The sequence below is a fragment of the Salmo salar genome, chromosome ssa22, assembly GCF_905237065.1.
Source record: "Salmo salar chromosome ssa22, Ssal_v3.1, whole genome shotgun sequence".
In the NCBI taxonomy this organism is placed as follows: domain Eukaryota; kingdom Metazoa; phylum Chordata; class Actinopteri; order Salmoniformes; family Salmonidae; genus Salmo; species Salmo salar.
The window spans coordinates 10,349,987-10,926,702 of NC_059463.1; the positions used below are offsets into that span (position 1 = coordinate 10,349,987).

General features: G+C 42.4%; 6 protein-coding genes, 1 long non-coding RNA gene and 2 pseudogenes across 9 annotated transcripts; 7 read left to right on the plus strand and 2 right to left on the minus strand.

The window, feature by feature from the left end:
• Positions 1–666: 666 nt before the first annotated feature.
• Positions 667–46,151, minus strand: LOC106582749 (guanine nucleotide-binding protein G(s) subunit alpha-like; annotated as a pseudogene).
• Positions 46,152–50,256: 4,105 nt separating this feature from the next.
• On the plus strand, positions 50,257–51,856 carry LOC123729723 (glutathione peroxidase 1-like; annotated as a pseudogene).
• A 21,261-nt stretch (positions 51,857–73,117) lies between these two features.
• LOC106582750 (RNA-binding protein 5-like) lies at positions 73,118–85,093 on the plus strand. The gene is given in 26 exon segments (XM_045705807.1): positions 73,118–73,260; positions 73,482–73,515; positions 77,116–77,287; positions 77,406–77,561; positions 77,735–77,804; positions 78,233–78,306; positions 79,138–79,221; positions 79,540–79,600; positions 80,103–80,168; positions 80,280–80,341; positions 80,343–80,441; positions 80,659–80,756; positions 80,909–80,996; positions 81,091–81,162; positions 81,261–81,324; positions 81,425–81,507; positions 81,626–81,746; positions 81,906–81,997; positions 82,094–82,273; positions 82,460–82,600; positions 82,916–82,990; positions 83,113–83,307; positions 83,456–83,530; positions 83,648–83,748; positions 83,967–84,096; positions 84,471–85,093. Coding segments are annotated over 25 exon segments (2,502 nt in total). The 5' UTR covers positions 73,118–73,260; positions 73,482–73,498; the 3' UTR covers positions 84,597–85,093.
• A 47,295-nt stretch (positions 85,094–132,388) lies between these two features.
• Positions 132,389–195,634, plus strand: LOC106582752 (sodium-coupled neutral amino acid transporter 3). Of its 2 annotated transcripts, XM_014166140.2 has the most exons (17): positions 132,390–132,691; positions 165,368–165,579; positions 166,377–166,397; positions 166,618–166,699; positions 169,064–169,179; positions 176,237–176,310; positions 176,768–176,860; positions 178,288–178,369; positions 186,143–186,225; positions 188,290–188,348; positions 190,341–190,523; positions 190,816–190,895; positions 191,108–191,208; positions 191,884–192,008; positions 192,372–192,516; positions 192,603–192,706; positions 192,908–195,634. In XM_014166140.2, exons 2-17 carry the CDS (start codon positions 165,464–165,466, stop codon positions 193,010–193,012), a joined length of 1,569 nt encoding a protein of 522 aa, XP_014021615.1. In that variant the 5' UTR covers positions 132,390–132,691; positions 165,368–165,463; the 3' UTR covers positions 193,013–195,634. The 2 variants fall into 2 exon arrangements, with proteins under 2 accessions (XP_014021616.1, XP_014021615.1); XM_014166141.2 differs by lacking the exon at positions 166,377–166,397 and having other exon boundaries at positions 132,389–132,691.
• A 1,492-nt stretch (positions 195,635–197,126) lies between these two features.
• Positions 197,127–383,017, plus strand: LOC106582753 (guanine nucleotide-binding protein G(i) subunit alpha-2). The gene is made up of 9 exons (XM_014166144.2): positions 197,127–197,858; positions 319,396–319,438; positions 337,547–337,688; positions 347,257–347,417; positions 369,657–369,785; positions 376,268–376,397; positions 379,055–379,208; positions 379,653–379,882; positions 382,041–383,017. The coding sequence occupies exons 1-8, from the start codon at positions 197,741–197,743 to the stop codon at positions 379,841–379,843; spliced, it is 1,068 nt and encodes a 355-aa protein (XP_014021619.1). The 5' UTR covers positions 197,127–197,740; the 3' UTR covers positions 379,844–379,882; positions 382,041–383,017.
• LOC123729669 (piggyBac transposable element-derived protein 4-like) lies at positions 354,033–354,730 on the plus strand. The gene is made up of 2 exons (XM_045705446.1): positions 354,033–354,223; positions 354,372–354,730. The coding sequence occupies exons 1-2, from the start codon at positions 354,082–354,084 to the stop codon at positions 354,689–354,691; spliced, it is 462 nt and encodes a 153-aa protein (XP_045561402.1). The 5' UTR covers positions 354,033–354,081; the 3' UTR covers positions 354,692–354,730.
• Positions 354,817–356,441, minus strand: LOC106582754 (uncharacterized). 2 transcript variants are annotated; one of them, XR_001323381.2, is made up of 3 exons: positions 356,257–356,441; positions 355,907–355,987; positions 354,817–355,051 (listed from the first exon to the last, which is right to left on the minus strand). It is a non-coding gene; the product is annotated as an uncharacterized lncRNA (long non-coding RNA). The 2 variants fall into 2 exon arrangements; XR_006761335.1 differs by having other exon boundaries at positions 354,820–355,051; positions 355,907–356,011.
• A 1,029-nt stretch (positions 383,018–384,046) lies between the features above and the next one.
• LOC106582755 (PAK4-inhibitor inka2) lies at positions 384,047–390,540 on the plus strand. The gene is made up of 3 exons (XM_014166145.2): positions 384,047–384,290; positions 384,390–384,440; positions 389,471–390,540. The coding sequence occupies exons 1-3, from the start codon at positions 384,114–384,116 to the stop codon at positions 390,416–390,418; spliced, it is 1,176 nt and encodes a 391-aa protein (XP_014021620.2). The 5' UTR covers positions 384,047–384,113; the 3' UTR covers positions 390,419–390,540.
• A 137,828-nt stretch (positions 390,541–528,368) lies between these two features.
• On the plus strand, positions 528,369–548,469 carry LOC106582756 (macrophage-stimulating protein receptor). Its single transcript, XM_014166146.2, has 21 exons — positions 528,369–528,664; positions 532,532–533,847; positions 539,959–540,135; positions 540,465–540,587; positions 540,811–540,981; positions 541,184–541,347; positions 541,473–541,608; positions 541,700–541,836; positions 542,009–542,188; positions 542,615–542,711; positions 542,861–543,079; positions 543,417–543,563; positions 544,273–544,429; positions 544,673–544,762; positions 544,862–545,062; positions 545,325–545,411; positions 545,529–545,710; positions 545,837–545,946; positions 546,058–546,223; positions 546,423–546,559; positions 546,749–548,469. The coding sequence occupies exons 2-21, from the start codon at positions 532,636–532,638 to the stop codon at positions 546,978–546,980; spliced, it is 4,125 nt and encodes a 1,374-aa protein (XP_014021621.2). The 5' UTR covers positions 528,369–528,664; positions 532,532–532,635; the 3' UTR covers positions 546,981–548,469.
• Positions 548,470–576,716: the final 28,247 nt, after the last annotated feature.

Consider the following 576,716-nt stretch of genomic DNA (forward strand, 5'->3'; position numbering starts at 1 on the left):
GAGTTGGACCACAGAGTGAAGGAAAAGTAGCCAACAAGTGCTCAGCATATATGGGAACTCCTTCAAGACTGTTGGAAAAGCATTCCAGGTGAAGCTGGTTGAGAGAATGCTAAGAGTGTGCAAAGCTGTCATCAAGGCAAAGGGTGGTTACATTGAAGAATCTCAAATATAAAATATATTTGGATTTGTTTAACACTTTTTTGGTTACTACATGATTCCAGATGTGTTATTTCATAGTTTTGTTGTCTTCACTATTATTCTACCCTTATACCCTTGAATGAGTAGGTGTGTCCAAATTGTTTACTTGTACTGTACACACACATATACATATATACAGAAATATCTATATACACATATATATCTATACACACACACATATATATATATATATATATATATATACACACACATATATATATATATATATATATATATATATATATATATATATATATATATATCTATACACACATATATACATCTATATATATACACACATATATACATCTATATATATACACACATATATACATCTATATATATATATATATATATATATATACACATACATATATATATATCTATATACACATATATATATATATATATGAGAGAGAGAAATATATATATCTATATACACATATATATCTATCTCTATATATATATATATATATATATGAGAGAGAGAAATATATATATAAATATCTATAGCTTGGATTTTTTTGCACTGCATCAAGTTTACTGTTTGCATGAATTAATGCATTGTATGTTTTTGCCTTTCCTCCTCATTGATTCCAGAAGTAAAAGTCATGTGACAGTCTTGTGTCCGAGTCACACTCAATCCATCCCCAGGCATAGTATGCTCCCAACCCGCCTCTTTATTCGTTACTTTCCTCCATCCTTTCAATTTCTCCATCGTTTCCTTCCCTGGGTCCTGCTTCGGCACGTATGCATATACTGGATCTCTCGAGAACTGTGACGTCACCAGAGTAACTCAGGCACTGCACTTTAGCTTTTCAAGGCTGAAAACAGTGGGACAAGGTAAAAGCGTGTGTCTGTGTGTGTTCTTGTCTCAAGTGTGTGCAGGGGAATTTTTCCAAGTAGAAGAATGAATGGGAGAGACTGAAAATTAGAGAGGGTTTCCGCACGTGTGAGTGTGCGCGGACGTGGTGTGTATGTTTGAGAGAGATCGAGAACGAGCCATGGATTGCAGTCCTGAGCACAGGATCAAAGTGCAGTGAAGAGTTCCGCAGTTCTGGCTTGTTACTGGAACGGCACTGTGTTTATGAGTCTGCTGTCACTTTCTTTATTTGAAACACAGTGTCCCAAGGAGAAGGTGTTTGTTTGTCAGAATGGAAGGAGAGGGTTGGTTGAGTGACGAGGGGAATAACTGGACAAGGATAGGCAGAACACCGGCAGTACACCGGGAGTCTCTCCTCCCACTCCCATCACAAGAGCTCGTATTGTCGTAAGTGCATCCTCTGAATGATGTCTCGGCAGTCGTTGAAGACGCGCCGGATGTTTTCAGTGTCCACTGCGCAGGTGAAATGGGGATAACAATAGTGCCTTCCGTCTCCACTGGCTGTGCTGATCCTCTGAAAAGGCCACAAAGAAGAGAAGGGATTCATAACCACATAGGGCTGTGTGCATATTGGTACACACAGTCTCACACAAAAAGGTAAACAAAAAGGTGAACAGACATTAAAGGCATGTACCAGAAACTCATCACGTATGAAGTACTTTGCCCTTGTGACACGAGGATCCTCCCCTGGTTCTGGTGTTGCTGGTTGAGAAGGACAAATAAACCAAATCATTGATATAATCATCATGTCTGATCACTGTATACTAGACATTTTCATTTCCATCAGTAACATAATCCATGCCAACAAGATTCACTCTTCACCAGAGAAGTGTTGTGCCCGTCACTTCGCAAAAAGTTCCAAAGGGTTCTAAGTTATATTATTACAATTGTTACGTTTACAGATTAACAAAAACAACAAAAAACTTGATCTTGACAGCCTTGAATAGTTACAGTAGAGAGTTGATCAAGAGTATTACTGTATTTCCCTTACCATCATCTGGCGTAGTGTAGCGTGCAAACTCTGGGAAATACTCTTCAATTTTAGATTTCCCTGCCAACACCTTCTCTGCTAGCAGGTCCTGTTTGTTCAGGAAGAGGATGACAGAAATGGTCCGTAGCCACCTGAGGAGAGAAACAACAACAAAGTGAGTTCAGGTAGACGTATTCAAGTCAATGACTAATACATTTACACAGCACACCATGGTTCTACAAATCATAGACCAAGGCCAGAAAGCACATTTTATTGTGGCGCATTGCATTTTAAATGAGCACAAAAGGAAAAATGTCCATATCGGCAACTGCTGTGGCTGGGATTAACACAACAATACAGTGTGTCAAGGACAGGAATGGCTTTGTGAGGGCAAAGAGAGGGGGAGAGGCCTGAAAGGGGGAGAGAGCATTGAGAGGTCTTGCCTGTTGTTCCAGATGTTCTTGAAGAGGTTGAGGGCCTCCTGCAATCGGTTGGTCTGATTGTCTTCCCGGATCACCATGTTGTAGCTGCTGCTGGCCACCACGAATATAATGGCCGTCACATCTGGAGGGACAGACAAGGAGAGAGAATCACCACTGGGTTAGACATGATACAGGACATGTTCATGGATGTGAAGGTGGCTGCATCCCCATGCCATTTGCTATACACTTATTGGTGGGAAGAAATACAATGGTATTGGGTAGTACGGAGGCCTTACCATTAAAACACTGAATCCACTTTCGACGTTCGTCCCTCTGACCTCCAACATCAAACATACTGGGAGAGGAGAAAAGACAGAGTTACTTACAGCCCAGTAGATCAACTGATAACAAGTAACACAAAGGGAACAACAGTTTACTGACGTTAATCTTGCATTTAAAAGAAAAATGGCTGACACATCAAACTCACTGAAAATTGACTTTGTCCACTTGGAATCTTGTCTCGAAGATCCCTGAAGTCAGTACTCTGCATCTCAACAAGTCCTGATCAGTGGGCGTGTAGTCACTCTGCTTCACAATTTCAATCTTGTCTAAAAAGCTGTAAAAGGCGGAAGCAGAATAGATTACACACTTGACAGCTAAGGACACACAACAGGAAATATAGAGAGTATAATGTGCATAGAAAGTAGCAGAAATTACTAATTTGCACGACATAACAATATTCTTCTTTCCTGAGCTACAGATGACCAAACTCCACACAGTACCCCAAATGACCAAGCATCAGAAATGGTCAAACCAGAACTGTTGTATAATACCAAAACCTCAATGCGTGTTATGGCTGTATTTGAGCCATTACATTCCTGTTATCTGTCTGTGAACTCAGGGCTGAGTTCAGCCAGCTGCAGGGGAGACATGGAGGGGCAACCACGACCACACAATGTTTCACCATATATTTGATTTATTTATTTCACCTTTATTTAACCAGGTAGGCCAGTTGAGAACAAGTTCTCATTTACAACTGCGACCTGGCCAAGATAAAGCAAAGCAGTGCGACAAAAACAACAACACAGAGTTACACGTGGGATAAACAAACGTACAGTCAATAACACAATAGAAAAATCTATGTACAGTGTGTGCAAATGTAGAAGAGTAAGGAGGTAAGGCAATAAATAGGCCTGTCAAACTGACCAGACCATACACATTCTCAAGATGACATTGGTGGGCATTCCACCTCTGGTAAATTCCATACCAGACAGACTAAGACTAGGGGAGGGAGGTTGCAGTCCTCAACCAGTAAAGCAAAAAGATGGAGAACACTTCCACAAACGACCAGCAGAGGGAGTGTCTTTTTTTCCTCCACAGCAAGATCACAGAGGCTTGCAGTGTGAGTCACCAGCCGTTTGCTCTGTCAGACACTGTAGTCAATGGAGCTGCTGTAGTAGTAATAGTGAGGGGGAGGGGAAGACTTTAAATGTTAGATGCACACAGTTCAACCATGAAACATGTTTATGCTGAATTTAGAGAGCTAATGGTCTATAGACGACTGACTGATGTGACTTGTCGTCAGCCAGCAGAGGCCAATCGGATCCCCTCCTCCATCCTGAAAGGAAGAGGCCCACCCTTTTTTCTACATGTGGACCCTTGGTGTGGACTGTCGTCATTGGTCCAGTCAATTGGGCAGAGGGTCTCGCTAGAATGGTGTGACAAGCCTAACCTCGCACCATGGACATATGCTACACATCAGAGCGGGCTTGTGTGTTGTGTCGTCCAAATCAAACGCAATGATTGCAGTGTGAAATAAATGGAAAACAGCTCATTTCCACAGTGAAGTGCAGTGATTCAGGGCATTATTGACGATCTCCAGGGAGACTTGCTATTGGAATAGGGAGGCCTGGTAACCCGCCTCACGTCCAGTACCCCACCATGGAGAATCAGTGTGCTGCCTGTCCGGTACGTAACCCCCCCACCCTGAGATAACCAGGAATGTGACACACTAGGGTGAAATATGACAGGAGGGCTGCAGGTCACACACAGAGAGAGAGAGGAGGTTGTGCAGACAGACAGGCAGGCACACACACACACACACACGCTCACTCTCTCTCACACAGACACACACATCCTCACACGCATGCAGAACCAGCAAGCTACCACCTCCCTCTTGGGACTGAGTGGTGAGGCTGGTCTCATACCACAACTGCTCTGATGTGTCCACAGGTCCAGTCCAAATACACATGTCAATTTTAGAATTTCTCCCTATTAATAGAGCTAGTCCAATAATAACCCTCCCCAGTAGTCAGACTGAATAATAGTGTTGCCCCAGTAACAGTTCAGCCCACACTGCTACATGTAGATACACTAACCTGGTGTAGTTATATTGGTGGCAGATGGACATTTGTCCTGAATATATTATTTGTATTTGGTGATCTCAAAAGTATTTCAAGGATATCGTCTTTATACAGTGCATTCGGAAAGTATTCAGACCCCTTGACTTTTTCCACAGTTTGTTAGGTTACAGCCTTATTCTAAAAATGATGAAATAGTTATTGTTTCTCTTATCAATCTACACACCATACCCCATAATGACAAAGCAAAAACGTAATTTTTTTTTTTTTACAAATTGTATTTAAAAAACAAACTTATATCACATCTACATGAGTATTCAGACCCTTTACTCAGTACTTTGTTGAAGCACCTTTGGCAGCGATTACAGCCTCGAGTCTTGGGTATGACGCTACAATCTTGGCACCCCTGTATTTGGGGAGTTTCTCCCATACTTCTCTGCAGATCATCTCAAGCTCTGTCAGGTTGGATGGGGAGCGTCCCTGCACAGCTATTTTCAGGTCTCTCCAGAGAAGTTCGATCGGGTTCAAGTCCGGGCTCCGGCTGGGCCACTCAAGGACATTCAGAGACTTGTCCCAAAGCCACTCCTGCATTATCTTGGCTGTGTGCTTTGTTGTCCTGTTGGAAGGTGAACCTTCGCCCGAGTCTGAGGTCCTGAGTGCTCTGCAGCAGGTTTTCATTAAGGATCTCTCTGTACTTTGCTCCATTCATCTTTGTCGTCTCGATCCTGACTAGTCTCCCAGTCCCTGCCGCTGAAAAACATCCCCACAGCATGATGCTGCCACCACCATGCTTCACCGTAGGGATGGTGCCAGGTTTCCTCCAGACGTGACGCTTTGCATTCAGGCCAAAGAGTTCAATCATCAGACCAGAGAATCTTGTTTCTCATGGTCTGAGAGTTTTTAGGTGCCTTTTGGCAAACTCCAAGCGGGCTTTCATGTACATTTTACTGAGGAGTGGCTTCCTCCTGGCCACTCTACAATAAAGGCCTGATTGGTGGAGTACTGCAGAGATGGTTATCCTTCTGGATGGTTCTCCCATCTCCACAGAGGAAGTCTGGAGCTCTGTCAGAGTGACCATTGGGTTCTTGGTCACCTCCCTGACCAAGGCCCTTCTCCCCCGATTGCTCAGTTCCAGCCGGGCGGCCAGCTCTAGGAAGAGTCTTGGTGGTGCCAAACTTCTTCCATTTAAGAATGATGGAGGCCACTGTGTTCTTGGGGACCTTCAATGCTGCAGACATTTTCTGGTACCCTTCCCCAGATATGTGCCTTTGACACAATCCTGTCTCGGAGCTCTACGGGCAATTCCTTCGACCTCATGGCTTGTTTTTTTTTCTCTGACATGCACTGTCAACTGTGGGACCTTATATAGACAGGTGTGTGCCTTTCCAAATCATGCCCAATCAATTGAATTTACCACAGGTGGACTCCAAACAAGTTGTAGAAACATCTCAAGGATGATCAATGGAAACAGGATACACCTTAGTTAAATTTTGAGTCTCATAGCAAAGGGTCTGAAAATGTATTAAATAAATAAATAAATACAAACCTATTTACATAAACTAGCAAAAATGTCAACCTCTTTTTTCACTTAGTCATTATAGGGTATTGTGTGTAGATATTTAATCAATTTTAGAATAAGGCTGTAACCTAAGAACATTTGGGAAAAGTCAATGGGTCTGAAGGCACTGTACATACATATACATATATATATATACATACACACATTATACACACATACACATATATATACATACATACATACATACATACACACACACACACACACACATACATACACACATATATATATATATATATACACACACACACACACACAGTGGGGGAAAAAAGTATTTGATCCCCTGTTGATTTTGTACGTTTGCCCACTGATAAAGAAAGGATCAGTCTATAATTTTAATGGTAGGTTTATTTGAACAGTGAGAGACAGAATAATAACAAACATTTCGAGAAAAACACATGTCAAAAATGATTTGCATTTTAATGAGGGAAATAACTATTTGACCCCCTCTCAATCAGAAAGATTTCTGGCTCCCATGTGTCTTTTATACAGGTAACGAGCTGAGATTAGGAGCACACTCTTAAAGGGAGTGCTCCTAATCTCAGTTTGTTACCTGTAAAAAAGACACCTGTCCACAGACGCAATCAATCAGATTCCAAACTCTCCACCATGGCCAAGACCAAAGAGCTCTCCAAGGATGTCAGGGACAAGATTGTAGACCTACACAAGGCTGGAATGGGCTACAAGACCATCGCCAAGCAGCTTGGTGAGAAGGTAACAACATTTGGTGTGATTATTCGCAAATGGAAGAAACACAAAAGATCTGTCAATATCCTTGCTCTCAACTTGCCTACCTGGTTAAATAAAGGTGAAATAAATAAATAAATAAATAAAAATCCCTCGGCCTGGGGCTCCATGCAAGATCTCACCTTGTGGGGTTGCAATGATCATGAGAACGGTGAGGAATCAGCCCAGAATTACACGGGAGGATCTTGTCAATGATCTCAAGTCAGCTGGGACCATAGTCACCAAGAAAACAATTGGTAACACACTACGCCGTGAAGGACTGAAATCCTGCAGCGCCCGCAAGGTCCCCCTGCTCAAGAATACATATACATGCCCGTCTGAAGTTTGACAATGAACATCTGAATGATTCAGAGGACAACTGGTGAAAGTGTTGTGGTCAGATGAGACCAAAATGGAGCTCTTTGGCATCAACTCAACTCACCGTGTTTGGAGGAGGAGGAATGCTGCCTATGACCCCAAGAACACCATCTCCACCGTCAAACATGGAAATAGAAACATTATGCTTTGGGGATGTTTTTCTGCTAAGGGGACAGGACAACTTCACCGCATCATTTGACGGGGCCATGTACCGTCAAATCTTTGGTGAGAACCTCCTTCCCTCAGCCAGGGCATTGAAAATGGGTCGTGGATGGGTATTCCAGCATGACAATGACCCAAAACACACGGCCAAGGCAACAAAGGAGTGGCTCAAGGAGAAGCACATTAAGGTCCTGGAGTGGCCTAGACAGTCTCCAGACCTTAATCCCATACAAAATCTGTGGAGGGAGCTGAAGGTTTGAGTTGCCAAACGCCAGCCTCGAAACCTTAATGACTTGGAGAAGATCTGCAAATAGGAGTGGGACAAAATCCCTCCTGAGATGTGTGCAAACCTGGTGGCCAACTACAAGAAACGTCTGACCTCTCTGATTGCCAACAAGGGTTTTACCACCAAGTACTAAGTCATGTTTTGCAGAGGGGTCAAATACTTATTTCCCTCATTAAAATGCAAATCATTTTATAACATTTTTGACATGCGTTTTTCTGGATTTTTTTGTTGTTATTCTGTCTCTCACTGTTCAAATAAACCTACCATTAAAATTATAGACTGATCATTTCTTTGTAAGTGGGCAAACGTACAAAATCAGCAGGGGATCAAATACTTTTTTCCCCCACTGCATATATAGTACCAATCAAAAGTTTGGACACACCTACTCATTCAAAGGTTTTTCTTATAAAGGACAATATCCAAACGTAAAAGTTTATTATTAATATCATGAATTTGGTATCCTACTTATAGGGCTAATGGTAACTACTTCAAAACTTCAAAAGATCCAATCAACCATGGACGAATGATGGTATACCTAGCTTCACATTGAAATGATGGTGTCCTTTGGGGCAAATCAGATGTCAATGTTATTTAGGTAGTCTACGCAAATGATTATGGAAGCTGATCAATGTCTAAATGTATTGATATGATAGCCCAGCTGAATCGAACGCAGCTTGTTTCCAAAGCTAAGCAGGGTACATTAGCAACAGTCACAAAAATTGTTAAAAGCTTTTAAAAACAATTCTTATGAATGCAACAGTTGGACAATGGATGAAGATTCTCCAAACTTTTAGATTTGTTTTAATACAACAGATGTTGACCAAATTATAGCCCATAAAACAGTTTACTGGCACGGACAAAACATTTGGGGATTTTGGTGGGAATTCAGGTATTACATTTATTATAAAATTTCACTTTTTTACTTCTTAGAATGTACTCATAAATATATATTTTCTTACTGTATCAGGTATTCTTTTAAATAATTTGCATAAATACACTGGGTGTATTTGCATATGTTGCTTTCATTTCAATGCATCTCATTTGTAAACATTTCAACTGTATTAATTGATTACTTTTTCAATTCCCCCCTCCAACCAAAAAATATCAAAATAAAGTGATGTTTCTTCTCTTTTTTTTTGGGCGATTTAAAACCCAGACTAAGCTTTAGCGTTCTTATAGATTCAACAGAAAGCCAATGTCTCCCATTGAGCACATTTCAGCCCTTACCAGGGTGTGTTTGACAGGTCATTACAAAAATGTTTGCAGTCTTAACGCTAACGGTAAAAAAACAACAGGCACTAGCAAGAGTATGAAAGAGTCGCAGGAGTAAAAAGAAAGCAAATCAGTCCAGCGAGATTTAAGTGACAAGTGGATTTTGCAACCCCTCAAACGCAATGTAAGAAAAAGATGGATGAAAAAGACAGATCCTCAGGTGGGCGGGGCATGCGTATTGCTAGGGTACTTAGAGGTAGGCACCTAGATGGTAGACTTGTTCTCACTGAAGTGCATTACCCCTCATATACCAGTAGGAGTCACCGTTCAGGCAGGAATTGTTGGACTGCAGCTTCACATTTGATTTCAATATGCCTATCAAGATGGCATGATGTTGAAACAAAGACGTTGATTCAAAACAACCATTTTACCATCAACGCTGAAACAATGTCAAATCAAATATGTCTCATCAAATATGAAATTCAACTTAACTTCAGCCACACTATAGATGAATATAGGATGAAAACTATTTGTTAGGTTTCTACGTGGAGTTCCCAACGCAATTTCAACGTACACATTGTTCTGATGATTACGTTGAAATTATATTGATGTAACAACCTGTTAGTCAGGTTTAAGTTGAAGTTTTTCCCTACAGATGTTGGATCTTAACTACACCTAAACTATAGCCTACTGTAGCCTGGGACAAGGACATCCCTGCCGGCCAAACCCTCTCCTAACCCAGACGACGCTGGGACAATTGTGCTACGCCCCATGGGTCTCCCGGTCATGGCCGGCTGTGACAGGGACTCGAACCCAAAATCTCTAGTGGCACAGCGATGCTGTGTCTTAGACCACTGCGCCACCCGTGTGAATTCTTATGTGGATTATAATAAAGTGACACATCTGTAAGGGGTAGATATATTTATCAATTGTTTTATCATATGTTCAAATCAAGCAATAGGCGGAATACATTATTAGTGGTCTCAGTGCCTGTGCGGTTACAGTCGCTGACCCCGGCACAAATATGCCAGAGTCGCCATGGGATCAAACCCGGGCCACTGCCCTTTGACGCTCCCTCCCCCACTGTCCAATCTCTTCAATAAAAGCTCAACAATTGGGACTGCCTCACTCCTTAAAAAGTACCTTTAAGAAATAATAATTAGCTTGTATAATATAATGATAATACAGTATAATGAATCTAGGCCTAATAATATGCCATTTAGCAGTGGGAGGATTTTAACATTAACACATGGGTGCAGAAAAGTGCCCGATTCTTGAATGATAATGATCAAATCATTGTCGCATGATTAAAGAGACAGGGTTGGCGCAAATTGCAGGAGAGGGGATGGTGAAATCAGCTGTTCAATCAGCTGTCAATCAACTGATGGCCGAAATCAGCTCATCAACTCAGCCAGGGAAACACAAACAGTAGCCTATTGGAATTTAATGAAATAACAACGGGCCTCCATCGATGGCGCTCGACCATCACCAGCTGATGTCTCGTTAAACCATCAATACGCGCTAAATTCACCCGCACAGCTGATCTCAATTGCAGCCATTATTGGTCACCTCATTACCGCTCCCTAAAAGATGACGTCGGAGGTACCTTAGTCCTGCTTGCAACCAAAGTCTTTAATAAAGATATGTTTGCCCTCTTGTTGATATTATCATCGGAACAACTTAGTCCTTTTTTGAACAGACTAAGGTCGATTTAAAAAAAAAAAATCTATTTGACAAACATTCTGTACAATAAAGTATTTACTCTTTACGGGCTGCGGCGTTACGTTTTGCTCCAGGCTGGCTCAGATTTCCTACGACTTGGAAAAATGCACCGGAAGCCTGTAGATCGGGCTAAAAACACGTTGTGTTCATCAGGCTTAAAAGGTTGGCTGTGGTTGGTTACACTGCCTACTATGCCAATTTCTCCGTATATAATGGGTCTTAACTTTTAAACTAGCAGAGATCCCACTCTGGAACTTTGATATGCCCTCGGCTCATGACACATTTCAAACTGGCTCTTGTAATGATTTGGGTTGTCAATTCATTTTGGCCTGCATCCAAACCGCCCACGACTGCACTACAAGTCACAGCAAGCACTTCCAACATGTTGCATGCCACTAAACGCCGAATTCAACATGTTATCAAATACTTAAAAAATATGTTTTAGTTAGACCTACAGAAGTCCTAAAATTCTAAATCAAATAGCTAAAAAATCCATGACCATCTTAAAACATTTCCACATGTTAACTTACTAGATATCGCAAACCAAGAGCTTTAGAGACTTGGTTTATAGTTTAGACTAGGCTTATGATAGTCTGTTACAAAATCAGTCTGACAGTACTTCAATCTGAAGGAAGTATGGTTTGAAGTGACTGAAATGCATCAGAAAGGTCTAGAAGATCATCAGACAATGATTTTGGATGATCTTCTGTGCAGAAAAAAACAATCATCATTGATGGTGTTCTTTATCCCCCCAATTCTGATTTAGTACCTGGTCTGGTCCACTCTGTTCTAAAGAGGCTTGTGAACACTGTAGAAGGAAACAGAAGACACGTGTTCCTGAGAGTCTTTCAGTGATGGGGTCATAATGTTTTTTAGCTTAAACAGTTCAATTTGAAGGAATAAAACAAATACCGCTCTGTTTATTACAACCAGATCTAGCAGCAACCAAAGCAAAAACTAGTTTGGGAAACGCTGGCTTAGATTTACAGGGGTTTGAGGCTGGCAAAATTATTATTGTGATTTAATGCGTAGTTCATTGAGAATGTACCGCTAATCCCAAAAAATATGTATTTTCCACATCCAGAAAATACGCATTTTCAACGTCTGGAAAATATGTATTTTCGATGTCCGGAAAATACGTCTTTTCATCTTTCATTCAGCACCTAAAATGCACCTGACGTCAACGTCTGGAAAAGTCTTTTCAACATAATTTAGCTTACTGGGTACGCTACACTACACATCCAGAAGTCGCTCTGACACAGAATAGAGAGGGACAGAAGGAGAGGAAAGAGAGAGAAGGCTGTGTCTGACATTACAGAGCTGCTCCAAAAATAGCTCCCTGGCGCCCTGGCCTCCAGCTTGGTTGTCATGGTGACAGAACCACAGGCGCTATAAATAGACTATCAGCTCCAAATCTTCTGTGACTGGAGTGGGGCCAGAGAGAGGGAGAGACAGACATAGAAAGAAAAGAGGAGGAGAGAGAAAGAAATGCAGGGAGAGAAGAGGGGGGGAGGGAAAGGTGGAGAGAGGCCAGCAAAGGGAGGGGGGCGAGCCCTCCCCAAAAAGGGCTGTGAAGAACAGAATGCTGGAAGGAAAGGGGGCAACACAGGCTCTAAACAGGAGAGCATTCCAGAAATCACAACAACTTAGCTACGTACGCAGACTAGGAAAGTTGTGAGACGCACAACAGTGTTACAGCCATACAGCTGGAACCAACAACCGTTTACCTATTCTCACGCTGGAAATGCAGTCAGCTTGATCAATAACTTAAGGATGATTTGATATCTGCTTTGTGCAGTGTGTGCACCCACACGAACACACAAAATCAGGGCTTTCAGTTTGAAAAGCATTCCTACACTCTCCTCAAACCCTGTTTCCAGTGAAACCTTTGTCCCTTTCCCTCCCTCCCTCCCTCCCTCCCTCCCTCCCTCCCTCCCTCCCTCCCTCCCTCCCTCCCTCCCTCTCGCTCTCCCCCCCTCCCTCCCTCATGTGATGACTCAGTGACTCAGTCCCAGCCATTTTCTGTCCCTGCAAAGATACTACTACAAACTTGGAGACGGAGAGAATGGGAGAGAAAGAGTTTACCAAGAGAAGTGTTCAGAGGAGTAAAGATAGTGTGGGCTTTGAGGGAAACCTACGCCACATTATAGTAGCGTCAAAAGTGGAGAGCATTGACAGGCCAGACCGAATGGTCTATAGCTCAGCTGATACATAGGACAGCGGCTAGGCTGCTCCACACAGCTCCATTTCCTCAGCATTTCCACAGAAAGCTCTCCACAGCAGCCTGAGGGGAACAGCTCAACAACCTCTCTCTGCGGCATTGCAACTTCACTTCCCAGTCTTGTTTGCCCAATTATCTAGCGACTTTAGGTGCAAACCTTATCAGGAAAGCTGAGCTACAAATGCAAAAATGAGGCCTAGTTGATCAATTTGGGTATGGAATACAGAATTTATGCCAAAGCGAACAATTGAAAATGCATTTTGAGGGATTATCAAACAAGACTGCAAAACTCCTAATGGATAGAGCCATTTGTTTTATATTGAAATTTATTTCAAACACCCTTTTTTGTGACATTCATGTAGGTCTGAGATTTATGCAGGTTTACCATGCTCTCGGTAGGTCTAAACCACAGAACAAAATTGGCTGACATTTTACTTTGGGTCTCTGTTTTGGTTTCCTATCTGTACTACCGTATCGTCTTTATGTTCCTGTTGGAACTTTTCAAGGCACTCCCCAAATTGAATCCCAATTCATAACGGGATCCGGTAAAAGTTCTCTCTCAAGAATCTGCAACGTAGCATGTTGTATCACTATTGTTGAGGAATTAAAATGTGGTGCTCAGTTACAGAAATACATTATGACCCCATTTTGACTACACAAATAAGGAACACTTGTAACAACAGCCATTTCAATACTTCTAGTCATGTGACTGACATAAGAGGAGGGTGATCATATATGTGGTATAAAATGAAATGATGCAGATACATGTGCCACGCGATGCAATCCCATGGGTGTTGTGAAATAAATACAGAGTGGAGTATATTTCAGTGTTTTTGGACAATCAAAATGTTGCACTGTAAACTAAGAATAATTCACTCTCTGGTATTGCTAAAATGATTGCGATACAAAACATCCGGAATTAAAAACAACACAGACAACCACATATGTGACAGAAAGAGCCAAGAAGACATCAAAACCAAACAATCTGGCGATACCAGAAAAGAAGGTATTCCATGGGCCTGCCTCCATCTGACTGAGGCCGCATTGCCATTTCAACATCCTCAGCCGAGTTCTTATCACACACACAGAGAGCGGGGAACACTACAGAGGGAGGGCCTTGACATTCCCTCACCAACTCAGACAGAGATTTTCATTTCATGCCAACACCTTCATCAATGATGCTAAAGTTGTCTCTCTTTTCCCAACACACACACACACACACACACACACACACACACACACACACACACACACACACACACACACGCTCATTCTTTCTCCTTCTGCAGCTAGCTTGAGTTAAAAATAGCTCTCCCTCTCTCTTTCTCGGCTGCTCCGTTTACATAAGCATACAGCGGGGGGAGGGGAGCACTTCCGGTCTGGCCACCCAGCCCAGCCCAGCATCTGATCCACAACACAGGCTGGGCTGCTGAGCTTCTGGGTGTGGGAGACTGGAGGAGAGGGCTGACATACCTACCCCGCAATTCAGGAAAGACCTCTCTCTGTACGTCTCCATTTAGCCTGCACGAAACTGTCTGTCTGCCTGCCTGTGTTTGACGGTCCAGGAGCGGGTCCCATCCCGTTGCACAGAATAACAAACCAGAATTAGGGCTGGGCGATATGACCTAAAAATCATATCTCGATTTTTTTCAAACTTACGGGCGATTGACGATATACAGTGCCTTCGGAAAGTATTCAGACCCTTGACTTTTTCTACATTTTGTTACGTTACAGCCTTATTCTAAAATTGATTCAATAAAACAATTTCCTCATCAATCTACACACAATACCCCATAATGACAAAGCGAAAATAGGTTAAGAAAAATGTCTTAAATAAAAAACAGAAATACCTTATTTACATAAGTATTCAGACCCTTTGCTATGAGACTCGAAATTTAGCTCAGGCACACACCTGTCTATATAAGGTCCCACAGTTGACAATGTATGTCAGTGCAAAAACCAAGCCACAGGGTCAAAGGAATTGTCCGTAGAGCTCCGAGACAGGATTGTGTCGAGGCACAGATCTGGGGAATGGTACCAAAAATGTTCTGCAACACTGAAGGTCCCCAAGAACACAGTGGCCTCCATCATTCTTAAATGGAAGAAGTTTGGAACAACCAAGACTCTTCCTAGAGCTGGCCGCCCGGCCGAACTGAGCAATCGGGGGAGAAGGGCCTTGGTCAGGGAGGTGAAGAGCCTGATGGTCACACTGACAGAGCTCTAGAGTTCCTCTGTGGAGAAGGGAGAACCTACCAGAAGGACAACAAGCTCTGCAGCCCTCCACAATCAGGCCTTTATGGTAGAGTGGCCAGACGGAAGCCCTCCTCAGTAAAAGAAACATAACAGCCCGCTTGGAGTTTGCCAAAAGGCACCTAAAGACTCTCAGACCATGAGAAACAAGATTATGTGGTCTGATGAAACCAAGATTGAACTCTCTGGCCTGAATGCCAAGCGTCACGTCTGGAGGAAACCTGGCATCATCCATACGGTGAAGCATGGTGGTGGCAGCATCATGCTGTGGGGATGTTTTTCAGCGGCAGGGACTGGGAGACTAGTCAGGATCAAGGCAAAGATGAGCGGAGCAAAGTACAGATAGATCCTTTATGAAAACCTGCTCCAGAGTGCTTAGAACCTCAGACAGGGACGAAGGTTCACCTTCCAACAGGACAATGACCCTACGCACACAGCCAAGACAACACAACCATTTCTACAAACCAGTTTTTGCTTTGTCATTATGGGGTATTGTGTGTAGATTGATGATGAAAAAAACAAACAATTTAATAACATTTTAGAATAAGGCTGTAACCTAACAAAATGTAGAAAAAGTCAAGGGGTCTGAATACTTTCCGAAGGCACTGTACATCTCAATTTTGTTTTACGTTTCTCTAAATAAGCTTTGTTGAACAATTAAAAAGGTCAACAGACTGCATTTCAAACAGTCGGGAATAATCAAATGAATTCAGGGTTTGAAAAATTACACCTTGGCTAAATACAAGCCTTCGACCATAAGACCCTCTAATAACTACATTATTTTATAAAAAATAGTTTAACCTGCTATTTTGCAATAATCACTGATCTGGCTTTCAAGACTGTCTATGAAAATAAACAAATTGTGTTACAAATGTAACCAGAACCGTGCACAACGCACATCCACGAATAATGACTAACTTCTGGTAGCAGGCATTATAGAAAATTAATACAGGTCTCAAAAACAATCTCTCCAGCACAAGCCCAAGGCTAGCGTGTAGCCAGGCTAATCTTTTATATTTAAAGTCTAGCCAACTTGGAGCTATTTGCTGGTTGACAAGGTAGAACAGTTGAACTGTTAATTAAGAAACGCACCCTCTCGACTGTCTCCAACTGATGGAACAACCTAGCCTGTTCACTTTGTCTAGATGTTGAAATCAAGTGGCATACCTGGATAAGATGATGCTTATTTCTCAGAATGAGAACGAGTTGCCAACTCCTTATATAAATACCTATTTTTATGCTATCTGCACATTTATAAAAACACAGACTAGACAGCTAGCACGTAACAGTATGTGGCTAAAATGCTGCTAGCGGTACCTGGTACTGTAACGCTGCGTGCGGCAGAAACTGAGCATTCATTTTCCACAATAATGTTCATCGATACTCCCGTCTTACTAGGGTCTGCGCTGTTCTACATTTTGGGAGTTGAGACATAAAAAGGGTATCGTTACAAAGGTTAAGTCCTCCTCCATTAATGAAATAATGTCTCAATGTGTTTCGTGTCGACATGAACGATTTATGTTGGACCAAACCTCAAATGCAAATAGCGAGTTGAAACGGCTCGCTGTCAGAGAGGAAGAAGTGATATTTAGTCTCTTTGTTGTTGTGAGTGGCAGGGGGGAGGGGCTTGGTATCTGTGTGCGAGTGGGAAGTTGCACAAGTGCACATAGCACAGAAGAAGCGAAGGAGAAAAGACCAAAAAAGACAAACACTAATAAAAAAAAAAATGGGGGAAAAGTAAACCCTTGATTCTTGCGATACAAGCATTTGGAACATTGTGCTGAAACATACATTAGAAAAGACTCGAATCAATTCGATATATTACCCGGCCCTAACCAGAATCACATCTTGCTGCAACGCGCCAAGAGCATCTGCCTTCTAAGACCTCTGGGTTCATGTGACCAGTGCATGACTTACAACAGAGGCAGGCCTGACAGAGATCAAAGGACGGATAAGAAAGAATTCCAGAAATGACAAGCTAGGAGCCGAGGAGGAAGGAAAGGGGAAACTCTACTGTAAAAACCTCTCCCAACACAGCCACAATGAACCTGTACCGTAAGTGCACAAATCAACAGCTACACAAATAAATACCCACGCTACAGTAACACACAATCTCAACAACAGCCATACTGTGCATTGGGGTTGCCATTGTCAGCTGGACAAATACAACAAGTTTGCAAATGAAAAAAAAACGTGCATACTAAACCTGTACTCAAGTTCGAGTCTTGAATTGATGATATGAATTCCGAGTAAGTGTCAACGAATGTGTTACACAGCACGTTACGCAGAGGGACAACGACTGGGTACTTACTACTGTGCACAGTCGATCAGCTGGTACTCATTGGATCTCTCGAAGCAAGCCTTCACCCCCTCGTCTTGCCATAGGTTCTTTGCATGCTCATAGAACTCCTGCGGAACAACACAACACAGAGAACTGGATCAGGACAGTCCATGGCTAGTGAAGAGAACCGGTTGCTCAGATTAGAGAAGTCCTTTTTTAGCTTACATTTCAGGTATTCATTTCATTCAGGCAATAGCCAAAATGTAAGCCTAGGCCCTGCCCGCTAGGCACTCATCGAGATCTGAAATTGGATTTGTTGAGCAATACGGTGAACATTTCACCTAGCCTATCGGAAGAAAAGATTCATCAATGATTGCTTAAATCGAACCTATCCAGGCTTTTGCTCTAGTCCTATTATAGCACACCTCGCCAGCTAATCCTGAGGACGAGATCATTAGTATGAACATGTGTTTAAGTTAAACTGAAACAAAATCCTACAGGAGCTGCCCAGGAGGGTTAGCCATCCCTGGGCTAACATGGAGTCGATTTGGAATTCAACATTAATTCAACCAATCAGAACGCTTTTTTTTTGGTCTGTAAAATAACATATTTGGGGAGGGCATTGCATGTGTATTCCTTTTAGTGGTCTCATTGAACCTACAGCTGTACCCATCCCTTTGGGAAGATTCTGCCATGTTGACATTGGTGAGTGGAGGACAGAGTGGGCGCAGGACACGAGATACAGAGGGAACCAAACATTCTTCAAATCAAGGAGCCTACACAGGAACAATGAGGGACAGCAAACATAACTTTCCCTTCTCAACTGATAAGGATTCTCTAAGAATTCCCAACTAGGCTTCCTCATAAGGTTCTACAGCTGCACCATCAAGAGCATCCTGACATGGTGGCATCACTGCCTGGTATGGCAACTGCTCTGCCTCCGACCGCAAGGCACTACAGAGGGTAGTGCGAACGGCCCAGTACATCAATGGGGCCAAGCTTCCTGCCTTCCAGGACCTCTATACCAGGCGGTGTCAGAGGAAGGCCCTAAAAATTGTCAAGGACTCCAGCCACCCTAGTCATAGACTGTTCTCTCTGCTACCGCACGGCAAGCGGTACCGGAGCACCAAGTCTAGGTCCAAGATGCTTCTAAACAGCTTCTACCCCCAAGCCATAAGACTTCCTGAACACCTAATCAAATGGCTACCCACCCAGACTATTTGCATTGCTCCCCCTTTTACACCGCTGCTACTCTCTATTGTTATCATCTATGCATAGTCACTTTAATAACTCTACCTACATGTACATATTACCTCGACTAACCGGTGCCCAGCACATTGAGTCTTTACCGGTACCCCCCTGTATATAGTCTCGCTATTGTTATTTTACTGCTGCTCTTTAATAACTTTTATTTCTTATTCTTATCCGTATTTTTTTTTTAAACTGCATTGATGGTTAGGGGCTCGTAAGTAAGCATTTCACTGTAAGGTCTACACCTGTTGTATTCTGCGGATGTGACTAAAACAATTTGATTTGATTTGACAATCGTAAGACAAAGGCCTACATGGCAATTGATATAACTACCAACATGCAAACAAAACAGAAATGTAATTATCTGTCAGTCTCACTCTGAACACACTGCAATCCTGACATTCAGTTTTGTGGTAAATCAACACGCATTCGAATGCGAGTGATTCAGAAGCAGGGCCAGGTGTTTCACCTAACCACGTTGCCTAACCAGGTAGGCTAAAACTCCTGTCCCTATTCACAAGGTATCCCATCAGCTACATAGCCGAGGACAGACAGACAGCGAGGAGAGGAGATATATGAGGAAAATTAACATAGAGGTTCAGCAAGTTCACTGAGACACGGACAGAATTTTACTGAGACGCAAGGCAGTTGCATAGAATAAGCCAAACTCTAAGGGTTGGGGGCTGTACAATGGTAAGGAAAACACTTGGGATAAAGTATATCCAGGATATCAGCTAAGCTCAGCAGCCCTCTTCTTCTCTATAGTGTTTCCTCTCCCTCCCGTCAGTTTCCCTGTTCCCTGTCAGAAGCCCAAGCAGAGCGGAGCGGCAGGCAGAGTGAACCAGTCAGACTGGTTCCTGGTAGGCCCTAGCCTAGGGCCAGGAGATGGGAGGGAGAGGGAGGAGGCAGAGGCCTATCAGATAGTCTTCTCTGCCCAAAACACACACAAACCCACATTTAATGTAATGCATTAGATGCTTCAGAGAAGTAGTCAATAGCCACATACATTCCAATCCACCATATTGACATAGATTCCCTTGGCACAGCAACAGAGCATATAAAATATCTCCAAATCTATAGAAAGCATCAGGGCAAACTCTAACCTAATGTTGCAACTAGGGCTGTGAGGGTCATGGAATTTTGGATGACGGTAATTGGCCAACCGAATGACCGCGGTCTCTGTCATAACCCTTCTCCTTTCCTCCACTCCTGACTATGTGCTGCTATTGAAATCAATGATGGCATTCAAGTCAATGATGGCCTAATGGGTGGACTGGTGGCCATTGCAAATGTAGGCTACCCATAGGAGCAAAGCAGGAAGTAAAAGCAGGAAGTAAAAGCAGGAAGTAAAAGCAGGAAGTAAAAGCAGGAAGTAAAAGCAGGAATGGCACCCATGAATATGTGCTGTGATTTGTTGATTCAACTCAACTGACATTACAAAAACGACATTCCATTGCATAAGCCACATCAGTTAACGTCATTTGAATGAACATTCTATATTACCGTGGAAATGATTGCATCACAATACCAGGCAGCCATTGCGAGTGAACCCATAGATGCGTTAAAAGATTCAATGGAACGCAGACATCCCATTGACCAGAATGGCGCACATTCAGCAAATCTGGTCCAACAAAGTGGATATTTGTCAAATCTGTCAAGATTTTTCTATTGTAACAGGCCAACAATGTCCTTAAGTCTGATTTGGATATATTTGGCATGTGGTAGTCAGGTTCAGAAGAAGTGACTGCTAAACGCTAACTCTCGTTCGTATACGCCGGTTAGCATAGCTAGCGTACAGAAATTGGTGATGACAGCCAAAGTCGTTTTTTAAGACTGTAAAGCAGTTGATTGGTAACGATGACATGAACATCTGCTTGTGTTAGGGTTGACATCCATACAAGCATTATACACATATAAACAACAGCCTAAATGTAGACTTGTTTTTTCTGGGGGGCAATGATCTTTCCCCCACGGCCCTACCCCACGTGTTTCCATTGTAATTCCATTGTTTTGGTTGAGTTCGATTGACCTCTTTACCGCTTCTGAGTTTACCAATAAAAATAAAAGTTTACCATTCAAATTGCCAGCGTTAGATGTTCTAAGCCCATTTTATTCATTGTTTGCTATAACACCTTGCTTATTTCAGCAAGAGGCAACAATGTTTCATCATGTTGTTAAGAGTCCATGTTATCGCGGAAACGGACTCAACCGCATGAATGCCATGCCATGCCCAAATAATGTATATATCATCGGGGCATGGACTCTCCTGCGTTCCACAAGGATATATTCCCATACTTGTGTCAAGTTGGCTGGATGTCCTTTGGGTGGTGAACCATTCTTGATACACACAGGAAAAACTTGAGCGTTAAAAACCCAGCAGCGTTGCAGTTCTTGACACACTCAAACCAATGCGTCTGGCACCTATTAACATACCACATTCAAAGGCACTTAAATCTTCTATCTTGCCCATTCACCCTCTGAATAGCACACATACAAAATCCATGTCTCAATTGTCTCAAGGCTTAAAAATCCTTCTTTAACCTGTCTCCTCCCATTTAGCTACACTGATTGAAGTGGATTTATCAAGTGACATCCATAAGGAATCATAGCTTTCACTTGGTCAGTCTATGTCATGGAAAGAGCAGCTGTTCCTAATGTTTTGTACACTGAGTACATATGTTTTTTTAAACGGTTATGACAGTTATTTTACTTCATCCATAACCATCGGTTACACGGTTATACGGTAGTAGTGCCAGCCCTAGTTGTATCTTCTGATTCAGAATCAGAAAACGTTATTACATATTGGTCATACATCACTTTCGAAATTACATTTAATCTGGATTGGAATTTCTGGCTTACTTGCATTGAACATCTTTACATGCCTTGCTTGCCTGGCTGTCTGCCTGCCTGCCTGCCTGCCTGCTTACCCTGCCTGTCTGCCTGTCCACCCTGCCGTTCTGCACGCCTGTCTGCCCTGGGAACATACAGTTTGGAGGAAATCCCTGAGGGTCCTGGTGTTTCAGAGAGGAACTCCCATCAGACCCATTTAGTGTTATTAAACACAATCAGTGTTAACAGGCACAGGCCATGCATCTCTCAGGTGAGAGCCTCATTCAATTGTGAGCATCCCAAGGGGAGTACACCTGCTAATTACTTAACCACAAAACAGACAGACAGACAGACAGACAGACAGACAGACAGACAGACAGACAGACAGACAGACAGACAGACAGACAGACAGACAGACAGACAGACAGACAGACAGACAGACAGACAGACAGACAGACAGACAGACAGACAGACAGACACCATACTGTAGTAGCTACCATGACTGATGTGATGTTCCGCTAGGAAGTTATTGGCCCAAGTTTCAAGTTGTATTAATCGTATGTACGGAATACGCGTGGCATACATTGTCCAACGAAATGCTTACTTGCAGGTTCCTTCTCAACAATGCAACAACAATAAGAAATAACAAAATATAAGAATAGGAACATGAAGCAAATGGCTCAGTAGAATATAATAAACATTTTAGCATAAGTATAACACAGGAAGACACAATTTATAATCCAGTATTTTCACATATTTACCCATTCACTGACTGGACCTATTATATCCTGCCTCATCTTAGAGTTCTTCCTTTTGAAATTCAAAAACGTAGACCTATATCAAGTTAGCAGCCAGTTTGACTAATATTCATAGTTTCAACAGTTGAAAACTTTGAGATGGAGATTATCCTTTGGGACATGAACTCTGAATAAGACAACAGTATCCAATTAGTTCAAACCAGACTGTTTTAGCCCACTGAGCTAAAGACACGTATCTACAGGTTTCAGTCAAAGTTACTCATCAAGTGAGTGTGGTTCATTGGACCACCTCTTTTACTGCAGTCTCCAGAGGGTGGCTACCTGACGTCAGAGAAAAACCCTGAAACATGTCAACATAACAGGTATAGTGTGTGATCTTTTTTATTCGAAAAATACTTACCGATGTAAATTCAAAATCCTTCTGATTTACTAGGTTCAGGATGTATTCGATTCGGAACTGGTGTGCTGGGTTGGCTAACTGGACTGGGGGTGTGAGTGTATTCATGGCTGTCACTATAGTCTGAAATGAAGGAAAAATAGAAAGACAATGCTTTAAAAAAAAAAAAATTAAAAATACTGAGGAAAAACGTAAATATTCTTTTCAAAATCGATACATCAAAACATTTGAAGGATTTCCTCTATTGGGCTACTAGTACTGAAAACAGTACCAATTACTTACCTCAACAGCTTCCTTTATGTTATTTTTTATGTCTTGAATTTTCTTTTTTTTCTCCCTGAGAAGCATGAAAATTAGGAGGTTAGTCACCAAATACAATCAAAATCAACATAAAGGTGTAGTAACACAATGACAAGTCGAATGGGCAGATTGGCAATCTTTACTCATGGCTGAAGTCTGCAAACCCCCCAAAAATAAGGGCCCAACCACACAGATTTCATATCCATCAAAAATTGAGCAAAAGGTTTTGCTATGGGGCTCATGCGTTGATGGATGACGGAGAGACAACGTCATTTGGATAGATAGACAGATACATAGCGCATTCTTCATGCATTTCATCAGTCTCTGTGTAGCTGGGTTGTAAGAATTTAGGAGTTGCCGTGAGCAAGTAAGAGAGAGGAGAGGAGACTCCACCACATTCCTCACACGAAGACCCCGAAAACAACAGTAAAAAAAAGAACTGCCATACCAATCTCTTCTCACCTCTGCCATACCACTCTTCTCCTCCATCTGCTTCTCCATTCTTATCCCCTCTCCCTATTATTCTGTCCCTCCCCACCTCCATCTCCTTCTGTCCTCCTCATCCTGCTCTCCAGCACCTAGCACTGACTGGCACTGCCTGTCCCCCTTTCAGTAGGTAGGAACAACATTCTGGTCTGAAGGGCAAGCAGAGGCAACAACCCTGAACTGAAGCAAGTATTTATCAATAGGCTACACCGGGGTGCACGGCTGTGGAACACTAAACATCTGTCCTGAATTGACCATCAAGACATTCTGTATAAAAGGTCCCTGCTATGGACTGACTGACTGATCTGTGTGTGCACAAGTGTGTGTCTGCAAGTGTGTCGGTGTGTAATGTTTACCTACTACAGTATATGTTTTGAAATTGCGCTTTGTTTTAGGTGATCTGTATTATATGATATGCATTTAATGTGTGAGCAGTGGTGCGTGTATATACACGAGACAAATTTCTCCTTTGGACAATGAAGTTGATCTGATCTTATTTAGCCATATGTGGAAGCCAATAGGGCTGTGAATTCCCAGGGACCTCACGATACGATGTTATCACTATTCTTAGGTGCCGATACGACGTATCAGCGATTCTATATGTGTTGCGATTAGATACTGTGATTGTATTGCGATTCGATATTCCAAACATATTGCTCATCATACGCCTGCTGTAGAGGGACAAGAGAGAGCCATGAGAACATGTTTTGATCAGTCGTGGAAAGAAAAGTGCTGGGGAAAAAATGGCTACCTATTTAAAAAGAAGATGGAGAACAAGTTATGAAGGACAAATACTGGCGTTTTGGTGCAGGTAACTTGCAAAAATAATATTGCGATAGTCAAAACAATACGATACGACATAGTCAAAAATAATATAAATAATATAATTTTTTGCATCATCAGTAAGAGCCAAGGCCTTTTGACGTATATGTGTTTCCTCTGGAAAAAAATTGTAGCAGTAGAGGAAGAAATAGAAAATGTAGTAGAAAGGACTGAGAAACTCACTTCACTTGATTTTTTAAAAGGACATTCTACTCCACAATTAATTAAAATAAAATGATGCTGACACCATCTAAAATATAATTTCCACCTCCAGAAATGAGCCCAATAACATACTGGTAAAATGATTTGTTTAAATGATTCTAACATATTGGACCATGCATATAGACTATGCATGGTCCATACTTTCAGGTATGCTATTAGCAATAAGCATTATCAACTAGGGTTGGGCAATATTACGATAGTATTGGATATCGAAGACGATTGACAGCCATCGTCGATGGTGATGACATTGTGATGTGACAGACGATGTACAGCCTACAGTGCCTTCAGAAAGTATTCATATACCTTGACTTATTCCACATTTTGCTGTATTACAGCCTGAATTCAAAATTGATTAAATCAATACACCAATACCCCATAAGGACAAAGTGAAAACATGTTTTTAGAAAATGACATACAGAAATATTATTTACATAATTATTCACACCCCTGTGTCAATACATGTTAGAATCACCTTTGGAAGTGATTACTGCCCTGAGTCTTTCTGGGTAAGTCTCTAAGAGCTTTGTACACCTGGATTGAACAATATTTGCACATTATTATTTTTTTAATTCCTCAGGCTCTGTCAAGTTGGTTGCTGACCATTGCTACACAGCCATTTTCAAGTCTTGCCATAGATTTTCAAGCCGATTTAAGTCCAAATTGTAACTAGGCCACTTAGGAACATTCAATGTCATCTTGGTAAGCACATATTTAGTTATTTTCCTGCTGAAAGGTGAACTTATCTCCCAGTGTCTGTTGCACACTGCTTTTCCTCTAAGATTTTGCTTATGCTTAGCTCTATTCTGTTTCTTTTTATCAACAAATAAAATCCCTAGTCCTTGCCGATGACAAGCATACCCATAACATGATGCAGCCACCACCATGCTTGAAAATATGAAGACTGGTACTCAGTGATGTATTATGTTGGATTTTCCCCAAACATAAAGTTAATTTCTTTGCCATATTTTTTGCAGTATTACTTAAAGTGCCTTGTTGCAATAAGGATGCCTGATTTGGAATATTTGTATTCTGTACAGGCTTCCTTCTTTTCACTGTCATTTAGGTTATTATTGTGGAGTAATTACAATGTTGAGCCATCCTCAGTTCTCCTATCACTGCCATTAAACTCTGTAACTGTTTTAAAGTCACCATTGGCCTTATGTTGAAATCCCTGAGCGGTTTTCTTCCTCTCTGGCAACTGAGTTAGGAAGGCCCCCTGTATCTTTGTAGTGACTGGGTGTATTGATACACCATCCAAAGTGTAATTAATAACTTCGCCATGCTGAAAGGGATATTCAATGTCTGTTTTTTTTACTTTTCTTTTAACTTCCAATAGGTGCCCTTCTTTGCGTGGCATTAGAAAACCTCCCTGGTCTTTGTGGTTGAATCTGTTTGAAATTCACTGCTCGACTGAGGGACCTTACAGATACAGTAATTGTATGTGTGTTGTACAGAGATGAGGTAGTCATTCAAAAATCAAACCCTATTATTGCACACAGAGTGAGTCCATGCAACTTATTATGTGACTTGTTAATAAGTACATTTTTACTCCGGCACTTATTTAGGCTTGCCATAAAGGGGTTGAATAGTTATTAACTCAAGACATTTCAAGTTTACATTTTTTATGACATTTGCAAAAATTTCTAAAAACATAATTCCATTTTGACATTATGGGGTATTGTATGTAGGCCTGTGACATAACAATCACAATTTTCAATTCAGGGTGTAACACAACAAAATGTGGAAAAAGTAAAGAGGTGTTAATACTTTCTGAAGGTACTGTTTTTCAACTTGACTGGCACCCCGCATTAAAGCACTGACCAGGCAGCCCACAGCAGGGCCTATTCCTTTGCTATAGCCTGCATAACCTATTTCAATAAATATGTTATAAACAATAAACAGAATGCAAGAAAACAATGTAGACAGAGCTAAGATTTTCACCAAAGTGGCGCAAAATGTCCTGTCAGATAATATATTGGTCTTCCCTCTCTCTCAGTGCCGGATGATCGGGGTCATATGGCCGAAGCCTATTTCATTTTTTTTAGAGGACGCTCCGGTGTGTAATTATTTAAAAGACAAATGTATTTTCTCTCCATTTGATAAGAATATGACTTGAGTTTTTATACATGCTGGCTTTCTCCCGCCGCCTCTCGCAGTGCTACTTCATGATCAAAAAATTGATTCATCTAACGGAGTTCTCAGAAAGTTAAGTTGTTTTTGAATAACCTAAAAACATGATAGGCCTAAGGTAATAATGAGGGAAGTAGAACAAAGAATAGCAAGATAGAAAAATCGAACGAGTAGTTTGAACAAGACTTACAGTTGAGCAAAGCTTAGTCTATTATAAAAGGAATGATGCATGCGTCCCTCCTCCTTGCTGTTGAGAACCAAACGGACAAAAGCCAAATCCTACTCATTAAAATAGCCTATCAAAAGCATTAAGACAAGTTAAAGTTATGAATAGTATTTTCCAAATAGGCTATTCTAATAAAGTGTGTAATTGGAAGAATTTTGAAAGTCAGAGTCTATAGTCGAGTTTCTATCACAGCAAAGCTTATGAGAGAAAGATGTGTAGAGTAGGCCTATTTCCATAGCCTATTATTAGCAATGTATAGAAGCCTAGGCTTAATAAGAATCATTGAATAATTATCCAGTTCTGGGGACAGCAGAGTAGCCTGCTCTGCAGCCGGGTCCTGGATGATTTACAACCCATCACACGACGCACAGCCGACGAGGCTGTCTTGCGCGTAGGCACACACAGACATACATGTCTTTCGTGACACATCTCCAATAGGCTACTAAAAAAGGAAAGGGAAAGGGGGATACCTACTCAGTTGTACAACTGAATGCATTCAACTGAAATGTGTCTTTCGCATTTAACCCAACCCTTCTGAATCAGAGAAGTGCTGAGGGCTGCCTTAATCAACATCAGGAATAGGCTACTAAAAAAGATTTGGCTCCAAAATAGAATGATTCCTCTCGTCCTTCCCATAGCATGTGAGCTCATGCTAGTGGTTCTTTTTAGCTGTCTTTACTTTAATTTGATAATTTTTTTTTGGGGGGGGGGCAATAGGGTGCGATACCATTGTATATCACAATGTTTTATGGGTACTTAATCACGATAGGACAAAGGTTGACATCGCCCAACCCTAAGCCAAACTGATAGCAGTATAGTGGCTATAAATAAATAGGCTGGAACATTGGGCTGCTTATCTGCATTTACCTTATTGAGCTAATCATTAGCTAGATACCAAATGTGATCTTTTAACTAGTTAGCATTATATTGATGAATTTTATGTCCCCAAAAAACTTGCATTAACACAGTGAATATAATATTAGGGTAACTCGGGGAAAAACACCACCCAGGGTTACACTACACGTCCCCTGCCTGTATTTCTCACAGAAACCACCTCATGTCACCATTTTTTCCTTTTTTCATGTTCCGTATTTTTGGGAGTGGCGGCAAGGATTTTGCCGTGGCCCAGCGCCACAGATAAATGACTGCAGCGGAAACACTGTTGATTATTATAGTTCTGGAATGATCAGAATAATTTTGTACATGAGCAGTGAGAATCCACAGAAATGAAGCCTGCATGAACTCATATTGTTGGGGAAAACAAAAGCCTGAGGCAAATTACAGTTTTTCTTCGTTTTTCAGTGCCTAAAGTTACGTTTTTCTTAAGGTTCTACAGTATTGATGTTGGCGTACTACAGCACATGCTATAGCGACTATGAAAAGAAATTGGTGAAACCAAAAACTTCAGAATTTGCTATAAAAGACGCAATAGCACGAACGGAGTAGGAGTAAGCTATGCATGTGATTTCAAACTATTCAAAAACAACTTCAAGGACCTCTTGCATTTTTGGAGCTTACCAACCACTTGTTGTTTAAAAACGGTTTATAAAATAGGCAATTCTTAGAGCAATAAATGTTGTAAATATGATCAATTAACTCGAGCGGAGTTTCACCTATAGGCATAACTAACACCTAGTCTCACTGGCGACAAACATTCATATAGTTTCTGGGATGGGACGCAATTGTGGGTTTGGGTTATCTTTGTATGCATTTCTTTGATTGCTTTTGTACCTGTAAACCCGAAATTAAAAGTTAGTCACAAAACAAAATGCATTTGTAGCCCGGAGTGAATAATCAACCTGAAAATCCTAGGACATTGTTTACCAGTTTAGAGTTCAAATCTGTTTCATATAAAATGGAGTAAGACCCCTATGGCCTTCAAGTGGCGCCGACTAAATAATATGTGCTTGACACGGTCCTGCAAAGATTTATGAAATTGGGAAAAAAAACTATACTTACTCTGCATTGAAGCCATTCACATGCAATATTCGCATCTGTTTGACTATCGTGCTCTTCCCAGATTCACCAGCACCTGCAAACAGAGAAAAGAGGAAGATGTAGGTTTAAAAAAAAAAACACCTCACTTGACAGTGGTCTCTTAAGAGCAATATCAATTCTATTGAGGTAAATTCTAGGCATGTAAATCACACATCACTTCAGTCTCCAACCATGTTACAACCTACAACTAAGGGTTCAGAGTTGTTCCTGGCCAGACCACGTGGTCAGGAGAAACTCCTGGCCCTAGTGATGACTGTCCACTAACCACGGGGCATGGAATGCTGGGAATATTCTGGGAGATTCGGAACAGTCATTCGCCACCCATAATGGAGCAGAGAGAACAAACGCTGCTCCTTCGTGCTAACAACATGCTACTTGCTAAATGAAAGGAAAACAGACCACATTCTAACTTGGGCCTGAGCCCCTTTTTACAGATTTTTTTGGTCTTAAATACCTAGGTCCCTATTACTGTGCAGCAAAAAAAAAGTGTATTTGAATAAGTATGCAGCTTTGAAATTGCATTTTTGTTTCATACGGTGAACATTGTTTTGTTGAGTTCATGTATCCAAAAGTTAATTCTTGCGGTGCATGAATAATGTTGTTTTTGATGGGGTTTTTTAATGTTGTTCCTAGTCATTGTCACTTCAGACAGGAATCAATGTTTGGAGGAATCAAAGTTTGCATTGTTATTAGGCCTAATACTGTAAGGTCAACACGTAGAACATGATTCCATTTTTTCTATATGCCAATGATGATGAGGGACCTACCAAATCAACCCAATTAAAGAAAAACTGTTAAGTTTGGAGGTAATATTTTGGTATTACATGATTGATCAAGTTTTCAAGAGTTATAAGTCAAGAAAACACTAATCATCTGTCTATGTGAAAGAACATAGCATTGTAGCTGTCACTTCCAGACATTATAACCCACACAATACAGTTATACTGTACTTGTGTAATAGGAACAACTCCATTACTAGACAATTACTATGTACTGTAACATGATAATACAATGTGTTACTTGAGTAATTACAGTGTTTTTACATAGGTAGGAGCAACTTGATGCAATGCGTCACCCTAGGCCTTGTGTCAACTAATTCAGTACTGGTATTCGCAACAATTACGATTAAAAGCAATTCAAGGAGAACGGAGTGTGTGATGATGAAAACGGCACAATCCTGATGCCTATTATTTATAGGCTAATCTCTTCGGAAATCAGTCCTACAGACACGCATTGCTAGGCCTACACCACAAGCAATAATTCCCCTAGTCGGGTAGAATCGCATGCAACAATTTTTTGCTCTGGAAAAATAAACACTGTTGCAAATAGGGGTGCAATGGTGTTGTTGGCTTTTCGTGTCCAGCTGTGCAGAGTGCTTAAAATGACAGGACACAAGTGTTGACAGGGTAGAGGCCTGTTACAAGAACAGGAACTCCTATCGGAAATATCAGCACAACCAAAGGTAAAAACCCATTCCAATAAAACAAATGTAATGGTCTTTGTGCAATGGCCTACCTAGGAGGAACATAGGCCTACATAAAAAATACAAAAAAATTAAATGGTAATTTACAATGTCAGACGTTTGCCACCCTCAAATGGCACAATAACTAAGGCTGGAAACAATTTACCAATAACTTGAACATGTCAGAAACATACCTAATAGTAGGAGCCGGTGAGTTGCTCGGTATATCTGTTTGTCTTTTTGAAGCTGTTTCTCTATCTTTTTGTTTGCTTCCCTCTGTGCTTTCTCCTCATTATGTTGGTCTTCGGTCTTACTATTGCCCAGACAACCCATCTTCCCAAAAACCCAGTAAAAAGGTTCGGGGACGGGGGGATTAATATAATACAACAATTCTAGATTCCTAAATTGGCCCAGGAGAAAAGCACCTTGCTCAAAATGGGTGACATTTATATTGCCAGTTGCAGAATAAAACCACTGTAACCTGTAGATGATCAAGGCCTCCACAGACGCAGCCTATATCACATATTAATGTTAATTATCTATTGGCTACAATAGATCATTCAGGGAGAACGGAGTGGTGGTGCTAATGAAGATACCCAGACCGCCCTCTCAGACGGTTGATTCCTATAAGGTTTTCACTGTCAATCCACAATGAAGACATCAACATTAATTTCAATGTGAATATGATTCTTCAGCGCTACAATGTACATAAATGGTCTCTCGAGTCGGGATTCCCACGACGTCTTGCAGTGGAGCTGAAATCCACACTGAATTCTAGCAAATGTCTCCTCTTGAACCCATCATCGGTTTCACTGGTAGAATTCTGACTACTGACATTCAAAACATTTGCCGTTCCATCAAAGCGTATTTCCCTTTTTTATTTTGCAATCCGTCCTCAACCCCAGCGAGACGGGCCGAGCAGATAGGAGGATAAAAAAAAGAGTAAATGAATATTTCCACTAAAATGACGGTATGTGGATCATTACGCCAACCCTTCCTTCTTCATCCGAATGTATTTTAAATCCAGGACAAAACGTAACCGTGTCAACTATATCCTGTTTTAGTCAATGATATTCATTTATTTTCCCTCCTCGTCACAGATGTTGGTTGCTTTTGGGGTTTGTCCAGATCAAAAAGGCCTTTCTCTCGGTCTTTTTCGTTTGCCGCTGTAAATTGTGTTTCTCCTCACATCGGTAAGCTTTTCTGGGCAAACAAGGACTCCAATAGGGCTTCTTTTATGCAGTAAATACAATTTCCCCGATTCAGGTATATTTATGAAAATCCTCCGTTATGTTCCCGTTTCTCGCGGGTAGAGCATGCTGTCAGTCTAAGCTTTATATCCCTTTTGAATTCGTATGGTAGATGGGCTGGCTGGCCATATGTGTATAATATGAACATACTGCAATATATAGCCTAATCATTTATAGAACGATGACAGTTCTTTTTTTTAATGTAAAGGCCAGATCTGCTCTTGAATAAGTGTGAATCGATTCGTTTCTTTTAAGTATTTTGTAGTATTATTTTCATTTTCTCGGAGAATTTTACATTGAGATATATTGCGTTGAAGAGATGGGGTGGGGCAAACAGCTCTCACTGAACCCTGGGAACGAACCAGAGTGTAATCACATGATTGCCCAAAAAAACGTCATGAAGTTGCGATTCCCGAAGAGAAAAAGGCGCCCTCTGAAGAAATGATCATCCGTACCCTGGTTTTAATGTCTATGGACCATACGGAGCAAGTAGGCTACTGTAGCACAACAGATACATTGTAATCAGTAGAAAATTGATACAATGTATAAATACATGCTGGATCTTTCTATTCACTCTAGACTTATTTATTCCCTCTCTAAAAATCTGAATATTTTTGGTGGCTATTTTATTATGATAGACCTATCATAAAAAGAATTTGAAAATACAAAAGGATTTGTAAAGAGTTAGTTTAACTATTAACTTAAAGAGTGCATCTGTAATAAACAGTTATAAAACTGGTTGAAACTTCTCACTACTCTGCAAGCACCAAATACATGCACAATCTCAACCAGTGTTACAAATATTTATTCAATTATTATAAACCATCTTTAAATGAATAATAACCTACTTATAAACCCCTTTATAAATAATGTATGTATATCTTGATATAAATTAATTTATGGATTAATATGTAGATGAGTGATAAACAGAAATTAAACGCATTGCATTTCTAGCCAGATATAGGCTTACTAATTTATTGCTTCACTGGGTTTTGCAATTTTCCCAATATGTGAAATATTATCAGCCCGGCCCTCATACATACCAGTCTTCCTTAATGTGCTTGCAAAAATGTGGATTTCCTACTGCATTTAACAACAGGTGTATGTATCTACATTTGACTGTATGAGTATGCCTATGTGGTGTAAAGACGGGGTCTGTTTCTGAATCACAATATAAAGTCTATGCAAGTCCTCTAACATGAAGGCCTAACCTAACAATGACTTGGTCTTCGGTGAATTGATTTATGCCCAATTATCATTTGCGTAAACAATTGTCATGTGTGTTGTCAACAATGATGACAGACTAATATTAGAGCTCGATCCCGTAGAGGTTAGCCGTGTCATCATATAGACTGGTATATTTCCTTTAACCATCCCATCCTCATCTCTATTTCACAGGACTGGTCCTAGCTTTTTAGGGGCCCTAAGCAAGATTTGGTTTGCCCCCCCACCTCGCAGGTAAAACATTTTAGTGGTCCCTGTCTTGACGGTGAAAAAAAAAAAAAAAACTGTTTCAAAGTTAATTTACTGGAATTTGATGCATTAGAATTGTAGAAAATGTGCTTTAAAACCACAACATCTTCTCTTTTACCCATGGCAAATGGGGCAAAGAGAAGATGTTGTGGTTTTAAAGCACATTTTCTACAATTCTACACATTTTGCGGCCGGGGGCCCTAAGCGACTGCTTATGTCGCTTATGCCCTGCTATTTCACGAAGGTGAAATTTGGGAAATATTGTTACACAAGCTAGGTTTCCAACCAATTGGTGACAAATTTTCATGCAAATATTCTCAAATCCACATAAAGAAAATATGCAAATGAGTGCACCCAAAATGTACTTTTTTGCTTAAGTTTTCATCTACTGAATAAAAAATTGAGAGTTCAAACTGTTTCCATCACATTTTCAACTCTACCAATAGTTTTGTCACAAAAACTGTTTTGTTAAATAGCAAATGTGCTTACTCTGGTCTTGGCACATGCACTCTAGCCAACAGCTCACAGATACAGTGCAGGGAGGCTAGTCTACATGATGAGATTATTATAGATAGGAGCGAGAATATTGTATTTGTCAAACGGCAGTCAAGCATCGATCATCATGTCACCAGAATAAGACCCTTAATATTTATTGGAAAGGAGAATCAAGCTCATCACTGTGCACTTTCACCACCCTGTGAAGTTCATCATAACTTATTTCATCTTTACACTAACAAATTGCTGTAAATTCACAGCAATACTTTTACAGTAAACTACTGTAACGCTATATTACAATACAGTACTGTAAAGAGCAATGCATCATTGGGTCTCAATGACAAATTACAGCATTTTTACAGTAAAGTATTTTTTGCTGTATATTTACAGCAGCATACTGTGAATTATGGTGCATTGTGGGGAGATGTGGGCAGAAAAAGAATCTCTGGCTCATTAACATATTTAGAGGTGTGCCTTGAAGAGGCTATATTGTTGCACCCATCAGTGAGAATTCCCATGCTGTTTGGAATTCCTGTGTGCCTTCCTTGATACCCCTGTTCCTCTAATGGAATTTTCCCTTATAATAAGGGGCAATTTATGTATTGTGTACAAATTATTTGTGTTCATGGTGATAGTTTGGAGCCAGATACCTGCCAAAAGGTTGAACGTACAGTACCAGTCAAAAGTTGGGTTTTTCTTTATTTTTTACTATTTTCAACATTGCATAATAATAGTGAAGACATCAAAACAATGAAATAACACATATGGAATAATGTAGTGACCAAAAAAAAGTGTTAAACAAATCCAAATATATTTTAGATTTTAGATTCTTTAAAGTAGCCACCCTTTGCCTTGATGAGAGCTTTGCACACTCTTGGCATTCTCTCAACCAGCTTCACCTGGAATGTTTTTGCAACAGTCTTTAAATCAAATCAAATGTATTGGTCACGTACACATCTTTAGAGGATGTTATTGCCGGTATAGCGAAATGCACGTGTTCCAAGCTCCAACAGTGCAGTAGTATCTAACGATTCACAAAAATACACAAATCTAAAAGTAAAGAATGGAATTAAGAAATATATAAATATTAGGATGATCAATGTTCGAGTGGCATTGACTAAATACAGTAGAATTAAATACAGTATATACACACATGAGATCAGTAAAGCAGTATGGAAACATTATTAAAGTGACTAGTGTTCCATTATTAATGTTGCCAGTGATTCCACGTCTATGTATATAGAGCAGTAGCCTCTAAGGTGCAGGGTTGAGTAGCCGGATGGTAGCCGGCTAGTGATGGCTATTTAACAGTCTGATGGCCTTAAGATAGAAGCTGTTTTTCAGTCTCTCTGTCCCAGCTTTGATGCACCTGTACTGACCTTGCCTTCTGGATGATAGCGGGGTGAACAGGCCGTGGCTCGGGTGGTTGATGTCCTTGATGAACCGCCGGTTTCCCCTCTTTCCACTGGGATTCTCTGCCTCTACCCCTATTACAGGGGCTGAGTCACTGGCTTACTGGTGTTCTTCCATGCCGTCCCTGGGAGGGGTGCGTCACTTGAGTGGGTTGAGTCACTGACGTGGTCTTCCTGTCTGGGTTGGCGCCCCCCTTGGGTTGTGCCGTGGCGGAGATCTTTGTGGGCTATACTCGGCCTTGTCCCGGGATGGTATGTTGGTGGTTGGAGATATCCCTCCAGTGGTGTGGGGGCTGTGCTTTGGCAAAGTGGGTGGGGTTATATCCTACCTGTTTGGCCCTGTCCGGGGGTTTCATCGGATGGGGCCACAGTGTCTCCTGACCCCTCCTGTCTCAGCCTCCAGTATTTATGCTGCAGTAGTTTATGTGTCGGGGGGCTAGGGTCAGTCTGTCACATCTGGGGTATTTCTCTTGTCTTTTCCGGTGTCCTGTGTGAATTTAAATATGCTCTCTCTAATTCTCTCTTTCTCTCTTTCTTTCTCTCTCTCTCTCGGAGGACCTGAGCCCTAGGACCATGCCTCAGGACTACTTGGCTTGATGACTCCTTGCTGTCCCCAGTTCACCTGGCCGTGCTGCTGCTCCGGTTCCAACTCTTCTGCCTGCAGCTATGGAACCCTGACCTCTTCACCAGACGTGCTACCTGTCCCAGACCTGCTGTTTTCAACTCTCTAGAGACAGCAGGAGCGGTAGAGATACTCTCAAAGATCGGCTATGAAAAAGCCAACTGACACTTACTCTTGTGTTACTGACTTGTTGCACCCTCGACAACTACTATGATTATTATTATTTGACCATGCTGGTCATTTATGAACATTTGAACATCTTGGCCATGTGCTGTTATAATCTCCACCCGGCACAGCCAGAAGAGGACTGGCCACCCCTCATAGCCTGGTTCCTCTCTAGGTTTCTTCCTAGGTTTTGGCCTTTCTAGGGAGTTTTTCCTAGCCACCGTGCTTCTACACCTGCATTGCTTGCTGTTTGGGGTTTTAGGCTGGGTTTCTGTACAGCACTTTGAGATATCAGCTGATGTAAGAAGGGCTATATAAATACATTTGATTTGATGATCTTTTTGGCCGTCCTGTGACATCAGGTGCTGTAGGTGTCCTGGGGGGCAGGCAGCGTCCCTAATGATGATCTGGGGCAGGTGTCCAAGTGTTTAGTTCTCTTGGAATGGTTTTATGGGTTGCCCCCTGGTAATGCGTTGGGCAGACCTTACCACCCTCTGGAGAGCCCTGCAGTTGCGGGCGGTGCAGTTGCCGTACCGGGCGGTGATAACGCCCATTAGAATGCTCTCAATTGTGCATCTGTAAAAGTTTCTGAGGGTATTAGGGGCCAAGCCAGATTTCTTCAGCCTCCTGAGGTTGAAGAGGCGCTGTTGCGCCATCTTCACCACACTGTCTGTATAGGTGGACCAATTCAGATTGTCACTGATGTGTACGCCGAGGAACTTGAAGCTTTCCACCTCCTCCACTGTGGTCCTGTCAATGTGGATAGGGGCGTTCTCCCTCTGCTGTTTCCTGAAGTTCACGATCATCTCCTTCGTTTTGTTGACATTGAGGGAAAGGTTATTTTCCTGGCACTACTCCACCAGGGCCTCCTTCCTGTAGGCAGTCTCGTCATTGTTGGTAATCAGGCCTACTACTGTTGTGTCATCTGCAAACTTAATGATTGAGTTGGAGGAGGGCGTGGCCACGCAGTCATGGGTAAACAGTGAGTACAGGAGGGGGCTGAGCATGCACCCTTGTAGGTCCCCTGTGTTGAGGATCAGTGAAGTGGAGGGGTTGTTTCCTACCTTCACCACCTGGGGGCGGCCCGTCAGGAAGTCCAGGACCCAGTTGCATGGGCAGGGTTCAGACCCAGGGCCCCGAGCTTAATGATGAGCTTGGAGGCTACTATGGTGTTGAAGGCTGAGCTATAGTCAATGAACAGCAATCTGACGAAAGTATTCCTCAAGGTGATTTGATCCTTAACTAGCCTCAAAGCACTTCATGATGACAGAAGTGAGCGCTACGGGGCGATAGTCATTTAGTTCAGTTACCTTTGTTTCTTGGGTACAGGAACAATGGCGGACATCTTGAAGCAAGTGTGGACAGCGGAATGGGGTAGGGAGAGATGTAATATGTCCGTAAACACTCCAGCCAGCTGGTCTGTGCATGTTCGGAGGACGCGGCTATGGATGCCGTCTGGGCCGGCAGCCTTGCGTCGGCCACGGAAAATGAGAGCCCACAGTCCTTGAGAGTGGGCCACATTGGTGGCACTGTGTTATCCTCAAAGCGGGCGAGGAAGGTGTTTAGCTTGTCTGGGTGCAAGACGTCGGTGTCTGCGACGTAGCTGGTTTTTCCCTTTCCCTTTGTAATCTATGATTGTCTGTAGACCCTGCCACATACATCTCATGTCTGAGCTGTTGAATTGCGACTCCATTTTGTCTCTGTACTGATGTTTTGCCTGTTTGTATGGTTAAATACAGTGGTTCGCACTTTCAGTTTTACACAAATGCTGCCATCTATCCACGGTTTCTGTTTGGTTAGATTTTAAATGTCACCGTGGGAACATCATCCCCAAAACAGTTCCTGATGAACTCGGTCACTGTGTCTGTGTAAGCGTCAATGTTATACTCAGAGGCTACCCGGATCATATCCCAGTCCGCGTGATGAAAAACAATCTTCAAGCATGGATTCTGATTGGTCAGACCAACGTTGAATAGACCTTAGCACGGGTACCTCCTGTTGGAGTCTTCCGCCTATAGGAAGGGGGGAGCAAAATGGAGCCATGATCTGATTTCCCGAAGGGATGGCAGGGGAGGGCCTTTTAGGCATTTCAAAAAGGCGAAAAGCAATGATCTAGTGTTTTCCCTAAACTACAGTCAATGTGTTGATAGAACTTCGGTAGCGTTTTCCTAAAATTTGCTTTGTTAAAATCCCCAGCTACAATAAACGCAGCCTCAGGATGTGGTTTCCAGTTTGCATAAAGTCCAGTGTAGTTCCTTGAGGGCTGTCATGGTATCGGCTTGAGGGGGAATATACACAGCTGTGACTATGACTGAAGAGAATTCTCTTGGGAGGTAATATGGTCGGCATTTGATTGTGAGGTATTCTAGGTCGGATGAACAAAAGGGGTTGAGTTTCTGTATGTTATTACAATCACACCATGAGTAGTTAATCATGAAGCATCTTGAAAGAGTTCCCACATATGCTGAACACTTGTTAGCTGCTTTTCCATCACTCTGCGATCCAACTGATTCCAAACCATCTTAATTGGGTTGAGGTCGGGGACTTGTGGAGGCCATGTCATCTGATGCAGCACTCCATCACTCTCCTTCTTGGTATAGCCCTTACACACCCTTACACAGCCTGTCCTGTTGAAAAACAAATGATAGTCCCGCTAAACCCAAACCAGATGGGATGGAGTATCGCTGCAGAATGCTGTGGTAGCCATGCTGGTTAAGTGTGCCTTGAATTCGAAATAAATCACTGACAGTGTCACCAGCAAAGCACCCACACACCATCACACCTCCTCCATGCCTGACGGTGGGAACCACACATGCAGAGATCATTTGTTCACCTACTCTGCGTCTCACAAAGACACAGCGTTTGGAACCAAAAATCTCAAATTTGGACTCATCAGACCAAACGACAGTCTAATGTCCACTGCTTGTGTTTCTTGGCCCAAGCAAGTCTCTTCCTCTTATTGGTGTCCTTTAGTAGTGGTTTCTTTGCAGCAATTCAACCATGAAGGCCTGATTCACGCAGTCTCCTCTGAACAGTTGATGTTGATGTGTCTGTTACTTGAACTCTGTTAAGCATTTATTTGGGCTGCAATTATTCTAATGAACTTATCTTCTGCAGCAGAGGTAACTCTGGGTCTTCCTTTCCTGTGGCGGTCCTCATGAGAGCCAGTTTCATAATAGCGCTTGATGGTTTTTGCGACTGCACTTGAAGAAACATTCAAAGTTCTTAATATTTTCCAGATTGACTGACCTTCATATATTAAAGTAATGATGGACTGTCGTTTCTCTTTGCTTATTTGAGCTGTTCTTGCCATAATATGGACTTGGTCTTTCACCAAATAGGGCTATCTTCTGTATACCAACCCTACCTTGTCACAACACAACTGATTGGCTCAAACGCATTAAGGAAAGAAACTCCACAAATTAACAAGGCACACCTGTTAATTGAAATGCATTCCAGGTGACTACATCATGAAGCTGGTTGAGAGAATGCCAAGAGTGTGCAAAGCTGTCATCAATATTTGGATTTGTTTAACACTTTTTTGGTCACTAAATGATTCCATATGTGTTATTTCATAGTTTTGATGTCTTTACTATTAATCTACAATGTAGAAAATTGCAAAAAAGAATAAAAAACCTGGAATGAGTAGGTGTGTCCAAACTTTTGACTGGTACTGTACGTATCGTTAGGATCGTAAGAAAATCCATGTGTAAATTATTAGGATCGTAAGAAAAGCCATGAGTGAAACATGAAACGTAAACGTTAAATAGATCTGTAAACTATGTTATGACTATGAATTAACATTTACACGTTAAATTCTTACTTTACGTCTTCCTTTACTCAGTTACAGATCTTTTTTATGCATCCAAACTTTTGTCTGTAATGTGGCATCTGCAAGGGACATGAACTGAACTTAGCTAGTCGAAGTTAGCTAGTCAATCAAGCAACTCTAGCCCAGACATTAGAATTGCTTTGCAGCTTTTTGGTTTAATTTCCAAAGTAAAAGTCTAGAGCTTGTTTTAGAAGTGCATGCAATAATGACGTCATACCAGTAGATGACATAGTATAGGCTTGGGCCTTCAGCAAATGACGTGTGAGAATGATAAAGACACAGAAGAGCCTTGTCTAGAATAACCACCTGAGCTGCAAAATAGAAAGCAAATATGATTTACGCTAGGCCTATTCCACTATCTAAATATGCCATGCTGTTGTGTGTTATTTAATGGCCATATAATTGCAGAATTTATTTTATAGCTGCGTGGGGCTATTGTGGTGATCATGTAACCTAATGAATCACACCTTTTCCGGTATTTGGGAGCACAGACTGTAGGACTTATATTAGGCATTTTGACTGTTGTATTAGTGAATTCCACTCTGTACGTGGGCTTGTCTTTCCATTTGCATTGCATAACCCCATCACGCAGAAGCTACAGCCATATCAATAAATGAGACAAAACAAAATATTGATTAAATCTTGGCTATAACCTGTCCTGAGGGAAATAGACAAGGGGTCCCAAATACTCAAGACTATCTATAGTCTATTCTTATTGCCAGATCTGTTTTCCCTATCAGCCACTGCACATGCTTCAACTATTTTGTTTAAAATGTATTTAGAGGCCTGTGAGCTAGGGATTTCTTTTATGGGGAGCCCTATAATAAAAACAATTATAAAACACAAATAGAGTTCTAAAATTATTCCACAAGACACCAGTACCCAAAATGATAGCCTACAAGTTGAAGGCCTATTTTATATTTGGATAGGCCAAAATTAAAACATAGAATTATTAAAAGTGATAGTCCAAAGAACTTTGAAGAATTTACATAATTTTGAATACACACATGGATTTCAATGAACAAATGGATACGACTGTTCTATTCTCTTTGATTTAGTTCCTATTGCAACTCAGACAATGACTGAATGGATGACATACTAACTGACCGAACTGAATGAAGGATGAATTAAATGTTCAAATATTTACATTTACATTTTAGTCATTTAGCAGACGCTCTTATCCAGAGCGACTTACAGTAGTGAATGCATACATTTCATAAATGTTTTCCCCCCCGTACTGGTCCCCCGTGGGAATCGAACCTATAACCCTGGCATTGCAAACACCATGCTCTACCAACTGAGCCACACGGGACCACTTGGGATGCGTCCTAAAAAGTACAGAGATGTCATGGATGGCTAGTAATGATGTCAGTGGTTCCAAATATGTTGGAATGACGAGTCGCATGCATCATGCATGCTCTGCACTTTATTTGGCTGGTAGGCAAATAGTCCTACATTAGGGTATAATGACTTTATGACTACATGCCTCCAGAAGGACATCTTCTGAGGTTGAGGGTTGCTTTTCTGAAGGCGCATGGTGCTGTTGTGCTGCATGGAGATCACAAGCTCTCCAACTGGGCAGCAGTTGGGAGTAGCCTATACGGTGAATACCTAAAAACCACTGACACAGAGGTATTGTGAAGAGTAGGCATAATCTTATGCCAGACATAGCCTACGTTTAACCTCTCCCTAGTTGATTTCAGATTGAATGATGAAATAAATATCAAAATATTCTATAAAAAAAATATTCTCAGTGGTTATACATAATTCATAGATTCACCAAACATGATTCATTATTCCTGGTAGATACTACTGGTTATGATTCATTATTCCTGGTAGATACTACTGGTTATGATTGCAGACAGAGCTCAGAGAATGGGATGGTTCAATATTGAATTAGTCATATTTTGATAAGGTGCATGCATGGCGACGTCCACGTCACCCAGAGAAATGTCCATGCTGTAGAGATACACCTAGTGGACTGAAACGTCACTGTTGTAGGCATAATACAGCTAGTGCTATGTAGACTTGCTCTGGCAAACAGATCCATTACATCAGCTACCTAAATGTGAAGTAAACGCAACTGAGGAGTAATAGAGAATGGAGACTTTTAACTTGAAAACATGCAGGATACCTCTTTCCAGTTTCCCCGACTTGCGTTTTTATTTTATACTGTGTTATGCATGTTCGGGTAGCACTCCTCACAGGCCGTTTGGTGTACTTTTTTGTTTGTTGGTGAGATGAAACTGCCAAAACTCTGAAAGGAATTATTGTACGTCAGAATTGCAACCCAAGATTTGTTCGAGCCTTAAATGTTAGTCTGTAATCGTAACATGGTGTTTGTATATTCACAGACGGCATTTCACGTTTACGTTCATGTTTCACACATGGCTTTTCTTACGATCCTAACAATTACGTACGTTCAATCTTTTGGCAGGTATCTGGCTCCATATGATAGTCACAACAGTAAGAAAATTACTAAGCCCTTGAACATGTACACAATTATTTTGCGGCAGAACTTATAGAATAGTCAAATAGGATGAACTGAGTGTGAAAGTGATACAATAATATTTTTTAAATGGATGACATTTTTTTTCAGTAGCCTAGATTCAAATGCAATGCCCAACTCCTGCCAGTACAGGGCAGAATATAGCTACAATCACACTGGATTTTAGTCCCCCCCCCCCCCAAAAAAAACATCTAAAAATAAAGATGAAAATGTGGAACTGATAACATGAAAAGTGTTCTGTTACTAAATAGGTCACTGGACCTATAAAATAGACGATACTTATTATAGTACAGTGCCTTCAGAAAGTATTCACACCCCTTTACTTTTCACACATTTTGTTGTGTTACAGCCTGAATTTAAAATTGACACAATTTCGATTTTTTTGTCACTTATCTAAACACAATACCCCATAATGTCAAAGTGGAATTTTGTTTGTAATATAACATGAGTAAAAATGTGCTTAACAAATCGCATAATCAGTTGCATGGACTCATGTGTATAATATTCGTGGTTAACATGATTTTTCAATGACTACCTCATTTCTGTACCCCACACATACAATTACCTGTAAGGTCCCCTCAATCGAGTAGTGAATTTCAAACACAGATTCAACCACAAAGACCGGGGAGGTTTTCAAATGCCTCGCAAAGAAGGGCACCGATTGGTAGTTGTGTAAAAACAAAACAAGCAGACACTGGATAACCCTTTCAGCATGGTGAAGTTATTAATTACACATTGGATGGTGTATCATTGCACCAAGTCACTACAAAGATACAGGCATCCTTCCTAACTCAGTTGCTGGAGAGGAAGGAAAGTGTTCAGAAATTTGACCATGAGGCCAATAGTGATTTTAAAACAGTTACAGAGTTTAATGGTTGTAATATGAGAAAACTGAGGATGGATCAACAACATTGCTGTTACTTCACAATAATAACCTAAATTACAGACTGAAAAGAATGAAGCCTGTACAGAATCAAAATATTCCAAAACATGCATCCTGTTTGCAACAAGGCACTTAAGTTATACTGCAACAAAAAAAGGCAAAGAAATGAACTTTTTGTCCTGAATACAAAGCGTTATGTTTGGGGCAAATCCAACACAACACATCACTGAGGACCATTCTTCATATTTTCAAGCATGGTGGTGGCTGCATCATGTTATGGGTATGCTTGTCATCAGCAAGGACTAGAGAGCTCCTTAGGATAAAAATAAACAGAATACAGCTATAAGCACAGGCCTTAATCCTAGAGGAAAACCTGGTTCAGTCTGCTTTCCAACAGACACTGGGAGACAAATTCACCTTTCAGCAGAACAATAACCTAAAACACAAGGCCAAATCTACACTGAAGTTGCTTACCAAGACGACATTGAATGTTCCTGAGTGGCCTAGTTACAGTTTTGACTGAAAACGGCTTGAAATCTATGGCAAGACTTGGCTGTCAAGCAATGAGCAACAATCAACTTGACAGAGCTTTAAGAATTAAAAAATGTCTAAAATGGGCAAATATTGTACTATCCAGGTGTACAAAGCTTTTAGAAAGTTACCAAGAAAGACTCACGGCTGTAATACTCGCCAAAGGTGCTTCTACAAAGTATTGACTCAGGGGTGTGAATAGTTATGTAAATTAGTTATTTCTGTATTATATTTTTACATGTTTTCACTGTCATTATGGGGTATTATTGTGTGTAGATCTATTAATGTAAAAATCTATTAATCAATTTTGAAATCAGGCTGTAACGCAACAAAATGTGGAAGAAGTCAAGGGGTATGAATACTTTCTGAAGGCACTGTAATTATGATGTGTTACATGAGGACTGATTTAAATGTAACACAGAATTGTAATTTAGCTCTAACAATTCTTATACAAAGTGAAGGCTCCAGAACAGTCCTAATAATCATCATACTCCTATTTTGTTTTCTACAAATGAGCATTTTCCCACACAATCATACCTGTAAATGTTTGTTTTTTTAAAAACACATTTCAAACTCCAAAAAGAGGTCCCCTAAGGACACATAAAAGAGGCTTAGCTAACAGGATGGAGAATATCAGGAGTACAATGAAGAGAATGCAATGAATAACCTATAACTAACTCACACCTGGCTGGATTACTAGAGCATCGTTCACAAGCATACTTATCATCTCGTTCTGCTCGTGTCCAGTCTGTTTTTAAACCTACAGCCCGCATGACTAGTGTATTTTGGTCACAGAGCCCACACAGTTCTTCCATTTGTTTCTGCAAACTGCCCTCCTTTCCTTGTGTAACTTAGAAAAAAGGGGCAGCTTCTATAAAGGCAACAGAGCTAAGGACCTCCTTGTGATACAGTTTATAACTAGGCTATATCAAGGGCTTACTTTGCAAACACTCTTTCAATTTAAGGGTTTAAAATAAATTAAACCTGTTCTCCTTCACTTGATCAAAGCAAAATAACCCCTTCCACAGGAAAAAACTGAGGTGGAGATGAAAAAACGGGCTTCTCCTGGAGGGGAAAAACACAATACTTACATAAGCAGTTATAAGAAGCCATAAGCAGTGATTACTTGTTCTTATGGATTCTTATGGATATAGCCAAATACAGTGTGGAGGACTGCACAGTGAATTAGGTTAACTTACCCAATAGCAGAACCCTTGCCTCCATGTCATGGAAAATGTTTTGTTAGTTTGTGCGTGTGTTTGTGTTTGTGTGTGTGTGTGTGGGTCAAAATTGATGTGGTTTTGTTCTCGTTGCTGAAATAGCAAGCATTTGAGAATCAGCCTGTTCTCATTTACCCTCAAGGCAGCATGTCTTTTTTTTTTAATTCACCCACCAAATAAACTATAGGCTACAATATGTAATGTCTTTGTAATAACAAGTGATGAGAAGGGCTGTAGATGTCACTTTCTAATACACTGTCCCTCAAAATAATGTGTTGTTTGGACATCAATAACGTCACCCACAGTGGTGTGTAGAATAGGCAACTAGTTAAATAAAGGTTCAATAAAATATATCAATGTAGACAGTCAGTTTGATATCTAAGGGTATTAAAAAGTATTTGTCTTGATAAATAGGTAAAATAACATATAGGCTAGGCCTACCTTGATATTACATTACTTAGGACCCCCCCCTCCCTCCCCACTGAAACAGAACTAGCTTATGCAGTCATAGTTGATAGGTTACTTGTCCTGTTGGCAAATGATCACCAAGCTGAGACCCTTATGGATATATGGCCAAATATAGCCTACAGTGCAGAGGACAACGCTGTAAATTAGGTTAACTTACCCAATAGCAGAAGCCTATGGGTCTGCTTGTATTCTCTCTTCTCTGCTTTCAGGCTCTTATCTATGTTCCGACTTCTCTTTATCTCTGCTTTGATCCGTGCTTTATCCTCCACTCTGCGTTGATCCCGAAGCTCCAGGTCGGAACAATTGTCCTGCTGCCCAGGCTCGCCATCTAGCCCAGCATTAGCACCCGTTCGCCCGCTGTAGGTTATCGATGAGTGGGGTCCTATAATCCTAGATCTAAAACTATGACACATCCCCATAACGAGCTGCCACGTTTATAATTCAATTAGCTAACATTGATCGTGCGTGGAAACCCCATAATTATGATGACAGCCTCGCTGTTTATTGTCACATCCCGTTAGCGGACATGGGGTCCATGCAATGACCAAGGTGTCCACTTCTCGCACTTCAATGTTTTTTTTCTCCTGAAAACGTAAAAGCCACTCACAGTAGGCCTAGCTGACGAATATGAATCGGACCGGCACAAAGTTCCGGTGCTCTTATTGTGATGTACAGCTTATAGACGGCTTGTTGGTTTGCCCTATTTTCCTCTCGAAGTCCTTCCTCATCCTTCCTCTTTCCTGTTACAATTTGTAGGAGCAACAGGGGGGGGCAGAAGAAAAGCCACGCGTCTGAGTCATGTGATCTGCGTCATTCATAGCCCACCTCAGCACACCTGTTTCATTCTCAAATCAACCGCTCTCACAAGATAGATATTAGCCGAGTTGTCTTTTATCTTTTCAGTGGCAGACTACATGAAGCATCAAGATGAAGAATAGGCCTTTAGATAGCTAATTGTCTGCAATTCTGTGTCTATCTGAACATTTTAATATCTTACTCCGAGAAGGGGACAAACAGTGTCTCTCTCTCTGTCTATACGAAGATGGATTATATTAACACTAACGGTTAACCGTCTATGTTTGTATCGTGTGTGTATGTTATAGATTTTTACAGATTGGACCATAGAAATTTGATTAGGGTTCTTTGTGATTGGCTAGAATTCATCCAGCGCCAGGGGGCAAAGAAACCTCTCTGAGATTGCCACTAGATGACAGCAAATTCTAACTCATGTAGACTAGTTCGGTATGAGACACCTTCATAACATGCTGGCCACCGCCGGCGTTGCGCGCTCAAGCGTTGCAAAAATAAATCTACACAGTGTACTAGGGAGTAACTAGCCCCCTAAGAACAATGTCTAATTGCTGGCACAAAAAAAAATCAATGTTTGGAAAATAATTGGTGTGTGGATGAAGGACATGCTTAGGCTAATAAACTATGAATGGAAATAAATGGCTACAGTTGACACTTTTTTAGTTATTTTATGAAACGTTGTTTTTAGAAAAGGGGCGTTTTTCTAAAGTACCGGGGTAACTGGCCCTTGGGGTAACTGGTCCCCGGGGGTAGAAGATTATGGCATAGGTGTGTTAAAATCATTTAATCCGTTTTATTTAGAAAGTCTTTAGTAAATCATACTTAGCTTTTAAGTCTAGTTGTCTTATTTTAATTATTTAAATAAAACATGGGGGGAAAATGGTGTTACATATGTCACTATTAATATCTGCACTATGTGGAGATTTGATGTCCCTCTTTTAAACTCACCTGCACATACATTTTCTGTCATCTTTCTATGTTGTTCCTTTTCTTTACAATCCATTATGTACAATTGCACAAAATATTATTGGAATAATGCAAGAATTTAAATCTCTGCAGTCTTTAAAATGACATTCTGGGGCAAAAGGTTTTCAATAGTTGTTTTTAATTCATTCAAAAAATATATATTCATTGGAATATAATATTGGAATGGAATATCACTAATAACATTAAATAACACTGGAATATAACATTCAATTGGAGCACAACTCATGAGCCCACCTCCTGCACTGCTCACACCTAATCCAGTCCCACCTGTGGCTGAAGACAGCTCCTCACAGAACATACACTCTGCATCCCCTTTGGTGACTGATGTGGCTTGTTGTGTTGCAACAAGCTTCTTTGAGGCAACCTTTCTTTGAAGAACTTGATTCGTTTTCTTACTCTCTCTCTCTTTCTTTCTTCTTTTTGATGTTTCTGTCGAGCCTTTTCCTCCAGCAACCTTTTGTAAGGTGAGGCTATCAGCACAGCCCCAGACTCTGCCTTCCTCTTCCTCGGCCTCGCCTCCTGGAGCCTTGGCACAACTCCAATAGAACTGCTGCAGCTGTTGGTTGTTGGTTTAAGCAAAAACAAACAAACAAACAAACAAACAAAAACACATGAGTATTGGTACAATAAACACTTCTAATCACTATATGCAAATATATGTTCCCTAAAATGAGTGCTGATTATTTTATTACCAACATTTGGAGCAAGGGTAGGCTGCAGGGTGGAGGTTGTGGCGGCGGTAGATGTGGTGGAGGTAGAGGTTTTGGCGTTAGAGCTGGTGGCGGTGGAGGTAGAGCTAGAGATGGCGGCGGTAGAGCTGGTAGCCGCATCGGTAGAGGTGGCAGTAGAGCACTGTGGTTGAATGGATTCTTTGCATTGAAAATAAAACGACAAAAACAATGCATCGGTGTTAGTACAATTAGATTACTTTTTCTTCCCAGCATTGGGTTCAGGCTCCTATATAACCTCAGCGGCCACAAAGTCCGCCTCTGTGAAGATGTACTTCTCCAAAGGCCACAGCCCACTTGCCCGGAAGCCCTCCACTCCTCTCTCCACACTGGCCACCTTGTTATAGGCCTTTGTGATGAGGCCAGCCATTTGGTATATACCTATCCTTTTCCCAGGAAGCGTCATCATCCATTGATCTGCTGCCCTGTTGTAAAAGGCCTTCAGACCGTTGAAGACAGTACGGTCTAACAGCTGCATCTTGTGGCTGCAGTGGGGTGGCAGAGTGATGAGAATCACTCCTTGGCCTCTTGCTGTCAGAACAGCCTCCAGGGTCTTATGGGAGTGGTGCCCATCAATGATGAGGATATGGGGTTCCTCAGGGGTGCAACCAACACTGTGGGCGAAGTGGTGGAGCCAGTCGACAAAGATGGTACTGTCGACCCAGCCTGAGTCACTCCTTCCAAAGGACCCTGGAGGTGCTCCAACCAGCAGCTGTTCGTTCACCCTCTTCCGGGAGGAAGATGAAGATGGGCGGTACATATTGCCTCTCTGCACTGATAGCACAAATTACTGTGACTATGAAGCCCCTCTGCACTGTTCATCCATGCAACCTGTTTTGCTCCCTTGGTGGCCACCACAGGCAACGGTTTCTGGACGTTTTGTATTCCCATCTCATCCTTGTACCAAACCTTCGTTGGCCTGACGTTCCTGACGCTCTTTAAAACATCCTTGCAGGCCTTAAAAAAACTGGTCAACCTTAAGCTTATTAAAGCCCACGGCCCTCACAAGACTGGTTGCTTGCGATACTCTTACTGACAGTTGAGGGTTGTGCTTCATGAAGCCACCGAACCAATCCACCCCTGCATAACCCTTTCCTTTGTTAAGCCTGTGCTTAATTCCCATTCTCTCTGCCAGATCAAAGGCAAGTCTTCTCACGTCCCATGATGTTAGGCCAAATAGGTCTCTTTCCATTTGTTGAATGTGATTGACAAGGTCACTTTCAGATGTGGAAGAGAAGGCTGGCACCCCACCCATTTGGCTGAAGCCTGGGTTTTTCACCTCCTTTCCTCTGTGGTGCCGTAGGGTTCTTGGTGGAATGTTGAACACCCTGGCAGCCCCATTTAATGTCTGCCAATTTTCTATTGGCTTCAGGGCATGCTGTATCACCTCAGAGCCATAGCTTCCACGGTCTGTTTTCTTCGTATGCTCTCATCTGAAAATAAAAACATGAAATTATATTAGGAACAGATGGCCCCCTAACCCTTACCCAAAACCCTCCCTAACCCTAACCCCTAATCTAACAGATGACCCCTTACCCTAACTACCCAACACAGGACTGTGTTAAGACAAGCCAGTTTCTTTCAAACCGCCGGACTCAAAGTATTATTATTAACCTGCAGGGGGGAGAGGTGCCAATTTAAAAGCGCTCTCTTAAAAACGTATCTAGATACCCTACATGTTATTCAATCATTTCATCCAAACTGCTTGCACCCGTCAACAGGCTTCTGTGTAGCCAGGCGCTAAAATAGAACTTGGTTCTATTTTAGATACGTGATGCGCTGCAAGTCCCGCCTCTCCCATTTAATCATTGGTTTTTAGGAGTATATACCCACGTGGGTGATTGAAAGACGAATGAGGTCTACACTCCAGTCCAGTTGGCTACACTAATGCACATTAAAGTTGGTTGCCAAACGCCATAAAAATTCCACAGAAGAAGAATGAATGAGGAGGGATTAATCAAAGAAAATTAACAAAAAAACAAACTTGTTTTCCCTTTTTATCTGTGGATTAATTGTCATAGTAGAGAACACACGATTTTGTGTGACTCAAAATCAATGTAAATTCTACAAAGATCCAGCAAAAAAAAGGACCATATGCGTTTCAGGGAAGATAACCCAATGTTTCTCTCCCAGGACAAATTACCTAGCATAGCTAAATGTCCATATATGTTTAACGTGTTTCGACCTCTCCCCCAAATAAATATAGTTGGTCCACAGTTGGTTTTGGTATTTTAACCTATGTGTCATGAACGCATCTGGTGGTGATTGACAAAATCAACATGTGCATGAGGGCGCACACAAGGATCCCGTTTGGTCATCATGTAATGTAATGTATTCCATTCGCAGTATTCCAAACAGGGGCTCTTGTTTCTAGGGGTGCCCAGGAACCGGTTTGACCATCAGGTAGGCATTCACTTTATTTTTCTTTAAAAGGTCTTGAACAGTCAGTCATTCTAATTCCCATGTAAAATAGCCTTTTGAGTGACTGAAATATCGCACATAATATTTTTTGAGGATAGAAATCATTTTTCTGTCATGGCTAACTACCAGGAAGTTTGAAAACAAAGGCTGAGTGGGCAGGGAGCTTATATTCATAAACTCACCTTCTGACAGGTCTTCGAAACACTTATGTCAAGAAACTTAGATGAAGTGTTGCAGTAAAATCATCTCAAGCTAATTTGGTGATACAGAAAGCAACATTGAAATTGCATCAAATGATGTCAATCTTTTTAATACATCACCTGTTTGGCACATGCGGTTCACAGCAGCACTGACGGATGACAACCCGACAACTGCATCAGTTTTGAATGACCCCCCCCCCCGCCCCCCTTTTTGTTCCATGCTAGCTGAAGACGTAGCTAGCCAGTAACTAGCTAACACCAGACACAGATGAAAGGGGAAACATAAGTATCTTTGCCATAGATGAATAGTATAAACTTTTAATTATATTTGCTGACACCCTACAGTGACATTTTGGCACCATTAGAGTAGCTATTTCGTTATGTAAACCCCGCCCCTCCGCAAACACACCTTCTCCGTTGTTGGTTACAAGGCGATACTTATTTAAATAAGAGAATATCATGTTACCATTGGTGTATTAAAAAAGTGAGTTAGGGTAATGTCACCCTATCCCCTTAATAATCCTGCCTCGTCAATCCAAGGATATGGCAACCATTAACTTTATGATCAAACTTTATCAATGTAGAAGCAAAAGTAATTTTTCATACTTCGGTGATCATACTTTTATCTGGTTTCATACATATATCATTCAATTTCATGAAAAACATGATTTTGCCTGTTCGTGACCGTTAAGAAATTAGATTTAAACATTGCAGACCATGCTTTCTTTGCATATTTGAAATGTAGTGGTCAAGTCATGGTCAACTATCAGACAGAGTTCAAAGGTAGTTTGGCCAAGTTATTGCAACATTGTAGATTTGTTACACATTCCATGGTGATAAGCACCATTGTTAAACTCTGCCTGTGTGATAATTCTGGGACTCATTAAATACAAAATGTTGTTTTTCTGGTCTTGCTAACATTCTTCAATTAAGATAATTGCTTAAACTAATGGATTATTTCATGATTTTGATTCTTTCTAAACAGGAGAGTTGTAAGAACGATGAGATCCTCCGGTTCCTGAAGTATATAGGTCCAGGAAGTGGCTTTGAGCCAAAATTCTCACTGATGTGAATGGGGAGGATGCCCACCCCCTGTTTGTGTAGCTCGAGGAGAAGTTGCCATTCCCCAGCGATGACTCCATGGCATTCATGGGCGACCCAAAGTTCATCATGTGGAGCCCTGTCTGCAGGAATGACATCTCCTGGAACTTTGAGAAGTTCCTGGTCGGTCCTGATGGGGAACCTTACAAGTGATACAGCAGAAGGTTCCTGACCAGTGATATTGAGGATATATTAAGGAGCTCCTCAAGGTGAAATAAATTGTCCAGGCAGAGCTATTACAGTGTTGGTGTTGATAAGGATGGAGAGAGCCTGACCACAGGGATAACACACAGCGTCTTCACTCTCCAGTCACACATCTGCAGTCACACATTTGTTTCATATTTTATCACAATATCCCCTCTCCAGGACTAACTGCTTTTGCTATTAGCATCTGCCTCCTTAGGCATATGCCGGCTGCATTTGTTTGGCTTTGCTCTCCTTCACAGGATACTGCTGTTGTTTAGACTCTACTGAATGAAGACATTCCTTAAAGCCTTTTTTTGTAAAAGGTTTCTAATAAAGTTGTAAAGGCCTGAATCTAACAGGAGTATATTACTCATGTTTCGCAAAGACCACACTGTTAAAAATAATTCCTGTAATTCTTTACAGTAAATTCCTAGCAGCACAGTAGATTACTGTAAATTTAGAGTAAATTACTGGCAGCACAGAAGCTAGTAAATTACTGTAGATTTACAGAACCTTTACTGCAACACAAATGTACAGCTTATTACTGGAATACCTGACTACAGCAACATTCTGTATTTCCATCATGGTTGACAACTCCACGGTATGCCCCTCCTAGAATGTAAAGAACCTTGTTTTGACCCTTGACAACACGCTGTCATTCTCTGCATACATCAAAGCAGTGACTCCCTCCTGCAGGTTCATGCTCTACAACAGAGGTGTCAAACTCACTCCATAGAGGGCTGAGTGTCTGCTGGTTATAAGACCTAGACAACCAGGTGAGGGGAGTTCCTTACTAACTAGTGACCTTAATTCATCAAATCGAGTACAAGGAAGGAGAGAACATGCAGACACTCCACCCTCCATTGAATGAGTTTGACATGTGCTCTGTAACATCCGTAAAATATGACCCTACCTCACACAGGAAGCTGTGCAGGTCGTAATCCTGACGCTTGTCATCTCCCGTCTGGACTCTGGACTACTGCAACTCGCTTTTGGCTGGGCTCCCCAATTGTGCCATCAAACCCCTACAACTTATCCAGAACACTGCCGCCCGCCTGGTGTTCAGCCTTCCAAAGTTCTCCCATGTCACCATGCTCTTCTGCACACTCCACTGACTTCCAGTTGAAGCTCACATCCACTACAAGACCATGCTACTTGCCTAGGGAGCAGCAAGAGGAACTGCCACTCCCTACCTTCAGGATATGCTTAAACCCTACACCCAAAACCGAGCAATCCCTTCTGGTCTTTTGACTCTTCCACTCCTTCGGGAGGGCAGCTCCCGCTCAGCCCAGTCCAAGCTCTTCTCTGTCTTGGCACCCCAATGGTGTAACCAGCTTTCCCCTGAAGCTAGGATAGCAGAGTCCCTGCCCATCTTCCGATAGCATTTGAAACTCTACCTCTTCAATGAGAATCTTAAATACGCCACCCGTACCACATCTCCCCCCAAAATAAAAAGAAATAAAAAGATTATCGGATGGGGCCACAGTGTCTCCTGACCCCTCCTGTCTCAGCCTCCAGTATTTATGCTGCAGTAGTTTGTGTCGGGGGGCTAGGGTCAGTCTGTTATATCTGGAGTATTTATCCTGTCTTATCCGGTGTCCTGTGTGAATTTAAGTATGCTCTCTCTTTCTCTCTTTCTCTCTCTCGGAGGACCTGAGCCCTAGGACCATGCCTCAGGACTACCTGACATGATGACTCCTTGCTGTCCCCAGTCCACCTGGCCGTGCTGCTGCTCCAGTTTCAACTGTTCTGCATGCGGCTATGGAACCCTGACCTGTTCACCGGACGTGCTACCTGTCCCAGACCTGCTGTTTTCAACTCTCTAGAGACAGCAGGAGCGGTGGAGATACTCTCAATGATCGGCTATAAAAAGCCAACTGACATTTACTCTTGAGGTGCTGACTTGTTGCACTCTCGACAACTGTGATTATTATTATTTGACCATGCTGGTCATTTATGAACATTTGAACATCTTGGCCATGTTCTGTTATAATCTCCACCCGGCACAGCCAGAAGAGGACTGGCCACCCCTCATAGCCTGGTTCCTCTCTAGGTTTCTTCCTAGGTTTTGGCCTTTCTAGGGAGTTTTTCCTAGCCACCGTGCTTCTACACCTGCATTGCTTGCTGTTTGGAGTTTTAGGCTGGGTTTCTGTACAGCACTTTGGGATATCAGCTGATGTAAGAAGGGCTATATAAATACATTTTATTTGATTTGATGATTATGTGAACTAACACTGACACTTCCCCCCCTACTAGCTCTGACCTTGCTGATAGCTACTTATTGAGGAAAAATGAACTTACTATGACTGTGATATGTGGTTGTCCCAGCTAGCGGTCTTAAGATGAATTCACTAACTGTAAGTCACTCTGGATAAGAGCATCTGCTAAAGCAGGGGTTCCCAAACGTTTTCACTCGGGGCCCCCCTTCCAGCATTGGGGAACATCCCGTACCACCCCTGCAGGCGCGCACACGCACCATGTCTATTTCTATGGGCACAAGCACTGTTCATGACACAAACTGTTCACACCCCTTTTGTTGGTGGATAGAATTTTGCAGTTTTAAAGCTTATTTCCTGCAATTCTTCATACTTGTCATGGGGTGCAAACAACATTTTGCAGTTTTAAAGCACATTTTCTTGCAATTCTATATATTTTGCCATGTCTAATGTGTATTCATATGATATTTGAGTGACAAAAAAATGACAACTATCTATGGGCAAAAAAAAAGACCTAATAAAGATTAACTGACATGGGCTAAGTTGATCTGGACATTTCTGACAAGTAATAAATAGCTCTCTAAGTTAAGCAATAACTAACATGACAAGAGGAACTGATGATGCACTATCTAATTTCGAAATTGCATATTCACTGTGCCACTGTGCTAAATGACTAAAATGTAGAATTTATTGTGCATTATTGGAAGCACAGCGGTAAACTGTTGCAGATTTACAGTGCAGGTAGCTTGTGCCAATGGCAGGCAGTATTTCTGTTACATGTATTTGATATGTACTTCAATACATTCAATACCTATTTTGTCATTTGTATTTCACTGGCCTGAACTACAATTCACTTGGCCTATTTTGTAACAGAATTAGAATACATGTATTTTGTATTTTCTAATACAATTATATACTTAAGTAGCCCACTTAACTAAAACGTTCTCAGTAATGGTAACAATATTTTTACTTGCTATGACTGGTATTTTCTTGTTTACCTATGGATAAGAGTACCTACTAAATGACCATAATGTAAAAATGATTTCATGCAATGCATGCTCCTGGGTATTATTCTAAACAAGGCCAAATTTGATCAAAATTCAAATAGTTTGAGGGAATAATAGCCAGCAGTGTGCTATGCAAATATAATTTTTTTCATACTTACATTTTGGTCATTTAGCACAGAGGTTCCCAAACTTTTTTCACTCAGGCCCACCTTCCAGCATTGTGGAAATTCCAACGCTTATTTCCTGCAATGACATTTTGTCATAGGGTGCAGAGAACATTGTGCAGTTTTAAAGGTAATTTTATTGCAATTCTATACATTTTTGCCATGTCTAATATGTATTCATGTAATATTTCAGTGACTAAAACATTACAACAAATTCTATGGGCCAAAAAAACCTAGCCAAAAAAACATTAGCTGACATGGGTTAGTTGATCTGGACATTTCTGACAAGTTATACAGTGCATTCAGAAAGTATTCAGACCCCTTGACTTTTTCCACATTTTGTTACAGCCTTATTCAAAAATGGATTTAAAAAAATGTTCTACACACAATATGCCATAATGACTGAAATATCACATTTACATAAGTATTCAGACCCTTTACTCAGCACTTTGTTGAAGCACCTTTGGCAGCAATTACAGACTCGAGTCTTCTTGGGTATGACGCTACAAGCTTGGCACACCTGTATTTAGAGAGTTTCTCCCATTCTTCTCTGCCGATCCTCTCAAACTCTCAGGTTGGATGGGGAGTGTTGCTGCACAGCTATTTTCAGGTCTCTCCAGAGATGTTCGATCAGGTTCAAGTCTGGGCTCTGACTGTGCCACTGAAGGACATTCAGAGACTTGTCCCGAAGCCAGTCCTGCGTTGTCTTGGATGTGTACTTAGGATCTCTGTACTTTGCTCCGTTCATTTTTCCCTCAATCCTGACCAGTCTCCCAGGCCCTGCCGCAGAAAACATCCCCACAGCATGATGCTGCCACCACCATGCTTCACCGCATGGATGGTGTCAAGTTTCCTCCAGACATGACGCTTGGCATTCAGGCTAAATAGTTCAATCTTGGTTTCATCAGACCAGAGAATCTTGTTTCTCATGGTCAGAGTCCTTTAGGTGCCTTTTGGCAAACTCCAAGAGGGCTGTCATGTGCCTTTTACTGAGTATGTGCTTCTGTCTGGCCACTCTACCATAAAGGCCTGATTGGTGGAGAAGGATTACTTTATCCTATCCCAGGTATTCCTTAAAGAGGTGGGGTTTCAGGTGTCTCCGGAAGGTGGTGATTGACTCCGCTGTCCTGGCGTCGTGAGGGAGCTTGTTCCACCATTGGGGTGCCAGAGCAGCGAACAGTTTTGACTGGGCTGAGCGGGAACTGTGCTTCCGCAGAGGTAGGGAGGCGAGCAGGCCAGAGGTGGATGAACGCAGTGCCCTTCTTTGGGTGTAGGGACTGATCAGAGCCTGAAGGTACGGAGGTGCCGTTCCCCTCACAGCTCCGTAGGCAAGCACCATGGTCTTGTAGCAGATGCGAGCTTCAACTGGAAGCCAGTGGAGTGTGCGAAGGAGCGGGGTGACGTGAGAGAACTTGGGAAGGTTGAACACCAGATGGGCTGCAGCGTTCTGGATGAGTTGTAGGGGTTTAATGGCACAGGCAGGGAGCCCCGCCAACAGTGAGTTGCAGTAATCCAGACGGGAGATGACAAGTACCTGGATTAGGACCTGCGCCGCTTCCTGTGTAAGGCAGGGTCGTACTCTGCGAATGTTGTAGAGCATGAACCTACAAGATCGGGTCACCGCCTTGATGTTAGCGGAGAACGACAGGGTGTTGTCCAGGGTCACGCCAAGCCTCTTAGCACTCTGGGAGGAGGACACAATGGAGTTGTCAACCGTGATGGATAGATCATGGAACGGGCAGTCCTTCCCCGGGAGGAAGAGCAGCTCCGTCTTGCCGAGGTTCAGCTTGAGGTGGTGATCCGTCATCCACACTGATATGTCTGCCAGACATGCAGAGATGCGATTCGCCACCTGGTTATCAGAAGGGGGAAAGGAGAAGATTAATTGTGTGTCGTCTGCGTAGCAATGATAGGAGAGACCATGTGAGGATATGACAGAGCCAAGTGACTTGGTGTATAGCGAGAATAGGAGAGGCCTAGAACTGAGCCCTGGGGGACACCAGTGGTGAGAGCACGTGGTGCGGAGACGGATTCTCGCCACGCCACCTGGTAGGAGCGACCTGTCAGGTAGGACGCAATCCAAGAGTGAGCCGCGCCGGAGATGCCCAACTCGGAGAGGGTGGAGAGGAGGATCTGATGGTTCACAGTATCAAAGGCAGCAGATAGGTCTAGAAGGATGAGAGCAGAGGAGAGAGAGTTAGCTTTAGCAGTGCGGAGAGCCTCAGTGACACAGAGAAGAGCAGTCTCAGTTGAATGACCAGTCTTGAAATCTGACTGATTTGGATCAAGAAGGTCCTTCTGAGAGAGATAGCAAGAGAGTTGGCCAAGGACGGCACGCTCAAGAGTTTTGGAGAGAAAAGAAAGAAGGGATACTGGTCTGTAGTTGTTGACATTGGAGGGATCGAGTGTAGGTTTTTTGAGAAGGGGTGCAACTCTCGCTCTCTTGAAGACGGAAGGGACGTAGCCAGCGGTCAAGGATGAGTTGATGAGCGAGGTGAGGTAGGGGAGAAGGTCTCCGGAAATTGTCTGGAGAAGAGAGGAGGGGATAGGGTCAAGCGGGCAGGTTGTTGGGCGGCCGGCCGTCACAAGTCGCAAGATTTCATCTGGAGAGAGAGGGGAGAAAGAGGTCAAAGCATAGGGTAGGGCAATGTGAGCAGGACCAGCGGTGTCGTTTGACTTAACAAACGAGGATCGGATGTCGTCAACCTTCTTTTCAAAATGGTTGACGAAGTCATCCGCAGAGAGGGAGGGGGGGGAGGGGGAGGAGGATTCAGGAGGAAGAAAATGTAGAGAGGAGGAAGTGAAAAGATGCCAGGTCCGCAGGGAGGCTAGTTTTCCTCCATTTCTGCTCGGCTGCCCAGAGCCCTGTTCTGTGAGCTCGCAATGAGTCGTCAAGCCACGGAGCAGGAGGGGAGGACCGAGCTGGCCGGGAGGATAGGGGACATAGAGAGTCAAAGGATGCAGAAAGGGAGGAGAGGAGGGTTGAGGAAGCAGAATCAGGAGATTGGTTGGAGAAGGATTGAGCAGAGGGAAGAGATGATAGGATGGAAGAGGAGAGAGTAGGAGGAGAGAGAGAGCGAAGGTTGCGACGGCGCAATACCATCTGAGTAGGGGCAGAGTGAGTAGTGTTGGAGGAGAGCGAGAGGGAAAAGGACATAAGGTAGTGGTCGGAGACTTGGAGGGGAGTTTCAGTGAAATTAGTAGAAGAACAGCATCTAGTAAAGGTGAGGTCAAGCGTATTGCCTGTGAGTAGGGGGGGGACGGTGAGAGGGTGAGGTCAAAAGAGGAGAGGAGTGGAAAGAAGGAGGCAGAGAGAAATTAGTCAAAGGTAGACGTAGGGAGGTTAAAAACATCCAGAACTGTGAGGGGTGAGCCATCCTCAGGAAAGGAACTTATCAAGGCGTCAAACGTTTATTGTTTGAATAACCAATTCAAACAATAAATAATCAATCTGTCACGTCCTGACCATAGAAAGCTTTTATTTTCTATGGTAGAGTAGGTCAGAGTGTGACAGGGGGTTTTGTCTAATTTATTTATTTCTATGTTGGTTCTAGTTTCTATGTTGGAGGTTTTGTCTAATTTATGTATTTCTATGTGGGGTTCTAGTTTCTGTATTTCTATGTTTTTTTTGGGATGATCTCCAATTAGAGGCAGCTGGTCATCGTTGTCTCTAATTGGGGATCATATTTAAGTTGTTGTTTTTCCCAGTTGGTTTTGGTGGGAGATTATTTTGAGTAAGTGTATGTTGCACGTCTTCGTCACGGTTTGTTGTTTTGTTTATTTGTATGTATTGCATAGTTTCACAGTTATAACAAAATGTGAAACGATAGACACGCTGCGCCTTGGTCTCCTTCATCATACGACAAACGTGACACAATCCAACTTAACTTATTCAAATCAAAATCAACCCCCCCCCCCAAAAAATGCATTAAATCAAATAACATTTAACAATTATCCGTCTTTTAATTTATTAGTAGGTCAGTCATGGGTCTGATTGACAGTGTGTTAAAAGGTTTAAGACCCATTTACTGTCAAGGCTGTGGGTAACTGGTGAAAGGAGTCAGGCGCAGGAGAGCTGAGATGCGTGGACAAGGTATTTAATACAATATAACACCAGTATACACAAAATACTATGGTGCGGGAAAAATACCGGTACCACGAAAATAAACAGGCATAATCACAAAACCCGGCAGCAATATACCAGCCGTAGGATAGAGTCTTCACAATAAAACAAACACGCACACAAACATGGGGGAAACCAGAGGGTTAAAATATGTAATGAGGGAATTGAAACCAGGTGTGTAGAAAACAAAGACAAAACAAATGGAATATGAAAAGTAGATTGGTGATGGCTAGAAGGCCGGTGATGTCGACCGCCGAACGCCGCTCGAACAAGGACAGGGACCGGCTCCGGCGGAAGTCGTGAGAGTACCCCACCCCCCCTGAAGCGCAGCTCCAGCAGTGCGCCGACACCGGCCTCGGGGACGACCCGAAGGGTGAGGCGCAGGGCGATCCAGATGGAGACGGTGGAAATCAAGCAACATCGAAGGGTCCAATACGTCCTCCACCGGCACCCAGCTTCTCTCCTCCAGACCGTACCCCTCCCACTCCACGAGGTACTGAAGTCCCTTCGCCCGACGCCTCGAGTCCAGTATGGATCGGACTGCATGCACCGGGGCCCCCTTGATGTCCAGAGGGGGCGGAGGAATCTCCCGCACCTCAGACTCCTGGAGTGGATCAGCTACCACTGGCCTGAGGAGAGACACATGGAACGAGGAGTTAATACGGTAATCTGTGGGAAGATGTAAACTGTAACAAACCTCGTTCACTCTCCTCAGGACTTTGAACGGCCCCACAAACCGCGGACCCAGCTTCCGGCAGGGCAGGTGGAGGGGCAGGTTTTGGGTCGAGAGCCAGACCCGGTCCCCCGGTGCGAACACCATGGCCTCACTGCGGTGGTTCTCTGCGCTGGCGTTCTGACGCCTCATGGCCCGTTGAAGGTGCACATGAGCGGCGTCCCACGTCTCCTCCGAGCGCCTAAACCAGTCATCCACCGCAGGAGCCTCAATCTGGCTCTGATGCCACAGCGCCAGAACCGGCTGGTACCCCAGTGGGCACTGGAAAGGGGAGAAGGTTGGTAGAGGAGTGGTGGAACGAGTTCTTGGCCATCTCTGCCCAGGGTATGAACGCCACCCACTCCCCCGGCCGGTCCTGGCAAAAAGACCGCAGAAACCGACCCACATCCTGGTTTACTCTCTCCACCTGCCCGTTACTCTCGGGGTGAAAACCTGAGGTAAGGCTGACCGAGACCCCCAGACGTTCCATGAACACCCTCCAGACTCTTGACGTGAACTGGGGACCTCGATCAGTTACTATGTCCTCAGGCACCCCGTAGTGCCGGAAGACGTGTGTGATCAGGGCCTCCACAGTCTGTAGGGCCGTAGGGAGACTGGGAAAGGGAGGAGACGGCAGGACTTAGAAAACCGATCCACAATGACCAGGATCGTGATCTGACCCTGTGAGGGAGGCAGATCCGTCAGGAAGTCCACCGACAGGTGCGACCACGGCCGTTGTGGAACGGGTAAGGGTTGTAACTTCCCTCAGGGCAGGTGCCTAGGGGCCTTGCACTGGGCGCACACCGAGCAGGAGGAAACATAAACCCTCACGTTCTTAGCCAAGGTGGACCACCAGTACTTCCCACTAAGACAGCGCACTGTCCGACCGGTGCCCGGATGACCAGAGGAGGGTGACGTGTGGGCCCAATAGATCAAACGGTCGTGGACAGCAAAAGGGACATACAGACGCCCAGCTGGACACTGGGGGGTAGTGGGCTCTGTACGTAACGCCCGCTCGATGTCCACGTTCAGCTCCCACACTACAGGTGCCACCAGGCAAGAGGCCGAGAGTATGGGAGTAGGATCCATGGACTGCTCCTCTGTGTCAAACATCCGGGACAGTGCGTCTGCCTTCGCGTTCTGGGAACCTGGTCTGTAGGACAGGGTGAAAACAAAACGCGTTAAAAACATGGCCCACCTTGCCTGGCGAGGATTCAGTCTCCTCGCCGCCCGGATGTACTCCAGATTGCAGTGGTCAGTCCAGATGAGGAAAGGGTGTTTAGCCCCCTCAAGCCAATGTCTCCACGCCTTCAAAGCCTTGACAACAGCCAACAACTCCCGGTCCCCTCGTCATAGTTTCGCTCCGCCGGGCTGAGCTTCTTCGAAAAGAAGGCACATGGGCGGAGCTTTGATGGCGTACCCAAGCGCTGAGAGAGCACGGCTTCTATCCCAGCCTCAGACACGTCTATGAACGCCAAAGAGGGATCCGGATGAGCCAGCACGGGAGCCGAGGTAAACAGAGCCCTCAGCTGACCAAAAGCCCTGTCCGCCTCAGCTGACCACTGCAAACGCACCGGTCCCCCCTTCGGCAGTGAGGTAATGGGAGCCGCTATCTGACCAAAGCCCCGGATAAACCTCCGGTAGTAGTTGGCAAACCCTAGAAACCGCTGCACTTCCTTTACCGTGGTGGGAGTCGGTCATTTACGCACGGCTGTAATGTGGTCGCTCTCCATCTCCACCCCTGAAGTGGAAATGCGGTACCCTAGGAAGGAGACGGACTGTTGGAAAAACAGGCATTTCTCAGCCTTGACGTACAGGTCATGCTCCAACAGTCGACCAATCACCCTGCGCACCAGGGACACATGCTCGGCGCATGTAGCGGAGTATATCAGAATGTCGTCGATATACACCACTACACCCTGCCCGTGCAGGTCCCAGAAAATCTTGTCTACAAAGGCCTGGAAGACTGATGGAGCATTCATCAACCCGTACGGCATGACGAGGTACTCATAGTGCCCTGAGGTGGTACTAAATGCCGTCTTCCACTCGTCCCCCTCCCGGATACGCACCAGGTTGTAAGCACTCCTGAGATCCAATTTTGTGAAAGAGCGCTCCCCGTGCATTGACTCGATCCCACTGGCTATGAGAGGTAGCGGGTAACTGTACTTCACAGTGATTTGGTTGATGCCTCGATAGTCAATACACGGGCACAGACCTCCATCCTTCTTCTTCACAAAAAAGAAACTCGAGGAGGCAGGTAAAGTGGAGGGCCGAATGTACCCCTGCCCCAGAGATTCGGAGATATGTTTCCATATGTTTCCATTTCCGCCGTCTCCTCTTGCAACAGGGGATACACGTGACACCTGGGAAGTGCTGCGTCTACCAGGAGATTTATCGCATAATCCCCCCGTCAATGGGGTGGTAATTGAGTCGCCTTCTTTTTACAGAAGGCGAGAGCCAAATTGGCATATTCAGAGGGGATGTGCATGGTGGAGACCTGGTCTGGACTTTCCACCGTAGTAGCACCGACGGAAACCCCTAAACACCTCCTCGAGCACTTTCGTGACCACCCCATGAGAGCCCTCTGTTGCCACGAAATAGTGGGGTCATGACAGGCCAACCAGAGTAGGCCCAGCACCACGGGAAACGCAGGAGAATCAATAAGGAAGAGACTGATTCTCTCCTTGTGACCCTCCTGCGTAACCATGCCCAGTGGAGCGGTGGCCTCCCTAATTAGCCCTGACCCTAATGGTCGACTATCTAGGGCGTGCACAGGGAAAGGCATATCCACAGGAACAATGGGGATCCCTAAACTATGAGCAAATGATCTGTCAATAAAAGTCCCAGCTGCGCCTGAATCTACGAGTGCCTTATGCTGGAAATGCGGGGCCCACTCCAGGGCTTTCCCTGAGAGGCAGGAGACGAGGGCGGCCACGCTCTCTCGGCCAGAAGGAGCCGGGTGGACGGTTGCCAGGTAGAGCTCTAGCTGGAGCAAGAACCCCTGACAACCCGTCGCCGTTCCATCATACTCCCTCGGGAGGGCGAGCCGAATCCCACTGGGCCCGGGTGAAGGAGGGGTGAGTGATGGTGAGACTGGTGGTACTGGTGGAGATGCTGGAGGGACTCCTCTTCTCTCCCAGCACTCCATAGTTTGGAGAACGCGATCCATGGCGCTGCCGAGATGTTGTAGCATGGCAGCGTGCTGCTGAACTCGCTCCTTAACCCCTACAGCCAGGGCACCTGCTCCTGCTGACTCCATTCCCGAAGGGGTGCGTGTTTCTGTCAAGGCTGTGGGTAACTGGTGAAAGGAGTCAGGCGCAGGAGAGCTGAGATGCGTGGACAAGGTATTTAATACAAGATAACACCAGTATACACAAAATACTATGGTGCGGGAAAAATACCGGTACCACGAAAATAAACGGGCATAATCACAAAACCCGGCAACAATATACCAGCCGTCAGATACAGCCTTCACAATAAAACAAACACGCACACAAACATGGGGGAAACCAGAGGGTTAAAATAATGAACATGTAATGAGGGAATTGAAACCAGGTGTGTAGAAAACAAAGACAAAACAAATGGAAAATGGATCGGTGATGGCTAGAAGGCCGGTGACGTCGATCGCCGAACGCCGCTCGAACAAGGAGAGGGACCAACTCCGGCGGGAGTTGTGACACTTACACTCTGATCTGTCCCCTATATACATTAACTTGTTATGGCACAACTACCACATATCAGTTACATTGGTACAACATTCTCAGTAATGGGTGCAACAAGTATAGCCACTTACAAGGCACACATCGAAATATGTTAATGAGCCAGCGATTCTTTCCCCTCAAACTCAATTTTTCCACAATGCACCTGAATTTACAGAATGCCGATGTAAATAAACAGCAAAACAGTACTTTAACATTAAATTGTATTTTAATTTAAAAGAAAATTATAACAGTGAATACGTAACTATAATTTACAGCAAACCAATTAATATTTGCCATTTTATATCACTAGCACTTGTAGAGGCCTTAACAAAGTCTTCTAAACTGGCAGTGACTGCAGGGAGAAACAGATCAAAAGGACATTGCTAAACACTGAACCATTAAAGGTTTGAGACTTGCTGCCACTGATCTGTCCTCTGTATGCATTTAATTGTTAGGGAACTACTACCACATATCACTTAAATTGGTACAGCACTCTCACTAACGGGTGCAACAAGTATAGCCTCTTACAAGGTATTCCTCAATTTGTTAATAAGCCACAACAATACCATGCACCCAGAAAATATTTTTGGCGCTCCAGAATTACAGTATGGTACTGTATTCTGTGGGGTGGTATTGAATTACAGTAAATTACTGGCAGCATAAATCCTGTTGGGGCTAGGGGGCAGTATTTTCACGGCCGGATAAAAAACGTACCCGATTTAAAGTGGTTACTACTCTTGCCCAGAAACGAGAATATGCATATAATTAGTAGATTTGGATAGCAAACACTCTAAAGTTTCTAAAACTGGTTGCATGGTGTCTGTGAGTATAACAGAACTCATATGGCAGGCAAAAACCTGAGAAGATTCCATACAGGAAGTGCCCTGTCTGACAATTTGTTGTCCTTCTGTTGCATCTCTATCAAAAATACAGCATCTGAGCTGTAACGTGACACTTTCTAAGGCTTCCATTGGCTCTCTAAAGCCGCCAGAAAGTGGAATGGGGTGTCTGCTGTCTCTGGGCAAAGTACAGCAGCAGAGTTTGTAAGTGGTCAGCCTGGGGACAGTGAGACTGAGATGCGCGTTCACGAGACTTCTCCATTTCTTTCTTTCAGCCTTTGAATGAATACAACGTTGCCCGGTTGGAATATTATTGCTATTTTACGAGAAAAATAGCATAAAAATTGATTTTAAACAGCGTTTGACATGCTTCTAAGTACGGTAATGGAATATTTAGAAATGTTTTGTCACGAAATGTGCTCGCGCGTTACCCTTCGGCTAGTGACCTGAACGCACGAACAAAAACGGAGGTATTTGGACATAACTATGGATTATTTGGAACAAAAACAACATTTGTTGTTGAAGTAGAAGTCCTGGGAGTACATTCTGACGAAGAACAGCAAAGGTAATCCAATTTTTCTAATAGTAATTCTGAGTTTAGTGAGCCCCAAACTTGGTGGGTGTCAAATTAGCTAGCCTGTGATGGCCGAGCTATCTACTCAGAATATTGCAAAATGTGCTTTCACCGAAAAGCTATTTTAAAATCTGACATAGCGTTTGCATAAAGGAGTTCTGTATCTATAATTCTTAAAATAATTTATGTATTTTGTCAACGTTTATCATGAGTAATTTAGTAAAATCACTGGAAGTTTTCGGTGGGTATGCTAGTTCTGAACATCATATGCTAATGTAAAAAGCTGGTTTTTGATATAAATATGAACTTGATTGAACAAAACATGCATGTATTGTTTAACATAATGTCCTAGGAGTGTCATCTGATGAAGATCATCAAAGGTTAGTGCTGCATTTAGCTGTGGTATTGGCTTTTGTGACATATATGCTTGCTTTGAAAATGGCTGTGTGATTATTTTTGGCAGGGTACTCTCCTGACATAATCTAATGTTTTGCTTTCGCTGTAAAGCCTTTTTGAAATCAGACAATGTGGTTAGATTAACGAGAGTCTTATCTTTAAAATGGTGTAAAATAGTCATATGTTTGAGAAATTGAAGTTATAGCATTTTTGAGGTATTTGTATTTCGCGCCACGCGATTCCACTGGCTGTTGACTAGGGTAGCCCATAGAAGATAATAGACAGAAAATTACTGCAGATTTACAGGAAAAGGTTTTTAGATCCAAAAATATAGTATGGTGCTGTATTCTGGTACTGAATTACAGTAAATTACAGGCAGCACAATAGACAGTAAATGACTAGATTTACAGGACAAATATATAAAAAAAATACGGTATGGTACTCTATTATGTGGGGTACAGCATTCTCACTAATGGGCGCAACAAATAGAGCCTCTTACAAAGCACGCCTTGAAATATGCTAATGCTGTACTGTTTTTAGAGTTACAGTAGCTAACTAAAGGTTTTGCTGTAAGTGTACAGCAATGTGTTGCAGTGAGCAGAAAAATAAATATTATATTAAAGAATTGTTTATTGGTTTGCTTTTATTTTATTTTTTATGTAACTACAGTAATGAGGTCATTTAGGAGTAATTAAGCTTGCCAGTTGACAGGTTGAATATTAATATACAATCAATCAAAGATCTGTTTTTGCAACAGAGCAAAGTTTTATAGTACAATCAAAAGAGTTTTAATATTAGTTATAAATTATATGCAGGCCCACTGAATTTTTGGTGCATACATGTCCCTCGACAAAGAAATATGATATTTTTTATTGCCTTGTTCTCAGTCACCAAACAATTCACTACAAGTGGCTTGTTTTATGTTCTGAGTCCAGTTTGAGTCTTTCCTGAGGACTTATTCAGCTGTGACTGAATAAGGGACTTCTCATTGAAGAAAGAAGTCATTGAAATTAACAGAAAGATCATACTCCCGCTACATTTCTAACACAATCTCTAACATGCAGTTATCTCCTTATGAACTGGACTCAAATATTATAGGGGAATGTATTATAGGGGCATGCCGCCACCTACTGTATTGACTGTGTATCAGTCTAGTATTCTGTAGTATGAATTCATTACACTTTGTGAACAATTGTCTTACCAGCTAACACTGCACCCATTAAAACCTCACCACTATTCTGGCCCTATCTGATCCTACTCCAGGCCAGCAGCCTGGGAGGACAAGACACTATTGTTCAAAACATCTTGTAACTCTTCTGCAGTAAAATCTTGTACACCCAAGTACTTTCTTCGCAGCTGCCACCACATCTATCCTCTGTGATTTACGTTCCATTTCTGCAGTACAATTGACAACCAACGGCCATGACCGCCAAAAAAAAACAACCTTACTGAAGTTCATGTTATTCCTATCACTCTCGATTGGCCTCGGCCTACTCACAGGGATACTCTTAAAGAACCATCACCCTGGACCCATCTTCCTCTACTACTCTCTTCACTGCCTCAGCATACGACACCTTCTGCATAACTCTGATCCTGGCAAGCTGCATTTCTCTCACCGGAAACCAGCACCATGAGTACCCCTACAGTTTACAAAAACTACTTTTTCCACCGATACTACACATTCCTTTGTCTCATGTCCTCCTGCCCACTTCTCACATCTCGGAATCTCCCTCCTATACACTGCTGCCACATGACTATAAGCTTGACACCTAAAACCCCATAATGGATTCAGGACAAAAGCTATCACGGGATAACTGACACATCCTAAGTTGACTTTATCTGGTAAAGACTCTGCATCAAAACTCAGTAGTAGAGACAGTGCCTTCTCTGTTTCACCACGCTCTCCACCAGGTCTACGTCACAACAAACGGCGGCTGTCACAGACACCAGGAATCTTCAACTACAGTTGATCCTCCTCAACATCTAACACCACTCCAGTTCACTCCTTTCAACGACACCCTGCTCCGGAGAGGAAAGCAAGTCACAGTTCTTCTCCCCAGTCACATGGTGTGGAGCACACGCTCCCTATGGATGGCAGAAAAAAATAAAACGATGCGGTTTCACATCGAGTCACTTTCACTGACCCAACATTCCCCAACCTCTTCTCCACCCAACCTGACAGCCCATATGGATCTGCCAGAAGGCAAGGATCCATTCTCTCCAAAAATCCCACTCCAGAATCATATTTGTCATCATCAGGATGAGGCTCAAACTCGGTGGTCTGCACCGTACCTGCCACCACAGTAAATTCATCCTCACTCTCGTCACGCTCAGTTTCCTCTGCATTCATTCAAAACATGTTCCCCCTTTTTTTTTTCCTGTCTGCCATATTCTCCTTCATCAGATCTTCCAGAACGCTTGTGCATTCCCACATTCCATATTTACTTATAATATGTTCCACTTCTCTCCTTTTTTTTCTCTTTTCACAATCTTACCCACATCTCATGTTCAAACCGGCAGCCGTACTGTCTGTGGTGATAGAGGCTCCACTTCTATGTCCTGATCACCACACATGGTTCAGCTCATTCTCAAACTCCAGTTTAGCCACCAGATCCTCCAGAGGCTGGATATCTGAAGTCCCTTTTCAGGGGACACAATGCAAGCTTTGAGTGGATGACTGGTGTCCTTTATATGTAATAGCTTTGTGTCTCTAAACTAATACGAGTACTGACCTTAAACATACATTTGTTTAATGTGGCGAAATGAAAAATAACTACCAGTGTGATCATCACAAATGGTAATAATGTTTTAATACTAACCTAGAACTTCAAGTTGATCTTTAGGGAATGGAACTTTGAATTTGCTTGACAGTGCAAAGTCTTCCTTTTTATGCCTTTCTACTCCTCTTGCCTTTTGAATGACAACGTTTCAAATTAACTCAACATAACATTGTTATAGGCTAGTAATTAAGTTTCCTTAATCTCTATACCTGAAATATTGTTCCTCAACTTGGAGCTTTGTTTGTGGGTGACTGAGTGAATCCTTGCTGGACTGATCAAGAGAAGAGGGTGTATAAATAACTGCTGCTGTAATATCCTCCATTCACGGTTGCAAGGCTTCAGTTAGACCTTGTCTCCTACAAGCCTGAAACAGTGTAGACAAGAACATTGTGGGATTATTTAAAGATATACTCTTTGAAGAGGTAGGGTTCTTTTCGGAATATGCAGGGACTCTGCTGTCCTAGCTTCTGGGAGAATCTGGTTCCACCACTGGGGTGCCAGGACAGAAAAGAGCTTCGACTGGACTGAGCGGGTGCTGCCCTCCTATAGGGGTTGTAGGGCCAAGAGACCATAGGTGGCAGAACGGAGTACTCGGGTTGGGGTGTACAGTTTGAGTGTAGCCTGAAGGTAGGGAGGGGCCGTTCCTCTTGCTGCTCCGTAGCCAAGTAGCATGGTTGTGTAGTGGATGCAAACTTCAACTGGAAGTCAGTGGAGTGTGCGGAGGAGCATAGTGACATGGAAAAACTTTGGATTAGGACCGTGCGCCTCTTCCTGTGTGAGGTAGGGCCGTACTCTACAGATGTTGTAGAGCATGAACCTGCAGGAGCGAGTCACTGCTTTGATGTTTGCAGAGAACGACAGGGTGTTGTCCAGCATCCCGCCAAGGTTCTTTGCACTCAGGAAGGGGGACACCGTGGAGTTGTCAACCGTGATGGAGAGGTCTTGGAGCGGGCAGGCCTTCCCTGTGGGGATGAGCAGGGCCGTCTTCGAGGTTGAGCTTGAGGTGGTGGGCCGACAACCAAGCTGAGATATCTGCCAGGCACGCAGAGATGCAAGTCACCACCTGGGTGTCAGAAGAGGGGGAAGGAGAAAAGTAGTTGAGTGTCATCTGTATACAGTTGAAGTCAGAAGTTTACCTACACTTAGGTTGGAGTCATTAAAACTTGTTTTTCAACCACTCCACAAATTTCTTGTTAACAAACTATAGTTTTGGCAAGTCGATTAGGACATCTACTTTGTGCATGACACAAGTCATTTTTTCAACAATTGTTTACAGACAGATTATTTCACTGTATCACAATTCCAGTGGGTCAGAAGATTACATACACCAAGTTGTCTGTGCCTTTAAACAGCTTGGAAAATTCCAGAAAATTATGTAATGGCTTTAGAAGCTTCTGTTAGGCTAATTGACAGCATTTGAGTCAATTGGAGGTGTACCTGTGGATGTATTTCAAGGCTTACCTTCGAACTCAGTGTCTCTTTGCTTGACATCATGGGAAAATCTAAAGAAATCAGCCAAGACCTCAGAAAAAAAATGGTAGACTTCCACAAGTCTGGTTCATCCTTGGGAGCAATTTCCAAACGCCTGAAGGTAACACGTTCATCTGTACAAACAATAGTACGCAAGTATAAACACCATGGAACCACGCAGCAGTCATACCGCTCAGGAAGGAGACGTGTTCTGTCTCCTAGAGATGAACATACTTTGGTGCGAAAGTGCAAATCAATCCCAGAACAACAGCAAAGGACCTTGTGAAGATGCTGGAGGAAACAGGTACAAAAGTATCTATATGTATGTAAACATTATTAAAGTGACTAGTGTTCAAGGACTATGTACTATGTGGCAGAGACTCCAGACAAACATGGATTATGAAGCTCAAGCCAGCGACGTCGACTAGAGCTCAGCCTTCAACACCATAGAGCCCTATTGAATTGCGACTTCCCTGTAGTGTCATTTTTCCTCTTTGATTGCCTTATGAAGGTTGCAGTGGGTCTGTTTGTACATGTCCATGTTCCCAGTCACCTTGCCATGGTTAAAGGCGGTGGTTTGCACTTTCAGTTTTGCACAAATGCTGCCATCTATTCACATTTTTTTGTTTGGTTAAGTTCTAATCTTCAGTGGGAACAACATCCTCTATGCATTTCCTGATGAGCCCGTCACCGAGTCAGTGTATACATCAATACTATTCTCAGAGGCGGCCCAGAACATTTCCCAGTCTGTGTGATCAAAACAATCTTGTAGCATAGATTCTGATTGGTCAAACCAACACTGAACAGTACGCACCACGGGAGCTTCCTGTTTAAGTTTCTGTCTACAATCGGGTAGGAGCAGAATGGAGGCATGGTCTGATTTGCCGAAGGGAGGGCGCGGGAGTGCCTAGAAGGCCAGCACCCCGGAGTCACCTCTTCACTGTTGGCGTTGAGACTGGTGTTTTGCGGGTACTATTTAATGAAGCTGCCAGTTGAGGACTTGCGAGGCGTCTGTTTCTCAAACTAGACACTAATGTACTTGTCCTCTTGCTCAGTTGTGCACCAGGGCCTCCCACTAGTCTTTCTATTCTGGTTAGAGCCAGTTTGCGCTGTTCTGTGAAGGGAGTAGTACACCGCATTGTACGAGATCTTCAGTTTCTCGCATGGAATAGCCTTCATTTCTCAGAACAAGAATAGACTGACGAGTTTCAGAATATATTTTTTTTGTTTCTGCCCATTTTGAGCCTGTAATCGAACCCACAGAAACTCAACTAGTCTAAAGAAAGCCAATTTTATTGCTTCTTTAATCAGTACAGTCTTCTGCTGTTCTAACATAATTGCAAAAGGGTTTTCTAATGATCAATTAGCCTTTTAAAATGATCAACTTGGATTAGCTAACACAACGTGCCATTGGAACACAGGAGTGATGGTTGCTGATAATGGGCCTCATATAGCCTTCCCTGTAGCTCAGTTGGTAGAGCATGGTGTTTGCAACGCCAGGGTTGTGGGTTCGATTCCCACGGGGGGCCAGCAAAAAAAAATGTATGAAATTGTATGAAATGTATGCATTCACTACTGTAAGTCGCTCTGGATAAGAGCGTCTGCTAAAATGACTAAAATGTAAAAAAAAAAAAAAAATGTAAATATATATAAAATATATGACAAAACAGACATCACGACGAGACAACACTACATAAAGCGAGACCTAGGACAGCAAGGCAGCAACACATGACAACACAGCATGGTAGCAACATAACATGACAACAACATGGTAGCAACATACGGCAGCAGCACAACATGGTACAAACATTATTGGGCACAGGCAACAGCACAAAGGGCAAGAAGGTAGAGACAACAATCCATCACGCAAAGCAGCCACAACTATCAGTAAGAGTGTCCATGATTGAGTCTTTGAATGAAGAGATGGAGATAATTATATATTTTTTTTAACTGTCCAGTTTGAGTGTTTGTTGCAGCTCGTTCCAGTCGCTATCTGCAGCGAACTGAAAAGACGAGCGACCCAGGGATGTGTGTGCTTTAGGGACCTTTAACAGAATGTGACTGGCAGAACGGGTGTTGTATGTGGAGGATGAAGGCTGCAGTAGATATCTCAGATAGGGAGTGAGTCCTAAGGCCTAAGAGGGTTTTTATAAATAAGCATCAACCAGTGGGTCTTGCGATGGGTATACAGAGATGACCAGTTTACAGAGGAGTATAGAGTGCAGATATGTGTCCTATAAGGAGCATTGGTGGCAAATCTGATGGCCGAATGGTCAAAAACATCTAGCTGCTAGAGAGCACCCTTACGTGCCGATCTATATAGTATGTCTCCATAAACTAGCATGGGTAGGATGGTCATCTGAATCAGGGTTAGTTTGGCAGCTGGGGTGAAAGAGGAGCGATTACGATAGAGGAAACCAAGTCTAGATTTATGGATGACCTGCAGCCTGTTCAGAATGTCGCTCAACAGTTGAGGGATACTGATACATTGCTTGTAAATTACATGGATTTTGTGGCGTTTATTGCGCTGCCCAAACAAACAAGAAGTTGAAGAGGGGACATAATTGTAGGTGCGGCTGAAAGGTTTTTGGGTCTGCAGGAATCAACAGCCAAAGCATTGCCGGGAAAACTGAATGAAGATGTTTCTCCCACATAAAAAAACATCCCACTGTCAGTGTATCTTTTTATTTATTTGTTCAACTTTGTTTGATATCATTTACTACCCATACAGTAGGTGGCTTATTGCACATACAATGTGTGTGAACGCCATTAAACTATAGAAGAAGAGAACATTGTCAAAGTTTTTTATATTTTTTATAACCCAAGATAAACCACAACCTGTCATTTACAATGGGCGCAAATTAATCATACTGTACAAAACAATCAAGGAGGTGGGCAGAGCTAAGCAGAGCCATGCATCTTATTGGCGTGATCTATCATATATTTGCATATTACCATTAGGGAACGTCTATTTTGAAGTGCGCGTGTGTAATAACTCAACTTGCCCTTGCACTCCTAAACGACGCCATTTTTTTTTACAACTTCGACAAGGGGTAAATTCTACAAAACTTTGTCCACTGTTCATAACATATTTTAGTTTTGGGAAGAGAAAATCTACTGAGCTCAAATGTGTCATCGATGAGAAAATGTGCAGAATTTTGGCCAAAATCCATCTCGATCCATGTTCTCCCACTGGGCTTCCTCTCATCCCCATATGTGGTTGTGAGTGGAAACACCAACCGGATGCTTCAGATTTATACATCCGGTGAAACATCTGGCTCATTGTTTGGTGATTTTGTTTTCCACGTCCCCGCCGCAAAGCATCTTGGGAAGAAGAAGGTGCTGAAGACCAGTAACCATTTTTCCTGTGAAATGTGAAAGTACTTGAATTGTTTGCAAAACCTATTTAGCAAACAGATCATCATCGGGAATCTCTTACAGGTTTTTTAAAATTGTGAGTTAATATGCTTCTGTACAGTTGTTACGTTACTGTTTGTTCTTGAGCTAGCTGGTTCGTTTTAAAGCGTAACCTTAGGTCATTAGCTAGCTAGCTAACGTTAGCTATAACGTAACTTTAGCAATGATAGACTACTGTCTTATGAGTCACCATGTAGCTTCTGCTTCTAGTAGACAAGCCAATAAATGTTTTCTCTCTCCCCCCCCAATCTTTGATAGTCGTGACAACCATTGAAATGGGAGCTGATAAGCGGTGAGTAACAAATTAACATAACAATATAACGTTAGTGAACTGCACTGAGGTCGGAACACAATCGTTAGTTTAATGGAAAAATCCACTCATTCCTATTTAGTGTCACGAAACACTGCATTTTTTTGTTTAATGTTTCGTTTTGTCGTTTATAATAAGGTTGGTAACAACGTGGTTGAGAGCTTTGGGCCATTAATTTAAAGGTCGCTGGTTCGAATCCCTGGGCTAACTAGGTGAAAAGTCTGTAGTACCCTTGAGTAAGGCACTTAACTCTAATTACTCCTGTAAGTCACTCTTGATAAGAGCGTCTTCTAAATTACAAAAATGTAAATCTGTCAATGTTACAGCTCAAGTCAACTACAAAACCCGCAATGCTCTGTGGGCTGGTGAGGTAGCTATGCACAGTAGTACCAAAGTCAATATCAGCATTTGAAATAACTAAAATAGCCTAAACAAACGGCAACATCAATTTAGGAGTCTACAATCTCACCATGTTCAACCTGCAGATCGATGTGCCTCAGAGTGGAGTCTGACATCCGCAACGGCACCATGCAATGCACTGACGAGGCAGACAAATAAGAGAAATCTGTTAGACCCTCTTAAATTACAGCTTTCTGGAGGTAATATCGTAAGAATGGAATCCATGGTTTATTCGAGAGAAGACAATCTCCCGCGTTGACGTCAGCCAGCATTGAAACCTGCCATGTTTGATAATGTCCTCTAAAAGTCGTATTCATGTCCAGTGTCGTGAGAGCTGCTTTATCGGAATGCTACGTCATACCGACCAAATTTCTGCCTGCTTAAACGGCAATAACTCAGATGCCCAGGGAATCGCTAGAACATCGCTCAGCTGCACAAAAACAATAACATTCTAAACGGCTATGTCTTTAAGACGATGTGGAGCTGGCACGGGAGATGGGTCACAAAACCTACATCAATGGGATATGCCACTTTACTCAAAATTGTGCATTTATCCACACTGCGCAGCCGAGAAGATTGAAATACTGCATGTTTTCCCAGAAAACGGCCCTTTTTATTCTCATTCAACCTACCAATAGCCACTGCAGCCATTATGGAATGGCATGTCGCGTTGAACAGAGCTGATTGGCTGACACAGCCATTTCAAAATGGCTACAGTGGCTACTGCTAGTTAGCTTGGGGATGAAAATGGCAGTTTTCCAGGACAATTTGCAGTATTTAAATCTTCGATATATCAGTGGCATATCCCATCTGTGCATTGAGGTACATTTTCCCACCTATATCCAGCGCCGGCTTCACAGTGTCATATGGTAACCATGATTGCGTTCTGACGTCAGTGCAGATCAGTGTAAACTAACCTCTGCCGAGTCCCCAAGGAAAAATGGAAAGAGAGCCTGCGGGGCGACTTCAGCTTTTGGACCTTAACAAGGCGACACTCCATCTTAACCCCTCCTCCACATTTACTGGATTGGTTGAACAGTGCAGAGGAGAATCTACCCTGACAGACCAATATGTAGGGGGATCTAGGTTCAGGTTTTCCTTTGACACCTACTTTGTTTGGTTAGAGTAAACAAGCGTATTGGTAGGGTCTGTAAAGTTAGCTAGATATAACATAACACTATGTATTGCTTACATTACCATTCCACGGTTTACTAGCAGTACAGAGTAAACAACTCTCCCTCCTAAAAACGCAATGAAAGACATCTGGTAGGGATGTGCGTCTTTCCCTTTCAAGATGAATTGATACATAGCTACATGGGCTCCGATACGTGATATGATTTCGTTTAAAAGGATTCAGTGTGACTGTTTGATTGGAGGAATGAATCGATGCAATTTGGTGCGATATGATTCGGTGCCCCAACATTTGTTGCATAAACACATTCATTTCCCATTCTAAATTCAAATCTGTTGCTGGTGGAGCTCATGTGTTGGGCCTCTGAGCTGGATCTGTCTGAGCTGACTTCTGTGTGTGTAAATGATATGTCTATCAGTGGTGTAAAGTACTTCAGTAAAAATACTTTAAAGTACTACTTAAGCTGTTTTTTGGGGTATCTGTACTATACTATTTATATTTGACTACTTTTTCTTCACTACATTCCTAAAGAGAATAATTAACTTTTTACTCCATACATTTCCCTGACACCCAAAAGTACTTGTTACATTTTGAATGCTTAGCAGGAGAGGAAAATGGTCCTATTCATGCAGTTGTCAAGAGAACATCCTTGGTATCTCTAATGCCTTTAAACTGCTGGCTCACTAAACACACATGCTTCATTTGTAAATGATGTCGTGAGTGTTGGAGTGTGCCCCAGGCTATCCGTAAAAAAAAGAAAATGGTGGCATCTGGATTGCTTAATATAAGGAATTTTCAATTATTTATACATGTACTTTTGATACTTAAGTATCTTTAAAACCAAATACTTTTATACATACTAGTAGTATTTTACCCCCCCCCCCACACACACACTTTTGATCTGAAATCACCATCACCCACTAATACATTTTTCATTTTCTTCAGATTTAAAAGTGTTAGTAATGTATCAATATTTAGCTGTGACATAGCCAATGAATATGTAGCACAACTTTGGATATTACGCCACTCATCATTTAATTGTTTCCACCTATCTAAAAATGACCATATATACTGATTGTTTAAAGCAAAACTTAACAAAAGTATTGCTCATGGTGAACCTGAACAATCGGTAAAACACAATTTTCAACAGAGCATTTTGATAAAAAATAACCTAGCAAATTACATTGGTTGTCACTCCACTAATAAACCCTAACATTGTGCAAGCAGCCATTTGACAAACATTTGAATGCAAGAATAGGCCTACCTTTCTTTGGCTAGTGCGCACACGCACAGCGCCACGCACAGCGTGCAGTTAGACTAGGCTACTGCTATAGCCTGGGTTTGTTCGGCATTCAAAATGACTTGTAGATCAATGATTGTCAACATAATGACATGCTCAGTTCGACACTGAAGATGAGGTATTTTCGGAAGGTAGAAAGTCGTTTTTAGAGAAGAAAAAAATGCTGGTTAACTGGCGATTTGTAACATTTCAATCTTTTTCTGACCGATGCGTGCTACATTTGGATCTGTTTTGGGTCCCGCGGACTGATGCACTCATTTCTTAATCATTTGAACCGGGGACCGATGCGTATCGGTGACTCTTCACATCCCTAGCATCTGGCAGAAGTAAAATCATCCATAAACACAAATATCATTTTTTTTATATATCTTATGATCGGGTTTTCATTAATTTGATGTAATCTTCAAACCCATTCAAAACACCAGCGACATGAACACTGAAGTAGGAATGAGTCACTTGCACAGGATATAAACTGGTTAGGGCGTTAGGCAGAGTTTCAGTGGCATTCACAATATAAGGAAGCAGAGTGGTTTGCAAAATAACACTGACTAAATCCCACACAACAATGCAATAGTAGATTTGTTTCTGCTTGAAAAAACATAATTGTAAGGGTTATGTTGTTAAAATTGTAAATAATAGTACTTGGAGGTTATCTTGAGCCATATAATTACATTGGAACCCATTTCTTATTCCTTGAGTGTGTCAAAATTAGATCTGCGTTTTGACTATGTGCGTATGCCTGTGCGCACAGGGTGAGTCGCACAGAGCGTAGCGGCAGATACGGCGGCAACAATCAGGGCCGGGGTGAGAGGCGAGAGCGAGGAGACCAGGAACGAGAGCACGCCATGCGCCGCTGGGGTGAGGAGAGACGCATCGAACGCTACGATGGAGGGGAACACCGGGGGAACAGAGCCAGTCCAGAGGTATGCGTTCCGAGTCAGACGCCCAGTGACATGACTTGGCTAGGGAGTGCAGCCAAAACCAATCTTATTGACGACTAGGAGAATACACTGACCCGTGCTGTTTTATCCGCGCCAGCAGAGAGAACGGAAGCGACAGAACAGCGATAGATCTGAAGAAGGCTACCACTCTGATGGAGACTACCCGGAGCAGGACTACAGGGAGGAGCCAGGGGAGGAGAAGGAGAGTAAGACCATCATGCTCCGGGGCCTGTCTCTTCACGTCACAGAGGGAGACGTAAGTTCTTCTTTCTCTGCTTTAGACCCCACCCACCGGTCAATAATGTGGTTTGTGCAAAGAAGAGTAGACTATACAGTGAAACTAAAGGAGATGTTAGCAACTGTGTAATGTCAACTGAAACGTGTTGCAGAACTGAGGGCTACGGATTTAAATGTTCTTGTGCCTTCCAGATCCGAGCTGCCCTGGACCAGCTGGAGGGACCCCAGCCAATAGATGTCCGGCTGATGAAGAAGAGGACAGGTGAGACCCAGGCGTTCCATGGAGTCCCTCCTTTCCCCCCGCCATCTTTGACCACAGGGCCAATCTGCTTCAATTGGCTTCAGTTTTGCCATAGCAACATAAAAATCTGATGAAGTCGTTATGAATTAATGTCAAAAGCAAAGAAACAATATTTTACATTCTGTTAAGATGTGGAGCGAAAAGGTAAGTAAGAGCATCAGCCAGTCAAGCGCTGTTTTCAAATGAAATAATACATTAATGCATATAGGCACACTGAGGATGTATGGTCCAGTGTCACCCTGCAGGATTTCTTGCTATGGCAAAACCCAAAATTAAGGGCCCACTGTTTGCCATATTGGGTCCTGAAGCAGTTTGTGACAGAGTTTGAATGTTGTGCCCATGGACTCTGACTAACACTCCTCCCGTCTATATTTGAATGCTGTCTCTAGGTATAAGCAGAGGTTTCGCCTTCGTGGAGTTTTATCACTTGCAAGATGCTACCCGATGGATGGAGACCAATCAGGTTGCTTCACAATCGCCAAGTCTAGTTTTTACCTTGGAGATCTGGAAAAAAAAGAGAACCAAATGGCAACCAAAGTGAACTGAATAAGAACAAAAAATGATTTGATGGAAATGTGGATTTAAGTTGGAATTTAGTTGGAGAATACTATATTGGAATCTTAATATGGTATCCATAAAGACTGCATGGTTTTAGGGGTTAATTTAACTTTTCACTGATAATTCTTTAATCTCACTGCCCCCCATATTTTCAGGGTGTAAGACTAAGGTTTTAAGACGTTCGATGTCAGTAAAATTGAGCCATGTAGCCTAATTTAACGGAAACTTACCTTAAAACACTTTTGAGATTATAGTACCCTGCAATCTGACTGGTAAGATAACTCAGGAAGACATTTTTCTGAAAAAAGATAGTCAAAGGCCATCGGGGAAAATAAGGAATTCTGGCTCCTAGCCTAGTGTCCTCCAAATTTGAGCACTTACTTGTCAGTTGATGTTTTTTTTTCTTTTTAGTGATTGATTCATGCTGTACTTCTTAGCAAATTAATTTGTCTGTTGGAAGCATATCCCTGGTTCTAGGGAAGCCGATCAAAGTATCTCTATCATGATAACATACACACTGCTCCGGCTCAGTCTGGACACTCGGGTCCCAAACACCTTAAGAACCCTCTGTACACAAGCTCACATACACATCCTTCCGTCTGTCTTTGACACAAACGCCAACCGGGGTTCCCTTCCCTCCTTGCCAACACTGCTTGTATTTTGGGTGCAGCTAGAGTGAGACCTGCGCCAGCCAGGAAAGCTTGAAATGACCAACATTTTGTCCCCCCTCTTACAGAAACTCCTGGTCATCCAAGGCAAGAGTGTGGCCATGCACTACAGCAACCCCCGGCACAAGTTTGAAGACTGGCTCTGCAACACTGTAAGTTTCTGCTCTGGCTTGACTCCATATCCCACCCTGCCTACACTGTTTTCCCCTTCCACTCCTATCTGAAATGCTGTCGTGACAATGTTAGGCAATCAATTGTTACCTTATAGTCCAGAATGAGCTCCTGCCAAATGACTTTGAGCACATTGTTAGGTGTAGGAATGCCTGATTTTATTAGTTGCCAGTGTGAGCGTTTGGCTCAGGTAAGCACCCAATGCTGCACTGCTTTTAGTTTGCTATTCATCTGAGGCAGCGGTGTCCTGGACCTAAGTAGCTGTATTTTCAATAAAAAATGTGACCGGTTGCTTGCAGTGCGGCCTGTACAATTTCCGGAGGAGGCTGAAGTGCTTCAGGTGCGGAGCATCCAAAGCTGGTAAGTAGTTCCTGAATCAGGAAGCCACTGCTTGCACCCATCTGGATGGCCTGAGACAATGCCATGGGGCTACGCACAGGTGCAGGCGCAATAGAGAATACAGATACAGGGCTCTACAGTGCGACCATTCTACTCTCATATGTGTCTAAATATTTTCATGTGCGACCTGGAATTTAAAAAAATATATATATATTTGTCATTGTGCTACTAAATTTCTTTGTGTGCGCCTACATTTTTCAAGTTAGCGCACATGTGCTCCTTGTAATGAAAATACATTTAAAAAAAGGTCCGCGTAGAGCCCTGACTAATCACATTTCTTAGTATTGTGAACAAACCAGATTTAGCTGAAAACGTACTTGAGAATTGACAGGTGGAATAGCGAGGATGTCAAATCCCTGTGGAGCAGAAACATTTTCTAACTCATGTCCTGGGCTCTGTCATGGGTACTGAGGGCGAGGCGACGCTAATTCCCTGCTCTCATTCTTCCTGCTTTTCCCAACAGAGTGTGAAACCAGCAACGCCACTGGAGTCCGAGAGACCCAGCAGAGCGGAGACTACTACGGCGACAGTGAGTACCTCTCCGCCGTCATGAAACTAAGTCCTGTCAGATGACCGGGGGGGGGGGGTCTGAGAGCCAATGGGATCACTTATACTGAGTGTGTGTGTGTGTCCTCTCCAGCGATCATCCTTAGGAACATAGCCCCCCTTACCACTGTGGAGGCCATCATGACGGCCCTGGCCCCCGTACGCCAACCTGTCAACCAGCAACATCCGTCTCATCAAGGACAAACAGACGGGCCAGAACAGAGGCTTCACCTTCGTACAGCTTTCTTCCCCTCTGGTATGCCAGCCTTTCAGCAGAGCTCTCAACATTTTATTTGGTTTGAGTTTCTTTACAGAGCGACCTTTGTATCTTCAGCGATGTTTCCCTTTTTCGATTGTTAATGGTCAACTGGTGTTTCTCATCTTTGGCTTGGTTTAGTGGAGTCTGTATGAACTTTTCTCTAAGTGAAATGACTATATTTAGTCTTAAGTGCTTTGTTGTTTCTGCATCACAGGAGGCTTCTCAGCTCCTAACCATCTTACAAGGACTGCAGCCCCCTCTCAAGCTGGATGGGAAGACCATCGGTGTGGACTATGCCAAGAGTGCCAGGAAGTGAGTGTCCCGTCAGTGATGTCCTTGGTTAGGTTTAAGAGATCTCAATGGTTAGAGTTATAGTGTTCTCAGCATAATTCCAGTGGAGGATGTCCTCGAGGGCATAGAGATGGAGATGTCTCCCTCATCTCTACTCTTCTTGGTCTCTTCAGGGATCTCTTGCTCCCAGATTGTAACCGGATCAGTGCCTTCTCTGCGGCCAGCACAGCCATCGCTGCTGCCCAGTGGTCCTCCAGCCAGGTAAACGCGCACAAACCCACATCTCCTCACATACTAACCTGTGACGTTTTGTTTTCCCGATGCACATACTAACAGTCAGTGTGTTCCTTCCTAGCCACAGCAGGGTGCTGAAGGACAGCTGTCAGAGTACAGCTACCTAGAGGAGGGCTACGTTCCCTACACACAGGTACGGTGATGGTTACCCCAGTCTGTAAATACCTGGGATGCATTGCAGACACTGCTGCTTCAATGTGTGACTGAATGTGTGCCTTGCTGTGTCGATAGGACTACCAGGCCTACTACCAGCAGGCAGCAGGAGACCTCTCCCAGGGGAACGGAATACTGGGCGGTGAGAGGCAACATTTGCATTCAGTGTCCATGCCTTTTTTAATAACCTTCTAATTTGAGGAGAACGCGTGTAATAAAGCCTGGGTGTCTTTTATTCTCAGCGGCCCCAGCTGCTACAGGAGTGGTGATCTCACAGGTTGCACAGGTCTACCAACCCCGCCTCATCAGTCACACTGCCACACAGGTGAGTCTCTGTCTTTTAACCTTTGGGGCTGGTAATACACACACCGTCGCCTTTACTGCACCACAGGCAATATGCTTGCCGATAAAGATTCCCACAATGACCAATTGTGTGTCTGCAGGCACTGCAATTGGCCCAGCAACTGGAAGCAAAACAGACCGGCGTTCACTCGGCAGCTGCAACCATTACAGCGCCGGTTTCCACAGCAACAGCGACACTCTCTGGACTGGCCACAGACACTGGTAAGAGCCTCCCTCTCCTGTCTAACTGGCACTGCAAGTTCCAGTGCCGAATGAAGCATAAAAACTTGGTGGAATGCTTTCAGAATTAAAATGATCTACTCTACTCAAGCCAGGTTTTTGATTGTTTGTAATCTTCCATACTCTTGTCTTCATCCCCAGCTGTTCCCGACACCTCCACCTACCAGTATGACGAATCCTCGGGCTACTACTTCGACCCTGAAACTGGCCTCTACTACGACCCAAATACCCATGTAAGTACCCACACACCGGTCAATGTTTTCTGTTGCCATTTTCAAGGGTTCCACCATGCCTCATGAGTTGACTGACAGTTATCTTCTCTCCTCCAGTACTACTATAATTCCCAAACACAGCAGTACCTGTACTGGGACAGTGAGAAGCAGACGTACGTCCCTGCCTCAGCCGCCGACCAAACTGAGCAGACGGCAAACGCAGCAGCAGCTAGCAAAGAGGCTAAGGAATCCAAGGAGAAGAAACAAGAGAAGCCCAAGAGCAAAACGGCTCAGCAGGTACGCAGAGGAGACCGGGATCGCTTCAGATGTCAAGGCGGTACAGCTGTATATAAGAAAATGGAGGGGGCGTTGCCGTCTCTACATTCTGTTGGTATCAGGACAATGTCATGAAACCCTTGTTGCTGTCAAGGGGTGTTGTATTAAAGTGTGTGTAGTTTGACTGAGTTGTCATGCTCTTTCCAGATTGCTAAGGACATGGAGCGCTGGGCGAAGAGTCTGAACAAGCAGAAGGAGAACTTCAAGAGCAGCTTCCAGCCCGTCAGCCAGGAGGAGAGGAAAGAGGCCGCGGCCGCCGACGCAGGCTTCACACTCTTCGAGAAGAAGGTAGCCATTTTAGGTCTATCCATGACGATTAGAATCCTGTAGAGCAGGGTTTCCCAAACTCTGTCCTCGGGACCCCAAGGGGTGCACGTTTTTGTTTTTTGCCCTAGATCTACACAGCTGGTTCACATAATCAACTAATCATCAAGCCTAGTGATAGGGCAAAAATCAAAAACGTGCACCTCTCGGGGTCCCAAGGACCGAGTTCGGGGAAACGCTGCTTTAGAGGACTCATGCAGTGACACTTTTGACTTGATGGCATCAGATTGAAGAGGTGACTTGATGGCAGTGACTAGTGTTGTTGTGACTTTGCAGCAGGCTGGAAGCTTGGAAATGCTCATGTCAGAAGCAGTGCAGCGCCCAGAGGAGCAGGCCCCAACCAACTCAGCCAAGGTAAGATATTGATACTAGACTCAAATGTATGCTCAGAAATGACAGATCATACATTTTATCTTCCAGTCTTGTATGGTACCTACTTGGTTGTATGGTAACTATCTGGTCGTGTCTTTCCCCAGGTTGGTCTGGTGGCAGCCTACAGTGGGGACAGTGACCCAGAGGAGGGGGGTGCAACAGAGCCGGAGCGCGATGGTGGTGAGCAGGGCCAGGATCAGCTGACCGACTGGAAGAAGATGGCCTGCCTGCTGTGTAGGAGACAGTTCCCCAATAAGGATGGCCTGGTGCGCCACCAGCAGCTCTCTGACCTTCACAAGGTGCTGATCACTGACCCCCAGGAAGAACCCCACTTTAGTCTACTCACTAAACTGTTATGAAAATGAACATCTATTATGTGAAAGGAGCTTGTTTATGTATGAATTCAGTGTGAAGGGATCTTGATCTTTATTTGTCTTCAAATCCCAGCAAAACCTGGAGGTCCACCGCAGATCTAAGCTGAGTGAGGCTGAGCTGGAAGAGCTGGAGAGGAAAGAGACAGAGGTGAGCCTCAGACATGAAGACTGTTGGTTTAATGTTACTGGTTGACTTTTGGTTAATAGAAACCCTGTTGCCAGTTTTGTTTCTACATTCATTTTCTATTTCCCTCCCTGTGAACAGATGAAGTACAGAGACCGGGCTGCAGAGAGGAGAGAGAAATACGGCATCCCTGAACCCCCAGCACCCAAAAAGAAGAAATTCACAGCACAGCCAGCACTCGTGTAAGCTGCTATTGTGCTATAATCAGGCTTATTCTTATTATCATTGTTACCCAATCCTTTGTATATATTTTGTGTAAGAATTTTAAGATGGGCACGTTCTTTCCCCACCCCCCTTTTTGCTGTGGCAATAGTATTTTGTCGGCATGTTATAAATGTACACTGTGAAGTGAGATTGGGTAACAATGATTGTGTTGTCATTTCCCCCTTCTCCTCTGCAGTAACTATGAACAACCCACCAAAGACGGTCTGAACAGTGACAACATTGGGAACAAGATGCTGCAGGCCATGGGATGGCAGGAAGGCAGAGGTCTGGGCCGCAACCAGCAGGGCATCACTGCACCTATTGAGGTGAATCTCGTCCAGTTAAAACCAGTAATAGTGCTGCTTCAACCCAAAAGCAAAACCTGTGAAGATATCTTTCATATACAACAAAGTCTGTTAAATTTGCTCTTGTAAGTGCAGAACCGCGTTGTAGTGGTAACACTCCTTCACATATGCACCGGAGAACAGGGTTCAATTTTTGGGTACACTAACCACTTTCTCCCTCTTGCCTGTCTCCTCGCCTAATTAATTATTTATTTATTTATATATTTGATTTATTTATATTTATTTATAACATATATTTGATTTTATTTATATTTATTTATAATATATATATTTTTTTTTATACGCCAGTGTTGAACGGCTTTACTTATCTCCGACCCGCTATTATCTCCCTACAGGCCCAGCTGAGGGCGAAGGGAGCTGGTCTGGGAACCAAAGGCAGCAGCTACGGCCTGTCTGCCTCAGACACCTACAAAGACGCTGTCCGCAAAGCCATGTTTGCCCGCTTCACTGAAATGGAGTGATTTGCCAAATATACCTGCCTCCCAAGAACAGCCATATCCTACTGACCTGGTGCTATGTTCCCTGGGTTTCTGTGTGGGGCAATCCCCATCCCTGGGCATCTTAACATCTCTCCCTACATTCATCCATAAACAGACGCCTTGAGATAAAGGGATTGTAATGGCAGAGATTACATGCTTTATTAGGGGATTGGAGGGAGGGCCTTCCTTTGCATTTCTTTGGATGAATTTCTGAGTGCAGTCACATTGTGTCATCAGTCTGCTAGGGAATAGGAAAACGGAGAAAGGACTTGTCTATTGGAGAAATGTAAAACTATGAATTATGTAGTTTATGATTTGTATATATTTTATTGTGTAAGAATTTTAAGATGGGCATGTTCTTTCCCCACCCCCCTCTTTGCTGTGGCAATAGTATTTTATCGGCATGTTATAAATGTACAGTTTGTATGGTATGCGTTCTCATTTTGTACAGAAAATATTAAATGAGAGTGATCAACCAATTAATGTGGACTTCATTGTGGATGCTGAGCATAATTCTATGACTTTTGCAATCTCTAGGTAAACAAGCTGTTCAATTGCAGACTTTGCTTTAGCTTGCACTCAAATTACTACTTTTCACAAACTTGGTGAAAAATGAAATCTAGAAGCGCATTCCAAACTTGGGGGTCGGTCAGTAAAAAAAAAAAAAAAAAACATTGAGAAACTTGTATTTGTTTATAGTTTGTATGGGCTCTTCAGTCTACAACCATCTTGGGTCGAACTTCTGAAGTAGGGCCCCTTCATTTAATTTCAACCTAAAGTAAATGTTTTGCAGATGCAGTTGACCCCCCCCCCCCCGTTTCCTCCCACAGGCATGGCCATTCTACCAGAATTAAGATGTAGAGTACTGCAGACTACCGGCTACCCCTTTGCCATTAGGACCTCCCTGGTGTCTCACTGTACGAGGTAAGCAACCCGGTGGAGCTAATTTACTAGGTTTAGCATTGTTGAAAGGATGTGTTTTATTACAGCTCCCTTCTACTCTTCTGGATCTGACTAGATAGTTGTCTTTGCTTGATATCAATTGCTGTCCAATGGACTGGCTACTGTTGCGCTGTAGTTTGAGTCTGGTTCCAAAGACTCTATAGAGGTCCCATTCTTCACGCAGCTGGTACAAGAGCAGTGACAAGTGGTAATCGTTTCGACCGTAGGCAACATTGAATTAATTACGAACTGTGCTCTATTGTAATCCTTTTTCTGACCGTCGGTATCGCCTTCTAAATAAGAGAACCATGTCTCCTTGTATGCAAAATAGTATAACAGTTTTGGAAAAGTTGTCTTGACAACTGTCTGCAGTACTGATCTGTAGCGTTCTATAGCGGTCTCACGTTTACTAGTACAGTTTGTAGATTTGCTTAATGAAGTTGTCATTAGTTGAAGCACAAAGAACTGGTTCAGTTACTGATAAACTAAAGCCAAGTCACAAATGCACTATTAGAAACATGCAAGGAGCTGCTGAGGATACTATTTAATACTCAAATTATTTTATTTTTTGCAAGGAAACATCTTTTTTTGGGAGGGGGTATTTATTAAAAAAAGATCCCCCCCCCCTCCAACAAAAATGGTAGGCATGGAATACCATTGACAGCCGTTACAAATAATCATCCCACAATAAGGAAGTGGGAGCTGAAGGTTCAGGGTCCCCTAGACTATCTCTTCCTCTTCAGCCCACTACTTTGGTGTGCTGGACCCACAAAAGCAAACAAACCATAAATTGCCCTAAAAAGAACACAAAAAGACAAACAGGAATTACGTTAAAAAAAATATGCATACTAAAAACAACTAGATTTGTCATATGGCTGGTTATTAAGAGCACCTTTCCTTTGTATATGAAAATGTGGCCCATACCTCTTGACGAGTTATTTGGTCCCACTTATCAGTAAAATGTTGGCCTCTTACTTACTTTAGCAATCAATCCTTCTAGTGTATAATAGTGTTTGACAGTTATTTTTGAAAGAATTCAGTACTAACATATTTGTTTTCTGAGTTTAAAAAAATCTAACCTTCCCCAGCAGAATCAAGAGATTGTATATCGTGTTGCATCTGTCCCTTAAGTCACCCAATATAACTTTGTAGAGATAATAAAATGGTGTAAAACTGAGTAAACGCATACAATACCAGAAAATGTGTAACAAATCCTCCACTTCCACATGACAAAAATAGCACGAAGGGGATTCTTCGATAATCCATATTTGTAACGTCTTGTTAGTAGCCAGAAATGTGGACAATATCTTCGACTGAAACGTTCGGATAGTGAAGTCGTCTGTTTTATAAATCAAACCAAACTAAATCCCTTTGCAAGGGTTGGGAGTATCAAACTGCTCTGAGTGGAATTTGTTTGGGATGGCAGCCAATTTATTTTCCAAAAGAAAATTGTACATGTCTATTGATTTTTATCTCTAGTTAAGCATCTGAGATTTAATGAGGTCTAAAAAAAAAAAAGTTTATTTCCCATAACTTTTTCTTCCATTCTGTTAGAATTGCTGCAGTAACTGATTGTAATTATGATTTGTACATAGTGTACAAAACATTAGGAATACCTGCTCTTTCCACGAGACTAACCAGGTAAAAGCTATGATCCCTTATTGATGTCACTTTTAAAAACCTCTCAAATCAGTGTAGATGAAGGGGAAGAGACTGGTTAAAGAAGGATTTTTAATTGAGACATGGATTGTGTGTGCCATTCAGAGGGGGAATGGGCAAGACAAAAGATTGAAGTGCCTTTGAATGGTGTGTGGTAGTCAGTGCCAGGCGCACCGGTTTGAGTGTGTCAAACTGCAACGCTGCTGGGTTTTTCACGCTCAACAGTTTACTGTGTGTATCAAGAATGTCCATCACCCAAAGGACATCCAGCCAACTTGACACAACTGTAGGAAGCATTGGAGTTAAGATGTGCCAGGATCCCTGTGAAATGCTTTTGACGCCTTACAGAGTCCACGCCCTGACTAATTGAGTCTGTTCTGAGAGCAAAAGGGGTGCAACTCAATGTTAGGAAGGTGTTCCTAATTTTTTGTACACTGTAATATCCCCATACATTGTGCAGTGTTTTAAATCAAATACAATTACTCTCAATGATTTAAAAAAAAATACTTTTATCAGTACTTTTGAATTCAACAACATGATTAGGCTCTTAATTTCTGTAATTCTTTCTGGGGGATGGCTGTGGTTTTGGACAGCTCTTCCCAGGTGTGTTATTAGGGAGAGAGATGATGGGGGGGGAGCTAAACTCCATTATTTTCTCTTATATCAAAGTAACCCAGTAAATAATCTGATCTGTCTGAAATCATTGGCTCTCAATAATGTAGGTGGGATTTCAACTTTGTTGGAGCGCACAAATGCAATGGTTGGTGATTAATTTAAAGGACGAGACGACTTTTCTGGACCTTTCCTCTCGACAGCTTAAATGTCCCAAAGCTTCTGCGCATGTGTGGGATTCTCTACGTTACTCAGGCTCTGCTCTACTTGCAGAGAACCTCCCTTGTGCATTTCTTACTGTCAATTGTGAATGCTAATTTTTTTGTGAGTTTTACCAGTGAAATGCCCATCTGCATACCAATCATTTGATCTGTTTCATGGGGATATGATTTTAGATCTTGAGTTATAGGCTACAGAAATGTGACCATTTTGATCTCAATCATCCTAAAATCTCATAAGAAATTAGGGTGTGCTTTTTTGATGCTATTATATTTGGTTCTGTTATGTAGAATACTATCATTATCTGATCCTGCAGACATTGATGAAGCTTTGCTCTAACTTTATTGAAAGGCCACTGTATGCCAGTGTAGCCTGTTCTCAACAAGTAGAGCAGAGACTGCGTAAAGTGGAGAATCTCGCACATACATGTGCAGAAGCTTCGGGACTTTTAGCTGCAGCCTGGTCTCATAGACTAGACGTAACATAGTAAATGTAAATCCGAGACACTAAAATTAGTATGTTAATTAGGACAGGAGGGTGCTGAGGGCCAAGCTGGCAGCGGTTAGTGCTCTGTAGAGAGGTCTGGCGGTGGGGAGCAGCAGAGGGCAGGGTTGCATCTCAGACTGGATCATCCTGCTTGGATCCTGCCTCCTCAGTCTTTGGACCTGTCAGGGGTAAAACCAGAGGAGATTAAGAACCACAATCTCCTCTGGTCTTGACCACATGCAGGCTCACTGCCTGCGTAGTTCCAGAATCCTGGTGACTATGAAGTTAAGTTGCTGCACCTTGTCATTATCTCTTAACGTTTTCTGAAGTGTCTTAATATCTGGATGTCACATTAGTTATTTCATTTGCAACAGTTTTGCATGTATTCACAAGAAGCCATGGCTTACTCACTAATACAGTTATTAAATAATTGTAATAACAACCTGTCTATTGCATTATTCATTGTTGCTCACTAACTACCAATAGATGTTTCTTAGGGCATATGACTGCCATGACTCTTTTTGTGTGAAGATTACCCAATTTGTGCAACAGGGAAGCAATGGTATTCCTAAACACTTTTTCGGGATCGGTGTCCCATCCACGGGACAGTTGAGCTAATGTAGGCTAATGCGATTAGCATGAGGTTGTAAGTAACAAGAACATTTCCCAGGACATAGACATATCTGATATTGACAGAAAGCTTAAATTCTTGTTAATCTAACTGCACTGTCCAATTTACAGTAGCTATTACAGTGAACGAATACCATGCTATTGTTTGAGTGCACAGTTTAACATAAAGTTATTAATTAACAAATTTGGCATATTTGGGCAGTCTTGATACAAAATTTTGAACAGAAATGCAATGGGTCATTTGATCAGTCTAAAACTTTGCACGTACACTGCTGCCATCTAGTGGCCAAAATCTAATTGCACCTGGGCTGGAATAATACATTATGGCCTTTCTCTTGCATTTCAAAGATGATGGTACCAAAAAAATACAAACGTTTTTTCCTTCTTTGTATTATCTTTTACCAGATCTATTGTGTTCTCCTACATTCCTTTCACATTTCCACAAACCTCAGTGTTTCCTTTCAAATGGTACCAAGAATATGCATGTCCTTGCTTCAGGGCCTGAGTTACAGGCAGTTAGATTTGGGTATGTCATTTTAGATGAACATTTAAAAAAGGGGTGACTCCCACTCTCTAATTTGTATAGTAATTGCCCATTTCAAGGAAGAGTGCAGTGCCAGACAATCATTGATTTTGGTGTGTGTCATCGTTACAGACAGTCACGGTTTGTCTTTTCACAGGTCAGCCGGAGTGTGTGTGTCATGAAGACAAACAGTGAGAGAGAATTCAATAAGCTACTGAAGGTTCTCTATATCAGTCAATGATGGCGTAGAGAAAGACGCACAGACGAACACACAAGTAACTGCCTTTTTCTTTCTCTATAATACCTCAATTGTTTTCTTTCTCCATCCCTATTCTAATAGTTACATCAGCAGTTCAGTGAAGGAGATCAAGGCTGCTTGTTGGATCACACTGCTTGTTTGAGTCACTGTTGTTTTTGGCATCACTCTGTGAATTTGAGAGACCTTTCAGTTAATATGTGATAGGTGTCACGAGAATTTCTATCTCAATGTTCTAACAACTATTGTTTTCACTCCATCTGTATCCTAGAGGTTGTAAATCTCCAGTATTAAGAAACAGTCTCAGCATACAAATGATCAGTTCTTTATTCAGAGAGCTCTGCCCTCTCAAGTTCAGAGTCCATCTTTTATACACACATCAGTCGAACCCCACCCTGCTTTAGGAGGGTTGTATTGTTCCACTGTACACATGTTGCAGAATATGATAAACAATGTGTTATATTTTCTGCAAGCCTAACAGTTTCTCCACTCCACGGGTGGGGACAGAATGTCCTGTTATTGGTTGCACAAGTTGTCTGTCGATAGCTCCTCTTGTCATTTGTTTCACTGCTTACATAGCTAAAAAAGGAACACAATGTCCTAATTTTATCCTGCCTACGCTGCACACATTATCAACTTATAGTCTTGTGTCTAATGGATTTCACACACAGTGATACAGTTTCTGGGTGAAATATCTTAGTCATTACTTTAAACATATAAATTCTTCTATCAATAGGGCATTTACTGTTCATATAGGGCCCGATTCACACTTACGAAATGTACGCCTTTCCTACGCAGTAGTTGGTATTTCAGACTTAGCTTATCCAGGTGTGTAACATGCTTTGCAGGCGTGGTTCCCTTGTGTACTCTGAATATATTTTAATTAAACCGCTGAAAACCCTCCCACTTGCTGGCCAACTGATTTTATCAGACTCACTAGAATACATAGAGAGAACTGTTTCAGAATATAGATCGGGATCAATGAAAAGCCATATGCATATTGGTCTCTGTTTCAGCAGCAAAGTGGTAGATTTAAAAATAATTTATTATTATTTAGGCACATTTTGGGGATAGGAAATATGTTGGAATCATTATAAAAACAGGTTTGGCGAGCCTTAACGCACAAAATACACTACTCAAAAAAAATAAAGGGAACACTAAAATAACACATCCTAGATCTGAATGAATGAAATAATCTTATTAAATACTTTTATCTTTACATAGTTGAATGTGCTGACAACAAAATCACACAAAAATAATCAATGGAAATCCAATTTATCAACCCATGGAGGTCTGGAGTTGGAGTTACACTCAAAATTAAAGTGGAAAACCACACTACAGGCTGATCAAACTTTGATGTAATGTCCTTAAAACAAGTCAAAATGAGGCTCCGTAGTGTGTGTGTGGCCTCCACGTGCCTGTATGACCTCCCTCCAACGCCTGGGCATGCTCCTGATGAGGTGGCGGATGGTCTCCTGAGGGATCTCCTCCCAGACTTGGATTAAAGCATCTGCCAACTCCTGGACAGTCTGTGGTGCAACGTGGCGTTGGTGGATGGAGCGAGACATGATGTCCCAGATGTGCTCAATTGGATTCAGGTCTGGGGAATGGGCGGGCCAGTCCATAGCATCAATGCCTTCCTCTTGCAGGAACTGCTGACACACTCCAGCCACATGAGGTCTAGCATTGTCTTGCGTTAGGAGGAACCCAGGGCCAACCGCACCAGCATATGGTCTCACAAGGGGTCTGAGGATCTCATCTCGGTACCTAATGGCAGGCTACCTCTGGCGAGCACATGGAGGGCTGTGCGGCCCCCCAAAGAAATACCCACCACACCATGACTAACCCACCACCAAACCGGTCATGCTGGAGGATGTTGCAGGCAGCAGAACATTCTCCACGGCATCTCCAGACTGTCACGTCTGTCACATGTGCTCAGTGTGAACCTGCTTTCATCTGTGAAGAGCACAGGGCGCCAGTGGCGAATTTGCCAATCTTGGTGTTCCCTGGCAAATGCCAAACGTCCTGCACGGTGTTGGGCTGTAAGCACAACCCCCACCTGTGGACGTCGGGCCCTCATACCACCCTCATGGAGTCTGTTTCTGACCGTTTGAGCAGACATATGCACATTTGTGGCCTGCTGGAGGTCATTTTGCAGGGCTTTGGCAGTGCTCCTCCTTGCACAAAGGCGGAGGTAGCAGTCCTGCTGCTGGGTTGTTGCCCTCCTACGGCCTCCTCCACGTCTCCTGATGTACTGGCCTGTCTCCTTGTAGCGCCTCCATGCTCTGGACACTACGCTGACAGACACACCAAACCTTCTTGCCACAGCTCGCATTGATGTGCCATCCTGGATGAGCTGCACTTCCTGAGCCACTTGTGTGGGTTGTAGACTCCGTCTCATGCTACCACTAGAGTGAAAGCACCGCCAGCATTCAAAAGTGACCAAAACATCAGCCAGGAAGCATAGGAACTGAGAAGTGGTCTGTGGTCCCCACCTGCAGAACCACTCCTTTATTGGGGGTATCTTGCTAATTGCCTATAATTTCCACCTGTTGTCTATTCCATTTGCACAACAGCATGTGAAATGTATTGTCAGTGTTGCTTCCTAAGTGGACAGTTTGATTTCACATAAGTGTGATTGACTTGGAGTTACATTGGTGTTGTTTCAGTGTTCCCTTTATTTTTTTTGAGCTGTGGCAAGAAGGTTTGCTGTGTCTGTCAGCGTAGTGTCCAGAGCACGGAGGCGCTACCAGGAGACAGGCCAGTACATCAGGAGACGTGGAGGAGGCCGTAGGAGGGCAACAACCCAGCAGCAGGACTGCTACCTCCGCCTTTGTGCAAGGAGGAGCACTGCCAAAGCCCTGCAAAATGACCTCCAGCAGGCCACAAATGTGCATATGTCTGCTCAAACGGTCAGAAACAGACTCCATGAGGGTGGTATGAGGGCCCGACGTCCACAGGTGGGGGTTGTGCTTACAGCCCAACACCGTGCAGGACATTTGGCATTTGCCAGAGAACACCAAGATTGGCAAATTCGCCACTGGCGCCCTGTGCTCTTCACAGATGAAAGCAGGTTCACACTGAGCACGTGACAGAGTCTGGAGACGCCGTGGAGAACGTTCTGCTGCCTGCAACATCCTCCAGCATGACCGGTTTGGCGGTGGGTCAGTCATGGTGTGGGGTGGCATTTCTTTGGGGGGCCACACAGCCCTCCATGTGCTCGCCAGAGGTAGCCTGACTGCCATTAGGTACCGAGATGAGATCCTCAGACCCATTGTGAGACCTTATGCTGGAGCGGTTGGCCCTGGGTTCCTCCTAATGCAAGACAATGCTAGACCTCATGTGGCTGGAGTGTGTCAGCAGTTCCTGCAAGAGGAAGGCATTGATGCTATGGACTGGCCTGCCCGTTCCCCAGACCTGAATCCAATTGAGCACATTTGGGACATCATGTCTCGCTCCATCCACCAACGCCACGTTGCACCACAGACTGTCCAGGAGTTGGCGGATGCTTTAGTCCAGGTCTGGGAGGACATCCCTCAGGAGACCATCCGCCACCTCATCAGGAGCATGCCCAGGCGTTGTAGGGAGGTCATACAGGCACGTGGAGGCCACACACACTACGGGCCTCATTTTGACTTGTTTTAAGGACATTACATCAAAGTTGGATCAGCCTGTAGTGTGGTTTTCCACTTTAGTTTTGAGTGTGACTCCAAATCCAGACCTCCATGGGTTGATAAATTGGATTTCCATTGATTATTTTTGTGTGATTTTGTTGTCAGCACATTCAACTATGTAAAGAAAAAAGTATTTAATAAGATTATTTCTTTCATTCAGATCTAGGATGTGTTGTTTAAGTGTTCCCTTTATTTGAGCGATATATATATATATATATATATATATATATATATATATATAGCGTTCTGTTGGTGGCAAGAAATTTATATAATTTAAATTAAAAAGTGCTGAATCAAGTGTATTTTTTTTTTTTTTGTACCAGTTCATAAACCATGTGACATGGAATTGGTATATCAAATCTCTTCCCATTTTATTTTACAACCTGTATGGCACAACAGTCAACATTTTTGTCCTCAAACGAAGCTGGTATATTTTTCTATTTATGCCAGTTCCTTTCTGCCAATTTGTGTCTTTTAATATATGACAAGCAAACAAGTTCCCTACCTTTTCCACGTGCCTCCTCCTTTTTTTGTGCTAATGCTGCATTCAGTTGGTTGTAAATTTGGATTGAGCAGATATTCCCATATACTGTATTTTCGATAGCTGCATATGTGACAATTCCTCTGTTTCTCTTCATAATATCATTAATAAATACACATTTCTAACATTTTTTCCATGGATGTTTTTTTATTTTTATTAATCAGTATATTTGAGGTTAAACATAACATTTTTGTAATATTTCTTCTATCTTTTCTGGAGGATAAAACTGAAATTGTAACCAGCTTTGTATGGCTTGTTTAAGAATCGGCGATACTTTTAACAAAATTTCATTATCAATTAGTCGGAAATGAGAAGTTGTAATCTTTATAAAGGCAGTTTTTTAACAACGGATGAGCCTTTCTTAATAATCTACTGGCGAACCATTTTGGGTTTAAGTATGAGTGAAGCTTTTAGTGAGAGGTTTAAAGCTTTAATATTTAAGAATTTTAGCCCCCCATATTCACTATATAAATAGGCACGTTTAATTTTGTCTGGCTTAGCATTCCAAATGAAATGTTTTTCTCAAATGATTTAAAAAACGAGTCGTTTGGAGTAGGCAGCGCCATAAGTAAGCAAACTGTTATAGGACCAAAGAGTTAATCAATGTGATTTTTTTTCTCCAAAAATAGACCAGTATTTACCTCTCCATGGTTGCAGAATCTTATCTATTTTTGCAAACTTTCTATTGAAATTGATTGTGTTAAGTTAAGTTAATTTATATTTTTTGAGATGTGAATACCAAGTATGTCTACTTCACCATCCGCTCATTTTATTGGTAAACTACAAGCTAGTGTAAACCCTATCTTTTATATATTTTTTATTTTTACAATCCAATACCTAATATGGTACACTTGTCATAATGTAAATGTAAATAATTAGGTTTTAATCCAGAGGCTAGAAAAGTGATCAAGATCTCAATAAGACTGTAGGAATCCAGATTGCTGACGTAAGAAAAAACTAGAGTCGTAGGCGTATGTTGACACTTTTTATCCCCTGGATTTCTAACCCCTTGATGTTCTTGTTGGATCTCATTTTAAGAATCTATTCTTACTCTTAATAGTAAGTTGAGACCCCACTGAGTCTCCCCTCCCCCTCACTTATGCCTGGAACTGGCCCTGGTTATCAACATTAGTACCATCAGACAATAGCCACTTTAATATGTCACCCCCATTTCTCCTCATTTACACCTACCACCGACTCCAGGCTACAGCTATAAGTCTAGACACACAACCCCTGTTTACAAAGGGTCTAGAGACCCTTACAAATGTTGTCTAATAATATTTTACATGTGTTCATATGTGTAAGACCTCTTACATGGACTACATGTTGGTCTAATAATATTTTATGTTGCATTGTACTTGTAAGTACACAGTTGACATTGTGGTCATAACAAGTGATGGGGAAACAAAGCTTCCTGAAGCATTAAGGCTTTCTAGCCACACTAGTGGCACCTGCTGGTCAAAATAATGTAGAGCAGAGTAGCCTTTTTGTCTTCTACTGAAACCAATACCAATCAGGTGGTTGTTCTACAAAACAAATCCAAGGACGAGCGGATAAGAGGCAATCCGTAATTTCGATTAAGACATTAATGAGCGAGCTAGGACGGATGTAGTCATAACTTTGTTCAGCACTTTTGAAATGTACAGTGACAGAATTCAGAACATGGGTTGTTCTTACAGTATTCTCCCTTTACACCAAGTCAGAACCATAGGATAAATAAAGGGGGCATATAAGTAGACAATGAAAGCTCTTAAAATATTAAATGATTACATTTCTCTAAAATAGGCTACATGTGTACCACCAAATCAGAACAGTAGGCTAAGTTATGAGGGGGAAAAGCACCAAATTATTAGGGTGAGGCACATGGGCTACTAACAGCTTACTACACAACATACACTTAGCTTTACTTTCTTAGCTACAGTATACAAATCTCCCTGGCATATTACATCATTTATGCAGCAGCATACAAGACATTTCTGGACACCCCTTGTTGTGCTGTACTAACTTGGAGCTGCCTTACTCAAGAAAGAGTCCATGTTTGTATGCGGCTTTATTAACTCAATTATATATATTTTTTACATTGTTTGCAAACTGGTATGTGACCTGTATTAATGCCAAAATAATATGCAAAACAGACAACAAAATTATATAAATATACAGTATCAGTCAAACGTTTGGACACCTACTTATTCAAGGGTTTTTCTTATTTTTTTTTACTATTTTCAACATTGTAGAATAATAGTGAAGACATCAAAAAAAATATGAAATAACACATATGGAATCATGTAGTAACCAAAAAAATTGTTAAACAAATCAAAATATATTTGAGATTCTTCAAAGTAGCCACCCTTTGCCTTGATGACAGCTTTGCACAATCTTGGCATTCTCTCAACCATCCCTAAGACACTCGTATCACACCGTAGTGCCATCAGACTTCTGATACCAGTGCAGGATGAAAGGGAGCCACAAAATGTGAACCTCCTATAAAAACAATGGTATAGAAAAGTATTTTGTATTTTCAAAATACAAACTACAGCTCTTAAAAGTATCTTGTTACAAAATACATTTGAGTGTAGTTCAGCCCAGTGTAATATAAATTACAAAATAGTGAGAAGTCATTTAAATACATATTTCAAATACATGTAACAAAAATACTGCCCGTCTTTGGTTGCATTTTAATCGGGATTGGAATGATTTTAATATCCATTTTTTGTAGTCTACTTTTACATTTTTGGTCTTGAGCTAGGGTATGGCTACTGCAAGTGCTTAAATAAGTCACCCACCACCAACTACATTAAGTCACTGAACCAAGTCACACAGCAAATTCTCCAGTTTTAAATCAACACTGACAGTGTTAAATTTAACACTATGCAAGTGTCAAGACCAAAATACAGGTCCACACTTTTCAGTGTTAAATTTACACTGTGCTTAGTGCTGATGCTATTACACTTTGTCAGTGTTAGGGAATGAACACTTACTGTTATGCAATAACACTTGATATTATTCTTAACAATAGGAAGTGTATATAGTTTACACCAACGATGTTATGCAATAACCTTTTTTGTAACACGAGGAAGTTTTTGCACAACGCTATTGTTACAGAGGTCCATATCTCTTGACAAGGTGGCTTGTGTATATAGTTTGCACCAATGGTGTCATCAATAACACCTCATACAGTATTTGTAACCATTACACAAATACTTCTGTATCTCTTGATAAGGTCGCTTGTGTTGGATTAAGGACATTACAATAATATTTACGAGTATTTAATCCCACATGCTCTTATGTAAGCATTTACAAAAACTTCATGACTGGCAGTGGACATGTTCAAACTTTTATTAAAATAACCATACCCCAGTTAAACTGGTACAACACTTCCACTCATGGGTGGCCAAAAGGAACTAATTGAAAGCCACGCCTAAGCCACACCGCAAATATAATTTCCCAGTGTGCCTTTGAGTGAATTGTACTTACCACCCATTACTATTTGTTAGTGACAGACAGTTGCTGAATTCATTCATTTTCAATCATGTGGACTTCACCAAGTGAGCTCCTATTGGAGGCAAATATTATCATTAAAATGAACCTCTTTAGGACAATACATTAAATAGATCATAAGGCCTTACTTTGATGGCCAAGTTTTACCCTAACACAGTGTGGTTAGGTGCCTCTTGGTTTAAAGGCCACGTCAGGCCTGCAAGTCACATTATGCTGGATTGCAAAGTGATGCGTAATTCCTATTTGAATCCAGACAGAGTTAGGTCCTTCAACAGCTGGAATTTGTATTCACCCGCAACCTGCATTCAGAATAACTTGCATGTCCAGAAGTAAATAACTTTGAAAGTAAAACTAAGATTTATTCTGTAATCTGAGTTTAGATGTATCATTTAGCTCACTGACGTGAGTATCAACATGTCGTGTGTAAGAGAGCGTGAAGGCCATGACTTGAATTGTTACCGTCATGTGTGTTCCTGCATGTTAGTTCTTTCTGCATTGCATAGATCAGTGTTTCCCAAACTCGGTCCTGAGGACCCCAAAGAGTGCAGGTATTCAAATAACCAAATCTTAATGATGAGTTCATTATTTGAATCAGCTGTGTAGTGCTCGGGCAAAAAACAAAACTTGCACCCCTCGAGGTCCCCAGGACTGAATTTGGGAAACACTGCCATAGATACGTTGTCATATGTTAGATAACTCGGTCTGCAATGACCTGTTGTTACTACTACACTACACAGGGCAGTGAGATTAGAAATCTTGTTATTGAAATAAACAAGACAAGTGCTGTGGAAATGAAATAAGTTTGACTTTAACTGTACACAGTATCTAGACCCCTCAAACTCAACTCTGGACCTCAAAGCCAGTTCCTCTGCGTTTTTTCATTGTTCCTCTCTAATCAGGGACTGATTTAGACTTGGGACAACAGGTGGGTGCAAATAAGGATCAGGTAGAACAAAAAAACAGCAGGCTCCGGACCTCACAGGGTAAGAGTTGAATACCCTTGCTCTAGATGGAACACCTGCTTCTGATGATTCACATGGTATTAAAGGATGTTGTGTGAATCCAGATCATCTGGGATCCACAGAGACAACATTGTAGGCTTTGAGAAACAGTTATTAAATACATGACGGGTGGTCTGAGACAATACCTAATCTGTTGGCATTCTAATTCTCTTGACTTTCTTTTGTGAATGCAATTTTGAAATGGACAGTAAAGATAGTTGCCTTTTACACAAGTTGCAGAAGATGTTATGTACAGTACAATACAATTTTCCAGGAAGCAGGAGAGTGTGCTCTTATGAAGTTTGATGGGGATTCGTAAACTTTTTCATTTTTGAATTTCAATGCAACTTTTTTTTTAAACCCACTGAGCTGCGCATTCTTCCTATTGCATGACATGTAAACATTTTATGATTGCACATGCTTTATCTTTTAGTAATCTGATCATCTTGAGGCCTTTATTGTCTGAAGCCAACATTATTCTACAGTGCCATACGTGAATATGCTAATGCAGGGCTCTCCAACCCGGTTTCTGGAGAGCTACTGTCCTGTAGGTTTTTACTCCCACCCTAATCTAGAACACCTGATTCTAATAATTAGCCGGTTGCTTAGTGACAACTAGGGTTGGAGCGTAAACCTACACGAGGATAGCTCTCCAGGAACAGGGTGGGAGAGCCCTGGATTAAAGGAATTGACCAAGGGGATTTAGAGACTCCATAACGAAACTCCATAACGAGACATTATCGTATCTTCCTCTCTATTTACTCCAGTCCACATTCCCATTTTATATTGTAATAGGCTCTCCTGCGTGGCTTCATTCTTCCCAGAGGTCTTAGCGTGCTGTCACTGCTTTGGTACAAGCCGGTTTACTCTGAGGCCTGGATGTGGTGAAGCAAGGTCATGAGGGTTCTGTGAAAACGCTCGCTTATACTCAGTCTTGGGAAACATAATAAACACATTGACCATGGAATGCACCATCCTGGGTTTCATAAAAGGGTTCAGAGGTGTAGCACTTGAGTTTGATTGAGAGCATATTCACATTTATAGTGCTTTATATTGTACTAATCCACACAAATGAGCCACATTACAATTCCCACCAAGTGGGTTATCCCTATTGGCACGTTATCCTAGAGTGTTTGCCTTTCACGCCAATGACCAGAGTATGCATCCCTGTCTCACCCTTCACTGCATTCGTTTCAGAAGTGAGATGGCGGCAGTGAGGCGTTCGGAACGCACAGCCGGATATGTGAGCAGGCTGAAGTGGTCATAGCATGTGCCTTTCCGTTCGCAGGGGGCAGTGCAGCGATCCTCACTAATGAGCCATGTTACAATTCCCACCAAATGGGTTAACCCTATTTACACGATGCATAGAGCGTTTGCCTTTCACGCCAGCTACCTGGGTGCGCATCCCTAAGGCAATCTGCAGCATTTCCCAGAATTCAATACCCAGGCCTCAAAAATGCCTGATAAGAGCCATGAAGAAACCTATCCCGTTTCACTGGAAGAGGAATAACAGGGTTTAAATATTCTCCCAGTATGGTCTGCAATTGTTAACCAATCAATAATCCACCCCTTCAATAATGACATGAATAGAAAGAGTTAATATTAGCGGAGTACCAAACAATTTGTTTGCGCACTAACCAATTGAATTGATGTCATCCTACCAAACTCTAGACATAAGCAGCTCTGTGACACCACAGCTGCTTACTGAATGTGAATATATATATATATATATATATATATACAGTACCAGTCAGAAATGTGGACACACCTACTTATTCAAGTGGTTTTCTTTATTTTTACTATTTTCTACATGGGAGAATAACACACATGGAATCATGTAGTAATCAGGTATATTTTATATTTGAGATTCTTCGAAGTAGCCACCCTTTGCACACACTTGGCATTCTCTCAACCAGCTTCACCTAGAATGCTTTTCCAACAGTCTTGAAGGAGTTCTCACATATCCTGAGCACTGGTTGGCTGCTTTTCCTTCACTCTGTGGTCCAACTCATCCCAAACCATCTCAATTGGGTTGAGGTCAGGTGATTGTGGAGGCCAGGTCATCTGATGCAGCACTCCGTCACTCTACTTGGTCAAATATCCCTTACACACCCTGGAGGTGTGTTTTGGGTCATTGTCCTGTTGAAAACGCAGCAGGTAGCCTAGTTGCTAGATCGAATCCCTGAGCTGACAAGGTAAAAATCTGTCGTTCTGCCCCTGAACAAGGCAGTTAACCCACTGTTCCTAGGCTGTCATTGTAAATAAGAATTTGTTCTTAACTGACTTGCCTAGTTAAATAAAGGTTAAATAAAAAACAAAAAAACAAAAAACAAATGGTGTGTCATTGCAGAATGCTGTAGTAGCCATGCAGGTTAAGTGTGCCTTGAATTCTAAATAAATCACAGTGTCACCAGCAAAGCACCATCACACCTCTTCCTCCATGCTTCACGGTGGGAACCACACATGCGGAGATAATCTGTGTCTCACAAAGACACGGCGGTTGGAACCAAAAATGTCAAATTTGGACTCGTCAGACCAGATTTCCGCTGGTCTAATGTCCATTGCTTGCGTTTCTTGGCCCAAGAAAGTCTCTTCTTCTTATTGGTGTCCTTTGGTAGTGGTTTCTTTGCAGAAATTTGACCATGAAGGCCCGATTCACGCAGTCTCCTCTGAACAGTTGATGTTGATGTGTCTGTTACTTAAACTCTGTGAATGTATAACTCTGGGTCTTCCTTTCCTGTGGCGGTCCTCATGAGAGCCAGATTCATCATAGCGCTTGATGGTTTTTGCGACTGCACTTGAAGAAACGTTCAAAGTTCTTGACATTTTCGGGATTGCCTGACCATGTCTTAAAGTAATTATGGAATGTTGTTACTCTTTGCTTATTTGAGGTGTTCTTGTCATAATATGGGCTTGGTATTTTACCAAATAGGGCTATCTTCTGTATACCACCCCTACCTTGTCACAACACAATGGATTGGCTCAAATGCATTAAGAAGGAAAGAAATGCCACAAATGAACTTTTAACAAGGCACACCTGTTAATTGAAATGCATTCCAGGTGACTATCTCATGAAGCTGGTTGAGAGAATGCCAAGAGTGTGCAAAGCTGTCATCAAAGCAAAGGGTGGCTACTTAGAAGAATCTCAAATATAAACTATATTTTGATTTGTTTTACACTTTTGTGGTTACTCCATGATTCCGTATGTTATTTCATAGTTTTGATGTCTTCACTATTATTCTACAATGTAGAAAATAGTAAAAATAAAGAAAAACCCTTGAATGAGTAGGTGTGTCCAAACTTTTGACTGGTACTGTATGTGTGTGTGTGTGTGTGTGTGTGTGTGTGTGTGTGTGTGTGTGTGTGTGTGTGTTTTTTTTAACAGTTAACTTTTATTAAAGTTTTGTAATCACTTTTATTTGGTCAAACCCTGGAACACGTGACTCATGTGACAAGTCACGGTCCATGTTTGGGGAGCCCCTTGTTTGTAAGTTGAATTGGAAGTTGGGAGAGAACTACTGTTGACTTTACTCTTCTATCATTGCTCTCTGGGGTTCTGAGATCAAGGTCTGTGTTTGTGCGTCTGTTTGTGTGTTAGAGATGGGGAGAAAAAGGAAAAACGAACAGATGGACAGAAAAGGAGGTAGGGACAAGATTCGAAATGGGCTCTCGCAATTCTTGAGATTGCATTGACAAAATGTAACTCTTGGATGGTTATTTAAAAATATTTTAGTAGAATGACAGTTCACACGTGACATGTAGGTGGTCTTGGAAGTCCCGATGGGCTGCAGATATCCTTCTGATATTACTACTTCTCAGGCACAAATGTGCTGACTTGCTTCTCAGCCCACCCTGGGGTTTGCCATATCTCTTTATAATCAGTGGTCTGTTATTCTTTCTCCCTCCTTCTCTTCCTCCACATTCCCAATTCCAGGAAATATTACAAGAGGACGGTGAGCCATAGAACCTTTTCCCATCTGCCTATTAAAAATGTTTGAAGATACTCTACACTGCCTTATTTCTCCAAACAAACAGAGTGAGATTGAATGGCATGGACTCTGGTCCAACTCTGGTCTAGGTTTGAAGCAGCAGGATCTGGCCAGGGTGTGGGGGACACATGGCCCATGCGAGGAAGCAGCAGGTAAGCGCATCCCGGAGAGACCTGGACAAAGAGCCTCTCTGTTCACCATGTTGGTTTGCACAGGGGACGAGGAGCCACGTCGGGTAGGACGAGGGGTGTGTCTGTTTTCCTAAGGATCTAGATAGAAGAGTCGAGAATGGTTGAGTTCCTACGATGCATCTCCCATGGCTTTCAAAGTTCTCTCGTTTATTCTGTTTCTATATTGTTTCCTGTACTACTGTAGTATGACAGAGATGAACTCAAAGCCGTCAGTGAACTCAACACCACAGTGCATGGCCACATAATGATTAAGCAATAGGTTTTCCAATTTAGCAAATTTTCTATACAGTCCTCACCATACAGAATGTAAAAATGTTTCTACTTCATGTTCATCATCTCCAGCACCACCCTAACATCAACATATGTGTAAATGGTGCGTTTCTATGTTTTGTAGTAAAAAAAGATAGAGAATAAGTGTTTCCAATGACATCATCGGTCTGCAGCGTGTGATTTTGACCAATTGTCAGTAGGCATTGCCTACTAATTGTCTACTAATTGGTTGATGATGTCAGTGGAAAAGCTTATCTTTATCTTTTTTCCTACAAAACATAGAAACGCGGCATTTTCATATATGTTGATGTTGGGGTTGTGCTGGAGATGATGAATATGAAGTTGAAATATTTTGACATGTCCCTTCAAGCTAGGTGAGACAACATATCACAGTCAAATATACAGGATGCAAACATTCCATTGCACTAAACAATGGAGTATACCAAACTTTAGGAACACCTTAAAAATAGTAATATTTTACACACACATAAGCAATAATTTCTGATGAAAAAACACATGAAAATTGGTGTATATATAATTTTGGAAATCAACTCATCAAATACTAACCTTAAAGAGTGATTGCCGCTAAAAGGCAACTTCTTGTTTGAAAACAGCCTATGTGGCATTGATATGAGTCAGAAACATTTATTATTGTGTCATAAATTGACTATAAAGTATAAATAGGATATTTTTTATCATAAAGTCAGTCTGGTCCAAAACTGAGATTTGAGAGATGGTATGTCACAGAATGAAGGGTACTGTAACAGTTTTCCTTAGGTTGGGCTTGTTTCAATCCTGCCCACATGCCCACAGCTGGCAGGACCCAAGTAATCATCAATTCGGAGAGTGCAGCTGCTCCGAATATATCGAATGTCAAACCAAATTGACCATGAACATTTGATATTCTTATCCTTATCTACAATGTACATAGGACAGTATTTGAAATGGTCAATAGCTCCAAATTTCAATGACTTAAAAACCTCAAACCAATTATAAATTGTAGAAATTCATATACAAATATTGAAAAAAAAATTGTAAGACAAATAAAAGATGTGCAACATTAAAATATTGTTTCATTTACATTGTGTAATTTATTGACGATCCCTAATGAGCCTCAGAGATAGCCTATCCAAAGACAAACCAACTTTGCCATGATTCTACACCAGCCAGCTGAAGCTAATTGGCGAAAGAAGTTTGGCTCGTTTGAGTGGTAAGGCGAAAGCAACCAACTGTAGATGAAAGTCGAGGAGTAAAGTCGGGGGAGGTGCATCTGTGACAGCTGAAAGTCGGACATTGATGTGGTTTTTCAACCTCAAGGCGGTTTATAAAAGTAGTTCTTTATAATGCTGAAATAAACATGTCTCCAACCCCATATCACACACAAACTAAAAATATCTGTGTAAATTCAATTGGTGAGGTAGCCTAGTGGTTAGAGCGTTGGGCCACTAACCAAAATGTTGCTGGTTTGAATCCCCAAGCTGACTAGGTAAAAAAATCTACTGATGTGCACTTGAGCAAGGTACTTAACCCTAATTGCTCCTGTAAGTTGCTCTGGATAAGAGTTGCTGCTAAATTACTCAAATGTGAGAGAGAGTCTCACATACATTTGTACATATCCACTGTATACATGAATTGTGGCAAAGTTGTTTCAGTCGCATTTTCATTTGTGTGGGTCAAACAAAACACCCTAATGATTGGTTGACAATAGAGCCTCCCACAATGAAGGCGATGGATGCAGGATGAGATGTGGTCTAAGGCACTGCATCTCAGTGCGTCACTACAGACCCTGATTCGATTCCAGGTTGTATCACAACCGGCTATGATTGGGAGTCCCATAGGGCGGCCCAGCGTCGTCCGGATTTGGCCGGGGTAGGCCGTCATTATAAATAAGAATTTGTTCTTAACTGACTTGCCTAGTTAAATAAAGGTTAAATAAAATATACAAAAATAACAAATTCAGCACGATCACTCAGTGGGCACGTTTGAGTGGTAAGGCGAAAGTAGACTGTAGACTGTAGACGGAAGCCGAGGAGTAATGTTGGGAGAGGTACATATGAAGCGACAGCAAGTCTGACAACTTCTGCTGTTTCTAGAAAACGCGACAATGGCATTCACCTTTATTATTGCCGATGAAGTAGATGATATGGAAATTCCACTTCACCTACAATATATATTCCATTTTATTCACAATTAATAGAAAATCAAGCAATTGGAATTTGTTTGGTGAAAATATTACAGACAAGACAAATTGTAGGCTATAACAGACACAACGTTACAGTAACATCTAGATAAATACATTAGCTATATTATTCGCAAGTAGGATATTTCATTGATTTATGTTAGAAATGTGGATCACATGTAGCCTATGTAATTAGATTGGAAGGATGTAAGGATGAAGATGTATTCAAGCTCTAAATAGTCATCCCCCCAAAGAAAGTAAACATGCATTGATAACCAATGATAGGTGGCAACATCAATCACTTATGATCATGTAGTGCCCTTTGCTTCCCAAAGAAACAGAAGGTTGTCTCCCACAATGCTTATTACATTAGAAAAGACCGAGCAGCTGGGTCAACCCAGCATGAAAGTGAATAAAAACCCAACTGATGGTTAAATTAACCCATGTTTGGGTAATCCAAAGGTGTGGCCAATTGGGGCGTGGCTTTCATATAGCTCTTTTTGGCCACCCCATGAAAGTACATGTCATTACTGGTCATGTTAATGACATCAACAACCCGACCTGGTGCTTTTTTTTAAAGAAAACAACCCAACTAAGTGACCCAACAACTGGGTCAAAATAACAATGTGTATTCTGTCCAATGTTTACCCTAATTGGGTTGTTTTCAACTGATCATTTTTTAAAGTGCAGGCTTGGCTCCATCACTTAGACACAGAGGAAATCGTTTCTTTGTCTGGATAGACCAGAAAATGTGACACATCACTCCCTGACACTTCAAGTCAACTCCACTGACAAAGTGGCAGTTGAGAGCAGACAGATGGGGCTTTCTGGCGCTATAAGGCACTGGACCCTGCGACTTTCACAGAGCACTTTGTACACCAAAATGTCAGTCGGAACCGGTTCAGAAACGCTCAAAATCGTATGTTCTGGAGCTTTATAACCAGGCAAGTCATGCTTTTTCAAGGCTCCACTGATTGGCTCCATCCAGAGTGGCATGGCTGGTGCTTGGCATTCCATGGAAGATCATTCCCCTCTTTGTGTGATGGTTCCTTCCCCTGCTGGCACCACAAGGCTTTGTGTAAGCCCCTGTGAGATTGGTCCAACACAAGGACAGGGGGGAGATCAGGGAGGTCATCGGGTACACAGAGTGAGGATGTAATTAAGTCCCTTTGTACAATCATATTACTACAATTAAAGTTTCCATAATGATTTGTCAACTCTCAATTAAGACATCAGTATGGTGATGCCGCATGGTTACACATCTAAGACTTACGTTGGAGTCTGAGATTCATTCAATCTGGCAGCAGGTCAAGAAGTCAACTGTCAAATTCAATCAACACTTTACATCAAGGTTTATTTAAAAAGCATTCATAAAGGGGTTTATAAGTAGCTTATAAACTGTTAATTATTAGTTTATACATAGTTCATGAATATGCAATATACTGTTAAATACATTGACTGAAATTGTTACCTCAATCAGGCTATTTGCATTGCTGACAAACTAAAACATACAAAGATACAAAGTACAGTGAAATACTACAAGTCAATTACTGTACTTGATAGGGAGTTAATTACTGTCTTCACGATAGGGACGGACTGGCCATAGGGCAATTCTGGCAAATCCCAAATTGGCTGTTCCCTCTTTAGCCCGGGCCTGTCAATTGGGCGTTTTGCATAAAATTATCATTATTTGGCTAATTAGGGATTTGATAGGAAAAATGTGGCCAATTTGGTGCCTCACATCTCTGAGCCCTGCATTGTGTGCCATTGCGTACCATTATGAGACTAATTTTCCACATTCATTCAGCAGGCACTTTCAACACTTTCATCTTGTTTACAGTACTCAGGATTGGTCAAATCCTGGTGCCTAGCTGACCCAGTTAGTTAGTAATGCATGTATGTACGGTAGCCTTCAGTTCAGCTTTCCAGGTACAGAACAAACAAATAAAACCAGTCATTATGAGATAAAAGAACGATTTCACAATGTAGGGTGACGTAGGGAGAGGGACTTACGTTACAGCTTTACACTTAAAAATGCTGCAATTTGGGTTCTTTGGTAACCCAGCGCTGGGGACATATTGGACAGAACACGTGCTGGGTTATTTTGACCCAGCCAGTTGGGCTTTGTGAATAACCCAAAATGTTGGGTTGTTTGGATTACCCAAGCATATTAATTTAACCATCAGTTGGGTATTTTTTACTTTCATGCTGGGTTGGCCTAGCATCTGGGTCTTTTTGAACCTAATACTTAGCTTGTTTTCAGGCGATTTGGATTTTAGATAAATCTTAATGGCAACCCGTGAGAGTAAATGTAATTCCTGTTCCTCATTCTAAGTTTACATACGACAAACGTATGTATTCCTTCATTTGTTTAGCATTTTACACATTCTTCTAGAATGTTATGATTATTAATTATAAGGTTTATCACCATATTGCATCCCAACAATTGGCTTTACATAGGCTTTTAGGGAACTCACACAGTTCTCTAAGCCTTATTGAAGCTACAAAATTGTCAATGTTTGACCTTAACAGATGAACAGAAATGGTATTTGCTCTCACCGGTGGCTAAAAATAACTGTAACCCACGCCCCTTACTAAACTACACTTCCAGTCTTCTGATCTGACCCCATGAGTCATAGCTCAATAACCCAGCAACAATATCCCAGCATCAACAACCAAACATTGCTTTTGGAAAGAAAACAACCCAACTAAGTGCCCCAAAACCTGCAACCCAGCAGTTGGGTTAACCAAACAACCCAGCATTATTTCGAGTGTACACACATTGGCTGAAGAAACTGAACGACTCTTCACAATAACTAATTTGGGGGTTGAATAGATTTCATTAGGTCAACTCTGTGTAAGGTCCTATTATGGATTTATTTAATATGAAACAACACAGAAGTGAGATTTTCCTCACCAATAGTCAAATGAAAGTAAAATTAAACAAGAGTTTGTCGATTTCTGTATTCATTTAAAATCAAATGTTTTTTTATTGCTCTTGAATTAAATATTTTACTGTTTTTAATCTGCAATCACTGTTGAATCACTGTTTCAGACATTGACGTCCAGTCAGGATAGGCAGGGTAGGCAATGCCTGCCCTGTGACAATGTAATAAACAAAGCCAAATATGAAAAGCCCCCCCCCCCCAAAAGGGTAAAAGGTACACATTTCTTTGGTAAAAACAGTAGGATAAATACACATGTAGGTAGAGACATTCCATTCTAGTTCTTTTTTGTTATCTGTGTCACATTCAATGCCTTCAAACTCCTGATCATAAATAAACCAAGGCGCAGTGTGCATGGAATTCCACATCTTTTAATGAAGATGAAACTCACCAAACAACAAAACAGGAGAAAAACAAAATGTGGCATTCTGGGCTGCTCACAGGCAGCTACACAAAAACAAGATCCCACAGTCACAGGTGGGAAAAGGCTGCCTAAGTATGATTCCCAATCAGAGACAACGATAGACAGCTGCCTCTGATTAGGAACCATACTCGGCCAAAAACAAAGAAACAGACAACATAGAATGCCCACCCCACATCACACCCTGACCTAACCAAATAGAGAAATAAAACGGCTCTCTAAGGTCAGGGCGTGACAATCTGATGTTTTTTTCTCAATGATTCTTGTTTTTTATCCTCAATAATGTGCCGTTTTGGAGGGTTTGAAGACTGGAACGTCAACAATAATGAAAGTTAAGACCAGATAGAGGCAGCATAAAGGAGCAGCTCTACAAGACGTGACACAACAGGCAACCACATTTTCCCTCACTGCTAGCTGTTGGGCAGGCGAGCAGTGAGTACTGGACTGTCCACTTGTCTGAAATGTCATTACCAATTAATACTTTTACTTGTACTTTACTTGACTATTTATACTTTTAACAACTTTTACTTTTACACTACTACATTCCTTAAGAACATTTTTACTTTTTACTCCCATACATTTTCCCTGACACCCAAATCTACTTGTTACATTTAGAATGCTCAGGCAGGACAGCAATATGTTGCAATTCACACACCTGCCTCTGATCTGGCGGACTCACTAAACACAAATACTGTGTTTGTAAATGACATCTGAGTGTTGGAGTGCGCTCCTGTCTGTCCGTAAAATTTTTAATTAAATCATGCCGTCTGGTTTGCTTAATATAAGGAATTTACTGCGTAGAATTTACTTTTACTCAAGTATGACAATTGAGTACTATTTCCACCACAGTACTTAAGTACACCTAAAACCACATACTTTTAGACTTTTACTCAAGTAGTATTTTGCTGGTTGAATTTCACTTTTACTTAACTTATTTTCTATTACGGTATCTTTACTTTTTCTCAAGTATGACAATTGAGTACATTTTCACCACTGCCAATAGTATTTGCCTTCACTGTAAACTACAAGGCATTTTAAACTCAAACACTTCTAGTAAGTTGAACTCAAAGTCAATGAAGATGTCACATCAACTGAATTTTTAAAAGTTATGATAACAAATGACCGTTTTTCACAGCATGTCCTACTGCAGGTAGATTTTGGGGAATTATTTTTAATATCTGTATTTTCACATGTGCATTTAGTGATTGATTAATCTAATCTAATTAATCTAATGCAACACAAATATAAAAAACATATATTTTTCTAAACTAATCCAATCATTTAGTTAGATTCTTTGCACCCGTTACTGAAATGGTTGTTTGAGTTTAAATGGCTTAGGTAGTCTCCTCACACGATTCCTAACCCTGGCAGTCATTATGAACTCTGGATGGATTCCAATAGGAATTACAAATCACTTTGCAAGCCAGGAAAATGTGATTTGGTGGTTGGGTTGCAAAAATCTGGCAGGTTTTCCAGAAATCCCAGTTGAAATATTCCTGAAAATCTTTCAACCATTTTGGGAAAGTTACTGGAATTTTGCAACCCTATGTGCATGCCTGGTGTGGCCTGTAAACCATGAGTTTCAGACCACTGTGTTAGGGTAAAGCTAGGCCATAAAATAAGGCCTTATGAGATATGTAATAATGCATTGTCATAAAGAGTTTAATTATAATAATAACATTAACCTAGGACTTCACTTGGTGATGTCCACAGTAGTGGCAAAAGACCATGTTCATAATCATCATCGTTGCCACTGTCTAATAACGGATGTAAAAAAAGAACGATTGCAAAAATTTGTTATGTAAAAATTATTTCATACTCCACATTTAGGGGGCCACAAGGGGGTCCAAAATTGTTGTCACAGGGGCACTGGCCCTGTGTTCAAACCATTTTAGACATGGGCTGCATCTCCCTGTCTTTCCTGGTCTAAATGTTAATTTCTTTACCAATGCTTTTATGCACTCTGGTCGAAAGGGACGGTTCCGTCAGGCTGACATGCTCTCTGACCTCCCTCGGGGCGTGGCTACTTACTGTGCAAAGTTTATAGGAGACAGTTATCTCTTATGGCTCCTAAACACATTTCTATCTTAACAAAAATACTTTCATAATTGTTAATATTTCATGCACAACGTAAAGAATGGAGACTTCGTACATTTAGTGTATATACTTTCAAGTTATAGTATTTCCTTCATAACATTTTTAATGACATCACAAAATAACAACCCATATGACATTATTATTCTTTAGATCACCTCTGACCATTCCCCACATTCTTATGTTAGAAATAGTGTTCCAGTATTCGCTTTTGAACGTGGGAAAGTTTCTTGAGACATAGCACATTCCTTTGTGGATTTTGGAGCGGGAGACCCAAGATCTCCTCTCCTTTAATTTACGACAGGGTGTGAGCTGTCAACCCCCCACCAGCTCCCTCCTCCCCCCCTCTGTGGGTGAGAGAGGGTCTGGTTACTGTCAACCGTTGCCAAACTGATCTGACCCATTTGGATCCTCACAGGACTGTCAAGACACTGGTCAAAGACACTTAAATCTTTTGTCGTGCCCATTCACCAATCCATGTCTCAATTGTCTCAAGGCTTAAAAATCCTTCTTTAACCTGTCTCCTCCCCTTCATCTACACTAATTGAAGTGGATTTAACAGGTAACATCAATAAGGGATCAAAGCTTTCACCTGGATTCACCTGGTCAGTCTATGTCACATGAACTTGTACTTGATTGATGAATTAAGGTCACTAATTAGTAAGGAACCCCCCTCACCTGGTTTTCTAGGTCTTAATTGAAAGGAAAAAAACAAACACCTGCAGACGCTCAGCCCTCCATGGAATGAGTTTGACAACTCTGGGCTATGTCATGGAAAGAGCAGGTGTTCCTAACATCTTCATTCCCTGTTCTCATAGAATATAAATACATTTCTCTATTTGTGGCAACGGAAATTAACATCTGGATTTAAAAAAAATAATTGCTGACCGTATTGGTGGTGGTGGTGTATCCAGAAGAAGGGCCTCTCATGGGGCATACTAGGGTCTTGCTGTTCAGACATGTTGACTTTGGTGTGTTTCTGTGGTTTTTGGCGGGACAACCAGTCTCCCACAGAACAGGATGACGCACTACTCCTGTGCCAATGAACAAGATTCAAGTGGAAGTGGTTCATTTAGATGTTCAGGATCATTGACCTCCTCAGCTTCTTACCACACCTTCCCATTTTGATTTATATTTCAGTCAAGGGTTTGGGGTTTGTTAACCCATAACCTATAACAAATACCACAGACACTTCTTCCATTCCTATCATTGACACTTGTGTATCGTTTGATCTGTCTTTCAGATATGTCATTTAATATGTGTAAGACATCTTCCGTCTTACTGCTTGTCAATGTCCAAACCAGTTGCGCCACTGAAAAGTATCTGATTCAATGCATAGCTGTGGTTGATTTTGTCCTGTACAATCTCAATCCGTTACACTAGCACCAATGGCAATGATCGATAAACAGGGAATGGAAAACTGGATCCCACTGAAGGATTGAGACAGAGGCCAAACTCAGTGGGGAGGGAAGACAATGTTTTGGGAAAAACCCTGCAGTTTTTTATGTATCAAACGCTCATAATGGATGATTATTTACTCATTTCAAGCAGACAAAGTATCCATGGAATAAAGTGAAAATAATGTGACTGTTTTGCATTTCCTCATAATAGGAAGTGCTATCACATCAAGTATAATACTTTTCCCTCTGTAAAATAGAGCTCAACACGACAAACCATTCCAATCAAGACTTCTGAAACAAATACTCAGTGGTCATTATTTCATCTAATTAGAAAATCACACATTAAAACCACATCAACAGCACAGCAATGTCTAAGCTCTTGGCTCTGGGGTCTAAGTAGCCCCCCTACCAGACATTCTCAGCATGCACGCACGCACGCACACACACACACACACACACACACACACACACACACACACACACACACACACACACACACACACACGTGTGTTTTAGGGTTGTTTACCAAAATAACCTACAAGTGCAAGTGTGGCAGCATAATCCAACCAAGCCTGCTGCGGAACCAATCAGTTAAATCCAATTCATTAGTGAAGTGTCACACAGCCAGACTATTCATCTGTCAGCCCAAATGGTGACCTCTCCACCTCTGGCTCTCTAGCCTTATTGTTCTCTCTCATATCTCACCAGAGGCATCTGCTCCACTTCCCGTTCCATTAACACAGCATCCTCACATTAGAGACCTTGGTGTCAAATCTCTCTATGGTACTGTATGGTAACCAATTAGGCTTGCTGATGTGACTGGCAAATATGGGAGTAGTCGGCGTGCCTTCCAGGTCCAAGTCCAAGTGCCTTGCATGAAGAATAAGAATAAAGTTTTGAGTAGATATTGCTTTCCACCCTATGGAACCCTTTCTCGCCACCCCAACATTTTTCAAATGTTGATACTATCTCAAAATGTCTAGATACTATCTAAACATTTTGACATGCTAAGTCCCCAAAAAATTTGGGGGGGTATTTCGAGTTACTAACTCTACATTTTCAGATAGTAGACCATACTTATAAAATATGTTAATTCATTTTTTATCCCTTTTCGTGATATCCAATTGGTAGTGACAGTCTTGTCCCATCGCTGCAACTCCGTACGGACTCGGGAGAGGCAAAGGTCGAGAGCCATGCGTCCTCCAAAACACAACTCTGCCAAGCCGCAGTGCTCGCTTAACCTGGAAGCCAGCCACACCAAAATGTCAGAGGAAACACTGTACAACTGGCAACCAAAGTCAGTGTGCATGCGTCCGGCCCGCCATAAGGAGTCTTTATAGTGCGATGTGACAAGGACATCCTGGCCGGCCAAACCCTCCCCTAGCCCGGATGACGCTGGGCCAATTGTGTGCCGCCTCGTGGGTCTCCCAGTCGGCTGCAACACAGCTTTGGATCGAACCAGGGTCTATAGTGACTCCTCTAGCACTGCAATGCAGTGCCTTAGACTTCTGTGTCACTCGGAGGCCATGTTTATTCATTTGTAACGTTGTGTGATGATTCCAGAGGTGGCACCACAGGAGTGTTTTCTTGGGGCCCAGAGTTTTCCTGGCTAACCTAACCAGATCAAACTCCGGACCCTACACTCAAAGAAATGCTGGGTTTAAAACATCCCAATTTGGGTAAATACAGTAGTTGCTAGAACACATGTCAGAATATTTTGACCCAGCAGTTGGGTCACTTAGTTGGGTTATTGAGCTATGATCCACCGGGTCAAATCAAAAGACTGGAGGTGTGGATTAGAAGGAGTGTGGCTTTCAGATAATTATTTTTGTCATTCCAGTTCATGTTCTGTTGTATCTCCATCACATGTTAAGGTTGAGCACTGACATCTTTGTAGCTTTTGTGAGCCTTACCCAAGAGTATGAGTTCCTCAAGTGCCTATTTATATCCAAATGTTCGGATAGTTACCACTTTGTTCTAATATTTTAATAATGTTATTACAATATGTAATGTGCAACATTATTGAAGGACAATTTCAATTTGCAGTATACAAACTTTACACAAACAGTATACATTTACTCTCTCACATGTGACTGAAAAATAACTAATTAAAATAACCAGATTATCCAAACATGGCTTAATTTAACCATCATTTGGGGTTTTATTCACTTTCATGCTGGGTATTTTTTAATGAGGCGTTGGGGGCGTGGCTTTCAGATAGTTCTTTTTGGGCACCCATAAGAGCAAATGTCATTCCTGTTCAATATGTTAAGTTTCTACACTGCAAACTTCCCCTAAATAAATATTTTTGCACATTACATATTTTAATGTACATTTAAAACATTATTGTTTAAATATTGTAACAAAGTGGTAACTATTCCAACATTGGGCTATGCATAGGCTGTTGAGGAACTCATACACTTGTGTAAGCCTCTTTAAAGCTACTAAAGTGTCAGTGCTCAACCTTAACATGTGATGACTATACAACACGGGAACTGGTATGACATTCACTTTCTCGAGTGGCCAAAACAACCCAACTAATTTACCCAACTGGCTGGGTCAAAAATAACCCAACGTGTTTTCTGTCCAATATTTACCCATTGCTGGGTTGTTTGGACCATACAACACACTGCTGGTTCACTCATACTCCCTTCTATTCTCCTACTCTCTGCTCAATAAAATCACAGAAAATACTAATTTGAAAGGCAGAAATCATGGCTAAGATATCAGATATGTTAGTACTGGATATGTAAAATGATTAAGGGAATACCAGATACATAATATAAAATTTTCGGCGAAAATGACATACCCAAATCTAACTGCCTGTAGCTCTGGACCTGAAGCAAGGCTTTGCATATACTTGATACCATTTGAAAGGAAACACTTTGAAGTTTGTGGAAATGTGAAATTAATGTAGGAGAATATATCACATTGGATCTGGTAAAAAATAATACAAAGAAAAAAATATCATTTTTGTTGTTGTTTTATTGTTCCATCATCTTTGAAATGCAAGAGAAAAGCCATTATCTGACTTCGGACTCTAGGCGCTTTTAGATTTTGGCCACTAGATGGCAGCAGTGTATGTGCAAAGTTTTAGACTGATCCAATGAACCATTGCATTTCTGTTCAAAATGTTGTATCAAGTGTGCTCAAATGTGCCTGATTGGAAAATATATACATTTTCAAGTAAATAACTGCGCACTCTCCTCAAACAATAGCATGGTATGTTTTCACTGTAATAGCTACTGTAAATTGGACAGTGCAGTTAGATTAACAAGAATTTAAGCTTTCTGCCCATATAAGATACAGTTGAAGTCGGAAGTTTACATACACCTTAGCCAAATACATTTAAACTCAGTTTTTCACAATTCCTGACATTTAATCCTAGTAAATATTCCCTGTATTAAGTCAGTAAGGATCACCACTTTATTTTAAGAATATGAAATGTCAGAATAATAGTAGAGAGAATGATTTATTTCAGCTTTTATTTCTTTCATCACATTCCCAGTGGGTCAGAAATTTACATAAACTCAATTGGTATTTGGTAGCATTACCTTTAAATTGTTTAACATGGGTCAAATGTTTTGGGTAGCCTTTCACAAGCTTCCCACAATAAGTTGGGTGAATTTTGGCCCATTCCTCCTGACAGAGCTGGTGTAACTGAGTCAGGTTTGTAGGCCTCCTTGCTCGCACACACTTTTTCAGTTCTGCTCACAAATGTTCTATAGGATGGAGGTCAGGGCTTTGTGATGGCCACTCCAATACCTTGACTTTGTTGTCCTTAAGCCATTTTGCCACAACTTTGGAAGTATGCTTGGGGTCATTGTCCATTTGGAAGACCCATTTGCGACCAAGCTTTAACTTCCTGACTGATGTCCTGATATGTTGCTTCATTATATCTACAAGAATTTGCTTCCTCATGATGCCATCTATTTTGTGAAGTGCACCAGTCCATCCTGCAGCAAAGCACCCCCACAACATGATGCTGCCACCCCCGTGCTTCACGGTTGGGATGGTGTTCTTCGGCTTGCAAGCCTCCCCCTATTTCCTCTGAACATAACGATGATCATTATGGCCAAACAGTTCTATTTTTGTTTCATCAGATCAGAGGACATTTCTCCAAAAAGTACGATCTTTGATACTTTTTTAAAACCTTTTTGGATAGATGGAGATAAATCACCACATAACGCTACAAATTAAGAAACATCCTATATGCAGGGGTTAAAGCAAAAATATATCCCACGACTGAAACTTAAGTCGATCTCAGGTTGAATGTCTGGGGCCAAGTTAACCTCCCCTTTCATGTAAGAAAGTCATGACCATCATGCTTTTAGGGAAAGAGGATCATTTTGTACATGTATTAGTTTGACCAATTCCAGTCCTCTTGCTTAGGGGGTCTGGATCCTCCCCGTGATAAGTTTTATGTAGAAGGACTGAGAAGCTCAGTTCTGGTTACTTTATACTCCAAAATGAATGAAAATGAAATGATGCTGACACCATCTAAAATATTATTTCCACCTCCAGAAATTAATCCAATAACATACTGGTAAAAATGATGTTTTTAACATATTGGACCATGCTTATACCCGATGCATGGTCTATATAATCAGATGTTCTATTAGCAATAAGCATTATCCCCTGATGAACTGATGTAGCATAGTGGCTATAACATGTACATAGGCTATAGCATGGGGTTTGTCCATCTGCATTTACCCAATTGTCGTCACATTCTGCAATTGTTTTGCGAGGCTACGTCAGCCGATGTAGGCTACGTCAGCCGGTGGTCGTCTACGTCAATTGCAGCCGTGTATTTGATCTGTGCACGTGCCAGCACCAGCAGCGCAAGCCTCCCTTTACGCTTATGTTTGAGTAAAGTGAGTTTGGAAAAACTGAAAGTATGCATCTTAATAGTTTTCACATACAAACTTTACATGTCTGGACTCAGAATCAAAAAGGCTTCCTAAACACAACATGGCAGAATGTTGCCTGATTTCAAATGTGTCATGATTATTAGCTCTCTGCTGCACACATTTCATTTTTTCATAAAATAAATATTCCATCCTACATTTTGGAAGATTTAGGCTTTCTGATAATATATTGTTTTCCTTAACGCTGTCCCATAAGGGTACAAAACCCCCCAAGGAAAATCTGATCTTTTCAGACCATTTACTAAATGAATATCATAAAAATAAGCACTCTTTTCATAAGAAAATACAAGTTGGACATAAGCTAGTATTTCACTGCCTCTCAAAGCTGATTCTGGGGTCCATTCTTCCTTGCTGTCATTGTCCTAAAGCTCTGTCCTCTCTATCAAAGGGTAGGATCCTAACTGCTTGATTAGGCTCCTTTGACCTATAGAATGTCCCTGTGTCCATTGCCTGTGAATGTCAGTGGATATTTTGGTAAAAAAAATTGACCAAGGCCATCATTTTACATAATTGTACACGTCTTTCATTGAGCATGATCTTGCCCTGAAAAGTAGCCTAACTGCACAACGTTGCCCTGAGGCAACAAAAATGGGTATCCTAACTTCAGCTTGCCCTTGGTAGAACTCAGCTAGTGGAAGCAAACATCTGTGCCTGCATACTACCTTAAAAGACATTCGCTTGAAAAATAGCCAGTATACACTACCTCAAAATAGTCCGAATGAATCTACGTTTATGCTGAGGAGGTCATAGTCCTGCAATTTTAAGGCCTTCTCACACTTTACATTGGATTCAGTCTTCTACGATTATTATGTCACACCGTGCGATGTTGCCAAGTTAAAATGTTAGATGACAACTGAATAACTGAAAGTATGCATTTTAGTAATAGTTTTCACATAACAAAATGTATATGTCCGAACTCAGAATCAAGTAGACTTCCCAAAAAATGGTAGAATGTTTATTTTGAATGGCGATTTTGTGTGTTTATCAAAATCCCATCAGGTAGCCTGATTTCAGATGTTTCATGTACTGTAAATAAGATTATTGGGGAAATCGTTCTTCTTTCAAAGCATGTAAACGTTTAAATAAAATTATTATATTAATCTGACAATACACAATAATCTTGCCGGCTTGTAACACCAGCCACACTACATGATAAAGACTCAACTGAATCGGCAGACACAGACCCTGTCACGTTGAACTAGGCAAGACATCCGACAATTGTTTTACGACCTAAGAACTTGCACACGACATGTGACGTGAAAACTTTATCTGAGATGGCAAAATCGTGGCATAAGACTGTTAAAATCATACAGTCTGTGCTGGCCTTTAAAAGTTGGGTGCATTAAAACTTGCCGTCTCTCGTAGACAACAAATACTTAATTAAAGAATCCCGTCCATAGTTCCCACTCCTATAATTTTTTTTATTTAACTTTTATTTAACCTTTATTTAACTAGGCAAGTTAGTTAAGAACAAGTTCTTATTTACAATGATGGCCTACCAAAAGGCAAAAAGCCTCCTGCGGGGACGGGGGCTGGGATTAAAATGTAAAAATAAATCAAATATAAATATAGGACAAAACACACATCACGACAAGAGACAACACAACACTACATAAAGAGACACCTAAGACAACAACATAGCAAGGCAACAACACATGACAACACATAACGAACTTCGTCTTGCCACAAGAAAACATTTTGTGTGCGCGATCAGCGGGAAAAAAAACAGCCAAACACTAAAATGAAAACGTTAACGTTTTGTCATAATATACTGTATATAAAGAGTTTTGACTGGGAAGCATACCAGAGGTTTAAGAGCAGCCACACTAAATGATAAAGGCTTCACTGACAGAACTTTGTTGGGACCTATGACCGGAAAAAGTGGTACTTAATTGGCAGACCTAGACCTGTCATTCTGAATGAGCCAAGACATCTGCCAATTGTTTACGCCCCAAGAATTTGCCCACAACGTGAACATTTTGTCTGGGATGGCAAAATCCTGGCATAGAACGGCTAAAATCGCACAGTCTGTGCGGGCCTTCAAATTAAATTGAATAAAATCAAATTATGCGGGATGCAGAGTCTAAAAAATATAATAAAAATACAAATAGGGTAACACTTACCTTTAAGGGGTTCAAATTACAGTGTAATTACATGTGTAATTACACTAAATTACATGTGTAATTACACTGTAACACGTATTGTAGTTAACTGTAACAACTGATAGTTACAGTGTAATAATATGTAACTGGTAGTACTTGCGTCCTGTAATTACAGAAGTGTAACAATGAATGCTTGTTACCATGCTTGTTACAAATGGCTGAGTCACTGGCTTACTAGTGCTCTTCCATGCCGTCCCTAGGAGGGGTGCGTCAAGTCGTGCCAGGATTTGTTTGCATACTCGACTTGAGTGGGTTGAGTCACTGTGTCACGCCCTGACCTGAGAGAGCCGTTTTTCTCTGTTTGGTTAGGTCAGGGTGTGACATGGGGTGGGCATTCTATGTGTTGTATGTCTATGTTGTCTTTTTCTTTGATTGGCCGAGTATGGTTTCCAATCAGAGGCAGCTGTCATTCGTTGTCTCTGATTGGGAATCATACTTAGGCAGCCCTTTTTCCCACAGTCAGTTGTGGGATCTTGTCTTTGTGTTTGCACGCCTAGCTTTTCGTTCATTGTATTGTTTATTGTTTTTTCTGGTTCTCATTTATCAATAAATATGATGAACCCAACTCATGCTGCGCCTTGGTCTCCTCCTAACGACGAACGTCACACACTGACGTGATCTTCCTGTCTGGTTTTGTGCCCCCTCGGTGGTGGAGGAGATATTTTGTGGGCTGTACTGAGCCTTGTCCCAGGGTAGTAAGTTGATAGTCTGTTGATATCCCTCTAATGGGTTGGGGGCTATGCTTTGCCAAGTGGGTGGGGTTATATCCTGCCTGGTTGGCCCTATCCGAGGGTGTCATCGGACAGGGCCAGAGTGTCCCCTGACCCTCCCGTCTCAGCCTTCAGTATCTATGCTGCAATAGTCTAGGTGCCGGGGGTTAGGGTCAGTCTGTCCTATATGGTGAAATTCTCCTGTCTTATCTGGTGTCCTGTGTGAACTTAAGAATACTCCCTCTAATTATCTCATCTCTCTCGCTCTCCCCTCCTGGAAGTCCTGAGCCTCAGGACTACCTGGGTGATGACTTCTGGCTGTCCCTGTCCCAAGTCCACCTGGTTGTGCTGCTGCTTCAGTTTCAACTGTTCTGCCTGTGGCTATGGAACCCCGACATCCTACATTGTCCCAGACCTGCTGTTTTCGACCCTCCCTCTCCCCCCCCCCCCTCTCTCTCTCTCTCTCTCTCTCTCACTCTCTCTACCACACCCCCCGTCTTGACCTCTGAATGCTCGGCTTTGAAAAGCCAACTGACATTTACTTGTTAGGTGCTGACCTGTTGCACCCTCTACAACCACTGTGATTAATATTTGACCCTTCCGGTCATCTATGAACGTTTGAACATCTTGAAGAACGATCTGGCCATAATGGCCATGTACTCTTATAGTCTCCACCAGGCACAGTCAGAAGAGGACTGGCCACCCCTCAGAGCCTGGATCCTCTCTAGGGTTTTTCCTAGCCACCGTGCTTCTACATCTGCATTGCTTGCTGTTTGGGGTTTTAGGCTGGGTTTATGTATAAGCACTTTGTGACATCTGCTGATGTAAAAAGGGCTTTATAAATCAATTCAATTTGATTTGTCAGGTTTCCACTAAATTCACCAACTTATTGTTTCGCTTCTTCTCAGCTGCATCCGATTCATTAACAACTGTGACAAAGGTTGGGTTCCCTTGTGGATGCGTGTCTGAGAGATTAGAGCCAATGTTCAATGGGCTCCAATTACTTAACCATGAATGTGCACTGCTCAAAATATATCTCCAGTCAACGTTGTTGCTAGCACTTGCCCCCAAAATATAGCGTACCGTCTGGGTTAACTTGGTTGACTTTATGGAAACAAATTTAATACGAGTGTAGTCCCAAATGAGGAATAAGACACTATTTCAAAGCATAGTACATGTAATGTTTTGTTAAGTACAATGCAATTACTAGTTGTTACACAGGAGTTAGCTAGTTAAACTGGAGTGATTCTTGAGTGGTACTTGTAATGAATGTGTAATTTGTTCTTAACTGACTTACCTAGTTAAATAAAGATTATATAAAAAAATGTAAATGAATACTTATGCAGTACATTACCCATCCTGACAACCTGGCCCTCATTTTTTAAGTCTCTGGAAATGCCATCCAAGTGGGAGAATACACACACTAGTATTTGCACTAATATTTGTACAATATTAATACACTAATATTTGCATAAGTATAATGTAATTACTATGTGTTACACAGAATTTAGCTAGTTAAAATAAAGTATATCTTGAGGGGTACTTACTTGTAATTCTAGTGTACCTACAAAGTACGTCACCCCACCTGACAATCTAATCGTCAGCTTCTGAAAGCGAAATCCATGTGATAAATAAACACACTAGTACACCACAGAGTACATGCAATATCTGCATAAATAGAATGTAGTTACTAGGTGTTACAATTTGATTTATCAATTTCTATATAATTAGTTACTGTAGGCCTAGAACACATTACAAATTGAAAATGCCAACAAACAATAGATGAGCTTCTACTTTAGTCAACTTTATTGCAACATGTAAAAATACCTTACATTTCTTACAAAATATATTGTTAGATTAATAATGTGATTAATTAGATCAATAACACAAAAATAACTATTCTAGTGGTGACTCAAATCTGTCGCTTATAGAATGGTGAGTAGCCTAGATAGCTAGTTTAGAAAATAGGGATGGTCTTTTTCTCCCAAATTTTAACATTACAAGTAACAATGGAAATCAACAACTCTGTCTCTGTCTTTATATGTTTCTTTCTTGTAAGCAATTTCCCATCCTGGAGTCTGAGACCTGGTGTAAATCTGTGGTAAAGAAGAAGAATGTATGGCAATTTAGCATTAGACACTAAGTTACTCTATACTTGTTATCATCATCATGCTTTCTATAGTTTAGGCCTATAGCTAGCTCGGCCTAGCTAGTTACCTAACTAGTTCTTGTGTTATTCAGCTAGCTATAAAATTGCATGCTAACACCAAAGATTTTTATAACTAAGCCAAGGTAAACCACACCCTTTTGTTTCCAATGGGGAGCTAGTGAGTCAAATGGGCAGAACAATCAAGGAGGTGGTCAGAGCCAAGCATGAGCTAGCAAGATCCTATTGACACATTCTAGCATGTATTGCATATTTCCATTAGGGAATGCCTAGTCTGTGAAGTGCACGTGTGCAATAACTCAATTTGCCCTTGTACTCCTTCTAAACATCAGATTTTTTTTTAACTTTGGCAAAGGGAGTCCACTCTGTTCGTGAAATATTATCAGTTTGGGGACAGATAACTGTACTGAGATCAAATGTTTCATTGATGAGAAAATCCTCAGAATGTCAGCCCAGTTCCATTTTGCTCCATACTCTCCCTATGCTTCTGAGCTTCCTCTCCTCACCATATTTGGCGAGGAAAGGGAACTCCAACCTATTGCTTCACATTTATATTTCCAGTGAAACATCTGGGCCATTGTTCTATCTGTGCTAACACTAATAAATTAGCTAGTGTTTAGCTACATTGAATAGGAACACGTAGATCTAACGTTAACATACTAGGTGTGCTCCGTCTGAGTCACTTTCAATGGGGGACTTGGCTAGGTAGCTGGCAAATGCTAGCTAGATAGCTAACTTTCTATGCAAAATTGTCCAGCAGAATTCATGTTTCCCCCCAAAAAACTAAATAAATTGCATGGAAAATGTACTTTCTCTCTCCTGTCTTGACGTTTTTTTGGCTCGTCTATAACACTTTTTTCTTTTGCACCAATCTATTATGTCTGGATTTTACACAATGATTGTTTTTCTCGATCCCGTTCTTTTACAAGGGGCCACGTTTAAGGTAATTGTTCTTTTTGAGCATGTGCAGATGGGCAGACATTAAGCATGAATTCCTTGAAATGCCTTAATTCCTGGGATAAATAAATAATAGCACCAATGCATCACATCCAAAAGTAAGGATGCTCTTCGAGAGTTTGTTTTCTGACCATTTTAAGTGTATTTATAAACCATTATTTGAATTTCAAACAAAAGCTTGACCTGGGCCTGGAAATCAGACTCCAGAGCCCTTTATAAGCTTTAAGCAGTGACCACTATTTCTGGCGCAGCCAGAGGTCGGCACTCAGTGCTAGAAAATGGTTTTCTCTCAGTGCCTTCAGGAGTTGCCAATGTTGATCGTAAACGATGTCCACAGAATTGCTTGGGCCACTATATCAGTGCTGAAAACCAAATAGGAGGACTTTAAATTCTATGTGTCGTTTATTTAACCGATTACAAAGGTATGTATACTTAACATTATTAACCAACTAGCTAGCAAGCTAGGCCAGCTCAGTACTTGCTAGCAGCGACAGCATTGGCCAGCAAGTAAACAAAAGCCAGCTAGCTAAACTAGTAAACAAAACTACCAAAGTTAACTTACTACCTGGCGATCTAAGCAGAGGAGATCGGTTCTCAGTTGGCTAACACATATCACAGGGTTGTGTAGGCTGAAATATGGTGTGTTGGGATGCTATCGGCAGTGGTGTAAACAAAAGTACCTCAATTTAAAGATGCACTCCAGGAACTTAAGCACAACAAATTTGTGACATATAGAACGTATTGGACTCGTAACATATCTTACAAATTGCACACACATTTTGTTTTTGCAGGATGTAACATCATACAAAATGGATGACGTAGTACTCAACTTGACGACGTAGTAAACAAAAAATGGGGAACACTTTTGGCACACGAGCACCACTTCAAAACTACTGGCTGAAATACAATAACAAATTGAGAGTGCATCTTCAAGTAAATAAACTTAAGTTGTTTTTTTTGAGTATCTGTACTTTACTACTTTTACATTTCCTCCACTACAGGTCTAAAGAAAATAATTTACTTTTTACTCTGAATACATTTTCCCTGACACCCAAAAGTAGTCATTACATTTTGAATGCTTAGCAGGACAGAAAAATGGTCCAATTCACTCACTTATCAAGAGAACATCCCTAGTCATCCCTACTGCCTCTGACCTGGCGGACAGTATATATTATAGTAGTATATATATATTATATTTGTTTATTGTTCCGTCTGGTTTGCTTAATATAAGGAATGTGAAATCATTTATAGTTTTACTTTTGATATTTAAGTTTATTTCAAACAAAATACTTTTAGACTTTTACTCAGAGTTTTTTACTGGGTGACTTTCACTTTTACTTCAGGAATTTTCAATTAAGATATCTTTATTTTTACTCAAGTATGACAATTGGGTACTTTTTCCACTACTGGCTATCAGTACACTATAATTACAAGTAAGTACTCCTCAAGATAAACTTAATTTTAATTAGCTAAAACTTTTTTAACAACTAGTAATTACATTGTACTTATGCAAATATTACATGTAATCTATGGTGTACTAGTGTGCTCCCCCCCCCTGATCGTACTTCCAGAAGCTTTAAAATGAGGGCCAGGTTGTCAGGATGGGTAATGTACTGCATAAGTATTCATTCAATTTTTTTAATTTAACCTTTATTTTACTAGGTAAGTCAGTTAAGAACAAATTCTTATTTTACCTTTGATGGCCTACCCCGGCCAAACCCTGCCTTAACCCGGACGACACTGGGCCAATTGTGCGCCGCCGTATGGGACTCCCGATCATGGCCGGTTGTGATACAGCCCTGGATCAAACCAGGGTCTGCAGTGATGCCTCTAGCACTGAGATGCAGTGCCTTAGACTGCTGCTCCACTCAGGAGCCTGAGTGCACATTAGTTACAAGTAAGTACCCCTCAAGATACACGTCATTAACAAGCTAAATCCTGTGTAACAACTAGTAATTAGATTGTACTTAGGCAAACATTACATGTGCTTTGAAATTGTGTTTTATCCCTCATCTGGGATTACATTCAGTAATAAATCTGTTTTCGTAAACTCAACCAAATTAACCGAGATGGTACGCTTTACTTTGAGGGCAAGCGCTAGCAACAACAGTGACTGAATATATATTTTGAACAGTGCACATTCATGGTTAAGTAATTAGAGTTTGTTGATCATAGGCTATAATCTCTCAGACACCCAGCGCATGCACAAGGGATCCCAAACTTTGTCGCAGTTGTTAAAGAATCGGATGATGGTTGAGCAGACGCAAAACACTAAGTTGGTAAATTTAGTGGAAACCTGCCCATTTGTAAAAAATAAATGTTACACTTCTGTCATTACATACCGCAATACTACCAGCTACATGTTGTTATTACATTTTATACAATGGGTGGGTCTAACCCTGAACGCTGCTTGGTTAAAACCGCATTCCAGCCGGTGTCTATTCCACAAGTTTCCACCAGCTAAATCTATGATGTTAAAATGCCTATTTACTCTGTTCAATCTGACTGTGTCATATTCGTGTATGTAGGTGGCAGGGAAGTCAGACGCAGGAGAAACCAAATTGGTTAATCTGGAGTATTTAATGAAAACGCAAACTCCAAAACCAATGTACAAAATAACATGGGTAAAATATACCCGTCGCACACCGATACATAAACCCACGTAACATAACATAACAAACAATCACCGACAAGGACATGAGGGGAAACAGAGGGTTAAATACACAACGTGATTAATGGGATTGGAAACAGGTGTGTAGGAAGACAAGACAAAACCAATGGAAAATGAAAAACTGATCAATGATGGCTAGAAGACCGGTGACGTCGACCGCCGAGCACCACCCGAGCAAGGAGGGGCATCAACTTCGGCAGAAGTCGTGACAGTACCCCCCCCTGATGCGCGGTTCCAGCAGCGCGTCGACACCGGCCTCGGGGACGACCCGGAGGACGAGGTGCAGGGCGATCCGGATGGAGACGATGGAACTCTCGAAGCAGGGAAGGATCTAACACATCCTCCACCGGAACCCAGCATCTCTCCTCTGGACCGTACCCCTCCCAGAACACTCGTCCGACGTCTTGATTCCAGGATGGATCGAACGGAGTACGCCGGGGCCCCCTCAATGTCCAGAGGGGGCGGAGGAACCTCCCGCACCTCAGCCTCTTGGAGCGGGCCAGCCACCACCGGCCTGAGGAGAGACACATGGAACAAGGGGTTAATGCGGTAATAAGAAGGGAGCTTTAACCTATAACATACCTCGTTCTTTCTCCTCAGGACTTTAAACGGCCCCATAAACCGCGGACCCAGCTTCCGGCCGGGCAGGTGGAGGGGCAGGTCTGCGCCCACTTTCTGGTGCCGCACGGCGCACTGTAGGATGACATGAGCAGCGTCCCAGGTTTCCTCCGCGTGCCGGAACCAGTCGTCCACCGCAGGAGCCTCGGTCTGACTCTGATGCCAAGGAGCCAGAACCGGCTGATACCCCAACACACACTGCAAGGGAGAGAGGTTAGTGGAGGAGTGGCGGAGCGAGTTCTGAGCCATCTCTGCCCAGGGCACAAAATCCTAGCAATAGACCTCAGAAACCTACCCACATCCTGGTTAACTCTCTCCACCTGCCCGTTACTCTCAGGGTGAAAACCCGAGGTAAGGCTGACGGAGACCCCCAGACATTCCATGAACGCCCTCCAGACCCTAGAAGTGAACTGGGGACCCCGATAAGACACTATATCCTCAGGCACCCCGTAGTGCCGAAAGACGTGTGTAAACAGAGCCTCCGTCGTTTGTAGGGCCGTAGGGAGACCGGGCAAAGGGAGGAGACGACGATCCACAACAACCAGGATCGTGGTGTTACCTTGTGAAGGTGGAAGATCGGTTATAAAATCCACCGACAAGTGCGACCACGGCTGTTGTGGAACGGGTAAGGGTTGTAACTTACCCCTGGGTAGGTGTCTAGGAGCCTTGCACTGAGCGCACACTGAGCAGGAGGAAACATAAACCCTCACGTCTTTAGCTAAAGTGGGCCACCAGTACCTCCCACTAAGACAGCGCATCGTCCGATCAATCCCAGGATGACCAGAGGAGGGTGACGTGTGGGCCCAGTAGATCTATTGATCGCGGACAGCAGACGGAACGTACCGACACCCAGCTGGACACTCAGGGGGAACGGGCTCTGCACGTGACGCCCATTCAATGTCCGCGTCCAGCTCCCACACTACCGGCGCCACCAAGCAAGAAGCTGGAATTATGGGAGTGGGATCCATGGACCGCTCCTCTGTGTCATACAGCCGGGACAATGCGTCTGCCTTAACGTTCTGGGAACCTGGTCTGTAAGAGAGGGTAAACACAAAACGGGTGAAAAACATGGCCCACTTTGCCTGGCGAGGATTCAGTCTCCTCGCTTCCCGGATGTACTCCAGATTGCGGTGGTCAGTCCAGATGAGAAAAGGGTGTTTAGCCCCCTCAAGCCAATGTCTCCACACCTTCAAAGCCTTGACGACAGCCAACAGCTCCCGGTCCCCCACATCATAGTTTCGCGCCGCCGGGCTGAGCTTCTTAGAAAAGAATGTACAGGGGCGGAGCTTTGATGGCGTACCCGAGCGCTGAGAGAGCACAGCTCCTATCCCAGCCTCAGATGCGTCCACCTCCACTATGAATTGCAAAGACGGATCCGGATGAGCCAACACAGGAACCGAGGTAAACAGAGCCTTCAGTTTCCTAAAAGCCCTGTCCGCCCCAGCCGACCACTGCAAACGCACCGGACCCCCCTTCAATAGTGAGGTAATGGGAGCAGCTACCAGACCAAAACCCCGGATAAACCTCCGGTAGTAATTGGCAAACCCTAAATATCGCTGCACCTCCTTTACCGTGGTTGGAGTCGGCCAATTACACACGGCTGCAATCCGGTCACTCTCCATTTCCACTCCTGACGTAGATATGCGATACCCTAAGAAGGAGACGGACTGTTGAAAGAACAGGCATTTCTCAGCCTTGACATACAGGTCATACTCCAACAGGCGACCAAGTACTCTGCGCACCAGGGACACATGCTCAGCGCGTGTAGTGGAGTACATCAGAATGTCATCGATATACACCACTACACCCTGCCCGTGCAGGTCCCTGAAAATCTCGTCTACAAAAGATTGGAAGACTGATGGAGCATTCTTCAACCCGTACGGCATGACGAGGTACTCATAATGCCCTAAGGTGGTACTAAATGCTGTCTTCCACTCGTCCCCCTCTCGGATACGCACCAGATTGTACGCACTCCTGAGATCCAGTTTAGTGAAGAAGCGTACCCCGTGCATTAACTCAATCGCCGTGGCGATCAGAGGTAGTGGGTAACTGTATCCCACTGTGATTTTATTTAGACCTCGGTAATCAATGCATGGGCGCAGACCTCCATCCTTCTTCTTCACAAAAAAGAAACTCGAGGAGGCAGGTGAACTTCAGGACCTAATGTACCCCTGATGCAGGGATTCAGAGATATATGTCTCCATAGCCACCGTCTCCGCTTGTGACAGGGGATACACGTGACGCTTGGGAAGTGCAGCGTCTACCATGAGATTTATCGCACAATCCCCCTGTCGATGGGGTGGTAATTGAGTCGCCTGCCTTTTACAGAAGGCGAGAGCCAAATCGGCATATTCGGAGGGAATGCGCAGGGTGGAGACCTGGTCTGGACTTTCAACCGTAGTAACACCAACGGAAACCCCTACACGCCTACCTGAGCACTCTCGCGACCACCCCGTGAGAGCTCTCTGTGGCCAAGAAAAAGTTGGGTTATGACTAGTTAACCAAGGTAGACCCAGCACCACGGAATAGGCAGGAGTGTCAATAAGGAAAATACTAATTCTTTCCTTGTGACCCCCCTGCGTCACCATACTCAAAGGAGCTGTGGCCTCCTTGATCAACCCTGACCCTAATGGTCGGCTATCTAAGGTGTGAACGGGGAAAGGCACATCCACGGGTACAATGGGGATCCCTAAACTACGAGCAAGAGCTTGATCAATGAAATTCCCAGCAGCGCCTGAATCTACTAGCGCCTTATGCTGGGAATGCTGGGAAAAATCAGGAAAAGTAACAGACACAAATATATGTGCAACAGAGGGCTCTGGATGAGAATGGTGCCTACTCACCTGGGGTGGCGCCAGAGCACCCTGCCTGTTACCTCGATTCCCAGAGGAACCTACCCGGCACCGACCAGCAATGTGACCTCTGTGGCCACCCATGGTGCACGAGCGGGAACCCCCTCCAGTCTCCCTGTGCACCCTCCCTCCTAGTTCCATGGGAAGAGGAGAGGGAGTGCAGGAGGATGGAACCACCAGACCCCGATCTGGACGTCTGCGAGCAGCCAGCAGGTTGTCCACCAGTTGGTCGAAGATGAGGGTGGTGTCTCTGCAGGCCAGCTCCCGACGGACGTCCTCACGCAGACTGCAGCGGTAATGGTCGATCAGGGCCCTGTGATTCCATCTCGTACCGGCTGCCAGGGTCCTGGACTCCAGGGCGAAATCCTGGATGCTCCTCGTCTCCTGCCTCAGATGGTAGAAGCGCTCACCCACCGCTCTGCCCTCGGGTGGGTGGTTGAAAACTGCCCGAAAACGGCGGGTGAACTCCTCAAAATGGTCCAACGCCGCATCTCCTTCTCCACACACAGCGCTGGCCCATTCCAGGGCTCTCCCGGTAAGGCACGAGACGAGGGCGAAACTCTTCTCACGGTCAGTTGGAACTGGGTGGACTGTGGCCAGATAAAGTTCTAATTGGAGCAGGAAACCCCGGCAGTTGGCAGCACTCCCGTCGTAACCCTGAGGCAAGACTAGACTGATGACACCGGGTTCCGGTTGGCACGGGGCGCTTCAGATAGACCCCGGTTGGGCTGGTGGAGGCGCTGGATGAATTCCATGTCTCTCCCAGCGGTCCAGATTCTGGACAACGCGATCCGTAGCTTCTCCACATTCTCCTGGATGCGCTCCTCCACCTCTCCGTCTGGGGTATCTTCTCCTGCTGACTTCAAAATGCAGGTCGGTGATTCTGTCATATTCGTGTATGTAGGTGGCAGGGAAGTCAGGCGCAGGAGAAACCAGATTGGTTCATCTGGAGTATTTAATGAAAAAACAAACTCCAAAACCAAAGTACAAAATAACATGGGTAAAATATACCCGTCGCACACCAATACATAAACCCACGTAACATAACATAACAAACAATCACCAACAAGGACATGAGGGGAAACAGAGGGTTAAATACACAACATGATTAATGGGATTGGAAACAGGTGTGTAGGAAAACAAGACAAAACCAATGGAAAATGAAAAACTGATCAATGATGGCTAGAAGACCGGTGACGTCGACCGCCGAGCACCACCCGAGCAAGGAGGGGCATCGACTTCGGCAGAAGTCGTGACAGACTGCGCAATCCACTGTCTCAGTCCAGCCAGGCAATTTATAAACTTGAACTCCACTATAAAAAGTATCTAGACATTATCTCACATTTATTTTAAACTAACATTTCTGAGATTTGTATAAGCCTTGCTGTCTGTCTCTCTGACATTTGCAACATTGTTTCAATATTCAAATTCGATCTCCTGCTGTCCAAATAGTAATGAACGTGTCGGGAGTCGGGACGAGATCGATAGGCAGGCAGCATTGCTCAGCCAGTCGAAATCATGAATCAGCTGGAATAATTTTTATAGGTATATACAAATAAATGTCAATTGAAAATCAATCAAATGTATTTATAAAGCCCTTCTTACATCAGCTGATGTCACAAAGTGCTGTACAGAAACCCAGTCTAAAACCCCAAACAGCAAGCAATGCAGGTGTAGAAGCACGGTGGCTAGGAAAAACTCCCTAGAAAGGCCAGAACCTAGGAAGAAACCTAGAGAGGAACCAGGCTATGAGGGGTGGCCAGTCCTCTTCTGGCTGTGCCGGGTGGAGATTATAACAGAACATGGCCAAGATGTTCAAATGTTAATAGATGACCAGCAGGGTCAAATAATAATAATCATAGTGGTTGTCGAGGGTGCAACAGGTCAGCACCTCAGGAGTAAATGTCAGTTGGCTTTTCATAGCCGATCATTCAGAGTATCTCTACCGCTCCTGCTGTCTCTAGAGAGCTGAAAACAGCAGGTCTGGGACAGGGTAGCACATCCAGTGAACAGGTCAGGGTTCCATAGCCGCAGGAAGAACAGTTGAAACTGGAGCAGCAGCACGGCCAGGTGGACTGGGGACAGCAAGGAGTCATCAGGCCAGGTAGTCCTGAGGCATGGTCCTAGGGCTCTGGTCCTCCGAGAGAGAGAAAAAAAGAAAGAGAGAAAGAAAGAAAGAAAGAAAGAAAGAAAGAAAGAAAGAAAGAGAGAAAAAGAGAGAAAGAGAGAGAGAATTAGAGAGAGCATACTTAAATTCACACAGGACACCGGATAAGACAGGAGAAATACTCCAGATATAACAGACTGACCCTAGCCCCCCGACACATAAAGTACTGCAGCATAAATATTGGCGGCTGAGACAGGAGGGGTCGGAAGCAGCTTAAGGGGTCGAAAACAGCTTAAACAAATGCAAATCCAGCTACTCTGCTGTTATTTTGGCTTTTTGACGTGACTGTAAGTTAGCCGTTGGCTAGCTAGCAAGCAAGGGATAAGAACGTTGCCAGTCATAGATACATAACAAAAAGACTGAACGACTGGGTTGCGTCTCTAGCAACCCTAGATTTGTGTCGGGACTATATCTTGTGGAAGGATGAAATAGTATGAATAAATGAATCAAAATAACGTTTTTAATGAAAATATGTCAATCATTTGAATATGTTGGTAACCCGTTGTTGTTGTCTCAGGCTTACAACACCCGTGCCAATATATCCTCCAAACACCGGCTTCCCTGGCATTATCACTTAAGTATCTATGAGTGTTTACTGTTTACTACAATACTTGCTACCGTGTAATTACACATGTAATTACACTGTAATAAGGATCCCTTAAAAGGAAGTGTTACCAAAAATGGTAACACAAGAGGAATCAACTAAAATACACAAGTATGGAGCTAGCCTACAGGGTGTAACAGATCAATGTGCAGGGGTAAGAGGTAAAAGAGATATGTGGCCTACATGAAAGCAGGGTAAAGTGACTAGGCATGGGGATAGATAATAATAAGTGTACAGTAAAGAACAGAGTAGCAGAAGCATATGGTGAGTGTAAAATTGTGTGTATGTTTTGTGTGCACGTGTGTGTTTGTGCTACAGGCAATAAAAACTCAGAACATGAAAGTGAAGTGATGAGCGAAATGAGAGCCAATTTTCTGTAGTCCACCGTCCGTATCATTTTCTCACCGCGCGCAGAGAGTGGGAAGCATGAACGAACAGGATCTAGGGAAGGAGGCGGAACTTAAACGAGCTCAACAGCTCAGCTATACTTTAGACCATATACAAATGCCGTTAATATCTCAATCGACAATTTTCTGTTAGGCTACTACGAGAGATAATTGAGTGCGCGCGATTACGGTAGAGTTTATATAGAGAAGAGACCTAGGAGTCAAGAAACAGAAGAGGAAAGTATCGAGATAAAGTAGATGTATGTGTAAAATGTCTCATTAATCGCGGAATTCATTCGAAACAGCGTGGCACTCGACTCAACTGGTAAGATTTTAGCATATTCCAGTGTTTCATATTCCTGTGATTTGTGAAATGTTCGAACGTTTTGATCGATTGTTCCGCAATTTACTAGCCAACATAATTAATACAAACTTTTTTTTCTTCAAAACTATAGCTCGAGAATTGCATTTATGAAATAAACCCAATTGAGCGTAAACACATTGTTATAGACAATAAAAACTTCAAATAACCATTCCTTATTCACATGAATGAACAATGCCTTAATATCAAAAATACGATTTAATATGTCTATTTTTGTATTTATTTTGATCATCTTAATTTGCCTTGACGCGTAAATTTCACCACCATCTGCCTTCTTCGAAGGATTCAATTATAAATTAATTTCATTGTTTGTAATTTGAAGACTACGTAACACTCACATTTTAATTTGATATAGCCACCTTTCACAATATCTTTTGTGCACTCTATGTGTGATGACTCAAGTTTAATTGTCTGATAGCAAATGCTATGGTCCCTGATATTAACAAAATAATAGTACACTGTGAAAATAGAAAGACTCAAAACACCATGATTGTGTAATGAAACCATGATCAGTAGTGCACCTAACCTGATATTTTGTGTTTGGAGGGGTGTTTGAATCTAAACCCAATGCATGTGTTATGATACACAGAATAAAAAAATAAAAAAAACAGAATAGAAGTACTCTGAAACATCCAAAGTGGTTCTTCAATCTGAATATTGTTGTTTTTAAGTCTTGTGAAAGTGAGTGTAAAAGGCAGCATCAAAACACAATATATGTTTTAAAAAAATGTCAGACTGTGTCACTGCTACAATCAAATGATTAAGAAATGCAAAAAGTTTTTCGGCTAAATATTGATTGACCATATGGAGAATGGAGAATTCTCTATGAATTCTCTATTCTCTATGGAGAATATTTTGGGGTGGAATTCCACCTTTTTCTATGCTTTATAGATTACAGTGGTGTAAAGTACTTAAGTAAAAATACTTTCAAGTACTAATTAAGTGTTTTTTGGTATCTGTACTTTCCTTTACTATTTTTTATTTTTGACAACTTTTACTTTTACTTCACTACAGTCCTAAAGAAAATAATGTACTTTATACTCCATACATTTTCCCTGACACCTAAAAGTACTCGTTACATTTTGAATGCTTAGCAGGACAAGAAAATGGTCCAATTCATGCACTTATAAAGTCATCCCTACTGCCTCTGATCTGGCGGTCATCCCTACTGCCTCTGATCTGGAGGACTCACTAAACACAAATGCTTTGTTTGTAAATTATGTCTGAGTGTTGAAATGTGCCCCTGGCTATCCGTAAATAAAAAATAGATAATGGTGCAGTCTGGTTTGCTTAATATAAGGAATTTGAAATGATTTATACTTTTACTTTTGATACTTAAGTACATTTTAGCAATTACATTTACTTTTGAAACTTAAGTATATTTAAAACCAAATACTTTTAGACTTTTACTCAAGTAGTATTTTACTGGGTAACTTTCACTTTTACTTGAGTCATTATCTATTCATGTATCTTTACTTTTACTCAAGTATGACAATTTGGTACTTTTTCCACCACTGATAGATTAGGAACAGGAGGAGATTAAGAAGGAGCAGTGGCGTGTATTCATGGCTGCCAAAAACATATAAAATAATTTACAGTGCCTTCGGAAAGTATTCAGACCCCTTGACTTTTTCCACATGTTGTTATGTTACAACCTTATTCTAAAATCTATGATATTTTTTTCTCCTCATCGATCAAGAAATCTTTGCAAATTTAAATAAAAAATAAAAACCGGAAATATCACATTTACATAAGTATTCAGACCCTTTACTCAGTATTTTGTTGAAGTACCTTTGGCAGCGATTACAACCTTGAGTCTTCTTGGGTATGATGCTACAAGCTTGGCACACTTGTATTTGGGGAGGCTGGACCACTCAAGGACATTCAGAGACTTGTCCCGAAGCCACTCCTGTGTTGTCTTGGCTATATGCTTAGCACACGTTGTCCTGTTGGAAGGTGAACCTTCACCTGGGTCTGAGGTCTTGAGAGCGCTGGAGCAGATTTTCATCAAGGAGCTCTCTGTACTTTGCTCCGTTCATCTTTCCCTCGATCTTGACTAGTCTCCCAGTCCCTGCTTTTGAAAAACATGCTGCCACCACCATGCTTCACCGTAGGGATAGTGTCAGGTTTCCTCCTGACATGACGCTTGGCATTTAGGCCAAAGAGTTGAATCTTGGTCTCATCAGACCAGAGAATCTTGTTTCTCATGGTCTGAGAGACTTTAGGTGCCTTTTGGCAAACTCTGAATGTATCTCACTGGAGAATGCATCCGAGCCAGCGAAACAGCGCCCCTCTGTCTCTGTACGTGTAGCCCCCCCAACATTAATAGCCAATAAGCGTTGAGCTAAACTGAGTGTGCTAAACTGTAAATGGGCCTGGCGTACCAAAATAAAGTGTCAATGGAAGCAAGTTTGAATTTGGCATCAAACCAATCCCAGTACATCAAGCCAAACGTCATTGACAGAAGAAATGTTGAATTGTTGCATCTCGTTGTGTTGTTGTCCTCTGGTGGCTAGGTAGCTAAAATGGACCCTTTCCTAAATTAGCCATGGATGGAGATAGGGATTTGGACTTGTGGTTTTAATTAATTATCCGTACTGGCCAATAATTATAACAGCAATTGTCATCCAACCATAAATTCCTACATTGTGCCTCTGGTCTGAGAGGATGGAAGTAGCTAGATATAGACTAATGTCAACCAGCTGGCCAATTGTTGCACATGAAAGGAAGTTAGGGTAGCGAGCAAGCATTTTAGCCAGGTAGCCTAGGACAACAAAAACTAAAAGCGTGTACTGTATGACAATCATAGACTTTTTCGGCAACATGAAAGAGAGCAGAGGGCATTGGAGTTTCTCTACAAGTAGGGTGAGTCAACATGTTTTCTTCTTACACACACACACACACACACACACACACACACACACACACACACACACACACACACACACACACACACACACACACACACACACACACACACACACACACACACACACACACACACAGAAATCAGTACCATGGGAAGCCACATCATATTTACCTTAAAATTGATTGGACTAAATACTTTTTGGAATCTTTTAGTTGTCACTGTATTAGGCTAAGCATAGGTGATGTGATGATGTTGAATTTTTGAATTTGAAATGGTGCTAGTGGTGACAGCTCCTGATTTCTTTGCGAGTTGCGGTAATTCTCTGGTGTTCTAAATCAATAGTTGTTTAGTAGTCCGAATATGTCGGAAACAATAACTTGATTGACCATGCTGTAGGTCATGTAACTGTTTGTTAAATGCAATATGCTTTGTGGACTCTCCGGTTTTGTGATAAAACAAAAGGTGTGATTGAATTTATTCTGCCACTGCGACTTCTTATTGTCTCGGCCTAGGCCTGTATATCACGGTGGCAAGGCATATGAACTAACAGGTTATAGAGAAAACAACGAAATTATCACAACACGTAGATTTTAATATGGCTTTTTTCCCCTGGCTTGCCTTCCCCAGTGATTTTACCCACGCACCGCTACTGAGAAGTAGTCAAAATGGGACAGGCGGAAGCGGGAATTTAACCCCGATCGTAGGTTACATTTCAGGTTACATTTCATTGAACTTTCATTTGATTTTTACACACTCATCCACACAGCAAAAAAAAAAAAAATTCTGGGGTGAATTGAAATTGACAAAAAAACAAAAACACATACTGAATGCAAGTCATTTCAATGATTTGTTCATTTCATTTGACCCAAAAAAACATTTACAGTGAGGGAAAAAAGTATTTGATCCCCTGCTGATTTTGTACGTTTGCCCACTGATAAAGAAATGATCTGTCACGTCCTGACCAGTAAAAGGGGTTGTTTGTTATTATAGTTTGGTCAGGGGGTGTTTGTTTAGGGTGTTTTTTTTAGTGTATTTCTATATTTATTCTAGGTTTTCTATTTCTATGTCTAGTTTATTGGTTTGACCTTCAATTGGAGGCAGCTGTTTCTTGTTGCCTCTAATTCAAGGTCCTATGTAATAGGGGTGTTTTGTCCATGGGGTTTGTGGGTAGTTGTTTCTCTGTATAGACATTTTGTCCTTACAAGACTGTTTTTTCGTCGTTGTTTTGTTTCAGTGTTTTGTATCACGTTCTTTCTTTAAATAAAGAAGATGAGCATACACATTCCCGCTGCATTTTGGCCCACTCCTTACGACGAACGTGACATGATCAGTCTATCATTTTAAAGGTAGGTTTATTTGAACAGAATAACAACAACAAAAATCCAGAAAAACGCATGTCAAAAATGTTATAAATTGATTTGCATTTTAATGAGGGAAATAAGTATTTGAGCCCCTCTCAATCAGAAAGATTCCTGGCTCCCAGGTGTCTTTTATACAGGTAACGAGCTGAGATTAGGAGCACACTCTTAAAGGGAGTGCTCCTAATCTCAGCTTGTTACCTGTATAAAAGACACCTGTCCACAGAAGCAATCAATCAATCAAATTCCAAACTCTCCACCATGGCCAAGACCAAAGAGCTCTCCAAGGATGTCAGGGACAAGATTGTAGACCTACACAAGGCTGGAATGGGCTACAAGACCATCGCCAAGCAGCTTGGTGTGAAGGTGACAACATTTGGTGCGATTATTTGCAAATGGAAGAAACACAAAAGAACTGTCAATCTCCCTCGGCCTGGGGCTCCATGCAAGATCTCACCTCGTGGAGTTGCAATGATCATGAGAACGGTGAGGAATCAGCCCAGAACTACACGGGAGGATCTTGTCAATGATCTCAAGGCAGCTGGGACCATAGTCACCAAGAAAACAAGTGGTAACACACTACGCCATGAAGGACTGAAATCCTGCAGCCCGCAAGGTCCCCCTGCTCAAGAAAAGCACATATACATGCCCGTCTGAAGTTTGCCAATGAACATCTGAATGATTCAGAGGACAACTGGGTGAAAGTGTTGTGGTCAGATGAGACCAAAATGGAGCTCTTTGGCATCAACTCAACTCGCCGTGTTTGGAGGAGGAGGAATGACCCCAAGAACACCATCCCCACTGTCAAACATGGAGGTGGAAACATTATGCTTTGGGGGTGTTTTTCTGCTAAGGGGACAGGACAACTTCACCGCATCAAAGGGACGATGGACGGGGCCAAGTACCGTCAAATCTTGGGTGAGAACTTCCTTCCCTCAGCCAGGGCATTGAAAATGGGTCGTGGATGGGTATTCCAGCATGACAATGACCCAAAACACATGGCCAAGGCAACAAAGGAGTGGCTCAAGAAGAAGCACATTAAGGTCCTGGAGTGGCCTAGCCAGTCTCCAGACCTTAATCCCATAGAAAATCTGTGGAGGGAGCTGAAGGGTCGAGTTGCCAAACGTCAGCCTCAAAACCTTAATGACTTGGCGAAAATCTGCAAAGAGGAGGGGACAAAATCCCTCCTGAGATGTGTGCAAACCTGGTGGCTAACTACAAGAAACGTCTGACCTCTGTGATTGCCAACAAGGGTTTTGCCACCAAGTACTAAGTCATGTTTTGCAGAGGGGTCAAATACTTATTTCCCTCATTAAAATGCAAATCAATTTATAACATTTTTGACATGCGTTTTTCTGGATTTTTTTGTTGTTATTCTGCCTCTCACTGTTCAAATAAACCTACCATTAAAATTATAGACTGATCATTTCTTTGTAAGTGGGCAAACGTACAAAATCAGCAGGGGATCAAATACTTTTTTCCCTCACTGTAAGAATAAATCCAACTTAATATGTTGCTTGAAATGTAAGTATATTTTATGAGGATAACCAAAGGATATCAAAACAATGATGAGGTCGACCCATTCCCACTTTTCCAACTTTTAATGGTGTCAGCAAATACAATATCCTGCAAACCTCTAGTTACTGCTGGTGTATTGAGAACTTTGCACACCAATGCCTGCCAAAATGGGTTAAACTGGCAAATGATCAGATACATATATCAATGTTAAACATTAAAATACTCTAGAAGAAGTGAGTTCATTCTGCAGTAGACAGGATTTGAAACACCATTATAGTTTTTAGAAGCTATAGCGAGAGGAAACAACACCAAAAAATAAAGTATCTAATTCTGCTCTAAACAGAACTCGACACACCAAAATAGGGTTTTCAACCATAACCAGTGCTCCCAGTCCCTGGCAAGGTGTTGCACAACAGTTGATTAAGTGGTATTACAACACACCATGTAATGTTTCAAACTATCTCAGGATGATTTAAGGTTTTGTCTCCTTCACTTTGGTGGCAGCTCAGTTGCCATTAGTTTGGTGTTACAACGCAATTTTAACAGTGTATAACCCACCATAGCCTACTGAATATGTGAGTTTGGAAGTAAAATCCTTCACTGAATAAAACAAAAAAAGAGAAAAAAAAAACCGAGACGGGTTTGAGTGAGAGGTCTAATTGATCTTTCCAAGTTGCCACACAACGCTCCAAAGTTTGCATAGTTCCTAATTTCAATGTACTTTTATGACTCAGAGATGAGTCTTTAACTATAAGGTGCAATTTGAGCTCTCCTAGCTGTGCCGTTGAGGAACTAAAGCAAAGACACTTCTAGTTGTTTTCTTTAGAACACACCCCTGCATCCCTGCCTTTACACAGTTACTGCTGTTGTTTACGCAATCCAAAAACAGTCCATTTATAAATCTCAATCTGGGTCATGTGGTCATAATTTGAAAGCTTGTTCTGTTCAACATGGCTAGCTAAATTATAAAATAGGATTTTACGGTGTTAGGCTTTCACTAACACCGTAAGAGAAGATGATCGTAATTTTGGTGCGCATATGCAGTCATGAGTGCATTCAGATGCGTGGTCCGCAGCAAATGTTCTTCATAATACAACAAACATACCCTGGGTTGTTCTGAACAGAATGAGGCTATATCATCTTGTAACTTTACATCAAGTATAGTGATCATAAACGTTGTGAGATGGAACTCTGTTACATTCATTATTTGATTGGGAGAAAGCCATGAATAATACAATGAAGCGTAGCATTCCTTTTAATGTAGCCTATCGAATGAAGAGAGAAGGGAATATTGGCTTTTTTTTTTAAACAGCTAAACACAAGATAGTTAAGGAGAGTCCTTATATACACTGCTCAAAAAAATAAAGGGAACACTAAAATAACACATCCTAGATCTGAATGAATTAAATAATCTTATTAAATACTGTTTTTCTTTACATAGTTGAATGTGCTGACAACAAAATCACACAAAAATAATCAATGGAAATCCAATTTATCAACCCATGGAGGTATGGATTTGGAGTCACACTCAAAACTAAAGTGGAAAACCACACTACAGGCTGATCCAACTTTGATGTAATGTCCTTAAAACAAGTCAAAATGAGGCTCAGTAGTGTGTGTGGCCTCCACGTGCCTGTATGACCTCCCTTCAACGCCTGGGCATGCTCCTGATGAGGTGGCGGATGGTCTCCTGAGGGATCTCCTCCCAGACCTGGACTAAAGCATCCGCCAACTCCTGGACAGTCTGTGGTGCAACGTGGCGTTGGTGGATGGAGCGAGACATGATGTCCCAGATGTGCTCAATTGGATTCAGGTCTGGGGAACGGGCGGGCCAGTCCATAGCATCAATGCCTTCCTCTTGCAGGAACTGCTGACACACTCCAGCCACATGATGTCTAGCATTGTCTTGCATTAGGAGGAACCCAGGGCCAACCGCACCAGCATATAGTCTCACAAGGGGTCTGAGGATCTCATCTCGGTACCTAATGGCAGTCAGGCTACCTCTGGCGAGCACATGGAGGGCTGTGCGGCCCCCCAAAGAAATGCTACCCCACACCATGACTGACCCACCGCTAAACCGGTCATGCTGGAGGATGTTGCAGGCAGCAGAACGTTCTCCACGGCGTCTCCAGACTGTCACGTCTGTCACATGTGCTCAGTGTGAACCTGCTTTCATCTGTGAAGAGCACAGGGCGCCAGTGGCGAATTTGCCAATATTGGTGTTCTCTGGCAAATGCCAAACGTCCTGCACGGTGTTGGGCTGTAAGCACAACCCCCACCTGTGGACGTCGGGCCCTCATACCACCCTCATGGAGTCTGTTTCTGACCGTTTGAGCAGACACATGCACATTTGTGGCCTGCTGGAGGTCATTTTGCAGGGCTCTGGCAGTGCTTCTCCTGCTCCTCCTTGCACAAAGGCGGAGGTAGCGGTCCTGCTGCTGGGTTGTTGCCCTCCTACGGCCTCCTCCACGTCTCCTGATGTACTGGCCTGTCTCCTGGTAGCGCCTCCATGTTCTGGACACTATGCTGACAGACACAGCAAACCTTCTTGCCACAGCTCGCATTGATGTGCCATCCTGGATGACCTGCACTACCTGAGCCACTTGTGTGGGTTGTAGACTCCGTCTCATGCTACCACTAGAGTGAAAGCACCGCCAGCATTCAAAAGTGACCAAAACATCAGCCAGGAAGCATAGGAACTGAGAAGTGGTCTGTGGTTACCACCTGCAGAACCACTCTTTTATTGGGGGTGTCTTGCTAATTGCCTATAATTTCCACCTTTTCTCTATTCCATTTGCACAACAGCATGTGAGATGTATTGTCAATCAGTGTTGCTTCCTAAGTGGACAGTTTGATTTCACAGAAGTGTGATTGACTTGGAGTTACATTGTGTTGTTTCAGTGTTCACTTTATTTTTTTGAGCAGTATATATATATATATATATACAAATAAAATTGGTTATAGCTTAAAGGCTTCGGTTCGGCTGGCGTCTAGTGTCTAAAAATCTAGAAAATAGCAGCAATAGTACTCCTTGTCTATCTTGAAACGCATCAAAATAGTCTGAATTAATCTAAAGTGACCCATGAAATCTGTCATAAATGTGTACTTTTTGCCGAGGAGATCTTAGTCGCCCAACTTTACATCTACATCTAACTAAAATGTTTGGTGCAGTATTTCTCAAGTGAAAAAATGTGCATGAAAATGATTAGTCTCTCTTTGAATGACAACAAACTAAGGATTCTTCTTTGAAGAATCCCTACTGTTGACCAACACCGATGAAGTGGCGTAGACTTTGGCTACCGACTTCGGCTTGCCTCGAGAAAAAATGTGTGCACGAACAATTGAAAAAAAACCTTGCAGAAGACCAAACCTAACAAAAGCGTCACAAAATGTCATAGTATATGCACAAACTGCTCCGAACTGTTTCGGCTGAGAAGCATGTGGATGCCTTAAAGACCTGCATAGGACACAGAGAGAAAGAAACAATATTTAATGACTGGACATTTTGCCCTGCTTTGGTGGAATTCTCTCCTCTGTTGCCTACATTCCTCTCTTGCGTTCTGTTTCACATATTTATTAAAATGGGCTATAGTAAATAGGAATAGGCAAATTACTCTGAATGTCTTTTGTGTGCTGCCCTGCAGTGTGCTGCGATACTCTGTTCTTTACTGCGTAGCACCAGTCAATTTCAAATAGGCTAAACCATCGTCTGTCACATAACAATGTCGTTACCACGATCACTGTCAATCATCGTCGATAGACGATGCCATCATAATATTCCCCTACCCTAGCATCCCGTGGTATTGTCATGAAGAAGGCAACAAGTAACCTAGAGACCATAAAACAGTGCATGCTGGACATCAAGCACATATCCCGAAATTAATGTGGTAATTGACACTAATGTTTCACTAATGCTCGCTCCACTAAGGTTAGTTTGAGCACAGTCTGCCACAGTCTGCCATGTGTCAAGTCTTCCTATTTACTGCCCCTGAGATGACCATTGAAAGGTATTTTCTACATAATCTGTTGAAATGACATTTCAGTACATTTCAGTGTGGACCAGTTAATTTCAGTTGAAACTGACAAGTGTTTCTGGCCAGCTGGGGCACATATTTATTTTGGTGGAGTTTGACTCTAGACCTGCATGAGTGTCCATGATTTCCCGGGACAGGAGCTGGGGTGTGATGCTTTGGACTTTGGCCTTTATCTAAACACTACTAACCAACACGAGGGGCAGGGCCAGGGTTCATGAGGCTGGAGAACAGGGCAGATAAGCAGGACCACGGTCAATGATCCCCCAGCTAGGCCATGACGGATTGGATTAGATCAGTGGTCACCAACCTTTTCTGAGTCAAGATCACTTTCTGAGTCCATAAGCAGGCCTGAGATCTACCACTCAGATTACATTATTTTAACAGATTACATTTAAAGAACATAAGCCTATGCAACATTAACCTATTAAAAACAGTTCTGTAGCAATTAGGTTTGTGCAGTAGGCTCAGCCAGGTCACCCATTATACAAGTCAGTATTAGAAGTCCATCCAATTCTGAGGATATTGGGAAATGAGTTGGAAATTGGCCACTAGGGGCAACAGTGAGCGATGTTAACTTCAAGTATGTTCCGGTTTTGCTAGAGTGTTGTGGATGTCGATGGGTGTAAGCATCTACCTCTGGTGCAAAATGTTGCATGTGTTTGAATCCAGCAATAGAAAGTTGTTTTGAGATTTTTGTTTTAGCCTATCCCAAACCTTAACCCTTGCCTTAACCATTTAGAGTTCATGCCTAACCTTATGATTTCGGAGTTAATGCCTAAACTCACTTTAAACACTTCAAAATTTGACGTTTGGAACAACTTTCGAAAAGTGACGTTTAAGAAACATGGATGAACATCTAATTCTGACCTGAGACTGTGAGAGCTTGTTGGTAGTGTCACGATCACACTGTCCTCGAACTCCCTGTCATAAATAAGCCAAGGCGCAGCGTGCCGGTAATTCCACATCCTTTATTTAGAAGTGAAACCGAACAAAACAATAAAGAGGATAAACAGAAAGAAACGTGACGTTCTGGGGCTGCTCAAAGGCAGCTGCACAAAAACAAGATCCCACAACTCAAGGAGGGAAAAAGGGCTGCCTAAGTATGGTTCCCAATCAGAGACAACGATTGACAGCTGCCTCTGATTGGAAACCATACCTGGCCAAAACATAGAAATAAAATACATAGAATGCCCACACCATATCACACCCTGACCTAACTAAACAGAGAAAAATGGCTCTCTCAGGTCAGGGCGTGACAGGTAGGCTATAGGCCCAATTCATTATCACAGCATATTGGCTATGCTTGAATTGCCCTACTAATGTTGTTCTTCTCAGACAGTGTAGAAATGATTTCCAAATTGTAGGTATATGATCACACTGGTAATAGATTATTTGTTGTATTACTTGTGAGGCACAGCTGAGTGAGCGTAATAATTAGCTTTTATTTTATTTTACTGGACTGATGGCCTGCATCTGATGGTCAGTCTAAGGGGAGGGAGGAAGGGAGAGAGCAGCATTGAGTCTGCATCGTGAGGCTGTCTAACCGTCCCTCCGCTGTCCCTCCCTCCTCTGTGGAAAGGGGACACAAGTCTTCCAGCTGATGGCGAAACTCAAGTCGCATTGCATTATTTCTGCCTCATGCACCAAATCATGTTGTCATTCATATGGCCAGAGAAAGTGAAATATTCCTTGATATTAAAAAAGACACAAGCCGCTAATAATAACAACACTTTGCTGTACCCATTCAGTGCTGGTTGTAGCGTGAGTGGAAGCAGGGAGAACAAGCATTTTATGGCTTATAAAATTGTTGAACAAAGTGTTGACAGTGCTGAATAACAACTTAAGCATGACCTTACTTATAAAAACAGCAGCTCTTTGTTGTATTCATTGAGTCTCTGTCAAGTTAAGGTTTTAAACGTTTTGAAATCTCACAGTATCAATTTTGCTGTGCGCTCAAGGCTTCTTTTTACAGCCTATGGCTCGAGAAAACTGGGTGATCTGAGCTATCTGATTGGCCAGCGGTAGGCCTATAGGTGCACTTGATTTGCTCTCTGGGCCTGCCGGGTTTGCAGAGTTATACCTTCAGACACATGAAATGGTTCAAAATGGGAAAACTTTGCCATCCCGGTGCTAGGGTAGCTGAATCAAGTGCACCTACCACCAACAGCGCTAAAAGTAAAAAAGAATAATACAGAAATGTTTGATGATCGACTAGGAATGCCTCGCGATCGACTGGTGACCACTGGAGTAGATGATTGGTTGACCTGGCTCAGTATTCAAGATGTGATTGGTGGGTGGCTGGGGACCAGGCTGGATGGGAAAGGGGCCCAGCTGTACTCTCCTGTCTGTCTGAAGTGAAAAGCCCTGTGAATAGTTCTGTTTGAGCCAAGCATCCGGCTCTGTTAAAGTGGAGTTTATTCTTATCCCAGTCCTTTCTCTATCTGGGCCAGACAGGCCCCCTTCGGACCTGACCTTGTCACATTCTGTATTAATATACACTACCGTTCAAAATTTTGGGGTCACTTAGAAATGTCCTTGTTTTTTAAAGAAAAGCATATTTTTTGTCCATTAAAATAACATCAAATTGATCAGAAATACAGTGTAGACATTGTTAATGTTGTAAATGACTATTGTAGTTGGAAACGGCTGATTTTTAATGGAATATCTACATAGGCGTACAGAGGCCCATTATCAGCAACCATCACTCCTGTGTTCCAATGGCACGTTGTGTTAGCTAATCCAAGTTTATCATTTTAAAAGGCTAATTGACCATTAGAAAACCCTTTTGCAATTATGTTAGCACAGCTGAAAACTGTTGTTCTGGTTAAAGAAGCACTAAAACTGGCCTTCTTCAGACTAGTTGAGTATCTGGAGCATCAGCATCTGTGGGTTCGATTACAGGCTCAAAAGTGGGCAGAAACAAAGAACATTCTTCTGCAACTCGTCAGTCTATTCTTGTTCTGAGAAATGAAGGCTATTCCATGCGAGAAATTGCCAAGAAACTGAAGATCTTGTACAATGCTGTGTACTACTCCCTTCACAGAACAGCGCAAACTGGCTCTAACCAGAATAGAAAGAGGAGTGGGAGGCCCCGGTGCACAACTGAGCAAGAGGACAAGTACATTAGAGTGTCTAGTTTGAGAAACAGATGCCTCACAAGTCCTCAACTGGCAGCTTCATTAAATTGTACCCGCAAAACACTAGTCTCAACGTCAACAGTGAAGAGGCGACTCCGGGATGCTGGCCTTCTAGGCAAAGAAAAAGGCATATCTCAGACCGGCCAATAAAAAGAAAAGATTAAGATGGGCAAAAGAACACAGACACTGGACAGAGGAACATTGGAAAAAAGTGTTATGGACAGACGAATCTAAGTTTGAGGTGTTCTGATTACAAAGAAGAACATTCGTGAGACGCAGAAAAAATGTAAAGATGCTGGAGGAGTGCTTGACGCCATCTGTCAAGCATGGTGGAGGAAATGTGATGGTCTGGGGGTGCTTAGATGGCGGTAAAGTGGGAGATTTGTACAGGGTAAAAGGGATCTTGAAGAAGGAAGGCTATCACTCCATTTTGCAACGCCATGCCATACCCTGTGGACAGCGCTTAATTGGAGCCAATTTCCTCCTACAACAGGACAATGACCCAAAGCACAGCTCCAAACTATGCAATAACTATTTAGGGAAGAAGCAGTCAGCTGGTATTCTGTCTATAACGGAGTGGCCAGCACAGTCACCGGATCTCAACCCTATTGAGCTGTTGTGGGAGGAGCTTGACCATATGATACTTAAGAAGTGCCCATCAAGCCAATCCAACTTGTGGGAGGTGCTTCAAGAAGCATGGGGGAAATCTCTTCAGATTACCTTAACAAATTGACAACTAGAATGCCAAAGGCCTGCAAGGCTGTAATTGCTACAAATGGAGGATTCTTTGACGAAGCAAAGTTTGAAGGACTCAATTATTATTTCAATAGAAAAATCATTATTTATAACCTTATCAACTTCTTGACTATATTTCCTATTCATTTTGCAACTCATTTCATGTATGTTTTCTTGGAAAACAAGGACATTTCTCAGTGACCCCAAACTTTGAACGGTAGTGTAGTTCAACTCACAGGACAGTCTTTGTTGATGTTTTTGATGTATTGTTCCAGCCACCTATAGGGTCACTATACAGTATTTAAAACATTTTAATATTTCACCTTTATTTAACCAGGTAGGCTAGTTGAGAACAAGTTCTCATTTACAACTGCGACCTGGCCAAGATAAAGCAAAGCAGTGCAACACAGAGTTACACATGGAATAAACAAACATACAGTCAATAATAAAATAGAAAAAGTCTATATACAGTGTGTGCAAATGAGGTAGGATAAGGGAGGTAAGGCAATAAATAGGCCATAGTGGCGAAATAATTACAATATAGCAATATTGAAATGGCTGCTGGTGTGTAACTGGAGTTGTACTGTAATGACCTGTTGAGGTTTCCATCCCAGAATATCACAAACGATACCATGGAATGCCATAGCTTTCATGAAGGAAGAAATTGTCACGGCTGTCGAAGGAGCAGACCAAAGTGCAGCGTGGTTGTAGTTCCACATTTTCTTTAATCCGTGAAACGTTGCAATACATAAATAACTGAATAGACAAAACAACAAACCGTGACACAGAGTGAAACAAACACTAGTCAAAATATAATAACCCACAAACCCCAGGAAGAAAAACCCCTACTTAAATATGATCTCCAATCAGAGACAACGAGGACCAGCTGCCTCCAATTGGAGATCAACAAAAAACTCAACATAGAAATAGAAACCTAGAACATAAACATAGAAATACAAAACATAGAAAAACACAAAACACCCCCTGTCACGCCCTGACCTACTCTACCATAAAAAATAACCTCTTACTATGGTCAGGACGTGACAGAAATGCTAATAGTTATGACTGTATAATTCTCGTTACAGTACTGTAGTACTGATATTTTGATATTTTGATATTTTGATAAGTTCATCATGATCTTCCATGGTGAAAAACTAACAAGATAGCTGCTGATGTATAAAGCAGCTCTAAAGATCCTTATTGGAGACTCACCGAGACACTCACTTTCTTTTACTGGCTGCTGCTGTACAATACATTCTGATATACAGGTAACTGCCAGAATAATGAAAACACTTAAATAAATGAGGTATACAAAGTATATTGAAAGCAGGTGCGTCCATACAGGTGTGGTTCCTTAGTTAATTAAGCAATTTACACAGTGCCATGTATTCATTGATGCCAAGGGAAGCCAGGACTTCCCAAAATATTCCATCAATTCTCAAGTGGCTGAATCTGACCGGAGAAATCATCCAAGCGAGGGAAACAGCTCCCCTCTCTCTCAGTATGTGTAGCCCATGTATCGGATTCTGTCTGGACCAATAGATTATAACATGTTGCCGCCGTAGCATTTGATTGATTGATGCCAGCAAGCATTTGGCCTCCCTTGATAAAAAAAATTTATAAAGGAATTAGGCAACTGTGGGTGGCCCTGGTGTAGCAAAATGCCTCCATGGGAGGCCAGTTTGGATTTGGCTTCACACCAATCAAATAAATTCCTACGCAAAAAGTCATTTTCAGAAAAACGTGTCTGTTTCTGGTCTGCTTGTGTTGATGTCCTGCAGTAGCTAGCTTGCTAAATCTGCCCTTTCCTAAGCCATGGATGGAGATGGGGATTTGTACTTGTGGTTTTGACTTAATTCTCTTTACAGGCCAATGATTATGATGACGATTCAGATCTAACCATAAATTACTATATTGTGCCACTGGCCTGAGACGATTGAAGTTCAATATGTAGCCTAGATGTAGCCTAGTAGGCTCACGTTAACTAGCTAGCTAACTTAGCGGGTTCATTGTTAGCCATGCAAGGAAGTTAGGCTAGCAAGCATTTTAGCTAGGTAGCCTATAAAAATAAAAGTGTATGAGCCATAGACCGTTTTGCCAACATGAAAGAGAGGAGCATGGCATTTGCATTCAACTAGTCTACAAGTAGCGTGAGTTAAAAAAAAAATGTTTACTTGCGCATGCACACACATACACCTGTACAGACATAAATCCTTGCCATGGACAGACTCATAATATTTAGAACAATTGATTGGACAATTTTGTTTTCAATCTATTAAACAAAGCATATAGCCTTGTTTATTTGCTGTTTAAATGTTTAAGTTGAAATGGAATAGCGGAGGCAGTGCTCCTGTTGTCTTTGTGTTGACTTGAGGTAACTGTGGTTCTAAATCAGAGTTGTTTTTGTAAACTGTCATAAACATTAACTTGCTTGACCATGCTGCAGGTCATATACTGTAACTGTTTGTTATGTGCAATATTTGCTTTGTGAACTTCACCGGACAGATGTTGCTCTCCGGTTTTGTGATGAAACAAACGTATGTGTAGTTGAATTTTCCTCAAAACTGTGTGACTGTTGTCTTTTTGTTGTCACGGCTTTACTGTATGTCACGGTGGCGTATGAACGAATGGGTTATAGAGCAAACAAATATCACAACATACTGTAGGTTGTAATATGGCTTTTTTACTGGCTTGGCTTCCTCAGTGATTTTACCCAGGCACCGCTACTGAATTTACATCCCATTAACATGCTTCGGGTCATGTATAAAAATGCTGGCCAGGCCATTATTTTGTCTACCGTGCTGAAATCTAATGTTATTTGTCACATGCTTCATTATCAACAGATGTAGACTAACAGTGAAATGATTACTTACGGGTCCTTTTCCAACAATGCAGAGTAAAATAAAATATACGAAAATGCAAATAAAAAATAGAAATAGTGACACGAGGAATAAATAACAATAACAAATACAAATACCATGGCTATATACAGAGTTCCGGTACCGAGTAACAGCTTCTACCCCAGTACCGGGGTTAGAAGCTGTTCAGGGTCCTGTTGGTTCAAAGCTTGGCGCACTGGTACCGCTTGCTGTGCGATAGCAGAGAGAACAGTCTATGGCTTGGGTGGCTGGAGTCTGTCAATTTTTGGGATGACAATGCCCCGAGTGGTCACTGAATTGTTTGATGAGCATGAAAACGATGTAAAGCATCTGCCATGGCCGTCTCAGTCACCAGATCTTAACCCAAATGAACACTTATGGGAGATTCTGGAGCAGCTGCCTGAGACAGCGCTTTCCACCACCATCAACAAAACACAAAATTATGGAATTTCTGGTTGAAGAATGGTGTTGCATCCTTCCAATAGAGTTCCAAACACTTGTAGAATCTATGCCAAGGTGCATTGAAGCTGTTCTGGCCCGTGGTGTCCCGATGCCATATTAAGACACTTTATGTTGGTGTTTCCCTTATTTTGTCACTTCACTTTATGTTGGTGTTTCCCTTATTTTGTCAGTTACCTGTATCTGTCCATTGCTAGGCATACAAATACGATTATTTCTTAATACATTTGAATCTACAGACCCTGGTTTGATCCCGGGCTGTATTGCAGCCGGCTGTGATCAGTCCGTAGGGCGGTGTACTATTGGCCCAGCGTCGTCCTGGTTAGGGTTTGACTGGTGTAGGCCGTTATTGTAAATAAGAATTTGTTCTTAACTGACTTGTCTAGTTAAACAAAAGGTTAAATAAAGAATGACAAAATAAACAAGGTCTAGTTGTGGCCACAATTTAACTAAATTGTGAGCGACTGTTGACAGAATACATTGCTTGACTGCCGCGAGGCTGATAAGCAAAGTTGTTTGCGAACTACAGCCCCCAAAACGATTTTTTCTCAAGTTTGTTGAGCAGAGGCTGTGTATGTTTTGGTTCTACAAAGCTGTGTCCATCATAACATTCAATTGGCAATTCATTTAATTTATTCTTGCAACATGTGATCAGTTCTAAACATGTATTTTTCTTCTTTATGCTCATGATCTATTTCCCTGCACGCATATCACAGACAGTTGGCACTTGGTGGTTGGAGCATATCTCTGGAGCTGCTGAGCCTGGAGGAGCATGATTAATCCTGCTGTAGGACTCATTGCGGGCAGCACTAGCAGGTCAAATGAATGACTAAATTGAACGAGTCCGTCAGAAAAATAAATCATGCCTCTCCAGTCAGTAAAGAGTCTTTCATAAAGAATGAATCGTTCGCAAACTGCACATCACTAGTAGCTTGTGAAGTCACAAGTGTAAGCAGAGCCAATGGAGCCATCCTGACCTGGGCTCAGACCCAAAGTTGTGCCTCAACTGTCAGAAGAAGCGAAGTAGCGCCTGGAGCCTAATTGCAAAGTGGCTCTGTGGCTAACACTCTGTTACCAGGCTGTTACTTAGAGCAATGTTCCCTCTATGTAACCTCTATAATGAAGTCAGCTCGGGAGGTTCATTTCTTTCATAAGAATTCTCAGCTGGGTATGTGTTTAATTCAGTGCCACTGACATTTTATTTTGCATACCTGTCCTATCATGTAGGTTGATTACTCACTTTGCAGTAAGTTGACATTTCGCCCCTGTTGCTTCTAAGAACAATGCTTAAAACTCTTTTGGCATAGGGGGCAGCATTGGGAAGTTTGGATGAAAAGCGTGCCCAGAGTAAACTGCCTGTTACTCAGGTCCAGAAGCTAGAATATGCATATACTTAGTATATTTGGATAGAAAACACTCGAAAGTTTCCAAAACTGTTAAAATAATGTCTGTGAGAATAACAGAACTCATATGGCAAGCGAAAACCTTGCAGTTTTCAAGTGAATGCCTATCGAATATCCAGTGTCTGTGGGGTCAGATTGCACTTCCTAAGGCTTCCACTAGATGTCAACAGTCTTTAGAAGTTGTTTCAGGCTTCTATTGTGAAAGGGGAGGGAATAATTGCACTCTAAGCAGATGGCCCAGGTGAAAGCCTTTAGTTTAGTCACGTTTGTGGCCGTGAGCGCGAGCTCCGTACCCTTTCCTTTCTAATGAAAACAGTATTGTCCGGTTGAAACATTATTGAATATTTATGATAAAAACACCCTAAGGATTGATTAGAAACATCGTTTGACATGTTTCTATGAACTCAAATGGAACTTTTTCGACTTTTCGTCTAGACTTTGTGTCCGCGCTTTGTGCATTTGGATTACTGGACTAAACGCACAACAAAAAGGAGGAACAAAAAGGAGGTATTTGGACATAAAGATGAACTTTATTGAACAAAACAAACATTTATTGTCTAACATGGAGACCTGGGAGTGCCATCAGATGAAGATCATCAAAGGTAAGTGATTAATTTTAATGCTATTTCTGACTTTTGTGACACCTCTCCTTGGTTGGAAAATGGCTGTATGGTTTTTGTGGCTAGGCGCTGACCTAACATAATCGCATGGTGTGCTTTCGCCGTAAAGCCTTTTTGAAATCGGACACAGCGGCTGGATTAACAAGAAGTGTATCTTTAATCGTATGTATAACACTTGTATCTTATATCAATGTTTATGGTGAGTATTTCTGTAATTTGATGTGGCTCTCTCCATTTTCACCGGATGTTTGTTTGAGACAATGCATTTCTGAACATAACACGCCAATTTCAAATTAGGTTTTTTGACATAAGGATTAACTTTATCGAACAAAACAAACATTTATTGTCTAACATGGAGTCCTGGGAGTGCCACCAGATGAAGATCATCAAAGGTTAGTGATTCATTTTAACGCTTTCTTCTGACTTTTGTGACACCTCTCCTTCTTTGGAAAATGGCTGTATGGTTTTTTGTGGCTAGGCGCAGACCTAACATAATCGCATGGTGTGCTTTCACCGTAAAGCGGTGAAATCGGACACTGTGGTTGGATTAACGAGAAGTTTATCTTTAAAATGGCGTATAATACTTGTATGTTTGAGGAATTTTAATTATGACATTTCTGTTGTTTGAATTTGGCGCCCTGAAATTTCACTACCTGTAGGCCAGGTGTTTCGCTAGCGGAACCCCCTTCCCAGAAAGGTTAAATGTTTTCCTCACGACTCCCTCAGGCTGAGGGATTTTCTTGTGCCTGCAAAATTGGTTTTGGCTCTATGACCGAACCAGACCATTGAGGAGAGGGGGAGTTTGCATCACTAAATGGTTTGTGTTGGCTTTGCTTAAACAGGTTTGGAAAGGAAGGGGTTCATTTGCGTAAAACCATTTACACATGTTTTGTTTTTACCGTGTTTGAAAATGCTTTGGTTGCTCTGTGTTTGCTTGGTTTTTGAGGTTGAATACATTCAGTTGTGCAACTGACTAGACATCCCTATTCTAGGGCTATTCTTATGACGCTCAGCCTTTTTTAACCTACTGCATGTAGACTTCACGTTCTATACAGTGTGCTGTCACAGAGCTTTAGCCATTAGGGGGTGTGTTATTACACCATTCTAACTAATGGTCTATGGAAAATATCATGGTTTTCCATTACAGTGGGACCACTGAGTTACATATCAAATATCACCCCGGCTTCAGTACATTTCAATGGTTTCCAGCAAGCTATAACGATTGTCGCCTGACGTGGCTGAATTTGATGAGATGTGGTGTAACTGAGTGGAACAGCTGCACTTGAGATTATCAGCTCTATAGCTCAACGTGGACTGACTGCCCATGGCACAGAGGCACCCCATTCCCGTCGACTCTGTCGCTAGATTCAGTCCACTTTGCTCTCTGTGTATGTATCCCCATGCACACTTCTTTGGGTTCTCTCAGCCCTGGTACTGTGAGAACGGGATGGAGGATCAAAGATGAAATGGTGGTCAAAACGTCCACAGCACTTTTATTTTGTGGGAAAACATTTTTGTTCCAATCTTTCTTAATTACAAGGTAACAAATTAGTGAACAACTATGAACAACAAGATTATTTTGTGGCCAATAGAAATTAATGGTAACTAATGTATTGTCATTTTGGGGTCATTTTTCTTGTAAATAAGAATATAATATGTTTCTAAACACTTTTACAAACATATTCTATTCTTATTTACAAGAAAAATGATTGAACATGTATTTCAATATGATTGAAATAGGCTTATAGCCTACTGCCCTTAAACTCAACGCTGGACCTCGAAGCCAGTTCCACTGAATTGATTTAATTGTTCCCCTCTAATCAGAGACTGATTTAGACCTGTGACACCAGGTGTGCAATTAATTATCAGGTAGAACAGAAAACCAGCAGGCTCCGTACCTCATAGAGTAAGATTTGAGTACCCCTGGCCTACTGTTTATATTTTAATGCAGTCATCTCAGTTTTTATTTGAAGCATATTGTTATGTGTCACTTGTTTGTATCAATTGCAAAGACATTGGAAACGTATTTTGTACTGAAGTTATCGGCGGTCACAGAGAGATTCTATGTATAGCGGAGATCTTCTATTTTTGTTCAGTGTACATACAGTACCAGTTAAAAGTTTGGACACACCTACTCATTCAAGGGTTTTTCTTTATTTTTACTATTTTCTACATTGTAGAATAATAGTGAAGACATCAAAACTATGAAATAACACATATGGAATCATGTAGTAACCAAAGAAGTGTTAAACAAACAGATTCTTCAAAGTAGACCCCCTTTGCCTTGATGACAGCTTTGCACACTCTTGGCATTCTCTCAACCAGCTTTGTGAGGTAGTCGCCTGGAATGCATTTTCATTAACAGGTGTACCTTGTTAAAAGTTCATTTGTCTAATTTCTTTCCTTCTTAATGCATTTGAGCCAATCAGTTGTGTTGTGACAAGGTAGGGTTGGTATACAGAAGATAGCCCTATTTGGTAAAGACCAAGTCCATATTATGGCAAGAACAGCTCAAATAAGCAAAGACAAACAACAGCCCATCATTACTTTAAGACATGAAGGTCAGTCAATCAGGAACATTTCAAGAACTTTTAAAGTATCTTCAAGTGCAGTCGCAAAAAACATCAAGCACTATGATGAAACTGGCTCTCATGAGGACCGCCACAGGAAAGGCAGACCCAGAGTTACCTCTGCTGCAGAGGATAAGTTCATTTAAGTTAACTGCAGCTAAGAAATTGCAGCCCAAATAAATTCTTCACCTAGTTCAAGTAACAGACACATCTCAACACCAACTATTCAGAGGAGACTGCATGACTCAGGCCTTCATGGTTGAATTGCTGCAGAGAAACCACTGCTAAAGGACACCAATAAAAAGAAGAGACTTGTTTGGGCCAATAAACAAGAGCAATGGCGGAAATCTGTCCTTTGGTCTGATTAGTCCCAATATGAGAATTTTGCTTTGCCAATTGAGATGGTTTGGGATGAGTTGGACCGCAGAGTGAAGACAAAGAAGCCAACAAGTGCTCAGCATATGTGGGAACTCCTTCAAGGCTGTTGGAAAAGCATTTCAGGTGACTACCCCATGAAGCTGGTTGAGAAAATCCAAAGAGTGTGCAAAGCTGTCATCAAGGCAAAGGGTTTGCGACTTTGAAGAATCTAAAATCTAAAATATATTTGGATTTGTTTAACACTTTTTTGCTTGTTCCCATATATGCTGAGAACTTGTTGGCTGCTTTTCCTTAACTCTGCGGTCCAACTCATCCCATCTCAATTGGGTTGAGGTCAGATGAAAACACCTATGGGAGATTCTGGAGTGGCACCTGAGACAGCATTTTCCACCACCAACAAAACACCAAATTATGTAATTTCTTGTGGATGAATGGTGTCGTATCCCTCCAATAGAGTTCCAGACACTTGAAGAATCTATGCCAAGGTGCATTGATGCTTTTCTGGTGGCTCGTGGTGATCCAACACCCTATTAAGACACTTTATGTTGGTGTTTCCTTTATTTTTGCAGTTACTTGTATAGTAAGCATTATGTTCAAATCTTAATTAAATCGCAGTATCGAATCGCAATGCAAATAGAATCGGCACCAAAGTATTGTGGTAATATCGTATTGTGAGGTCCCTGGAAATTCCCAGTCCTAACACACACACACACCCACACACATTATTGTCATCTTTGCCAAGGTGGACTGGAGATGTTCCCTTTGTCTCTAAGAGCTTAATGGACGTTTGGCTTAGGATGGTGAGGAGCGAGCACTTCCAGGCTGTCTGTGCTGGTATCTTGTGGTGGCTGCTCCTGACGTACCGACACACGGACTGGGCAGTGGGCATCTCCTCATCCCTCCACATCTGCCCACTGCCTGCTCTGGCTCTGTGCCCGCCCTGTTTCCCCCCCTGGCCAACAGATGGAGACTCTGAGTCCAAGGAAATGGAACTAAATTGACAGCATGCTACACTGATGGCTTAAGATTAAGACATCAACCAAGTAATAGAATGAAGAATGGAAAAAGCTAACACGCTGAAGTGTTTTCCAGACAGATGTGGCTAGGGGACAAGGTGTTTATAGTAAGGTCAGTCACATTGAGGACGGCTATAGGATCCGCTGAACACTAATAGAGCTGACGGACAGTGAAAAATAGGTTGCCGAAAATGCTTCCTTCCACTCAGCCTGTTTTTACCCACCTTACACCTGGCAACACTTTTCAAGAGGGTTATTTTGAGTCAGATTGCGACGGCAACAAGGAGCTCTCAGGTGTTTGTGTGGCTAATGGGTTACATAACAGCACCATGGAACCGTAGGTTAAAGGATGACCCTGCTGTGTAGCATGGTGTGACAGGTGTGGTCATACCCTCTGTAGAAGGAGATACATACTGGGGTGAGGGCAGGGGTGTGTTATAGGAACCCCCCCAACCGGCCCCAACCACCCCCAACGGGCCCCTGCCTGTAGAAGTGGATGAGGAGCATGGTGTGGAATGCACACCCCTCCTGAAGCGGATGTGGTACATGGTATGGTATGTCAGAAGGTATTGCTGGCTATTTAAGACAGCTGGGACAGGAGCTTCAAAAACACATGCAGTAATGCAGAGACAGCAGTTGATGCCTGTATCAACATAGTTTGGGGATCCTGAGTGGCGCAGCGGTCTAAGTCACTGCATCACAGTGCTAGGGGTATCACTATAGACCCGGGTTCGATCCTGGGCTGTATCACAACCGGCCGTGATCGGGAGTGCCATAGGGCGGCGCACAATTGGCCCAGCGTCGCCCGGGTGAGGGGGTGTTTGGCTGGGGTAGGCCGTCATTGTAAATAAGAATTTGTTCTTAACTGACTTGACTTCCCCCGGGAAAGTCTTACATTAAAGTATAATTCTAAACCTGCCTCATATGAAGATTACAGGCTGTTGATGGTGTGTCTTTGCTGCTTGACAGGACGAAGTCACCTAAACTTGGGCTTTTTATGGTTGTAGGTCTCAGCGGCCTGGCCCTGTCTTACTTATATGGCCTCCTCCTCTCACTCTGTTCCTCTCCCAGGGTCAGCAGCAGCTGTATGGCAGGGTGCGTCTTTGCTGCTTGACAGCTGTATGGCAGGGTGCTGCTGACGTTTGTTTGTTATGCCATGTGGCTCTGTGTGTCACCAGAGCAGGTCAAAGTGTTTAACAAGTCGCCAGAGCAGGTCAATACTGGCTGATTAACTATGTTGACTTTGGTGTAAAACAGAAGCTACCCACGGCCACTAATGGTCCCCACTCACCTTCATTCCCCCCTGCTTAACAGGAGTAAAGTTAGGGATGCCATTGTAGAATACTAGTAAAACATCTTCCAACAGAAAACGTTTTGCAACTAAAACAAGCATGTCTGGGGCCTCCCGAGTAGTGCAGTGGTCTAAGGCACTGCTATGTAGTGCTAGAGGCATCACTACAGACCTGGGTTCGATCCCAGACTGTGTTGCAGCTGTCCGTGACTGGGAGACCCATAAGGCGGCGCACAATTGGCCCAGCGTCGTCCGGGTTAGGGGAGGGTTTGGCCGGCCGGGATGTCCTTGTCCCATCGTGCTTTAGCAACTCCTTGTGGCCGGCCGGGTGCATGCACGCTGACTCGTGTCGCCAGTTGTACGGTGTTTCCTCTGACACTTTGGTGCCGAGCAGTGTGTCAAGAAGCAGTGTGGCTTGGCAGGGTTGTGTTTCAGAGGACGCATGGCTCTCGACCTTCGCCTCTCCCGAGTCTGTATTGGAGTTGCAGCGATGGGACAAGACTGCAACTACCAATTGATATCACGAAATTGGGGAGAAAAAGGGGTAAAAAGTACAACAAAAAAATTACTTATTAGACAAGTTTAAGTTAGTCTCTTCACGTTTCATCTGTTTGCTTCAGTTTAGTTCCAAGGAAATACACTCCTGGTCTGTGTGTTGGATTGGGTTGGGTAGGGTGGGCACAGTGACACATACAGTACAGAGTAAATAAGGGGTTATAACAACCCAATATAAATATACGAACATTGAAAGATGTGTGTGTGTGTGTGTCTGACTGTGTAAAGATGGAAGTGGACTCTTCTAACAAGTGGATTCTGTGAGACGTCTTACTGTTGGACCCATCTCAGTAACAAGAGGACTACAAGTAAAGGACATAGACAGGTTGTACAGCCAGCTGCTCTATAAATACACACACACACACATAATGATTCCATGTGCGTTCATATTCTCCAGAGTGCAGAGCTTTCTGGGAACAATTCACCAAATCCAATGGGACAACATGATTGAAATTGATTCAGAGAAGCCTATGGCAAAGGCTTGTATGATTCAGAAAATCAATTACGATGTACTTACTAACAATGAGTCACAGAGAAAGGAACGTGTTGTTTTTATAAGCCATAGTCAATGATTACAGTTGTAAAGAGTGGACGCTACTCCATTAGTACAACGGTAATAAATGCATGTACTGGGATCTTCCTGACGTAACACCCCTATCCAATCATATCATTTTCATTTAATACAGTGTTTACGTTGGGAAATAAACTCCACACGTATTCAAATATTTACATTGGGCCTGACAATGAGAACCGCATCTGTAGCCAGAGAGCATTGAGGAAGTGAATGAGAAGAGAAAATTAGCCAAATAAAGTGTAGAGACAGGAAATGCACACAGTGGCCATACAGAGACTGGGGGCTAAAGGTGCAGAGCAAAAGAGACAGCAGTATGAGAGAGTCTATAGAGGCCTGAGATACAGTGAAACGTTCTGAAACAAATTCACACAGTGACAGGTCGGATAATAAACATTGCTTTAATATTCCCATGCTCAAAATGAAAGATGAGGATACTTTGGTAATTAGAGTGTATTTGATGTAGTGGGCTTATATATCTTGAACTTGAACTCAACTATAATGTTATTTCTGCCCCCAGGGACACTAAAGTGGCCTAGCAACTCAGCAGAAGCAATATGCTATTATTGAGGGAGATCTTAGCACTACACATTCCATAGATTATTTCTCACCCACAAGGGGATAGGCACAGTCCATGTGTATTTTCTGTGTGTCTCGCTCTTTGTCTGTGTTTATCTGTCTAGTGGAAATTGGGTGTCTTTTCTTTGACCCTGAACTGACCATCTCACGTCTTCCAAAAAGTGTGGTCTGCCAGTGTCCTAGATCATCAGCCAAGGCCATGGAGATAAAATGGGGCCTAAATAGACACATGTAAAACATATACAGCTGGCCTTCTGCTGACTCATCTGATCTTTAATAACCTTTGATAGAATAAATCCTTGATCTATCTCCTCACTGCTTGATCCAGCTCCTGCCAGGCAGCACTGCACCCCACCAAGACAGAGAGGAAAGATGAAAGATTGATCTTTTGCAACCTTTCAGAATTAACGAATGATGTTACATTTGAACCTTTACTCATATGTTCTTCATTTCGAAGCTGCTGAGAGATATTCAAGGTCTCCAATGAACCTCACGGTGGCTCAGTTTCCTTAAGTTAATCCTATATTGTGATGTTCACTTTTAAACTGGAGTGGTGGTGGGTGATCCATTACCAGCTGTGTGGAGAGCTGCGGCTAAAGATGCTCTGCCAGGCAGGGTGACACTTGTTGTGGTGACACAATGGGGCTGCTGTCTTCACCCAGGAAGCAGCTAGATAACAACAACAGCCCATTGTCTGTGGAACGGACTCTTCCGGGGCCTCTGATCTCACAGAGGAAATTGGAAATGGGGTAAATCGGTGTCACTGAGGTCATGCAACCCAGTGGGGAGTAACTACACCATCATCGTAGAAAAGATAACTCCCGAACATAATTAAATAATTGATATTGGTCACATGCCCTGAATACAACAGGTGTAGACTTTACCATGAAATGCTTACTTAAGAGCCCATTCCCAACAATGCAGAGTTAAGTAAGACAAATATTTGCTGAATAAAAAAGGAAATAGTAGCACAATAAAATAACAATAACAAGGCTATATACAAGGAGTACTAGTACCGAGTCAATGTGCAGAGGTACAAGGTAGTTGAGGTAATTACATGTAGGTAGGGGTAAAAGTGACTAAGCAATCAGGATATATACCACTGATCAAAAATATACACGAAACGTGCAACCATTTCAATGATTTTACTGAGTTACAGTTCATATTAGGAAATCAATCAATTGAAATAAATAAATTAAGCCCGAATCTATGGATTTCACATAACTGGGAATACAGATATGCATCTGTTGGTCACAGATACTTTAAAAAAAGGTAGGGGTGTGGATTAGAAAACAAGTCACTATCTGGTGTGATCACCATTTGGCTCATGGAGCACGACACATCTCCTTCGCATAGAGTTGATCAGGCTGTTGATTGTGGCCTTTGGAATGTTGTTCCACTCTTTTTCAATAGCTGTGCGAAGTTGCTGGATATTGGCGGGAACTGGTACACGCTGTTGTACACGTCGATCCAGAACATCCCAAACATGCTCAATGGGTGACATGTCTGGTGAGTGTGCAGGCCATAGAAAAACTGGGACATCTTCAGCTTCCAGGAATTGTCTACAGATCCTTGCAACATTGGGCCTGGCATTATCATGCTGAAACATGAGGTGATGGCGGCGGATGAATGGCACGACAATGGAATATCGTCACAGTATATCTGTGCATTCAAAATGCCATCGATAAAATTCAGTGGTGTTCGTTGTCCGTAGCTTATGCCTGCCCATACCATAACCCCACCGCCACCATGGGGCACTCTGTTCAGAACATTGATATCAGCAAACCGCTCACCCACATAACAGCATACTGTCATCTGCCTGGTACAGTTGAAACTGGGATTCATCTGTGAAGAGCACACTTCTCCAGCGTGCCAGTGGCCATCGAAGGGGAGCATTTGCCCAATGAAGTCGGTTACGACGCCGAACTGCAATCAGGTCAAGACCCTGGTGAGGACATCGAGATAAGCTTCCCTGAGATGTTTTTTTTTTGTGTGCAGAAATTCTTTCTTGTGCAAACCCACAATTACATCAGCTGTCTGGGTGGCTCATCTCAGACCATTGCACACTTGCTCAAAACCTGAGACATCTATGGCATTGTGTTATGTGACAAAACTGCACATTTTAGAGTGGCCTTTTATTGTCTCCAGTGCAACATGCACCTGTATAATGATCATGCTGTTTAATCAGCGTCTTGATATGCCACACCTGTCAGGTGGATGGATTATCTTGGCAAAGGAGAAACGCTCACTAACAGGGATGTAAACAAGTTTGTGCACAAAATGATTTGAGAGTAATAAGCTTTTTGTGCGTATGGAACATTTCTGGGGTCTTTTATTTCAGCTCATGAAACATGGGACCAACACTTTACATTAATATTTTGGTTCAGTATAATAAACATAGTAGCAGCAGCATATGTGAAGAGTGAAAGTGTTTATATGTTGTGTGTGTGTGTGTGTGTGTGTGTGTGTGTGTGTGTGTGTGTGTGTGTGTGTGTGTGTGTGTGTGTGTGTGTGTGTAGCATCAATACGCGTGTGTGTGTGTGTTTTGTGTGTGTGAGTGTATGTAGTATGTGTGTGTGTGTGTGTGTGTGTTGGAGTGTGCAAGACAGTCAAAAAATAAAGTAAAATAAATAAATAAGAAAGTGGGTCAATGTAAATAGCCTGGGTAGTCATTTGATTAACTGTTCAACAGAGGGTTTGGTTTGAACCTCGTGATCACCCTTACAAAATCGTACCATGATAGTACAATGAAAAAAATACAATGGTGCTATAATGTTTTTTTGGTCACTGCAGGGCAGGAAAATACCATGGTAATGTTGCAAATAGCAAGGTATTTTCTTGCCACATTAGTGACCAAAAAAACACAATAGTACCATGGTATTTTTTTCATTGTACTACCATGACAGGAAAATACCATGGTATTTGCAGCAATATTTTTGTATTTTCCTACCGTGGTAGTGACCAGAAAGACATAGGACCATTGTATTTTTCCCATTGTACTACAATGGTACAGAAATGTACCAGGGTGGTACAATGAAAAAATAGCATGGTTTTGTACTAGCAGCATGTATTGCAACATGAAAGCATGGTAGTTGTTTCCAATGTATTGTCATGATTGTCTGTGTCCCACTATTTTTCAGGTAAAGTGACCAAAAACATAGTATGGTACTCACATAATGCAACATTGACTTCTCGCTCTGCAATGGCAAAGCGTAGGCAGTGGTGGGAAAAGTACCCAATTGTCATACTTGGGTAAAAGAAAAGATACCTTAATAGAAAATGATTCAAGTAAAAGTGAAAGTCATCCAGTAAAATACTACTTGAGTAAAAATCTAAAAGTATTTGGGTTTAAATATACTCAATTATCAAAAGTAAAGAAATTGCTAAAATATACTTAAGTATCAAAAGTAAAAGTATAAACCATTTCAAAGTCCATCTTTTTTTAATATATTTTTTTCGGATAGCCAGGGGCATACTCCAACACTCATTTACAAACAAAGCATTTGTGTTTCGTGAGTCCGTCAGATCAGAGGCAGTAGAGATGCCAGGGATGTTCTCTTGATAAGTGTGTGAATTGGACCATCTTCCTGTCCTGCTAAGCATTCAAAATGTAACTAGTATTTTTGGGTGTCAGGGAAAATGTATGAAGTAAAACATACATTATTTTCTTTAGGAATGTAGTGAAGTAAAATAAAAAGTTGTGAAAAAAATAAATAGTACAGTAAAGTACAGATAACCAAAAAAACGACTTAAGTACTTTACACCACTGAGCGTAGGCCTAGTACCCTCTTAAACCCCTTTAGCTCATAGTGATAAACAAGAACGCACATGGTCTAGTAGTGTAGTGTACCCTCTTACACCTTGGGAACCGTATAGGGTATGGTGAGAATAATAAAAGGAGTCTGACACCTTGAAGATAAGGTTTAAAATAATGAGTTTATCTGGCGCTTCTCTCTTCAATACAGTTTTCAGTTGGCTCTCTCTCTCTTCAACGGACTAGGCTACTCGAATACAATTCTAAATAGCCAACATCCTAAAAACTATTTCTAAAAAGGTATCACCTTATATCATAAAGAGATGCTTTGATCTCAAGCCCTTTTTATGAACACATCTTTATTTTATGAACAAGTCTTATAAATTGATATGTTCTTGTTCCAGCTTATTAGCGTACACCTAATATGTTCTCCCTGTTGATGATGCTCATTATACATTAAGGTTGAACCAAAAGATTACATGTAACAAATACGAAAATAAATACGAAACAATTATGTGAAATTGCATTAAACAATAATGTATGCTGATGCTAATATGATGTACAATATTCAATTATGTTTCTATATGATAACAATAGAGTAATATATTTAATATGCCATAAACTATATATATATATTTTTTTTAACAGTTTCACTAATTCATTTTAATCAACCTAATAATTATGACACACCCCTCACTATTGTCATTGGTTTCACTAATTGCACTGTTTGTCTACATAACCTGGTTCAAGTATTCATGACATCACCCTGAGGAAGGCACAGTGATGCCGAAACGTTGGTAAATACCCATTAAATTGCTGGGAGTTTATATATGGAGTGTGCGACTTTCTTTATTTTGATAGTTTATAGTTTATTCGCCGTTAGTCAGCACCTCCACACAAACAAATGTTTCTGGGTGTGTGCCAGCTCATGTTTTTTAACATGTCATACCTAACAACAGCAAGTTACAATGTTTCCCTTTGTTTACACTCTCTGTGTGAACTTTTGTTGGAGTCCTCTGTCGCCATGACTATGAGAGGCTAGCTTGACTGGAGCTAACGTTAGCTGACGTTAGCTTCTATGCTAACGGACTCTTATAAATTAAACTATCAAAACATCATTAAAAAAATGACAATAATATATTATCACTCTGCTTAACTTGGTGTTTCATATCCTATGCTTTATAACTTGCTTACTGTGAAGATAAGGTTTTAAATAATAGTTTTATCTGGTGCTTCTCTCTTCAGTTTTCAGTTGTCTCTCTCATTCAAATGACTCCTTAGGCGTGTTCACACTCCACATTAGTCCAGGTCTAAGAGCCTCCTAAGCGAGTGTTCATACTTACACATTCTAAAGTAAGCTAGCACCATCCTTAGCCCAGGGCTAGCTGGCCCTGCTCCAGAGCACTGACTTTTCAGCATTAGTCCCATAAACACTGCCAAAATAGCCAGTGTGAAACGGGGCCAAGAACAACGCCTAGAATGCTCACTGTCCAATCATAAAAGCAGCCCTTTCCCTTAATTGACATATGCTCGCGGTGCCTGTAATGTGTTCTGCACATTATTTTGATGAGAAAACTCATGCTATTTATTCCTTCCGTCAGAGGACAAAAACCAAAATACTTAAATCTGTGGAAAAGCATAGGCTACCATACTGTTTATTTCACATTCTCACACATTTCTGGTTGGCAATACAGGGAACTTAAACATGAGCAAAAAACAATACTATTAATACAGTAAGTATTACCCCTTTTTGACAGCAACTATTTCCTTTTTCATTGATGTTACAGACAAACTAGTGGTAGGAAATGCCACTTATCAGAAACGTGCCTATACTGGTATATAAATGCATCAGTATAATACCAACTAACCTCTTTTGACCTTGGTGGGTTTATTTATTTAATGCATTATACTGCCATTGTACCATGGTAACCACAATTAATAAAGATGGTACCATATAATAATTTTTGGTACCATTTATCATAGCTGCGCGTTACCATGGGCTACCGAGTGGCCCAGCGGTCTAAGGCACTGCATCTCAGTGCTAGAGGTGTCACTACAGACCCTGGTTTGATTCCAGGCTGTATCACAACCGGCCGTGATTGGGAGTCCCATAGTGCGGTGCACAATTAGCCCATCGTCGTCCGGGTTAGGGTTTGGCTGGGGCAGGCCGTCATTGTAAATAATAATTTGTTCTTAACTGACTTGCCTAGTTAAATAAAGGTTAAATTAAAAATAGATTTAAAAATTATGTAGAATGCAGGTTAAAGCCATGGTATTTCCATGATCCACATCTATACCATGGTATAAATGATGCAATACCATGGTATTATATAGGTTCATGGAAGTAACATCATACTTTAAAGCTAAAAACATGGTACATTTCCATGATTCAGATTTTTGCATGGTATAAATGCAATGCCTTGGTAATATTTAGGTACAATGGCAGTACCATGGTAGTACCATCATACTTCAAGACTAAAACCATGGTACATGTCCATGATTCAGACTATACCATGGTATATGTGAAAGTACCATAATAGTACCATGGTATAAATAAAAGTACCATAGCAAATATTTGTAAGGGCAGCTGAGAAATGGGCTTCCTGTGTAAATACAGCCAATGTATGCAGGAAGTGTTTGAAACAGGTCATATCTTGGGTGTTGAAGTGAAAGGTTTACTGTGTAAATAAGAGTGGCCAGATAGTCATTAGCAGAGAGGGAGACTCGCTGTTCAGGTGTATTGCGGAAGTCAGTTGGATGTATTTACAGAAACGCAGTATTAACACACACAAGTGTCCCCAAATGGTTGTATCCAGAAGAAACACAAGAAGACAGACAGAAGAGTAGCTATGGGATCTGTGTCAATGAAATGCGTTCTGTCTCTCTCCTCTAGGTACAGTATCTGAGGGAGCAGACTGAGAGGACCACACCCAGTGTACACATACCACACGAGCCAAACAGACTTCTGGGATAACTGCTGCTTAGAGTTATGGAGCCGGCCCAATCAGAGATGAGCATCTTGGGATGCTCGCCCAATGGGAAAGGTCACAACCTAGGAGATGACAAGTATGTGCCTATGAAGACCATGCCAGAGGAATTAGACACGTGAGTTTCTTTTTGCTGTACTTCTACATTATTGTCACATAATTGTATTGTTCAACAACCACAACTAATCAGAATCAAGGCTTTGCATATCTGTCTGATAAGCATCTGAAAAGTTCTATACACTCACCTGATTGTCTTTGTGCCTCTATACCACAGAAACAATACAATACAATACAATGAATTTCATTCCAATTGTTTTTGAACTGATGCTTTGATATTATTATTGCATAAGGGCGGTGACATTTAGCCCGCTGTTGTGCCCAGCCCATAGACTGGAGAGAGTAATGGGTTTTGTGCTGTGTTGTGTTAAACTGTGAATGTGTCATGTGTTGTCATCATTTACCTACCAGTATGGAAACCAAAGCCCATTTAACAGTCTGTAAATGTCATCTGTGTTTTTCTAAAATACAGTAGCCTGTATTCATCAGGGTTGCTGTCAATTCCTTTTTCAATTCAATCAATTCTGGAAATAAACTGAAATTCTAATTTCAACCCTGATATTCATCCACATGATTCTATCCAAAAGTGGGTAACTTACCCTCTAATACAGACACCATTTGACAGACAGAACTCTTAAAACCCTGTATCTATTTCCACCATGCAAATTGTGTTTTGCTCGCCCAGTCCTCCTTGCTAAGTGTATGACATCAGCAATGAGTATGAAGTGTTTATACGCCGTGAATGACGTCTGAACAGACAATATAACTGATTTCCCGAGTGGTGTTTGTGTTCCTAAGTGCATGTTTGCCTTGTTTTTTGTCCCATCGCCTCCCTTGGATCCTTTGTTTGCCACACAGAAATGGTACTCAAAATGCCAGGTATGTTTATACTTCAGATATACAGTCACACGGACACAATCTCTATCTAGTAGGCTCACTGACTATGTAACATCATTACCACACAAACAATCCTTTAAGTGAAGCATGTTGTCACTGTTTTGACAAGAAACTCCCTTCTACCTGTGTAGCTTGAGTCCCTCATTTTAAGGTGCAGATTTTAGTGACTATCAATTGTAATGTCCTTTTCTGTTTCGTCCAGGTTTGATGATCCTGATGGCATCCTGGAGAGTGAGGAGTTTTTGCCCAACGGAGATGGGAAGAAGCCCATGCACTTCACAGATGTTAGTGTGACTGACTTTACTATCGCCACAACTGAAACATTACTCACTGGGCTGTTTCCCAAATGGCACCCTATTCCCTATGTCGAGCCCATATGACAAGTTGACATGGCCACAATTGTCATCTATTTCATGTTATGATGGATGTCGCTCATAGCCTACATGTATTTTTTTCTTTGTTAAAGCGCATAGATGTGCATGAAACTGTAAGCAAAAAACATATGCAGAAATGTGCCTTTCTGCTTTTTTAATTTTGTTTAACGTCAGTGGCCTAGTCAAGGAAGCATCATGTAGAATATATTGGCCACACTCCACTTACCAAGACCATTGCCAAATGAGGAGCACTGTCACCTGATTTTACAGTAAGCCCTGAGGTGGTGTAATGAGCCTACAATGGTACCGCCCAGCACATCTAGAAGGGAGTGTATTTCATACCGAATTCCTCACTTGGGATGACGTAGAGGCACCTTCTCAAGGTGATTTCAAGGGTAGAGTTGAACCGCTAGGGACCTCTAACTCAACTCAGGACCTCAAAGGCAGTTGCACTGCTTTTTTTTCATTGTTGCCCTCTAATCAGGGACTGATTTAGACCTGGGACTCCAGGTGGGAGCAATTCATTATCAGGTAGAACAGAAAACCAGCAGACTCCAGACCTCATGTGGCAAGAGTTGAATACCCCTGCGCTAGGGCCAAAAAATAGCTAGATTAACTACTAAAATATCAAAATATATCACTTTTGCAACAAACTGTCAGAATTAAGACAAGAATTTACATGTTTCACTAAAACTAAGCCTAAATCATCTGGTTTTCGATTATTATTATTTATTTTTTTTACATGAAAATTACTCTTTAAACGGTTATTCGTCTGTGCCCATAGGATAACCCTTGGAAGAACCCTTTTTGGTTCCATGTAGTACCCTTTCTACAGAGGGTTGTACATGGAAACCAAAAGGGTTCTACCTGAACCCAAAAGGGTTCTCCTATGGGGAAAGACGAAGAACCCTTTTGGAACCCTTTTTTCTAAGAGTGTACCCAGCTAGCACATTTGGTTCCTTGGAAGTTGTGGGAACGTAACTTTTTAGTTTCCCTTTGGTTCTGGGAATGAAGCAATACGTTTCCTGACCAGTAAAGCAGAAAATGATTTCAACATTCTTGAACTCCAAGCACAGATAGGACACATGGAAATTAATTTGCTTAGGCATTAGTCATGCAAACACATACATTTTTTCTTGTGGCACGGCATCAGTAAGATTCAAACCTATATTCTGTTGTCTATCCATGGAATTAGTCCACTGTACCACCAGGATGAAACTAGCATACCATGTTTTTTTTTACTTGTACAAAACTGTTCGTTTTAGTCTATTAAAACAGACCCCATTTCAAAGGAAACAAACATTCATTAACATTAGGTGTGGCCAATTAGTGGGCAAGACTAACATACCTGAACTCACTTAACAAGGTCGAGGATAGTTTTGTTGAAGCTGAGAACAGAATATATATTTTTTTCAATAACATTCTTTGCACATTACTAATGTTTTCTTGTGTTTTTATTTTACCTTTATTTAACTAGGCAAGTCAGTTAAGAACAATATTTTATTTTCAATGACGGCCTAGGAACAGTGGGTTAACTGCCTTGTTCAGGGGCAGAACGCCAGATTTTTACTTTGTCAGCTCGGGGATTCGATCTAGCAACCTTTACAGTTACTAGTCCAACACTCTAACCACTAGGCTACCTGCCACCCCACCCCATGGAAAGGGTTCTTAATGTCCTGAGAACATGACTTTAGATAGAGCCATGAGTAAACCTGCAGAAAATGTTATGCTGAAGTATTGAAATTCCCACAGGAGAACATTGTTTCTTAACGTTCTCTGAACTATTAGAGAATATTCCCAATGTCAAACCAGTTGGAGAATGTTCCTAGAACATTACCCAAATTTAATTAAATGTAACCATGTTTGAACGTTTAGTAATAGTTCTGATAAAGTAATGAAATACCAAGATCAATAACTTTATTTTTGTAAAGTTCCTTAAATGTGCTGAGAATGTTCCAAGGCCAAGCAACTATCCTACACCAATCCCAGAACGTTCTTGAAAGGTTGTATGTAAAACAACCATAGGACAACCACACTCACACCAAGCTCTAAGAAACATATGGTTATCAGAAAATGTTGTGCTAGCTGGGTAGAGAATAGGGTGTCAATGGGGTGCCATTTGGGAAGCTGACACTATGCTAATGACACATTCGGCTTGTCACATTGCACTTTACAAGAACATGAATTTTGAAATGTAAGAAAATCTGAACTTTTGAGCTATACATAATTATTGAATTAACTAAATCTGAGATTGTTGTATTTGTTTTTGATTAGTTTGAGGGAAAGACGTCTTTCGGCATGTCTGTGTTCAACCTGGGGAATGCTATCATGGGCAGTGGAATCCTGGGACTGGCCTATGCCATGGCCAACACTGGCATCCTCCTCTTCCTGTAAGTCAAACTGTTAGCTTTCTACACGTCTCTACATGTCTGTAATAATGACTGTAAGTCGCTCCGGATAAGAGCATCTGTTAAAGTACCAAAATGTAAAATCCTGCCCATGCTTCTTAACGGTCTCCTTGTCTCTCCGTTCCCCACTTGGCTTAGTGTTTATGTCCTTACTCTTCTCATAAAACCCGGGAAACTGCAAAACGACACACTGACTTTCAAATCACTGACACAATGAGCACAGACACAGTAGGAGTCACACATTAGCTATTGGTTGGTCTCTGTTGATAGTAGCACTGCCAGCTTGTTGTGATATGACATCCCTTTGCTTAACAAGAGAGCCTGTAGAGAACGTGCTCCCCAGTCCCAGTTATAGCCTTTAGGTTGCACATAGAGTCCACACTGTGGAAGGAGCCAGGGTGGGGGTTGAAAATAGCCACGACCTTCGCTTGTAGGAGAGAGCTGGGACAGCCAGGAATGCTATTTGCCCAGAGCCCCAGCTTGCCTGCCTCAAGAAGGGTGCTGTGCCTGGGAGGGGGGATAAGGGGCCAGGGTGGGGCAGGAGGCAGGGTAAGGGTCTGTGGTGACGTGACACTTCTCATGGCATGATCCACACTATCCCCTCCCTCCCATCCTCCAGTATTCTCCAACTCTTGTCCCCGCCCCTGTGGACACATACAGGCCCCAGAAAGGCCACAGCCCAGAATAGCCCCGCCTGCCAGTCCCCACGCCACTGGCCCCGTCTGTAGCGTTGGACATGTCCTCCCCTCTCCTTGCTCTGTCCCTCCTCCCTCTGCCCCCCCGTCCATCTCATGGAAACATACAGCTCCTGTTTATCGCTTTTGTGACTCCAGGTTATAGTACAGGAGAGCTTGGGTTCAAAAAGTTTAGACAGATATATTTGTTTGGACTTTGAGAAGCAGGAATCAATTCACATGGATTTGTTTTACTGTGTATTCTGCCCCATGGATGTTTCTTTCCATCCAAGTACAGTATTATCGACTTTGGACTCAAAGTATTGTCTTCTGGTAAAAGTAAGCTGATAAGTCTAGATTCCTGTAGCAAGCAAAATGTGATCAAATTTCCAAGACCTTGTTCCAAGTCCTATCTTTTCCCATGGAAAAACAGCCAATGTTATATTAGCAACTATATTGGATATTGGTTGCATTGTGGGTGTGACTGACACACAGCCTTCTTTGTCTCTCAAGGGTAACATACTGTAAAAAAAAACAGGGTTTCTCAAGGGAGACCTAAATAGATGTTCTCTGCCTCCCTCAGCATATTATCACACCCTAGCATTTCCAATGGGATGTGGGGAGAGCTCTGAAATGTCATTTAAACACGAGCCCTGAGAACTCAGATTCCACGCTCACAACGTGACATTTCCTGGACAATGAACCAAACCAACCATTAAGCAACTCATAATGGCTCTCATGACTCCTGCACTCTAAAAAAATGCTGGTTTAAAAAGCAACCCAGCACTGGGTAAATAGCGGGCAGAACACATGTCAGGTTATTTTTGACCCAGCACTTGGGTCACTTAGTTGGGTTATTGAGCTATGCTCAGATGGGCAGTATTTCTGTTACGTTTATTTAAAATTTGAATTTGAATTACGTCTGAGTGTTTTGTATTACACTGGGCTGAACTACACTCCAATGTATTTTGTGACAAGATACTTTTGAAAGCTGTAATTTGTATTTTCAAAATTATATACCATTTCTTTATAGTGGTTCACAATTTTGTGGCCCCCTTTCACCCTAAATTGGTATTAGAAGTCTGATCGGACTATGGTGTTGATAAGAGTGTCTGCTAAATGAACTAAATATAAATGCATATGTAAAAATAAACAATTGCAAAGGATGCCAATGTAAAATTTTGAGTTCCGCCCCGAAACAAGGCTAATGACAATACCCAGTGTGCTTTGCAGTCGCTCATTTTCACATATAAATTTTGGCCATTTAGCACAGGGTTTCCCAAACTCGGTCCTGAGGGCCCCCCCTGGGTGCACGTTTTTTTTGTCCTAGCCCTACACCGCTGATTTAAATAATCAAAGCTTGATGATGAGTTGGTTATTTGAATCAGCTGTGTAGTGCTAGGGCTGTGCTGTGTCCAGGGTTGTTGCTGGTGTTAGGGCTGTGACTGGGACCGGGAAAACCTGGGTTGGTGTTTGGGCTGGGTTGGGTATCAGGGGGTGGTGCTGGGACTGGGGAAAACAGGACCGGTAACCAGGAACTGGGGCTGGTGCTGGGTCAGGATCTGTAGAGGGGAAGAAGGAAAATCTGAGGAGCAAGTAGACACACAATGGAGCCTTAGACCTAGAGGTCAATGGTGGTACTTCCCTGTCGGCTGCTTTCCTGTGGGCTGCTCGGCTGAAGATATTTTGTCCCTCCTCCATGCCTCGTCTGGTGGTTTGGTGCAGGGGATGACACTGGAAGCTGGGAACTGGGTTGGTGCTGGGACTGGATCTGCAGAGGGGAGGAAGGACAACCTGGGGAGCAAGCAGACACCCAAGGGAGTCCTAGAATATTGTGGCACTCCCCTGTGGTCAGCTCGCTATGGGTGAAGGTCTGGTGTTTGGTCCCTCTTCCATGTCTCTGCTGGTGTCCTGTTGCTGGGTCTGGTGCTGGATCTGTAGAGGGGAGGAAGGACAACCTGAGTAGTGAGCAGACACAACTGGAAGTGATGGTACTCCCATGTGGCTTTCTCACGTAGGTCTAGATCTTTGGTCCTTCCTCTGATTTGGTGATGACTGGTTCCTGATTCTGGTGAGAGGGATAAGTGTAATGGGAGGAGGGGGAAATGGATGGAGAGGGATCAGAGGGTGGGAGTGATGGAGGGTATGTTCATCAGTCTGGGCTAGTGTTGGAGGAGGAGCGGTGCGGCGATAAGGCTGGATGCTGGAAGACAGAGGGAGCAAAAAGGGCCCACACCCACCTGTCCACGGGGCACTCCCAAACAGCTGGTGGGTGTCTTCAGTGCGAGCGCCAACGTGGGGGCAGTTCTCTGTACGTAGCTTGTGCTGTCTATAGATGGATTCCCTAGTGGGGAGGCAACCATGAACAGCCGTCTGAGGAAAGTTCTTCTGTTCGGAGTGTGTTGTGAGGGTTATGATGATGGGTTGTTGGGGGGGTCCAGGTCTGATCATTTAATTACAGATTAGGACGAGGGCTTCTAGTGGGTTGTTTGTGTTGTTGAGTAGGTTCTTGGTTGTTCACAGGTCTTGCCATGTCTCCCCACTGACTACCCGGTGGCCCTGGTGGTTCTTGGAGGGGTGAAGGCGGTTTGTAGGGTCCAGTTTGGAGGGTCCGTGGGGTCTGGACTGAGGCTGGCTGGCTTGCTGCTTTGTGAGATCAGGGGCGGGGAGGGCTAAGGGAGGTGGGTCTGGGTCACTAAGTAGTGGACGGAGCGTAGCCTCTGTTGTTTCCTAGCGTGATGGTACTGGGGAGGTTTTGGATTCCGCCCACTCCGGTTGGGTCCGGTCTTAACCGGACCAGCCATTTTCGTTCCCCAGTCCAGACATGGTCTTTGTCCAGGACCCTCCTAGCTACTAAATGGAGGGTGGCTAAGCTGCTTAACCAAACTTCTATGTTCTAGTTCTGTATGCATTCCTTGTTAAACTATACTGTAACTATCTTGGATTCTGTGGCAGAAAGGGGGTATGCTCAGATTGTAAGGTTCTGTATTTATTTTCTTAGTCAACCTTGTGTTCTGTTTCGAAGTGTTCTTGAACGTAGCCCTGTATCTTTGTGTTCTTGAACGTAGCCCTGTCTTTCATTTTTGTTCATTGATTTAACCTGTGTCAGTTAGTTCATCTGGTCTCTCAGCTCATTTCGTTCAGTTCATTCTGTTTGTGTCTTTGTGAGGTATTGTTCGTTTTGTCTCTACCAAGCCTTTTCCTAGCTCGTTTGTGAGAACCAGTTATAGCCTTCAGTTCTAGTTTTGATTCACCTGCCTGTTTGCCTACCTGTGTATAACCATTGCCTGCCTGTGATCACGATTCCTGCCTTCTGCGAAGGCGAAATAAACACCTGCCGCACTCTGTGCGTGAATCTACCACTTTTTCTCCCTGAGTAATCATGACACAGAGTTTGTTACACAGGGCTGAATCTTTGCACTTTCTGAAATATGACCCAAATTGGGGGCCTTGAAACTAACTTCAAATTATTCCCGTGGCCTTCACCAGGGAGTTCAGGTTAGACGGCACAACGCCCAAACGGCTCTGGATAACTGCCCTACTCTTGTGTAAGCCTTATTAAAGCTACAACAGTGTCAGTGCTTAACCTTAACATTGTTGACAATACAACAGAAAAGATTAACAGAAAATTACATTTACTCACGGGTGGCCAAAAATAACTACCTAAATGCCAGACCCCTACTAAGCCACGCCTCCAGTCTTCTGCTATGACCCAGTGGATCATAGCTCATTAACCCAGCATCAACAACCCAACTTAAAGAAAACAATGGGTTGTTTGTGACCCAACTGGCTGGGTCAAAATAACTCAATGTGTGTTTGGTCCAATATTTACCCAAATTGGGTTGTTTTCAACACAGCATTATTTAGAGTGCTAGAATGTCAGGGCTCAACCTATGTGCCCACACTGTGGCCAGATGCTAGGATCCTTACCTCTACTGTGGTCAGTAGTCTAGGGGCCTCCATCTGGCTGCAGGGGCCGGACTCTGAGGTCTGGGAAAGGTGACGGTACTGGGAGCGCCCTCTGACCATCTAGGAATGCTGACTGGGGAATGCTCAGCTCCCTTCCTCAGGGGTCAGTGCTTCTGTAGGCAGACTGTGGCTCCTCTCTGGTCTCCCTTTCGGGACACAGGGGTCTAAGAGGGAGATGGGTTGTGGGGAAACGCTCTTTCTCAGATTACACTGGGCCAGGATTGCTGGAAGGAGAGGTATGTCCTTTGTTATACCCCCCCCCCCCCCACACACACACACAACTCGCTATTGAATTCTTACCCCAACATGATCTTCTCAGACTGTTGGCAACATCATATATTATTAGCATTTTCATAACATTTAGAGTCTGCTGGGAAAGCACTTGCCTTTATTAACTCTCTGGGCTTGAGCCCTGAGATCACATGGCTACAGTTGGTAGTTAGCCAGCCAGTCGGCTTTGTTCTAGCTAGTGTACTTCACTTTCCCTTCATGATACAATTAATGCCTTTTCAGTGAAACCTTAACATGTTTCTTTTTGGAATTATACTGAGGCAGTAATCTCAAACTGTAATTTATTTTGGTTTTATTGGCTCAAAGTCAAGCCACTAAGTGCAAGGGCTTGTCATAGAAATGTGTGTGTGTGTGTGTGCTATTCTTACATATTGATAGAGACGAGCTGAGGAGTTCACTACTACAGTTAGTTCTGAGCTTGTTAGTTGTTATGCTCAACTAACCTCCTTTTATTGCACTGAAATGAGGCAATGACATCTCTTATCATGGACAGTTGAAGTTGAAAGTTGACATACACCTTAGCCAAATACATTTAACCTAGGTTCTTCACAATTCCTGACATTTAATCCTAGTAAAAATTCTCTGTTTTAGGTCAGTTAGGATTACCACTTTATTTTAAGAATGTGAAATGTCAGAATAATAGTAGAGGGTGATTTATTTCAGCTTTTATTTATTTCGTCACATTCCCAGTGGGTCAGAAGTTTACATACACTCAATTAGTATTTGGTAGCATTGTCTTTAAATTGTTTAACTTGTATCAAATGTTTCGGGTAGCCTTCCACAAGCTTCCCACAATAAGTTGGGTGAATTTTGGCCCATTCCTCCTGACAGAGCTGGTGTAACTGAGTTAGGTTTGTAGGCCTCCTTGCTCGCACACACTTGAGGTCCGGGCATTGTGATGGCCACTCTAATACCTTGACTTTGTTGTCCTTAAGCCATTTTGCCACAACTTTGGAAGTATGCTTTGGGTCATTGTCCATTTGGAAGACCCATTTGTGACCAAGCTTTAACTTCCTGACTGATGTCTTGAGATATTGCTTCAATATATCCACATAATTCTCCTCATGATGCTGTCTATTTTGTGAAGTGCACCAGTCCATCCTGCAGCAAAGCACCCCCACAACATGATGCTGCCACCCCTGTGCTTCACGGTTGGGATGCTGTTCTTCGGCTTGCAAGCCTCCCCCTTTTTCCTCCAAACATAACGATGGTCATTATGGCCAAACAGTTCTTTTTTTGTTTCATCAGACCAGAGGACATTTCTCCAAAAAGTACAATCTTTGTTCCCATGTGCAGTTGCAAACCGAAGTCTGGCTTTTTTTATGGCGGTTTTGGAGCAGTGGCTTGTTCCTTGCTGAGCGGCCTTTAAGATTATGTCGTTATAGGACTCGTTTTACTGTGGATATAGATACATTTGTATCCGTTTCCTCCAGCATCTTCAGAAGGTAGTTTGCTGTTGTTCTGGGATTGATTTGCACTTTTCGCACCAAAGCACGCTCATCTCTAGGAGACAGAACACATCTTCTTCCTGGGCGTATGACGGCTGCGTGGTCTCATGGTGTTTATACTTGCATACTATTGTATGTACAGATGAACGTGGTACCTTCAGGCGTTTGGAAATTGCTCCCAAGGATGAACCAGACTTGTGGAGGTCCACCATTTTTTTTCTGAGGTCTTCTGATTTCTTTAGATTTTCCGATGATTTCAAGCAGAGGCACTGCGTTTGAAGGTAGGCCTTGAAATACATCCACAGGTACACCTCCAATTGAATCAAATTATGTCAATTAGCTTATCAGAAGCTTCTAAAGCCATGACATACTTTTCTGGAATTTTCCAAGCTGTTTAAAGTTAACTTAGTGTATGTAAACTTCTGACCCACTGGAATTGTGATACAGTGAATTATAAGTGAAATAATCTGTCTGTAAACAATTGTTGGAAGAATTTCTTGTGTCATGCACAAAGTAGATGTCCTAACCGACTTGCCAAAACTATAGTTTGTTAACAAGAAATTTGTGGAGTCGTTGAAAAACAAGTTTTAATGACTCCAACCTAAGTGTATGTAAACTTCCGACTTCAACTGTACTTTCTTTCCCTCCTTCCTCCAGGTTTCTGCTGACTGTTGTGGCGGTCCTCTCCTGCTATTCCATTCACCTGCTGCTCAAATCCTCTGGCATTGTGGGTAAGCTGGCCCTCGTCTTCAATTGACCTCATGCTTCAATAGTGCGTGTGTAACAACACTGTAACCCGTAGGGATGGGTCACACTATTGCTGAACCATTGATAGGAGATGATGGTATTACATATTGAGGGATGCTGCAGTGTCAAGTCACAGGGATTGGGCCAGATGGAGCCAGATGCCGCACTAGCATGTCTTGATTAATTTGGTATTTCCCTGTAATTCTGTGAATAGTTCCCCAATGGCCCAGCATTAAGGATGTTTACAAAACCTTATATATTGTTCTTCATATTCAGCTATAGGGGCCTAGCATGGAAATAGAGGCCCGGCATGAAAAACCTGTAAATGAACCAGGGGATTCTACACTGACTATCTAACTAAGTGTTGTTTAACTTACTACCTGGGTGTCCCCCTGTAAAGCTGTGTAATGATGATGTTGCGCAACCCGCTTCCTCTCCCAGGAATCCGAGCCTATGAACAGCTTGGCTACAGGGCCTTTGGCACCCCAGGCAAGATGGCCGCCGGTATCGCCATCACACTGCAGAACATCGGAGGTGAGAAGTCACTGTGGTCACTGGTCTAGTGTCCCACAACACAAATCTCTGTGTGTTTGTACAGGCTATGGTGTTATTATAAATCACAAAGCTCAGCAGCAGACAGGCAGACTGTCTCGTCTTCCTGGCCGTTCGATTCACCTAAAACTGTTCACTTGGAGTGCAGCCCTTCACATTACCCACCTATACTTTAGTCCATATTTACATAGCGCTAATACAGCCCTAACTTAACCCTTATGGTTTCAATATGCTGGTCTGGGAAACATGACAGTAGACATTTGAGGAAAATATCTCTCTTTGTCTGTCTCCCTCTCTCTCCCCATCTCTAGTCTCTCTGTATGATATAGGGGAGTATTCGGATCTAAGGCCAGCCGTCCAGTATATATTATATATATTTTTTATTTAACTAGGCAAGTCAAACAGCTGCTGCCGTGGATGTGGTGGTGTGTTGGCAATGGTCAGACTTCCCTCTCACTGCTAACAACCACTGAACAGTGCAGTGGCTGCCTGCCTGGCTGGCTGCGTGTGTGTGTGCTTGGGCAAATCCCTAGCTGTGACAGACACAGTCAGCAGTAGTCAGAAGCCATGTTACCAATCTTTGATTTGTTTCGGGACCTGATAAATAGCTTTAAATTGTTCTAAATCTATTTACAACTAATGCCTTTTGAAACCCACTTTCCACACCGTACCGTATTTTTTTCTAGATATCTGTAAGTATTTCTTTCTCGCTCGCTAGATAAGGCGGGATATTTTTGTGTCTGTAAAATTAAGAATGCAAGAAATGGATATGGAAATGCCTTTATGTGCAAATATTGGTATAATAACCATCATATCATGAGATGACATGTCGTGTGGTCCTCCCACCACGACTCGGGAAAGCATACCGTTTATTAGGCTGAAATAGGTTATGATTAACTTTACAAGGTTGTGAAAGTGAACGCGGTGATTGATGCTCCTTTCCAATAAATGTTGAGGGTCTTACTCTGGAGACGATGATGATCGATGCTTTGCTGGTGTTTGACCAATAAAAATATTATTGCTTGTTTCTCCATAATAGTCCATAATAGTCTGTCCTACCCCCACTGTATCTGCCAGCTGTTGGGTAGAGCGCACGCGCCAAGACCAGAGTGGGCACATACGCAATGTAACGAAACCATTTTTTGGGACCAAACCATCAGTAGAGTTGGTTTGCAATGGAAACCCATTTCAACTGTATTATTTAAGTTATTTTATTGTGCAATATGTCACCATGCACAGCCTTTTATCCCCATCAAGTTAATTTGATGGAGAAAAAAAATTCAGGTGGGAAAATGTGCATATTTCATGCAGATTGTTGAATATTCGCATGAAAATCTGTTGCCAGTTGAATGGATACCAAGCTACTGACTGTGTCACTCATAGTTCGGTCTGTCTCTATTCCCTCACAGCCATGTCCAGCTACCTGTACATCGTCAAGTCTGAGTTCCCATTGGTCATCCAGGCCTTCAGTAGAGCGGACCCCAACGCTGAGTGAGTACTCATTGGTCTATCCACTAGATCTACCTGAACATTTCTCTACATTCCAGTGCCCCGTTTAGTAGACAAATGTTTGCACATAGAAAATGCATGAGTAGAGTCGATGTGATTCCTTCTTCTACATGTCAGAGGCATGTTTGTTCTATAAAGTATATTCATATCTGAATGTTCCGCACCGTTGTGCTCTGCTGAACGTTCAGATGTAGGCCACTGCCTAGAGACTTCCCTTTCTGCCTTGTGTAGCTTTAGCTGGTAGCTGAGCTTGTACCATTACCCAGGCTCACCTGGCATGGGCTGTGGGGTGGCGTCCTCAGAGGTTGGTGCAGTGTACAGTGGCCTGGTGGCCTTGGCCTAGTATTCCAGGGGAGGGGTGGGGCAGGGGCGTGAGTCTGCTATTGGCTAGACAGAACCAAGGGGATTGTCAGGCATGGCTAGCACACACCACTTCTGCCGGTCCAACCCCCAGGTTGAGGTGACAACTGCTCCAAACAGCAGTATTGTGGTGATGGGGGTGGTGTGTTGGGGCGCAACTGCAGTCCCTGGCAGTAAGAAGGGGATTCCTGCTCTGCTACTCCCCCTGGCCGGATCTAAAAACAAACTCTGGACTAGACCGGAGAGGACAGGGAGTGCTGAGAGCTGAGCCCTGTCCTGCTCTACCCAACCAGCCAGCCAGGCAGGCTGCTCTAGGAAGCGTCATTCCACAACTCCCTTCTCTTTTAGTCTGTCCAAAGGGCTCAGCCCTGCATCAAAGCACACTGGCTATAGTTGACAAGGGGGAGTTGAATACATGAAATAAATGTACAGCAGTGCAGCCAGAAGAGCAGTAAAATTATGTTAATGGTGTTGAGACGGCTTCACCATACGTTCTCTCTGCTCTAGGTTTGACCCCTGTTTGTTATCCGGCCTGATGTTCTGCCTCCTGTCTGTGTTTATTCGTGTCCTGTAGCTAAGTGTTTCAGTGTTGTAGTTATGCGTGTGTGTTTCATTTCTGGGAGAGGGCAGATATTTCTCCTTAGGGATTTTAGAGCTCTTTGAAGGCCTATCAGCACCCTTTGTTGTTGATGAGGAGGGGTGTGACAGATTCAAATTGTGACGTGGGGGTGTGTATGTTGGGGGTAGAACCAGTAGTATGTTGGTTCACGCACACACATGCTCATGTGACAGCTGACAAGTGGCCAACTTCAAGAGGCCACACTCAATGTATTGTCAGCCCAGGCCCAAACATGACATGAGTAAGCCTCTCGACGCCCAAACATCCACCCACTTACAGATGTTCTATAGACTCACTCTCTCTCTCTGTCCAATGGCCAGCAGCTAGTACTTTTGTAACATTCAGTTTTCTGGTTTCATTTATCAAAGGTGCGTGCGCACAGAAAAGACTAAACCTTGCACGTTTTTCCCCAGAGGTTGGTATTTAGACATTTTGAAATTGACGGGAAAGTGTGCGTATCAATATTTTGTTTATCAATACATGATAGAAACACAATCTCCTGCCTTGGTATAGGCTCTGAGATTAAACAGGCTATTATGTCGTGCTCCTATCGCACAGCAATACTGTAGCCTACCCATACTGTCATAGGCTACCGGTCTATTTACTGTCAGGCATTGTTGTCTATTCAATGAGCGATTGATAAATGGTAGCCTAATACTTGTCGGTGGCGGGAATAAACCAGTCATATCAGAAAATGAGAGACATGCCCTGCAATATGATTATGATTTAGGCCTATATAATAAAAGTTAAATGAATAGGAGACATGCTGCTATGCGATCTTCTTACCAATGGGAAATGCATTTGTTTTATGATTAGGCCTACGCTTTAATGTTTTTATTAGCGTACCATTATTATAATTCCTGTGCATCAAGCACCACCTCCGTTTCACCCAAAATAACAATATTTGCTTGCAATACAGTTGCTCAACCACTAGAAGTTATGCTTAAGCATGGTCTGAGATTTGCGTGGAGATACGCACACTTTATCGTCAATTTCTTTGCTGGAAAACTGATGCGTGCAAGGTTTAGTCTTTTCTGTGCGCATGCATCAGTTTTCCTGCAAAGGTTGGTAGGGGTTTGTTTACAGTGGGGGAAAAAAGTATTTGATCCCCTGCTGATTTTGTATGTTTGCCCACTGATAAAGAAAGGATCAGTCTATAACTTTAATGGTAGGTTTATTTGAACAGTGAGAGACAGAATAACAACAAAAATATCCAGAAAAACGCATGTCAAAAATTTTATAAATTGATTTGCATTTTAATGAGGGAAATAAGTATTTGACCCCCTCTCAATCAGAAAGATTTCTAGCTCCCAGGTGTCTTTTATAGAGGTAACGAGCTGAGATTAGGAGCACACTCTTAAAGGGAGTGCTCCTAACCGCAGCTTGTTATCTGTAAAAAAGACACCTGTCCACAGAAGCAATCAATCAATCAGATTCCAAACTCTCCACCATGGCCAAGACCAAAGAGCTCTCCAAGGATGTCAGGGACAAGATTGTAGACCTACACAAGGCTGGAATGGGCTACAAGACCATCGCCAAGCAGCTTGGTGAGAAGATGACAACATTTGGTGCGATTATTCGCAAATGGAAGAAACACAAAATAACTGTCAATATCCCTCGGCCTGGGGCTCCATGCAAGATTTCACCTCGTGGAGTTGCAATGATCATGAGAACGGTGAGGAATTAGCCCAGAACTACACGGGAGGATCTTGTCAATGATCTCAATGCAGCTGGGACCATAGTCACCAAGAAAACAATTGATAACACACTATGCCGTGAACGACTGAAATCATGCAGCGCCCGCAAGGTCCCCCTGCTCAAGAATACATATACATGCCCGTCTGAAGTTTGCCAATGAACATCTGAATGACTCAGAGGACAACTGGTGAAAGTGTTGTGGTCAGATGAGACCAAAATGGAGCTCTTTGACATCAACTCAACTCGCCGTGTTTGGAGGAGGAGGAATGCTGCCTATGACCCCAAGAACACCATCTCCATCGTCAAACATGGAGGTGGAAACATGCTTTGGGGGTGTTTTTCTGCTAAGGGGACAGGACAACTTCACCGCATCAAAAGGACGATGGACAGGGCCATGTACCTTCAAATCTTGGGTGAGAACCTCCTTCCCTCAGCCAGGGCACTGAAAATGGGTCGTGGATGGGTATTCCAGCATGACAATGACCCAAAACACACGGCCAAGGCAACAAATGAGTGGCTCAAGAAGAAGCACATTAAGGTCCTGGAGTGGCCTAGCCAGTCTCCAGACCTTAATCCCACAGAAAATCTGTGGAGGGAGCTGATGGTTCGAGTTGCCAAACATCAGCCTCGAAACCTTAATGACTTGGAGAAGATCTGCAAAGAGGAGTGGGACAAAATCCCTCCTGAGATGTGTGCAAACCTGGTGGCCAACTACAAGAAACGTCTGACCTCTGTGATTGCCAACAAGGGTTTTGCCACCAAGTACTAAGTCATGTTTTGCAGAGGGGTCAAATACTTATTTCCCTCATTAAAATGCAAATCATTTTATAAAATTTTTGACATGCGTTTTTCTGGATTTTTTTGTTGTTTTTCTGCCTCTCACTGTTCAAATAAACCTACCATTAAAATTATAGACTGATCATTTCTTTGTCAGTGGGCAAACGTACAAAATCAGCAGGGGATCAAATACTTTTTTCCCCCACTGTATGGCCTCGGGCTCTTTAAATAGAGTTGGGTTTACAGTGATTCATACAGTCTGACGGCTGGATTAGGGCCTGTCACGCATGCACGCGTGAGCACACACACACACACACACACACACACACACACACACACACACACACACACACACACACACACACATTTGTTTTACTATCCTTGTGTGGACCAAGCAATTGATTCCCATTCAAAATCCTATTTTCCCTAATCTTAACCTAAAAACTTTAAACCTAACCTTAATTCTAACCCTAATTGTAACCCTAACCCCTAAGCCTAAAATAACCTTTTTCCTTTTGGGTACCGGTGAAATGTTCCCACTTGTCCAAATTTTACTGTCCTTGTGAGGACCCCTCAGAGCCTGGTTCCTCTCTAGGTTTCTTCCTAGCCACTGTGCCACCTAGCCACTGTGCTTCTGCGTCTGCATTGCTTGCCCTTTGGTGTTCTAGACTGGGTATCTGTAAAACACTTAGTGACAACTGCCTGCTTTATAAAATACATTTGATTTGATTTAGAAGCATGCACAACACAGCTAATAGGAGTTTCAGGAGTTGAATGGGTAGAGGGCCACATATTCAGGAAGAGCAGTACAATAGGTAACAGGCAGCTGGATAGAACAGGAGAGGGTTTGAATACAGGGAATAGAATGCTGTATGTAGAAGATGAACGGTATTGGTGAAATGAGGTGTTGTGAATCTGAAACACTCCGAGTGAGACAGAGGGAGATGGACAGGTGGATCACACATGGGGCTGACATAGGGTCCAGGACCCCCTAGACCCTGATCTGTAATGAAATCATCTGGACTCACTCAGTCACGGTCTATGCTTCCTGTTTTCTAGGGACTCTCTAAAGTCCCCTCCAACCCTCCTCTCCACCCACGCACACACCAACACACAGACAAAGGACAGTGCGTTAGCCCACTGTGGGCCGTGGACCAGACAGCCCTGTCTGTTGTATGGTCTTGCTCGCAGAGAAGTTTAAGAATAACAGCCTTAGCATCTTAACCAGGAGCCTATATGTCTGAAAGAGCTTCTCATACCCAGGTTGTAGGATACAATGTGCTGTAACAAGGGCTCAAAGACCCTCTCGCTGAAAAGCGTGTCAGGCTGTGGTTGTATTTTGGTGTAGCATTTAGCCGTCCTGCTACTGATTTCACCTTGGTGTTAATGTAACTACAGTAGCTTGTTCACAGCAAAGTGGCAGCAGCAGGACATGGCCAATCAGGCCTGAGGTATTTCACATAGACACAGTAAAAGACAATTCGATTTCAGGAATCGTTCTCTCAGACTGAGCCCAGGGTATACAGTAAGTGGCACTCAACCTGTGCCAAGCCACCATGTGATCCGACCATGGGGTAAAACATGTATCCAACATTCTCAACACTGAGCATGCAACATGTAACACATCTCAGTGCCTGGTGACGTTCACAAATGCATGAAGTGCACATGTGAACACATGCAGACCGTTATAGGTACAGTATGTACTGTTTATGGCTATTTAGGACCCTCAAATCCAATTTTTTGGCAAATCACAGTTTTAATGGGAGGACGTGTGTTTCCCATATACTGTATAGGAGATGCATGTAGAGGGGCCTGGCCAGTGTTTGGCTGAAGGGAGGGAAAGGGATGGAGGGGGAGTCAGGCTAAGAATAGGATCTCCCAGCCCAGACCTGCTCCTCACACGTACTGGAGCACTGCTCAGGCCAAGGCCCTGTGGAAGGAAAGTATGTTTGGGTCAGGGGAGGGGGTGGGTGTGTGGGACTGGGGGGTTGAAGTGAAGTGTGTTTGGGTTGGAGGGGTAGTTAGTACTTGAGGGTATTTGGGTTGGGGAGGGGATAACTAGAGGGATATGAGGAGAGAGATAGCTGCCAAAAAGCAAGCGGGATAGCGTGGGAACAGGGTGATTCTCAATCATTGAGAAGTTCAACCTCAGTGTTGTTTAGGCCCCTATATGCCACCCTTATTGGAACCGTAAACTTCAACATAAATCAGTAGCCTTACATAAGAGAGTGGCTTAGACCCGCGTGTCAGATGAAAAGAGCAACGTCTCGCAGCGACAACGGTTAGAAATGGACATATTTCCCCAATAAGCGCTACAGGCGTTCCACTGTAAATCAAGGCTGTTTCTATGGCTCTCACAGAACAGACCAGAGCAGACTATTATTCAGACTGGCAGTGACTCAGACTGGCAGTGACTCAGTCGACCAGTCAGCACATGCCGTCATCAGATGAATGATAATGGAAAGTAAAGGAATCAACATTTTTAAAATGAATAGATTTGGTTTACAGTTTCATTATTTTGACCTCCCCACAGTCCATTGGAAAAGGAAGTGTAAACTCTAACATAGTCTATTTGCTAGAAAGGTATCTTGGCAGCATAGATAAAGTGTTTCAGTTTTGAAGCTCATTTCCAGCAATTCTACACAGTTTGGCATGGAGCTAAGAGCTAAGAGACAATATATTCTATACATATACTGTCCATACAATGCATTCAGAAAGTATTCAGACCCTTTGACTTTACAGCTTTACACACAATACTGCATAATGACAAAGCAAAAACAGGTTTTGGAATATTTTCCACAACAAAATGTACTATAAAACTGAAATATCACATTTACATAAGTATTCAGACCATTTTCTCAGTACTTTGTTGAAGCACTTTTGGCAGCGATTACAGCCTTGAGTCTTCTTGGCTATGACACTACAAGCTTGGCACACCTGTATTTGGGGAGATCAGGTCTCTCTCTGTTTTTTTTAATACATTAGCAAAAAATTCTAAACCTGTTTTCGCTTTGCCATTATGGGGTATTGTGTGTAGATTGAGGGAAAAAATAAATGTAATCAATTTTAGAATATGGCTGTAATGTAACAAAATGCAGATAAGTCAAGGGGTCTGAGTACTTTCCTTCTGTATATATACAATGCCTTCAGAAAGAATTCAGACCCCTTGACTTTTTCCACGTTTTGTTATGTTACAGTCTTATTCTAAAATTGATTGTCCCAGATGCGACGGCAATAGCGTCATCCGTGGATCTATTGGGGTGGTTTGCAAATTGCAGTGGGTCTAAGGGGTCGGGTAAGGTGGAGGTGATATGATCCTTAACGAGCCTCTCAAAGCATTTCATGATGGCAGAAGTGAGTGTTATGGGACGATAGTCATTTAGTACAGTTACCTTCGCTTTCTTGGGTACAGGAATAATGGTGGCAATCTTGAAGCAAGTTGGGACAACAGAATGGGATAGGGAGAGATTTGGCAGCATTGTGAGGGTTAACATGCTTAAATGTCTTACTCACGTCGGCCACGGAGAACAAGAGCTCACAGTCCACGGGAGCTGTGGTGGACCATGTCGGCGGCACTGTGTTTCCCTAGGAAGCAGGCGAAGAAGGTGTTTAGCTTGTCCGGGAGCAAGACGTCGGTGTCCGCGACATGGCTGGTTTTCACTTTATAATCCGTGATTGTCTGAAGTCGTGTCTGAGCCGTTGAATTGTGACTTCACTTTGTCTCTGTACTGACGTTTTGCGGTGGTATGTGGTGGTATGCACTTTCAGTTTTGTGCGAATGCTGCCATCTAACCATGTTTTTTTGGTTTGGATAGGTTGTAATGACTAAAACAGTAACTTCAAACCTTGCTTACATTTGTATATGATCACATATATCTCTCTATGCGTGGAAATACTTTGGAACAGATTTCCAAAATGAAAATCACTTGGAGCTGATTTGCTGGTGTTTTTAGTCTTATGTCCCACAACAACAAAATAAAAAGAGAACTGGGGTGCAAATAAAATCAACCGTGTGCCGCCAGTTGGGGAACCCTGCTGTAAACTGTCATTATGCTAACGCTAGCTATCATTGGCTCGTGAAACTACCGCTAACTTCCTTCATACTGGACCCGGAGACATAAAAACAGTATCCAGAGTGGTATTTTGTTGCAGCTAGCGATATTAATAAAAAAATATATATATATTCCTACCCCCCCTCAAAATAAATAAATAAAGTAATTTGTGGACCCCAGTTTGAAAACCCCTGCTGTAAGTAACCTCTCTCCTCTGTCTTATTTTCCCTCTCTCTGCTCTCTCACTAGTTTATGGTACTTGAATGGGAACTACTTGGTGGTCATGGTCTCTATTGGCATCATCTTACCATTGGCCCTGATGAAGCAGCTCGGTAAGTTGCACCTCTTCTCCCCTCCTCTAACCTCTTTGTTTTCCCTCAAAATAACATCAACCTTGTATGTGTCACCAACCAGGTAACAAACCAAACCTGTGTTTACACAACTCAATACTGTTTTACTTAACAGAGCTAAAGCCAAGCCGTTATGCTCTGGGAGATAAGGTGTTAAGGTCCCCGGCAAGGTTACTAATCAAGTTCGCTGTACCACCACTACAAAAGTACACACACGGCTGTCAAAAGGTTAATTAGAGTTACCAGCCTCAGAAATTGCAGCCCAAATAAATGCTTCACAGAGTTCAAGTAGCAGACACATCTCAACATCAACTGTTCAGAGGACACTGTGTGAATCAGGCCTTCATGGTCGAATTGCTGCAAAGAAACCACTACTAAAGGACACTAATAAGATGAAGAGACTTTGCTGTTGACATTGTCTGTGATTTATTCACAAATCAAGGCACACTTAACCAGCATGGCTACCACAGAATTCTGCAGCGATACGGCATCCCATCTGGTTTGCGCTTAGTGGGACTATCATTTGTTTTTCAACAGGACATTGACCCAACACAGCTCCAGTCTGTGTAAATGCTATTTGACCAAGAAGGAGAGTGATGGAGTGCTACATCAGATGACCTGGCCTCCACAATCACCCGACCTCAACCCAATTGAGATGGTTTGGGATGAGTTGGACCGCAGAGTAAAGGAAAAGCAGCCAACAAGTGCTCAGCATATGTGGGAACTCCTTCAAGACTGTTGAAAAAGCATTCCAGGTGAAGTCAGTTGAGAGAATGCCAAGAGTGTGCAAAGCTGTCATTAAGGCAAATGGTGGCTACTTTGAAGAATCTCAAATATAAAATATATTTTGATTTGTTGAACACTTTTTTTTGGTTACTACATGATTCCAGATGTGTCATTTCATAGTTTTTATGTCTTCACTATTATTCTACAATGTAGAACATATTCAAAATAAAGAAAAACCCTTGAATGAGAAGGTGTGTCCAAACTTTTGACTGGTACTGTATTTATGTACACTACCGTTCAAAAGTTAGGGGTCACTTAGAAATGTCCTTGTTTTTTAAAGAAAAGCAATTTCTTTTGTCCAAAATATCAAAATTGTTCAGAAATACAGTGTTGACATTGTTAATGTTGTAAATGACTATTTTACGCCTACACCTTCCAGCTACAGAGGCCCATTATCAGCAGCCATCACTCCTGTGTTCCAATGGCACGTTGTGTTGTGTTTATCATTTAATGATAAACTTGGATTAGCTAACACAACGTGCCATTGGAACACAGGAGTGATGGCTGCTGATAATGGGCCTCTGTACGCCTACGCCTTCCAGCTACAATAGTCATTTACAACATTAACAATGTCTACACTGTATTTCTGAACAATTTGATGTTATTTCAATGGACAAAAAATGTGCTTTTCTTTCAAAAACGAGGACATTTCTGAGTGAACCCAAACTTTTGAACAGTAGTGTGTGTGATTTAAATGATGAGGTGGAGGAATAGAGGGGTGTGATAAGGTTCCCATTGACATGTGGAGGTCCTGACATCATTGACAACACTCATGGGTCGTGTAACACAGCAGCCTATCAGACCCTCACAGCGCTCCCTCTCTCCTGTCCTGGTATTGGTGCTGCCGTGGAAATGTCAGAGGCCCAATTAGCTTCATGTCTCCACGGAGCTCAGAAACATGGAGTAGACAAGCAGAAGACAACACTAACACAGATAAGACCTTGCATCACACACACATTGCATCCACTGGGAATTATGGTGGCTCCATGCACCTGCAGCACACTGATTTCATTTCAAGAAATTAAGCGAATCAATCACCTCCTTTCACTCTACACTGGTATTCATGTCCATGTTAAAGACATGTAATCGGAGGTGGCCTTTCTCCAATTCTAGTGTAGTCACCCAACTCAATATAACACTGTAGAAAACCTCCCTGTAAATTACAACTCCAGGAGTCAGATGTGGGTTGAATGGCAATGAACTCACAATTCTATTCCATTGTTTCTAATATAACATTTGTCATTGTTTTGTGCTCTACAGGCTACCTGGGCTACACCAGTGGTTTCTCCCTTAGCTGCATGGTCTTCTTCCTCAGTGCGGTAGGTTTGCTTCTTCTCCATCGTCTCTCTCCATTCGTTAAGTTCATCTTATTAAGTGTCATTTTTTATGTCACGTGCACAAGTCCAGTGAAATGCCTTTCTTGCTAACTCAAAACCCAACAGTACAATAATCAACAACAATGTATTACTAGAAAAAAGCACACGAGAACTAAGAGCAATAAATATGAAATACACAAAGTATGCATACTAAACTCAGCAAAAAAAGAAACGTCCACTCAGTCAACTGCGTTTATTTTCAGAAAACTTAACATGTGTAAATATTTGTATGAACATAACAAGATTCAACAACTGAGATATAAACTGAACAAGTTCCACAGACATGTGACTAACAGAAATTGAATAATGTGTCCCTGAACAAAGGGGTGGTCAAAATCAAAAGTAACAGTCAGTATGTGGTGTGGCCACCAGCTGCATTAAGTACTGCAGTGCATCTCCTCCTCATCGACTGCACCAGATTTGCCAGTTCTTGCTGTGAGATGCTACGCCACTCTTCCACCAAGGCACCTGCAAGTTCCCGGACATTTATTGGGGGAATGGCCCTAGCATGCTGGAGGGTCATGTCAGGATGAGCCTGCAGGAAGGTTACCACATGAGGGAGGAGGATGTCTTCCCTGTAACACACAGCGTTGAGATTGCCTGCAATGACAACAAGCTCAGTCCGATGATGCTGTGACACACCGCCCCAGACCATGACCCTACACCTCCAAATCGATCCTGCTTCAGAGTACAGGCTTTGGTGTAACGCTCATTCCTTCAATAAACGTGAATCCGACCATCACCCCTCGTGAGACAAAACCGCAACTCGTCAGTGAAGAGCACTTTTTGCCAGTCCTGTCTGGTCCAGCGACGGTGGGTTTTTGCCCATAGGCGACATTGTTGCCGGTGATGTCTGGTGAGGATCTGCCTTACAACAGGCCTACAAGCCCTCAGTCCAGCCTCTCTCAGCCTATTGTGGACAGTCTGAGCACTGATGGAGGGATTGTGCGTTCCTGGTTTAACTCGGGCAGTTGTTGCCATCCTGTACCTGTCCCGCGGGTGTGATGTTCGGACTGATCCTGTGCAGGTGTTGTTACACATGGTCTGCCACTGCGAGGATGATCAACTGTCCGTCCTGTCTCCCTGTATAGCTGTCTTAGGCGTCTCACATTACAGACATTGCAATTTATTGCCCTGGACACATCTGCAGTCCTCATGCCTCCTTACAGCATGCCTAAGGCACGTTCACGCAGATGAGCAGGGACCCCAGGCATCTTTCTTTTGGTGTTTTTCAGAGTCAGTAGAAAGGCCTCTTTAATGTCTTAAGTTTTCATAACTGTGACCTTAATTGCCTACCGTCTGTAAGCTGTTAGTGTCTTAACGACTGTTCCACAGGTGCATGTTCATTAATTGTTTATGGTTCATTGAACAAGCATGGGAAACAGTGTTTAAAACCCTTTACAATGAAGATCTGTGAAGTTTTTTGGATTTTTATGAATTATCTTTGAAAGACAGGGTCCTGAAAAGGGGATGTTTCTTTTTTTGCTGAGTTTATATACAGGAATTATTTAAAAAGTCAGTTCACATCATCTGAGTGGATGAAGGTTTATGTGATTTGTCACTCATAACTTGGCAGATCTCCTTATTGGTTCCACTCTCTCCCTGTATCTATTTTCATAGGTATTTCATATATGGGAATGGTTTGTGTTGATGGCAGTAAACACATCAAAGGGAAAGAGCTCAACCAAAGTCCTTAGACTGACTCACTCTAATCTACTGTGAAATGGCTTTTCTGGGCTCTGTGATACTCCCTCTCCTTCCCTCCTTCTTTCCCCATCTTTCTCGTCCCAGTCCTCCTGTTTCTTCATATGACACTGACCTCTGAGACCTGTTGCTGCATTGCTTGACGTGTAACCCACCTCTCTCTCTCTCTCGTTCTCCCTCTCTCTCATTCATCCTCCTCTCTCTCCTTCCTCTTCCTCGCTCTCCCTGCAGGTGATCTACAAGAAGTTTCAGATCCCCTGTCCCTTCGAGGAGTTCTCGGCAGCCAATCACACAGTGTCTCACCTCGACATTCACCTAAACATCACTGACAACCATGCTACCCATGATAATGGTCTGGTACATGAGATGGATGACTCCCACTGCGGTGCCCGTATGTTCACCATGAACTCTCAGGTATAGCACACCAGACTCGAGGCCCAATGTTTCACCATTGCCCTCGTTCACATTGTCTGTGTCCCAAATGGCATCCCATTCCCTGTGTTGTAAAAGTACTTTTGACCATAGCTGGTCAAAAGTAGTGCACTACATAGGGAATAGGGCACTACTTGAAACGCGGCCTTTGCTCACCTATGTACTGCAAAGGTGCAGGCCATGTAAGTCTAGTAGATGAGTAAATGAGCGGTCCCTCTGAGGTAGTTCAGTGGTCTATGGTAACACTGGGCGTTTGTGTGTGTTTCCTTTACAGACAGCGTACACCATCCCCATCCTGGCCTTTGCCTTTGTGTGTCATCCTGAGGTTCTGCCTATCTACACTGAGCTCCGCAAGTGAGTATGCCTGCCCTTTCCTGCCCTGCTCCGTCTGTCTCCACACAGTGCCTCCCTAGTGTCAGCACGAAACCTGGCATGACACGTATATAGTATATGCAGCCCATGTGGGATTCAAACCCGCAAGACCTTGTTGCGAGCACCAACTGAGCCGTTGGATTGTCAATGCTGGCTGTGACGTTAACCAGTGTGTGTGTGTGTGTGTTATTCAGCCCTACTCAGAGGAGGATGCAGCACGTCTCCAACCTCTCGATCCTTGTGATGTACACCATGTACTTCCTGGCTGCTCTCTTCGGCTACCTGACCTTTTATGGTGAGCACTTTCACTTCACCACCCATGCCCTTTCCTCTGCCTGAAATATACTGTACTCATGACTATGTGTGCTATAGCCTCGAAGGCCCAGGCTTCTCACGTTACGTTCGAAAGCCCGGGGAGGTTCTCCTCAGAAGGTAGTCTAACGTGGGTTGAATATCTAGATGGAAACCTATCAAGTATTTTCCATGGGTGGAGTTCCAAAGAGACATTGTGTTTCGAAAATAAAATCTGACTTGCAACAAGCTAGCATGCATAAGATACAAAACAAATGCCACACTGTTGTGTGCAGTAACGTATAATTGAACAGAAACATTATGTCCTTTTGGGATAGTCCCCTGTGCCTTCATGAACATACTGAATGTTATTGAACAGTTGCAATGTCAGTTTTGTTGAATGGAAATTACAATAATAAATTATTATTACCCAAACACTTGTTTGCAGCGAGTTGCCTCAGTCTATTGGAAATAGGAGCATAACTCTCCCTTGTGGTCATTATGTAGTACTGCACACTACACTGTACTATTATGTTATACCTTGTGACACGTTGGATTATGTGTTTCAATGAGGAACAGCCGTCATCAATGTCTCAGTCAACACAAGTACGGCTTAGTTTGGGTTTTTTAGTGTATAATACTGTACCTCTTGATGTTCCCCCTGATGTTACCTTTACAGGTAAGACCGAGACAGAGCTGCTGCACACATACAGCAGGATCGACCCTTATGACACGCTGATCCTGTGCGTGCGATTGGCTGTCCTCACCGCTGTCACACTGACCGTCCCCATTGTGCTCTTCCCAGTAAGTTACACCCCCCTCCACTATACACTCTTCCCTCGTTTAAAAGACAGGGAACTGATATTGTATACTAGCTGTTGGGGTGGGATTGGTGTGGGGTCTGAGGGGGGTTACTAGGTGGCTTTTGACCAATCATTTGGATTCCTCATGTCTTAATCTGAAATGATGGGTGTCGTGGCTTGCTGAATTGAGATGCTCATTTGAAGTGGGATGACCCTGTTGTTTCTGAGAGTACCTCACGGATTCCTTTACTTTACTGCCTTTCCCCCTCCTTATCTCTCTCCCCCTCCCTCCTTATCTCTCTCCCCCTCCCTCCTTCTCTCTCTGCCCCTCTCCATCTCTCTCACGCTCTATCTATCCCCTCAGGTGCGGAGGGCTCTGAATCAGATGTTCTTCGCCAGTAAGTCGTTTAATTGGCTTCGTCACGTGGCCATCGCCGTCACCCTACTCTCCTTCATCAACATGTTGGTCATCTTCGCCCCCAACATCCTGGGAATCTTCGGCATTATCGGTTAGTTGCACAGATTAAACCTAGAAGTGTAAACTGTAGCCCTGCTCTCCATCCCACTCACTTCCTCCATCCTCTTCCTCCTCCAGGTGCCACATCTGCCCCCTGTCTGATCTTCATCTTCCCTGCTATCTTCTACATCCGCATTGTGCCTAAGGAGCAGGAACCCATGCACTCCATCCCCAAGATACTGGTGAGCACATATCTCATCCTCTCCCCTGTCTCACCCTAGCCATACGCTATATCACCATAGCGTGATGGCATCTTTCTAAGCCTCTCCACGATAATTGTAATATGATCTTTATGATTAGTATTGTGTCCTTATGGTTACTGTATGGTTATGGTTACCCCGTTAAAATACATTCTAATGATGGTGTTTCCTCTGTCCTCCCAGGCCGCATGTTTCGCTGGTCTGGGGGTCGCCTTCATGATCATGAGTTTGAGCTTCATCATCATTGATTGGACAACAGGGAGCAGCAACTCTGGCGGTGGCCACTAGAGGCCGCCCTCTGCACTGTGCAGGCCAGGGTCGGCAAGGGGCTGGCAGGGGCTTTGAAGGGAATCCTAGGAGTGTGTGTTTTAGAACTGTTTCATATAATTGATGCACTATCCCCTCTGTGGTAGAGCAAGGGTTAGAGGTTAAGGGACAAAGTAGTACAGACAAAACAGTCTGTACTACTGTAACGCAGTATGTAGCCCTGCACAGAGGAGTGCTTTATATGAATCATCAGCACTAGACATGGTATTTTTTAAATCATGATAATGTGTATTATTTATGAGTGGGATAGTGCATCCAAGTCAAAACATAATGGAAAATCCTGAAGAAACTCATGATGGCTTCCCTTCCCCCCTCCCTTCATCCATCCTCCCATCCTTATTTATCTCTTTTCCATCCGCCTGTTTCTTTCCCTCCGACGCCTTAATTCATGTCAACTGCAGCTAGTACTGTACAGAAGAAGCACAGATGGAGGTTTGGTTGAATCGCTATGTAAAGGAAGGAAAGGAAAGCACATGACTATACATTATATGTCATTTGGCATCTTTGTATGAGATAATCTGACATTTTGTCAATAGAAGAAATAGCTACATCTATAGATTAGGTGAGTGCTGTAAAAAAAAAAGTCTGCGGCTGTCTTGTATCCTGTCTATCACTTTGTGCCAGTAGCACTCAACTTAACCATCAAAGGGTAGTAGGCTTTTCCAAATATTCTATTGGCACTAGCACACAAAGATACCGTATATTTTCTCACAAGAGTGCATTTAGCCTGAGCTGTTTAATGTGCCAAAGCTAAGGCTGAACGTGGTTTGTGGTTGTCGGGCTTAGTGCAGGCTGATGTCCCATGATGCATTATGGTGTTCAACTCTTGCTGTATCCCTGGTACATACAGTACACTCAGATAATGTGGCGTTCAACCAACCACACACATAGCCTTTTCGTTGAATCAGTAATGTATATTTATTTAACTAGCTATATCCATGTTTTTTAATTTCACAAGTGAGCTAATAGACCTCAGAACAAAGTATTTAACTATATGATCAGGTATCTTGATAGACCTTATAGATGGTATGCGCAGTCTATAGTCGATGATTTTGCATATTGGAGGGTTTAGGTGACAGTCGAATGTGTAGGAGGTGAGCTATAGGGCACTGAGCTGATTAAGAAAAAAAACATATAGAGCCTTTTACATTCATGTTAGTTAGATGATCAACTGACATCCTAGATACAGAATTGACAGATTTTTATGATCAATTGTGTTTTAATTTAAGATCAACAACTTAAACTTGCCTTTTTAACACTAATAGCACATATTTCACTCGTACTTATATTTCTACAATTAATTTGTAACCCTCGTTTTAAATTCAGTACAGTTCAAGTGAACCCTTTCAGTTATTACGAATGGTTAAGCTTACTGTTTTTGGCATGACAAAATATGGAGGAAACGTGTTTTAGTTATGCGTTGGTTGTGACATACTGTCCGTCCATGTTGTTGAACTACTCTTTATTGTATTTTAATATCTCTTTTCCACTTGTTTTGTGATTGATCTTGTGGTTGAAGTTTTAGTGAAGGAAAGCTGATGTGTCACCTGTCCAGTCTGTCTGGTGATTGGCTGATTCATTCATGAATTTACCATAACTACTGTGATATTCAATCCATAATATGTTGATGTTTGGGCTCTATTTCCAAAAACGTATCTGGTCTCTAACAGTGAGGTCTTGTGATCGAGTACAGTTTGACAATTAAGTGAATTGTGATTGTTAGATTTTGTCTGATTCGACAGCCCAATGCCCCTTCTTAATGCTTCTCAATTGTGTAGTGGAACATTAAACACTGTGACATCATATCTCTCAAAAAACCTAAATAGCATTGTTACATTGTTACTAATATATTTTGGCAAGTAACATTGTTACTAATATATTTTGTCAAGTCCTACGTATGTATGTAAGACAATTGTACCTTTTTATTTTTATTTTATTCTAAAACACTGCAGCCGGTGTTGCTTTCTCTTTTGTACATGAATTGATTTGAATTTATAATCAAGAGAATGTTGAGCTGTTTCTTTTACTCATCAACAGCTAAAAGGTTATTGCATGTATCTGACTCAACCCTATATTTCTCCTGGTCTTGCTGAGGCAGTGGTTGTGGTAAAAAGGAATGCCTGGTTAAGACCAGTCAAGGAGGCAACAGTTTGCCATAGACTGGGATTAGGCCTCTTCTGTCTGGGATTGTGTCTACATATCTAGCTACTACCTAACTGTTTCTCTCTGAGAGGCCTTGCTCTTCAATATTCGAGCTTTGCTACCACTATTATAATGTCAGAGGCAACATTCTCAACATTTTGCCTCTTTCTCTTGTACCCAAACCAAACTATGCCAGCTGGTTAACCTGTTGTTATAGCTCTTGTTTTACCTTTGCAATTTATTTCTAAGGAAATTAAAGGACTATGAGTGAATAACAAGTTACATATGAATTTTGGGCTTATAAAGTGGCTTATATAAATAATGTATATAAATGTAAACCCTTTATATTCTTGATGCATATCTAGCTTGTATAGTGTAAATAGCTGGGACAGTTTTAGTCTGACAATTAAAAAACAAATATAGAAGTTTTTACACCTGTGTCACTTATGTCCTTCGTTTGTCTACTATAGCTAATCTAAGTGTTCCTGCTCCATGATCCATGGACCTGTACAGGTTAGGCAAGGACAGGGGCATAATAATCTAGTGGAAGTTCAGCATTGCCTTGACCAGCATGGCAGACCAGAGGAACATGCACTACTGCACAGCTGAACTTGGCCTAGATCATGACTGATGATCCTTGCTTAACCTGTACAGGTAACATCAACTCAAATGTTTATGGGACAACAAGGGGACATTTTCTGGGCAGCTTCCAGCTAGGTCAGATTTTCCCTTCACGTCAAGAGAATTATTACTAATTTCCACCACTTGAGGGCACTACAAACCACTCCATAATGTAGTTTTGTGCACTGTGTTATGAGAATGTGTCTTCTCCGATGCTTCAGTCGACCAAGTACAGAAAATAACATGGTCCTTTTTCATGTTCCAATGTATGTTCAGTGTAAATCTAATACATGTTCAACTCCTGCTACTATTCTCAGATGAATGGGCAATTGAAGGTCATAAGCTGTATTCAGCTCAAGTAAAAACCCCTCACACCATCCAAACATTTCAGACACTGTAGTCATTCATATGAAACATAAATCTTCTTTAATCACTATTAAAAATAACAGCATTTTGGAGAGGACTAACTGTTCCCAGTAGGCCCACATGAAACAGACTAAAGATCAGCTTGAGGGTCCCTTCAACAGAGCATTTCATAGTTGATGGCAGTATGAAAGGGTGTTTTCTTGTTAAGTAGTTAGTGATGGTATAAAATGTGTGTTCATGAATAGGCTTTTGAATATGAAATCATATGTGAATAGTTTGGATACCAAAGAAACCAAGAAGAATGCATCCATCGGTTTAATATGTTTGTGTTATTACACTTGTGTCAAAATCCATCAATGTATCCATTAGCCTATATATTAGCCTGCACTGTATTACACTCTATAACGCCTATGTAACTAGCCTATAATATAATTGTAGGCCACTTAATGTAAAGTGAGATAGATCCATGTCTATTTTTAGTGCAGTCTATAGCTAGTGCACATGTTTTATTGTCATCACATCCCATGTTCATTTACATGTATGCACACATTTCTTAGTTATCTGGAGAGAGAAAAACATGGATCCCTAGATAATCAGACCTATTAAACAGTCATTTAGTTAATAAATTAGTTAATAGACCAAAAATAACGTGTTCTAAACCTCTCCGCCAATAACAGCTATTTTTCAGTTCTCCCTTCCCCACTCAGACCACACCCAGACAGTCCTTGCTAAATTCTTGCTTGATAAATTGCCCTTCTAAGAAGCTATTTTGGTTTATTTTTGACAAGTCATTGAAAACAACCCAGAAATGATTTGATATTGAGATAAAAACGGATGCGTTGGACATTTAAATACAGTAGGCCTATTGCATTTCTGCAGAAAACTTCACAACGGGTGGTTAGACAATAAGAATTGTGAAAGATCTATGACGTCACATATCAACTGGGAGCAGAAAGGGTGCCAACAAATCCCCTTAGAAAGCAGGCGGCAGGTTGGCAGCTGAAGTGCACCAGCAGTTTCTCCAGATTTCCACTGGATAACTATGTTTACTTGACTGCGCGTTTGAGTCTGGGAGCGCAGTCGCTCGTCCATGTGATTGGATTCCACCTTACCTTCACTTGGTCGGAAGAAACGTAGGAACGAGGAATAAGATTGATTGTATCGGCGCGGCTGTCAGAATTGATCATATTGATAATAAACGGTCAACACTACATAACCAATTCGCGTAGCCACTCGAGATTTGACTGCAACTTTCTGCGGCATTCTTTGACCTCCAAGAAGATTGCTCTGCGACCGACAGGATATATTGATGGAACGTTAGTTTACATCACTCAGAATAACGCAGCCGAGGACCGACTTTTTTTCTGGACATTTTATGCGTGCCATAAAACTAGACATCCTCTATTTAGTATAGCAAATTCGCACAATCACGTCTCTTGAACGGGTCGGGAAGTATTTTGGAGAACCGTTTCTCTTGTGTAGGCATATCAAACAGAAGTCAAGACGAAATCGTTCAAGAATCCTTGCGCCGGCCGTCAGTGCGCGCGTGCTTTTGGAAACATGGGTTGTACATTAAGTGCAGAAGATAAAGCTGCTGTGGAGAGATCAAAGATGATTGATAAAAATCTCCGCGAGGATGGAGAGAAGGCAGCAAGGGAGGTAAAACTGCTCTTACTAGGTAAGGGTTGCCGTTTATTCTTAATCCTTTGTTTGTCCGGATGGACGGATAGCCAATGTACGTTCCTTGTTGAGCTCTGTTTCTGGGCTGAGTGCTTCAAACTCTTTTTATTAGAATTTCCCGCAGGTTTGATGTGGTAGCGTAATGGGTTGAATTGTCATACACCAAACAAGCATCGCACATCCATCACCACCTGGTCTCTTGCCACGGGTAGGGGGTTAATCAGCAGCGCGCACATTTTTATTTATTTACGTAAACTGCTGTGTGGTCGACTGTGTGCTGATGCTGAGCTTTCTCTGCCAACGCCGCAGAAATAACATAATTCGTGTACCAGGGAACCAAAAGCAATTATCCTAGTGCAACAGAGCTTTCGATCAAGCCGATATTTCAATGAAGTCCATTCGTTCATCAATGTGGTTCCGAATTCTACCATGCATCTGCTTAGGTAAAAATGAACATGGATGAGTCATCAAGTCAGTCAACATTTTGTTCAGAACAGGTAGCGACATTCCTATTATTACACAGCTTTATTACACAACCCGTATTGAACAGGCATGCTAATGTGTGCTGGAGAGTGATTTTGACAGGGATTTGTCAGGAATTTTACAGATTGACAGCAGGGTAGTTGCTAGGATTTTAAGACCTTGAGGGCTTAACCCAAAACCAGTAGGGGGCTCCGGGGGCATCCTCCCCTGGCAAAAAAGGGAATTTCAATAGCTAAATGCATGAATTTGGTGCACTTTGTGAGTAACATTGAGAGATTAAAACATTGAGAGATTAGATATTTTTCAGGTAACTTGCAAACATGCACCTTCTCACCTACCACAGCATACGCTGCCACTAATAAATTACAGTAGTTATTGTGGGTCTCTATACTCTGGAACACTCTCTACTCTGGAACACATTCAGTGCATCTAAAATGTATTGCCAAAAACCTTCATACCACTCAACAGCTTAAAACAGACTCTGACCTGTCTAATGAGCCAAACTGATTAAACAATCCCACAGAATGTCCTCACCCTCTCTCTCACACACAAACACAAAAATGCAGTAATTAGAATCCATAGAGCAGCGTTAAGTGATACAGTCTACTCTGTGCTCACCCATCCTCTGTCTCTCTCCATCGCTTTCTCTGTGTCATCTGTTGCTGTTCTTGTCTGCCCTCTTCTGTTGCTGTCTCTTAGTCTTCTATGTTGCTGTCTCATTTGTCTAACCTCCTCTCTCATCATGTCCTGGTTGTAAAAAAATGTAAATGTATAAAAGAAAATTGATAGTAATTTCAGTCTTTTTCACCTCACTTGCAAATTTGTTGTTAACCTAAAAATGCAGTGACTGCCATTAACTTCTTTGGGCTCAACTCCCGTTAACGGGATCGATTTGACAACATCTGGTGAAATGGCAGAGCGCCAAATTCAATTTTTTATTATTTTTATTTTACTTTCATACATTCACAAGTGCAACACACCAAATTAAAGCTTAACTTCTCGTTAATCTAGCCACTGTGTCAGATTTCAAAAAGGCTTTATGGCAAAAGCAAACCATGTGATTATCTTAGGACAGCGCCCAGCATACCAACACATGAAAATCAGATTTTAACCCGCCAGGCGCAACACAAAAGTCAGAACTTTAATTCATGCCTTACCTTTGAAGAACTTCTTCTGTTGGCACTGCAATATGTCCCATAAACATCACAAATGGTCCTTTTGTTCGATTAATTCCGTCGTTATATCTCCAAAATGTCCATTTATTTGGCGTGTTTGATTCAGAAAAACACTGGTTCCAACTCGCCCAGCATGACTACAAAATATCTAATAAGTTACCTGTAAACGCTGTCCAAACATTTGAAACAACTTTCCTAATACAACTTTAGGTCTTTTTTTACGTAAATAATCAATAAAATTTAAGACGGGATAAACGGTGTTCAATACCGGATAAAAACAATGTGAAGTGTGTGACCTGGAGCGCGCATCAAAACATTAGAGTGCACTAGGCTGGACCCTCGTTCTAAACTGCCGTACTTCTTCATTTCTCTAAAGAAAAACATCAACCACTTTCTAAAGACTGTTGACATCCAGTGGAAGCGATAGGAACTGCAAGCAAGTGCCTTATAAATCTAGATACACATAGAAACCCATTGAAAACACTGTCACCTCAACAACAACAAAAATCCTGGATGGTTTGTCCTCGGGGTTTCACCTGCCAAATAAGTTATGTTATACTCACAGACATACTTTTAACCGTTTTAGAAGCTTTAGAGTGTTCTCTATCCAAATATACCAATTATATGCATATCCTAGCTTCTAATCCTGAGGTGCAGGCAGTTTACTTTGGGCGCGTTTTTCATCCGGACGTCAAAATACTGCCCCCTAGCCCAAAGAAGTTGAGAAATCAAGGTACTCCCACCTCTCCTGAATCTCAGTTTGCAGTTGCTCTTCAATGTCTCCAAGGCCCTACACTACTGCTAAAACTCTTCCAAGACACCCTAGTAGCTTAGTGCATAGCGTTTTTCTCATGGTCACGCAATGAGTTCAGAGCTCTCTTCTAATTTGTGTACCCGGTGCTGATAAAATGTATCCTTACTGTTTCTTCTGTGTTGTCTTCCATACAGTCTACAGGACAAGCAGAAGGCTGCATTTCTAACTAATCAAGTATTCTAACCAATCAAAGGTTTCAAAACATTTGTGTTGAAAGGCCCTCTTTTTCAAAGCAAAGGGGTTAAGGGGATACTGGGGTAGCTTAATGGAAAATGTTTCTTTTTTACAGCCAAATCTCTATTTTTGATGTGAATGGGCATGAAACTTATCCCAAACGAAATAGTTTCCCCCCCTCATCAATCTACACATAATACCCCACTATGACAAAGCGAAAACATGTTTTTAGGAAGTTTAGCAAATGTATTCAAAATATAAACAGAAATAGCTTATTTACATAAGTATTCATACCCTTTGCCATGAGACTGGAAATTGAGCTCAGGTGCATCCTGTTTCCATTTATAATCCTTGAGATACTTCTAGAACTTGATTGGAGTCCACCTGTGGTACATTCAATTGATTGGACATGATTTGGAAAGGCACACACCTGTCTATATAAGGTCTCACACTTGACAGTGTATGTCAGAGAAAAAACCAAGCCATGAGGTCGAAGGAATTGTCTATAGAACTCCGAGACAGGATTGTGTCAATGCACAAATCTGGGGAAGGGTACCAAAACATTTATGCAGCATTGAAGGTCCCCAAGAACACAGTGGCATCCATCATTCTTAAATGGAAGAAGTTTGGAACCACCAAGACTCTTCCTAGAGCTGGCCGCCCAGCCAAACTAAGCAATCGGGGGAAAATGGCATTGGTCAGGTGACCAACAACCCGATGGTCACTCTGACAGAGCTCTAGAGTTCCTCTGTGGAGATAGGAGAACCTTCCAGAAGTTCAACCATCTCTGCAGCACTCCACCAATCAGGCTTTTATCGTAGAGTGGCCAGATGGAAGAAACTCCTCAGTAAAAGGCACATGACAGCCCACTTGGAGTTTGCCAAAAGGCACCAAAAGACTCTCAGACCTCTCAGAAACAAGATTCTCTGGTCTGATGAATCCAAGATTGAACTCTTTTGCCTGAATGCCAAGCGTCACGTCTGGAGGAATCCTGGCACCATCCCTACGGTGAAGCAAGGGGTGGTAGCAGTATCATGCTGTGGGGATGTTTTTCAGCAACAGGGACTGGGAGACTAGTCAGGACCGAGGCAAAGATGAATGGAGCAAAGTACAGAGAGATCCTTGATGAAAACCAGCTCCAGAGCGATCAGGACCTCAGACTGGGGTGAACTTTCACCTTCCAACAGGACAACGACCCTAAGCACACAGCCAAGACAACACAGGAGTGGCTTCGGGACAAGTCTCTGAATGTCCTTGACTGGCCCAGCCAGAGCACGGACTTGAAACCAATCTAACATCTCTGGAGAGACCTGAAAATAGCTGTGCAGCAACGCTCCTTGTCCAACCTGACAGAGCTTTAGAGGATCTGCAGAGAAAAATGGGAGAAACTCCCCAAATACAGGTGTGCCAAGCTTGTAGCATCATATCCAAGAAGAGTAAAAGGTCTGAATACTAATGTAAATGTATTTCATTTTTTTTTTTAAATATAAATTAGCAAAAATGTATAAAAACCTGTTTTTGCTTTGTCATTATGGGGTATTGCGAGTAGATTGATGAGTAAAAAAATCTATTTAATACATTTTAGAATAAGGCTGTAACGTAACAAAATGTGGAAAAAGTCAAGGGGTCTGAATACTTTCCATAGGTACTGTATATATTGTATATGTAAAGAATATCAAGAACAATCTAATGGGTGACAATATTAGCCTATCACTTGTGAATGATGCCCAGCATGTGTGCAGTAAGGCAAGAAACTGTGCATCCCTTTTTTTGCGACCTTTTTCAAATCATAGTCGCACACCTCATGTACAGTTGAAGTCGAAGGTTTACATACACCTTAGCCAAATACATTTGTAGCCTAGCCCACAGGCCTATATGTTTTGATAAGGTTTGTATCACAACTAAAGTGGCCAAATAACTTCTTATAATTATGCACATTAATACGCTTTACAATGGGTGTCGAGCGTGACTGTCATACATATGCAGGGCATGAGTATCAAGTTTGGGGAAGATCATTCTCAGCATAAAAATGCAAATTTATAATTAAGGCATTACATGCATAATCACATTTGCGGTCACTTTTTCCCGCTATTTGATTGCATTTTGGAACATTCGCGCTTGTAGCCTACTGCCGTGTGCGCATTGCTGTGATTATGTGAAGAAATAGCCTAATAGTTTATCAAGATTTTTAGCTAAACGTTCTGATCTGTGGCGTCAGCCTCATTGCATAAAAACATTTTTTTTTATGATAGTTTGTGTTAATTTGGAATTTATCACATCCCACAACTGTCTCAGACTTTGTTTGGAATATTTATTTCTCGCACAGAATAGAATAGGTCAACTTTTGTGCTATGGGGGATAGTAGATTGACATAGGCAGTTTATGTCAATCTACTATCCCCCATAGTACAAAAGTTGATAGGCTAGTGCTTTTGCTGTTCGTTAGGCCTACTCAACTTGTTGGCTGACGAAAAGCAGATGTGGACAGTTCTTCCAATGTCTTCAATATGCGCCTCAGAATTGGATAAGGACGTGTGCTGTTGTGTCCCCGATGTGTGTGTTTTCACTTGTAGCCTGTGAGAAGGACCCGATCGTGTGACGGGCATTGGCTAGTAAGAATTGAGCTATCTGAGAGAGCCATATGTGTGAGAGGTGGTTCAGAGCACGCAGAAGGGAGCAGGGAATTATAACTATTATATTCAGGCCAAGGGCACAACAGCCACTGGCCGCAAGAGGCATGAATATTTTTAGGGGACTTTGCGGACACACAACGGGATGCCGCCGGGAAATTTGAAGCATTATCAAGTGCCTGTCAAATTGTGAATGAGAGACTGATGAACTGGGTACAGCCTGCGCAAGAAACAAAGCAGAGCTCATGCCTTTTATGCAACTTTTTTTCAAATCATCATTAGAGTCGCATCATGCAGCCTTAGAATGTACACTGCTCAAAAAAATAAAGAGAACACTTAAACAACACAATGTAACTCCAAGTCAATCACACTTCTGTGAAATCAAACTGTCCACTTAGGAAGCAACACTGATTGACAATAAATTTCACATGCTGTTGTGCAAATGGAATAGACAACAGGTGGAAATTATAGGCAATTAGCAAGACACCCCCAATAAAGGAGTGGTTCGGCAGGTGGTGACCACAGACCACTTCTCAGTTCCTATGCTTCCTGGCTGATGTTTTGGTCACTTTTGAATGCTGGCGGTGCTTTCACTCTAGTGGTAGCATGAGACAAAGTCTACAACCCACGCAAGTGGCTCAGGTAGTGCAGCTCATCCAGGATGGCACATCAATGCGAGCTGTGGCAAGAAGGTTTGCTGTGTCTGTCAGCGTAGTGTCCAGAGCATGGAGGCGCTACCAGGAGACAGGCCAGTACATCAGGAGACGTGGAGGAGGCCGTAGGAGGACAACAACCCAGCAGCAGGGCCGCTACCTCCGCCTTTGTGCAAGGAGGAGCAGGAGAAGCACTGCCAGAGCCCTGCAAAATGACCTCCAGCAGGCCACAAATGTGCATGTGTCTGCTCAAATGGTCAGAAACAGACTCCATGAGGGTGGTATGAGGGCCCGACGTCCACAGGTGGAGGTTGTGCTTACAGCCCAACACCGTGCAGGACGTTTGGCATTTGCCAGAGAACACCAAGATTGGCAAATTCGCCACTGGCGCCCTGTGCTCTTCACAGATGAAAGCAGGTTCACACTGAGCACGTGACAGACGTGACAGAGTCTGGAGATGCCATGGAGAACGTTCTGCTGCCTGCAACATCCTCCAGCATGACCGGTTTGGCGGTGGGTCAGTCATGGTGTGGGGTGGCATTTCTTTGGGGGGCCGCACAGCCCTCCATGTGCTCACCAGAGGTAGCCTGACTGCCATTAGGTACCGAGATGAGATCCTCAGACCCCTTGTGAGACCATATGCTGGTGCGGTTGGACCTGGGTTCCTCCTAACGCAAGACAATGCTAGACCTCATGTGGCTGGAGTGTGTCAGCAGTTCCTGCAAGAGGAAGGCATTGATGCTATGGACTGGCCCGCCCATTCCCCAGACCTGAATCCAATTGAGCACATCTGGGACATCATGTTTCGCTCCATCCACCAATGCCACGTTGCACCACAGACTGTCCAGGAGTTGGCGGATGCTTTAGTCCAGGTCTGGGAGGAGATCCCTCAGGAGACCATCCGCCACCTCATCAGGAGCATGCCCAGGCGTTGTAGGGAGGTCATACAGGCACGTGGAGGCCACACACACTACTGAGCCTCATTTTGACTTGTTTTAAGGACATTACATCAAAGTTGGATCAGCCTGTAGTGTGGTTTTCCGCTTTAATTTTGAGTGTGACTCCAAATCCAGACCTCCATGGGTTGATAAATTGGATTTCCATTGATTATTTTTGCGTGATTTTGTTGTCAGCACATTCAACTATGTAAAGAAAAAAGTATTTAATAAGATTATTTCTTTCATTCAGATCTAGGATGTGTTATTTAAGTGTTCCCTTTATTTTTTTGAGCAGTATATTAAAAATACAAACGTTGGGCAATATGTTTTTATCACAACTAAAGTTGCATAATAACTTTCTTTGTTAACCGCTCAACACAATAGAAGTATGTGCACACTCCCTCAAATCTTTTGGAGAAAATATCCTTTCTATTTTATTCAGCTTTGTTCAATTGTATTCTTCATACTATAAAATAATATAAAATAATGCCACGGAATTCTAAGCAAATCTTGTCTGCTAAATTAACTAGTGTAGCCCTCAGCCATATGGCATAGCCAGATCAGGGTCTAACATAAGGACAAGGAGTATGCTTGGAGTATGCTTAGGAGTCTTCTTCTGAAATAGACTACATTTTCTTCATATCATGTTTCTTAAGACTTGTCTAAATTTCATAATGGATTTATTTTGATGGTGTAGGCTATGGATTTATTAGAGTTTTTAAAATGTAGCTGTTCCAAAGGTCTGCATCAGTGGCTTGAAGTCTGTGCATGGATGCCAGAAGATGCTAAATGTGTTTATGTTAATTAACGGTCAATTACCATGAGACGGGGCAGTTGTTTGCTTGACAATCACCGTCTGACAAAATGTCATGACCGCCACAGCCCTAGCCTGGACCATGAAAAACATCCCCAGACCATTATTCCTCCTCCACCAAACCTTACATTTGGCACTATGCATTGGGGCAGGTAGCGTTCTCCTGGCATCCGCCAAACCTAGATTCGTCCGTCTGACTGCCAGATGGTGAAGCGTGATGCATCACTCCAGAAAACGCGTTTCCACTGCTCCAGCGTCAAATGGCGGCGAGCTTTACACCACTCCAGCCGACGCTTGGCATTGTGCATGGTGATCTTAGGCTTGTGTGCAGCTGTTTGGCCTTGGAAACCCATTTCATGAAGCTCCCTACGAACAGATCTTAGAGAGTTATGGAGATTGCATGGCTGTGTGCTCGCTTGTATACACCTGTCAGCAATGGGTGTGGCTGAAATAGCCGAATCCAGTAATTTGAAGGGGAGTCCACATACGTTTGTATATATAGTGTGTTTGGCTTCATTGTCTTAGTAGTGCCATTAAATTGTTATCCAGTAGGCTATTCCAACATGCACAGTGTGGCCACTTACTCTCTGAATCCCATGTTATCTGTGTCATATCACAATTAGCTTGTACTTTTCTCACGTCTGATTTCAATACCACCCTCCTGTTAGCACTCAAACCCCCAAATTGAACCATCAGTAAAGTATTCTGGTCCCAGGGAAGATGACTTCATGGCCGAATAATAGAATCAATGCATTGAAGAGTATGTTGTGAACAATAACAGTAGCCTGGGTAACCTTCGTGTTATTGCTGATTCTTTAATAAAAAAAAGAACGTTTTTACCCCCAATTTCATGGTATACAATTGGTAGTTACAGTCTTGTCACATCGCTGCAACTCCCGTACGGCCTCAGGAGAGGCGAAGGTTGAGAGCTGTGCGTCCTCCGAAACACAACCCGCACTACTTCTTGACACAACGGCCGCTTAACCCAGAAGCCAACCGCACCCATGTGTCAGAGGAATCGCCGTATATTGGGCGATCGTGTCAGCATGCATTGCACCCAGCCCGCCACAGTAGTCGCTAGAGTGAAATGGGACAAGAACATCCCTGCCGGCCAAACCCTCCCGTAACCTGGACGGCACTGGGCCAATTGTGCGCCGCCTCATGCGGTTCCCGGTCGCAGCCGGCAGCGACAAAACCTGGACTCGAACCAGGATCTCTTGTGGCACAGCTAGCACTGCAATGCAGTGCCTTAGACCACTGCACCACTCAGGAGGCCCGTTATTGCTGATTCTTATCCCAACCTCAAATTTGTTGGTACACTACAATATTAATCACTCCTTTCAACTGCAGTGCTGGAAAAATAACAGCACGCTAACTTGTAGAGATTCTGAGTATTTTGCAGGAGCCTCAACAAAACAAAGTACTGTATCTACGATACCACACATTCCTACCAATCACAGTTCTGTAAACAAAAACACCCAATGTTTTCACTTCTGCTGAACATGCCTATTTGCATGATGATCTACATTGGAACCCTTCAAGGTGCTCAAAGCAAAGCCAAAGAAAATATGGAAATATGGAGTAAATTATTGCCCAGGGTCCTGAGTTGCATAGGTTCCCGGTTTGCAGAGGGAACCACAATGGAGTCGTATGTCCTGTGATGTCCCACACTGAAGTCTTATGTCCTGTGATATCCCACAGCGGAGTCTTAAGTCCTGTGGTGTCCCACACTGGAGTCTTATGTCATGTGATATCCCACAGCGGAGTCGTATGTCCTGTAATGTCCCACACTGGAGTTGTATGTCCTGTGATATCCCACAGCGGAGTCTTACGTCCTGTGGTGTCCCACACTGGAGTCTTATGTCATGTGATATCCCACAGCAGAGTCGTATGTCCTGTAATGTCCCACACTGGAGCTGTATGTCCTGTGATATCCCACAGCGGAGTCTTACGTCCTGTGGTGTCCCACACTGGAGTCTTATGTCATGTGATATCCCACAGCAGAGTCGTATGTCCTGTAATGTCCCACACTGGAGTCTTATGTCCTGTGATATCCCACAGCGGAGTCTTATGTCCTGTGATGGGTGTAAAGATGTTACTGTAGCATCTGCTGACAAAGCTTGGCTGTACAGTACCTCTTTCATCATCTTGGCCAATGTTCTGGAAGAAACACTCTGTGCCTGAATACAGAAATCCTCAATTTGCACACCGTCTCGCTCCCTGAAAAAGGGCCAAAGTTGAAAGAACTACATTTTGGGGAGCTGCCGGGAAACTAAAACTCTCAACCAACTATATTAAAAGCAGTAGAATAATCTCCCCATTTGAATGTCACCATCGCTGTTTTTATCAGTGACCAAAAACCATGTTCCATTTTTAATGGAAAGATTTGTATGGAAAGCCAAGTTGAAGCCAACATTAGATGTTGTCGTCATAATAAGCACACTTGGTTTTACCTCAACATCCTTCAATTGTAGTGGCGGAAACAAATGATTGGCCATGGATAATTATAAGGGAGCAGGCAAACTGATAAATTGGCTACAATAATTACAAGGACATTTCACGCACCAAATTGTGAACATTTTGATTTTCCAGTACTTGAATTTCTGAGCTCAAAATTGAAGTTCAAGTAAGCTACTTCAAGCCTCTTGTATTGTTTAAAAATGTATTTATCATGTTATTTCATTACCAGATCATATTGTGAATAAGCCCACTAGGCTGTCATTTTCTGTCATTATATCCAGAATAATTAATAGGAATAGAGTTTTTCCCAGCACTTGGGCAGTTCACAACAGCTGTTCGTCACTTGACTGTCAATCGGAAAATTCTTTCCTGGATCAGATGATGATGTGTGAAAATATCACGGTGTAATTAATCAGCTCGACACCAAATGCGCAACCAGTATTATGCATAATTATTGAAGAACCAAGTTATTGAAAGTATCGATTTAGGTTTTAAGTACCAGGTAAGGTGACTCTTTCTGTTAGAAGCATTTGAATTTGCTATCGCATTTATTCTTTTGAATTTGTGTGCCCATGAAAACTGTTTTCACCATGTAACATAAGGAGAAACTAAATGTTACGCAGAAAAAAAAACTGACCGACAGCTAGAGCAAGGATTCTTACAGGGTAAAGATTTGATTCAAATCAAGAAGCCAAACATGATAAAGGATTAAACATACTGTAGGTTTTTAGAAGTCGTGAAATTGATTGAATATAGCTATGATTCCGACCTAATATCTTAATGTAATGACATGATAAAAATTGGCAGATTATTATCAATGACTTATCAACAGATGTAACAAGTTGTCCAGTGTAGGAAACACTGACTGGTACTATAGTTTATAGAAAGACCCATAACCAATGCTTTATTAAAATATCATGACTAGCCAAACAGTCAGACATTTCCGTTTTTTCTCTCGGTCTTTCAACTTTGGCCCATTTTCAGTGAGCGAGATGGTGTGCAAATGGAGGGTTTCTGTATTCAGGCACACAGTATTTCTGTCAGAACGTAGGCTATAGCATTATATCTTGGCCAATGTTTAACAATGTATTTCAATATGGACGCAATGCAATTAGATCAATGTGTACTGCAAATCTGTTCAACATATTTAGCAAATATGGGGCAGGCTATTTAATGAACTAGGCTATAATGGACTAACATTGGAATTGGAGTTGATGGCAAAGCAATACATAAAATACAGTAAATACTCAACTTGAAGCAGCTACATATTTAGCCATGAAGCACGTTCTGATTGGCCAGTGAGGGGGCCAAGCTTCGACACACCCACAACTTGTTTAATTCATCAAAACCCAGCCCTTTCGAGTCATGGCCAGCTACTGCACCCATAATTTTAGTTTTTTATAAATTACCTGGTTCATCAAAATCCCCCCCCAACCTATAACGCTACTGCCAGCGCTAAGATTTACCATTCCGTTGTTTGTTAAAATAGAGCCTAGAGAGAGAGACAAGTCATATGTCAGCACCAGGCTGAACACCTTCAGATTACAGAGGGACATGATAGGAAACGAAGATAGCTAGTGTGGATAAGAACTGAATAAGCTCTCTGCAGATGGAATTCTGCCCATTGTGTCTTGTGCAGCAGTAATTGCCTGTGCTACAGGGACACAGTCAGATAAGAGGCAAAAAATAGATTACCCAGACAAACAACCCACTCTCAGCGCAGGACAAGGAGTACATGGAATCTGAACAGCTTGACATTGGTCTAATCAAAGTCAACAGGCAAGGCTATGTGTAATTTAAATCCTCAGTGGAAGTCAAATAGCTTCTGCTAGGGTGTCCAATCAAAAACACATATTGTAGATCATTCTCTAAGAAAACTAATGGTCCAAACCTCATGTCTCATGTTTAAGTTTTTTCCCTAGTTTTTATCCCTTCAAAAATCAGGAAAATTGCATTTGCATCACCTTAGCTGGATTCTGTGAAAGAATGAAGGCTACTGGCTACCTGACAGGCTCACTTTCCCATTGAACTAGTCATCTTTATTCTTGACCAGCTTGATGATCACATTGCATTGCACATGGTGGTCTTGGGCTTGTGAGTGGCTGCTCGGCCATGGAAATCCATTTCATTAAGCTTCTGACAAACAGTTATTGTGCTGACGTTGCTTCCAGAGGCTGTTTGGAACTCGGTAGTCAGGACAGGCGATTTTTACACGCTACACACTTCAGCACTCGGCATACTCGTTATGTGAGCTTGTGTGGCCTACCACTTCGCGGCCGAGCCGTTGTTGCTCCTAGACGTTTCCACTTCACAGTAACAGCACTTACAGTTGACCGGGGCAGCTCTAGCAGGGCAGACATTTTACCAACTGACTTGTTGGAAAGGTGGCATCCTATGACGGTACCACGTTGAAAGTCACTGAGCTTCTCAGTAAAGCCATTCTACTGCCAATATTTGTATATGGAGATTGCATGGCTGTGTGTATGATTTTATACACCTGCCAGTAACGGGTGTGGCAGAACCAGCCGAATCCACCAATTTGAAGGGGTGTCCACATACTTTTGTAAATATAGTGTATCAGAATACCTCTCTGTGGTTAGTAACACATTGTGGCTATGTAATATTTGGGCAGTAAGCACATTTATTTTGGTTTCCTGGTGTTGGCAGCTGTGACAAACACTAACCAGATATGTTGCACCTAATGGCAAAGAAAGGTGACGTATGACAGGTTTTTAAAACGCTGTGCCTGCTCAGGTATCTGGAGGTAGGGAAAGGTGTTTTGGGAGATGAAATATAATACTTTGACCAAGTGTCAATGTAACTCTTCTTTTGTCCTCACTGCCAAGCTCCAAGAAAGGATGTGAGTAAGGTGAATTGCCCTGTGTAAGTGTTGCCTAGTCTAGTGTAAAAGGATTTTCCGATTACAGAGCAATGTAGAGGCATGCTTCTTCTCTTGGACACTGTAGACCAGGGTACCGCAATTATATTGAGCCGTGGGCCGATTTTTCCTTGAGCGGATGGTCGGGGGGCTTATAAATATATAAGTAATTATAAATTATAAATAATTACTACACTGCAAATTGACAGCAAGAATCCCAAACAGATATAGTATTTGAGAAAAACAGAACCATTTCAAATCTTGATTACATAGGGATGCAATCACATATGCTTCTTTTCTGTGCGTGGGAATACTTGGGAACAGATTTCCTGAAGTAAAATCACGTTGAGCTCATTTCCTGGTGATTTTACTTCCAAAAAAACTTGGAGAACCGTGCTGTAGACATATAAGGGAATCTCTGCGTAGGCTATACTGTATGTACAGTGCATTCGGAAACTATTCAGACCCCTTGATTTTTTTTCCACATGTTACGTTACAGCCTTCTAAAATTGATTAAGTTATTTTTTTCCCCTGATCAATCTACACACAACACCCCATAATGACAAACAGCTTTTTAGAAAGTTTTGCACATTTATCAAACATAAAAAACAGAAATACCTTATTTACATAACACCGGTCTCCCGCATGACCTGCATTCTGTAGTACAGACATGACCTGCTCTCCCTTATGTAAGGAATTAGGCACTTTCCCATGTTTAATACAGTATGTATTGTAGACTGCACAGTAGCCTAATAAACAAATAAACACATTTCGTTAATAAAATAGTGATAAAAAATACTCTTTCAAAATACAAATGTTGATTTATTTATGGATCCATAATGAATTATTATGGGGAAAAATATCACTGATTTTCAGAAGTATTGTAACAAAGTTGTCTAATGATGAAGGCAAACAATTTAGAATCCTCCGCTCCTGTAGCCGACTCCCGACATCACGTACAGCGTCATAGAAACCCTGAGGCTTTCGTTTTTCTCTGAATAGAAACACCATAATATTAATCAAATTAATTAAGCCAAATTTCTTAAAATCAATCCCATATACTATGTTATTACAAAAAAGGTTTTAAATTCTCTGGTAATGCCAATACGGAATAATATCAAATACTTCTCAAAGATACCCTCTGGTGGTCAAACTAGCAATATCTTGCAGTAACAGAAAAAATGCCTGAGAATTAAATGACGTGCTACGGCAGCACGCAAGGTGTGCCGCAGTATGACGCAACTTTTAAAGGAGGTACCACTGTATTCACACCCTTTGCTATGAGACTCAAAATTGAGCTCACATGCATCCTGTTTCCTTTGATTATCCTTGAGATGTTTCTACAACTTGATTGGAGTCCACCTGTGGTGAATTCAATTGATTGGACATGATTTGGAAAAGCACACACCTGTCTATATAACTTACCCACAGTTGACAGTGCATGTTAGAGCAAAAACCAAGCCATGAGGTCGAAGGAATTGTCCATAGAGCTCCGAGAGAGGATTATGTTGAGGCATAGATCTGGGAAAGGGTACCAAAAAATGTCTGCAGTATTGAAGGTCACAAGAACACAGTGGCCTCCATCATTCTTAACTGGAAGAAGTTTGGAACCACCAAGGCTCTTCCTAGAGCTGGCTGCCCGGCCAAACTGAGCAATCGGGGGAGAAGTGCCTTGCTCAGGGAGGTGACCAAGAACCCGATGGTCACTCTGACAGAGCTCTAGAGTTTCTCTGTGGAAATGGGCAGTCCACCAATCAGGCCTTTATGGTAGAGTGGCCAGACGGAAGCCATTCCTCAATAAAAGACACATGACAGCCCGCTTGGAGTTTGCCAAAAGGCACCTAAAGGACTCTCAGACCATGAGAAACAAGATTCTCTGGTCTGATGAAACCTAGATTGAAATCTTTGGCCTGAATGCCAAGCGTCACGTCTGGAGGAAACCTGGCACCATCCCTACGGTGAAGCATGGTAGTGGCAGCGTCATGCTGCTGGGATGTTTTTCAGTGGCTGGGACTGGGAGACCAGTCAGGATCGAAGGAAAGATGAACGGAGCAAAGTACCAAGAGATCCTTGATGAAAACCTGCTCCAGAGGGCTCATGACCTCAGACTGGGGGCAAAGATTCACCTTCCAATAGGACAATGACCCTGAGCACACAGCCAAGACAATGCAGGAGTGGCTTCGGGACAAGTCTCTGAATGTCCTTGGGTGGCCCAGCCAGAGGCCGGACTTGAACCCGATCAAACATCTCTGGAGAGACCTGAAAATAGTTGTGCGGCGACGCTCCCCATTCAACCTGACAGAGCTTGAGAAGATCTGCAGATAAGAATGGGAGAAACTCCCCAAATACAGGTGTGCCATGCTTGTAGCGTCATACCCAAGAATACTTGAGGCTGTGATCACTGCCAAAGGTGCTTCAACAAAATACTGAGTAAAGGGTCTGAATACTTATGTAACTGGGATATTTCAGTATAAATATTTTTTTAATCAAACATTTCTGAAAACCTGTTTTTGCTTTGTAATTATGGGGTATTATGTGTAGATTGAGGGAAAAAAGGATTTAATTCTGGAATAAGGCTGTAACGTAGCAAAATGTGGTCTGAATACTTTTCGAATGCATTGTATGATGGATAGGTCTGCCGATTTGATAGATGACTGCTTATACATTGCGTGTTAGTACACACTGTAGATAGCATGTAAAATATCCCCTCCATCTATGGCACTTCACAATCATTCAGTAAATATGCGTTTCATGGCCATTATAGAGCTTTAAAAGGAGAGATGGGATCGATCACGTGCACATCAATCCATCAGTTAAATAACAAAACAGTGTAACCTGTCCCCATACATGCTTTCTTTGTCATACCAAACTGTTGGGAGGATGGAAAGTATTGCTCTGTTGGTGAAATTGGTAATCTCTCGGTCCTGGCCTTTTGTTTAACAACATGTTTTTCTATTTCAGACCTTGACCTATAGGTAATCCTTTCATAAATCGTTTTCACAGCAAGTTTTCTCCAGCTGTTCTTACCTATTCGATTCTACTTTTCCACAATTTCTGTAAAGCCTCACACACATTATTTGTGTGTGTGTGTGTGTGTGTGTGTGTGTGTGTGTGTGTGTGTGTGTGTGTGTGTGTGTGTGTGTGTGTGTGTGTGTGTGTGTGTGTGTGTGTGTGTGTGTGTGTGAGAGAGAGAGAGAGAGGAGGTACCGTATGTAAGCGAGAGAGAGAGATCGAAAGAGAAGAAACATGAGAAATCTCTAGTGCTGAGCGATTACCCGAAATGTCGTTTTTTTTCCTCCCGGTTATTAAACAACTAATTGACCTATGTTGGTTCAATTACTTGAATTCCATTATGTATTTATTTTTGTGAGCCCAACATGCCGTTTTTCTAGAGAGAAATCAAATAATTCACAAGAAATCAAGTCAAGAACAATGTGGGATGCTGTGCTGAAGGGAGTAGTTTTCATTAAGCAAATATTCAACGTAGTTCAGCGCAGAAACGTGGTAATTAACTATAATGACCATAATCTAGGAGAGTACAAGATAGTATGGGGAGTGCATATATCACTTTGGCTGGCTGCTACTGTCTGAGCAGAGATGAGGTGATGACTTTAAGGAATGGAAAAATAATAATAAAAGTCCTCAAATAAAAACTTTGAAGTAATAAACTATTTCAGTTGTATATATTACTTAGTCATTTCTTATTTTTCTATTGATGTCTACCCAATGTGGACCTGACCGAGACAATGGAATATTTTCTATGTTTTAGCAACTTAATGTTCACTCTTTTGGGGTTTGGAATTTCCATTCTAAAGCTCTAAAATAATTTTCTCATCATTATTTCATAATGCATTTAATGTATTTATTATGGATCCCCATTACTCTTCCTGGGTTCCAGCAAAATTAAGGCAGTTACACAATTTTAAAAACATTCCAACACATTCACAACACACTGTGTGCCCTTAGGCCCCTACTCCACCACTTCCACATATCTTCAATACAAAATCCATGTTTACTTGTGTGTATACCCTATGACAATCAATGTACCCTTTAATCATTTATCATTGGAAAGCCTAGTTTCACAGCTATCCATAAGGCACATTTTCAGAAGGTTCAGGTCAACAGGACTTTGACATCTATGGTACATATCAGAATTACCTGTACAAATTGCTTTTAAGAGGAAACCCTGATACATTTTCAACTTTGTTTGACAAGTGGTTCTGAAATGTCACCTTTCAAATTATATATAATATAATTCACTTTGAAAGCAACACATACAACTTTTGTAAAAAAAAAAAAAATGTAGCCCATATTGTGCCTTTGACATTAGAGTGTTGGAAGCCATATTATTCCATGTAGTGGGTCTTTACTTTGGTGATAGAAGCACCAAATTGCACACACACAGCTAGAACAGGGCTTAAAAAAAGATTTCTAGATACGAGGCCATCACAGGATTCATGCATTCATCCCACCAGAAGCCTGTTTCCAATATGGCCGCCAAACAACTCAATGGGGTCTTATTGGATCAATTTTGCATGACCATACCTGTATGAAATATAATTGTAGTATGCACAATAATATCTTAAAATGTACATAGTGATTTCGAATACACAAGCAAATGAGCCAGGTGTGCCAGATATTTAAAAATCTCACATGTTATTCTATTAACTGTTTTCATAAAACAGAGGACTAAAATGTAGGCAGCTGACAGATACCATAATATGAATTACCTAATAGCAATTACTATTTACAATTTAGCACATCACGGGTGATCTCACCAGTGATTTAAATAATTGAGCAAAACACATAAAAAAAATCTGACGATGGGTAGTTTGTGTGCTTAGAAGGCCAGCACCCCGGAGTCGCCTCTTCACTGTTGACGTTGAGACTGGTGTTTTGCGGGTACTATTTAATGAAGTTGTCAGTTGAGGACTTGAGGAATCTGTTTCTCAAACTAGACACTCCAATGTACTTGTCCTCTTGCTCAGTTGTGCACCAGGGCCACCCACTCCTCTTTCTCTTCTGGTTAGGGCCAGTTTGCACTGTTCTGTGAAGGGAGTAGTACACAGCGTTGTACGAGATCTTCAGTATCTTAGCAATTTCTCGCATGGAATAGCCTTCATTTCTCAGAACAAGAATAGACTGATGGGTTTCAGAAGAAAGTTCTTTGTTTCTGGCCATTTTGAGCCTGTAATCGAACCCACAAATGCTGATGCTCCAGATACTCACTAGTCTATAAAAGGCCAGTTTTATTGCTCCTTTAATCAGTACAACAGTTTTCAGCTGTGCTAACCTTCACCGTGGCTTCCCTGTGGCTCAGTTGGTAGAGCATGGTGTTTGCAATGCCAGGGTTGTGGGTTCGATTCCCATGGGGGGGTCAGTACAAAACAAAATGCATGAAATGGAATGTATGCATTCACTACTGTAAGTCGCTCTGGATAAGAGCGTCTGCTAAATGACTAAAATGTAAATATCCAACATAATTGCAAAATGGTTTTCTGATGATCAATTAGCCTTTTAAAATGATAAACTTGGATTAGGTAATAACATGCCATTGGAACACAGAAGTGACGGTTGCCGATGATGGGCCTCTGTACGCCTATGTAGATATTCCATTAAAAATCTGCCGTTTCCAGCTACAATAGTCATTTACAACATTAATCTCTACACTGTATTTCTGATCAATTTGATGTTATTTTAATGGACAAAAAATTCGCTTTTCTTTGAAAAACAAGGATATTTCTAAGTAAACCCAAACTTTTGAACGGTAGCGTATATATTTTTTTTATTGAATATTTAAAACATACAATATACTTGAGGTGAAGCCGCTCAACAACTACATCACATTAGTCATCTAACAGACTCACATCCAAAGCGACACACAGAAGCAACCAGGGTCAACGCCCTGCTCAAGGGCACGTCGACAGATCTCCCACAAGGTCAAAAACGAGGACCCAAACCAGCGATCCATCAGCCACCAGCCCAAGCTCCCAACCGCCAGGCCACCAGCCCTCCAAGATTCCACCCCACAGTTTCCCAAGAGCTACCCCTCAACCATCCAAGACCCCCCATGCACCAACAACCAACTAAATGAGCAAAAGAGAAAGACAAAGGAAAACAGAAAACAATGCAAAAAAACAAAAGACATCCAAGTACTACAAAAATCATAATAGCAAGGTCAACTGCATATAAATACTTTCGCTAAGAATATTCGTATATTAGTAATTGACCCGGTCTATCCAGATCTCCCAACAGTACTATTTCTAGGGTCAATTTTAGATCAATGTTATGCATTTTCAGCCATTCCTGAACCTTAGACCAGAAACGGGCTACCTGAGGGCAATACAAAAATAAATGAATGGTCTATTGATTCTGTATCCTCTCAACAAAATCTGCAGGGCTTTGATGATTTTATGCCCCACATATTCAACATTTTGTTGGTGGAAAGAATTCTATATAATAGTTTTAGCTGAAAAGCATGAAGTCTTGAATCTTGCGTCATTTTATATATCAACTCATGGAATCGGTACATCAAATCTCTTCCCAACTGTTTTGCATGGCACAGCTGTCAACATCCTGGTCCTCAAATTAAACTGGTAAACTTTCCTATTTATGCTATTTTTATTCTTCCACCAGTTTTGATCCTGTATATTGGGCAGACAGACCAGTTCCCTACCTCCTCCCTTTGCCACCTGTCTCCTCCATTTTTGGGGTAATGCTGTAATCAATTGGTTGTAATCTTGGATTGAGCAGACCTTCCCATACAATTCTGGTAACTCCATGAAAGACATAACTCTACCATTCCAGTTTACAATAGAATTTAATACAACATACAATCATGTACCTATAACTAACAGTACAAAGGAGGACCATACAGGGTACCACCACAGTGACAAGCGGTTGGTACCCCTTTAGGAAAAATCTAAACCTCTATTTCTGAGAGTGTACTGTAAAATCCCTATGGGAAAAAAGTATGGAATGCAGGGATGAAAGAAAGAGTGATAAAAGAGCTGCCATTGCTGCACTGCTATCACACATTTTCCACCTCTAGGGACACACAGTGCCTTCAGAAAGTATTGACTTTTTCCACATTTTGTTGTGATATAGCCTTTGGGGCAGCAGGTAGCCTAGTGGTTAGAGCGTTGGGCCTGTAACCGAAAGGTTGCTGGATTGAATCCCCGAGCTGACAAGGTAAAAATCTGTCGTTCTGCCCATGAACAACGCAGTTAACCCACTGTTGCCCGGTAGGCTGTCATTGTAAATAAGAGTTTGTTCTTAACTGACTTGCCTAGTTAAGGTCACATTTTTATAAAATAATAACTCAAAATTGATTAAATGTACCGCATAATGACAAAGTGAAAACGTAAAAGAAAAAATCGAATCCATGGAACATTTAAAGAAAATAAAGACAGAAATCTACTTTACATAAGTATTCACACCCCTAACTCAATACTTTGTAGAAGCACCTTTGGCAGCAATTACAGCTGAGTCTTTCTAGGTAGGTCTCTAAGAGCTTTCCACACCTGGATTGTGCAACATTTGCCCATTATTCTTTTCAAAATTCTTCATGCTCTGTCAAATTGGTTGTTGATCAATGCTAGACAACCATTTTCAGGTCTTTCCATAGATTTTCAAGTAGATTTAAGTCAAATTCACTATCTTCTTGGTAAGCAGCACTAATGTAGATTTGGCCTTGTGTTTCAGGTTATTGTCCTGCTGAAAGGTGTATTCATCTCCGTGTCTGGTGTAAAGCAGATGGAATTGTATTTTTATTTTAACTTTATTTAACTAGGCAAGTCAGTTAAGAACAAATTCTTATTTACAATGATGGCCTACCAAAAGGCAAAATGCCTGCTGCGGGGATGGGGGCTGGGATAAAAAAAATAATTTAAAGGACAAAACACACATCATGACAAGAGAGACACCACAACACTACATAAAGAGAGACCTAAGACAACATAGCATGGCAGCAACACAACATGACAAATATATGGTAGCAACACATGGCAGCAGCACAAAACATGATACAAACATTATTGGGCACAGACAACAGCACAAAGGGCAAGAAGGTAGAGACAACATTACATCACGCAAAGCAGCCACAACTGTCAGTAAGAGTGTCCATGACTTGGCATCTTTGGGGACCCCCATGGGGACATAGTGTAGTTATGATGGCCAGGCTATTTAGATAGCTAGGTAGGTTAGTTACGCTAACCAGCTAACATGGGCTAGTTCAGGGCTGTCAAACTAATTTTCCCCGCAGGTTGCATCTGGCCTATACTGTACTATCTTGTATTCCACCAGCTGTTTTCTGAAGTGCCTGCTGTGTAAAATGTTCTTGTGTCACGACCATACGTGGTGGCAATACATCAAGCTCAGTGACAGCAGCTGGAGTCCTGGCTGTCAAAGCTGCTTTTTGTGACAGTACAGTCATGCTCGGAGAGCCCCTGTGAGGGGACAGGTGTTACAGCCACACACTGAATCAGCAGAGCCAAAGACAGAGACTTAATTCATCAAAATATAACTTCCTTTGTTTGACACCTTCAGGAAATTACAGAAAAAGACAGTGTGGGAAGGAAACTAGTGTGTGGAGCGTGGGAGTTAGGAAACAGTAATAGAGAGATTATAGAAATCAGGCTTTGTAATGTTTCCTTGGCTTGAGGTTCTTATGACTAAACAGGACCAGTGGGAAATACCAGAGCAGGGTTTTTCCAAGCCTCAAATTAAGACAAGCCTATTCTACTCTGTTCTGATCCTGGCTACAAAAACTCCACCAATTATTTTTGGGGAGAATCGGTACAGTTCTCATTATAAAGATCCCTTGCCCCTATTCGGGTACCTCTTGGGATGCAGGAGGATAAACTTTATTATAGCCTGAGAGAACCTAGACCTTTGAATGAGTTTCAAGTAAATGTTTCAACTGTACCATTACCACATGCTCTTAAAGAAAGGTTGTCATAACATGGAAGTCAAGGTTGTCCCATTCTCTGTGAACAAAGGTAGAGAAAGGTAAAGCCATCAGAGTGGATTAAAAAAACAATTCACTCTCAGCCCTGACGGTCCCTCCAGGTTAATGGCGCAAGATTAATTGAATGTGACTAATCTATTCTTTGACGTCAACAAATGCTCTACTCTCTTTCATAGACACACACCAAAGGGCATTTATCTAGCTCTCCCCTAAAGTGTTTTCAGGTAAACCATTTATTTTGGGACTTGGTGACAGGTTAGCCCCTAGCAAGGTCTCTGTGACTGTAAAACGTGGGCCTTTTGTCAGGAATCCCGCTTCCTGAGTCTGTTTTCTGCCTGAGCTGACTGTTTTTTGTTTTGGAGTCTGTTTCCTGAGGTTCCTGAATGCACCCTGTCTGGTTGCCAGGTGACGAAGCTAGGCGGGAGAACTCTTGATTACCCGCACCTGCATCTCATCAGCCATCTGCACACCTGGTCCTGATCATCACCTCTTCTCTTCATAAGCCCTGACCTGACATCCATTCCCTGCCGGATCATTGGCAATGAACAGTATGTTGTGTCAGCGTATCAGCCTCAAGTTTACTAGAGTTAGTTTTGTTGTTCTGTATTTTTTGCTTGCCGTGTACTCACCTCCGTTTACTGTCTACAGTCATTCTCCCGGAACATTCACCCCACTCCTGCCTGGTCGTCGGCGGTTTGTGTGCCATCGTTGGATCTGCCTATTCACTCTCACCAACTTGCCTCCGCTGCCCGCTCCATCTCCTAGATTATTCTGCTTTCACATTGGAGTCTGTAAATAAATACTCACCTTCGTTCTACTCACCTTGTCCTGGTCTGCTTCTGGGTTCTGCTTTAGAGAATCGTGACTGAACGATCCGGCCAAGAATGAACCCAGCGGACCTGGACTCCGTTCGCCATGCCATTACCCATCAGGAGAAGATGTTGGGACAACACAGCACGGCGCTACAGAAGATAGCGTTTTCGGTTCGGAACTTTTCTGCTAGTCTGACGAGTATCCAGGCTCAGCTCAGTTTGCTGGCGGATCATCCACCACCTGCTTCACCCCTCTCACCTGTCGCTTCTGGAGCTGTTCCCTTCTGTGAGCCCAAGGTCCCGACGCCTGATAAGTACGAAGGGGATTTGGGAAGATACCGTTAGTTTCTTGTGCAGTGTGGATTAGTGTTTGATCTGCAGCCCCACTCTTACGCCACAGACAAGGCTAGGATAGCTTTTGTCATTGAACTGCTGCGTGGGAGAGCTCTGGAGTGGGCTTCAGCCGTATGGGAACGAAAGGACACCTGCATGGCGTCGTACGAGGAATTCACGGCAGAGATGAGGAAGCTTTTTGAACATCCTGTCCGAGGTAAGGACGCAGCTAAGCATTTGTTCTCTCTTCGCCAAGGAGCTCGCAGTGTGGCAGACTTTGTTATCGAATTCAGGACATTGGCTGTGGAGAGTGGATGGAATGAGGTGTCACTACAAGCGGGTTTTTATCAGAGGTTGTCGGAGCCTAGTGATCTGGACAGTCTGGTAGCATTATCTATTCGGGTGGATAACAGAGTCCGAGAGACGGAGGAGTGTGGGGCCAAGACTGAGATGATTCTTCCCCAGAACTTTGTCGTGGGAGCAGTCACATGGAGGATTGAGAAGGTTCTGGCGGCCCTTCGGACGCTGCCCGGTCCCGGTAACGGTCCACTCGGTCGGTTGTTTGTGCCTGAGTCTGTCCCTACTGCCGTCCTCCAATGGTCCCACGCCAGCAAGATGGCTTGTCACCCGGGGGTGGCTCGGACGATGGCGTTACTACGCAGACGATTTTGGTGGCCTGCCATGGGAGAAGATACCCGGAGGTTTGTTGCTGCATGCCCAGTATGTGCACAGAATAAAAGTGCCAATCGGGCCAGCTCTGGACTTCTTCACCCCCTACCTATTCCCCGGCGACCATGGTCGCATCTGGCCCTGGACTTTGTCACTGGATTGCCCTTGTCTGATGAACACGGTCATTCTGACTATTGTGGACAGATTCAGCAAGTTCGCCCACTTTGTACCGTTCTCCAAGCTTCCCTCTACCTCTGAGACGTCTGAGATCCTGGTTAGGGAGGTTTTCAAGGTCCACGGGTTGCCCTGTGACATAGTTTCTGACCGTGGTCCTCAGTTTACCTCTGCTGTCTGGAAATCCTTCTGTTTGGCCATTGGAGCTACTGTCAGTCTCACATCTGGATTTCACCCCCAATCTAATGGTCAGGCGGCGAGAGCCAACCAGAAGATGGAATCCACGCTGCGCTGCCTTGTCTCCTCCAACCCCGCCTCTTGGGCCTCTCAGTTGCCATGGGTCGAGTATGCCCACAATACTCTCCCTACATCTGCTACTGGGCTGTCTCCCTTCCAGTGCCTGTACGGTTACCAACCTCCCTTGTTTCCTTCTCAGGAGAAGGATCTCTCGGTACGCTCGGTCCAGGCCCACATTCGTCGTTGCCACCAGACCTGGCATCGGGCCAGAAAGGCTCTCCTTAGAGTTTCTGACCGTTATCAGCTCCAGGCGAATCGTCGCCAGATTCCAGTCCCCGCTTATGCCATCGGAGATAAGGTATGGTTGGCTACACGGGATCTTCCTCTGCGGACTGAGTCGCAGAAACTGTCACCGAAGTTCATTGGTCCGTTTGTGGTGGAGAGAGTGATCAATCCTGTTGTGGTTCGACTCAAGTTGCCTAGAACTCTCAGAGTCCACCCCACCTTTCATGTCTCCTGCCTCAAGCCTGTGCACCTCAGTCCTCTGCTACCCCCTCCACCTCCTCCTTGGATGATCGGAGGTGGTCCAGTCTACACGGTGCGCCGCATCATGGATTACAGACATCGGGGTTTCCAGTATCTCGTAGACTGGGAGGGGTATGGTCCTGAGGAGTTGGATTCCTCGGCGTCAGATCCTTGATGATGCCCTCCTTCGTGACTTCTACCGCCTCCATCCTGGCGCTCCGGGTTGTCCGCCCGGTGGCGTTCGTCGGAGGGGGGGTACTGTCAGGAATCCCGCTTCCTGAGTCTGTTTTCTGCCTGAGCTGACTGTTTTTTGTTTTGGAGTCTGTTTCCTGAGGTTCCTGAATGCACCCTGTCTGGTTGCCAGGCGACGAAGCTAGGCGGGAGAACTCTTGATTACCCGCATCTCATCAGCCATCTGCACACCTGGTCCTGATCATCACCTTTTCTCTTCATAAGCCCTGACCTGACATCCATTCCCTGCCGTATCGTTAGCAATGAACAGTATGTTGTATCAGCCTCAAGTTTACTAGAGTTAGTTTTGTTGTTCTGTATTTTTTGCTTGCCGTGTACTCACCTCCGTTTACTGTCTACAGTCATTCTCCTGGAACATTCACCCCACTCCTGCCTGGTTGTCGGTGGTTTGTGTGCCATCATTGGATCTGCTTATTCACTCTCACCAACTCACCTCCGCTGCCTGCTCTGTCTCCTGGATTATTCTGCTTTCACATTGGAGTCTGTAAATAAATACTCACCTTCGTTCTACTCACCTTGTCCTGGTCTGCTTCTGGGTTCTGCTTTAGAGAATCGTGACACCTTTGGACCTGGGCTCAGATACTATTTAGGGTATTACAATTACTTTCAATGACATTTGGAATGAAGTATTTAGATGTATTCCTTGAATTAGATTTTTATTTGAGAAGACAAGTAGTTGAATATTGGAATGTGTTGACTACAGTGACTCAAAAACCCATGCATTCGAAATTAGTATTTGAAATGAGTATTTCAAAAGGCTTTCAAATATTAGGCTATTTATAGGAAATTATTTGAAAATATTTTCAAATACTTCCAATATAAGTAGTTGATTTGCCCACATCATTTGAAAATACTCAAGTACACAGAAAATACATATTTAAGTAAATAATCCAATACACTTGTATTTGAACCGAGGTCTAGTTCCATCCCATGCCAGTGACAGAGATACTAATGCAGCTATGACAGTGTCATTTCATATGTTTCATTGGCTAGGGTTTTTCAGTGAAATCCAGCATGCAATCCTGGTGAGAGGGATGATGAATAGACTAGTGTTAAATCAATGAGACGTCTAACCCATATCATGCACATTCATCTGTTTCATATTAATTGAAACACTAATCTAATGGTCCCAGTGCAAATACAAACAATGTTATTTACCCAGAGGGATTTGGGTGTATGTGAATAACACCCTCTGAAGTCAGTAGGCTCTCAAACACAACATTAAAGAGCTAGAATACAGGCCTGTAATCCAGAAATCATGTTATAATCTTGTGATTACACCCTGAGCTCAACTTCACACCACATTATTTTCCTGCCCTAACTCCACCTCAATGTCTACTCCACTGCCATAAAAACATTTAATGAATCAATATATAAAAATCGAGGCAAACAGACGCAATACGATTTCTGGTTCACTCAACTTTGCGGCAGAAATGTTCTGCTAACATACATTATTGAGTTGTCTCTACACATTTGCCAAAGTTTAGTAAACTAGAAATAGTATTGCAGCTGGTTGCTTAGATTTTTTTGAAATTGACAACTCTCTACTTAACGATGTAAGGATATCATCTGAACTATTTAAAAGAACAACTGAAGGCAATATACAAATTGTCTGGTTTGAAACGACATGTGGCATCGATATTTGTCAGAAATGTTTATTCTAGTGTCAAAATTGACTAGAAAGTATAAAGAGGATCATTTGTGTCATAAAGTCAGTCTCATCCAGTCTCGTCCATTACGCAGCGCCTCTGACTTGTTTACATAAGACAACACGTCACCAATGTTATGTTGAAAGAACACTTGGCGCTAAGCCCTTTATGGAGTGATCACTTGTGTTTCATAGTGATCACTCGAGTACGACACTGTTTTGGGCAAAAGGAGAATTGAGATGATCGGAGTGCACTTGAATCCCAACAGGCCACTTGTCAATATTCAAAAATTCAAAACCCGTTCGCGAGCATGTTGTGTCCTCCCGTGACCTGTTTAGTAACATGATTCACTGTGAAATACTGTCATGCAGATGCACACTCGTAATAGATAGTGAGAAAGTTGAAAAATAAATAAACAGCATCAAAGCACACGTTGCCACTCACCAGATAAGGTGATTGTGGCCTGGCTTCTCAATGTGCCTGCTTTCTACTACTTGCTAGTTTCATTGACAATCACAGAGTTGGAACTTAGCTAAGTTCCAACTCTGTGATTGTCAATGAAACTAGCAAGTAGTAGATAGCAGGCACATTTTGGGCACTGTGTTTTTTATTTACGATAACTTGACAGATTAAGTTAATACATTATTGTTCTCAGAAATCAGTCCTGAGCGCATAGCCGGACTTTCCCGACTAGATACAGTGTATTATTTGTATTTGTTATGGATCTCCATTGCTGCTGCCAAGGCAGAAGCTACTCTTCCCAGGGTCCAGCAAAATGAAGGCTGATATACAATTTTATAAAATTACAATACATTTCACAACACTTAAGTGTGTGCCCTCAGGCCACTACTCTTCTACCACATATCTACAACACAAAATGAATGTGTACGTTTGTATAGTGTGTATGCATGTGTTTATGCCTGTGTGTGTGTGTGTGTGTGTGTCTCTTCACAGTCCCCGCTGTTTCATAAGGTGTATTTTTCTGTTTTTCTTTCATCAGATTTTACTGCTTGAATGAGTTACTTGATGTGGAATAGAGTTCTCTGTATGCAGTGCACTGACTAGTTTTTCATGAAGGAAGGGGTACAATACGACCGAGCAAGGAGAACAAAATGCCCGCTCCTTTTTCTTAGTATCAGTAAATTGAGTCATGACGGCTGCCAACCACATAGTCAGAATTACACCCAAAGGTATTGATCGGAGCCCTAAGCCCTCTCTGTGTCTAGGCTGGCTGAAGCGGTGATGTATCGACTGACCAGAGACTAAGTACCCACAGTGACTAAGAACTGACTGGTTGGACAGCTGCTAAAAAACAACAAGTTCAGAGAAGCGGAGGAGGAAGGTGCCATCTTGTTTAAGAACATTCTGCAACTAATTTCAGCACAGTACCAATTTAAACTGATTGATTTGTTGCATTCTCAAGAATTATTATTGACATCAGTTTCTGACTAGAACTAGTCTGTGTTACCAAACAGAAAAAACATAGTCTGGAAACATTGCTTGATCGTGCCACACACCAGAGCTGCGGCTTAGAAATTGGAGCCAGCTAGATTATTAAATTAGCTTTAAAAATGTCAAATTCTCTCAGCTTCTTTGCAAAATGTGTAGATTATCATGAGATTAGCTATTAAACTGCACATTTTTCTCTCTTCCCCATGGAAATATGTGTAGAATTGTAGGAAGTTAGCTGTCCCCCCCCAAAAATAAATCATCAGGCTTGCTCAGACCTGGCTGTACACCACTGTTTAGGATTGTGGTGTGCCATTTTTATTTTGTGTCAGTAATCAGTCTGGCCCAATTCTGTTGACATGAAAGGACAAGTCTTAGACTTAAATAGTTGTGTTGATTTTCGCACCCACCCACGCGCGAGTGCAAACGCGCGCACACACACAATTACCTCTGGAGTAAAGCGTTGTGTGGTGGCACATCACTGTAAACCCCAAGCTTGTCACACAGCCACCGCAAAGACAGAACAGTAAATGGCACATGCTGAAATCAAATCTCACGACACAACTTCCTCTAACTCCATTGATCCCTCAACCAACCACTAGTTTGGTTGCTGACTAGGAAATATTTAGTGTCTGTGTGAGACCTTGAGACCTGGCTGCCACAAGCACTAACCTGACATGTCACTGACAGTTGAGAGACAGATGTCTGGGTGCTTGATGACACGACGAGGACATGTCATTTCCTCTGAGAGAAGACCTCACACTCACAGATACTTCAACAAGAACACAAACATGCACTCACATTCAAAACTGTAGAAAATAGGCTCAAAGGCATACACTTTAATCAAGAATTACCCTTTGTTGACCACATACAGTATAGAGTACGTACTGTACACTCAGATAGAAGGATAACAAAAGTGGTATAAGTTACTCAGGGGAATGTGACTGAGCCTGTGGTGAGCCAGCCATGTCAAGTCTGCACTGAAAATTGGCCGGTGTAAAATAACCCAGTGTTCGTGCTACTAACCAGAGTTGAGTGGGATTGTGCCAGTTTTACTCAGTGGAGAGTAAAACATTACCATCAAAACCACACTCATCAGGATCATATTTCCCAGCATGCTCTACTGCAGGTAGAGGTTTTTGGGTTTGTTTTTAACCCTTTGATGTGTACGATCACATATTTGTAATCATTGTTGAGTGGTCCCTGTACTGTACTGTTACAAATATGTGATTGGAACAGTAGCAACAGAACGTATGATGCAACAAATGCGTATATACAGCATTGTTGCCTGAAAAGCATCTCAACAATGTATTGTATTGATGGGAAATAAAAGGTCTTCACAACTTTATTTCTCAATTTCACCTTTTATTGTAAAAGATAAATGTATACTTCATCATCCAAGCATCACAGCCACACTCAATCCATACACCAGTCTAAATAACAGGTTGCACTGACAAAAAAGCAGTTAGCGACTTGTTTACAATATACCACATCTCTGGTGAGCACAAGGGAGAAATGTAATATTGTTTAGAAAAGAGATGCGGTATATTGTAAACAAGTCACTAACTGTTTTTTTATTTTACCTTTATTTAACTAGGCAAGTCAGATAAGAACACATTCTTATTTTCAATAATGGCCTAGGAACAGTGGGTTGTTCATGGGCAGAATGACAGATTTGTACATTGTCAGCTTGGGTATTTGATCTAGCAACTTTTTGGTTACTAGTCCAACACTCAAACCACTAGGCTACGCTGCCGCCCCAAGCTAACTGCAGTTCAATTCTTTATGATGGCAGCCATGTTTGTTTATGTTTGACTCCCTAACTCCCTATTCCCAGAATGCCATTCACTATAAAATGCAAATAAACAAAGATGGCTGTGCCCTTTGCCCGAACAATATTAACTTAGTTTGGCCACTTTTCAGCATTTTACAAATCTTCGATGTACTTTTACTGTGTATAAAAGAATCGGAGCACATGACTTGACAAATGTTTTACAGTTTTACAGTTGATAAATCACAAATCAAATCAAATTCTCTCACAGATCATCGCCCCAAACACAAGCACACTGCTTAGCCTAACCGTAGCACAAAAGCTACACAGGTTTGCCAGATTTGGATGAAGGGGGGGGTTCATTTTCCCATCTGGAGGCCCAATAACATTTAGGGTATCTCAATTACTTTCAAAGACACTTGTAATTAAGTATTTAGATGTATTCTTTGAATTAGATTTTTATTTGAAAAGACAAGTAGTTGAATATTGGAATGTTTGAAACTACACTTGGAAACTATTTGAAAATACTCAAACACACTGACTCAAAGTACTACAGGGAGACAAGACGGACAGCTGATCGTCCTCACAGTGGCAGACCACGTGTAACAACACCTGCACAGGATTGGTACATCCGAACATCGGCAGGTCCTAACCAGACATCACCGGCAACAAAGGTCGCTGGACCAGACATGACTGGCAAAAAGTGCTTTTCACTGATGAGTTGCGGTTTTGTCTCACCAGGGGTGATGGTCAGATTCGCGTTTATCATTGAAGGAATGAGCGTTACACCGAGGCCTGTACTCTGGAGAGGGATCGATTTGGAGGTGGAGGGTCCATCATGGTCTGGGCCGGTGTGTCACAGCATCATCGGACTGAGCTTGTCATTACAGGCAATCTCAATGCTGTGCATTACAGGGAAGACATCCTCCTCCCTCATGCGGTACCCTTCCTGCAGGCTCATCCTTACATGACCCTCCAGAATGACAATGACACCAGCCGTAATGCTCGTTCTGTGCATGATTTCCTGCAAGACAGGAATATCAGTGTTCTGCCATGGTCAGCGAAGAGCCCGGATCTCAATCCCATTGAGCACGCCTGGGACCTGTTGGATCGGAGGGTGAGGGCTAGGGCCATTCCCCCCAGAAATGTCCAGGAACTTGCAGGTGCCTTTGTGGAAGAGTGGGGTAACATCTCACAGCAAGAACTGGCAAATCTGGTGCAGTCCATGAGGAGATGCACTGCAGTACTTAATGCAGCTGGTGGCCACACCAGATACTGTTACTTTTGACCACCCCTTTGTTCAGGGACACATTATTCAATTTCTGTTAGTCACATGTCTGTGGAACATGTTCAGTTTATGTCTCAGTTGTTGAATCTTATGTTCATACAAATATTTACACTTTAAATTTGCTGAAAATAAATGCAGTTGACAGTGAGAGGATGTTTCTTTTTTGCTGAGTTTAGTATTTGAAATAAGTATTTAAAAATACTTTCAAAAAGTAGGCTATTTATAGAAAATGATTTGGGGGGGGGGGGGTAGAAATGGGGGAAGGTATCATGGGGGCATATGACGCAGGAGATATTACTATGATGGGGGATTTATCAATAAATGGGATAAAAACACAGGAGTTTATAAGCTAAATAAAAATAAAGAGCTGGCAACCCTGAGTAATGATAGTTACAATCTAAGTCAGTCGAGTGAACCATCCCTTCACCTCGTTTTGTTATAACATCTTTGGTCTGACAGGCGTTTATGTGACAACCAGAATGCATTGTATGTCGTCAACAAACATGGTGCCACACATAGCTGGCATTTATCTTAGCATTAGCTCATCATAATTAGTAAAACCTTCCAAAAACTATTTTACACACATCATATGTGTCCATTACAGTCTATTGAAGAATCGGAATGCATGATTTGTCCCCAGTACTTGAACATTTTAATAAAACAGTAAATACATTATGCTCGATACATACATACGGTGTGCTACTGTAGAAACAACATGACATACAGAAACTATAATGATGATGTAATAAGACACTTACTTTGATAGGAACAAACACATGTTCAAAGTTATTATTAGTAAGGAAAACAGCAATGAAGCCAATGCGGGTGCCAGCCGGAAAATGTGCCAGGGGGAAACATTTTGTGCAAGTTATTTTCTGACTGGAGATGCTTAAATGTCTGCATACTTAATCTGGGTAAACACTGGGTAAGTGCTTGGTCTTTCGTCGAAGAGAGAAGTTTGTCCGGCTCAGTAAAGCCTCAAACATAAATTGCCTACAACAGTGAAATGGACTCCTTCTATGCGAATTAATGAAGAGGCTGAGCACACCTCAATTCAAACTGTTGTTAGAAAATTATTATTTGAAATTGACAACTTGCAATATAGCCTATACATGCAATGCATTCGGAAAGTATTCAGACCCCTTGACTTTTTCCACATTTTGTTACGTTACAGCCTTATTCTAAAATGGATTAAATAAATCAGAAATCCTCATCTATCCATAATGATGAAGTGAAAACAGGTTATTTTATTTATTATCCCTTTTTTCTCCCTAATTTCATGACATCTAAATTGGTAGTTACAGGACTCTGGAGAGGCGAAGATCGAGAGCTGTGCGTCCTCAGAAACTCGACCCCACCAAGCCGCACTGCTTCCTGACACAATGCTCGTTTAACCCGGAAGCCAGCCGCACCAATGTTCGGAAGAAACAGTATACACCTGGGGAAAAGGAGATACCTAGTCAGTTGTACAACTGAATGCATTCCTCTGAATCAGAGAGGTACGGGGGGCTGCCATGATCGACATCCACGTCTTCAGCGCCCGGGGAACAGTGGGTTAACTGCCTTGCTCAGGGGCAGAACGACATAGTTTTACCTTGTCAGCTCGGGGATTCGATCCAGCAACCTTTCGGTTACTGACCCAACACTAACCACTAGGCTACCTGCCCCCCTGGTGACCGTGTCAGCGTGCATTGCACCCGACCCACCACAGGAGTCGCTAGAGTGTGATGGATCAAGGACATTTTTAGTAATGTATTAATAGAAAAACAGAAATCCCGTATTTACATAAGTATTCCGACCATCTGCTATGAGACTCCAAATTGAGCTCAGGTGCATCCTGTTTCCTCTGATCATCTTTGAGATGTTTCTACAACTTGATTGGAGTCCACCTGTGGTAAATTCAATTGATTGGACATGATTTGGAAAGGCACACAGCTGTCTATATAAAGGCCCCACAGTTGACAGTGCATGTCAAAGCGAAAATCCAATCGCTGCCAAAGGTGCTTCAACTTAGTACTGAGTAAAGGGTCTGAATACTTATATAAATGTGATATTTCAGTTTTTTTTATTTGAATACATTTGCAAACATTTCTAAAAACCTGGTTTTGCTTTGTCATTATGGGGTATTTTGTGTAGATTGATGAGGAAAAAAATACTATTTAATACATTTTAGAATAAGGCTGTAACGTAAAAACAAAAAATTGGAAAACGTCAAGGGCTCTGAAAACTTTCCGAATGCACCGTAATTAACAGGCAGCATGTTTTGGTTTGAGGGCAGCGTGGGTTAACGGTCCTGTTGTGTAACAAATCACATTTTGGAACAGTGAGTACATTCTGACATCACACACACACACAAAAAAACTCACGCTGTGGCGACCTTTAAAGATATTTGGAACTAACGCATCAAAAAGGTTTTTAATCTGTGTTTTTGCATGTATTAATTTATTGATTTATTCAGATCCCCATTAGCTTTTGCCGAAGTGGCACCTATTCTTCCTGGGGTCCACAAAAAACACAAAACATGACAAGTAACAAAACACAGAGACAAGGACAGTCACACAAATAAAAAATACAATGATATACAAACAATAAAAATAAAATAAAAATAATACTAAACAATAGAATTAAAAACATTGTGTGTGTTAGAGTGTGTTTGGGTGTGTGTCCCCTCACAGTCTTTGCCGTTCCATGAAATGTTCTTTAATCTTAAGGTAATTTTGAGTTCCAATGCGATCATGGCTCTGTATAATACTGTGCGTTGATGTGAATTAGTTTTGGACTTGGAGACTGTGAAGGGACCCCTGGTGGCATGTCTTGTGGTGGCATGTCAGCTATGGGTGTTTGAGCTGAATGTTATTTGATTATGCAGACAATCTGGAATTTTCATTACAATAATACTAGAAGATAAGCAGTTAATCTCTCGTCAACCCTCAACCAGGAAAGACTGCCATGCATGTTGTTGTTAATTCTGTAGGTGGAGTTAAGGGCAAGGCGTGCTGCTCTGTTTTGAGCCAGCTACAGGTTCTCTAGGTCATTCTTTGCTGCCCTTGACCATATTACTGGACAGTAATCAAGATGGGACAAGACCAGAGCCTGAATAACTACAGTAGTACAGTTGATTTGTGTCAAAAATGCAGAACATATTTTTATAACAGACAGACCCCTCCCCATCTTCACAACAACTTTGTCAATATGACTTGACCATGATAATTAACCATCCACTGTTATACCTAGGAGTTTAGTTTCCTCAACTTTCTCAATGGTCACACCCTTTAAGTATAACTCCAGCTAAGGTTTAGGTCTTAAATAATGTTTTAAACCAAATACAATGCTTTTAGTTTTAGATGTATTTAATACCAGTTTATTATGAGTCATTCATTCTGATACTAATTAACTCCTTATTTAGAATTTGGGTGCTGATAGAGTGTGGAATCATCTGAATACATAGTCATTCTAGCTTTGTGTAAGACCAGTGGCGAATCATTTGTAAAAATGGAAAGAGTAACAGCCCAAGGTAACTGCCCTGAGGGACAACGCACTGTACATATGAGGTTAGAGAAGCTTCCATTGAAGAACACTCTCTGGGTTCTATTGGATGATTAAAAAAAACTCTCCAACCATGTGATGGCAGGTGATGTAAAGTCATAGCAAGTGAGTTTCTTCAAAAACTATTTAGGATGAATAACATCAAAGGCTGCACTGAAATCTAACAATACTGCTCCAACTATCATCTTATTATCCATTTGTACATTCATTGATTAATTAATATTTTGCTACACAATCACAAATAACATTTTTCTAAACAAATCAGTTAGATATATTGCTCCCGGTATTGAAATGGTTGTTCCAGTTTAAATGGTTTAGATAGAGTTAGGAATATTGAGAAAGGAGACTGTCATTCTGCATGCAGGTGAATGAACATTCCAACTGTCGGATATCCTAATTACATCACTTTACAAACAGCATAATGTGACTTGCAGGCCAGATGCAGCCTGTAAACCAGTAGTTTCAGTACACAGTATTAGGATAAAACGAAGCATAATGAGAGTTGCCTGTCAAACAGTTTAATAATAATAATATTTACCTTGAAACTCACTAGGTGAAGGCTACAGGATTGAAACTGAACATATTCAACCACCATGTCTGTCACTAGCAAATACAGTCATGGGTGGCAATTCTGCAATTCACTTGAAAAGGAAAGGAACACTGGGAAATTATAATCGAGGCATGGCTTAGTGGGGGCGTTGTTTTCAGTTATTTATTTTTGGCCAACCGTGAGTGGAAGTGTTTTACCAGTTTAAGTGGTCTATGGTCATGTAAATTACATTTTAGCATGACTGCGGTCAGTTCTGAAGTCTGTAAATGCTTACATAAGAGCACGTGACAAAGTTCAAAATAATATTATAATCTCACAATGCTGAGTGATCTTGTCAAGAGATACAGACCTGTTGGCCAGGGTTCTCTCAAATCAAATGTTATTGGTCACATACACATGATTAGCAGATGTTATTGCGGGTGTATTGAAATGCCCGTTTTGGTTTTTGCCCAAGCACTAAATACCATGTGAGGTGTTATTGCATGTAACCTATATACACGTCCTATTGTTAAAAATTACATGAGGTGTTATTGCTTAACACTAAAAGTGTTAATTCCCTAACATTGAGACAGCGTCAGCACTAAGCAAAGTGATAATTTAACACTAAAAAGTGTGGACCTGTATAGACACTGGACCAGTGTTAAAATGTATCACTGTCAGTGTTGATTCAACACTGGAGGATTTGCTGTGTGTCTGTCGATTTGAGACAGACGTGACTCAGGTCCTGTGGCTCGATGGCTGGGTGGCTTCCAAGGAGAGCATGCCAGTCTGTCCACCGTGAACAGGTCACTGCACAGTTTATCTTCCTAGTTTTAATGTAACTGCATTTACCTAATTGCTTTTATGAACTTGAACCTAATTGCTTTTATGAACTTGCCTCCCAGATATGGATCTGACTAACATTACACAGACTGCTATTCCATACTCATACAAATGTTGTGAAGTGTACTATTCCATACTAAAATGTGTACAGAGCACATTAAGAGGCATACAGATTGGTTTATTAATGTCAAGATATATTCAGCTGTGGAATGTATGTGGTTGTGCTGTGGAGCTGGGAACTCCCCAGTGCTACAAGCCATTTATTAACATCTAATGCTTTTGGCCTGGAGGTAAGAGGCCAGGCCTAGCCACCCAGTGTGTGTGTGGAGGCAACTCAGAGGAAGAAGGGGGAGGACCATCCTCCTCAGTAAAAAATGAAATAAATAAGCGAAACCAAAAAAAGCTATCAGTTTTTGGCAAAACTATACTAAATCTATTCATGTCACTAAATAATTGATTAAAACATTGTTTTGCAATGAAGGTCTACAGTAGCCTCAACATCACTCTATAGGTTAGCACAATGGTCAATCAAATTTAAATCAAATGTATTTATAAAGCCCTTTTTACATCAGCTGATGTCACAAAGTGCTGTACAGAAACCAAGCCTATAACCCCAAACAGCAAGCAATGCAGGTGTAGAAGCACATGGTGTAGCCGGAGGACAGTTTGTTTCCGTCCTCCTCTGGGTACATTGACTTCAATACAAAACCTAGGAGTCTCATGGTGTTCACCCTCTTCCATAGACTCATACAGTAATTATGACAACTTCCGTACGACATCCTCCAACCTATCAGAGCTCTTGCAGCATGAATTGACATTTTGTCCACCCAATCAAAGGATCAGAGAATGAATCTAGTACTGAAAGGATAAGCTACAGCTAGCTAGCACTGGAGTGCATAACATGTGGTGAGTAGTTGACTCAAAGAGAGAGAAAGACAATAGTTGAACAGTTTTCCACAAATAAATGTATTCAAAAATGAAGGATGCAAGAAAGAGGGAGAGAGAGACCTGGCTATATTTCATAGTATTTTTTTACTTTCACTTGCTTAGCTGGTTTAGCCTACACAAAACACCTAGCTCAATCCAAGAGGGATGCTTTGTTAGCTAGCTGGCAATGGCTATCCAATGCTGGAACTCTTCCAAGTCAAGGTAAGCTTTTGGTTTTATTAATTAATTGCCACCGGGGACTGCTGGTGTAACCGCTAAAGTGCTTGCTGACTGTACACTGTGCTGCCTGATTGTAGCGGGTTTACTAATGCATTAGTTCTATTAGCTATATTGACTATGACGTTAGATGATATGGTGACAACGATGTAGGCTGTGTGTAGAGGTTAGAGGTTGTGATATGAAGGTTTGACTTGGAAAGGTTTTTTCTCCTGGTCACAGACAGCTGATGTGTTGTGTGCAGTCCACAAGCGAAGGGAAAAGGTAAGAGGAAGAGAGCGCGTAGATGCGAGAAGGAATTACAACGAGCAAAGTGATCATGCGGTTTGTATGTGGCTGCTATTATACTGAACTGTGTTTGCGTGTGATCAAGGGTGTATTCATTCCGCCAACTCGGTTTAAATACATTTCTTAAAATGGAAGCATATGTAACGAAACGGGGATAAACATGCCTGAATTTGTCCAATAGAAACTCTTGTTTGCAACTGTTGGACTAACAGTTAGATGCAGGCAAGAGTGTGCAAGGCGGTATTGAATGTGTCCCTGTCAGTCACCTTGATTACAAAGCATTCGACCTGTGTACCTACATTGTTAACTTCAATTAATAGACTAGTTTGTTGCAACCTCATGATGGGTATAGGTACATTTGAATATCATGAAGTAGCCTAAATCTATAAATGTTACATTGAGCTGGGTAAATGGAATATGAATGACAGTGATCCAATATGCTGTAATAGAAATAAAGCCATGCTCATAATTTTTTTAAAATGTTTTTTTAATTTAATTTTGTCCTCCCTCATCTTAAAAGGCACCGACCGCCACTGTGTGCGGTTGAACTGAAGGGTCACGTGGTGTCTGAACACTGCATGACATTGCCTTTCTGTGGGTGTGAAGTTAGGGTAACGGTGGGGAAGAGAGTGGCAGTAAACATCAGGAGTAAGTGTTAATTATTGTTTTAGTACCAGCCATTGCGCAGATAACTAGTTGGAGAATGACTGCTGATCCAAAGTCCTGTGCAGTAACAGACTATTTGACCAGTAATGATATGGGTGGCCACACCAGTTATCATTGTGTTTCTGTGGCATTAAAATGCTTAGCTAGTTCCTGTTCATTGGCTTGTAGCCTAGACAGCAAATTGGCCAGTGTTGATTTCAGTGTAACATTTCTAGTGTTGATTCAGGAGTTAAATTCACTCTGTTAGAGTGAAATTAACACTCAGGGGTGTAAAATAATTCCAGTATTGGTGTTAATAATCAGAGTTATTGTTTTAAACAGTGGAGAGTTAAAAAGTCCCATCAAACCCACACCCATCATTATCATATTTCCCAGCATGCTATGCAGGTAGATTTTTGTTAGGATTGTTTTGTGTTTTTGCATGTACATTGTTTGATTGATTAATCTTCAACTACACAAAGATAAATAGCATACATTTTTATGAACTAATCCAATCATATTTTTTGCACCTGTACCTGTCACTGAAATGGTAGGTAGTCCCCTCACAATGTTCCCAACCGTCATTATGAATGCAGTTTGCGGCTGAAGAAGTATCTAACTCTTGGCTATTTTTCTAAACGAATCCAATCAGGTAAATTCAATTTATTGCCCCCGTTACGGAATGGTTTTTCCAGTTTAAATGGTTTAGGTAGTCTCCTTTACCAGAGTTCCTAACCCTGGTAGTCATTCTGAATGCAGGATAGATATCTTAACTCTGGCTGGATTCCAAAAGGAATTACACATCACTTTGTCTGCCAGCAAAATGTGACTTGCAGGCCTGATGTGGCCTGTAGTTTGTAAACCAGGATTTTCATAACACCACTGTGTTAGAGTAAAACTAGGCCATCAAGTAAGGCCTCATGATATATGTAACATAGTAGTCTCATGAACTTACATTTTTTTATGATAACATTCACCATGGTACTCATTTGGTGAAAGCCAGAGGCCTTTAAAAGGAAAGCATTCAACAACCATGTCGCTGTCATTAAATACATTCATGGGTCGTAACTCTACAATTCACTCGAAAAGGCAAATTAGGCTTTACGCCATAGTGTTAAAACACCCCAAATCACTTATAGTAACATTGTTTTTGCATAACACTAAAGGAGTTAACTCTAGATTAACACTAATGTTGAATAGAAATAACACTGGGAGTGTTAATTGCCCTATAGTGTTACATTTGAGTAAAACTTGCAATGTGTTAGTTTACCATTTCGAAGTGTTACATTAACACTCAAAATGTAACACTATATTCAGAGTACTTTTTACACTCTGTAGAGTGGGACCATATGTTATCTTAGCTAGTGTTAAAATAAACTCTAAGTGTTGATTTAATATTGGAAAATGTACTGTGTACCTTGCCTCTCATTTAGGGCTGTGTGTATGTGGCACACATGATAACACACGTACAACTACACAAGTTGTCTGATTCTCCCAGAATTAGATATTTTCCATGTGGACTATCAGACTGCTGAACACTTGATCTGGACTGACCACTGGCTCTGATTCTCCGCACACACTCCCAGACTACGACCACTATTATTATTGCTAGATACCGCACATTTTAAACACTTTCCCCTTCAATCTCTCTTCCTCAAAACGTGTAAATATTGGACTATAAATTCTGCCTTCCTGTATTATGCTTATGTTCAAATGTTTATTCTATTCTACTGAGCCATTTACTTTATGTTCTTATCTTTTATTATTTCTTATTGTCGTTGCATTGCCAAGAAGGAACCTGCAAGTAAGCATTTTTTGGGACGGTGTATTCGATGTGTATCCCTTACATACGACTAATAAAAACGTGAAACTTGAAATGTGAATGTATCAATGTGCATGAGCAGTGCTGTGTATGTATCCAGTCCCCAGGGGGAAGAAGATGGATCGCACTATTTGCATGCATTTGCAGAGCTTGATGTAGTGATATTCACTGAGACGACCAATCCATTTTAGCCCCAATCAGACATTTCTGCTGAGTGGACCCTAGCCTTTGCTTGACCCCTGTTTGTCTTGTAGTTGTAAAAGGCATTTGTCATTGTTTGTTTCAATTTCATAGTCGGGTCTTTTATTGAAAATTCACTCTGATTACAGTCTATATCAATCAACCAATCCATCAAATCAAATTACATTTGTCACATGTTTCGTTAACAGGTGTGGACTAACAGTGAAATGCTTGCTTACGGACCCTTCCCAACAATGGAGAGAGAAAGAAAAGGGAGAAATAATAGAAAAGTTAAACACACAATAGTCGATGTGCAGGGGTATTACGTAATTGAGGTAGATACAGTGTATGTGCAGTACCAGTCAAAAGTTGACAAAGCTACTCATTCAAGGGTTTCTTTATTTTTACTATTTTCTACATTGTAGAATAATAGTGAAGCCATCAAAACTATGAAATAACACATGGAATCATGTAGTAACCAAAGAAAGTGTTAAAATATATATTTTAGATTCTTCAAAGTAGCCACCCTTTGCATTGATGACAGCTTTGCACACTCTTGGCATTCTCTCAACTAGCTTCACCTGGAATGCTTTTCCAACAGTCTTGAAGGAGTTCTCACATATGCTGAGCACTTGTTGGCTGCTTTTCCTTCACTCTGTGGTCCAACTCATCCCAAACCATCTCAACTGGGCACTCCATCGCTTTCCTTGGTCAAATAGTCCTTACACAGCCTGGAGGTGTGTTGGGTCATTGTCCTGTTGAAAAACAAATGATAGTGGGACTATGCGCAAACCAGATGGGATGGCGTATTGCTGCAGAATGCTGGTTAAGTGTGCCTTGAATTCTAAATATATCACTGACCGTGTCACCAGCAAAGCAGCCCCACACCATCTCCTCCATGCTTCACGGTGGGAACTACACATGCAGAGATCATCTGTTCACTTACTCTGCATCTCACAAAGACATGGCGGTTGTCACAAAGACATGGCGCTTCTCACAAAGACATGGCGGAGTCCAAATATCAAATTTGGACTCATCAGACCAAAGGACAGATTTCCACCGGTCTAATGTCCATTGCTCGTGTGTCTTGGCCCAAGCAAGTCTCTTCTTATTATTGGTGTCCTTTAGTAATTGTTTCGTTGCAGCAATTCGACCACGAAGGCCTGACTCACAAAGGCCTGACTCGCAGTCTCCTATGAACAGTTGATGTTTCTGTTACTTGAACTCTGCGAAGCATTTATTTGGGCTGCAATTTCTGAGGAAGGTAAATTTAATGAACTTATCCTCTGGAGCAGAGGTAACTCTGGGTCTTCCTTTCCTGTGGCGGTCCTCATGAGGGCCAGTTTCATAATAGCGCTTGATCGTTTTTGCGACTGCACTTGAAGAAACTTTCAAAGTTCTTGAAATGTTCCGGATTGACTGACCTTCATGTCTTAAAGTAATAATGAACTCTAATTTTTCTCTGCTTATTTGAGCTGTTCTTAACAAGTAACACCTGTTATTTGAAATGCATTCCAGGTGACTACCTCATGAAGCTGGTTGAGAGAATGCTTAGAGTGTGCAAAGCTCTCATCAAGGCAAAGGGTGGCTACTTTGAAGAATCTCAAATATATTTTGATTTGTTTAACACTTTTTGCTTACTAAATGGTTCCATATGTGTTATTTCATAGTTTTGAGGTCTTCACTATTATTCTACAATGTAGAAAGTAGTAAAAATAAAACCCTGGAATGAGTATGTGTGTCAACTTTTGACTGGTACTGTACATATTTCAAATATTTTGAACAGAAACACTGCCCATCTCTGTCTGGGATGATGGTGTTTATGTGAGCCATGACCAGCCTTTCAATGCTTTTCATGGCTACAGGTATGAGTGCTATGGGGTGATAGCCATTTAGACAGGTTACCTTGGCATTCTTGGGCAAAGGGACTATGGTGGTCTGCTTGAAACATGTAGGTATTACAGACTGGGTCAGGGAGAAAATGTTAGTGAAGACAATTGCCAGCTCATGCTCCGAGTACACACCCTGGTAGTCTGTGCCCAGCGGCCTTGTGAATGTTAACCTGTTTAAAAGGTCTTACTCACATAGGCTATGGAGAGCATAATCACACAGTCGTCCGGAACAGCTGATGCTCTCACGCATGGTTCAGTGTTGCTTGCCTCGAAGCGAGCATAGAAGGCATTTAGCTTGTCTGGTAGGCTTATGTCACTGTCCAGCTCGCGGATGCGTTCCCCTTTGTAATCCGTGATAGTTTGCAAGCCTTGCCATATCCGAAGAGCGTCAGACTATGTAATCTTAATCCTGTATTGATGCTTTGCCTGTTTGATGGTTTGTCACAGAGCGTAGCAAGATCTCTTACAAGTGTCCGGGTTAGTGTCCCGCTCCTTGAAAGTGGCAGCTGTACCCTTTAGCTCAGTGTGGATGTTGCCTGTAATCCACGGCATCTAGTTGGGATATGAACGTACAGTCACTGTGGGGACAATGTCGTTGATGCACTTATTAATGAAGCCAGTGACTGATGTGGTAAACTCATCAATGCCATCGATCCCGGAACATATTCCAGTCTGTGCTAGCGAAACAGTCCTGTAGCTTAGCATCCGCTTCATTGGACCACTTCCGTATTCAGAGCATCACTGGTACCGCCTTGGCACTGTACTCGTGCATGCAGGCTCGCACGCACACTGTAAAAAAACTTAACCAATCAGCATTATTCTGTGAGTTGAGTGGACTTCAAAAGAACAATCATTTTAGCTAATGTGTTAAAGTTTGTTTACTCAAATGTTCGAAGTGAGCTGAATTTGAACAAGCTTATTGAGTAAAATTACAAATTCATGTTTACTCAAAAACACACCCATGATTATCATATTTCCCAGCATGCTGTATTACAGGTTGACTTTCAGAATTGTTTGTGTCAATACATTCGTTTTTGCAAGTACATTGATTGGTTGATTATTCTTATGCTACACAAACGCATACATTTTTCTAAACTAATCCCACACGCACAATGCTTCAGGAAGATTTTATCCCCATCTCTTGGAATTACATGTGGTGATGGGGAAATTAAGCTTCCTGAAGCGTTGAGGTTTTCCAGTCAATGTATTGAAAATACACTACATGACCAAAACTATTGACACCTGCTCGTCGAACATCTCATTCAAAAATCATGGGCATTAATATGGAGTTGGTCCCCCCTTTGCTGCTATAACAGCCTCCACTCTTCTGGGAAAGCTTTCCACTAGATTTTGGAACATGGCTGCGGGGACTTGCTTCCATTCAGCCACAAGAGCATTAGTGAGGTCAGGCGATTAGGCCGGGCTCGCAGTCGGCGTCCAAATTACATTTGCAAAAGGTCGGAAACTTTCCGGTAAATTTTCGCAATTCTAGGTCTTGTGGCATATTTTGGTTAAACTATCCCCAGTTCAAAGGAATTGCAACCCTCTGCATGCACAGTGCACTCTTCCATCACATGTATAGTTGATTCTCATGATCTTGCACACTAATGAGATGCTATGGAGCCCACACTACGACACTGAGCCAAGGACTACATGCTTTCTGGTAAGTTTTGATTACAATACTGGGTGGGGTGAATGTATTTGATATGACATACACAATTTTTTGTTAACTAGTAAATAGCAGCCTAGAGCAAAGTGTGTTTAAATCAATTCTAACTTGTTAACAATTTCTGCTAGTTAGTTTTTGATACCATGTGTGTTTAAGCTTGCTTGAGCCTGCTAACTGAGTAGTATTAATTCACCTGTTTCCATACACATTTCATTTTAAAACATTTATCTTACAAAGAAGTTGTTTAATCTAACTGCTTAACTATTTATCTGTACAGCAACACCACTGTCTCTCCATCTCAGCCAGGCAGTCGCATTGTGCTCTGGTTGCAGTATCATCTCTTGCCCATATGTGAAATCAAGAAAGATGCAGAATCATCTGGCCAAGTGCATCAAGTTCCCTCAGCACTCACAACAAGCAACCTCTGACAAAACTCTCTACTTCTATTTGAGGTGAAAATGATGAATCAGACACCGTATCGATAGCAACAGCTCATGGTCCTCATGTAATCAGAAGTTTTTTTTGACTCAATGGAGGAACGTAGTCAGAGAAATGTCTTGCTCGAGCTGTGTATGCAACTGGTTCACCTCTGATGCTCACAGGCAGTGTGTATTGCAAGAGATTTCTGAATTTTCTTCGCCCAGCATACACCCCTCCAACCAGACATGCTTTATCTATTAATTTGCTGAATGCAGAGTTCAGAGTTCAAGTGATGGTCAAGCAAATCATAGAGAAAGCAGACTATTGCAATCATCTCTGATGGGTGGTCGAATGTTCGTGGGCAAGGAATAATTAACTATATAATCTCCACCCCTCAACCAGTATTCTACAAGAGCACAGACAAGGGACAGACACACCGGTCTCTACATTGCAGATGAGCTGAAGGCAATCATCAATGACCCTGGACCACAGAAGGTATTTGCACTGGTGACAGACAATGCTGCGAACATGAAGGCTGCTTGGTCTAAAGTGGAGGAGTCCTACCCTCACATCACACCCATTGGCTGTGCTGCTCATGCATTGAATCTGCTCCTCAAGGACATCATAGCACTGAAAAACAATGGATACACTCTACAAGAGAGCCAAGGAAATGGTTAGGTATGTGAAGGGTCAAGTTATAGCAGCAAAGTGAGAAGAATAAGAGCACCACATTGAAGCCGCGCAGCAACACCCATTGGGGTGGTGTTGTCATCCTGTTTGACAGTCTACTGGAGGGGAATTAGTCTCTCCAAGAAATGGCCATATCACAGTCTGCCGATATGGACAGCCCCAACAAGAGTATCCTCCTGGATGATGTATTTTGGGAGAAAGTGGTAAGCAGCCAGAAACCTATACCAGTAGCCATTGCGTGGATTGAAGGAGACACTGCCATCCTGTCTGATGTTCAGACTCTGCTTGCAGATGTAAGAGAAGAAATCCATACTGCCCTGCCCACTTCACGGTTGCTCCAAGCAGAGGAAACTGCAGTTCTGAAATACATCAAAAACGTGAAGACTTCTGCCTGAAGCCCATACACGCCACAGAATACATGTTGGACCCCAAGTATGCTGGCAAGAGTGTCTGTCTGGTGCAGAGATCAACAAGGCCTATGGTGTCATCACTACCGTGTCTCACCACCTTGGCCTGGATGAGGGCAAGGTTCTTGGCAGTCTGGCGAAGTCTACTTCTAAGCAAGGGCTTTGGGATGGAGATGCAATATGGCAGTCGTGCCAACATATCTCATCAGTCTCCTGGTGGAAGGGACTTTGTGGATCTGAGGCCCTTTCCCCTGTTGCCTCCACCATCCTCCAAATCCCACCAACATCAGCCGCCTTAGACTGGTCCTTGTTTGGGAACACACACACCAAAGCACGCAACAGGCTGACCAATACAAGGGTTGAAAACCACAACCCATTTTCAGTGCCCTGGCTGAGGGAAGGAGGTTCTCACCCAAGATTTGACGGTACATGGCCCCGTCCATCGTCCCTTTGATGCGGTGAAGTTGTCCTGTCCCCTTAGCAGAAAAACACCCCCAAAGCATAATGTTTCCACCTCCATGTTTGACGGTGGAGATGGTGTTCTTGGGGTCATAGGCAGCATTCCTCCTCCTCCAAACACGGCCAGTTGAGTTGATGCCAAAGAGCTCCATTTTGGTCTCATCTGACCACAACACTTTCATCCAGTTGTCCTCTGAATCATTCAGATGTTCATTGGCAAACTTCAGACAGGTATGTATATGTGCTTTCTTGAGCAGGGGGACATTACGGGTGCTGCATGATTTCAGTCCTTCATGGCGTAGTGTGTTACCAATTGTTTTCTTGGTGACTATGGTCCCAGCTGCCTTGAGATCATTGACAAGATCCTCCCGTGTAGTTCTAGGCTGATTCCTCACCGTTCTCATGATAATTGCAACTCATGATCATTGCAAAATCTTGCATGGAGCCCCAGGCCGAGGGAGATTGACAGTTCTTTAGTGTTTCTTCCATTTGCGAATAATCGCACCAACTGTTGTCACCTTCTCACCAAGCTGCTTGGCGATGGTCTTGTAGCCCATTCCAGCCTTGTGTAGGTCTACAGTCTTGTCCCTGACATCCTTGGAGAGCTCTTTGTTCTTGGCCATGGTGGAGAGTTTGGAATCTGATTGATTGATTGCTTCTGTGGACAGGTGTCTTTTATACAGGTAACAAACTGAGATTAGGAGCACTCCCTTTAAGAGTGTGTTCCTAATCTCAGCTCGTTACCTGTATAAAAGACACCTGGGAGCCAGAAATCATTCTGATTGAGTGGGGGTCAAATACTTATTTCCCTCATTTAAATGCAAACCAATTTAATAACATTTTAGACATGTGTTTTTCTGGATTTTTTTGTTGTTATTCTGTCTCTCACTGTTCAAATAAATCTACCATTAAAATTATAGACTGATCATTTCTTTGTCAGTGGGCAAACGTACAAAATCAGCAGGGGGATCAAGTACTTTTTCCCCCTCACTGTATGTCGTGAGTGTTGCAACCTTGGACTGATGATTTTTTACATGCTACCCGCTTCAACACTCGGCGGGCCCGTTCTGTGAGCTTGTGTGGCCTACCACTTTGCAGGTGACCCATTGTTGCTCCTAGACGTTGCCATTTCACAATAACAGCACTTACAGTTGACCGGGGCAGCTCTAGCTGGGCAGAAATTTGAATAACTGACTTGTTGGAAACGTGGCATCCTATGACGGTGCCACATTGAAAGTCACATTGGCCATTCTACTGCCAATGTTGTTTATGGAGATTCCATGGCTGTGTGCTCGATTTTATACACCTGTCAGCAATTGGTGTGGCAGTCTGATTATTGTACTTGACGGGTGGCCGATGTTCATAGGGATGTTGGAGTGGGCCTCAGGTCAACTATTTCTGTGTTATCATTTTAGGCACTTTACCAACCCACTCATGACTGCTGTAACAGTGAATCCCGATTGAGTCATAGAAAGTTTGGATGAAACTTCTAAACATAATTTTGCTACCTCTCAGCATTTTGTCCTGTCATTCTATTGAGTGACATGCTAAGCTTGGTGTAAAATTGTGTTGGTCAATATTGACCTGAAGGCACTAACATGACTGTCATGGAATCGTTTAATGCCGTCTAAGAAAACCATATGTTATGCTACTGATTTTTGCTTGTAACAGCAATGACCAAATTGTTTGTGTGGCCATACATTGACCCAATGCAGATTTGATGAAAGATTTGACAAAGTTTCTCTGTATGACTAATGTGTGTTCTGCTATCCTCTGTGGTGTCATCGCAAGTCGGTGGTTAATTCCACTCATCCTTGCAAAATACCACTCAGTGGTTTCAACTATGTTTGTCATTTCTTGTCCCCATCTTTTCTTGCATGTACAGTGCCTTCAGAAAGTATTCATACCCCTTGACTTACGCCACATTTTCTTGTTACAGCCCAAATTCAAATTTGATTAAATATATTTTATTTCTCACCCATCTACACAAAATACCTCATAATAAAGTTAAAAAAAAATTGTAGAAATTTTAGCACATTTTTTTTAAATGAAATCTCATTTACAGAAATATTCACACCATATTCACAAGTCAATATCCTTTAGAAATCACCTTTAGCAGCAATTAAAGCTGGGTAAGTCTAAGAGTGCTGCACACCTGCATTGTACAATATTTGCACATTTTACTTTTACATTTTTTTCAAGCTCTGTCATGTTGATTGTTGATCATTGTAGACAGCCATTTTCCAGGTCTTGCCATAGATCTTTAAACTGATTTATGTCAAAACTGTAACTAGGCCACTCACGAACATTCAATGTTGTCTTGGTAAGCAACTCCAGTGTATGATTGGCCCTGTGTTTTAGGTTATTGTCCTGCTGAAAGGTGAATGTGTCTCCCAGTGTCTGTTGGAATGCAGACTGAACCAGGTTTCCTCTAGGATTTATTTGGATCCTAAAAAAGAAAAGAAAAGAAAAACTCCTTTGCCAGTGACAAGCATACCCATAACTATGCAGCCACCGCCATTCTTGAAAATATGAAGAGTGGCACTGTTATGTTGAATTTGCCCCAAACAATGCTCTGTTCAGGACAAAGTAAAAAATAAAAATAAATCAGTTGCCACATTTTTTGCCGTTTTACTTTAGTGCCTTATTGCAAACAGGATGGATGTTTTGAAATATTTGTATTCTGTACAGTCTTGGCGAAAAGTTTTGAGAATGACACAAATATTGATTTTCACAAACTCTGCTGCCTCAGTTTGTATGATGGCAATTTGCATATACTCCAGAATGTTATGAAGAGTGAGCAGATGAATTGCAATTTATTGCAAAGTCCCTCTTTGCCATGCAAATGAACTGAATCCCCCCCCCAAAAAAATCCACTGCCACAAAAGGACCAGCTGACATCATGTCAGTGATTCTCTTGTTAGCACAGGTGTGAGTGTTGATGAGGACAAGGCTGGAGATCACTCTGTCATGCTGATTGAGTTCGAATAACAGACTGGAAGCTTCAAAAAGAGGGTGGTGCTTGGAATCATTGTTCTTCCTCTGTCGACAATGGTTACCTGCAAGGAAACACGTGCCGTCATCATTGCTTTGCACAAAAAGGCTTCACAGGCAAGGATATTGCTGCCAGTAAGATTGCACCTAAATCAACCATTTATCAGATCATCAAGAACTTCAAGGAGAGCGGTTCAATTGTTGTGAAGAAGGCTTCAGTGCGCCCAAGAAAGTCCAGCAAGCGCCAGGACCGTCTCCTAAAGTTGATTCAGCTGCGGGATCGGGGCACCACCAGTACAGAGCTTTCTCAGGAATGGCAGCAGGCAGGTGTGAGTGTATCTGCACACACAGTGAGGCGAAGACTTTGAGGATGGCCTGGTGTCAAGAATGGCAGCATAGAAGCCACTTCTCTCCAGGAAAAACATCAGGGACAGATATTCTGATATTCTGTAAAAGGTACAGGGATTGGACTGCTGAGGACTGGGGTAAAGTCATTTTCGCTGATGAATCCCCTTTTCGATTGTTTGGGGCATCCGGAAAAAAGCTTGTCTGGAGAAGACAAGGTGAGCGCTACCATCAGTCCTGTGTCATGCCAACAGTAAAGCATCCTGAGACCATTCATGTGTTGGGTTGCTTCTCAGCCAAGGGAGTGGGCTCACTCACAATTTTGCCTAAGAACACAGCCATGAATAAAGAATGGTACCAACACATCCTCAGAGAGCAACTTCTCCCAACTATCCAGGAACAGTTTGGTGACGAACAATGCCTTTTCCAGCATGATGGAGCACCTTGCCATAAGGAAAAATGATAACTAAGTGGCTCGGGGAACAAAACATTGATATTTTGGGTCCATGGCCAGGAAACTCCCCAGGCCTTAATTAATCCCATTGAGTACTTGTGGTCAATCCTCAAGAGGCGGGTGGACAAACAAAACCCCACAAATTCTGACAAACTCCAAGCATTGATTATGCAAGAATGGGCTGCTATCAGTCAGGATGTGGCCCAGAAGTAAAATTGACAGCATGCCAGGGCGGATTGCAGATGTCTTGAAAAAGAAGGGTCAACACTGCAAATATTGACTCTTTGCATCAACTTCATGTAATTGTCAATAAAAGCCTTTGACACTTATAAAATGCTTGTAATTATACTTCAGTATTCCATAACATCTGACAAAAATATCTAAAGATACTGAAGCAGCAAACCTTGTGGAAATTAATATTTGTGTCATTCTTAAAACTTTTGGCCACGGCTATTCAGCCTTCTTTTCACTCTGTCATTTAGGTTACTATTGTGGAGTAACTACATTGCTGATCCATCCTCAGTTTGAGTTCTGTAATTGTTTGTCACCATTGGCCTCATGATGAAATTCCTAAACGGTTTCCTTCCACTCCGGCAACTGAGTTAGGAAGGACGCCTGTATCTTTGTAGTGACTGGGTGTATTGATACACCATCCAAAGTGTAATGAATAACTTTACTATGCTCAAAGGAACATTCAATGTCTGCTTTTTAGTTTTTACCCGTCTACCAATAGGTGCCCTTCTTTGCAAGGCATTGGGAAAACTCCCTGGTCTTTGTGGTTAAGTCCGTGTTTGAAATTCTCTGCTCAACTGAGGGACCTTACAGATAATTGTATGTGTGGGGTACAGAGATGAGGTATTAGTTCAAAAAGCATGTTAAACTCTATTATTGAAACTTAATGTGACTTGTTAAAACCTCTTGGGGCTAGGTGGGACGCTAGCGTGCCACCCGTGGTGCACTCCATCAACAGCAGGTGCATTTCAAGAGCGGCAAATTTGAATCCAAATAAATGTCAAAATTCAAATTTTTCAAAAATACAACTATGTTACACCATTTGAAAGATAAACATCTCCTTAATCTAACCACGTTTTACGATTTCAAAAAGGTTTTACGGCGAAAGCATAAATTTAGAGTATGTTAGGACAGTACATTTACAAGAGTTGTGTGTAATGTTTTGTCAAGTCAAAGACAGGGTCACCAAAACCATAAAACCAGCTAAAATGATGCACTAACCTTTTACAATCTCCATCAGATGACACTCCTAGGACATTATGTTAGACAATGCATGCATTTTTAGTTCTATCAAGTTGATATTTATATACAAAAACAGCGTTTTACTATGGCATTGATGTTGAGGAAATCGTTTCCCTCCAATAACCGGCAGTCAAGTCAGCGTCACAAATTAAATAATTAAAATTAGAAAACATTGGTAAAATATTATATTGTCATTTAAAGAATTATAGATTTACATCTTTTGAACGCAATCAACTTGCCAGATTTAAAAATAACCTTACTGGGAAATCACACTTTGCAATAATCTGAGCACTGTGCCCAGAAAAATACGCGTTGCGATACAGACTAGACGTCATGTTGGGGAGATCTAAAATCGAAAATACTATGTAAATAATCCATTACCTTTGATTCTCTTCATCAGATGTCACTTCCAGGTATCACAGGTCCATAACGAATGTAGTTTTGTTCAAAAAAGTTCATCATTTATGTCCAAAAATCTCCGTCTCGTTAGCACATGATGTAAGCCAGCCGGACTTCTGTCATGAACGAGGGGAAAAAATATATTTCCGTTCGTTCAAACATGTCAAACGTTGTATAGCATAAATCATTAGGGCCTTTTTTAACCAGAACATGAATAATATTCAAGGTGGACGAATGCATAGTCTTTTATAACGTATTGGAACGAGGGTACCCAACATGAAGTAGCGCGCCAGGTGTCTAATGGGACATCACCGTTCCATGGCTCTTGTTCGGTCAGATCTCCCTCCAGAAGACTCAAAACACTTTGTAAAGGCTGGTGACATCTAGTGGAAGCAATAGGAAGTGCCAAAATATTCCTAAACCCCTGTGTTTTTCAATGGGATAGGTTTAAAGTCAATACAACACATCAGGTATCCACTTCCTGTCAGAAAATGTCTCAGGGTTTTGCCTGCCAAATGAGTTCTGTTATACTCACAGACACCATTCAAACAGTTTTGGAAACTTTAGAGTGTTTTCTATCCATATATAATAAGTATATGCATATTCTAGTTACTGGGTAGGATTAGTAACCAGATTAAATCGGGTACATTTTTTTTATCCAGACGTGCAAATGCTGCCCCCTAGACCCAACAGGTAAACAAATCTTTACTCCTGAATTTATTTAGGCTTGCCATAACAAAGGGGTTGAATACTTACTCAAAACATGTCTTTAAATGTTTTATTCATTTGTAAAGATTTCTATAAACACAATTCCACTTTCACATTATGAGGTATTGTGACACAAAATCTCAGTTTAAACCATTTTAAATTCAGGCAGTAACACAAAATCAGGAAAAAAGACACGGGATGTGAATACTTTCTGAAGGCATTGTATATGGTATATACAGTATATCAAATATTATTCAGTACACTTTGAACACCCCCCACCCTACCCCTTTTAACCATTTGATTACATCAGAATGATAATGACGTTTAATTCTTTTCACTCCACATTTGTCTCTGCCTTAAAACTGGAAAGTACCGGTTCAGAGAGAGTGATTACCATCATCAGCCAGTGTTTGACGTCAGTAGTCAGTCAGTCCCTGTCATTATGCTCTCATCATAACCTCTGAAGCTTACTGTCAGGCTTAGGCCACTCTGGTATTGTTCAGTGTCTTTGACCTGAGGTGACACAGAGGAACACACAAACTCCACTGTGAAGTAATTATGTGGCTGAGCGGAATCTGAAATAATATTGAATTAAATCTGATGATAGCCCAGCCATCAGTGCGTCTCACTGTCGGAGCCAGCCTATCTGTATATGATACCATTAACTAGGCTTTACTTCCACATAATTGACTTAAAGGAGCCGCTTGATTGAAATATTAAATCACTACTGTAATTATGAAACAGAAGATTTGTTGGAAGCACAAGCATAGGTTTCTTATCAGACGTGTTTAATGCGCGTTATAGTGAGTTGAATCACAGCCCTGTGTAACGATCGTCGAAAGGAGTAGACCAAGGTGCAGCATGGTATGTGTTCATTTAATTTGTCACATGTGCCGAATGGAACAGGCGTAGACCTTACCGTGAAATGCTTATAATTACAAGCCCTTAAATCAACAATGCAGTTAAGATTTACTAAAACTAAAGTAAAAAAAGAAAGCAACAATAACGAGGCTATATACAGGGGGTACCGGTACCGAGTCAATGTGCGTGGGTACAGGTTAGTCGAGGTAATATGTAAATGTGAATAGTCACTTTACCCTTATGCATGAATAATAAACAGCAAGTAGCAGTGTAAAAATGCAAATAGTCCGGGTAACCATTTGATTAACTGTTCAGCAGTCTTATGGCTTGGGGATAGAAACTGTTCAGGAGCCTTTTAGACCTATACTTGGCACTCCGGTACCGCTTGCTGTGCGGTAGCAGAGAGTTATGACTAGGGTGGCTGGTGTCTGACAATTTTTAGGGCCTTCCTCGGACACCGCCTGGTGTAGATGTCCTGGATTGCAGGAAGCTTGGCCCCAGTGATATTACCCACTCGCCATCAGATCCTTACAAGGCACCCCGACCTACGTCCCAGATATCTCCGTCTCTTTCTCATGCGAATGACGGGGATTTGGGCCTTGTCAGGTATCTGAAGTAAATCCTTTGCGTCCGAATCGTTAAAGAAAATAAATCTTTGTCCAGTACGAGGTGAGTAATCTCTGTCCTGATATCCAGAAGCTCTTTTCGGTCATAAGAGACAGTGACAGAAACATTATGACATTATGTACAAAAAAACCCCACAATAGCACAAGTTAAATAAAGGTTAAATATATATATTTTTTTAAATGTTAGCTGCCGTTTTACGGGCTCCTATCTCCTCCGGCGCCATTGTGTGTACATTGATGAGGGGGAAAAAACAATTTAATCCATTTTAAGGCTGTGATGAATAAGGCTGTGATGTGACAAAATGTGGAAAAAGTCAAGGGGTCTGAATACACACACACATGCGCGTGTAAATCAGGGATCATCAACTAGATTCAGCCGCGGGACAGTTTTCTTGAGCGGATGGTCAGGGGGCCGAAACATAATTACAAATCATTTGTAATTTGGGGTGGCAGGTAGGCTAGTGGTTAGAGCTTTGTAACCGAAAAGATCGAATCCCTGAGCCGACAAGGTAAAAATCTGTCGTTCTGCCCCTGAACAAGGCAGTTAACCCACGGTTCCTAGGCTGTCATTGTAAATAACAATTTGTTCTTAACTGACTTGCCTAGTTAAAAAAATGGTTTTATTATTAAAGACTGCAAATTGACCGTAACATAATAATTTGACTAAAACAATCATTTCAAACCTTGTTTACATTTGTATACGATCACATATCTCTATTATGAGGGGGAATACTTTGGAACAGATTTCCCAAATTAAAAATCACTTGGAGCTGATTTCCTGTTTTTTTTTCCAGTGTTATGTCCACAACTTTAAAATAAATACATTCTCAGAAAAATTGGGGGACGGGCAAAACAAAATGAATCACCTAGTTGGGAACCCTACTGTAAATGAAGGGAAAACAGAGACAGAACGACAACATGTGTGGCTCAGCTTCAGTTCAGCCCCTCAAGCCAATACCTAAACCAGTCTATCGATTGTACTCATGTACCTCAGACTCGATGAAGTGGACCTCTTATTTAGTTTAATAATAAGATCAATTGGCTGGTGTTTTCTGGACGTTATCAATACAATACTGTCAGCACACACAGTACTATGGTTCAGGAGAGATGGTTATAGCGGAGTACCGGAGGCAGGGATAGGGAGAGGATATATCCGGCCTGGTGAGGTCTGATCTGCTTTTCCTTTCATCTCTGTAGCCCTGCCCTTTCTAACAAGCTCCTGATGAGTGAGGAATCCTGGGTAATTGTCACTGATGGCCCCAGTCTATGGTTCTTGTCAGTTTTCACTTTAGATTATTTGCAGAGGCTTGATTCAGAGGCGTGGTGCTGAATACAGGCAAACAAAGCTGACAGACACGGTGGCCAGAGAACTATGCCTAAGAAATGTGGAGAGCACTGAGACCAGGAGGGACAAGCTGACTGTTTGAAAGGATTTACTCTGATGGTCCTAGACAGTGTCCAAGTATTGCTCCTCACACCACTTCACACCCCCTGCAGGGAACAGAATGGCCTTCCTACAAGATAGTATGTAAGCATTTATGGTCAGTGTGTGTTTGTTTGTCATGTAGGCATTCTTATTCATTTGGTCTTCACGTAGTAGTAGCAGCGCCCTATCAGATGTTATTCCACACCATCAAAAAGAGCAAACCACTGGGGCAGAGAGACAGAAAGGAGAAAACTCTCAATTGAGTCAATACTTTTGCTTTCAGGTAATGTCTAGGCAAATAGGGAGGGAGTCTGAAGCACAGGGTTTGTTGTGGAGCTGAAATTGATTGGCGAAACACTTGAGCTGTTAGCATAGAGCCATATCATTTCTCCCCGCCAGCGTGGGTGTTTGCATGTTTGTATATGAGTGTGTGTCCCAAAGTGTGCTTGAGTGGAAAGTAGAACAGTAATCATCATTATGTGCATTTGTGTTTTGAGTGATTAGAGCGATTAGTGTGAGACAGTGGTGAACTGTGGCTATTGGACCTAGGCCTTCAGTGGGGGGAAAGTGTCTTCCAATATGTTTTACCAAATAAATTACAGAAACATTGCTTAATGCACCAACTAAATGAAAACAGGGCTGAGGCTGAGCCACACTTCGGGCTGCCACACACAGAGACAGCATCTGCACAGATAATACTACCAGCAACAACAACCACAGTGCTTACACAACCCATGGTAGCCGTACGCCATCACTATCACACTTTTACCAAAAGCGACAACAGTGACAAAGGATGTAAGTCTGACAGGCTCGTGATGTGACAGCAACCGTAATACCAGCACACTCGATGTAGGAAAAGCGCATTTTGTAAAACAAATAGGGCCAATAAAAAATGAAATCACTTCCCATTACCAAAAACTTTCATTCAGCACACAGTTTAAATGTTTCACCAATATACTTTTTTTTCAAAGAGATAGCTAACATCAAGAGAGCTGCAATAATAATAATAATTAAAAAAAAGTTCCACTCATTAGATGCTGATCATTTGAAACTGAACTTCTTGTTGAAAGTTCATCTTGAAAAGGGTGAAGCTAACAAATGAACATCCTCTTCGATAACACACATTGCAGCCGCTATACACTTAACTAGCCAACAAACTCTAGCTAATTAGACCATGGGAAAATAGACCGCTACAAAAAATACACTACTGCTTGCTATTGCGACCTGTCGGCCTTCCATACGTTTTTGTAAAAATGGTCCCACCAATCACATTGCACGTCAAAATGTGATTTGTTGATTCCACTGTCACTCCAAAAATTATGCCCTAATGCAGTTGAATGGTAGATGCCTTCTATCTAGCTTCTGAGTTCCTAGCCAATGGCTGATTTAGCTAGCTTGATTTATCTCCCCAGAGACCGCCAAAGAAAATCCTCCTTTGGATATTTCTCTTTAGTGTTAACCCTTTCCTTTCCAACACAAATTGAAGAGATTAAATCAGAATACCATTGAAAATATAATTTGAATACTATTTACAATGCCTTCAGAAAGTATTCCTACACCCTTTGAATTATTCCACATGTTGTGTTATAGCCAGAATTCAAAGGGATTAAATTGTTTTTCTTAATTAACTCATCAATACCCCATAATGACAAAGTGAAAACATTTTTACACATTTATTGTAAATTAAAAAAAAAAGTATTCACACCCCTGAGTCAATGCATGTTAGAATCACCTTTGGCAATGATTACACCTAGATTGTACAATATTTTTTTAATTCTTCAAGCTCTGTCAAGTTGGTGTTGATCATTGGTAGATGGCAACACTTGAAAATGGCTATAGATTTAAGGTGATTTAAATAAAAACTGTAACTAGGACACTCAGGAACATTCAATGTAATCTTGGTAAGCAACTCCAGTTTATATTTGGCCTGTTTTAGGTTATTTTCCTGCTGAAAAGTGAATGTCTCCCAGTGTCTGTTGGAAAGCAGACTGGACCAGGTGTTCCTCTTGGATTTTGCCTGTGCTTAGCTCTATTCCATTTCTTTTTATCCAACAAAACTCGAGTCCTTGCAGATGACAAGCATACTAATAACATGATGCAGCCACCACCATGCTTGAAAATATGAAGAGTGGTACTCCCTAATATGTTGTGTTGGATTTGCCCCAAACATAACGCTTTGTATTCAGGACATAAGGTTCATTTCTTTCGAACATTTTGCTGTTTTACTTTAGTGCCTTATTTAATGTTTTGGAATATTTATATTCTGTAAAGGCTTTTCACTGTCATTTAGGCATTGTGGAGTAACTAATGTTGTTTATACACTAGTTTTTTCCCATTAAACTCTAACCATTGGCCTCATGGTGAAATCCTTGAGCGGTTTCCTTCCTCTCCGGCAACTGAGTTAGGAAGGACGCCTGTGTCTTTGTAGTGACTGGGTGTATTTATACACCATCCAAAGCCTCGTTACTAACTTCACCTTCCTCCAAGTGATATTCAATGTCTGCTTTTTTTTATATACCCATCTACCAAGCCATTCTTTGCGAGGCATTGGAAAACCTCCATGGTTTTTGTGGTTGAATCGGTGTTTAAAAATTCACTGCTCAACTGAGGGACTTTACGGATAATTGTACAGTATGCGTGGGTTACAGGGATGAGGTATCCATTCAAAAATCATGTCAAATACCATTGCACACAGAATGAGTCTATGCAACTTATGTGACTTGCTAAGCAAATCTTTACTCCTGAACTTATTTAGGCTTGCCATAACAAAGGGGTTGAATATGTATTGACTCAAGACATTTCAGCATCTAATTTTTATTTTATTTTTTTATTTCACCTTTATTTAACCAGGTAGGCTAGTTGAGAACAAGTTCTCATTTGCAACTGCGACCTGGCCAAGATAAAGCTTAGCAATTTGACACATACAACAACAGAGTTACACATGGAATTAACAAAACATACAGTCAATAATGCAGTACAAAAAAAGAAAACAAAAAGTCTATATACAGTGAGGGCAAATGAGGTAAGATAAGGGAGTTAAGGCAATAAATAGGCCATGGTGGTGAAGTAATTACAATATAGCAATTAAACACTGGAATGGTAGATGTGCAGGAGATGAATGTGCATACTGGGGTGCAAAGGAGCAAGATAAATAAATAAATACAGTTCTTGAATGAGGTATTTATGAGATAGATGGCCTGTTTACAGATGGGCTATGTACAGGTGCAGTGATCTGTGAGCTGCTCTGACAGCTGGTGCTTAAAGCTAGTGAGGGAGATATGAGTCTCCAGCTTCAGTGATTTTTGCAGTTCGTTCCAGTCATTGGCAGCAGTGAACTGGAAGAAAAGGCGACCAAATAAGGAATTGGCTTTGGGGGTGACCAGTGAGATATACCTGCTGCAGCGCATGCTACGAGTGGGTGCTGCTATGGTGACCAGTGAGCTGAGATAAGGTGGGGCTTTACCTAGCAGAGACTTGTAGATAGCCTGTAGCCAGTGGGTTTGGCGACGAGTATGAGAGTGTACAGTACACTCTCAACTAATGAGAGTGTACAGGTCGCAGTGGTGGGTAGTGTATGGGGCTTTGGTGACAAAACGGACAATATATTTGAAAACATAATTCTACTTTGACATTATGGGGTATTGTGTGTAGTCCAGTGTGACAAAATCTCAATTTAAATCAATTTTAAATTCAGCCTGTAACACAACAAAATGTAGAAAAAGGTCAAGTGGTATTAAGTTTCAATATTTACAATGCCTTCAGAAAGTACATTTATATACTGCTCAAAAAATAAAGGGAACACTTAAACAACACATCCTAGATCTGAATGAAATAAATAATCTTATTAAATACTTTTTTCTTTACATAGTTGAATGTGCTGACAACAAAATCACACAAAAATAATAAATGGAAATCCATTTTATCAACCCATGGAGGTCTGGATTTGGAGTCACACACAAAATTAAAGTGGAAAACCACACTACAGGCTAATCCAACTTTGATGTAATGTCCTTAAAACAAGTCAAAATGAGGCTCAGTAGTGTGTGTGGCCTCCACGTGCCTGTATGACCTCTCTACAATGCCTGGGCATGCTCCTGATGAGGTGGCGGATGGTCTCCTGAGGGATCTCCTCCCAGACCTGGACTAAAGCATCCGCCAACTCCTGGACAGTCTGTGGTGCAACGTGGCGTTGGTGGATGGAGCGAGACATGATGTCCCAGATGTGCTCAATTGGATTCAGGTCTGGGGAACGGGCGGGCCAGTCCATAGCATCAATGCCTTCCTCTTGCAGGAACTGCTGACACACTCCAGCCACATGAGGTCTAGCATTGTCTTGCATTAGGAGGAACCCAGGGCCAACCGCACCAGCATATGGTCTCACAAGGGGTCTGAGGATCTCATCTCGGTACCTAATGGCAGTCAGGCTACCTCTGGCAAGCACATGGAGGGCTGTGCGGCCCCCCAAATAAATGCAACCCCACACCATGACTGACCCACCGCCAAACCGGTCATGCTGGAGGATGTTGCAGGCAGCAGAACGTTCTCCACGGCGTCTCCAGACTCTGTCACGTCTGTCACGTGCTCAGTGTGAACCTGCTTTCATCTGTGAAGAGCACAGGGCGCCAGTGGCGAATTTGCCAATCTTGGTGTTCTCTGGCAAATGCCAAACGTCCTGCACGGTGTTGGGCTGTAAGCACAACCCCCACCTGTGGACGTCGGGCCCTCATACCACCCTCATGGAGTCTGTTTCTGACCGTTTGAGCAGACACATGCACATTTGTGGCCTGCTGGAGGGCATTTTGCAGGGCTCTGGCAGTGCTTCTCCTGCTCCTCCTTGCACAAAGGCAGAGGTAGCGGTCCTGCTGCTGGGTTGTTGCCCTCCTACGGCCTCCTCCACGTCTCCTGATGTACTGGCCTGTCTCCTGGTAGCGCCTCCATGCTCTGGACACTACGCTGACAGACACAGCAAACCTTCTTGCCACAGCTCGCATTGATGTGCCATCCTGGATGAGCTGCACTACCTGAGCCACTTGTGTGGGTTGTAGACTCCGTCTCATGCTACCACTAGAGTGAAAGCACCGCCAGCATTCAAAAGTGACCAAAACATCAGCCAGGAAGCATAGGAACTGAGAAGTGGTCTGTGGTCCCCACCTGCAGAACCACTCCTTTATTGGGGGTGTCTTGTTAATTGCCTATAATTTCCACCTGTTGTTTATTCCATTTGCACAACAGCATGTGAAATTTATTGTCAATCAGTGTTGCTTCCTAAGTGGACAGTTTGATTTCACAGAAGTGTGATTGACTTGGAGTTACATTGTGTTGTTTAAGTGTTCCCTTTATTTTTTTGAGCAGTGTACTTTAAAAACTGCAACAATTGTTTAATAAATCCTTACTCTGAAGGTGTAGAAAGCCCCCATGGTAGAGGGCTGCATTCCCGCGGGATGCCTTCCGAACTTGCTGGCCCTGACAGAGATCATTGCAGTGCGGTCTGCATTTTTCATGCTGTGGGTGGGAGCCGGCAGCCAGAAAGACGACTTTGGACTGAAAATATTTTTTGGATCCCGCAGAATATTTGGAAAATGGTCATCTTTCTGCTTTTTATGCGTTAGCTTACCTATTGTATTGTTGAGGACAAACTTGTTCCAAGGATCAGGCAGAGCTCATTTTCCAGTTTATAAGAGTTTATTCAAGCAATTGCAAGGAAGTTCCCCCTCAGGATAAAGCCAGAGAGAAACTTGATTATTTACAAGTCACAGTCTTTATACACTTAATCTACACAGAGCTGTTTAGACTTCCTAGGGAGGTAAGCTTACAAAAGAGATAAGGTGTAATTAGCTATACTCCCTTAAAGCATTAAAACAAATAAAAGCAGGTTTTAACCAGTTCTCACAGCCCATGTGTCTAAGATACGGCCCAGTACATCACTGGGGCCAAGCTTCCTGCCATCCAGGTCCTCTATACTAGGTGGTGTCAGAGGAAGGCCCCCCAAAAATTGTCAAAGACTCTGGTCACCAAAGTCTTAGACTGCTCTCTGCTACTGCACGGAAAGCGGTACCAGAGCTTCAAGTCTAGGTCCAAAAGGCTCTTTAACAGCTTCTACCCCCAAGCCATAAGACTGCTGAACAATTATTCAAATGGACAAAAGGCACAGCACACCAACATTAAAACCTCATCACAACTGTAAAGTATGGTTGAGGGAGCATCACGGTTTGGGGCTGCTTTGCTGCCTCAGGGCCTGGACAGCTTGCTATCAGACGGAAAAATGAATTTCCAAGTTTATCAAGACATTCTGCAGGATAAAGTAAGGCTATCTGTCCGCCAATTGAAGCTCAAGATAAGTTGGGTGACTCAACAGGACAACGACCCAAAACGCAGAAGTAAATCAACAACAGAATGGTTTAAACAGAAGAAAATCCGCCTTCTGGAGTGGCCAAATCAGAGTCCTGACCTCAACCCAATTGAGATGCTGTGGCATGACCTCAAGAGACCAGAAATCCAGAATATTGCTGAACTGAAACAGTTTGTAAAGGGGAATGGACCAAAATTTTGACCGTTGTGCAGGTCTGATCCGCAACTACAGAAAAAGTGTGGTTGAGGTTATTGCTGCCAGAGGGTCAACCAGTTATTAAATCCAAGGGTTCACATACTTTTCCCACCCTGCACTGTGAATGTTTACACGGTGTGTTCAATAAAGACATGGAAACGTATAATTGTGTGTGTTTGCAGAAATCCAGGTATTTCCAAAGGGTTCACATACTTTTTCTTGCCACTGTATTCGGTCTCATTGAAATCGAGTAGGCTGCCTATGCGTGGGCGGATAATCACGTGGCAGTTATCTTTCCAAGGAAATTAACTTAAAAGTGATTAGACTATAGTGGAGGGAGCGCAACAAAACATGAGTCAAGGCGCATAAAAAAACCTGATAATCATTGAAAAGGGAAAGACACAACGTGTGCTGCACAGGCTACCATGGTGAGTGAGCGTTGCACCCTCGCAGTTTCTCTTGAGCTACGTATTGAAAAATGAAAGTCTTTCCCCCAACTCTGCTCTCTTCAAACTACGCCTAGCATATTGGCTGATATAATGGCCACTTCTGAATCTCTGGTAATTTAACCTATTTCTTAGGATGAATCAGTCCTGAACAGATCTCTACCTCATGGTTCCTCACTGGTGTGAGATTAGTTTCAATGATAGGTGTTTGTTAATATCCCCTCCTGCTTGGCATGAGTTGAAAGGATAGAGAGGTGTGGCGGTAGCCAGGGCTACCTGCTGATGCATGCTGCTGTGTATCTGGGCTGGTGGTGCTGTTGTGAGCAGCAGGGCCAGCTGATGGGAAACGCAGGCCCCAACCCGGGCCCCATACATCCCTGGCCTTCCCTTCCTGGCCTGAGCAATACTAGTTCTTATGTGTGGGTTAGCAGCGGACAGCACAGGTGGGTAGCAGCAGGTAGGATTCGAAATTAGAAAATTAGCCTTCGCTCATTTCTTTTGCTGAATACAGCACCAGGTGTAAACTGAGGGAGGTGGGTGACATGCTGCGTTAGAGAGATGATACTTTGTTGCTCCTTGCTGAAACAAGTAAGGTGTTGTAGCAAACAAGGCAACACCCTCCTTCCTGCAGCAGCAGCACATGCTGTCAAGAGCGGAGGAAAAGAGAAAATGCGTCTTAAAAACACACTTCATTTTCCTATTCAAAAATCGGTGACCGTGGTCATTTGGCTGACCAATAACAGTCATCCACGCATCTCCGTGGACTGAAGTAATTGCCTTTTAGATGCTCATCTTTCCCCTGCATCTGTAAATGTCACTTTGAAATGGCTTCTTGGTTGTGACCTTTAAATTGAACAAAAGCTTCCACAGAGATCTGAGGTCATCTATATTCCCTTTTATCAGCCTGGTTGTACACAGACAGACACCACACAATATTCACTAGTGGCTAATGAGAGTCGCACTCACTCCCGCCATCTCCATCACCCTGTGTCAGTTTCCATTGAGGCTAAAGCAGACGAAAAAGAGAAAGAGAGCGAGCGAGAGAGCGCGAGAGCGAGCGAGTGCGATCACGCTGCTAGGTCTGTCCCCTGTTAGTCTACTTTAGCAGGGCTTCATAAAACAGAGCCTGCCTTTGAGTGGAAGGCACTTAACAAGCAACCAGTCCCACCACCATGCATTTACAATAATAATCCACTATTAAGGGTCGTTGTATTCCTGTTCAGTCTTTGTCTGCCGTTTCATGTCTTTCCTAATTGTCTGGGTTCAGCTTGGCAGAGTAGTGTAATTAGAGCGCCATACAACAACTGGCCATCCCACTGCCAATGACTGACTACTACCGCTTCCTCAGTCTCACAACCAACTTCCAAAATAACATCATTCATATGGCCTCTCTTTATAGGAACCATTCAACGTTCTACTGCAGCTCTCATGCGGTATCAAACATTTGGCTGACATATCTGGGGTGTGAAACTGTATGTACTTTGTGATGTTCTCAAGGCAACACACAGAGACAGAGAAAGACAGGACCTGTCTGTCACCTAGGGTAAGGACAGAGGACCACTGGGAGAGGGACTCGGTGTAACAGGCTGCAGGGACAGGAAGTATCAAGTCTCACATAGCCATACCTCCAAATCACTTTGTTGGAAAATGTTGTATTAGCTGAAACGGCTAGAATGGTCTGCTGGATTCCAGCAGCTACATTTTGATTGGATGTTACATTTCAAGAACCCTCCCCCATATGCCTGTAGAAGGGGTGCTGCGAGTTGTGTTTGCCACCGTTTTCTGAGTTGAAGACATTACAACTCCTCTGCTTGAAAACTAAAAAAAAAATGCCATGTCTACCTACAGGCTATATTAACATTAGTGTATCAAGTGTGGCCGACAGTCTGCTATTTATTCAATTGAAAGTCACCACAAACACGGCATAATTACCGTATTTTGATGGGGTTTTAATCTGCGATTTCCCGGCCATCCTCACACGCTGTTGCTCTTACGGCACTAGTGGCCACCTTTTGAGCTCCGCCCAAGCAATGCATTTGATTGGTTGGATGTGTTGTGAGGCGTCAATGGTTTCCACCCTTTTGTAGCTACTTTCTGCAATGCACTTTACCAGGCTTTCCAATTCGGGAAGCCTGGTTCTCAACAAGGCTAGGAAGTATCCATTCAAACAAGTTCACACTAGGCTGCACGCTGGTGCAAGTTTGTTCAGCTGATTGAGCATGGTTTGCGTAGTAGCCACTATCCATGTCAGCGATGGAGAGCGGAGTGGTTTTCAGAATAACGAACTAGTGTTAGATGGGTGAGCAAAATCTAGATGTTTTCATTTTTTTTAGACGAGTTCCACGTCCTACAAGACAGATCGGTTGAAGGACGGACGTGGGGTAGGAGTGACGCCATCTAAAGTAAGACAATGGCTACGATCGACATCTCTGAATTATGCAGATCTGAAGTCAGTGGCTGTAATGATGTTCAGAACACTTGGGCCTGAGGTTTTGGAGAATCATTGGAGGTGTAAATTGTTTCACCAGCTCAATGTCTACTTAACTTAAAAGAGACGAAAGAGAAACAATAAGTAGACCTAAAGCTGAACTTGCACTAGTCCTCCGGTTTGTATCATACATTTCTCAGTTCGCTGTACTACCCACTGCAGGCAACTAGAGCAGAGATGAGAATCAGGTTAGAGACAGATAGTCCACACAGAGAATGAAAAAGATGTAATCCTCTTTCACCATCATAGAATCGCCCAATAGTTGTGTCCAAGAGCCTAGCTCTTGGACACAAGGGATTGTTATCTTTCCTTCCAACTCATGTCTGGAGTTAGGAATCTCATCACATACCAACATGACCCACATCTACAGCCATTGAGATCCATCAGGTATTACAGCAGGGATGGGCAACTGAAGGCCCGTGGGCCACCCCTTTTGATGGCCCTCCGAACAATTTCCCCAAAAGTCACTCAAGCGAGTTAGAATACACAAGGTGTGATTTCGAGCTGTGGTTGTGCATCAGCAGTTTCTCTTATGTAAATCACTGATAGCTGACATGGGCATATTGACTTACAAAAATGTGATAGTTGGCCATAAAACTAATTTAGCAATCTAAACTTACCTGCCCCCATTGATTTTGTTAGTCAGTCTCACTCAAATATAATATTAGAAGTTGCAAACATTTTTCTCCACCCTATGGCAAAATGCGTACAATTGCAGGAAATTAGCTCTAAAACAGCAAATTTTCCTTTCCGCCCCATGGCAAAATGAGTAGAAAGAATTGCAAAATTAGATGTGGGTATGCAGACCAGCAAGCAACCGTGGCCCTTCATGATGAGTTCAGATTTTTTTGTGGCTCCCACCGCCTTCAAAGTTTCTCATCTCTTTATTACATCTATCAAGACTACCATCGCTGCTGTGTATCTGGACACAGCAGTAGGATTTTGCATTGTCAGTAGGCAGTGACATCACAGTGATGCTGTGGGTTACACAGAGAACATTTCTGACTGTTTACCCTTGATATCAAAGTTTGTCCTGCCCCCTCAAAACAAAGCTATTTCCACCACTGCTGCTACAGCCAAGCCCAGATAAAGTTACTTCCTCCCACTCACCCAGCGTTGTCCTTGCTTGGTGTAGCTTCGCTAAACAATCCACTTTGTTTCAGTTCCACAGTGCATGGACACATAAAACACAGTTTACTGAACATACACATTCTTACGAGACGGACACACAATATGTAAGTGGTCATCAGTTAATTTGCACTTCACTTTTAGTTAAATGTTAAAGGGTCACGAGACGTTTGCAATTAATGGGTTGTACAAAAAAACCTACAAAAAACCATACAATTGGAACATGTTGCTCCAGAACCACTGCAGAACTTGATATGGGGTTGCTATTCATTGTCGTGCTCATAACAGTAGAACATAAAATACTGTATCAAAAAAGCTACAGATACGACCTGCCGATAGTGTGGAAAGAGCGGCTCGCTCTGCCTACTGTCTCCCTCTCTGAAATGTCACTACCCTGCCAAGCTAAACCCAGCAATTTGGAAGGAAAGACACGAATTGGCTCTGCGATGCCAAATGGCAGATAAAGACTGAACAGGAATACAACGATCCTTCATTAAGAGCGATGGGCCAGTAACAAAACGGTAGAATCCCCATCTGACTAGGTTAAAAATCTGTCGATCTGCCCTTGAGCGAGACACTTACCCCTAATTGCTCTTGTAGGTCGATCTGGATAAGAGCATCTGCTAAATGACTCAAAATGTAAGGTCAGCTTCATGATTACAGTGAGAGCCATTCAAAGAGAATTTGAAATAAAAACAGAAGATCAAGGTGTACTGTAAGTTTGACACCATCAGGCTTCACTCTCCACATATACAGGGGCTCTCTTTCTGTGGTAACATCTGCAACATCCTCTGTGTCAGTTGGCTGTAAAAAAGGTGGAATCTTCTTTATATCATTGTCGCCATAGTAACAAAGATCTGTGGTTAGCACAAGGCTGTTAGCCATGCATAAGTCCTTCTGCTGCTATTTCCAAAATACAAATCTCACACTCCGCGTCCTACATATTAAGTTTATTTCCAAAACGCTATATCCACAAATGTTTCATATTTGGTGTTCACCATGGTGTTTTTCCACCAGAAGTGATTGCTTATGGGTACCTTCATGTATGTAAAATATTACGTTCTGATTTTATTACATGTTAGGTGTGTATTAAAGTGTACAACACTTTTGTTTAGCCTTAATGGAATGTTTGTATACTGTATATTTGACTGTGATAGGTGATTGTCTCACCTAGCCATCTTAAAATGAATGCACTTACTGTAAGTCGCTCTGGATAACAGCATCTGCTAAATTACTAAAATGTCAAATATAAATATTTTATCAGATCTCATATTACTGTATTGATTAATTTAATATATGTCACAAATGTAGGAATGTGTACAGTTCTTTAAAAATGAAGTTCTTTTACATTTGACTGTAAAAGCTAGCACTGCTACTTATTTCTCTGAGGCGGAAATGTAGCGTTTGGCAAAAAAAATAAAAAATGATTTGTCTCTGAAATGAACCATCAAATGATAGATTTCAAACAAGTACATGTCTGTCATTGAACAACCCCATGCAATGGTTAGAGAGCTTTTTCACTATCTTTTTCTTAAATTCTTTAAAAACAAAAGCTAATTTGCCAACATTTCTGAAAATGGATATAATGTGTTTTGGAAAGAAACTCTTCGTATGTGTGACGCTGCACTGGAGTATGACATGAGGACAGAGAATGTGTCCTAAATCACACCCTATTCCATATATAGTGCACTACTTTTTACCAGGGACCATAGAGCTCTGGTCCAAAGTAGTGCACTATAAAAGAGAATATGTTGCTATTTGGGATGATGACAGAGTGTTTGTTTCTCTGAGTGAGGATGCTAATGTCCCTCTAACATCAGAGCAGCCGCTACTCTACTTTACACACTGATTGCAGCTGAATCCTGTGGATAATTTATGATTACCAGGGGAGCTGTAGGGAGAGATGAAGATGTATTGTTGCTGATAGTGTGTGTGTGTGTGTGTGTGTGTGTGTGTGTGTGTGTGTGTGTGTGTGTGTGTGTGTGTGTGTGTGTGTGTGTGTGTGTGTGTGTGTGTGTGTGTGTGTGTGTGTGTGTGTGTGTGTGTGTGTGTGTGTGTGTGGTGGTAGAGCACATGAGGGTTAGTCTACAATGTGCTTGCTCTTACATGTTCAATGTGAATGGTACAGACCATACATGTTTAGGAAAGAGAATGGTTTCATAAGCTACCCTGGGGTGGCAGGGTAGCCTAGTGGTGAGAGTGTGGGTCTATTAACTGAAAGGTTGTAAGTTCAAATCCCCAAGTTGACAAAGTACAAATCTGTTGTTCTGCTCCTGAACAAGGCAGTTAACCCACTGTTCCTAGGCTGTCATTGAAAATAAGAATTTGTTCTTAACTGACTTGCCTAGTTAAATATGTTTTTTTTTATCTGGAACCTGGCATGGTACATCAGCTAAACTGCTGCATCCCTGGCACGGGCCATGTGGAGCAAACAGACGGTATGAGTACTGCAGCTAATCTAATGAAATGTGTGTCCAGATCTTTTATTTCCAAGACCTTTAAGGGTAATTATTGAACAGATGGCTTTCCCTGGGGCTACACACAACTTGCTGACATAAGTACATACAAATGGCACATTTGGGGCAGTGATAGTCCATTATGAATAGCTGCGTAGTAAAACAAGTCTGGATACGTTGAAGATATAAAAACCCAGGTCTGCTTTGGAAAAGCCTTTCTTGTATTACAAAACCCATGAGTTGCATCTGACTATCTTGTTGAGGTCTTTTAGGCTGCTACAGTATATCACGGCCCTGAAAGCAATACTTGATGCAGAACACCGTAGGAATAGACCTGGTCTTCCTTGTTTCTTCTAGTGCAATTGGTTCTCTGAATCAGTTCAAGACCTCATTCACTCGGGCCTCCTACGTTATATTCGCTCAGTGTTTAGAGCAGATTGTGAGTGGTTTAACGTGGCAATAGAAGGAGAAATAAACAGTTCTCATTTACTCTCCCTCCCCCTCACCATCTGACACTGGAGGTCATCTTATGCCTCCTACTACAGTCTTTGGTGCTTTGTACACCTGTGGTGCATTTATTACACACTGCTCCCTCCATCTCCTTTCCCCGATTTCTACCGCAGGCTCTGGACATTTACACCTGGATCTTGCAGCTAACTAGCTGCTACCTGAGTGACTATTGGCAACGTCGGTCACGGAATTAACACACATTATTACGGAGCTAGCCAGCTATCCAGCTGAAGAGTTCCGTCAGCCACTCCTGGGCTATTCCTGAGCTAGCCAGCTGAAGTGTCTCCTGGGCTACAACTCACCTATCCTGACCCGTTTTACTGCCGATGCAGAGCCCCATCGGGTCTTCACGACTGGACCACCGACGTTATCTGCCCGAGGGAGTTATCCAACTGGCACCTCCGTCGCGACGTAACCTGATCTCCCATCTGCGGCCCGCTAATCGTTAGCTGTCTTTTCGGCTGCGATCTGAATAGGTCTATCGGACACTTTTCTTGGGCCACTATAACTAACTATTTTGCCAACTTGGACTGGTCCCCCCTTCCACACGGAACCCCACTAACCCACAGACGGAAACGCACGAGGTGGCTAAAAACAGACCTCCCTCCCATCTTCCACCAGCTTGCTACCTATGGCCCGGCTAGCTGTCTGAATCTCACTGGACCCTTTGATCACTCGGCTAAGCATGCCTCTCCTTAATGTCAATATGCCTTCTCCATTGCTGTTCTGGTTAGTGTTTATTGGCTTATTTCACTGTAGAGCCTCTAGCCCTGCTCATTATACCTTATCCAACCTCTCAGTTCCTCCACCCACACATGCTATGACATCTTCTGGTTTCAATGATGTTTCTAGAGACAATATCTCTCTCATAATCACTAAATGCCTAGGTTTACCTCCTCTGTACTCACATCCCACCATACCTTTGTCTGTACATTATACCTTGAAGCTATTTTATCGCCCCCAGAAACCTGCTCCTTTTTCTCTCTATTCTGGACGTCACAGACGACCAATTCTTATAGCTTTTAGCCGTACCCTCATACTTATTCTTCTCTGCTCCTCTGGGGATGTAGAGTTGAATCCAGGCCCTGCAGTGCCTGACTCCACTCCTACTCCCCAGGCGCTCTCTTTTGATGACTTCTGTAACCGTAATAACCTTGGTTTCATGCATGTTAACATTAGAAGCCTCCTCCCTAAGTTTGTTTTATTCACTGCTTTAGCACACTCTGCCAACTCGGATGTCCTAGCTGTGTCTGAATCTTGGCTTAGGAAGTCCACCAAAAACTCTGAAATCTTCATCCCTAACTACAATGTTTTCAGACAAGATAGAACGACCAAGGGGGGCGGTGTTGCAATCTACTGCAGAGATAGCCTGCAGAGTTCTGTCCTGCTATCCAGGTCTGTACCCAAGCAGTTTGAACTTCTACTTTTAAAAATCCACCTCTCCAAAAACAAGTCTCTCACCGTTGCCGCCTGCTATAGACCCCCCTCGGCCCCTAGTTGTGCTCTGGACACCATATGTGAACTGATTGCCCCCCATCTATCTTCAGAGCTCGTGCTACTAGGTGACCTAAACTGGGACATGCTTAACACCCCAGCCATCCTACAGTCCAAGCTTGATGCCCTCAATCTCACACAAATTATTAATGAACCCACCAGGTACAACCCCAAAGCCGCAAACACTGGCACCCTCATAGATATCATCCTGACCAACGTGCCCTCTAAATACACCTCTGCTGTTTTCAACCAAGATCTCAGCGATCACTGCCTCATTGCCTGCACCCGTAATGGGTCAGCGGTCAAACGACCTCCACTCATCACTGTCAAACGCTCCCTGAAACATTTCAACGAGCAAGCCTTTCTAATCGACCTGGCCCTGGTATCCTGGAAGGATATTGACCTCATCCCGTCAGTAGAGGATGCCTGGTTATTTTTTTAAATGCCTTCCTCTCCATCTTAAATAAGCATGCCCCTTTCAAGAAATTTAGAACCAGGAACAGATATAGCCCTTGGTTCTCCCCAGACCTGACTGCCCTTAACCAACACAAAAATATCCTGTGGCGTTCTGCATTAGCATCGAACTGCCCCCGCGATATGCAACTTTTTAGGGAAGTTAGAAACCAATACACACAGGCAGTTAGAAACGCCAAGGCTAGCTTTTTCAAACAGAAATTCGCTCGTGCAACTCCAACTCTAAAAAGTTCTGGGACATTGTAAAGTCCATGGAGAATAAGAACACCTCCTCCCAACTGCCCACTGCACTGAGGATAGGAAACTCTGTCACCACCGATAAGCCCACTATAATTGAGAATTTCAACAAGCATTTTTCTACGGCTGGCCATGCTTTCCACCTAACTACCCCTACTGCATTCAACAGCACTGCACCCCCCACAGCTACTCGCCCAAGCCTCCCCCATTTCTCCTTCTCCCAAATCCATTCAGCTGATGTTCTGAAAGAGCTGCAAAATCTGGACCCCTACAAATCAGCTGGGCTTGACAATCTGGACCCTTTCTTTCTAAAATTATCTGCCGAAATTATTGCAACCCCTATTACTAGCCTGTTCAACCTCTCTTTCGTGTCGTCTGAGATTCCCATAGATTGGAAAGCAGCTGCTGTCATCCCCCCTCTTCAAAGGAGGTGACACTCTTGACCCAAATTGCTACAGACCTATATCCATCCTACCCTGCCTTTCTAAGGTCTTCGAAAGCCAAGTTAACAAACAGATTACCGACCATTTCGAATCCCACCGCACCCTCTCCGCTATACAATCTGGTTTCAGAGCTGGTCATGGGTGCACCTCAGCCACGCTCAAGGTCCTAAACGACATCGTAACCGCCATCGATAAGAAACAATACTGTGCTGCCGTATTCATTGACCTGGCCAAAGCTTTTGACTCTGTTAATCACCACATCCTCATCGGCAGACTCAGTAGCCTTGGTTTCTCAAACGATCGCGTCGCCTGGTTCACCAACTACTTCTCTGACAGAGTTCAGTGTGTCAAATCGGAGGGCCTACTGTCTGGACCTCTGGCAGTCTCTATGGGGGTACCACAGGGTTCAATTCTTGGGCCAACTCTTTTCTCTGTATACATAAATGATGTCGCTCTTGCTGCTGGTGAATCTCTGATCCACCTCTACGCAGACGACACCATTCTGTACACTTCTGGCCCTTCTTTGGACACTGTGTTAACAACCCTCCAGACGAGCTTCAATGCCATTCAACTCTCCTTCCGTGGTCTCCAACTGCTCCTAAACACAAGTAAAACTAAATGCATGCTCTTCAACCGATCGCTGCCTGCACCTGCCCGCCTGTCCAGCATCACTTCTCTGGACGGTTCTAACTTAGAATTTGTGGACAACTACAAATACCTAGGTGTCTGGTTAGACTGTAAACTCTCCTTCCAGACTCACATCAATCATCTCCAATCCAAAGTGAAATCTCGAATTGGCTTCCTATTTCGCAACAAAGCATCCTTCACTCATGCTGCCAAACATACCCTCGTAAAACTGACCATCCTACCAATCCTCGACTTCGGCGATGTCATTTACAAAATAGCCTCCAATACCCTACTCAGCAAACTGGATGCAGTCTATCACAGTGCCATCCGTTTTGTCACCAAAGCCCCATATACTACCCACCACTGCGACCTGTACGCTCTCGTTGGCTGGCCTTCGCTTCATAATCGTCGCCAAACACATTGGCTCCAGGTCATCTACAAGACCCTGCTAGGTAAAGTCCCCCCTTATCTCCGCTCACTGGTCACCATAGCAGCACCCACCTGTAGCACGCGCTCCAGCAGGTATATCTCTCTGGTCACCCCTAAAGCCAACTCCTCCTTTGGTCGTCTCTCCTTCCAGTTCTCTGCTGCCAATGACTGGAACGAACTACAAAAATCTCTGAAACTGGAAACACTTATCTCCCTCACTAGCTTTAAGCACCAGCTGTCAGAGCAGCTCACAGATCACTGCACCTGTACATAGCCCATCTATAATTTAGCCCAAACTACTACCTCTTCCCCTACTGTATTTATTTATTTTTTGCTCCTTTGCACCATATTATTTATATTTTATCTCTGAACTTTCTTCAAACTACAAATCTACCATTCCAGTGTTTTTCTTGCTATACTTTATTTACTTTGCCACCATGGCATTTTTTTGCCTTTACCTCCCTTATCTCACATCATTTGCTCACATTGTATATAATCTTATTTTTTTTAATATTTAAAAAAAAATTCTACTGCATCATTGATTGTATGTTGTTTTACTCCATGTGTAACTCTGTGTTTTTGTATGTTGTCGAACTGCTTTGCTTTATCTTGGCCAGGTCGCAATTGTAAATGAGAACTTGTTCTCAACTTGCCTACCTGGTTAAATAAAGGTGAAATAAAAATAAAAAAATAAAAAATGTAGTGTCCTAACCAGACGTTCAATTGGCAATTCAGAGGTGGGGGAGAACTGTTTGGAGGGGTTAGGGTAAGTGGGGAGCTGGGATTGAACATAAGGCGAGGGTTAGAGTTATCAAATGTTATTTGTCACATACACATGTTTAGCAGATGTTAATGCGGGTGTAGTGAAATGCTTGTGTTTCAAGCGCCAACAGTGCAGTAATATCTGACAACGTCAAGATTAGGATTATGGCTAGGGTTGAACATGAAGCTAGGGTTAGGAATCGATGTACTGTTTTAGGCAATGTATTACCATTTTAGGGTTAGTACTTTTATCCTGGAGCTCGGCTCAACTTAACCACTAGTCCTAACGCTGTTTAAGCCCCCTGTTAAATGGATCATATAAATATTCCAGAGAGAAATATGTATGGTTGAGAGAGACCTGCTCATGTGTCTGGCAAGCCATCGACTTACTGTACTTCCTTATCCTCACTGGATGCTAATATTGTACGTGTACACTACCCCCTTAAGCACAGAGCTGGCCCCGTCATGCACAGACCCAAGTACCGCGTTATCGTCTGTGTGCATCTACTGTATGAAAGAGTATTAGCCACACTTTACCTAGACGACAAGCCTGCCTCTGAGTTGTCAGATATATTTATTACAGAAATCTGAGTGATGTTTGGATAGAGGATTCAGAGTGAACGGTCCCTTCACATCATATTGCCTAGCCATACCACTGTGTAGTGCAGAGCAGTGGAATCGGCTACTGCACTATCAGGCCCTGGGAGGCTGTTGACCTACACTGTAAAGGGTTACCGAACATTTGACAGTTGCTTACAGGCAGCTCGTGGCAAGTGAAATTCTGTATTTCATATTACAATACACCTACTGTAATATACTGTATCAAAGCAAGTACTGTGTACACAGTACAATACAATAACATTTACTGTAAGATTTTTCGAAAAAGCTACCATAATCGGAATCAATAAATGGATGAATTAATGACACAAATTGAGGGACGGGGTTTGTATTTCACAGTATTTTACTGTAATTACAAGGTGGGGATTGGTGAAAGCTGTTTGGCTGCTAGGTAAAGTGTTCACAAACATTACAGCATGTTAATTTGGATTTTGTGTTTAATAAAACAGGCTTCCAAACTGGCAGCAACTACAGGGCAAAACAGAGCAAAAGGACATGGCAAAGTGCTCAATCATTTAAGGTTTAAAAGGTCCCGAATAGTCATTCTGATGTAAAATAGGCTCTTTTTTTATACATCTCCTATTTGGCATGTCTTTTGTAATGCGGTTCACAGCAGTACTGATGGATGTGTTGACATGACAACTGTGTCAGAGTTTTGAATGTCCCTTCCCCCCTTTTGTTCCATGCTGGCTGAAGCCCTAGCTAGCCAGCACCTAGGTAACACCAGACACCGATGAAAGGGGAGACATAAGTATCTTTGCCAAAGACTAAGTGTAAACTTTATTATATTATCTGACAACCTACAGTCAAATTATGGCACTAATAGAGTAGCTATCTAGTATATAAACAACGCCCCTCCGCAAACACCTTCTCCGATGTTGGTAACGAGGCGATACTTATTCAAATTTGGTAAGAATAGATCAAGTTTCCATTAGTGAATTAAAATGAGAGTTAGGGTGATGTCACCCTATCCCGGGGTGAGGGCTGTTTTCTAGGACGTCTTGGGTGGTGCGTTGGGCAGTGCCTGTGGAAAGGTCCGGGTCTTCGTTATTGTCTGGTGGAGGGGGTAGGTGGGTTTACAGATCTTGCAGATGGCTGTGCAGGCTACGGCCAGATGGCCCAGTTGGTCGCAGTTCCTGCCTGCCATAGTAGTGGACGGAGCCTCTGTTTCCTAACGTGAGGGTGTTGGACTCCGCCCACTCCGGTTGGGTCCAGTCTTATCAGGATCAGCCATTTTAGTGCCCCAGTCCAGACGTTGTCTTCTTCCAGGACTTGGGCTGTGGCGGTCACTACATTTTGTCAGCTGGTCAACGGTAATTTGGTCAACGGACTGCTGGTCTAACGGTAATTTACCATTAGTTAACATAAACACGTTTAGCATCTCCAGGCCTCCACACATACAAGTAAAAATGATATCGTTTTCAATTTGGCAGCCATTGCGCATATGAAGGGGCTATGTTGAGCATAAAAGACAATTTGAAACAGGTCCTATATGCTAGATTTAGAGTTATTTGGCAACTTTAGTTGTGAATGATACAAACCTTAGAATGTTTTAGGAATCAAAACATATGGGCTGCATGGTGCAGCTATAGGCTATTGATTTGAAAAAGTTGCAAAAAAAGCTTGCGTTCTGTTCCTTGCCTCAGGCTGCACAGCTGTTCTCTCATCAAGTGATCATATTTTCATCCATTAGACTACTCTCAATTGAATCTCGTATTTATTAATATGTCAAATTAGTATCAAATTTAGAATGATGCATTATCAAATGGGCAGAAACAGGGGGGGAAAAAAACATGGTATCTGTATGCACGAATAGTGAACGGGGGCCGCAAGCTTTCCCACCGGTCCGTTTTGTAGGCTACTTCGGTTTTATAGCTGAGCATGTGCTTAAGATGAGTAGCTGATAAGACTTATTTCACTCCACACATCCACCACTGTTTTAGGAGCATGGTCTCGCTGCCCCAACAGATGATATTCTGCGAAACTCTGTATGCCATGGGCTCTCCAACCTTGTTCCTGCACCTACCCAGTGCTTCATTTGGGAACCAAGTAAAATCTGTTCGGTAACGTCGATAGTAACATGTTTTCTCAACTAAACATATTTATAAACTGTTGACAGCCCGTCTGCGCACTCGGGAATGGATTAAAGGAGAGAGGATATGGAAACGCATGGTGATGAGATTCTGTATAGCTGTCACCCAATTATGAAAATATAAATATGCCCTATTACTAGGGTATTCAAAATCAAATTGTACGCTAACTGTAAGCTGCGCTGCACAATCAATGAACCAACAGCGTCGCCTAGGGCATGCTATATGTTCTCTCCCATCCAGTATGCATAATACAGTCCACACTCAAAGGTGATTACCCAAATGTATTTAATTTGAGTATAGGCTAGACCAATTATGTACCAAAGACATCTTAAATCAGTTTTGTTTTATCTTTTTCTGACATGCATAATATGCAATGGGCTATGTATTGTATAATAGCACAATCATAACCTTAAGAGCTGTCCATTTTGTTCTGTTAGGCTTTGAAACATCCACAACCACCATGTTTTACACACAGAATTTCAAAAGCAGGTTGAAACTTTCTTCAAATTGATCATCACAGTGAGGTGAGTTTTAAAAGTACTATAGGCCTTCTGTTTTGATGATCAGTGTTTGATGTGATTTCCTTTTGCATTTGCATTGATGTTAGAGTGGTTAGAGGGACAATAGAGCCCTGAGTACCAGGCCATTAGGACCTGCTGGTCATTAGCAAGTTGTGTACCAACAAAGTATGTCCAGAGTGCATAAAAGGAGCTTACCATGGCTCACGTGGAATTTTACTGCGGTCATGACTGCCGGTGTGACCGTAATACGGTCACCACAACAGCCCTATCCAGGACCCTCCTAGCTCCTGACTTGACAGTGGCGAACCTGCATAACTAAACGTATATGTCGTAGTCCTGGATGCATTCATTGTGAAGCTGTACTGTAACTTCCTTCTATTCTGTGTCGGAAAGGGGATATGCGCAGAGTTTTTTAAATGGGGCTGAATCTTTGCACTTTCTGAATTTTGACCAGAACTGTTATAGTAACTGGGGTGGGGGGGGGGGGGGCTGTGGCACTGGGAGTTTCAACAGGCAGTTCAGGTCAGATGGCAAAAAGCCCATACCTCTGGAAAACTGCCCTGCTGAATTCCAGGCGGGCCATGGTTTCTGGTCTGGCAGTTGTTTCTGCTGCTGCTGATCCCTGGCGATTGGCTGCTCCATCTTCGGCAGCCTCCTCATTGGGGATCAGCGTCAGTCTCACTGCACAACTGAACAATATGGCTGGTGGCATTGTCATGCTGGAGGGTCATGTCAGGATGAGCCTGCAGGAAGGGTACCACATGAGGGAGGAGGATGTCTTCCCTGTAACGCACAGCACTGAGATTGCCTGCAATAACAAGCTCAGTCCGATGATGCTGTGACACACCGCCCCAGACCATGACGGACCCTCCACCTCCAAATTGACCCTGCTCCAGAGTACAGGCCTCGGGGTAACGCTCATTCCTTCGACGATAAACACGAATCCGACCATCACCCCTGGTGAGACAAAACCGCGACTCATCAGTGAAGAGCACTTTTTGCCAGTCCTGTCTGGTCCAGCGAAGGTGAGTTTGTGCCCATAGGCGACGTTGTTGCCGGTGATGTCTGGTGAGGTCTGTGGAACTTGTTCACTTTATGTCTCAGTTGTTGAGTCTGGTTATGTTCATACAAATATTTACACATCGCTGAGTTCATGTTCATGAACTGTTTATCAATGATAAAACATTATGCATTGTTTAAAGTACTTTAGGTAAGAAAATTGGCTTGTCCCAGTAGTGGTGTAGAGTTGTAGTGACATATTTTGGAATTTAGAGATATCTATTATTTTGAATGCTAGAAAGTTAACAAAAGTATGATAAAATATACACAAAGTATGTGTACACCCCTTCAAATTAGTGGATTATTTTTCAGCCACACCTGTTGCTGACAGGTGTATTAAAAACATTTTTTTTAATAAACGAGCACACAGCCATGGAATCTCCATAGACAAACATTGGCAGTAAAATGGCCTTACTGAAGGGCTCAGTGACTTTCAACGTGGCACCATCATAGGATGCCACCTTTCCAACAAGTCAGTTCATCAAATTTCTGCCCTGCTAAAGCTTCCCCGGTCAACTGTAAGTGCTGTTATTGTGAAGTGGAAATGTCCAGGAACAACAACAACGGCTCAGACGCGAAGTGGCTGGAGTGGTGTAAAGCTCACCGCCATTGGACTCTGGAGCAGTGGAAACATGTTCTCCTGAGTGATGAATCACGCTTCACTATCTGACAGTCCGACAAACTAATCTGGGTTTGGCGGATGCCAGGAGAACACTACCTGCCCGAATGCATAGTGCCAACTGTACATTTTGGTGGAAGAGGAATAATGGTCTGGGGCTGTTTATCATGGTTCGGGCTAGGCCCCTTAGTTCCAGTGAAGCAAAATCTTATCGCTACAGCATACAATAACATTCTAGACCAGGCCTGGGAAATTATTTTCCATGGAGGGCCACATTAAAATATATTTTTGCCATCGCGGGCCAGAATCATATTACAGGATTATACATCATGTGCATGACTGTGTTGACAGACATATCTACTGTAAATGACGTCCAGATATGCTACTTATTTTACTTTTTTAACATTCACAGAAATTAGCCACATCCATGTTCTCCTTTTGGTAGGCATTTTCATTATTAAAACATGCAAAGAAGTACACAGAGGGAAAAGTACACTGTGCATTCAGCACCACGGACAGAACTCTTGTTAACAGGTATGCACAAAAACACAAGAAAGCGAGAGCTCAACATTACATTTAAACTACTAACTGTGAGGAGTGAAGTCTCTGATTGGCATTGACTAGAGCAGTGAACTTAGGTATAGTTTCTCGCTATGCGCAGGATTGCTAAGAGGTGAGTCAGTAAGAGATGATCTGTGCCTTGACCTGTTATATTTAAGCACTGAAAATGTCTGTTCACATACGTAGGTTGACCCAAACAGTACAAACATCTTCTGAGAATCAATCCTAATCTTTGGAAAGTTGTTCATCAAGAGAGGCATAGAACCTTGTCAGTGACATTGGAGAACTATTCAAAACAATCACTGCATCAGACTGAAGATCGATGAGTTCAAGTTGCTGGTCAGTGGGAGCGTTATCCACATTGAAGGTGAAAGGAGACGAAACCAGCAGCATGTCATTTTCAAACACTTTGAAATCCTAAAAACGATAAGAAAACTCACCGTTCAAAGCACGCAGCAGCGATGTATACTTCTCCTGCTGGTCATCTGATAGGGAACAGACTAGTAGTGTCGGAAGGTGAGTGATATTGTTGGCTTCTACTTGGCGGGTCAGGAGGAGTAATTTTCCCTTGAAGGCTTTGACAAGGCTGTACATCTGATGTGCAAAAAGGCCCTTCCCTTGTAGTTAGGAATTCAGTTAATTCATGAGTGCCATGATGTCCACTGTGAAGGCAAAAAAATCAGCCAACCATTATAAATCTCGCAGTTGAAACAGGAAAGGGCCTTCCCCAAACTGTTGCCACAAAGTTGGAAGCACGGAAAAGTCTAGAAATCCACATATTTTCCTTTCATTTGCAAAAACTCTGCAATCTCCGACTTCTGGTCCCACAGCCTTTTAAGCATCTTCCCCAAACTCAGCCATCTCACGTTTGTGTGGTAGGGGAGATCTGCATCACCCGACTCTGTCTCTTCCAACAGTGAGACAAACTGCCTGTGGTTTAAAGATTTTTCTCTTATGAAGTTTACCATTTTGTCACATCTTCTCCTGCTCCTCCGGTGTAAGACGTCGCTGGAATACTAACCACCGGTCCTGGGATTCATCATTACGCACACCTGGCACTCAACATTACGCGCGCCTGTCAACCATTATGATTTGCACCTGGACTTCATTACCTTCATCATTTCCTCTTCTTTATATGTCACTCTCTTATGTTCACTCACCAGTTGGTATTATTCTTGTGTACTGGCGTGTAGCCACATGGAATTGTCTCGTTCATGTTTTTGTTGTTTTATTGAACGTTTCACCTGCTTCCCGACTCACAGCTCCATTATTACACACTTTTGTGACTGCATTACACAGCATGGCTCATTTTCAGAACACATTTACAGAGCACCTCCTGATGAATAATGCAATGCAGGAAAATTATTTTCTGATCTGGGTCCAGCTCAGCTACTTGATCTTGTATCCTTTTCAAAAGGCCAATGTTTTTTCCTGTGAAGTTTGGTCACACTGGATATCTTTTCAAAACTTAGTCCCAGCTTTGCCACACACTTATTAACCTCCTCCAATAAATCTTTCCCTGTGGTTGTGCTCTTCATTGACTGCACTGAAGCAAGCTCCTCTGTAATTTAAAGGTCTGGGGTTATGCCTCGTAAGAATATCAACAACTGCGCTGTGTCACGAACATCACTGCTCTCATACCTTGTCTTTCAACTGTTGTTCCATTTTCTCTGCAATGTCCTCAACATGCCATGTCACTGTTCGTCTTGACAGGGAAACATTTTCAAACAGCTCTTTCTTGTTGGGGCAAAGTATTGCTTCAGAGTCAATTAAACATTCTTTAATGAATTCGCCCTCTGTGAATGGCTTGCTATGTTTAGCAATTTTGTGGGACAGTACTTGGCAGTACTTGGCTAGCTCTCGCAGTTCCGTTGTTTACTGGATGCAGTTTTGTGAAAAGTTCTTGCTGCTTTTGCAACTGAGAAAGCAATGCTTTTGATGCAATTTTTTGGGGGGGCTGCCTCTTTACCTCCTGAATAAGAGGATACAACGCCTCGTAATTCCGTCGTTCCCTCTTCGCTTCCTCCAGCTCCTCCTTCGGGCGCTGGTACTCCCCAGCCTGGCTCCATGGACCCTTTCCATCAAGGATCTCCTCCCACGTCCACGACTCGAGATACCTCCTCTCCTGCTCCTTACCCTGCTGCTTGGTCTTCTTTTGGTGGGAGGTTCTGTCATAGGCGTCGATGAAAGGGGACCAAAGCGCAGCTGGTATAGTGCTCATCTTCTTATATTATCGTAATAAAGTGAACACTTAAACAAAAATAACAAACCGACAACAGTTCCGTGAGGTTCTCAGACTATACAGGAAACAACCAAACCCCAAAGCACACAAAAACAACACCCCCTGCCACGCCCTGACCATACTACAATGTCCAATGCCCCCTTTACTGGTCAGGACGTGACAGGGAGTGTTGGGACCAGTTGTAGTCTTTCAACACAGCGGCGCTCTCTTTGCACACTAAGTGCACAGCTTTCCCTGATGCCTCAATAAAAAAATATTTCTATGTCCACTCTAGCTGGAACACCCTACATTCCTTGTCTACTTTCCTTTTCTTTGAAATCTTGGGAAAAAAAATTATTGCTCAATTTCTAGCTAGCTACTATTTGTAACTGTGACGTGTGTGTCAGCCTGTCAGTTACTGTCTGTCCTCGTGCAGTTATTTATACGTGCCTTCAAAATAAATGACCCACAAGCTGTGGGAGTTAAATCGTTACACAAAGCCGAGTATTCTTTGGGGTTTTCATTTGAATAACAAATACGTTTTTCAAAACTTTGTGATCTGAGCATGATTCCGCGGGCCGTATTCAACCTGTCATTAAATGTTTTCCACACACATAGCTATGTGTAGCCTATTTAGACACCAGGTCCCCACAATTTCCCAATATTCGTCTTCCACACCAAATAGCCTGAAGCCACAGGGTTCTTCTCACAGGCTCTATTTCTCTACGTGGGAGCATTGCGAACATAAGGTCAAGATTTTTTTACCTAGTTACAATAACACAGCAGCTTTTCGGCATTTGTCATTTCTGTATAACAAAAAAAATCAACTATGAAGTTAGCTTTTTTACAATGGGGGTCAATGGGCGTGGTCGAGGGGAATTCCTTCTTATGACATGAACACAGACTCAGAGTATCAACTCCTAGCTGAACTCTACGTCACTGCTACTGACAAATCACATGCCATCAATCATCTCAAAGTAATCTAAAATAATTAATTACAGTTTTGTACAATCGCTAGGACCCATTTCTCAATACTTGGGTCACTTTTTCAAAACTTTTCACACAGTTCTCTTAACCAACTTTCAGCTTGGCACAGCAGTTCATTTCACATCCAAAATGCACTAAAACTACCAAAACACTTCATACATGTCTCAAATCAACTAATTCTTCCATAACACTAGTAAAGGTTGTCACCCAACAAGCACACTTTGTCACTCATAAAACAATGACCTAAAAAACACTAACAACAGGTAGCATTACACAATGTTTTATTTTGTCAAATTTCTTTGCAAAACAAGAATGACACCTCTCTGTTGTTTAGAATTCACTGCAGTATATGTTACAGGAATGAATCAGACATGATGCAATATGCTTGTAACGGTCGTCGTATGGAGTAGACCAAGGCGCAGCAGGTTGAGTGCTCATATTTACTTTTATTGAGACACTTAAAACATTTTTTTTTTTTAAACGAACGAACGACAAACAGTCTTGCAGGCTACACACAGCAATGCAAAAACAACTTCCCACAAAAGACAGGTGAAAAAAGGGCTAATAACCCCTTTACTGGTCAGGATGTGACAATGCTTCAATATGCTTTATGTCATTTTTTGGCATTGAGTGATTCCAAAAATACAAGAATTTGTATATACACCATCTACTGATACAGATACAGTAGCAATTCTAGTCAACCCTGTCTTCTGCATTTGGCCACAGGTACTCATCCACATCACATCTTATGTCATCTTGGGCAATACACATTTGATCATGTGGATGGTGGTCATAATAAGCCTTCCACCTCCATGTGGAAAACAATTCCTCTATGGGGTTGATGAATGGAGAGTAAGGTGGGAGGAAAAGCGACACCATCCTGGGGTGGGCTGCAAACCCTTCTGTGGCTGCACGGGAGTGATGAAATGCCACATTGTCCCATACAATTACAAACGTTGGCCAATTTCGTCTCACTTCAACCCTTTCCTCACCTGGCACAATCCTTCCATAGAGGTCATCCAGGAATGAAATGAGGCCCAATTATCGGTTTGTGTAACAGCAATCCATCAGAGGATATTTCTGCACACATTGTGATGTTGGCACCCCTCTGGCCCGGGACATCAACTGTGGCTCTTTTCCCAATCACATTTCTTCCTCGCCGCAAAGATGAATATGTGGGGTGTTTGCCTGGCTTCAATCTCCATGACTCTCTAAAATAAATCCACAAGGCAACATAAGAGTTAGGCTATTACGGTAGTTTACATTATACCTAAAAACATGCCATTGTGTGTGCCTCTTCTCGGTTTGGTTTTGTTCAAAACCAGTTGTGTATTTTATAGTCATCTTACCTGGACTTATTGGTTCCTGAGTTGCTTGACTCATTCAGAGTTCCTCTCAAAGGGGACAGTGTACAACTGCTTCAGCCTGACTTGATGTTGTTTCAGGACTCTAGAAATAGTTGTCATGCTTACATTGTGAAAATTTCCAAATGTAATGTTGTCTGCTAACACTCTGTCCCGAATCTCTGAGTTTTATGCCATTGTTTCTGATGACCATATCAAAGTTGCAGTTTCCTGCACAGCAGTGAGAATCCTACCTCTCCCGCCTGTGGGAGGTAACTGTTTGGTCCTATGCAGAAATACAAAAACAATTACACACAAATGGGTTTGGAGGCTTTGCTCAATTTACTTCTGTAATGTGCAGTTCTGTCAGATGCCCTTGCAAAATGCACATCTTACTGTTGTTTTGCCGGACATTTCTCATGATAGATGCCACTGTTGACCGTTGCAGATTTGGCTGCACTCTCAGGCCAGCCTCTGTCACGTCCTGACCAGTATAGGGGTTATTTGTATTGTAGTTTGGTCAGGACGTGGCAGAAGGTATTTGTTTTATGTGGTTCGGGGTGGTGGTTTGCTTAGAAGGGTGTTTGATTTATTATTTCCGGGTTTTGGGTTATGTTCTATGTTTTTTGTATTTCTATGTTCTCTCTATTTTAGTATTTCTATGTTAGGTAATTGGGTGTTGGACTCTCAATTGGAGGCAGGTGTTTGTAGTTGCCTTTGATTGAGAGTCCTATATATAGGTATGTGTTTTGTGGAAGATTGTTCTGTGTATAGCCTTGTGCCTTACCAGACTGTTATTCGTCGTTGTGTCTTTTGTGTACGTGTTTATTTTGGTTTCCCTTCCCTTCTGTTCTTTAATAAAGAAGATGAGTGCACATTTCCCTGCTGCGTCTTGGTCCGCTTTATCCGACGACAACCGTTACAGCCTCTCATTGATAGACCATGATTTATTACATGATCAATTATAGTAGCCCTAATCTCATCTGAGACTACAGCTCTTGATCTTCCTCTCAGTCTTCTTATACCACGCGTACGTACTCCTCTCCCTCTCCCAGCCACTCTTCTTTCTCTATCAGCCACTTCTCTATATCTGGCTGGGTCCATGTTTACATTATAGTACAGCATTATTCCTAAGATGTCCCCTTTTGTATAGATGGTAATGTAATTGAAAGACTAACACCTGGGTAGGTGTTCAGCTACAATGGGAATCAGCTGTGGTTGGTCTAATTGTTTTCATAGTATTTAATCGTTTAGATTTGGAATATATTTCAATACAGTATTACTGTCTTATTTAATTTTGTGTTATGTTAGGTTTTGAACTTAAGTTTAACAGTTTTGAAAAGAGTATGTAAACATGTGCAAATTGGCCTGTAGGTACATAGAGTTTTGGTGGTGGTTGTGTCTGAGTGAGAAAAGAATTCATGAAATTTGAAACATGTAGTCATTGAATGCATTTTGTGCCAAAGCAATGAAAAATGATCCACAGTTTAGCCCACATAGACTGCTGTTGTAGTCACTGTGTGAAGAGTTTTGAAAAAGTGACCTAAGTATTGAGAAATGGGTCCTAGCGATTGTAAAAAACTGTAAAAAGGTCTGTTTGCCATAGATGGCCAAGATGAATATGAGATGAAAGGAGAGTTCCTACCATGTTCAGGTAGCCAAGCTAGAGCTCTGTGTGACGTTTTGATCAAGAGAGACCTTTATAAAATATGCACATAAAAATATGTATTATACAGTTATAAGGAAGGTGAAATCTAATAGTTATTTTTTAGTTTCATTATACTATATTTGGAAAGAATATAAGTCATTTCAAGCCTTATTCAAACAGTTTTGTTGAATAGGAAGAAATACATAAAATATTTAATATTTTTTATATTGTTATCATATTTGTACTGTGTACTTGAGCTTGTGTCCTCAAAAGTGACTACACCTGAGCAGTTTATAACACTTTTTTACCAGAAAGGTGAGATTTGAACCTTTCTTGGAGTATACAGCATTACTAGTTATTGTTTATGGCCCTCTCATGAATAATAAATAATCACTTTTGGGGATTACGTAGATTACATTCCCCGCTGTTACAAAGGCATAGGTGTGCCTTTGTCAGACGATTGCTAGGAGTGGTGGTAGGAGTCAGGCGCAGAGAGCAGAGGTACGGAACTGTGTGTTTATTTTAATCAAAAACACAACACGAACAACGCCAACACAAACGGCGTGGAAAAAATGCCAAGTGCCCAAAACAGGTGCACAGCCAGCCTACAATATCACAGTCGTAAATCGCCAGCACATCCAATGAAAAAAACACAACCTGACGCTAAGATAATCCCGCACAACACTGGGCGGGCTAACCAGGCTTAAATAACCAAAATCAAAAGACAAATGAGGAACAGGTGCAAACAATAAGACAAACCAAACGAAAAGGAAAAAAGGATCAGCGGCGGCTAGTAGGTCGGTGACGACGACCGCCGAGCGCCGCCCGAGCAGGCAGGGGAGCCACCTTCGGTGGGATTCGTGACAGTACCCCCCTCCTGACGCGCGGCTCCCGCAGCGCGCCGCCACCGACCTCGAGGGCGACCCGGAGGACGAGGCGCAGGGCGATCCCCATGAAGGCGGTGGAACTCCCTCAGTAGTGGGGGGTCCAAAATGTCCCTCCTGGGTACCCAGCACCTCTCCTCCGCGCCGTACCCCTCCCAGTCGACGAGGTACTGTAGGCCCCCCCCCCCCCGAAGTCTGGAGTCCAGAATGGCGCGTATTTTATACGCCGGGGACCCCCCAATGTCCAGCGGGGGGGAGGAACCTCCGGCACCTCACCTTCCTGCATGGGACCAGCCACCACCGGCCTGAGGAGAGACACATGAAACGAGGGGTTAATACGGTAGTAAGATGGAAGTTGTAACCGGTAACACACCTCGTTTATCCTCCTCAGGACTTTAAATGGCCCTACACACTGCGGGCCCAGCTTCCGGCAGGGCAAGCGGAGGGGCAGGTTTCTAGCCGAGAGCCAGACTCGATCCCCTGGTGCAAACACAGGGGTCTCACTGCGGTGCTGGTCAGCGCTCTTCTTCTGCCGTCCACTCGCCTTTGTAAGTGCGTCTTGGACGGCTCTCCAGGTGTCCTTCGAGCGCTGCACCCAATCCTCCACCGCAGGAGCCTCGGTCTGGCTCTGGTGCCATGGAGCCAGGACCGGCTGGTATCCCAACACGCACTGGAACGGTGACATGTTGGTTGATGAGTGCCGTAGAGAATTTTGGGCTATTTCTGCCCATGGCACGTATCTCGCCCATTCTCTGGGCCGGTCCTGGCAATACGTCCTTAGAAACCTACCCACCTCTTGGTTCACCCTCTCCACCTGCCCATTACTCTCGGGGTGGAAACCCGAGGTCAGGCTGACCGAGACCCCCAAACGTTCCATGAACGCCCTCCAAACTCTGGACGTGAACTGGGGACCCGATCAGAAACGATGTCCTCGGGCACCCCATAGTGCCGGAAGACATGAGTAAACAGGGCCTCCGCAGTCTGCAGAGCCGTAGAGAGACCGGGCAACGGGATGAGACGACAGGACTTCGAGAACCGATCCACAACGACCAGGATAGTGGTGTTCCCCTGCGATACGGGAAGGTCAGTGAGGAAGTCCACTGACAAGTGTGACCACGGCCGCTGTGGAACGGGAAGGGGGTGTAATTTCCCTCTAGGCAGGTGTCGAGGAGCCTTGCTCTGAGCGCACACCAAGCAGGAGGAAACATAAAACCGCACGTCCTTACCCAAGGTGGGCCACCAGTACTTCGCCCTCAGGTTCCGCACTGTCCTCTCGATCCCAGGGTGACCCGAAGAGGGGAGATTATGGGCCCATCGAATCAATCGATCACGGAGACCAAGCGGTACGTACTGAACACCTGCCGGACACTGCGATGGTGCAGGTTCCGACCGTAACGCCCGCTCGATCTCCGCGTCCAACTCCCATACCACCGGAGCTACCAAACACGACGCCGGAAGAATGGGAGCCGGATCGATGGCCCTCTCCTCGGTGTCATATAGGCGGGACAGTGCGTCGGCCTTCGTGTTCAGTGAACCTGGCCGATAAGAGATTGTGAACCGGAAACGGGTAAAGAACATGGCCCACCTGGCCTGACGCGGATTCAGTCTCCTAGCTGCCCGGATGTACTCGAGATTACGGTGGTCAGTCCAGATGAGGAAAGGGTGCTTTGCCCCCTCAAGCCAATGTCTCCACACCTTCAGAGCCTTGACCACAGCTAACAACTCCCTGTCCCCCACATCATAGTTCTGCTCTGCCGGCCTTAGCTTCCTAGAGAAGAAAGCGCATGGGCGGAGTTTGGGTGGCGTGCCCGAGCGCTGTGATAGCACGGCCCCCACCCCAGTCTCGGACGCGTCCACCTCCACTATGAATGCCAAAGAGGGATCCGGATGAGCCAGCACTGGAGCGACGGTAAACAGCTCCTTCAGGCAACTGAACGCTCTGTTCGCCTCTGCTGACCAGCGCAAGCGCGCCGGACCCCCCTTCAGCAGTGAGGTAATGAGGGCAGCAACTTGACCAAAGCCCCGGATAAACCTCCGGTAGTAATTGGCAAACCCTAAAAACCGCTGCACCTCCTTTACCGTGGTCGGAGTCGGCCAATTACGCACGGCTTTAACGCGGTCATCCTCCATCACCACCCCCGAGGTGGAAATGCGATACCCCAGGAAGGAAACGGCTCGTTTGAAAAACTCACATTTCTCAGCCTTGACGTACAGGTCATTCTCCAGCAGTCGCCCAAGCACCTTGCGCACCAGGGAGACATGCGCGGCGCGGGTGGCGGAATAAATCAGGATGTCGTCAATATACACCACCACCCCCTGTCCGTGCAGGTCCCTGAGAATCTCGTCAACAAAGGATTGAAGGACGGCTGGAGCATTCTTTAACCCGTACGGCATGACGAGGTACTCATAGTGGCCCGATGTGGTACTGAATGCGGTTTTCCACTCGTCTCCTCCCCGGATACGCACCAGATTGTACGCGCTCCTGAGGTCCAGTTTCGTGAAAAAACGCGCGCCGTGAAATGATTCCACCGCCGTAGCGATGAGAGGTAGTGGGTAACTGAACCCTACTGTGATGGAATTTAGACCTCGATAATCAATGCACAGACGCAACCCTCCATCCTTTTTCTTCACGAAAAATAAACTCGAGGAGACGGGTGACATGGAGGGCCGAATATACCCCTGTCTCAGAGATTCCGTGACATATGTCTCCATAGCCAACGTCTCCTCCTGTGACAATGGGTACACGTGACTCCTGGGAAGTGCAGTGTTTACCTGGAGATTTATCACGCAATCCCCTCGTCGATGAGGTGGTAATCGGGTTGCCCTCTTTTTACAGAAGGCGATAGCCAAATCGGCATATTCTGAGGGAATGCGCACAGTGGAAACCTGGTCTGGACTCTCCACCGTCGTCGCACCGATGGAAACTCCCTTACACCTGCCTGAGCACTCCTCTGACCACCCTCTGAGAGCCCCCTGTCTCCACGAAATATTGGGATTGTGATTGGCCAGCCAGGGAATCCCCAGCACCACCGGAAACGCAGGAGAATCAATGAGGAAGAGACTAATCCGTTCCCAATGATCCCCCTGCGTTACCATGTCCAGTGGCACCGTGGCCTCCCTGACCAGTCCTGACCCTAATGGTCTGCTATCTAAGGAGTGCACGGGGAAAGGTTGGTCCAACGACACCAGGGGAATCCCTAGCCTTAATGCGAGCCCACGATCCATAAAGTTTCCAGCTGCGCCTGAATCGACTAGCGCCTTATGCTGGAAAGAGGGAGAAAACAAGGGGAAAGTTACTAAAACGAACATGTGACCAACAGGGAGCTCTGGGTGAGGTTGGTGCTTACTCACCTGAGATGGACGAGGAGTGCTCCGCCTGCCATCCCGATTCCCAGAGGAGCTCCCCCAGCACCGGTCGGTAGTGTGTCCTCTCCGACCACACTGGATACAAGGGGAGCCTCCTCCTCCGGTTCCCCTGGACGCGGCCCCCCCTAGCTCCATAGGTATGGGAGCTGGAGGACCTGGAGGTGGAACCAACAGGGCCCCGTCTGGACGCCCGCGCGCAGCCAGCAGATTGTCAAGACGAATGGACATGTCGATTAGTTCGTCTAGTGACAGGGTAGTGTCCCGACAGGCTAGCTCACGGCGGACGTCCTCCCGGAGGCTACACCGATAGTGGTCCATCAGGGCCCTGTCGTTCCACCCTGCTCCAGTAGCCAAGGTCCGAAACTCCAGAGCAAAGTCCTGTGCGCTCCTCGTCTCCTGACGCAGGTGGAACAGCCGTTCACCCGCCGCCCGGCCTTCTGCTGGGTGGTCGAACACGGCCCGGAACCGGCGGGTGAACTCAGGGTAGTGATCCCTTGCCGAGTCTGGGCCGTACCACACTGCGTTGGCCCACTCCAGGGCACGTCCCGTTAAGCAGGAGACGAGGACGCTTACGCTCTCCTCTCCCGAGGGAGCTGGATGAACGGTAGCCAGGTACAAATCCAACTGTAGCAGGAACCCCTGGCACCCAGCCGCCGCTCCATCGTACTCCCTGGGGAGAGCCAGGCGTAGGGCTCCGGGTCCGGACGTCGGTGGAGGGGTAGATGGTGGAGGGGGAGTTGGTGCTGGGGATGCGGTAGGGAGGCCACTCCTCTCCCATCGGTCCATCCTCTCCATCATCTGCTCCATCGCTGAGCCGATTCGGTGGAGGATGGTGGTATGGTGAAGGACCCGTTCCTCCATCGATGGGAGAGGAGGGGAGGCTGCTCCTGCTGACTCCATAGCTGGTGCGGGATTCTGTCAGACGATTGCTAGGAGTGGTGGTAGGAGTCAGGCGCAGAGAGCAGAGGTACGGAACTGTGTGTTTATTTTAATCAAAAACACAACACGAACAACGCCAACACAAACGGCGTGGAAAAAATGCCAAGTGCCCAAAACAGGTGCACAGCCAGCCTACAATATCACAGTCGTAAATCGCCAGCACATCCAATGAAAAAAACACAACCTGACGCTAAGATAATCCCGCACAACACTGGGCGGGCTAACCAGGCTTAAATAACCAAAATCAAAAGACAAATGAGGAACAGGTGCAAACAATAAGACAAACCAAACGAAAAGGAAAAAAGGATCAGCGGCGGCTAGTAGGTCGGTGACGACGACCGCCGAGCGCCGCCCGAGCAGGCAGGGGAGCCACCTTCGGTGGGATTCGTGACAGCCTTTGTCAGTTAATGCAGCATGGCATGGAATGCTGCTCATCCAATCAGCATCCAGGATCCAAACAACCTGTTTTATAATAAAGACAATTATTGGCTAATCACACCTGTTTAGTATGTCATACATTTTTGGATTCCATTGATAATTCAGTGTCTAAATCCAAAGTGTCACTTTGTGTTATTCAATTTAATTTGCACATTGTGAGCAAAATTATGAATCAATACACAGTAAATAATTGTTAAGGGGTTTAATGACCTTAGATTTGAGGATCTGTGGCCTCCGTTCAAGAAAATTCGCAATAACCTAAAATACAATATCTCATTGGTGTTACTACTGCTACTGGTGACACAATGCTATCCTAATAGTAAAAAAAGTAAGTTATTAAGCTGCCATATTAGTTGATATAGAATGGGAAGATATACCCAAATACATACTAGAAAAAAATGCCCAAATGCCACCGAAATTCAAGAACGACCCTTATGTTAGCTAGTGTGGTTATGAATCTGTTGCGGCTGAAAGGGAGTTGGAAATTCGAGGTTTTGTGTGTGTGTGTGTGTGTGTGTGTGTGTGTGTGTGTGTGTTTTCTGTGTGTGTTTGACAGATGGATACAGAGGAATTTTCCTCATGTTTAGTCTGTGCCAAAGCGAGGTCCTGTGAAAAAGTGGAGGAATGTCAGACATAGAATTGAACAATTCTCAGATTTATTAGAGGCCAAATTATTCATCTGGAGAGCTGAGTATACAGTATTTTCTCTTACTTCATCTGAGCACAACCATCAGGCACATTTTATTTCAGCAGTAGTAGGCAATTTGGATTATTATCTATGAGCATCAATAAGTATTGCATCATGTTGCTATGTAAAAACAAAGTGTGAAGTAGTCAATAATATATATTTCTCCACCTCACTAAAAACTCTTTCTATTCGTCAGGGATACTCAGCGCAATACAGGGGAAAACAACTATGCTTACAACTCTAACTGCTGTAAATAATTTCACGACTACTTGTGTTAGTCTCTCCTCTGTGCAGTGAGCACAGAGCCTGGAGCAGCAAATAGCCATGGCGTCATTGTTGTTGTGTGTCTTGTTCAATGTCACAAACCCCTGGAGGTGCTTAACCTTTAATGGCAATAACAGCCAGGCTGGATGTGAGCAGTCGTGAAACACTGCACTGCTGGGAGTGGTGCTGGATGGGTAGGGAGGGATGGGATGGGACTGGGGGACTAGGAAGACAGCAGACTATGATAGGCTATGAATCACAGGAGGTTGGTGGCACCTTAATTGGGGAGGACGGGCTGGGGTTAATGGCTGGAGTGGAATGGTATCAACTACATCAAACACATGGTTTCCATGTGTTCAATGCCATTTCATTCGCTTCGTTCCAGCAATTATTATGAGCTGTCCTATGGCTGTGGCGATCATGAAATTCTGTCAGCCGGTGATTGTCAAGCAAATAACTGCCGGTGTCACGGTAATTTCTCCCTAATTAACATAAACACATTGAGCATGTCTAATAAATCCATTTAAATAGCCTACACCGTCATAATAAATCCATGATTTATGTTAGACAGGACTAAAGAAACACTATCTTACTCGTATACATAATAGATGGACACGTCTCCTGTCGGATGCCATGGTTTCCCTTAGTTTGAAGATGTAATCCAGAGACAAGTGTTTTCTCCATCTCCTTAGCTATCACACTCGAATTCCACTGATTTCAAAACTTGGTCCCCTAGAAAGTGGAGAGCAACACTTATGCAGTTTTACTACATGATACATTTAAAAAAAGCTTTATATAGACATACTAACCAGCTTAAATAGACAGAAGCATGCTATATGGCAGACCAATCCAAACTCATCTCTCGGCATGTCAAGTCCACTCATTATCTCAGCCAATCATGGCTAGGGGAAGGTTGATGGCTTTTTCTGTGGCTAAACCAACTCGGCTCATAATTTAACACTTTTATTCATATTTACATATGGCATACACGTCTGTTATTAAGGCACATGAAAGTTCACATGTTCGAGAAGGCATTTCAGCCCAAAAAACACATTTTGATTTAAAAAAAAGTTCTCGTTCAAAACGGCTCTCCTGTGAAGTAGTGACCCACGACATACGTCTAGTTTCCTGAAACGTGTCACATATGCTGGGATGTGTGACTGTGGAATGAGGCCACAGCTGAGAGGGTAAGGGGAGGAACAGAGTGGTTGTGACTAGGGCTGTCCCCGACAAAATTTGGTCGACCGAGAGTCGTCTGTTCTTTCGACCAATCGATTGGTCTAAATATTCTTACGTGTTTTTTTCCATATACAGACACACCCTATGTTTTAATAAAATCAACATATATGTAGGCTACTGAGTTTGCCAGATCCTTCCCTCTCCTCCTCCCGCTGCTGCCAAACTTCCGTTTTTCTCCTGAAGTTGCTGGTAATGGGCTACACCAGCGGTCAGCAACCTTTTCCATTTGGAGTGCCAATTTATCGTACCATTTCTACTGCGTGCCAGTTATGATTTTCGTAATCACATTTTCGCGGGACAGTTTGAATTAATTTATAATAAAGTCTTCATATCTCAAAATCAATGTCATGTGGTTCTTCAAACTTTCGAAATGAAAATAATACAAATCCAAAAGTAACTTGCTTTTCCATTGCCAATATGTAAAATGTGCCTACATAAAGCCAACAAATAAAAACATTGCACCCTGCAGGTAGACAATATCCTGATAAAAATAAATAATCTATAAATCATATTGGCTGTGCATGGCCTGTCTGCAAGGAACTTGAAACATTGTATCAGCTATCAACTTGGTCCAGCTCGAAGATGGTGCTAGCAAACTTACAACATTATATAAAATATATTGAGCCCTCAGTTTCCCGCGCCAGTAAGCTCCTGACAGACACAGCTGTAGGCTATTTGCGCAAGGGATAAGAAGTAATTAGGGAGGCCTATATTATGACGTTTACACGGGATCAGAACATGACATTTTTTCCCCCCTTTAATGCTGAGTGGTTATCGAAAGGGAGAGAGCTGGAAATCATTTTTAAATAGGCTACATTGAGGAACTATTGTCATTCTCAATGGATATAAAAACAAGACTTTGCTTACTTGATGTTTGAGGTGAAGAAAAAATTACTTTGAGAAGCTCCACGGTGGTGGGCGCATTCATAGGCCTACATTTGCTCGCAGGCCAGGTAGCCTAGGCCTACTTCTATACGTAATCAGGTGCGTTTCCTTTCTGAAGAATGACAGGAGAGCTCCAAACCAAAGACAATGAATAAATTGACAACTCGTAAATGGAATGAAATAAATCAAAACCTGTTTCTCACAAGTGTAGCCTAGGCTGTGTGCTCTGCATACAACGTGTCCATTCCAACAATGAGAATGTTAAGACTGTCATAATAATATATTGAATGCATTAATAGAAATTACTGTCACTAAACAAACATTGTAGATGAGAAATTATGGGAATGAACTGGCCTACTACTGGTGTGCCATCTCCGCAGCCTCTGCAATGGATTAGTCCACTCAGACAGGCATGAATCAGATAGGTGTCTCGTGTGCCATAAAAAAGTATATATATTTGTGACTGCTCGACTAACAGCCTATCGACCAAACAAATGACCAGTCGACTAAATGGGGTCAGCCCTAGTTGTGACGCTCCGATTGCTTTTAACCAGAGGATAGACAGGGCTCCTCCAATGAGAGAACAGTTAAAGTGTTCTGGGACACAGACGTTGTACTACAAGTCCCTTTTTGAAGATGAGGGGAGAGGTGGGTGAAGGTGCCAAGAGTGATGTGATTGTCCTGTCTGCTCACCTGTCCTGCCTGTCTGCTCACCTGTCAGAAAATGTGAAATTCAGAGCAGGAGTGAAGTAAACTGTGTTAAGGAGATACATTCAACAGTAGGAAACTGTTAATGTATATGAGAGAGCCCATACGGAAAAAGTAACATTTAAAATATGTTTTTAGATACAAAATGTAGGATATACAGTATGTGACATTTTTTTAATTGCTAAAATAATTGTATTTCCAACATATATTAAGGAATGTATTTCAAATGTATATCACATTATAAGTTAAATGCATCGGAAAATGTATTTAATGTATTTCAAAATTAATTCTGAAATACATTAAAGAATGTATTTAAGAATATATTTTCACGTGTAGTAAAAAGAGCCAAACTTCCTGGCCCTATCATTTAAAAGTATTTTGTAAGAAATATATATTTTTGTTAAAATATATGGCAAATATAAAACATTTGCCAAATCATATTGTAACAGTTAAACTTTAGTAGGCTCTTTGGTATCACATGCATGTATCATGCTCATTAAGACTGCAGAACTGGCAGTGTACAAGCGTAACCTTTAATCTTCTTCTTCTGTTTTGGTATCATGGCGTTCACACATTTATTTGTGCATCACGCTACCTACTATGTGTGTAGTCGATCATGGTACATTTTGTGATACAAAAATAAAAAGGGGGAAAGGAAGAAATTGCACCACCGACTAACCCTACACCTAGTATATAACACTACTAATATATAGATATACACACATGCACACACTACCAGTCAAAAGTCTTAGAATACCTACTCAGTCAAGGGTTTTTCTTTATTTTTATTATTTTCTACATTGCAGAATACTAGTGAAGACATCAAAACTATGAAATAACACATATGGAATCATGTAGTAACCAACAAAGTGTAAAACAAATCAAAATATGTTTTATATTTGAAATTCTTCAAATAGCCACCCTTTGCCTTAATGACAGCTTTGCACACTCTTATCATTATATCAACCAGCTTCACCCGGAATGCTTTTCCAACAGCCTTGAAGGAGTTCCCACATATGCTGATTACTTGTTGGCTGCTTCTCCTTCACTTTGCGGTCCTCATGAGAGCCAGTTTCATCATAGCACTTGATAGTTTTTGAAACTGCACTTGAAGAAACTTTCAAAGTTCTTGAAATTTTCCATGTTGACTGACCTTCATGTCTTAAAGTAATGATGGACTGTCGTTTCTCTTTGCTTATTTGAGCTATTCTTGCCATAATATGGACTTGGTCTTTTACCAAACAGGGCTATCTTCTGTATACCCCCTACCTTGTCACAATACAACTGATTGTCTCAAATGCATTACAAAGGAAAGAAATTCCACAAATTAACTTTTAAGAAGGCACAGCTGTTAATTGAAATGCATTCCAGGTGACTACCCCATGAAGCTGGTTGAGAGAATGCCAAGAGTGTGCAACGCTGTCATCAAGGCAAAGGGTGGTTACATTGAATAATGTCAAATATAAAATACATTTTGATTTATTTAACCTCTTGACGGTCGCCTAGGATAGGGGGCGCTACAGCGATTTTTGAAACAAATTAGTGCCCATTTTAAACGGCCTCCTACTCAAACTCAGAAGCTAGGATATGCATATAATTAATACTTGTGGATAGAAAACACCCTAAAGTTTCTAAAACTGTTTGAATGGTGTCTGTGAGTATAACAGAACTCATATGGCAGTCAAAACCCCGAGACCGATCGTAACAGGATGTGGAATTCTGAATTGCGGACTCAACTTCACCACTTTGCCTGTAATTCACACAGTGAGCAATGGTTCATTGAGCACTTCCTATTGCTTCCACTAGATGTCCCCAGTCTTTACAAAGTGATTTGAGCCTTCTACTGTGAAAACTGAATGAATGAGACGCTGTGGAATGTGGTCACATGAGAAGGGCCATCACCATTATGACGCCGGCGCCCCTGGCTACCCTCCCCTTTCGAAACATTTTGAAAGACAATGCAATCATCCCCCTTGAATCTTATTGGAGCTCTGGTTGAAAAAGGCCCTAAAGATTTATGTTATACAACGTTTGACATGTTTGAACGAACCTAAATTAAAAAGAAAATGCATTTTATTGAAAGAGTAGTCCCGCAGCCGACGGAAGTTTTGGAGCAGCGTTCAGAATGCGCTAACAAGAACAAGCTATTGGGATGTAAAGGATTAACTTTTTTGAATGAAAATACATTTGTTGTGGACCTGGGATTTCTGGAAGTGCTTTCTGAGGAAGACAATCAAAGGTAAGGGATTATTGACAATAGTATACAAGAGTAGATTTGATATGCGATTGTTCCAAGATGACGCTGACCTGTAACGGTAGCCTATTTTTCTGAGTATCGCATCCCCTTTTATCGCAAAGTGTGATTACCCAGTAAAGTTATTTTTAAATCTGGCATTACAGGTGCTTTCAAGAGATATTCATCTATAAATCTTAGAATGACAATATTACATTTTTAAAATGTTTTCGAATAGTAATTTAGTAAATTGTAGCGCTGTTTCACCGGATGCATTTGAGGGAAAATAGTTAGTCAACGTCACGCGCCGATGTAAAATGCTGTTTTTATATATAAATATGAACTTTATCGAACAAAAGAATGCATGTATTGTGTAACATGATGTCCTAGAAGTGTCATCTGCTGAAGATTGTCAAAGGTTAGTGCTGCATTTAGCTGTTTTTTGGTTATTTGTGATGCATGTGGTTGGTCGGAAAATGGCTATGTGGCTACTTTTACGATATACTCCTCTAACATAATCTAATGTTTTGCTTTTGCTGTAAAGCCTTTTTGAAATCGGACAACGTGGTTCGATTCAAGAGAGGTGTATCTATAAAACAATATAACATAGTCCTATATTTGAAAACCTTTTTTTTAAAAATTTTGTTATGCTAATGGCGATAGGATTTTTCGCTGGATGTCCGTCCCGAGCCCGACCAGGGGTTAACACTTTTTTTGGTTACTACATGATTCCATATGTGTTATTTCATAGATCTGATGTCTTCACTATTATTCTACAATGTAGAAAATAGTAAAAATAAAGAAAAACCCTTGAATGAGTAGGGGTTCTAAAACTTTTGACCGGTAGAGTATGCGTACAGGACCAGTGTTTAAATCAATAAAAAAAATCGAAATAAAAACATTATAAAAGGTACTGTCATTATTTTTGTCATTATTTAAGTAAGCTCAAGAGAGGCTTTTACTATTGTAAATGTTTTAACCTCTAGAGTAGGAAAACATGTTTTTTACAAAGTTGAACATGTGCTAATTATGACAGAATGTTCCATTTCTTTTTAATTCACCATGTTTAGGCTTGTTGGGCCCAAACATGATCTCTATTGATCAATACGTAAAGAGCAATTTAAGAAGCCGAATTAGGAACCCCCTTTGGCCAACTTGTAGAGTAGATGTCATAGCCATGCATTTCTGGAATATTGTCAGGCGTTACATGCATTTGAGAGAAGATGCAAAATGTATCTAGATGTATTTGAAATACATTTTACAGTGGAGAATATCATAAAATGGAGAGAGTAAGGAAAAATGGTGCTTGGGGGGGAAAAGCCTCAATGGTCTTGCCAAACACCCGCTTGTAACGATATAGAACTTGGTCCCAGCTCTGTGACTCCGTCCAAGCAGAGATAAGTCAGTTCAGTAGTAATAGTAGTTTGACCACACACCAGTCCCTTTTCTGGCCTGGCCAGAATGCAGCAGCCACTAATGAGATTTCAGACTCACAAATTATGTTGTGCCTACAGCCGGTCCAGGCCCTCACTAAGTCATCCAATATGTCCAATCTTCTGGGACGCACTTTTTGAGGCTGTGAGGCAACTGCTTTAAAAGAGCGAACTGCGTCATCTTAGTTTTTGCAGGCCTTTGATGAAGTTGGATGTGGAGCTTTTTCTTTGCAGACTGCACAGTGCAAGCTGTCTCTTTGCTTCAACCCAGGGGCCCTGGAGGGCCAGCATCTCTCGCTCTCTCTCTCTCTCTCTGAGCCAGCTCCTGAAACACAACCCAAACCAAGACACACTGCTGACTCTGACCTGAATGTATCAACCCCCGCCCCTCTACTATCTACACAGGAGCAGCTGCATTTGTGTTGGACAGCAGTCAGCAGGGAAACACAGTCTTCATAACATCTTTGAAATTGATACTGTGTGTTGGAAAAAGTCAGGTTGTATCCATTGTTTAGGTTTTAGGGAGTCATTGCTCTGCAGTAATAAAAAACATTTGGATGACCTGAAGTAGCACTTTTGGTTTTCATGTCTATATTTATTGCTCTCTGCCTTGATAAGAGAAGTTGTTTTTGTTTCCGTCAAGTTCCATTACTGGTGTGCAGAACGAGCAGAATCGTTAAAAAGGGCTGCAGTGCACGCATTGCTCTCATTCGAAAAAAAAGGATAAATGTAGCCCGGTGAAAGTAAACCCAGCACAGGACACAACTAATTTGAGGTTGTTTATTCGGTCAAAGCTTTAAAGTAAAAATAATAAGATAAAATGAATCGCAGAAATCTGAAACCCACTAAGGTAAATGACAATGGTGAAGTAAGGTCTGCGTGAAATGAATAACTAATCACAATACACTTAGTAAATGTCAGAGTAAAGTACATAAAAAACTATGGTCAAGTACAGTATGTACAAAGTGAATTGCATAAACGGCAGTGGCTCTGCTTTCTATGGAAAAACAAGAAAACATAAAACCACAGTTCACAGTTAGAAATATTAATCTAACATTTCCAATGTCTAAGTACAAAATGTACAAATGACAATAAACCAAATTAAAATACATGTATTTTGTATATTAAAATACAAAAATACATTTGCAAGTAGCCGGCCAAACAGCAACAACATTCTCAGTAACAGTTACAAAAAGGTTTTACCTGCAATGACTATGATATGTTGTTGTTTATGTACCTTAGTTGAGCAAGTCACTCTGGAGAAGAGTGTCTGCTAAATTACCAAAAAGTACATGTATATGTGAAGATGAACATACCAAAATGAACTGCAAAGCACACTGGGTATTATTATGGGCCTTGTTTCGGGGCGGAACTCATTAAAATAGTACTCAGCGTGCTTTGCAATTGTTAATTTTGACATATACAGTACATTTATATTTAGTTCCTTTAGCAGACGCTCTTATCACACCATAGTGCTATCAGACTTAGGATACCAATGCAAGGTGAAAGGGAGGAAATGTAAACCTCTATAAAAAAAAAATTATAAATTATTTTGTACTTTGAAAATACAAATTACAGTATTTTGAAAATACATTGGAGTGTAGTTCAGCCCGGTGTAATTCATTATGTCAAAATACTCAGAAGTAATTAAAATACATATTTCAAATAAATGTAATAGAAATACTGACTATCTCTGGTCCACTTGATACCCTAACACCACATTGAACAGCAGTTCGACCATAGATAATGATAGAGAACTCGAGTGACCAAAAGCTACTTTTAGCATGGGCAGCATCATTAAGGACTTTCACCATTTTGAAGAAGTCAACTGGGTGGGACATCCTATGGGTTAAATGGATCCGCCATTTCCTGGATGCTGGAATTCTAATAGTTCGCCTAATTTCAGTTTATGTGACAAAACAAGAAAGTATAGTGTAGAGAATCATTGTACAATCTAAACCGCTGTGAAATATATTTTCCATAACCAAAAATATTGTATTTTCAGCTATTTGAAGCTGGTGTACAAAACTGAAAGTAAAAGATGCAAAGACAAAACCTATGAACGGGAAGCATAGAAATAATGCACATATAACAGATCTACCACTTCTTACACTTGCTTTTATTGACAATGACAGATCTATAACTCACATTTATATGTGAATTTGGTCGGGCCATCCAAAAAGTTACCAATTCCAGCTTTAAAGAAGGATCACATAATTCCATGAAGGTCATCAGGAGGGATCAGCCAATGAATTATACTCGTGAGCAAACATTCCATAACTGCAGGTGGCAGTAAATCGCCAACCTTGGCTTTTTACCTGTTCACTCAACAAACTCCATTTGGCAGAATGCACCCTTTTAGTTTTTTTTACCAACTCATATAAGTAGTAGAAAAAGAAAATGGACAACTTCAAAGTGGAGATGGCCTCAATGTAGCCCAATACTAGACCTCTGATTAATTATTTAATTCATTAATAAGACGAGGTTTAAGGGCATTTCATAGCGACAGCGTTGGAGATGACTCATGGTCCAATGACTGTACCTGCTTGCAGCATGTGTCCTGCGTCCGAAGCTATATCCATAATTGGTAGACGGTTCTGATTAGAGAATTTAGTAGGTCAATGAGTCCAGCTTTCTTGTTCTTTTTTAATTCCGTTTTGATTTGTTAAAAAATGATGTTCAATGGGACAAAAAGTTGTTTTATAGTCATCATACATCTTGTCTTCAAAATCTTATTGTTCACATTGCATATTATTGTCCAGCATAGATTTTTAGTATTGTCATCCATGTGAGTATCAAAAACACTGTGAAAGACTGTCTTGGGATTTATACATACCTCGAAATCAATACTTATTTGGCATAGGACAAAATGTTCTTTTAACAAAACAGCTCCACTTTACTACAGCACGCACTGGTAAACGTCTTACAGAAAACAACCATGCAGTATCTCTGGCATTTTCTGAGTAATTTTTTTTGTACATTCTTTAATTTCTGCTTTAACCACTTGGTTACATAAAATATGCAGCTTTTTCAAGAGTTGACCATGAAATGAAGAGTTTATTTCCAAAATGCTATATCTACCACTTTCCACATTTGTGTTTTTTCATCAGAAATTATTGCTTGTGTGTGTAAAATATTACTATTCTCAGATATTTCTTATTCATCAATTTTAGATGTGTATGAAAATGTGTTTTTCTGCAAAACGCTATATATCCATTGTTTAGCTGGAATGGAATATCATATCCTGTATATTTGACAGTGATACGTGGTTCTCACCTAGCTATTTTAAGATGAATGCACTCATGGGGTCTGTCTGTCACCATGCCATGACGATATAGTGAAAAACACACCAATCTCTAATAATTTCTTTAAAACAATAAAAGCTAATGTACAAACATTTTGGAAAAAGGATATATAATGTTTTGGAATGAATCTCTTCAAATATCCATCATTTGAGTTTATTTTTTTTACTGTCCTCTCCCTTTACTTTCCTCATTTATGCTTTATACCTCTGTATGGCTTAGCCTAGTAGTCTCTACCCGACAGACCTGTTAAAGAGTTCTTTAACTGACAAGAGAGTTGATAGATTGAGCATAAACCAGCCACTGCCCATTAGCTATTGAGTGGACAGGAGCGGGATTGGCCCTGCAATAGTCTGGCTTTTACACAACTATTGATACCCTAACAGCCTTCATTTGCTCGTGTGACTGTGCAGTGCTTTCCAATAACACTTGCAAATAGGGATTTGGATTTCAATCTATGTATGGGTAGCTCAGTATTTATTGATAACGGGTCATCAAACATGTCTCATGGTGCATCCAGAGGAGGAGACAAACACCAGCTTCTCCTTAACAAAGGCTCTCCCTTCAGTATCTAAATTGGGTGGCTCATATTGGTATGGAAAGCTAGCTTCACAGATCCCGGCTGTCTAGAAGAAATCTCCCTCCATTGTTTGATTGTATTCTCTCTCTCTCGCCCTTTTTCTCTCTCACTCTCTGTTTTCATCTGATAAGACATACACTTCCCGTTCAAAAGTTTGGGGTCATGTACCTGTTTTTGAAAGAAAAGCAATTTTTTTTGTCCATTTAAAATATAATCAAATTGATTAGAAATACAGTGTGGACATTGTTAATATTGTAAATGACAATTGTAGCTGGAAACTGCAGATTTTTTTTATGGATTATCTACATAGGCATACAGAGACCCATTATCAGCAACCATCACTCCTGTGTTCCAATGGATTGTTGTGTTAGCTAATCCAAGTTTATAATTTTAAAAGGCTAATTGATAATTAGAAAACCCTTTTGCAATTATGTTGGCACAGCTGAAAACTGTTGTTCTGATTAAAGAAGCAATAAAACTGTCCTTCTTTAGACTAGTTGAGTATCTGGAGCATCAGCATTTGTGGGTTTGATTACAGGCTCAGAGTTCCTCTGTCCAGTGTCTGTGTTCTTTTGCCCATCTTAATCTTTTCTTTTTATTTGCCAGTCTGAGATATGCCTTTTCTTTGCAACTCTGCCTAGAAGGCCAGCATCCCCGAGTCACCTCTTCACTGTTGACGTTGAGACTGGTATTTTGCGGGTATTATTTAATGAAATTGCCCGTTGAGGACTTGTGAGGCGTCTGTTTCTCAAACTAGACACTCTGATGTACTTGTCCTCTTGCTCAGTTGTGCACCGGGCCTCCCACTCTTTCTATTCTGGTTAGAGCCAGTTTGCGCTGTTCTGTGAAGGGAGTAGTACACAGCGTTGTACAAGATCTTCAGTATCTTGGCAATTTCTCACATGGTATAACCTTCATTTCTCAGAACAAGAATAGACTGACGAGTTTCAGAAGAAAGGTATTTGTTTCTGGACATTTTGAGCCTGTAATTGAACACACAAATGCTGATGCTCCAGATACTCAACTAGTCTAAAGAAGGCCAGTTTTATTGCTTCTTTAATCAGAACAACAGTTTTCAGCTGTGCTAACATAATTGCAAAAGGGTTTTGTTACGCTCGTTGTTGGAAGGATCGGACGAAGGTGCAGCGTGGTAGGCAAAAATGTTACTTTATTTTTAAATGAACACGTCAAAACAACAAAATACAAAAATGAACGTAAAGTTCTGCAGGCTACACAGCAGCAATACAAAATCAAGATCCCACAAACAAAGGTGGGAAAAAAGGCTGCCTAAGTATGATCCCCAATCAGAGACAACGATAGACAGCTGCCTCTGATTGAGAACCATACCCGGCCAACAAAGAAATAGAAAACATAGATTTCCCACCCTAGTCACACCCTGACCTAACCATGTAGAGAATAAAAGGGATCTCTAAGGTCAGGGCGTGACAGGTTTTCTAATGATCAATTAGCCTTTTAAAATTATAAACTTGGATTAGCTAACACAACATGCCATTGTAACACAGGAGTGATGGTTGCTGATAATGGGCCTCTGTACGCCTACAGTATGTAGATATTCCATGAAAAAAAATCTGCAAGTTCCAGCTACAATAGTCATTTACAACATTAACAATGTCTACACTGTATTTCTGATCAATTTGATGTTATTTTAATGGACAAAAAAGCAAGGACATTTCTAAGTGACCCCAAATTTTGAACGGTAGTGTACATGTTTGATATGGTGCCTCTGGGGCCAGCACTGGGGATTTAAAGAGGAGAAATAAACCCAGGTTGTCATCATTGTATTGTTGCAGTTTTTTTACATCTACAGTATGACTGATGTCATAGGGCCAGACTCACTGGCATAGCACACACCCCACAGCTCCCTAAAGGCGTAAAGCAACTGAGTCATGAAGCAACTGAGGGAAAACTAAATTGCTAATGTGTTTACCACTCAATTGCATTTTTGTCAACTCTGTAAAACATCAACTCCATCAGATTTTTGTCTTACGTCAAGTCCATCAGAGTGCTGAAAGATCTGATACAATGGTTGTTTTTATTGGAGATTTTTTAAATGAATTATTTTCCATAGTTTACCATTTTTTTTTAAAATGGGGGGGGGGATATGTCTGTTTTGAGTGTCTGTTGTCAACTCCGTCAGTGGCTTGTCAACTCTGTCACTGATAGCTTAAATTGTAATCACTGTTCTGCAAGAAATGCTTAAACAATTGAAGTATTTGCTATGCTAGACCTAAGGCATGATGTTTGCTTTATAAATGTTTTTTTTAATGTTTTGATGCGAAACTGTGCTGCACCACTGGGCAGACTCATTTAACCTGGGTAGCTAGGCTTTGAGTCTGACTATAAACTTACTTGGTCCCTAACTGATTCTTAAGTAAGACGTTTGTTATACTTGTTCTAAATCAAAGACATGTTATGAACTTCCCTTCAATGCCAGACATTCCAATCCCTAAGCCTTGGCTTGGTGATGACACACACAGATTGGTGATAGGAATTAGAGATCCGTTTGGGGACCACGAGAAAGCAGCTTGTGGGTCGGATTTGATACCCGGGCCAGGAGGTTGAGACCCCTGAGCTAGTCTCGACAATTCCAAACACCCCATCTTAAAGCTGCAATACTGTATGTAACTTTTTTGGGCAACCCGATCAAATTCACATACTGTAGATATGTAAGTTATAGGTCTGTCATTCTCAAAGAAAGCAAGTCTAAGAAGCAGTAGATCTGTTCCTGGTGCGCTATTTCTGTGCTTCCCATTCTAAAGTTTTGTTTTTGCGTCTTTTATTTTCGGTTTTGTACACAAGCTTCAAACAGCTGAAAATACACTATTTTTGGTTATGGAAAGCATATTTCACAGAAATGTAGATGGTACAATGATTCTCTACACAATGACTGCTTGTTTTGTCACATAAACTGAAACTAGGCAAACTATTAGAATTTTAGCAACAGGGAAATGGCATAGAGATTTCTGCATATTGCTATTTAAGGGGTCACCCAATGTGCTGTTGATACTAAATAATTATTTGCCTTCCTCCATTATAAGGTTTTCAGCTTCCAGAAATGGTGTACAGATGCTTTGTCATGCTGAAACATGAGGTGATGGCGTCGGACGAATGGCACGACAACGGGGCTCAGGATCTCGTCACGGTATCTCTGCGCATTCAAATTGCCATCGATAAAATGTAATTATGTTCATTGTCCGTAGCTTACGCCTGCCCATACCATAGCCCCACCGCCACCATGGGGCACTCTGTTCACAACGTTGACATCAGCAAACCGCTCACCCACACGACGCCATAAACGCTGTCTGCCATCTGCATGGTACAGTTAAAACCAGGATTCATCTGTAAAGTGCACACTTCTCCAGCATGCCAATGGCCATCGAAGGTGAGCATTTGACCACATAAGTCAGTTACAACGCTCAACTGCAGTCCAGTCAAGACCCTGGTGAGGACGACGAGCGCGCAGTTGAGCTTCACTGAGACGGTTTCTGACAGTTTGTGCAGAAATTCCATCGGTTGTGCAAACCCACAGTTTCTGGTATCAGATGGCTGGTCTCAGACAATCCTGCAGGTGAAGAAGCCAGATGTGGAGGTCCAGGGCCATCCTGGATACAGGTTGTCTGCAGTTGTGAGGCTGGTTGAACGTACTGCCAAATTCTCTAAAACTATGTTGGAGGCAGCTTATGATAGAGAAATTAACATTACATTCTCTGGCAACAGCTCTGGTGGACATTCCTGCAGTTAGCATGCCAATTGCACACTCTCTCAAAATTTGAGACATCTGTGGCATTATGTTGTGTGACAAAACGGCACATTTTAGAGTGACCTTTTATTGTCCCCAGCACAAGGTGCAACTGATCATGCTTTTTTTTAAATCAGCTTCTTTATATGCCACAACTGACAGGTGGATGGATTATCTTGTCTAAGGAGACATTTTTGCACAACATTTGAGATAAATAAGATTTATGTGCATATACTGTAGAACATTTCTGGGATCTTTTGCTTCAGCTCATTAAACATGAGACCAACAGTTCAGTTTAGGTTAATACTACAGTATTTCATGTATTTCTCTTGTTGGCCTGTTCCCGCACTCTCTCTCATGGGTTGGTGTCTGTCTCGTGTTATGTGTCCTCCTCTGCTCAAATCCATAACGGGTGTGAGTCATCTGACCATAAGTGTATTTGGGCATCAAACACTCAAGGAGACAAGAGTTGAGTTATATCATAATGAATTCAACAGCTCCTTGGTGGACAGTGGACACGCTTATGCTGATCCCGAGGCCTCTTTCTAATAGCCCATTTTAAGTGTCTCACACAAACCATCTCTTGTCTTTCTGCCTCTCCATCTTTCTCTCACAAATCTCTCTCCTTCTTTTTAATTTTCCTTCTCTCTCTCCCTACACCCCCTCCCCCTTTCCAGACACACACACACACACACACACACACACACACACACACACACACACACACACACACACACACACACACACACACACACACACACACACACACACACATACACACACACACACTTCTCCTCATCCTCCTTCAACCCCTGCTGTTTCCAGTGTTGTAAGTAGAAGAGTACTTGTGAGGTAATTGCATTAAGTTAACTGGTTAATTTAGCGGTGCATCAGGTGAGAGAGAGAGGTCCTCTGGAGGCTGGAACCAGTGTTTGGGAAGTTACTTTGTAATCATAGTTTACCAAATTACCAATTACTTCGCACTTAAAGAAAAAAAGTAAAGCACAGATTATTAATTAAATTGACCAGATACTCTAGTGGCTGCTCTAACAATGGAAATACATGTAGGGAGGAGGAAAGATCAGGTGGGACCATTCTAGCCAATGAGAGGGCAGATATACGCGTGAACAACAGGCACAACGGTTTCCACTAGTTACAGTACCACAGCCACATAGTAAAAATGGGCTTCATTTAAGGTTAGGGTTAAGCATAAAGTTAGCAATGTGATTAGGGTTAGGTTAAAGATCACATTGAGGAAAGACGTTCCGCTAGCGGAACCCCTCGCCAACAGCCAATGAAATAGCAGGGCGCCAAATTCAAAACAACAAAAATCTCATAATTCAAATTTCTCAAACATACAAGTATTATACACCATTTTAAAGATAAACTTCTCGTTAATCCAACCACAGTGTCCGATTTCAAAAAGGCTTTACGGCGAAAGCCTACCATTAGATTATGTTAGGACAGCACCTAGACAAGAAAAACCACACAGCCATTTTCCAAGCAAGGAGAGGCGTCACAAAAACCAGAAATACAGCTAAAATGAATCACTAACCTTTGACGATCTTCTTCGGATGACACTCCCAGGACTCAATGTTACACAATACATGTATGTTTTGCTCGATAACGTTCATATTTATATCCAAAAACCCCATTTTACATTGGCGTGTAATGTTCAGAAATGTTTTGCCTCCAAAACTGCCGGTGAATGAGCACATCAATTTACAGAAATACTCATCATAAACGTTGATAGAAGATGCAAGTGTTATGCATAGGATTATAGATACACTTCTCCTTAATGCAACCTCTGTGTCAGATTTAAAAAAAGCTTTACGGAAAAAGCACACCATGCAATAATCTGAGTACAGCGCTCAGACACCAAAACAAGCCATACAGATACCCGCCATGTTGTGGAGTCAACAAAAGTCAGAAATAGCATTATAAATATTCACTTAACTCTGATGATCTTCATCGGAATGCACTCCCAGGAATCCCAGTTCCACAATAAATGTTCGTTTTGTTTCGATAAGGTCCATATTTATTTACATTTTATGAATGCATACATTTCATACATTTTTTTTTTTTTTTGAACTGGCCCCCCGTGGGAATTGAACCCACAACCCTGGCGTTGCACACACCATGCTCTACCAACTGAGCCAACTGTCCAAATACCTCCTTTTTGTTCGCGCGTTCAGTTCACTATTCCAAATGCACTGCGTGAGCAGACGAAAAGTAAAAAAAGTTATATTATAGATCGTAGAAACATGTCAAACGATGTATAGAATCAATCTTTAGGATGTTTTTATCATAAATCTTCAATAATATTCCAACCGGACAATTCCTTTGTCTTTAGAAATGAAAAGGAACTCAGATCACTCTCACGGCCGCGCATGACTGAGCTCATTGCATTTTTCCAGACACCTGGTTCAAATAGCTCTTATTCTCTCCCCATTCACAGTAGAAGCCTGAAACAATGTTCTAAAGACTGTTGACATCTAGTGGAAGCCTTAGAAAGTGCAATATGACCCCACAGACACTGTATATTGGATAGGCAATCACTTGAAAAACTACAAACCTCAGATTTCCCACTTCATGGTTGTTTTTTTTCTCAAGTTTTTGCCTGCCATATGAGTTCTGTTATACTCACAGACATCATTCAAACAGTTTTAGAAACTTCAGAGTGTTTTCTATCTAAATCACTAATAATATGCATATCTTAGCTTCTGGGCCTGAGTAGCAGGCAGTTTACTCTGGGCACGCTTTTCATCCGAATGTGAAAATACTACCCCCTGTCCCAAACAGGTTAGAAGAGAAATTGTAGAAATAGGCGGGGTTAATGACTTTGTGGCTGTGGTAACTAGGGAAGACAGACAACTGATATAGTGTACTACATTTCATGGTTTCACTACACAATCATGGTGTTTTGAGTATTTCCATTTTTACAGTATGGGTCCCTAAATGGGGGACCATTTGGGGGGTGTCCCCAAAATGCAGACCATTATCTAAGAGCGTCTCTCTCCCCCGCAGTGTGTGCTAACAGGCTTTGTCCTGAGTGTGTTAGGGTTGTCCAGACACATTGTTGTGCTGTGAGATGCTCATGTCTGCCTTCACAGGCAATGAAGCTGGCAGAAGAGTGAAGTGGCAGGCTTCCCCTCTTATTCCTCTCATCTTTCTTTTCCACTTCTTCTTTTTCAACCTTATTCCCCTTAACCCTCCCTTTTCTCTTATCTAATCACACACACTACCTTAGCACGCAACCTCCATCCCACCATTCCCATATTTATCTCATGGACTGGTTGTCCCCAAGGTGAGTAGAGGTGGTGTTAGGTAGAGGCAATTCTGAGCTCATCTACAGAGGGTGTGCTCTCTGTTCTGTCTTGGTGTAGTAGCCTTTTAAAGCTGACCAGAAATTTCTTCAAAGGGAATCTGCCTTGTCTGAATTAGACCAGTGCTCTCATGTTCTAACACACAGAGTCTTCCAGTGTGACTGGTACTGACACGGCGGTGTTACTGCAATTAAAGTTAAATTAAACGGGGGGGGGGTCGTGAATAACAGTGAAACTACTCTATCCATCATCATTATGACCACACGAGTCTCTCTTTCATGGCACGCCCCCACCGACAGCCACAAGATGTATCACCACCATTTGGCTGACTGTCCCCTTTACTGGTGCAAGAAACAGTGGGGTCTTTGTGAAATACACTGGAAGAAAATGGTTCCTTGGAGAACTCGCCCGATAAAGAACCAGTGGGATTCTTGACGTGGCATCTACGGTTCTTCAGAAGGCTAAAAGGTTCTTAAAATGTATGGAAGCCTGCAGATGTGTCCCTTTCATAGCACACAGCAAATTGGCCAGTGTTAGTTTGTGGGGATTCTTTCAGTGTAAAATGTTTATGGTTCATTCAAAAGTTAAATGAACACTGTAAATAGTTATATTAACACTCAGTGGTGTAAAATATTGTGTTCTTTTCATATTAAAATATGTAATGTGCAAAAACAGTGAAAGAAAACAGACATTTGCACTGTCCAAACTTAACAGGAATGACATTTACTCTCACGGGTGGCCCAAAATGTTATATCTGAAAGCCTCTGCTCCAATAGGCAACACCTTTGGATTACCCAAACCATCTGGGTTTTTTTTCACTTTCATGCTGGGTTGACTCAGCAGCTGGAGCTTTTATGATGTAAACTGTATGTTATTTTCAAGAAGCGTGGCCTATTGTAGGTGTGTCTTTTTCACCTTCTGTAAATGTAATTCCTGTTCATTATGTTAAGTTTGTACACAGCATATTTTTAACCCATTACATATTTAAATACAAAACAACATATATTTTTTTAAGTATTTTAACAAAGTGGTAACTATCCCAACATTAGGATATGTATAGACACTTGAGCCATGCCCCTACTAAGCCACACCTCCAGTCTTCTTATCTGATCTGGTGGGGTCAACAACCCAACTAAATGCCCCAACAGGCTGGGTCAAGACATTTATGCCGCGTTCAGTAAACTTAGTTAACTTCTGGAAAAAATAGTGTTTTACCAGATACAATGCTACTGTATTTCACAGTAACAAAATTGACAACAGACTTTCAGCACGCTTATAGGGAAGGACACTTAAACAAGCACTTACACAAATAAATGACTGATGATTGGCTGAGAGAAATTGATGATCAAATTATTGTGGGGGCTGTCTTGTTAGATTTCAGTGCAGCTTTAGACATTATCAATCATAGTCTGCTGCTGGAAAAACGTAAATGTGTTATGGCTTGACACCCCCTGCTATAATGTGGATAAAGAGTTACTCGTCTAACAGAACACAGAGTGTGTTCTTCAATGGAAGCATCTCAAACATAATCCAGGTAGAATCAGGAATTCCCCAGGGTAGCTGTTTAGGCCCCTTGCTTTTTTCAAATTGTACTAATGACATGCCACTGGCTTTGAGTGAAGCCAGAGTGTCTATGTATGCGGATGACTCAACACTATACACGTCAGCTACTACAGCGACTGAAATGACTGCAACACTTAACAAAGAGTTGCAGTTAGTTTCAGAGTGGGTGGCAAGGAATAAGTTAGCCCTAAATATTTCTGTAACTAAAAGCATTTCATCTGATACAAAACATTCACTAAACCCTAAACCTCAACTAAATCTTGTAATAAATAATGTGGAAATTGAGCAAGTTGAGATAACTAAACTGCTTGGAGTAACCCTAGATTGTAAACTGTCATGGTCAAAACCTAGTGATACAATAGTAGATAAGATGGGGAGAAGCATGTCCATAATAAAGTGCTGCTCTGCCTTCTTAACAACTCTTATCAACAAGGAAGGTCCTACAGACCCTAGTTTTGTCGCACCTTGACTACTGTTTAGTCGTGTGGTCAGGTGCCACAAAAAAGGACTTAGGAAAATTACAATTGGCTCAGAAGAGGGCAGCACAGCTGGCCCTTGGATGTACACAGAGAGCTAATATTAGTAATATGCATGTCAATCTCTCCTGGGTCAAAGTGAAGGAGAGATTGACTTCATCACTACTTGTATTTATGTTGAATGCACCAAGCTGTCTGTCTAAACTACTGGCACACAGCTCGGACACCCATGCATACCCTGCAGGCATGCCGCAAGAGGTCTCTTCAACAGTCCCTAAATCAAGAACAGACTATGGGAGACGCACAGTACTATATAGAGCCATGACTACATGGAACTCTATTCCACATCAAGTAACTGATGAAAGTAGTAGAATTAGATTTAAAAAACAGATTAAAAACACCTTTGGAACAGTGGGGACTGTTAAGCAACACAAACATTGGCACAGACATATGTGTATACACACACACACGCACACACACAGACACACACACACACACACACACACACACACACACACACACACACACACGATAAAATATGCACTATACACACACATACACATGGAATTAGTACTGTAGATATTTTGTAGTGGTGGAGTAGGGGCCTGAGGGCACACAGTGTGTTGTGAAATCTGTGAATGTATTGTAAAGTTTTTAAAATTGTATAAAATGCCTTAATTTTGCTGGACCCCAGGAAGAGTAGCTGCTGCCTTGGCAAATACAAATACAAAACAACTGGGAACTCAAACAAATCGCACGCACACACTCTGAAAAATTGAGCACACACACACACACACACAATCACATACACACCCTCATGCCCCTGTGCAACTGGCTAATAAAGGATGAAGTAACCTCAGCCAGAGGGACATATTGAATTAGCATCCTTCCTCTCCCTTTAGTGATGATACACTGAACGGTTGTAATAGCCTATAAATTACATTTCAATCAGCAGTTGCTTTTTTTCTCCTGGGAATAGCCACTCAACTCTTCAATCCTAATTGGATATAGAACTTTTTGTACAGATGTCTTGTCTATGCTAATACATTTTGTTTCCTTCATTTGGTTTGGCTCATGGCTGACAGAGACTGCTCCAGATACACTCGTTTTTGGGTTTGGACTTACTTGTTTAATTGTCTAGAACTTGGGAACACTTTTGTGAATGAAGACAGAACACAACAAAGTAAACTTAGTAAACCATGTAATTGTTTACACTTGTGTACGGTTAATAATAATTCTTACTTTGTTACAATGGATTTTTCTGCTCTCAGTTACTGCATGTGATTCCCTTAATGATCTGAATGGCAGCCGGTAGTGTGTTTAATATGACACAGCCTTCAATACACTTCTTCTCTCACCTGTGTTCAATTTAAGCACCCTGTTATGGGCTCATACATCTTTGATGATAACCTACTAAGCTTTAATTGATTTATCTTGTGTGCACCATAACAAGGACAACCTCTTGTCCTCTTGGTGATTGAGCTTTGTTTCTGAGCTAAGGTGAACTGCACACCTGAATAAATAACTGGATTGTTATTCTGTGGTGACCCTCAGGGATCAATTACGGGACCGCTATGGTATGCCATTAGGACGTATTATGAGAGTAAACCTGGCCATCAGAGAGGAACTGTTACTCTCATGCTGGTGTTAGTTATCCACCCTGCAACTGTGCACACTTGCTGGTAAATATTTTGTCTTGAGTGGCCCAAAGTCAATACTTGTTTACCATGGGCCAGGTATTCCTCTTTGTGTCATGTTGTGTTTCTCTTCATGCTATCCATACAGTCCAAATGCATTGATCTGTTCTATAGTCTTATCAATAGCATGATTTTGTGTATCTATTTTTGCTGGCTCATCTCATTTATGTTGGTAGCGTTTTAGAGCAATCATGAGGCTGAGCAAATGGAATCTGGCTTGCTGGTCACAGAGAGATAAGCAGAACCTAATATAATCATCCCTGTTTCACGTAGGGAGTTTACTGTATACTGTCACGTAGCGCAAGGCCAATCACCAATATCTCCCCCACATCTGCTCTGCGCTCCAGTAACACAGCTCACTTACCCAAGCCAATTCATGATCAGAGAAAGAGTAACTTGTTCATATTGTTTACACTTTGTGTTCAGCCAGTTCTCCCCTTGGCCTTGAAATATTATCTTGAATTCTAGGCAGGAAGGTGACCTCTGTGGAATGTGGACAAAGATTCTCGTCTCAGATGTCGCCCCCTCATTTTTCCTATCAAATTATATTTTGTACTCAGGTCACCTCTAGTGCTGTACCTTATTCATCGTTCCACTTTGCATTTCTCACAGAGAAGCCAACCAAAAGCAATGGGGTGAGGGTTGACAGACTACTCAGACTCCACAGTGGACTTTATTCTTGCAAAGGTAGAGAGAGGAAGGAGAGATGAGAACAGTCTAACGTTGATAAGCTGATAAAGCTCTGTGGATGAGAATGTTGTGGATATCATCACCAATCAGTTGTGTTGTGACAAGGTAGGGGTTGGTATACAGAAGATAATCCTATTTGGTAAAAGACCAAGTCCATATTATGGCAAGAACAGCTCAAATAAGCAAAGAGAAACGACAGTCCATCCTTACTTTAAGACATGAAGGTAAGTCAATGTGGAACATTTACAAGATCTTTGAAAGTTTATTCAAGTGCAGTCGCAAAAACCGTCAAGCGCTATGAAGAAATTGGCTCTCATGAGGACCGCCACAGGCAAGGAAGACCCAGAGTTACCTTTGCTGCATAAGTTCATTAGAGTTACCAGCCTCAGATTGCAGCCCAAATAAATGCTTCACAGAGTTCAAGTAATAGACACATCTCAACATCAACTGTTCAGAGGCGACTACGTGAATCAGGCCTTCATGGTCAAATTGCTGCAAAGAAACCACTACTAAAGTACACCAATAAGAACAAGAGACTTGCTTGAGCCAATAAACACGAGTAATGGGCATTAGACCGGTCGAAATCTGCCCTTTGATGAGTCCAAATTTGACATTTTTGGTTCCAACCGACTTGTCTTTGTGAGACGCAGAGTAGGTGAACTGATGATCTCTGCATGTGTGGTTCCCACTGTGAATCATGGAGGAGGAGGTGTGATGGTGTGGGGGTGCTTTGCTGGTGACACTGTCTGTGATGGCCTCCACAATCACCTGACCTAAAACCAGTTGGACTGCAGAGTGAAGGAAAAGCAGCCAACAAGTGCTCAGCATATGTGGGAACTCCTTCAAGACTGTTGGAAAAGCATTACTCATGAAGCTGGTTGAGAGAATGCCAAGAGTGTGCAAAGCTGTCATCAAGGCAAAGGGTGGCTACTTTGAAGAATCTCAAATCTAAAATAGATTTTGAATTGTTTAACACTTTTTTGGTTACTACATGATTCCATATGTGTTATTTCATAGTACTGATGTCTTCACTATTATTCTACAATGTAGAAAATAGTAAAAATAAAGAAAAACCTTTGAATGAGTAGGTATGTCCAAACTTTTGACTGGTACAGTATATCAATTTTCTGTCAGCTGATAAGTTTTGACACATAATTCATTTTGCACTAAATATGGACCCAATTCAGTAAAACTTTTAAGTTTACCACATTTAGGTCATGGAAACAACATGCCTTATAATTTATAAAGGGAAAGGAACTAGTAAATTATTCACCAGATCGTTCTATTGTTTTTGCTCAATGGAGAATAAAACTCAAAAACCCAGCTAGACTTCCACTATGAAGCCAGAGATTTTGCCCTGTGGTTCACTAGAAATTCCTGTCATGAAGTAGAAAATCCATCATTGTTTGTTTTTTTGTTTTTATCTCTTTCAAAACAGACTCCAAGAGTTGTCATTTTATCGCTGCTCTCTGTGTGTTTTTATCTGAGAAGGGTAGAATTTTCTAGCTTCACCGCGACGTCCTCATGTTTGACCTACTGTACTCTGTCAGCAGATGGTCTGTCCCTTCAGATAAATAAACCATTCTCCATGTCAATCCCTCCACCCCCTGCCCAAATACCCATACAGACTCAGAGTATGCTACGTTAACACCAACCCACTCAGCAGGATTAGGGCCAAGACTCTCCAGTCTGAGAGAACCCTTGGCAGTGAGAGTCAAGAGATATGAGTGCATCTTTAGGGTTGAGAGCTTATTCAAATGAAAGATGAACAGTAGGCAATCTGGCTTTGTTATTGTTTTCTGTCTCTTGCTACTCGGTATTCTAATTTTGAGGACTGGCCACGTTTATCAAATGATCAAATCATCAGATCTGCTGTACAAGAGCAGGGAGATCGTTCAAGATTGACTTCCTGAGGAAGTCGGGAAATACCTTCAAAAGGGGCAACAGTGAGCGCTATTACCATCAAGTAGACTTGGGTTTTCCTCTGGCATTGTGGATGGGTGTAATCCCATGATTACACCCAATCCCATGGATCAGAAAATTGTGTGTTCAATCCCATTCGTCGACACTGTTTTTAGTCTATCCTTAAACCTTACATTAACCACTTGAAATGAGTGCCTAAATGGAATGTTTTAAACCTATCCCAAACCTTAATCCTTACTTTAACCATTCGGAATGCAGGCCTAAACTTAACCCTCAAAAAGGGGGATGGCGTTAGACACCAATGCATTCCTGAATGGACTAGGCCTCAGGGATGGGAAAGAGGTCATCCACATGGATGGATGAGCAGAACGTCTCTGTGCTGAGCTCGCCTTTAAAGCCACAACGCCCTACCAACTGAGCTCTACCCACATTTCAGCTTGCATTAGATGCTGCCCTCCCTCTGTGTCTGTCAGCAAACGCACACAAACAGAACGGACTGATGGAGGAGGAATTAGCTTTTCATAAGTGGTTGAGGACATGCACTCTCTTACTCTCCCCTTATCCCCCCCCCTCTCTCTCTGTCACTACCACCTTCTCTGGAAGGTATGTGTGTGTGTGTGTTTGTGTGCGCGAGTGCAGTGTGAGTGCCCGCGTGATGAGGTGTGAGTGGTGGTGACAGGCAAGGCCATGGCTGGAATAGTGCTGCTGGCCCCTCTGGGCTGTCATGGCAAGCTTGATGCACCATGACAGGGCCAGGCCAGGTGGAGCACAGGGACACAACACAGTGGCATAGCGAGCGCTTGCAGCACAGGGGCTGGGAAAAGAGCCCGGGCCTGGGACCTGCACTCAAAACAGGAGCACACCAGTGAGAATAGGCTGAATCACTACAGCACTAACAGTTCATATAGCTTAATATAATACAACTTATGTCAGAGTAAATAAAAACCATAGCAGTCAGATTTATGAGGTTTGAGGCCTCAAGGACATTGTCTTGCCTTGTCACAAAAGCTCTGACAGTGCCTTCAGAAAGTATTCACACCCCTTGACTTTTTCCACATTATGTTGTACTACAGAGATTTCCTGTCACTGGCCTTATTATTTTAAAATGAAAACCTGAAATGTCTTGAGTCAATAAGTATTCAACCCCTTTGTTATGGAAAGCTTAAATAAGTTCATGGACTCACTTTGAGTGCAATAATAGTGTACCCCACACATACACGGTTAGTAAAAAGGTGCTAAGTAAACCATACAATGTTCTTTGGTTTGTTCCCCTAGGGGAACCCTTTACAGAGGGTTCTATCTAGAACTCTTTGTAGGGTTCTTCAAACCTAGTTCTTCTACCTAGAACCCTCTATGAAGGGTTATACCAATAACCTTTTTATAATTTAAAGGTTCTTCCTAGAACCATCTATGAACCATCTGAAAACCCTTTTAACTTTGGAGGGTTCTTCCTGGAATTTTTATTCAACCACAACCCACATTCAGAATGACTTCCACAGTTATTAAAATGTATAAGAAGACTAACACAACCTTTTAAACTGGAACAACCATTTCTGTAACGGGTGCAATAAATCTGATCGGATTAATTTAGAAAAATTATATTCATCTTTGTGTAGCACAAGTTTAACCAATGTACATGCAAAAACACCTATATTTAAAAACAATCCTACAAAATCTAGTTGCCAGTAGAGAATGCTGGGAAATATAATAGTGATGGGGGTGGTTTTGATGGGACTGTTTTACTCTCCAAAGTGTAAAACAATAACTCTGGTTATTAACACCAACACTGGGGTTTATTATGCCATTCTGCCCCTGTGCAAGGCAGTCATCCCACTGTTCCCCGGGCGCCGATGACGTGGATGTCGATTGAGGCAGCCCCCGCACCTCTCTGATTCAGAGGGGTTGGATTAAATGCGGAAGACACATTTCAGTTGAATGTATTCAGTTGTACAACTGACTAGGTATCCCCCTTTCCCTTTATTTTACACTACTGAGTGTTGATTTCACTCTTACAGAGTGAGTTTAACTCCTGAATCAACACTAGAAATGTTACACACAGAAATCGAAACTGGCCAATTTGCTGTGCAGGAATCACTTCGGGGTTTAATTATTATCTCCTCTCCTGGGCTTTAGCAGAGTCTTTACAATACTTCCTACAGAGAAACAATGACTAATGATCTGTTGCTATCCAATGTGTTAACTGGTCATGAAATGGAATGCACTCCACAATTTTTTATTTAACCTTTATTTACGCAGGAAGTCATGCTGAGACCACGGTCTATGCCGCAGATCAGCCCTGCATGAACACATCAATAAAATAACAATTCACTATACATATCTATACACATCAATTACACAATACATGAAAAGAAAACACAAAACACGAAAAGTGAAACACAGTCATATGAAACAAACACATTCTTCAGTAAAAAGGCTCTCTGACATCTGCCTTAATTGTCATAGAGGCACCAACGCCACCAACGCCACCAACACCAAGTAAGGACTAGCCACAGACGGATCCATTATTAAAGTGAAAATAAACCTCTGAGTGAATATGAACTCAGCAAAAAAAGAAACGTCCTCTCACTGTCAACTGCATTTATTTTCAGCAAACTTAACATGTGTAAATATTTGTATGAACATAACAAGATTCAACAACTGTGACATAAACTGAACAAGTTCCACAGACATGTGACTAACAGAAATTGAATAATGTGTCCCTGAATAAAGGGGGGGGGGGTGTCAAAATCAAAAGTAACAGTCAGTATCTGGTGTGGCCACCAGCTGCATTAAGTACTGCAGTGCATCTCCTCATGGACTGCACCAGATTTGCCAGTTCTTGCTGTGAGATGTTACCCCACTCTTCCACCAAGGCACCTGCAAGTTCCTGGACATTTCTAGGGAGAACGGCCCTCACCCTCCAATCCAACAGATCCCAGACGTGCTCAATGGGATTGAGATCCGGGCTCTTCGCTGGCCATGGTAGAACACTGACATTCCTGTCTTGCACGGAATCACGCACAGAACGAACAATATGGCTGGTGGCATTGTCATGCTGGAGGGTCATGTCAGGATGAGCCTGCAGGAAGGGTACCACATGAGGGAGGAGGATGTCTTACCTGTAACGCACAATGTTGAGATTGCCTGCAATGACAACAAGCTCAGTCCAATGATACTGTGACACACCGCCCCAGACCATGGCGGACCTTTCACCTTCAAATCGATCCTACTCCAGAGTACAGGCCTCGGTGTAACGTTCATTCCTTCGACCATGAACATGAATCCGACCATCACCGCTGGCGAGACAAAACCAGAACCGAGCACTTTTTGCCAGTCCTGTCTGGTCCAACGACGGTGGGTTTGTGCCCATAGGCAACGTTGTTGCCGGTGATGTCTGGTGAGGACCTGCCTTACAACAGGCCTACAAGCCCTCGGTCCAGCCTCTCTCAGCCTATTGCGGACAGTCTGAGCACTGATGGAGGGATTGTGCGTTCCTGGTGTAACTCAGGCAGTTGTTGTTGCCATCCTGTACCTGTCCCACAGGTGTGATGTTCGGATGTACCGATCCTGTGCAGGTGTTGATTCACGTGGTCTGCCACTGCGAGGACGATCAGCTGTCCGTCCTGTCTCCCTGTAGTGCGTCTCACAGTACGGACATTGCAATTTATTGCTCTGGCCACATCTGCAGTCCTCATGCCTCCTTGCAGCATGCCTAAGGCACGTTCACGCAGATGAGCAGGGACCCTGGGCGTCTTTCTTTTGGTGTTTTTCAGTCAGTAGAAAGGTCTCTCTAGTGTCCTAAGTTTTCAAACTGTGTCCTTAATTGCCTACCGTCTGTAAGCTGTTAGTTTAACGACCGTTCCACAGGTACATGTTCATGAATTGATTATGGTTCAATGAACAAGCATGGGAAACAGTGTTTAAACCCTTTACAATGAATGTCTGTGAAGTTATTTGGATTTTTACAAAAAAGATTTCTTTTTTTGCAGATTTTAGAACGCAATATCTCCATAACTCTATATATCATGTCCTTTTGCTACACCCGCAATAACATCTGCTAAATATGTGTATGTGACCAATAAATTGAGATTTGATTTAATAAACAACCCTGTGTACAGTGTAGCGAGAGAAAGGTGAGGTAGCCTGTCTGAGGTTGTCAGAGGGTCACAATAGCTTTTGCTAGAGGAATGGTCATGGCTAGAGTTCAGTTATGATTCAGCAGATGCACGCAAGCCAAGGGCTGTTGCGGTGAACGTATAACCGCCACACCGGCGATCACGGGTCATGAAGGCAGTCAAATTCCACGTGACCACTTAGTCACGGTAATTAGGTTTCTCCCAACTCTGATGCTGATGGTCATTAGTAGCCTACCAAACTTGCTAACTGTCTGGTACTCTGCACTCTATTGTCCATCTAATCACTCTGACATTAATGTAATCGAAAATCTAATGAAACCCTTCGTGAGAGCCCATGAGCTCATGTTGCACAACATTTCTATAGGCTATGCAATTGGGCAAGAAAACAGAGTGATGACCTTTATTAAAAAGAGGGGAATCCCATCTGCCTACTATATTCATTTCTCAACTTTCCTAATATTAAGCAAATTGCTTATCTTTACAACAGGAGTATAGCCTACCTGGCTGGCATGAAAATGATCTACAGGAAAATCTTCCTCCATTTACTATTTAGGTGCATAGAGGACATGTTAGAGGACAGGGGTGGCAGGGTAGCCTAGTGGTTAGCGCGTTGGGCTAGTAACCGAAAGGTTGCAAGTTTGAATCCCTGAGCTGACAAAGTACAACTCTGTCGTTCTGCCCCTGAACAAGGCAGTTAACCCACTGTTCCTAGGCTGTCATTGTAAATAAGAATTTGTTCTTAACTGACTTGCCTTGTTAAATAAAGGTAAAAAAAAAACATGTATTTTTTCCCGCTGCCCCTGTTTCGAGACAGGTGCATTATAATGATCCATTCTAAATCCAAACAAATATTATTTAGTTTATGCAAAGACAAGATCACTTGTGAATTATACATTATCACTTGTGAACGATGCACAGCATATGGCAAGAAACAAAGCCTTTTTTTGTGACTTCTTTTAATCATAGCCGCACACCTCATGTTGCCTTGCCCATAGGCCTATAACTTTTGATAAGGTTTCTATCACAACTAAAGTGGCCAAATAACTTCTTAAAATGTAGCACATTAATCCGCTTTACAAGGGGTGTAGAGCCTAACTGGCATATATAAGCAGTGCATGAGTTTCACGTTTGGGGAAGATAATTCTAACCATAAAAATGCACCTTTATAATAAAAGCATTACATGCATAATCACATTTGCGGTCACTTTTGATAATGGTGTTTTCCCCCTAATGGAACATTCATGGATATAGCCTAGTGCCATGTGTGTATTGCTGCGCTTATAATGTGAAGAAATAGCCTAATAGTTTATCAACATTTAAAGCTAAACGTTCTGATCTGTTGCGTCAGCCACATTGCGTACCATTTTTTTGGTTTATGTGTTACTTTGGGATCTATCGCGTCCCACAACTGTCCCAGACTATGTTTGGAATATTTATTCCTCACACAGAACAGAATAGGTCAACTTTTGTACTATGGGTAATGGTAGATTGACATAGGGTTTTGTTGTTCGTTAGGCCTACTCATCTTGTTGGCTGACGAAAAGTAAATGTGGACAGTTCTTCCAATATCTTCAATATGCACCTCGGAATTGGATAAGGAAGCTCGCAGTTGTGTCCCCGATGTGTCTGTCTTCACTTGTAGCCTGTGAAAAAGACCCAATCACTCATGTGATGGAGAGCCATGTAAGTGAGAGGTGCTTCAGAGAGTGGAGCACTCAGGGAGAAGAGCACAACTCAGCACTCTGGGCCAAGGGTACAATGGCCACCGGCTGCAAAAGGCATGGATTTTTTTAGTGTGCATTACGGCCACACAAAGGGGATGCTGCCGTGAAATTTGAGGCATTATCAAGTGCTTGTCAAATTGTGAGTGAGAGACTGATAAAGTGTGAACAGCCTGCGCAAAAAAACCAAAGCAGAGCTCATGCCTTTCAAGCGACTTTTTTCAAATCATCATTAGAGTCGCATCATGCTGTCTTAGAGTGTATTAAAATTCTAAGCAAATAGCCCAACATTTGTAGAACAACTTACATTACCTCAATAACTCTAAATTAAGCATATAGGAGTACCTATTTCTTTTTTAACCGCTCAACACAGAATAGTCGCATGTGCACACTCCCTCAAATCGTTTGGAGAAGATATAATTTCTATTTTATTCAGCTTTGTTCAATTATATTCTTCATACTAGAAAATAATGCCATGGAATTCTAAGCAAATCTTGTCTACTAAATGAGCTAGTGTAGCCCACAGCCATTTGGCATAGCCAGATCAAGACCTAACGTAAGGAGGAATGCTAAAATGTGTTTGTTAATTAAAGGTCAATTCCCATGAGACTGACAGTTATTTGCTTGACAATCACCGGCTGACGAACTTTTGTGACCGCCACGGCCCTATGCAAGACCACACACACAAACAAACACACACACACACACACACACACACACACACACACACACACACAACACAGTCTGCATAGAGATAATAGTCCGATGCAGATTCAACTCTAACCTGTGTGTTTGGTGTTCCTCCTACAGGTGCAGGGGAGTCGGGGAAGAGCACCATTGTCAAGCAGATGAAGTGAGTTACAGACATCTTTAATCAACAGTTTCTCTAACTGATAAGGACACATCATGACCTCCTTAATGTTAATAGATTATGCACTCTATCCTCCTTTGGTTTCATCGGTCATAGTCAGCCAGTCTTCCTCACTCCTTGTGGGATTGATCTACAGTACTACTGATACATTGTTGATTCAGTCCTGGCAGACAACCAGGCATGTTGAACATAGGCATATTAATTCGTTTTTAATGTAGATACAGTGCCTTGCGAAAGTATTCGGCCCCCTTAAACTTTTTTGACCTTTTGCCACATTTCAGGCTTCAAACATAAAGATATAAAACTGTAATTTTTTGTGAAGAATCAACAACAAGTGGGACACAATTATGAAGTGGAACGAAATTTATTGGATATTTCAAACTTTTTTAACAAATAAAAAACTGAAAAATTGGCCGTGCAAAATTATTCAGCCCCCTTAAGTTAATACTTTGTAGCGCCACCTTTTGCTGTGATTACAGCTGTAAGTCGCTTGGGGTATGTCTCTATCAGTTTTGCACATCGAGAGACTGACATTTTTGCCCATTCCTCCTTGCAAAACAGCTCGAGCTCAGTGAGGTTGGATGGAGAGCGTTTGTGAACAGCAGTTTTCAGTTCTTTCCACAGATTCTCGATTGGATTCAGGTCTGGACTTTGACTTGGCCATTCTAACACCTGGATATGTTTATTTGTGAACCATTCCATTGTAGATTTTGCTTTATGTTTTGGATCATTGTCTTTTGCAGACTCCATCAGGTTTTCTTCCAGAATGGTCCTGTATTTGGCTCCATCCATCTTCCCATCAATTTTAACCATCTTCCCTGCCCCTGCTGAAGAAAAGCAGGCCCAAACCATGATGCTGCCACCACCATGTTTGACAGTGGGGATGGTGTGTTCAGGGTGATGAGCTGTGTTGCTTTTACGCCAAACATAACGTTTTGCATTGTTGCCAAAAGGTTCGATATTGGTTTCATCTGACCAGAGCACCTTCTTCCACATGTTTGGTGTGTCTCCCAGGTGGCTAGTGGCAAACTTTAAACTACACTTTTTATGGATATCTTTAAGAAATGGCTTTCTTCTTGCCACTCTTCCATAAAGGCCAGATTTGTGCAGTATACGACTGATTGTTATCCTATGGACAGAGTCTCCCACCTCAGCTGTAGATCTCTGCAGTTCATCCAGAGTGATCACGGGCCTCTTGGCTGCATCTCTGATCAGTCTTCTCCTTGTATGAGCTGAAAGTTTAGAGGGATGGCCGGGTCTTCATAGATTTGCAGTGGTCTGATACTCCTTCCATTTCAATATTTTCGCTTGCACAGTGCTCCTTGGGATGTTTAAAGCTTGGGAAATCTTTTTGTATCCAAATCCGGCTTTAAACTTCTCCACAACAGTATCTCGGACCTGCCTGGTGTGTTCCTTGTTCTTCATGATGCTCTCTGCGCTTTAAACGGACCTCTGAGACTATCACAGAGCAGGTGCATTTATACGGAGACTTGATTACACACAGGTGGATTCTATTTATCATCATTAGTCATTTAGGTCAACATTGGATCATTCAGAGATCCTCACTGAACTTTTGGAGAGAGTTTGCTGCACTGAAAGTAAAGGGGCTGAATAATTTTGCACGCCCAATTTTTCAATTTTTTATTTGTTAAAAAAGTTTGAAATATCCAATAAATTTCGTTCCACTTCATGATTGTGTCCCACTTGTTGTTGATTCTTCACAAAAAATTACAGTTTTATATCTTTATGTTTGAAGCCTGAAATGTGGCAAAAGGTCGAAAAGTTCAAGGGGGCCGAATACTTTCGCAAGGCACTGTACATGGAAGATACATTGTCTTCCTGGCTGTGGTTGTTGGGCTGGCTTCCTCGCATCTTCCTGCCCATAATTGTCTTCGCTACTGAAAGCATGAGTCTCAGTGCACCGAATGTTCTAGCTAGAGGTCGACCGATTATGATTTTTCAACGCCGATACCGATTATTGGAGGACCAAAAAAAGCCGATACAGATTAAATCAGCCGATTTTTATATATACATATTTGACAATATAATGACAGTTACAACAATACTGAATGAACAATGAACACTTATTTTAACTTAATATAATACATAAATAAAATCTATTTAGTCTCAAATAAATAATGAAACATGTTCAAATTGTTTTAAATAATGCAAAAACAGTGTTGACGAAGAAAGTAAAAGTGCAATATGTGTCATGTAAAAAAGCTAACGTTTAAGTTCCTTGATCAGAACATGAGAACATATGAAAGCTGAAGGTTCAATATTCCCAGTTAAGAAGTTTTAGGTTGTAGTTATTATAGGAATTATGACGCGTCGACCATCTCTCTATACCATTTGTATTTCATTTCCTTTGACTTTTGGATGGTCTTATAGGCACTTTAGTATTGCCAGCCTAATCTCTGGAGTTGATAGGCTTGAAATCATAAACAGCTCTGTGCTTCAAGCATTGCTAAGAGCTGCTGGCAAACCCAGGAAAGTGCTGTTTGAATGAATACTTACGAGTCTGCTGCTGCCTACCACCGCTCAGTCAGACTGCTCTATCGAGTATCAAATCCTAGACTTAATTATAATATAACAAGCACAGAAATAAGAGCCTTGGGTCATGGAAACTATCAGGAAACTATCATTTCGAAAACAAAACGTTTATTCTTTCAGTGAAATACAGAACCGTTTCGTATTTTATCAAACGGGTGGCAACCCTAAGTGTAAATATTGCTGTTACATTGCACAACCTTCAATGTTATGTCATAATTATGTAAAATTCTGGCAAATTAGTTACGGTCTTTGTTAGGAAGAAATGGTCTTCAAACAGTTCGCAATGAGCCAGGCGGCCCAAACTGTTGCATATACCCTGACTTGCAAGAGAAGTGACACAATTTCCATAGTTAATATTGCCTGCTAACATTCATTTATTTTAAATAAATATGGAGGTTTAAAAATATATACTTCTGTGTATTGATTTTAAGAAAGGCATTGATGTTTATGGTTAGGTACATTTGTGCAGCGATTGTGCTTTTTTCGCGAATGCGCTTTTGTTAAATCATCACCCGTTTGGCGAAGTTGAAGTAGGCTGTGATTCAATGATAAATTCCCAGGCACCGCATTGATTATATGCAACGCAGGACAAGCTAGTTAACTTAGTAATATCATCAACCATGTGTAGTTAACTAGTGATTATGTGAAGATTGATTGTTTTTTTATAAGATAAGTTTAATGATAGCTTGCAACTTACCTTGGCTCCTTGCAGCCACAAGGTCCTTTTGACGCTGCACTCGCGTAACGAGTGGTCAGCCTGCCACGCAGTTTCCTCGTGGATTGCAATGTAATCGGCCATAATCGGCGTCCAAAAAGGCCGATTACCGATTGTTATCAAAACTTGAAATCGGCCCTAATTCCCATGCCGATTAATCAGTCGACCTCTAGTTCTAGCCCTGTGGTTACTGTATTGACTGATCAAGCCGACACTCAATTACAGGGACACGTTCACCAATGACGTATACAAAACATGTGTATGTCTATGCCTGACATACACACACACACACACACACACACACACACACACACACACACACACACACACACACACACACACACACACACACACAAGCACACACAAGCACACACAGACACCCCCCCCCTCAAAATGGTTTAATTATTCACATTCCTGTGTGCTAGCCAGGTGATGAATACATTTTTCGTGAGTGTAGAGTAGAGTACAGACTGTAGCTCTAAGCCCAGATTATTACTGTAACACGACCACATAGGAAAATCAGTACCTGGGAGACAGATACACACTCATAACACACAAACCGTCTCAGCTCTTACCACAGAGATCATGTGTCAACATAAAAGGAGGCCAGGGAGACCAGTAAAATGCAGTAAAAATGGTTGCTTTATTCAACACCTTCAGATAAAATGACGATATTTCATAGGTAACTAACTGGGTTAAATCCCTGTACTTTTCCTATGAGGTGATATATTGTGTTGGGATTCATGTGCGGTTGTCCTGGTGCTCCTGTGCTCTCTCTGCACTGCCTCCTGCATTCTGATGAAGTCTGGACGCTAGTATCACACACACACACACACACACACACACACACACACACACACACACACACACACACACACACACACACACACACACACACACACACACACACACACACACACACACACTTAACATGCAGAGCGTTCCCTTGTGCATGACAAGCTGAGAAGTGGATCAGATACCAACACACAGGGGAGACAAAACTTATTACACACAGAGGAGGTTTGCACAGGACTGCAGAGTAACAGGGCTAATATGCTACTAAACATTACGGTCATTGATTGAATATCCAAACTCTTAGCATCTAAACGTAGCACCTTGCACTCCAAAAAAGGCTTGTTTAAAAACTACCCAGCACTGGTTGAATATTGGACAGAACACACGTTGGGTTATTTTGATCCAGCCAGTTGGGTCACTTAGTTGGGTTATTGAGCTATGTCCCCACTGGGACAGATTCGAAGACTGGAGGCATGGCTAAGTAGGGATGTGGCTTTCAGATAAATATTTTTGGCCACTGGTGATAGTAAATGTAATCTGTTCAGGGTATTATTAACATAATGAACAGGAATTAGATTTACTCTCACAGGTGGCCAAAAATAACTACCTGAAAGAGACCCAAATACATTTTTTTTTTAAATCAGCTACTGCATCAATCCAGCATGAAAGTGGATACAAATCCAAATGATGGTTAAATTAACATGTTTGGTGTGGTCTATTGGGGGCGTGGCTTTCAGATAGTTATTTTTGCCCAACCATGAGAGTAAATGCCATTCCTGTTCATCAAGTTTGTACACTGCAAGTTTCAGTTCTGGCAATATTTTTGCCTATTAGATATTTTTATAGCAAATGTATAACATTATTATTTAAATATAAGAAAGTGGTGACTATCCTTAGTCATGTTACGTTTGATACTGGCTCTCCGAGGCATGCTTCAAAATCGTTAACTTCTCTAGGGCCAGTGGGACGATTTCGTCCCACCTACGTAACAGCCAGTGGAATCCCGTGGCGCGTTATTCAAATACCTTAGAAATGCTATTACTTCAATTTCTCAAACATATGACTATTTTACACCATTTTAAAGACAAGACTCTCGTTAATCTAACCCCACTGTCCGATTTCAAAAAGGCTTTACAACGAAAGCAAAACATTAGATTATGTCAGCAGAGTACCCAGCCAGAAATAATCAGACACCCATTTTTCAAGCTAGCATATAATGTCACATAAACCCAAACCACAGCTAAATGCAGCACTAACCTTTGATGATCTTCATCAGATGACAATCTTAGGACATTATGTTATACAATACATGCATGTTTTGTTCAATCAAGTTCATATTTATATCAAAACCAGCTTTTTACATTAGCATGTGACGTTCAGAACTAGCATACCCCCCGCAAACTTCCGGTGAATTTACTAAATTACTCACGATAAACGTTCACAAAAAACATAACAATTATTTTAAGAATTATAGATACAGAACTCCTCTATGCACTCGCTATGTCCGATTTTAAAATAGCTTTTCGGTGAAAGCACATTTTGCAATATTCTAAGTAGATAGCCCGGCATCACAGGGCTAGCTATTTAGACACCCACCAAGTTTAGCCCACACCAAAGTCAGATTTACTATAAGAAAAATGTTATTACCTTTGCTGTTCTTCGTCAGAATGCACTCCCAGGACTTCTACTTCAATAACAAATGTTGGTTTGGTTCAAAATAATCCATAGTTATATCCAAATAGCGGCGTTTTGTTCGTGCGTTCAAGACACTATCCAAAAGGGTAAAGAAGGGTGACGCGCCCGACGTGTTTCGTGACAAAAAAATTCTAAATATTCCATTACCGTACTTTGAAGCATGTCAACCGCTGTTTAAAATCAATTTTTATGCCATTTTTCTCGTAAAAAAGCGATAATATTCCGACCGGGAATCTGTGTTTTAGTACAAATAGAGAGAAAATAAAAACATGGGGTCGCCTCGTGCACACGCCTCAGTCTCATTGTCCTCTGATAGACAGCTTACCAAAGGCGCTACTGTTTTTCAGCCAGGGGCTGGAATTACATCATTCAGCTTTTTCCCGGGTTCTGAGAGCCTATGGGAGCCGTAGGAAGTGTCACGTTACAGCAAAGATCCTCAGTTTTCAATAAAGAGAGTCAAGAAGAACAAGAACTTGTCAGACAGGCCACTTCCTGTAAGGAATCTTCTCAGGTTTTTGCCTGCTATATGAGTTCTGTTATACTCACAGACACCATTCAAACAGTTTTAGAAACTTTAGGGTGTTTTCTATCCAAAGCCAATAATTATATGCATATTCTAGTTTCTGGGCAGTAGTAATAACCAGATTAAATCGGGTAAGTTTTTTATCCGGCCGTGTAAATACTGCCCCCTAGCCCTAACAGGTTAAGCAGTTTACGTCGAAGCAGTGTGTATCACTTCATCAGAAGCACGTGACTAATGACATCCAAAGCTTTGTTTTGTCCGCAAACCACCTGTATTGATTTTGATGGAAGACAAAAAGGCTACCCTGCGCACATGCAACGGCGTGTGTGACGTCATCTATAATCATTTTGCTGTTCAAAGGGACAGAGTGTAATTTAATGGGGGATAGGGGTGATCCAAATTATACATTTTTTATCTATGGGGAGGGTTGTGTGTTTTTTTTATTGAGCACCGGGGACGGTAGTACGTTTTACCCTGGTTTACGTTCGCTATTTGCAGGTTTTACTATATATTTACTAGACAAATTTCCCCATCTTCTTGCATGCGCCTCCCCTTTATCAAGGTGTTTTGGTACTTCCCTTATGCACTACGCTATATGGTGCTATGTAGAACCATGTACTGTAGGGTTCTTGGGTTTGTCACCATATGGAACCCTTTGCAGAGGGTTCTACCTAAAACCCTGTATGTAGACTTCTTCATAGAACCCCTGTATATAGTTCTACCTAGAACCCTCTATGAAGGGTTCCCCCAGCCTTATTAACCTTTACAATTAAATTATTTATTACAATACATTATCTATCTATCTAGAAATATCCATATATATATATATATATATATATATATATATATATATATATATAAAAACGCCGGTGGATATACAGTGCATTTGGAAAGTATTCAGACCCCTTGATTTTTTCCACATTTTGTTAAATTGCAGACTTATTCTAAAATGGATTAAATTAAACATTTTGCGCATCAATCTACACAGAATAACCAATAATGACAAAGTGACAACAGGTTTTTCTAAATGTTGGCAAATTTATTTAAAAAAAACTCACATACCTTATTCAGACCCATTACTATGAGACTCGAAGTTGAGCTCAGGTGAATCACATTTCCATTGATCATCCTTGAGATGTTTCTACAACTTGATTGGAGTCAACCTGTGGTAAATTCAATTGATTGGACATGATTTGGAAAGGCACACACCTGTCTATATAAGGTCCCACAGTTGACAGTGCCCTGCCAAACTGAGCAATCGGGGGAGAAGGGCCTTGGTCAAAGAGGTGACCAAGAACTCGAGTGTCACTCTGACAGAGCTCCAGAGTTTCTCTGTGGAGATGGGAGAATCTTCCAGAAGGACAACCATCTCTGCAGCGCTCTACCAACCAGCCCTTTATGGTAGAGCGGCCAGACGGAAGCCATTCCTCAGTAAAAGGCACATGACAGCTCGCTGGAGTTTGCGAAAAGGCACCTAAAGGACTCTCAGAACATGAGAAACAAGATTCTCTGGACACCAAGATTGAAATCTTTGGCCTGAATGCCAAGTGCCACATCTGGAGGAAACCTGGCACCATCCCTACGGTGAACCATGGTGGTGGCAGCATCATGCTGTGGAGATGCTTTTCAGTGGCGGGGACTGGGAGACTAGTCAGGATCGAGGGAAAGATTAACGGAGAAAAGTACAGAGAGATCCTTGATTAAAACCTGTTCCAGAGCGCTCAGGACTTCAGATTGGGGCGAAGGCTCACCTTCCAACAGGACAACGACCCTAAGCACACAGCCAAGAAAACGCAGGAGTGGCTTCGGGACAAGTCTCAGAATGTCCTTGAGTGGCCCATCCAGAGCCCAGACTTGAACCCGATCAAACATCTCAAGAGAGACCTGAAAATAGCTGTGCAGCAACGCTCCCCATCCAACCTGACAGAGCTTGGGAGGATCTGCAGAGAAGAATGCGAGAAACTCCCCAAATACAGGTGTGCCAAGCTTGTAGCGTCATACCCAAGAAGACTCAAGGCAGTAATCACTGCCAAAGGTGCTTCAACAAAGTACTGAGTAAAGGGTCAAAATACTTATGTAAATGTGATATTTCAGTTTCTTATTTTTAATACATTTGCTAAAATCTGTACAAACCTGTTTTGCTTTATTATGGGGTATTGTGTGTAGATTTATGAGGAGGAAAAAAATATTTAATCAATTTTAGAATAAGGCTGTAACGTAACAAAATGTGAGAGAAGTCAAGGGAACTGAATACTTTCAGAATGCACTGTATATATACACACACTGAACAAAAATATAAATGCAACGTGCAACAATTTCATTGATTTTACTGAGTTGAAGTTCATAATGAGGAAATCAGAAATGAGGAAATCAGAAATGTAGGCGCTAATAATATTGATTTCACATGACTGGGAATACAGATATGCAATACAGATATGCATCTGTTGGTCACAGATACATATAAAAAATGGGCCTCACAATTGGCCTCAGGATCTCGTCACTGTATTGTTGTGTATTCAAATTGCCATCAATAAAATGCAATTGTGTTCGTTGTCTGTAGCTTTTGCCTGCCCACACCATAACGCCACTGCCACCATGGGGCACTCTCTTCACAATGTTGACATCAGCAAACCGCTCACCCACACGATACCATACACGTGGTCTAAGGCCGGTTGAACGTACTGCTAAATTCTCTAAAACAACGTTGGAGGTGGTTTATGGTAGAGAAATTAACAATTCTGTGGCAACAGCTTTGGTAGACATTCCTGCAGTCAGCATGCCAATTGCACACTCCCTCAAAACTTGAGACATCTGTGGCATTGTGTTGTGTGACAAAACTGCACAGTTTAGAGTGGCTTTTTATGTCCCCAGCACAAGGTGCACCTGTTTAATGATCATGCTGTTTTATCAGCTTCTTGATATGCCACACTTGTCAGGTGGATGGATTATCTTGGCTAAGGAGAATAGCTCACTAACAGGGATGTTAACACACTTGTGCACAACATTTGAGAGAAATACGCTTTTTGTGCATATGGAAAATTTCTGTGATCTTTTATTTCAGCTCATGAAACAAGAGACCAACACTTTACATGTTGGATTTATGTTTTTGTTATATATATATATATATATATATACAGTTGAAGTCAGAAGTTTACATACACCTTAGCCAAGTACATTTAAACTCAGTTTTTCACAATTCCTGACATTTAATCATAGTAAAACTTCCCTGTCTTAGGTTAGTTAAGATCACCACTTTATTTTAAGAATGTGAAATGTCAGTATAAATCATTCTCTCTACTATTATTCTGACATTTCACATTCTTAAAGTAAAGTGGTGATCCTAACTGACCTATAACAGGGAATTTTTACTTGGATATATATATATTTCACTAGAGTATAATTTTGATAAAAAATCGATAGGGAAGCTTTTTGAGCTGTGTGTATATATATGGCCTGTCATTGAGGTCCTAGTTATACCCTAACACAGTGGTGTTAGGAAACCCCCGGTTTACAGGCCACATCAGGCCTGCAAGTCATGTTATACGGGCTTGCAAAGTGATGTGTAATTCCTATTGGAATCCAGCCAGAGGTAAGATATCCAACAAGTGGAATTTTTTATCACCCACAACCCGCATTCAGAATGACTAGACATGAGACACACAGCTCAAAAAGCTTCCCTATCGATCTTGTTTAGGGACAATACAATTATCCTACCTAGACTAGCCTACAACACCACAATTCAATGAATAATTGCATTAATGTTTTCAGGAAACTACAAAATTATACTCTAGGCATTTGAATAACGGCGCAAAAGCCCTGTTATTTAATTTGGATCAATTCTGGGTCTACTCTCGACAGTTTTAAGGTCTAGAAAGGCACTGTATCAGGCCAGTCTGGCTGTATTGTTTTACTTCTGATACTGAATGCACTGTCTGTTGCAGATCATCATTCTCCCAAGTCATCCTATTATAACGTGGCCACACACTGTATGCTACCGGCAGGCCCAGTTATTCAGGAAAGCTTAACACAGGCTCTGCCTCTATTTTTCCCTGCACCTAGAACACTGCAATAAAGCCTAAATATTGATCATTTAGCTTTTAAAAGGTATTATCTTTTACAAATGGCAAAACCACAACCAGTCACAATGTTTTAATTTGATTAGGCTACTTCAAAAGTCTGTAGGCCTGCACATGTTCATCAAAATATCATTTCAGCATTCTCAAAATGGCTTGACATTAACCAGGTTTCCATCCAACCTTTTTATGTGAGTAAAGTAGCCTACTTTCAAGGAATCATGAGAAAACATACAGTTTATTAAGCTACCGATTAAATACGTTCCGTTGAACTTCACACACTCTTAGAAAAAAGGGTTCCAAAAGGGTTATTTGCGGAGGGATAGAGTTCTACAAAGAACCGTTTTGATCTGAAAAACCCTTTTTGGAAGACAAGGGTTATTTGTAATCAAAGGGTTCAACCTAGAACCTTTAACATCCTAAGAACCATTTTTGGAAGAAAGGGTTCTTTGATGATTCTTTGGAAGGCAAGAAGGATTCTTTGGAAGGCAAGAAGGGTTCTACATAGAACCATATATCATATTTCCCTGCATATACATTGATTGGTTCATACATTTTATGTTACACAAAGATAAATAACATATATTTCTTAACTAAACCAATCTGTTAGTAGTAGGACTTATTGGACCCGTTACTGGGATGGTTTTTCCAGTTTACATCATTGAGCTAGTCTCCATATTCAATTCTGCTTAGCCCTGGCAGTCATTCTGAATGCAGGTTGCGGGTGATAAAAAAAATCATGTTGTTGGATATTCTGGTTGGATTCCAATAAGAATTACACATCACTTTGAAAGCTAGTATAATGTGACTTGCAGGCATGATCTGGCCTGTAAACCAGGGGTTTCTTAACACCAGTGTGTTAGGGTTTAACTAGGTCCTCAACGAAAGGCCTTATGATACACTACATGACTGAAAGTATGTGGATACCTGCTTGTCAAGCATCTTATTACAAAATCATAGGCATTAATATGGAGTTGCTCCCCCCTTTGCTGCAATAACAGCATCTACTCTTCTGGGAAGGCTTTCCACTAAATGTTGGATCATTAATGCTGGGACTTGCTTCCATTCAGCCACAACAGCATTAGTGAGGTCGGGCACTGATGTTGGGCGATTAGGCCTGGCTCGCAGTCTGCAATTTATCCCAAAGGTGTTCGATGGGGTTCAGGTCAGGGCTCTGTGCAGGCCAGTCAAGTTCTTCCACACTGATCTTGACAAACCATGTCTGTATGGACCTCACTTTGTGCATGGGGCATTGTCATGCTGAAACAGGAAAGGTCCTTCCCCAAACTGTTGCCACAAAGCTTGAAGCATAGAATAGTCTAGAATGTCATGGTATGCTGTAGCGTTAAGCTTTCATGTCACTGGAACTAAGGGGCCGAGCCCGAACCATGAAAAACTGCTCCAGACCATTATTCCTCCTCCACCAAACTTTACCGTTGGCACTATGCATTGGGGCAGGTAGTGTTCTCCTGGCATCCGCCAAATCCAGATTCTTCCTGTTGGACTGCCAGATGGTGAAGCGTATACGTTTACAACAAGCAAGGGGAAAATATCAGAATAGGGGCATTGGGGAATAACATATTATACGGAATACATTTGTACTGTAGTGAAGCCGTCTCCAGAGTAATGCAAGGTCTCTTTCATGATCATGTGAAACGTCAATTGCTATGGAAATGCTTGGATGTGTTTTTCAATTATGTTAAAGGTAGTTATAATGCAACTATGACAGTGCCACGATATGGATTACAATTATCATCATGAATATTAAGGCTATACGCACTACATGTAACACACATAGACACTCAACCATGCAAATTGGCGAAGTTATTATTTATTTGGACATCACACATTATAGTCTTACTCTTATACAGATATCGTACACACTCTCACTACATCACATCCAATATCATACACATCAACTTACTCAGATTTACTACACACATAAAAACTTGTTTCAATTTTCTAACATCTGTGGCACTGGCTCACAGGCAAACAGGTACAGGAATAAAACAAATATTGCTAGAACCTATTTCTTGAATTCTAAATATCAGACATTTGAAGCTCTAGTTTTGACTGTCATAATACCTCTGATGGCAGTAACTTTACAAACACTAATTATGGTCAATTTAGACTGAGAATAGTATCTAGTTATGGTAAGGGGTGAAATAAGTATAGCCAGTTATAATTGTAATGGTTTAGCAGATTATAAAAAAAGAAGATCAGTCTTTAAATGGCTAAAAGAAAATGAATATAACATATACTGTTTACAGGAAACTCAATCTACATCCTTAGATGAAGTTGCGTGGAAAAAGGAACGGGGTGGTGAAATAATTTTCTGTCATGGACAAAGGAACTCAAAAGGTGTGATGATATTAATTAACAAAAATGTTCATCTGAATGTGCAAATAGTCAGGAATGATTTGCAAGGAAGGTGGATCTTTTTGAATATGAACTGGACAAAAAAAAGATTTGGCTCATTAATCTATATGGTCCAAATCAGGATGATCCATACTTCTTCGAAAACATTTATACTAATTAATTGAACTTACAGACAACAAATGATCAAATCATTATGGTAGGAGACTATAACAGTGTTAAGTACCTCAATGGACCGTAAAGGTTATCACTCTAAAAACTATCATCACCGTGCCCTTAAGGGAATCACAAATATTATGGACACATTAGAAATAGTGGATATTTGGAGACTAAAAAACCCCGACCTAGTGATATATACGTAGGAGACTTAATAAAGCTAGTCGTCTTGACTACTTTCTTGTGTCTTTCTCTCTTGCATCAAAGGTTAAAAAAGTTTTAATAGGAGACACAATGCGATCGGATCATCATCTAATTGGCATTCACATAACTCTTATAGATTTTCCACGTGGAAAGGGATATCGGAAATTTAATCAAAGTTTACTGGAGGACAACTTATTTTTAACTAAGACAAAATCATTTATAACTGAATTTTTCCAGTATAATATAGGTTCAGAAAATCCCCTTATTGTTTGGGATACCTTTAAAATGTACCTTCAGAGGTCATTCAATATTCATCAATAAGAAAAAAGCAGTTTCTGACTAAAGAGACAAGACTAACAAGGGAAATCCATGAACTAATAGTACAGGTAGGTAGCAATAAAAATGATACTACAGAGATACAAAATAAGTTAGAGGAAAAACAAAAAGAACTTGAGGAACTTATTCAAGAACGATCTAATGTTATCTATTACAAAGATAAAGCAAACTGGATGGAATATGGAGAAAAATGCACACAATTCTTCCTGAATCTCCAATACAGGAACGCTAACAAAAATAATTTGCAGAAACTCGTTACTGAAGACGGAGTCATCTATGATTCTCCGAATGATATTTTAAAAGAGGAAGCTAATTATTTTAGGCAGATGTTCTCTTTTCCGTCTCATCCTCTCCCACTGAATGAAGATTACGGTATGGAATTCTTTCCAAATAATATAAAAAAATGGAAAATTAACTAATGTACAGAAAGATCAGTGCAAAGGCCAAATTACAGAGGAAGAACTTTTTGAGGCTATTAAACCCTTTCAGTCTGGAAAAGCCCCAGGGCTTCATGGCATACCGGAAGAGGTATATCAAGCCTTTTTTGGTACACTAAAAGCTCCATTGTTAGATTGTTTTAACAACTGCCATAGAAATGGTAGTCTGTCAGGTACTCAGCAGGAAGGTCTGATTTCTCTATTATTAAAACAAGACCCAGATGGCAAATATAAAGACCCAGTCTATCTAAAATACTGGAGGCCCCTTTCATTGTTTATTCAGTATTGTTGTAATTGTCATTATTACAAATATATATTTAAAATCGGCATCGGCTTTTTTTGGTCCTCCAATAATCGGTGTCGGTATTGGGGTTGAAAAATCATAAATCGGTCGACCTCTAGTATTCATATCACAAAATATATAAATATGCTCTCCACAATGAATTTCAATAGAAAACTTGTAAAAATAGACAAGATCCTGCAACCATGGAGAGGTTAATACCTGTCTATTTATGGAAGAATTACCCTGATTAACTTCTTAATCATATCTCAGTTTACTCACTTACTTATGGCGCTACCGATCCTTGACTTTGGTGATGTCATTTACAAAATAGCCTCCAACACTCTACTCAGCAAATTGGATGCAGTCTATCACAGTGCCATCCGTTTTGTCACCAAAGCCCCATATACTACCCACCACTGCGACCTGTATGCTCTCGTTGGCTAGCCCTCGCTTCATATCTGTCGCCAAACCCACTGGCTCCAGGTCATCTATAAGTCGTTGCTAGGTAAAGCCCCGCCTTATCTCAGCTCACTGGTCACCATAGCAGAACCCACCCGCAGCACGCGCTCCAGCAGGTATATTTCACTGGTCACCCCCAAAGCAAATTCCTCCTTCGGCCACCTTTCCTTCCAGTTCTCTGCTGCCAATGACTGGAACGAACTGCAAAAATCACTGAAGCTGGAGACTCATATCTCCCTCACTAGCTTTAAGCACCAGCTGTCAGAGCAGCTCACAGATGACTGCACCTGTACATTGCCCATCTGTAAATAGCCCATCACCATATTGTTATTTATTTGATTTATTTTGCTCCTTTGCACCCCAGTAACGCTACTTGCACACTCACCTTCTGCACATCTATCACCCCAGTGTTTAATTTGGCATACTGTAATTCATTTCGCCACTATGGCCTATTTATTGCCTCACACCCATTATCCTACCTCATTTTCACACACTGTATATAGACTTTCTTTATTGTATTATTGACTGTATGTTTGTTTATTCCATTTGTAACTCTGTGTTGTTGTTTGTGTCGAACTGCTTTGCTTTATCTTGGCCAGGTCGCAGTTGTAAATGAGAACTTGTTCTCAACTAGCCTACCTGGATAAATAAAGGTGAAATGAAAAAAAAGCATGCCAATACCAGAGTGGGCACATTCGCTATACCTACAGTTGAAGTCGGAAGTTTACATACACCTTAGCCAAATATATTTAAACTCAGTTTTTCACAATTCCTGACATTTAATCCCAATAAAAATTCCCTGTTTTAGGTCAGTTAGAATCACCACTTTATTTTAAGAATGTGAAATGTCAGAATAATAGTAGAGAGAATGATTTATTTCAGCTTTTATTTCTTTCATCACATTCCCAGTGGGTCAGAAGTTTTACTTGGTAGCATTGCCTTTAAATTGTTTAACTTGGGTCAAACATTTTGGGTAGCCTTCCACAAGCTTCCCACAATAAGTTGGGTGAATTTTGGCCCATTCCTCCTGACAGAGCTGGTGTAACTGAGTCAGGTTTGTAGGCCTCCTTGCTCGCACACACTTTTTCAGTTCTGCCCACAAATTTCCTATAGGATTGAGGTAGGTCAGGGCTTTGTGATGGCCACTCCAATACCTTGACTTTGTTGTCCTTAAGGCATTTTGCCACAACTTTGGAAGTATGCTTGGGGTCATTGTCCATTTGGAAGACCCATTTGCGACCAAGCTTTAACTTCTTGACTGATGTCTTGAGATGTTGCTTCAATATAGCCACATCATTTTCCTACCTCATGACGCCATCTATTTTTGTGAAGTTCACCAGTCCCTCCTGCAACAAAGCACCCCCACAACATGATGCTGCCACCCCCGTGCTGCACGGTTGGGATGGTGTTCTTCAGCTTGCAAGCCTCACCCTTTTTCTTCCAAACATAACAATGGTCATTATGGCCAAACAGTTCTATTTTTGTTTCATCAGACCAGAGGACATTTCTCCAAAAAGTACGATCTTTGTCCCCATGTGCAGTTGTAACTCGTAGTCTGGCTTTTTTATGGCGGTTTTGGAGCAGGGGCTTCTTCCTTGCTGAGCAGCCTTTCAGGTTATGTCGATATAGGACTCGTTTTACTGTGGATATAGATACTTTTGTACCTGTTTCCTCCAGCATCTTCACAAGGTCCTTTGCTGTTGTTCTGGGATTGATTTGCACTTTTCGCACCAAAGTACGTTAATCTCCAGGAGACAGAATCCGTCTCCTTCCTGAGCGGTATGACGGCTGCGTGGTCCCATGGTTTTTATACTTGCGTACTGTTGTTTGTACAGATGAATGTGGTACCTTCAGGCATTTGGAAATTGCTCCCAAGGATGAACCAGACTTGTAGAGGTCTACACTTTTTTTTCTGAGGTCTTGGCTGATTTCTTTTGATTTTCCCATGATGTCAAGCAAAGAGGCACTGAGTTTGAAGGTAGGCCTTTAAATACATCCACAGGTACACCTCCAATTGACTCTAAATTATTTCAATTAGCCTATCAGAAGCTTCTAAAGCCATGACATAATTTTCTGGAATTTCCAAGCTGTTTAATGGCACAGTAAAGTTAGTGTTTGTAAACTTCTGACCCACAGGAATTGTGATACTGTGAATTATAAGTGAAATAATCTGTCTGTAAACAATTGTTGGAAGAATTACTTGTGTCATGCACAAAGTAGATGTCCTAACCGACTTGCCAAAACTATAGTTTGTTAACAAGAAATTTGTGGAGTGGTTGAAAAACTAGTTTTAATGACTCCAACCTAAGTGTATGTAAACTTTCAACTTGAAGTGTATATGTAAAACAAATTGTGACAAAACCATTAGGCCTAGAGTTGAAAATGCGATGCAAACCCATTTAACTTGTATTTTTTATTCGGTTCATGGGAATCAAGATGGAATAAGGAGGATATCCGAAATCCTCCAACCAGCATTTTTGTCTATTATTGCGGTGTTGAACATGATAATGAAGTGCCTACGTCAGTATGCTTTGTTAATTGGTTACATTGGTGGTGAATTGCCAGGGAAACCTGTTGGTGGAAAATGTGTTGCATATATCCTATATAATTATAAATATGGCATCAAAATGTAGAATATCAGATATCCCACTAGCTGATCATTGGTCGTAGTGTAATGAAACAGGCAGGAAGAGTGAGTTTGTCTGTGGTGGTCGGCGAACCATCAAACTTCTGGCCCGTAGCCCTGCGTGGGATCGACTGTGCCACAAAAGCATACTGAAGTGACAACATTTATAAACACAGTGTTGCTAAATGTATTATTATTTGTCCTCGTAAACATTATTTTGAGTTAATTCTATGAAGGGGGAGGGTGTTTAATACATTTTACAGTACAAGGGGAGGGTCATGGGAAAGTATTGTTAGTGTTGGGGGGGTGCATTATAAAAAAAAAATGTATGACACCTTGAGTTGGACCGGCTACAAAAGCATCAGTGCTCACCCTTAACATGTGCTGACGACACAACAGAACAGATGAACCCGGAATGACATTTACTCTCAAGGCCAAAAATATATATTTTTAAGCCACGCCACCTACTAAGCCACGCCTCCAGTCTTCTGATCTGACCCGGTGGATCATAGCGCCTTAAACCATGCAGAATCAACAACCCAACCTGGCTTTTTTTTAAAGAAAACAACCCAACTAAGTGATCCAACAGGTTGCGTCAAAATAACCCACCGTGTGTTCTGTCCAATATTTACCCAAATTGGGTTGTTTTAACCCAGCACACTACCTTATAATGGCTTGCCTACTTACAAATCGCGGGATATTCAAACATGAACGTTCCTGTTAGCATCTAAAGAGTTTTCAATACGCCACACTGTCAGTATCACTGATGTCATTGTCATCGTAACACATTATCCCCAACACTGTTCCTGACTTGAGTGACATCAGAAGAATGCTCAGGTTTGTTTTCCTTCCCGATCAGGATCATCCATGAGGATGGCTACTCAGAAGATGAGTGTAAGCAGTACATAGCTGTGGTCTACAGCAACACCATCCAGTCCATCATGGCTATCATCAAGGCCATGGGCAATCTCAAGATTGACTACACAGAAGCCGCCAGAGAGGTAAGACACACACACACACACACACACACACACACACACACACACACACACACACACACACACACACACACACACACACACACACACACACACACACACACACACACACACACACACACACACATTTGGGCATGTTTTTTGGGCTCCTCTGTTTCTGCAGTCAGATAATTAGAGAAGACGTCCAGCTTTGCCTCTACACATCCACTAGAGCTCTTAAGTTACCATGTCCTGGGCCTTAAAGACAAGTTTAGTCACTATCATCCATAATCCCATGCTCGATCCAAGGAGCCATTTCATGTACTAACATAGTTTGAAAAGAGCAGCCAATAGGAAATTGTGTGTACTATCATCCATAATCCCATGCTCGATCCAAGGAGCCATTTCATGTACTAACACAGTTTGAAAAGAACAGTCAATAGGAAATTGTGTGTACCATCATGCAACCATTGACATACCCCACCCTTCAGTCTGGCCCCCCATTAATGAGCACATGAATGCCTTACAACTTTCCATGAGAACATTTTACCAGGTGACTGAGTTGATTCCACAGGAGCTGGATCCTGTATAGATCCCAGATATATAAAGATATAGATAGATAAATAAGTGCGTTATTTGAAAAAAAGAAATACTTTTTTTTTAACCAAATGCAGCTAGTTTGCAGTCTTTCCAGCTTCAGTTTGAAGTTATTATTTTAGCTGTGTTGTTGGGTAGTTCCTCTGAACAACATTGTCCTGACGAGAGAGCACATTAGCTCATTGTTATGGATGTATCCAAATAAATGTCACAAGAAAACATCTTAAACAAACGCAAACGCAGCTTCTTTACTGTTATTCTGGCTGCACTGTTTGACGTGCCTGAAAGGTTAGCCATAGTTGGCTAGCTACAGTAGCAAGCAAGGAATAAGCAGGTTGCCAGCCAGTATGGCAATTGAACATTTAGAACGAACGTCCATAGATAAGAACAAAAAAAAGTTAGCAACTGTTTGTGTCGGGACTACGGGACTATATCATGTGGAAGGATGAAATAGTATGAATAAATTCATAAAATAAAGTTTTTATGCAAATATGTCAATCATTATTTGAAAATGTTGCTAACCTGTTGTATAAAAGTGATCATTCCGTCAAAGCCGGTGTTTGGAGGATATATTGGCACGCTTTGCCGGCCCTCGACTTTACTTAAGTAAAGTTACTCTTTTCAATTGTGATATCATCATATTCAAATGTACAGTACCAGTCAAAAGCTTGAACACACCTACTCATTCAAGGGTTTTTCTCCATTTTTACTACATTGTTGAATAATAATACAAAACTATGGAATAACACATATGGAATCACCGAGAAAGTGTTAAACAAATCAACATTTATTTTATACTTGAGATTCTTCAAAGTAGCCAACCTTTGCCTGGATGACAGCTAAGCAAAGAGAAACGACAGTCCATCGTTACTTTAAGACATGAAGGTCAGTCAATCTGGAAGCTTTCAAGAACTTCTTCAAGTGCAGTCGCAAAAAGCATCAAGCTCTATGATGAAACTGTCTCTCATGAGGTCCACCAAAGGAAAGTCAGACCCAGAGTTACCTCTGCTGCAGAGGATAACTTCATTAGAGTTAACTGCACCTCAGATTGCTGCCCAAATAAATGCTTCACAGAGTTCAAGTAACAGACACATCTCAACATCAACTGTTCAGAGGAGACTACGTGAATCAGGCCTTCATGGTCAAATTGCTGCAAAGAAACCACTACTAAAAGACACCAATAATAAGAAGAGACTTGCTTGGGCCAAGAAACATGAGCAATGGATGTTAGACCTGTGGAAATATGTCCTTTGGTCTGATGAGTCCAAATGTGAGATTTTTGGTTCCAACCGCCGTGTCTTTGTGAGACACAGAGTAGGTGAATGGATGATCTCAGCATGTGTGGTTTCCACCGTGAAGCATGGAGGAGGACGTGTGATGTGTGGGGGTGCTTTTCTGGTGACAATGTCTGTGATTTATTTAGAATTCAAGGCACACTCAACCAACATGGCTACCACAGCATTCTGCAGCGATGCGCATCTCATCTGGTTGGTGCATAGTGGGACTATCATTTGTTTTTCAACAGGACAATGACCCAACACACCTCCAGGCTTTGTAAGGGCTATTTGACCAAGAAGGAGAGTGATGGATTGTGGAGGCCAGATCAGATGACCTGGCCTCCACAATCACCCGACCTCAACCTAATTGAGATGGTTTAGGATGAGTTGGACCGCAGTGTGAAGGAAAAGCATCCCACAAGTGCTCAGCATATATGGGAACTCCTTGTTGGAAACACTTTTTTGGTCACTACATGATTCCATATGTGTTATTTCATAGTTTTGATGTCTTCACTATTATTCTACAACGTAGAAAATAGTAAAAATAAAGAAAATTGAACGAGTAAGTGTGCCCAAACTTTTGACTGGTAGTGTAAGTATATTGAATTGAATCGCCATAGCAAAGAAATAGACTGGGTTTCAAATCAACGCTGCTGCTCTTATCAACCAAATATTCTAAATTCCAACGTTCTACGAACATTGCTTTGGTTGATTTAGCATTTTTATTAGTTAGAATTGCCTTGACAATGGACAACTATTAATGGATGTCTTGTGCATCGTGCAAACACACACACACACACACACACACACACACACACACACACACACACACACACACACACACACACACACACACACACACACACACACACACACACACACACACACACACACAGTGCTCAGGGAGATGGAGAGAGAGAGTGAAGAGGTTTAGAGAGCGATTGAGAGAGAGGAGTTTGAGGCTGTGAGTGGGTTTTCCTGCCTCCATGAGGGCCATGCAGGCTTGATAATGAAGAAACATGAAGTGTGCTGAAAAAGGAAAAGGTGGCACTCGGACTGAGCTGTTTATTGGAAGGGGTTTATTTAAAACTGCTGGCAGGACACATTTCACGAGCAGATTTCCATAGCAGTGTATAGGCACTGTGCACCTCAAAAAACAATGCTGCTGCTGGGTTGTTCCACCAATTAGTTGCCTTTTGAATCGTGTAAAAAAAAAAAATTTAAATAACATTTTTCGCATCTCAAGAGGTTAAATAAATAAAAATACTATAATGCCTATTAAGTGCCAAATAAAGTAACATGGTTGACTGTAACAGGGTTGACGACTTCATCTTAAATCATCTATAAATCCCCTTGTAACAGGGAAGATTGTTTTGTGCAAAAATTGTTTATTTGTTAAAACATTTCTAGCCTTTCTATCAATGCGTAACAGTGTTATGCTCGACCCGCTCAGTTTTCCATCACAAAACAGCAGAAAATTGCCTATAAGAGTAGAACCAGTTCACCTGCTTTTACATTAGGATTTGAGTATTAGATGTTCATCTTTCTTTGAAAAAAATATTTAAAAAGGAACAGTTTCACCATATTAAAACTAGAGTTCAGTTCACGTAACAGGGTTGACCTTAAAATTAGGGACATGTTGTTCTTTTTACTTTAATAAAATGAATCACTAATCACATGAAATAAATAATAATCTTTAGAAATGACTTTGTCAAAGCAACAAAATAACTAGGGCTTTACAATGATGGTGAAAATGTTGGGATTAAGTGGGTTAAAATCTTCCCAGAAGTCACAGAGGTTGCACAGAGGGACGAGGTCAAAATGCTGAATTTTGTCTTTATTTATATACACTACATGGCCAAAAGTATGTGGCCACCAATTCATGTTAGTGGATTTGGCTATTTCAGCCACACCCGTTGCTGACAAGTGTATACAATTGAGCACACAACCATGCAATCTCCATAGACAGACATTGAAAGTAGAATGGCCCGTACTGAAGAGCTCAGTGACTTCCAACAAGCCACTATCATAGGATGCCACCTTTCCAACAAGTAAGTTTGTCAAATTTCTGCCCTGCTAGAGCTGCCCCGGGCAACTGTAAGTGCTGTTATTGTGAAGTGGAAACGTCTAGAAGTAACACTCATTACCGAGTTCCAAACGGCTTCTGGACGCAACGTCAGCACAAAAACTGTTCATCTGGAGCTTCATGAAATGGGTTTCCATGGCCGAGCAGCCACACACAAGCCTAAGATCACCATGCGCAATGCCAAGCATCGGCTGGCATAAAGCTCGCTGCCATTGGACTCTGGAGTGATGAGTCACTCTTCTCCATCTGGCAGTCCGACGAACTAATCTGGGTTTGGCAGATGCCAGGAGAATGCTACCTTATGCAATTCAAAGTGCCAACTGTAAAGTTTGGTGGAGGAGGAATAATGGTCTGGGGCTATTTTTTATGGTTTGGGCTCAGCCCCTTAGTTCCAGTGAAGGGAAATCTTAACACTACAGCATACAATGACATTCTAGATGATTTTGTGCTTCCAACTAAAGTGGCAACAGTTTGGGGAAGGCCTTTTTCTGTTTCAGCATAACAATGCCCCCGTGCACAAAGTGAGGTCCATACAGAAATGTTTTGTCGAGATCGGTGTGTAAGAACTTGACTCGCCTGCACAGAGCTCTGACCTCAACCCCATCAAACACTTTTTGGATGAATTGGAATGCCGACTTCGAGCCAGGTGTAATTTCCCAACATCAGTGCCCGACCTCACTAATGCTTTTGTGGATGAATGGAAGCAAGTCCCCGCAGCAATGTTCCAACATCTAGTGGAAAGCCTTCCCAGAAGAGTGGAGGCTGTTATAGCAGCAAATGGGGACCAACTCCATATTAATGCCCATGATTTTGAAATGAGATGTTCGACAAGCAGGTGTCCACATACTTTTGACCATGTAGTGTATATGGAGTTTTCCATGTGGTCTATATTAAAGGGCAATTCATTTACTACAACAGGCTTTTCAAATTAAATATTTATGCACAATGTCTACTTAAAATTTCAAAGGGATGCAAAAGGCACTCATTTCGTGGAACGACCCTGCTGCTGCATCATGCAGCCCAGACAATGCTGGATAGAAGTAGTTTGCTTCAGTTTGATCTTTTTTTACTTCATCGATATATCTAGAAACTTGGGGAGTTTGCTGTTCATCAACATCAAACGATGACTACCTCAAGCTGATAAGGAAGGCTTAATTCCCAACCCATCTTCAAGTCTTTCTTCTTATTTACAGACCCATACACACACACACACACACACACACACACACACACACACACACACACACACACACACACACACACACACACACACACACACACACACACACACACACACACACACACACACACACACACACACACACACACACACAGCTTCGCTGGTCTCACCTGTCACACCCAATGAGTCAGCAGTAAGAGCAAATCCAGTCCAGTGCTACCATGCAGAGGGCTCAGCCTGTGAACAAACTGTCAGTGTGTTTCTCAAAGAGAGCAAGCTCCAGTGTTTGACCGTATATATTAGAGGGCTTCAGTCTTGAGTTTGTAGCTGTAGGATGCGTGGATGTGCTTTATAACTGTACTCTAGTCTTCACATGGCCTGAGGGGAGGGTCTAACAGGGATGAGTAGAGAGGCTGCCTTGGTTTTTAAGGGAGGATGGATGGGTATGCTCCTCTGTGTTTTCAGACCATCCTTCATACAGTGTGTTGATGGACCTAATGATACTTATGCAGGCAATTAGTGCACCGGCTGCCACAAACATGCTCTCATATAGTACATTCAGACAACAGACAACATGTACTCATAGACAGTGATGCACAAGAACACACAGAGAACAGTGCATAGACACACACACACTTGTGCGCACACACACACACACACACACACACACACACACACACACACACACACACACACACACACACACACACACACACACACACACACACACACACACACACACACACACACACATACTTGTGCCCAGAATTGGCTCAGTGAGTCATCCTAAGCCCAGTGCCCAGGGAGGATGCAGAAGAGAGGAAATCTTGCCTCCATATGCTGTGTTATTTCATTTAATTTGCTTTGCCATTTCATATCAGAGAAAGATGCCCAAAACACAGGCAAAAAATCCTCTGTGAACGCACTCCAAGGCTATTAAACTGTCGTTTTGTGTTTTTATATTCATTATTATTTCTATTAGTTTTAAGATTTTATTTGAAATTCAGTTTAGTTTCAGTTTGTTTTCAGATCGACTTTAATAGTTTTATGAAAACATTTCTAATGAGTTTTTATATGATTTATTTTCAGTTTTAGTGTTAGGGACATAAAGTAGCCTATGCGTGGGAGGGTAGTAGCCATGAATGTGTTGTATAGTTTTGGTGTTTTTGGGGATGTCACTTCTTGCCACATTCGGGTGTCACAGATGCACCTCTCCCGACTTCACTCCTCGACTTTAGTCTACTGTCGGCTGCTTTAGCCTTACCACTCAAACGCTCCCAATATCTGTGGTGCTGCTCGTGGCAACGTCATCTTGCTGAGTCTACCTTTAAATTATAAAGTCAATCTCAATGTGACGTGCTAGATTCAGAAGCTTGAAAACCCTATTAGGAAAAAAAAGCTTGAAAAGCCCATTCGATTTGGCCCCCCCCCAAAAGAAAAAAATCACTGAACATATAGTAATTCATGATAGTTTTATTTTATTTTATTCCATGGCATGTTGAATACTTGTTTTTGTTTGGATTGAAGGGCATTCTATAGCGTCAATTATTTAAGCAATAAGGCACAAGAGGTAGTGCTGCATCATGAATACAGTCTGAGGTAAATGCCGTTGTTTGGCGCTCATGCAATTTACCTGTGACTGTATTCATGATACTTTTATTTATAAAAATGTTATTTAACCTTTATTTAACTAGGCAAGTCAGTTAAGAACAAATTCTTATTTACAATGACGGCCTACCCTGGCCAAACCCTTACGATGCTGGGACAATTGTGCACCACCCTATGGGACTGCCAATCACGGCCAGTTGTGATACAGCCTGGAATCGAACCTGGGTCTGTAGTGACTCCTCTAGCACTGAGATGCAGTGCCTTATACCTCTGCGCCACTCGGGAGCCCCAGCACTGCCTCCATGCCTTATTGCTTTTATAAAACTGCTACCAACATATTAAAATAACAATGATTTATGATACATATTTTCATTAAAGTGTTATTTTCATAAGCAAATTAATACAATTTCATTCTTCCACCAAAATATATAGTCCGGACACAAATCTGGTTGTTACTTATTTTAGTCATGTTGCCACAGACCCAGTCGTTAATTATTTTTGCATAGTTGCTATGCAAAAGGAGTGGTCAACCGTTCCCAACAAAATGGTTGCTATGCAGGCTCGGTAACGTTCTTCACATTTGCTAGCTAGCTAAAACACTTCGGTTAATTCAGTCACCTCAAACATTGAACCTGGAATGGCAGTACGCTATAGCTGCATTGTTACTTATAGGCAGTTACTTGGATATGTCCATGATAATGACGGTGATGTGTGATTTCGCCTAGCTCAGAAAAAGTTGTCTCGTCTCGTCTGGGCACTGTTCACTCTCTATGTATAGACCCCTTTCCAGTACAAGACACACTGACGTAATGCACAGATGCGTGCAACTCTTTTGCAGCAGTAGAAAGCCATCTGTGCCCATTCAACATTGCCTAGATTTATAGTTTTATTACAAAATAACTTTTTGGGGTTCTCATATGCGTACAATGACGTTTTGATTCATGCCTGAATATTCGCTAAGATTATATTTGGATGTGATCTTTGCAAAATAACTATTTTGGATGCAGCAGTTGTTAGCTATAATGCTAACGCTCATTGATATAGGCTGTAACAAAAGCTAGCCAAAGAGCCATTTTACTGGTTGAAGTGTTTTTTAAGAATAATGCAGTTGATTTGTGATGATAACAAAAACATTCAATTGTAATCCAAAAGTAGTGTGAAATGCACTCATAAGAAACATGTAAATAGAGGCTTTATTTTTGCTGGTGTTCCATATTTGAACCCCCTTGTTCTGCCACCAATTTGCACGCATCACCCTCCTGCGACAATGTTTGTAAACACAGAAAGGCGTCTATGGATCCAAACAACCAGTTTTATGATTCCCTATAATGCACAGTATAATTCAATGACTATGTAGTTCATTCTTACATGTTCTATGTTTGAGCTGCTTTTGAAAGCCAAAGTCGAATTGAAAACATTATTGGCATTGTTCAATTTGGTTTTCATAATAGCAAGCAAGGACTGATTAGTTAGGTTGATTGATTAGTTAAGCTAGCAAGTCTTACTGTTTGGTTACCAAGGCAACCTCTGTAGCTAGCTAGTAAACTTGCTTGCTACATCAGTGGATGTTGAACACATTTCTACATTTCTTGCGGAAATGTGTTCAATTATAGCCTTGGTATAAAAGGGATAATCAACTCGGGACTCTGGAAAATAATGCAACTCCGTGTAAAGCTAGTTCCACGCCGCTGAGTTTCAGTATAGTTTTAATTTTTCAAACAAGTCTGTTCATTATTTTATTTCAGTTAACTAATCATGAAAAAACTATTCCGTTTTCATTTTAGTTTCAGTTTTAGTTTACTGTAATAACATTGCTTCACTCCCAGTCTTAAATTGAACTGTATATTTATAGCAATTTTGGTCCACTTCACCAAATTGATTGATTATCCACTTTGAGTTTTGCTAATTTGCTAGTATGGAAACACAGATGACACAGCAGATCTGCATACTGTATGTGTATGTGGGTGGAGAGGTGTACAGTGTGTGGAGGTGTTCATCAGTCTGTTCTGCTGAGTCTATGGTTATGGAGGTGGCTGGCTCTCTGAGCCTAGACAGGCATTCATCTCACTATAGAGAGATGAATACCTGACTAGGTAGGGATTCCACAGTAGCTGGGCGGGTACAGAGCTTCCTGACTTGCTAGCCCTCTCGCTCATTAGCTGGACATTAGGAGAGATATGTGTGGCCATAACTCTGAACTATTTAATGTCGTGACTTTGACCCCTTGTCTTCATATTGGCGACAGACTTCTGTTGTCATCATCACCATCATCCCATTAATTCCTGTCTATTTACAGTACAGAAGGTAGTGGGAGAAACACCCAGAGGAAATATATCTATCTCCTGCCTGCCACTAGCTGCCACTGGGACACTTTATTACAACAGTGCATTATTTATCAGCCGGACACCTTGTCCACAGACACTAATATATCTCCCATATTAGCCATCACACAGTGGAGATTGCCTGGCCTCTGGTTATGACAGGTCCCCAGTGATGACATAACAATATATAAAGCTACGTATTTAAACTGTGGCACAATTGACCTTGGGCCATTGACCACCTGTCAAAACACACCAATATTTATTAGCTTAATCTGAGTCACTCAATCATTGTGTCTTGTGGCTAGAGAGACCCTTTAACTATTTATGATAAGATCTTGCCTCATCACAGCAGATGTGTTTGCTTGTTGATAATGTGGGTTCTCCCTCCTGAGATTTAAACATAAGCCCTCACTCTCTGTGATGTCTGTGGCAATGACTGTTCTGTAGTCCTGTGGTACGTCTGACCTGCAACCTCCTAGCCCTGGCCATAATGGCCCTCTCCTGTCCTCTCCCACCCCTGCAGGATGACGCCCGCCAGCTCTTTGCCCTGTCGGCTGCTGCTGAGGAGCAGGGCATCCTGCCCGATGACCTGTCCAAAGTGATCCGCCGCCTGTGGTCCGACAGCGGGGTGCAGAGCTGCTTCACACGCTCCAGAGAATACCAGCTCAATGACTCAGCCGCATAGTGAGTAGGCATAGTGTGTGTGTGTGTGTGTGTTTGGCTGTTTGTGTGTTTTTTGTTGTGTTAGTTTGTTTGTTTATTTGTTTGTTTGCTGCAGCAAAGAGCGGTATGGGAGGGCCATCTTATTTGGTCTATGGTTAGTAATACAGTAAAAGACGCTCGATCACTTTAGACTACAATCCCTTCATGAGGATATAAAACTCTCTGTGGTTCCCTATCAGTCGGTCAACTCGTTACAACACAGCAATGGGGAGTTTGCGCGCTAGCGTTCTCTACTGAAGAACATTAGACTCACTTCTGACAAGGCCGAAGCACTCATTCCTTCAATGTTCTTCACCTTGAGCTTAGCGGGAAAATTTCACGCATTAAAAAAAAAAGGAACACAGAATCTATCAGGCTTTGCTCCAACTTAACTATCCCGCTTAAGGAGTGCGTGCTCATCCTTCTGGACGTTGTGTGTTAAAGCTCGATAACCGGTTTTGTGAGTTAAAATTTGGTCGGATCAAGTGACTTGTCGGGCTGAGGCATGCAAAAGTTGCCCTGGCTCAACCTGGTTGCTGTGCACTCTGCCGCTGGCTAAGGGAGGCGACTTGAAGGGAGAGGTCGGCCAGGTCGGTGGGCGCTCCCTGCCGCCTGTGCCCTGCCTCAGTCAAGCGCCGTTTACCTCTCTTCCCAGATTTGGTCGATGATCGTCTCTTATGTAGACGGGATCAGGCTAGTTAAACAGCGCTGTATAGCTAACTCATCAAGGCGAGTTAGCTAGCATACTGCCACTGGTGATTTCATGGGTTTGTGTAGCTCTCTCATTTAGCATATGAAGCATTCAGTCAATTGGTTATTCTAAATTGACTGTACTGCGGCTAGTTCTAGCCTGCGGGGATAATGCCAGGTAGCAAGACTGATAAGCTGCATGTTGGATGTCAGCTAACATACAGTACTGTGACAACAGTGCCTCTGTCTGTGCCTATAAAAGGGCCAGGCTATGGTGGGCTATACAGTATTACGGAAGCACAACGTGCTCCCCAGGTGCTCGCTAACCACAAGGGGGTACCCCTTTCCATAGGTGTCTTATTACTGGGATTCATTGCTGGGTCCTCCCTCTAGCTCACTGGTCCCTGTGAGGTATTTAGTGATATAGGTTATGGACTCGGTAGGTGATTGGCAATCATGCTTTTATCCCACACAGTCTCTGTGGTTCATATGAACTCCAAGATGAGATGTCTGTCTCCTGCTCAACGCGTTTTGTTCCTGGGAATTAGATTTAATTACGTATGGCCCTGTCTGTTATTCAGAGCTGTCTGTCCCTTTTCGAGCTGGGTTACAAGGTGCGGTGTCACCGGCACCTATCACTTGTGGGCATGATCACCTCCATGATAACGTTTTTTTCCTGGGTTTATTCTTAATGTGTGCAACAACCGCACACATAGCGCAGTGAAAGGGGAGGTGGCACCGGCTGGGGTCTCCCCTTGCCCCCCTCCCCAGATGTTTGCTGTGACAACTACCCCCAAGTGGCACTGCAAATTGGGGTATGTCACTGCTAGCCCCAATTCTGACTTGTGCTCTGATATCTGCTTCACTTCACTCTCGTAAAAGCCTGGGTTTTCTGCTTATTACCTAAAATTGATTAATTGAAAGTGTAGGTTCACAGCTCTAGTCCAGATGTGTTGGTCATTACTGAGACATGGTTAAGAAAGAGTGTTTTGAACACTGATGTAACCTTTCTGGTTATAACCTTTTTCGGCAAGACAGATCTTCCAAAGGTGGTGGAGTGATAATCGTTACCAAGGAACACCTTCAGTTGTCTCCACCAAGTCTGTCCCCAAACAATTCAATTTGCTGGTTTTACACATTAAACTTTCAAATAACTCTTTTTTGACTGTTGCTGGGTGCTATCGGCCACCATCAGCACTGGCCGGTACCCTAAATGCCCGAAGCTCTCTCCTGGCCCCTTACACTAAGTCTGAATTTGTCCTGCTAGGTGACCTAAACTGGAACATGCTTAAACCACCTGACCAAGTCCGAAAGCAATGGGACTCCCTAAATCTTTCTGCTACCATGTTGTGCTAAAGCCATGTTGTGACGCTACCATGTTGTCATGTTGTGTTGCTACCATGCTATGTTTTCATATGTTGCTGCCATGCTATGTTGTTGTTTTAGGTCTCTCTATATGTAGTGTTGTGGTGTCTCTCTTATCGTGATGTGTGTTTTGTCCTATATTTTTATTAAAAAATATATTTTTAATCCCAGCCACCGTCCCCCTTTTTTCTTTTGGTAGGCCGTCATTTTAAATAAGAATTTGTTAACTGACTCGACTAGTTAAAAAAAGGTTAAATAAAGGCCACAAACCCAGAGTGGACAGGGCAAACATCAGCTCTTATATTAAAACTGTCACGTCCTGACCAGCAGAGGGCGTAATGGTGTTAGTTTTGGTCAGGATGTGGCAGGGTTTTTGTGTGTGTGAATGGTTGTGTTGGTGATTGGACTCCCAATTGAAGGCAGGTGTGTTGAGTTGCCTTTGATTGGGAGTCCTATATAGTAGTGTGTGTTTTTCTTTGGGGTTGTGGGTAGTTGTTTTTGCACTGCGTGTTGTGTGCCTGCAAAACTGTTCCTGTCATCGTGAGTAGAGTTTATTGTTTTTCCCTGTGGATGCTTTACTTGTGTTTATTAAAAAACGATGAGTATCCACATTCCCGCTGCGCCTTGGTCCATTTTTGAAGACAGGTGTTACAGAACTACCCACCACAAAAGGACCAAGCAGCGGAAGAGGAAGGAGCATCGGGTGGATGAATGGACATGGGAGGACATCCTGGATGGCAAGGGATCCTACACCTGGGAAGAGATCCTGGCCAGAAGGGATCGCCTCCCATGGGAACAGGTGGAGGCACTGAGAAGAGCGGAGGCAGCAGGAGAAGGGAGCGAACGTTATGCTGGAACACGGCTGGCGAGGAAGCCGGAGAGGCACCCCCAATAAAAAAAATGGGGGGGCACACGGGTAGTTTGGCCAGGCCAAGGAAGAGCCGTAAGCCAGCTACCTGTGATTACAGGGAGGTGCGTATGAGGTGGAGGGCGCCATGTTACGCTGAGGTACGCACCATCTCGTCTATACCTACGCACAGGCCAGTCCGCCCTGTACCAGCGCCCCGCATGTGCCAGGGTGAGGTGAGCATCGAGCCGGAAGGGGTGATGCCAACCTTGCGCTCAAGACCGCCAGTGCGCCTCGACGGTCCGGTGTTTCCCGCTATACGCACTAGCATGGAGGTGCGTGTCTCCAGGCTGGCACGTCCTGTACCAGCCCCATGCATCAGGCGTCTAGTGCGTCAGCCCAGCCTCGCCAGTCAAGAGTCGCCAGGGCTGCCCGCCAGTCAAGAGTCGCCAGAGCTGCCCGCCAGTCATGAGCCGCCAGAGCCGCCCGACTGCCCGGAGCCGCCCGACTGCCCGGAGCCGCCCGACTGCCCGGAGCCGCCAGAGCAGCCCGACTGCCCGGAGCCGCCAGAGGTGCCCGTCTGCCCGGATCTGCCCGAGTGCCCCGCCTGTCCTCCGGCCCAGCCCGAGTGGCCCGCCTGTCCTCCGGCCCAGCCCGAGTGGCCCGCCTGTCCTCCGGCCCAGCCCGAGTGGCCCGCCTGTCCTCCGGCCCAGCCCGAGTGGCCCGTCTGCCCGGCGCAGCTATCGGCGCCACCGAAGTGGGCGACGCCAAAAGTGGAGCGAGGTCCACGTCCTGCACCTGAGCCACCTCCAGGAGAGGTGGGTTGGGGAGGGAGGGTGTAGCACAGTGCTGTCGTTGACGGCAGCCACCCTCCCTTCCCTCCCTTATTGTTTAGGGGGATATTTTTTGTTTGGGGGTTTGTTTTTTCTTTTAGGTGCATTCCGGGGTCTGCACCTTGAGGGGGGGGTACTGTCACGTCCTGACCAGCAGAGGGCGTAATGGTGTTAGTTTTGGTCAGGATGTGGCAGGGTTTTTGTGTGTGTGAATGGTTGTGTTGGTGATTGGACTCCCAATTGAAGGCAGGTGTGTTGAGTTGCCTTTGATTGGGAGTCCTATATAGTAGTGTGTGTTTTTCTTTGGGGTTGTGGGCAGTTGTTTTTGCACTGCGTGTTGTGTGCCTGCAAAACTGTTCCTGTCATCGTGAGTAGAGTTTATTGTTTTTCCCTGTGGATGCTTTACTTGTGTTTATTAACCCTTTCACACGTACCATCACACGGGGTGTGATCGTTCTACAGTGGTCCCTGAAGCGTACGATCACACCCCGTGTGATTAGAACACTAATTTAGAATGCTCATTTAGAGCGGCCAGTTTCGAATGACGCAACAATCAACATTTGAGCTGGCCACACTTTTTTCAGAAACTATTTACACAAACAGTCCTTACGTAAACTATACCATGAATTAGCTAATAGCAATTACTATGTACAATTATTGAAAGTAATCCGACAATTAGTTTCAGCGCGCAGCTGGCCACACTTTTTTCATAAACTATTTACACAAACACAGTCCTTACAAAGTTATGTCCAGAATGTGAGCAGTTTATTTTTGGATGCAATGTTCAGATATTCACAGAAGTATCTATAGCATAACACAATCATCCTAACCGGAAAAAATGTAGGCTACATTTGTCCTAGCGCTGAGGAAAGATTGACGCAACACAAGCGGTCATATTTTCTAACTCTCGGCTGACATAAACTACACTATGAATTAGCTAATAGCAATTACTATTTACAATTAATCACATCACGGGTTTGCTCACCGTTGATCAAAATAATTGAGTAAAACACTTTCTAGAAATCGAAAGTAATCCGACGATTAGTTTCAGCGCGCAGCCATGCATTTTTTTCCTCACAGAAACCGAAGATAATAACAGACAAAATGAGTTCGGTCTGTTTATAGTATGCACGTTGAAGGGGTGTGTCTACTGTCGTTCACATCCCACCATTCATTTCCAGAAGTCCTCAAAAAATGAGTGAACTCTTACTCACCTCATTTTGTTATAACATCTTTGGTCAGACGATTACGTGAAACCCAGAATGCATTGTATGTCAACAAACATGGCTCCATACACATAGCTGGAATTAGCTTAGCTCATCATAATCAGTATAACCTTCAAATAAGTATTTTACACACATAATATGTGCCCATTACAATCTATGCAAGAATCGGAATGCATGATTTGTCACCTAGAATTGAAAACATGTGAATAAAACAGTAAATACACAAATAATTACCACACAAAACATTTTCTGATGGTGATTTATTGATACAAGTGACGCATGCCGGCAGTCAATCACGTACCCTCTCACTCTGAGCCATTCAGTGTTGTTGTTTATGTATGTAGCTCGTGAGCTAAGCTGTAGCAATAGCAATGTCTTTCAAAAGGAGACAACTCACAAATGTGGAAATTCTGGAGATTTTTTAAAATTCTGACAATGAGTCTGAGTATGAAAGTCAGGAATCAGATTCTGACAGTGACAGTGAGGAGCTGCCCCCCAACCTTGTAGCCATTGAGAACCCTGAATCTGAGGTTCCCTTGTCCACTGACGAAGTACCAGGTCCCTTTGAAGATGCTGGTGGTGATGGAGGCAGACCGACAGTGGATGAAGTACAAGAGTTCTGTGGTAGCTGGAAGGCCGCCAGCCATTTCACCCCTCCTGGCCCTGCTGTTTGCTTTGACGAGTCCCAGTCTGGAGTGCAACGCCCCTTGCCATTTCCAACTGAGGCAGAGTGCTTCAAGTTGTTTCTGACAGAGGAGCTCGTGGGAAACATAGTACAGGAGACCAATCGCTATGCCTTGGAGCTACAGGAGAAGAGAGAGGCAGGAGTGAGGGGGAAACTCGCTAAATGGGTGACAACCACAATTAGTGAAATGTATACCTTCCTGGTGACAGTCCTCCTCATGGGGATAGTAAAGAAGAACTCCCTAAGAGACTACTGGAGCACAGATCCTATGTTTGCAACTCCCTTCTTTGCCACCCTCTTTTCCCAAGACCGCTTCCTAATTCTGCTGCGATGCCTGCATTTCGTCAACAATGCTACTGCCATCCTAAGTGACCCATTATACAAAATAAGAATTGTTCTTATCAGCCTGACATCAGCATTTGGTCGGGTCTTTGTGCCATACAAGGACCTATGCATTGATGAGTCCCTGATGTTATGGAAAGGTAGGCTGGCGTTCCGTCAATATATTCCCTCCAAAAGGCACAGGTTTGGGGTCAAGTTCTTTGTCATGTGCGACGTGAAGACAGGATATGTCCTGGATATTATAGTGTACACAGGGTCTACCACTGACATCAAACATTATGAGGGGCTTGGGGTGTCTGGGTCCGTGGTGATGACCATGCTGGCTCCTCATCTCGGCAAGGGACACACTTTGTACGTGGACAATTGGTACAGCAGTCCCACACTCTTCCAGCATCTGCTCTCCAACAGCACAGGGGCCTGTGGCACAGTCAGGTCGAACAGGAAGGGGATGCCGGCATTCGGATGCAGGAAGATGCAGAGAGGGGAGGTGGAGTTCCAGGAGAACGGTCAACAGCTGGCAGTAAAGTGGCATGACAAAAGAGACGTCCATGTCCTCTCCACTGTCCATACAGCAACCATGTCGGCCACAGAGAAGGTGGACCACCTGACGGGAGAGAGAAAGATAAAACCAGATTGTGTGCTAGACTATAACCTCAAAATGGGGGCCGTGGATAAGGCGGACATGATAAACAGCTTTGTGGAATGCACTCGGAAAACGACCAAGTGGTATAAGAAGATATTTTTCCAGCTGATCGACACTGCTGTCCTCAACGGCAGCATAGTTCACCGCCAACTAACAGGTGAGATGATTACTGAACAAGGTATTTTTGTAATTGGATGTACAGTTCACATACAAATCCATTATGCAATTACAGTGACAATATCTCACCAACCTACCCACTGCCTCATCATCCTCTAACTTTCCTCATCCTCCCCACTCCCTCATAGGTAAAGTAATTACCTACCAAAAATACAGAGAGAACCTCATGAGAGAGCTGTTGGAGGAGCACCACACCCCTCGGCGCCCCTCCACTGGGGGTCGCCCTGCTTTAGACAATCCCCTACGCCTCACTGCACGGCATTTTCCCTGCAAAGTCCCTCAAACTGCTGCTCAAGGTAGTCGCACACGGAGGCACTGCAAAGTCTGCCTGTCTGGCGCCAGGAGAAGTAAGCAGAGGAAGATGACAAAATACATGTGTTTAGCTTGTGATACACCTCTATGTATTTCACCATGCTTTGAGGAGTATCACATGCTCAAGCATTATTGAGCACATCTGCAGCAATAAGTGACTGAATGACCTGACAGGTGACTTGACAGGTGACCTGCCATGATACTATGCCTTTAGAGGTGGGGGTGGAAATGCAGTTGTTGTTCAGTCACTGCATGAATATTAAATATGGGTTATGCATATTCAATTTTTTGTCCTCTAGTAAAACAAGTTGTTGTTGAACCAACTACCAATACTTCAATAAAATAGACGACTATTACATATTGGCCTATGTGTTTTCTTGCTGTGTTTCCATCCAGTAAAACTGTTAAGGAGAGAACGTTAGCATACAAAAGCTGTCCTCAATCTTCAGCTCGAAAGATGTCCAGTTATGATATTGGCAAATACTGTTTGTGGTTTCTGAAAGTACAGAATAAAGAGGAATTATTAATTAGAATACAATATAAGGATATAGCAATAAAACAATATTACAAATAACATAATAAACACAGCTATAAAAATAGTTTATTGCATTGACAAAATCACAGATTTGAGTTATAACAGTAAGAAACTAACTTTTGAGCTCCACAAGGGGGCAAGGCAGGGCAGAACAGAGCCATGCTGAATAGACCAAATAAACAAACCATGGTCATATGTTTTATTTTATTTAACTAGGCAAGTCATTTAACAGCAAATTATTATTTACCTATGATGGCCTACACCGGCCAAACTCGGACAACTTGTGCGCTGCCCTATGGGACTCCCAATCACAGCCAGTTGTGATACAGCCTGGATTTGAACCAGGGTGTCTGTAGTGATGCCTCTAGCACTGAGATGCAGTGCCTTTGAGCGCTGCGCCACTAGGGAGTCATAAGGCCATGTAGCTTCAAAATACAACACAAGCTAATACTTCTCCGACGCAACTAGCATTGTTTTACAGAGCTAATAGAAGAATGTAGCTAGCTACCTAAGCACGATTGAATATAACACCATGAAGGTGGGCCTCCCTGTGGCTCAATTGGTAGAGCATGGTGTTTGCAATGGTGTTTGCAACGCCAGGGTTGTGGGTTCGATTCCCACAGGGGGCCAGTACGGAAGAAAAAAAAAACGTATGAAATGTATTCATTCACTACTGTAAGTCGCTCTGGATAAGAGCGTCTGCTAAATGACTAAAACGAAAAGTTATAAAATGAGTAACGTCCCCTCGCTTATAAGAAGTATACATTATTCTCGCTACAGCATACAGAAACTATTATAATGTAATAAGGCACTTACTTAGAAACGCAGCATGGATTTGAACCAGGGAGTCTGTAGTGACGTCTCTAGCACCGTGCTGTGCCTTTGACCGCTGCGCCACTAGGGAGTCATAAGGCCATGTAGCTTCAAAATACAACACAAGATAATACTTATCTGACGCAATTAGCATTGTTTTACAGAGCTGATAGAAAAATGTAGCTAGCTACCTAAGCACGATTGAATATAACATAAAGGTTATAAAATGAGTAACGTTACCTCACGTGTCCGCGGTTATAAAGAATATACACAAATCTATTATGCTCCATACATACAGTACGCTACAATAGAAACGACATACATAAACTATTACAATGTAATAATGCACTTACTTTGATAGAAACGCACACATTTCCAAAGTTATTATTAGTAACGAAAACAATGAGGGCAACAGATGGAAAATGTGAACACGTGTGCAGATCCTGTTCTGACGGGAGATTAGCAAATGTCTGCAGACTTGAACTGCACAAACAATTGGAAAGTGCTTGGGGAATTTTGTCCGGGTCAGAAATGTCCCAAAAATTCAATTGTCCGCAAAAGTAAAAATGACTATTTTTATGTGAATGAATGAGGAGGCGGAACACACCTAAATTCAAACTGTTCTTAGAAAATAAAAACTTGTTAGAAAATCATTTGAAATTGAAGTTGAAACAGCCTATAAATAAAAACAGTCTGCGTGCTTTGGTTTGAGGGCAGCGCGGATTAACCTGTTGGGGCTAGGGGGCAGTATTTTCACGGCTGGATAAAAAAACGTACCCGATTTAATCTGGTTACTAATCCTACCCAGTAACTAGAATATGCATATACTTATTTTATATGGATAGAAAACACCCTAAAGTTTCTAAAACTGTTTGAATGGTGTCTGTGAGTATAACAGAACTCATTTGGCAGGCAAAACCCTGAGACATTTTCTGACAGGAAGTGGATACCTGATGTGTTGAATTACCTTTAAGCCTATGCCATTGAAACACACAGGGGTTGATTAATGTTTTGGCACTTCCTATTGCTTCCACTAGATGTCACCAGCCTTTACAAAGTGTTTTGAGTCTTTTACTGTGAGATCTGACCGAACAAGAGCCATGGAACGGTGATGGCCGATTAGACTCTGGCGCGCGAGTTCATGTTGGGTACCCTCGTTCCAATACGTTATAAAAGAGAATGCATTCGTCCACCTTGAATATTATTCATGTTCTGGTTAAAAAAGGCACTAATGATTTATGCTATACAACGTTTGACATGTTTGAACGAACGTAAATATATTTTTTCCCCTCGTTCATGACGAGAAGTCCGGCTGGCTTAGATCATGTGCTAACAACACGGATCTTTTTGGATATAAATGATGAGCTTTTTTGAACAAAACTACATTCGTTATGGACCTGGGATTCCTGGAAGTGACATCTGATGAAGAGAATCAAAGGTAATGGATTATTTACATAGTATTTTCGATTTTAGATCTCTCCAACATGGCCGTTTGTCTGTATAGCAAAGCATATTTTTCTGGGCGCAGTGCTCAGATTATTGCAAAGTGTGATTTCCCAGTAAGGTTATTTTTAAATCTGGCAAGTTGATTGCGTTCAAGAGATGTAAATCTATAATTCTTTAAATGACAATATAATATTTTACCAATGTTTTCTAATTTTAATTATTTAATTTGTGGTGCTGACTTGACTGCCGGTTATTGGAGGGAAACGATTTCCTCAACATCAATGCCATAGTAAAACGCTGTTTTTGGATATAAATATGAACTTGATAGAACTACAAATGCATGCATTGTCTAACATAATGTCCTAGGAGTGTCATCTGATGGAGATTGTAAAAGGTTAGTGCATCATTTTAGCTGGTTTTATGGTTTTGGTGACCCTGTCTTTGAATTGACAAAACATTACACACAGCTATTGTCAATGTACTCTCCTAACATAATCTAACTTTATGCTTTCGCCGTAAAACCTTTTTGAAATCGGACAACGTGGTTAGATTAAGGAGATGTTTATCTTTCAAAGGGTGTAAGATAGTTGTATGTTTGAAAAATTCGAATTTTGACATTTATTTGGTTTCAAATTTGCCGCTCTTGAAATGCACCTGCTGTTGATAGGGTGCACCACGGGTGGCACGCTAGCGTCCCACATAGCCCCAAGAAGTTAAATGCACTGTTACGTAACAATCACATTCTGGAATGGAGAGAACATTCTAACATCACGTGCACAAAAAAACTCACGCTGTGGCAACCGTTAGAGATATTTGGAACTCACGCGTGAAAGTGTTAAAAAACGATGAGTATCCACATTCCCGCTGCGCCTTGGTCCATTTTTGAAGACAGATGTTACAGAACTACCCACCACAAAAGGACCAAGCAGCGGAAGAGGAAGGAGCATTGGGTGGATGAATGGACATGGGAGGACATCCTGGATGGCAAGGGATCCTACACCTGGGAAGAGATCCTGGCCAGAAGGGATCGCCTCCCATGGGAACAGGTGGAGGCACTGAGAAGAGCGGAGGCAGCAGGAGAAGGGAGCGAACGTTATGCTGGAACACGGCTGGCGAGGAAGCCGGAGAGGCACCCCCAATAATTCTTTTGGGGGGGGCACACGGGTAGTTTTGCCAGGCCAAGGAAGAGCCGTAAGCCAGCTACCTGTGATTACAGGGAGGTGCGTATGAGGTGGAGGGCGCCATGTTACGCTGAGGTACGCACCATCTCGTCTATACCTACGCACAGGCCAGTCCGCCCTGTACCAGCGCCCCGCATGTGCCAGGGTGAGGTGAGCATCGAGCCAGAAGGGGTGATGCCAACCCTGCGCTCAAGACCACCAGTGCGCCTCGACGGTCCGGTGTTTCCCGCTATACGCACTAGCATGGAGGTGCGTGTCTCCAGGCTGGCACGTCCAGTACCAGCCCCATGCATCAGGCGTCTAGTGCGTCAGCCCAGCCTCACCAGTCAAGAGTCGCCAGGGCTGCCCCCCAGTCAAGAGTCGCCAGAGCTGCCCGCCAGTCATGAGCCGCCAGAGCCGCCCGACTGCCCGGAGCCGCCCGACTACCCGGAGCCGCCCGACTGCCCGGAGCCGCCAGAGCGGCCCGACTGCCCGGATCTGCCCGAGTGCCCCGCCTGTCCTCCGGCCCAGCCCGAGTGGCCCGCCTGTCCTCCGGCCCAGCCCGAGTGGCCCGCCTGTCCTCCGGCCCAGCCCGAGTGGCCCGTCTGCCCGGCGCAGCTATCGTCGCCACCGAAGTGGGCGACGCAAAGGTGGAGCGAGGTCCACGTCCTGCACCTGAGCCACCTCCAGAAGAGGTGGGTTGGGGAGGGAGGGTGTAGCACAGTGCCGTCGTTGACGGCAGCCACCGTCCCTTCCCTCCCTTATTGTTTAGGGGGATATTTTTTGTTTGGGGATTTGTTTTTTCTTTTAGGTGCATTCCGGGGTCTGCATCTTGAGGGGGGGGGGTACTGTCACGTCCTGACCAGCAGAGGGCGTAATGGTGTTAGTTTTGGTCAGGATGTGGCAGGATTTTTGTGTGTGTGAATGGTTGTGTTGGTGATTGGACTCCCAATTGAAGGCAGGTGTGTTGAGTTGCCTATGATTGGGAGTCCTATATAGTAGTGTGTGTTTTTCTTTGGGGTTGTGGGCAGTTGTTTTTGCACTGCGTGTTGTGTGCCTGCAAAACTGTTCCTGTCATCGTGAGTAGAGTTTATTGTTTTTCCCTGTGGATGCTTTACTTGTGTTTATTAAAAAACTATGAGTATCCACATTCCCTCTGCGCCTTGGTCCATTTTTGAAGACAGATGTTACAAAAACATTGTTAAACACATACTTTCTTGTGGCCATATATTCCATTCACAGGAAGTTCCTGAAGTTCCATTTCAAGGCTGTGGTCTACAAGTTGATGGACCTCATTTTCACGCTTTCACTCTTGCCTCACACTTTCACCAAAGTTGTGGAGGCGGGTTTGGCACCTCTGTGGTGTCTGGGGCTCAGGATATTGGACTACCTGCATGATTGGCTGGTGGTAGCGGAGTCGAGGGAGCAGGTGGTGTAACACACATCCATGCTGGTTTCCCATGTTCAGTCTCTGGGTTTCATAGTGAATCAAGAGAAGAGCTATTTGACTCCATCTCAGCACATTCCGTTTAGACTCAGTCGAGAATCGTGCATTCTTGTCCCTGCAGAGGGAGGCCAGTTTCTGGCTTTGCTTGGTCCAATTTCAGAAAGGTTTTCACCAGTGCCTGCGCCTATAAGAGATGATGGCTTCTATGATGGCTGTGTTTCCCCCCGGGCTGTTGCTCATGCGACCTTTCCAGCAGCAGTGAGTGAGGTCATCGTTCTCAGGTCATTGACTTCCCACCAGTCATTGCTCTTGACATGCGTGATTCTAATGTTATTCAGTAGAGGGCGCTGACGAGCAAACTCCCCATAGCTGTCTTGTACCTCGTTTCCCTCCTTCAGGGAACAGTATCACGACTCAGGATATGACCCAGATGCAGACATAGTAGGCGATAGTACAAAAGACAAAGTACAGTGAGACACAGGTTTTATCTTGGACACATGAAACATAGGATGGATACGGAGGGTGCGGGGCAACAGAAGACGAACAGCAAAGGGGCTAAGAATTTTAGAGATGGGGAAAGGGAATGTCCACTGATGATGAAACGGGTAAAGTTTACGGGACTCCACCAAGAGGAGTGGACAGCCATACCCTCTGCCCATGCCGATAGCGGGAAGCAGTGGTCTGGTGGTGATCCTCTTGTCATGTTACCTGGATGTGGTCTTCAAAAATTTCAGCCTAGTCTGACTTCCAGGTATAGTGACAGAGGCGGATGAACATCTGGGCAGAGGGTATGCTGACTTTTTGCTCAGGGAAGAGTGGGGGCTGATATCCCAAGGAACACTCGAAGGGTGAGAGACCAGTGGCCGAGCAGAGAAGGGTGTTATGGGCGTATTCTACCCACATGAGTTGCTGGCTCCAGGTGGTGGGGTTGGCGGAGATGAGGCAACAAAGGGGCATCCAGGTCCTCCATTAGATTGGGGGTGGAGACCAGAGGACAGGCTGGCTGATGACCCAATGAGGGTGCAGAACGCCTTCCAGAACCAGGACAAGAACTGGGGACCACGATCAGAGACAATGTCAACCGGAAGTCCATGGATCCGGAAGACGTGCTGCACCATTTGCTGAGCCTACTCCTTGACTGAGGGTAACTTGGGAAGGGGAATAAAATGGGCGGATTTAGAAAACCTATCCACCACCGTCAGGATAGTAGTGTTGCCGGGAGTGGTTGAAGAAGACGAAAGCCAGGGGCCTATGGGAGCCTGGATGGCAGGTCAATCTTGAGGAATGTGTCCAGGACAAACATCCGGTTAGCCTGGCTGGGAATGCTGCACCTTACAGACCAGGTTCTCTATACCCCAGACGACTGCAGCCGGTAGACAGGAGGTAGGGAGGATGATCTCTGGGTCAGATGGAGTAGCTGCAGGGAAATACAACCATGAGAGTGCATCAGGTTTTATGTTCTTGGAGACCATGTGAACGGAACCTTGGGAGAGGTGAGTGCTGAGAGGGGGGAAGCCAGGATACTGTAACCCCGGATGAAGCGGCGGTAGAAATTAGAAAACTCCAGGAAACGTTGCAGCTGCACTCTGGATGTGGGTTGAGGCCAATCCATCACCGCTCTCACCTTGTCGGGATCCATCTGTATATACCCTGCAGAGATGACGTATCCTAGGATGGAGATGGTGGAGCGATGAAATTCACACTTCTTCGCTTTAACGAAAAGCTGGTTCTCCAGGAGACACTGAAGGACTTGTCGGACGTGGAGGACGTGTTCTTGGGCTGAACAGGAAAGACAAGGATGTCGTCGAGGTAGACAAACACTAACTGTTCCAGCATGTCCCGGAGCACATCGTTGACCAGGGCCTGGAACACCGCGGGAGTGTTGGTCAGTCCAAATGGCATAACTAAGTACTCATAGTATCCACTAGCCGTGTTAAAGGCTGTTTTCCACTCAAAGAAGAACCCTGCGCCGGCGGCAGAGGCCAATGGATGAATACTCCCTGCAGTGAGAGAGTTCTCAATGTACTCCATAGCCTTGGTCTCTGGACCTGACAGGGAGTTAAGCCACCCGGGATAAGGTCAATGGCGCAGTCGTAATGTCGATGCGGAGGAAGAGACGTAGCATGGGCCTTGTTGAAGACTTCCCGGAGACTCAGTTGGTAGAGCATGGTATTTGCAACGCCAGCATAGTGTGTGCAACGCCAGGGTTGTCGGTTCTTTTCCCACGGGGGGCCAGTACAAAAGAAAATGCATGAAATTAACCTCTATGGGCTAGGTGGGACGCTTGCGTCCCACCTACTCAACAGCCAGTTGAATCCTGTGGCGCGTTATTCAAATACCTTAGATATGATATTACTTCAATTTTTCAAAAATATGACTATTTTACACCATTTTAAAGATAAGACTCTTGTTAATCTAACCACACTGTCCGATTTCAAAAAGGCTTTACAACGAAAGCAAAACATTAGATTATGTCAGCAGAGTACCGAGCCAGAAATAATCAGACACCCATTTTTCAAGCTAGCATATAATGTCACATAAACCCAAACCACAGCTAAATGTAGCACTAACCTTTGATGATCTTCATCAGATGACAACCCTAGGATATTATGTTATACAATACATGCATGTTTTGCTCAATCAAGTTCATATTTATATCAAAAACCAGCTTTTTACATTAGCATGTGACTAGCATGTGACTAGCATTCCCACCGAACACTGCCGGTGAATTTACTAAATTACTCACGATAAACGTTCACAAAAAGCATAACTATTATTTTAAGAATTATAGATACAGAACTCCTCTATGCACTCGATATGTCCGATTTTAAAATAGCTTTTCGGTGAAAGCACATTTTGCAATATTCTCAGTAGATAGCCCGGCATCACAGGGCTAGCTATTTAGACACCCAGCAGGTTTAGCACTCATCAAAGTCAGATTTACTATAAGATAAATGCTATTACCTTTGTTGTCTTCGTCAGAATGCACTCCCAGGACTTCTACTTCAATAACAAATGTTGGTTTGGTCCAAAATAATCCATCGTTATATCCAAACAGCGGCGTTTTGTTCGTGCGTTCTAGACACTATCCTAAAGGCTAAATAAGGGTGACGAGCATGGCGCAATTCGTGACAAAAAAATTCTAAATATTCCATTACCGTACTTCGAAGCATGTCAACCGCTGTTTAAAATCAATTTTTACGTCATTTTTCTCATAAAAAAGCGATAATATTCCGACCGGGAATCTGCGTTTAGATAAACAGACAAAGGAAAAGAAAGCATTCGGTCGAAGCGGGCACGCGCCTAAGCCCATAGTACTCTGAGTGGCCACTTGCCAAAAGCGATAAAGTGTTTCAGCCAGAGCCTGCCTCGATATCGTTCAACGTTTTCCCGGGCTCTGAGACCCTATGGAAGACGTAGGAAGTGTCACGTTATTGCACAGATCCTGAGTCTTCAATAAAAAGAGCCAAGATGAAACACTACTTCTCAGACAGGCCACTTCCTGCTTGAAATCTTCTCAGGTTTTGGCCTGCCATAGGAGTTCTGTTATACTCACAGACACCATTCAAACAGTTTTAGAAACTTTAGGGTGTTTTCTATCCAAAGCCAATAATTATATGCATATTCTAGTTACTGGGCAGGAGTAGTAACCAGATTAAATCGGGTACGTTTTTTATCCAGCCGTGTCAATACTTCCCCTTAGCCCTAACAGGTTAAATGAAATGTATGAAATGTATGCATTCACTACTGTAAGTCACTCTGGATAAGAGCGTCTGCTAAATTACTAAAATGTAAAAATGTAAAATGTAAATGTCCAGGTACTCCGCGGGAATGGCGGAGAGATCCGAGGCTTCTCTCAAGCTTACAGGTAGATATCCCGGGGCAGGCTGGACCGACTTAAGACAATGAGCATGGCAGAACAGGCTCCAACCCACGATAGAACCAGTAGCCAGGTCAATCAGGGGATTGTGCTTCTGGAGCCAAGAATATCTCAAAACCACGGGTACATGGGGAGATTCTATGAGCAGGAACTCTATGCACTGTGTGATTTCCTGATACTCGTAGGTCGATCAGAATCATTGTGCGGGTGACTGCCAATAGAGCGCCCATCCAGCCCTCTGACGTCCATGGGAATGGAGAGGAGTTGAGTGGAGATGCCCAGCTCCGACACAGAGGTAGCGTCAATAAAGCTTTCATCGGCCCCAGAGTCAATGAGCACCCGGAGTGATTTGGCCCGGTCACCCCACAACAGGGTGGCATGGAGATGGGTGCGAGCAATGGGAGATTGGAAAATCCCCATACAGCTCACCAGAGTACTCGTACTTACTGATGAGCCTGGTCTTTTTAATGGACAGGTGGAAATATAATGTCCTGTAGTCCCGCAATACAGACAGCTCCAGGTGTTCAGTCTGCGTAAACGTTAATCTGGAGACAATCGAGCCCTTCCTGGTAGCTTGGGCTCTAGAGGAGGCGAGTTGACCGCCCTCAGCGATTCCCGTGAGCACTCAGGTGACATCGGATTCTCTCATAAATGACTTTGGGTGTTTCCGGGATTCCTCTGAGGCGAGGTGGGAATCGAGGGTGAGCGAGGGCGACAGGGAACAGATTCTCTCTCCCTCCTACGTTCTCGTAGCCGCCTATCAATCCAGATGGTCAAGGCTATGAGGGAGTCGAGGTCCATGGGCAGCTCCCGGGCTGCGAACTCATCTTTGATCACCTCCGATAATCCATGAAGGAACATGTCGAACAATGCTTCCGGGTTCCAGGCCCTGTCAGCCACCACTGTCAGCCGCCAACGAAAATCCACTGCGTAGTCTGCCACACTACGGGAGTCTTGATGTAGCTGGAGCAGTTTACGAGCACACTCTCTCCCGGACATCGGAGAATCGAACACCTTCTGTACTTCCGCCACAAACTCCTCCAGACTGAGGCAGACGGCAGACTGTTGTTCCCACACCGCCCGTAGCCCAGGCGAGTGCCCTCCTGGACATCAGCGTTATGAGGTACCCTATCCTCGAGCGGTCCGAGAGGAACGATGAAGGCTGTAGCTCGAAGATGAGGGAGAACTGGGAGAGAAAGGCCCAGCAGGTTCCAGAATCTCCAGCGTAGCACTCCGGGGGAGGTAGGCGGGTTTCTCGGGACACTGTGGTACGCAGGGAAGAAGTGCCGCTGGTGGTGGGGTTGCTGAGAGTCTGGGGAATTACTGGAGTGGCTTGCTGCCTTGTAGGGAATCCGCGGAATTGCTCCAGCAATGTATCGAACGCATGGTCATGGCGTTCTGCCAGGGTATGGAGTCCCTCCATAAGGCATTGTAGTAACTCCTCGTGTCTTCCAATGGTGGCTCCTTGCTGGGAGACAGCATTGTGGAGCTGGTCTGAGTCTGCTTGGTCAGTAATAGCCAGTTCGTACTATCACGACTCAGGATATGACCCAGATGCAGACACAGGAGGCAGAAAGTGCAGTTCTCAATAATTTCTTTTAACACTGGGAAAAGGGCAGGTCGAGGACAGGCAGAGGTTAGTAATCAGGTTAGAGTCAGGCAGGTACAGGACGGCAGCCAGGCTTGGCATCAGGGCAGGCAGAGGTTCATAATCAGGTCAGAGTCAGGCAGGTACAGGACGGCAGGCAGGCTCGGGATCAGGGCAGGCAGAATGGTCAGAACAGGGAAAACTAGGAAACAAACACTTGAGAAACATGAAAACGGGAAAGCACGCTGGTAAGACCTGACAAGACAAGACGAACTGGCAACAGACAGAGAACACAGGTATAAATGCTCAGGGGATAATGGGGAAGTTGGGCGACACCTGGAGGGGGGTGGAGACAAGCACAAAGACAGGTAAAACCGATCAGGGTGTGACAAACAGCATTTTTGTGGATTTTCAATAACACCTTCTGACTGTCAGTAACACTCCCCCATGCCAGGGGAATCAACTCCAAGACTTTCAATATCAACTCCTCCCTCCATCCCCTCTCTTCCTCTACTACAATCAGTATGCAATCTGCACACACACCAGGAGGCCAACATTTACCACCAGTTAGATCTCGCTATCCCCTCCTGCTGCTCGTTTATTTTTTATTCAAACTGGAAAACAAGCCTCCATCTACTTTGCATACAGCTTAACAACTCGGCTTTGTCTGCCAATTTCCTCTTTAATAGCATTACAGAAACATAGAGATCATTCATTTCTTCCTAGAGAAGAAGGCTGGGTATTTACCATGATGGTATAACAATGGCAGTTGGATTGATCGGTTGCTTGTTTGTATCATATCAGGTTTACTCAGGACTGTGTAATACCTCTGGCCAGCCTCCCATTAGACTGATGTATGGTGGTAATGTGTTCCTCTCCTCTCCTTTCCTCACCCTCCTCTCCTGCTCTCATCTCCTCTCCCATCTGCTGCTGTGTGAAACCTGTCACATTACTCCACAGGGGGAAGCATCAGCAGACAAATCTCTGAAACTTTCTCTAAATCATGATCCTCCTCCTAGCTTTGATGCTCTGACTCTCTCATATGGCTCTATCATGCTGGTTGGCTGTCCAGACAACATTAGAATGATAACGTGTTGATTAGTTATCTGAGATTCCATCCTGGCAGGCCCCAGGATTAGGACTCTCTTGCAGGGTAGGGTCAAGCTGCAGGGGTCAGCCTTAAGGTCAAGGATGACCTCTAGGATGACTTCCAAGGAGAGTCAGATTCCCTTAGGTTTTACATTGGTTTTCATATGCTGTTTTCTCCATACACTCTTACACTAATGATAATGTATCAAGGTTGATCAATGTCATAGTATGCATCATTCACTTCAAGAGAACAGAGTGAATTAATTATTCTATAGTTTTTTTATTGGATCACAAAGGCAATACAATCAATAAAACACAATACAATTTCCCCCTTTTTGAACAACCCCACATTCCCACGCAGTCACCCATCCCAAACATAACCTTGGCGGCACCCCATCCCCAACCCCAGTCAACACATAATATTAAAAAACATAAACATACCAAAAAGCAAAACAGAAAACAGACAAATAAAAATGACACACAGTAGCATTGTTTACCCATATAACATCACCAAGAGATTATTGAGGCAGCTACTTTCCAAATGTCTATAGTAGTATGTTTAGCTTTATTCATGCTGGCGGTGGATAACTCCAACATAACTACATCCTGAAAGTATGCCAACCATTTCCTTATATGAAGGTCATGAGGTGGCAACCAGCGCTGAACAACGTGTTTTTTACTTCACTTTACACTGTTTCTCATTCAGCTGCATACCTGAATCATCATTAAGTGAAAGAGGAATTGGTTAAAAGGGTACAGTTTTATCAATCATGTCAGAGAGAATAGACAACACTTTCCTCCAAAACTCAAACCTCAGGACAACCCCATTTCATCTGTTTGTATGTGCCAAGTGTATCGAAGGAACATAGGTCACAGTTTGGCCTTAGATCCCGTTTTGCATTAAAATCTTAAAAGTGGTGTCCAGTACAACCTACGACAGAGCTTAAAATTAATTAACTGACGGTTTTGGGTTCTTTGATGAGTGAAATATATTCTCCCAGACATTTTCCCAATCAGTAGCATCATCATCAAGCAAAATCCTTTACATACACTTTAACCATTAAAATATCTTTCTGCTTTAGTAATTGAAGATGAGAGTAAATAACTGATACAAAACCTCTGGAATGTAAAAATTCACTGGGTGCCTTTCCAAACGTGTACCCCATGGGACCCATAAGGGCACGAAGCGCTGACTGCAGTTAAAGAATGACGACCCTGGCAAATCAAAAAGGAGAAATTCCTGAAAACTAAGGACACCCTTTGAGTTTAATATATACCCTACATCAGGGGTATCAAACACGCGAGGGGGTCCAATCGTAAAAAATATATTTTTAGGGGGGAAACAAATTCAATACTTAAAATGACTAACACCAAATCGAATCTGTGGAGAAATGATAATGGACCTACGATGTATAGAGGACTATGTTTTTGATCATTTTAACAGCATTGAAAAATTAACAATTTTCAGTGCAGCCTTCAGTGCTTCGTTGGTTAATTAGCTGAAGAAATATGGCGATACCAGTTCCAGTTAACCTACACATTTCTCAAGCCTCCTAAAATGATCTATTGTATTAGGACCATAATATAACATGCATTTCTTATTAGTTATACCAGAACATAACAACTAGTAGGTGACCTTCTCTAAAGATGACAGAAGCACCATCAATCCAGAATCAATTGGAACCTTGTCAGTTTTCTTCATACATCGATTGAGCTCCTCTACTCAAAGCTGGAGCTGGAGGATCTACGATTGTCTCAAGGCACAGGAGCACAGGCCCATAGCTGAAACCAGTATTGACAGAGTTTGTTTTGACTGATTTAGGGAAATGAGGAATCTATGTTCATGAGGATGAATACTATGGAATGGATCCCTGCTGCTTTACAAGGCTATAGTGTACATGAGTTATTTTACATACAGTGTGTTTTATGGTCACTGTCTGTCTGTGTCTGTCTGTCTGTAACATCAGAGCAGAAGGGTTTATATGATCAAAACTCTATTTCTGATCATAAAGAATAGAGCTCTGCTTGGAATGCTAGTAGAATGGATTTGGTTTGCTCCACTATACCATGTAGTAGTTTATACCCCTTTATCAATGTGATCTTGGTAAAGCGTGGATACTGTATATCTATAGCCGTTGCTATAGAGAAAACCAAATCCATTCTACTGATGTTGTGAGCATGTCAGTCAGTATCCCTGTCGGTGCTGTGTTCATGGACTATTGGCTGGGGTACAAGCTAGCTCTGGCCCTGGCTGATGATTAAATCCGTAGAGCAGACAGGCTGTGTTCAGTATGGAACAGAATTACAGACAGAGTGCTACGGCCCTCCCACATCACAAAGGGAAGCAGAGTGAGAGAGGAAGAGTGAGAGAATGAGATGTTCTACACAGTGAAATTATCCCTACCTCCATTGACTTTTCCATCTTTGAAAAAACGTTCCATATATGTGTCGCATCCGGGGTGCCTGATCTATGGCTCTGTGTTACAGATCTGATTTAGCCCTGATATCCCTGACACATATTGATCTGAATGACAACATGGAATGTGAAGCTTCTTATCTGATGTCAACTCACATACAACTGAATAGCATGTGGAGTGGCCGATCTTATCTTAACTCCCAGTGACAGCTCTGGGATTTCTACGCATCATGGATTACAGCTCAAATTACCAATTTTGCTTTCCATAATGCTTAAAATATAATGCGTAAAAAGCCATTGAAGTGAAGCGGGGAAAAAAGTGCCGTTGCCATAGAAATGTTCCCTTTGAGAAAAGCAGAGGGAGTGAGAGAGAGAGGTGATCTAACATGACTATTTATGGCCTAGGACAAATGTAGAAAAACACAGCACGCACAGACTCTGTGGCCGTGCATGATTAACAGAACCAATCCAGAATCACTGTTGTGCTAAAACAGAACAGCAGAGAACATCTGTGATTGGTGTCCCTGCTTGGATATATGTGTGTGTGTGTGTGTGTGTGTGTGTGTGTGTGTGTGTGTGTGTGTGTGTGTGTGTGTGTGTGTGTGTGTGTGTGTGTGTGTGTGTGTGTGTGTGTGTGTGTGTGTGTGTGTGTGTGTGTGTGTGTTATTGTCTTGCCAGTGTGTGTGAGTGTCTCCCCTCATCATAATTATGTGTGTGTGTGCCGCAGCTACCTGAATGAAATGGAGAGGATAGCCAAATCAGACTACATCCCCACACAGCAGGACGTGCTACGGACCAGAGTCAAGACCACTGGCATCGTGGAGACACACTTCACCTTCAAAGACTTGCACTTCAAGTAAGGGCTCTCAGAACAAACTTGGCAACCTGACTAGTGTTTATTTGCATGGCTTTGTGTATTGTATTGAGACGGGCAAACTGAGCATTACATTATTATTATTATAATATACAGTGAGGGGGAAAAGTATTTGATCCCCTGCTGATTTTGTACGTTTGCCCACTGACAAAGAAATTATCAGTCTATAATTTTAATGGTAGGTTTATTTGAACAGTGAGAGATAGAATAACAACACCAAAATCCAGAAAAACGCATGTCAAAAATGTTATGAATTGATTTGCATTTTAATGAGGGAAATAAGTATTTGACCCCTCTGCAAAACATGACTTAGTACTTGGTGGCAAAACCCTTGTTGGCAATCACAGAGGTCAGACGTTTCTTGCAGTTGGCCACCAGGTTTGCACACATCTCAGGAGGGATTTTGTCCCACTCCTCTTTGCAGATCTTCTCCAAGTCATTAAGGTTTCGAGGCTGACGTTTGGCAACTCGAACCTTCAACTCCCTCCACAGATTTTCTATGAGATTAAGGTCTGGAGACTGGCTAGGCCACTCCAGGACCTTAATGTGCTTCTTCTTGAGCAACTCCTTTGTTGCCTTGGCCGTGTGTTTTGGGTCATTGTCATGCTGGAATACCCATCCACGACCCATTTTCAATGCCCTGGCTGGGGGAAGGAGGTTCTCACCCAAGATTTGACAGTACATGGCCCCGTCTATCGTCCCTTTGATGCGGTGAAGTTGTCCTGTCCCCTTAGCAGAAAAACACCCCCAAAGCATAATGTTTCCACCTGCATGTTTGACGGTGGAGATGGTGTTCTTGGGGTCATAGGCAGCATTCCTCCTCCTCCAAACACGGCGAGTTGTGTTGATGCCAAAGAGCTCCATTTTGGTCTCATCTGACCACAACACTTTCACCCAGTTGTCCTCTGAATCATTCAGATGTTCATTGGCAAACTTCAGACGGGCATGTATATGTGCTTTCTTGAGCAGGGGGACCTTGCGGGCGCTGCAGGATTTCAGTCCTTCACGGCGTAGTGTGTTACCAATTGTTTTCTTGGTGACTATGGTCCCAGCTGCCTTGAGATCATTGACAACATCCTCCCGTGTAGTTCTGGGCTGATTCATCACCATTCTCATGATCATTGCAACTCCACGAGGTGAGATCTTGCATGGAGCCCCAGGCCGAGGGAGATTTACAGTTCTTTTGTGTTTCTTCCATTTGCGAATAATCGCACCAACTGTTGTCACCTTCTCACCAAGCTGCTTGGCGATGGTCTTGTAGCCCATTCCAGCCTTGTGTAGGTCTACAATCTTGTCCCTGACATCCTTGGAGAGCTCTTTGGTCTTGGCCATGGTGGAGAGTTTGGAATCTGATTGATTGATTGCTTCTGTGGACAGGTGTCTTTTATACAGGTAACAAGCTGTGATTAGGAGCACTCCCTTTACGTGTGCTCCTAATATCAGCTCATTGCCTATATAAAAGACACCTGGAAGCCAGAAATCTTTCTGATTGAGAGGGGGTCAAATACTTATTTCCCTCATTAAAATGCAAATCAATTTATAACATTTTTGACATGCGTTTTTCTGGATATTTTTGTTGTTATTCTGTCTCTCACTGTTCAAATAAACCTACCATTAAAATTACATACTGATCATTTCTTTGTCAGTGGGCAAACGTACAAAATCAGCAGGGGATCAAATACTTTTTTCCCTCACTGTATATATGTTTTTACTCTTCACCCCTTTTTCTCCCCAATTTCGTGATATCCAATTGGTAGTTACATTCTTGTCCCATTGCTGCATTTCTCGTATGGACTCGGGAGAGGCGAAGGTCCAGAGCCATGCGTCCTCCGAAACACGACCCTGCCAAGCCGCACTGCTCGCTTAACTCAGAAGCCAGTCACACCAATGTGTCAGAGGAAACACCTTACAATTGGCAACCATGTCAGCGTGCATGCGCCCAGCCTGCCACCGGAGTTGCTAGAGCAATATGGGACAAGGTCATCCCGGCCTGCCAAACCCTCCCCTAAGTCAGACGATTCTGGGCCAATTGTGTGCTGCCTCATGGGGTCTCCCAGGCGCCACCAGCTGCGACACAGCCCGGGATCGAACCCGGGTTTGTAGATACACCACAAGCTCTGCGATTCAGTGCCTTAGACCGCTGCGCCACTCGGGAGGTCTACCGTTACATTATTACATTAATGTGAAAACAAAAATGTATTCATTGCACAAATATAAACATACCAGCCCCTGGTCTATCTTTCTGGCCCCCCTTGTCTTTAACTTTTTTTTAGATGTGTGCTGCTTCCTTATCATGTGTAGTTCTGCCAATCACAACATTTTAAAATGTCTCTCCGTAACACCAGTCACTCGAGACTAGAAGCCACAAGAGGGTAGAACACATTTCAAACGTTGCTTTTTAGATATGTCCAAAGTGTCTGTGGTTGTGTGTGTACTACATGTATGTGTTGCAGCTGAATGAGAGTGTGACCTCTGGCTGACCAGGAAGTGTCGTGAGACCCCCTCTACCTTCCTGGCTCTGAACAGTCTGAGGGGGACGCCACACCTTTTATCAAGCTCTATTTGTATCACCATTCACTTGACTTCAGAGTGAAATCTGAACTCATCTGTAATTTACATAATGTTGATAGCAGAGCAGAGATGCTACTGGAAAGCACTGGCACATGAACATAGAGAGAGCTGCTAGTTGGTCTAGTATGAGGTGCACGTCTTGGTGTCAAGGTTCAGGGATGTCAGTAACCCAGGCACATCTCTTTAAGACATCTAATACTTCCATCAGAATGGTTACAGTTTGGTTGTGACTGTGTTGCTGACAACTGTAGCATCAACTAATAACATCACCACACCTGATACAATGGGAGATCCATTCAAATTTCAATGGCAAGATTCACATGTGCTTTAAACAGCCAGATAGACGATGAGAAACATGGTGATAATCAGGCCATTCCTGTCTGTCTGTGTAAGAGGTCTGACATGAGTCCACAGTGACCTGGTTCCAGCTAAACTCAGAGCACTGGGCTGGCTGACATTTGCCTTCTGTCACAGACATGATGTCAGGGATGAATAATACATGGGGACAATCGATAAGAAAAAAGACACTTTTTTTTATCTTCATCCCGTTGACTGTAGCTATGGAAACTAATCTCCAGGAAAATACCAACAGAATGAATGGCATAAAAATGACAACGGCAACAGAAAAGGAAAAGAGATGTGGTACATTAGAGAGAGAGAAAATGAAAGAAGAAAGAATACTGTTTTTTTACTAGCTAGGTCTGTTTGTTTTGTATTGCCATCTCTGATTCCATATACAGAAACAATTTAAACTCAGAGAACCCCATGCCTACCGATATATCAGTTTGATTCGTTACCATGGGCCTGATTCAGACTCATGAAATGTATGCCTTTCCTATGCACACCTTTCTACACACTTCTCAGTAGTTGGTATTCAGACTTACCTTATGGAGATGAGTAACAAGGTTTGTGGCTCCCTTGTGCACACTGAATGCATTTAATTTAACCCCAGAAAACACACCGACTGGGTGACCTAATTTGATCAGGGAGTTGTTCAATTTTCCTGTTAATTTATCTAAAAGTAATCCTTTTTAAATACTGTGTTCCTTTTATTTGTATTTTATCAGCCCAAGACTAGAATGTCGGTTCCAAGTAGAACAACATCTACATTTTCCCTGATTGAAATAACACCAATCTCCATGCACTGTAATTTCGAAATTGATAAAAGCTATTGATAAGAGCTAGGTAAATGAGTAATCCGTTTGGTTAAGGGGTTTGTAAATATAGGCTAATTGTTTACATATATTTTACCTAATGATCTCTGGAGACAAATGTGAAACCACTTATATTTCAGCAAAATGAAAAGCTTGTCAACAAGACTGGTATTTCAGCCTCTTTTCCACAGTGAAGTATAAATAGCCTTGTGGTTTTTCATAATTCTAATTGTACTGTAGGCCTCTGGCTTCATAATTTGCGGGGGCGAAATTTGGAGACCAAAGCCTATGTAAATCCATGCGCACTGTCAGCGAAATTCTGTAATTTTCTGTTTTTTTAAACAACTAATTGACCAAGTCGGTTTAATTATTTGAATTCCATTTTGTTCTGTGAGCTCAATGTGCACATTGCACAGCTTCTGTAGAGGTAAGAGTTATAGTTTCCAACAGGCCAATATTCTACATAGTTAAGTGCAGGAAATGTGGTAATTAACTACAATGACCATAGTCCATTGCGCACCTACTTGTCCGGTCTGTGTGTTTCATTTATGCGATTGTGGGGGGGAATATTTAGAGCAGCTGTTGCTTTGCGTGGTATCTGCACCTGAAAATACATATTCTAAGTGATTGATAGGTGGTATTCAGCGTTCATAAAATGATGCCTTATTTACTTTAAAGAACTACAAAATAGTGATTTTGTCAGACCGCATAGGCAGCAGCTCTATAGAGAGTAGATGATGACTTGGAATAAAATAATAAAGTTGTCAAATAAAACAAATGTAATATACACAACAACTGAAATATTTTATTGTAATGTGAATAAATGATCGTTAATAAGTGATAAGCAGTAATGGGCAAGCACTACCATCACCACTTTGTATTAACTTTGTTGTGACGTTATCAGCGGTCACAGAGAGCCAGAGCAACGTCTTGATTTTATGTTTCGCAGAGATCTTCTGTGTTTAAAGTGACGCGATAGGGAAAAAATGCAAATAAGGACGCACTTAGCTGTTCTATGAGTGGTCTGATGCAGTCGGTAAATAACGAGCGTTTTCAAGTGCAACTTTAGTAACGATAGTTTTGGGAAACTGCTCGGAGATTTAACGATGTTCCTACGAAGATTCTAACGAGGAACTTAGCCTTAAGATGCTTTTGGTAAACCGGGCCCTGAACCATTCTCTCTATACATTCTAGTGAGTCTGTCTAGAAAATTGAGGTACAACAAATTTTAAGGGGTGGCTTTAGATAAATGAAAACTCCACAAGAAAATCTGTTGGCCAGGAAGTGGGAGGGTTGTCAACTGTTGAATTAAATATATTCAGTGCGCACAAGGGAACCACGTCTGAATACCAACTACTGAGAAGTGCATAGGAAAGTTGTGCATAAGAAAGGCGTACATTTCCTAAGTCTGAATCGGGCCCATGGTGAATAGTTCTGCTGTTTGGGCTGCTTCTTTGCTCTTCAGTTCCTCTACTTTGTTTTTGTAGAAGTGCAGTTCACTCTTAGTGACACACACTTCACTCTGATCCATTACCTCTTTCTTCAGCTCTTCTACTTGGCTGTCACTTTGGCTGCCATGTTCCTCAGCTCCACTCTCTGCCCACCACCATGCCTCTCAGCAGTCTCAGCAGCCTTTATTCTCTCCCCATTCCTGTGACCCTGTTGAGTGATGTCATTCTCTCCAACCTCTCCACTCTCTCCCTGTGCCGATGCCACAGAGAGGCAGAACAGCAACAACAGCAGCATTACAGTACTACCCATTCTTAAATGAATACCTCAAACTAATGAAGCACACTGGACTCAGTCCCTTTATATAGACACTGATCTTTGTGGACCAGTACATGGGAAATGAACACTTGTTCACGGTGGAAATGTCAAGTTCATTGTCAAGGACTGTGGATGATAACATAATACAGGTACAGCTTATTCCATGCCAAGTCATTCACATTTTGGTTGTTGACAGAGCCACGGGACAGTCAAACCTGTTACTTAGTTCTAAACTAGATCATCTTCATCTTGTGTGTCTAAGCTTGTGAAAACCGATGTGTGCAGGTTGAAGCTCTCTGTGGTATAGTGGGTCATTAATGTGTGATAGAGAGGCTGTGTTGTTAGCGGGAATAACAGCTCGAGCAGGTGTATAACCTCAGCGTCCCCTGATAACCAGTGTATTCACACCTGTGTGGCGTGTTCACCTGGTAGAGCCTCTGTTACAGTGCAATGTGTCTACAGTTTTTAGGCGTCAAGCATCTGACCACTCAGAGTAAAAGTGAAGCGTTTGCCCCTGTGCCTTTTAAATCACGATGAATGTAATTATATGGACAGGGGGGACCTGATCCTAGATCACAACTCCAATTGTGAGATGCTTGATACATATGGCCCTTGAGGGCTTCCTGTGTTGGCCCTGCGGTCTTTTATCACGGCCCAGCATCTCTAATGGATCTCTCTCTGTCTCTCTCCCAAGCTGCCTTTGTTCTCAGAACAATCTCATGAAATGTTAATGCATAGCCTGGGATGGAATGTCATCCTCTCTTTCTCACTCTCTTTCTTCCCCCATTCCCAATCCCTTTTTCTTCTCTACTTCTCTCCTCTATCAACTTCACCCCCTTTTTATTTTTTTCAATCGACCTATTTTGGTGTTACAACCTTCATCTTTCTCTCTCTTTCTCTCTGTCTTTCTTTCTTTCTCTCTCTCTCTCACTCTCCCCCCTTTCCCCTCATCCCTCTCTCTCTCTCCTGCAGGATGTTTGACGTGGGCGGCCAACGTTCAGAGAGGAAGAAGTGGATCCATTGTTTTGAAGGAGTCACATCCATTATCTTCTGTGTTGCGCTGAGTGCTTATGACCTGGTGCTGGCTGAGGATGAGGAGATGGTGAGGAGGAAGAGTCACCTATCCTATCCTATTATATTTCTATGATCCACACATTTTCAACTGGTCACATGTTACTGGTCATCATAGTGTGGGTTACACAGAACATCCATATACTGTACATATTATAAAGCATATGTTACTAATCTACATAATATACTGTATTTGCACTGGAGTAGGCTATTAGATGACATAGATTATTTATTTTATAAGGGTATACATGTAAATGGGGTCATTTATTTATTTTATAGGGGTGTAAATGTAATTGATAATCAAATCAAATATTATTTGTCACATGCTTGCTTCACAGACAACAGATGTAGACTAACAGTGAAATGTTTACATACGGGTCCATTTCCAACAATGCAGAGGCTTTCCACTAGATGTTGGAACATTGCTACGGGGACTTGCTTCCATTCAGCCACAAGAGCATTAGTGAGGTCGGGCACTGATGTTGGGCGATTAGGCCTGGCTCGTAGTCGGTGTTCCAATTCATCCCAAAGGATTTTGATGGGGTTGAGGTCAGGGCTCTGTGCAGGCCAGTCAAGTTCTCCCACACCGATCTCAACAAACCATTCTGTATGGACCTCACTTTGTGCATTGTCATGCTGAAACAGGAAAGGGCCTTCCCCAAACTGTTGTTACAAAGTTGGAAGCACAGCATCGTCTAGAATGTCATTGTATGCTGAATGTAGCGTTAAGATTTCCCTTCACTGGAACTAAGGGGCCTAGCCCGAACCATGAAAAACAGCCCCAGACCATTTTTCCTCCTCCACCAAACTTTGCAGTTGGCACTATGCATTCGGGCAGGTAGCGTTCTCCTGGCATCCGTAAAATCTAGATTTGTCCGTTGGACTGCCAGATGGTTGGACTGCCAGATGGTGAAGTGTGATTCATCACCCAAGAGAACGTGTTTCCACTGCTCCAGAGTCCAATGGTGGTGAGCTTTACACCACTCTAGCCAACGCTTGGCATTGTGAATGGTGATCTTAGGCTTGTGTGTGGCTGCTCGGCCATGGAAACGCATTTCATGAAGCTCCCAAAGAACAGATCTTGTGCTGACGTTACTTCCAGAGGCAGTTTCGACCTTGGTAGTGAATGTTGCATCCGAGGACAGCTGATATTTGCGCGCTACGCGCTTCAGCACTTGGCGGTTCCGTTCTGTGAAATTGTGTGGCCTACCACTTCACAGCTGAGCCGTTCGCAGCTGAACACTTACAGTTGACCGGGGCAGCTCTAGCAGGGCAGAAATTTGACAAACTGACTTTTTGGAAAGGTGGTATCCTACGACGGTGCCACGTTGAAAGTCACTGAGCTCTTCAGTAAGGCCTTTCTACTGACAATGTTTGTCTATGGAAATTGCATGTAAGAGAGTTAGTGCAAAAAAAGGGTCAATTCAGGTGGTCTGGGTATCCATTTGATTATCTACTTAGAAGTCTTGCTTAGGCTTGGGGGTAGAAGCTGTTCTGGGTCCTGTTATTTCCAGACTTGGCAAATTGGTACCGCTTGTCGTGCGGTAGCAGAGAGAACAGTCTGTTGCTTGGGTGGCTAGAGTCTTTGACAATTATTTGGGCCTTCCTCTGATACCGCCTGGTATAGAAGTCCTGAATGGCAGGGAGCTCAGCCCCAGTGATGTAGTGGGCCATATGCACTACCCTCTGTAGCACCTTGCGGTCAATGCAGTTGACATACCAGGCAGGGATACAGCCAATCAAGATGCTCTCGATGGTGCAGCTGTAGAACTTTTTGAGGATCTGAGGGCCCATGGCAAGTCTTTTCAAGCTCCTGAGTGGGAAGAGGCATTGTCGTGCCCTCTTCACGACTGTGTTGTGTGTTTGGACCATGATAGGTCTTTAGTGATGTGGACACTGACGAACTTGAAGCTCTCGACCCGCTCCATTACAGCCCTGTCGATGTGAATGGGGGGAGGGCTCACCCCTCCGTTTCCTGTAGTCCATGATCAGCTCCATTGTCTTACTAACATTGAGGGAGAGGTTGTTGTCCTGGCACCACACTGATATACCGCTCACACAATATTTAGAGTAAGTTTGGGCTGAGGACTTAATAACCTGAAGAGCAGTTAAAGCTGCTGAGATATCATCAAATTGCTGTGCAATGAGCCATTTGTTTCCCTCACTGTGGTGTGAAGCACCCAATCAATACACCACTTATTTAAGTCCAGGAAAAAATAAGATGGGAGGAGCCATCCTACTTCACAAACACTGCATTTTGTTAGAGAGTGTAACATCTTACGTTAATTCAATAGTCTTGTAAAGCAGTTGTATTTCACTAATTCTTAATACCAAATAGACCATTGCTTTATTTCTATGGATGTTATGTAGACTTTCACCTGTTTTACTTCTTATCAGTCCTTTTTTCTATGGCACATTAATCCATTTTTAACAGTCTGCTTGAACAATATACTTCCTCTAACCATCCCCCCAACACAAAGACACACTCTCACCTTCTCTATCGCTACTACTGCAGTGACAGAGGACAACCATAGACACATTCACAAAATACATACTGTACCACTACCCTATACAGCTAGATTTGAAATGTGAGGAGTTACTTCCCCCTGGTGGCAGATTTTATGTTTTATCCTTGGATGCGATGGGACCCGGTATTTGTCTGTCTGTCTCTGTCTGTCTGTCTACCAGAACCGGATGCATGAGAGCATGAAGCTGTTTGACTCTATCTGCAACAACAAGTGGTTCACAGAGACCTCCATCATCCTCTTCCTCAACAAGAAGGATCTGTTTGAGGAGAAGATTACAGGCAGCCCCCTGGCTATCTGCTACCCCGAGTACACAGGTAGAGAATCCTACCAATGTGTCCCCCACCGGGCACAGACATCAATTCAACGTCTATTCCACGTTGGTTCAACGTAATTTCATTGAAATGATGTGGAAACAACGTTGATTCAACCAGTGTGTGCCCAGTGGGTCTGTATCACTGCGACATACAGCGATTGCACTGCACTCTGACAGAGAAATCATATTGTTGTGATTGTTGAGGCTGTAGCTATTTCAGCAGCAGTAGTAGCTCTAGCAGTTTACTGCTGATGGCACCAGCAGCAATTGAAACTGACAGAATATTGGGGGATATTGAGCACGCCAGTGATGATTTCCAAGAGATGTCAAGTTATAATTCATCAATAGTGTTTTATCTTGGAATCATTCAGTTGTAATGTCTGGCATCTCATCACATGCTATAATGCTTCATTTATGTTTACTATTTTCACCCCTTGCTACTCAGGAGCCAACAAATACGACGAGGCAGCGAGTTACATCCAAACTAAGTTTGAGGACCTGAACAAGAAGAAGGACACGAAGGAGATCTACACCCACTTCACCTGTGCCACCGACACCAAGAACGTCCAGTTTGTCTTTGACGCCGTCACCGACGTCATCATCAAGAACAACCTGAAGGACTGTGGTCTCTTCTAAAGGCGGGGCCAGGGAAGGCAGGCCAGAAGAGGAGCTAAGGTGAGGACAAAGATTAGGGAAAATCAAACAGCAAATCCAATGCTGATGATATAGCCCATTATCTCTTTTGGGGACTAGATGACCATGTTAGAAAGGACTAAATAGTCAGTGTGGGGATAACTAGGGCCCTGTGTTTTGCGCAGTCATGTTGTCATAGCAAAATCTTATCATGTATTTTAAGCCTTATCCGTACGTTAGCATTACACCAAAAATGAATGCAATTTTCTAAGGATGGTGCTGGACTGTTTGCTTAAAAATCTTTAAATAAAGGTTACAATCCAGGCATGTCACATGACTGCACAAAACACAGGGCCCGAGTCATAACTGAGAACATACAGTTGAAGTCGGAAGTTTCCATACACTTAGGTTGGAGTCATTAAAACTTGTTTTTCAACCACTCCACAAATTTCTTGTTAACAAACTATAGTTTTGTCAAGTCGGTTAGGACATCTACTTTGTGCATGACACAAGTAATATTACCAACAATTGTTTACAGACTATTTCACTTATAATTCACTGTATCACAATTCCAGTGGGTCAGAAGTTTACATACACTAAGTTGACTGTGCCTTTAAACAGCTTGGAAAATTCCAGAAAATGATGTCATGGCTTTAGAAGCTTCTGATAGGCTAATTGACATCATTTGAGTCAATTGGAGGTGTACCTGTGGATGTATTTCAAGGCCTACCTTCAAACTCAGTGCCTCTTTGCTTGACATCATGGGAAAATCAAAAGAAATCAGCCAAGACCTCAGAATAAAATTGTAGACCTCCACAAGTGTGGTTCATCCTTGGGAGCAATTTCCAAATGCCTGACGGTACCACGTTCATCTGTACAAACAATAGTGCGCAAGTATAAACACCATGGGACCACGCAGCCATCATATCTCTTAGGAAGGAGATGCGTTCTATCTCCTAGAGATGAACGTTCTTTGGTGCGAAAAGTGCAAATCAATCCCAGAACAACTGCAAAGGACCTTGTGAAGATGCTGGAGGAGGTACAAAAGTATCTATATCCAGAGTAAAACGAGTCCTATATCGACATAAACTGAAAGACCGCTCAGCAAGGAAGAAGCCACTGCTCCAAAACCTCCATAAAAAAAGCCAGACTACGGTTTGCAACTGCACATGAGGACAGAGATCGTACTTTTTGGAGAAATGTCCTCTGGTCTGATGAAACAAAAATAGAACTGTTTGGCCATAATGACCATTGTTATGTTTGGAGGAAAAAGGGGGATGCTTGCAAGCCGAAGAACACCATCCCAACCGTGAAGCCCAGGGGTGGCAACATCATGTTGTGGGTGTGCTTTGCTGCAGGAGGGACTGGTGCACTTCACAAAATAGATGGCGTCATGAGGAAGCAAAATTATGTGGATATATTGAAGCAATATCTTAAGACATCAGTCAGGAAGTTAAAGCTTGGTCGCAAATGGATCTTCCAAATGGACAATGACCCCAAGCATACTTCCAAAGTTGTGGCAAAATGGCTTAAGGACAACAAAGTCAAGGTATTGGAGTGGCCATCACAAAGTCCTGAACTACCTCAATCCTATAGAAAATGTGTGGGCAGAACTGAAAAAGCATGCGTGAGCAAGGAGGCCTTCAAACCTGACTCAGTTACACCAGCTCTGTCAGGAGGAATGGGCCAGAATTCACCCAACTTATTGTGGGAAGCTTGTGGAAGGTTACCTGAAATGTTTGACCTAAGTTTAACAATTTAAAGGCAATGCTACCAAATATTAATTGAATGTATGTGAACTTCTGACCCACTGGGAATGTGATGAAAGAAATAAAAGTGGAAATAAATCATTCTCTCTACTATTACTCTGACATTTCACATTCTTAAAATAAAGTGGTGATCCTAACTGACCTAAAACAGGGAATTTTTACTAGGATTAAGTGTCAGGAATTGTGAAAAACTGAGTTTAAATGTAATTGGCTAAGGTGTATGTAAACTTCAACTGTACATGATGTATGATTTGTTTTCTGATGGTTAAATTGACTCAGCAGTACATCATAGATAGACCCCCTGCATGTCTTACATGTAAAACGTTTCCCTTTCTCATTACCATACATACACAAACTGCACATCTCATATTTAATACATATTTGCTCAGCCATGTCTGGGCTAGCTGACTCTTCTTGCCTCTCTTCGCCAGGAGTGCTTATTCAATGAGTCTGCTGCCTGGGGGATAGAGTGGACAGACACACCACCGTCACAGACAGACTGTACCGGCCCTGAAAACTCCTGCTTTTCTATATGGAAACAAACATAACAAACTGAGAAGTTGGGAGAAAAAGCCTTGCAGAATTATTCCAATGATCACTTATTCTCAACTGTCATGTCCTCCTCTCCCTCTTGTGTATGTTTGTTTATTTTAGATATTTAATTTGATAGGGGTCTCTTTTTATTCTGCCAAGTCTGAATTTGATCTCAGATGTATAATTTTTTTGCTTCTTTCTTTGTTGTTTTATAAGTATTATCCGAGGTTAGAAAAATAGGGGGAAAAAACTTTTATATCCTTTACATTCACTTTACTTTAATAGATGTCGGCATTTTATGAAACTTTCAATTGCATAAAGCTTTTTTTTTAAGGGAAACAAGCATGGAGAGAGAACATGAATTGAGAGGAACAAGTTTTTGCTAATATTTACATAACAAACCAACGTTGTATGCTGTATCATATCACTTATCATTACACATGGACTGTCCGTTGATGATCATAGCTGTACTTCTTTAATCGTCACAATGTAACATTCCTTCGAAAATAATTACAAAAAGTCAAGAAAAAAAGTATCAATTTGAAGATTTAAAAACCTTCGAGATTTTTTTTAAACAATATTGAATACGTATGTTCCTAACATTAGTATATTTTGTTTTCATCCCATGTCTTTTGCAGTATGTTTGTGCCTTGATGTATGTATACACCTGTTACATCTAGAGACTTGCTTTCTCCATAGTGTGAATTAGGGCTATTTCTACTCCTATACTATTCACACACGACTGATAAAGAGGTAACATAATATATCACAATGATAAGAAAGAAATGAACAATGATAGTGTTTTGGCAAATATTTCAAATGCTTTAAAAGTCCTACTATTGTTTCATTTAAATAAAGTTTGGATCACCTCAAATACCATTCTCCTGGTGTCTCTAGAATAATATGACCTATCTACAGATTCCGCTGTAAGAATGCCATTTTGAACATGGCATAGCAATGCTAATCAGATTTAATTAGGGTCTTAAAGGTAAGTAGAACATCCCCATAAGGTAAACATTGCACATCCATCCTAATGTGCACAAATGTAAATGAGAATGTACCAACTGTGCCAACAATGCTTCATCCCCCAATTACATGGAGTATTCATATGCATGAGGAACAGACAATGGAGGGTGATGGGGGGGGGGCTTGTACATTCAAATGTGCAGCTATGTACATGATCTGCCTAAGCCTATACAGACTGTGATGTGCAGTCTTGCTCGTTCCAATAAATTGATCGGGGACAATGTAACAGTCCAGCTCCAGCATTTGCACGGCAAAACTTCCATTAAGTAAAGAATGCAGCGAATGGTGTAGGCATTGGGACAACAATGGACTCCCAACAGCCCAGGGTACCAAGCGCTCAGGTAAAATAGGATGGGGGTAGTTTGAGTGTTCAAGTTGTGTGCCGTTCCATGGTTCCAGAACAATCCGTCAGGTGGTGCTACACGCCTCTATGTGCTTCAAATCAAATGTAGCCTAACTGCATCCACACGAGAAGAGCCCTTTATTCACTGTGTTGGAAATGAAAGGTTTTTCTTATTATTTCTCTATAGTGAAATGCAACTGATTACATAAACTTGGTAGGTCTAGACATTTTTCAACAAAGCATCATGCGCGTTTTACGGCAACTTTGAACTAAAAGTTGCACATTGGTGAAGAAGCCTAAATCCAAAACTGTATGTTGGCCTATGTAGGCTAACAGCCTATGATAATCGAAAAAACATCAAACAATATAGTTAGGTACTCCTATGTGTCTCTTTGTCCAGTCTGAGACAAATAATAAAAAACATCGTCTCGTCCATGATTGACACATGACTGAAATCCCACCAGTGTAGTCCTGGCGATTGTTTTAATTCCTGGCAATTGTTTTAATACAGCAGAACTTCTCAGGTGTGGGGAAATGTTTTGACGCGGTTGTTTAGGTGTTGGGTCGTATTTCAGGCGCGTTTCTATTGGCGCATTCTGTGATGCGCGCCGTTAACTGGCTGGGTGGAAAGAGACTGCGCTCACAAAGTACACGGCCTGCCCTACAACCACATGCACTCTTCTGTCTGAGAGGCGTTGAGTGGACATCGGACCTACTGAGAAAGTTGCAACCGCTTTGGATTAATTGTTCTATTAGAGAAGTCAATTATTCACCCGATGTAAGTAGCCTGATCTAGAGAAATGCATCCTATAGGCAAGGCAACTTTAGCGCTAGAGAACATCATTTTGTATGCTGAATAATTCTTGTCTTTTTGCAGGATAAAGTAATCAATTTGGATTTCATACAATCAGACACGACAAGAGCAATGGTAAGTTTATTTTGGAACATTTCCAGATTGTTATTTGTAGATGATTGCATGTGTTATTTTGTGTGAAGTGCCTATATATTTCTTTCTAACAGTTGTACAGAACAGTCGGGGAGGTTATTAAATTGAGCGGCTGAATGTTGTGGTAAATAAAACCAAATGGTCGGCGCTTATAACTTTACGACCCTCCTATGACAGTTAGACAATACAGAGCAGCTGAGAATAATTGTATTGGAAAGATTACAAACTCTTGTAATTATTCCATTTTAACTTTAAGGCCTAAATCCATTTTCTTAACGAATTTTTCTTGAGAAATACTGTTTTGTTTATTGCTTACTTTTTCCATAGGCTACTTAGTCATTTCTGGCAGATGCAGTTGCAAATGTCTGGAAATCAGAATATATTTTAGCTGGTTACTTGCAATAGACTTATTCATTGGTGCGTTATATATGTGTTATTGATGATTAATCAAGGATCAATAACGTCATAGACATGTCATTATCATTTCTGTACATGCCTCCCTCCATCATATGTGTGAAGTCCTTCCTTCTGAGTCTTTCCTGTAGCACAGATATGGCCTTTTTTAATTTATTTTTAATTTATTTCACCTTTATTTAACCAGGTAGGCTAGTTGAGAACAAGTTCTCATTTACAACTGCGACCTGGCCAAGCTAATGCAAAGCAGTTCGACACATACAACAACACAGAGTTATACATGGAATAAACAAACATACAGTCAATAATACAGTAGAAAAGTCTATATACAGTGTGTGCAAAGGAGGTAAGATAAGGGAGGTATGGCAATAAATAGGCCATGGTGGTGAAGTAATTACAATATAGCAATTAAACACTGGAGTGATAAATGTGCAACAGATTAATTTGCAAGTAGAGATACTGGGGTACAAAGGAGCAAGATAAATAAATAAATACAGTGTGGGGATGAGGTAGTTGGATGGGCTATTTACAGATGGGCTATGTACAGGTGCAGTGATCTGTAAGCAGCTCTGACAGCTGGTGCTTAAAGTTAGTGAGGGAGATATGAGTCTCCAGCTTCAGTGATTTTTGCAGTTCGTTCCAGTCATTGGCAGCAGAGAACTGGAAGGAAAGGCAGCCGAAGGAGGAATTGGCTTTGGGGGTGACCAGTGAAATATACCTGCTGCAGCGCGTGATAAAGGGTGGGTGCTGCTATGGTAGATGACCTGGAGCCAGTGGGGTTGGCGACGAGTATGAAGCGAGTGCGAGCCAACGGAAGCGTACAGGTCGCTGTGGTGGGTAGTATATGGGGCTTTGGTGACAAAATGCACGGCACTGTGATAGACTGCATCCAGTTTGTTGAGTAGAGTGTTGGAGGCTATTTTGTAAATGACATCGCCGAAATCGAGGATTGGTAGGATGGTCAGTTTTACGAGGGTATGTTTGGCAACATGAGTGAAGGATGCTTTGTTTGCGAAATAGGAAGCCGATTCTAGATTTAATTTTGGATTGGAGATGCTTAATGTGAGTCTGGAAGGAGAGTTTACAGTAACCAGACACCTAGGTATTTGTAGTTGTCCACATATTCTAAGTCAGAACCGTCCAGAGTAGTGATGCTGGACAGGCAGGCACGTGCGGGCAGCGATCGGTTGAAGAGCATGCATTTAGTTTTACTTGCATTTAAGAGCAGTTGGAGGCCACGGAAGGAGAGTTGTATGGCATTGAAGCTTGTCTGGAGGTTAGTTAACTTCTATAGGCTAGGTGGGACGTTAATCTAACCACATTGTCTGATTTCAAAAAGGCTTTACAGTGAAAGCAAAACATTAGATTATGTTAGGAGAGTACATAGACAAAAATAATCACACAGCCATTTTCCAAGCAAGGACATCTGTCAATAAAACCCAAAACACAGCTAAATGAAGCACTAACCTTTGACGATCTTCATCAGATGACACTCCTAGGACATTATGTTACACAATACATGTATGTTTTGTTCGATAAAGTTCATATTTATATCCAAAAACAGCATTTTACATTGATGCGTGATGTTCAGAAAATGTATTCCCACCAAAACGCCCGGTGAATGTGCACATCAATTTACAAAAATACTCATCATAAACATTGACAAAATATAAAACAATTATTTTAAGAATTATAGATAGACTACCCCTGGATGCAACCGCTGTGAGTACCTAGCTCAGCCATCACGGCGAGCTATTCAGACACCCGCCAAGTTCGGAACAACCTAAACTCAGAATTAGTATTGGAAATATTCTCCTACCTTTGCTGATCTTCGTCAGAATGCACTCCCAGACTGCTACTTCCACAAGAAATGTTGTTTTTGTTCGAAATAATCCATATTTATGTACAAATACCTCCGTTTTGTTCGTGCGTACAGATCACTTATCCAAAGGCATAACGCGCGAGCGCGGAATGAGAAACGAAAAGTCAAAATGTTCCATTACCATACTTAGAAGCATGTCAAACGTTGTTTAAAATCAATCTTTATGGTATTTTTAACGTAAAATTGCGATAATATTCCAACCGGACGATAGCATTATTGTCCGGTTGAAGAAAAAGAAGGAGGGGTGTGCTCGCGGGACCGAGCATATCCAATCCCTTTGTTGCCAGGCAGTCCACTCAGAAACTGAGCTCCTATTATCTGTCCAGTGACAGGAAAATGCTCAAACCACTTTCTGAAGGCTTTAGACAGCCAATGGAAGCCTTAGGAAGTGCAACGTCCCCCACAGACACTGTAGTTTTGATAGAGAATCAAAAGAAGAACTACAATTCTCAGACTTTCCACTTCCTGCTTGGAATTTTCTCAGGTTTTTGCCTGCCATATGAGTTCTGTTATAGTCACAGAAACCATTCAAAAAGTTTTAGAAACTTCAGAGTGTTTTCTATCCAAATCTACTAATATTATGAATATTCTAGTTTCTGGGCCAGAGTAGTAACCTGTTTAAATTGGGTACGGTTTTTATCCGGCCGTGAAAATACTGCCCCCTAGCCCAGACAGGTTAACACAATGTCCAAAGAAGGGCCAGAAGTATACAGAATGGTGTCGTCTGCGTAGAGGTGGATCAGAGACTCACCAGCAGCAAGAGCGACATCATTGATGTATACAGAGAAGAGAGTCGGCCCGAGAATTGAACCCTGTGGCACCCCCATAGAGACTGCCAGAGGTCCGGACAACAGGCCCTCCGATTTGGCCTTGGAGCATTATCTCTTACGTTAACCAATGACTGACTGGTGCTATCTACCGGTGTTTAATAACACCACAGTAATGGAAGGCTGCAGGGTACAATTTTGCTGCTTTTCGACTGTAACACCAGTGTTACACTATACACCTGAATGTTATGCTAGGGAAATTGGGTTTCCATATCTAGGGCTGACAGTGGGGACTTGTGAAGAGCAGAATCAACAACCTCTGCATCATCAAAACAGTTACTTTGTGAGAAGGTGTTGAAGTTCATAGTGAACCATTGTTAGGTAAATTAAAGCTTAAAAGTACCGGTGGCCTGGCTTTGGTCCCAAGTTAGAGCGGGTCCACCAGAGCCATGAGACATGTGCAGATGGAAACAGAAAAGTCAGAGCCTTTTGGGTAAAAAAACGAGGTAAATCCTTTATGGAAATGTGCAACATATTTATGTGCCCTCTTTCAGATTCTCTCCGAGATTCGATTTAGGGCACAATTTCTATCACCCGAGCCTTTCGGGGTATTGTATTGAGATGGATGAGTCAGACCTCCACACTATTGTGAAGGACAATGCACATGGCAGACCTTTCAGTGTTAATGCGCCTCCAAGGCCCTGTCTCACTGTCAAACAGAGCTCTCTTCTACAGCCAAATGGTTAAGTTCCCACAGCTGTGATAACATCAGGGCATCGTCTCTGCTGATTTGGTCTCCTCACTGTGCCTCCAAACAGCACTCTGGCCTAAGACGGATGAGGGTTGGGAGGTAGCAAACACAAGCATGCTACACAAGTATGCTACAAAACATGGAAAAACCTTGGAGGATTATTACAAATGAAAGTTTAACAAATGACATCATTCTAAAGCTGTTATTTGTGGTGATTTGTAGTACAGCAGGAAATGTTTTTTAAACAAGAAATGTCCTGTGCATACAGTAGCCTGTGTTCTGTTTGCTACAACACCCGAGTGAATGGGATTGATCTTGAGGTGTTGCCTTGTCACCTTTTAACCTTGATGTGATAAGATGGATTCAGTGGTGGTTCCCAAACCACACTAGGCACATTCTGTTTGGTTGTGGTTTCTGTTTTGTTTTCCCCTCCCCTTTTACATTACTTGATGTTCACCCATTTGAAATGTAGATTTAATTGTTAAGACATCCTGAGAATATTGTTGTAATGTAACTGAATGCCATGGGAACTTGTGTCATTCAGACTGTCATTCAGATTTCTATATTTCAGATGATTTGGTGATGACTTTGATATGATTCATACATAGGGTTTCTCACTCCCATTGTGTAATTCCAGAACGGTGATGTCATTTCCTGCTGGACAATATGGGCTAATCCCGAAGGCATCCTGTGATTCTTGTTTGTAGTAAAGGATGTGTAATACTGAGCGCCTCTAAAATGTATCAGTCTCTAGTTTGTCCAACCGAAAGAGGCAGCGAGTGTTTCCCTGTACATCCTGTTCCCACAAGCCATATTCTAATAAACTCAGAGCATGCCACTGAGAAGCTTCTCCATAAAGCTGCTCTGAGGTTTGGGTGGAATGTCTGACTTGATGTGTGGTGGTGGTACGGCTGCAGAGTGTGATCTCAACTGATTAGAATCTTGGTGCAGTGCTGGGTAGAAGCACAGGAAACTACTTAAGCTTTTGGACCAGGAGTTGGTGGATGGCATAGTTCTAATAAGAACTTGGATGGGGGGTGGACTAACCTTGACATTCAGTTAAAGTGAACTGTGAATTTGTTTCTGTAAAAGTGCTCTGTTACACATTTTGTTCTGAAATGTCCTTAAACCATGTATGGAGGAGTCAGTGTTCAGTCTGTCAGTAACCAACCTGTTATATCTCTCTCCGTCTTTCTAGCTGTGTCTGCGGGACTCTGGAGACTGTCTGGTGGACCAGATGCAGTACATGATGAGGTCCTTGCAGGATCTGAAACACATGAAAAGGCCGCTCAGCGAGCCCTCCGGCCATTCCTACGCCATGTCGCGCATTTGCCAGCAGGGAACGCAGCAGCGGGAGCGCCTGACATGCCTCCGTAGACCCATCTCTGAGGCCAGCGAGGCTAGCACCTATGACTCAGCTTGCTGCCTGGCCAGCCCCGTGGAGGAGGAAGAAGAGGTGGAGGAGGAAGGGCAAGAGCGGCTAATGCAGAGCTCCCCTAGCAGTGAGAAGAGTCTGGAGTTTGACTCAGGCTACTCAGAGGCGTCCTGGCAGGATGAGGGCGTGGTGCTCAGGAGGACCAGGAACGTACGGGTGTCTAACTCTGCCTGCCTCCGAACCAACCGGGGAGTGGGCTCTGCCGACCGGATCCGGCCCAAGTCCACGTCGGACGCTTGTCTGGAGCGCTGGACATCATTTGAGGCAAGCAGCGACCCGGAGGACTGGACCACGTCACTGCTGAGCCGCAGCAGGAACAGACAGCCCCTGGTGCTGGGGGACAACAGCTTCGCTGACCTCATTAAGAACTGGATGGATCTGCCAGAGTGTCCTGAGCCAGCAGAACTCAAGCCCCACGCAGGCCGGCGCCTGGCCAAGGACCTCCTGGTCAACATGAGGAGGAAGCTGGCGGGGATGTCAAAAAGCGTGGAGATGAGGGCCAGACCAGCAGACTCCACCAGGGTCAGTAGGGCCGCGGCAGCCCCAAAACGCATGTCCTGCCCTGTGGGCTTCCAGCCACGCAAACCCTTCTTTCACCAATCCCACACAGGCCTGCATGAACTGGGGACGGACTTCTACCAGTTCAACGCTCTCATGAAGACAGGCAGCCGACAACCTATCATATGTAATGACATTATCGGGTACATCTGATCTGAGTGATATTACAGCTACGGACTCCTACCACAGATTAATGTTATTTTATTTTTATATGCGCTTTATGTGGAAATAATGTTGAAATTGTTACAATAATAAAGTTTTTTTATTGAAAAGGGGAAAAGTGTTGACTGCAATAATTATTAACTTACAAGTTTTATTCTTAAATGACTATTGAAATAATAATGCATGCTTAGATTTAGGTTCAGCTCTAAAAAAGGTAGTGACGATTACATCTTGGTATAAACACTCTAGCACATTCTTTAAATGACCTGTCAACTGACCAACATGGTGGCAGTCAGAAATCTTGCCTTTGAATACCTGCCTATTTGAATAGAAACAGCAGGATGGGTGTTACGGTATTGTGTTTCTACTACTGTCAGATGGGAAGGTGAAAATTATATTTCCAATTGTGGGTTGTTAAGCCCCGTTTATACCTGGTGCTAACATGAACCCTTTGTCCTGATATTGTCCACATTTTGACTGTGCCCACATTTTTAGACGGATGTAGGCGATTAAAATACACATAATGATCTGATATTCTGGAGGTAGTCAGGCACACATGGTCTCTGGATAGCAATTAAGTGAAAACAGGTCTGGATGGCCAAACTATTTAAATCATCATTATACCGGCCTCTAAAATCATTGACAGCTAGCACCGCTGACTTAAGGCATCAGTAATTGTCTTAAAATAAATACAATCATATTATTTTGAATTAATATCTGTTAAATAATTTGCATACAGGGGGGCATTAGCTAATCTGGTCACAAAGTGGACACAGTGGATGGATAACAGACATCTTTTAATACAATGTGTAGATGCGACAAACTTGATCAGATAGGGATCGGATCATATTGATCAGATCACAGACCTCCCATGTTAGCGCAAGGTGTAAAGAAGGCTTAGATATGTCATGATTTTTTATTTTTTATTTTTTTATTTCACCTTTATTTAACCAGGTAGGCAAGTTGAGAACAAGTTCTCATTTACAATTGCGACCTGGCCAAGATAAAGCAAAGCAGTTTGACACATACAGCAACACAGAGTTACACATGGAGTAAAACAAACATACAGTCAATAATACAGTAGAAAAATAAGTCTATATACAATGTCAACAAATGAGGTGAGATAATGGAGGTAAAGGCAAAAAAAGGCCATGGTGGCGAAGTACATACAATATAGCAAGTAAAACACTGGAATGGTAGATTTGCAGTGGAAGAAAGTGCAAAGTAGAAATATAAATAATGGGGTGCAAAGGAGCAAAATAAATAAATACAGTAGGGGAAGAGGTAGTTGTTTGGGCTAAATTATAGATGGGCTATGTACAGGTGCAGTAATCTGTGAGCTGCTCTGACAGCTGGTGCTTAAAGCTAGTGAGGGAGATAAGTGTTTCCAGTTTCAGAGATTTTTGTAGTTCGTTCCAGTCATTGGCAGCAGAGAACTAGAAGGAAAGGCTGCAGAAGGAGGAATTGGCTTTGGGGGTGACCAGTGAGATATACCTGCTGGAGCGCGTGCTACAGGTGGGTGCTGCTATGGTGACCAGCGAGCTGAGATAAGGGGGGACTTTACCTAGCAGGGTCTTGTAGATGACCTGGAGCCAGTGGGTTTGGCGACGAGTATGAAGTGTGGGTTAACCAACGAGAGCATACAGGTCGCAGTGGTGGGTAGTATATGGGGCTTTGGTGACAAAACGGATGGCACTGTGATAGACTGCATCCAATTTATTGAATAGGGTATTGGAGGCTATTTTGTAAATGACATCGCCGAAGTCGAGGATCGGTAGGATGGTCAGTTTTACAAGGATATGTTTGGCAGCATGAGTGAAGGATGCTTTGTTGCGAAATAGGAAGCCAATTCTAGATTTTACTTTGGATTGGAGATGTTTGATGTGAGTCTGGAAGAAGAGTTTACAGTAACCAGACACCTAGGTATTTGTAGTTGTCCACATATTCTAAGTCAGAACCGTCCAGAGTAGTGATGCTGGACGGGCGGGCAGGTGCGGGCAGCGATCGGTTGAAGAGCATGCATTTAGTTTTACTTGTATTTAAGAGCAGTTGGAGGCCACGGAAGGAGAGTTGTATGGCATTGAAGCTCGTCTGGAGGGTTGTTAACACAGTGTCCAAAGAAGGGCCAGAAGTATACAGAATGGTGTCGTCTGCGTAGAGGTGGATCAGAGACTCACCAGCAGCAAGAGCGACATCATTGATGTATACAGAGAAGAGAGTCGGCCCGAGAATTGAACCCTGTGGCACCCCCATAGAGACTGCCAGAGGTCCGGACAACAGGCCCTCCGATTTGACACACTGAACTCTATCAGAGAAGTAGTTGGTGAACCAGGTGAGGCAATCATTTGAGAAACCAAGACTATTGAGTCTGCTGATGAGGATGTGGTGATTGACAGGGTCGAAAGCCTTGGCCAGGTCAATGAATACGGCTGCACAGTATTGTTTCTTATCAATGGCGGTTAAGATATCGTTTAGGACCTTGAGAGTGGCTGAGGTGCACCAATGACCAGCTCTGAAACCAGATTGCATAGCGGAGAAGGTGCAGTGGGATTCGAAATGGTCAGTAGTCTGTTTGTTGACTTGGCTTTCAAAGACCTTAGAAAGGCAGGGTAGGATAGATATAGGTCTGTAGCAGTTTGGGTCAAGAGTGTCCCTACCTTTGAAGAGGGGGATGACCGCAGCTGCTTTTGAATCTTTGGGAATCTCAGACGACACGAAAGAGAGGTTGAACAGGCTAGTAATCATTTTAGAAAGAAAGGGTCCAGATTGTCTAGCCTGGCTGAATTTTAGGGGTCCAGATTTTGCAGCTGACTGGATTTGGAAGAAGGAGAAATGGGGAAGGCTTGGGCGAGTTGCTGTGGGGGGTGCAGTGCTGTTGACCGGGGTAGGGGTAGCCAGGTGGAAAGCATGGCCAGCCGTAGAAAAATGCTTATTGAAATTCTCAATTATAGTGGATTTATCGGTGGTGACAGAGGTTCCTATCCTCAGTGCAGTGGGCAGCTGGGAGGAGGTGCTCTTATTCTCCATGGACTTTACAGTGTCCCAGAACATTTTTGAGTTTGTGTTGCAGGAAGCAAATTTTTGCTTGAAAAAGCTAGCCTTGGCTTTTCTAACTGCCTGTGTATATTGGTTTCTAACTTCCCTGAAAAGTTGCATATCACGGGGGCTGTTCGATGCTAATGCAGAACGCCACAGGATGTTTTTGTGTTGGTTAAGGGCAGTCAGGTCTGGAGAGAACCAAGGGCTATATCTGTTCCTGGCTCTAAATTTCTTGAGTGGGGCATGCTTATTTAAGATGATGAGGAAGGCATGATGCTGCTTAGATCTAAAGGGAGTAGCCCTGTAAATGTGCAGCCTTCTAAAAACAAGTTGTCAAAACAGTCATATACATGTACAGTGTTTAATGTAGCCACACACTTAAGGTTATTCAATCTGTATCGCTGAGGCATGCTAGAAATGTAAAGGTAATTTCATATTAAGCCGACATTGCCTTTAAATTTAAATCATTCTGTATCGCAGAATTTCTGCGATACGGATTGAACAGAGCCCTTTAATAGGTTAAAAAGATTTTATTACATTTACTACATGAACACATCAATTAATTCATTGGAATCTAGAAACAAAAGGAAAGAAGCAGAGAAGCACATTTTCTTTCTCAATCAATCACCTAATGAACAAAATCGAATCAAATCCCTAAACATAGGCCTATGTAGCAAAGTAGTGTATTTCAGAATAGACCTACAGATCTATCCTTCTGTCCATCTGGGGGCTTAGTTTTAAAGAGATTACTCCATGTGCATGTGAGACCTAGTGCTGGGTAGGTCTCCACAGAGAGAGACTGATCTTAGATCCCAGAGGGAGCGAGACCAAGAATAAGATGTTTACCTCTGAGGAAAGAGAGGAAGGCCTGCTCACAGCCTCCTGCCGCATTGGTTGATGAGCTCATGGCCTGGGTCCCCCTGGGGTTTCTGTGTGTGTGTGTGTGTGTGTGTGTGTGTGTGTGTGTGTGTGTGTGTGTGTGTGTGTGTGTGTGTGTGTGTGTGTGTGTGTGTGTGTGTGTGTGTGTGTGTGTGTGTGTGTGTGTGTGTGTGGAGGGGATGGTTGGTTGTTGGACTGGGCAGCTGTCTCCAGATGGTGACAGATTCAGTGAGCCTCTACTCACCCGACCCTCAATATTCCAGCACAAAGCTGACCAGGGGGCCGAGGCTCTGACTAGTCCGAACCAGTACAGCAGACTCCAGCCCAACCCAGCAGGCCTGGGCCAACTCATCTAATCCATATGCCCTGGCATATCCTCACAGCACAACTTCCCAAACACAGTCAAGACCTGCACGCAAATCTGATGATGTTTGCAAACATTGCCTCAGCATCTGTCACTTGGCATTACCCAAGCCCCAAGTTGATAAGAACAGATAATGAAGTAATCAAGGCTTGCCAGGCAGAGGCCAGAAGGAGATGCATCTCTCTAAATCACGGTCTAGCGGAGTGAACACCCTACAACCACTTCAATCACTCCTCTGCAAGGGGACTGGGTTATTTTTGGACAGTTTAGGGAAGTAATGTGTTACTTCATCTCTCCGCGCTTCTCTACTTGCAGATGTTCTATGTGGGTCAATTTCAGTGAGTTACGACTCGCACTGGTCAAATCAAAGTTTATTGGTCGCGTACACAGTTCAGCAGGTGTTATAGAGGGTGTAGCCAAATGCTTATGTTACTAGATCCTAACAATGCAGTAAGATGTAAGATCATTATTTAGATTTTTTTTTACAAGAAATCAAGAATGGCGGGATGAATTTGATTAATGTAACGGCCGTCAGAAAGAGTAGACCAAGGTGCAGTGTGGTTAGTGCCCATCATAATATTTTTATGGAACACTTTAAACAAAACAAGAAACGAACGACAGCCAAAACAGTTCTGTCAGGTAACACTAAACAGAAATGAACCACCCACAAAACCCAAAGGAAAACAGGCTACCTAAGTATGGCTCCCAATCAGCGACAACGAAGTACAGCTGTCCCTGATTGAGAGCCATACCAGGCCAAAACAAAGAAATACAGAACATACTGGCGGACTGGCGGGCGGCTCTGGCAGGGCCGGACTGGCGGGCGGCTCTGGCGGCGCCGGACTGGCGGGCGGCTCTGGCGGCGCCGGACTGGCGGGCGGCTCTGGCGGCGCCGGACTGGCGGGCGGCTCTGGCGGCTGGCTCTGGCGGCGCTGGACTGGCAGGCGGCTCTGGCGGCTGGCTCTGGCGGCGCCCGGGACTGGCGGCGCTCTGGCGGCGCCGGACTGGCGGCTCTGGCGGCGCCCGGACTGGCGGGCGCTCTGGCGGCTGGCTCTGGCGGCGCTGGACTGGCGGGCGCTCTGGCGGCGCCGGACTGGCGGGCGCTCTGGCGGCTGGCTCTGGCGGCGCTGGACTGGCAGGCGGCTCTGGCGGCTGGCTCTGGCGACGCCCGGACTGGCGGGCGGCTCTGGCGGCGCCGGACTGGCGGGCGGCTCTGGCGGCGCCGGACTGGCGGGCGGCTCTGGCGGCTGGCTCTGGCGGCGCTGGACTGGCAGGCGGCTCTGGCGGCGCCGGACTGGTGGGAATTTTCAGTAGGCCTGGCTCTGGGCACAGGCACAGGACTCACCAGGCTGGGGAGACATGCAGGAGGCCTGGCTCTGGGCGCAGGCACAGGACTCACCAGGCTGGGGAGACATGCAGGAGGCCTGGCTCTGGGCACAGGCACAGGACTCACCAGGCTGGGGAGACACACAGGAGGCCTTGTCCTTGACCGAGGCACCGGATACCCTGGGCCGTGGAGGCGCACTGGAGGTCTTGAGCTGAGAGCCTGCACAACCCATCCTGGCTGGATGGTGACCTTAGCCTGGCACGTGCGGGGCGCGGGCACAGGACGCACTGGGCTGTGCCGACGCACTGGAGACATAGTGCGCAGAGCCGGCGCAGGATATCCTGGCCCGAGGAGACGCACTGGTGGCCAGATGTATTGAGCAGGCATACTTCTCCCTGGCTGGATGCCCACTCTAGCACGGCACTTGCGGGGGGCTGGCCTATAGCGCACCGGGCTATGAGCACGCACTGGAGACACCGTACGCTTCCCAGCATAACACGGTGCCTGACCAGTACCATGCTGCTTCCGGTAACCACGGGGAGTTGGCTCAGGTCTATCGCCTGACTCCGCCAATCTCCCCGTGTGCCCCCCCAAAACAATTTTTGGGGCTGCCTCTCAGCCTTCTCTTGCCGTGCCAGCCGATCCTCCCAGAAACGCCATTCTGCCATCGCTGCCTCTATCTCCTCTGGCGGGCGACGGTATTCTGCCGCTTGTCTCCAGGGTCCCTGTCCGTCCAGAATCTCTTCCCAAGTCCATGAGTCTAGATAGCTCCTCTCCAGCTCCTTACCCCGCTGCTTGGTCTTCATGTGGTGGGTGGTTCTGTAACGGCCGTCTGAAAGAGTAGACCAAGGTGCAGCGTGGTTAGTGCTCATCATAATATTTTAATGGAACACTTTAAACAAAACAAGAAACGAACGACAGCCAAAAAAGATCTGTCAGGTAACAACACTAAACAGAAATTAACCACCCACAAAATCCAAAGGAAAACAGGCTACCTAAGTATGGCTCCCAATCAGCGACAACAAAGTACAGCTGTCCCTGATTGAGAGCCATACCAGGCCAAAACAAAGAAATACAAAACATAGAAAAAAGGACATAGAATATAACCCCAAAACCCCAAAACACACAGAAAAACACCACCTGCCACGCCCTGACCAAACTACAATAACAAATAACCCCTTTTCCTGGTCAGGACGTGACAATTAACAACCCAAATAGCACTTTAGCAGTAATCAAATGCAATCTATACGTATGTACACTAGGAGAATTTACACAAATCAGCTAGGAATGATATGTGTGGGTGATTTGAAAAGCCATTGTCAATAAATCAATAATATAATAATTATTTTTGCAAAAATGTTTATCTTTAATTTACAATCTGTAGAAGCTATGAGAATAGAAAGGTTCAGTCCTTTTGTGAAGCATCACAGCACAGTTGAAAAATATATGGCAAATAGAAATCCAAAATGGATGGTGTTAATAACCTGTTGGGGCCACCCCTTCCCGTTCGGATCCCGGTAACGGGATTGCTTGACAAGATACATGGCGCGAAATTCAAAACAGCAAAAATCTAATAATTTAAATTTCTCAAACAATCAACTATTTTACACCCTTTGAAAGATAAACATCTCCTTAATCTAACCACGTTGTCCGATTTCAAAAAGGCTTTACGGCGAAAGCATAAAGTTAGATTATGTTAGGACAGTACATTGACAAAACATTACACACAGCTATTTTCAATGCAAAGACAGGTGTCACCAAAAGCAGAAAACCAGCTAAAATTATACACTAACCTTTGACAATCTTCATCAGATAACACTCCTAGGACATTATGTTAGACAATACATGCATTTTTTGTTCTATCAAGTTCATATTTATATCCAAAAACAGCATTTTACAATGGCAGTGATGTTCAGAAAATATTTAGCCTCCAAAACTGCCGGTGAATCAACGCTACAATTTACAAAATTACTATTCGAAAACATTGGTAAAATATAATATTGTCATTCAAAGAATTATAGATTAACATCTCGTGAATGCAACCGCATTGCCAGATTTCAAAATAACTTTACTGGGAAATCACACTTTGCAATAAACGAGGTACTACGCTCAGAAAAATAGGCTAGGCGATACAGACTAGCTCCATCTTGGAGTCATCTAAAATCAAATATACTATTGTAAATATTCCCTTACCTTTGATTATCTTCATCAGAAGGCACTTCCAGGAATCCCAGGTCCACAACAAATATTTTGTTCGAAGAAGTTAATCATTTATGTCCAAATAGCTCCTTCTTGTTAGCGCGTTCCGAAGGCTACTCAAAATGTACGAGGCGCACAGAACATGTCGCCACGAAAGTACAATTTTTGTATTTATTTACGTTCGTTCAAACATGTCAAACGTTGTATAGCATAAATCTTTAGGGCCTTTTTCAATCAGAACTTCAATAATATTCAAGGCGGACGATTGCATTGTCTTACAAAACGTTTCGGAACGAAAGAGTACCCACATGCACACACGTCATAGTAGTAATCGCCTTCCCCTTATGACAAACTTTCCAGGCTTCTCGTTCGGTCAGTTTTTACAGGAGAAGACTCAAACCACTTTGTAAAGACTGTTGACATCTAGTGGAAGCCTTAGGAAGTGCTAAATGAATTCTAACTCACTGTGTGTTTCATAGGCAAAGGCTTGAAAGTGATTCCACACATCAGATTTCCACTTCCTGTTAGGATTTGTCTCAGGGTTTTGACTGCCATATGAGTTCTGTTATACTCACAGACACCATTCAAACAGTTTTAGAAACTTTATAGTGTTTTCTATCCAAATCGAATAATAATATGCATATTCTCGTTTCTGGGCAAGAGCAGTAACCAGTTTAAATCGGGTATGTTTTTTATCCGGCCATGAAAATACTGCCCCCTATCCCCAACAGGTTTTAAGAGATAGATGGGAGGGGTTGAATGGAGATGAAGGGTGGGACTAATAACAACAAGATAACAAATGTAAAACATGTAAAACAAATGTAAAATGTATATAGGTTCAGAAATGTTGTCAAATAGCAGAGTTACAAATATAAATCAGAAACAGAGGAAGGCCAGGACAAAAAACGAACAAAATATAACTAATGTGAAATAGATTGTGTCTGTAAAATGTGTATAGTATGGATAAACTGAAGGTAGAAGCCTAAGTGGTATTGTTTATTAGTTTACTCCAACTGGGGGAGGGGTGGTAGGGTTTGCGGGAAATAATAAAGGTATATTCTAAAAACAAGTGTGTATATGTATGTACAGTCAAAGTCAGAAGTTTACATACAATTAGGTTGGAGTCATTAAAACTCGTTTTTCAACCACTCCACAAATTTCTTGTTAACAAACTATAGTTGACCATCGTTATGTTTGGAGGAAAAAGGGGGAGGCTTGCAAGCTGAGGAACACCATCCCAACCATGAAGCATGGGGGTGGCAGCATCATGTTGTGGGGGTGCTTTGCTGCAGGAGAGACTGGTGCACTTCACAAAATAGATGGCATCATGAGGAAGCAAAATGATGTGTATACATTGAAGCAACATCTCAAGACATTAGTCAGGAAGTTAAGGCTTGGTCTCAAATGGGTCTTCCAAATGGACAATGACCCCAAGCATACTTCCAAAGTTGTGGCAAAATGGCATAAGGACAACAAAGTCAAAATATTGGAGTGACCATCACAAAACCCTGACCTCAATCCTATTTAAAATTTGTGGGCAGAACTGAAAAAGCATGTGCGTGCAAGGAGGCCTACAAACCTGACTCAGTTACACCAGCTCTGTCAGAAGGAATGGACCAAAATTCACCCAACTTATTGTGGGAAGCTTGTGGAAGGCTATCCGAAACATTTGACCCAAGTTAAACAATTTAAAGGCAATGCTACAAAATACCAATTGAGTGTATGTAAACTTCTGACCCACTGGGAATGTGATGAAAGAAATAAAAGCTGAATTAAATCATTCTCTCTACTACTATGCTGACATTTCACATTCTTCAAATAAAGTGGTGATTCTAACTGACCTTAGACAGGGAATTTGTACTAGGATTAAATGTCAGGAATTGTGAAAAACTGAGTTTAAATGTATTTGGCTAAGGTGTATGTAAACTTCCGACTTCAACTGTATGTATATGGGTATGTGTATGTATGTATATAGATATATATATAGATATTAACCAAAAACATATATGGGGGATTGGAAATGATGAAGACAATTACATTGATGGAAGCAACAATCTATCCGCAATATTAAAGCTGATCCACCTCCTATAAAAAATAAATAAAAAATAAATAATATAAGAATGTACGTACAGCAGTAGATATATTGGAGTAAGCCATGTCAAGAATGCAGTGTATAATAAACATATGGTGCGTAACTAAAATACAATGTACATTAGTATAAATATTATGATGTGCTGTGTTGGGGATACAGTATTTAAATACACAGTGTGAAACGGGAAGTGACCACTGGTTCATTGTCTCCATAGCGTGGGACAGCAGCATTGGCCGTGTGTGTATTTGAGTGTGTGTGATTGCTTCTGTGTGTGTTTTGTTGTCAGTGAGAGTGAATCACCAGGTACACGGCTAGCAACAGTCTGATGAAATGGTAATGTAAGCTGTTCAACAGTCTGATAGACTGGTAATAGAAGCTGTTCTTTAGTCTCTCTGTCTTAGCTCTGATGGACCTGTACTGTCTCTGTCTGTCGGTCGGTCCCGAGTGAACAGTCCGTGGTTCGGGTGGTTAAGGTCCTTAATTATGTTTTTGGCCTTCCTTTGACACCGGGTGCTGGAGGGCAGGCTGGAGGGCAGGCAGCATGCCCGCACCACCCTCTGGATAATTATGTGGTTGAGGGCAGAGCCGTTGCTGTACCAGGTGGTGATGCAGCCTAACAAAATGCTTTCAATGGTGCATCTTTAGAATGGGGCCATGCCAAATTTCTTCAGCCGCCTGAGGTTTTTCACCACGATATCAGTGGGGCGAGACCATTTCAGGTCCTCAGAGATCTGCACGCCGAGGAACTTGAAGTTTTTGACCATATCCACTTTGGCACGGTCCCTGATAAGCTCCTTTGTTTTGTTGATGTTGAAAGAGAGGCTATTTTCCTGCCATCACTCCGCCATGGCTCTAATCTCCTCCCTGTTGGCTGTCTCGTCGTTCTTAGTAATCAGACCTAAAACTGTTGTGTCGTCAGCAAACTTGATGATTCAGTTGGATGGACATGCAGTCATGGGTGAACAGGGACTACAGGAGGGGCTGAGCACACACCTCTGCGGTGTTGAGGATCAGCGTGGCAGAGGTGTTGTTGCACCATCTGGTGTCGGCCCGTCAGGAAATCTAGGATCTAGTTGCACAGGGAGGAGTTCAGACCCAAGGCCCCGGGCTTAATGACAAGCTTGGTGGGCACTATGGTATTAAAAGCTAAACTGTAGTCGATAAACAGCATTCTTACATAGGTATTCCTCTTGCCCAAGTGGGATAGGGAAGTGAGCAGAGCAACGGAGATCACGTTGTCTGTGTATCTGTTGGGGTGGTATGCAAATTGTAGTGGATCAAGGGTGTCTGGTATGTTGGAGGTGATACAGTCCTTGACTTTCAAAGCACTTCATGATGATGGGGTGAAAGTCTTTTAGTTCAGTTTCCTTGGCTTGCTTGGATACAGGAACAATGGTGGCCATCTTGACGCAACATTCCAGCCAACTGGTCTGTACATCCTCTGAGGACACGGCTTGGTATGCCGTCTGGGCCTGCAGCCTTGTGAGGATTAACATGCTTGAAGATCCTTCTCACGTCGGCTACAGAGATCGGGAGCCCGCAGTCCTCGTGAGCGGTGGGGGCCCACGTCAGCGGTTCTGTTGTTTTCCTCGAAGCAGGTGAATAATATGTTTAGCTTTTCTGGCATTGAGGCATCTGTGTCCACGACGTGGCTGGTTTTCCCTTTATAATCCGTGATTGTCTGAAGTCCCTACCACATGTTGTATATCTGATCCATTGAATTGTGACTCCATTTGTCCCTGTGCAGTTTTTATGCTTCTTTGATTGTGTCAAGGTGTGTGCGTACTGGTAGCGAAGTCAGGTGCAGGAGAGCAGAGATTTGTGAACAGGCGCACACTTTATTGAGGCAAAAGTGCAAAACGCGCAAAACAGTCACAAGAATTATGTTTAACAATAAACATCTTTGTGAAAATAACACGAAAAAACAAGCTAGTCTGGCGCGTCAACAAATACACACGTAACACGTAACAATCCTGCACAAAGACATGATGGGGAACAGAGGAATAAATACATGTAGATTGATTGGGGAATGAAAACCAGGTGTGCAGGGAACAAGACAAAACAAATGGATACATGAAAAATGGAGCGGCGATGGCTAGAAAGCCGGTGACGTCGACTACCGAACGCCGCCCGAACAAGGAGAGGAGCCGACTTCGGCGGAAGTCGTGACAGATTGTTTCGTGGAGGTCATAGGTGGTCTGTTTGTAATTGTCCAGGTTTCCAGACACTTTACCGGAGTTAAATGCGGTGGTTCAGCGGGCGAAGGAAGGCTTTGTATTGATCTCGGAATGGAGATTAACAATGGTCTAAAGTATTTCTCCCGCAAGTGAGGCAAGAGATGTGTTGGTGGAATTTTGGTAGAATTTTCCTTGCATTTCTTTTGTTAGGAATGCGGCCTTGGGATATGTTGTTTCCAGAGTTATTGAAAAAAAATGCACATTTTTCCACAATGCACAAACAATAATTTAGAATTAATAAACTGGATTCCTCAATCAATCAAATGTATTTATAAAGCCCTTTTTACATCAGCAGATGTCATAAAGTGCTGTACAGAAACCCAGCCTAAAACCCCAAACAGCAAGCAATGCAGATGTAGAAGCACGGGGGTTGGAAAAACTCCCTAGAAAGGCAGGAACCTATGAAGAAACCTAGAGAGGAACCAGGCTCTGAGGGGTGGCCAGTACTCTTCTGGCTGTGGAGATTATAAGAGTACATGGCCATTAAGGCCAGATTTTTCTGTTTAAACATTCACAGTGGTTGTAGAGGGTGCAACAGGTCAGCACCTCAGGAGTAAATGTCAGTTGGCTTTTCATAGCCAAGCATTCAGAGGTCGAGATAGCAGGTGCAGTAGAGAGGGAGAGAAAGAGAGGGAGAGTCAAAAACAGCAGGTCCCGGATAAGGTAGCACGTCCGGTGAACAAGTCAGGGTTCCATAGCAGGCAGAACAATTCAAACTGGAGCAGCAGCATGACCATGTGGACTGGGGACAGCCAGGAGTCATCAGGCCAGGTAGTCCTAAGGCATGGTCCTAGGGCTCAGGTCCTCCGGGATGTGAGGGAGAGAGGGAGAGAGAGAAAAATAATTGGAGGGAGCATAGTTAAATTCACACAGGACACCAGATAAGACAGGAAAATTACACTTGATATAAAGTGAACATTCTAGTGAACATTCTAGCAAAAGTATTTACCACTAACTGAAGTTCATTTAGTGCTTGTCAGATCAAACAGCAGATCTCTTTGTTTCTTGGCACCTAGAACTAGCATCTCTGTTTTGTCCGAGTTTAAAAGTAAAAACATTTGCCACCATCCACTTCCTTATGTCTGAAAAACAGGCTTCCAGGGTAGGCCATTTTGGGGCTTCAGCATGTTTCATCTAAATGTACTGCTGTGTGTCCACAGAGACAAACTAATATCTTTCCAACAGATAAGATTTAAACCAGGCAAGAACTTGTCTGTGTAGAGCAATTGGGGTTTCCAATCTCTCCAGAAGAATGTGGTGATCGATGGCATCAAAAGCGGCACTAAGCGGCACTATGCCTTCCCTGTAGCTCAGTTGGTAGAGCATGGTGTTTGCAACGCCAGGGTTGTGGGTTCGATTCCCACGGGGGGCCAGCACAGAAAAAATGAAATGTATGCATTCACTACTGTAAGTCGCTCTGGATAAGAGCGTCTGCTAAATGACTAAAATGTAAATGTAAAATGTAGATGGGGTCTAAAACCAGACTGAAGTATTTCAGATACAATATTTCTCTTCAGAAAGGCAGTGAGTTGCTGCGCAACAGCTTTTTCTAAAATGTTTGAGAGGAACAGGAGATTTGATATAGACCGATACTTTTTAAAAACATTTTCCAGGTCAAGTTTTGGCTTTTTCAAGAGAGGGTTTATTACTGCCACTTTTAGTGAGTTTGGTACACATCTGGAGGATAGTGAGCCGTTTATTATGTTCAACATAGGAGGACCAAGCACAGGAAGTAGCTCCTTCAGTAGTTTAGTTGGAATAGGGTCCAGCATGCAGCTGGAAGGTTTAGAGGCCATGACTATTTGTGAATGTGTCATGAGATCCCCACTCTGCTATTGCATGCGGAAACTAACATTGCAGTGCATGGCTAATGGGACATGGCTGGAGGCTGAGGGGCTGAACTGGTTATGTATGAGGGGACAGACAGGACAAGGGTGTGAGGTGTGGAGATCATAATCATTAGTCACCTTCTCTGTACTCCATTTCCTTCAGAGCCCCTGTATTCTACATGGTGATGGATGCTGATGGGCAGATAAAGCACGGGTTGATCTCTATGAATCACAAAGACAGGCTGGCGGGAACCAGGTTGGATCCCAACACACACAGGGGCTAATCACCAATCACAGGTGATTACAACAGGTCATTACAGAGGTCAGTAATTCAATAAAATAAAAGAATAGGCCATTCTTCCTGCTTATTTAAATAACAGGAGTATGATAATAGAAGTTGAAAGCTATTGTTTATTTATCACAACATTGCAGCTTCTAGAAATCCACCCCTTTGCAAAAATATTACATTTCAACATCCAAATGCAGCTTGTTTGAATTTACCAATATAATATATTGGATGTACCTTCTGCACTTGATTCGAGCAGATAACTATGACAGGAGTGTGTGGTTGGAATAGGAGGGTTGATACAGTGGCTCTCTGTACGGCTCTATTGTTAGGGCCTCTCAGGTCTGTCTCCTCTTGATGACATCATCTGAACAGGTACCTGATGGGAGGAAACATCCCCCAGTCCTTGTCCTTGGCGAAGGAAGGGAAAATCTCCAGAATGTGCAGGTGTCGGGGGATCTGTGTATTGGTCACCTGACTGACCACATCAGACACACTGCCAAGACAATCCATTATACACATATCAACACCAGCCTTGTGGTTTAGGTGACTTAAAACAATGCTCTCCATTCTTACTTCTAAGAATTGTTTTAACAATGAGTAGTGATGATTTTATCTCTAGTAGGAAATATGGGACTTACTGTATATTATAGCAATTCAGAGAGATCAGAAGTCCTATAGCTTGAGACAGTTTGCTAGAGAATCAAAATAATCCTGCAGCAACAGGAAATGTGACTTTTTATGTGAATTATAATTGATATTTGTTTTGTAGGGGCTGATACATTTTTCATAATGGCAAATCAAGGCGGACATTTTAAAGTGGAAATTACCAACTTTAGAAGCCTTTTTAAACCTTGAATACACTACACGTTTGCATTTCCTGTAGTGCAGGATAATTCTCAGCAACAGAAGAGATCCTACATCTGTATAAAGTGGTAAAGAACAGCTCCTGACTAGTCACAGCCATTACACTGACTGTGTCCTATAGCTAAATGGCCATCAGACAGAATACATAAGGAAGGTTCTTCATATCATCTGGATCTCAGTCCTCCATACATTCAACCCATCAGGCCTGTAAACACAGGAAGCTGAGTTGGTGCCAGGGCCTGATATCCCAGGATGTGACTCCTGGATAGGGCATTTGTCAAGTGAGGCCTGCTGTCCACACTAACGACCCTCTACCCCTGGCTTCACCCTGTCTTCTCTTAGCTTCCTGAGGCCAGGCACTGGGCTGAACACTGGGCTTTCCGGGGCCTGAGGTGTTAACACAAAGCCCAAAAAGACATATGCTGTGTGTCTGGAGGAACAGAGGGAAGGGGGAGGAGGTGCAGGTTCAGAGAGGTAGAGGGGGCGAGTGTCAGGAAGAACAAAGGATAGACATGGGGGAGAGGGAGAGAGCCAAGAAATTGGCTGTCGTTTTACAAAGCTAAGCTGGTGTATACTAGAAGTCCTGTTTCAGAGCTCTGAAACGCTAACTGTGTTTATGAACACAGGGATGGGTTAAGGACCTGAGGATACATATTCCTCTCTGTGTGCCAATGACTTTGAGTGAGTGAAAGAAAGAGCGTCACTTCATAATTTATTTCCAGCCTTCGGGTTGTTTTGCGTTTTGCAATGAGCGTGCCTCGACAACACAGGTACTGCCATGGCAAGCCAAAAGGGCATTGCTCACAGTTACTCAATCTTGCTCCTCACCTTACAGAGCACAGGAAGCCAACAAACTAGGAAGAGCCATATCTCAGTCAGCAGTGCCCACTGACGCACGTGACAGTGTGGAGATGACCCCCTCAGCACTCCCTTACTTTTGAGGAAACACCTCATCCTGCCATTGCCTTGTTAACAAACACCAGGGCTGCTGCGTGTGTTGATGCTTGGCTTGGACATAACCCTGTTGCCAAGGTCTTCCCACACACGTTACCACATTAGAAGACAGACTAAGGTATGGTGATGGCATCTCTACTGGCTCAAAAGCTTTGTTTCACCACAATGGTTCAGGACTTACCTCTTCACAAGCCTCTCCTTGTGATTGGAGTCAGCACGGTACAAGGCAGAATTCCCATTAAAGAAGCTGGTGATCTCCAAGCTGTATGTTTGCTGCAACATGAACAGTAATACAACATTACACTTAGGATCATGGAAATTAGAGCATAATAAAGTTCCTAATCAGTTCATATAGAATAACAAGCAAGATCCAATAGAGTCTTACAATTATTCTCAAATGCCAAGACACTTTTAATGAAACTGGGGTCCACTTGATCTCCATCATAACCTAATGAGCACACAATGCAATTGCTAGGCACAATATTGCCAAAACAGTAAACACAACTCTCTACAGGAGATGCAAAACTCAGTTGAGTAAATCATGACAAACAAAATGAAAACCTTTTGCACTATTGGTTAGAGCCTGTAAGCAAGCATTTCACTGTTGTATTCGGCGCACGTGACAAATAAACTTTGATTTGGTCACCGCTGATACATTTACATTTAAGTCATTTAGCAGATGCTCTTATCCAGAGCGACTTCCAGAGTGAAGCATACATTTCATAATTTTTTTTTTTCTTTTTCGTACTGGTCCCCACATGGGAGTTGAACCCACAACCCTGGCATTGCAAACACCATGCTCTACCAACTGAGCCACGCGGGACCTACTAATTGCTGAATGTGAATATGAACCTCTTCTGCACGTGTGCAAAACTTCTATGCACAATTGTTCAATCAGCAGTCAGTCCTTACTCATACATAAAAGATGTCACATCTGAATTGCTGTTTGCAAGAATGGACCAATTAAGAGGCCGAGGGCAAGGACAAAGGAGAGGTAGAGGGGCCCATAGAAGAAGATAGTTCAGCTCTCCGTTACTGTAAAATGGAAAAAGGTAAAATAAAGCCTTTTGTTTATGGATATTCATGCTCTTGAGTGACATTCTTTCTGCATTGATCATCATTTCTAAAAAATAATTTTACGAAGAAAAAAAACAGCCCATGCAGTGATAATATGTTTACTTGCCTTTTATGGTCAATACTTTACAGAGGCAAGAAAAAGTATGTGAACCCTTTGAAATTATCTGGATTATGCATAAATTGGTCATGAAACCCTATGCCTGCATGCCGCTTCTCCAGGCAATGGAGGACGCATGTGGGGACATAGAGGTTGCCTCTGTCCAAGGTTGGATACGCCACGCTAGGAGATACTTCCCTCGATGTTTGGCAAGAGAAAACATATCTTGTGATGTGGACGAAGTATTGTGGCCAGACCCAGCCCGGAGAAGAGATGAAGCTTAGCACTGGTGACTGCCCCCACACTCACACACACACACACACACACACACACACACACACACACACTTGTGTTCTTTACTGTATTCTAAAGAATATACTTTTAGTTTACATATGTTTATGGTTTTGTTGTATGCTACTGTATAGAACAGTAATTTTTGGCCTAATAAATATTTTCTGTTTCTACATTGCATTGGTGTTTACAGTGTACTTGTTACCCCTCTCAGCAGATTACTTTCACTGTAGAACATTGTATTGAAATGTAGATATAAGCCTATGAAAGACCAAAGAGCTTTAGATTTAGAACAACAGTGTTTACATGGTATATCCAAAAATGTACTATTATGATTGCAGTGTTTGCCATTTGATGCAAATGCTTCATTCTGACATGTGTTTATGGCATTTTGAATGCAGTGTTACATTTTGAAGGAGATGTGAGGCATTTTGTGTGTGCAGTTTTGGGAATTGTGTGTAGAGTTTGGAAAAAAGGAGACAGTTTTGAAAACGTGTAAGCAGTTGGAAAAAAACTGTAAACATTCATGGTGTAGGTTGGAAAAAGTATGTGAACCCCTAGGCTAATGACTTCTCCAAAAACTAATTGGAGTCAGCTAACTTGGAGTACGATCATTGAGACGAGATTGGAGATGTTGGTTAAAGCTGCCCTGCCCTATAAAAAACACTCACAAAATTAGAGTTTGCTATTCACAAGAAGCGTTGCCTGATGTGAACCATGCCTCAAACAAAAGAGATCTCAGAAGACCCAAGATTAAGAATTGTTGATTTGCATAAAGCTGGAAAGGGTTACAAAAGTATCTCTAGAAGCCTTGATGTTCATCAGTCCACGGTAAGAAAGATTGTCTATAAATGGAGAAAGTTCAGCACTGTTGCTACTCTCCCTAGGAATGGCCATCCTACAAAGATAACTGCAAGAGCACAGCGCAGAATGCTCAATGAGACTAAGAAGAACCCTAGACTGTCATCTAAAGACTTACAGATATCTCTGAGTCTACGATACGTAAAACACTAAACATGAATGGTGTTCATGGGAGGACACCAAGGGAAGAAGACACTGCTGTCCAGTTTGCAAAAGAGCATCTGGATGTTCCAAAAATATTCTGTGGACAGATTAAACTAAAGTTGAGTTGTTTGGAAGGAACACACACCACTATGTGTGGAGAAAAAAAGGCACAGCACACCAACATCAAAACCTCATCCCAACTGTAAAGTATGGTGAAGGAAGCATTATGGTTTGGAGCTGCTTTGCTGCCCCAGGGCCTGGACAGTTTGCTATCATCAACGGAAAGTTTATCAAGACATTCATCAAGTTTATCAAGACATTTTGCAGGAGAATGTAAGGCAATCTGTCCGCCAATTGAAGCTCAACAGAAGTTGGGTGATGCATCAGGACAATGACCCAAAACACAGAAGTAAATCAACAACAGAATGACTTCAACAGAAGAAAATATGGACCAGTCAGAGTCCTGACCTCAACCTGATTGAGATGCTGTGGCATGACGTCAAGAGAGCGGTTCACACCAGACAGCCCAAGAATATTGCTGAATTGAAACGGTTTTGTAAAAAATTGGCAAAAATTCCTCCTGACCGTTGTGCAGGTCTGATCTGCAACTACAGAACATGTTGAGGTTATTGCCGCCAAAGGAAGGTCAACCAGTTATTAAAACCAAGGGTTCACATACTTTTCCCATGCTGCACTGTGGATGTTTACACTGTGTGTTCAATAAAGACATGAAAACGTATAATTGTTTGTGTGTTATTAGTTTAAGCAGACTGTGTTTGTCTATTGTTGTGACTTAGATGAAGATCAGATCAAATTTTATGACCAATTTATGCAGAAGTCCAGGTAATTCCAAAGGGTTCACATATTTTTTCTTGCCACTGTAAGTCTAGTATCAACAAATGGCACAGACATATAGAAGAGGGTTCACCATGTTTGGGTATATTTAAGCAACGAGAAGTGCCCGGATACAGCCCTTAGCCGTGGTATATTGGCCATATATCACAAACCCCCGAGGTGCCTTATTGCTATTATAAACTGGTTACCAATGTTACCAATGTGATTAGGAGAATGTAAAATAAATGTTTTGTCATACCCATGGTACATGGTCTGATATACCACGGCTGTCAGCCACTCAGCATTCAGGGCTAGACCCACCCAGGTTATAATGATAGTTATAAACTGGGTGGTTCAAGGACTGAATGCTGATTGGCTGACAGCCGTGGTAATTCAGACCTTATACCATGGGTATGACAAAACATTTATTTTTACTGTTCTAATTACGTTAATAGCCAGTTAATAAAGCAATAAGGCACCTCGGGGGTTTGTGACATAGGGCCGCATTGCGTCGTGACTAAGAACAGCCCATGGCCATATACCACACCCCCCCGGGCCTTATTACGTAATTTTACTCTAGTTAGTATTTATTGGGCCATTGTGTAAAGATTGATTGAATTAACTTTTTATTATTCCAAAGGTTGTATGTTTTGATGGAAGCAGTTGATTTTGTGTCATGTATTTAATGTTTTGAGAATCTTACTGCTTTTTCCAAAACATGGGTCATTGTGGCCAACGTGTTTCAATCTGGGGCTACGTGTTCATTGTTTAAAAAAAAGAAGTCAATTCTGTTTGGACAAATGTGCACAAGCAATCGAGAAAAACTGATTATAGCGTCTGTAACCTCAATCAACCCCTGAAGCTCAGGAAGTGGTGCAGCACAAATAAACCAGCGGATCTCAGAGTCAGGGTGTCAAAGGGAAAACTGGAGCAAAAGAGAGCAATGTTGTTTTTGCCAAATTCTCTGCCTCAAAATAAACAGTTGGAGGAATCAACAAGCCAATGTTTTGTCCAGGGCAGGTAGCTACATGTGTACTCCACAGCCTATGGTTGTTGTGTTGACAGAGTAGTCATGTAGCTGACCTATGTAACTTCAGATAACTCGCTACACTAGCAACTATAAGGGAGAGGATAAATGGAGGGTGTGACATTTGGATGGAATGAGTCAGGAAAGTATCAGACGCTGACAGTCAAAGAGCAAAATGACACAGGGCACGTGCAGACAGGATCAGAATGCTTACAGGCATGCAGGCATGCACACATGCACACACATGCACACTCATGCCTAAAGAGTCACGCGTAAAGGCGTTGAATAAATCTGGAGTGAAAGAAAGACAGAGTTCCCATCCCTCATCGACAGCCAGATGAGCCACCCCATCATACCCCCCTCAGCCCCCTCCCCACTTAACTCCCATTGTGTTTGAAGAGATGAGGGTGACTAGGTCAGAGTAAGCTGTCCCAGAGAAACCCCTGCACGTCAAACTTTTCAATGACACACAAACATGTCATCACTACATGAACAATGTATTATGATTGCTCTGCCTCGTGAGTGTGTACAGCATCTGTCAATGGTTGGTGTGAAAAGGCATGCATAGAATGCATAGCTGTTTGCATACAATATTTATATAAGTGTGTGTGTGTGTGTGTGTGTGTGTGTGTGTGTGTGTGTGTGTGTGTGTGTGTGTGTGTGTGTGTGTGTGTGTGTGTGTGTGTGTGTGTGTGAGACAGTGTGTGTGCGCACATGGATGTCTAGTTTATCTAGTGATAAAGAGTGTCTTGTCAGTGTAGGGAGGGAGGCTGTACTATTGTACCTTGATGTGTTGCAGTAGCTCTCCCAAGGTCATTTCACGTCCACGGTCACATATTTTTAAACCACTGAGATACACTACATGACCAAAAGTATGTGGACACCTGCTTGTGGAACATCTCATTCCAAAATCATTGGGCATTAATATGGAGTTGGTTGTTGGGCGATTAGGCCTGGCTCGCAGTCGGCGTTCCAATTCATCCAAAAGGTGTTTGATGGGGTTGAGGTCAGGGTTCTGTGCAGGCTAGTCAAGTTCTCCCACACCGATCTTGAAAAACCATTTCTATATGGACCTCGCTTTGTGCATCTGGTCATTGTCATGCTGAAACAGCAAAGGGCCTTCCCCAAACTATTGCCACAAAGTTGGAAGCACAGAATCATCTAGAATGTCATTGTATGCTGTAGCATTAAGATTTCCCTTCACTAGAACTAAGGGGCCTAGCCGGAACCATGAAAAACAGCCCCAGACCATTATTCCTCTTCCACCAAACTTTACAGTTTGCACTATGCATTGGGGCAGGTAGTGTTCTTCTGGCATCCGCCAAACCCAGATTCGTCCATCGGACTGCCAGCTGGTGAAGCATGATTCATCACTCTAGAGAACACGTTTCCACTGCTCCAGAGTCCAATGGCGGACAGTTTTACACCACTCCAGCCGACGCTTGGCATTGCACATGGTGGTCTTGGGCTTGTGTGTGGCTGCTCGGCCATGGAAACCCATTTCATGAAGCTCCCGACAAACAGTTCTTGTGCTGATATTACTTACGGAGGCAGTTTGGAACTCGGTAGTGAGTGTTGCAACCAAGGAAAGACCATTTTTACGCTCTACGCACTTTAGTACTCGGCGGTCCCGTTATGTGAGCTTGTGTGGCCTACCACTTTGCTGCTGAGCCGTTGTTGCTCCTAGACGTTTCCACTTCACAATAACAGCACTTACAGTTGACCGGGGCAGTTCTAGCAGGGCAGAAAGTTGATGATCTGACTTGTTAGAAAGGTTGCATCCTATGACGTGCCACGTGGAAAGTAACTGAGCTCTTCAGTAAGTCCATTCTACTGCCAATGTTTGGCTATGGAGATTGCATGGCTGTGTGCTCGATTTTACTCACCTGTCAGCAACGGGTGTGCCTGAAATTGCCGAATCCACTCATTTGAAGAGGTGTACACACATTTTGTATATATATGAGCTGTATTTGTATTTCCATGTCCACGGTCACATCTACCCTGAACCAGGACGTCATTGCACAGGGAGCAGGCCTACTCCTTTCCTGCAACCTGCTAATAGACACAACACACACACACACACAGTCAGAACACCTTGTACATCGAATATCAGTCAGGAGAGATATCTTCCCAAAACAAGAACTGCAGCAATGGACAATTTTATTTATTTATTCAACTAAATAATATTCAACTAAATAAAGTCAAATAAAGTCAGTTCAGAACAAATCCTTATTTACAATGACGGCCTACCCCGGGCAAACCTAGACGACGCTGGGCCAATTGTGCGCCGCTCTATGGGACTCCCAATCACAACCGGATGTGATACAGCCTGGATTCTGCACTGTCGGTTAGGGGCTCGTAAGTAAGCATTTCACTGTAAGGTCTACACCTGTTGTATTCTGCGCATGTGACTAATACATTTTTGATTTGATTTGATAAGAACCAGGGACTGTAGTGACGCCTCTTGCACTGAGATGTAGTGCCTTAGACCTCTGCGCCACTCGGAAGCCCAACCTCAGCAGTGAGATCAGCTGCCCAATAAAACGAAGCAATGTGAAGTACAATATTTTTTAAATATCACCTACACTGGATAGGTGCAGTGAAATGTGTTGTTTTACAGGGTCAGCCATAGTAGTACAGCGCCCCTGGAGCAAATTATGATTAAGTGCCTTGCTCAAGGACACATTGCCAGATGTTTTACCTTGATGGCTTGGGTATTTGACCCAGAAACGTTTTTGTCACTGGCCCAACACTCTAACTGCCAGGCTACCTGCAGCCATATACTGCATACACAAGTCAAGTGTACTTCCTTACTATACTAGAAGAACCCTATTTTCAGCTTTACCAGTTTAGATAGAATAGGGTCCCATATCTTTGTCTACACTAGGTGAACAGTTGACTTCCTGAAGATCAGCCTCTGACAAACAAACAGACAGGGCTGAGTAGGTGCAAAACACAGACCTCCACGGGGTCCCAGGGTGCCTCCTCAGGGAGAGGAATATTATATCTCACATGGGGAGAATAAAGCTGAATACATAAATTAAAGGGATAGAAAAGCTGCAGTTTGCACAAGGGGCTACTCTCCCATTATGTATATATCTTCCCTTTCTCTTAAAGGGTCATTTCACAATTTCATATTCATCCTCTCCAGAACCAGCCCAACATTAACATATGTGAAGATGACACGTTTCTATGCTTTGTGGTAAAAAGATAGAGAAAGATTTTTAACTACAAAACATAGGAACACACCGTTTTCACATATGTTGATGTTGGGGTGATGGTTGAGATGATGAAAATTAAGTAGCATTTTTTCCCCCTTTAAGAGCCAAAACTCAAAAATAAAGTTGAAGAATGTAATGAAGTCCACACCTCTGTGAATATGAATCTGCTGCTTCTACTGTGAAATAACAACATAGGAATTTTCCAGAAGTTTGGCCAGACTGCAGATCAAATGTATTAACAGTGAGGGGCTTTAGTAAAGAGTTTTATGGGCCAATTTCCCTTCAGTATTTCCTGAAGCAGTGTGTAAGTCTGCCAGTTCATAAAGAGACTGTCTCTAAGTCTGGCTGTTGGACTGGAACAGTTTACTCAGACCAAGGGGTACAGGCAGGGTGGAAAATATAGATAGACAGAGATGTGCTTTATCCTGTCCACTCTGGGCTCTAAGCCAGCTTCCACTCCCTAAACTCTTATTTTAACTAGGTCTGCATATTCAAGAGGAAACACAACAGTGCTGCAACACAACAGAAGAGCTACACATAAATGACAGTAGAAGTCTCTTTATGAATGTTAGGGTGAATGACTAATTATCGAGTTGTGTTCTGTTGCATTCTAGCTTGAAATGTACTTATTCATGTTACCATACCAGAACTTAGTGAGGACTTTACATGTATAAGAAATGTATATGCTGGGGGTCAAGGAAGGTTAAAGAGGAACTTGGTGTGGGGAAAGTTACTGAGTGATATGTAAAGTGATTGTTCAAATATATTATTGTCGAATATGAATGTTGCTAAGGAGGGCGTTAAAAGGCAACAGTCTAGTTTCAGTTCTTGATAAGGCAGACTAGTTGCTGCGGAGGACCATGAGGGATGTAGAACTCAACTCGAGACAAGGTCAACAGTTGAAGAGAGAAGACACTGCTGGGAGGAGGGGGGGGGGGTCACAGGCCCTCCCCGAAGACCATCTGATTACAGTCCTATCTCACACACACACACACACACACACACACACACACACACACACACACACACACACACACACACACACACACACACACACACACACACACACACACACACACACACACATACACACACACACATTTCCACACCCATGAGGGTCCTGGACTGAGGCAGGGCCATGACAATACAAGTAAGAGGAACCTACTGTGTTTCTGCCTAACACCAAAGAAGGATTGGTTATCTTAGATATGCAAGGAGGTGGCTCCGCCTAGTCGTGAGGTCTAAAGATGTGCTTGTGTGGCTTGTATGTTGTCTTTGCAGCTGTATGACGCTGTATGTAGTGGCTAGACTTCCTCGGGTTTTAACTCCGTTTGCTCAGTACCAAACAGCATGTCATCGGTACACCCAGAATGCAACACTATTGCCAACCAAAGCCTGTCTAATGGGAGTAAGGGGCTTCATGACCCTAAAATGGCCAGAACATAGAGCTTCTGTCAGTATCCTACTGAGCTATATGAAGCTCTTCGTGTGACTCAACCATCATCCGCAAGGTGTGTTGGCTGGGAGACCTCTGGCAATCAAACCATTCATTTTCAATGGGGGGAGCAGACGTAAGGATACACCCAGCGACTTAATGGTCAGTGACGACGATCTCAGTGACAGGAGTTCAGAAAGTATAGGCAAATTATCAGTGACGCGACCGCACAAAACCAATCGGCAAAGGGAGCTAGCTTTGACACTATGCTAGATGACGTGATGTTATACATGCTGTTTGGAATATACACTAAGTGCAGTGGCGGCTGGTGGGAGGAGCTATAGGAGGAAGGGCTAAATGCTGCACGGCCAATAAAGACGACTGTGCAGCGCCTTTTACCCAACAAGGCCCGGAGCCTGCTGATTTTCTGTTCTACATGATAATTAATTGCATACACCTGGTGTCCCGGGTGTAAATCAGTACCAGATTAGAGGAGAACAATGAAATATGCCGTGGAACTGGCTTCGAGGTCCAGAGTTTAGTTTGAGGGCCATAGAGGATCATGCTGCGATGGCCTCTAACCCCATCCACTGTTTCTCTAACAGGATCAATCCCAGTACTCTAAACACAGTCCGAGAATGCCTCATCATAGTAATCCAGTTAAAGCTCAGCAAACATTTTTGCTTCTGTTGCCACCAGATGGACATTACTCCAGTGGTGTCACGTGACCCAGCTGTTTACCATCAACATCATAATCCTCTCTCAGGCTCCATGTGCACAACCTGACAGAAAGTGTCAAGTCACCTGACCACGGCACTGCCAGGGTGCATCACTCACGACGAGAATGTGTCAAAAGATGTCACTTCCTGGGTCTAACCAAACGCAAGATCTGTCTGGCTGGGGGTTTTGTGACAGATTAAAAGTTGGCCTGAGACACGAATACCAAAACCAGAGCAGAACCTGGGTCCAATTATCTGTGCTTCCAGGCAGCCAAGAGGAACAGTCATGGAGTATCTTACTGTCTAATGTCTACTATCACTGCCTAACTGCCTGGTGGGGTTAGGGATATGAAGATACACTCGTAGTTTGCTGCCTTATTGGGTGTGTAGAGATGTTCTCTTATGAATTAGAGGGAGAGCCAAGAAAGGGGTTGGGGGGGGGTTGTTTTAAACTTAACAGAGAGACTGTAAAATCTATAAAAACACAGATGTTGTGAGACTGTCGTCTTTGTGAAGAACTGCCTTGTTGAGTTTTTCCAGAGAGAATGGACCAGAGCAATGTTTCTAATTAAGGCCTTTCTGCGTAGATTGTTCAGAATATAAACCGGGCTATTTTTACTCTGCCTCCCTCCCTTCCTCTCTCACAGTCCTCTCCAGGAACTCTACAAGGAGCCTTCAGCCAATCGGCCACCCCATCAGTTTCTATAAGTAAGAACATAAGTAAGAATGGTGGAAACAACCAAGACGGCTGCTGCTGGAAACAATTACAAAGTTCTGAGACTCAACCCCCCTCCAATGTTTCTTTCTGTTAGAATTCCCATAGTATAAAAACACAATCGTCCCCATTGAACTGTAAACTAAAAGAAAGGGACCCAAAATGGTGGACAACAGCATATGTCTCTGCTTTGATGGTTTCAATTAACTCGCACATTTGAGGGAACGTTCAATAAGGAAACTAACACAAAGCATGAGAGCCTCCACTTACTGGTGATGCATAATGATAGGCTTTGCCGGTGATTTAATTAGAACTGCCTTGAATCCTGATTGATTAAAACAACCCTCTTGTCAAATAAATTTGAACACCTTGGCACAGGGTCTTAACGCTGGCTGAGACTTCATTGGGTGAGTAAACCCCAAACCTGTCAGAGTATTGTGCTGAGATGGGGCAGTGTTTGGCGGCCACCCAAAGAGCAGCAATCCATATGAGATCTCAGAGTGTGAATCTACAGAATAAGGGCTGATGGTGGACAAGGGTGTGCAGTTCATGTCAAACACTGTCCCTCTGGAGTTTATCCTGAAGTCTACTTTGGTCTAATTTGAGACAGTCAGTGCAAAGCTATTTGGAACCGGATCTTCTGATGAGCTGGGATATATGAGGCAGGCAGGCAGGCAGGCAGGCAGGCAGGCAGGCAGGCAGGCAGGCAGGCAGGCAGGCAGGCAGGCAGGCAGGCAGGCAGGCAGGCAGGCAGGCAGGCAGGCAGGCACTCACAACATATGGCCCATGTTGAGTACAGTCTGTCATGGACACAGGTTTTAATGCAGCCCACTCCGTCCATGGAGCACAGCCAACATTCTTATCTGCTATCCTCATATCATAGCCTGCTTTATAACTCTCTACTCAAACACGTCTTTACAGCTGTTGCCAGAACAACTGAGTATCAGAGCATGTACAGTACCAGTCAAAAGTTTGGACACAACTACTCATTCCAGGGTTTTTCTTTGTTTTTACAATTTTCTACATTGGAGAATAATAGTGGAGATATCACATCTATGAAATAACACATATGGAATCATGTAGTAACCAAAAATGTTTTCAACAAATCTAAATATATTTTATATTTGAGATTCTTCAAATTAGCCACCCTTTGTCTTGATGACAGCTTTCCACACTCTTGGCATTCTCTCAACCAGCTTCATGAGGTAGTCACCTGGAATGTATTTCAATTAACAGGTGTGCCTTAAAAGTTAATTTGTGGAAGTTATTTCCTTCTTAATGCGTTTGAGCCAATCAGTTGTGTTGTGACAAGGTAGGGGTGGTATACAGAAGATAGCCCTATTTGGTAAAAGACCAAGTCCATACTATGGCAAGAACAGCTCAAATAAGCAATGAGAAATGACAGTCCATCATTACTTCAAGACATGAAGGTCAGTCAATACTGAACATTTCAAGAACTTTGAAAGTTTCTTCAAGTGCAGTCGCAAAAACCATCAAGCGCTACGATGAAACTGACTCTCACGAGAACCGCCACAGGAAAGAAAGACCCAGAGTTACCTTTGCTGCAGAGGATAAGTTCATTAGAGTTACCAGCCTCAGAAATTGCAGCCCAAATAAATGCTTCACAGAGTTCAAGTAACAGACACATCTCAACATCAACTGTTCAGAGGAGACTGCGTGAATCAGGCCTTCGTGGTCGAATTGCTGCGAAGAAACCACTACTAAAGGACACCAATATTAAGAAGATACTTGATTGAGCCAATAAACACGAGCAATGGATATTAGACCGGTGGAAATCTGTCCTGTGGTCTGAGGAGTCCAAATGAGATATTTTTGGTTCCAACCGCTGTGTCTTTGTGAGACACAGAGTAGGAGCACGGATGATCTCCGCATGTGTGGTTCCCACCGTGAAGCATGGAAGAGGAGGTGTGATGGTGTGGGGGTACTTTGCTGGTGACACTGTCTGTGATTTACTTAGAATTCAAGGCATACTTAACCAGCATGGCTACCACAGCATTCTGCAGCGATACGCCATCCCATCTGGTTTGCGCTTAGTGGGACAATAATTTATTTTTCAACAGGACAATGACCCAACACACCTCCAGGCTGTGTAAGGGCTATTTGACTGAGAAGAAGAGTGATGGAGTGCTGCATCTGATGATCTGGCCTCCACAATCACCCAACCTCAACCCAATTGAGATGGTTTGGGATAAGTTGGAACGTGGAATGAAGGAAAAGCAGCCAACAAGTGCTCAGCATATGTGGAATGTAGAAAATAGTAAAAATAAAGAAAAACACTTGAATGAATAGGTGTGTCCAAACTTTTGACTGGTACTGTATATCATAGGATTATGCACATGTACACACATCAAAAATCCAGATGAGGAAGCTACATTACAACATTATCTATGCTTTCAAAATGATGGCCCTCATGCTGCATTCCTCCCTTCATCTATATTGTAAGACAGATAACCATGATTAGATGTGGATCCCTCTCCCAGACAGAAATGTTCCTCTCAGATTGAGGCAGCTCCCCCTCTCTATCAGGATGTCTACATGAACCGCATGTCACTGTGCTGTTAGGGATCTCCTCTTCTCTCAGACAGGAAGCTGGGTGGGACATCCACTGAGACTCCACTGCTACTTCCTGAGGAAAAGGAAACCAGGCTGGGGCTGTGGTGGCTTCCAGGAAAAGACAGGAAATCAGGAATGGTCCTCTATAGACACCTTGACATCACGGGATTTTTTAACACACAACTTCCCAGAACCAGCTCAATTCAGCCGGTTACACCACTGTACATATATCCAGTTTATCCACAGCCCTTTACAAGACAGACACACATACACAGTCAGGGACACAGAGATAGAGACACACACAGACACACACACACACCTCACCACACACACCTAACTCTGCATCCAAATGAAGCCAGACGTAAACACAGGAAAATAGGAAAGCCATTCATTAGCAGACCAGACACATGGCTTAATGAATGGCAACACACACAAACTTAGTTTGACATATAACAGAGCTCAGTGATTGACGGAGTCCACAAATAGCAACAACTCCTGACAGCTGATATAACTCGCAGGGAAGCCGGGGGAAGTTCTGCCATTTAGTCTAGTGAACCCCAGCACCGGACTGATAAGGCAACCAGAATGGACCTGAGTCTGAGTCCCAGTCGAAGAGGACAATCGTATGTCATTTTGAAAAGGCTACATTGTTAGCTGTGGTACTGGGACTGTAATTACGATGTTAGGCAGCAATCTGCCCCTTCATACAATGGCCCATTCTCCTGGGCAGGAAGCTGGCTCAGGGGGCTAACCTTGATAAGTCCTCCTTCCTGCAGCACCAAAATCTCAACAACGGATTCCCTTTTAGAAACTAAACCAAATTCACTTGAGTTTTTTGTGGGGTAAAGTGGGCCCTTTTTCCTTTGAACATTTTCAAAGTGAGCTTTTGAGAGACAGATGGGATACGATCTGTGCTCTCTTACAGATCATCACATTATGACAGCGATCCATCCTGTATTCACCCTCTTCTCTTTCTTTCTGTGGTCTTTATCTTTCATTAAATTTCATCATTTCAAATCAGAGAGAGAGAGACAGCTTTGACATTTTCAAATATCCTCCTCACACCAAGCCAGAATGTGACAGAGGTAATTTCAGGAAATACCTATCTCTGGGCAGTTCTCTCTTCCGGCTGATGGTAGCAGTGAAACCAGAGAAATAAGTTAACAATCAATTTCCTCTTTTCCCTGTTGTGCGTATCATGGCAGTATTGCAAACCCTCCACTGACGTCCTCTCTACGTCATACTGACACCACACAGGGCATGCCGGAACGGGATGCAACCCATGTGTCTGAATATCAATAACTGCCTGTGAAGAGTCAGCTGGGGTTGCCGTATTGTCAGTCTTTTTCTTTTTTTTTTGACATGCTACTTCTAAAAGTGGTGTATAATAGCTACCCAATTGTGATGATAATGCAGAGATGCACTTGTGTTTGTTTTCGATTGTATTGGTAGTGGTGTTGTACATCTAGAGCCTGGGGTCGTTATTGATCATTATTGATCAAGGTTCCCATAAGAGTACTGCAAGGAGGCAGATGGCAGCATAAAAGCCTCAACGTCCAAACGCCTCCTCACTCTCTAATCTCTTACCGCCACTCAAAAGCTTTCCAGTGTACCCACCTATCTGACATCACTCATCAATCTACCAACACCTGACACACACCACCACAATCGGGGTATATTACGGAGCAACCCGATTTCAAGATGGTTCATTGTTATTAAGCAAACACACCTAGGCTACGTTCCAGTATGTACCGCAAGTTTACACTAATTGTAATTCTATCAATGCAAATTCACCAATCCAGGGAAGCAGAGGAACAAAAAGGGAGGGAGTGGTGGCAGGCAGGCAGGCAGTATGGAGAGGAATCCCTCAGGAGACTGCAAGGGATTTAATACTCAGGCTAAAAGCGGCAGCAGCCAGTCAGTCCATTTCTAAAACCATCTATTGACATGTGAAAAGACAAACAGAAGCTCTGAAGATTGTCTTTTAAATGAGCAGAAAGCAGCCCTCCACCGACTGTGATGACCTAGGACTGAGTCAATAAAATCTGTTCCTTACAAATATTCCTCTCCATTGACAGGTTGGGTCCTGTAGATACTCAGTTGGAAAATGGTTTGAACTGACTCACTGATACAAACAAGTGTGTCAAAGAGCTTTGTAAGTAATACTAGCAACTTTAAAGCCAAAGACTTGTTTTGAGGTAATGATGATTCATGTTTGTTACAAGGATGATCTTTTTTTGAAAACTCATCAATCATCACGTGCAGTTAAGTATGTGCAGCTGTGTGCCAGAAAAGATCACATGCAGGGTTTTCCTGCTTTTCACTTTCAAGTGCTGAGCTTGAATATGATTTTGATGTTACCAATATTCTCACCTCATTAAAACAGTAGCTATTCTGTATGTGGTACACAGAAAAAATTACCCCATTGGCCCCATGTGGGTATTTGGTGGGCAGGGTGGGCAGGGGCTAGCCCACACAAAGACTACACGAGTCTAACGTGGGATAGCCCAGCACAGGCTAGCCCACAGCAATCCCACATCAGCCTGACCTAGCCCTTTTTTCAGATAGAACCTGACAGTTCTAAGCTCACAAATGATTTTTGCACAACTGTTACTGAGATTGTCGTTCCAGTTTAAGTGTTCTGTTGCGCAATGTCAAAAAATATTGATCTTCTACGCTGCCAATGATGAAGTCTGTAAAGACTTTACGTTTTTTGCCAATCCAAAAGGGTGGGCTTATTTCAGACAAAGTGAGGCCTGCCTTTAGGGGCACAGCTGCCTTGGAGCCAGTGTTGCCAAACCATGTCACAGCACCAATTTGCCTTGCTGCGACACAGCTGCTGTCCCCAATGAAGCATTTATGCCCCTCCCCTTGAGCTTCTCTGCCTGTGTGTGAGCCATTGCTGTGACCTGTCACAGACAGCTTCTCCCACACTCTTTTGTGGCAGAATTGAATGGGAAAAGTCGCTAAATGCTATCAGAATCAAAGAAACCATCGATGTCAAAACTCTGAAAAGTAGCTGAATTGTCGCTAGACTCTTTTACCAATAAAAGTCACTGGAGGGGTCTGAAAACCCCCTAAATATAGCGACTAAGTCACTAACTGCGTGAGGCCAATGTGGAGCCGATGAGCAAAGGTGCATCGGCCCAATGTGGGCCACCAATATTTTTTCCCCCCTGGCTCTATTGATCCGCTCTTATTGCAACAGGAGGTCACATCTGTATTGCCACGCAATACTTAATAGAATAATCAATTATGGAACACCAGTAACATTCCATGTGTTATTATGTCTAACGACGGCCTCATCATTAGCCTTATCATCAGCCTTATGTTCAACTACGGTGCTCAATACATGTAAACAGTTGTATATGTAATGCTGCAGACATATTTGGCCCTGATGACCCTCAGTCGGTGTGACATTTGACCGATCAATGCATTGGGACTGTATAGACTCTGGAGCAACTAGCCCATACGGAAAAAATACATGTAAGGCCTGACAACATTCCAGAAATGCATGGCTATGACATCTACTCTACAGGTTGGCCAAAGTGGTTCCTAATTCGGCTTCTTAAATTACTCTTTACGTATTGATCAATGGAGACACATTTTTTTTGGGATCACCAAGCCAAAACGTTGGCGGTGATATAATTACAATTGTGTTGGTGAGTATATCTTTTTTTACGTTATGGCATAAAGAGCATATGTTCAACTTCATAAAAAACGAGTTTTCCCATCTCAAGAGGTTATAAATGAGTATCGTAAGTGCCTCTCTTCAGCTTAATTTAACAATGAAAAAAGTTTTTGAGATTTTATTGATTCCAACAAAAACTATACATTGTACAATGCACCACAATATGTCAAAGTGTAGGTCTAGGTATTGTGCTTACAATGAATGATATTATACGGCTGGCTCTGCAGTGAATGGTTAGCGGTGTTATTGTGAGTTCATAACCAAGTGGGAAGTGGAACGGCCCTCCAAAAGCCTCCAGAATTTATGCTCCAATAGTTTATGTGTCGGGGGGCTATGGTCAGTCTGTTATATCTGGAGCATTTCTCCTGTCTTATCCTGTGTCCTGTGTGAATTTAAGTATGCTCCCTCTAATTCTCTCTCTCTTTCTCTCTGTCTTTCAATCTCTCTTCTCTCGGAGGACCTGCGTTCTAGGACCATGCCTCAGGACTACCTGGCTTGATGACTCCTTGCTGTCCCCAGTCCACCTTGTCATGCTGCTGCTCCAGTTTCAACTGTTCTGCCTGCGGCTATGGAACCCTGACCTGTTCACTGGACATGCTACCTTGTCCCGGACCTGCTGTTTTGAACTCTCTCTCTACCGCACCGGCTGTCTCTAATGATCGGCTATGAAAAGCCAACTAACATTTACTCCTGAGGTGCTGACCTGTTGCACCCTCTACAACCACTGTGATCATTAATATCTCACCCTACTGATCATCTATAAACATTTTAACATCTTGGCCATGTTCTGTTATAATCTCCACCCGGCACAGCCAGAAGAGGACTGGCCACCCCTCAGAACCTGGTTCCTCTCTACGTTTCTTCCTAGGTCCTGACCTTTCTAGGGAGTTTTTCCTAGCCACCGTGCTTCTACATCTGCATTGCTTGCTGTTTGGGTTTTAGGCTGGGCTTCTGTACAGCACTTTGTGACATCGGCTGATGTAAAAAGGGCTTTATAAATCAATTTGATTGATTGATAGTTAAAACTAGTTAAAAGCTTGTTTTGCGCAACAGGGAAGGGCAATTGAATACAAGATTCACATTTAAAAACATGTATTGTTAAAACATTTCTAGCCTGTCTATCTATGGGTAACAGGGTTTAACGTGTTATGCTCGACCCGCTCAGTTTTTCACCAAGAAACACCAGAAAATTGCCAAAAAGATTATCACCAGCTCACCTGCTTTGACACTATGATTTGAGAATTAAAATCTTCCCAGAAGTCACAGAGGGTGCATGGAAGGACATGTCAAAAATGCTAAGTCTTTATTCATATTGAAAATCAAATTTATTTAATTCTCCATGTGTTCTATATTAAAGGGCACTTTATTTCATATAACAGGCTTTCAAAAATGCAATATTGTTGCATAATTTCTACTTAACATATCAAACGGAATGCAAAAGGCACTCATTTCGTGGAACAACCCAGTACACGTTACGTTTTGCCCGTTGGACATTGGTTGCAATGCTGTCGTCAAGTTAGTAGTTATTTGTAATATGCACATGAAAGCCATGGAGTCACTACATGAGTGATAATGTATCATGTTTTTAGTCTTTTTTTATGCATGTTAGTGCTTTTAGTATGTGTCAAGTCAACAAAATATATTGTAGCGGAGGCAGCCTATTAGAGTACTTGGAATTGTTGGTTGTGGGGTGTGTGGCTTTGTCTTAGTGCTTTTTGGCCTCCCATGACACAAATTGTCACGTCATCTGTTATGTTGTGTTCTGTTAAAAGTCAAGGTTGAACACTGCCAATTCTGTAGTCTTAATGAGACTGACATAAGTGCATGTGATACCAAAGAGCCTACTAGTTTCATTGGTAAGACAATCACCATTTGTTACAGTATGATTTGCACAACATTTTAATTATTGTATTTTATTTTTGACAATTTTAAATACATTCACTTTACACCTGGCAACAGATACGTACACCAAAAACTGTTGAGGATATAAACACAATAAAGCCATAGGACTTGTTCCCATTTCCATAACAATATAAAAACATATATATTTTTTTTCAGAGGATTCCTAAAAAACAGCACATTGAACTATCTACACTGTGGGACTTCCTTTTCGATCTAATTGAGTTCCTACTTTCTACTTTATGATGCTGTTGTTGACTGCCACCGCATGCCAGTTTGTGACCCAGACCTAATATACTTCCCTTGTCAGTTACAGACAGATACTCAACGTTGTTCATTACTACACCTACAAGACAGTGGTGGACCAAGGACGGTGTGTAGGACGTCAAAACTTGCTTACACAGCCAGGGTCACAGACCATCACATTGACGATACCAAAATAAGCACACACCTGTGCAAGCCCTCAAACACAAGGGTGGTTAGGCTACTGTATCACAGGTCATCGTGTGTTATATAAAACCAATACTAACGTCTCAACTTCTTCTGTTCTATCCGAAGGGCCAAATACAGACCAAAGCTTGTGGGTTAGCAAAGCCTTGGTAATAGCAATTGTGTAAACTGGTCTCAAATTTGGGTGAAGGCGCAACAGTTGTCAGTTGCATGATTTATTTTGTTTCATGATTTACGTCACAGTAGGGAATTGGAATGACTGTCTCAACAACCAGAGACCTCTGAGCTTGCAGGCATCTGATCGGCAGCCTTCCAGTTTTATCTGACCGGCCCTCAGCTGCCTCAGCTGACCAGCAGCAACACATGTCCCCCTGTCCTCCTCTCGGTTTATCTGGGATTAACCCTGACACACACACACTAACACCAGCATGCGCGCACAAGCACCAAAAAACATCTGCTTATCACCCAGTCAAGAATTATTTGAGTCAACCGAATGAGGTTGTAGTTTTATGCGCAAACAAGGCAGTGCTACATGGTTTCATGACACTATTGTTAGGCTGTGTATGAACACTTGCACAGACAAATAAATATCACTGTGTAAGTGCTTGTGTGTGATAGAGTTGGAGTGTGCGTACTGCAAGTTGGTGCAAGTGCTTAGGTGTGTGTGTTTTATTGTCAGTAGTCCAAATGCCTTGCCAGAGGCATAAATTCTAGCCTTCCTCAGAAGCCATATCCTGCAGGCAACTTCTGCAAATTCTATTCAGTGTAACAACAGGGAAAGTGAGGGTGTATGAATGTACCCTAAGTGAGGGGGATATTGTTACAGTGTTGCCCTTCTGCCTCTTTAGCCGACACATGGAACTACATTGTCCCCCTGTTGTTATGACTTACTGCCATTTACAGTAATCTTGACCATAGGGAAAAATAGGCATTTGAATTCTGAGTAGGACACACACGCGCACACACAAAAGTCACGTTTAAGTCAGATTTCTTAGACGACCAGAGGAAAATTAGGCCAGGGCATACCGAGGATACTTCAGATTTGACGGCATTACATCCAATTTGTTCCGCAGGGAGACGTTTTATATATTCATTTAGACTGACATTATTTTCATGCTTTGGGCCTGCTGTAATATTGGAAGATTAAATGTTGGAAAATGTTAAACATCATTTATTTCAGTCTCAGCTTTTTCCCATGGGGGATGGTCATTTACATGATGTCGTTTCACACGAGACTTTCTTAACTCTCTCAGCATAAACACACCAGGTCATTAGCAGCAGTAAATACAATCTGAAACCACAGCCTGTAGACCTCCACAGGTTGTTTCCAATTGCTTACTACTACATTAATGTGGAATTTAAGACCAGTAAAGATACATTTTATTAGTAATTTTCCATTACAAAACTGGACGTGTTACATGTTTTCTACCCTAAGCATGCATGTTTAACTTCAAGATGAACTTATTGGTGTCCTAAGGGGGACAAATGCACACACGCACACACACGTTCATGCACAGAAGAGCAAGGCCTTTGTTAAGCCTGTCTTATATCCTCCAGGCCTGTCTAGCCTTGTTCTGCAATGGAGATCTGAGTGTGTCTGTGAGTAATCCGTCTCATCTGGAGTAGAGATCTGAGGGTGAGACTGCATGAGGCCTCTCACCACCTGTCACATAACATACAGTAAGTCCGGCTGTGTATATGTGTGTGTGAAATCATAACATTGGCTAGAGTGCTGAGCTCAGAAGCAGCAGTAACCCCATCAGAAACCCCAGGAGCTGTGGTTGGAAGCTGAGGCAGCAGCAGACAAGCTAATTAGCACACTAATGAGAGGCTTGGCCTGGGGCACGATACTGGCCTGCCACCACTTTACACCTCTCTTACCTTAACACCTCCATGTGAACAGAGGGATACAGATCTATAACAAAGAACAAACAGCAGAAATATATACATGATCAATTACAAATCGTAGAATCAACTATTAAAGACTACTAGAACCCATTGGATATTCAATCAATTACATTGAATGAACTACAGGACAAAATACAAACCCTCCAACCTAAAAAGGCCTGTTGAGTTGATGGTATCCTAAATGAAATGATCAAATATACAGACCACAAATTCCAATTGGCTATACTTAAACACTTTAACATCATCCTCAGCTCTGGCATTTTCCCAAATATTTGGAACCAATGACTGATCACACCAATCCACAAAAGTGGAGACAAATTTGACCCCAATAACTACCGGGGGATATGCGTCAACAGCAACCTTGGGAAAATCCTCTGCATTATCATTAACAACAGACTCGTACATTTCCTCAGCGAAAACAATGTACTGAGCAAATGTAAAATTGGCTTTTTACCAAATTACCATACAACAGACCACGTATTCAGCCTGCAGACCCTAATTGGCAAACAAACAAACCAAAACAAAGGCAAAGTCTTCTCATGCTTTGTTGATTTAAAAAAAGCTTTTGACTCAATTTGGCATGAGGGTCTGCTATACAAATTGATGGAAAGTGGTGTTGGGTACACAAACAACAAGTGTGCGGTTAAAATTGGCAAAAAAAACATACACATTTCTTTCCACAGAGCCAGGGGGTGAGACAGGGATGCAGCTTAAGCCCCACCCTCTTCAATATATACAGTTGAAGTCAGAAGTTTACATACACTTTAGCCAAATACATTTAAACTCAGTTCTTCACAATTCCTGACATTTAATCCTAGTAAAAATTCCCTGTCTTAGGTCAGTTAGGATCAACACTTTATTTTAAGAATGTGAAATGTCAGAATAATAGTAGAAAGAATGACTAATTTCAGCTTTTATTTCTTTCATCACATTCCCAGTGGGTCAGAAGTTTACATACACTAAATTAGTATTTGGTAGCATTGCCTTGAACTTATTTAACTTGCGGCTATCGTTTCAGGTAGCCTTCCACAAGCTTCCAACAATAAGTTGGGTGAATTTTGGCCCATTCTTCCTGATAGAGCTGGTGGAACTGAGTCAGGTTATAGGCCTCCTTGCTCGCACACGCTTTTTCAGTTCTGCCCACACATTTTCTATAGGATTGAGGTCAGGGCTTTGTGATGGCCACTCCAATACCTTGACTTTGTTGTCTTTAAGTCATTTTGCCAAAACTTTGGAAGTATGCTTGGGGTCATTGTCCATTTAGAAGACCCATTTGCGACCAAGCTTTAACTTCCAGACTGATGTCTTAAGATGTTCCTTCAAGATATCCACATAATTTTGCTTCCTCATGATGCCATCTATTTTGTGAAGTGCACCAGTCCCTCCTGCAGCAAAGCACACCCACAACATGATGCTGCCACCCTGTGCTTCATGGTTGGGATGGTGTTCTTCGGCTTGCAAGCCTCCCCCTTTTTCCTCCAAACATAACAATGGTCATTATGGCCAAACAGTTCTATTTCTGTTTCATCAGACCAGAGGACATTTCTCCAAATAGTACAATCTTTGTCCCCATGTGCAGTTGCAAACCGTAGTCTGGCATTTTATGTCGGTTTTGGAGCAGTGGCTTCTTCCTTGCTGAGCAGCCTTTCAGGTTATGTCGATATAGGACTCGTTTTACTGTGGATATAGATACTTTTGTACGTGTTTCCTCTGGCATCTTCACAAGGTCCTTTGCTGTTGTTCTGGGATTGATTTGCACTTTTCGCACCAAAGTACGTTCATCTCTAGGAGACAGAACGCGTCTCCTTTCTGAGCGGTATGACGGCTAAGTAGTCCCATGGTGTTTATACGTGCATACTATTGTTTGTACAGATTAATATAGTACCCAAGGATGAACCAGACTTGTGGAGGTCTACCATTTCTTTTCTGAGGTCTTGGCTGATTTATTTAGATTTCCCTATGAGGTCAAGCAAAGAGGCACTGAGTGTGAAGGTAGGCCTTGAAATACATCCACAGGTACACCTCCAATTGACTCAAATGATGTCAATTAGCCTATTAGAAGCTTCTAAAGCCATGACATCATTTTCTGGAATTTTCCAAGCTGTTTAAAGGCACAGTCAAGTTACTGTATGTAAACTTCTGACCCACTGGATTTGTGATGCAGTGAGTTATAAGTGAAATAATCTGTCTGTAAACAATTGTTGGAAAAATGACTTGTGTCATGCACAAAGCAGATGTCCTAACCGAGTTGCCAAAACTATAGTTTGTTAATTAACAAGAAATTTGTGGCGTGGTTGAAAAACTAGTTTTGATGACTCCAACCTAAGTGTATGTAAACTTCCAACTTCAACTGTACATCAACGAATTGGCAAAGCACTAGAACAGTCTGCAGCACCCGGCCTCACCCTTCTAGAATCTGAAGTCAAACGTCTACTGTTTGCTGATGATCGTGTTCTTCTGTCCCCAACAACGGAGTGCCAATAGCAGCACCTAGATCTTCCGCGCAGATTCTGTCAGTAAGACAAAAATAATGTTTTTCCAACAAATGTCCAGTTTCCAGGACCATGAATACAAATTCCATCTAGACACTGTTGCCCTAGAGCACACAAAAAACTATACACAACTCAGCCTTAACATCAGCGCCACACGTAACTCCCACAAAGCTGTGAATGATCTGAGAGACAAGGCAAGAAGGGCCTTCTATCCCATCAAAAGGAACATCAAATTTGACATACCAATTAGGATTTGGCTAAAAATACTTGAAATAAGTTATAGAACCCATTGCCCTTTATGGTTGTGAGGTCTGGGGTCCGCTCACCAACCAAGAATTCACAAAAAAGGACAAACACCAAATCTGCATTCAGAATTCTGCAAAAATATCCTCATTGTTCAACGTAAAACACCAAATAATGCATACAGAGCAGAATTAGGCCGATACCCTCTAATGATCAAAATTCAGAAAAAAATATGTTAAATTCTACAACCACCTCAAAGTAAGCGATTCCCAAACCTTCCTTAAACAACAGAAATACAAACTCCTCGAAAATCCGAAAACTTCCATATTTCAAACATATTACTATTTTACAGCATTTTAAAGACAAGACTCTCCTTTATCTAACCACACTGTCCGATTTCAAAAAGGCTTTACAACGAAAGCAAAACATTAGATTATGTCAGGAGAGTACCAAGCCAGAAATAATCAGACACCCATTTTTCAAGCTAGCATATAATGTCACAAAAAACAAAACCACAGCTAAATGCAGCACTAACCTTTGATGATCTTCATCAGATGACACTCCTAGGACATTATGTTATACAATACATGCATGTTTTGTTCAATCAAGTTCCTATTTATATCAAAAACCAGCTTTTTACATTAGCATGTGACGTTCAGAACTAGCATTCCCACCGCAAACTACCGGTGAATTTGCTAAATTACTCACGATAAACTTTCACAAAAAACATAACAATTATTTTAAGAATTATAGATACAGAACTCCTTTATGCAATCGCTATGTCCGATTTTAAAATAGCTTTTCGGTGAAAGCACATTTTGCAATATTCTGAGTAGATAGCCCAGCCATCACGGGCTAGCTATTTAGACACCCACCAAGTTTAGCCCTCACCAAAGTCAGATTTACTATAAGAAAAATTGGATTACCTTTGCTGTTCTTCGTTAGAATGCACTCCCAGGACTTCTACTTCAATAACAAATGTTGGTTTGGTTCAAAATAATCCATAGTTATGTTCAAATATCCTCTGTTTTGTTCGTGCGTTCAAGACACTATCCGAAGGGTGACGAAGGGTGTCGCGCCCGACACGTTTCGTGACAAAAAAAATCTAAATATTCCATTACCGTACTTTGAAGCATGTCAACCGCTGTTTAAAATCTATTTTTATGCGATTTTTCTCATAAAAAAGCGATAATATTCCGACCGGGAAACCTTGTCTACGTTCAAAGACAGAGAAAATAAAAACATGGTGTCGCCTCATGCACGCGCCTCAGTCTCATTGTCCTCTGATCGACCACTATCCAAATGCGCTAATGTTTTTCAGCCAGGGGCTCCAAAGACATCATTCACCGGTTTGCCGCCTTCTGAGAGCCTATGGGAGCCGTAGGAAGTGTCACGTTACAGCAGAGATCCTCAGTTTTCAATAAAGAGAGTGTAGAAGCCCAAGAAATGGTCAGACAGGCCACTTCCTGTAAGGAATCTTCTCAGGTTTTTGCCTGCCATATGAGTTATGTTATACTCACAGACACCATTCAAACAGTTTTAGAAACTTTAGGGTGTTTTCTATCTAAAGCCAATAATTATATGCATATTCTAGTTTCTGGGCAGTAGTAATAACCAGATTAAATCGGGTACGTTTTTTATCCGGCCGTGCAAATACTGCCCCCTATAGAGAAATTAACCTGGAGAAGATCCCCCTAAGCAAGCTAATCCTGGGACTCACCTAATCCTGGGACTCACCTGTTCACAAACACAAACAGACCCCACAGATCCCCATGACGGCAACACAATTAGACCCAACCAAATCATGAGAAAACTAAAAGATAATTCTTGACACATTGGAAAGAATTTACAACAAATCAGAGCAAACTAGAATGCTATTTGGCCATAAACAGAGAGTATACAGTGGCAGAATACCTGACCACTGTGACTGACCCAAAATTAAGGAAAGCTTTGACTATGTACAGACTCAGTGAGCATAGCCTCGCTATTGAGAAAGGCCCCCGTAGGCAGACCTGGCTCTCAAGAGAAGACAAGCTATGTGAACACTGCCCACAAAATTAGGTGGAAACTGAGCTGCACTTCTTAACCTTCTGCCAAATGTATGACCATATTAGAGACAAATATTTCCCTCAGATTACACAGACCCACCACCAATTCGAAAACAAATCAAATGTTGATAAACTCCCATATCTATTGGGTGAAATGCCATGGTATACAATCACGGCAGCAACAAACACCATTGTAAAATACAACCTATATTTATGTTTATTTATTTTCCATTTTGTATTTTAACTATTTGCACATCATTACAACACCATATATAGACATAATATGACATTTGAAATTGGCTTTATTCTTTTGGAACTTTTGTGAGTGTAATGTTTACTGTTGTCAATTATCTATTTCACTTGCTTTGGCAATGTAAACATATGTTTCCAATGCCAATAAAGCCCCTTAAATTGAAATTGAAATCGAGGGTTGGCGGGGGGTGATGTAGATGTAATAAATCCCACGTTTTCCCTAAATCTAACTGAACAAAGAATAGAGGAAAGGATCAGAGAAATGCATACTGTAGTGAAGGAGTCAGTCTTTTTTGAAACCGGTGAGAGTTTCATGTTTGTTTTCACTGATATGGGCTATTCAGAGTCATTACTCTACCTAAATCATAATAAGCATAATGTGAAAGGCACAGAGCTGTTACTGTGTGTCATTATCACCCACAGAGAGGGTCTGTTGATTCAGGCATGAAGTTAGACAGTCACGGAGACTGGTGGCTTTGCCTGGAGATGTGCGTATCTATGTAAACTCAGCAAAAAAAGAAATGTCCTCTCACTGTCAACTGCGTTTATTTTCAACAAACTTAACATGTGTAAATATTTGTATGAACGTAACAAGATTCAACAACTGTGACATGAACTGAACAAGTTCCACAGACATGTGACTAACAGAAATGGAATAATGTGTTCCTGAACAAAGGGAGGGTAAAAATCAAAAGTAACAGTCAGTATCTGGTGTGGCCACCAGCTGCATTAAGTACTGCAGTGCATCTCCTCATGGACTGCACCAAATTTGCCAGTTCTTGCTGTGAGATGTTACCACACTCATCCACCAAGGCACCTGCAAGTTCCCAGACATGTCTGGGGGGAATGGCTCTAGCCCTCACCCTCCGATCCAACAGGTCCCAGACTTGTTCAATGGGATTGAGATCCGGGCTCTTCGCTGGCCATGGCAGAACACTGACATTCCTGTCTTGCAGGAAATCACGCACAGAATGAGCAGTATGGCTGGTGGCATTGTCATGCTGGAGGGTCATGTCAGGATGCGCCTGCAGGACGGATACCACATGAGGGACGAGGATGTCTTCCCTGTAACGCACAGCATTGAGATTGCCTGCAATGACAACAAGCTCAGTCCGAAGATGCTGTGACACACCGCCCCAGACCACGATGGACACTTCACCTTCAAATCGATCCCGCTCCAGAGTACAGGCCTCGGTGTAATGCTCATTCCTTCGACAATAAACGTGAATCCGACCATCACCCCTGGTGAGACAAAACCGCAACTCGTCAGTGAAGAGCACTTTTTGCCAGTACTGTCTGGTCCAGCTACGGTGGGTTTGTGCCCATAGGCGACGTTGTTGCCGGTGATGTCTGGTCAGGACCTGCCTTACAACAGGCCTAAAAGCCCTCAGTCTAGCCTCTCTCAGCCTATTGCGGACAGTCTGAGCACTGATGGAGGGACTGTGCGTTCCTGATGTAACTCGGGCAGTTGTTGTTGCCATCCTGCACCTGTCCCGCAGGTGTGATGTTCGTATGTAACGATCCTGTGCAGGTGTTGTTACACGTGTTCTGTCACTGTGAGGACAATAAGCTGTCCATCCTGTCTCCCTGTTGCGCTGTCTTATGTGTCTCACAGTACGGACATTGCAATTTATTGCCCTGGCCACATCTGCAGTCCGCATGCCTCATTGCAGCATACTTAAGGCACGTTCACGCAGATGAGCAGAGACCCTGGGCATCTTTCTTTTGGGTTTTTTCAGAGTCAGTAGAAAGGCCTCTTTAGTGTCCTACTTTTTCATAACTGTGACCTTAATTGCCTACCGTCTGTAAGCTGTTAGTGTGTTAATGACCGTTCCACAGGCGCATGCTCATTAATTGTTTATGGTTCATTGAACAAGCATGGGAAACAGTGTTTACAACCCTTTACAATGAAGATCTGTGAAGGTATTTGGATTTTTACAAATTTTCCTTGAAACACAGGATCCTAACAAGGGACTTTTCTTTTTTTGCTGTATTTATATGTGTGAAGAAAGCATCTCACTATCAGATGATTAAGATTCTATAGTCATTCAAATACCACATGGATAGGTTTATACCATATCAGCCAATATCAATAGGTCTCGCTTTCTCTGATTTCCATTGGAACAAAATAACACACCAGATGCCATGTTGTTTTAGTCATCTTACTAAATTTCCTCTCGGAAACGTTTGCATGAAATAAGTAATTGTTTTCATCCGTTTTCTAGATTTACATAACGGGCACAATCAGAGGCACATTGGTATACCATGACTATCCGCCTGTTAAGGAGCAATGCCTGGCTAATACATGTCAACATCATTATTATGATATCAATATACACTGTACAGTGCCTTCGGAAATATTCAGACCCCTTGACATTCTCCAGATTTTGTTACGTTACAGTTTTTTCCCCTCGTCAATCTACACACAATACCCCATAATGACAAAACAAAAATAGATTTTTTTGAAATGTTTGCAAATTTATAGAAATCAAAAACTTCAACATTACATTTACATAAGCATTCTGACCTTTTACTCAGTACTTTGTGGAAGCACCTTTGGCGGTGATTACAGCATCGAGTCTTCTTGGGTGTGACGCTACAACCTTGGCACACCTGTATTTGGGGAGTTTCTTACATTCTTCTCTGCAGATCCTCTCAAGCTCTGTCAGGTTGGATGTGGTTCTTTGCTGCAAAGCTATTTTCAGGTTTCTCTGGAGATGTTTGATCAGGTTCAAGTCCTGGCTCTGCCTGGGCCACTCAAGGACATTGTAAGACCTGTCCAGAAGCCACTCCTGCGTTGTCTTGGCTGTGTGCTTAGGGTTGTTGTCCTGTTGGAAGGTGAACCTTCACCCCAGTCTGAGGTCCTGAGTGCTCTCGAGCAGGTTTCATCAAGGATCACTCTGTACTTTGCTCCGTTCATCTTTGCCTCGATCCTGACTAGTCTCCCAGTTCCTGCCGCAGAAAAACATACATAGAACATGATGCTGCCACCACCATGCTTCATCGTAGGTATGGTGCCTGGGTTCTTCCAGACATGACGCTTGGCATTCAGGCAAAAGAGTACAATCTTGGTTAATCAGACCAGAGAATCTTGTTTTTCATGGTCTGAGAGTCTTTAGGTGCCTTTTGGCAAACTCCAAGCGGGCTGACATGTGCCTTTTACTGAGGAGTGGCTTCCGTCTGGCCACTCTAACACAAAGGCCTGATTGGTGGTGCTGCAAAGATGGTTCACCTTCTGGAAGGTTCTCCCATCTCCACAGAAGACCTCTAGAGCTCTGTCATTGACCATTGGGTTCTTGGTCACCTCCCTGACCGAGGCCCTTCTTCCCAATTGCTAAGTTTGGCCGGGCGGCCAGCTCTAGGAAGAGTCTTGGTCGCTCCAAACTTTTTCCATTTAAAAATTATGGAGGCCACTGTGTTCTTGGGGACCTTCAATGCTGCATAAATATTTTTGGTACCCTTCCCCAGATCTGTGTCTTGACACATTCCTGTATCAGAGCTCTACGGACAATTCCTTCGACCTCAAGGCTTGGTTTTTTCGCTCTGACACGCACTGTCAACTGTGGGACCTTATATAGACAGGTGTGTGCATTCTAAATCTTTTCTAATCAATTGAATTTACCACAGGTGGACTCCAATCAAGTTGTAGAAACATCTCAAGGATGATCAATGGAAACAGGATGCACCTGAGCTCAATTGCGAGTCTCACAGTAAAGGGTCTGAATACCTATGTAAATACATTTTTTGCAAACATTTCTTAAAACCTGTTTTTGCTTTGTCAATATGGGGTATTGTGTGTAGATTGCTGAGGATTTTTTATTTATTTAATCCATTTTAGAATAAGGCTGTAAGTTATTAGAATGTTGAAAAGTCAAGGGGTCTGAATACTTTCCAAAGGCACTGTATATATTACCTTATGGACATATACTATAGCTATGACTACAGATTAGCCTCAGAGCCAAACATTCCCCTCCACATTGAGACAATAAAGGGCAAAACAAAGAGATACACTCCCACTGATTTAATTACTAGAGCCCATCCACAGTGTCAGCTACAGAGTAGCATGTGTCCAATCAGGAAGCATTACGTAAAGAACAGTTCATCTGATCATCTTGAGGGATTTCAACTCATGGGTTAAAATCATGGGTAAAACACTCCTGTCCCGTAGAGTAGAGAGTTTTGATGAAAAGCAGGTTGTAAAAATAGTTCCATCGGTGGCCTTTTTCAAGCTATGTAATGGTCGGCTAAAATTCCACCTTCAGCAACCAACTACGTAGAAAAGCTAGCAAAGGGGCTCAAGAGGAAACACATGGGAGAGTACGCTATAGTCACTTAGTGTTCTTATGGAGCAGAGCAGACTGCAGGGCTGCAGGGTGGGATATGTGTGTATGGAGAGATCTGGATGGACGCCAGGATCGCAGGGACTCTTTGATGATGGGGAAACATCAAGGGTTAATCCCACAAAGAAACAGTAATAGCCTGCGATCACCGCTGCTCTCTATCTCTCTCATTCTCTTTTACCAGACCATGACAGGGTTTATATCTGTCCAATCTGTTTGGAGAAATGTGGTTTGAAGATGTGGATTGAAGATGATTTGAAAATGCATTTCACAGAGGAGCCATTGAAACCCACTGAAAACCCTCATGGCTTTATGGTTTGGCTGACGGTGAGTATGCATGCTGAGTTTATGGGCTGGAGTCATAACGTTAAATTAATGAGGATATGTAAAGTTATTAAACATATGGAACACATAGACCAGCTCTACACAGGCTAAATTAATGTAGATGTGAAGTTATTACTCTCAGAAAATAAGGTGATATCTAGAACATGTAAAGGGTTCTTCGGCTTTCCCCATAGGATAACCCTTTGAAGAACCCTTTTGGTTCTAGTTAGAACCATTTTCGGTTCCATGTAGAATCGTTTCCATAGAGGATTCTACATGAAACCCAAAACGGTTCTGTCTGGAACCAAAAATGTTTATCCAATGGGGACAGCCGAGGGAACCCTTTTGGAACCCTTTTTTCTAAGAGTGTATAGAGGAGCTGTTTCTATTCAATGGTAATCTCCTGGCCATTGTACTCTGCATGGGTTATGGGTTACAAGACAGCCACACCAGATTAGACAGACAAATCTGCACAGGTGAGGGATCCTGCTGCTGCAAACATTGAAGTAGGCCCCAGGTGACACCCCCTGTAACAAAGAAGACAATCCACACCAGGATGAGACTGGGTAATGATGAAGTCAACACCCATGTGTAGTGGACAAATGCCAGTGAGTAAACTCTAACATACCCAAATTCAAACATAAGGGTTTATACTATGAGGTTGGGATAATACTGTGGAATTTGGAAAATTATGATAATGCCCTTTTGGTGCAAGAACTGTTTGAAAAGACAGTCTGAAATTTCAGCCTAAATTAGTTAATAGTTAAATGAGTTAATAGACCAATAACAGAGTCCCAAACCGCTTTGCAAATAACAACTCGTTTTCAGTTTTCCCCTCCTCACTCAGACCCCTCCCATACAGTCTAAACTAAATTCATGCTTGAGAAATTGCTCTTTGCTAAGAAGCTATTAATTAATTGTTACCCAGAAATGATTTGTTATTGAAATAAAAAACAGCTGCATTGGATCTTTAAAACAATGATAAAAAGCCACCTCTACCAAACAAAGAAAAGAGGAACAACAGAAAGCACAAGCCGTCTGTGTTCTTCACAGATTATTTTTTATCCAGTGAGATAGTGAGAGAGAGAAAGAGAGAGGCAGGGCAGATGAGCTTCAAAGAGCTTCTCCCTGCAGCATAAAGCACCTATCTGGGCGAGGTGAGGCTGTGGTTGTGAGTGATTAACAGGAAATCAGCAACCCGATCACATGTTGCTCTCCTCTCGTCTCTGGAAAATCTGGTTTCAATACAGCGCTTCCTGTGAAGGCAGGAAATACCCCTAATTTCTGCAGGCATCTAACAAAGCAGCAGTGAGAGAGAGTCAGCCGTCCTTCAAAAGAGAGAGCAGCTTCACTGGGTTCAGGAATCTGCTGCCTTCACGCCAACACAGTTAATTAAATTAGGAGAGAGAGAGGGAGAGTTATAGAGCCCATTGCCCTTTATGATTGTGAGGTCAAGGGGTCCGCTCACTAACCAAGAATTCACAAAATGGGAAAAACACCAAATCGAGACTTTGCATGCAGATTCTGCAAAAAATATCCTCCGTGTACAACGTAAAACACCAAATAATGCATACAGAGCAGAATTAGGCTGATACCCACTAATTATCAAAATCCAGAAAAGAGACGTTAAATTCTACAACCACCTAAAAGGAAGCGATTCCCAAACCTTCCATAACAAAGCCATCACCTACAGAGAGATGAACCTGGAGAAGAGTCCCCTAAGCATATTGGTCCTGGGGCTCTGTTCACAAACAGACCCCACAGAGCCCCAGGATAGCAACACAATTAGACCCAACCAAATAATGAGAAAACTAAAAGATAATTACTTGACACATTGGAAAGCATTTACAAAAAAACAGAGCAAACTAGAATGCTATTTGGCCCTAAACAGACCACTGTGACTGACCCAAAATTAAGGAAAGCTTTGACTATGTACAGACTCAGTTAGCATAGCCTTGCTATTGAGAAAGGCCCCCATTGGCAGACCTGGCTCTCAGGAGAAGACAGGCTGTGTGAACACTGCCCACAAAACGAGGTGGAAACTGAGCTGCACTTCCTAACCTTCTGCCAAGTGATTGACCATATTAGTGACAAATATTTCCCTTAGATTACACAGACCCACAAAGAATTCGAAAACAAATCAAATGTTGATAAACTCCCATATCTATTGGGTGAAATACCACAGTGTACAATCACAGCAGCAAGATATGTGACCTGTTGCCACAAGAAAAGGGCAACCAGTGATGAACAAACACCATTGTAAATTCCCTTTTGTAGTTTAACTATATGCACATCATTTTTCACTTTTGCTTATTATCTATTTCACATGCTTTGGCAATGTAAACATATTTTTCCCATGCCAATAAAGCCCTTTAAATTGAATTGAGAGATGTAATGTACATCATTACAACACTGTATATGTACATACTACAACGCTTGAAATGTCTTTATTCTTTTGGAGCTTTTGTAAGTGTAATGTTTACTGTTCATTTTTTATTGTTTATTTCACTTTTATTTATTATCTATTTCACTTGCTTTGGCAATGTAAACATAAGTTTTCCATGCCAAAAAAGTCCTTACATTGAAATTGAATTGAGAGAGAGAGAGGGCAAGGTGTGGCAGGAGGAGAGCCATGGGAGGGAGGAAGGGTGCGGAAGTAAGAACTAAGAAAACCCAAGGACAGGGTGCAGCAGGGGGATATGTGGGGGAGTGTGGAGGTACGAGGGGGGTGATGAAGGGGCAGGATGTGGCCTGTCCACAGCAGGCAGGCAGCAGTACAAGCAGACACCACCAGCCAGAGCAGAGCAGAACAGGGCAGGGCAGGGCAGGGCAGGGCAGGGCAGACCAGTCCAGTCAGGCAGCTAGACTGAACGGCTGAACACCTTGCTGGACTCCTCACTCCCCACTCCTCCATCAGTCCCAGGACTGGGTCACGTTTCTGCTCTGCGCACCTTCCTTTTCTAGTTTAAGGGTCCGTGGCTCCCATTTCAGCTAACAGCACCCAGGGGCGTCATTAGGGGCCAACTCCTCCTCGCCCCCACACCCCTATCATCACGCAGGCTAGAGATAGCCCTGATAACAACACCAGTTACACTGACTAGAGTAATACTATAGGCCTACTGAACCTCGTGATATTGCTGACATTCCTTTATTGTAAAAGAGCTTGGTTGGAAATACAGAACTTTGATACTATATGGAATTCTGGGTTGTATTTCTGCAGCATGCTTGGACAATTACATTGAGAGCTGAGTGTAAGCCCTATTCCCACTCTAGGTCATAATAGAATATCAAATGACTCCACAGTGCAAGAATGTGGCCAGCAACTACCACTGTACTAAAGAGGCACATTAAACTGTATTGTGTTGAATTTTAAACACTCTTTTTGCAGTTCTAAACCGCAAATATCAATAACTGTGCCAAGTAAACAACAATGTTCAAAAAGAGAAGGATAAAACGTGAGGAAAGTTAGCTAGTTCTACTTGGACATAGTATTTCTTCATGTAAATCTCATAGATTAGAATCAGTGTTACAGCGTCATGTTTCAGTGCTCTCTAAAGTTATTCCCCTGCTCCCTAGTGAAAAACATCAACAGCGGAAAAATAGTCTCTCCGTGTGGCTGACGAAGGCTGCCTCCCATTTGTTTACATTTTTGTGCCTCTATCGAGAGAATAACAACAGTAGTAGGAAAGCAGGAGAGGGCTTCCTATTTTGTGAAACAGCTGTTTAAAGTCCACAGTCCCTGGGGTTGCAGGGGCAGTGGGAAAAAGTGCATTTGTTTTGTAAATTTGAAATAGCAAAAGTGCGGTTATAGTACCAAGTGCTTGCCAGCAAAGCCTAATTTCCTCAAACGTTTTAACACAGCACGAAATGCTGTTGCTCTTATTCCAAGTTAGTGTGCCAGATGGACACACCACTCCAGTCGCAACAAGAGTGTATTCAAAATGAACAACCTCAGATTCATCACATTTATGGTTGCAATAACTATCTACCACTCTCCATGGCCAGATGGTAATGGTCCATTTCTCTGGGTCATTCACTGCTGGCTTTCTTTTAGCCAAACCTTGTGTTTACTCTCTCTTTCTCCTCACAGAGCATGTTTTTGCAGAGAAGGAGGACTGTTGCACCCCGACAAAAGATCTAAAGATGGGTCAACCTGACAGAATACCAATAACATTCAAGGCTTTCTCTGGCTGGGCCACCTGGGCATAACACTTCTAGTCCAGTTATTTTATATAAAAAAACGACTGATTGTATGAGAGGATTGGTGTACAGCACTGAAGGTGTAAGTTGAGCCCTTGATACCCAGCGTCAGATCACCAGTGAAATTTAACAGCTGTCTTGCAGGGAAAAAGGCAGAGCTAAAAATGTAAAAGTACAGTCTAAAAAATGACAGGCTAAAAACAACCCAATTTAGGCTTTTTGGCAACCCAATGCTGGTGGTTAAAGAGTGGACAGAACACATGTTGGGTTATTTTGATCCAGCCAGTTGGGTTGCGTGAATAACCCAACATGTTGGGTTGTTGGGATTACCCAAATATGGGTTAATTTAACCATCAGTTTAGTATTTTATACTCTCATGCTGGGTTGACCTAGCAGCTGGGTCTTTTTTAACATAATCCTTAGGTTGTTTTCAGGAGGTGTGGTATATTAGGGCCGTGGCTTTCGGCTAGATCTTATTGGCCACCCGTGAGAGCAAATGCCATTCCTGTTCATTATGTTAGATTTACATATATAGGTATTTAGGGAACTCATATACTTCAGTATTAACGCTGCAGAAATGTATGTTACCTATGGATGGCTAAAAATAACTGTCTTAACTATCCCTCCAGTCTTCTGAGCTGACCCGCTGGGTCATATTACAAAAACCCAGCAGTTTTTAAAGAAACCAACCCAACTAAGTGAACCAATGCTTGCAACTGAGCATTGTTTAAAGTGTAGCATGTTGCAGCAATGACAAAACCAAATCATATGTACTCCAGTTGTGATACAGCTCTGTGACAAAGATGCAAAAGTTTAGAACTTCTCTGAAATGTATGTTTATGAATACGTATATACCAGTTTAGTGAAAGAAATGCAAAATACAAAAGTACAGTATGTTTGAAGCATGCAAACAGTATTTTTGTAGTATTTTGTTTAAGATTGTATAGCTACAATTTCATATTCAGCCATTTTCATCTAAACTGCTGCAACTACAAAAATCTCATCTCGGATAACTAACTAATTACTAGTGCTGTAGACTCAGCCCCTTGAGAAATCCTCCAAGTACTCCTCCTCTACTTCTCCTTCTCCTGTAGACACAAAGAAAATCTGGATTAAAAACAACCCAATTTGGGTAAATATTGGACAGAACACATGTTGGGTTATTTTGACCCAGCCAGTCGGGTCACAAACAACCCATTGTTTTCTTTAAGTTGGGTTGTTGATGCTGGGATATGGAGCTATGATCCACCCGGTGAGGTCAGAAGACTGGAGGCGTGGCTTAATAGAGGCGTGGCTTTGATATCGTTATTTTTGGCCACATGTGAGAGTAAACGTCATTCTGGTTAATCTGTTCTGTTGTAACATCAACATGTTAAGGTTGCGCACTGACCCTTTTGTAGCTTTTGTAAGGAGTAGACAAGAGAATGAATTCCTTAAGTGCTAATGCATATCCCAGTGTTGGGATAGTTACCACTTTGTTATTATAGTTAAAATGTGTAATGTGCAGAACTGTTGATGGAAAATAGACATTTGTAGTGTATAAATGTAACAAGATGAATGAAATGTAATCTCACGGGTGGCCAAAAGGGAACTTTGAAAAACATGACCCCATTAGGCCACGCCTTTGGATTACCCAAACATGGGTTAATTTCACAATCTGTTGGGTTTTTATTCACTTTCATGCTAGGTTGACCAAGCAGATGTTTTTTTTTTATGTAATCCTAGGATATTTTCAGGAGGAGCGGCCTGTTGGGGGCGTGACTTTCAAATAGGTATTTTTAGCCATCTGTGAGAGTAAATGTTATTCCTGTTCATCATGTTTAAGTTTGAACACGGCGTATTAAAATGTATCTTAAATATTTTTGCACATTACATGTTTTGGTTCTTCTTTAAATTACATTCAGCTTATAAAGGCTCCATAGTTCCTACATAAGCACTACATAAATGTGTTACAAAGCACCTAAAACCATGTGTAATGCTTTATAAATCGTTTTTTAAATGTGGCAGAACTGTGTGACATAGTCACCGATGTCAAATGTGACATAACCCACTATGTCGAATATGATATAAACACATTCTTTATAAAAGGTGACATGTTGTGATGAAGGATGGCACATGCTGTAACGTGAAGTCATGTTTGTCACATTACACCTAATCTCACACGCAGACACATCTGCCCAAATGTGTGGAAGGTCTGATAGGCCAAACCATCAAATTTGGCCTTCATTAGCCAATACAGATTGCTGGGAGACACATTACTCATTGGCTTAATCTACCAACCAATCATCTCCCACAACACCTTCCCCCATGTGTCATGTCTTCGCAATAAAGAGATTGTGTTTGTAACTCTTATTGTGATAGTTTTCCCCACAAGCATGACACATGTTGACCACACATTTTAAGGGGTGTAGTCATTCTTCTTCTCGGTGAAGCCATTAGCTAGCTAGCTATGTCTTTGCTAGTTACTAGCTAGCTGGAAGGTAGGGCTTGTTGTTTTTTCTCCCTTGAGGCCAGGGTGAATGGTTTCCAATAGATAGCACAGCCACAAAGTAAAAATTGGCTAATCGTAAAAATGTATGATAACAAAAATGTGCTTTTGGATTTAATTTAAGGTTAGGGTAAGGGTTAAGGTTAGGGTTAGGTTTAAACTACAGTTTTAAGAAGATACATTGTGGAAATGGCTGGGGTTTAACCATAATTATGAATTTGTGGTTGTGTTTACTAGTGACGACCAGGGGTAATATTCTTATTCTTGCTAGCAAAGGACATAGCCTCATGACAAACACTTTACTTAGTAAGGCCACTCCGTAAGAATTCACTTTACTTTACTTAGAGGTCACACCCACTAAGACCAACTTTAAATGGTTGATATCCTAGGCTTATATGTGCTGGGTGTGCAATAACGGTAAATATACATAAGGAAATTGAACATAAGGACATTGAAAGTGGAACCAGGATATGTGTTCCTCAGCACACAAACATGCACACAACAGTATAAGGAGCCATACCGTGTAGTGCTGGGCCCAGTCAGGTATTTGACACATTTACCCACTCCCCTGCTGAAAGATCAACCACAAAATGTTGGCACCATTGTAACAGGTTGAAATCAAGCCTTGGTCTCCAGCATTTGACCAGAAGAGGAATACCTGGTGCGGTAGTCTCAGGTTTGATTAATCCAAATCATCATGGCTCTGATACACACACAAACGCATGCTTTGCAGGTCCATCAACCCATCTATATACATCTTACACCCTATAGTAACCTGTGGATCATGAGAACCTTCATAAATCAACAGAATGTTTTTATTGACACTTTATGTAGTGTCCTGTAAAAATTAGTTTGAAGTGAGACACTTTTGTGTCAATCATAACACATCTATAATCTTACATTTTAGTCATTTAGCAGACAGTAGTGAATGCATACATTTCATACATTTTTTCTCCGTACCGGTCCCCTGTGGGAATCGAACCCACAACCCTGGTGTTGCAAACACCATGCTCTACACGGGACACCTTATATCATATGACGCTGTACTTTCTATAAAGTCAGACACCTTTGGTCATTCATAAGACATACATAAATGCTTTACATCAGGGTTGCCCAGACATTGGTTACATAGGATCTACTTTTTCCACCCTCTTCCTAATGCGGTCTACCACCCCGCCAATATTAAATAACATTTCACCTTATTGATTGGATGATTTGCACTGCATGCTGTCAGCAAGCTCAGCATGGTCTGGGATGTAGCTACTGATTGCTTGCCTCAAACAGGTGTCCAGCGTCATCTGTTAGAGTGGACCGGTATTTTGATCATGTCTGAAAATGCTGACTCGCAAATGTAGGTAGATCCAAAACATTCTGTCAAGTACATGCCAACTTTTCTCATGTTTGGATATTTTTCCTCCACGATAAGGTTCCAAAAGTGTTCTCCCGATGCCCTCGATTGATTTGGAGGTCGCTTTGCAGAGTCAAAATTTCACTCTTGACGGCTGATGTCTCCATGTGAAACTATGATGCAATTGTTGTTGCAATTTTGTCAACAGCAACTTCCATGCCAAACGGAAAGCACATAAATGTTGCCACAGGTTCCAGGATTGCAAGGTCTTGAAAGCATCGGTCAAAGTCTGCGACAATGTTGTTCACCTGTTCAACGTATCGACCACAGTCACAAAGTGCAGGTGCTTTTACCTGACTTTCGAGCTCTGACATCATATTTTTGAAATTCCTCAGTTCATGTCGCTGCAAATGTGAGGACAGCAATTTCAATTTTTGTTTAAAATCTGTCGCAGAGTTAATCATTTAAATAATATGTTTGTCTTTTCCTTGCAGCTCTAAATTTAGCTCATTCAGCTGAACAGTTACGTCGGTCAAAAAACTAATCTAACAACACTTTGTCTTCCAACTGCTCATATTCGGCATCTTTTGAGGTCAGAAACTCCTTGATTTCAAATAACAGATCCCTAAATCTCTGCAGGAATTTACCTCTACTAAGCCACCTTACATCCATATGTTGCAAGAGGTATGTGTGTTCAGCTTCACTTTCTTCCAGTTGAGACCTGAAGAGTCACCTCTGCAGACTTCTGGTCCAGCATTTTACCACACAAGGCCTGTTGATGGATCATGCAGTGATAATTGAGGAAGTCTGTAAAGTCATCATCACTTTTGCAAAAGGCAATAAACCCATTGATGCATTTGTCATGGCTGGTGCTCCATCTGTCGTTATGGACACAAGTTTGTAAATGGGTAACTGACTGCTATTAATAAAGTCCTTGAATGTCACAAAAAAGCTCCTCTTTTACTTTCAATGACATGATTTTGAGCAGTTCCTCTTTGGCAGTTATATCTTCCAACACCATTCTGTTGAAAATGCACCACTGAAATGTGTCGATCACGTCTGTCGACTCGTCAAATTGAAGAGAAAAGAACAATCACTCATTTATGTTTTTTTTAAGATGCTCTCTCAAATCCTCATCCATCAATTCACGGTATGTAACAGTATTTCTGGATAGCTGAACACCCTTAATAACTTAAATTATTTCTGATTTATTTTCGAAATCATCAAGCAATGATTTATAATTTCTCCATCCTGGAACGGTTTCTTGTGCTTTGTTAGTATGCAACTCACCCGGAACGATGCAATCGTGGCTGCCTTTGATTTTGAGCTGGCCTTGTAAAGATCGATTGTTGGGCAGCTAGTTGAGACTTAAACTCTTTTACTTTTCTCTTACGTAGTTCACTTTTAGCTGGAAAGTCACTTTCATATTTCTTGTGAACAGTTTTGAAATGTTTCTCGACATTTCCCTTCTTAGCAAGAGCTACATTTGAATGTCAGGTCAGACACACATTTTGAATTTACTGTGGTGAAAAAAGAATCTTCCTCCAACTCACTGTGAAAGTGGTAGATTTTCAGTTTCTTGCTGCTTGGTCCAGAACTCATTAAAAACATAACTGCAACTTCATAGGAAAACTTTTTGAAAAAAAAAACAACTACCACTGGAACAACAAAAAATATTCTGTTAGAGGTCTTTTACAGGTCTAGCAAGCGTGGAAATGTAAATGTACTAACTGTAGACAGTTGCTATGGTAGCGACAATTTGGAAAACAAATGTAGCAACTATAGTGCTGCGGGTTGGTCCAATTTTATGTCAATCAAGCAGTTTTTAAAAATATTTTGGCTGTGCAGTAATATTCGAGAAAGAAGCTAACCTGTAAGCAAAGCAAACGGTGCTTCAGAACTGTGGACCTCATTATTTTTAAGCGGACTCGATGGTAACGCTGTGAATTGCCAAAATATATACTTTTTGTGCATACATTTTGAAAAGCTCAAGTAAAGGTTTTGAGATTATGCTGCGGGATTTAGAGGTAATTTGTGGTTTAGTACGGTACCCTGCGTCATTGCTTCATTGCTCCATACCAGCGCAAGGTGGGAGTTAGAGCACTGATTATGGTTTTGGGTCCCAAGGCGCTAATGTGTCTCTAACTGACAATGAATGTGCGACATAAACCAAATAGAAACTGATAATTGTACACAACTTCAAAATTGAATTTCAATGAACTGAATGATGAGGATGAAGAAGATGATTGAATTTAGAACAATAGTGTAAGAATTGCTATTCCTCTGTCCTTCACACGCACACCTGGAAAAATATACTTATTTTTTATGTTACTACTCATCAATATTACTTACGAAAACTTGTTACACTATGGTTTATATTCTAAGAGTAATGAAAATGTTCAATTATATTCCACGATATTCTTAAAATATACACTACCGTTGAAAAGTCTGGGGTCACTTAGAAATGCCCATGTTTTTGAAAGAAAAGCACATTTTTGTCAATTTTGTACTTTTCCTCCTGAAAGCCCTAATCTGCTCACTTAAATTAATAGAGATCCTGGTCATGGTGCTACAGGATGTTGTTACAGCATAATCAAAGTGAGGACAATTGGCGAGCTGCTGTATACTTATGGCCTATTGTAACCTGAAAGTCACATCTTTCCAGTACTCCTCACCCCGCCCCAAACTCCACCCTTAACACAGTTACCATTCAAAAACGAGCTGTTTAGCTTAAAAAAATGATGGGCTGTTAGCAGGACATCATATATTGGTCATATTGGTCATGGCTCCTGAGTGGTGCAGTTGTCTAAGGCACTGCATCTACAGTGTAAGAGGCATCACTACAAACCCTGGTTGAAATCAAGGCTGTATCATGACCATGATTGGGAGGTCCATAGGGCGGTGCACAATTGGCCCAGAGTTGTCTGGGTTAGGGGAGGGTTTGGTCCATCGAGATGTCCTTGTCCAAAAGATAGGCATGGTGGGCTTTTGGCTTCTCTCCCTCTAAAAACAGAATAAATGTTTTGGCCTTTATTCAGATTACAATTGCTCACTTTCGGTTATTTGAAAACTAAATAATCTCCAAAATATCGTTATTTTTTTAACAAAGCAATTATTATTATTATTAGTTAATTAATTTAGAATTACATAAAAGCCCCTTAGATATTCTCACAGATCAGATTTGACATAACGAAAAATGCCCCTTAGATATTAGAAGCAATAGGATTTGAAGCAATAGCCTACCCACGTGTGGTCAACTATTTCAGCACCTTTTCGCGCTGCTCTTAGATAAGCATGGGGACTGGTCTTGATAAATCAATTCGATTTTTATTTTCACTGAATCTCCGTTTGGGTATTGGTCAGACTACAATTAGGGTGTGGAAATGTTATGCTCTTCGTACTGTAGCCTACTCCCGACTGTCACATTGTACAGCGCCATATTTTCTTAACGGAGGGTTTCATTTTTCGTTTTTTCTTGGAATAGAAATCCCATAATATGAATCAAATTAATTAAGCTGCATTTCTTAAAATCAATCCCATATACTATGTTCTTACAAAAAAAGGTTTTAAATTCTGTAGTACAGCCAATATTGAAGACTATCAAATGCTTCTCAAAGATGCCCTCTGGTGGTCAAACTAGCACTAACTATCATTAATGGCAACAATGGCTGACAATTACATAATATGCCATATAATTCTGCGGCAGCCCGCAAGGTGTGCTGCAAAATGACACAACTTTTACAGGAAGAACCACTGTACCAGGAAATTTGAAAAAACAGGCTAAGTGGGAAGGGAGCTTAAATTCATGAGCTCGACTTCACTGACAAGCTCTTTGAAATGCCTAAATCAGTAAACTTGGATGCAGTGAGGAGTGTTGTAGTAAATACATCTCTAGTAAATTTGGTGAAACATAAAGCAACTCAAACATTGAAATTGCATCAAAGATGTGAAACATTTTATACACCCTCTGTTTGGCATGTGTCTTTTGATGCAGTTCACAACAGCACAAATTAATGTGTTCACATTACAACTGCATCAGAGTTTAGAACAACTCTCCCCCCTTTTGTTCCATGCTGGCTGAAGACCTAGCTAGCCAGTAACTAGCTAACACCAGACACAGACAAAAGGGGAAACATATAAGTATTGTTGCCATAGATAAATAGGATCAACTTTTAATTATATTTGCGGACACCCTACAGTCAAATGGCACCAGTAGAGCGGCTACAGTATCTAGATATACAGTTTAGACACACCTATTCATTCAAGTGTGTTTTTTGCTGGCTGTAGTATAATGGGGTAGCAGGTAGCCTAGTGGTTGGAGCTTTGGGCCAATAACCGCAAGGTTGCTGGATCAAATCGCAGAGCTGCCAAGGTAAAAATCTGTTTGTTCTGCCCCTGAACAAAGCAGTTAACCCACTGTTCCCTGTTAGGCTGTCATTATAATATAAGAATTTGTTCTTTACTGACTTGCATATTTAAATAAAAATAAAGTAGTATTTACAGTTAACTTAAAATGCACACTGTAAAGGGTTTGCTATGAACTTGACAGTATCTTACAGGCGAGTAAAATTGGCGAGTAAAATTCTGTTTATCATATTACACCTACTGTAATATAAATACGGTACCATTGTATAAAATGTCAATGCTACCGTAATCGGAATGAATGAATGGATGAAGGAAATTCATTGAAGGGTTTGCATTTCACAGTATTTTACTGTAATTACAAGGGATTGGTGCAAGCAGGTTGGCTGCTTGCAGCAGCATATTAATGAATGTTTTAAATCACTTGCACTTCTAAAGGCTAGCAAAGGCTTCCAACCTGGCAGCGACTACAGAGCAAACCAGACCAAAAGGACATCGTAAAACGCTTAACTGTTTTACTGTTCCATTCGAAATACATACATTTTACCGCAATGCAGCATCATTTACAGTATGCTGCAGTAAAACATTTGAGTTTTTTACCGCTGATAATACCTGAAATATTGTATAAATTACAGTTTTCTGTTACCGTATATTGTATACTGCAGTAATTCATGTAGTGTTTTCACAGGCTGTACAGGCTGTACAGACAATACAGTGGAATTTACTATGGTGTTTGTGTTTTATTTTCTTTGACATAGAGGTGGAGGCTTTATCCTTGAGAAAACCTATGAGAGAAATACTAAATGAGCACATTTTCCATATGAATCAGACTTTCTATAATCTGTTGGGAACACAATATATGGTCTATTAATGGCATGTACAGTTGAAGTTGGAAGTTTACATACACTTAGGTTGGAGTCATTAAAACTTGTTTTTCAACCACTCCACAAATTTCTTATTAACAAACTAGAGTTTTGCCAAGTCGGTTAGGACATCTACTTTGTGTATGACACAAGTAATATTTCCAACAATTGTTTACACACATTTTATTTCACTTATAATTCACTGTATCACAATTCCAGTGAGTCAGAAGTTTACATACATAAAGTTGACTGTGAGTAAACAGCTTGGAAAATCCCAGAAAATGATGTCATGGCTTTAGAAGCTTCTGATAGGCTAATTGACATAATTTGAGTCAATTGGAGGTGTACCTGTGGATGTATTTCAAGGCCTACCTTCAAACTTAGTGCCTCTTTGCTTGACATCATGGGAAAATCAAAAGAAATCAGCCAAGACCTCAGAATTTTTTTTTGTAGACCTCCACAAGTCTGGTTCATCCCTGGGAGCAATTTCTAAATGCCTGAAGGTACCACGTTCATCTGTACAAACAACAGTACGCAAGTATAAACACCATGGGACTACACAGCAGTCATACCGCTCAGGAAGGAGACGTGTTCTGTCTCCTAGAGATGAACGTACTTTGGTGCGAAAAGTGCAAATCATTTACATTTTAGTCATTTAGCAGACACTCTTATCCAGAGCAACTTACAGTAATGAATGCATACACTTCATACATTTTTTTTTTTTCCGTACTGGTCCCCCGTGGGAATCGAACCCACAACCCTGGCATTGCAAACACCATGCTCTACCAACTGAGCCACACGGGACCAAATCAACCCCAGAACAACAGCAAAGGACCTTGTGAAGATGCTGGAGGAAACAGGTACAAAAGTATCTATATCCACAGTAAAACGAGTCCTATATCGACATAACCTGAAAGGCCACTCAGCAAGGAAGAACCCACTGCTCCAAAACCGCCATAAAAAAAGCCAGACTACGGTTTGCAACTGCACATGGGGACAGAGATCGTACTTTTTGGAGAAATGTCTAATGAAACAAAAACAGAACTGTTTGGCCATAATGATCATCGTTATGTTTGGAGGAAAAAGGGGGAGGCTTGCAAGCCGAAGAACACCATCCCAACCATGAAGCACAGGGGTGGCAGCATCATTTTGTGGGAGTGCTTTGCTTCAGGAGGGACTGGTGTACTTCACAAAATAGACAGCATCATGAGGGAGGAAAATAATGTGGATATATTGAAGCAATATCTCAAGACATCAGTCAGGAAGTTAAAGCTTGGTCGCAAATGGGTCTTCCAAATGGACAATGACCCCAAGCATACTTCCAAAGTTGTGGCACAATGGCTTAAGGACAACAAAGTCAAGGTATTGGAGTGGCCATCACAAAGCCCTGACCTCAATCCCATAGAAGATTTGTGGGCAGAACTGAAAAAGCGTGTGCGAGCAAGAAGGCCTACAAACCTGATTCAGTTACACCAGCTCTGTCAGGAGGAATGGGCCAAAATTCACCCAACTTATTGTGGGAAGCTTGTGGAAGGCTACCCAAAACGTTTGACCCAAGTTAAACAATTTAAAGGCAATGCTACCAAATAGTAATTGAGTGTATGTAAACTTCAGACCCACTTGGAATGTGATGAAAGAAATAAAAGCTGAAATAAATCATTCTCTCTACTATTATTCTGACATTTCACATTCTTAAAATAAAGTGTTGATCCTAACTGACCTAAGACAGGGAATTTTTACGAGGATTAAATATCAGGAATTGTGAAAAACTGATTTTAAATGTATTTGGCTAAAGTGTATATAAACTTCCGACTTCAACTGTATGTTTCTCAATTATGGGTGGCACAAATTGCGATTTGGGAGAGGGGAGTTGGCAGGGTATTTGCTAATTAAATACTGTAGTATTTACTATACTGTAGTTAAAAAAAAAGTGTAGTGTTTTTGCGGACTGTAGTGTTTTTGTCAATATTTCTCTAGTATTTACTACAGTGTTTTTAGCGGCTAATACTGTAGTATTTATTATAGTATTCTACAGTATAAGACAACATTCTATAGTAAGTACTACTCATGATTGAGGGATACTACAGTAAATACTATAGTATTCTATAGTAAACTGTAGTATTTTTTCATGTGGGCAGTACATCTCTTACCATTTATTTGTGTGCTGTGAACAATGGGAACACAAGTCGTTAGGTGAAGAAACGTGTGTGATATATCACGTGTGTGTGTGTGTGTGTGTTTATGTGCACGATAAAATCTACACATCTGATACAAGGAGTGAAGAGCAGAACTGCAGAGAACTATATCTCATGTCACACCAATCTGCCTGTCATCATCACCTTCCTCACTCCCAGAGCCCACCCAGACCCAGACCTAACACGCTGTCTGTGTTCTCTCCATCTGGAGGCCTCCTGTGCGGGGAGTGTCAGCTCAACACAGCCCAGTCCAGCCCAACCCAACACAGCAGAGCTCAACACAGCCCAGCCCAAAACAGAACAACAGCAGGGCTCAACACAGCCCAGCCAAGCTCAACACAGCATAACAGTAGAGATCAACACATTAAAGCATGCATTAAAACATGAGGACACTTATTGAGAAGCCGAGCTAAAATATATGCTGATACCACAAAAAAAGAGACTTGACACAACAGTTGGGATATGGAAGATAGTGTCCCCCTCCCCCTGGAAACGACCAGAAGATCTTTACTTTGTAGTGTGTTATACATCTTTAAAGGCCCAGTGCAGTCAAAAATGTGATTTCCTGCATTTTACATACACTGAGTGTACAAAACATTAGGAACCCTTTCCTAACATTGAGTTGCACCCCCTTTTGCCCTCAGAACAGCCTTATTTCATTGAGGCATGGACTCTTACAAGGTGTCGAAAGCATTCCACAGGGATGCTGGCCTATGTTGACTCCAATGCATCCCACAGTTGTGTCAAGTTTCAAGTTGGCTGGATGTCCTTTGGGTAGTGGATCTTGATACACACAAGAAACTGTTGAGTGTGAAAAATCCAGCAGCGGTGCAGTTCTTGACACACTCAAACCGGTGCGGCTGGCAGCTGCTTCCTACCATACCCCATTCAACGGCACTTAAAGGGAATACTTCAGTTTTTTTTGTTATGTCTCTGTGTTCAACATGATCTAAGTTAGTTTCGTGAGCCAAAGCTAACTAGCATTAGCACAATGACTGGAAGTATATGGGTATCATTGCGCTAACGCTAGTTAGCATTGGCTCGCAAAACTACCTGTAATTTTCTTCAAACCTGACACAGAGACACAAAAATGGTATCCACGAGTTCATCTGGGGAAGTACAGTACATACATGTAATCATTGCCAAAATCCCGGAGTGTCCCTTTAAATATTTTGTCTTGACCATTTACCCTCTGAATGGCACTCATACACAATCCATCTCTCAATTGTCTCAAGGCTTAAAAATCCTTCTTTATTAACCTGTCTCCTTCCCTTCATCTACACTGATTGAAGTGGATTTAACATGTGGCATCAATAAGGGATCATAGCTTTCACCTGGATTCACCTGGTCAGTCTATCTATTTCATGGAAAGAGCATGTGTTCCTAATGTCTCATACACTCAGAGTATATTTTCACACTATGATGTTGGAATAGTACTGTGAAATTGTGAAAATTATGATAATGCACATTTAGCGTAAGAGCTGCTTAAAAAGAATGTCTGAAATTTCAGCCTGTTTTGATGGGATGGAGTTTTGTCCTGCCTGGTGACATCACCAGGCGGTAAATAATAGACCAATACAAAATAGAGTTCCAAATCACTCTGCCAATAAAAGTTCATTTTAAGTTTTCCCCAGACCACTCACAGACAGTCCTAGCTAAATTATTTTTGAGCCCCCCTTGTTTCTAGGAAGCGCTACCTCTGCATGACTGCTAACAGTCACGGGTGAATCAACTTTTCCATGCAGTTCTGACTAGGTTTGGAATGTCTGTAAAAGGGAGAGGCGGGAGAGAAAGAGTTAGCAAAGACAGAACTTCCCTAGACAGGGGAAAGAACAAGGGAGAAGAAGCATGATTTCCAACATTAATCATAACAAAAAGCCATAGTCCCTGCCCCATTGTTCCCCTAGGTTTCATAAACAGGCCTACATATTGCTTTAGCCATCTAGTTGTTCAACAAGCTTTGGCATACCAAAACAAGAGAGGCCAGGATTGGTTTTAGCTGAGAAAGAGGACTGTACACTCTGTACAGTACTATACTGGTTTGGTGAGAGAGTCAGTCTCAGCACTGGATGGCAGTGAGGCACAGCTGTACCTGTCATCAGAACACACCATCACACAGCTGCAGCATGTTTGGTGGTAACCACGCTGTAACCGGACCTGCACTGTTTCAAAGCCTCCCTCGCCGCTCCCTCAGGTCCCAAGGGGCAGAGTTACCAGGGTTACCCCATTCTGACCTCCTACGACCCCCTCTAGAGGTGAGCTTTCAAGGGACAGGAGGGTGTGTAGGGAGGACGCGATCGCATGACATCATCATCAGGCACCCTCCAAATCCATGACCCAAAACTAGACCCCAAGTTCTGTTTGGCTTTCTTATTGCTAGGCGCAAATTCTTCCTCTAGGTTCTAGAGTGTGGCCATTTTTCCATATTACCCATTAAGCCTGGCATTACCTCTAAAGCCACTGGAGATTTGGGACTGAAAGCTCTCTTTTCTATTGCTTTACACTTGGGTGCCTTTATGCATTGAGGTCTTCTGGATTGTGCAAACACAGCTGCAGGCAGTGTGGTGGTGGTGGTGGTGGTAGGGTGGGGTATACAGTTACTCCTTGCCTTACCTGGATGCTAACACCCCTCGGATTAGACTGAATTTAGTAAGACCCCCCTCACGAACTTTGGATTCTCAGGTTAACTCTAGTTTTTAACACTTAGGGCAGTCACTCACTGCAGGAACCAACTCTTCCCAGAGAGAATGGATGTGATTTCATGTGTCTATAAAGCTGAAGATATTTAGGCCTAAATGCTTAAAGGAAAAATCCACCCCAAAACTATCTTTTTGTATTTTTTTTAATAAGTCCACTGTTTTTTGCATCATCATGATAATGTGGCAAGTGACACTTTGCTTTTTTAAAGTCCAATATCTTGAAAACTTGAGTGCTGACATGCAAAACAATGTGGGACTGTGAAACAAAAAAAACCCCACAGTTTTTGAGTGGAGTCTTCCTTTAAGTTAAGGTACTGTAGCAGTTAAGAGTAATATGCTGTTTTACCACCTAAATACTGTCATTTCATTCTCCATTAAACAACCGATAGCATTCGTCACTCTACACTAAGGGTGTGTGTGCTGACTGGTCACTCAACATGAAGCGCTGCGGCCTGAGGAGCTCTGACAGGACACAGTACAGTAAGAAAAAAGGGTTCCAAAAGGGTTCTTTGTGGAAGGATAGGGTTCTACCAAGAATCGTTTTGATCAGAATAACCCTTTTTGGAAGACAAGGGTTCTTTGTATGGCAAAGGGTTCTACTTAGAACCTTTAATAACCATTTAGAACCCATAGCGGCTGTCGACAGCCTTTCTTTATATTACTGTAGCGGCCACGAACAGCCTTGTTTTTCTAACAACAATATCTGTATCAACATCGCAAAATGAACTTGCGAACAACCTGTTGTCGTATTCGCGTGGCTGTCATCAACCAGAAATTGGAAACAGGGTATGCTGTCATTTGACTTTTAAAGTAAAAAAATCACTTAATGAAACTACTTTTCACTGTGGAAGAGGCTGTATCTATGTTGGTTGGTGATACGGATTCACGATGATGTCGAGGTGAGTGAAATAAGTCAACAGCAGATATATGTTTGGCGTTGATGATGTTTGATGCAATTCATTAGGAAACTGTCCCAGCTTCATAACTAATCAGCTAACATTCGAACACTCTGTAGTTAGTCTGTCAGGCAGGAAAGCGAGAGTTGGAGACAACTTTCTGCTTCGCTCGCGACGCTGTCAATTTCTCCCTACAAAGACAACCAGCTAACTATGCCCATCGAAATAGATGAATCATTATTCTAAACCTGTTTTGCTCAATTGCACATAGTGTCATCTTTGTAATCTTTTACTTTCAACATCCTAAATAAATAAACAATAGTTGATGGTGTGTTGAATCTGTAAACCGTTGCGCCACATAATTTGACTTCTTACCATCTATGAAAAGTAATCTGACTATGGGTCTTGAAGTGTGTGTACCCTATAGAGCCTTTATGGTTATAATCTGACCAATCTATGAACATATTCATGAACGTCTTTTTGTGTACACTATCCTGTCTGATTATCCATCAGTATGACATACATAGTATGAACTGAACTGAAAAACAATCTGGCCACTAAGGGCTTCATAAAACATTTTTTTTATGGAAACCCCATATGAGGTGATAATTAGGAAGAGATTATGTGTATGGTTGAGAACAAGAGAGGAAGGAAGAGAGAGACTGTGTGAGAGGGAGAGAGAGATGATGTTCCTGACCACAATTGTATGCTATTTGTTGCTCCTATCTTTCTCTCTCTCTCACTCTCTCTCTCACCAACCTGTCCACCATCGCATTCACTTCTCTATCTCTCTCTCTCTCTCTCTCTCTCTCTCTCTTGTTTAACACCAACCTGTCTGCCACCGCATTCACTTCACCAAATGATTGTCAAAGCAAGCTACAATTTATACATTTTGTGTCAGGCTTGGTCTTTACTAAATCTTATTGAGAGAGGTTATCTACGTTTTGAAATAGTCTGAATAGTTGTTTACATTTTACATTGTTACAGAAGTAAAAATCGTTGTCAATCAAATAGCCTACTTTGTGTGGGTTTTGAAATAATTTCTGAATATTGTCCTCTAGTCACATTTTGTTGCTAGCACTATCCCCCAAAATAAAGCGTCTACCACCTGGGTTAACTTGGTTAAGTTTACGGAAACAGATTTAATACAAGTGTCATCCAAGATTAGGAATAAGAAACTATTTCAAAGCACATGTAATGTTTGCTTAAGTACAAAATAGTTACTAGTTGTTACACAGGATTTAACTAGTTAAAATAAAGTGTATCTTGAAGGGGTACTTACGTAAAACAAATTTGTACTTATATAGTACATTACCCATCCGGACAAACTGGCCCTCAATTTAAAGCTTGTGGAAGCGAGATCCAAGTAAATACACTAATACACCGTAGAGTACATGTAATATCTGCATAAGTATAATGTAATTACTAGGTGTTACACAGGATTTGGCAAGTTATAATGAAGTGTTTCTTGAGGGTTACTTACTTGTAATTATAGGGTACCGATAGCCAGTTGTAAAAAAAAGACCTAATTGACATACTTGAGTAAAAGTAAAGAAACCATAATAGAAAATGACTGAAGTGAAAGTAAAAGTAATTATGTAAAATACTCCTTGAGCAAAATTCTAAAAGTATAAGGTTTTAAATATACTTAAGCATCAAAAGTAAAATTATAAATCATTTCACATTCCGTATATTAAGCAAACCAGATGGCACAATAAAAACATATTATGGATAGCAAGGGGCACAATCCAATGCTCAAACATCATTATCAAACAAAGCATCTGTGTTTAGTGAGTCCGCCAGGTCAGAGGCAGCAGGGATGACCAGGGATGTTCTCTTGATAAGTGTGTGAATTGGACAATTTTCCTGTCCTGCTAAGCATTCGAAATGTAATGAGTACTTTTGGGTGTCAGGGACAATGTATTGATTAAAAATAAAATTATTTTCGTTAGAACTGTAGTGGAGTAAAAGTAGCAAAGTACAGATACCCCAAAAAACTACTTAAGTAGTACTTTAAAGTATTTGTACTTAAAGATGTACTCAAAAACTTTTGCATGATTTCAGCCAGTGGTTTTGAAAGTGGTAATCATGAGCCAAAAGTGGTCCCGAAGTCTTGTGCACTACGTCATCAAATTGTGTACTGTGTCACCCATTTCGCATGATATGTTACGTCCTGGAAAAAACAACACATTTTTGCAATTCCCATGACATGTTACAAATCCAATTCGTACTTTATGTTACAAATTTGTTGTTCTTAAGATCCCAGAGTGCATCTTTAAGTACCGGTACTTTAGTTTACATCACTGCCGATAGCATTCCAACACACCATATTTCAGCCTGCAGCCCGTGATATGCGTTAGCCAACTGAGAACCAATCTCCTCAGTGACACAACTCTGCTTAGATCGCCAGGTAGTAAGACATTTAACATTTAATTTATGATTAAAATGGTCAAAAGACTCTTATTCAATCATGTAACATTTCACTGTTGAAGAACATTTTCACTTTTGGATGTGATGCATTGGTGTAATTATATATTCATTAAGGCATCATGTCAAGGAATTAAGTCTTAAATTAACGTCTGCCCATCTGCGCAAGACTCAAAACAACGACCTCGAACATGTCCATTTGTGTTGACACTGACGTCATGTGACAGTATGCAAAGAACAGGGTCGAGAAGGTCAGTGTGCAAAGTACATTTGCCATGCAATATGTTTAGCTTTTTTGGGAGGGATACATTAATTCTGCTGGACAATTTAGCATAGGAAGTCAGGTATCTAGCTAGCATTTGCCAGCTACCTAGCCAGGTGTTAGCTAATTAGCTAACTAATTGCAAAGCCATATATGGCTCTTGCTAACTGTAGCTAGCTAGCAAACATAGCTAGCTAGGTAGCAAACTTTAGCTGGCGTTTCTGTTAGGGCTACCAACTAGGCTAGCTAGTTAGCTAGTTACCATAGCACATTCTACAGAATAGACTTTCTATGCAATCTGTTGAGTTTTGTTTGGAATAGCTAGCATGCTAGCTAGCTAGCTAGCTAGTTTTCTAACCTTGACTATCTAGCTAGCTAAGTTACTTAACCTAAAGCTGTCAAATAGCTATGCTATAGTTGCTACTCGCTAGCTAACTGAACTCAGCAAAAAAAGGGCTTGTAGGTCTGTTGTAAGGCAGGTCCTCACCAGACATCACCGGCAACAATGTCTCCTATGGGCACAAACCCACCGTCACTGGACCAGACAGAACTGGCAAAAAGTGCTCTTCACTGACGAGTCGCGGTTTTGTCTCACCAGGGGTGATGGTCGGATTTGCGTTTATCGTCAAAGGAATGAGCGTTACACCGAGGCCTGTACTCTGGAGCGGGATCGATTTGGAGGAGGCGGGTCCGTCATAGTCAGGGGCGGTGTGTCACAGCATCATCGGACTGAGCTTGTTGTCATTGCAGAAAATCTCAACGCTGTGCGTTACAGGGAAGACATCCTCCTCCCTCATGTGGTATCCCTCCTGCAGGCTCATCCTGACATGACCCTCCAGCATGACAATGCCACCAGCCATACTGCTCGTTCTGTACGTGATTTCCTGCAAGACAGGAATGTCAGTGTTCTGCCATGGCCAGCGAAGAGCCCGGATCTCAATTCCATTGAGCACGTCTGGGACCTGTTAGATCGGAGGGTGAGGGCTAGGGCCATTCCCTGCAGAAATGTCTGGGAACTTGCAGGTGCCTTGGTGGAAGAGTGGGGTAACATCTCACAGCAAGAACTGGCAAATCTGGTGCAGTCCATGAGGAGATGCACTGCAGTACTTAATGCAGCTGGTGGCCACACCAGATACTGACTGTTACTTTTTTTGACCCCCCTTTGTTCAGGGACACATTATTTATTTTCTGTTAGTCACATGTCTGTGGAACTTGTTCAGTTTATGTCTCAGTTGTTGAATCTTGTTATATTCATCAAATATTTACACATGTTAAGTTTGCTGAAAATAAACGCAGTTGACAGTGAGAGGACGTTTATTTTTTTGCTGAGTTTAGATAGCTGGCTGGGCTCACCTATATGTGAAGCCAGCAACAATAACGATAAATCAGTACTATGGAATTTATGGTTTGCCTTCATAATAAACGTCCCCCATTGAAGGTGATGCAAATGGAGCTCAACCAGCATGTTAACATTAACTAGCTTCGTGTGTCAACACACACTATGAGTAGCATTAGTTCCTTTTCAATGCAGCTAAACACTAACTAACTTATTAGTGTAAGCACAGACAGAAAAATGTCCCAGGTGTTTCACCGGAAGTATAAATGTGATGCATTCGGTTGGAGCATCTCAGTGCTAGAGGTGTCACAGACACCCTGGTTTGAATCCAGGCTGTATCACAACCGGCCGTGATTGGGAGTCCCATAGGGCGGCACACAATTGGTCCCCGTTTGGCTGGTGTAGGCTGTCATTGTAAATACAGTTTCTTTCTTAACTGACTTGCCTAGTTAAATAAAGGTTAAATAAAATAAAAAAAATTGGAATTACTCATCACTTTGCAAACCAGCATAATGTGACTTGCAGGCCTGATGTGGCCTGTAAACTAGGCCCTCAAAGGCCGTATGATATGCACTCACTGTACAAACCATTAGGAATACCTTCCTAACATTGAGTTACATCCCCTTTAGCCGTCAGAACAGCCTAATTTCGTCAGAGCATGGACTCTACAAGGTCTCGAAAGCATTCCAAAGGGATGCAGTTGTGTCAAGTTGGCTGGATGTCTTTTGGGTGGACCATTCTTGATACACACGGGAAACTGTGTGCATGAAAAACCCAGTAGCATTGCAGCTCTTGACACACTCAAACCAGTGCGCCTGGCACCTACTAACATACCCGTTCAAAGACACTTAAAACTTTTGTCTTGCCCATTCACCCTCTGAATGGCACATATACACAATCCATGTTTCAGTTGTCTCAAGGCTTAAAAATCATTACTTACGTAAGCTGTCTCCTCCCCTTCATCTACACTGATTGAAGTGGATTTAACAAGTGACATCAATAAGGGATCATAGAGTTCACCGGGATTCACCTGGTCAGTCTGTGTCATGGAAAGTGTAGGTGTTCCTAATTTTTGGTACGCTCAGTGTATGTATTGTATTGTCATAAATAATTACATTATAATGGCTAATAAGGCTAGATGAACCATTCATAGAGGGTTTTAGGAAGAGCCCTCCAAAGATAAAAGGGTTCTTGGTAGAACCTTTCATAGAGGATTCTAGGTAGAACAATATACATGGGTTTCTTAAAACCCTCTGTAAAGGGTTCTACCCCGACCCAAAACGGGTTCCCCTATGGGGACAAACCGAAGAACCCTGTATGGTTCTACTTAGCACCTTTTTTTCTAAGAGTGTATTGGACAGCCAGGTTGATGTAGGCTGAGCAGTAGGAGCTGATCCTCCTTGTACAGCTCCACACACATCAGACCTGTCACCTCAGCCATGGTCGTGTCTATAACCGGGATAATGCGCCCCGCGATCAGCTTACTCTGTGGGTGAGAGGGGAGGGAAACTGTCAGTCAGAGAGTGTGTGTGTGTTTGTGTGTTCTTGGATGTCTCCTAGGAGAACAAAAAAGAAAGGACAGGGGGAGTGAAGGTGATGTGATCTATAAACAAGATCCAACATGCATTAGCTCCAGTATGACTGGGCTGAAAAGTGCCCCCCCTGTCTTAAGGTTTCCGCATGCTTCATTTCAGTTCGGCTGGCACCTAGCTAGGCGAACCGAATGAGCGTGCTCACATACTCCCTAAAAAGACCTTTGCTTGAAAAACAAGAAAAAAGTGCCAATAGTACTGCTTGTCCATTTTGAGAGGCCGTAGCCAGTATACACTTCCTCAAAGTCCTCAAGTTAAACAATGTGCCTGAAAATGATTCATCTGTCATTGAATTACAACAAACACGTCATTGGAGAATCCCTACTGTTGACCAATCACTGACGAAGGGGCATAGACTTCTGCTACCGACGTCGGCTGCCTCGAGAAAAAATGTGTGCCCGAACAGCCGAAAACCCCCAAAATGCAAAAAAATGTCTTCATAATATATGCACAAACTGTTCCGAACTGTTTCGGGCCGGGAAGCATGCAGACACCTTTACCCTTTACACCTTTAACCCCCCCCCCCACCCCATTTGATTGGGTGTCTGTGTGTGCAGGGCCCAGCTCAGGTAAAGTGATTAGTTCGGCCTCAGGAACAAAAGTGAGTGGGCTGTCTTTCCTCTTTTAAAGCTCGCTTGGTGGCTTCAGGGCAGGTGAGAGCAGCAATAGAAAGTGCAGCCACTAGGGCAGAGGGGGATGGGGAAGAGTATGTTTGTGTGTGTGTGTCTGTGTGCGTGTATGTGTGGTATGAGTGAGGGGGTGGAGAGCGTTGCCATTAACTCTCAGTTTCTCTCAGTAGTGTCGTTGTGATAAGGGAAAATAAGGAAGATATCAAAAGACCCTAGTGAGATTGTTATGTTTTCTTTCAGGGAACATCTGCCACGGGAGGGACATCCTTTAAAAGAGGAGACAAATGGAGAAACATTCTGACATACATTACATCAACAGCTGTGAGATGAAGATAAGATGAGAACAAAGGACTCCAGGAGCAGAATCCTTCACAGCACACCCCTGTCTGAACTATGTTAGCCATATTAAAGCCGAATGAGTCAATGTCATGATGCCATGGGTCATCTGCTTTGAGCTCTGAGGCCTTTGTCTTTGTGTCTGTCACTTTAATTACACTAATACATGACTTATTCACCCCTCCGCGATGGAAATCAGATTTACCCTGTGAGCGACACTATCTATGAGCTCATGCCTCAGCCAGCACAGCTGAACAATGCCTGGTGAGGCAAAAGTCAATCAGAGGCTGCTGGAGGGGTCGTGAGGTAGTCACATCTGGCAACCCGATGCTGTGGAATCCGCTTCCACACATTCCAGGCATCTGCAACATGACCTGGCCAGGTAGTAGGGGTAGAGAGGAGGATGAGGCGGAGGAGGAGGAAGAAGAGCATGGCCGTTTTGATGGTCTCACGCCAATCAAAGATGACATCTGATACACACCTGACTCACCTCATCCACATCTCCTGACAACACTCAAATCAGTCATCCACACTACATGCCTCTAAACCTCATTTTAATGTCTAGAGAGTGCTAGATAAGGAGTGGGAGAGAAGAAGAGAGAGAGAGTGGGGGTGAGAGAAAGAAAGGAAAGAGACAGTGAATAGCTAGCTGCACAATGGAAGTGTTACAGAGGAACTGTTGCCCTCAGGGCTGTGTGAGTGTGCCACTTCAAAGGGCTGGGTGACATGGTGGTGGTAAACCATGCGAGATAGGGAGTGGGGGGACACTGCAGACAGGGATCCTTAGTGACTAAAACACCCTACAGCCTAACAAACAGAGCTGGAGGTCCTCACACTGCTGACTATTCATTCACCAGACTGTTTTTAACAGGATGTGCACTCTCTAAAATGCTCCCCCTTGCAGTGGTAGTGCAAAAGAAAGTCCCCAGAACACAGGACAGCACTGTTTCCTAGACACCCTCTTAAGGACTGGTACAGACAAGGTTCATAGAGGACCCAAAGATGAAACTGCCATTTTGTGGCCCCATGTAGAGTTTAGCGTGGCCCCCTCCCAGGGGCCAGCCACCAATGTGTCTGTGGCCCCTAGCATTATGCAGCGTGAGCAGTGGAGATATGCCGAGCATGGTACTGTGGTTTTATAACCTTCTCAAAGTCAATGGAGTGCATCTGCAGGGCTGAGCTGTTCACAGGAGGAGAGGACAGCTCCTTCTGCAACTCCTCCAGTCGCCATTTGTCTGGTCAAATTGAAAAGAAAAAGTGAGTAAGACATAAGACTGAAAAAACGGGCATATAAAACATCATACAGTACATTTATACTGAACAAAAATATAAACGCAACATGTAAAGTGTTGGTCCCATGTTTCATGAGATGAAATAAAAGATCCCAGAAATGTTCCACACGCACAAAACGTTTATTTCTCTAAATCTTTTGCCACGAATTTGTTTACATCCTTGTTAGTGAGCGTTTCTCCTTTGTCAAGATAATCCATCTAACTGACAGGTGTGGCATATCAAGAAGCTTATTAAACAGCATGATCATTACACAGGTGCACCTTGTGCTGGGGACAGTAAAAGGCCACCTTAAAATGTGCAGTTTTGTCACACAACACAATGCCACATATATCTCAAGTTTTGAGGGTGCGTGCAATTGGCATGCTGACTGCAGGAATGTTCACCACAGCTGTTGCCAGATAATTGAATGCTAATTTCTCTACCATAAGCTGCCTCTAATGCTGTTTAGAGAATTTGGCAGTACATTCAACCGGCCTCACAACCTCATACCATGTGTAACCACGCCAGTCCAGGACCTCCACATCTGGCTTCTTCACCTGCAGGATGGTCTGAGACCAGCCACCCGGACAGCTGATGAAACTGAGTAGTATTTCTGTCTGTAATAAAGCCCAAATAAAGCCTTTTTGCACAACCAAAGAATTTATGCACAAACTGTCAGAAACCATCTTAGGGAAGCTCATCTGCATGCTCGTCATCCTCACCAGGGTCTTGAACTGACTGCAGTCCAGCATCTTAACAATTTGAATGCACAGAGGTACCGTGACAAGATCCTGAGGCCCATTGTCGTGCCATTCATCCGCCGCCATCACCTCATGTTTCAGCATAATAATGCATGGCCCCATATCGCAAGGATCTGTACACAATACCTGGAAGCTGTAAATGTCCCAGTTCTTCGATGGCCTGAGTACTCACCAGACATGTCACCCATTGAGCATTTTTGGAATGCTCTGGATTGACGTGTATGACAGCGTGTTCCAGTTACCGCCAATATCCAGCAACCTTTGAAGAGGAGTGGGACAACAAGCAACAGCCTAGTCAACCTTATGCGAAGGTGATGTGTCACGCTGCATGAGGCAAATAGTGGGCACACCAGATACTGACTTGTTTTCTGATCCACGCCCCTAAAAAAAATTCTGGTATCTGTGTCCAACAGATGCATACATAGATTAGGGCCTAATACATTTTTTTCAATTGACTGATTTTCTTATATGAAGTGTAACTCAGTATAATCTCTGAAATTGTTGCATGTTGCGGATATAGTTTTGTTCAGTGTATGAAGGTGAGTTTACTCACCCAAACCTCCACTCTCCCTCTCCATCTCCTTGTCAGTGCGGTGGATCTTGACAGTAGACCTGGGGGTGAAAGCAGATACATGGACCCTCTCTAGGACACTCTTAATGGCAAAGATTGTGTACCCACAATCCCATAGATCGGCTCATAGAGGTTGGCTGCTGCCACTACACAGTCTAAATGGGTGGACTACAATACATGACAAGATAGCACAAACTGTTAATGATCCCCACCCCACCTCAACATTCAGAACCAGACCTGCTGAGTTAGAATACATAATTCTGTTACACATATGTTACTCAAACAAAATCCACAAATCCACTAGTTATTTCTTATCATTTCCTGCCAGTTGCACGTGGGGAGCAAAGGTTGTGGAAAATGTTCACATCGGACAGGATGTTCCTCATGGAATATGGCAACCACATGATGACTGGGCTGTATAAGCTATGAGCAGAGTCACCCGGTAGTGACCAAAGGAAAAACCTTTTGGACTTACAAGTCAGGAAATAATCGCAATTTACATCAGTTTAAAAACTCCCATCGGTAACCAACAAAACCCTAGTGATTCTTCATGCAGATTTCAAAAGTCATGTCTACCATTGAATACATCAGAGAATTGTGAAATATTCATTAGGTGGTTCCACTGACTTACAACTGATATTAAATGGCAGCTAAAAGGCCATGAATAGGCTCTATAGTTTAGAAGCAGTCAGTAGACTGATTTCCAGTGACCCAGGTTTATTAGACAATTGTGACGTGTGCAATAGAAACGGCAGCTATAGGAGACATGTTCTAAAGATCGAGAGCAATTTTATCTGTTCGACAGGTGCAGATTTTTGTTTGTTGATCTTTCTTTATTGCAGCAAATCGAGACCTCGGGACTAGAAGGTTCTTGTAACGCTCGTCGTTAGAAGGAGAAGTGGACCAAGGCGCAGCGTGGTAAGTGTTCATGATAATTTATTTCACAACACACTCAAACAAAATAACAACCGGTGGGGAAAAAAAAAACCAGAACGTCAGGCTCAGGTGCTAAACAGAAAACAACCCCCCACAAACACAAGTGGAAAACAGGCTGCCTAAGTATGATTCCCAATCAGAGACAACGATTGACAGCTGCCTCTGATTGGGAACCACACTGGCCCAAAAACAAAGAAACAGAAAACATAGACTTCCCCACCCGAATCACACCCTGACCTAACCAAACATAGAGAAAAATAAGGATCTCTACGGTCAAGGCGTGACAGTTCTATCTGACATTTTTGTTAAAAATGAGTTCTACATATGTTTGTGGAGTTATGTTTTTGAAAAAGTACATTTTATATGAATAAATATAAAAAACTAGAAAGTTCTATCTGCATAAACCCATTTAAACTTGCCGCTATAAAATTCAATTTGCATTCCAATCACAAGCCTGAACAAACACAGACGGACCAATCAGAACACATATCTTTGCCATCTCCCTCTAAGTATGGTCTAGGCTAGTCTAGCCAGCAATAATGGCATGCAAGCAAAAAAACAACACTGTCAGAAATCTTAAAGTAAATGGTGTCACATTGTTGCTCAGTGATGACAGTAATTTGTCTGATGATTATAATATATTTCTTAATTTATTTTATGATGTGTTCTGACTATATCTTGCTAAAATAGTGTTATTCTATAATTTATGCTACAGTTTTCTTAAAAGCTGAACATGTTTAATTCAGAAATGTTAGATAGAACCACCTATCTATGATTGCACCCTCCTAAATAAACTGATTTACAAATATTTCAGGATTTTGATACTTTCTAAATGTCTACAAAAAAATCTCTGGACGAGTTAATGGAAACATAGCTAGTATGTGCATTGATAAACAGCATTCCTAAAGACCATTGCTGTTGTCCCATTGTCTGTCTGTGAGAGCTGCAGGTCCAGACCTGAGGACAACTGAGGTGACAACCCCTCATACCAGGAAAGAGGAGGGGAACATAGAGGAGAGAACAGGAGGGAAAGAGGAGAAACAGAGAATATGTGAAGAAAGATAAGGTGAGAGGAGGAGGAATGGAGAGGACAGGAGGAGAGGATTGGAAAGGAGAGAAGAAAGGAGGGAGGGAGGGAGAGCAGAGGAGTCAAGATAGAAGGTGAGCGTCATGTAAAAGATAAGAGAAGAGAGGTGGGACAGGGCACTAGTAGTGTGGCGAGTTAGCACTCAAAACACCGTTTATATGAACCACTTGGTCACAGACTTTTCACCTCAGTAGCTCCATTGTGTGCCTGGGCTTTGGGGATGTGCGTGGGTGCGTGTGTGTCTTTGTGTGTGTGAATGACGGTATTGATGGGTTTGATTTTATCCACCTTGCTTTGTCTGCAGCAGCAAGTAAGTGGTTCTCGCCGTTTGGATAATAATTAATTCAATACACAAGAGAAAGTAAGGAGTCTTATCTGCCGAGAAAATGACATTTCAATAATTTCTGCTGACCTTTACGAGAGGAAAATGAGGGCAACTGCAGTATGTGACTGAGACTGAGAAAAAATACAGTAGGTTGTGTAAAACATATTTTTTTGGGGTCAAAGGTCAAGGATGGGGACATCTTTTTTCTCCAGACCAAAAAGGCAGATCTGAACTCGTCAACTGAGAAGAGACAGACAAAGATGGTAAATGACAAAACACAATCACAGCAATAATTCCTGAATTTTCTTACCCCCCACACATCCAGGCTGCATCACATCCGGCTGTAATTGGGAGTCCCATAGGGCGGCGCACAATTGGCCCAGCGTCGTCCGGGTTTGGCCGGGGTAGGCCGTCATTGTAAATAAGAATTTGTTCTTAACTAACTTGTCTAGTTAAATAAAGGTAAACTATATATATATATATATATATATATATATATATATATATATATATATATATATATATATAATAATTTAAAAAATCAATACAATCAGGGTATTCAAAGCAAGATGAGACTAAAGATACATGTGACTGTCTACACCAATCCATTGGAAAAATACATGACGCACTTAGATGAGCATGGGTTGATATTTTTTCAATAAAATATGATAAACATAATATGGTCATAATTACAGAGTACATTAAAAAAGGGATCCTACCCTTTCTCCTCATGTTTGGTAGATGCATGATTAGCACATTCTAATTTAATGGATGTCTAATCAAAAACTTTCCCTGGGTCATCATCTGACATACCAACACCACATTCCCAGTGGCCATGCAGGCAGACAGAGAGACAGACTAATGTTGTTATCAGGTGTGTTAACCACGCCATTTGTTGTCCTGATTAAAAAAGAACAGAGGAACCTGACAGCTTTGATCTAGCCAACAGTCCCAACAGTCTACCAACAAGCTTACAACACTTGGGCTTCAAAGAGAAAGAGAGAACAGGGGAAGAAAATCAGGAACTAAAAAAACTAACTGTAAACAACAGCGGATTTAAGTCCTTTTTAAAACATCTAACCCCAGACTCTTTCTCCCATAAGGCTCGAGCCACTGCAGAATAATAAGCTACACGCACACAAAGGGATCTTTCTTTTTTGTTTTTATGAATTACACTCATTTACGTGATGTATTGCAGCTGCTCAACAGAACTGTACCCCAGAAACTTGAGAAACTTCAGCATGTGAGGCACGGCCTGGCCCATTGTTTACCCATGACACATTTTCCTGCTAAATGAGTCCAATACCAAAAGGGTTCTCTCGGGGGACTTAGAGCAAAAATGCTATGTATTTCTTCGAGACGAACCCAGCCTCCCACCAACAAGGCTTTAAACAGGATACGAGTAGAATGGAATCAGTTTTCTCGGTCAGAGGTATGTTTACTGACCCATATTATATCAAGCAGGGGAGATAGTGTTTATCAGACCAGGCTAGACACGTCCGGTTGTCAGAGTCCTGTAAAGGGTTAATCCATATAACAAGGGTCACAGTGGGAGTATATGGGTTGGCACTAATTCTTCTAGAGTCCCCCAGGTGTGACAGCATGTATTATGATGTCACTCTGTCATCAGTCTACATGCCACGGGAGATTATATGGATCCCAATAGACACTTTTGAGGATAGCATAGTCTTGGGGTGTGAAATACTAACTATCCCAAGATATTTTCATGTTGTGATTAATAATGCTGGTAAACCAATTTAGAGCTAGCTGTATATTCTTGCATTATGCCTTTCAAGGTAAACATTACAGTGGACAGTTGCAGATGTTAAAGTTGCTGAGTTTCCAATTATTTAACATGTTACTGTATATAAACTGAATTCTTGCCACTACATATGGCATAGGTCTTGATCATGTATAAGCACACTATCACATGTAACAGAGATTGCTGCAAGCAATGCAGCAGCCGTGCAATGTTGTTGTTGTAGATGGTCTCTAATTGGCATCGGGCCCCACCCAACACAGTCCTCCCAGCCTTGGGGTTGCTGCCCCCCCATGCCTCCCCACACACACTGCAGGACCGCCAGAGCCTCTGCCTCCCCCCGGCGCAGGGTACGCTCCATGAACCCAACAGCATCCATGTAGGGAACAGCAGTGTAAACACCATTAGACCAGGACCCCTCCCCTAATGGGCTGGCATGTAATCCTCTTTCAAGAGGATGATACTCCAGAAAGAGACAGAAAAACCCAAACCCAAAGGAAAACAATAGGGGATGATGTAAGATGGGGGGACAGGATGAGTTGGGCTTTAAAGCTAATTTAAACCATCTCAAGGTCTCATAACATACTCCCCTCTCTCCCTTCTCCCAGGGTTTATCCTTCCAGAGGTAAAGGGATTGACTCCCATTGTTCTGGCCCGGTTTGTTTCAAATTCCAATGCTAATTGTTTAACAACTGAACAGTGGTGGTAGGAGCAGCCAAGTCCTGTTCAATAACACTGGTTTTACGGATCCTGTTCTGGTCAGACATGGACACATACTGTACTGTAACTGTCCTCTTGAGCCCTTTACCTGCATTTCTCTGAGCTTATCACAACTACATTGAGGGGACTCCTATGAGTGAGTCAGTGCATGGCAAACCCAAGATATACTAATTCCCTCTCTTTCCTTCTACTCTCTGTCTAACAGGAAGATGAACAACACTGCACACAGAGTCAGTCAGTTGGGGGTAGTATTGTTAGTGAGTAGGTGAGAGGTGGGTTAAGGAAGTTGCCTTTGAAACTGTCCAGAGGTCGCCCTGCATCTGAGGGGAAGGAAGTGTTCGGAGAGTTGGTGTGGTGACGGTGTGTGTGTGCGTGCGTGTGTGTGTGTGTGAGGGGTGTGCAGCAGAGCTCCATGAGTAGTATCTATCAGCCTGTCACGTCTGCCTGGTTCCTGTGCCACGGACAGTGGTAGAGTTCCTCTGTAAACACTCTTGGCTTTAATTTAAACAGCTCAGTGCTGCAGAGGAAAGACGAGCAGAGTGAAGTAGAAGCAGACTGTCTCCCCTGCAGACACTTACACTTTAAAGGGCTCTAAACAGGAAGCATTGGCAGCAGTTTGAGGGCCTGTTAAAGAACATTTGACTCTTCCTCTCTTCTTATACTGAACAACAATATAAACGCAACATGTAAAGTGTTGGTCCCATGTTTCATGAGCTGAAATAAAAGATCCCAGAAATTTTCCATATGCACAAAAGCTTATTTATCTCAAATTTTGTGCACAAATTTGTTTACATCCCTGTTAGTGAGCATTTGTCCTTTGCCAAGATAATGCATCCAACTGACAGGTGTGGCATATCAAGAAGCTGATTAAACAGCATGATCATTACACAGGTGCACCTTGTGCTGGGGACAATAAAAGGCCACTAAAATGTGCAGTTTCGTCACACAACACAATGCAACAGATGTCTTAAGTTTTGAGGGAGCGTACAATTGGCATGCTGACTGCAGGAATTTTAACCAGAGCTGTTGCCAGAGAATTGAATGTTTATTTCTCTACCATAAGCCGCCTCCAACGTCATTTTAGAGAATTTGGCAGTACGTCCAACTGGCCTCACAACAGACCACGTCTAAGTATGCTAAATGTTTGTAAATACGAAGAATACAGGCACCAAAAGCACATTGGGCTACTCTTGTCCCATGCGCATATGGGCAGTGTGTGTCACAGTTGGATAGGCTGTGTTTCCGCTGCGTAAACTCATGTCATAACCAAAACCAGCTTTTGGTTGGTCTTAAATATCGCTATCAGCCCTGCCTGAAATTAGCACTTTGGTTAATTTTTTGGAGGACACACCTGAAATATTTCCACACCGCTCATCTGAGCGCAAGCAAGCTGATATAAGACAGGTCAATTGCCGAACCTGGCGTTAGGGCTGGAAAATGCCAGTGTGGCAGTTTTTACATGACGAATTTGCAAACTAACATGTGTTTGACACTAGCGCCAGCCAAAAATTGCGCCCTTTGACGTTTTTACGCCAACCTTACCATGCGGCCAACTTTTTCCTCCTTTTCTTTCTATCTGAAAGGTATTTCCTTTATCAAAGCCAAAACTTTTATTTCCTCCAAATTACCTAGTAATAATTTCAGTAAAGTTCTGCCCATGGCTTAGTATGAAACATTGCCACAATGCTGAGGTGCCATTGGCAAGCAGATTCAGATTCAGAGTGTTTAATAGTCACATGTACAGGGTTGCAGTTGTGATTTCAGGGTGCAGTGAAAACCTTAGGCTTCTAGCTACAACATGTAGGACTATGTGAAATAAAATCATGAAAATGGTCATAAAAACAACATTAGAAATAGAAATAGCACTATATACATAATAACAACTGTGGCGGTGATGAATACATTTTATGTCCACTGGGTTGGAAGCAGAGTAAAGACTGTTGATGGGGTGGGGGAATGACCATAGGGGGAGAATTATGACCATTGAGGGGGTGTAGGGAACAAGTACAAAAATTAAATAATAATAGTGTAATAAAAAAGTAACACTAAACAATTTAACTACTGCAACAGTGATGAATGTAGTTGGGGGGAGCAGGTGAAAGAATGTCCATAGGGGGAGCAGTAGGTAAGGTAAGAGACCGTTGAGGGGGGCGTGTGGGGGGGGGGGGGTCCATAGAGGGAGTAGAGGGTGAGGGGTGGGGGACATCAGGCTATAGTTGACTATTGGTGGCTATTTTGCAGCCTGATGGTCTGAGGGTAGAAGCCATTGGCAAGTTTTTCAGTTTTTGTGATGATGCTCCTCTACTGACCGCGTCTGAGTGATTGAAGCGGGGAAAACGGCATGGCTAGGTGGCTGGGGTCCCTGAGGATCTTCTTGGCCTTCCTGCAACACTAGGTTTTGCTGGTGTCCTGTAGGGGAGGCAGTGTGCACCCAATGGTGTGCTCGGCTGCACGTATCACCCTCTACAGAGCCTTGCGGTCCGCGGTGGTGGAGTTGCCGTACCAGGCTGTGATGCAGCCCGACAGCATGCTCTCGATTGTGCTCCTGTAGAACACTGTGAGGGCCCTCAGGGACAGGCCAGATTTCTTCAGCATCCTGAGGTTCAAGAGTCACTGTCTTGCCTTCTTCATTACTGTGTCCGTGTGGTTAGATCATTTCACATTCTCTGTGATGTGTACGCCGAGGAATTTGAAGTTATTGACCGTTTCCACGGCGGCCCGTTGATGAGGATGGGGGCGTGTCCAGCCTGGTTCTTCCTAAAGTCCACAATCAGCTCGTTTGTTTTACTAATGTTGAGGGGGAGGTTGTTTACCTGGCACAACGCTATCAGAGTGCCTCCCTCCTCCGTGTAGGCTGTCTCGTTGTTGTTGGTAATCAGGCCTACTACTATCATGTCATCAGCGAACTTGATGATGGAGTTAGAGCTGTGCTAGGCCACGCAGTCGTGGGTATACAGGGAACACAGGAGGGGTTGAGGAATTGCATTGGGAGGAGTTGACAGTTGACAGTGCATATCAGAGTAAAAAACAAGCCATGAGGTCGAAGGAATTGTCCATAGAGCTCTGAGACAGGATTGTGTCTCGGCACAGATCTGGGAAGGCTACCAAAACATTTCTGCAGCATTGAAGGTCCCCAAGAACACAGTGGCCTCCATAATTCTTAAATGGAAGAAGCTTGGAACCACCAAGACTCTTCTTAGAGCTGGCCGGGGGAGAAGGGCCTTGGTTAGGGAGGTGACCAAGAACCCGATGGTCACTCTGACAGAGCTCCAGAGTTCCTGTGTGGAGATTGGAGAACCTTCCAGAAGGACAACAATCTGCAGAACTCGACAAATCAGGCCTTTATGGTAGAGTGGCCAGACGGAAGCCACTCCTCAGTAAAAGGCACATGAAAGCTTGCTTGGAGTTTGCCAAAAGGCACCTAAAGGACTCTCAGACCATAAGAAATAAGAATCTCTGGTCTGACGAAACCAAGATTGAACTCTTTGGCCTGAATGCCAAGGGTAACATCTGGAGGAAACCTGGCACCATCCTTACGGTGAAGCATGGTGGTGGCATCATCATGCTGTGGGGATGTTTTTCAGTGGCAGGGACTGGGACACCAGTCAGGTTCGAGGGAAAGATGAACGGAGCAAAGTACAGAGGGATCCTTGATGAAAACTTGCTCCAGAGTGCTCAAGACCTCAGACTGGGGCGAGGTTCACCTTCCAACAGGACAACGACGCTAATAGCTGTGCAGCAACGCTCCCCATCCAATCTGATAGAGCTTGAGAGGATCTGCAGAGAAGAATGGGACAAACTCCCCAAATACAGGTGTGCCAAGCTTGTAGCGCCATACCCAAGAAGATGCGAGGCTGTAATCGCTGCCAAAGTTGCTTCAACAAAGTACTGAGTAAAGGGTCAGGATACTTATGTAAATGTGATATTTTTCTTTTGATACATTTCCCCAAAATTCTAAAACCCTGTTTTTGCTACATCATTATGGGGTGTTGGGTGTAGATTGATGAGGGGAAAAAATGATTGAATCAATTTTAAAATAAGGCTGTAACGTAACAAAATGTGGTAAAAGTCAAGGGGTCTGAATACTTTCCGAATGCACTGTATATTAATTTGCTCGTCTATCACTCATCAGAAACATTTAGCATGCAACAATGTAGCCTATAACAAGAGTAGGACTATTATTTAGCTCGGTCATGTATAGTGAACTCCAAAAGCCTGCGGTGGTTGGGAAATATGAACAGGAGACTCACATGATTTCGAAAATAGCATTGCTTATTGGCAATTTATCATGACGAAGATAAGACCCTACACCTGTTCCCTTACAAAGTGGAGAAAAATAAGTGTGGGCTTGGCCCTGGTTTCTAAATATCACTTTTCATTTGACAGCAGTTCCACATGTTCTCGTAACACAAGTTGTGTGGAGAAAATATTATTTGTATTGTATTCTGTAATATTCCATTATATTCTTAGTATAAAATATACACTATTTATACAAAAGTATGTGGACACCCCTTCAAATTAGTGGATTCGACTATTTCAGCCACACCCGTTACAATCTCCATAGACAAACATTGTCAGTAGAATGTCCTTACTGAAGATCTCAGTGACTTTCAACGTGGCACAGTTATAGGATGCCACCTTTCCAACAAGTCAGTTCGTCAAATTCCTGCACTGCTAGAGCTGCCGCTGTCAACTGTAAGTGCTGTTGTGAAGTGGAAACGTCTAGGAGTGACAACGGTTCAGCCACTGTGAACAATAATGGGACTTAAATGGGATTTGAACTAATAATCCCTTGCTCGCTGCCAACCTGTAATGTCCTGCTACAGTGCAGCTAAACCACCAGATCTGTGAGCATAGAAGAGATAAGGCCATAGACTTATTGGCAAGAATGCATTTCTGCACTTTGCTAAAAGCTGCCCAGAATCAAGTAAATAATTGTACAATTATCACCATCTCTAACCAGTTTTCCATCAAACCTTTTTATCCGAGTAAAATACATGTCGGATAAAAAATGTCATGACAGCCTGATGAAGACAGAACATTTGGTGGTAAACTTTCTAAATGTCGACAAAACTAAATATGCTAGACAGTGGGATCTTTTTTGTGTCTGTAAAATGAATTATGTGAGAAACGTCGGTGGAAACACTTTTATGAGAAAATATTTATATAATAACCGTCATATTGATGTAAACTTGGAGTCATGCAATGACATGTTGTGTAGTCCTCCCACCACGATTTGCCGGGAAAGCATGCAGTTAATTAGACTACAGATTAAATAAATGATGATTCACACAGGGTTTGTGATGATCGTCAAAAGGATTAGACCAAGGTGCAGCGTGGAAAGTGCTCATATTTATAGTTGTTGTAACTCAGAACACTCAAACAAAATAACAAACCAAGGAAAAACGAACGTCACGTTCTGCAGGCTTACTGAGCTGACAAAAACAAGATCCCTCACAGAAGGAGGGGAAAAAGGGCTGCCTAAGTATGATTCCCAATCAGAGACAACGATAGACAGCTGCCTCTGATTGGAAACCATACTCGGCCAATCAAAGGAAAAAACACAACATAGAAATATAACCCAACCCCCTGTCACACCCTGACCTACCCAAACAGAGAAAAATGGCTCTCTCAGGTCAGGGCGTGACAGGGTTGTGAAAGTTTAGTGGTGAGCTTGTTGCTCCATTCCCTTCTGGTGACATGATCACTGATGCTTGGCTGCCGTTCGACAAATGAAAATAATCTTGTTATTTTGTCCAAATGAATCTTATCATGTAGGCTATACCCGCACTGTATTTGCAAGCTGTTGACTAGAGAGCATTTGGCAATGCCAGAGCGTGCACACGCGCTATATATAAAACATCAGTAGAGTCTATGGAAACCCATTTCATTTGTATTTTTTACTCAGTACATGGGAATTTAACCGCAAAAGGTATTTTTATGTGCACTCGTAATCAAGCACAGAACAAGTCAATTTGATGGAAACACATATCTGGTGGGAAAATGTGCAATTTGTTTTTCTGCGGATTTTTGAATATTTCGCATGAAAATCTATCACCAATTGGATGGAAACCTAGCTTCTGTAACATCAATGTAAAACTAGCAGTGCTCAAGGATTCTTAAAATGATTTGGGGATTAGAACTTGCAATCGCTTGGTTGGAAATGCATCGATGTTTCTGCAGTGCAAAAACTGCAGGTTCACAATGTTTAGATTTATTTACAACAACATTTCTTTTTTTAAATATCATTTTATTAACCCCTCCACCACCCGCCCTCTTCGGAGGACAAATCTCTTAGTTTTGTTTAGAGCTTTTTTGCTACATATACACTACCGTTCAAAAGTTTGGGGTCACTTAGAAATGTCATTGTTTTTTGAAGAAAAGCTAATTTTTTGTCCATTAAAATAACATGAAATTGATCAGAAAGACAGTGTAGACATTGTTAATGTTGTAAATGACTATTGCAGCTGGAAAGGTTTTTATGGAATATCTACATAGGCGTACAGAGGCCAATTATCAGCAACCATCACTCCTGTGTTCCAATGGCTGTGTTAGCTAATCCAAGTTTATAATTTCAAAAGGCTAATTTATCATTAGAAAACCCTTTTGCAATTAAGTTAGCACAGCTGAAAACTGTTGTCCTGATTAAAGACGCAATAAAACTGGTCTTCTTTAGACTAGTTGAGTATCTGGAGCATCAGTATTTGTGGGTTTGATTAGTCTATTCTTGTTCTGAGAAATGAAGGCTATTCCATGCGAGAAATTGCCAAGAAATGGAAGATCTCGTACAACTGTGTACTACTCCCTTCACAGAACAGTGCAAAGTGGCTCTGAGAAACAGACGCTTCACAAGTCCTCAACTGGCAGCTTCATTTAAATTGTGCCAGGAAAACACCAGTCTCAACGTCAACAGAGAAGAGGTGACTCCAGGATGCTGGCCTTCTAGGCAGAGTTGCAAAGAAAAAGCCATATCTCAGACTGGCCAATAAAAAGAAAAGATTAACATGGGAAAAAGAACACAGACACTGGACAGAGGAACTCTGCCTTATGCCTCGACGCCCCGCATATCAAACATATCACTACCAGTAACCTACTGTGCCTTCACTAATGTTTCTGTTGACAACATGGTCATCACTTGTTGATTGTCAACCCAGTTAAATGGTCTCTGTTGTATTCTGTTCATAAACATTACGCTTGTATACTGTCAGTTTTGGAGCTTTGTTAAAGGCAGACATTTCTGCATGTGATACAAAAGAGCCATTTGTTATTTCATTCATAGCAGTCACCATGTTTTTGTAATATTCACTTGCCTACCAGACTAATGTCAGTGAGATATATTAGCTACAGTAAGTTACTGGGAATTTTTACTATATCCCACTTACAACTGGTTCAAAGTAAGTTATTGAAAATTAACCATTAACTTCTGGTAAACCAACTAACATTAAGCTTTTAGAAGAAGAACAGTAACCTCTTAGCAGCACAGCTCATGATTGTCTCAAGTTCTTACAAAGGTTGCAGCACTCACAGTGTCAAAAGAGGTGCTCGACCTTGATCAACATAATGATTAAACAACTTAAACTGGTACAACACTTCCACTGACGGTTGTCACAAATACAACCTATTTTAGTCCATGCCCCCACATATGCTAATGCACCCCAGCCAGCACATTGCTTCCACCTTCCTGTCAAAGTGCAGTAGTGATTGTACCTAATCCAGTGTTCGTAACCAAGTGGGAAGTGGGAATTTACCACAATGACTGAGAAAAATCCACTTGAACAGCCCTCCAAAAGGTAATTACTAGTGCGAAATGCATCTATAATCCCTGAGCTCTGACTTCTCCTACATGCATACCTCTGACATCGCCTACTAAAAAAATTACCTTGACAACAGCATTTTCGGCACTTAAATGTAACAACAAAACATTATTTATAAAAAGATATCTATTAATACGGTTTTTGAACTATATAATTTGTTTACAAGCATGATAGCTGTACTTTTACGCCTGGCACCTATTGTCATACCCTGTTTAAAGGCACTTAAGTATTTTGTATTGCCCATTCACCCATGGCACACATACACAATCCATGTCTCAATTGTCTCACGGCTTAAAGACCCTTCTTTAACCTGTCTCTTTCCCTTTATCTACACTGATTGAAGTGGATTTAACAAGTGACATCAATAAGGGGCCATAGCTTTCACCTGGATTCACCTGGTCAGATGATATCATGGAAAGAGCAGGTGTTCCTAATGTTTTGTACTCTGAGTGTACGTTCTTGGTAACATATAACCGTTGTGTGGCACTGCTGAGACATTAATGCATTCCAGACCAAAAGGTTGCAAGTTCAACACTTGAGAGCATTTATGCACACTTATTAAGGCTATATTCTATCAGATCTGCACCAGCTATGTGGATGTTGATCTGATTGAATCAAGAACGTAATGTCAAGTGTCCCTGAGTACAGCTACTTTCTTGTTGGTGTTGTCAGATAATTGCATGATAATTGCACTTTTAGCAAAGTCCAGAAATGTATTCGTGCCAATAAACCAGTGGCTGATCTCTGTCATGGCCACTTACCTGGTGGTGAAGTAGGAAGTTGCTGGCACCCAAGAGGTTGTCAGTTTAAATCCTAGGTGTGGTTACATCCGAAGTGTGTTAACCAATGTTGAGGTCAATTCCATTTAAGTTTCAGTCAATTCAGAACATGCCGTCGTTCAGGGTAGGGGAGGATTTGGCCGGCAGGGATGTCCTTGTTCCATCGCGCACTAGCGACTCCTGTGCATGCTGACACTGTCGCCAGGTGTACAGTGTTTCCTCCGACACATTGGTGCGGCTGGCTTCCAGGTTAAGAGGGCATTGTGTCAAGAAGCAGTGCGGCTTCGTTGGGTTGTGTTCCGGAGGAAGCACGACTGTCGACCTTCGCCTCTCCCAATTCCGTACGGGAGTTACAGCGATGAGACAAGACTGTAACTACCAATTGGATACCATGAAATTGGGAAGAAAAACGGGGTAAAAAAAAAATATATTTGTGAATTCCACATTTTCCAGTATTGAAAATAATTGGAATTTAGGTGTACAGTTCGTTGTTGTACAGTATATTTACTGTAAAAATACAGTTCAGCTGTAGAAATACATAAAAAGTTGTTTCCACTACTTTCACCCCAACTTAGTAGCCAGTAAGTTAAAAAAAATTAAGATTGTGCCATATGTGCATCTAAACAAATATGCTATAAGTTTAAATGCAATTGAGGCGTGCCAAGTTAATTTGCAGGACAGTCCAAAAAAGTACCCGAGTGCATTGCGATTCACAGTAAATATACAGTATAGCAAAACACTATTACTGTAGAAATGTACCTAAAATGACAAAAATGTACAGCAAAGTAAACAGCAATGACTAACAGCGTAGTTTCATGTTGTCACATGTTGAACTACATGATTTCACATGTAGAAAATCACATGATTTAACACGATATATGAGAATGTGTTCTTGGAACACTTTCACAAGTGAAATCATGTTTTTGGAACACTTCCCATGATATTTCACATTTGAAAATTAATTTTTGGAACATATCACATCACATTTCACTTGTGAAAACGTGTTTTGGGGACACTTCACGTGAAAACGTGTTTTTGGAACACTTTCACGTGACATGTCACATGTGACATCTCATGTGAATTCATGTGAAAATTTGCTTTTCGAACACTTCACCTGACAACATGTGTTTTTGGAACAAAATATGTGTTTTTTAAATGTCATGTGCAATTGCGTGTGTTATCGATGTTCAGCTAAAAAATGACCCAACCTGGGATTTGAACTCACAATCTCTGGATTTAGAGGTCCACTGACCTTTTCTACTGCACGACAAAGTCTATAGCATTTACATTCGTTACCTATACTCTTTTGCAATTAGCTAAAGAGTGCCATCTGCACTGCTATTTTAATTATCAGCTATTCTGACATCATTTATTTCATTTAGTTATTTCAGCATTTTGAGGATTTTCTGTATAGTTGTCTAATGTTGGTGTGGCATACTATTTTCGTTTTAATGTTACTCCTGAAACACTATGATAAATATAATAAAATATACTTTTTCTTGAGTGTATTTTTAACAAAGCTGAGAATTACAAAGTGCACGAATACAGCTGAAGTCAGTTATTGACACAGACATGGTGGTGTAACCAGAAGATTTGAATACAGTGAACCAAGAGGTTGTGAGTTCAAATCCCAGGTGAGGACATGTTGAATAATAATGACTGTATAAATAAACACACAGTGTAGTCAAATGTGTAAGTCAAAAGAACTGTGTGTGTGTATTGTAAAGACTAATTTTTGTTTGCAGGTCATCACCTGGGAAATCTCATATGAAAACGTTAATACACATGTGAAATTTATGAGATCACGTGAAACTTCATGTGAAATATGATATGTGAAGTATTTCAAAAACACATGGTTTCACATGATTTTCAAATATGACAATATACATAATCACATGTGAACTGTTCAAAAAACACATGGTTTCACCTGATTTCACATGTGCAATTATGTATTTGAATGCTATGAATGGTTCCTCATATTTTCCCATCACCTCTTAACAACCGAACCACATTTCTGTGAGGGGATATTTTCCATGGCTACAGTATGGGGAAGTTTGTAAGAGGCCCTGAGAGAGGAGGAGGGCATTGGGTCCAGTTATAAGAGCATATCTTCTGTGCTACATAGCGTCCTCTCATACTATTTTAGCCTGAGACGTTTCAGTGGTTTCTGCTGAGTCTGTGGGCTGGCCAGGTGAGGTCCTCTCACTTCTCCAGGGAATACTAGTCTCCACAGGAGGCAGGGGGCTTTTCCACAATTTAAGGGGCTTACATTAAATCTCAGTAAGATACACTGAGCCTGGTAGGGAAACACAGGGAGGCCATGACTCTTAACTGGACTCTTACTGGGGCGGATTAACAGGACTCCGGAGCAGCAGAGCTACTGAGATGCTTTGTCACTCTCACAGACCCACAGGCAAGTAAAGAAACAGAAAAATATACAGAATATACAGGAAACATAGCAAGACGTCAACTGCATTTCAAAAGGTTTGTAAAAAAAATAACATTTACTCTATCACTAACACTTACTCTATCAGCAGTAAGTGAACTAGTCCTCAGGCCTTTTGGTGGATGGATGTATATGACTTGGAGCGCTCTGTCTAATTAGCTGACTGACTGTGTGCCAGCTCATTAAACCAGGAGGGTGAGCAGCTCTGAGGCCCACACGAGAGAGACGTCTCCTTGTGGGAGTGTGGTTTTACCCAGTACCTCTCTTACCTGAGCTTTACTGCCATACTGTATGTTCTTTACAAACAGCACCACTATTGCATAACCATCTGTAGGGCTCCCTATGTATTAGGGGCATCTATGTATGAGGGGAGACTAAGGCATCAAAAAGGAATGGTGGTAGGCTGGATGATTGGCCTATGGCTGGTATGACTGGTAGCATGAACATCCGGTCTGACATATGAGCACTCTGAGATTTAAACATTCTATTTCTGATCATCATGTGAGCATGATTGCAACTGACTGAGTATGTTATTGAAGAAGACTTACCTCAAGTACTGATTCACGTTCTCAGCCGCTTGCTTAAGAGTCCTTCAAACTGATCTCTTGCCAGCTGCAAAGACACGACAGGGACCTGATGCTAGATCTGCTTTACTGTGGTTTTCATTTGGCCTGGTCTCAATCACCCTCAAAAGCCTTATCCATTCTTAGGCAAGTTTGAGAGCTAAGAGTGTAAAAAGATTTGCATTTTAGATGAGTTGTGTGTGTGGGATTAAGAGATAAATGGAGTCCTGTACTGTGTGGACGGGGTAAAATTGAGTCAGTGTTGGGATAAAACGTTTTTGGTATGTTGACAGAAGGTTAGCATTGTAATCCCTGCTCTGGATAGCTTGCCAGCCTCGTGCCAGTCAGTCAGTCAGAGAGCAGCAGTGTTTAAAGTGGGTAAAATGTATCGTGGATGGCAGCACGTGGGGTAGAGGGATGCCATGAACCAAACTCCTTTAATATGCTAGGATTATAGGATGATGCTACAGTAGATTGCTAGGATGATTTTAGGTTGCTGGGATGCTTATAGGATGATGCTAGGTTGCTAGGATGGTGATAGGATGATGCTAGGTTGCTAGGATGGTGATAGGATGATGCTAGGTTGCTAGGATGGTGATAGGATGATGCTAGGTTGCTAGGATGGTGATAGGATGATGCTAGGTGGCTAGGATGGTGATAGGATGATGTTAGGATACTGGGATGCGTTCCAAAACACATACAATCAGACTGTGGTTCCATGCCTCAAGCACAGTGGGACGGCGTTCTGGGAGCCGGTCTTGGCCGGTCCGTAGGACTCAGTCAAGTGGGGAACCACCACTGGAATATGGTCCTTACTACCCAGGGTACGTCTCTCCAGTTTGGGCCTCTGGTGCAGCACACAGCGGCCATCCAGGTACACTCCTGTAGTCCACACAAACAGACAGCAATAGCACACAAATCTGAAAACAATAGGAACATCTTAAAGTGCCAGATCATATAGACATGTTGGGTTAATAAAAAAATAAAAAAACTTTACATTTTTTGTTTAACCTTTATTTAACTAGGCAAGTCAGTTAGGAATGGGGCTCCCGAGACGCGCAGTGGTCTAAGGCACTGCATCTCAGTGCTAGAGACGTCACTACAAACCCTGGTTCGATTCCAGGCTGTATCACAACCGGCTGTGATTGGGAGTCCCATAGGGCTGTGCACAATTGGCCCAGCGTCATTCGGGTTAGGGTTTGGCCAGGTAGGTAGTCATTGTAAATAAGAATTTGTTCTTAACTGACTTGCCTAATTAAATTAAATCAAATCAAAGTTATTTATATAGCCCTTCTTACATCAGCTGATATCTCAAAGTGCTGTACAGAAACCCAGCCTAAAACCCCAAACAGCAAGCAATGCAGGTGTAGAAGCACGGTGGCTAGGAAAAACTACCTAGAAAGGCCAGAACCTAGGAAGAAACCTAGAGAGGAACCAGGCTATGAGGGGTGGCCAGTCCTCTTCTGGCTGTGCCGGGTGGAGATTATAACAGAACATGGCCAAGATGTTCATAAATGTTCATAAATGATCAGCATGGTCAAATAATAATAATCACAGTAGTTGTCGAGGGTGCAACAGGTCAGCACCTCAGGAGTAAGTGTCAGTTGGCTTTTCATAGCCGATCATTGAGAGTATCTCTACCGCTCCTGCTGTCTCTAGAGAGTTGAAAACAGCAGGTCTGGGACAGGTAGCATGTCCGGTGAACAGGTCAGGGTACCATAGCCGCAGGCAGAACAGTTGAAACTGGAGCAGCAGCACGGCCAGGTGGACTGGGGACAGCAAGGAGTCATCATGCCAGGTAGTCCTGAGGCATGGTCCTAGGGCTCAGGTCCTCCGAGAGAGAGAGAGAGAGAGAGAGAGAGAGAGAGAGAGAGAGAGAAAGAAAGAAAGAAAGAAAGAAAGAAAGAAAGAAAGAAAGAAAGAAAGAAAGAAAGAAAGAAAGAAAGAAAGAAAGAGAATTAGAGAGAGCATACTTAAATTCACACAGGACACCGGATAAGACAGGAGAAATACTCCAGATATAACAGACTGACCCTAGCCCCCGACACATAAACTACTGCAGCATAAATACTGGAGGCTGAGACAGGAGGGGTCAGGAGACACTGTGGCCCCAACCGATGATACCCCCGGACTGGGCCAAACAGGCAGGATATAACCCCACTCACTTTGCCAAAGCACAGCCCCCACACCACTAGAGGGATATCTTCAACCACCAACTTACCATCCTGAGACAAGGCCAAGTATAGCCCACAAATAAAGGTAACAAATTCTTATTTACAATAATGGCCTACCCTGGCCAAACCCTAACAATGCTGGGCCAATTGTGCGCCGCCCTATGGGACTCCCAATCACAGCTGTTTGTGATACAGCCTGGAATCAAACCAGGGTCTGTAGTGATGCATCTAACACAGACCGCTGCGCCACTCGGGAGCATGTATTATGTTACTCCCGAATTGTGCGCCACCCAGCGGGACTCCCAATCACAGCCGGTTGTGATACAGCCTGGAATCAAACCAGGGTCTGTAGTGACACATCTAGCACTGAGATGCAATTCCCTAGACCGCTGTGCCACTCGGGAGCATGTATTATGTTACTCCACAACCGTACATATAGAGGACTAAAATGCTATGTCTGTCTGGTGTCTGGTACATTCCAGTGGCCATGCCATGAACCCCATGCATCCCACAATCCCTCTGAGCCAGCAGCTATCTACAGGATCAGTTACATACTGACCTCAGAGTCACAGTCACACTTGGGAATGAGGATAGTCTAGCTAACACAGCTAGACAGGCAGCTGGTAATGGACTGTCTGAGGCTGATAACTACACTGGTGCTGGTACTATGTAAGCCTAGGTGCTATTACCACAGCTATTACTACATAAATCAAGGAGAATAAAATGCCTCTATTGGTGTTTTTTACTGATGCCGTTGAGACTATTAGTTATTGGTGTGGTACTAGTAATGTTATTGGTGTCAATATAGCTAGAAGTGGGTGTTGGTCCTGATATTGACAGTAGTGTGGGTGGGTGTTGCCAGTGTATGGATACTGCCACTAGTACTAATAGTAATATCAGTAATATGATACACTGGGAGTGCTACAGGCACTGGTACTGACTGGCTTCCACTTTGTCCAGAGCTGCAGCCACTCCATCCAGCCCCATGAAGCAGTTGTGTCCACAGACCTGCTTACTGTCTGGGTCCACGCAGTTTTGTTGGGCAGTGATATTCATGCTGGGGTTCATGACCCTGATCACCTAGGCTGCTACCTCTGACTTCTATCTCTGTGGAAGGAGAGGTGGTCAGTGAGTGAAGGAGAAAGCAGTCTCTTGATTAACTATGCTCTTCTCCCATACTAAGAATATGTGCAGTACAGCAAACCCAGAGACACAAAGGGCAGAAAGCGAGAAAAAGAGGGAAAATGGTGGGAGAGTGGGAAAGGGGAGAAGACAAGAAAACGAAAGTAGGGAAAACTGAGGGGATTGGAAAACCCCAATATTTACACAGTAGTAAGAGAATATACATTCATCGGGATATACATTCATCATAGATGGATCTGATACAGCAGAGCCATGAATATGTTTACTTCTGAAGGACATCTGGAAGTTGCTAAAAAAGCCAATGGCAGGCATACGGCTACATTCAAATGCAGTGGAAAGGAAACCTAAATCAACATTACTGTGGCAAATGGTTACCCATTAGTTTTGGCTCACAGCCATTTAGCTACAGTGCCTTCGGAAAATATTCAGACCCCTTGACTTTTTACACATTTTGTTAGGTTACAGCCTTATTCTAAAATGGACTAAATAGTTTTTTCCCCTCATCAATCTACACACAATACCACATAATGACGAAGCAAACACTGTTTGATGTTTTTTTTCTAATTTATTAAAAATAAAAAACTGAAATATTACATTTACATAAGTATTCAGACCCTTTACTCTGTACTTTGTTGAAGCACCTTTGGCAGCGATTACAGCCTCGAGTCTTCTTGGCTATGACGCCTCAAGCTTGGCACACCTGTATTTGGGGAGTTTCTCCCATACTTCTCTGCAGATCCTCTCCAGCTCTGTCAGGTTGGATGAGGAGCGTTGCTGCACAGATATTTTCAGGTTTCTCCAGAGATGTTCGATCGGATTCAAGTCCAAGCTCTGGCTGGGCCACACAAAGACATTCAGAGACTTGCCCCGAAGACACTCCTGTGTTGTCTTGTCTGTGTGCTTAGGGTTGTTGTCCTGTTGGCAGGTGAACCTTCGCCATAGTCTGAGGTCCTGAGAGCTCTGGAGCAGGTTTTCATCAAGGATCTCAATGTACTTTGGTCCGTTAATCTTTTCCTCGATTCTGACTAGTCTCCCAGTCCCTGCCCCTGAAAAAAAAGCCATGTTTCCTCCAGACGTGACATTCAGGCCAAAGAGTTCAGTCTTGGTTGCCAAGTCAAGTAACGGTTAAGTAAAAAAAAAGATCTTGTTTCTCATGGTCTGAGAGTCTTTAGGTGCCTCTTGGCAAACTCCATGCAGGCTGTCATGTGCCTTTTACTGAGGAGTAGCTTCCGTCTGGCCATTCTACCATAAAGGCTTGATTGGTGGAGTGCTGCAGAGATGGTTGTCCTTCTGGAAGGTTCTCCCATCTCCACAAAGGAATTCTAGAGCTCTGTCAGAGTGACCATCGGGTTCTTAGTCACCTCCCTGACCAAGTCCTTTCTCCCCCAATTTCTCAGTTTGGCCGGGCAGCCAGCTCTTGGAAGAGTCTTGGTGCTTCCGAACTTCTTCCATTTAAGAATGATGGATGCCATTGTGTTCTTGGGGACCTTTAATGCTTCAGAAATGTTTTGGTACCCTTCCCCAGATCTGTGCCTCAACACAATCCTGTCTATGCGCTCTATGGACAATACTTTCGAACTCATGGTTTGGTTTTTGCTCTGAGATGCACTGTCAACTGTGGGACCTTATATGCCTTTCCAAATCATGTCCAATCAATTGAATATACCACAGGTGGACTCCAATCAAGTTGTAGAAACATCTCAAGATTGATCAATGGAAACAGGATGCACCTGAGCTCATTTTCGAGTCTCATAGCAAATGGTCTGAATATTTATGTAAATAAGGCATTTCTGTTTAATAGATTTTATACATTTGCGAACATTTCTAAAAACTTGTTTTCACTTTGTCATTATGGGATATTGTGTGTAGATTGCTGAGGATTTTTTATTTTATTTAATCAATTTTAGAACAAGTCTATAACGTAATAAAATTTGGAAAAAGTAAAGGGGTCCGAATACTTTCCAAAGGCACTATATGTAACAGTTTGGAGGGCACAATTTTTCCTACATACAATTATGTCCTAACTATTGTATGTTAAGATTTAGAGAAGACAGATGATGTCCTTTTTCTACCATTGTGTGTGTGTGTGTGTGTGTGTGTGTGTGTGTGTGTGTGTGTGTGTGTGTGTGTGTGTGTTTCGCATTAATTTCGGCTGAGTGGACTGAAAAAAAAATCAACATAATAGGATCATGTTTTACAACCTGCCCACTCAGCAATATATCTTCCTGTTTATGGATGGTACTGTGAAACGTGATATGAAAAGTAAATAGATATGAACATGTTGTTTTGTACATTGATCAATTCTTACGGGAATCTCATATCAACATAACAATTGTTTGAAATTGGCAGTTGTTTCCTTGTGGACAGCTTCCTCACATGAAAAATACTATGTACTTACTATAGAATTCTGTAGTGAACTGTGGAATATTATACTACACACTGTAGTATCCCACTGGGCACAAACTGGTTAAATTATTGTTGTCAACATATTGTGATGTGGAATCTACGTGGAAAATACATTAAATTTGAAAAAAGTCGTCAACCACAAGATAATGTCATCATGGTAACCAATTTTAAACGTAGACAACCCTTGTATGCAATATGTTGAGTTGGTACCTTTGAAACAACATCAGATCTTCAAGTTGTGGAGAAGTACAGATCAGGGTTGGGTTATAAAAAATATCAGAAACTTTAAACATCCCACGGAGCACCATTAAATCCATTATTAAAAAATGGAAGGAATATGGCACCACAATAAACCTGCCAAGAGAGGGCCGCCCACCAAAACCCATGGACCAGGCAAGGTGGTCATTAATCAGAGAGGCAACAAAAATACCAAAGATAACTCTGAAGGAGCTGCAAAGCTCCACAGCGGAGATTGGAGTGTCTGTCCATAGGACCACTTTAAGCCGTACACTCCACAGACCTGGGTAAGGAAGGGTGGCCAGAAAAAAGCCATCGCTTAAAGAAAAAAACTAAGCAAACACGTTTGGTGTTTGCCAAAAGGCATGTGGGAGACTCCCCAAACATAATGAAGAAGGTACTCTGGTCAGATGAGACTAAAATGTAGTTTTTTAGCCATCAAGGAAAATGCTATGTCTGGCGCAAATCCAACACCTCTCATCACCCCGAGAACACCATGTTTTTCATTGGCAGGGACTGGGATACTGGTCAGAATTGAAGGAATGATGGATGGCGCTAAATACAGGGAAATTCTTGAGGGAAACCTGTTTCAGTCTTCCAGAGATTTGAGACTTGGACGGAAGTTCACTTTCCAGCAGGACAATGACCCTAAGCATACTACTAAAGCAACACTCGAGTGGTTTAAGGGGAAACATTAAAATATCTTGGAATGGCCTAGTCAAAGCCCAGACCTCAATCCAATTGAGAATTTGCGGTATGACTTAAAGATTGCTGTACACCAGCGGAACCCATCCAACTTGAAGGAGCTGGAGCAGTTTTGCCTTGAAGAATGGGCAAAAGTCCTAGTGGCTAGATGTGCCAAGCTTATAGAGACATACCCCAAGAAATATGCGGCTGTAAATGCTGCAAAAGGTGTCTCTACAAAGTATTGACTTTGCGGGGGTGAATAGTTATGCACGCTCAAGTTCTTTTTTTTGTCTTATTTCTTGTTTGTTTCACAAATAAAACATTTGCATCTTCCAAGTGGTAGGCATGTTGTGTAAATCAAATGATACAAACCCTCCAAAAATCTATTTTAATTCCAGGTTGTAAGGCAAAAAAAATGAAAAATGCCAAGGGGGTGAATACTTTTGCAAGCCACTGTATATGTGAATGCTAAAGACTTTGTGGCACAGCAGACAGGTCAGTGTCCATCAAATCCAGAGGTTGTGAGTTCAAATTTCAGGTTTAGCCATACTTTAGCTGAACACCGATATCTCACGCAATTGCATATTTTTACATGTAAAGTTATCCAAAAACATGTTTTCACACGTCAAATGTCATGCGAAGTGATCCAAAAACATTTAACGTGACATGTGAAGTGTTGAAAAATGTGAAGTGTTCCAAAAACAAATTTCCATGTGAAATGTCTATTTTTTTTTTTTTCTCATTGCAGAGATTATATTATTTTATGGACAGTATGCTGCTGTCTTGGGACTCAAACTCACAACCTCTTGCTTGCTAACTACCAGAAGTTCCTGCTGAGCCACCAGGTCTATGGATATAATGGAGATTGGCTATATTTTTTTTAGCCAAGAATACATTTCTGCACTTGGCCTAAAGTTGCATTAAAAATAAAGTAAATATATACAACTTGAAGGTCTTATTTCTAGAAAATGACAGTATGCTGCTGTATTCTGATTTCAATGACTTTCAATCTTGTGTAATTTTGTACCGTGAATAAAATTGCAACTCAGTCTTAAATGGTATTTGAAGTAACAACCCCTTGCTCACTACCAACCTGTAAAATCCTGCTGCAGTGCAGCTACACCACCAGATCTGTGAGTGTAAACTAAATATGGCCACAGACTTATTGGCAAAAATGCATTTCAGCACTTTGCAGAAACACTGCCCAGAATCAAGTAAAAAGGTTTGTACAATTATCACCACCAATGTAACATCAACTAGCAGTGCTCAAGGACACGTGACGTAGAGCAAACAAGAATTCTTTGCAGATTTGAACTTGGTTGGGAGTGCATGGATGTTTCTGCAGTGCCACCAGCTTCATACTTATTGTTTGGAAGATATAAATTCAGCAAAAAAAGAAACATCCCTTTTTCAGGATGCTGTCTTTCAAAGATAATTCGTAAAAATCCCCAAAACTTCACAGATCTTAATTGTTAAAGGTTTTTAACACTGTGTCCCATGCTTGTTCAATGAACCATAAACAATTAATGAACATGCACCTGTGGAACGGTCGTTAAGACACTAAAGCTTACAGACGGTAGGCAATTAAGGTCACAGTTATGAAAACTTAGGACACTAAAGAGGCCTTTCTACTGATTCTGAAAAACACCAAAAAAAGATGCCCAGGGTACCTGCTCATCTGCGTGAACGTGCCTTAGGCATGCCGCAAGGAGGCATGAGGACTGCAGATGTGGCCAGGCCAATAAATTGCAATGTCCGTACTGTGAGACGCCTAAGACAGCGCTACAGGGAGACAGAACGGACAGCTGATTGTCCTCGCAGTGGCAGACCACGTGTAACAAAACCTGAACAGGATCAGTACATCCGAACATCACACCTGCGGGACAGGTACAGGATGGCAACATCAACTTTCCGAGTTACACCAGGAACGGACAATCCCTCCATCAGTGCTCAGACTGTGCGCAATAGGCTGAGAGAGGCTGGACTGAGGGCTTGAAGACCTGTTGTAAGGCAGGTCCTCACCAGACATCACCAGCAACAACGTCGCCTATGGGCACAAACCCACCGTTGCTGGACCAGACAGGACTGGAAAAAAGTGCTCTTCACTGACGAGTCGTGGTTTTGTCTCACCAGGGGTGATGGTCGGATTCGCGTTTATCGTCAAAGGAATGAGCGTTACACCGAGGCCTGTACTCTGTACTCTGGAGCGGGATTGATTTGGAGTTGGAGGGTTCGTCATGGTCTTGGGCGGTGTGTCACAGCATCATCAGACTGAGCTTGTTGTCATTGCAGGCAATCTCAACGCTGTGCGTTACAGGGAAGACATCCTCCTCCCTTATGTGGTACCCATCCTGCAGTCTCATCCTGACATGACCCTCCAGCATGACAATGCCACCAGCCATACTGCTCATTCTGTGCATGATTTCCTGCAAGACAGGAATGTCAGTGTTCTGCCATGGCCAGCAAAGAGCCCGGATCTCAATTCCATTGAACACGTCTGGGACCTGTTGGATCGGAGGGTGAGGGCTAGGGCCATTCCCTGCAGAAATGTCTGGGAACTTGCAGGTGCCTTGGTGGAAGAGTGGGGTAACATCTCACAGCAAGAACTGGCAAATCTGGTGAAGTCCATGAGGAGGAGATGCACTGCAGTACTTAATACAGCTGGTGGCCACACCAGATACTGACTGTTACTTTTGATTTTGACCCCCCTCTTTGTTCAGGGCCACGTTATTCCATTTCTGTTAGTCACATGTCTGTGGAACTTGTTCAGTTTGTATCAGTTGTTTAATCTTGTTATGTTCATACAAATATTTACACATGTTAAGTTTGCTGAAAATTTCTTTTTTTGCTGAGTTTATTAACATACTTTCAAAAAACAAGGGTAGGGCCAGTGTTGTTCCCTGCGGTTCAAAAAGGTCAAAGGAACATTTCACAGCTAAACACATAAACTCACATGGTATAGTTTGATGCCTTGTAGGTATGGGAGGTTTTTACACTCAATATTTTGAATATAAGGTATGATCTTTGCTGCACTTTAAAATATAGGTGGGGCAATGAACTGATTCGGGCTCATTAGCATATGCAGGCATGGTTAAATATATATTTACTGGTGCCAACCGTCAGTGGAAGTGAGAGAAGTATTTGATGGTTATGACGATCCAAGTTGAGCAAGACTTTTGACAGTGTTCTGAAACGTTTGCAAGAGAATGTGTTAGTAATGAACTGTACAGTAAAGATGTTTTTGTGCATTTTCCAGTAGCTTACACAATGTAGCAGAAGACTGCAAGAGTGGCTTATTTGAAGCGTGGCTTTCAGCTAACTCTTTTTGGTCTCTGATGACAGGGAATGTCATCCCAGTCAATGTACTCTGTTTTATTCTGCTCATAAACTTTATGCTTGTATACTATCTGTAAACATGCTACCAAAGCGCCATATGCTATTTCATTGAGGCAATTACACACCAATTGCCACACTGACCATGTTAAAAGATATCTTTCATCAACATAACAATAAGACCACTTAAACTGGTACAACATTTCTACTGATGGTTGGCACAAATACAATATATTGTAGACCATGCCCCCAAATATGCTAATGAGCCCCTACCAGCTTTTCAAAGTGCAGTAATGATTGTACCTAATCCTGCATTCGTAACCAGGTGGGAAGTGATCATTTACCACATACGATTGGGAAAAATCCACTTTAACAGCCGTCCAACTGGTAATTACTAGTGGGAAACGTGTTTATCATCCCTGAGCTCCGACTTCTCCCACATACCTCTGACATCACCTACTAAGGAAATTACCTTGATAACAGCATTTTCAGCAGTTAAATGTAACAACAAAACATTATTTATATGAAGCAATCTGTTCATATGGTTAATTCATATGGTTAATTCATATCTATTAATTTCACATGAGATCATGTTCTCACGTGCTGTCATGTTGTCACACCCAAAACATAATGGTTCTAAACAGTACCAGATAGGGGTCATTTGGCTTGTAACAAAGAAGGTTCAATAAAGAGCCTTCTTTAGATACTAAATGGAACCAGTATGGTATTAAATATGACCCTTTCCTAAGGTTCTATAAATAGCTATTAAAAAAGGTTCTACACCAAAAATGGGTTCCCCTATGGGTATTACCCTTTTTGAGGCTATATAGAACCTTTTTATGGTTCTTTATAGAACATTTATAAGGAATGGTTCTATAAAGAACCTTTTTCACTCTGAAAGGTTCTTTGTAGATCCCTTTGAAGAACCATAAAAGTTATGGTCAGCCATATTATATTGTTAAAATTCCATAGGCGGTTGTTGAGTCAAGTGAGCTACCTCTGGAACAGCTAGAGCCCCTGATGAGAGAATTGAGAAACACTGACTGATTCAGTCAACCGATCTCTTTCACAAAACACCGTCACTGGCCATAGTCATATACACTAAGTGTACAAAACATTAAGAACAACTTCCTGATATTGAGTTGCACCCCCCCACTTTTGCCCTCGAACAGCCTCAATTCGTCGTGGCATGGACTCTACAAGGTGTCGAAAGCGTTCCACGGGGATGTTGGCCCATGTTGACTCCAATGCTTCCCAGAGTTGTGTCAAGTTGGCTGGATGTCCATTGGGTGGTGGACCATTCTTGATACACACGGGAAACTGTTGAGTGTGAAAAACTCAGCATGGTTGCAGTAATTGACATAAACCGGTGTGCCTGGTACCTATTACCATACCCCGTTCAAAGGCACTTACATCTTTTGTCTTGCCCATTCACCCTCTAAAAGGCACACATGCACATACACAATCCATGTCTCAATACATCTACACTGACTGAAGTGGATTTAACACCAATAAAGGATCATAGCTTTCACCTGGATTCATCTGGCCAGTCTATGTCATGGAAAGAGCAGGTGTTCTTAATGTTTGGTATGCTCAGTGTAGCCTAGTGGTTAGAGTGTTGGGCCAGTAACCGAAAGGTTGCTGGATAAAATCCCCGAGCTGACAAGGTAAAAATCTGTCATTCTACCCCTGAGCAAGGCAGTTAACCCCTGGGTGCCGTGGATGTCGATTAAGGCAGCCCTCCGCACCTCTCTGATTCAAAGGGGTTGGGTTAAATGTAATGGCTTAACACATAAGATAAACTGTAATGGCACTCTCACTCATAAAAGGAGCTGGGGGAAAACCATGCCCAACAATATTCTAATAAACCACCTACCCTACATTGTAATTATCAGTAAACAAGCAAAGAAAACTTTTGTGAACTGTAAAGAAGCATTGAAGAGCTCATTGTTTTTTTGAGTCATTATGGCTCCAGATAAAACCATCACCCTTCCCAACAAACCCTTAAGGAATCCTACATTTTTTTGGGTGTACGAGCACACACATGCGCACGCACATGCACAGCGAGCAATACACTAACAAAGGAAGCCTGGTGATGCAGGGCTTGGTAGTGCTGACTGGTTACTGCACGCGCAGGGCCAATTTCTAACAGGAAATTCCACTTGAATCACGGTTGTGTGTCATTTTCAAACAGCAGCCGTTACCAGAAGGAAACACTGATGCTGCAGCCTTTTTAGCCATGCAGAGGTCACCCCCAGCTGGTGAGAGATTAGATGTGCACTCACAAGGAAATACTTCTGTTTACCAAGCCTCTACGGAAGACTGATCCAAACACAGCAGTCATTCCGAAAGCCTCTCTGCAACAGAGAAGTGGTTAGAGCACCCAGGCAGGGAATAAATATCCAGCAATGGATCAACATGTATGAGCAGTTTCTTTAGAGATTATATCATACTTGCTCTATTAATTGAAGGGGCTTCCACAGATTCTAAAGGATTTCTTAGCTTTCTGTTACAACACTTGGTGAAACAAGCAAATGTGATGTTAGAAAAATATTTGTGGAAGTAATTCCAGTTTTTATTGAGCAAAACATTTTATTTTTTAATTTAATTTTACCTTTCTGTACCCATGTAGGCGAGTTGAGAACAAGTTCTCATTTACAACTGCGACCTGACCAAGATAAAGCAAAGCAATGCGACACAAACAACAACACAGAGTTACACATGGATTAAACAAACAAACAGTAAATAACAAAATCAAAAAAAGTCTATATACAGTTGTGGCCAAAAGTTTTGAGAATGACACAAATGTACATTTTTAAAAAGTCTGCTGCCTCAGTTTGTATGATGGCAATTTGCATATACTCCAGAATGTTATGAAGAGTGAGCAGATGAATTGCAATTAATTGCTAAGTCCCTATTTGCCATGCAAATAAACTGAATCCCCAAAAAACATTTCCACTGCATTTCAGCCCTGCCACAAAAGGACCAGCTGACATCATGTAAGTGATTCTCTCGTTAACACAGGTGTGAGTGTTGACGAGGACAAGGCTGGAGATCACTCTGTCATGCTGATTGAGTTCGAAAAACAGACTGGAAGCTTCAAAAGGAGGGTGGTGCTTGGACTCATTGTTCTTCCTTTGTCAATCATGGTTACCTGCAAGGAAACACCTGCCGTCATCATTGTTTTGCACAAAAAGGGCTTCACAGGCAAGGATATTGCTGCCAGTAAGATTGCACCTAAATCAACCATTTATCGGATCATCAAGAACTTCAAGGAGAGCGGTTAAATTGTTGTGACCATCTCCTAAAGTTGATTCAGCTGCGGGATCGGGGCACCACCAGTACAGAGCTTGCTAAGGAATGGCAGCAGGCAGGTGTGAGCGCATCTGCACGCACAGTGAGGTGAAGACTTTTGGAGGATGGCCTGGTGTCAAGAAGGGCAGCAAAGAAGCCACTTCTCTCCAGGAAAAACATCAGGGACAGACTGATATTCTGCAATAGGTACAGGGATACGACTGCTGAGGACTGGGGTAAAGTCATTTTCTCTGATGAATCCCCTTTCCGATTGTTTGGGGCATCTGGAAAAATGGTCTAGAACCGCCACTGGTCCGGAGAAGACAAGGTGAGCTCTACCATCAGTCCTGTGTCATGCCAACAGTAAAGCATCCTGAGACCATTCATGTGTGGGGTTGCTTCTCAGCCAAGGGAGTGGGCTCACTCACAATTTTGCCTAAGAACACAGCCATGAATAAAGAATGGTACCAACACATCCTCAGAGAGCAACTTCTCCCAACTATCCAGGAACAGTTTGGTGATGAACAATGCCTTTTCCAGCACGATGGAGTACCTTGCCATAAGGCAAAAGTGATAACTAAGTGGCTCAGGGAACAAAACATCGATATTTTGGGTCCATGGCCAGGAAACTCCCCAGACCTTAATCCCATTGAGAACTGGTGGTCAATCCTCAAGAGGCGGGTGAACAAACAAAACCCCACAAATTCTGACAAACTCCAAGCATTGATTATGCAAGAATGGGCTGCCATCAGTCAGGATGTGGCTAGGAAGTTAATTGACACCATGCCAGGGCGGATTGAAGAGGTCTTGAAAAAGAAGGGTCAACACTGCAAATATTGACTCTTTGCATCAACTTCATGTTATTGTAAAAAAGGCCTTTGACACTTATGAAATGCTTGTAATTATACTTCAGCATTCCATAGTAACATCTAACAAAAATATCTAAAGACACTGAAGCAGCGAACTTTGTGAAAATGAATATTTGTGTCATTCTCAAAACTTTTGGCCACGACTGTACAGTGTGTGCAAATGAGGTAAGATAAGGGAGGTAGGCAATAAATAGGCCATAGTGGTGAAGTAATTACAATACAGCAATTAAACACTGGAGTGATAGATGTGCAGAAGATGAATGTGCAAGTAGAGGTACTGGGGTGCAAAGGAGCAAAAAAATGAAATAAATAACAGTATGGGGATGAGGTAGTTGGATGGGCTTATTACAGATGGGCTATGTACAGGTACAGTGATCTGTGAGCTGCTCTGACAGCTGGTGCTTAAAGTTAGTGAGGGAGATATGGGTCTCTAGCTTCAGTGATTTTTGCAATTCGTTCCAGTCATTGGCAGCAGAGAACTAGAAGGAAAGGCGTTCAAAGGAGGAATTGGCTTTGGGGGTGACCAGTGAAATATACCTGCTAGAGCACGTGCTACGGGTGGGTGCTGCTATGGTGACCAGTGAGCTGAAATAAGGTGGGGCTTTACCTAGCAAAGACTTATAGATGACCTGGAGCCAGTGGGTTTGGCGACGAATATGATGCGAGGGCCAGCCAACGAGAGCATACAGGTCGCAGTGGTGGGTAGTATATGGGGCTTTGGTGTCAAAACAGATGGCACTGTGATAGACTGCATCCAATTTGCTGAGTAGAGTGTTGGAGGCTATTTTGTAAATTACATCGCCGAAGTCAAGGATCGGCAGGATAGTCAGTTTTATGGGGGTATGCTTGGTAGCATAAGTGAAGGATGCTTTGTTGCGAAAGGAAGCCGATTCTAGATTTAATTTTGGATTGGACTTGCTTAGTGTGAGTCTGGAGAGAGAGTTTACAGTCTAACCAGATACCTAGGTATTTATAGTTATCCATATATTCTAAGTCAGAACCGTCCAGAGTAGTGATGCTAGACAGGCAGGTGCAGGCAGCAATCAGTTTTTTGAGCATGCATTTAGTTTTACTTGAATTTAAGAGCAGTTGGAGGCCACAGAAGGAGAGTTGTATTTTTCCATTTTAGTCATTCAGCAGACACTCTTATCCAGAGCAACTTACAGTGGTGAATGCATACATTTCATATTTGTATTTTTTTTTCCCGTACTGGTCCCCCGTGGGAATCAAACCCACAACCCCGGCGTTGCAAACACCATGCTCTACCAACAAAGCCACACGGGACCTTATGGCATTGAAGCTCGTCTGGAGGTTAGTTAACACAGTGTCCAAAGAAGGGCCAGAAGTAGACAAAATGGTGTCATCAGCGTAGAGGTGGATCAGAGAATCACCAGCAGCAAGAGCGACATCATTGGTGTATACAGAGAAGAGAGCCGGCCCGAGAATTGAACCCTGTGGCACCCCCATAGAGACTGCAAGAGGTCCAGACAACAGGCCCTCCAATTTGACACACTGAACTCTGTCTGAGAAGTAGTTGGTGAACCAGGCAAGGCAGTCATTTGAGAAACCAAGGCTGTTGAGTCTGCCGATAAGAATGTGGTGATTGACAGAGTCGATAGCTTTGGCCAGGTCGATGAATACAGCTGCACAGTATTCTCTCTTATCGATGGCGGTTATAATATTGTTTAGGATCTTGAGCGTGGCTGAGGTGCACCCATGACCAGCTCGGAAACCAGATTGCATAGCGGAGAAGGTACGGTGGGATTCGAAATGGTCGGTGATCTGTTTGTTAATTAACTTGGCTTTCGACGACCTTAGAAAGAAGGATAGATATAGGTCTGTAGCAGTTTGGGACTAGTGTCTCCATCTTTGAAGGGGGGATGACCGCGGCAGCTTTCCAATCTTTGGGGATCTCAGATGATATGAAAGAGGTTGAACAGGCTAGTAATATGGGGTTGCAACATTTTCGGCTGATAATTTTAGAAAGAGAGGGTCCAGATTGTCTAGCCCTGCTGATTTGTAAGGGTCCAGATTTTGCAGCTCTTTCAGAACATCAGCTATCTGGATTTGGGTGAAGGAGAAATGGGGGAGGCTTGGGCAAGTTGCTGTGGGGGGGTGCAGGGCTGTTGAAAGCATGGCCAGCCGTAGAAAAATGCTTATTGAAAATCTGAATTATTGTGGATTTATCGGTGGTGACAGTGTTTCCTAGCCTCAGTGCAGTGGGCAGCTGGGAGGAGGTGCTTTAAGGGAGCATTTGACAGTGATGAGGGGTGGTCATTTGACCGCAGACCCATTACGGGCGCAAGCAATGAGGCAGTGATCGCTGAGATCCTGGTTGAAGACAGCAGAGGTGTATTTGGAGGGCAGGTTGGTTAGGATGATATCTATGAGAGTGCCTGTGTTGACGGATTTGGGGTTGTACCTGTTAGGTTCATTGATTATTTGTGTGAGATTGAGGTCATCAAGCTTAGATTGTAGGATAGCCGGGGTGTTAACCTCTCTGGGGTATGTGGGACGCTAGATAGACTTCTCGTTAATCCAACTACAGTGTCCGATTTCAAAAAGGCTTTACGGCGAAAGCATAACATTAGATTATGTTAGGACAGCGCCCAAACAAGAAAAACCACACAGCCATTTTCCAAGCACGGAAAGGCGTCACAAAAACCAGAAATACAGCTAAAATTAATCACTAACCTTTGATGATCTTCATCAGATGACACACCCAGGACTCAATGTTACACATTACATGTATGTTTTGTTCGATAAAGTTCATATTTATATCCATAATCCCATTTTACATTGGCGCGTGATGTTCAGAAAATGTATTGCCTCCAAAACCTCCGGTGAATGAGCACATCAATTTACAAAAATACTCATCATAAACGTTGATAAAATTTACAACAGTTATTGATAGAATTATAGATACACTTCTCCTTAATGCAACCGCTGTGTCAGATTTCAAAATAGCTTTACGGCGAAAGCACATTGTTCAATATTCTGAGTACAGAGCTCAGCCATCAAAGCAAGCTATATAGTTACCCGCCAAGTTCTGGAGTCAACAAAACTCAGAATTAGTATTATAAATCTTCACTTACCTTTGCTGATCTTCTTCGGAATGCACTCCCAGGACTCCCACAATAAATTTTTGTTTTGTTCGATAAACTCCATATTTATGTCCAAATACCTCCGTTTTGTTCGCGCGTTCAGATCACTAATCCAAAGGATAATGCGCAGGCTCAAAACCCGAGACGAAAAGTCAAATAGTTCCATTACCGTTCGTAGAAACATGTCAAACGATGTTTACAATCATTCCTTAGGGTCTTTTAACATACATCTTCGATAATATTCCAACTGGACCATAGCGTATTCATTACAGAGGAAAAAGAAGAAACGGCGTGCCTGTGTGCCTGCACAGTAAACAACTCACTGGTCCCAGGCTTGAGACAGCTCTTATTCTCTCCCCAGTAACAGTAGAAGCATGAAACAAGGTTCTGAAGACTGTTGACATCTAGTGGAAGCCTTAGGAAGTGCAAAATGACCCCACAGACACTGTAGTTTGGAAAGGCATCCACTTCCTGGTTGGATTTTTTCTCAGGTTTTTGCCTGCCATATGAGTTCTGTTATACTCACAGACATCATTCAAACAGTTTTAGAAACTTCCGAGTGTTTTCCATCCAAATCTACTAATAATATGCATATCCTACCTTCTGGGCCCGAGTAGCAGGCAGTTTAATTTGGGCATGTTATTCATCTGAATTTCCGAATACTGCCCCCTGTCAGCAATTCTTACTGACCTCCAGGCAATGACCTGGAAATTATCTGATGACATCAGACTCATTCTGAACAGGTTCAAATAAAATCATGTTTTATTAGTCACACGCACCGAATACAACAGGTGTAGTACTGCCTCATTGCTTGCGTCCGTAATGGGTCTGCAGTCAAACGACCACCCCTCATCACTGTAAGTACAGGTGTAGTACTCACAATGAAATGCTTACTTACGCCTTACCCCTAACCGACAGTGCAGTTTATAAAAATACGGATAAGAATAACATGCTGACCAGACCGGACACGTTGCGTGCATGAGCGTCGCAAAATAAATGTAGAAATCCATGTTATTCAATTATTGCACCCACACTGCTCACGCACGCCAATGAGCTTCTGTGAAAACAGAATTCAGTTCTATTTCTGGCACAGATCACGCTGAAAGTCCTGCCTCTCCCATCTCCTCATTGGTTTATAGAAGCAGGTACCCATGTGCCATCTCCTCATTGGTTATACCCACGTTGGTGATTGAAAGACGAACTGTTTTGCCGGTTGTCATGGTAATACTATGAATGTTTAGATGCGATCACCATATAAGTTCAAAGAGGAAAAAGCCTGGAAGGAGGAGAGATGACTAGAAATGATTTGGTTGGCCGTTTTATGTGTGGATTAATTGTTGGAGTAGAGGACCTTGTGCATTTTAGGTAAAATAACAACTCAATGTTTATATCCCAGGACAAATTAGCTAGCAACAGCAAGCTAGCTAAATAGGACAAATTAGCCAGCAAGTGCAAGCTAACTAGCTAAATTGCCATACATGTTTAATGCTTTTCGACCTATCCCCAAATTAATGTCATTGGTTCAGAGTTTGAATATTTTAACCTGCGTGCTGTGATCGTGTTTGGTGTTGGGGGACAAAATAAATGTATGCACAATAGCGCACAATGGCGCACGCGCACCACCGGTTTGGGTTCCGTGTAAGAGATAAAAGTAACAAGTAATTAAAGAGGAGCTGTAAAAAAGACCAATATATACAGGGGGGTGCCGGTACAGAGTCAATGTGTGGGGGCACCGGTTAGTTGAGGTAGTATGTACATGTAGGTAGAGTTCATTAAAGTGACTATGCATAGATGACAACAGAGAGTGGCAGTGGTGTGGAGAGGGAAGGACAATGTGAATTGTCTGGGTAGCCATTTGACTAGATGTTCAGGAGTCTTATGGCTTGTGGGTAGAAGCTGTTTAGAAGCCTCTTGGACCTGGATTTGGTGCTCTGGTACCGCTTGCTGTGTGGTAACAGAGAGAACAGTCTATGACTAAGGTGGCTGGAGTCTTTGACAATTTTCAGGGCCTTCCTCTTACACCGCCTGGCATAGAGGTCCTGGGTGGCAGGAAGCTTGGCCCCAGTGATGTACTGGGCTGTTTGCACTACCCTCTTTATTGACTTGCGGTCAGAGGCTGAGCAGTTGACATACCAGGCAGTGATGCAACCAGTCAGGATGCTCTCGATGGTGCAGCTGTAGAACCTTTTGGGGATCTGAGGACCCATGCCAAATCTTTTCAGCCTCCTGATGGGGAATAGCGTTTGTCGTGCCTGCTTTGCAACTGTCATGGTGTGCTTGGACCATGTTAGTTTGTTGGTGATGTCGACACCAATGAACTTGAAGCTCCCAACCTGCTCCACTGCAGCCCCATCGATGAGAATGAGGGCATGCTCGGTCCTCTTTTTCCAGTAGTCCACAATCATTTCCTTTGTCTTGATCACGTTGAGGGAGAGGTTGTTGTCCTGGCACCACACAGCCAGGTCTCTGACCTCCTCCCTAAAGGCTTTCTCGTTGTTGTCGGTGATCAGGCCTACCACTGTTGTGTCACTGGCAAATTTAATGATGGTGTTGGAGTCGTGCCTGGCTGCGCAGTCATGAGTGAACAGGGAGTACAGGAGGGGGCTGAGCGTGCACCCCTGAGGGGCCCCTGTGTTGAGAATCAGCATGGCGGATGTTTTGTTACCTACCCTTACCACCTGGTGGCGGCCCATCAGGAAGTGCAGGATCCAGTTGTAGAGGGAGGTGATAAGTCCCAGGGTCCTTAGCTTATTGATGAGCTTTGAGAGCACTATGGTGATGAATGCTGAGCTGTAGTCAATGAATAGCATTCTCACATAGGTGTTCCTTCTGTCCAGGTGGGAAAGGGCAGTGTGGAGTGCAATAAAGACTGCATCATCTGTGGATCTGTTGGGGTGGTATGCAAATTGGAGTGGGTCTAGGGTTTCTGGGATGATGGTGTTGATGAGCCATGATCAGCCTTTCAAAGCACTTCAAGGCTACAGACGTGAGTGCTACGGGTCGGTAGTCATTAAGGCAGGTTACCTGATTGTTCTTGGGCACAGGCACTATGGTGGTCTGCTTAAAACATGTTGGTATTACAGACTCAGACAGGGAGAGATTGAAAATGTCAGTGAAGACACTTGCTAGTTGGTAAAACTGATTTAAGTTTCCCTGCATTAAAGTCCCCGGCTACTAGGAGCGCCGCCTCTGGGTGAGCGTTTTCTTGTTTGCTTATGGTTGAATACAGCTCATTCAATGCTATCTTGGTGTCAGCCTCTGACTGTGGTGGTATGTAAACAGCTACAAAGAATATAGATGAGAACTCTCTCGGTAGGTTATGTGGTCTGCAGCTTATCATGAGAAACCCTACCTAAGGCGAACAATGTCTCGAGACTTCCTTAGATTATCGTGCATCAGCTGTTGTTTACAAAAATACATTGACCGCCGCCCCTTGTCTTACCAGATGCCGCTGTTCTATCCTGCCGGTACATCGTATAACCAGCAAGCTGTATGTTGATATTGTCGTCGTTCAGCCACGACTCCGTGAAGCATAAGACGTTACAGTTTTTTTATGTCCCATTGGTAGTTAAATCCTCCCAATAACTCGTCCATTTTATTGTCCAAAGATTGCATGTTTGCGAGCAGAATTGAGGGGAGTGGGGGTTTATTCGATCGCTGCCTATTCCTCAGAAGGCAGCCCGCCCTCCGGCCTCCAGCCCTTCACGCAGATCCCTGGGGTCGGAGCCTGTTCCCGAGGGAGTCGTGAAAGAAGAAAAAGGATTCTGCTAGTCCGTGGTGAGTAATCACAGTCCTGATGTCTAGAAGTAATTTTTTCGGTCATAAGAGATGGTAGCGGAAACATTATGTAAAAAAATAGTTAAAAAATAAGTTACAAACAACGTGTGCCTGTGTAAGCACAAACGCACACATAAACAGAACATTTCATAAGGATTTATGCTCAGATCACTTAATGGTCCGAACAAAATACTAGCCTTAGCAAAGTTGAGAAGATATTCTTAGGCCTTTTGACTCTACAGCTACAGTACTCACCAGTTTCTCCAGAGAGGTCCATAGGCCATCCCTGTAGACTGCCGAAGCTGGTGCCTTATAGCTGTGGACTTATCATGTAGTTATCGACTTAGGATAGTGCCCTAGCAACACATTGCAAATTAGGAAAGCCATAGATATGACATCAGATAATGCCATGATAGGGTCATTTTGCCAAGACATTGGACATATACAGAATACAATCCAATTAGATGAAGGTGTGATAACTATATTTTGTATATCTTTTGTTTATGCTTTCATTCCTTTTTGTTTCCTTTGACACTTAGGAAGTGATAGAGCCATAAACAAGTTCCCCATGCAACCAGTGCCACAACACCGCTCATTTGGGCGAGAAATGTAATTATGTATTTCATGAGTGTGCGTGCGTTGTTAACATCTGCCTATGTTACTGCCCAGATCCATCAGGCTGGACAACCAGATGACAGGTCCGGAACAGCGATCCTAATCCAGACAGCTACTGCCCACCCTTGTGGTGGCCTGCTCCATTTGCAGAAAGCCTACCCGGGTCAACCACCAGAGGGGGACTGCAACAGTGTACACCAACCGGACATCCACTGCTCATCCTTGCAAGTACCCCTGACTGTAGTGTGCAGTTTGGGGCGGGGCGGAATGTGGGCGGGGTCAAACGTTTGACTCCGCCCACGTTCGGCCCCACCCACCGTTTTTTTGTTGTTGCAGTGTGCAGTTCGGGGCTCAATGTGGGTGGAGTTTGACCCCGACCACCTGTATTTTTTTTTTCCATCTGAAGTTTGACAGTCACACACTGAATACGAACACACACATTTGTGCAAGGCACACGTTGAATACAAACATTTTTCATTTTTGAAGATCGTAAGAAATATTATATAAACTGGTACCAGCACATGTGTTGTAACACTTTTTGCTTCATGCTATATTTGAGACAATCTACTGATGTTGCAGTGAACAACATTCTTGTTATGTACAGTTTAAGTCTGAAGTTTAAATACACTTAGGTTGGAGTCATTAAAACTTGTTTTTCAACCACTCCAGAAATTTCTTGTTAACAAACTATAGTTTTGGCAAGTCGGTTAGGATATCTTCTTTGTGCATGACACAAGTAATCTTTCCATATATTGTTTAGAGACAGATTATTTCACTTATAATTCACTGTATGACAATTCCAGTGGGTCAGAAGTTTACATACACTAAGTTGACTGTGCCTTTAAACAGCTTGGAAAATTCCAGAAAATTATGTCATGGCTTTAGAAGCTTTTGATAGATTAATTGACATAATTTTAGTTAATTGGAGGTGTACCTGTGGATGTATTTCAAGGCCTACCTTCAAACTCAGTGCCTCTTTGCTTGACATCATGGGAAAATCAAAAGAAATCAGCCAAGACCTTAAGTCTGGTTCATCCTTGGGAGCAATTTCCAAACGCCTGAAGGTACCACGTTCATCTGTACAAACAATAGTGCGCAAGTATAAACACCATGGGACCACGCAGCCGTCATACCGCTCAGGAAGGAGACGGATTCTGTCTCCTGGAGATTAACGTACTTTGGTGCGAAAAGTGCAAATCAATCCCAGAACAACAGCAAAGGACCTTGTGAAGATGCTGGAGGAAACAGGTACAAAAGTATCTACAGTAAAATGAGTCCTATATTGACATAACCTGAAAGGCCGCTCAACAAGGAAGAAGCCACTGCTCCAAAACCGCCAATAAAAAGCCAGACTATGGTTTGCAACTGCACAAGGGGACAAATATCGTACTTTTTGGAGAAATGTCCTCTGGTCTGATGAAGCAAAAATAGAACTGTTTGGCCATAACGACCATCGTTATGTTTGGAGGAAAAAGGGGGAGGCTTGCAAGCCGAAGAACACCATCCCAACCGAGAAGCACAGGGTTGGCAGCATCATGTTGTGGGGGGTGCTTTGCTGCAGGAGGGTTTGGTGCACTTCACAAAATAGATGGCATCATGAGGACGGAAAATTATGTGGATATATTGAAGCAACGTCTCGAGACATCAGTCAGGAAGTAAAAGCTTGGTCACAAATGGGTCTTCCAAATGGACAATGACCCCAAGCATACTTCCAAAGTTGTGGCAAATGGGCTTAAGGACAACAAAGTCAAGGTATTGGAGTGGCCATCACAAAACCCTGACCTCGATCCAATAGAAAATTTGTGTGCAGAACTGAAAAAGCGTGTGCGAGCAAGGAGGCCTACAAACCTGACTCAGTTACACCAGCTCTGTCAGGAGGAATTTGACAAAATTCATCCAACTTATTGTGGGAAGCTTGTGGAAGGCTACCCGAAATGTTTGACCTAAGTTAAACAATTTAAAGGCAATGCTACTAAATACTAATTGAGTGTATGTAAACTTCTGACCCATTGGGAATGTGATGAAAGAAATAAAAGCTGAAATAAATCACTCTCTACTATTATTCTGACATTTCACATTATTAAAATAAAGTGGTGATCCTAACTGACCTAAGACATGGAATTTTTATGAGGATTAAATGTCAGGAATTGTGAAAAACTGAGTTTAAATGTATTTGGCTAAGGTGTATGTAATCTTTCAACTTCAACTGTATGTCATATACTCTTAAAATTTAGTTGATAAATGTTATAACTTAATTATATTATTTCATTGAGCATATATATATACAGTTACTACCTATCCTTATTTATAATGCTATTTACTTTCCTCATGAGAATGGAGACAGACTATGCTATATAGACATACTGACAAGCTGCATGTGCTTTTGTACATTAAGTTATACCAGCTCCAGAAATGAAATCAGCGACTCGGGTGACTTCTACGTCATCTTTACTAAACAACATAACACAATTAACAATTGAAACAATTAACACAGCTGACAAAAACAAGGTTTGACCACTCCTCAAAAATGGCTTCACTCCTGCTCCTCAAAAGAGACAAAGACAATAGTGTTATTGTTGTCAACTGCCTCCACATAGAACATCTCATAATCTCTCTGTAACATGAATGGTTCCTTGAGGAGAATATTTTCCTCTTCATCCAGGCCATCATACAACCGTTGTTCTTTAAGGGTTGTAATGCGCTCTTCCCCGTCCATCCCAGTTACACTAGGGAGGGAAATGATTCCTTTAAATGTTTGGCGTTCGCACCACCTTGCTGCCTCTAGAGTGTCCCTTAAAAAAACATCTGCTTCCTTGAAGAAAAAGGAAGAATTAATATTAGGAGTAGTGCCTCATTGGGTGATCAAGAACAATTACACCCCACTTTCACAATATCACCATGCAAACAAAAGCCACTATTACTAAAGGGGTTTTCAGTGATATCTATAACTACTCAACAAGTCATCACAGCTATTATATCTTTCCATACATCAAGCCTTCAGCATTACACACAGTAGACTACATACCCAGTTCACAGCTCCCAGTTCGTCGTGCATTTTGTTTTCAGTATCATCTAGAAAGAAAACAGATTGTGGTCATTAAGTAATGTAAGGGAACCTCTAGGGATGGGTGTCAAGAATGCACCTTACTTTATCTACAGTGGGGGGAATAAGTATTTGATCCCCTGCTGATTTTGTACGTTTGCCCACTGACAAAGAAATGATCAGTCTATAATGTTAATGGTAGGTTTATTTGAACAGTGAGAGACAGAATGACAACAAAAATATCCAGAAAAACGCATGTCAAAACTGTTATAAATTGATTTGCATTTTAATGAGGGAAATAAGTATTTGACCCCCTCTCAATCAGAGAGATGTCTGGCTCCCAGGTGTCTTTTATACAGGTAACAGGCTGAGATTAGGAGCACACTCTTAAAGGGAGTGCTCCTTACCACAGCTTGTTACCTGTAAAAAAGACACCTGTCCACAGAAGCAATCAATCAATCAGATTCCAAACTCTCCACCATGGCCAAGACCAAAGAGCTCTCCAAGGATGTCAGGGACAAGATTGTAGACCTATACAAGGCTGGAATGGGCTACAAGACCATCGCCAAGCAGCTTGGTGAGAAGATGACAACATTTGGTGCGATTATTCGCAAATGGAAGAAACACAAAAGAACTGTCAATATCCATCAGCCCAGAACTACATGGGAGGATCTTGTTAATGATCTCAAGGCAGCTGGGACCATAGTCACCAAGAAAACAATTGGTAACACACTACCCCGTGAAGGACTGAAATCCTGCAGCGCCCGCAAGGTCCCCCTGTTCAAGAATACATATACAGGCCCGTCTGAAGTCTGCCGATGAACATCTGAATGACTCAGAGGACAACTGGTGAAAGTGTTGTGGTCAGATGAGACCAAAATGGAGCTCTTTGACATCAACTCAACTCGCCGTGTTTGGAGGAGGAGGAATGCTGCCTGTGACCCCAAGAACACCATCTCCACCGTCAAACATGGAGGTGGAAACATTATGCTTTGGGGGGGGGGGGGGGGTTTCTGCTAAGGGGACAGGACAACTTCACCGCATCAAAGGGATGATGGACGGGGCCATGTGCCGTCAAGTCTTGGGTGAAAACCTCCTTCCCTCAGCCAGGGCATTGAAAATGGGTCGTGGATGGGTATTCCAGCATGACAATGACCAAAACACACGGCCAAGGCAACAAAGGAGTGGCTCAAGAAGAAGCACATTAAGGTCCTGGAGTGGCCTAGCCAGTCTCCAGACCTTAATCCCATAGAAAATATGTGGAGGGAGCTGAAGGTTTGAGTTGCCAAACGTCAGCCTCGAAACCTTAGTGACTTGAAGAAGATCTGCAAAGAGGAGTGGGACAAAATCCCTCCTGAGATGTGTGCAAACCTGGTGGCCAACTTCAAGAAACGTCTGACGTCTGTGATTGCCAACAAGGGTTTTGCCACCAAGTACTAAGTCATGTTTTCCCTCATTAAAATGCAAATCATTTTATAACATTTTTGACATGTGTTTTTCTGGATTTTTGTTGTTGTTATTCTGTCTCTCACTGTTCAAATAAACCTACTATTAAAATTATAGACTGATCCTTTCTTTGTAAGTGGGCAAACGTACAAAATCAGCAGGGGATCAAATACTTTTTCCCCCCACTGTAAGTATTCAGACACTTTGCTATGAGACTCAAAATTGAGTTCAGGTGCATCCTGTTTCCATGGATCATCCTTGAGATGTTTCTACAACTTAATTGGAGTCCACCTGTGGTAAATCCAATTGACTGGACAGTATTTGGAAAGGCACACATCTGTCTATATAAGGTCCCATAGTTGACAGTGCATGTCAGAGCAAAAACCAAGCCATGAGGCTGAAGGAATTGTTCATTGAGCTCCAAGACAGGATTGTGTCAAGGCACAGATCTGGGGAAAGGTACCAAAACATTTCTGTAGCATTGAAGGTCCCCAAGAACAGTGGCCTCCATCATTCTTAAATGGAAGAAGTTTGGAACCACCAAGACTTTTCTTAGAGCTGGCGCCTGACCAAACTGAGCAATCGGGAGAGAAGGGCCTTGGTCAGGGAGGTGACCAAGAACCTGATGGTCGCTCTGACAGAGCTCCAGAGTTCCTCTGTAGGGATGAGCGAACCTTCCAGAAGGACAACCATCTCTGCAGCACTCCACCAATCAGGCCTTTATGGTAAAGTGGCCAGAGGGAAGCCACTCCTCAGTAAAAGGCACATGACAGCCCGCTTGGAGTTTGCCAAAAGGCACCTAAAGGACACGATTCTCTGGTATGATGAAACCTGACACCATTCTTACGGTGAAGCACGGTGGTGGCAGCATCATGCTGTGGGGATGTTTTTCAGTGACAGGGACTGGGAGACTAGTCAGGATACAGAGAGATCCTTGATGAAAACCTGCTCCAGAGCGCTCAGGGCCTCAGACTGGGTGGAAGGTTCACTCTCCAACAGGACAACAACCCTAAGCACATAGCCAAGACAATGCAGGAGTGGCTTCAGGACAAGTCTCTGAATGTCCTTGAGTGGCCCAGATAGAGCCCAGAGTTGAACCTGATCGAACATCTCTGGAGAGATCTGAAAATAGTTGTGCAGCGACGCTCCCCATTCAACCTGACTGAGCCTGTGAGGTTCTGCAGAGAAAAATGTGAGAAACTCCCCAAATACAGGTTTTCCAAGCTTGTAGCGTCATACCCAAGAAGGCTCGAGGCTGTAATTGCTGCCAAAGGTGCTTCAACAAAGCATTGAGTAAAGGTTCTGAATACTTACGTAAATGTGATATATTTTTTTCTTTAAATGTATACGTTTGCAAACATTTTTAAAAACCTGTTTTTGCTTTGTCATTATGGGGTATTGTATGTAGATTGATGAGTGGACAAAACAATTTAATACATTTTACAATAAGGCTGTAATGTAACAAAGTGGAAAAAGTCAAGGGGTCTGAATACTTTCCGAATGCACTGTATATGTGGCAGACGTTTCTCAGTGAGCATGGGTAGTTCCATCCCCAGCACTTATTCACTATGGTGTCCGTCAGGGGTCAATTCTGGACCCCATCCTTTTTTCCCTGAACATGCCTTCCCTTGGTGACATCATCCACAATCATAACATTAAGTTTCACTGCTATCCACCAATCATACCAGGTGACCAAGATAGCATCGCTACCCTTCACACATGTCTTGCTAACATCAAATTGGATGTCTGACAATTTTCTCCAGCTCAAAGATAAGAAATCAGAAGTTGTTTTATTTGGCTTGCTAAAACCCCGATTGTAAATGACCTTGGTAATTTGTCCACCAATGTCAAAGCCAGAAACCTTGTCTTCTTTGACCCTGACCTAAAGATGCATGTAACAAAGACTGTCAAGTCCTGCTTTCATTACTTAACAAATATAGCTATAGTTTAGTATTTTATTTCAGTCACTAATCTGGAGGAAGTTATATGTGCTGTTATGTACTCACACCTAAATTACTGTAACTCTTTGTCTCAGTCAGAAATCGCTACCTCGTCTACAGTTAGTTCAGAATTATGCACTTCTGCTTTTAATAACAAGCACCAAAAAATGTAACCATATCACACCTATTTTAGCTTCTCTACACTGCCTAACAGTCACTTTTAGAAGATAAAAAAAATCTACTAATCATGTTTTGGGATTGGTTTAGCCCCATCCTATATATCAGATATTTCATCTCCCTACGAGCCAGGACGCAGCCTGAGATCCTCTGGAAGGGCTACTGATGACGATTTGAAAGTATAGGCTAAAGTGAACGAAGACCAGGGATTTGCCATTAGAGCCGCTAGACTTTGGAATAGTCAACCAGATGAGATAAGGCTTACAGATTCAGTTCCTTTTTTTAAATCCCTGCTGATGGCGGCAACAGGTAAACACGCAGCACTGAGGAAGGCGACTATTTTTGTGTTAATTATTACTTTATTTGTTCAGAATGTTAGTGCAAGAGTTTCCTGCGACTGTCAAACACTTCTGGATCATGAATCGGAAGCTACACACTTATCTCTCAGCCTCCCAGATCTAGAATACTACATTCGGTCCTTTCTTCCGCACACAGCGTGTTTACCTGTTGCTGCTGACCAAGATGACCGAAGGCATGCTAGGCTGAAAAGAATGGCTACACCGCCTCCACTTGCTAGTATCCTGATGGCTAATGTCCAATCAACCAGACGGATTTTCCATTTTCCAAATTGATCGAATGGCGGCTGAGTGGGGGGGATGTTTCCTCATCAACAATTCCTGGTGTATCGAAGTTGAAAACATCTCGAGCACCTGTTCTCCTGACCTGGAGTTTCTGATGCTAAAATGCTGACCCAGCTATATGCGAGGGAATTAACGTGTGGCATTATCACCGCTGTGTACATACAGCCACAAGCAAACATGAAGGCGGCTTTCAGAGAACTGTACAAGATCATTAGCCAGTAAGAATCGTCTAACCCGGAAGCAGTCTTTATTGTTGCAGGTGACTTTAACCAAGCCCTTTTAAAACACATTTTTCCCAAATATCACTAACATGTATCTTGCCTCACAAGAGGAAGCAACATGCTGTATCATGTTCATACAAACATCTGTGACGAGCTCCGCAAATCCATTAGGGATACAAATATTTGCACGGCCGGATAAAAAAACGTACCCGATTTAATCTGGTTACTACTCCTGCCCAGTAACTAGAATATGCATATAATTATTGGCTTTGGATAGAAAACACCCTAAAGTTTCTAAAACTGTTTGAATGGTGTCTGTGAGTATAACAGAACTCATTTGGCAGGCCAAAACCTGAGAAGATTCCTTACAGGAAGTGGCCTGTCTGACCATTTCTTGCCCTCCTTGATCATCTCTAACAAATACAGGGGATCTCTGGCATGACGTGACACTTCCTAAGGCTCCCATGGGCTCTCAGAAGGCGGGAAAAAGCTGAACGATGTAATTCCATCCCCAGGCTGAAACACATTAGCGCGTTTGGCAAGTGCTCTATCAGAGGGCCATTAGACAGAGGCTCGTGCATGAGGGGATAGCATGCTTTTACTTTCACTGTCTTTGTAATAAAAAACGATTTCCCGGTCGGAATATTATCGCTTTTTTACGAGAAAAATGGCATAAAAATTGAATTTAAACAGCGGTTGACATGCTTCGAAGTACGTTAATGGAATATTTAGAATTTTTTTGTCACGAAATGCGCCATGCTCGTCACCCTTATTTACCCTTTTCAATAGTGTCTTAAACGCACGAACAAAACACCGCTATTTGGATATAACAATGGATTATTTGGGACCAAACCAACATTTGTTATTGAAGTAGAAGTCCTGGGAGTGCATTCTGACGAAGAACAGCAAAGGTAATAACATTTTTCTTATAGTAAATCTGACTTTGGTGAGTGCTAAACTTGCTGGGTGTCTAAATAGCTAGCCCTGTGATGCCGGGCTATCTACTTAGAATATTGCAAAATGTGCTTTCACCGAAAAGCTATTTTAAAATCGGACATATCGAGTGCATAGAGGAGTTCTGTATCTATAATTCTTAAAATAATTGTTATGTTTTTTGTGAACGTTTATCGTGAGTAATTTAGTAAATTCACCGGCAGCGTTCGGTCGGAATGCTAGTCACATGCTAGTCACATGCTAATGTAAAAAGCTGGTTTTTGATATAAATATGAACTTGATTGAACAAAACATGCATGTATTGTATAACATAATGTCCTAGGGTTGTCATCTGTTGAAGATCATCAAAGGTTAGTGCTGCATTTAGCTGTGGTTTGGGTTTATGTGACATTATATGCTAGCTTGAAAAATGGGTGTCTGATTACTTCTGGCTGGGTACTCTGCTGACATAATCTAATGTTTTGCTTTCATTGTAATGCCTTTTTGAAATCGGACAGTGTGGTTAGATTAGAGTCTTGTCTTTAAAATGGTGTAAAATGTTTGAAAAATTGAAGTTTTTGCATTTTTGAGGTATTTGAATATCACGCCACGGGATTACACTGGCTGTTGAGTAGGTGGGACGCAAGCGTCCCACCTAGCCCATAGAGGCTAGAAGACTCTCACTGCTCCGGACGACCAGGTGTTTTTGCGCTTGTGAGGCTGACGTGAGGAAAACTCTCAAACGAGTGAATACTCACAAAGCCGCTAACTCAGATGGCATTCCTGGCTGCGTCCTCAGTGTGTGCTGACAAGCTGGAGACTTCTTCTCGGACATCATCAACTTGTCCCTGTCCTAGGCTTTAGTCCCCACCTGCTTTAAGGAGATCACCATCGTCCAAGTGCCCAAGAAAAACAAGGTGACATACCCAAATGGCAATCGCTCCATCGCACTCACCCTGGTCATCATGAAGTCCTTCGAGAGGCTGGTCATGGCCAGCATGCCAGGCACACTGGACCAGCTCTAATATGCCAACCACTCCAACAGATCCACGGAAAATGCAATTTTTACCGCTTCTGTATTTACACGACCGTAAGACATCTGGACAAGAGGACCACCTATGTAAGAATGCTGTTCATTGACTACAGTGATCGAGCAAGCACCATGTTATGCTGAGATACGCACTGTGTTGCCAGTGCGCAGCTACAGCCCGGTGCGCTCGGTGCAAGCTCCTCACAGGTGCCGTGCTAGAGTTGGCATTGAGCCAGGAAGGAGTATGCCTGCTCAGCGTTCCTGGTCTCCGGTGCGTCTTCTCGGCCCAGGTTATCCTACGCCAGCTCTACGCACGGTAACCCCAGTTCGCCAACACAAACCTGTGCGACCTGTCACAACGCCTCGTGCTTGTCGGGCTACGGAGGTTATCCAGCCAGGATGGGTTGTGCCAGCTATAAGCTCCAGACCTCCAGTGCGCCTCCACGGCCCAGTATACCCAGTGTCTGCTCCGCACACCCGGCCTCCAGTGACGTTCCCTAGTCCAGAACTCTCAGCGACGTTCTCTAGTCTGGTGAGACCTATTCCAGCTCCACAAAATAAGCCTCCAGTGATGATCCATGGCCCGGAGCCTGTAGGGATGATCCATGGCACAAAGCCTCCAGAGATAATCCATGGCCCGGAGTCTGTAGGGATAATCCATGGCAAGAAGCCTGTAGGGATGATCCATGGCCCGGAGCCTGTAGAGATGATCCATGGCACGAAGCCTTCAGTGATAATCCATGGCACAAAGCCTCCAGTGATGATCCATGGCGCGGAACCTGTAGTGATGATCCATGGCACGGAGCCTCCTGAGACGTTCCCCAGTCCGGAGCCTCCTGAGACGTTCCCCAGTCCGGAGCCTCCTGAGACGTTCCCCAGTCCGGAGCCTCCTGAGACGTTCCCCAGTCCGGAGCCTCCTGAGACGCTCCCCAGTCCGGAGCCTCCAGCGACGCTCCCCAGTCCGGAGCCTCCAGCGACGCTCCCCAGTCCGGAGCCTCCAGCGACGCTCCCTAGTACGAAACCTCCAGCGACGACCTGCAGCCCAGAACCTCCAGCGGGGGCCTGCAGTCCAGAACCTCCAGCAATGATCTACAGACGACGATCCATGGTCAGGTGGTAATAAAGCAGAAGGATCAGCGGGTGGAGCGGGGAGTACGCCCCGAACCGGAGCCGCCTTCTCTGCTGGAGGTTAAGGTTATGTGGACTGCATTTGAGCCGCCATAGACAATTGTCACCCTTCCTACCCTCCTTTTTGTTTTGTGGTTTCTTTTGTTTTAGGTGCATTCGGAGTCTGCACCTTTGTGGGGGGGGGGGGGTACTGTCACGTCCTGACCATAGTAAGATGTGATTTTCTATGGTAGAGTAGGTCAGGGCGTGACAGTGGATGTTTTGTGTTTTTCTATGTTTTCTATTTCTATGTTGGTTTTTTGGGTTTGATCTCCAATTGGAGGCAGCTGGTCCTCGTTACCTCTGATTGGAGATCATATTTAAGTAGGGGTTTTTCTTCCTGGGTTTTGTGGGTGATTATATTTTGAGTAGTGTTTGTTTCTCTCTGCGTCACGGTTTGTTGTTTTGTAAATTCAGTTATTTATGTTTTGCCAAGTTTCACGGATTTAATAAAATGTGGAACTACAACCACGCTGCACTTTGGTCCGATCCTTTCGACAGCTGTGACATAGATACTTTTGTACCTGTTTACTCCAGCATCTTCACAAGGTCCTTTGCTGTTGTTCTGGGTTTGATTTGCACTTTTTGCACCAAAGTACGTTCTTGAGCTGTATGATGGCTGCGTGGTCCCATGGTGTTTATACTTGCGTACTATTGTTTGTACAGATGAACGTGGTACCTTCAGGCATTTGGAAATTGCTCCCAAGGATGAACCAGACTTGTGGAGGTCTACAATTTTTTTCTGAGGTCTTGGCTTATTTCTTTTGATTTTCCTATGATGTCAAGCAAAGAGGCACTGAGTTTGAAGGTAGGTCTTGAAATACCTCCAATTGACTCAAATTATGTAAATTAGCCTATCAGAAGCTTCTAAAGCCATGACATAATTTTCTGGAATTTTCCAAGCTGTTTAAAGGCACAGTCAATTTAGTGTATGTAAACTTCTAACCCACTGGAATTGTGATTAAGTGAAATAATCTAGCGGAACGCCTCGCCAAATATCCCATGGAAGAATGAGACGCAAAATACAAATACCTCAAAAATGCAATAATTTCAATTTTTCAACCATACGACTATTTTACACAATTTTAAAGACAAGACTCTCGTTAATCTAACCACATTGTCCGATTTCAAAAAGGCTTTGCAGCGAAAGCAAAACATTAGATTATGTTAGGAGAGTACATAGCCAAAAACAATCACACAGCCATTTTCCATGCAAGCATATATGTCATATAAACTCAAAACACAGCTAAATGAAGCACTAACCTTTGATGATCTTCATCATATGACACTCCTAGGACATTGTGTTATACAACACATGCATGTTTTGTTCAATCAAGTTCATATTTATATCAAAAAACAGCTTTTTACATTAGCATGTGATGTTCAGAACTAGCATTCCCACCCAAAACTTCAGGTGAATTTACTAAATTACTCTTCATAAACATTGACAAAATACATAACAAGTATTTTAAGAATTATAGATACAGAACTACTTTATGCAATCGCTATGTCAGATTTTAAAATAGCTTTTCGGCGAAAGCACATTTTGCAATATTCTGAGTACATAGCTCAGCCATCACGGCTAGCTATTCAGACACCTGCCAACTTCGGCGCTCACTAAACTCAGAATTAGTATTAGAAAAATTGGATTACCTTTGCTGTTCTTCGTCAGAATGCACTCCCAGGACTGCTACTTCCACAACAAATGTTGTTTTTGTTCCAAATAATCCATAGTTATGTGCAAATACCTCCGTTTTGTTTGTGCGTTCAGGTCACTATCCAAAGGGTAACACGCGAGAGCATTTCGAGACAAAAAATGTCAAAATGTTCCATTACCGTACTTAGAAGCATGTCAAACGCTGTTTAAAATCAATTTTTATGGTATTTTTCTCATAAAATAGCGATAATATTCCAACCGGACAATAGTGTATTCATTCAAAGGACAAAAGAAAAATGGCGAGGTCTCGTGAATGCGTATTTCCAATCTCTTAGTCACCAGGCAGTCCACTGACAAACTGTGCTCCTGTACTCTGCCCAGAGACAGGAGACGCCTCAATCCGCTTTCTGAGCGCTTTAGAGAGCCAATGGAAGCCTTAGAAAGTGCAACGTAACAGCTCAGATACTGTAGTTTCGATAGAGAAGCAAAAGAAGGACTACAAATTCGCAGACAGGCCACTTCCTGCTTGGAATCTTCTCAGGTTTTTGCCTGCCATATGACTTCTGTTATACTCACAGACACCATTCAAACAGTTTTAGAAACGTTAGAGTGTTTTCTATCCAAATCTACTAATACTATGCATATTCTCGTTTCATGGGAAAGAGTAGTGACCAGTTTAAATCGGGTACGTTTTTTATCCAGCAGTGAAAATACTGCCCCCTATCCCAGACAGGTTAAAGGCACAGTCAACTTAGTGTATGTTAACTTCTGACCCACTGGAATTGTGATTAAGTGAAATAGTCTGTCTGTAAACAATTGTTGTAAAAATGACTTGTCATGCACAAAGTAGATGTCCTAACCGAGTTGCCAAAACTATAGTTTGTTAACAATACATTTGTGGAGTGGTTGAAAAGTGAGTTTTAATGACTCCAACCTAAGTGTATGTAAACTGACTTCAACTGTATGTATAGTTTTATCTAACAAGGAGAACTTTTTAAATGTTTGACAATTAAATTTTTTATACAATTCATAGAGGAAGATGTTCCTCCCCTTCCTCATATGTGGCGCCTCCACTGCTGTTCACACATGACTGCGTGGCTTTGCACAACAGCAACTCCATCATCAAGTTTTCTGACGACACAGTAGTTGTAGGCCTGATAACCTACAACGACGAGTAAGCCTATAAGGAGGAGGTAAGTGAATTGGCATTGTGGTGCCAGGACAACAACCTCAACGTCAGCAAAATAAAGGAGCTGATTGTTGACTTCAGGAAGCAGAGGAGGGAACATGCCCCGATCCACATCAACCGGCATGCAGTAGAGAGAGTACGTTTGATACCGGAGCTCCAAGGAGTGAGTCGAAATCGCTAAGCAGTTTATTTTTAAGCAGTGTGACGATGCTTGTATCGCTTTATCAGAAGTATGTGACCAATGTTTGTTTCGTTGAACAACCACCTGATTGGTTTGGTATTGCTTTTGGTAGAAGAAGAAAAAGGCTACATTGCGCACGCGCTGCCGCGTGTGCGACATCATACATAATACACTGCATCAGGAAAGTACTCAGACCTCTTGAATTTTTCCACATTTTGTTACATTACAGCCTTATTTTAAAATTGATTCAATTGTTTTTTTCCCTCATCAATCTACAAACAATACCCTATAATGAAATCTCAGAATAGTAGCCAAGTGTCCTAACTACGAGCCCTCCATCTCAGCACTGCTGTATTTTTCTCCATCTGCCATTCCTCTCATGCTTCAGGCGACTCCTCAAATTATGTTATCAGAAGATCAGGAATTCGCAGCTAGGTGAAACAAAAGCTGGTTCTGTGTCCAGGTGTATTTTTCTAACAAAATCAATAGCCAGCTGGCTAGCTAGCCAAGCCAAAAAGTGTTAACCTGTCAGTCAATCTGCAAATCCGTGACTCAAAAACACCAGATATATGCAATAAAAACTCAATGTTATCAAAAACAAAAGAGCTGATTAAAAAATAAACAATTTAAAACACCTACAAAAATAACAAAATATGTACACATTTACAGGAGCTCTGTGCTCAGGCTGCTACTAGTGCGCCATAGCAACTATAGAACTACAGTGAGAAGCAATGAGTTTATAGCCCAAGAGAAGGTATTTTAGGGGAGGTGAGTTCATGCAATGGTGTATTTAGGAGAGATTAAGTTTAGTTTTCCCAGCTAGGTTCCATTCCTGTACAAATGAAGGTTCATTCTCGGACTGCCAAGTCCCTCCAAACAGACCTGTGAGTCAGTCCAAGTCAAACAGAGCTGCACTGAAAACAGCCAGGCATGTTGTTGACAGGCACTTAGTGGGATGGCTGCTAATGGGAAAGGCTTTATCGATCAGATTAGAAAATGACGGCACCATTGAAGTCGTACTACTCACCTTACCTAACCTTTATGCAACCCAAGGGGGCTGAATGTGGTATGACTGTATGAAGGATATGATCCTGTGTTATTTGTGCTTTGCTTCAAGCATATTTAACCCATTAGAGAGGGAGCCCTAGGTTCCCTTTTAGCCCCCTGTGGTTAAGGGATCAGGAAAACAAACTTATAAAATCAAAGTTTATTGGTTGCGTACACAGATCTGCAGATGTTATCACAGGTGAAACAAAATGCTTGTGTTTCTAGCTCTAACAGTGCAGTAGTAATTAGCAATAAAAAAAGTTATATACAGAATACCCCCCCCCCAAACAAAAAAACATTTTGCTACAGACAGTACACTCTTACACCGTACCCAAACTGGTCACGTGCGCAAATTGATTTTGTCCCCCCACACCAAACGCAATCACGCCACGCAGGTTAAAATATCAAAACAAACTCTAAACCAATTATATTAATTTGGGGACAGGTCAAAAAACATTAAACATTTATGGCAATTTAGCTAGCTAGCTTGCAGTTGCTAGCTAATTTGTCCTATTTAGCTAGCTTGCTGTTGCTAGCTAATTTGTCCTGGGATATAAACGTTGATTTGTTATTTTATCTGAAATGCACAAGGTCCTCTACTCCGACAATTAATCCACACATAAAACGGTCAACCGGATCGTTTCTAGTCATCGCTCTTCCTTCCAAGCTTTTTCTTCTTTGTACTTTATATGGTAACTTTCATAGTTACCACGACGACCGACCGAACTCAGTTCATCTTTCAATTACCCAGGTGGGTGTAACCAATGAGGAAATGGCACATGGGTATCAGCTTCTATAAACCAATGAGGAGATGGGTGAGGCAGGACTTGCACCGCGTTCAGCGTCACAAATAGAACTGACTTCTCTCCGCACTGCTAAAGCTAACTCTCTCTCCTCTGCTCTCATCCTTCTAGACCTATCTGCTGCCTTTGATACTGTGAACCATCAGATCCTCCTCTCCACCCTCTCCGAGTTGGGCATCTCCGGCGCGGCCCACGCTTGGATTGCGTCCTACCTGACAGGTCGCTTCTACCAGGTGGCGTGGCGAGAATCTGTCTCCGCACCATGCGCTCTCACCACTGGTGTCCCCCAGGGCTCTGTTCTAGGCCCTCTCCTATTCTCGCTATACACCAAGTCACTTGGCTCTGTCATATCCTCACATGGTCTCTCCTATCATTGCTATGCAGACGACACACAATTAATCTTCTCCTTTCCCCCTTCTGATAACCAGGCGGCGAATCGCATCTCTGCATGTCTGTCAGACATATCAGTGTGGATGACGGATCACCAGCTCAAGCTGAACCTCGGCAAGACGGAGCTGCTCTTCCTCCCGGGGAAGGACTGCCCGTTCCATGATCTCGCCATCACGGTTGACAACTCCCTTGTGTCCTCCTCCCAGAGTGCTAAGAACCTTGGCGTGATCCTGGACAACACCCTGTCGTTCTCCACTAACATCAAGGCGGTGACCCGATCCTGTAGGTTCATGCTCTACAACATTCGCAGAGTACGACCCTGCCTCACACAGGAAGCGGCGCAGGTCCTAATCCAGGCACTTGTCATCTCCCGTCTGCATTACTGCAACTCGCTGTTGGCTGGGCTCCCTGCCTGTGCCATTAAACCCCTACAACTCATCCAGAACGCCGCAGCCCGTCTGGAGTTCAACCTTCCCAAGTTCTCTCACGTCACCCCGCTCCTCCGCTCTCTCCACTGGCTTCCAGTTGAAGCTCGCGTCAGCTACAAGACCATGGTGATTGCCTACGGAGCTGTGAAGGGAACGGCACCTCCATACCTTCAGGCTCTGATCAGGCCCTACACCCAAACAAGGGCACTGCGTTCATCCACCTCTGGCCTGCTGGCCCCCCTACCTCTGAGGAAGCACAGTTCCCGCTCAGCCCAGTCAAAACTGTTCGCTGCTCTGGCACCCCAATGGTGGAACAAGCTCCCTCACGACACCAGGACAGCGGAGTCAATCACCACCTTCCGGAGACACCTGAAACCCCACCTCTTTAAGGAATACCTAGGATAGGATAAAGTAATCCTTCTAACCCCCCCCCTTAAAAGATTTAGATGCACTATTGTAAAGTGGTTGTTCCACTGGATATCATAAGGTGAATGCACCATTTTGTAAGTCGCTCTGGATAAGAGCGTCTGCTAAATGACTTAAATGTAATGTAATGTAAATGTAACTTCTTTTTAGCGCTTGGCAACGCAGACGCTCGTTGGAGCGTGTGAGCAGTGTGGGTGCAATAACTGAATAACATGTATGCCTAAATTTATTTTGCAACACTCGCGCACGTGACGCGAGCGGTGTGGTCAGCATGTTAGAGAAAAGGGTTCTTTGCAGAGTGACCAAGAACCGTTTTGATAAAAATAACCTGTGGTGGTTAATTTCTGCATTACCAAATGAGGAGAGAGACAAACTTCACACACCAGTCAGTTATACTTAAACTACATATTTAATAATAAGAGCTTTGCAATAGCAATGACTTCAATGATGCACCATTTCTAATGAACCATTGAAAATGACAACACAAAAGTACAAAGATCTTTTATAGCCAAGATACACCCCTCTCAACCTGCATGACGAACAACAGATACATAGAATGGTCACAAGGTTAAGATTTGTATGAAAGGTATCTATAATACATAGCAGACAGCAACTGCTGTGTCAACAGTTTTCATTGTATAGACCAGTGTCTGGTCCTCCTACTCCAAACTGGAACCGTCTCACCCTGGTACGGTATAGCACAAAAACATTAACTCATGTTATCTGGAATGCTCTTTAGGTTTTATCACCCAAGGACATCATAAATTTCCTCCGTAGGTGCTATCTCATAGAGGCCTCCTCAGTAAAACACACACGCAGTAGTTAATAGAATACTCTATTCTGTCGAATAAAACAACCATTATAATACAATACAAGCATTATAACAGAGTCTTGCAATTTCCACGACAAACCTTTCTTGGAAAAGGGTTATTTGTAAGTCAAAGGTTTCAACCTAAAACTTTTAACATCCTAAGAACCATTTTGGGAAGAAAGGGTTCTTTGATGATTCTTTGGAAGACAATAAGGATTCTTTGGAAGGCAATAATGGTTCTACATACAGTGCATTCGGAAAGTATTTAGACAACTTTACTTTTTACATATTTTGTTATATTACAGCCTTATTATAAAATGTATTAACTTGTTTTTTCCCCCCTCATCAATTTACACACAATACCCCATCATGAAATCCCAGACATTGTGGGTGGCAACCTGTCTGCCTAGAGAGACTAATCCGTGATCACTGATTAGAAAAAGTACACGTCACTTGGGCAGGAAGTTATTCTGTGGATCATTGGCACATTGGCTGGGGTAATGATGTAATGAAGGGTGTGAGGCTAAGTCACTCCTCCCAATGGTGACACTGGCAGAGGTCCAGGATTCATACATGCATGACAGAGTGGAGAAATTGATTTATCTGCCCCCTAGGCATTGGTTATCATTTGGTAAAGTTTGACTTGTTGTTCCTGTTTCAGGAATATTAATAAATGATAGACTTCTAAAATAAATATTTGTGTCTGGTTTCACCTTCCTTATTGGAAAGGACTTTATCAGTTATTACCACTTACCAAGTGTTTAAAGGGAAATTGCACCACTTTTTAACCTCATATTCATCATCTCCAGCACCAAACCAGTGTCAACATACAGTATATGACTCTTATAGCCACTGGAGATCCCCTCTTCCACTCTGTGTATCACCACTTGGGTGATGCCTCAGCAGCTCTGGGTGCCAGAAAGCTCACCACACAAAGTTCAGAATAGTAGCCAAGTGTCCTAACTACGAGCCCTCCGTCTCAGCACTACTGTATTTCTCCATCTGCCATTCCTCTCATGCTTCAGGCGACTCCTCAAATGATGTTCTCAGAAGATCAGGAATTCGCAGCTAGGTGAAACAAAAGCTGGTTCTGTGTCCATGTGTATTTTTCTAACAAAAACATTAGCCAGCTAGCTAGCTAGCCAAGCCAAAAAGTGTTAACCTTTCAGTCAATAGTTTTCCCAGCTAGGTTCCATTCCTGTACAAATGAAGGTTCATTCTCGGACTGCCAAGTCCCTCCAAACAGACCTGTGAGTCAGTCCAAGTCAAACAGAGCTGCACTGAAAACAGCCAGGCATGTTGTGGACAGGCACTTAGTGGGATGGCTGCTAATGGGAAAGGCTTTATCGATCAGATTAGAAAATGACTGCACGATTGAAGACATACTACTCACCTTACCCAACCTTTATGCAACCCAAAGGGGCTGAATGTGGTATGACTGTGTGAAGGATATGATACTGTGTTATTTGTGTTTTGCTTCAAGCATATTTAACCCATTAGAGAGGGAGCCCTAGGTTCCCTTTTAGCCCCCTGTGGTTAAGGGAACAGGAAAACAAACGTATAAAATCAAAGTTTACTGGTTGTGTACACAGATTTGCACATGTTACCACAGGTGCAGCCCCCCCCCCAAATATATTTTTTTGCTACAGACAGTACACTCTTACAACGTACCCAAACTGGTCACATGCGCAAATTGATTTTGTCCCCCCACACCAAACGCAATGACGACACGCAGGTTAAAATATCAAAACAATCTCTAAACCAATTATCTTAATTTGGGGACAGGTTGAAAAGCATTAAACATTTATGTCAATTTAGCTAGCTAGCTTGCAGTTGCTAGCAAATTTGTCCAATTTAGCTAGCTTGCTGTTGCTAGCTAATTTGTCCTGGGATATAAACGTTGAGTTGTTATTTTACCTGAAATACACAAGGTCCTCTACTCCGACAATTAATCCACACATAAAACGGTCAACCGAATCTAGTCATCTCTCCTCCTTCCAAGCTTTTTCTTCTTTGTACTTTATATGGTAACTTTCATAGTTACCACAACGAACAACCGACTTCAGTTTATCTTTCAATCACCCAGGTGGGTATAACCAATGAGGAAATGGCATGTGGGTATCAGCTTCTATAAACCAATGAGGAGATGGGTGAGGCAAGACTTGCACCACGTTCAGCGTCACAAATAGAACCGACTTCTATTTTAGCGCTTGGCAACGCAGACGCTCGTTGGCGCACGCGAGCAGTGTGGGTGCAATAATTGAATAACATGTATGTTTACATTTATTTTGCAACACTCGCGCACGTGACGCGAGCGGTGTGGTAAGCATGTTAGAGAAAAGGGTTCCAAAAGGGTTCTTTGCAGAGTGACCAAGAACAGCTTTGATCAGAATAACCCTTCTTGGAAAATGATTATTTGTAAGTCAAAGGGTTCTACCTAAAACTTTTAACATCCTAAGAACCGTTTTGGGAAGAAAGGGTTCTTTGATGATTCTTTGGAAGACAATAATGGTTCTACATACAGTGCATTCGGAAAGTATTTAGACAACTTTACTTTTTCCACATTTTGTTATATTTACAGCCTTATTATAAAATTGATCAAATTGTTTTTTTCCCCTCATCAATCTACACACAATACCCCATAATGACCCCATACCCCATAACTCAAAAGCAGATTTTTTAAAATGTTTTTAGTAATATTATGTTTTTAGGTTTTTAGAAATATTTATTTAAAATAAAAAATAGGAATATCACATTTACATAAGTAATCAAACCCTTTACTCAATACTTTGTTGAATCACCTTTGGCAGCGATTACAGCCTCGAGTCTTCTTGGGTATGATGCTACAAACTTGGCAAAACTGTATTTTGGGGAGTTTCTTTCATTCTTCTCTGCAGATCCTCTCAAGTTCTGTCAGGTTGGATGGGGAGCGTCGCTGCAAAGCTATTTTCAGGTCTCTCCAGAGATTGGGTTCAAGTTCGGGCTCTGGCTGGGCCACTCAAGGACATTCAGAGACTTGTCCTGAAGCCACTCCTGCGTTGTCTTGGCTGTGTGCTTAAGGTCGTTGTTCTGTTGGAAGGTGAACCTTCGCCCCCAGTCTGAGGTCCTGAGCGCTCCGGAGCAGATTTTCATCAAGGATCTCTCTGTACTTTGATCCGTTGATCTATCCCTCGATCCTGACTAATCTCCCAGGCCCTGTCGCTGAAAAACATCCCCACAGCATGATGCTGCCACCACCATGCTTCATCGTAGGGATGGTGCCAGGTTTCCTCCAGACGTGCGCTTGGCATTCAAAACAAATCAAAGTTTATTTGTCACGTGCGCCGAATACAACATGTGTAGACCTTACAGTGAAATGCTTACTTACAGGCTCTAACCAATAGTGCAAAAAAGGTATTAGGTGAACAATAGGTAGGTAAAGAAATAAAACAACAGTAAAAAGACAGGTTATAGAGTTCAATCTTATTTTCATCAGACCAGAGAATCTTGTTTCTCATGGTCTGAGAGTCCTTCTGGAAGGTTCTCCCATCTCCACAGAAGAACTCTGGAGCTCTGTCAGAGTGACCATCGGGTTCTTGGTCACCTCCCTGACCAAGGCCCTTCTCCCTTGAACGCTCAGTTTGGCCGGGCGACCAGCTCTAGGAAGAGTCTTGGTTGTTCTAAACTTCTTCCATTTAAGAATGATGGAGGCAACTGTGTTTTTGGGGACCTTCAATGCTGCAGAACTGTTTTGGTACCCTTCCCCAGATCTGTGCCTTGAAACATTGCTGTCTCGGAGCTCTGTTAATCTGTGGGAGTTTATATAGACAGGTGTGTGCCCTTCCAAATCATGGCCAATCAATTTAATTTACCACAGATGGACTCCAATAAATTTGTAGAAACATCTCAAGGATGATCAATGGAAACAGGACACACCTGAGCTCAATTTTGAGTCTCATAGCAAAGGGTCAGAATACTTATGTTTCTTATTTTCAATAAAATTTACAAACATTTCTAAAAACCTGTTTTTGCTTTGTCATTATGGGGTATTGTGTGTAGATTGATGAGTAAAACATGTAATTTAATCAGTCAAGGGGTCTGAATACTTTCCGAAGGCACTGTATAACCATATATAATATTTCCCAGCATTCTCTATTGCAGGGAGATTTTCTGAATTGTTTGTTTTACTGTAATGTCTGTGTTTTTGCATGTACATTGATTTGTTGATTAAATTTATGCTACGCAAAGATAAATAGCACATCAGTTTCTAAACTAATCTGTTAGTAATTGGATTTATTGCACCCGTTACTGATATGTTTGTTTCAGTTTAGATGATTGAGGTAGTCTCAGTATTCAATCTTCCATACCTTGGAAGTCATTCTGAATGCAGATTACACATCACTTTGCAAGCCAGCATACTGTATTGTCATGAATTATTACTTTTTTAATTTTAATTTTAGTAGACACACTTATCCAGAGCAACTTACAGTAGGGTGTGCATACATTTTCATTTAGGTCCCCCGTGGGAATCTAACCCACAACACTAGCATTGAAAGCACCATGCTCTACCAACTCAGCCACATCACCACAAACCGCTTGATGTCTCAATGCACTCAATTACTGTATCGTCCATTGTTTCTCTTCAGGGTGATGTCAAGTCTACAGATACAAACCTAGATGACCAGCCTATACACAATGCAGTAATGTACATCTACATTAAGTGGATTGTAAGGATGGTAAATAAATGCTGCACAAAAAGTGGTTGCTTTCCATGTTATTTGATCAAGAAAAAATATTTAATTTGATGTGGATTTTGCCCATAACTTTGCCCTTTTTGATGTACGGTGGTCCTGTGTGGCTCAGTTGGTAGAGCATGGTGTTTGCAATGCCAGGGTTGTGGGTTTGACTCCCACGGGGGACCAGTACTGAAGAAAAAAAAATATGTATGAAATGTATTCATTCACTACTGTAAGTCGCTCTGGATAAGAGCGTCTGCTAAATGACTCAAATGTAAAGGTAAAAATGATGTACATGTTTGAGGACAGGGACTTGTTCCTTCTGGAATCCATTAGAATGACAATCACAGAGAAAGGGACTGGGCAACAACTCTTACAATTCCAACTATTGAATCCTGAAATATACTGTTCGTAATTATACAACTATCTTTCTTGCTAAAGTGGAGATGCTTAAAAAAAAATGTTTTGCCCACGCTACAGATGTCTATATCTGTCTGCTAATAATAGTAAAGGCCCAGCGCAATATATATATTTTTTATTATTATTATTCAGATTTTTCAGGGGGTGCTCTAGCTCCCCCAGTACCCCTACTAACCGCAGCGATGTCTACTAGCACCTTTTTTTCCTAAAAGTGTACTTTGGCTTCAAACAGTTGAAGTCTGAATTTTCCATACACTTAGGTTGGAGTCATTAAAACTCATTTTTCAACCACTCCACAAATGTATTGTTAACAAACTATCGTTTTGGCAACTCGGTTAGGACATCTACTTTGTGCATGACACAAGTCATTCTTACAACAATTGTTTACAGACAGATTATTTCACTTAATCACAATTCCAGTGGGTCAGAAATGTACATACACTAAGTTGACTGTGCCTTTAAACAGCTTGGAAAATTCCAGAAAATTATGTCATGGCTTTAGAAGCTTCTGATAGGCTAATTGACATCATTTGAGTCAATTGGAGGTGTACCTGTGGATGTATTTCAAGGCCTACCTTCAAACTCAGTGCCTCTTTGCTTGACATCATGGGAAAATGAAAATAAATCAGCCAAGACCTCAGAAAAAAATTGTAGACCTCCACAAGTCTGACTTATCCTTGGGAGCGATTTCCAAATGCCTGAAGGTACCACGTTCATCTGTACAAACAATAGTACGCAAGTATGAACATCATGGGACCACACAGCCGTCATACCGCTCAGGAAGGAGACGCATTCTGTCTCCTAGAGATGAACGTACTTTGGTGCGAAAAGTGCAAATCAATCCCAGAACAACAGCAAATGACCTTGTGAAGATGCTGGAGGAAACAGGTACAAAAGTATCTATATCCACAGTAAAACGAGTCCTATATCGACATTACCTGAAAGGCCACTCTGCAAGGAAGAAGCCACTGCTCCTAAACCGCCATATAAAAGCCAGACTACAGTTTGCAACTGCACATGGGGACGAAGATCGTACTTTTTGGAGAAATGTCCTCTGGTCGGGGGTGGCAACATCATGTTGTGAGGGTGCTTTGCTGCAGGAGGGACTGGTGCACTTCACAAAATAGATGGCATCATGAGGAAGCAAAATTATGTGGATATATTAAAGCAACATCTCAAAACATCAGTCAGGAAGTTAAAGCTTGGTCGCAAATAGGTCTTCTAAATGGACAATGACCCCAAAGTTGTGGCAAAGTGGCTTAAGGACAACAAAGTCAAGGTATTGGAGTGGCCATCACAAAACCCTGACCTCAGTCCCATAGAAAATGCGTGGGCAGAACTGAAAAAGCGCGTGCGAGCAAGGATGCCTACAAACCGGACTCAGTTACACCAGCTCTGTCAGGAGGAATGGGCCAAAATTCACCCAAATTATTGTGGGAAGGTTGTGGAAGGCTACCTGAAACGTTTGACCCAAGTTAAACAATTTAAAGGCAATGCTACCAAATACTAATTGAGTGTATGTAAACTTCTGACCCACTGGGAATGTGATGAAAGAAATAAAAGCTGAAATAAATCACTCTCTACTATTATTCTGACATTTCACTTTTTTAAAATAAAGTGGTGATCCTAACTGTCCCAAGACAGGGACTTTTTAAAAGGATTAAATGTCAGGAATTGTGAAAAACTGAGTTTAAATGTATTTGGCTAAGGTGTATGTAAACTTCATACTTCAACTGTAGGTAAACGTTTGACTATGTGCACCATGGTGAACGGATATGTATTTTTTATGTATTTTGAAAGTGATGGAGTAAAACTGGTCCAAGACATGAGTGCCTTTAAGACATTGACCCATGCCTTTTGCATCTGTTCCTGGTCCCCCAGAAGAACATGTTTTTAATAAATCTAGTCAGTGAATAAATGTCCACACTTACCATGAAGTAATTGATCTTGCTATTATTTTAATGTCTTGTTGATTTGAGGTGAGTAGAACTATAATTATTTTACATGTAAATAATAATAGATTTGTTCCTTGAGACTGCACATTCTTTCCTGGGATGTGTTTGAGTTTCTTCTGATAGCGATGCATTTCTGGCAACTGTATGCAGACAGGCCTACCCCACAGCGGCATTCCTTCTGCCAAGAATGCTTGGACATACTGTAGTTGGGAATGTTGGGTTTCCTGTTACCTGGAAGAGTGACAGCGTGATCTCTTGCTTTCATGAGTGTGAAAATTGCTGTCCTTCAAGTGACTTCAGATGAGGATCTCATGAGAGTAAAAAGTAATCTGGATGTTACATAGGAAAGAAAAGAAACCTCAGTACTGAGATTGTGCAATCAAAATTAGTACATACTTCATTGCCGTAGGCGGGGCATGTGAGGAGTGTACAGGGAACCTTGTATTGTCCCACACGTAATTTCTGAAATTGCTCCATAATTTCGCACAGAACTGAAAAACGTGTAATGGTGCCACATACAACTAGACAACTGGTGTTGTGTCTGGGAATCAAGATTGTTCAATTAAACTGGATGCGCGGCATAATTTACGCACTCAGGTATGTAACGTTAATGGCAATCTGACTGGCATATGACTTTACACCAATTCAGTGCTTTTTTAAATGTGTTTATAAATTGTCTTAAACATGCATGCCGGTTGTTGGGCTACGTAGTATTTTTCTCTCCTTCTGTTATCAATTCATCCTGAATGAGATTGTTCCATCTATAATGTACTTTGATATGACGTAGTAGGCAAAATAGCAACTCACTAATTCTTACGCTGCTCTGTCGTTCGAGGGGGGACTATATTATATGGACACGCCTGGTGCCCAAATTGATCACATATGTTAGGCAGCTGAGAGTTGGGACGAACCGGTTCGGTTCGGTTCAGTCATTCTTCATGATGAGCACTCCCAGCTAGCTAGTGCTCGAGGCTAGAAACTTCAGGGAGAATTTGAAACTTGTCTGCCTAAATTGGAATTTGGGAGTGTTCAGACTCATTCAGTATTTATCGGAGTAATAGTTATTTAAAAAGGTTTTTTTTTTACAAAAATGTATATATTAAATGTCGCTTTAGCCAAAGACAGTTTTTAGATAGGCTAAAACTACTCCCAATAGAAATCCCCGATCACACGTGTCATGGCGACGTTGGCTATAAGCCGAACTAAGCATATCCAGGCCGTCAAATCAAAGGCTCTCATTCGATATAAAGTTGTTTTTGGCGAGGTTGGAGTAACATGTTCAACTACTTAAGATATTGCCTCGAATCTAGGTTGCACCTTTCGATTTCGAGAAAATGAACACATCTCTTTCACTTCTCAAACCCCAACGCCTGGCCCGTTTCGCAAGCGTTCCCGGATGTTGCACGTTTGGGAATAAGAAACCGGGCGCTTTAGCGGTCACCCTGTTATATCGACTGATTGGTTCTGTATGGGGTGACAGGCTACATTTACATTGTAGTCATTTAGCAGACGCTCTTATCCAGAGCGATTTACAGCAGTGAATGCATACATTTCATACATTTATTCTCCGTACTGGTCGCCCGTGGGACTCGAACCCACAACCCTTGTGTTGCTCTACCAACTGAGCTACACGGTACAACACTATCTAGTTACATCCAAACAGCAGTGCTCCCTAAGCGGGAGCTGAGGACACTGTGCCGGGTGGTGTTGTGTTGACGGCTTGCAGCGCAAACTTTCCCCATTGAGCAGCAACGTTATACTGTATCATGGTGACATCCAAATGTTTACTACCAATGCAATAGGACAAGTTAATTATAATATAGGCTGCTATCATAATCAAAATAAAATACAGTGGGATGGAAAAAATTGGCCACGTTACTTCCGATGACATGTGATACAGCTGCCCAAAACAACAGCAATGGTAATTCGCACCGGTTTGTCGTTACCTTAGCTAAGTTAATTGGCATGTTACGCTGCTCTGTCGTTCGGGAGAGTCTATATGGACACGCCTGGTGCCCAAATTGACATCCGATGGTGACCAATACTACAAGTAAATTTTTTTTTTTTTTTAAGTTTTAACTAGCACCATGCTGCTATTGTTTCCAGCTAACCAGCATAAACTAGCTAGTTGGGAAGGGCTCATGAGGATGACCGATTGAACCAAATCTACGCTAAATCTCGCTTTCATTCTGGCAGTATATTTTCCTACATTAAGTATATCAGACAATGTAAAGAAACATATGAAATAGGGTTACACAAAGTGTTAGGTATTATTTTTAGTTGAGGTAAAAACGAGACTGAGAAAAATACAGTGCATTTCCACAGTTATGTCAACATGGTGAACGTTTTTGAGTTGTTTTGTCCAACTTTGAACAAGTTGGCATTTCCCATAGAGTGCAACCCCAATGACTCAGTCTGGACTGCTACTCACACATTTAAGTCATGCATACGAATTTGTTTGGATAATAATTAAATCATGTTTAAAATGTTAGTACAAAAAAACTCTCTCAACCACAGATTGTATTAGCAAACCTCCCCATCCCCCAGTAATACACATACTATCTTGTCTCTTTTACAACACATGTAGGGAGAGCAAAGTAAACAAAACTGTGACTCACTGGTCATTAAATGTCCTATCACTCAGTTTAAAAAGCTGAATACATCAAGCCACTGCAGTTCTCTGTTTAGTTCACACCCACTCTTCTCTTTTTCTCTCTGGCTGTCTTTCTTTCTCTCTTTTTCTCTCTCGTTCGCTCTGTCTCTCTCAATTCAGTTCAATGGGCATTATCAGACTCCCGAGTGGCGCTGTGGTCTAAGACACTGCATATCAACGCTAGAGATGTCACTACAGACCTTGGTTCGATTCCAGGCTGTATTACAACTGGCTGTGACTGGGAGTCCCATAGGGTGGTGCACAATTGTCCCAGTGTTGTCTGGGTTAGTGTTTGGCTGGGGTAGGCTGTCATTGTAAATAAGAATTTGTTCTTAACTGACTTGTCTAGTTAAATAAAGGGTAAATAGAATATGTTTACATTGCCAAAGCAAGTGAAATAAACAGTACACATTTCAGATGACATATTATGGCTATATACAGTATTGTAACGATGTGCAAATAGTTCAAATACAAAATTGGAAATAAATTAACATAAATATGGGTTGTATTTACAATGGTGTTTGTTCTTCACTGGTTGCCCTTTTCTTGTGGCAACAGGTCACAAATCTTACTGCTGTGGTGGCACACTGTGGTATTTCACACAATAGATATGGGAGTTTATCAAAATCGGATTTGTTTTCAAATTCTTTGTGGGTCTGTCTAATCTGAGGGAAATATGTGTCTCTAATATGGTTATACATTTGGCAGGAGGTTAGGAAGTGCTGCTCAGTATTCACCTCATTTTGTGGGCAGTGTACACATAGCTTGTCTTCTTTTGAGAGCCAGGTCTGCCTACGGTAGTCTCAATATCATGGCTATGCTCACTAAGTCTGTACATAGTCAAAGCTTTCCTTAATTTTGGGTCAGTCACAGTGGTCAGGTATTCTGCCACTGTGTACGTACTCTCTGTTTAAGGTCAAATAGCATTCTAGTTCTCTCAGTTTTTTTGTTAATTCTTTCCAATGTATCAAGTAATTATCTTTTAGTTTTCTCATGATTTGGTTGAGTCTAATTGTGTTGCTGTCCTGGGGCTCTGTGGGGTCTGTTTGTGAACAGAGCCCCAGGGCCAGCTTGATTAGGGGACTCTTCTCCAGGTTTATCTCTCTGTAGGTGATGTCTTTGTTATGGAATGTTTGGGAATCGATTTCCTTTTAGGTGGTTGTAGAATTGAACGTCTCTTTTCTAGATTTTGATCATTAGTGAGTATCGGTCTAATTCTGCTCTGCATGTGTTATTTGGTGTTTTACGTTGTACACGGAGGATATTTTTTCCGAATTCTGCATGCAGTCTCAATTTGGTGTTTGTCCCAATTTGTGAATTCTTGGTTGGTGAGCGGACCCCAGACCTCACAACCATAAAGAGCAATGGTTTCTATAACTGATTCAAGTATTTTTAGCCAGATCCTAATTGGTATGTCAAATTTTATGTTCCTTTTGATGGCGTAGAAGGTCCTCCTAGCCTTGTCTCTCAGATCGTTCACAGCTTTGTTGAAGTTACCTGTGGCGCTGATGTTTAGGCCGAGGTATGTATAGTTTTTTGTGTGCTCTTGGGCAACAGTGTCTATATGGAATTTGTATTTGTGGTCCTGGCAACTGGACCTTTTTTGGAACACCATTATTTTTGTCTTACTGAGATTTAATGTCAGGACCCAGGTCTGACAGAATCTGTGCAGAAGATCTAGGTGCTGCTGTTTGCCGATCATCAGCAAACAGTAGACATTTGACTTCAGATTCTAGTAGGGTGAGGCTGGGTGCTACAGACTGTTCTCTCTTTCTCTCTCTAACTCTCTCTCTCTCTCTCTCTCCTCACAGAGCTCCTGCTGTTCCCCAGAATGTTCAGGAGGAGAGGAGAAATCTCCTGTTCTCGTGGCTGTAGGTAACAGACAGTAGCAGTAACAGTGCAGTGTGGAGTGGCGATGGTCCCCTGGGCCACCTTCCTGGTGACATGCATGTGGATACAAACCCTCAAAGCCTCAGGACTGTACACCTGTCCCAGGACCCCTCGCAAGGAGGTGGATTTCAACGTTAGCTACTCTATACCCCACTTCCAGACTGCTAAACCCATCCAGAACATAGTGATCAACCCGTACGGGCATGAGGTTTATGTGGCTTCTCAGAATGTCATTGAGGCAGTGAGTGATAGGCTCAGTAAGTTATGGGAGCTGAGGACAGGCCCAGTGGGCAGCCCGGAGTGTCAGACCTGTGCCCTGTGTGGCATTGAGGCTGATCCTGAGGACTCAGTGGACACGAACAATGAGGTCCTGCTCTTGGACTCATCATCTTATCTTACCTCTCTATACTCCTGTGGGAGCTCTCAGCATGGGGTCTGTTACTTACATGAAATTAACTCTAATGGTACCCCACCTAAATCTGAATGTCTCTTCAGGCAGGATGCTAACTCACCCTCCGACTGCCCTGACTGCCTGGCCAGCCCCCTGGGCACTGAGGTCATCATCGTGGAGCAAGGCTACACAGCCTATTTCTTTGTAGTGGCTACACTCAATGATAGTGTGGCACAGAGGTATGGCAGATTGTCCATGTCGGTGCGCCGGCCGCTGTCGACCCTGAATGGCTTTGACATGGTCATGAAGGGTCTGACCGTGCTCCCTCAACTACAGAACTCCTACCGGATCGACTACATCTACAGCTTCTCCACACAGGACTATGTCTACTTCCTGTCTGTCCAGAGGGAGAACGTCCTGGACTCCTCTCTGTATCAAACGCGACTGGGCCGTCTTCCGGTGAAGGACACAGAGGTGTGGATGTACCGTGAGCTGGTGCTGGAGTGTCGCTTCGAGCCCAAACGCAGGCGGAGGAGGAGAAGGACGGGGAGCAAGGTGTTCGAGGACGTGGTTTATAACAGGCTGCAGGCGGCCCACTTCAGCCGGGCCGGGAAGGAGCTGGCAGACGAGCTAGGAGTGGGAGAGAAGGATGACATTCTCTATGGGGTGTTTGCAGAGACAGATGACTCTGGGAAACCCTACAGTAACTCAGCCCTGTGTGCCTTCCCAATTGACCACGTGAACAGGGCCATTGATGAGGGAGTGGAGGACTGCTGCAGCTCCAGTCCAGAGCAGCTTTCCAGGGGGCTCTGCCACTTCCAGCTCTGCGAGAGCTGCCCTCATGAGGTCAGTGGCAGGCCTACTCCGCTTTCTTCTGCTCTGCCAGGGCTTCAGTTAGGTAGTTGGTGAAGCCTGATGGTAGACAGGAATATGTAATAGTTTGGTTGATATTCAACAGTCCAAAATCATGACTATGTCATTGGACTGATATAGGTTATTCTTATTGCATTGTCTATTAGAAGTCCCAGTACTATGAGAGGAGGAAGTCAGGTGTGTGAGAACAGGGAGGGAGGGAGGGAGGGAGGGAGGGAGGGAGGGAGGGAGGGAGGGAGGGAGGGAGGGAGGGAGGGAGGGAGGGAGGGAGGGAGGGAGGGAGGGAGGGAGGGAGGGAGGGGTGAATGAGTCAGATCTCACCAGCACATTGCCATACTGTTGTTCTGCTCTGTTGAGTTTCAGCACATGGTAATAACCATGATTGTAAGGGTCGGAACTGTTGATACTGCCTTAGTACATGAAAGCCCTGCAATCACTGTTCCCGAAATCTTAACTATGTTAGGTTAGGGTAGACTTGACCTATTGTATGATGCCCTATGTTTGAGAAAAACAAATTAAGCTGTGTAATAATATTATGACTATGACTAGGTTAAAGGGTGACATTAATTACTACTTTGAAGAAGAAGAATTGGAAATGTAGTGTATGGATAGTTGGAAAAATAGACAGCAGCTGCATTGAAAAAACTGTATTCGTTTAAAAAAAAAAAGTGTTTGGCTGTGTAATATCCGCTGTCAAGGTGTGGTGACTCTTAAACTTGACAACTCTGAGCTCATAGAACTATGTGTACACCTGCAGGTACGGTGTGCCAACTCAGAGGTTATAAATGGTGTTGATAAAGAGACGGAATGTGAAGGGGAGGGAGTGTATCCCTGCGCCTGGCTCCTACACGTTTTATATGAGCGCATGGAAACAGGCACATGAGACACAGAGAGTGCAAGCACAGGAAAGAGCAAGGAGCAGGGAATGGTCTCCATTTAAAGTAGCTGTGTCACTTCAAAGCATTTTACTGTCTGACTCAACCAATAGAGGAAGAACAGTGTTTGTAGGGTTACTGTTTATAGGAAGGGATACTCTACTTATTCCATCTCTGAGGTGTTTTAAGTGGATGACGCCATGAGTTGTCTGCTGTCGTTCGTCAGTACTGTCATTAGTGTTTAAGTCAATAAAGTACACTGTTACAAAAGTGTAACAGCCAGCCATATTGTCAATGTCAAACATTTCAATGGATTATAGTATTTGTATGAGCACTCAACAAAAATGCTGGGTTAAAAACAATCCAGTGCTGGGTAAATAGTGGACAGAACACAAGTTGGGTTATTTTTGACCCAGCCACAGGTCACTTGACCTGTGATCCACCGTGTTAGATCAGAAGATTGAAGGCATGGCTTAGTAGGGGAGTTACTTTCAGATTGATATATTTGGCCAACTGTGAGAGTAAATTTGATTCCACTTCATCTGTTCTGTTATATTGTCAACACAAGTTAAAGTTGAGCACTGACACTTTTGTATCTTAATGTCGATTACACAAGTTGATTTCTTCAAGGGCCTATGCGTATCCCAGTGTTGGGATAGTTTCCACTTTGTTATGCTGTTGAAATAATGTTATTAATCATTTTTTTATATATGAAATTATGTAATGTGCAAAAATATTGAAGGGAAAGGTACATTTGCAGTGCACAAACATGAGATGAACAAGTGGCCAAAAATACCTATCTGGAATCCACGCACCCAATAGGCCATGCCTCATGAAAATAACCTAAGGATTACATAAAAATACCCATCTGCTGGGTCAACCCAGCATAAAAGTGAATAGAAACCCAATTGAGGGTTAAATTTTAAGAAAATGGTCAAATTGTGTAATCCAAAAACGTGGCCTATTGGGGGAGTGGTTTCAGAGTTTTTTTTGGCCTGTGAAAGTAAATCTCATTCATTTTCATCATGTTAAGTTTATAAACTGAAAATTAAGAAAAATCTATATTTTTGCACATTGCACGTTTTAATATTTAAAAAAATATATAACATTATTTAAATATTATAACAATCTGGTAACTGTCCCAACTTTGGGATATACATAGGTACTTAATGAACTCATTCTCTTGTGTATGCCTTATTAAAGCTACAAAAGCGTCAGTGCTCAACCTTAAAACTTCTTATGGCTTGAATCCCGTTAGCGGGATCGATATGACAACAGCCAGTGAAAGTGCAGGGCGCCAAATTCAAAACAACAAAAATCTCATAATTAAAATTCCTCAAACATACAAGTATTATACACCATTTTAAAGCTTTACTTCTTGTTAATCCAGCCACAGTGTCTGATTTCAAAAAGGCTTTACGGTGAAAGCAAACCATATGATTATGTTAGGTCAGCGCCTACACACAAAAAAACACAGCCATTTTCCAGCCAAAGAGAGGAGTCAGAAAAAGCAGAAATAGAGATAAAATTAATCACTAACCTTTGATGATCTTCATCAGATGACACTCATATGACTTCATGTTACACAATACATGTATGTTTTGTTCGACAAAGTTCATATTTATATCAAAAAATCTCAGTTTACATTGGCGCGTTATGTTCAGGAATGTTTGCCTCTAAAACATCCAGTGATTTTGCAGAGAGCCACATCAATTTACAGAAATACTCATCATAAATGTTGATGAAAATACAGTTGTTATACATGGAACTTTAGATAAACTTCTCCTTAATGCAACCGCTGTGTCAGATTTCAAAAAAGCTTTACGGCGAAAGCAAACTTTGCAATAATAAAAAGCTTTACCGAAAAAGCAATAATCTGAGTATGGCACTCACACAAAAACATGTCATACAATATATCCTCCATGTTGGAGTCAACAATAGTCAGAAATAGCATTATAAATATTCACTTACCTTTGATGATCTTCATCAGAATGCACTCCCAGGAATCCCAGTTCAACAATAAATGTTTGTTTTGTTTGATAAAGTCCATCCTTTATGTCCAAATACCTCCTTTTTGTTCGCTCCTTCAGTTCACAAATCCAAATTCACGACGCGCAGGTCAGACGAAAACTCAAAAAATCCCATTACAGTTCGTAGAAACATGTCAAACGATGTATAGAATCAATCTTTAGGATGTTTTTATCGTAAATCTGCAATAAAGTTTCAACCGGAGAAATCCTTTGTCTTCAGAAATGCAATGGAACTGAGCTACCTCTCACGTGAGCGAGCATGGCTGAGCCTCATGCCCTGCTGGCAGTGTTCTGACTCCAGGAGCTCTTATTCAACTTCACTTCACAGTAGAAGCCTCAAAGAAGGTTCTAAAGACTGTTGACATCTAGTGGAAGCCTTAGGAAGTGCAAAATGACCCCACAGACACTGTAGTTTGGATAGGCAATCACTTGAAAACCTACAAACCACTTCCTGTTTGGATTTCTTCTCAGGTTTTTGCCTGCCATATGAGTTCTGTTATACTCACAGACATCATTCAAACAGTTTTAGAAACGTCAGAGTGTTTTCTATCAAAATCTACTAATAATATGCATATCTTAGTTTCTGGGAGTGAGTAGCAGGCAGTTTACTCTGGGCACGTCAGTCATCCAAGCTTCTCAATACTGCCACCATCCATAAGAAGTTTAACATGTTGACAATACAACAGAACAGATTTCCCAGAATGACATTTACTGTCATGGGTGGCCAAAAATAAATATCTGAAAGCACCTCCTCCAGTCTTCTGCTATGACCCGGTGGATCATAGCTCAATAACCCAGCATCAACAACCCAATTTAAAGAAAACAATGGGTTGTTTGTGATCCAACTGGCCTGGTCAAAATAACCCAATGTGTTCTGCCCAATATTTACCCAAATTGGGTTGTTTTTAAACCAACATTTTTTTTGTAAGTGGGGAAGATCAGATGAAAATGTCTATTGAAGACACTCAAAGGAATGGTAGAGGCATGTCGAGGTAGGTTAGCTAATTGTACTGTACTGGACTAGCTTTATTTATGTTCAGCTGTGTTTGTGTTGGTATATTCTGCTAAAATTCCACTCCATGTTTGATAGTGAATGGGGGAATAATCGATACAGTAACATATCAGGATATTATATTTGATGATATATCGTATAGTATAATTTTGACAATATTATTTTTGCGCTAGTTGGTTTCCTGAACCTTATCCTCACGATTCTATATTGTGATTCGATACTGTGATTTTTTTGCGATTCGATGTTCCAAACATATTGCTCACCAGTGTCTGCTGCAGCGGGACAAGAGAGAGCCATGAGAAAATGTGTTTTGATCAGTCATGGAAATAAAAGTGCTTTAAACAAATTGTATACTAAATAATATATGTGGGAAATTTGTTTGGATTTAGAATGGACCATTATCATACACCCGTCTCGATAGAGGGGAAGTGGAAAAAAATACATGTCATCTATGCACTTACATAGCGAATGGAGGACGCTTTTCTCGTTATTCATTTTCATGCTAGCCAGGCAGGCTATACTCCTGTTGAAAAGAGAAGCAATGTGCTTAATATTAGGAAAGTGGAGAAATAAATATAATAAGCCTATAGAAAGCTGATTGGAACCTCCTCTTTTTAGTAGAGGCCATCAGAACTCTGTGTTCTCAAGCAATTGCATAGCCTATAGAAATGTTGCTTAACATGAGCTCATGGGCTCTCATGAAGTGTTGGATTAGATTTTGTATTATGTTTGCATTGATGTCAGAGTGATTAGAGGGACAATAGAGTGCTGAGTACCAGGCAGTTAGCAAGTTTGGTAGGCTACTAATGAGCATCAGCATCATTAAAGCTTGAAAAAGCCTAGTTACCGTGACTAAATGGTCACATGGAATTTGGACTCGTGACCGCCGGTGTGGCGGTAATACGGTCACCGTAACAGTCCTAGTTGTGACTAAACTTAACAAAAAGAAGAAGAAATTACATTACCAAATCAAGATAAATTACATAAAACACAATGGGAAAAGACTGGAGTACCTTAAATGATATCATGGGCAGAAAACCCAATTAATCTCCATCGTTCATTGAAGTTGATGGGTTATTTATAACAAAACCTTTCAATATTGGCAATCGTTTCAATTACTATTTCACTAGTAAAGTGGAAAAACAACAGTCAACCATCATATTTTTGTATAAAAGCTTAAATAATGATTGAGAAGGATTGCTGTTTTGAATTTGGTCAAGTTCACGTGGGAGAGGTGGAAAAACTATTGTTATCTATTGTTTCACAACACTCTTAAAAACACCAATATTCAGGTTGAATAACTACTTTTGGTGTTTTAAAGTACTTCAATTCTGTTTTGAAATACATTCTGTGTATCGTAACGCTTACATTCAACTACCCTCCAAACACATTTTAGGTTAGGTGCACTACTTTTCATGGTTTTACTACACGAAGATGGTGTTTTGAGTCTTTCTATTTTCACAGTGTGAAGCCATGGTTCACTACTGTTTTATAGCTGTTTTCCTTTACGTGTCAGTGTTGTTAGGGCTGTGCTCTGTTACAGGGGTGAGGGCTGGAGGTGCCAGGGCTGGGGTACATCCTCCCTCACAGTGGAAGATTCCCCTCGCCGCTTCCTCTGTGTGTGTGTGTGTGTGTGTGTGTGTGTGTGTGTGTGTGTGTGTGTGTGCGTGTGCGTGTGTGCGTGTGTGTGCGTGTGTGTGTGTGTGGGAGGGAGGGTTGGTGGGTTCAGGACATTACAAAAACAAATCAGATTAACTTATTGCAGTTTAATGGAGGATATGACAAACAACCAATATAGGCAAAGTGGGATCCCGTGTGGCACAGCGGTCTAAGGCACTGCATCTCAGTGCTAGAGGTGTCACTACAGACCCTGGTTCAATTCCAGGCTGTATCACAACTGGCTATGATTGGGATTCCCATAGGGCGGCGCACAATTGGCCCAGCGTCGTTAGGGTTTCGCCGGGGTAGGCCGTCATTGTAAATAAGAATTTGTTCTTAACTGACTTGCCTAGTTAAATAAAGGCGAAATAAAAAACAACTATGTAATGTAAAATAAATCAATCTAAAAAGGGAAGTGGAAATTGTGTGAAATGAGTACTCATGTCTGAGTAGTCAGTCAGTCACTATGAGTAATGTTGTTGTCTCTATGTGTGTTGTGTCTGTGCAGAGCTCAGAGAACAATTCTACGTGCATGGAAAGTCCCACCCTAGTGTCTAAACCCTACTACAAAGTGGACCTCTTCAACAGGTACATGAACAACGTCCTGCTCACCTCAGTGTTGGTTACCATCATCGGGGACAACACTGTGGCACACATTGGCACCAAGGACGGCAGGCTGCTGCAGGTACACTCACTGTGTCTATGTGTTTAGTGTGTTTGTGTTGCAGTAGAGTAAAGTCACTGAGATGTCTAGTAGGAGAATATGAAATTACAGTGTCTATTTCATGAATGCAGATTCAGTGAAAGTGGGGGTAGATTGAGCTATATTCAAAAATTGTACCATGTGCATGACTGTCTTTCCTCAGGTGTGAACATTATACAATCAGTTTTTTCCAATGAAGATCATTAGCTCTCTCAGCACTTTAACCAACTTAAGTAGAACATATAAATCCATTCCTTTCATAGGTCTGCCATGGCTCAATGATATAACTGTAGTGTCTTTGACTGATGTAGCTCATCCTGAGGAGGTCAAGTCCTATCATCTTTGCCAACTATTCTCTGGGTGAGGGAACAGAAGTGTCCAGGAAAGCTGCTGTGCAATCCGACGAGTCCTTGCTTTTTATTGTTGGAAATAAGGTGCCTTTCCTATTCAGTCATAAGTGCTCGTTACCACACTTTGCTTATTTGTTTTACTTTTGACTTCTGAAGGCAGAGCATACTGTAACAATTTCTTTCCCGCTCCCTTTTTTTTCTCTCTCTCTCTCTCTCTCTCTCTCTCTCTCTCTCTTCCTCTCTCCCCCTCTCTCTTCCCTCTCTCCCCCTCTCTTCACCTCTCTCTCTTCCTCTTTCTTTGTAACAGATGTTCAGTGTGTCTCCTAAAGGGCCAGGATGTAAACACTTTCTAACCTGCTCCACATGCCTGGCGGCGCCCAGGTTTGCAGGGTGTGGCTGGTGCTCGGCGGTGTGCTCCAGGCAGGAGGAGTGCCCCGCCCAGTGGAAGAATGAGTCCTGTCCTCCCTTCATCACAGAGGTAAGACTGCGTGGGAGCCGGAGTAGGGAGTGGCTCTTTTTAAACTGATCCTCTGTTATAAATGTCAGAACAACGACCACCAAACACATGGGTCGAAGAAACCGACACATTGTTAATAGAATATTTGGAAGTGAGTAGTTGAGCATTTGAAGAAAAGTCAACTGCATCATGTTTCTCTGATTGTATTGTATGGGGGATCCAGTTCTTCCCTAAGACAGCTCCCCCTAATGGTGAGACAGAGCTTAAGCTGTGTGGCTGGGAGTTCCAGTCTCCTATAAGACCAGCCATCATCAGCAAGGAGACCCACCTGGTGAGGGTGGGAGAGACCCCCTGCACTGTACTGTCAGAGAAGAGCAACAGCACACAGTAAGTAACAGACACAGAATGCATGGAGACATCCAAACTTCAAATCAACTCTGTCAAATGACCTCATAGCTTTGTTATTATTGAGGCTGGAGTCAACACTGATCTTTCACCCTGACCACTCCTAGGCTGGTGTGTAGCATTCACCCTAATGTTACAGGCCGATACCAGGATCTCAACATCACCGTGGAAGTGCATGAGAGGAAGGTGGAGGGACGCTACTCAATCCAAGGGCAGGCTCAAATTATAGGGTTCACTTTTGTGGTGAGGAGGATTACATTTATTTGACTGTTGACACAACTTTTTATTCAAAACAATCTATTTCATCCACCCTAATGTCTACAATTCTATCCAGGAGCCAAGTATCACAGAAATCATACCTGACTACGGGCCTCAGGTAGGGGGGACTTTGGTCACACTGACAGGGCCTCACTTGAATACTGGGATGATTAAGACTGTGTCTATAGGAGACCAGGTCTGCCCCATCAAGAGGTAATTATGGGCATCTACTGTTTCACCTGTGCAATTTGCTCTCTCAGCCTGGGTGTCTCATTGTAACTGTAGAACCTGTGCCTTTCATAGTACACATGACTTTTACTGTTTCTGTCTGGATCTATTTCAGTGTCCATAATATTATGTTATTGTCTTACTGTGTCTCTGTCAGTGTCTCTAAGGGTACGGGGACCATGTCCTCCATAGTCTGCCTGTCTAAAGGTGTGGCAGCAGTGAAGAAGGTGCCCGTGAGGGTTGTCATTGACCAATCCCAGGTGTCCACTAACAAAATGTTCCACTACAAGAGCAACCCTGTGATCACTGAGATAGGGCCTGCCTGCAGCTTCCGAAGGTAGGCCATACAAATGGATACTAGCCACTAGGCATGATCTGTGTGCTTCTGGGCCTAGCTGACTGACCTGCAAATGTTGCTGACCAAGAAGACAGTGATAAGTCAAATGTATTCAGGGCAGTGCCTACACTTTTAGCTGAGGGAAAACATGCTGAGCAGGAAATGTGCAATCTCTCTAGAGGCAATGAGGTAAACCTAAGTGAGGATGTGATTAGCCAACAGAAATAAACAAGCTAAGACCTGTTGTGTAACAATGCTGTGCCTTTTCTGGGTCACATTTCAGCGACTGGCACAACCATTTGAATAATAATAGAGAATAAACTGCAAATAGTGCTGGTTTCTCTGGTTTCTACAGTCAGCAACGTTGACCTCTAACACCAAGTCTCCATGTGTTTGTTTTTCTCTTTGTTCAACCCTGTGATTAAGTGGATCCAAGATCATCATCAAAGGCAAAAATCTGGACTCTGCACACAAAACTGTGATCCACTACAAATCCACCAAACTGAAGAAGCCTCTGCATCGTGTAAGTTATCCTGCAGGGGCTCACAACTCTGGACTTCATAAACCTATGATGGGGGTAATATCCATTAAATGCCAGTCTTTGATTTTATTTGATTAAATGACCCCAGAGTACTGTTATTGACACTATTTGATGTGTTGAACATAACCCAGGTCTGCAGCGGCACAGCAAACGCCACGCATATGGAATGCTTTGCCCCCGTCTTCCCCAGAAATGAGACAGACAAGGGCTCAATCAATGTCAGCATGGACGGGGCCATCAATCTGGTGACGAAGAACTTTGAATACCAACCAGACGCCAGCATCACCCCCTTTGAGTATGAAGGCAACGTACTGAGCCTGAGCCCTGGACAGACTGAGGTTTCACTGCATGTACGTTCACAATCATACACACAGGACTCAGCTTTGAAGAGAGCCAGTTACGTAGTCAGTCAGTCAGTCAGTCAATCAATCATCATTGTTTTCAACAATTACAGTAACTCTAGATTAATCAATTGGTTGATGGGTGAATCTAACCACAATTTTTGTTGTATAAGTAGTGTAAGTAGTTGATTTCTTAGGTACCAGTGGGCAAAGCTGGTTGAACTGACTTCATTGCAACCAGTTTACAACTGAAACAGTGTGTAATCTGGTTTTAAAGATGTCATTTCAAGCAGCAATATTCAAGCTCCAATAAATTCCTCATTAAGGGTTTTTCCATGTTCTGCAGCACAACAAGCTAAGCATGGTGAGCCTCTGCATGGAGATCATAATGACCATCGGAGGTGCGAACTGCAGAGTCCAAGTACTGGACAACGAACTGACCTGCAGGATCCCCAAGGATCTCATCATCCCCAGGGAAGGTTCGCCTGTCATGGTGAGCTACTGTAATGGTTAACCTAATTGATCTTAATCCTTAAGAGTCTAAGCCGGGCGGCGGGGGGGGGGCTATTAGCCCATAGAAAGCATTAAATACAAGGGAAAACAAAGTCAAAAAATAAATCAAAAGGAACTTTCTTGTCTGGGCATTAAACTACTACCATATACACTCAGTGGCCAGTTTATTAGGTACACCACCCCCTTCATGAAAATGTATCGCTCCTACAGACAGTGAGTCACGTGGTCATAGTTTATTATATAAAGCAGGCAGACAGACATTGAGCCATTCAGTTACTGTTCGATTGAACGTTAGAATGGGCAAAACGAGTGACCTAAGTGACTTTGAGCGGGGTACGATCGTCGGTTCTAGGCACTCCGGTTCCAATATCTCAAAAACAGCCGCCCTCCTGGGTCTAGGGTGTACCGCGAATGGTGCGACAAACGGAAAACACTCAGCCAGCGGCAGTCCTGTGGACAAAAGAGCTCGTTGATGAGAGAGGTCGAAGGAGAATGGCAAGAATCGTGCGAGCTAACAGGCATTGATATTTGAATTTCTGTTTACTTCCCAAATTAAATTAATTGAAATGGAATTGACCCTAACCTTGAAAGCAAACCATCAATCCATTAGTAAACTGGTCCTTAAATTAAAGCGATATCAAACTGATCCCAGAATAAGGTGTGAGTAATATCCTGTTTTTTTGTCCTAGGTGTTTGTGAATGGGCGTGCCTATGAGGTTGGCACGGTGGTCTTCGTCAACAACACCACCAACGTACTGGTTATCATGTTTGGAATTGTCATTGCGTTGTGTGTTGGTGCTGCCATGGCCTTCATCACCATGAAACATGTGAGGAGGAAGAAGAAAGGTGAGGACCGTTACTCTGTGTGGAATTCGCTACAAGAAGATGTACTTTCATTTACCAGTACTCTTAAATGATAGCACGGGTTAGACAAACCTACATTTTTTATGCCTTTAACAATTGTCATGTAAGCAATAACTTACCATGTGTGCATTTAAGACATTTCATATTTTCTGCTAGGTATCTCAAGTTTTTGAGTATGTACTGTATAAGGCAATGTAATTCATGATGTTGATGAAAACATTTCAGCCAAAGTAGACACTCGTTTAGCAAGGATGTTTGTCCGCAGTCGGATAAGCAGCAACCCTGACCAATCCCCCACAGGTGATTATCGACAAGGTAAGATCCTTGGTGAGAACATTTATTATGGTTCATTAATCTTGTGATTCATATCAATGAATCAATGGTTTCGCTTGCCGTGTCTCCTCTGTACTCCAGAATGGTCCAACCAGGTGAGCCAGAGGACAGGCTCAGGAGGGATAGCCTTACATAGCCTGCTCTACGCTGCCACCTTTGACCCCTCAGCCACACCTCTGATCTCATTGGAGACCCTGAGACCTGAGCTCCTGGAGGAGGTCAAAGACGTCCTGATCCCAGCCGACAGGCTCGACGTTCACCACAACCAGATCATCGGCAAAGGTATGGTCTGGATAACCCGTTCCAAGATCTGTTTGTGCTGTCTTGCCAACTCCTATGGTCATTGTCATGCCAAACAGATCGGGACCTCCTCAGATACTGACTAAGAGAAGCAAAATGGGTCTGGCCGTCATATTCATTAGAATCCATCTATTTCTATTTCTACTCATTTACCTGTTCATTCTTTTTTTTCTTTTTTTTAAAGTATGTAACTAGACTAGCGCCATATCCCCAAAAACACTGATGTCATTTTGTCGTTATTCAGGTCATTTTGGGACTGTGTACCACGGCTACCTGACAGACAACAATAACCAAGAACAGTTAATCCACTGTGCTGTTAAGTCATTGAACAGTAAGTGGATTCTTCTCATTTTGTTGGGCTGAGCCCTCAAGCCATAAACAACTGTGCTAGTCATCTGTGGTGTATGTCTTGCTTGGTACACAGAGTTCAATTCTCCCCCTCTCTCAGGGATCACAGACCTGGAGGAGGTGGAGCAGTTTCTGAGAGAGGGCATCCTGATGAAGGAGTTCCATCACACCAATGTTCTCTCCCTGCTGGGTATCCTGCTGCCTCAGGAGGGGCTCCCCCTGGTGGTGCTGCCCTATATGAAACATGGAGACCTGCGCCACTTCATACTCTGTGAAAGGAGGGTACGTTAAAGGCCTACTTTTCCTCATACTTCATAATAACAAAGTATAGCCACTAGTCTGCTCGTCAGAGAGAATGTACGTTTATATTGTTCATGAATGACTCCTGTGTCACCTCTCTTCCTCCAGAATCCAACAGTGAAAGACCTGATTGGCTTTGGGCTACAGGTTGCCAAAGGGATGGAGTACCTGGCCCAGAAGAAGTTTGTACACAGAGACCTGGCGGCTCGAAACTGCATGTAAGTGCAGGGCAGCTCTATCACTCGTTAATGTTATGTTTATGCTATTTCTAAATCCAGTGCCTGGCTGTCCCATCTATAAAGTCTGTCTATTATCTATGGTCTCTTTAGGCTTGATGAAACGTTCACGGTGAAGGTGGCAGATTTCGGAATGGCCAGAGATGTGTTTGACAAGGAGTACTACAGCATCCAGGACCACAGGAAGGCCAAGCTGCCAGTCAAGTGGATGGCCATAGAGAGCCTGCAGACACAGAAGTTCACCACTAAGTCAGACGTGGTGAGTGATTATGACTACTTCAGTTTTCTTATAGCCATTGTATACTGTATCAGTCTTACAGTACGAAAAAGTATGAAAATGGATGCACTCACGTAAGTCGCTCTGGATAAGAGCGTCTGCTAAATTAACCTGGTCCAGGAGGTGCTAAAGATCCAGTTCTTGTAAATGTTTTCTAGCTCTTTATCCCTTGTCTTCACAGTGGTCATTTGGGGTCCTGATGTGGGAGCTGTTGACCAGAGGAGCGAGCCCCTATCCTGAAGTGGACCCCTATGACATCACTCACTTTCTGTTAAAGGGACGCAGGCTGCACCAGCCACAGTTCTGCCCTGATGCTTTGTAAGTGATCTAGTGTAAGATCATTTTAACGGGCATCCGGCGGCACGCGGATCACCCCAATCAAAGTTTCCCATTCCTGATCTACAGCTATTCTATCACAGTCGTTTATAGCTGTTGTTGTTGCATTAGGAACTCTGTCATGGTTGTTGACAGCTGTTGTCATTGTTCTATGCTGTTGTTTCTCTACAGGTACTCCATCATGCTGGAGTGCTGGGACCCGGAGCCAGAGCTCAGGCCTGACTTCCACACGCTCGGCCAGGAGGTGCTAGAGATCCTGTCCTGCCTGGAGGGAGAGCACTACATCAGCCTGAAGGTGACCTATGTCAACCTGGACCAGCCAGGGCCTTACCCTGCCCTTACCACCTCTGCTGATGAGGCTGAAGCCTCTGGATCAGACTCAGACAGCGTTGTGTCTAGCTGAGGACCACAGAGCCTCAGGGGTCAACAGAACTGACCGATCCATACCATACCAGAATTTACTGGACCAAACCAGACCAGGACAGGGACAGTAGGGCATGGTCAGAGGGCATGGCTTGGGGCATGACCATTCACCATAGATGGAGCGCTCCCCCTATTCCCATCCACAACGCAGTATTAGTACACAGAAATAATTGTTCACTTCTGTTACTCAAGACTGGATTGGTAAGGAATAGAATATTGATTATTGACTAAGAAGACCTTGTGAAATGTGTTTACTTGTGTGAGCATTCACACTGGATTTCAATGTAGTTTCCCCTTCCTTGTGAGTACACAAATTATGACTATATCATATTTGTCTGTACTTTCAATGCACTTGTGTTTTTTTTTTTTTTTTAAGGAAGATTTTCAGGTGAAGAAATTGTATTTATAATGGGACACCAAGTGAACCTTCTCCGTGTCTGAAGCACAGCTGTAAATATGAACAACTGAATGTACAGTATACTGTATGCCTGAAATGTGTATATGTGTTATAATAACTAAGGACTCTGATTTGAACTTGACATGTTTCACATTTGTCAGTCATATTTTTCAAACTTTTTTTTGCTGGCATCCAAAGACATGCCTTAGAGATGGTCATTTGTGTTGATGGTCATTTGATGTATGTTTCTGAATGTGGCCATTGACTGAACTGGTCATTCTCATTGATACTTCTGAGAGGATATTTCAGTGAACCAAACTAGCGTTGTCTATGGTTATCTGCTAGCGTTCTAGTAGATACACATAGACTTCCAGTCATTGCGCTAACGCTAGTTAGAATTGGCTTGCGAAACTACCTCTTACTTCCTTCATACTGGGCACAGAGACATACAATTGGTACCCATAAATGAATCTGAAGTAGATACAAAATATCCCTTTTGAGGGGCAATCTGCAAATGGTATATCCATTTGTGTATTTTTAAATTAACAATATATACACCTTAACTTTTCAAAAATATAATTATAAATGCCTAATGAGCTTAGATCAACATTTATGCCCCTTCCGAACCCATAATAGATTGTTTTACTCTATTGTTTGTAAACAATGTAATCGTAAAGAAACACTGTCAGCGTATAGCGTCAAGACATGGTTAAATCTATACTATCCTTGCATCTATAGCGCAGACCATGAATTTTAGGGTGGTTACAATTCTGTTTTGTTGTTGTTTGAACTGCAGATTGTCCCTTTTACTCTGAGGTATAAGTATGCAACCCATATCTTACTGCTTGTTAGTCTTTAAAACCACCACTGGATGTCAGCAAAAACCTTTGTCGCCAGTCCTTATGCTGCAGTATTCTGCACCTCATGAGACCACGGCACAGACAAGACCTTTGTTACAACAGTCTATGCTCCGGAATTATGAAACTGAAAGTTGATGAGAAGGGTGTTTATGCTTGGTTATGATTGGCACTGGCAGACTGTTGTCGGTCTCTTAAATGGCACTGAAATCTCACTCCCCATATCCTCTGTTCATTTCTTTTATTTCAGTCGGTAGATGTGGATTCAGTCACCTCCAACTGTGTTTGTCTTGTTGGTGGTTTCTGGTGGATTTAGAAACATCAATCAGAAAACACAAATCTGAATGTTTGTTTCAACATGAGGATAGTGAAATATTCCATTTTAAACGCAGCCAATCTCAGATGGTTTCTGTACAGTAGCTATGAATAGTGTTCATGAGAGATAGATTTTGGTTTATTGGCTATACTGAAGGGTTCTAAGTATTTCATAGACTTATCTGACCTCCGTCCTCTGAGCCTCTCACTCAGCTGAGCTGGAGATATTCTCACTGTGGAGATGATGATAGGTTTACATGTCATAAACAGCATCACATTGTGTGTGTGTGTTACGCACGTGCGTGTGCACGTGAGTGTGTGTGTGTGTGTGTTAATGTTAACCTTTTCAATTGGTAGGGTGTTCAATCAAAAACATAATTATTATTTTGACCAAAGGGTAAAATAATATGTTAATTGTGTAAATAATCCTCTAAGAAAACCAATGGTCCAAACCATTGGTCCAAACCAGGACGTCTTTGAAAAAGTGGTCAAAAATAAGGAAAATTGCACCACTTCTTGTCAACTAGGCTAGATGCTGTGCGAGGATTAAGGTTAAGGCTCACTTTCCCGTTGAACCCGTCATCTTTCTTCTCAAATCCATAGGACATAAAACAATATACAGTAGAGGTAAGATAGATATTGATTTTGAAAGATGACATGTAGTATTTTCTTCTTTTAGTATACACTTTCCATATGAATGCGAAGTTCCAGTCCTTTTTTCGAAGATTTCTCACTAAAAACAAGTGTATCTCTTTGAAATGTCATCGGAGCACTAAGTGTACCACAAGCTTTTGTATTTTCAAAGCCTTGTACATTTAATTCAGCTCGTCATGCTAATTTAGCTTTTTGTGACCCGCGGACACCACTTTGAAGACGCGTAAAATCCTCAAAAGTTTCTGCAAGAAAGCTGCATGGCTCTGTCAACCGAGCTCAGTGCTTATTATCGGATGCATTAGGTTACGAAATCCCACTGTTTGGATATACTGTAAATTAAATGTTAGAGAAAGACCCCACTGAACTATTCAGAACATGAATAATCATATTTGTCTTGGTAAAATGTATTTTCTGGGCAGAGTGGGTGGAAACCCTACAATTGGGCACTCAGCTTGCTCAGTGGTCTTCAGAGAGAAAAAGTTTGAGGAGACCACCACAGTACATCGTATTACAATTTCTTATTTTGACAGAATGCAAAATAGGTAAAGCTTGGTATAAAGGGCTTTTATATAAACAGTTATGTAAACGTGTTATACAGTGTTGTAGGCTGCGGTACTGATTCATGCTTTTCTGTGGGTACATGGTCCTTGAGACAAGTGTTTTTTAATTCAATCTGGAATGACGATCAGAGAAATTGGCTGGCCTGCTAATGCTGTAATGACTGGTGTACTAGCTGTCCTGTTAAGCAGCCAAGGAAAGCAAGCCATTTGCACTCACGGAATGGTGATGCAGAGTAATTTTCCATCACTCCTGCAGTGCTTTTTCTTCAGTGTTGTTCTTTGGGGGTGGGTAATTGTAACCCAAGCAGGTTAGTTTGCAGGTGAGGGGGATCTTGAAAGGTTGGATGGGAGGCAGGGAGAGAGAGAGGGAGGGAGTAGGAGGTGGATGGTGAACTGAGCTGGGCTTGAGGCTTCATCAGAGCCTCCTCCCCAGCTCTACTCTGTGCAGGTGGGGGGGGGATTTACAATGACCTGCCTAGATTGGACTCTACTGCGAAGGGTGAGCTAAGAATGTAGGATTGCTTAAAGCTATTGATTTAACAGCATGTTACCTGAACGAATGGGTTTTTACTATAAAGGTAATAGCTGCTTACATTTTAACACTTTAAAGGGCCATCTAAAAGGTTTTTAAAAAGTTCAGAAAAGCTGCAAAGAAAAGGGCAACGGGGAATTGAATTCTGTATAATGGTAAATGATCCAAATGATCACCGTTCTGTTATGATCAATGGGCCTCAGGACTCTTGCATGGTCCCCGGTATTAAACTTATGCTGAGTCCCTCTCTTTCACCATCACAAGGCACACTTAAGAAAAACTAGAAGATTAATCAAAATCTAATTATTTCTTTATGCAGAAAAATGTAGCTGGGTCATTCCTACCATGCGGTGCCATTTGGACCTCATAACTTTTGGGGTAAAAAGGTATACAGTACCGTTCAAAAGTTTGGGGTCACTTAGAAATGTCCTTGTTTTTGAAAGAAAGCACAAATTTATCAGAAATACAGTGTAGACATTGTTAATGTTGTAAATGACTATTGTAGCTGGAAACGTCAGATTTTGTTATGGAATATCTACATAGGCGTACAGAGGCCCATTATCAGCAACCATCACTCCTGTTTTCCAATGACACGTTGTGTTAGCTAATCCAAGTTTATCATTTTAAAAGGCTAATTTATCATTAGAAAACCATTTTGCTATTATGTTAGCGCAGCTGAAAACTGTTGTCCTAATTAAAGAAGCAATAAAACTGGCCTTCTTTAGACTAGTTGAGTATCTGGAGCATCAGCATTTGTGGGTTCGATTACAGGATCAAAATGGCCAGAATCAAATAACTTTCTTCTGAAACTCGTCAGTCTATTCTTGTTCTGAGAAATGAAGGCTATTCCATGCGAGACATTTTCAAGAAACTGAAGATCTCGTACAACACTGTGTACTACTCCCATCACAGAACAGCGCAAACTGTCTCTAACCAGAATAGAAAGAGGAGTGGGAGGCTCCGGTGCACAACTGAACAAGAGGACAAGTACATTAGGGTGTCTAGTTTGAGAAAGAGACGCCTCACAAGTCCTCAACTGGCAGCTTCATTAAATAGTACCCGCAAAACACCAGTCTCAACGTCAACAGTGAAGAGGTGACTCTGGGATGCTGGCCTTCACTGGCTCCTTAACAGCATTGCCACTCTGCATAGACATGAACCCGATACACCAATCCCAACCAGAGACTTAATGGGCTGGAGTGCTCCCACAAGAAGAAACAGCTTTTCTCTCTCTAATTTTTGTTTCAATTAAAACACTGAGAGACAATGTGTCCTTTCTCATGGAAGTCATGACAAACTGATGGATACGAAAAAACTGTTTTCTGCCGATCTTTATCTTTGGGCACTGTAGAAATGGACTGAAATCTTGCAGTAGGATGTGACTTCTCTGCATTGCTTTTTTGCGTAGGGATAACTACTGAGTGCTTTGTTTGTGAAGATAAAGGAATGTTTTTCCAGAAATCTAAATAGGGTTAGCCAACTAAAGCTGTTGACCCTCTGCATCTGTCAAGACAACTGGAGCACTGGGCCTGCCACTCTTAAATATCACCTGGGCCAGCGGCACCTTCCCACTAACGAGATGGCAACCAGCACAGGTGTAACACCTACTGAGTAATGAGGTGACACCAATCGGTGCACCCTATGTGCGAACATACTATATGTGCTAAAGTCCAACCTCAACTTAAATAGAAAAACCAAAACCTGTAACAGTTCTCTCCCTGGACTCTGTAGCAGGTCCAGATTGGATGCATGTAGACACTGTCCCATTACTGAGAATATCCTAGCTCCGTATACGAAATTAAGGACATGTGTAGCTGGAGCATGTCTACTCCTTCTATCTAATAAAATGTCAGATATCCAGAAATATACAGATAATGATATCCCCTGATAATGACCCTTTTCACCCAGTGAACGCCAATTGGCTAATGGCCAACAAGCTGCGTCAACCATAAACTTAAAGTACAGCTATTATGAAAAACTATATTAAAAGGTTGCTTTTTATAAATATTTGTGTTGTTGTTACATTTAATTGCTGAAAATGCTGTTATTGAGGTAATTTTCTTAGTTGGCGATGTCAGAGGTTCCACATATGTGGGCGAAGTCATATATCAGGGATGATAAACGCATTTCCCACTAGTAATTACCAGTTGGTGGGCTGATCAGGGAGATTTTACCCAGTCCTATGTGATAAATTCCCACTTCCCACTTGGTTGTGAAAGCATGATTAGGTACACTCATTACTGTACTTTGAAATGTAGGCTGGGGCATTGTGCTGGCGGGGGTTCATTAGCATATTTGGGGGCATGGTCTAAAATATGTTGTATTTGTGCCAACAGTCAGTGTACATGTTGTACCAGTTTAAGTGGTTTAATTGTTATGCTGATGAAGGTTAAGCATCTCTTTTGACTATCAGTTCTGCAGTCTTGTAAGGACTTATGACAATCAGGCGCTGCACTGTTTAGAGGTTATTGTGCTTCTTTCAAAAGCTGGATCACTGGAAGTTCATGTTTAATTTTCATTAACTTGCTATCAACTAGTTGCAAGTGGGTCAATGTAAAATTCACAGTAGTTTACTGTAGAGATTGCAACACACTTGCTGACAGTCTGGTAGGTAAGAGCATATTTAAATAATATAATGACTAGCTATGAATGAAATATCATACTTCACAATCACATGCAATATTTCAGCCTTAAAAAAACCCGTAGCACTGATAGTATACAAGCTTAATGTTCAGGAACAGAACACATTTACTAGGATAAAATGAACCAGATTCCTTCTCATGGGAGAGCAAAAAGAGTTGACTGAAGCCACTCCTTGAATAAGACACTTCTGCAATCTTCTGATAGGATGCTGCTGCTACAGTATGCTGCCAACCAGCAGGTGATGTGCATGTTGTCAACAGAAACATCAGTGAAGGCACTGTAGGTTACTGCCAAAGATGACAAATTCTGTAAGGATCTATGTGTAGCTGGAGCAGAGGAGTCAGGCGCAGGACAGCAGAGATGAGTAAATAAAAGTAACTTTACTCAAAATACAAGAGAATTACCAAGCCCACAATACGGACCACAATACAACAAACAATCACTCACAAACAAACATGGGGAACAGAGGGTTAAATAATAAACAGGTAATTGGGTGAGTGAAACCAGGTGTGTAAGACTTAAGACAAAACAAATGGAAAATGAAAAGTGGATCAGCGGTGGCTAGAAGGCCTGCGACGTCGAACGCCGCCCGAACAAGGAGAGGGACCGACTTCGGCGGACAAATTCACAGCATCTTCTGTCAATATGTGGCCATTAAATTACTGGAAAATGCACAATAACCTCTTTACAATACAGGCTATTACTGACACATTCTCTTGCAAACTTTGCAGAACAGTGTCAAAGAAAGGGGTTGCTCAACTTGCATCAGCATAACCATCAAACACTTCCACAGACAATTGGCACAAATGCACACATTTATCCACGCCCCAACCAGTACATTGCCCCCTACCTATATTGATGACTTATAGTGAAAAACAAGGTACCTAATCGTCCCATGTAATTTCTATGTGTAGCTGTGAAGTGAACCTTTGCCATTTTTTGTACACCAGGGAACAAGACTGTACCCTAACCATACCCTTATTTTTTGAGTGTGTTAATTCTTAACATTTCCCCTTAGATAGACCAGCTACAAAGTCAAATTTCGCTGTATTGTAAAAATTCATGAAAACAAACATTTTCTTTTTGGTCTTAATTTAAGGTTAGGATTAGGCATTAGGGTTAGCAGTGTGGTTAAGGATAGTGTTAAGGTTAGGTTTAAAATCTGATTTCATGACTTTGTGTCTGTGCTAGTTGACCAATCTGCAGTGCTGCCTCCAGAACAAGTATTAGAGTTTGTTTGTCACATATATTGTTTAGTGAGTTACAACTGTGTTGTTATTTGTGACCGATCGCCTCGATTTGGTCTTATGTAGCAAAATATGAAATTGTGGTTTTTACATTGAATAAAAGTAGAGACTCCGAGCTAGAAAATGGTATATCATACACTGCAGTTGAGGAACAATGGGAAAGTAATTCTGCTTTGAAAGTCGATAAACTTGTAACCCTACTTTTGAGAAAATGTCCCTTAAATGTTTTGGTACACCTACTGGAGAGCTCTTCTTTGTCTACACCCATTCAGCATCGTTCACACCCTCTTAAGCCTTAGTCCCACCCATCTTTTTAAGGATTCATATGTGAGGCCACGTGAAAAACAAAATCAACATTTATTTGTCACATGCACAGGATACAGAAGGCGTTAACGGTTCAGTGATAGTACTTGCATTCTAGCAATTTCACACACAGAAAGTGTCCTGGTAAATATATTTTATAAATATTTTATTGTTATTAGATGACGCTTACCCGACACACTTGTCTAAATTGATGGGTCGTGTGAAGGAAATGCTATAATCACCCCTCATCCACATCAAGCTAAGTGGATGGGTCACTATTGTCTAGACATGTACACATATTCATGAAATACAATCGATGGCTGTAACCACCCCCAGACACACCTGCTCATTTTATGGGTCATGTAATAATCCGGCCAGTGTGTCTGGGTAAGCATCATCTAATAATGATAAAATATTCATACAGTGTATTTATCTGTACACTTTCAAATTTGGTTACATCCCTGTTAGTGAGCATTTCTCTTTTGCCAAGAAAATCCATCCACCTGACAAGTGTGGCATATCAAGAAGCCGATTAAACAGCATGATCATTACACAGGTGCACTATAAAATGTGGCCTCTCAAAAGGCCACTCTAAAATGTGCAGTTTTGTCTAACAACACAATGCTACAGATGTCTCAAGTTTTGAGAGAGCATGCAATTGGCATGTTGACTGCAGGAATTTCCACCAGAGCATTGAATGTTAATTTCTCTACCATAAGCCCCTTCCAACGTCGGTTTAGAGAATTTGGCATTACGTCAAATTGGCCTCATAACTGTAGTCCATGTGTAACCACACCAGCCCAGGACCTTCGGCTTCTTCACTTGTGGGATCATCTGTTACCAGCCAGGTGGACAGTCGATGAAACTGAGGAGCATTTCTGTCTTTAATAAAGCCCTTTTGTAGGGAAACACTTATTCTGATTGGCTGGGCCTGGCTTCCAAGTGGTGGACCTATGCCCACCCATGGCTGCGCCTCTGCCCAGTCATGTAAAATCCATAGATTAGGGCCTAATTCATTTATTTCAATTAACTGATTTTCTTATATGAAACTGTAACTCAGTAAAAGCATTGAAATTGTTGCATGTTGCGTTTATATTTTTGTTCAGTATGTATACTGTAAATAATATTGGTCTATCTGTTAAAACTTATAATATTAATCTCATGCATACAACACCATTATGTATGCCATTATTCCAACTGTAGACCAGGTGTTGTTAGAGCTGCAATCTGACTTTGTTGCTTTACGAAAAGCCCTGGTTGGTTTAAAACGTGCACTTCATGTGGGCAAGACTAAATATATGTTGGTCTCTAATACTTGCAAAATATTTTCTGATGGATTGCTGTACATATTTGTTAATTGAATGTTTCTCCCAGCAATCGGGTTCCCGCATATAAATATCTGGGCATTTGGATGGACAAGGATTTAATGTTTAAAAAACATACTGATGAGCTAGTTAAAAAGCTAAGATTTAAAGTGGGCTTCTTTTTTAGAAATAGATCTTGCCTCTCCCTAAACAACAGGAAGCAGATTGTACAGTCAACTTTCCTGCCAGTTCTTGACTATGGTGACACCATTTACCAGAATGCAGTAGCCACTACTCTTAAACATTTGGATGCCATCTACCATAGTGCCTTTCTGCTTTATCACTGGTGACAGTTTTACTATGCATCAAAGCATCCTGCATCAAAAGATTGTCTGGTCCTCATGAAAGTCTTGTAGATCACTTCACAATTCCCTTTTAGTTTACACAGCTACACTACACAAGCTTCCGACTTACTTAACTTAGTTATTTCTTGAAGTATAAAAAAAATGTTTTTTTAGAGAGTTTTTTTATTGGTATGTCCGTGTTGAATTTGTTGTCCTCAGGGCACCATTGAAAATTAGACCCTGGTCTCATTGGGCTCCCGATTAAATAAAAATAAAATAAATAAATAAATAAAATACATTCTGTAGGGGCAGACATGAGCGTTAAGGGCTTGGAGGTAGAGTAATGTTAAAGGGAATGTACACTTCACAGATGATTGACACAGGAGGACCTCTTAAGTAAGTCAACAAATCATTTGGAGCAGATTTGGTGGTGAATGCTAAAAATACTTCTTCCTATCTTTCAGGTTACCAGAAATTTCCCAAGAAGGGAGGATTCCTCCGCCGTCTTTGGGGAGCCCTGAAGCGAGTCACCTGTGGCTGCTTTAGACGTGCTAGACCAAGACCAAGCCTGGACTAAAATACAGGCATTGTTATACAGTCAAAATACTACTGTACATCGGTTATTTTTTGTTAAATGCATTATTGTATTGATATGCATAAATGTTCTATTCATTAGACCTACTTGTCTGGCATTCTTTTCAGCCCTCATGTTTTGATGGGAAACTTTTGATACCTAAGGCACAGTGTAGAGTAGACCTACAGATGTAGGATCTTAAATTGATCACTCTTTTGTTGCTGCGAATTTTCCTGCACAGCAGGAAATACAAACTTGTAGTCTAAGTTTTAAAAGGCTTCTAAAGTTTGTGATTTACACTTTAAAATGTCAGACTTGATTTACCCTAACAAAAAATGCATCAATCCGTGCAAAAAAAAATCATTTAATTATATTCCATATAATAATTAAAATGTCCTGTTGCAGCAGGATTCTTTTTCTGCTTTAGCAAACTGGCTCAAATTAAGATCCTATATTCGTATGCTGCTTTCAAATTAAGCATAATTTCATTTAACAGATAAGATGACACTATTTTCATAATTTGTCAGTAGTTCTAGATGCATAACTACACACCATGATAGATGATCATCAACATCATAATTGGATAATGTAATATAAAGTGTTACCTTCAATTATTATAATTTTTTTATTTAACCTTTATTTAACTAGGTGAGTCAGTTAAGAAGAAATTCTTATTTACAAAGATGTCTTACACCGTCCAAACCCAGACGACGCTGGGCCAATTGTGTCCCGCCCCACTCACGGCCGGTTGTGATACAGCCCACAAACACCCTATAGATGAAGTAAATGGCTAATCTTAGAAGTACACGTAGCATAAGAAAACAAAACACTTGATTTTCCATCGTTATTCATTATTTTCAATGTTTGTCATGACTGTATTTTTGTCCAAACTGGGAGGCCAGTGTTTATTTTGGGTATACTGTTTAGCTCAGAAATATTTCAGAACGTGTATTTACTGCACTGCACCACTCTGGTACGGAAACGCCCCAGGAGAATTCAAGATAACACAAATAATTCAAGAGCCTTTGTTAAGGTTCACCTTTGATCTGCTTTGAGTTGGTTGTGTGTATGAGGCTCTGGGCTTTGTGTGGTCTTGAAAGTTTCTATCGCCACTAAATCTACACCGCTGACGGTCTCAGAGTTTAAAACCTGTTAGGGATAGGGGGCAGTATTTTCACGGCCGGATAAAAAACGTACCCGATTTAATCTGGTTACTACTCCTGCCCAGAATATGCATATAATTAGTAGATTTGGATAGAAAACACTCTAAAGTTTCTAAAACTGTTTGAATGGTTTCTGTGAGTATAACAGAACTCATATGGCAGGCCAAAACCTGAGAAGATTCTATACAGGAAGCGCCCTGTCTGACAATTTGTTCTCCTACTAGGGCATCTCTATCAAAAATACAGCATCTCTGCTGTAACGTGACATTTTTTAAGGCTTCCATTGGCTCTAGGAAGGCGCCAGAAAGTGGAATGAGAGCTCTGCAGTCTCTGGGCGAAAAACAGCAAGGGTTTTTGTGAGTGGTCCTTCTGAGGACAATGGCACTGGAGCGCGCGTGCACAAGACGACTCCATTTTTTTCTTTCAGTGTTTGAACAAATACAACGTCTCCCGGTTGGAATATTATCGCTATTTTACTAGAAAAATTGCATAAAAATGTATTTTAATGTCACGTCCTGACCAGTAGAGGGTGTAGTAGGGTCAGGACGTGGCAGAAGAGAAGTGTGTGTTTTGATTGTTTCGTTTATTTTGGCCGTGTGACTTCCAATCAGGCACAGCTGTAGAGGGTTGTGGCTGATTGGGAGTCACACATAAGTAGCCTACTTTTCCTTTGGGGGTTGTGGGTAATTGTTTCTGTTCAGTGTGTTAGCTGTCGGTACTGTTTAGATGTCGGTTGTTTCTTGTTTTGTAATTATATCGTGTTCTTTCTGAATTAAATTATGAACACTAACTCCGCTGTACCTTGGTCTTCTTCCGACGACAGCCGGTACATTGAAACAGCGTTTGACATGCTTCGAAGTACGGTAATGGAATATTTTGAAACGCGCCGGCGCGTCACCCTTCGGATAGTTACCTGAACGCATGAACAAAACGGAGCTATTTGAATATAACAATGGATTATTTCGAACCAAAACAACATTTGTTGTTGAAGTAGAAGTCCTGGGAGTGCATTCTGACGAAGAACAGCAAAGGTAATCCAATTTTTCTTATAGTAAATCTGAGTTTGGTGAGTGCCAAACTTGGTGGGTGTCAAAATAGCTAGCCGTGATGGCCGGGCTATGTACTCAGAATATTGCAAAATGTGCTTTCACCGAAAAGCTATTTTAAAATCGGACACCGCGGTTGCATAAAGGAGTTCTGTATCTATAATTATTAAAATAATTGTTATGTATTTTGTGAACGTTAATCGTGAGTAATTTAGTAAATTCACCGGATGTTTGTGGTGGGTATGCTAGTTCTGAGCATCACATGCTAATGTAAAAAGCTGGTTTTTGATATAAATATGAACTTGATTGAACAAAACATGCATGTATTGTATAACATAATGTCCCAGGAGTGTCATCTGATGAAGATCATCAAAGGTTAGTGCTGCATTTAGGTATGGTTTTGGTTTTTGTGACATATATGCTTGCTTTGAAAATGGCTGTGTGATTATTTTTGGGAGGGTACTCTCCTGACATAATCTAATGTTTTGCTTTCGCTGTGAAGCCTTTTTGAAATCGGACAGTGTGGTTAGATTAACGAGAGTCTTATCTTTAAAATGGTGTAAAATAGTCATATGTTTGAGAAATTGAAGTTATAGCATTTTTTAGGTGTTTGTATTTCGCGCCACACTATACTTTTGGATATTGGTGAGGCGTTCCGCTTGCGGAACGTCTGTCCCTAACAGGTTAAAAAAAATATTCTGTCTATAAGCCTGTCTGGTAGAAGAGTGAGAGACAGGGAGAGGATTCAAAAGTGGTATGATGATTTATTGGATGCAAATATTATACATGTACAAATGTAGGATCTTAATTTGAGCCAGTTTGTTACAATAGGAAAGTAATCCTGCAGTAACAGGAAATGTGAATTATTATGTGGATTATAATTAATGGACATTTTTGTACGGGTTGATACATTTTTCGTAAAGGAAAATGAAGTCTGACATTTCAAAGCGGAAATTAAACTTCAGAAGCATTTTTAAAACTTTTAAAAGTTATCCTGCAACAGGGTGATCAAATTAAAATCCTACATCTGTACTGTATTCTTTATGCATGTGCATGCACTCTCACACATACTTTAAATGTGGTGTACCACTCCCATTGTTAATATCAAACATAAGAGGCTGCAGAATGTAATTGTTCATGACTGGTACAAAAGGCTAATATTTAATACACCCTCTTCATTTTTTCAATGTCAGATCACAATTACGTCAGTGGAAATATATTTAGGGATGTTAAATAACTAGGGGAGCTCTCAGGGTCTCTGACCTTCAGGTTGATTATATCTCTCGCTGAATCATAAATGGCAAATTCTCTGCCTGCTTCCATGCTGAAGGAACATTTTATTTCAAGATCCATTTTGCACATCCTCAATGTAATGTTCGTCGTGAGGAATGGACCAAGGTGCAGCGGGTTGAGTGCTCATAATTAAACTTTTAATGTGAACACTTATAACCAACAAAACAAGAAAACGATGAATGACGAAAAACAGTCTTGAAGGCAACATACAGCAATACAAGAACAACCTCCCACAAAACCACTATGAAATCAAACTCGTAATTATAGCACCTTCAATCAGAAGCAACGATTACCAGCTGCTTCCAATTGAAGGTCCAACCCCAATAAACTAAACATAGAACTACAATAGACTAGACAGAACATAGAACTATAATAACATAGAACAATACAAAAAAACCCGGAATACATAAATCAAACACCCCTCTACATACACATGCAACCCGAACCATATAAAACAAATACCCCCTGCCACGTCCTGACCAAACTACAATAACAATATAACCCCTATACTGGTCAGGACGTGACACTCAAACTAAATTGTTTGGAAGAAAATGGACACCAAACAAGTTTAGTTTTTAGTCACTAAAAGTGCATGTCAGTTGCACATTCAGTTTAATATTAGTGGTGGCTTGAAGCCTCTCCTCTCTCAGACCTTTTCTTTTTAGTTCTTATCGTCTGTGGGCTTTGGCACCTTCTTCATCTACTTGTTTTCTGAAATCAATTTGCTATTTATCCTTGAGCTAGTGTATCAGCAGCAGACACCTGAATGTAAGTGCAGGATTTTTCCTCTCTCCCTACCTACAGTATCTCCTCCATTGTTGCCTACTATTAAGGAGACGATGTCAAACTCTGAAAGGTCAGAGAGAGAGAGAGAGAGAGAGAGAGATGGCATGTGTGTTCTCTTCCCCACTCTGCCAGTAAATGTGTCCACAGATGAGGAGAAATTGAAAAGCAAAGGATTTGCAGAGCATTGAAAGAGGCTTTGGAGACTCAAGGCCATGCAAGGCAGTGATTTTTATCATCCTGCAATTCACTGGGCCACAATGTCCAACAGTGAGGATAAAGGAAATGCTCAAAATATGTTTTTCAGGAATCACGTGTCTTTCGGGATTCATGTCAAATTGCTAAAATACATAGCTACATAAATTATACATATTTCTTGTCCTTTGTGGAAATCTTACAGAAGAATGTCAATGGTATGACATATTCTAACAGATTAAGCTTTTTCGTTATATACAGTTGAAGTCGGAAGTTTACATACACCTTAGCCAAATACATTTAAACTCAGTTTTTCACAATTCCTGAGATTTAATCCTTGTAAAAAATTCCCTGTCTTGGGACAGTTAGGATCACCACTTTATTTTAAGAATGTGAAATGTCAGCATAATAGAAGAGAATGATTTATTTCAGCTTTTATTTCTTTCATCACATTCCCAGTGGGTCAGAAGTTTACATACACTCAATTAGTATTTGGTAGCATTGCCTTTAAATTGTTTAACTTGGGTCAAACGTTTCAGGTAGCCTTCCACAAGCTTCCCACAATAATTTGGGTGAATTTTGGCCCATTCCTCCTGACAGAGCTGGTGTAACTGAATCAGGTTTGTAGGCCTCCTTGCTCGCACACACTTTTTCAGTTCTGCCCACAAATGTTCTATAGGATTGAGGTCAGGGCTTTGTGATGGTCACTCCAATATCTTGACTTTGTTGTCCTTAAGCCATTTTGCCACAACTTTTGTCCATTTGGAAGACGCAATTGCGACCAAGCTTGCTGAGCGCCATTTCAGGTTATGTCGATATAGGACTCGTTTTACTGTGGATATAGATACTTTTGTACCTGTTTCCTCCAGCATCTTCACAAGGTCCTTTGCTGTTGTTCTGGGATTGATTTGCACTTTTCACACCAAAGTATGTTCATCTCTAGGAGACAGAACGCATCTCCTTCCTGAGCGGTATGGCGGCTGCGTGGTCCCATGGTGTTTATACTTGCGTACTATTGTTTGTACAGATGAATGTGGTAACTTCAGGCATTTGGAAATTTCTCCCAAGGATGAACCAGACTTGTTTTTCTGAGGTCTTGGCTGATTTCTTTTGATGTTCCCATGATGTCAAGCAAAGAGGCACAGAGTTTGAAGGTAGGCCTTGAAATACATCCACAGGTACACCTCCAATTGACTCAAATGATGTCAATTAGCCTATCAGAAGCTTCTAAAGCCAAGACATTATTTTCTGGAAATTTCCAAGCTGGTTAAAGGCACAATCAACTGATTGTATGTAAACTTCTGACCCACTGGAATTGTGATACAGTGAATTTTAAGTGAAATAATCTGTCTGTAAACAATAGTTGGAAAAATTACTTGTGTCATGCAGAAAGTAGATGTCCTAACCGACTTGCCAAAACTATAGTTTGTTAACAAGAATTGTGTGGAGTGGTTGAAAAATTAGTTTTAATGACTCCAACCTATGTGTATGTAAACTTCCGACATCAACTGTATATTTTCAACGGATATTGCATATATTTTCATCACACCATACTGATAATACATACAGGTAGACAAGTGTTCTCAGTTAAAACAAACAAACAAGAAGACAGACAGATTTACACAGGCAAAAAAATTTATTCTCTGCCTGGAGCGATTCTCAGTCCTCCTCTGGGTTTACATCGGCATGAATAATGTATTGTATTGACTTTACACATACATTAGGAAATTAATTTCTCATAGGGCTTGTGACGTCATGCATGTTACAGTACCAACTCGTATAGTCCTACACATACATATAGTACAAACATAAATTAAGTATAATAAGGCCTACCACCAGCACATGCAAGCATGCACAGTATACATTATGCAAAATACATACAGTATAATTCCAATACTGTAAGTGCACTACCAACTCATGAGGTACATTAGCTAAATTAGACAGTATCCAGTGATGTAAATACCAACCCATAGTTCTAGGAAATATGTTCCTATAGAACTTGTTTTTGAATTGTGGTTGCAAGGTAAGTGATAATTTATTATTTTCTAGGACTGTGTTTGCACCATTATTCACTGTCAAATGAATTATCACACTAATAGTTTTTCCCATGCCTAAGTGGCAACAGTAAAACAACATCACGGAACCATCAGCCTGTTTATGTATTTAGGATAGTTAATTGGCTGTCGATGTTATATCACATTACAGTCTTGATTTGGTCTCACTTATTGTAATCAATTTAACCTCACTTGGGTAGGGGGCAGCATTCGAAGTTTTGGATGAAAAGCGTGCCCAAAGTAAACTGCCTGCTACTCAGGTCCAGAAGCTAGGATATGCATATAATTGGTAGATTTGGATTTGGATAGAAAACACTCTAAAGTTTCCAAAACTGTTAAAATAATGTCTGTGAGTATAACAGAACTGATATGGCAGGCAAAAAACTGAGGAAAATCCATCCAAGAAGTGCCTTTATTTTGAAATGCCTGTTTTTCCATTGAAAGCCTATCCACCATACAACGACTTATGACGCAGTTCACGATCTCTATGCCTTCCACAACATGTGGCCAGTCTTTAGGCATTGTTTCAGGCTTTTACTCTGAAAAATTAGGGAGAAACAGCACTTTCAATGAGTGGACAGTGGAAATGTCCAGACATGAAGCCAGCGCATGACCGGGAGTGCCTTTCTTGTTTCTCCATTTCTATTGATGAAGATATTGTCCGGTTGAATTATGATCGATTATTTATGACAAAAACAACTTGAGGATTGATTATAAATACCGTTTGACATGTTTCTATGAACCTTTAACCTCCCTAGTCAACAGCCAGTGGAATCGATTGGCACGAATTACAAATACCTCATAAATGCTATAACTTCAATTTCTCAAACATATGACTATTTTACATCATTTTAAAGACAAGACTCTCATTAATCTAACCACATTGTCTGATTTCAAAAAGGCTTTACAGCGAAAGCAAAACATTAGATTATGTCAGGAGAGTACCCTGCCAAAAATAATCACACAGCCATTTACAAAGCAAGCATATATGTCACAAAAACCAAAACCACAGCTAAATGCAGCACTAACCTTTGATGATCTTCATCAGATGACACTCCTAGGACATTATGTTATACAATACATGCATGTTTTGTTCAATCAAGTTCATATTTATATCAAAAAACAGCTTTTTACATTAGCATGTGATGCTCAGAACTAGCATACCCACCGAAAACTTCCGGTGAATTTACTAAATTACTCATGATAAACGTTCACAAAATACATAACAATTATTTTAAGAATTATAGATACTTATACTTATATAGATACTCTTTTATGCAATCGATATGTCCGATTTTAAAATAGCTTTTCGGCGAAAGCACATTTTGCAATATTCTGAGTACATAGCCTGGCCATCACGGCTAGCTAATTTGACACCCACCAATTTTGGCCCTCACCAAACTCAGATTTACTATAAGAAAAATTCGATTACCTTTGCTGTTCTTCGTCAGAATGCATTCCCAGGACTTCTACTTCAACAACAAATGTTGTTTTGGTTCCAAATAATCCATAGTTATATCCAAATACCGCCGTTTTGTTCATGCGTTCAGGTAACTATCCGAAGGGTGACGCATTTCGTGACAAAAAAATTCAAAATATTCCATTACCGTACTTCGAAGCATGTCAAACGCTGTTTAAAATCAATTTTTATGCGATTTTTCTCGTAAAATAGCGATAATATTCCAACCGGGCGACGTTGTATTCATTCAAAGGCTGAAAGAAAAAAATTGAGGATTCTGATGAACGCGCATCTCCAGTGTCACTGTCCCCAGCCTGACCAGTAACAAACAGAGCTGCTGTACTTCGCCCAGAGACTGCAGACATCTCATTACACTTTCTGGCGCCTTCTGAGAGCTAATGGAAGCCTTAGAAAATGTCACGTTACAGCAGAGATGATGTATTTTCGATAGAGATGCAACAGAAGGATAACAAATTGTCAGACAGGGCACTTCCTGTTTGGAATCTTCAAAGGTTTTGGCCTGCCATATGAGTTCTGTTATTCTCACAGACACCATTCAAACAGTTTTAGAAACTTTAGAGTGTTTTCTATCCAAATCTACAAATTATATGCATATTCTAGTTTCTGGGCAGGAGTAGTAACCAGATTAAATCGGGTACGTTTTTTATCCGGCCATGAAAATACTGCCCCCTATACCATAACACGTTAACTGCTTACTACACAACATACACTTAGTATTACTTTCTTAGCTACAGTATACAGTACATATCTCCCTGGCATATTACATCATTTATGCAGCAGCATACAGGACATTTTTGGACTCGCCTTGTGCTGTGCTCACTTGAACCGGAAGGTGGGGTGTCGGTCCTTCGTGGGCAAATTTTGTCATCAAACTTTGCCATCAGTCTGGAGTTCTCCGGATTTATGGTGCTTTCAAGACAACTGGGAACTCTGAAAAACACGGTTGAATCATGATGATGCCAGTGATCTTCAGGTCATAGCTCTAGAAAGAGGCCCAAGTTCCCGACTTACAATTCCGAGTTGGATGACCGTTCAAAACGTATTTTGCCAGTCGGAGCTCGTTTTTCCCTGAGTTCCCAGTTGTCTTGAACTCACTGAAGTCAGATTTCCCAGTTCCGAGTTAACAGTTGTTTTGAGTGAGGCAGAAATCATGCTGGATTGACAGCATGGACAATGTTGAATGTTAATCATTTTAAGCTTGGAAATGAAACCCTTAAACCCAGACTTGGGACCACACAGCCACTTTACTGAATAGCAGACTAGTGATTGCTTTGCAATGCTTGCAGTTAGCCACTTCCAAACCACTCATTATTGAATTTGCGATTTCTAACTTGTTGTGTAATCCTTATCATTTATCGCCCTCCAGGTTCCCTTGGAGAGTTCATCAATGAGCTTGACGCCTTGATAAGTTCCTTTCCTGAGGATGGCTCACCTCTCACAGTTCTGGGTGACTTTAACCTCCCCACGTCTACCTTTGACTCATTCCTCTCTGCCTCCTTCTTTCCACTCCTCTCCTCTTTTGACCTCACCCTCTCACCTTCCCCCCCTACTCACAAGGCAGGCAATACGCTTGACCTCATCTTTACTAGATGCTGTTCTTCCACTAATCTCATTGCAACTCCCCTCCAAATCTCCGACCACTACCTTGTATCCTTTTCCCTCTTGCTCTCATCCAACACTTCTCACTCTGCCCCTACTCGGATGGTATTGCGCCGTCCCAACCTTCGCTCTCTCTCTCCCGCTACTCTCTCCTCTTCCATCCTATCATCTCTTCCCTCTGCTCAAACCTTCTCCAACCTATCTCCTGATTCTGCCTCCTCAACCCTCCTCTCCTCCCTTTCTGCATCCTTTGATTTTCTCTGTCCCCTATCCTCCAGGCCGGCTCGGTCCTCCCCTCCAGCTCCATGGCTCGACGACTCACTACGAGCTCACAGAACAGGGCTCCGGGCAGCCGAGCGGAAATGGAGGAAAACTCGCCTCCCTGCGGACCTGGCATCCTTTCACTCCCTCCTCTCTACATTCTTCTCTTCTATCTCTGCTGCTAAAGCCACTTTCTTCCACTCTAAATTCCAAGCATCTGCCTCTAACCCTAGGAAGCTCTTTGCTACCTTCTCCTCCCTCCTGAATCCTCCTCCCCCCCCCCCCTCCTCCCTCTCTGCGGATGACTTCGTCAACCATTTTGAAAAGAAGGTTGACGATATCCGATCCTCGTTTGCTAAGTCAAACGACACCGCTGGTCCTGCTCACACTGCCCTACCCTGTGCTTTGACCTCTTTCTCCCCTCTCTCTCCAGATGAAATCTCGCGTCTTGTGACGGCCGGCCGCCCAACAACCTGCCCACTTGATGCTATCCCCTCCTCTCTTCTCCAGACCATTTCCGGAGACCTTCTCCCCTTCCTCACCTCGCTCATCAACTCATCCTTGACCGCTGGCTACGTCCCTTCCGTCTTCAAGAGAGCGAGAGTTGCACCCCTTCTGAAAAAACCTACACTCGATCCCTCCGATGTCAACAACTACAGACCAGTATCCCTTCTTTCTTTTCTCTCCAAAACTCTTGAACGTGCCGTCCTTGGCCAGCTCTCCTGCTATCTCTCTCAGAATTACCTTCTTGATCCTAATCAGTCAGGTTTCCAGACTGGGCATTCAACTGAGACTGCTCTTCTCTGTGTCACGGAGGCTCTCCGCACTGCTAAAGCTAACTCTCTCTCCTCTGCTCTCATCCTTCTAGACCTATCTGCTGCCTTTGATACTGTGAACCATCAGATCCTTCTCTCCACCCTCTCCGAGTTGGGCATCTCCGGCGCGGCCCACGCTTGGATTGCGTCCTACCTGACAGGTCGCTCCTACCAGGTGGCGTGGCGAGAATCTGTCTCCGCACCATGCGCTCTCACCACTGGTGTCCCCCAGGGCTCTGTTCTAGGCCCTCTCCTATTCTCGCTATACACCAAGTCACTTGGCTCTGTCATATCCTCACATGGTCTCTCCTATCATTGCTATGCAGACGACACACAATTAATCTTCTCCTTTCCCCCTTCTGATAACCAGGCGGCGAATCGCATCTCTGCATGTCTGTCAGACATATCAGTGTGGATGACAGATCACCAGCTCAAGCTGAACCTCGGCAAGACGGAGCTGTTCTTCCTCCCGGGGAAGGACTGCCCGTTCCATGATCTCGCCATCACGGTTGACAACTCCCTTGTGTCCTCCTCCCAGAGTGCTAAGAACCTTGGCGTGATCCTGAACAACACCCTGTCGTTCTCCACTAACATCAAGGCGGTGACCCGATCCTGTAGGTTCATGCTCTACAACATTCGCAGAGTACGACCCTGCCTCACACAGGAAGCGGCGCAGGTCCTAATCCAGGCACTTGTCATCTCCCGTCTGGATTACTGCAACTCGCTGTTGGCTGGGCTCCCTGCCTGTGCCATTAAACCCCTACAACTCATCCAGAACGCCGCAGCCCGTCTGGTGTTCAACCTTCCCAAGTTCTCTCACGTCACCCAGCTCCTCCGCTCTCTCCACTGGCTTCCAGTTGAAGCTCGCATCCGCTACAAGACCATGGTGATTGCCTACGGAGCTGTGAAGGGAACGGCACCTCCATACCTTCAGGCTCTGATCAGGCCCTACACCCAAACAAGGGCACTGCGTTCATCCACCTCTGGCCTGCTGGCCCCCCTACCTCTGAGGAAGCACAGTTCCCGCTCAGCCCAGTCAAAACTGTTCGCTGCTCTGGCACCCCAATGGTGGAACAAGCTCCCTCACGACGCCAGGACAGCGGAGTCAATCACCACCTTCCGGAGACACCTGAAACCCCACCTCTTTAAGGAATACCTAGGATAGGATAAAGTAATCCTTCTAACCCCCCCCCTAAAAGATTTAGATGCACTATTGTAAAGTGGTTGTTCCACTGGATATCATAAGGTGAATGCACCAATTTGTAAGTCGCTCTGGATAAGAGCGTCTGCTAAATGACTTAAATGTAAATGTAAATGTGTAATGTTTATGGCCGATGAGCACAGATATGTTTTATCTATAATTTCTCTTTTATAAGACAAGGATTAAAAATGATTTGCAAGTAGATTGTCAACGTAACCCTCCTGTTGTGTTCCCACGGGGGACCAGTACAGAGAACAAATGTATGAAATGAATGCATTCACTACTGTAAGTCGCTCTGGATAAGAGCGTCTGCTAAATGACTAAAATGTAAATGTAAAAAATGTGTTCGTTTCATGTTAATTAATTCTGTGTTCTCGGTCTAAAATGACAGCCCCATTATAGCTGATTATAAATCCATAATAATACATATATTATCACCAAATGTTGCGTTAGATCTGTTTTATCAACTTAAGTTCTTGTGAACATTACAAGTTTTGAACTTCTATTTGCTATTTATGACCTGTAGGCCTCATTGACCTGAGCTCATACAACTCATTTTTGAGTAAACAAAGCATAATGTATGGATTATTTTGACTATAACAAATACTCAGATGAAACATATTGTGCTATTTATGACAGACTACTTTGTGTCATCCTCACCAGTGTCATGATCAAAGATATGATCAAGAGCCTCACATACAATATATTGTTTGGTCATTGTGCTGCCACAGAATGAATTGTGAGCAAGGCCTCAAAAGTTTTATATACCAGAGCTGAGTGAAAAGTTCTATATATTATTGAAACAATGTTGCGATTGTTTGTTTGAATGACAACATGTGTGGTTCCCATGGGGGAAAGATTCTATTGGGGAAAGATTCCCATGGGGGTTGCCATGGAAGCCAAGAAGGGGAGTGAGGTGTGTGTGTGTGCTCAAACACACATGCATGTGGGGGTCTGGGAGAGAAAGTGTGTCCATCTGATGAATGGGCATGTGCCTGAACTCAATTCAATACACTAATTGTAGTCTCACCCATTCATTCCTGATGACCGGTAATTTTTTACCGGGAACACCACAGGTGTACAAAAGTTAAATGAAAATCATATAAATGTATTTTGTGTGTTCAGATGCCCTGTGTGGACAAAGTAATGGAACCTTATGACAATCAGATTAAATTAACTATATTTTTCAGAGAGAAAATCAGTCCAATTCGACCGGAACACAGCAGGAGGGTTAATTCATGATGAAAAAAATAAATAAAAATGTATGAAATGTATGCATTCACTACTGTAAGTCGCTCTGGATAAGAGCGTCTGCTAAATGATGTAAATGTAAATGTAAATGACTGCTAGCTAAGATTTTGAAATATGATGTTGACATGATCAGTCCAATTAAAGCTACTCTAGATACAGTATAACGTGATATGATGTCATTTTATCTGTGGACAATGACCTTGAGCCTTCTTGGATGGGCACTTCTAATGTAACTCTATGGCAGCACCCAAGGGGGTTGGATTTGTATTTATTTTTTGATAAAAATGTGGGGCTCAAAACATGACGGGTCGCCCCTGGGATGGATGGAGGGAGGGAGGGAGGGAGGTGGGAGGGAGGGAGGGGGAGAGAGAGAGTCAAAACAGCAGGTCCGGGACAAGGATATGGCTAATGCTATGTTCTTATGCTCAAACATTACAACAAAATCAATGGGGGCCAGACTGTTTTTTTATTTATTATTTTATTTTTTATTTATTTAACTTTTATTTTTTTGATTGTAAGTTCTCAAAGATTGTAGGCTATTATAAAAAATATATATAGATCCATTATCTTTTCTGCATACTTTCTATTGCATTTTAGTCATTTAAGTTGACACTGAAAGAGTTTTTCCATCCCGAAAATGTATTTCTAAATTTGTGCAATGCACAAAAAATGTCAGCCCGTGACCCACCTAGACCCCTGCTGTGACCCACAAGTGCATCCTGACCCACAGTTTGAGAACCACTATCTTAGCAGGCACAGAATAGGTCAATTAGCACAATATCCATTATTAACACCAAATCTGAATAACATTTTCCTTTACGGTGCTATTTTGATAACCGTCAAAGTCAAATGAATGAAGTCATCAAACTAACCAGAGGACACTGGGACTTCACTTTGCATGTAATTATGACATTAATTCATTTGACTGCTCTGGTCTTGACTTGAGGATCATGAGGTGACCCAGCCCTGTCTGTGACACAGCTGAAATGAGGTGCCATGGGAGTGTTCATACCAGATGTGGCTGTGCAGAGGTTTATGTATTATTAACAGGCTTGAGGTCACAAAAACTCTTTACTTAAATGATATGACAGTGACCCATGAAGTATGGGGTGGCGTTGTGTTCTATATATGTAAGTTGTGGAATCAAACAACTTCCACATCATTTCAATCCCCCAAAATGAATGTGATGACAGTGAATACATTTGGAAAACGAATTGAATTTGCAAAAAGTAATCAATGTAAGAGCAATTTGTCTTTTTTCAACCAAATTTTAACATACATCCAATGACATTGGTGAAATTATTTGTTGATTTCACCTTGAATTCACGTTACTTGAAAACTCAAACAAATATAAATGAAAACTAGATGTTGAACTGATGTCTGTGACCAGTGTGTTGCTACAGCAGGAAAATAATCCTGCAGCAACAGCTAATGTGAATTATTATGTGGATTATAAATAATGTACATTCTGAAGGGGCTGATAAAAATTGTAGGAAGGCTCTCATGCACCAGGGTGATCAAATTAAGATCCTACATCTGGTAGCTCCCTGACGGCTACTTGAAGTGAAATGCAACCCTGTCACAGTGATCCTTAATATTTCTCTCTAAAACCGACAGATTGAACAATTTCAAACTTGGCAGTGTTGGCCATGCCCTCTCCAAATCTCTCTCCCTTGTGTCCTACTTAAATGTTTTGCATATTACCAACTCTCCATAGTACTGACAGAAGAATAATTGAGTCAAGCTCTTTCTGACAATTTTTTTTTATTAAAGCAATCAGACTGTCATTCTTTACTTGGAGCTTTTATTGCATTTTTAATAAGACACCAGACAGCCCTTAATACATGCCTACATGTCTAGCTAAATGTGGATAGGTTGAAATACAATCAAAAGCCAATTACTCTGTAACGTCCGTCGTTAAAGGTAGACCAAGGCGCAGCGTGTGTTGGCTTCATCATCTTTTATTTAACAGTGAACCAGCAAAAAACAAAACAATAAACAACACAATGAACAAAAAGTTTTGCAGGCTACTAACAGCAATACAAAAACAAGATCCCACAAACACAGGTGGAAAAAGGCTGCCTAAGTATGGCTTCCAATCAGAAACAACGATAGACACCTGCCTCTGATTGGAAACCATACCCAGCCAAAACATAGAAAATAAAACATAGAATGCCCACCCCACACCCTGACCTAACCACATACAGAAACAAACCCTCTCTCTCAGGTCAGGGCGTGACATACTTAGATACAGACCTACCAGTTTAAAGTTGTATACTTTGTTTTTACAATGAATTTCCATTATAGTCCAGGACACCGTTACAAATATCCCTCAGGCAGTGGTGTAAAGTGCTTAAGTAAAAATACTTTAAAGTACTACTTAAGTTGTTTTTTGGGGTATCTGTACTTTACATTATTATTTATATTTTTGGCAACATTTACTTTCACTTCACTACATTCCTAAAGAAAATAATGTACTTTGTACTCCATACTTTGTACATTGTACTCAATACATTTGTAATGCTTAGCAGGACAGGAAAATTATCCAATTCACACACATTTTTTTATTAATGTAGACTACACTGTCCCGGGAATGTCCGGCAAAATCATCCCTTTGTCCCACATTTGGGTATTTTAAATGTGGCCACCCTACGTGTGCCCCTGGCTATACATACACTTAAAAAAAACACAAAAATTGCTGTGTCTGGTTTGCTTAATATAAGGATTTTTTTATTGTTCATACTTTGATGAAAGTTTTCAGACCCTTTGACTTTTTCCACATTTTGTTATGTTCCAGCCTTATTTTAAAATGGACTAAATATAAAATGTTCCTCATCAATCTACACACAATACCACATAATGACGAAGTTAAAACAGGTTTTTAGACATTTTTGCAAATGTATTACAGATAAAAAACAAATACCTCATTTACATATGTTTTAAGACCTTTTGCTTTGAGACTCAGTTGAGCTCAGGTGCATTCTGTTCCCACTGATCATCCTTGAGATGTTTATACAACTTGATTGGAGTTCACCTGTGGTAAATTCAATTGATTGGACATGATTTGGAAAGGCACACACCTGTCTATATAAGGTCCCACAGTTGACAGTGCATGTCAGAGCAAAAACCAAGCCATGAGGTCAAAGGAAATGTCCGTAGAGCTCCCAGACAAGATTGTGTCGAGGCACAGATCTGGGGAAGGGTGCCAAAATATTTCTGCAGCATTGAAGGTCCCTAAGAACACAGTGGCCTCCATCATTCTTAAATGGAATAAGTTTGGAACCACCAAGACTCTTCCTAGAGCTGGCCACTCTGCCATACTGAGCAATTGGGGGAGAAGGGCCTTGGTCAGGGAGGTGACCAAGAGCCCGATGGTCACTCTACAAGAGTTCCTGTGTGGAGATGGGAGAACCTTCCAGAAGGACAACCATCTCTGAAGCACTCCACTGAGCCACTCCTCAGTAAAAGGCACATGACAGCCCCCTTGGAGTTTGCCAAAAGGCACCTGAGGGACTCTCAGATCATGAGAAACAAGATTCTCTGGTCTGATGAAACCAAGATCCCTACGGTGAAGCATGGTGGTGGCAGCATCATGCTGTGGGGATGTTTTTCAGCAGCAGGGACTGGGAGACTAGTCAGGATTGAGGGAAAGATGAACGGAGCAAAGTACAGAGAGATCCTTGAGAAAGTGATACGATTTCATGCTACATGCCTTACAAAATGTCGAACTACCAGACAATCCTCAAGGACATAAAATGAACGAGGGCAATAATGAATAATGGTTGTCGATTTACTTTAGTCAGTCAGGGTGCATTTTATGTGTGTCTGCTATTACAATGTAACAATGTCTTTGTCAATGTGAGTGTGTGAGTGTGTGTGTGTGATGTGATGTAATGTCTATTTTTGGTTTCAGTTTCCTAATGTCAATTCAGTTATATGGGCAAAACTCACGCGTTAAGCAACTGTCTGAAACTTGGAGATGTTTTTTATTTGCTGTCTCAAAGGTAAATCCGCTAATATTATCTCCATATGGCGATTATAGCGAATAATACATTAAATGATAGAAAAAAAAGCTTAGCCTATTTCTCTTCACTGATGATATATTGTCCATGAATTCATCATCCATTGTAATGAAAGTGGAAGGTGAGAAAATCCAAATGATCATTTTTGGATGTTAAACAATGAAATAGTGGACTTTATGTAAAACAGTAGGTTGCTGCTATAAAATGGCTACGTGGGGTTCCAAGCATTCTGACTCGTGTTGCTGTGCTACTGTATTTCTCAAGGTTTCTCTCCTTCAGGCGTATTCAGGTTGTTTTGCTCTTTCATCTGTAAGCCTGGGCTGCCTGGCACATTGAAGGATGACAGGTTTCCATCACATTGAGCCTCATTACTTCTGTTGTCTTTCTTTAAACTAAGCTAAGATCAAGTCCATTCCTCTCAGCCCATCAGGTTCAACTGCTAGCCAAAATTCTGATTTGAAAATATCCCTGTTGTATGGCTCTTCCTATTTATGTTGTAATAGTGGGGTTATTAAAAGCCTTCTCCAACATAGACCAATAAAGAGCAAATATCCAAATGTAAATAGAAACATGTTGTGTCTGACTGAGTCAACCTTGCAGCCTGATTTGACCTGTAACTCTCAGCTCTCTCACAATCACGCCGACCCACAGGTAACCCTCAACACTTACACTAATACATTCATGCGTTATCAACAAAAGTAGTCCCTCAGCTTTTTAACAGCATTCTTTTCTATATTCAATCTAACGTTATAGAAATAGAACACTAATCTATCAGTGTTACAATGTTTCTCAAATCTCTCCCAAAATAAAACCCTTCAGCAAGAAAAATCTGTCACCCCTGATGCTTTTCTGCACTAAGGGCTTCTAATTGAGTTTTGAAGTGTTGTACAAATCTCTGCTAACGTTGTTCTAATAGAGAGCAATAGTCATTTTTATAGGCACTAACGGATGCTAACTCTCCCTTGGATCGTTGGCCAAAGGCTATGGGGAAATTAATGTTTTTTGTTGTTGATAAATGCCAAAAATAATGTCTGTGGAAAACACAGGCTTAGAAGATCTTATTCATTTTGTTCTATGAGATAATCTTAATCAGTTAACATCACCTTTTTTTTAATCATTTATGTAATCAAAACAAGTAAAAAGCTAACGCAGTGCTAGCATGTAAAAAATTAAACTACACCTCCGGTCGCATGCCTTTGACGTATAACTAACAGGCTTAGCTTACGTTATCCAACAGGCCCAAAGTCTCTTCTGGACAACATCGTTCGAGAACCGATAAAACAAGCAACTTCCCGTGGAAGAGATGTGGTTACAACCTGGAGCAAAACATTGTACCATCCTTGCGTTTTTGTTTGAGTTAGTAAGCATAAAGCAAACTAGATTTTTGGTGGACTAGTGTTAGTAGTGTACACTAGTTTGCGTGGTCAGCGTAGTGAAGTGAAACATTTTGCAACTAACGTTGTAGTTCCATTTCTATGGCAGTTAGTGACTTGTTAGCAACTGATTTATTTTGAGCACATGATATATTTATATTTTAATAATTTAGCAGATGCTCTTGCCCAGAGCAACTTACAGGAGCAATTCCGGTTAAGTGCCTTGCTCAAGGACACATCGACAGATTTTTCACCTTGCCAGCTCTGGGATTCAAACCAGCAACCTTTCGGTTACTGGCCCAACGCTCTTAAGCGCTAGCCTTCATAATTCATAAAGGTCATGTTAACTGATTGATATTATCTCATAGAACAAAATGTATAAGATCTCCTAATCTTGGGTTAACCTCAGACCTTATTTTCGGCGTATATCCAAAACCCCCATTATTTTTCCAAATCACTTCCACCATAGGAATGGGCAACGAACCAGGGGTAGAAAATGCTAACTATTTTTCAGTTTTAAGGACTACAAGCTGGCGAGCTATATTCCCTCATTAATTGGAGAACTTGATTAAAGATCCAGGGACCCAATGGCCCAGCTATTGTAACAGAAATTGTCTGTCATGCAGAAAAGATATTGAGGACTTTATTAAGCCCTGCTGACCAAGGGCTTGACTTCATTAAAAGTATCTATTAGAAGGGGATTGAAGTTCAAGAGGAGATATGTTAACAAAGATATAAATCCAGTAAAACCTGTCACCAAAAAAAGAAAGTCCTTGGACCAATATCAGACAAAACTGTCTCTGATGGACAGAGGAAGAGTGCTTACACAAGCTAACAGCAATAGCAGATAGCTACTCCCAGGACTGGGGAAGCAGAGTGTTTGCAGTGTCATGTGAATTACAGAGCAAAGGCGAGACAGCATTTGTTACAGTAACTTGCCTGATTCTCTATGTTCCATATAATGTATCCGCTTATGAAGCAGCTACGATGTTTGGTGTAGCGTATAGTAACACTGACCTCCATTTAGGAGCCACTCTGTTTCACATTTTGTACTGTAGAATTGATATTCCTCATCATTGTGCAGTAACCTTTCGGCTCTAGGAGGTCCTCACCTAGCTAACATGTCTCTGCCGATATGATCTGTTTGAGCTTTTCTCCCTTTGTGTTTCCTCCAACTGCTGGCTGGTTCTACTGCAATACAGGAGCAGCGAGTCACATCTTCTTTTAACAGCATTCTTTTAATAGCTCTAGTCTAGTGGTTAGAGCGTTGGACTAGGTTGCAAGATTGCAAGATCGAATCCCCAAGCTGACAAGGCACAAATCTGTTGTTCCGCCCCTGAACAAGGCAGTTAACCCACTGTTCCTAGGCCATCACTGAAAATAAGAATTTGTTCTTAACTGACTTGCCTAGTAAAATAAATGTCAAATCAAAAAACAAGCACTGAGCACG

Excerpts from the sequence above, each read along its gene's own strand:
- LOC106582755 (XM_014166145.2), top strand. The coding sequence starts at position 384,114 with ATGCGCGCCGTTAACTGGCTGGGTGGAAAGAGACTGCGCTCACAAAGT. Across the intron at positions 384,291-384,389 it reads AAGTCAATTATTCACCCGAT|GATAAAGTAATCAATTTGGA; the intron begins GTAAGTAGCCTG and ends GTCTTTTTGCAG. Across the intron at positions 384,441-389,470 it reads CAGACACGACAAGAGCAATG|CTGTGTCTGCGGGACTCTGG; the intron begins GTAAGTTTATTT and ends CCGTCTTTCTAG.
- LOC106582756 (XM_014166146.2), top strand. The coding sequence starts at position 532,636 with ATGGTCCCCTGGGCCACCTTCCTGGTGACATGCATGTGGATACAAACC. Across the intron at positions 541,609-541,699 it reads TTATAGGGTTCACTTTTGTG|GAGCCAAGTATCACAGAAAT; the intron begins GTGAGGAGGATT and ends AATTCTATCCAG. Across the intron at positions 542,189-542,614 it reads CCTGCCTGCAGCTTCCGAAG|TGGATCCAAGATCATCATCA; the intron begins GTAGGCCATACA and ends CCTGTGATTAAG.
- LOC123729669 (XM_045705446.1), top strand. The coding sequence starts at position 354,082 with ATGGGGGCCGTGGATAAGGCGGACATGATAAACAGCTTTGTGGAATGC. Across the intron at positions 354,224-354,371 it reads AGTTCACCGCCAACTAACAG|GTAAAGTAATTACCTACCAA; the intron begins GTGAGATGATTA and ends ACTCCCTCATAG.
- LOC106582753 (XM_014166144.2), top strand. The coding sequence starts at position 197,741 with ATGGGTTGTACATTAAGTGCAGAAGATAAAGCTGCTGTGGAGAGATCA. Across the intron at positions 197,859-319,395 it reads GGTAAAACTGCTCTTACTAG|GTGCAGGGGAGTCGGGGAAG; the intron begins GTAAGGGTTGCC and ends TTCCTCCTACAG. Across the intron at positions 347,418-369,656 it reads CTCAATGACTCAGCCGCATA|CTACCTGAATGAAATGGAGA; the intron begins GTGAGTAGGCAT and ends TGTGTGCCGCAG.
- LOC106582752 (XM_014166140.2), top strand. The coding sequence starts at position 165,464 with ATGGAGCCGGCCCAATCAGAGATGAGCATCTTGGGATGCTCGCCCAAT. Across the intron at positions 176,311-176,767 it reads CAAATCCTCTGGCATTGTGG|GAATCCGAGCCTATGAACAG; the intron begins GTAAGCTGGCCC and ends TTCCTCTCCCAG. Across the intron at positions 176,861-178,287 it reads CACACTGCAGAACATCGGAG|CCATGTCCAGCTACCTGTAC; the intron begins GTGAGAAGTCAC and ends ATTCCCTCACAG.